Source organism: Pelobates fuscus, chromosome 5 (genome assembly GCF_036172605.1).
Source record: "Pelobates fuscus isolate aPelFus1 chromosome 5, aPelFus1.pri, whole genome shotgun sequence".
NCBI classification, from domain to species: Eukaryota; Metazoa; Chordata; class Amphibia; order Anura; family Pelobatidae; genus Pelobates; species Pelobates fuscus.
The window spans coordinates 124,541,794-125,118,509 of record NC_086321.1 but is presented as its reverse complement, the minus strand read 5'-3'; the positions used below and the strand labels follow the sequence as shown (position 1 = coordinate 125,118,509).

At 41.4% G+C, this 576,716-nt stretch overlaps 3 protein-coding genes across 3 annotated transcripts; 1 reads left to right on the top strand and 2 right to left on the bottom strand.

Annotated features, from left to right (window-relative positions):
* Window positions 1-135,985: 135,985 nt before the first annotated feature.
* On the bottom strand, window positions 135,986-136,363 carry LOC134612034 (cornifin alpha-like). The gene has a single exon (XM_063456416.1). The coding sequence runs from the start codon at window positions 136,361-136,363 to the stop codon at window positions 135,986-135,988; it is 378 nt and encodes a 125-aa protein (XP_063312486.1).
* A 10,460-nt stretch (window positions 136,364-146,823) lies between these two features.
* PHETA1 (PH domain containing endocytic trafficking adaptor 1) lies at window positions 146,824-150,709 on the top strand. The gene is made up of 2 exons (XM_063454229.1): window positions 146,824-149,256; window positions 150,626-150,709. The coding sequence occupies exon 1, from the start codon at window positions 146,864-146,866 to the stop codon at window positions 147,698-147,700; it is 837 nt and encodes a 278-aa protein (XP_063310299.1). The 5' UTR covers window positions 146,824-146,863; the 3' UTR covers window positions 147,701-149,256; window positions 150,626-150,709.
* A 9,202-nt stretch (window positions 150,710-159,911) lies between these two features.
* Window positions 159,912-563,028, bottom strand: CUX2 (cut like homeobox 2). The gene is made up of 22 exons (XM_063454230.1): window positions 562,558-563,028; window positions 355,033-355,143; window positions 353,811-353,858; window positions 303,598-303,676; window positions 272,162-272,302; window positions 261,930-262,056; window positions 245,904-245,980; window positions 245,230-245,296; window positions 231,406-231,454; window positions 229,946-230,050; window positions 226,988-227,179; window positions 218,968-219,026; window positions 209,763-209,811; window positions 209,477-209,576; window positions 205,101-205,754; window positions 204,161-204,262; window positions 189,731-190,509; window positions 188,905-189,064; window positions 186,774-187,049; window positions 167,979-168,167; window positions 167,270-167,543; window positions 159,912-166,452 (listed from the first exon to the last, which is right to left on the bottom strand). Exons 1-22 carry the CDS (start codon window positions 562,618-562,620, stop codon window positions 165,627-165,629), a joined length of 4,527 nt encoding a protein of 1,508 aa, XP_063310300.1. The 5' UTR covers window positions 562,621-563,028; the 3' UTR covers window positions 159,912-165,626.
* Between the last annotated feature and the right edge of the window lie 13,688 nt (window positions 563,029-576,716).

Sequence of the window (576,716 nt, the reverse complement as noted above, 5' to 3'; positions counted from 1 at the left end):
CCATTTTATGATAGCTGTAAAAATTATAATAGCTAGGAATTGGAAAAACTCACTACCCTTTTCCGTAGATAAACTCCTATCTCAAGTTAAGTACCAACTGGGGATGGAATCCCAACTAGATAAGTTTCATGGTAAAGACTCGAAAGCCAAAGACTATAGTACCTTCTGGAGAGGAAAGCTATAATAAAATAGCGGTAATTAGGTTTGTCCCTGAGTGACAGAACATCCAGGTCACACATGCTGAATAAAGGGTGGACAACTGGTATAGGATCCTGGTGTGACTTTGTGACTCTGTGATGAATTAGCAGATCTCCCTCTGCTCTCTATTCGGCATGTAAGTTAATATATGTATATGTATTTAATGTACTTTTTTCGACTAAATCTTGAAGACTACGTTGTATGTAATCAAGCACAATTAATGTACTTGTTCTGTTTTTGTATGGATAAAAGAAACTAACTAAAATAATAATAAAAATTATATTTAATTTAAAAAAAAAAATCTTTTTCCACATGATTCTATTATCAAGGTGTCTTTCGATTGCTTTACTTTCAATTGAAGCAGAACTTCCTTCTAATTTATCCTCAAATGAAAATGCCCTCTGCTGGTTGATCTGTGTAATGCTATCATCTATATTATTCAAATGAAGCAGACCTTCCTTTTAATCTCTCCTCAACTGCCATCTGTTGGTTGATATGTGTATTGCTAGCAGCTCTATATGTTTTAATGCTACTTTGCATTGCAAGCAGAAAATAACCCTGGGGCGTCGCCACAGTATGCAAATTCCTCCATGATAAAATACTGAATAGAAATGTCGTTCTTCCTATATCTTGAACCCTTCTGTCCTGCATTAACTCACTATGACATCCTGTCCTGGTATGACTTTTTCCAGCATTATAGTGGGCCTGTTATAAACATTTTCATGTTATAAACAGCAAGTAAAATGACAGGGGCTTGGAACCTACCCCTTTGGAAAAAATGGTACACTCTAGAAAAGTATCCTATGGCTGTAATGAGATGTACTTTGTTGCAAAGTTTGCTTGTAGCAATTTCTCATTACAGGTCAAATGGAAACTGCAAATGCCTTTTTAAAGGCACTGTTATAAAGAATAGTTGAAAAGGATGCCAAGGTTAACTGCTCATAGTACACCCAGCTGCATTTGATGGTGGGAGGTTGACTCATGGTAGATTGTCCAGGAGATTTTTAGAAACCCTGCTCTATTCCATAGCTTTCTATGTCAATGGGTTGCAAGTATGCACCTACTTCTTTGGAAATGTCACAGAAACATGCAAGAGTTGCAGCATTTTCCTGAATTTACTTTACTTTAATTTACTTTACTACTGCAACCTTGGATACAGCATGAGAGGTGGCGATAGAGGAGCTCAAATACCAGTCGATGCAATTTCCTGTGAGCAGTTTATTTATCATGCCCTATTTCACATTTCATTGGCATGCACCAACAAAAATGTCAATAGCTCACCACATCTGCGTCATCAACACAACTTGCATTACAAACACTCTCACAATCTCATACCCCCTACAACATCATTTACCAACACTACAGACAGTGGACTTCACCTATTCTCAAAGAAGAAGAAGAAGAAAACAAACAAAAATTACACACTACCATTTAGAACACACACAAAATAGGATACACAAACCTATACATCCTCAAACCACTCAGAAATACTACCGCATATCCTCTTCTCACGTATGTATTAAACATGTCACCTAGCACATATCACATAGCGCGGCTCATATGGTTCACAATATAAGCCTAATGCCTGCTCAATATCTACAAGCTAGCAGCCCAATAGCACATCCACCCAGAGGACTTTTTTTTTTATTCTAGCAATTCCAACCGATTCTGAAATAATTACGCCTACTGTTTTTCCATATGGGTTCTCGTTTTCAATGAATTATCTAAGCCCCATGACCACCCTTTTAAAATCTTGTTTGGAAGCATGCAACCCATTAAAAAATAAATCTTTTTCCACATGATTCTATTATCAAGGTGTCTTTCGATTGCTTTACTTTCAATTGAAGCAGAACTACCTTCTAATTTATCCTCAAATGAAAATGCCCTCTGCTGGTTGATCTGTGTAATGCTATCATCTATATTATTCAAATGAAGCAGACCTTCCTTTTAATCTCTCCTCAACTGCCATCTGTTGGTTGATATGTGTATTGCTAGCAGCTCTATATGTTTTAATGCTACTTTGCATTGCAAGCAGAAAATAACCCTGGGGCGTCGCCGCAGTATGCAAATTCCTCCATGATAAAATACTGAATAGAAAATGTCGTTCTTCCTATATCTCGAACCCTTCTGTCCTGCATTAACTCACTATGACATCCTGTCCTGGTATGACTTTTCCCAGCATTATAGTGGGCCTGTTCTAAACATTTTCATGTTATAAACAGCAAGCAAAATGACAGGGGCTTGGAACCTACCCCTTTGGAAAAAATGGTACACTCTAGAAAAGTATCCTATGGTTGTAATGAGCTGCACTTTGTTGCAAAGCTGTGCTTGTAGCAATTTCTCATTACAGGTCAAGTGGAAACTGCAAATGCCTTTTTAAAGGCACTGTTATAAAGAATAGTTGAAAAGGATGCCTAGGTTAACTGCTCATAGTTCACCCAGCTGCATTTGATGGTGGGAGGTTGAATCATGGTAGACTGTCCAGGAGATTTTTAGAAACCCTGCTCTATTCCATAGCTTTCTTTGTCAATGGGTTGCAAGTATGCACTTACTTCTTTGGAAATGTTACAGAAACATGCAAGAGTTGCAGCATTTTCCTGAATTTACTTTACTTAATTTACTTTACTACTGCAACCTTGGATACAGCACGGGACGTGGTGATAGAGGAGCTCAAATACCAGCCGATGCAATTTCCTGTGAGCAGTTTTATTTATCATGCTCTATTTCACATTTCATTGGCATGCACCAACAAAAATGTCAACAACAACAACCTCAATAGCTCACCACATCTGCGTCATCAACACAACTTGCATTACAAACACTCTCACAATCTCATACCCCCTACAACATCATTTACCAACACTACAGACAGTGGACTTCACCTATTCTCAAAGAAGAAGACGAAGAAGAAAACAAACAAAAATTACACACTACCATTTAGAACACACACAAAATAGGATACACAAACCTATACATCCTAAAACCACTCAGAAATACTACCGCATATCCTCTTCTCACGTATGTATTAAACATATCACCTAGCACATATCACCTAGCGCGGCTCATATGGTTCACAATATTAGCCTAATGCCTGCTCAATATCTACAAGCTAGCAGTCCAAATTTTTATTCTATAAATTCCAACTGATACTGAAATGATTACGCCTACTGTTTTTCCATATGGGTTCTCGTTTTCAATGAATTATCTAAGCCCCATGACCACCCTTTTAAAATCTTGTTTGGAAGCATGCAACCCATTAAAAATATATATATATTTTTCCACATGATTCTATTATCTTTTTTTTTTTTTTTTAATTCTTTATTTTTGTTGTGCACAAAATTAACAATAAGTTTTGGTGCGCCACAACAGCGACATCAAATTAGGGTAGTAAACATCATCTGTACAAGTTGTGGTAATCAATAGTCAGGCACTTTTTTCTTTGGTTAGAAAGAGTTAAGTTGCAACAATATTCTCGATTAGCTCAAACATTGGATTAATAAACACAGTTTTAGATAAACAGTTTTTGCTCGGTGATGCATCAGTGATAAAGGTAGGGCAAACATGCTAACAGGCCTATCTAGATATGCCATTAAACCGTCGACAGTGCTAGAAAATCGTGCATATGAAGCAATAACATACAGTTTTGAGGTACCCCAACGGCAATCCTCGAAGCGAGTATCACGAGGTTCACTTGGGGTATCGGGTGAAGCATGCACAGTTGTATGAAATTAGGGGGTAAGAGTAAACAGGGGTTAAACAGACTTGGTTTGATTGTCGATAACAGTCAAGCTCGGATTAAGTGAAGTATTATCATGAGTGTATGGTCAGTGTAGAGATTAAACAAGTGCGGTGCCAGGAGGTTGTCTATATGTGGTATTGTACTGCATTGCTGTTGGTTAGACGGTAGGTCAATACTACTTTTGAGGCCATCATCTGCCGCAGTAGCTAACCCTGATGTATGTGGGCATTTCTCACCGTTATATGTTAGGTGTGTGTCGAGCGAAGGGTAAAGCATTGCGGCATCATTAGCACTGGGGTATATTCAGTCACAGATGGGAATCTGGGGGCTAGTGGCATCAGTGTAATCAACTAAGGCACATCTGGTTTGCGTGGGTTAAAAATAAAAAGGAAATCACTAGGCATAACATTGCTAACAAATATCAGGAAGATGCTAGATCGTCTATGCTTAATAGCTAAAATAAAAAATAAAAAAACCATCGTGCTAGCAAGATATTACTGGCTATTACTGTATAATGTTAAATTAGTGGAACATGCTTATGCAGGGTATGTCAGTGGATGGGTAAGTATTCTTAGCTTTAAAACTAGGTACCTATCCTGACAATTTAGTTATGAGAGACATATGCACTTGCTAGGTAGATACAGTGAAGATTGGCAGCAAATGGATTCAAAGCAAAACAAAATAAAAACATGAAAAAAAAAAAAAGTACAAGAGTTCACCAGATGAACAGTAAGCCAGGAGGAACAGATGTCTTCGGGGCAGTCACTGTAAGCCCCCTGCCTTCTCACCCGATCCCCAGTTTGATTAGAGACTGCTGAGATTTCAGACACCTGGAGGGTAGGCTTATGCTGCTTGGAAGCATGTACGGTGAGCCTTCTGCTGATGTCCCCAGATCCGTGCTAGTACTGGAGCCGCCATTTTGAGGAATTAGGACGTGGTGCTGCGGCCATGCGTCTTTACCTGCAGGGCCTAGAGGTGTTCTCCGCCCGTGTCTATCGCTGGTAAGGAGCAGTGCTGTCGTGGGGTGCGCCACGCGGCTTGCAGTGTCAGTCCTTGTATGCAGAGTCTCGTTGCGTTGGGCGGGGGATTCTGGTGCCGCCTGGTGGTGAGTGGATCGGGCAGGCTTGGTGGACTCACTCTGCTGTGTGCGAAGGTGAGTGGGATATGTTGTTCTTTCCAGGCCCTCTGGTCTCCTGCTTTTCCCCCTGCTGGAGGCTGCTCTGGGGGCTCGGAGTGGGTAGTGACTAAGGTGGCGCCGGGTGGCCGGGCGTATCCATGCCGCCATTTCCCTCATGACCTGGTGGAGGTGCTGACCCTTGGTGCGTAGTTTTATCCGTAGTTTGGCATAGAGCCGGTCGAAAAACTCCAGGGTGTGCGTAGGTGGTGTGGTGAGGGTACCGTTTGTTGCCGGTCGTGTCCGCACCGCCATCGTGCTCGGGCGGGCCCCCATGGTCCCGCTCGGCTGCAAGTTTGTCAGCTTGTGTGAGTCGCTTTGTGGGGGTGGTCGGCCCCCACGAGGACCGGGATAACCCCGCCGGTCCAGAGGGGGGGGTAGCAGGGCAGTGTTTGATTGGCACTTGTGAGGAGGTTCTGTGCCGGGGGATCGGCCGCTTCCCCCAGGCCTCAGGCTCTGTTCTGGTGTAGGCCGCATGGTCGTTTCAGGTGCTTGCGCTGTGTTCGCTTGTTGGACGAGTATCGTTCTGATCCCCGTTTGGTCCTGGTTCTGTTTATAGGCTTTTTGTGTAGCTGGCACCGTTTGGGTGGTTGTGAGAGTCGTTTTTATGTCTGCTAGTGCAGGAGCCCACAGAAAGCACCTCCGTCCATTTTGGCTGCCAGGCCCCGCCCCCCATGATTCTATTATCAAGGTGTCTTTCGATTGCTTTACTTTCAATTGAAGCAGAACTTCCTTCTAATTTATCCTCAAATGAAAATGCCCTCTGCTGGTTGATCTGTGTAATGCTATCATCTATATTATTCAAATGAAGCAGACCTTCCTTTGAATCTCTCCTCAACTGCCATCTGTTGGTTGATATGTGTATTGCTAGCAGCTCTATATGTTTTAATGCTACTTTGCATTGCATGCAGAAAATAACCCTGGGGCGTGGCCGCAGTATGCAAATTCCTCCATGATAAAATACTGAATAGAAAATGTCGTTCTTCCTATATCTTGAACCCTTCTGTCCTGCATTAACTCACTATTGCATCCTGTCCTGGTATGACTTTTCCCAGCATTATAGTGGGCCTGTTCTAAACATTTTCATGTTATAAACAGCAAGCAAAATGACAGGGGCTTGGAACCTACCCCTTTGGAAAAAATGGTACACTCTAGAAAAGTATTCTATGGCTGTAATGAGCTGCCCTTTGTTGCAAAGCTGTGCTTGTAGCAATTTCTTATTACAGTTCAAGTGGAAACTGCAAATGCCTTTTTAAAGGCAATGTTATAAAGAATACTTGAAAAGGATGCCTAGGTTAACTGCTCATAGTTCACCCAGCTGAATTTGATGGTGGGAGGTTGATTCATGGTAGACTGTCCAGGAGATTTTTAGAAACCCTTCTCTATTCCATAGCTTTCTATGTCAATGGGTTGCAAGTATGCACCTACTACTTTGGAAATGTCATAGAAACATGCAAGAGTTGCAGCATTTTCCTGAATTTACTTTACTTTATTTTAATTTACTTTACTACTGCAACCTTGGATACAGCACGGGAGGTGGTGATAGAGGAGCTCAAATACCAGCCGATGCAATTTCCTGTGAGCAGTTTTATTTATCATGCCCCATTTCACATTTCGTTGGCATGCACCAACATACATGTCAACAACAACAATCTCAATAGCTCACCACATCTGCGTCATCAACACAACTTGCATTACAAACACTCTCACAATCTCATAACCCTTACAACATCATTTACCAACACTACAGACTGTGGACTTCACCTATTCTCAAAGAAGAAGAAGAAGAAGAAGAAAACAAACAAACAACAATTACACACTACCATTTAGAACAAACACAAAATAGGATACACAAACCTATATATCCTCAAACCACTCAGAAATACTACCGCATATCCTCTTCTCACGTATGTATTAAACATACAACCTAGCACATATCACCTAGCGCGACTCATATGGTTCACAATATTAGCCTAATGCCTGCTGGAATAGGTGTCACTTGAAAAGCACAAAGCATGAAGTGTATTTCACTAAATGTACAGGGGCTAAATACCCCATATAAAAGAGCTATGATGAGAGAATTGCTCAGAAAAAAAGGAATAGATTTAGCGATGTTGCAAGAGACACATTGGAAACGTGAAGATAGGATTAGGTGGACTTGTGAAGGATATAAAATAATCTCACAAGCCGCCTTAAATAAGAAAAAGAAAAGAGGAGTGGCCATAATCCTTTCAAAAAGAATAAATAGAGAAATCATATATGAAGAAGTAGACATAGAAGGACGGTATCAGATATTAATATGTAAGTTGGAGGAGAAAGTTTACACTTTGGTAAACGTATACCTCCCAAACGTACTACCAACTAAATATTTTAAAGAGATCATAGAAAAAGTAGACAAAGTTAAAACAGGATTATTAGTTATTTCAGGAGATTTCAACTGTGTGGTGGATACAGTTCTAGACAAAAAAACAAAAAATAATAAACCCATAACTAAACATTTGATAAACCAAGCTAGGATCTTGAGAAATACACTTCTAGAAAATAACTTATTGGATATATGGAGAGTATTCAACTCAGAGGAAAGAGAATATACGCACACTTCAAGGGTACATTCCTCACTTTCCAGAATAGACCTTGTGTTGGGGGAAGCTAATTTAGTAGAACAAATAAAAACCATATGTATAGAAGAGAATGTCTGGTCAGACCATAGTTATATTATTTTTTCTATAAATGATGTCAAAAAATATAGACCTAATACGACATGGCGTCTAGATGACAGTATTCTGAAGAATAGTAAAGACCAATTACAAATTAGAGAATTGATCCAACTGTACTTTAGAGAGAATATCTCAGAAGAACTCCCGATAACCACTATATGGTGTGCATTTAAAGCGGTGGTACGGGGGTATCTGATTAAACTTAAAAAAAGGATTCAAAGAGATAGAGGTCAGACTAGAGAAAAATTATATATAGAATACTATCTGTTGGCCAGAAGAAATAAAAGATTATTAAATAATGAATCATCAAAACAACTCTTTGAGATCAAAATGAAAATAGAAAAAATGGAGAAAGAACGAATAGAGAAAAATCTAGAGAGGATGAAATCCAATCTTTATTATGATAACAACAAGATTAATAAATGGCTAACAAAAAAACTTAAAAACACAAAAAATGGTAAAAACAGGATTAGTAGTATTAGAAACGAATCAATAATTTGTAGAAAACCAGAAACTATAGCAAAGGCGTTTCAAATATACTACGAAAAGTTCTATAATTTACCAAATCAATCAAAAGAAGAGGCTATAAATGAGTACTTGAGGGAAATTAATTTTCCCAGGATTTCTGAAGATCAAAAAATAATGCTTAATGCCCCTTTACAAATTTACAGGTGTCATTAAAAAACTTGTGAATTATAAGACCCCTGGCCCAGACGGTCTGACCAATAGATTCTATAAGATATATGGAGATATTTTGGCAGAATATTTGACTAGAACATATAATGAAATCTCTCTGAAAGGTACAGGCCCTAAAGAATTATTACAAGCAAATATAATCCCTATCCATAAAAAAGATAAGGATCCGCAAGATCTAAAGAACTATCGCCCGATTTCACTTATTAACGTTGATTCTAAACTATTTTCATCTATACTGGCAGATAGGTTGAAAAAGATAATTATGGAATTGGTAGATAGAGACCAGATAGGGTTTGTCCCAACTAGACAGGCTAGTACTAACATAAGAAGAATGATCAATGTTCTGGATTGGAGTGATAGAACGCGAATCCCCCTCCTGACCCTGTCACTGGATGCAGAAAAGGCCTTTGACAGGGTCGGGTGGGGATATATGATGGGGGTGTTAAGGGCAATGGGTATAAATGGATGGATGTTGTCTGCAATAGGCTCTATTTATCAAAATCCTATGGCGAGGGTAGTGGGCATAGACTTATGCTCAGATTGGTTCCCATTGAAAAATGGCACACGGCAAGGGTGTCCACTCTCACCTATTTTATATATTCTCTCAATGGAACCCTTTCCAATTAGAATAAGAGAAAACCCGGACATCCGGGGAGTACCAACCTCTGATAGAGAATTAAAAATAAGCATGTATGCTGACGATACCATTTTGACCCTCATAGACCCAACCAAATCAATTGACAACTTGATAAAGGAAATAGAAATATTTAGTACTATCTCAAACTACAAAATAAACTCAGATAAAACAATTGTGTTATTTAAGAACTGTAGCAAAGAGTGGAAAAATGATTTTTTGAAGACATATTGCTTTACGGATGCGAATGGGAGTTTTGAATATCTAGGAGTAATATTATCGGATAAGTTGGACAAAATGGTGGAGATCAACTTTACTAGGCTTCTGAAGTCCACAGGGATATCGTTAAAAAAAATATGGAATCCCTTGTTTCTTAGCTGGTTGGGAAGGATAAACGTAATAAACGCATATATAGTACCTAGATGGACATACTTTTTCAGAATGGTTCCTCTAAAAATACCATTGCCATGGTTGGAAATAACACAGAGGCTTATTAAAAACTTTATCTGGAAGGGGGAAAAACCCCGGATTAGTCTAGATCAATTAACGAATACTATAGAGCATGGAGGGGTGAGCCATTATGAAGCCTCTATTATATTCCATACCCAGTTACTAACTAAAAAAGAATCTGAAAAATCTGGCTGGTTTGGTTTAGAGACCCAAGCCTTAAATGGAAAAGAACTGATTAGGTATATCTGGCAACCCAAGAAAATTGGGAAAGAAGTCAGTAGTGTAATTCTAAAATATCTACTGAATGATTGGAATAAGATTAGAAAAAAACTAAAAATCTTGGAAAATATTTTTGGGTTCATGAAGATAGAAATATTAGAAGCCCTAATGCCAGATTTAAAAATAGATTCCTGGAGGGATATGAAAATTGAAAACCTGGAGGATATAATAACAAAAGATAAAATCAAAGATTTTTTGACTCTGTCTAATGAATTTGGTCTCCCTCAGGCAGAGGCTTTTCGATATTTAAGAATAAAATCCTTTATAGATAAATCGCTTGCTAAGAGTAATATAATTAGTAGTATCCTTATAAAACAGATTTTTGGAAACAACAGCTCTCGGAAAAATATGGCAAATTGCTATGCCCTGATAAGATCGATCCCAAAAATATAAGGTCTAAACAAATAAAAAGTTGGGAAAAAGAATATAATTTAAAAATAGACTCAATAAAGTGGGGAAATATAATGACACAGTTAAAAAGGAATGTTCACAATGTTACCTTGTTTGAGACACATTATAAAGTTTGCCATCGTTGGTATTTAGTGCCAATTAGATTAAACAGAATTGATCACAATGAATCTAAAATATGTTGGAGATGTGGAAGTAACTTGGGAAGTTTTATTCATATTTGGTGGAGTTGTAGATTAAATAAGAAATTATGGGATGAGGTCTTTAGAAAACTGTATGTCTGGGATAAAATTCTGATAGAACAATCTCCAATAATGGCCCTTCTACATCTTTAATGGCCTGATCTATTAATATACCAACAATTTCTGGTCTGTCATTCTTTTATGGCAGCAAAGATCTTGATAGCAAAAGGATGGAAGAACTCTATGACAATTGAGGTTAAACATTGGGAGAAACAATTAACACTTCAGATTAAAAATTGGCTTTTTAAGAGGAAGGACACTGTACAGAAACACGAAATGGGGAAAAAATTCCAACCGATACTGAAATGATTACACCTACTGTTTTACCATATGGGTTCTCGTTTTCAATGAATTATCTAAGCCCCATGACCACCCTTTTAAAATCTTGTTTGGAAGCATGCAACCCATTAAAAAAAAAATCTTTTTCCACATGTTTCTATTATCAAGGTGTCTTTCGATTGCTTTACTTTCAATTGAAGCAGAACTTCCTTCTAATTTATCCTCAAATTAAAATGCCCTCTGCTGGTTGATCTGTGTAATGCTATCATCTATATTATTCAAATGAAGCAGACCTTCCTTTGAATCTCTCCTCAACTGCCATCTGTTGGTTGATATGTGTATTGCTAGCAGCTCTATATGTTTTAATGCTACTTTGCATTGCATGCAGAAAATAACCCTGGGGTGTCGCCGCAGTATGCAAATTCCTCCATGATAAAATACTGAATAGAAAATGTCGTTCTTCCTATATCTTGAACCCTTCTGTCCTGCATTAACTCACTATGACATCCTGTCCTGGTATGACTTTTCCCAGCATTATAGTGGGCCTGTTCTAAACATTTTCATGTTATAAACAGCAAGTAAAATGACAGGGGCTTGGAACCTACCCCTTTGGAAAAAATGGTACACTCTGGAAAAGTATCCTATGGCTGTAATGAGCTGCACTTTGTTGCAAAGCTGTGTTTGTAGCAATTTCTCATTGCAGGTCAAGTGGAAACTGCAAATGCCTTTTTAAAGGCACTGTTATAAAGAATAGTTGAAAAGGATGCCTAAATTAACTGCTCATAGTTCACCCAGCTGAATTTGATGGTGGGAGGTTGACTCATGGTAGACTGTCCAGGAGATTTTTAGAAACCCTGCTCTATTCCATACCTTTCTATGTCAATGGGTTGCAAGTATGAACCTACTACCTTGGAAATGTCATAAAAACATGCAAGAGTTGCAGCATTTTCCTGAATTTATTTTATTTTAATTTACTTTACTACTGCAACCTTGGATACAGCACGGGAGGTGGTGATAGAGGAGCTCAAATATCAGCTGATGCAATTTCCTGTGAGCAGTTTTATTTATCATGCCCCATTTCAAAGCATCTGGGGTGCATTGGCATGCACCAACATACATGTCAACAACAACAATCTCAATAGCTCACCACATCTGCGTCATCAACGCAACTTCCATTACAAACACTCTCACAATCTCATACCCCCTACAACATCATTTACCAACACTACAGACAGTGGACTTCACCTATTCTCAAAGAAGAAGAAGAAGAAGAAGAAAACAAACAAAAATTACACACTACCATTTAGAACACACACAAAATAGGATACACAAACCTATACATCCTCAAACCACTCAGAAATACTACTGCATATCCTCTTCTCACGTATGTATTAAACATATCACCTAGCACATATCACCTAGCGCGGCTCATATGGTTCACAATATTAGCCTAATGCCTGCTCAATATCTACAAGCTAGCAGTCCAATAGCACATCCACCCAGAGGACTTTTTTTTTATATCAATTCCAACCGATACTGAAATGATTACGCCTACTGTTTTTCCATATGGGTTCTCGTTTTCAATGAATTATCTAAGCCCCATGACCACCCTTTTAAAATCTTGTTTGGAAGCATGCAACCCATTAAAAAAAAAATCTTTTTCCACATGATTCTATTATCAAGGTGTCTTTCGATTGCTTTACTTTCAATTGAAGCAGAACTTCCTTCTAATTTATCCTCAAATGAAAATGCCCTCTGCTGGTTGATCTGTGTAATGCTATCATCTATATTATTCAAATGAAGCAGACCTTCCTTTTAATCTACAGGCATTGCGCATGAGCGTCAAGTAACGTGGCAAAAAAATTCCCAACTCCCCAGAGGCCGTCCTAGCACCCCGGTCATACAAATATTCATTAACAGCTTTTTCTTGTTGGAGCAGGCGGTCGAACATTAGGAGTGTTGAATTCCAACGTGTCGGGCTGTCGCAAATCAAGCGCCTAACTGGCATGTTGTTTCGCCGCTGGATATCGGCAAAGTGAGCCATGGCCGTGTAGGAACGCCTGAAATGGCCACACACCTTCCTGGCCTGCTTCAGGACGTCCTGTAAGCCTGTGTACTTATGCACAAAGCGTTGTACGATCAGATAACACACATGTGCCATGCACGGCACATGTGTCAACTTGCCCAACTTCAATGCCGCTAACAAATTTTTTCTGTTGTCACAAACCACTTTGCCGATACCCTGTTGCTGCAGAGTCATCCACTTTTCCACCTGTGCGTTCAGGGCGGACAGGAGTGCTTGTCCGGTGTGACTCTCTGTTTTCAAGCAAGTCAAACCCAAGACGGCGTGACACTGCCGTATTCGGGATGTGGAATAGTACCTGGGGAGCTAGGGGGGGGGTTGCCGTTGATGTGGAGCAAGACACAGCAGCAGAAGAGGACTCAGCCGAGGAGGTTATGGAAGAGGATGGAGTAGGAGGAGTAGAGGAGGTGGCAGCAGGACTGGCCGCAAGTCATGGCGGTGTCACCAACTCCTCTGCAGAGCCATGCATTCCATGCTTGGCTGCAGTCAGCAGGTTTACCCAATGCGCAGTGTAGGTGATATACCTGCCCTGACCATGCTTTGCAGACCAGGTATCAGTGGTCAGATGGACCCTTGCCCCAACACTGTGTGCCAGACATGCCATTACTTCCTTTTGCACAATCGAGTACAGGTTGGGGATTGCCTTTTGTGAAAAGAAATTTCGTCCGGGTACCTTCCACTGAGGTGTCCCAATAGCTACAAATTTTTTGAACGCCTCAGACTCCACCAGCTTGTATGGTAAAAGCTGGCGGGCTAATAGTTCGGACAAGCCAGCTGTCAGACGCCAGGCAAGGGGGTGACTTTCTGACATTGGCTTCTTACGCTCAAACATGTCCTTGACAGACACATGACTGTGGGCAGATGAGCGGGAACTGCTCAAGGCGGGAGATGGAGTGGCGGATGGTTGAGAGGGGGCAAGGAGGACAGCAGTGGTTGACGTGGCTGAAGATGCTGGACCAGGAGGAGGATGGCGGCTTAGAGTTTGCGTGCTGCTTGTACTCATGTGTTGATCCCATAGGCGTTTGTGATGTGAGATCATGTGCCTACGGAAAGCAGTTGTACCTAGGTGGGTGTTGGACTTCCCACGACTCAGTTTCTTTTGGCACAGGTTGCAAATGGCATCGCTGTTGTCAGAGGCAGACACACACAAAAAATTCCACACTGCTGAGCTCTGCAATGACGGCATTCTGGTGGTGGACACAGCATGCGTTGATTGGCGTGCTGTCGGGCTGACCCCGGGTGCCGATGCATGCTGTCTGACTGTGCCACTAGCTCCTTGCGACGACCTCCCCCTGCTTTCAACTCGTCTCCTCCTCCTCCTCTCTGTCTCCCCATCTGAACTTTTGCCCTGTTCTTCTTCTTGCCGAGCAGGCACCCACGTGACATCCATGGATGCATCGTCATCATCAACCGTTTCACTTGTATCGGACAACTCAGCAAAGGAAGCAGCAGCGGGTACAAAATCATCATCATCACACCGTACGTCCATGTGTGTAATGCTGCCTGCCTGAGACATATCCCTGTTATCTACATCCTCTGGCAATAATGGTTGCGCATCACTCATTTCTTCAAACGGATGTGTGAATAACTCCTCTGACATACCAAGTAAAGCGGCTGTGGTGCTAGTTTTGGTGGTGGCGGCAGGTGGGTGAGTGGTATCTTGAAAGATGCCTGAAGCTAAGCTGGAGGAGGATGGTGCGTCAAGGTTCCGAGCGGAAGCTGTAGAAGATTGGGTGTCCTGTGTTAGCCAGTCAACTATGTCCTCAGAACTTTTCAAGTTCAGGGTACGTGGCCTCTGAAAACTGGGCATTATTCTAGGGCCAAAGGGAATCACAGCCCCACAACCACGATGGCCCCTGCGGGGTGGCCTGCCTCTGCCTGTCATTTTTTGGGGGATTAGTGGTACTATGCGTGCAAGCTACTGTGAGACCAGATATGAGTGGCAATGTGCAATGGCAGAGATCTGCAGAGTACACGCTGTAGGCCTGACACCCGCTTGAAGACAACTAACTGCTATTCAATCTATAACAGTGAAGAAAGTTTTTTGGTTTTAAATGCACGCTATTGTGACACCAGATATGAGTGGCAATGTGCACTGGCAGAGGTCTGCAGAGCACACGCTGAAGGCCTGAAACACCCGCTTTAAGGACACTGACTGCTATTAGCTTACACTGGAAAACTTTTTTTCTTTGTAAAAGCACGCTACAGAGACACCAGATATAAGTGGCAACTGTCAAAGTACACTGGCAGGGTTCTGCAGGGCACACGCTGAAGGAAGGCCTGACACACCCGCTTTAAGGACACTGACTGCTATTAGCTTACACTGGAAAACTTTTTTTCTTTGTAAAAGCACGCTACAGAGACACCAGATATGAGTGGCAACTGTCAAAGTACATTGGCAGGGGTCTGCAGGGCACACGCTGAAGGAAGGCCTGACACACCCACTTTAAGGACACTGACTGCTATTAGCTTACACTGGAAAACTTTTTTCTTTGTAAAAGCACGCTATAGAGACACCAGATATGAGTGGCAACTGTCAAAGTACACTGGCAGGGGTCTGCAGGGCACACGCTGAAGGCCTGAAACACCCGATTTAAGGACACTGACTGCTTTTAGCTTGCACTGGAAAACTTTTTTGCTTTGTAAAAGCACGCTACAGAGACACCAGATATGAGTGGCTACTGTCAAAGTACACTGGCAGGGGTCTGCAGGGCACACACTGAAGGAAGGCCTGACACACCCGCTTTAAGGACACTGACTGCTATTAGCTTACACTGGAAAACTTTTTTTCTTTGTAAAAGCACGCTATAGAGACACCAGATATGAGTGGCAACTGTCAAAGTACACTGGCAGGGGTCTGCAGGGCACACGCTGAAGGAAGGCCTGACACACCCGCTTTAAGGACACTGACTGCTATTAGCTTACACTGGAAAACTTTTTTTCTTTGTAAAAGCACGCTATAGAGACACCAGATATGAGTGGCAACTGTCAAAGTACACTGGCAGGGGTCTGCAGGGCACACGCTGAAGGAAGGCCTGACACACCCGCTTTAAGGACACTGACTGCTATTAGCTTACACTGGAAAACTTTTTTCTTTGTAAAAGCACGCTATAGAGACACCAGATATGAGTGGCAACTGTCAAAGTACACTGGCAGGGTTCTGCAGGGCACACGCTGAAGGAAGGCCTGACACACCCGCTTTAAGGACACTGACTGCTATTAGCTTACACTGGAAAACTTTTTTTCTTTGTAAAAGCACGCTATAGAGACACCAGATATGAGTGGCAACTGTCAAAGTACACTGGCAGGGTTCTGCAGGGCACACGCTGAAGGAAGGCCTGACACACCCGCTTTAAGGACACTGACTGCTATTAGCTTACACTGGAAAACCTTTTTTCTTTGTAAAAGTGTAACCGCTGGCGGTTCCCTTATTTACCACTATAATGTCTTAAAGCATAGAACTTAGTAGGGCTAACCATACAGATATCTTAGCCATAATTTTATATCGTTAGTAAGAGATCCTCTATTTACATATATAAATAATTGAGAATACAATATAAAATAAGGATTGTCTTGGAAGCAATAGATTTTGTCTTTTAGATATTTATTATATAAAAATATAAATATAGACATATAAAATCCATTATAGCAGAGTTTATAAGATGAAATTAAATGCTTGCAAATATCATTAATAGGTTAACATACCCTTCTGAACATGTCATCATGTCAGCCTCTCATTTTAAGATGGAGCAGCGTCTGTCTCCAAGTCTCTCCTCTGTTTCTTAACATTTAAAATACACTTATTTATACCTTAAGTGTCATCATTTTAAAGTCACCATAGTTCATATATGAAAAAGTAACTCGTCTACTTTAAATCAATTTAGGACCTCCCTTAATTTGGCAAAGATACAAGGCAATAACTAAAGGGTGCATACGTCATGGAAATTTTCCTGACTTAGTTCAAGATGGCATCTTAAAGTCTGAATAGCTTATCTGTTGTTTATACTAAGACGTAAGTGCACAGTCGTGGGAGATTCCCGGATTTGGGGAAGTTCCATTAACTTGGGGTTACCACAGTATATTGTGTACTGAAAGAGTCGTAGTATAGCCTTGACTGGCTATATGTAATAATGTTGTTCATAATTTGGAAAATAAACCAACGACTTCTCAATTCCTTGGAATGTTTACATGTCTCTATCTCTGCAACCTTGGCTGGAAACTCCAGACTCCAAAAATAGTTATACTGTTATAATTCTTGATTTTCAATCAACAGCTAGCGTAACTGACAATATGGAAATTATCACTGTTTTATAAAACTTTTCTTATATAGTGGACATTAGAATCCAGAATGCAGTAATGCAATAACTAAAAATCTTGTCTGTCTGTTGCATGAATGTTTTCATTAAGCCACAATGCAATTTTCATTTGCATTCTTGGAATTAGACTTCAAATTTCATCGCTCTGTCTTATCACTTTTCTTTTGACAACATTTTGCATTAATCTTTTTCCTGCGCATGCATACCAAGCAGCTACAAAGAGAACATATGCCCCTGCCTGCAATCCACTGTCCTGGAACTAATGGGCAATGCTGTGCTGGTGTATTAGGCATATCAGGGAGTTTACCAACTATGTATATTTGTTCTCTTATGATATTAATTAAGATCCACAATTTCAGCATTGTATGCTAATTACAATGTACCTGTCACCTGAACTTAAAGTGCATTGTAAAAGTTCACATTAAAATCATCTCTCCATGATGAAGATCTCTCTCTGAATCTGGGCTACAAATAGCTCATTAGATTCTTTATATTTCAAGACTTGTGCCATGACAAAGTATTGTGTCTTCTCTTACGTGTAAGAGGTTACCTAGGTATTTATTATTTTTTATTTAAAGCTTCCAAGTACAAGTCCCTTCGTGGTCGCCAATTGTAACCGCTGGCGGTTCCCTTATTTACCACTATAATGTCTTAAAGCATAGAACTTAGTAGGGCTAACCATACAGATATCTTAGCCATAATTTTATATCGTTAGTAAGAGATCCTCTATTTACATATATAAATAATTGAGAATACAATATAAAATAAGGATTGTCTTGGAAGCAATAGATTTTGTCTTTTAGATATTTATTATATAAAAATATAAATATAGACATATAAAATCCATTATAGCAGAGTTTATAAGATGAAATTAAATGCTTGCAAATATCATTAATAGGTTAACATACCCTTCTGAACATGTCATCATGTCAGCCTCTCATTTTAAGATGGAGCAGCGTCTGTCTCCAAGTCTCTCCTCTGTTTCTTAACATTTAAAATACACTTATTTATACCTTAAGTGTCATCATTTTAGAGTCACCATAGTTCATATATGAAAAAGTAACTTGTCTACTTTAAATCAATTTAGGACCTCCCTTAATTTGGCAAAGATACAAGGCAATAACTAAAGGGTGCATACGTCATGGAAATTTTCCTGACTTAGTTCAAGATGGCATCTTAAAGTCTGAATAGCTTATCTGTTGTTTATACTAAGACGTAAGTGCACAGTCGTGGGAGATTCCCAGATTTGGGGAAGTTCCATTAACTTGGGGTTACCACAGTATATTGTGTACTGAAAGAGTCGTAGTATAGCCTTGAAGCTTGTTTATGCGTTATTGTTATTGTAATTCGTCTGGGATAAAATGGCGTGAACATACTATGCACTGAGGTTATTGCTTAAAGAAACATTTATGAAAAACATGTTCCATTTCTAACACCTTGTCAATTTGCAATATCTCTTAAAGACAAAGTACACAGTTTAAGAAATACAACATTTCATTCTAAAACTTGTAATATTTGCATTTGCCCATAACACCCTCTCCATTAAACTGTTGGCATTGTAGACCATTTCTTCCTTAAATTAGTGAACCAAAGTTCTCCAACAGTCTTCAGGTTTTTGGTGCTCCCAGCATCTTTGATCATTGTTGTAACAGTATAATATCCGTAGTGTGATCTTTTCCTATAAAGGGGGTTGATTAAAATGAGCAAAGCTTTTGTCTGGGAAAGAATTGAAAAGAACACCAAGTTCCAGAGTAAGATATTATTGGATGGATCCAGATACAAATTGTAATTCAAAGTTAAAAGTAGTAATTGGATTTGTAATCCAAAGTCGTTAAAGGCCTGTAGAAGTTTACATTCCTTAGATACATTGCTGGAGGTTGTGTTTGTAGAATACCCGGGTATTTGTTGTAGAGTATAGATTGTAGAGTCCAGCTTTCCAAATATTTGGCTAGAATTGGTTGCATATATTGAATCAGCATCATCTGTTATCACTGTGGTGATGGTGTTGGTATTTGTCTTTGTCTTTTGTCTTTACTTGTTTACTTTTTGTTTTGTTTTTTTCCGTGAAACATTTTTACACCGTTTTATGATGTGTATATATTGGATAATCTCCAATATTATTTTACGGAATAAATTAATTTACAGCATTTCCAAGACATTGTCTTAAGTGACATGGACCCCATTATAGTAAATGTTATGTTGATACAGCAATCAAAGTGGATTCTCAAGAACGCCTCTTTTTGCTGTATTGGAATCTTTGTAACATCTCAGTGATAGACATCTCAATGACATCAGGTGCTGTTGTGCTAAAAATGTTAACAGGTAAAATCTGTGGAAAAATCTTTACATTTGTTATACTTTGTATAATAATGATAGATGAAATAGTAACATAGTTAATCTTTCTAGTGTTTTGTTTTAAAGATAAACACCCTTGTATATGATTTAGAGATATAAGGATAATTTGAAGCAGCAAAGTATTTACCGCCTTTGTTCACAATGGTATGCAAAATTACATTCTCTTTAAATGATAAAAATACTCTTTTATTCAAAATGTCTCAATATATTTAGAATAGTTGATAATTGGAAATATGACATTATTCATCTTTCTTTGTCCTATTAGGGAAAAGACAACTTATTCCCTAAGTTACGGTTAGATAATATAATAACTACAGTTATTAGTGGCTTAAAATACCAGAAACACCCAAAAATTGAATTAAAAACCTTTTTTTTTTTTTTTACCAAGATCTGACAGCCATTGTGGAAAGTTATGTTCGTGACATTGGATGCTTAACAATGTGAATCTTAATTGTTTAAGTATATTTTTCAGTGGCTGTTGGGTGTGGCTTAAGATGATTTGAATGTTTTATTATTTCTAAAAGTGAGTTAAGAAAGCACTCAGATACAATATTGAAGGTATTTATATTATAACTCTACCTTTGTATAGGTGGTTTTATGTACCTTTAACCATCACAAACCAAATAACAATTCGTTGGTATTTGAAAAATCGATAAAATATTTGATTACGTGTATTTTAATATATATACATAGAGTGGTATGGATGTTGAATTTATTTCTTTGACATCCTTCCACCAGTTTGCAATCGGTGACCTAAATGATCAATTTCCAAAATCATCATGTATATCACCTGGACGGGTTAATCCATAATACTCTTTGACTTTCCATTGACTGGCCTTAGCTCTGGCAGACTGAATATGTTTATCATTATAAATAAACTTTATGGTAGTTGAAGTTTCTGCCTGTCTTTCAGTTAAATTTTAACTGTTGAAGTGCTTCACTTACATTAATTAGATTATATCAATTATACCACTCTGAAAACTTAAACGAATATCGAGTTGTTTCTGATTTAATAAAAACATTTTACACTTTCTTCTAAAGTTTAAACATTATTCATTATTGCAGTTGTTATTGCAATCATATGATCTTTAACTATCATGATTCAATTATTTATCTGGGTAATTAGCTGTTATGCTCTTATACTTTATGTCTAATATATTTGTTTGTAGGCCATACTGCAGCTGCATATGGCATTTTAGCAATAATCTTCACTTGCGTTTCAGATATTCACAAAGTCTATCCACCTTTGCAATTAACACATTATGTGTTTATTTTATACCATTAATTATAGTATCTGTATTATATTACACATCGTCACTGACACATTTCTGATACAGGGAAAAAAAATAGCATGATTGCTTTAGTAATTATAATTTTTCTGTCCATGCACCACATTCCTGGAAGTCCAGAATATAGCAAAAATCCTTTGTCGTTTGATTCTATGGAGCCATTTAACGTTTTGTTTGGTATAGTTATACCAAACGAGCAAGGAGTACATCGGTAGATCGCATGTGCAACAGAACCATAACAGATTCCTTGTTGTATCAATGTCTCTGTGTTTATGTATACAGGAGTTCCTTGCTTTGCAGGTATGTACATAATATATAGAGTTTAAGAAAAGCTGCAAATCGTGCTTTAGTACAAGTGTCCCATGATGTCGCGTTTCTGAAAGATTTTGCTGGCCTTTTATATTCTATTCTCTTGGCAGGGCATCTGCTCTTAGTAGGCCTGTGTTGTTATTATTTATTAATTGCATCAAGGTTTCTTTCGTTAATTGATATGTTTCTTCCGAATTCAAATTCATATGCCACCAAATGTCATTGTAAAGTTCATTGTTGCAGATTCAGAATATTGTTCCAGGATGGTTTTCACTCCAGTAGAAATCTATATTCCTCTTCTTCTGCTCCTTCCTATTAACCCCTTTTTCTGAGTTGTAGGCAACAATCTGTGTCTTGTACTGTGAGGCGCTTTGATAGTCAATCAGGTTTTCTCAGTACCATGTTCCATCTTGAGAAACAGCTGGGTGTTGACAGTTATCCGCCTTTATTTCTGTTTCTGGTCATCTTCTGTCTGGAAACAGAATTAGCATAGCACTTATTTTCAGCATAAGAAGGCTGTTTGCGGTCATTCAATGATAAACTAAATGTCTTTTCTTACATCACCTTCATAGGTGCATCCAAAGTCTTTCACAAGCATCTGTCCCGTCTTTTTCTGATTTCAGCATGCTTTGCCATCATCGTTGAGTCCATTATTAGGATTTGTAATAGTCTAATCACATCTTTCTCATGTATAATCGGTTTTCGGAATGATCTCAATAGGTTCCTTGTGAAATACCAGTGTAGGTCACATTAGCAATCATTTCACTGTGAGCTGTGTCTCTCCTTTTGAGATAGTTCTTGGAGGTAGTCCTCACGATCAAAGAACTTGTATAGTGTGCAGTCCAATTCAGCTCAGGTGCTTCCTGCTTGTTAACATAATTCCAATGCAGTTTTAAAACGACAGCTAGGGTTGATGTTATGATAATGCTGCAGATTGTAAGAAGGAGAAACCATAACCAATTTTCTAGCATCCTTTTGTTTGCATCTTTGCATTTCTTACGCTCTGTTTTCTCCAGAGTCTTTCTTATAATGATGTTGATAATTCATTTTTCCTACATTCCATGTTAACTGTGAATGTATCACGCCTGTCTGTTCATCCTTTCTCCTTCACATTTGCAGGTTCAGATGTCAGATCATGATTCAGTCTGTTATGTTGCTATGATTCTGGTGGCTGTGTTCTGGTGGCATTTCTGTCACCCTCTGCTTGTTTTATCTTGTCATCTTTAACAGCATTCACTGTGTCAGTCAGTGGTTCTGTGAATGTCCTGTTAGTAAAATATCAAAACTTACTGTTCTCTGTTGGCTCTGATTGTTCTCTGTAGTAAAAGTTCTCGGAGTCACCCTCTTCACTGACAAACATATTTCTGCACCAGGGAGAGCTTAGAACCATTGGTTCTATTAGAGAAATTTAGGGCATTTTTTTTCCAGCCCACCTCACCATGCACCACCAACTTTTTCTTACTGTTGGCCAGTTTGTCCTGGAGAGGGTGACTCCGAGAACTTTTACTACAGAGAACAATCAGAGCCAACAGAGAACAGTAAGTTTTGATATTTTACTAACAGCATTCACTGTGTCAGCCAGTGGTTCTGTGAACGTCCTGTTAGTAAAATATCAAAACTTACTGTTCTCTGTTGGCTCTGATTGTTCTCTGTAGTAAAAGTTCTCGGAGTCACCCTCTCCAGGACAAACTGGCCAACAGTAAGAAAAAGTTGGTGGTGCATGGTGAGGTGGGTTGAAAAAAAAATTCCTAAATTTCTCTAATAGAACCAATGGTTCTAAGCTCTCCCTGGTGCAGAAATATGTTTGTCAGTGAAAAACATGTAACATTTGATATGGTGTCTCACCATTTGTATCATCAGGTATGTTGTGAATGCTCATCTGTACCATAGGAATAAATAGATACCACTGTGTGGGGCAAGCAACTAGTAACTTGGTTAATAATCATTTAACCTCAGCATTTTCCCCAGACCACAACCCCACTACTTTGGGGGTGGCTGTCGCACTGAAATCCCAAAGTAACCCAAATGTGGTTGCCCAGTTTTAGGTTTCCTTTGCAGTAACTGCAGGACCACCTTCCAAATGGATGGTCCTGGGATTATCAAATGCATACTAAGGAAGTGAGACTAGAAAACGTGGCATCAGAGGTTGCACTTCGCACAGGATATATCCAAGTAAACCTGGTACATGCATCAACACATACAAAAACATATTTATAACCATGAGATGTTGGCAAACTTCCAATATATAGTAATTCAAAAAGTAAGTTAGATATTAATATTTCAATAAACAGTACATCAGTAATGTGGTAATAAGCAAATGCTTATGATTACTAAACACATGAATTACAGTATTTCCCATATTGGACCACCAATATTCCTTTTCATGAGTCAGAAGTACATTACCTCTCTCTATAAGAGCTTGTCCTAGCCATGAAAAAGCTTTTGTGCAAGTCTATCTTTCCTCTATAGGAAGAACAACCAACATATTACCTTCAATGGTTATTATGTAATTAACCCCTCTAAATGATAGGAGTATTTATACGGATACCAGGTGGATAAGGTCTGGATATCCTTGCAAGCATAAACTCTGCATCATGACTGAGAGATAGGGTATGCTTTTGTGATCCAGTGACCACAGAAAAGCGTTGGTAGACACGTTGCATCAAAGTGCCTGTTAATGACCAACTACATGAGGAGAGGGACCATGCTTTGTTATAAGCATGTCCGTACACGTATTACAATGCCAGGCTTTCAATTTGTTACCACAAAGCAAAATGCAGATGTGGATATAAACTCACGACGTATCGTAAGAAAAACTGTTTGAACACCAGACTGAGATTCGAGATCATGAACAGTGGACCAAAATAGATAAATTAAATCCGATCAATTAATATACTTTCAATATACTTTCTTTAAATTACTTTAGCCTCTGTATTAACTATGAAATATTAAAGTTAAAACAATAACATTTAAAAGCCAACTTTTAGTGTGCATAGGAATTACAAGGCCGTTCATAATGTGAGATAAAGAACAGCTTTTTTTTTTTTTTTTTTTTAACGAATAGTCTGTGAACACAAAATGACCTTTCGTTGAAAACTCACTTGCAGGGAAAAAAAACAAAAAAAACTTTTTTTCTTTTTTTGTATGTACATTAATTAATTAATTAAACGTAGTTAGAACCTCCCTCAAAGTCCCGATGACTTTGCAAGAAACAAGTTGTCCTTAAATACTGGGTAAGTCTATTAAACAGTGAAATAGCATTTTACCCTGTATATTATGTTGTCACAGCTATAATGTGCAGTATGACAAACTATTTTATAAATGATGTGCAAACTGTTCGTTAAAAGCCAGTGGTCTAGCGAGCTATAGAATATTTATTTATTTATTCTTTAAAGCTCTGACCTCAATCGGTAAAGCAATATTGTAATGGTGTCCATTGCAATCTGCTATCTATACTTGCTGCTCTCAAAAATTCTGAATATGTTCAGAGATTTCTTGGGCAATTATAAATCCCCCAAAAACAACAACTTTGCATTTATGCTAAACTTGCCTGTTGTAAATGTATACTGTATATTTCTTGACATAAGTACTTGTACTTAAATCTGTTTAACAAAGCTGTTTATATTGTGGTAAATATATATATATATATCATTATTTATTTATTTTTAACATTGCCTAATTTTTAAAGATACCTGCATATTTAATGAAGTATCCTTTATATGTCTTTAAGGCATAAATATCTGCAAATTAAGATTATATACAAAATGCATGTTCTGGATGTTCCCACAATACCTCTTCTATTATTATAATTTTTTTTTATTTTTTTAAGTGTGAAATCTGAATCCTTTTAGGATGAGGACCCCAGTTTCAGAGGCTTCTTTGGAGGTGACCACAGAAAAATATAGATTCTATAAAATACATGTGAGGGGGCTTTGGACAGTAATGTTACCTTAATTATACTTTTCATATAGCATATATGATATGTGATATGCAATGGGATTTAGTATATCAGAGCACTTTAATTGACACTGCATTTTTTTTAGTGCATTATTATTTATGCATTATTAATGTTTTTTTAAATTTTCATTTCTGTTTAAAATATGGCAGGCTTTGCAATATCAAATTAATTTTGAATTATGTATATTCACAATGCTCTTACAACTTATTATTATTATTATTATTAATATTAAAATTAGCCTCCTTCAGTATTAGCACTATCTACCACTGGAATTAGTGTAAGATACACCAATATGTGGTGGAACTGAATCCCCATATATGAGATTTGAAACTGTATTTTTATTTCTATGCTGTGCCCTAATCTGTATTTATATACATAATTGCGGCAGCATATAGCTTTAAAGAAGCAATTATTTCACCCATCATGTGTGGTTGACTGTGGACTTTTTAAAACCTACTTTTTATTTTTATTTTTTTTTAAATCTGTTTCTGGCTCTGATATTTATAAACAACATTGATATATTTATTTTATTTTATTTTATGAAAATCTAGTTTATGAAATTCACTGAGATTACATGTGTCTGATCTGATTACAGTCAGTAGTACAATATCATTGTTCTAATTTCCTTACTGCTAGCACTACAGGTACAGTGGGATAGTACCACTGATTTAAGTAAGCTTTCCCTTTTAAAATTGGTGGATTTTAATCCTGCCATTGCAATAGACTAAAGACTGTACCTGAGTAAGCAAAGTCATTATGTGCAGGAATTGTTCACTTTAAATAGTAGATTACTTATGCTATTCTAGTGAATTGGGCTGTCTGCTTAACACATCAATTAGTATCATTTGGTCACATTTAATGCTATAAATGTATTTAACATTTTATTTAATTAAGCCTTTAATAATTTCAGTTTAAAAGTTATCAGAGATCCTATATATTTACCATTTTATTTTGCCCTGATTTATCTTACATATATATTATTTTAATCATTTTGTAGCTATTTATTTGTAGCTATTTATTTTGGCAGAGCATGTAGAGAAGCAAAGGATAACCACCTGTTGCCCTTTTTTCTAGGAGGGTAGTATAATTTCAACTTTGTTTAGGAAAAAATATGAGCTAGTTAGCATATGTTATATATAATATATGCTGCAGTGTACTGCATTGTACTGCACTGAATGTATTTAAAAGCCATGTCGCCATGTCTTTCTCTTTATGGCTGTATGTAATAATGTTGTTCATAATTTGGAAAATAAACCAACGACTTCTCAATTCCTTGGAATGTTTACATGTCTCTATCTCTGCAACCTTGGCTGGAAACTCCAGACTCCAAAAATAGTTATACTGTTATAATTCTTGATTTTCAATCAACAGCTAGCGTAACTGACAATATGGAAATTATCACTGTTTTATAAAACTTTTCTTATATAGTGGACATTAGAATCCAGAATGCAGTAATGCAATAATTAAAAATCTTGTCTGTCTGTTGCATGAATGTTTTCATTAAGCCACAATGCAATTTTCATTTGCATTCTTGGAATTAGACTTCAAATTTCATCGCTCTGTCTTATCACTTTTCTTTTGACAACATTTTGCATTAATCTTTTTCCTGCGCATGCATACCAAGCAGCTACAAAGAGAACATATGCCCCTGCCTGCAATCCACTGTCCTGGAACTAATGGGCAATGCTGTGCTGGTGTATTAGGCATATCAGGGAGTTTACCAACTATGTATATTTGTTCTCTTTTGATATTAATTAAGATCCACAATTTCAGCATTGTATGCTAATTACAATGTACCTGTCACCTGAACTTAAAGTGCATTGTAAAAGTTCACATTAAAATCATCTCTCCATGATGAAGATCTCTCTCTGAATCTGGGCTACAAATAGCTCATTAGATTCTTTATATTTCAAGACTTGTGCCATGACAAAGTATTGTGTCTTCTCTTACGTGTAAGAGGTTACCTAGGTATTTATTATTTTTTATTTAAAGCTTCCAAGTACAAGTCCCTTCGTGGTCGCCAATTGTAACCGCTGGCGGTTCCCTTATTTACCACTATAATGTCTTAAAGCATAGAACTTAGTAGGGCTAACCATACAGATATCTTAGCCATAATTTTATATCGTTAGTAAGAGATCCTCTATTTACATATATAAATAATTGAGAATACAATATAAAATAAGGATTGTCTTGGAAGCAATAGATTTTGTCTTTTAGATATTTATTATATAAAAATATAAATATAGACATATAAAATCCATTATAGCAGAGTTTATAAGATGAAATTAAATGCTTGCAAATATCATTAATAGGTTAACATACCCTTCTGAACATGTCATCATGTCAGCCTCTCATTTTAAGATGGAGCAGCGTCTGTCTCCAAGTCTCTCCTCTGTTTCTTAACATTTAAAATACACTTATTTATACCTTAAGTGTCATCATTTTAGAGTCACCATAGTTCATATATGAAAAAGTAACTTGTCTACTTTAAATCAATTTAGGACCTCCCTTAATTTGGCAAAGATACAAGGCAATAACTAAAGGGTGCATACGTCATGGAAATTTTCCTGACTTAGTTCAAGATGGCATCTTAAAGTCTGAATAGCTTATCTGTTGTTTATACTAAGACGTAAGTGCACAGTCGTGGGAGATTCCCAGATTTGGGGAAGTTCCATTAACTTGGGGTTACCACAGTATATTGTGTACTGAAAGAGTCGTAGTATAGCCTTGAAGCTTGTTTATGCGTTATTGTTATTGTAATTCGTCTGGGATAAAATGGCGTGAACATACTATGCACTGAGGTTATTGCTTAAAGAAACATTTATGAAAAACATGTTCCATTTCTAACACCTTGTCAATTTGCAATATCTCTTAAAGACAAAGTACACAGTTTAAGAAATACAACATTTCATTCTAAAACTTGTAATATTTGCATTTGCCCATAACACCCTCTCCATTAAACTGTTGGCATTGTAGACCATTTCTTCCTTAAATTAGTGAACCAAAGTTCTCCAACAGTCTTCAGGTTTTTGGTGCTCCCAGCATCTTTGATCATTGTTGTAACAGTATAATATCCGTAGTGTGATCTTTTCCTATAAAGGGGGTTGATTAAAATGAGCAAAGCTTTTGTCTGGGAAAGAATTGAAAAGAACACCAAGTTCCAGAGTAAGATATTATTGGATGGATCCAGATACAAATTGTAATTCAAAGTTAAAAGTAGTAATTGGATTTGTAATCCAAAGTCGTTAAAGGCCTGTAGAAGTTTACATTCCTTAGATACATTGCTGGAGGTTGTGTTTGTAGAATACCCGGGTATTTGTTGTAGAGTATAGATTGTAGAGTCCAGCTTTCCAAATATTTGGCTAGAATTGGTTGCATATATTGAATCAGCATCATCTGTTATCACTGTGGTGATGGTGTTGGTATTTGTCTTTGTCTTTTGTCTTTACTTGTTTACTTTTTGTTTTGTTTTTTTCCGTGAAACATTTTTACACCGTTTTATGATGTGTATATATTGGATAATCTCCGATATTATTTTACGGAATAAATTAATTTACAGCATTTCCAAGACATTGTCTTAAGTGACATGGACCCCATTATAGTAAATGTTATGTTGATACAGCAATCGAAGTGCATTCTCAAGAACGCCTCTTTTTGCTGTATTGGAATCTTTGTAACATCTCAGTGATAGACATCTCAATGACATCAGGTGCTGTTGTGCTAAAAATGTTAACAGGTAAAATCTGTGGAAAAATCTTTACATTTGTTATACTTTGTATAATAATGATAGATGAAATAGTAACATAGTTAATCTTTCTAGTGTTTTGTTTTAAAGATAAACACCCTTGTATATGATTTAGAGATATAAGGATAATTTGAAGCAGCAAAGTATTTACCGCCTTTGTTCACAATGGTATGCAAAATTACATTCTCTTTAAATGATAAAAATACTCTTTTATTCAAAATGTCTCAATATATTTAGAATAGTTGATAATTGGAAATATGACATTATTCATCTTTCTTTGTCCTATTAGGGAAAAGACAACTTATTCCCTAAGTTACGGTTAGATAATATAATAACTACAGTTATTAGTGGCTTAAAATACCAGAAACACCCAAAAATTGAATTAAAAACCTTTTTTTTTTTTTTTTTACCAAGATCTGACAGCCATTGTGGAAAGTTATGTTCGTGACATTGGATGCTTAACAATGTGAATCTTAATTGTTTAAGTATATTTTTCAGTGGCTGTTGGGTGTGGCTTAAGATGATTTGAATGTTTTATTATTTCTAAAAGTGAGTTAAGAAAGCACTCAGATACAATATTGAAGGTATTTATATTATAACTCTACCTTTGTATAGGTGGTTTTATGTACCTTTAACCATCACAAACCAAATAACAATTCATTGGTATTTGAAAAATCGATAAAATATTTGATTACGTGTATTTTAATATATATACATAGAGTGGTATGGATGTTGAATTTATTTCTTTGACATCCTTCCACCAGTTTGCAATCGGTGACCTAAATGATCAATTTCCAAAATCATCATGTATTTCACCTGGACGGGTTAATCCATAATACTCTTTGACTTTCCATTGACTGGCCTTAGCTCTGGCAGACTGAATATGTTTATCATTATAAATAAACTTTATGGTAGTTGAAGTTTCTGCCTGTCTTTCAGTTAAATTTTAACTGTTGAAGTGCTTCACTTACATTAATTAGATTATATCAATTATACCACTCTGAAAACTTAAACGAATATCGAGTTGTTTCTGATTTAATAAAAACATTTTACACTTTCTTCTAAAGTTTAAACATTATTCATTATTGCAGTTGTTATTGCAATCATATGATCTTTAACTATCATGATTCAATTATTTATCTGGGTAATTAGCTGTTATGCTCTTATACTTTATGTCTAATATATTTGTTTGTAGGCCATACTGCAGCTGCATATGGCATTTTAGCAATAATCTTCACTTGCGTTTCAGATATTCACAAAGTCTATCCACCTTTGCAATTAACACATTATGTGTTTATTTTATACCATTAATTATAGTATCTGTATTATATTACACATCGTCACTGACACATTTCTGATACAGGGAAAAAAAATAGCATGATTGCTTTAGTAATTATAATTTTTCTGTCCATGCACCACATTCCTGGAAGTCCAGAATATAGCAAAAATCCTTTGTCGTTTGATTCTATGGAGCCATTTAACGTTTTGTTTGGTATAGTTATACCAAACGAGCAAGGAGTAAATCGGTAGATCGCATGTGCAACAGAACCATAACAGATTCCTTGTTGTATCAATGTCTCTGTGTTTATGTATACAGGAGTTCCTTGCTTTGCAGGTATGTACATAATATATAGAGTTTAAGAAAAGCTGCAAATCGTGCTTTAGTACAAGTGTCCCATGATGTCGCGTTTCTGAAAGATTTTGCTGGCCTTTTATATTCTATTCTCTTGGCAGGGCATCTGCTCTTAGTAGGCCTGTGTTGTTATTATTTATTAATTGCATCAAGGTTTCTTTCGTTAATTGATATGTTTCTTCCGAATTCAAATTCATATGCCACCAAATGTCATTGTAAAGTTCATTGTTGCAGATTCAGAATATTGTTCCAGGATGGTTTTCACTCCAGTAGAAATCTATATTCCTCTTCTTCTGCTCCTTCCTATTAACCCCTTTTTCTGAGTTGTAGGCAACAATCTGTGTCTTGTACTGTGAGGCGCTTTGATAGTCAATCAGGTTTTCTCAGTACCATGTTCCATCTTGAGAAACAGCTGGGTGTTGACAGTTATCCGCCTTTATTTCTGTTTCTGGTCATCTTCTGTCTGGAAACAGAATTAGCATAGCACTTATTTTCAGCATAAGAAGGCTGTTTGCGGTCATTCAATGATAAACTAAATGTCTTTTCTTACATCACCTTCATAGGTGCATCCAAAGTCTTTCACAAGCATCTGTCCCGTCTTTTTCTGATTTCAGCATGCTTTGCCATCATCGTTGAGTCCATTATTAGGATTTGTAATAGTCTAATCACATCTTTCTCATGTATAATCGGTTTTCGGAATGATCTCAATAGGTTCCTTGTGAAATACCAGTGTAGGTCACATTAGCAATCATTTCACTGTGAGCTGTGTCTCTCCTTTTGAGATAGTTCTTGGAGGTAGTCCTCACGATCAAAGAACTTGTATAGTGTGCAGTCCAATTCAGCTCAGGTGCTTCCTGCTTGTTAACATAATTCCAATGCAGTTTTAAAACGACAGCTAGGGTTGATGTTATGATAATGCTGCAGATTGTAAGAAGGAGAAACCATAACCAATTTTCTAGCATCCTTTTGTTTGCATCTTTGCATTTCTTACGCTCTGTTTTCTCCAGAGTCTTTCTTATAATGATGTTGATAATTCATTTTTCCTACATTCCATGTTAACTGTGAATGTATCACGCCTGTCTGTTCATCCTTTCTCCTTCACATTTGCAGGTTCAGATGTCAGATCATGATTCAGTCTGTTATGTTGCTATGATTCTGGTGGCTGTGTTCTGGTGGCATTTCTGTCACCCTCTGCTTGTTTTATCTTGTCATCTTTAACAGCATTCACTGTGTCAGTCAGTGGTTCTGTGAATGTCCTGTTAGTAAAATATCAAAACTTACTGTTCTCTGTTGGCTCTGATTGTTCTCTGTAGTAAAAGTTCTCGGAGTCACCCTCTTCACTGACAAACATATTTCTGCACCAGGGAGAGCTTAGAACCATTGGTTCTATTAGAGAAATTTAGGGCATTTTTTTTCCAGCCCACCTCACCATGCACCACCAACTTTTTCTTACTGTTGGCCAGTTTGTCCTGGAGAGGGTGACTCCGAGAACTTTTACTACAGAGAACAATCAGAGCCAACAGAGAACAGTAAGTTTTGATATTTTACTAACAGCATTCACTGTGTCAGCCAGTGGTTCTGTGAACGTCCTGTTAGTAAAATATCAAAACTTACTGTTCTCTGTTGGCTCTGATTGTTCTCTGTAGTAAAAGTTCTCGGAGTCACCCTCTCCAGGACAAACTGGCCAACAGTAAGAAAAAGTTGGTGGTGCATGGTGAGGTGGGTTGAAAAAAAAAATTCCTAAATTTCTCTAATAGAACCAATGGTTCTAAGCTCTCCCTGGTGCAGAAATATGTTTGTCAGTGAAAAACATGTAACATTTGATATGGTGTCTCACCATTTGTATCATCAGGTATGTTGTGAATGCTCATCTGTACCATAGGAATAAATAGATACCACTGTGTGGGGCAAGCAACTAGTAACTTGGTTAATAATCATTTAACCTCAGCATTTTCCCCAGACCACAACCCCACTACTTTGGGGGTGGCTGTCGCACTGAAATCCCAAAGTAACCCAAATGTGGTTGCCCAGTTTTAGGTTTCCTTTGCAGTAACTGCAGGACCACCTTCCAAATGGATGGTCCTGGGATTATCAAATGCATACTAAGGAAGTGAGACTAGAAAACGTGGCATCAGAGGTTGCACTTCGCACAGGATATATCCAAGTAAACCTGGTACATGCATCAACACATACAAAAACATATTTATAACCATGAGATGTTGGCAAACTTCCAATATATAGTAATTCAAAAAGTAAGTTAGATATTAATATTTCAATAAACAGTACATCAGTAATGTGGTAATAAGCAAATGCTTATGATTACTAAACACATGAATTACAGTATTTCCCATATTGGACCACCAATATTCCTTTTCATGAGTCAGAAGTACATTACCTCTCTCTATAAGAGCTTGTCCTAGCCATGAAAAAGCTTTTGTGCAAGTCTATCTTTCCTCTATAGGAAGAACAACCAACATATTACCTTCAATGGTTATTATGTAATTAACCCCTCTAAATGATAGGAGTATTTATACGGATACCAGGTGGATAAGGTCTGGATATCCTTGCAAGCATAAACTCTGCATCATGACTGAGAGATAGGGTATGCTTTTGTGATCCAGTGACCACAGAAAAGCGTTGGTAGACACGTTGCATCAAAGTGCCTGTTAATGACCAACTACATGAGGAGAGGGACCATGCTTTGTTATAAGCATGTCCGTACACGTATTACAATGCCAGGCTTTCAATTTGTTACCACAAAGCAAAATGCAGATGTGGATATAAACTCACGACGTATCGTAAGAAAAACTGTTTGAACACCAGACTGAGATTCGAGATCATGAACAGTGGACCAAAATAGATAAATTAAATCCGATCAATTAATATACTTTCAATATACTTTCTTTAAATTACTTTAGCCTCTGTATTAACTATGAAATATTAAAGTTAAAACAATAACATTTAAAAGCCAACTTTTAGTGTGCATAGGAATTACAAGGCCGTTCATAATGTGAGATAAAGAACAGCTTTTTTTTTTTTTTTAACGAATAGTCTGTGAACACAAAATGACCTTGCGTTGAAAACTCACTTGCAGGGAAAAAAAACAAAAAAAACTTTTTTTCTTTTTTTGTATGTACATTAATTAATTAATTAAACGTAGTTAGAACCTCCCTCAAAGTCCCGATGACTTTGCAAGAAACAAGTTGTCCTTAAATACTGGGTAAGTCTATTAAACAGTGAAATAGCATTTTACCCTGTATATTATGTTGTCACAGCTATAATGTGCAGTATGACAAACTATTTTATAAATGATGTGCAAACTGTTCGTTAAAAGCCAGTGGTCTAGCGAGCTATAGAATATTTATTTATTTATTCTTTAAAGCTCTGACCTCAATCGGTAAAGCAATATTGTAATGGTGTCCATTGCAATCTGCTATCTATACTTGCTGCTCTCAAAAATTCTGAATATGTTCAGAGATTTCTTGGGCAATTATAAATCCCCCAAAAACAACAACTTTGCATTTATGCTAAACTTGCCTGTTGTAAATGTATACTGTATATTTCTTGACATAAGTACTTGTACTTAAATCTGTTTAACAAAGCTGTTTATATTGTGGTAAATATATATATATATATATCATTATTTATTTATTTTTAACATTGCCTAATTTTTAAAGATACCTGCATATTTAATGAAGTATCCTTTATATGTCTTTAAGGCATAAATATCTGCAAATTAAGATTATATACAAAATGCATGTTCTGGATGTTCCCACAATACCTCTTCTATTATTATAATTTTTTTTTTTTTTTTAAGTGTGAAATCTGAATCCTTTTAGGATGAGGACCCCAGTTTCAGAGGCTTCTTTGGAGGTGACCACAGAAAAATATAGATTCTATAAAATACATGTGAGGGGGCTTTGGACAGTAATGTTACCTTAATTATACTTTTCATATAGCATATATGATATGTGATATGCAATGGGATTTAGTATATCAGAGCATTATCACTTTAATTGACACTGCATTTTTTTTAGTGCATTATTATTTATGCATTATTAATGTTTTTTTAAATTTTCATTTCTGTTTAAAATATGGCAGGCTTTGCAATATCAAATTAATTTTGAATTATGTATATTCACAATGCTCTTACAACTTATTATTATTATTATTATTATTATTATTATTATTAAAATTAGCCTCCTTCAGTATTAGCACTATCTACCACTGGAATTAGTGTAAGATACACCAATATGTGGTGGAACTGAATCCCCATATATGAGATTTGAAACTGTATTTTTATTTCTATGCTGTGCCCTAATCTGTATTTATATACATAATTGCGGCAGCATATAGCTTTTAAAGAAGCAATTATTTCACCCATCATGTGTGGTTGACTGTGGACTTTTTAAAACCTACTTTTTATTTTTATTTTTTTTAAATCTGTTTCTGGCTCTGATATTTATAAACAACATTGATATATTTATTTTATTTTATTTTATGAAAATCTAGTTTATGAAATTCACTGAGATTACATGTGTCTGATCTGATTACAGTCAGTAGTACAATATCATTGTTCTAATTTCCTTACTGCTAGCACTACAGGTACAGTGGGATAGTACCACTGATTTAAGTAAGCTTTCCCTTTTAAAATTGGTGGATTTTAATCCTGCCATTGCAATAGACTAAAGACTGTACCTGAGTAAGCAAAGTCATTATGTGCAGGAATTGTTCACTTTAAATAGTAGATTACTTATGCTATTCTAGTGAATTGGGCTGTCTGCTTAACACATCAATTAGTATCATTTGGTCACATTTAATGCTATAAATGTATTTAACATTTTATTTAATTAAGCCTTTAATAATTTCAGTTTAAAAGTTATCAGAGATCCTATATATTTACCATTTTATTTTGCCCTGATTTATCTTACATATATATTATTTTAATCATTTTGTAGCTATTTATTTGTAGCTATTTATTTTGGCAGAGCATGTAGAGAAGCAAAGGATAACCACCTGTTGCCCTTTTTTCTAGGAGGGTAGTATAATTTCAACTTTGTTTAGGAAAAAATATGAGCTAGTTAGCATATGTTATATATAATATATGCTGCAGTGTACTGCATTGTACTGCACTGAATGTATTTAAAAGCCATGTCGCCATGTCTTTCTCTTTATGGCTGTATGTAATAATGTTGTTCATAATTTGGAAAATAAACCAACGACTTCTCAATTCCTTGGAATGTTTACATGTCTCTATCTCTGCAACCTTGGCTGGAAACTCCAGACTCCAAAAATAGTTATACTGTTATAATTCTTGATTTTCAATCAACAGCTAGCGTAACTGACAATATGGAAATTATCACTGTTTTATAAAACTTTTCTTATATAGTGGACATTAGAATCCAGAATGCAGTAATGCAATAATTAAAAATCTTGTCTGTCTGTTGCATGAATGTTTTCATTAAGCCACAATGCAATTTTCATTTGCATTCTTGGAATTAGACTTCAAATTTCATCGCTCTGTCTTATCACTTTTCTTTTGACAACATTTTGCATTAATCTTTTACCTGCGCATGCATACCAAGCAGCTACAAAGAGAACATATGCCCCTGCCTGCAATCCACTGTCCTGGAACTAATGGGCAATGCTGTGCTGGTGTATTAGGCATATCAGGGAGTTTACCAACTATGTATATTTGTTCTCTTATGATATTAATTAAGATCCACAATTTCAGCATTGTATGCTAATTACAATGTACCTGTCACCTGAACTTAAAGTGCATTGTAAAAGTTCACATTAAAATCATCTCTCCATGATGAAGATCTCTCTCTGAATCTGGGCTACAAATAGCTCATTAGATTCTTTATATTTCAAGACTTGTGCCATGACAAAGTATTGTGTCTTCTCTTACGTGTAAGAGGTTACCTAGGTATTTATTATTTTTTATTTAAAGCTTCCAAGTACAAGTCCCTTCGTGGTCGCCAATTGTAACCGCTGGCGGTTCCCTTATTTACCACTATAATGTCTTAAAGCATAGAACTTAGTAGGGCTAACCATACAGATATCTTAGCCATAATTTTATATCGTTAGTAAGAGATCCTCTATTTACATATATAAATAATTGAGAATACAATATAAAATAAGGATTGTCTTGGAAGCAATAGATTTTGTCTTTTAGATATTTATTATATAAAAATATAAATATAGACATATAAAATCCATTATAGCAGAGTTTATAAGATGAAATTAATAGGTTAACATACCCTTCTGAACATGTCATCATGTCAGCCTCTCATTTTAAGATGGAGCAGCGTCTGTCTCCAAGTCTCTCCTCTGTTTCTTAACATTTAAAATACACTTATTTATACCTTAAGTGTCGTCATTTTAGAGTCACCATAGTTCATATATGAAAAAGTAACTTGTCTACTTTAAATCAATTTAGGACCTCCCTTAATTTGGCAAAGATACAAGGCAATAACTAAAGGGTGCATACGTCATGGAAATTTTCCTGACTTAGTTCAAGATGGCATCTTAAAGTCTGAATAGCTTATCTGTTGTTTATACTAAGACGTAAGTGCACAGTCGTGGGAGATTCCCAGATTTGGGGAAGTTCCATTAACTTGGGGTTACCACAGTATATTGTGTACTGAAAGAGTCGTAGTATAGCCTTGAAGCTTGTTTATGCGTTATTGTTATTGTAATTCGTCTGGGATAAAATGGCGTGAACATACTATGCACTGAGGTTATTGCTTAAAGAAACATCTATGAAAAACATGTTCCATTTCTAACACCTTGTCAATTTGCAATATCTCTTAAAGACAAAGTACACAGTTTAAGAAATACAACATTTCATTCTAAAACTTGTAATATTTGCATTTGCCCATAACAAAAGTACGCTATAGAGACACCAGATATGAGTGGCAACTGTCAAAGTACACTGGCAGGGGTCTGCAGGACACACGCTGAAGGCCTGACACACCCGCTTTAAGGACACTGACTGCTATAAGCTTACACTGGAAAACTTTTTTTCTTTGTAAAAGCACGCTACAGAGACACCAGATATGAGTGACAACTGTCAAAGTAAACTGGCAGGGGTCTGCAGGGCACACGCTGAAGGAAGGCCTGACACACCCGCTTTAAGGACACTGACTGCTATTAGCTTACACTGGAAAACTTTTTTTCTTTGTAAAAGCACGCTATAGAGACACCAGATATGAGTGGCAACTGTCAAAGTACACTGGCAGGGGTCTGCAGGGCACACGCTGAAGGCCTGAAACACCCGCTTTAAGGACACTGACTGCTATTAGCTTACACTGGAAAACTTTTTTTCTTTGTAAAAGCACGCTATAGAGACACCAGATATGTGTGGCAACTGTCAAAGTACACTGGCAGGGGTCTGCAGGGCACACGCTGAAGGAAGGCCTGACACACCCACTTTAAGGACACTGGCTGCTATTAGCTTACACTGGAAAACTTTTTTCTTTGTAAAAGCACGCTATAGAGACACCAGATATGAGTGGCAACTGTCAAAGTACACTGGCAGGGGTCTGCAGGGCACACGCTGAAGGAAGGCCTGACACACCCGCTTTAAGGACACTGACTGCTATTGGCTTACACTGGAAAACTTTTTTTCTTTGTAAAAGCACGCTATAGAGACACCAGATATGAGTGGCAACTGTCAAAGTACACTGGCAGGGGTCTGCAGGGCACACGCTGAAGGAAGGCCTGACACACCCGCTTTAAGGACACGGACTGCTATTAGCTTACACTGGAAAACTTTTTTTCTTTGTAAAAGCACGCTACAGAGACACCAGATATGAGTGGCAACTGTCAAAGTACACTGGCAGGGGTCTGCAGGGCACACGCTGAAGGAAGGCCTGACACACCCGCTTTAAGGACACTGACTGCTATTAGCTTACACTGGAAAACTGTTTTTCTTTGTAAAAGCACGCTACAGAGACACCAGATATGAGTGGCAACTGTCAAAGTACACTGGCAGGGTTCTACAGGGCACACGCTGAAGGAAGGCCTGACACACCCGCTTTAAGGACACTGACTGCTATTCGCTTACACTGGAAAACTTTTTTTCTTTGTAAAAGCACGCTATAGAGACACCAGATATGAGCGGTGGCACTGACTGGGCAAATGGGCACAGTATCCACTGTGAGCCTGACACAGAAGCTGGCAGGCAACTAACTGCTATTCAATCTATTACAGTGAAATAAAAAATATTTTTAAATGTCAAGCATAAGCTATTGTGAAAACAGATATGAGTGGTGGCACTGGGCAAATGGGCACAGTATCCACTGAGCCTGACACAGAAGCTGTCAGACAACTATCTGCTCTTCTTCAATCTATTACAGTGAAAAACTTTTTTTGGTTTTAAATGCAAGCTTAAGCTATTGTGACACCAGCAGGAGTGAGTGGTGGCACTGGGCAAATGGGCACAGTATGCACTGTGAGCCTGACACAGAAGCTGGCAGGCAGGCAACTGCAGTTACATTACACACAAAAAAAAGAAGACTGATGTTCTAGCCCTAAAAAGGGCTTTTGGGGGTGCTGTTCTTACAACAGAGATCAGATGAGTCCTTCAGGACTGTAGTGGACACTGAATACCCTAGCCTAGCTATCAATTTCCCTATCTAATCAGCAGCAGCTACACTTTCCCTCCTCTCACTAAGCATGCAGCTTCAGAATGAATCTAAAATGGATGCTGGGAGGGAGGTGGGAGGGGGGAGGGTGTGGAAGGGAGGGTCTGCTGCTAATTTGGAATGTGTCTGCTGACCGTGAAGCACAGGGTCAAAGTTTGCTCAATGATGACGAATAGGGGGCAGATCGAACCGCCCATGTGTTCGCCCGCGGTGGCGAACGCGAACATGCTATGTTCGCCGGGAACTATTCGCCAGCAAACAGTTCGGTACATCACTAGTCATCACAAACTAATCCCTAATGATCTAGATGTAGCAATATCTGTTCATTTTATCAAAGACAGCTTTTCTGAAACACGCAATCATGCCATCAACCTTCTTGAAAAAGAAAAATATTCTGCTTATTGCTAGATTAAAGGACATTACATAAATCTTGAAATATCCAAGAAGAAATTGGAAGAGATGAATATTAATTCTTAAACTGTTGTCCATTGAAAATTATATGTGGTTTCTACAAATGCAAACAATGGAGAAAGTGACACATGCGCGCGTTAGATGACAGACAGAAGCTAGTTACTGGGGGCATTATCCTGCATCATTCTGCTAGGAACTGACCACATGACACAGTTTGCAGAGGCATAGCAGTGGTGGCACACACTTGTACAGGTTGTCATCACAACCGATATAATACTGCTTTTTGGCTGTGGTCCCTTGTGAGGAGTGGTCCAAAAAAGGTCAATTAGATGAACAATACATTATAGATACAGGAAGTCCAGGAAGAATTGTGAAATTTTATCTTTAACTCTGCCATTCAGAAAGTGGGCATTGTTTGAGTTTAGCTTAAAGAAGATGTTTGTGTACTATGCTATATTTTACAATAACACTGTTAGAAAAGGAAATTTCTATTCATATTAATATCTTTTATTCAAGCCTGTTTATTTAAGACCTACAGAATATCATCGGAATCTCAAATATTTTTCTGTGTGCACTTGATAAATATAGGACTATAAGTGACATGGGTATTTATTGAAACGGCAGATATCTTTATTTAGCAACCACTCACCAAAACATCCCAAGGGCTCCACATTCTCAGTTTCTTAGTGCTATAAAGCTGCAGAAGAAACTGCTTATTTAAAGGTATAGTATTTAACATAATTTAGCTATTCTATAATGATTGTGTATAGTACATTTTAATTAAGTACTGTTACTTTTGTTATAAATGAACATGTTTTAAAATGTCTTAATGTTTTTTATATATGCCTTGTATATATGTTTAAAGATTTACTAGTAATAAAATAAGTGTAATGCTTCAATTAGTTATACTTCAATTTTATAACATGACAGGAGGCTTCGTATTTGCTTAAGTCTCTCTTTACTAGAACTCCACAGCAGCACAGAAAAACAACCAATCAGAAAAAAGTTAGGTACTATAAAACTCCCCTCCCCATGCATCATTTCCTCTTTCTTTGCTGCTCCGCATCAGTACAGGTCAGAGTACCACTGCCTCCTGCTTATAGTGGGTGGCTTTGGGATTTATTTTGATTTATTAGGATTTATATTTGGTATCTTAATAGATTTACTTATTTTGTTATACTGTTCCTAGTTAATATTTAGTATCATATGTTTTCTTCTTCTGTATATTTATCTGTTATATATTTTTTGTGTTTAGTTATATTTCTGATATATATTTACTTCTTCCTGCTTATGTAGGTTAGGTGTTTTGTATGTAGAGGTTTTGATTATTTTTGAAACCCTTTCCTTCGATTTGTTGCTTTCCCTGTCTCTTTGGGGAGACCTTTTCCTTTTCTGTAGTGGGTTTGGGGAGTTTCTTGGGGATTCCTTCCAGTATGCCTTCCGTCCCCTCCCCTCACTACCCCACTCTCCTTGTCCCGCCTTTCTTCCGCGGGCTACATGCCTTGTATTGGGGTTTCAGGAGACTAACCTCTGGCTGTCTCCTGATTTCCCCGAACCCCATTGTAATCTACCAGCAGCCGAGGTACTCGCGGTCGGACGCGAGTACCCGGCGACCGCTCCGCTCCCCCACGTGGCCACCCCGTCCGCCACGTGGCCGCCGCCACGGGCAGCCAACCGGGTGGAGGAGAGTGCGCCTGCTCGCGGCCTCTCCTCCGTTCCTCGGTGGTCGGTTCTCGTTTTGTTTTGTTTTTTGTCGCCCTGCTGGCCAGCGGACTGCTCTCAGGTTTGCCTTCGATATGCCTATTAGTTTTTATTTCAGTGTATACAGGGGTCAAGTCCTGGAGAAAAAAGTGTGGGAACTCACCCATGATTCTCACCCCCACCCTTAAAAAAAAAAAAATACACTCCTATGCATATAGTGCAGTGCAGGGTGTGTATAATGAATGTAGTGTGTTTGTAGTGAGTGCAGAGTGTGTATAATGAATATAGTGTGTTTGTAGTGAGTGCAGAGTGTGTATAATGAATGCAGTGTGTTTGTAGTGAGTGCAGAGTGTGTATAATGAATGTAGTGTGTATAATAAATGTAGTGTGTTTGTAGTGAGTGCAGTGTGCGTATAATGAATGTAGTGTGTTTGTAGTAAGTGCAGAGTGTGTATAGTGAATGTAGTGTGTGCAGAGTGTGTATAATGAATGCAGTGTGTTTGTAGTGAGTGCAGAGTGTGTATAATGAATGCAGTGTGTTTGTAGTGAGTGCAGAGTGTGTATAATGAATGTAGTGTATTTGTAGTGAGTGCAGAGTGTGTATAATGAATGTAGTGTGTTTGTAGCGAGTGCAGTGTGTATAATGAATGTAGTGTGTATAATGGATGTAGTGTGTTTGTAGTGGGTGCAGAGTGTGTATAATGAATGCAGTGTGTTTGTAGTGAGCGCAGTGTTTGTATAATGAATACAGTGTATAGTGAATGTAGTGTGTAGTTAATGAAGTGTGTATAGTGAATGTAGTGTGTTTGTAGTGAGTGCAAAGTGTGTATAATGAATGCAGTGTGTGTAGTGAATGTAATGTGTTTGTAGTGAGTGCAGAGTATGTATAATGAATGCAGAGTGTGTATAGTGAATGTAGTGTGTTTGTAATGAGTGCAGAGTGTGTATAATGAATGTAGTGTGTTTGTAGTGGGTGCAGAGTGTGTATAATGAATGCAGTGTGTTTGTAGTGAGCGCAGTGTTTGTATAATGAATGCAGTGTGTTTGTAGTGAGTGCAGTGTGTGTATAATAATGCCATGTGTTTGTAGTGAGTGCAGAGTGTGTATAATGAATGTAGTGTGTTTGTAGTCAGTGCAGAGTGTGCATAATGAATGTAGTTTGTAGTGAGTGCAGAGTGTGTATAATGAATGCAGTGTGTTTGTAGTGAGTGCAGTGTGTGTATAATGAATGCAGTGTGTTTGTAGTGAGCACAGTGTTTGTATAATGAATGCAGTGTATAGTGAATGTAGTGTGTAGTTAATGAAGTGTGTATAGTGAATGTAGTGTGTTTGTAGTGAGTGCAAAGTGTGTATAATGAATGCAGTGTGTGTAGTGAATGTAATGTGTTTGTAGTGAGTGCAGAGTATGTATAATGAATGCAGAGTGTGTATAGTGAATGTAGTGTGTTTGTAATGAGTGCAGAGTGTGTATAATGCATGTAGTGTGTTTGTAGTGGGTGCAGAGTGTGTATAATGAATGCAGTGTGTTTGTAGTGAGCGCAGTTTTTTTAAAACGAATGCAGTGTGTTTGTAGTAAGCGCAGTGTTTGTATAATGAATGCAGTGTGTTTGTAGTGAGTGCAGAGTGTGTATAATTAATGCAGTGTGTTTGTAGTCAGTGCAGAGTGTGCATAATGAATGTAGTTTGTAGTGAGTGCAGAGTGTGTATAATGAATGCAGTGTGTTTGTAGTGAGTGCAGTGTGTATAATGTATGTAGTGTATAGTGAATGTAGTGTGTAGTTAATGAAGTGTGTATAGTGAATGTAGTGTGTTTGTAGTGAGTGCAAAGTGTGTATAATGAATGCAGTGTGTGTAGTGAATGTAATGTGTTTGTAGTGAGTGCAGAGTATGTATAATGAATGCAGAGTGTGTATAGTGAATGTAGTGTGTTTGTAATGAGTGCAGAGTGTGTATAATGCATGTAGTGTGTTTGTAGTGGGTGCAGAGTGTGTATAATGAATGCAGTGTGTTTGTAGTGAGCGCAGTTTTTTTAAAACGAATGCAGTGTGTTTGTAGTAAGCGCAGTGTTTGTATAATGAATGCAGTGTGTTTGTAGTGAGTGCAGAGTGTGTATAATTAATGCAGTGTGTTTGTAGTCAGTGCAGAGTGTGCATAATGAATGTAGTTTGTAGTGAGTGCAGAGTGTGTATAATGAATGCAGTGTGTTTGTAGTGAGTGCAGTGTGTATAATGTATGTAGTGTATAGTGAATGTAGTGTGTAGTTAATGAAGTGTGTATAGTGAATGTAGTGTGTTTGTAGTGAGTGCAAAGTGTGTATAATGAATGCAGTGTGTGTAGTGAATGTAATGTGTTTGTAGTGAGTGCAGAGTATGCATAATGAATGCAGAGTGTGTATAGTGAATGTAGTGTGTTTGTAATGAGTGCAGAGTGTGTATAATGAATGTAGTGTGTTTGTAGTAAGTGCAGATTGTGTATAATGAATGCAGTGTGTGTGTGCTGGATGAAGTGTGTGTGTGTGTGTGTGTGTGTGTGTGTGTGCTGGATGATGTGTGTGTGTGTGTGTGTGTGTACTGGATGATGTGTGTGTTGGATTATGTGTGTGTGTGTTGGATGATGTGTGTGTGTGCGCTGGATGATGTGTGTGTGTGTGTGTTGGATGGTGTGTGTGTATGTGTGCTGGATGATGTGTGTGTGTGTGTGTGTGTTGGATGGTGTGTGTGTATGTGTGCTGGATGATGTGTGTGTATGTGTGCTGGATGATGTGTGTGCGTGTGTGTGCTGGATGATGTGTGTGCGTGAGTGTGCCGGATTATGTGTGTGCGTGTGTGTGCTGGATGATGTGTGTGTGTGTGCTGGATGATGTGTGTGTATGTGCCGGATGATGTGTGTGTGTGTGTGTGTGTGTGTGTTGGATGATGTGTGTGTGTGTGCTGGATGATATGTGTGTGTGTGTGCTGGATGATGTGTGTGTGTGTGTGTGTGTGCTGGATGATGTGTGTGTGTGTTGGATTCCTAAATTCCTAGTATTCCTAAAATTGCTGTGAATCTTGCTGACAAGGGTGTATCACCGATTACTGTGGTTTTTTTTTGCTGACAGTGTCTTTCACAGATTGCTGTTGTTTTACTGACAGTGTATGTCACAGATTTAGTTTTACTGCCAGTGTACTTCGAGATTTAATTTTCCTGACAGTGTATATCACAGACTGCTGTGAGATTTCCTGACATGTGAGTTTTGCTCTACTGTGCATTCCCTGTCAGGGTATATCACAGATTTCTGTGAGTTATGGGTTTATGTGGACCTAGTTATACAGGCTCTGTACAGGGTGTATACAGTACCATTTAACTCCAGGATTCATATTCTTCTCAGTATATATTTTTTCTGGTCCTGCTATGAGGCCTCAGATGGGACTACTTTGGTATGAATTCTCTGTCCATGGCGTATATATAAGCTAACAGACCTGGCTCTGACTCAAACTGGTATGGGAGACCAGTCTACGCTGATACTATGCAATTTTATCAGGTTATTGGTGGAATTCATTGAGTTTGCTATGATTTAACCCTGCTCCTGGAAGAGTCCATGGTTGCGATACCCTTCAGGTGGTATGGTATCTATATAATGCTAGGAAATTTCAAACAGATCTGTGTAAACATGTGCATACCTATCCACAGTTCAAGGACAGTATCGCTCAGTCTATCTTACATTCATGGACGTGATAGTCACTGGAACGACTTCTGCTTATACCCATTACAGATGGGATACCACTATTTGCCTGCTGGGCATTTAGGGACTGCCAGTCCCAGTTCAAGCTACTCACACAGCATTACACTGTTAAAAAAGGGTTGATTGTCTAAGGGTCGTAGGTCACAAGATGCCCTGTGGATCTACAATATTTAGGGACCTCTACTCGAACCCAGAGGTCCTCGTTACTCATTAGATACCCACTGTAAAGCGCTACGGAATTGGAAGGCGCTATATAAATACATGTTATTACTAATATTATGGTAATACACAACCCATTGATTGGCCTGCTATGTCTGTGCCCCATTGATTGGCCTGCTATGTCTGTGCCCCATTGATTGGCCTGCTATGTCTGTGCCCCATTGATTGGCCTGCTATGTCTGTGCCCATAAGATTGGCCTGCTATGTCTGTGCCCATAAGATTGGCCTGCTATGTCTGTGCCCATAAGATTGGCCTGCTATGTCTGTGCCCGTAAGAACGGCCCACTAGGTCTGTGCCCGTAAGAACGGCCCACTAGGTCTGTGCCCATAAGAACAGCCTACTTGTCTGTGCCCATTATAACGGCCTGCTATGTCTGTGCCCCATATATTGGCCTGCTATGTCTGTGCACCATGGAATAGCCTGCTATGTCGGTGCCTACTTGAATGGCCTGCTAGGTCTGTGACTATTTGCTTGGCTAACCTTTCTGTGTCCATTCGTTTGGCCTGCTGGGCCTGTGCCCTATTGGCGGCTATTGGTACCGAACCCCCTTTGGCCTGGGGTAATATCACTAAGGGTAAACCCAGTGCCCACCAGTGATATGGAGATAGGCAGGTGTCCAGACACACACCTTTGCCGTAGTGTTCAAGAGGACACCAGTATCCGGCCATCTGAATATGGTGGGAAGGGTGAGGGCCCTAAACCTCATGCCTGAAGGGCAATGTTTCTTATGTAGACCCGGACACATCCACGGTTTACTCCAAACCGGCGAAGGCACATCTCCAAGGAGAATTTCGCACAAGTAAGGACCGGTACCCAGACTCCTACAGGAGAAAAGTGTTTTTTCCTTGTCTTTACCAGCTACTCCGTATCTGCCTTCCGGACTCTAGTTAGCACCACGGGAGGGTGCGGCCCTCCGTCACCTATATCCGACTATATTTATTTTCAGGAACAGAGGGCGAACCCTCTCATACAGAACAGGATAGTGATTTGTTATTGGAGGACGCAGCCCCTCACTCGTCCTCAACCAGATACTGGGCTGGATACAGAGGACAGGTTGGGAGGACCCATTCTCATAGAGAGAACCGGTCACGGAGGTAGACTCTGCTGTTGGTTACTGACGGGTACGGCCTGCTCAGGCTAGCAGCCGGACGCTCTCACGGTATGCGATCACAGTAGTAGAGAGCGCGGCTCTCTCATACACTTGACGCTCTACAGTGCCGGCCGTTTGTTCATCACACAGGCTTGTACCTGTGAAAGACATTGATGGCTACATAGAGGGGCGTCCCTCCTGCATTCAATTAGAGCTGACATCCACGCTACTGACTTCGTTCTAGAGGACTGCCTGGTCATGCGAGAATTACATGTTTAGACTAGATCCCTCTAGTCTAGCTCCTGTAATGGATCTACTGGATCCGGACCGCTGTAAAACATGCATGAACTACTCAGAGGTATAACGGGGGGCGTCTACCTCTTATTTACACACACTCCTGGAGGTGGTACGGCTAACGGACTGCCCTCTGGTATTATGAGAGTGCAGTTTTTTTGGCATATTCTGCACCATATAATACAGAGATTGCTTTCTGTTTTAAATATCCAGACCATTACGATCAAACTGAGCAGACAGTTTTTTTCCCAGGTCGAGATGTCAGGAGATACGGAGACCTCCGTGGAGCATACGGGCACTGCCTTGCTCGGGTAACAAGATTATGGAAGGCCTTTTACCCGGTCTGAAGGTAAAACCGTACGTATGGATCACGTGGTAAGACCGGAAACCCCGGTTGTCTTGACTTCCCCGGTCATTATGATCTTGGGATAAGATGGCAGTACTGCCCCGTCTCCTCGGAGCGCGTACCTGGTAAACATGGTTTGGAGATAGAGGACCCTCCGTCTATGCTCTATTTATCCCTCACGAGAGCCGTTTTGTTGGATTCGCGCTAACCTATTTTTCAACTACTGTCCAGGAGACCTACGAGACTTTAGGGAGGTACCTGGTGTGCCCCGACTCCTACACAGACATCTTTCACTCTTGGACCAGGGCATTTCTGGATGGAAATCTGCGTTCCGGTTTGCTTTCCCGTTCCTTTGAAGATTTCTGGGATTCACTATTCCCAGAGTAGTCGACCCCCGTTTCCTCCACACAAGTTCAGTTCGGAACCCTGAATGGACGTCCTTTGGAGTCTTTTCTCTACTGCGTCCGAGGATTACACTGTCCTTTGGAATATTGGTATCACTTAGAATAGGCTGGTTTGGCCACACTCTTGCCTGCATTATGAATTTATCCTCGGATGAGACATCTCACCGGATGGACAGGGAGGAACTGAAGATCCTCCTCGGTTTTTTCTATTGCGATTTTGGTGGTGGACTTAGGCGCATTCCTTGAGATTGGAGATCTACCTGCAAGGCCGCATCGCCGAATGACCCTGGCACGATCGGAGGAGTCGCCCTGCGGATCATGAGTTGAGACATGGTGACAGTTTCTTCTTGCCACCCTAAGTCCGAGATTGACCTTCGATATTATACGACCACAAGAATATGGCTAATAGGTCAGCTTGCCAGCTCATGGACCGACTGCTAGGAAACAGGTCGCAACACCACGTACAATGGATTTACCAGCGGATGGTGCTTTTTCCCGTATTGGAGATGCTTCGTCGGCTGGCATCTTCCTTGATCCATCTGCTGTCATTTATCATACTTGGAATGTCCAATTAGGATTCCTCTGATATTTCCTGGAAGGGATACCAGCGACACAAACTGCGTTGTATTGGTGAACTGAGCGTTGAAACAGCAAATACGAAGCCTCCTGTCATGTTATAAATTTGTAGATTATGCTAGCTTTAGTGTACCTATAATCTTAATTTTATTAATGACAGGAGGCGAGTATTTCCCACCCATTCTTGTCCCTCCCTTGTTTAATGTTATAGTTTAGATTATCAGGTACGTATGCAACTCTGTTTGTTGTCTCTGCTACCTGTCGCTTGTTCCTTATGCCTGTGTTTCCTCATAAGTAGGGTTGGGATATCTACATATTAAGGTTAATTTTGGTTGCTACATTGGGTACCTGCATGTTTATTCAGAGTACATTTCATTGGATAATCAACCTGTTCGATTATGTTTTTCTCTCGTTTCAGTTTACAGTCCATCAACACTATCTAGTTTGACGGTTACTCTCGGATGGTGGACATCGTTATATTCATCGTATCTAGAACTTTGTTTCTTCCCCATAATGTTCTCTGCCTTTTTATTCTGTTTTTGTCGCAGCTTGAAAGAGGAAATGATGCATGGGAGGGGAGTTTTATAGTACCTAACTTTTTTCTGATTGGTTGTTTTTCTGTGCTGCTGTGGAGTTCTAGTAAAGAGAGACTTAAGCAAATACTCGCCTCCTGTCATTAATAAAATTAAGATTATAGGTACACTAAAGCTAGCATAATCTACAATTATTTGGAGGGGAATCACCTATTGATCTTCATTTGTAACTTCCCAAAAACACACACACACACACACACATATATATATATATATTTAAAAAGAAGAAATAAAATAATATTGCAGAATATTTCAAAGTCAGAATCGTGAAAAAAGGAATTCAGTATTACTTAGCAATCAGTAAAAGTGGCTAGTAACTTTAAAGTTGTCCCATAACAAAGTAGTGAAATGCTGATACAAATATCTTCTTCAGGTATTGGTAGACTTGATCCTTTTATTTTTTCTAAAAAGTTAAAATTACATTACAACTGTCCTCTTACATTATAATGAAGCATAATACAAATGAAAGTGATATAAACTACTCATTAGAGGTGCCATTTATTAAATTTGACAATTCTTAGCACTCCAAAACTCTTTAAAAATATACTCTAAGCACCAAAATAACTGCTTAAACAATTTAGGAGTTAAACCACTTTTGTCCCTTTTTATGCAACCCTAGCCACACCTCCCTTGGCTGTGACTCACACAGCTTCCATGAAAAAAAGGTTTAATTTTCAATTACTTTAGGCATTTTATCTCCTGCTCTGTTAATTGAGCTTTAATCACACACAGGAGGCTCCTGCAGGCTCTCGGGGGCTATTAACAGAGCAGGAGACAATACATTCTAAATTAAACACACTGTGCTATAAAGGATGTTTAAATATTAGATCTGTTTTTATAAGAAAAATGCAGGGAGACTGTGTGTGTCATATGCAGGGAGGTGTGACTAAGGCTGCATAAACAAACAGATTTTAACTCCTAAATGGCAGAGAATTGAACGGTGAGATTGGAAGGGCATGATCTAGACACCAAAACTGCTTCATTATAGGTGTCCTTTTGTAATGAAAATCAATCAAGATGTTCCAGATGTTTAGAAATCACCATGAGATCACTGGGCATTTCTTGCACTTTGCTTTGCCCAACAATTGCACTATACAAATAACTCAGCCCTTTTTGACACTTATTACCCTTCACACTTTAACCCAGAGAATGCTATTTTGAGATATTAAAAAGCAGAGGCATTCGCTTCAATAAGAATTGTTGGGCGGAGCCTGTATGCCGAAGTGAACGGTCGCAAGCACGGGGAGCTCCGAGCTTCACACGGGGATAAAACGCTTGAAACAAACCCACTCATACCCCAAACAACGGGCAAATACCCCAGAACACTATGGTAAGAAATGGGAGAAAAACAATACCGAACAAGCCCACCTCGGGGCTCACAAATCGGTGAGATGTGGAGGCAAGCACGAGGTGCCACTGAAACAAGCATGGCGGCACTACATGACGGGTGCTCAGATTTCTCCGAGGATATGTCTGACGACGCGGAGGAGGAACACCTACAGACTCCTGATCCACCACAGAAGGCCAAATAACGTGGTGCAGAGGCAGACTCAGAGCCGGTTACCACAGCGGTCCTGAAAGCATTATTGGCGGACCTGAAACGAAGCATCCATGAGGATGTCACTGCGCTCCGCGCAGACTTACGAGGCCTGACAGGCCACATCACCAAGCTGGAGGGGTCCTCCCAGTCCCAGGCTCAGAACATCACCACACTGCAACAATCCATGCAAGACCTGAAAAAGCAGACCCAGCAGTATGAACACTGCCTCGCGATTCTGGAGGATACCAGGCGGAGATCCAACATAAAGATCAGGGGAGTCCCGGATGACATACAAGAGGCCAAACTGCCTAAAATTATGGGGCACCTATTACCGGCAATATTGCCACACAGACAGACCACAACAATTACACCAGAAGAGGTCTTTAGAGTCCCCAAACCATCAAGCGCACCAACCGCAGTGACGAGGGATGTCATTATCACCCTCCGCAATGGCAGAGACAAGGCAGTGGTCCTCTCGGCCCTCCGTGGAATAACTTCCATCTGCTTCGAGGGTATGGAACTGTCGTTTTACGTGGACCTGTCCAGCGGCACCCTAGCCTGGCGCAGGTCGCTCAGGCCATTCACCTCGGTGCTCTGAGTCCACAAGATTGCTTACCGCTGGCGGTCCTCCAGAACACTGACGGTCCTACGGGGTACGAACACACACACCATCCAGGATATCCAAGATGCCCCGGCCATGCTGCGGATCCTGGGTCTGCCACAAGACTCTTTGTCCCCAGAGGGAACAGCCAACAACAGCTCCCCAACTCGAACCCACACCTGGAATCAAGGACAGATCACCCCATTCATCCCCCAGGGCTCCACGCCAGACTCATACGCGGCGATCACAACCTAGGGGCTGATGTAGATTAATTTAGAAGTAAACAAATATGTTTAAATGTCTATCTGTTCCTGTCCAAATCTGAGATGATTAAATTGCGTATACGCAGAAGTAAGTTCACACTGACACATGCAGTTCAGGTTAAAAATAACTTCAGAAAATGTAATGGCATCTGGGCAGAAAACGGGTACGCAGACCCTTTTAAAGGCAAAATGACATCATCATTGAATATCAGATAATAACAAATAAACATCGTTAATTGGATTAATTGTTAAGTGGCTGTGTCAATGTCCACCCATCAATATGATTAATTGGCTCAAAAACTAAGTGGTTAGCTAGGTGTCCTCCCACCGAGAAGTGGTATTGTTCTGGACACGGGTGTGGACGGAGCACGAGGCTTACTCGGTGGAAAGGGGGGCTTGGGCGTCATTTGCGTAGTTTGTGATGTCAGTCTCGTGGTCAGGTGCAAGGTTCTTTTATGAATAGAACATTTCATTAGGCCGGCGTTCTCATGGCCTTCATATTATACTATGTTGCAAATTACAGGAGATTCAGCAATTCCGGGGTTAGTCATGTCTTTATAGAAAATACAGTCTCTATTCATTATACTAAATGCTGTTAGGAAATTCTGTCATGTAATGTAGACAAAATGGAGGGTCTTTCATAATGTGAGGTTATGTGAGATTAAAATGGAGTTAGTACAATAATTCAATACAGGTTCAAATAAAGATTTTTAATAATTCTACATCAGTCCCCCCTATGAAATGTTAGATTCTAAAAGATAAACTTTATTAGTTAGTATCAGAAGACGTGTTAGCCCAAAGGCACAGAAACCCCGTGGCCGCTAGCTAGGTGTTATTGCAAAGTGCAATTCTGTCCCTTCATCTGACCCTAGTAGGCTAACTCATCCGTCTGCAGGGCACTCGAACGCTTCACTACCATGGGTGGCCCACGATGGCTAATCCACCACTTCTCCACACGGTAGTCTTTCCCATACAGACAGATGCTGTCCCTAAGCTGGTCCCTACCTAGAATTCTCGCACTTTATCAATAAAAGGGATAGTTTGCAGCGGTATACAGGGTGAGTTGAGATCTTGGAAATCTTGGTCATCAACTGTGAGATGTGCGAAAGTGGGTGCCGCTTGGTCTACAGTCTTCAGGAGGAATTTTCTCAGACAAGGGAGGACACAACAAAACGAGAAGAGCAAAGATAAAAAGAAAAATTTGTATTGCTATACCAATATGCATTAAAGCCTTTTGCCATCCTGTCATCCAACCAAACCATCTTTCCCAGGGATCTTTTATCCCAGAATTCCTTTTTAACTCTTCAGAGAGCTCATTCAATTTTTCTATGGCTAAAGTAACTTTACCATTAGGGCCTGTGTTTTCTGGGATGTAAGTACAACATGTCATGGTGTCGGGCAAAATTTTACATACCCCTCCTTTTACGGCTAGAATCATGTCTAAGGCCATTCTATTCTGGAAGGACATTTGGGATGTAGCCTGCAGCTGTTCGGCTAAACCCTGGAGGGCATCCCTGGTGTAATTTACAAAGCGTTGTTGGTTGTAATAAATGTAATTTATCCAATTTAAATTCTTATTTGCCGTAACTATGGTGAAAAGTGATTCAAATCCTGCAGCAACGTCATCTCTTGCTTTAAATTCATTGGGTACCCCCCTAGGCACCCCAATGGCATCAATGTAAATATGAGGGTCAAAACTGCCTTTTACTGGGGCTTCACGCTTTACCTTGGCTGGTGTGTGTTTGGACTCATGGGTGTCGGGGTGTGTGTCAGAGATAATATGTATAGGCATGATGGCTTTAGCCAGAGTACACTCCCCCCACCATTCCTTGTCCATCCTGGATCTTAGCTGTAAATCCCCACACAACCAGTAAATATCCCCCAATGACCTAGTATGGAATTGCAAAAGGTTCATGGAGACAGTTCTGTAGGTGGCACAATACCCTTTAGAGAAGTTACCCAAAAATTTACCAATTCCATCATAATTAGCATAACAGGTGTAATTACCTTTATAGACTGTAACACCATCTGGGGGTTTGACATCCTTGGCTAGAAGAGCATACTCTACTGTCCATGCTTTGCATATGGACCTATTGAAATCGTAGTGATAGGCAAAAAGACTCAAAACACATTCTTCTATATCTACTGGTAAGGTTAAAGGTACGGTGCCCAGGTGAGGCCGGGCACCACCACACACATAGCATGCGGTTCTGTTATGCTTGTTAGCATTATATTTCATCCATTCTAACCATAGATTAACATCATTAAAACCTGTTTCAGCGGCCATGGTATCTTCAAAGGTGGGGTTTGCAATGGTCATCATGTCTTTAACCCCTTAAGGACACATGACATGTGTGACATGTCATGATTCCCTTTTATTCCAGAAGTTCGGTCCTTAAGGGGTTAAAGGACTGGATGTGTGGTTTTAATGGATTTGAGACCATATGGGTGGTCCCTTGCCACTCTGAAGAGTTGCACATATCTTTAAGGTAGAAATGCCCTAGCTTGTTATAGGAACCTTTTTTCCAATACATTCCCATTACATACTGGTCTGCATCTGTTGGGCTGGGATGCTCAATATTTAGGATTAATTTCATTGGTATACCTCCTCCAGGCTTTCTCAGAGTCATTCTTTGGAGAAGGGATCTACCATGATCATCTACTTTAGATAAGGCACTTTTTGGTTTGTAACCCCAGGCAGGCCCGGCATTCCATCCCGCCGCCCCCCAATGGTTACAATTGTGCCCCCATTGTTTGTCAACTACACAAACATAGGGGTCCTTTGAATGAGGGATATCTCTATAGATATTCTGAATCTGTGATGTAGGGAATGGGCATTCTACGATGTCACAGTAATCAAAAGTATAAGTAGCCACACGGGTACATGATGAATTATACCAGAAGGTGTACCCACTGGCATCTTTGGTGATGGCTACTTGCTGGGCCTTAATTAAGCTAATTAAGGAGATAATGTACCAGAGGTACATGGTTGTGCGGTATCTGCTTCCTCTGGGGCAGGAGTCTTCTTGCAATGGGAAGCGTGGATCCAGTGTGGCCTGCCGGCCAATTTGACGGAGGTTGCGGTGATCAGGAGAACTTGGAATGGTCCGTCAAATCTTGGTTCCAGGGTATGTTTCCGCACAAATTTCTTGACCAGAACCCAATCTCCGGGAAGCAGGTTGTGGGTACCTGTATCCAAATCGGGATCTGGAATTGAAGAGAAAACTTGGGCATGTATTTTGTTCAAGGCACTTGCAAGTTCAGTTACATAGTCTACTAAAACATCAGATTGAAGCTGCAACTGTTGCGGGTAATAACAACCTAGTCTGGGTGCAGTCCCAAATAGAATCTCATATGGGGATAGTGAGTGCTTCCCTCTAGGTGTGTGCCTAACACTGAATAAAGCTATTGACAGACTTTCTGGCCAGGGCATCTTTGTTTCTTGTGACATTTTTAACATTCTGGCTTTTAGGGTGCCGTTCATGCGTTCCACTTTGCCACTACTTTGTGGGTGGTAAGGGGTGTGAAAGGCTAGGGTCACTCCCAGAGCAGTCCAAATTTCTTTAGTCACTGTTGCTGTAAAGGCTGGGCCCTGGTCACTTTCAATGACTTCTGGAAGTCCAAATCTACATACAATATCTGTAAGTAGGCGTCTTGCAGTTGTTTTGGCAGTAATATTAGTTACTGGATAGGCTTCTGGCCAGCCTGAGAACATGTCCACTATTACTAGTGCATATTCATGAGGCCCACTTTTGGGCATTTGTATGTGATCAATTTGAATTCTCTGGAATGGGTACATGGGCTTAGCCAGGTGTTTTGAGGGCACTTTGGTTGGCTTTCCTGGGTTGCATTTTGCGCAAATGACACAGGCCCTACAGAAGTTGTTGATCAATGTTGTGATTCCAGGTGCTTCATAATACTTCTGAATGAGGGCGGCCATTAAGTCTTTTGACAGATGTGCAGGTCCATGTGCCCATTGGACAACTGCTGGATATAAATTTTTAGGAAGGCAGAATTTAAAGTTGTTGTAGTATATTCCGTCCTTTAGGACAGCTCCTTTCTTCTTCCATTTCTGGATTTCTTCGGGGGTAATTGCCGCTTGCTGTTCTCGCAAAATTCTTAGGTCAGTAGGTAGGGTCTGTAAGGTAAAAATAGGAACTTCTTCTTTTCCGGACACCTCTTCATCCACTTCCTGCAAATTTCTTGCTGCTTGCTTAGCAGCCTGATCAGCCAAATGGTTGCCCTTTGCTTCATCTGTATCCAACTTCCCATGTGCCTTGACTTTCAAGACGGCCACTTCTTCAGGGAGTAGGAGGGCATCCATTAGTTCCTTGATTGCAGAGCTGTGTTTGACTGGTGTACCGGCAGTGGTAAGAAATCCTCTTGTCTTCCAAATGAGGCCGAAGTCATGTGCCACACCCAGGGCATATCTTGAATCTGTATAGATGTTGGCACGTTTTCCTTCGGAAATTTTGCATGCTGAAGTCAGGGCTTGTAATTCAGCTTCTTGTGCAGACATTGCTGGTGGTAGAGATGATGATTTGATAATTTCATCTGTTGTGGTCACGGCATATCCTGTGTGGTATTTTCCTTCTTCATCAGCATACCTTGAGCCGTCCACAAACAGGGTGAGATCAGGATCTGTTAATGGATTCTCATGTACTGTTGGTAGGTGCATTGTTTCCATTTTCATTTGTTCAAAGCAGTCATGAGGTGTTTCTGGGTCATATTCACTCTCTATGACCAGATCTTGAAATTCATTTTCCAGGAAATGGCGTGGCCATGCTTCAAGATGGTCATTTACTGGGTATTTGGCAATGCCATTTTCCTGTAGCTGTAATTCATCCATGGTGGCCCACAATTTTGCCATGGGCCCAAGATCATTCCATGATTTTGTTTTCAACTTGGTAACAGGGACATGTGGAATAGCAGTATCCCAATGACGATACAAGTATTTGAGCTCTGAGGGTAGTTGGATCAGGACCATGCTATTGCCTTCAGAGTCACAATAAAAGTCTTGAGCAGTGAGTGTCACCTCCACCCGATGATAGCGTTCATCTTCATAGCAAGGTTCAGGAGAGATGTTTGGCTTGTACCACATGGTACAGAAGGCATAATCTGGACCCTCACAGAGAGGTGTTTGTTCTTTATAAAAGGTTAAATCAGGATGCATTCTCTTGATGGTACCAGCGAGAAGGTAGATGTAGGTTTCATCCATGATAAACCCATAGTAGATACCCCCCTCAGGGAGTGGAAGAAGAGTGGATGGATTAAGAACTTTACATCTGTGTATGGTAATGTTGTCAGGTAGCAGGAGATGACACTGTAGACGCAGGTGTCTGGCAGGAGACACATGCTTGAGCTGGACTTGGTTGATTATGGCCGAAATGTCATGAGGGGCCAAGACAACTAGAGGGTGGCCAAGGACCAGGTCTGCAGTTCTTTCAATAAGTTCTCTTGCTGCAAAGACTGCCCGAAGGCAAGATGGGGTCCCTCTGGCCACAATATCCAGTTGGCAGGAGAAAAATCCAATGGGCCTTTGACGGCCTCTTGAGTCATTTGTTTGAGTAAGAACTCCTGTGGCGTGGCCTTGTCTTTCACAGACAAACAACTTGAAGGATTTGGTGTAGTCTGGTAGGCCTAGAGCAGGCAAAAAATGATTTGCAAAAACAATGCAAAACAACCCTCGTGGCTATCAAACAGGGGAAAAATATAAAATGTATAAATACCCCAATTAGGAAGTGCGAAGACTCCTCAATGTCTTCAAATATCGAAAATGTAAAACACTAAAAAGCACAACCTAAAATAATACAAAGGGAGACCAAATAGTGCAGACAAAAAAATAAAAACACATAACACTAAAAGACTAAAATGCACTCACAAACAAAAGGTGTAAAGAGGCAGGGTATAAACGGTCTTCTTTAAGATGCTTCTTCTCTTCTCAGTGGAGAGATGGAGGCTTAAAATAAAACAGAAAGGCAGACCATAGTGTATAACTGTATAGTATTAAAATGTGGCTTTATTTGGATACACTTACAATGTAACAGAAGTTAAAAGGCTCTTCAAATCAGACTCAATGTCTTCCACCAAAAGCAAAAATTCGCCATCAAAATGTAGAAAAAGTATGGAGACAAAAGAGATGAAGAAATCCACAGTAAAAAAATTCATATAAAATAAAGCCTGCCGCCCTACGCGTTTCGTCAAAATGACTTCATCAGGGGCTTGCAGCAACAGAATACACATAATACATACATGAATACACTTAAATACCCTGCCTTAAAACATAATCAGCCAATCCGGATAGTTTCTTCAGCTGATGTGTGCAGATGTGTTCAGCTGAAGAAACTATCCGGATTGGCTGATTATGTTTTAAGGCCACATTTTAATACTATACAGTTATACACTATGGTCTGCCTTTCTGTTTTATTTTAAGCCTCCATCTCTCCACTGAGAAGAGAAGAAGCATCTTAAAGAAGACCGTTTATACCCTGCCTCTTTACACCTTTTGTTTGTGAGTGCATTTTAGTCTTTTAGTGTTATGTGTTTTTATTTTTTTGTCTGCACTATTTGGTCTCCCTTTGTATTATTTTAGGCCTAGAGCAGGAGCAGATGCAATGGCACGTTTTAGTGTATGGAAATTATCCAGTGCTTCATTGGTCAGGCAGAATGGGTCTGACTTGAGTGCATCATAGAGAGGTTGCATGAGCAGAGAGGCCTCTGGGATCCAGGCTCTGCAGTAGGAAATGAGGCCTAAAAAGGCATGTAGAGATTTTGAAGTCCTTGGAGGTGGGATATCCAGTACTGCTCTGACTCGGTCCCGAGTGAGATGTCTGGTACCCTGAGATAGACAATGTCCAAGGAAGATAACAGTGTGTTGACAAAATTGAAGCTTGAGAAGTGAAGCTTTGCATCCTTGTTCTGCTAGCAGAGGAGACTTATTGAACATTCTTCAGTTGTGGGTATGTCATCCCCACAGAGCAGTAAATCATCCACATACTGGAGAAGAACAACTTTTGGATGGTCTGCTTGCCATGGGTCCAGGATGGAGCACATGGCCTTTGCAAATTGACTTGGAGAGTTTTGTGCCCCTTGGGGCATGACAGTCCATGTATACTGTTGCATTTCATGGTTGAAGGCAAACAGGTATTGGCAAATTGGATCCAGTGGAACACTGAAGAAGGCATTAGCCAGATCAATGACTGTGAAGTATTTTGCAGATGGTGGGACTCCAGAGAGCAGAGTGTGAGGGTTTGGCACAATAGGGGTGTCTAGGACAGTTGCTTCATTAACAGCACGGAGATCCTGAACCATTCTGTACTTCTCTGGCTCACCTTTTGGAGTTTTCTTCTTCACAGGAAATAATGGAGTGTTACACTTTGATTCACATTTCACGAGAGAACCCTTCTCCAAGAGTGCTTTGATTTGAATTGAAATGGCTGCAGCTTGTGCTGGCTTTAAAGGATATTGTGGTTTTCTTGGTAATTTTGCTCCTGGGATGAGCTTTACCACCACAGGTGGAACTTTTAGGTGGCCTATGTCTTCTGGGCCTGAGGACCATAGTTTTGCAGGTACCCTTGTCTTCAGTGAATCCGGGAAATTGGACCTCAGTTCCTTTGCCTCCCCATGGGGTTCCTCTAGATGGAGCATTAGGGGCAGGGAGCACAAGGCTGAGGTGTCTGATACAGATAGAGGGGTAGACAGTTCTACTTGTCCATCTGGAGTGAATGTAATAGAGGCCTGCAGGCGGGAGAGGACATCAGCGCCTAACAGGTTAATTGGGCATGTGGAGGATACCACAAAATGAGCAAGCAAGCTGGGGTAGTTGCCAACTCGTAATGGAGTTGTTAAGGGATTGTGTCTTGGTTGGCCATCCACTCCAACACAAGAGACATCAATATTTGACAGAAATGATGGATCTGGCAGGTCTTGTTCTCTTAGAACACTTCGGGCTGCACCTGTGTCAACCAAAAAGGTAGTAGGTTGTCCTTCAATGGGTAGAGTCACAGTGGCAAGTGGCCCCCCCTTATCCCCTGAAGACACTGCCATGACAGGGGTTAATGACACAGGCTTGCCAATTTCCTAATCATCTGGTTCCTCAACAATTGGAACCGTTTTTGTGGCCTTGGGTTCTTTCTTGGGTTCTGGGCAATCACTTCTGAAATGTCCCTTAGCCCCACAATTAAAGCAATGTCCATCCTCAGGTTTGGTGCCTTTTGGGACAGGGGTGGAGCGGGACACCATGAGAGGAGCTGAGGTGGACCTTCTGGGAGTCTGGGCAGATTCCAGACCTCTAGCAACTAAGAGTAAGGTATCCAGGGGGACTACCTTATATTCAGGGCGTGCAGCAATGATTCCCTTGCGTATGGAGTCTTTAACACCTTGGACAAATGCACCAGACAGCATTTGTGAATGAATCTTGTCAGTAAGATCAAAACCCAAATCTGTAAACATTTGAAACAGTCTTGCATGAAACCTTTCCACTGATTCTCCTTTGTCTTGTATAATATCAGTAAGGCCAGCAGCCTGATCTGCAAGTTTGTTTTTAGCCCACTCTTTTAGTTGGTTGCAAAAAGTTACTCCGGAGGGGTAATCAATGTCACTTATAAGCAGATCTGTACTGAGGTGGCGGGCCATGCTGGGCCAATATGCATCCCCGGCTTTAATAGCACAAATGCTCAGTAAAATCAGTAAATCAGTAAAGCGGAATAAGTCTTTTGAATCTGAACTATCCCTCGGTAAAAAGGCATAGGTTGCTTTTCTGGGTCAGGGAGTGATTTCATTAGAGCACTAGCTTGAGTAGGATTAAAAGCTACATATTTAGGAGGGGCCCGATCCCCCCGACCTGTATGTCCGAAAGGATCATCGATGGAACCGCACTCGCGGGGGCCCCGCGACCTCCAATGAGTCCTGGGGACCCTCTTCATCCTCATCCTCATCTGTGGTCTGGGCCCTTCTGCGTAATGGGACCACCTGAGGTGTCAGAACCGGGGGAAATGAGGGATTCCCAGATGCTGGGGTGGCTAGTGGGTTATGAGCTTGGGGTGAATAGTCACCAGGAAGTACCGGCATCAGGGGTGCTGGATGACTGGGGGCCGCCATATTGGAGGCGTGAAAGGAAGCTGCGTTAGGGTTAAGGGAGGAAGTGGCGGCCATGTTGGATGTGGGCACATCCGGGGCAGACTGTGCCGGACTGGGCATGACCGGGGTCTGGGGAGTGGCTTGGGGAAGGGGGTATGGATAATTTGGATAGGGCAGGGACATGGGGTATGGGAAGGGGTATGGCCAGGCCATCTGGGTGGGGGCTAGGGCGGAACCAGGGGAGGGCGGGATAGCTGGGTAAGGATTAGGGAAGGAGGTGGGAACCTGGACTGTGGGAGGAGTGGGTAAAGGAGAGGACGGAGAGGGATCAGTAGAGATGGGTGTAGAAGGAGGAGCCGGAGCGGGTGCAGTAGGATTGGCAGTAGCAAGGGAGGAGGGGTTAGTGAACTGGGTGGATGCAGATGGGAGGGTAGGATTATCAACGGAGAGAGAGTGTAGAGAAGGAATGGTAGATTAAATATTTGGATTAGACACAGAAGGTAGTGCAGGGATGGATGAGGATGATGGGAATGTTAGGGATGGTGAAGGGGAAAATAAAGATCCATCAGAATTCAGGACTGGGCAAACAGGGGAAGTGACGGGATGGGTGTTGGGAGGATTGGGAGTGGGGAACATGGTCAGCTGGCTATCACCTATTGCTGACTGAACCTTGGGAATGGACATCCCCTGGGCGCCATTTTGGGGCGCTGGCTGAGGGAATGCCCCAGCAACACAATTATTATGATATACATACAGTTTTACACCTTTATGATTTATTTCTTCCTCAACCCAACCTTCCTGCTGAATAGCCTTCGCTACTCTATACCATGCTTCAGCAGTACGCAATAAATCATTATCTGTAAGCTTGCCTTTCTTCTCTGTCAGTAATCTAAGCCAGCTTTCTGGCTGCAATCTACCACATGAAGGCACAGCAATTTTACACACTTTAGCAATCTTTTCAACACCTTTAACCATCTCCTCACCCTCTCTGTCTTCAACTAAATCCCCCCCAAGTGCGTCTTCCCAAAACGTAGACCAGTCACTGAATCCGTGTACCCGAGGTGGTAGCCACGGATTGGAGCGGGGTGAGAAGTGTGTGACCAATCACTTCTCTCACAAGAGAAATAGGAGTGGATAGTGAGAATAATACAGGAAGTAGGGTAAGAGTCAAAGTGAAGTGAGAGTAGAGACAGACACGGGAGTTTGAATGACTCCCAAGTAAACAAAAAACACAACAATTCAATTAAAATACAGTGCATGCATCACAGTTCAAATAAAATCAACAGTAATCCCTTTCCTTTACTCGTGTGACCAAAGTCACCTCCCTCAACCTCGTAGTGTCCCCGCTCGGAGAATGACTTCCTCAAGTCTCACTACCAGCGGCCACAGGAAACAGCAATCCTCTCCGACCCGAATCCTGTATAGCCTCCCTCGTTACAGCAGTCCACTAAGTGTGGCCACCTCTATCCTCACTCCCGTAGCGCCCCTACGGACCCACCCGTAAGTCTCACTACTACGTGGTGCTGGAGACAAGCAATACCTGCTTGAATCCGCCCGCCACAATTAAAATTGGAATGCCACCAGCCTCAGCGCTCGAAGCTGGAGGGTACCACCTCTCTGCAAGCAGAGTTATGTGCACAATGAGGCTAGCTAGGCTATCAAAGTGACACCATGGGGAATCCCCAGGAAGCAATGAGTCTACACCCCTCCACAGATCCCCCCCTCCTCTTTTTCCTTACTGCTGCAGCTACCCAGCACCTAAAAGAGGTAAACAGGCAAAGAAGACCCCCAGGAAAACTTCCACAGGTCCACCCCCCTTTTTCTTTACAACCACAGCCACGTGGTTCCTAAAAGGAGTAAACAGGCAAACAGAGGACCCCCAGGCAAACTACCACAGGTCCACCCCCCTTTATCCCAAAAGGGGTAAACAGACAAACAGAGGACCCCCAGGCAAACTACCACAGGTCCACCCCCCCTTTATCCCAAAAGGGGTAAACAGACAAACAGAGGACCCCCAGGCAAACTACCACAGGTCCACCCCCCCTTTATCCCAAAAGGGGTACACAGATAAACACTCTACCCGGGCACTTAAGCTAAAACAGGCCAATACAAACACACCCAGGCAACAGATAGACTAAATGCAGGTAAACAAGTGAGTAACAAGACACCGGGCAAGATATTACCTGTCTTTGATGTCCTCCCGGGAAGCAGTCACAGACACGTGGACGGGTCAATCAAAGGGGCTGGAACATACCGGTGGCTCTGCAGAAGTCTCTACCATGTATTCGGAGGTGATCAGTCTCCCTTCCTTCCCCCCGGATTCCTCCATCCAACAGCGTCTTCCTTAGGACGGCTTACCGGCCGGAGGCCATAGCCCGATGCCCCACGTTCTGGGCGCCAAATTGATGTAGATTAATTTAGAAATAAACAAATATGTTTAAATGTCTATCTGTTCCTGTCCAAATCTGAGATGATTAAATTGCGTATACGCAGAAGTAAGTTCACACTGACACATGCAGTTCAGGTTAAAAATAACTTCAGAAAATGTAATGGCATCTGGGCAGAAAACGGGTACGCAGACCCTTTTAAAGGCAAAATGACATCATCATTGAATATCAGATAATAACAAATAAACATCGTTAATTGGATTAATTGTTAAGTGGCTGTGTCAATGTCCACCCATCAATATGATTAATTGGCTCAAAAACTAAGTGGTTAGCTAGGTGTCCTCCCACCGAGAAGTGGTATTGTTCTGGACACGGGTGTGGACGGAGCACGAGGCTTACTCGGTGGAAAGGGGGGCTTGGGCGTCATTTGCGTAGTTAGTGATGTCAGTCTCGTGGTCAGGTGCAAGGTTCTTTTATGAATAGAACATTTCATTAGGCCGGCGTTCTCATGGCCTTCATATTATACTATGTTGCAAATTACAGGAGATTCAGCAATTCCGGGGTTAGTCATGTCTTTATAGAAAATACAGTCTCTATTCATTATACTAAATGCTGTTAGGAAATTCTGTCATGTAATGTAGACAAAATGGAGGGTCTGTCATAATGTGAGGTTATGTGAGATTAAAATGGAGTTAGTACAATAATTCAATACAGGTTCAAATAAAGATTTTTAATAATTCTACATCAGGACCAAGAGCTAATCACCCACAGGAGACTCTGACTCATCATTAGGCTCCGGTAAGGATACAGCACAAACCTACAGTTGCCACCGGCTGTGTCACACTATTGCCCAGACAGCTGCCATACTGACTTTTTCCATGGCTCGAACAGCCACAAAGGTCACCAGAGACCCGAAGGCACAGACCATAGAAACCTAAAACACATGATAAAACATACCGCGACCACTGTATGACACGCTGAAGACTTAACCCAGCCCACAGAGACTCCGTAAACACGACACAAAACCTACCACCGAGACCCCCATCTACACACCATGAGTGGTAGTCGAGCCTGACAAATACACGATGTGGCCCTGGTTCACATGGCCACCCACTTGTATTCTACGTTTTGGACTTCCCCCCACTGCCGGGTGACCCTTCCTCCCTGCTCCAGCTATGAAAGCTAGGCAAGCTCAAACCGGGACTTAAGAGACTATTATTATTTTTTTTATTTCTATTACGGTTGTCCCCAAGCAGGTTTTAAGCAAAGCAACTTAACACTAACAGACTGTGACAAAATGCCTTTTGTCACTGGGTTTATTGGTGGCAAGCTGCCCTTTACCCCTGGCTGTTGGAGGAGCCTGATTGCCAGCCTCTTACCTGTTGACTATGGTCCCTGGGAGATTTGGCCCTTCAGGTGCAACATTGGGCATATTGGATTTGTATGGTGCTGCTGCTGGCCCTTTAAAAAACATCCGTGGACATATTATGACTTTTAGGAACAATGTCCCTTTAAGACTGTGTAGCAGATTGCATTCAGGCTGTCTTCAATATTATGTATGCTATTATGTGTTTGGTAAATTGTAAATGTGTAGGTTCTATGTGATAAATGTAACAGTATGTATTTTTATGTCTTTTATTGTCCTTTGTTTGCCATGTGGCTAATGGAGTTTTGCCTCTGTCCTTTGAGATAATTGGATTACTTCCCATTTATCTCCAGGATAGAGACTCTGTGGAACTTGTTTTGGGCAGAAAAGCCATGCTTCATTTGGTCACAAAGGACTTTCCCTTAACCTTTGAACCACTGGTCTGATTCGTGCCATTTAATATGTTGTTCCCCTGAATGGATTGATTGTGAATATGTAATTTTTATGGAGATTGGATGTATGGTTTTATAGTTATGAAAGTTGGGTAAAAAGTATGTTTTAACTGTATGTGTAATTGGGTTACCTCCCAGGATAAGGGGAGGGAATCTGTGGGTTGTAACTGGATGTTATTGGTTGTTTTATACCTCTGTGGCGGAACCCACCTCGCCACTGGACATTGGAGGGGCCTGGCTGCCTGCCTCTTACCTGCTGACTATGGCCCCTGGAAAATTGGTACACTTAAAGATTTATATTTGGGCATATTGTACTGTATATTGCTGCTACTGGCCCTTTTAACAGCATCTATGGACACATTGGGACTTTTGGGACTACTGTCCCTTTAAGACTGTGAAGCATGTTCTAGTGTGCTGCCTGTAATATTGTATATGTATTCATGTGTTAAGTTTAACCTGGGTGATATGTATGCAGCATTCATCTGATTGTTCGGTAGAATCACTCCATTTATTATATTGAGTGAAACTACCGAACAACCAGACCACCCAGGAATAAGTGTGCCTCCAATTACAGTTTGCAACAATGTTGCAAACGGGTAATTGGCAATCAGTGTAATGTATTCTTTGTCCTCTGGGTGGCCGCCATTCGGGAAACAAACACGTGGCGGTGGCCATCTTAAACTACCGAACAGCTGTGTTTTGCCGTCGAGTGTCTGGAACTAAAATCGGACACTTGACTAGGCAAACACCGCTGAGACCTCCATACTTCCAGAAATTCGTATGGAAACTACCGAATGACCCGCCGTTCGGTAGAAAGAACCCCATAAACAAGGGAATTCATTCAAACCCTCTCCAGGCTCTATAACACAGGCAATTCGCCTGTTTTCATTCCCTTGTTTGTGACCGACCGCAGGGCCAAAATGCATGGAACTGTTTTCGGATACTTTACCCATGCGGTCGGTCAAATCTTTGGAACCCCATATCTCACGAACCATTCATCCGAATTACTTGAATTTTGGATATGTTGTCCCCCTGAATAAGGGCTATCCAGCGATGCTGGATTTAAAGGTGTACCCCCGGGTTTTGGGGTACATCCAGAACTTGGCTGAAAAAGTGTACCGGATAATTGAGTTTAATGTTATCTGAGGGGAGGGGATGTGTGGGCTGAACCATGTATGTGATTGGTTATTTTATGCCTCCCCCTGGGTGTGGCCTGTATGTGGATTAGTGTAATAAAAGCCAGGCTGGATGAGCCAGTCCAGAGTTCCTGTTTTAACCTCAAAGTGATGTGTCGTCTCATTATTGGGGGAAGGATTTATTGTATGCTGTTCCAGTTGACTGCTAGGGGTACAAGCCTATTCGTATGGTTCCTATTCAATGGTCTACAGCATTCATACGCTTGGGAGAATTTAAAGGTTTCTTGGATTCGGTGATTATGGTGTCTGCCAGAGTGCTTGGCAGCGGTGGGATGGCGTCCTAGTGTGAGGTAAAGCAGCTCAGAGACACTGTTTGGATTTACAAATTGAGGGCAACGCTAGCAGTCGTGCAGCGCCCCTGGGAGCAGACAAGTATGGAAGGTTCTGGCTCTGGAGATGATTGGCTGGCCGAGGTGAGGCAGCGAGTGGCCGAGTATGGGGATGATATACCCATGGAGACACGCCGGGTGATCTGGAACCAGGTCATGGCTGAGCGAAACACAAGGCTGGACCGAGAATTCCGGTTGGCGAAAGAGAGGAAGTATGCTCAGCAGCAGGAGCGTTACAGCAGCCGAGTAGAGGCTGCATCCGAGGAGGTTAGCCGTCTTTCCCTGAGGCGGCGGGAGGAACCCGAAGTGGGGGTCCTCATAGACTGGTCCTGTGAGGAACCACAACAGGCAGGTAGAGATGGGACCAAGGCCTCTCCACCGGGATGCTGGGCAACCGGCCCAGATCCCCAGCAGCAGCCAGAGTTGCCAGGTGGGGAAGCAGGTGGCCCTTACTCACAAATGTTGAGGGGCCTCACGGGTTGGTCCTGGGAAGACCCACAGATGGCAGGTGGAGATGGGACTGCGGTCTTTCTACCGGCCCTACAGGGATGCTGGGCAGTCGGCCCAGATCCCCAGCGGCAGTGTGAAGTGCAGGGAGAGGAGAGCAGCGTCCTCCCTCCACAGCGGCAGGCTGAGTTACAGGGGGCAGAGGTAGTTGGTCCTACCCCCCAGCAGCAGCGTGATTTTTTGGGAATAGAGAGCCCAGTCTCCGTTCCCCAGCAGCAGGACACTGAATTGGGAGGAGAGACAGTCGGTCTCCCTCCACAAAGACTGAAAGTAGGCATGGGAGAGGAGATTGTTACCTCCTCTCCCCAGCGGCAGATCATCAATGGGCAGAGTGTTCTAATGGGAGAGGAGCTGGTTACCACCTCTCCCCAGCGGCAGCTTAATGTACCAGGGGGAGACTGTAAGCCCCACACCAGCACAGATGGGACCGTGGTCTCTGTGCCCAAGTTACAGGGAGCTGAAGGGGCCGTCCTCCCTCCCCAGTGGCAGTGTGATTTGTTGGGAATTGGGAGCCCAGTCTCCATTCCCCGGCAGCAGAGTGTCCAGCAGGGAAGAGAGAGCCCAGTCTCCTTTCCCCAGCAGCAGGACACTGTATTGGGAGTAGAGACAGTCGGTCTCCCTCCACAGAGTATAGAAGTATGTAGGGGAGAGGAGCTTGCTACCACCTCTCCCCAGCGGCGGATCAGTAAAGAGCAGGGAGAGGAGAGCAGCGTCCTCCCTCCCCAGTGGCAGCCTAACACACCAAGGGGAGACAGTAAGCCCCACACCAGCACAGATGGGACCGTGGTCTCTGTGCCCAAGCTACAGGGAGCTGAAGGAGATGTCCTTGCTCCCCAGCGGCAGTCTACGGTTCAGGGAGAGGAGGTTGTTATTCCCTCTCCCCAGCGGCAGCACAGCTCACCAAGGGGAGACAGTAAGCCCCACAACAGCACAGATGGGACCGTGGTCTCTGTGCCCAAGTTACAGGGAGCTGAAGGAGCCGTCCTTGCTCCCCAGCGGCAGTCTACGGTTCAGGGAGAGGAGTTTGTCATCCCCTCTCCCCAGCGGCAGCTTAGCACACCAAGAGGAGACAGTAAACCCCACAACCGTGCAGATGGGACCGTAGTCTCTGCACCTACACCACTGGGGATAGGGACAGTCGGTCCTAGTCCACAACAGCCAGACAAAATATCGGAAGGGGAGACAGTCGTTTTTCCCCAACAACAGCTGTGTTCAACCAGGGGAGAGGACACCCTGGTTACTTTTTCCCCAAGCCTTGGACTTACAACTGGACACGAGTGGCAGGGGGCCATCTGGACAACTACCCCCTGTAAGGACAGCCAGCCGACTATCAGAGCCCCAGACCGACTGGAGGTCTGGAGTCTGGATAGTCTAAATGGGAAAGGGGAGAAATGTGGCGGAACCCACCTCGCCACTGGACATTGGAGGGGCCTGGCTGCCTGCCTCTTACCTGCTGACTATGGCCCCTGGAAAATTGGTACACTTAAAGATTTATATTTGGGCATATTGTACTGTATATTGCTGCTACTGGCCCTTTTAACAGCATCTATGGACACATTGGGACTTTTGGGACTACTGTCCCTTTAAGACTGTGAAGCATGTTCTAGTGTGCTGCCTGTAATATTGTATATGTATTCATGTGTTAAGTTTAACCTGGGTGATATGTATGCAGCATTCATCTGATTGTTCGGTAGAATCACTCCATTTATTATATTGAGTGAAACTACCGAACAACCAGACCACCCAGGAATAAGTGTGCCTCCAATTACAGTTTGCAACAATGTTGCAAACGGGTAATTGGCAATCAGTGTAATGTATTCTTTGTCCTCTGGGTGGCCGCCATTCGGGAAACAAACACGTGGCGGTGGCCATCTTAAACTACCGAACAGCTGTGTTTTGCCGTCGAGTGTCTGGAACTAAAATCGGACACTTGACTAGGCAAACACCGCTGAGACCTCCATACTTCCAGAAATTCGTATGGAAACTACCGAATGACCCGCCGTTCGGTAGAAAGAACCCCATAAACAAGGGAATTCATTCAAACCCTCTCCAGGCTCTATAACACAGGCAATTCGCCTGTTTTCATTCCCTTGTTTGTGACCGACCGCAGGGCCAAAATGCATGGAACTGTTTTCGGATACTTTACCCATGCGGTCGGTCAAATCTTTGGAACCCCATATCTCACGAACCATTCATCCGAATTACTTGAATTTTGGATATGTTGTCCCCCTGAATAAGGGCTATCCAGCGATGCTGGATTTAAAGGTGTACCCCCGGGTTTTGGGGTACATCCAGAACTTGGCTGAAAAAGTGTACCGGATAATTGAGTTTAATGTTATCTGAGGGGAGGGGATGTGTGGGCTGAACCATGTATGTGATTGGTTATTTTATGCCTCCCCCTGGGTGTGGCCTGTATGTGGATTAGTGTAATAAAAGCCAGGCTGGATGAGCCAGTCCAGAGTTCCTGTTTTAACCTCAAAGTGATGTGTCGTCTCATTATTGGGGGAAGGATTTATTGTATGCTGTTCCAGTTGACTGCTAGGGGTACAAGCCTATTCGTATGGTTCCTATTCAATGGTCTACAGCATTCATACGCTTGGGAGAATTTAAAGGTTTCTTGGATTCGGTGATTATGGTGTCTGCCAGAGTGCTTGGAGTCCTCAGGAAGCACTAGGAGCATCCATTAACGGGGTGCCAGGTGATCCGTTACAACCTCCTTGTGGGCGGTCCTGTATTGGCAAAGATTGTAATAAAAACCAGACTGGGTGTGCCAGCACCTGAGATCATCTTGTACCTTCATGAAGTTTCGGCTCATGTTTGGGGGATTGGAGAACTACAATCTGGGGATTGCTGTAATCACTATACTCCCCAGGGTATAATCGCTGAGCTCTGCTAAGAGCTTGTTCCTGTTCCTGCTCTTTGGAATTCAGAGAGGTCCACCTACTGGAAGCTGGACCCTGGTCTTGGGTCCAGAGTGGGTGGAGTCGGCGAGACCCCAACCAAGCTGCAGCGGTTCGTGGGGTCTGCAGTGGTTATGGTGTCAGGCAGAGTGCTTGGAGACCTCGGAAAGCACTAGGAGCATCCGTCAGCGGAGGGTACCCGGTCGGGGTGCCAGCGGTTCCGTTACAGTGGTGGCAGCAGTGGGATGGCGTACTAGTGCGAGGAGAAGCAGCTCGGAGACACAGTTAATTTGGAATTACAATTTGAGGGCAACGCTAGTATTCGTACAGCGCCCCTGTTCACAGCAAACATGACTTATCGCTTTGAGGGCGACGCTTACAGGAAGGAGGTAGAGAGGCAGTTAACCAGGTATGGCCCGAATATTTTGGTAGAGACGCTCCTGGCCACCGTGCGCAAGTTGGATGAGGAGAATCGAGCGGCATGAGAATTGGAGCTCTGATTTCGGAGATTGGGGCTGTGGCCAAACGGTCTCTCCTCCCTGCAGCAACAAGCATCCCAGGGAGAAGAGATTATCGGTCCCTCGTCCCTGCAGCAACCAGCGTCCCAGGGAGAGGAGATTGTCGGTCCCTCGTCCCTGCAGCAACCAGCATCCCAGGGAGCCGAAGGTGCCGTCCTTCCTCCCCAGCGGCAGTGTAAGTCCCAGAAAGCAGAAGGTGTCGTCCTTCCTCTCCAGCGGCAGTGTGAGTTCCAGGGAGGTGAAGGTGTCGTCCTTCCAGTAGGCGTAATCATTTCAGTATCGTTTGGAATTGATAGAATAAAAAAGAAAGTCCTCTTGGTGGATGTGCTATTGGACTGCTAGCTTGTAGATATTGAGCAGGCATTAGGCTAATATTGTGAACCATATGAGCCGCGCTAGGTGATATGTGCTAGGTGATATGTTTAGTACATACGTGAGAAGAGGATATGTGGTAGTATTTCTGAGTGGTTTGAGGATGCATAGGTTTGTGTATCCTATTTTGTGTGTGTTCTAAATGGTAGTGTGTAATTTTTGTTTGTTTTCTTCTTCTTCTTCTTCTTTGAGAATAGGTGAAGTCCACTGTCTGTAGTGTTGGTAAATGATGTTGTAGGGGGTATGAGATTGTGAGAGTGTTTGTAATGTGAGTTGTGTTGATGATGTAGATGTGGTGAGCTATTGAGATTGTTGTTGTTGACATGTATGTTGGTGCATGCCAATGAAATGTGAAAAGGCGCCCCAGATGCTTTGAATTGGGGCATGATAAATAAAACTGCTCACAGGATATTGCATCAGCTGGTAGTTGAGCTCCTCTATCACCACCTCCCGTGCTGTATCCAAGGTTGCAGTAGTAAAGTAAATTAAAGTAAATCCAGGAAAATGCTGCAACTCTTGCATGTTTCTATGACATTTCCAAAGTAGTAGGTGCATACTTGCAACCCATTGACATAGAAAGCTATGGAATAGAGCAGGGTTTCAAAAAAAAAAATCTCCTGGACAGTCTACCATGAGTCAACCTCCCACCATCAAATTCAGCTGCGTGAACTATGGGCAGTTAACCTAGGCATCCTTTTCAACTATTCTTTATAACAGTGCCTTTAAAAAGGCATTTGCAGTTTCCACTTGACCTGCAATGAGAAATTGCTACAAGCACAGCTTTGCAACAAAGTGCAGCTCATTACTTCCATAGGATACTTTTCTAGAGTGTAACATTTTTTCCAAAGGGGTAGGTTCTAAGCCCCTGTCATTTTGCTTGCTGTTTATAACATGAAAATGTTTAGAACAGGCCCACTATAATGCTGGGAAAAGTAATACCAGGACAGGATGTCATAGTGAGTTAATGCAGGACAGAAGGGTTCAAGATATAGGAAGAACTAAATTTGCTATTCAGAATTTTATCATGGAGGAATTTGCATACTGCGGCGACGCCCCAGGGTTATTTTCTGCATGCAATGCAAAGTAGCATTAAAACATATAGAGCTGCTAGCAATACACATATCAACCAACAGATGGCAGTTGAGGAGAGATTAAAAGGAAGGTCTGCTTCATTTGAATTATATAGCTGATAGCATTACACAGATCAACCAGCAGAGGGCATTTTCATTTGAGGATAAATTAGAAGGAAGTTCTGCTTCAATTTAAAGTAAAGCAATCAAAAGACACCTTGATAATAGAATCATGTGGAAAAAGATTTATTTTTTAATGGGTTGCATGCTTCCAAACAAGATTTTAAAAGGGTGGTCATGGGGCTTAGATAATTCATTGAAAACGAGAACCCATATGGAAAAACAGTAGGCGTAATCATTTCAGTATCGGTTGGAATTGATAGAATAAAAAAAAAAAGTCCTCTGGTATTTATTTATACATATATAAACAATAAAATAAATCAAACGTTGATACGATGAAAAAAATTATGTTACCACAAAAATATGTCCAGACCAGAGTTCAAAGATACACAGTGTGGGGCCCCCAACACTAATATTGATTGTGTATCAAAATAAAAGACCAAAGGACTGTGCACATCAAAATTAAAAAAATGTAGAACATCTAAAAATGAATGTCAGACCCCAAACACATATATCGTTCCTGGAGGAGCTCTTAAACCCGCCAGACAACTAGGTTAAGGTAGAGGGTGCCGCTGTGAATAATCTCCCAGAGTTGAAAACCTAGGGAGTAAGTCAGAGCAACTTACCCTATTCACCTGACCTTCGTGTAAGGTAAGAGGAGCACGCCAACTCCCTACCGCAATTATTCAACAGCTGCCGAAAATCCCTCCCGGACCGTAAATGAAGCCGGGTTGAAAATCAGAGGAGACGGAAAACAGATCGTCTACGCGTTTTGTCCCCTTTGGAGGACTTTCTCAAGACAAAGATCTGCTGTCCACAAACTGGGTATATATACCCTGCATCTAAAGGAGTGGTCATTCAATTAAAAATAAAGTTTAAAAGTAAATTTGTAGAGGGAGGATCGCCTAAGGTGTGCATTTTAAAAAATTAACATAAAATACAATAGAAACATCAAAATAATATTATTAAATGTAAATCATAAAGGATCTTGTAATACAAAATATGGTATTAATAACCATCAGCTAATAAGTGATATCACTCTCTCTATTTAATGATAATATTGAGAGGTAAAACATGTGTAATCAAGGCTGCATGTAACAAAACCACTTTTCACGTGTCTCTTATCTTTTTCATATTTTAAGAATACTCATATGCTATGGTTCTTTATATTTCTATATGTATACATACATGTATATACATAGATACATCCTTTCATATCAACCAAAACACAGAGGGTTTTTGTATGTGGATAAAAAACTTCATTACTTATACTTTATTGATTAGAGCCTCTCAAAAGCTTCTGAAGTAGCTTTTATAGACATAAATGCAGATAAATAAAAGAAAAAATAATAGTAATAATCCTAATCAATAAAAATAAAAATTGCATAACTAAAGAGACATAAGGAAACACATACGTCTTGTAGATGATCAATATGTAACATATGAAAAAACTTTTGTGGGGAAATTTCATATAGTACAATCAAAACTTATGCTCAATAGATATAAATTGAACAATGGATGAATTGTCCAAATGAACAGGTTACAATTAAACAGGGCCGAGAGGGATAGGGTCATATGGCTGTAAATATATTAATTAACCCTCATATCCCTTATGATACACTCCCCACTACTAAAACAAAACCATGAAAGAATATAGCTTAAAATAAACAAAAAAGGGGGGGAAATTAGGTAATATGCTCCAATTCCTCATTTAAACCAGAAGGGTTAAGTGTATTGAGTCGGAAAATCCACCTAGTCTTAGCTACAATAAGGGCTGCTTTTCTATTGAAGGTCTTCTCTGGGATGTGTTCAATACCCATAACTGATATGTATAAAGGGTTACTCTCATGGGCCATCTGGAAATGTCTAGCTACCGGGGATTTCCTAAGTGAAAAACATCCTATATTCTCTGATAGCATGCAAAAATGGAACTTTAACTGGATTTTAAGAGTGTATCAGCCACAGATTCTGATAATCCTTGCTCTAAGAGTCTTTGCTTCTCAAGAGCTAAACCCCCAGACTCAATTGGTTTGGATCGGGATGAATCGCTGGACCTTGGATTAACAAATCTGATCTCTGAGGTAGAGGCCATGGAGGACCCAGACCCAACCTTTTCAGGAGCGGGAACCAAGGCCTTCTCAACCAAATCGGATTATTGCGATAACCATCTTTCCTTCCTTCCGAATTTTCCTCAATAATCTGTGAATCATAGGTAGGGGAGGGAATGCATACCCCAGATCGAAGTGCCAGGGATTGGAAAAAGCATCTTGTCCTGCTGATCGATAGTCCGTCTGTAGGGAGAAATACTTCGGGACTTGAGCATTCCGGAATGAAGCCATCAAGTTGATCTGAGGCGTGCCCCACCTTAACGATATTATTTCAAACACCTCTGGATGCAGTTGCCATTCTCCTGATAGAATTGTTCTTCTGCTCAGATAGTCTGCCAGAACTGGTAGACCGCTTTCAGACCCTGTATCTTGTGTTGAGCAAATTCCATAACTGGAACTATTTCTATTAAGAGAGCTTTGCTTCTTGTTCCCCCTTGTCGGTTTATATAGGACGCCAATGCTCTGTTGTCCATCTGAATTTTCACACAAGAGTTCTTTAGATATTACTGAAATCCCAAAGGGGGATATAATATGGCTCTCAGTTCTCTAAGGTTTGAATGCAACCATCTATCTTTCAACTTCCATGTACCTTGAATCCATTTTTCTCCTTTGATAGTGTCTATGGCTGCACCCAGGAATATCATATTCTGAGTAATAACCATCATACTCTTTTCCATGTTCAATTTCCACCCATGGTCTATGAGATGTTCTACGGTCACATGAGTGTAGAGGGCTACAATCTGGCTGGATGGACCTATTATCAAAAAGTCGTCCAGTTAATGATTGAACTCTATCCCCTTCTTTCGAATAACTGCCACCGAGGCAATAAGGATCTTTGAGAACATTCTCGGTGCCAGGCTTAACCCAAATGGGAGTCCCTTGAACTCATAGTGTTTTCCAAACACACAAAATTGAAGGAACCTGCGGTGAAATTTGTTGATTGTGTTCTGGTGATATGTGTCCTTTAAGTTGTTTGAAGTCCTCCAATCCCCCATTCTTATGTTTGGTATGATAGTGGAAATGGATTCCATTTTAAATGTCCTTTTTATTCTGGAATTCAGATTCTTCAGATCCAAGATAAGTCTCCACTTCTTTTGTGGTTTTGGGGCCAGGAACACCGTGGAATAGTGGCCCTTCAGTTGTTCTTTTGGAATATGTTCTATAACCTGGTCTTCCAGAAGTTTCGATATGCAGTCCCTCATTGGCATTTCTTTTTCTCCTTTTGCTACTTGAGGTTGGATAAATAAATCTTTTGTCAGAAAGGTCTCGAATTGTATCCTGTATCCTTCTGCCAAAATTGATAGGACCCAGGAGTCTGTCATGCTTCTGACCCAGACAGGATAAAATAGATGCCTGGCTGGGCCGGCAGAAGTTTTTACTTGGAATTCGTGATCCTCTCCCTTTTTGATTGTGTCTGATAGTATCTCCAGTTGGGTCTGGAATATTCCTTCCCTGGCTTATATGCTCTGCTGTCACGAAAGGAACGGTCTCCGTACCTCTTATCTTTCCATGTGGTAGAACCATATTTTATTCCTTGTGGCAGAAAGGCCTTTTTCCCATCAGCTGCCTTATGAATAGCTTCATCCAGGACTTTACCAAACAAAAGATCTCCCTGGAATGGAAGAGCACACAGATAAGCTATAGAGGCATAGTCTGCTCCCCAGGAGTGCAACCATAACACTCTTCTTGCTGCAGTTGACAGGCCCATGCTTTTAGCCACCATTCTAGTGACATCCAATGATGCTTCGGAACAAAATTCAGTAGCCAACTTCAACTCTTTTAGGCCTTCCAAAAGGTGATCTCTCTGAACTCCTTTAGCAATGTCTTCCTCTAAATTTTCTAACCACACTTTAAAGGCTCTCGACAAAGTGGTTAACGCTACTGCTGCATTTAAAGCAGATCCCAATGCTTGGTAAGATTTTATAAGATTGGTATCCAGCCTTTTTTCCATAGGCTCCCTCAGATAAGCCATGGAGTCAATGGGCAGAGTGGTCTTTTTTGCCATATGGATAACTGCTGCATCAATCTTAGGGACTGAGTTCCAAGATTTGCAATCTTCCTTTGAATAAGGATATACTCTGAATGCTTTATTCTGTAGGGTAACTTTTATCTATGGTTTTTGTCATTCTTGGTAAATGATATCCTTTATGGTAGAGTGAACCAGCAATGTTGATCTATTAGCTTTCAAATCTTCAAAATACCTGTCTGATTCTTTTAACTCTGATTTTTCCTTAGGGAATCTCAAAGTCTCCCTTGATGTTGATTAGTTTATCAACTGACTTAGAATCCAGCGTTCTTGAGGCATAGTTAACTTCACCTTCCTCTTCGTCTGACAGATCTTCCATTTCCAAACTATCACTTGATTCTGAGGAAATCTCTTCTCTTCTAAGGCGTTTGGATGAGGTCATCTTGCTTGTTGTGGACTTAAATCCTTCTGCAATTGCCTCTGTAATCCATTTCTTTGAAACCATTTGAGGTGATCGCCTCCTATCCATTACCTCAGCGGCTTCTGTCAGACATTCTTTACAAAGATTTCTTCCACTGGGTGCTAATTGATTGCAGTTTACACATCTATTGTATTTATCTTTGTGTTTTCTTGGAGAATCTTCACGTGGATTGCTTGGGCTGAAAGAAGCCAATATAACAATAATATATTATGTGCCCATAGTGGCACTCTTTTACCCCCCAGCTATAACATTTTATTGAGGCTCACCTATGTTTTCTGGACACAGATCTTGAGGCAGAGTGAGAAGCCATCTAAAAATAGGAATGTAAGCTTATTTAGAGGATTTTAGTCTCCTTAGAATGTAAAAGAAAATAGAAACACAAAATTTTAAAACATTTGGAGAGAAGAAAAAATGTATTCTTACCTTAATTGACAAATTTCCTCTCTTGGGAAGCCTTCCAGCAACTTAAGCTGGTTGCTTCTTCAGCAAGGACACCTTAAACCTAAGCAGAGGTGATTTTTACAGATTTCCCGTTTTTTTAAATTTTACCCCCTTAAGGACCAAACTTCTGGAATAAAAGGGAATCATGACATGTCAGACATGTCATGTGTCCTTAAGGGGTTAAGAGCCGCGGCGGTTCGTGCATGTGCACATGGAACATCTAAACGCCCACGTTCCTGCCGAGCACAGACGCAACCTGAAAGCCGGAGAAAGAACCCACTGCAAGCTCCTGGGAAGCCCCTGAAACCATTTGCAGGTACAAATGCTGCACAGACAATCTGACAGGCTGTAAGCAATATAAAAGCAACATAAAAAGGAAAGAGATTAAAACTTACCCAGACTTCTCACAAATTTCTGCCCTATGATCTGAGGGGGTTTCTTTGATGCATACAGGGGAATTTTTTAAGGATATCACCGACCCCACATCATTAAAGTTTTTAAAGCAGCCCATTAATACTAATATGTACCTAACTCAGTTAGTACTGATTCTGCAGGCTAATTACTGAGCTCTTCAGATAAAGAGCTACTGAACTTTATTTGGCAAAAACCCATGGTACACATGGGAAGGTTAGAGGGAGGAGGGACCTTTTATCTAGACACAATCAAAAACTTTTAACATCTAGACACAATCAACCTCATACAGTAATTATCAATAGTTTATGACACAATATGATGTTTAGTTTCGCCTGGGACTGCAATCTGAGGACTGTTAGTCCATTACTCAATGACTGATCTGTGTGCTTGATAGCTGTGATTTTAGAATGATCTCTCCTTGAATATTGTCTTTTCCAATCCATTACAAAGCTTGAGGTTTAATGACACATGCAAGTTCATGAGTGTAGGGGAAACTCATTCTGTGACCACCTTGAAATGACACAAATTCCAGGTTCTTGCTGTTACTTTACCCTCATTCTTAGCTCTGTCAATAGTTTGTCTTGGAAACCTCAGCACTTCTTCATCTGTATAGTAATTACTAATATGGGGTTATAATAATTACTGTATGGGGTTGATTGTGTCTAGATGTTACTTTACTTCACATTAACACATTACCATAGAATATTAATGAACTACTACCAGGGTTCTTACCAACCCACAAGGGCAGTGGTTAATTTAAAAATGGAACAACTGAAAACAATAAAAAGTGGGGGAATGTGGAGTGATGCAACCCCTATTTGACTGTTTTCTTTCACCTTGCTTATCTCACTCACTATAATTCATGTGCTCCCCTTTCCTACTTCAGATCTCATCGTTTAGATAGATAAGAGGGATATATTATTATTTTTAAATGTGCTCAACATAAGAGAAGAAAAAGTGAGGGAATGTGGTGACATTTTGTCATCAAACTAATATGGTGACCAGGGGTCATGTGACCAAACGCATGTAGGTATTTCTTACAGGGGGATAAGCTTTACCCTTTGATATGGTAATTGGGTAAATCAATAGCTTTATGTGTCAGGAAAGAGATAACCACTTCACCCTATCCCCATCTCTTTCTGTTCCTTCTTGGCTACTGAGCAGACATGGGCTAATTTTATCATGGTGAACTTTGAGTGGGATCTGGTGACTTTATAAGATTTAGTTGGTATTGTTAGTTAGATTGTTGTTGGTATAGTTAGATTGTGTGTCATTATTTGTATGTTGTTTTGTCTCTGAATAAATATTTGGTAAAGTAGACAAACCATAGTTTATATGTGTATGCATACATAATAAGTTATAGAGTTTGGTAATTTACCACACCAAGCCCCTGTTATTTTGCTTGCTGTTTGAAACATGGAAATATTTAGAACAGGCCCACTATAATGCTGGGAAAAGTCATACCAGGACAGGATGTCATAGTGAGTTGATGCAGGACAGAAGGGTTCAAGAGATAGGAAGAACAAAATTAGCTATACAGAATTTTTTCATGGATAATTTTGCATACTGCAGTGACGCCCCAGGGTTATTTTCTGGATGCAATGCAAAGTAGCATTCCTGGCCATTCATGACAGCATCATTTATGGGTTAGCTCCGCCCCCAAAAGCTCACCATGTCTGCATCATCAACACAACTCGCATTACAAACACTCTCACAATCTCACACCCCCTACAACTTCCTTTACCAACACTACAGACAGCTATTCTCGAAGAAGAAGAAGAAGAAGAAGAAAACAAACAAAAATTACACATTACCATTTAGAACACACACAAAATAGGATACACAAACCTATACATCCTGAAACCACTCAGAAATACTACCACATATCCTCTTCTCACGCATGCACTAAATATATCACGTAGTACATATCACCTAGCGCGGCTCATATGGTCATATAGTGGGCCTGTTCTAAACATTTTCATGTTATAAACAGCAAGCAAAATGACAAGGGCTTGGAACCTTTGAAAAAAAATGGCTCAGTCTATAAAAGTTTCCTATGGAAGTAATGAGCTGCACTTTGTAGCAAAGCTGTACTTGTAACAATTTCTCATTGCAGGTAAGTGGAAACTGCAAATGCCTTTTTAAAGGCACTGTTATAAAGAATAGTTGAAAAGGATGCCTAGGTTAACTACCCATAGTTCACCCAGCTGAACTTTATGGTGGGAGGTTGACTCATGGTAGGCTATCCAGGAGATTTTTAGAAACCCTGCTCTATTCTATAGCTTTTTATGTCAATGTGTTGCAAGTATACACCTACTACTTTGGAAATGGCATAGAAACATGCAAGAGTTGCATAATTTTTCTGAATTTACTTTACTACTGCAACCTTGGATACAGAACAGGAGGTGGAGGTGGAGATAGAGCTAGAGGAGCTCAACTAGCAGCCGATGCAATATCCTGTGAGAAGCTTTATTCATCATGCCCCATTTCAAAGCTTCTGGGGCGCCTTTTCACAATTCATTGGCATGCACCAACATACATGTCAACAACAACAATCTCAATAGCTCACCACATCTGCATCATCAACACAACTCGCATTACAAACACTCTCACAAACTCACACCCCCTACAACTTCCTTTACCAACACTACAGACGGTGGACTTCACCTATTCTCAAAGAAGAAGAAGAAGAAGAAGAAAACAAACAAAATTACACATTACCATTTAGAACACACACAAAATAGGATATACAAACCTATACATTCTGAAACCACTCAGAAATACTACCACATATCCTCTTCTCAAGCTAAAGTAGGAGTAAATACCGGTAAATGAGGTACTTTGAATGAGATGAACAATGGATAGATTTGATCTGAACGGAGCGAGATCGTACGGTGCTCATATTCCTTCAGGCATAACATTGGGCACAGGTTCGGGTTGTCTGGAAATGACGGGTAGAAAACTTCCTTAGTAGAGTATTTCGTCCTACGTGAAATATTAAAGGACACTCCGTTCGGGACAAAAACGCGTGCTTGCCAGTCTAACGCTCTGATATCAGCCACCCGTTTACATGAAAGCAAACAAAACAGCATCGACAGCTCAGCCGACAATTGTTTTAGAGAAAGCTTGTGGTTTAATGGCCAAGATTCGATAAAACTAAAAATCACATTAACATCCCAAAAGGAAGAATATCGAGCCTGAGGGGTCGAGCAAATCGGATGCCTTTGAGCAAACGACAGATGAGGGCATGTTTACCTATTGGAGTACCATCCAACCCCATATGTCTGGCCGATATAGCTGATTTGTACAGGTTTATAGTGCGAAAGGCTTTTCCTTCTTCAAAGAGTAAAGTCAAGAATTGCAAGATTGTTTTCACAGGAGCTGATATGGGATCCACTGATTGTCCCATGCACCAATCAATCCACTTCCTCCAAGCCGACCTGTAAGAACGTCTCTGCCAATAGATTGAGTGTAGTCTGTGAAACCTCCTTGAGATTTCATGATCTCCTGAAATGAGCCATGCCATCAGATGAAGTAGACCCTGGTCGGTCAGCTCGTGACTCATTCCCTATGGATTGGTCAATAGGTAGGGTATGTCCGGCAACAGCCGTGGAAAATCTATTGACATTTCCAATAACTGTGGAAACCAAGGTTGTGACCTCCATATCGGGGTTATCAGAGCCAGAGTCCCTCTGGAATATCGAATGACTGCCAGAGTCCGAGAGATTAGGTTGAAAGGTGAAAAAGCGTAGATCCTGCCCTTGGTCCAGTCTTGTAAGAATGCATCTGTCGCCAGAGCATCTGGGTCCGGTCTCCAACTGAAGAACCGAGGGAGTTGGGTATTCAGTCGAGACGCAAATAGGTCTATATTGAAAGGTCCCCAGAGTCGAGAGAGATGCTGGAAGATCATTGGGTGGAGATGCCAATCCCCTGCGTCTCGAAGGTATCGAGAATTCCAATTCGCCAGTGCATTGTCTCGTCCTGGAATGTATTCTGCTATTACCGAAATGCTGTGTTTCAGACAATAATGCCAAAAGTCTCGAGCTATTAGTGCCAGAAGAAGAAAGAGAGAGAAAGGAAGCTAGTGGAACACTCAATGAAGGGGTTAACCCATAGAACAAAGTGAAAAACAAACGAAAAAGAGGAGAGTGTCCTATCTTTAAAATAAACCTTTTAATAGTTCAGTTAAGATTGTTAAATTAACAGAGATAGAATATCCGGTTATGAAATATATATAAATAAATCTTTAATACCAATGTACTGAGATTAACTGTTTAGTAGATAAGTCCCAGAAATTATTCTAAAACCTTTTCAAATCAGCTCAAAAACAAAAATTAAATAAATATGCAACCAGGATCCATCTATTATTGAATTTTATATATCAGATCCTGGAAGTACTGATGCTGTATTTGAAAAGCAATAACGGATTCTAAGTAAAGGGGTTAAATAACCCCAAATCCCTATTGCATACCAATATGCTGAGATAAAATATTTAGTAAGTAAGTGTGTTCTAAATCCTTTTCAGGTCAGCTCAAACGAAAAAGTAAATAAACATGCAACTAAGTTATCTCTATTGTCAGGTTTGGAGGTACTAGTGCTGTAATTGAAAAGGGGGAAATATTCCAAAACCTTTTCTAATCAGTTCAGCTGGTACAATTGTATGCAACCAAATATTTTGCACCAATGTACTGAGATTCACTGTTTAGTAGATAAGACCCAGAAATTATTCTAAATCATTTTCAAATCAGCTCAAAAAACGAAAATTAAATAGATGTGCAACCAGGATCCATCCATTGTTGAATTTTATATATGTGATCCTGGAAGTACTGATGCTGTATTTGAAAGGGAAAAACTGATTTTAAATAGATGGGTTAAATAACCTCAAATCCCTATTGCATATCAATATGCTGGGATAAAATATTTAGTAAATAAGTCCCAGAATTGTGTTCTAAATCCTTTTTAGGTCAGCTCAAACGAAAAAGTAAATAAACATGCAACTAAGTTGTCTCTATTATCAGGTTTTGGAGGTACTAGTGCTGTAATTGAAAAGGGGAATATTCAGAAGCTTTTTCTAATCAATTCAGCCGGTACAATTGTATGCAACCAAAATATTTTGCACCAATCTACTGTGATTGACTATTTTCTAGGTGAATTCCAAGGATTATTCAGAGAATTATTCAGAATCCTTTTCCAAACTGCTTAAACAGTAAATAAATGTGCATCAGATCGAAAGACTGAAAAGGTAGAATATTGGGAGGTTCTGTTCTAAAGTTATCAGAACCTTTCCCCTAATATATATGCAAAACGAAAGTTTTGCAATCCCCTGTGATCAGAATAAATGTGGTTACTGAATAGATCGTGCAAGAATAGTTAACAAAGTTAACCGATACAATGTAACCATTCTGAGATTACTAGATGAAAATTGAAGATTATGCTAGCTTTAGTGTACTAATAATCTTAATTTTAATAAGGACAGGAGGCGAGTATTTTGCATTAACTCTCTTTACTAAACTCCACAGCAGTAAAGAAAAACGTAAAGAGTAACAAGTAAATCACTGAGCAGCATAGTATATAAGGGTCATGCTGCCTGCACAACTTCCTCTTTCTTGAAGCGACATCCAAGTCCAGATAGATGCTCGAACATCCAGAAACTCAACGAAACTGTAACTGTGGTCTCTGGCGAGCGGAACTTGAGGAGACTCCTGGTAACGAGATAGGAGGTAAGACCAAACGAAGCCGTCATCCCATCTTACGGAGTCGTGAGGTTAACAAACCAGCGACCAGTGGAGGTCCTGAAGAGGGTTACACTGAAAGGAGAGTATAAAATCGGTTAGGTAATGAACCGTAACAGTTCATGCCTGTGTGTTTTAACAAAATGGTGTAAATTAAATCAGTACAAACAGATAGTAAACTGGCCAGAGGCTAAATATGTGTTAGGTGTAAGTATGTTGTACAACTAAAACTGTCTGTTAGGTGGCAATACTGGGGATAGAGATGGAAGAGATTCCAAATATGTCCAGAAGGTAGAGTGACTATAAAATAAATCCCAATATCCATCACCTTAAGATCCACTCCCCCGAGGAGTCAGGGTAGGGAACAGAAGGGAGGGAAAATACTCGCCTCCTGTCCTTATTAAAATTAAGATTATTAGTACACTAAAGCTAGCATAATCTTCAATTTTATAACATGACAGGAGGCTTCCTATTTTGCAATTTTAACGCTGAAGAAGAGACATCCCAGCAGAAGGGGGAGTGCGAAAATAAAATGTACGGAAAGTGGATTCCCTAGACCAGTCCGCCGTTCGGAGAATATCCGAAAGGGACGCCCCTGCCAGGAAGGCTGAAGACGCTGCCGCTCCGCGAACGGAGTGGGCGCCGAACGCGGGGTCTATACCTGCGAGGGAAAGGATCCATCGGATCCATCGGGCCAGTGTGGTGACCGAGACTGGGGCGTGAGGGCGTACGTAGGAGACTAGGAGTTGGCCCGACGTAGAGGACAGGAGTGAGGAGGTAACCGAAACATATCTGCGAAGGGTGGACACGACACAGAGCTGCGGGTCGTCGGGAAAGAAGGGGTAAAAGACCGAAGTCGAGCCCGACTTAGTGCGACGGGAAATGTGGAACGTGACCCCTTCAGGGGCCACCTCGAAAGCGTCCACGTCGAAAGCCCGAACATCCGAAACCCGTCGGAAAGATACTAGACGAAGGAGGAAAGCGCACTTAGCGGATAGTTGGCGTAGGGAGAGGCGGTCATTCGGAAGCCAATCCCTGAAAAAGCGGAGAACCAGTCCCACGTCCCATAGGTGAGGGTATCTGGGGGCCGGGGGGCGGCGGAGCCGCATACCGCGGAGTAGGCGGCAGACCAGAGGGTCTTTGCCGACCGGGAGATCCCCGACGGGGGTGTGAGCCGCCGAAATCGCGGAGCGAACGACGTTGACCGAACGATAAGAGCGGCCAGAGGAGAACAAGGAGGAGAGAAAATTAAGAATCATGGGAATAGGTGCTGTAAAGGGATCGGAGTCCCGTTCCATGCACCAAGTAGACCAGGAGGCCCAAGCTGAAAGGTAACAGCGTCTAGTTCCCGGGGCCCATGAGTCCCATAAGAGGTCCCTAGCAGCCTGCGATAGTCCGCTGACTCGCCAGGAACCCCGGAAAGAGACCAGGCCACCAGGGGTAGCCGGTCTTCCAGGAGGAGTGGGTGGAGATACCCTTTGGGATCCATGAGCAGGTCCGGGAAGGAGGGTAGGAGGAGAGGGTCCCTGTAGGAGGAGGCCAGGAGGTTCGGGAACCATGGTTGGCTCTGCCACAAGGGTGTTATGACAACCAGTTTGATCTGTTGCGTCCGCATCTGGTGTAATGTTCTCGCAATCATTGAGAATGGGGGAAAGGCGTAGGCTCCTGTCGTCGGCCATCGTTGGAGAAATGCGTCCGTCGCCTTGCTCTCCGGGTCCGGGAGCCAGCTGAAGAACTCCGGAGTCTGGTGATTGTTGCGAGAAGCGAACAGATCCAGGTGAAAGGGACCCTCCGGGCTGCCAGGGCCCTGAAGATTCTCGTGTTTAGCTCCCAGTCGCTGACGTCTCTCCAGTGGCGAGAGAACCAGTCGGCTGTGAGATTGATCTCTCCCGGTAAGTATTCTGCCTGTAGCGTGATGTTGCGAGGGAGGCAATAGTCGAAGATGGTTCCGTTGGTGGCACCCCATCCCCACAGGCTGGCGTCTGATTCCAATATGAAATCTGGGGTGTCTCCGAATATGGTCTTGCCGTTCCAGGCTTGCATGCTGTCCAGCCACCATGACAGCTCTTCGCGCACCTCCGTCGTTACCGGGACGGGTTGGTCGTAAGTAGGTCTGTGGCATAGGTACTTCGCCTTGAGACGTTGCATGGCCCAGTAGTGGAGGGGACCCGGAAATATGGCCTGAATGGAAGCAGAGAGGAGTCCTACAATCCTGGCCAGGTTGCGTAGTGGAATCGAGTCGGAGAACCCTGCGAATCTCCTTGCGAATGGCTGTGATCTTTGAGGCTGGTAGTCTCAGAGTGCAAGTCGTCGAGTCGATCTCGAAGCCGAGGAATTGTATCGTCTGGGTAGGAGTCAGCTCCGATTTCTGTTGGTTCACCACGAAACCCAGAGATCCCAGTAGGGACACTGCCAGGTGAGCATAGGGCGGCCCAATTGTGGAAAGAAAGGGAAATACGTCCCGCAGTGCGGGTGCATGGTAACAACGGAGGAATATGGGTCCTTACCTGCAGCAAAGCGGGAACGTCCGCGTCCGCGGGGTCCACGGCCTCTATCCGAGCCTCTGGAAAAGGGTCGTTGCTGGTAGACACTTGTTGGATAGAATGGAGTTGGTTGAGTATGGGGGCCTGAAGGCCAAAATCGGCTGGCGGCACGGCCCCGTTGCCGGCCAGCCCTTCCAAAAACCCCTCTGGTAGGGTTGCTCTTGAAAACTCTGCGCATAGAGGATTGCGCCTTATTAGGGAGGTGAACACGTTGACATGTTTGTTTAGTTCCTTGAGGAATGGTTCACCGAAAAGTTTCCCTTGTGCCTGGGGCCCAATCTCCTTTGTGCCAAGGTCTGCCAATTTACCGTTAATACGGTATAACGCTGCTTTTCGTCTCTCCGAAGAGAGCGTAACATTGGTGTTTCCGATGAAACAAAAACACCGTAGTGCCCACTCACGAATATCATGTGCCCATTCCCTGATGTCTTCGGTGGAGAAAGAATCGGCTTTGGCGTAGGCGTCATCCGCCAGATACATAATGCGAGCCAGGGGGCCTACGGAATCCAGTAGGTTATCTTGGGCGCCCCATAGGCCTTTCTCTACCCCTCGTCGAGGGTCTCTGCCACTGCGCATCATAAAGGTCGTCATAACCTTGTCAAATTCTGGGGTCTGAGCGACCTTATCCGGCAGGGAAGGGCGTGGGCATTCAGACCTGAGTCGGCTGCGGACCTCTTTCTCCAGAGGTTTGCGGAGCCACAGGTGCATGAACCTGGAAAGGTGTTCTGGAGGCGACCAGTCACCCGATCTGAGGTGCCGTATGTTGCGGGGGTTGAACATCGCTTGACCTGAGGGGTCCACAATGGTGTCTGAGTCAAGAGGAGGTTCTGCATCCGCAGTGTCCTCGATACCTCCTGTCTGGGCCGCACCCAGGAGGGTCTCCCGCATGAAAGCGGAGACAGACTTCTCATCCGAGCCCCATGCGTCGTAATCCGACTCAGAAGCGTCAGCTTGCCACTCATCCAGCACTGACATAGACTGGGCAGGGCCCTGCTCTTCATCTGAAGAGTACTCCTGACGCGGGGCCGGGGTGTGTAGTTTGGCAGATTTACGCTTGGCAGGTGCCTTACCCTTGGGTGGTTTGGGTGCATAGTCCTCGCCTTTGTCATGGCGTTTTGTAGGGCGGGATTCATCCCTTGTCTGATAGTCGGACAGTTCGGAGTCCGACTCGTGACGTGGACGTCTGCGGGTTTTAGGTACAGCAGGAGCCGAAGCTCGGGCCTTGGAGAGTGCCTTTTCCACAGAGGCAGCGAAAGCTGCGTTAATCATGGCCTGGAAGTCCACAGGGACGTTCTGGGAATCTTCCATGATAAGGGTAGGCTGGTATGTCACTGAAAGGCACAGTAATAAACGGGCACCCAGGTCTTGAGAGCAGGCGTAGGGTCAGTTTAATAGTATGGGAACAGAGCCCAGTATAAACCCCAGCAGGGTATAGTAGTGACCTTTTAAAACTGGGGCTCACCCAGTTAGAGAGAACTGCAACAGCTAGTCTCCCAATAAGCAGCGTATTTATAGTGGGGGCTCACCCCGGTTGCACAGGGTTGGGACCCTTAAGTGCAGGTCACAATAATAAACAGGCAGCAGCACTGACCTGACTGACCCAGCCACAGGATAGAGCTTGATAGGAGTAGCAGTCTGTTTGAAGCAGATGGAATGCTGAGCAGGTAATCCTGGACAGTCACACTGAATAGCAGTCTGTTAGAAGCAGATGGAATGCTGAGCAGGTAATCCTAGACAGGCACAATGCCAATCAATGTCACAGCATGTAATACTGACATAATGCATAGTGCAGCACACTATATAAGACAGTCACAAACTGTCCAGCATTGCAAAGTAATGTCACAGCATGTAATACTGATATAATGCATAGTGCAGCACACTATATGAGACAGCCTCAACTGTCCAGCAATGCAGAGTAATGTCACAGCATGTAATACTGATATAAAGTATAGTGCAGCACACTATATGAGACAGTCTCAAACTGTTCAGCAATGCCAATCAATGTCACAGCATGTAATACTGACATAATGCATAGTGCAGCACACTATATAAGACAGTCACAAACTGTCCTGCAGTGCAAAGTAATGTCACAGCATGTAATACTGATATAATGCATAGTGCAGCCCACTATATGAGACAGTCTCAAACTGTTCAGCAATGCCAATCAATGTCACAGCATGTAATACTGACATAATGCATAGTGCAGCACACTATATAGGACAGTCACAAACTGTCCAGCATTGCAAAGTAATGTCACAGCATGTAATACTGATATAATGCATAGTGCAGCACACTATATGAGACAGCCTCAACTGTCCAGCAATGCAGAGCTATGTCACAGCATGTGATACTGATATAAAGAGGGGTGCCAGACACAAAGGAGGTGAAAAAACCAGCAATGTAGGGGTAACAGCAAGTTAGTACAGTCACACTGAGCCCCCAATGAGATGCACGAGGTAAAATTAAGATGGGCGAAATCTCGCGATGTCCGCGATCCAAAATGGCGGCCGCGAGTGTAGGCCGCAAGCCGGGGACTAAATTTGGAGGCCGGCTGCGTTTGGAAGCGGGCCGGCGCGAAAACGGCCGCGAATGGTTTCGGCCGCAAGGAGGAAGCCCAGGAGGGCACTCCAGGCTAGGAGGGCAGTGGGGGAACCTGGGGAAACCGAGGGGAAGCCAAGGGGGGTCCCAGAAAGACTAGAGGGGCAGGAAAGAAGGGTGGAAACCCACAGAGAGCCCCTAGTCCCACAGCCCAGAACAAGAATACAGGTAAAAAGAAAGCAATAATAATAATAGTAAAAGCAAATAATGATAATAGTAGAAAATAATCAAGATTAATGTACAATAAGTAAATAAAGCTCCAGGGGAGCAAAAAGTCTGACCTGTCTGCGATGGAGCAGTAAAGAAAGAGGAAGTTGTGCAGGCAGCATGACCCTTATATACTATGCTGCTCAGTGATTTACTTGTTACTCTTTACGTTTTTCTTTACTGCTGTGGAGTTTAGTAAAGAGAGTTAATGCAAAATAGGAAGCCTCCTGTCATGTTATAAAATTGATATCCCTACGTGTGGTTACAAATAAGGGTATATCAAATACAATGTTTCAAAGTACAGAGATTTTCAATAATACCACCTTAGAGAGAAATCCGTGATTGCTGTGGGAACGAAAAAGTGCTTCCTATTTATTTATTTTTTTAATTCTTTATTTTGACGTGCATAGTGATGACAAACATGCCGGCACTGCCACAACAGCAGGTACCGGCCAATAATCGACATAGGTTACATCTGCACATTTTTTGTTATAAGTTTCATGCTTGGTTCAGGGTTAAACAACAGCTATGTCAGTGTGACAGACAACATAAAGTGTTGAGGATCAGTATGTAAACTGGCATTAAGGTTAAGTAATAAAATAATACAAAATACTTGCTGAACAGGCTAGCATTAAATGTTAAGGTTAACAAGAGTGATTAACTTGGTAGTCGGTGGTGGGAGGGCGTAGACTGTCGAGCTAGATCAGCTGACTACATGCGTGGTACTATCTATTCTGTAGTATTACATTGCGTGGTATTTCTGTAGGGACATTGCTTATAAATAATGTTAGTATCAGGCTAGTTGTGCTAGAAATTCCATGCTACATAGTATATATGACAGTTGCATGTATTTTTAAAGTTACAGTATGCATGACTAACTGGCTCTGAAAATGACAATGATACCTCGACTGTTCTGTATATATTAACAATAGTATGAGTAGTTCTAACGGCAATAGATGTGTACATTCTAGATTACAGTGGTGGCTATTGTGGCTTAGCACGTATAGAGTTGAGTGCCCTAATACATTGTATTGACCCCTGGGGTCGAGCCAACAGCATTTAGGGTAGGTAGATAATTCTCGTGGGAGGCATGCAAAATAATAGGAGATGATTAAGCAAGGCAAAGGCTTAAAGAAAAAACTAAATAATGAGCTGAATCACTAAACAAAATAAGAAGAATAACGTGCAGAGTCTGAAAGGCATAGTGGCTGCAGGATTGTGTACCATTTTTATAACGTATATCTAAATAATTGGTAGTAAACCTGCAGCTCAGATGCAGTCCAAGTGTTAAAAAGTTCAGCCAATTCCCAGGGAGGGGGGGTTGCTAGCAGGCGGATGCTTCAGTCCTGCTCCTTTGTCGCCCCATGGCTTGCTAGCGTTGCTTCGGCCGGTTCTTGGTTTGTTGAGGCTATGTTTCTCCCAGCTCTCCTGTAGGGCTTCCAGTTTTGTGTCCTTAAGGGTGCCCCTCAGTCGGAATTCAGCTCTGCCGCTATACCCCGGGCTGGACCTCCAGGTTAGGCCACTGTATGTCGCTGGGGCTGTAGAATGTGGGGGTGCACCATGCTGGTACCAGGTTCTGGCGTCATGAGAGGTACACGTTGGTTGGGCCCACCTGACGCTCCAGCTCCTGTGATCGTGGGAGCGAGTGTCGGCAGAAATGCCATGCGGCTCCTCTGCCTGCTTTGTCGGTCGCTGTTGCCTGCCCTGCTGGGCGGTCGTTTTTGGGATTCGCGGTAGGGGCCCATAGTAGCGGCGCCGGGTTATCGGTCGGATCCAGGGTGCCACCACTTTCACCGCTCGTCTGCGGGTCAGGCCCTGGTTGCAAAGTATCGTCCAGAAGCTTTTGCACTGCTGATCAAAAGCCTCCAGGGGCCATGCGCCCGGCTTAATGCTTGTGTCCATTGCTGTGGTTTGCTGCTGCTTGCTGTGGTTTGCTGCTGTGGTTTCCTCCGCTTGCAATAACTCTGTTTCCAGAGAGACTCCGGGGTGCCGGCCAGCAGGGAGGGGGGGGGGGGGTAGGAGTAGAGTGGGTCTGCTGGACGTACCAGTCGGTATGGAAGTCGGCCGCACTTCCCCCTCCTAGCCGTCTGCAGGCCTCAGCTTGCTGACGTGGTTTGCGGTACCGTAGGCCTTGGGGAAAGGTGTCTGCCGTTTTGTCGCCATGTGCCCAGTTGTTGTAGCCCAGTGTGGCATCAGTCGCTGTGCGATATCTGGGGTTTTTCCCCAAAAAGCCGGTCCGGCGGTCGGGAGCTCGTGCAGCACACGTCCGCTCAGCTCCGAGTTCAGGCCCCGCCCCCAGTGCTTCCTATTTTAATAAATAATTAGACTAGCAAGATAACTAGAAATATATAAAGAAAAAAAAACCTCATCGTCTGAATGGCAATGACGGTTTTAAAAGGTATAACTCAGGGCACAAGCTAGGCATGGTTCCAAAAGTACAGATGATTCATGAAAACATGAATCATCTGTACTTTTGGAACCATGCCTCTGGAGGGTTGGAGAACTGATTTCTCCCAATTCACCAAGAATCCTAAGTTTTGGAGAAGGTGGGTTCTCCAGGACAGGTGAACACGTAGTTGGGATTGAGACTGGGATAGAGGAAGGATATCGTCTAGGTATATTATTAATCTGACCCCTCGTGTGCACAGGAATGCAATCACTGGCTTCAGTACCTTTGTGAAGCACCATGGAGCAGAGGACAGGCCAAATGGTAGACATACAAACCTCCATTTCGCTCCTTGCCATTGAAATTGCAGTAAGTTTTGATGCGCTTTCGTGATAGGGATTGTCAGATAAGCATCCCGTAAATCTATTTTGACCATCCAATCTGACGGTAGAAGGATGTCTCGAAGGCAATGAATACCCTCCATTTTGAAATTGGATAATTGGATAAATGCATTTAGGGGATGGAGATTGATTACTGGGCGTGCCCCGCCCCCTTTCTTGGGGACCAGAAACAGGTTGCTCACAAACCCTTCTGTGTCCCATGGGATTTGTTGAATAGCGTGTTTTGACGCCAACTCTGCGATCTCTGCCGAGATCATCGTGAGGTGTTTGTTGGTCATGTTCAGTTCTCAAGGGGCCTGCACCTGAGTAGGGTGAGAGATGAGCTCTAATAGGTATCCCTGTATTGCATTTAATACTCAAATATCTGAGGTTAGAATTTTCCAAGCATGGTGAAACAATGCCAATCTGGCCTCCACTTTTATATGGGAAAAATGGAGATACAGACCCCCTGAGACAGACCCCCCGCGGTCTGCTGGAGTTCCAGGGGCATCCACCAGATGGGAAGAACGGGGTATAGTTTTGCTCCGGTACCGGTCTCTGGGTATTAAAGGAGCCTCTGCCGGCTCTAAATGAGCCTCAAAATCATCGGCCGGATAGACGGCTCCTACTCCTGCTGGCCCCTCCAAAAACCTGAGGTGCAATACTCTCTTAAGAGAAGTCTGAGCTTTGTCAATTGCTGTAAATGTTTTTATGTACAGCCCAAGGTCCTTAATAAAGGATTCGCCAAAAAGTAAGCCTTTGGCGGCTGGTCCTGGCTCATTGGTCGCCATACTGACCAGTTTGGGCTCTTTTTACAGGAGAATCGCCTTGCGGTTAGCCGTATTGGCGTTACCCACCATGCAGACTAACCTCTGCAACCAGCCTTTCGCTACTTCGAAATCAAAATCACTTTCGCCCGATTGGGCAGATTCCCCTAACTCATATAGCTTAGAGATGGGCCCCAAAGTGTCTAGAGATTTGTCCTGGCAGTTCCGAAGAGAAAAGTCTAAGCCAGGGGTAGGCAACCTACGTCACATGTGCCAAGCACGGCACTCAAGGTGTCTTCGCACGGCACTCAAGGCTTCTAGCCAAACAGAGTCTGGCTTATCAAAAGTCCCAGGGAAACTTTAGATATCTGCCAATACAAAAATGTGGTGAAGGGCAATTCTCAATGTATGCATTGCAGCACATAGAGGAAGTGATCTCCACACTGTAGTAGAGCAGCCCACAGCTGCTGTTGCAGCTCCTGTCCTTGACCTGTACCTGGCCAGCCTGGTCCCCACTGGAACCAAGGGAAGCCACCCACACTGCTAGATATACACAGAAATGCAGAATAACCCTCCCCTCGTACAAATAATATACAGCCCACACAAAAACACAACACACAATCCGCACAAACTCAACACCACTGACAATCCACATACAAGTCGCATGCAGCCTCTCATATGCAATACCCCAAACAGCCCCACACATACACACACACTACCAAACACACTATGTGACATATCCACCCACACACAAAATTCTACAAGCAGCCCTCATGCACAGCCCACATTTATAGGTATCATACACAATACCACAAACTACATACACAATATAGAAAGCAACTACAGTATAAATAACACAAGCAGAATATGGCAAAATACACACCTAAAAAAAAGACCGGCACGCTACGGGACATCACAATCCTATTTCGGCACAGTGCTGCTCAAAGGTTGCCTACCCCTGGTCTAAGCCTTTCCTCGGCTTCCACCCAGACTTGTTTAAGAATTGGACCAACTGGGGGTCCACGTCAGGTGTTTTTCCCACTGAGTCTGGAAGGATGGGTCGTGGGCATTCCACCCGTAGCTTGTTACGCCCTTCCTTAGATAAAGGTTTCCGCACTCTTAGCGTGATGTACTTCACGATGTGCGCAGGCGGCTCCCATTCCGCTGAGCAAGGGTGACGGAGGTCATCTGTTGTCAAATAACGGGTTACCCAGAGGGTCCCGCAAATCGTCGCCCTCACCCGATTCAGCAGGCTCAGTGCCTTAAGCCGTAATCTTCTGGGTCGCAGTGCTTTCACTTCAGACCCAGAATCTGAATATTCTGCACCGTAATGATCCATATGGGAATCATCATAGTCCTCCTCCAAACTCCAATCCGAATCGGACGAATCCTCTCATGGGCACTTGTCTACTTCCAAACTCTGGTCAATTTTGCCCGGCCAGGGGCTTTAATGCGTTGTGGTATCGCACCATCCTTGACAGCCTGAGGCGTGTCAGTCAGTGCAGGCTGAACCTGCAGTTCTGGAGGGGAGGCTATATGTTTGCTTTTTGCCAATGCTTTGCATCCCGGTAGTACCATATTAGTGGTTCCCGTTTTTTGTGTACTCTGAGAGCCACCACTCTGCGCTTTGGTTATAGATTGAGTGATAGAGGATGACATGACCCCTATCGCGGAGGTCAAAGCCCTGTTAATGGACTGTGCCATGGTAGAGTCTAGGAGGGATTGAAGTTCCTCCGATGCCATGGGGCTGGCGTCATCCTTACATTCCCTCCCTGAGGAGGAAACCCCTGGCGTGGGACACACAGACCCTGCAGGTCTCTCATTCTGGTCTTGCACTATAGCAATAATATTTGTTCATAGAGAATTATATACCCGAGTATACTTAGGGTCAAAATATTGGTCCCAATAAAGTAGTGCTACTAGCAGTAGCTGACTGATAAAGGAGAAAACAGTGTCTGAGTTCACCTGTTAGGGAAAAGAATACCTAGCTAGATAAAGAAAAAAAGGGTGTAAGGATAGATTAATCCTGCACACCAACACTTACAGCTGATAAGCAAATAACAGCAAAAACAACAATAACAGCTCAATATGTATCTGGGAGTGCGCCAGGAGGGTAGGAGATACCGCTATCATCCTTAAGGATCGCTCCGCAGCAGTTTCCCGTCAAAAATGCACCTAAAATGGCCGCCGCGAGTGAAAAATACACCCGCGGCGCCGGAAACCAAAAAGATGTCCGCCGCGGCACAAACTGCGCATTTTTCGCCCGTTAGGGAAGAGGAAATCGAAAGTAAGCGATCGCGCATGCGCGGACCACCAGAAAAAACGCGGATAAGACCGCGGACACAACAGTGATCAGGGAAAGCTAGCCCAGCTGTATCACAATAAAAAAAAAACTGCCTGAGCATGGAAAGGGATAAAGGGAAATACTACTCAGCAGTGTGGGCAGGATAGAAAGAAAACCGGGGTTCTAGAGACCCCAATAGGCAGCACTCCCAGACACTAGCAGGGTATAAACCAGCAAAATTATTAGCATTAAATGAGCATAAACATACATTAAGCCGTAAACCTGTTATTATTATTATTATGATATTTATAGAGCGCCGTCAAATTCCGCAGCGCTTTACAATGGGTGGACGAACAGACATGTAGTTGTAACCAGACAAGTTGGACACACAGGAACAGAGGGGTTGAGGGCCCTGCTCAACGAGCTTACATGCTAGAGGGAGTGGGGTAAAATGACACAAACATGTAAGGATAGTATTAGACTAGTGACAGTTGCAGAAGAGGAATCAGTTGGGAGCTATTAACAGTTTAATTGATACGCTTTTATGAAGAAGTGGGTTTTTAACGATTTTTTGAGAGTGGAGACTGGGTGAGCATCTAACGGAGGAGGGAAGCGAGTTCCACAGGAACGGTGCAGCCCTCGAGAAATCTTGAAGACGAGCATCAGAGGTGGGAGTACGGACAGAAGATAGACGTAAGTCTTCAGCAGATCGTAAGGGCCTAGACGGGACATACTTGTGTACAAGGGAGGATAGATAGTTGGGAGCAGCATTATGTAGAGATTTGAAAGCAAGAACCAGAATTTTAAATTGAGCTCTATATTTTATAGGAAGCCAACGTAGGGACTGACAGAAGGGTGAGGCATGGGAGGTGCGGGCGGACAGGACGATGAGCCTCGCTGCCGCATTCATTATGGACTGTAATGGCGCAAGTTGGGAGCACGTAAGACCACTGAGAAGCGGATTACAGTAGTCAAGGCAAGAAAGGACAGTGGAATGGACCAACACCTTAGTCGCATCTGGCGTTAAGTAGGGGCGGATGCGCGCAATGTTTTTGAGATGGAAATGACAGGATTTGGCAATAGATTGAACATGAGGCTTGAAGGAGAGGTCGGAGTCAAAGAGAACACCTAGGCAGCGAGCCTGCGTGGTGGAGCTGATGGTAGCACCATTGACTTGGAGGGAGACAGACACAGGAGTAACAAGCACTTGAGGGAGGAAAAAACAAAATTTCAGTTTTGGTCAAGTTTAGTTTAAGAAAGTGGGCAGCCATCCAGTTAGAAACACTAGTCAAGAGGGACGGGGAGAGATCAGGAGAGGACAGGTAGATTTGCGTCACCAAAAACACCTAAATGTATAAGAAATCACAGGAGTAGCAAGAAATGAAGTACTTAACTTGTCTGAGGGAGCAGCAAGAAAGAGGAGTCAAGGAGCACCACACCTATATGGATAATACTGGATGCTGATTGGTGCCACTGTTACCAGGCTATTGTTATGTTTTTTCTATGATTCTCTCATACTTCCTTTTCTAGCTGCTGGGAGTATAATAAAGAAAGAGAATGCATAATAGGAGCCCTGTGTCTTTAATAAAATTCAAATGAAGCAGACCTCCTGTCCTGGTATGACTTTTCCCAGCATTATAGTGGGCCAGTTTAAAACATTTTCATGCTATAAACAGCAAAAACCTACCCCTTTGAAAAAAATGCCTCACTCTATAAAAGTTTCCTATGGTAGTAATGATCTCCACTTTGTTGCAACGCTGTGCTTGTAACAATTTCTCATTGCAGGTCAAGTGGAAACTGTAAATGCCTTTTTAAAGGCAGTGTTATAAAGAATAGTTGAAAAGGATGCCTAGGGTAACTGCCCATAGTTCACCCAGCTGAACTTGATGGTCGGAGGTTGACTCATGGTAGACTGTCCAGGAGATTTTTAGAAACCCTGCTCTATTCCATAGCTTTCTATGTCAATGGGTTGCAAGTATGCACCTACTACTTTGGAAATGTCATAGAAACATGCAACAGTTGCATCATTTTCCTGAATTTACTTTACTACTGCAACCTTGGATACAGCACAGGAGGTGGTGATAGAGGAGCTCAACTACCAGCCGATGCAATATCCTGTGAGCAGCTTTATTCACCATGCCCCATTTCAAAGCATCTGGGGCGCCTTTTTAACAATACATTGGCATGCACCAACATACATGTCAACAACAACAATCTCAATAGCTCAACACATCTGCATCAACAACACATCTCGCATTACAAACACTCTCACAATCTCATACCCCCTACAACATCCTTTACCAACACTACAGACACTGGACTTCACCTATTCTCAAAGAAGAAGAAGAAGAAAAAGAAAACAAACAAAAATTACACACTAACATTTAGAACACACACAAAATAGGATACACAAACCTATACATCCTCGAACCACTCAGAAATACTACCACATATCCTCTTCTCACGTATGTACTAAACATATCACCAAGCACATATCACCTAGCACGGCTCATATGGTTCACAATATTAGCCTAATGCCTGCTCAATATCTACAAGCTAGCAGTCCAATAGCCCATTGTTAAGACACTCACAGGAATGCAGGAATGCAGGTTCTGCACGGCCAACCACTAAACTCCCGAACGGAGTTCAAGGGAACGCGATAACTCACGGACATCCAAACAGCCGAACTCCTTCCACGGCTAGAATACACGAAATACACTTTCCCAGTAGCAATCCCCCCACAAACGAGACCAAGCTCCGTCTTGAGGGTAAAACTGGATTCTGTTTAATGGGGGCTACCTGCCCGGTATTTATGCAGGTCTCCCACCTGGTGGACACTCCCCTAGGGGACCAGATGGAAGACTGTAACACGTATTGGACAGTAGCCAATCGCAGTGGCGTAGGTATAAGCACTCCCCTTTACACACATAAATCCCTCCTCTCTATCCTTGAGATAATTGGGAAGAAACCTAATTATCTCCAGGGATAGAGGCAAATTGCCATTTTAAGTATAACAATAAAAATACAATAAAATATATAATTCTGAAAATACCGAATGTATGTGCTTTGTGTAACGTATCCCCAGATAGCCTGGATCTTAGTGCATATTTCTACCGAATAGCGCTCAGATCCAATGTACACAGTTCAATCACCATGGAGTCAAAGTCTTTCATATGTCTTTCGGTATACGATTGACTAAGTGGGATGGCTATCTGGGTTAAGTCCATGCGTACATTACAAACTCCCGAATGGACCGGGGTTCGTACGCCTCGACGAAATAGAAGGGCGGTCGGTAGTCTTCAGCGGTGTCCGGTAGATAAAGCGTCCGTTATTAGTTCCATAGAATCCTCGCCGAACACCGCTGATCCGTCGCGTGTCCCAAAATGGCCGCCGCCTCGTGGTTGGCATACGAATGACGACCCCCTATATGGATGGAATGGAGAGGTGTCTGCGGTTAACCACAACGTTCTAATAGGGGCCAAGAGGTTAACCAGCAGCACACTCCTCTCCTGGGTGGCCGTCCGTTCGGTAGTTTCAATCGGTACTTAGGAAACACACAAACAGGGGCATACGGACAGGCAATTAAACGACAGGGAGGCAAACAGACGAACCAGCAATCTTAGTCCCTGCAGATGGATCTGTCACACACATCCACCCAGAGGACTTTTTTTTATTCTATCAATTCCAACCGATACTGAAACGATTACGCCTACTGTTTTTCCATATAGGTTCTCATTTTTCAATGACTTATCTAAGCCCCATGACCACCCTTTTAAAATCTTGTTTTGAAGCATGCAATCCATTTAAAAAAAAGTATTTTTCAACATGATTCTATTATCAAGGTGTCTTTCGATTGCTTTAATTTCAATTGAAGCAGAGCTTCCTTCTAATTTATCCTCAAATGAAAATGCCCTCTGCTGGTTTATCTGTGTAATAAATAATAAAATAATAATAATAATAATAATGCTATCAGCTATATAATTCAAATGAAGCAGACCTTCCTTTTAATCTCTACTCAACTGCCATCTGTTGGTTGATATGTGTATTGCTAGCAGCTCTATATGTTTTAATGCTACTTTGCATTGAATGCAGAAAATAACCCTGGGGCGCCACTGCAGTATGCAAATTCCTCCATGATAAAATTCTGAATAGCAAATTTCGTTCTTCCTATCTCTTGAACCCTTCTGTCCTGTATTAACTCACTATGACATCCTGTCCTGGTATGACTTTTCCCAGCATTATAGTGGGCCTATTCTAAACATTTCCAAGTTATAAACAGCAAGCAAAATGACAGGGGCTTGGAACCTACCCCTTTGAAAAAAATTGTTCACTCTAGAAAAGTGTCTTATGGAAGTAATGAGCTGCACTTTGTTGCAAAGCTGTGCTTGTAGAAATTTCTCATTGCAGGTCAAGTGGAAACTGCAAATGCCTTTTTAAAGGCAGTGTTATAAAGAATAGTTGAAAAGGATGCCTAGGTTAACTGCCCATAGTTCATCCAGCTGAACTTGCTAGTGGGAGGTTGACTCATGGTAGACTGTCCAGGAGATTTTTAGAAACCCTGCTCTATTCCATAGCTTTCTATGTCAATGGGTTGCAAGTATGCACCTACTACTTTGGAAATGTCATAGAAACATGCAAGAGTTGCATCATTTTCCTGAATTTACTTTACTACTGCAACCTTGGATACAGCAAAGGAGGTGGTGATAGAGGAGCTCAACTACCAGCCGATGCAATATCCCGTGAGCAGCTTTATTCATCATGCCCCATTTCAAAGCATCTGGGGTGCCTTTTCACAATTCATTGGCATGCACCAACATACATGTCAACAACAACAATCTCAATAGCTCACCACATCTGCATCATCAACACAACTCGCATTACAAACACTTTCACAATCTCATACCCCCTACAACATCCTTTACCAACACTACAGACAGTGGATTTCACATATTCTCAAAGAAGAAGAAGAAGAAGAAGAAGAAGAAGAAAACAAACAAAAATTACATACTACCATTTAGAACACACACAAAATAGGATACAACAAACCTATACATCCTCAAACCACTCAGAAATACTACCACATATCCTCTTCTCACGTATGTACTAAACATATCACCTAGCACTAGTGATGTCGCGAACACGAAATTTTCGGTTCGCGAACGGCGAACGGGAACTTCCGCAAATGTTCGCGAACCGGCGAACCGGGCGAACAGCCATTAACTTCAATGGGCAGGCGAATTTTAAAACCCACAGGGACTCTTTCTGGCCACAAAAGTGATGGAAAAGTTGTTTCAAGGGAACTAACACCTGGACTGTGGCATGCCGGAGGGGGATCCAGGGCAAAACTCCCATGGAAAATTACAAAGTTTATGCAGAGTCTGGTTTTAATCCATAAAGGGCATAAATCACCTAACATTCCTAAATCACAATGGATATGGATTGACACCTGACATATGACATATTGACACCTTGACATATGAATTGACACCTGTCCTCAGAGACCCTGATACACACTGACACAGAGCAGAATAGGGACTATTCCCCCTACATAGGGTCACTTGGCAGATATGGATTGACACCTATCCTAAGGATCCCTGATACACACTGACACAGATCAGAATAGGGACTGTTCCCCCTACATAGGGTCACTTGGCAGATATGGATTGACACCTATCCTAAGGATCCCTGATACACACTGACACAGAGCAGAATAGAGACTGTTCCCCCCTACATAGGGTCACTTGGCAGTTATGGATTGGCACCTGTCCTCAGAGACCATGATACACACTGACACAGAGCAGAATAGGGACTGTTCCCCCTACATAGGGTCACTTGGCAGATATGGATTGACACCTGTCCTCAGAGACCTAATTGTGTAATAATGGTAATACTATTACATATTATATAATATTGGCAGGGGCAAGGAAATTCCCTCTAAATAGATGGGTATAGGCAGAGAGTATGGAGACCGGAGTGATAAAGTGTCAATAAGGTGATATAAAGTTAAATGTATCACAGACACACAGCCACCCTTTCTCTTAGCTAGTTTCCAGAAATGCTGAATAGGTCGAAGGGCTATAAAGACCCAGAGAGGTCTAAGAAGAATCCTCTAAACTAGCCCTAATCTCCTTAAACACCTTCAAGGGTGTTCTAAGCTAAAGCTCAATCTAAACGTTTAGATGACTGCCTGATTTCCCATCACAGATGCTGGCTAGGAATAACAGTGTGCAAGACAAAGAGTGGGTCTAAGTGCCCATAGTGCAGTAAAGTGTCCCTAGTGAAGTGAAAAAGAGAATAACGAGCTGGCGCCCAAGAGAATAACGAGCTGGCGCCCTATCAGGGGACGTGTATATGGCATCGATTTTAGGAAACGGGAGATGGAAAAAGATGCTTGGTCGGTCCTCCTACTTCAAATTTGGGGCACTACGCGTGCAATCTAATGTGCCACCAGATAGGAGTGGTGTGTTAAGTAGTACTATTCCTATCCGTTTAATCCATGTTATGTGCCTTTTTTTGGTTTGGTTTTTGAAGCCACAGTGCAGCACCAGAGGGCCGAAAAATTAGGCATGTACACATGCCTGAAAAAGTAGGTATTGTTGCAGCCGCTGCTGTAGCAGTGGCCATAAAAATTGATGTTTGTTTCCCAGGCAGAAAGTGCCCTAAAACATTGCGGCTTGAACCCTAGTTTGTGGCGGATAAGTCACGCAAGTCAACCGGCATTCAGAGCTAAAATACAGCAGCGTGTGACCATTTTTAGCCCAAGGCAGCTCTTCTCATCAGGCCTTTTTTAGTTGAAGGTGAGGTAATCTAGACTTTTTTGACCTAGGCGACTTCTCTTCTCAGTGACAATACCTCCTGCTGCACTGAAGGTCCTTTCTGACAGGACACTTGAAGCGGGGCAGGCCAGAAGTTCTATCGCAAATTGGGATAGCTCAGGCCACAGGTCAAGCCTGCACACCCAGTAGTCAAGGGGTTCATCGCTCCTCAGAGTGTCGATATCTGCAGTTAAGGCGAGGTAGTCTGCTACCTGTCGGTCGAGTCGTTCTCTGAGGGTGGATCCCGAAGGGCTGTGGCGATGCGTAGGACTTAAAAAGCTCTGCATGTCCTCCATCAACAACACGTCTTTAAAGCGTCCTGTCCTTGCCGGCGTGGTCGTGGGAGGAGGAGGATTACTTTCACCTCTTTCACCCCTGTTAGATTCCCGTTGTGATGTGACATCACCCTTACACGCTGTGTAAAGCATACTTTTTAATTTATTTTGCAAATGCTGCATCCTTTCCGACTTGTTGTAATTTGGTAACATTTCAGCCACTTTCTGCTTATACCGGGGGTCTAGTAGCATGGACACCCAGTACAGGTCGTTCTCCTTCAGCCTTTTTATACGAGGGTCCCTCAACAGGCACGACAGCATGAAAGACCCCATTTGCACAAGGTTGAATGCCAAGCTACTCATTTCCCGTTCCTCCTCCTCAGTGATCTCAATGAAGGTATGTTCATCCCCCCAGCCACGTACAACACCACGGGTACCAGATAGGTGACAACGAGCACCCTGAGATGCCTGTTGTGGTTGGTCTTCCTCCTCCTCCTCAAAGCCACATTCCTCCTCTGACTTCTCTTCCTCACAATCCTCTTCCAGCGTTGCCGCAGGTCCAGCAAGCGATGCTGATAAGGCTTTTTCTGGTGGTGATGGTGACCACAACTCTTCCTCTTCCTCTTCACGCTCATCTACGGCCTGATGCAGCACTCTTCGCAGGGCACGCTGCAGGAAGAAAACAAATGGTATGATGTCGCTGATGGTGCCTTCGGTGCGATTGACTAGGTTTGTCACCTCCTCAAAAGGACGCATGAGTCTACAGGCATTGCGCATGAGCGTCCAGTAACGTGGCAAAAAAATTCCCAGCTCCCCAGAGGCTGTCCTAGCACCCCGGTCATACAAATATTCATTAACGGCTTTTTCTTTTTGGAGCAGGCGGTCGAACATTAGGAGTGTTGAATTCCAACGTGTAGGGCTGTCGCAAATCAAGCGCCTCACTGGCATGTTGTTTTGCCGCTGGATATCGGCAAAGTGAGCCATGGCCGTGTAGGAACGCCTGAAATGGCCACACACCTGGCCTGCTTCAGGACGTCCTGTAAGCCTGTGTACTTATGCACAAAGCGTTGTACGATCAGATTACACACATGTGCCATGCACGGCACATGTGTCAACTTGCCCAACTTCAATGCCGCTATCAAATTTTTTCCGTTGTCACACACCACTTTGCCGATATCCAGTTGCTGCGGAGTCAGCCACTTTTCCACCTGTGCGTTCAGGGCGGACAGGAGTGCTTGTCCGGTGTGACTCTCTGCTTTCAAGCAAGTCAAACCCAAGACGGAGTGACACTGCCATATCCGGGATGTGGAATAGTACCTGGGGAGCTGGGGGGGTGCCGTTGATGTGGAGCAAGACGCAGCAGCACAAGAGGACTCGGCCGAGGAGGTTATGGAAGAGGATGGAGTAGGAGGAGTAGGGGAGGTGGTAGCAGGAATGCCTGCAAGTCGTGGCGGTGTCACCAACTCCTCTGCAATGCCACGCATTCCATGCTTGGCAGCCGTCAGCAGGTTTACCCAATGCGCAGTGTAGGTGATATACCTGCCCTGACCATGCTTTGCAGACCAGGTATCAGTGGTCAGATGGAACCTTGCCCCAACACTGTGTGCCAGACATGCCATTACCTCCTTTTGCACAATCGAGTACAGGTTGGGGATTGCCTTTTGTGCAAATAAATTTCGGCCGGGTACCTTCCACTGCGGTATCCCAATAGCCACACATTTTTTGAACCCCTCAGACTCCACCAGCTTGTATGGTAAAAGCTGGCGGGCTAATAGTTCAGACAATCCAGCTGTCAGACGCTGGGCAAGGGGGTGACTTTCTGACATTGGCTTCTTACGCTCAAACATGTCCTTGACAGACACCTGACTGTGGGCAGATGAGCGGGAACTGCTCAAGGCGAGAGACGGAGTGGCGGATGGTTGAGAGGGGGCAAGGAGGACAGCAGTGGTTGACGTGGCTGAAGATGCTGTAGGATGGCGGCTTTGAGTTTGTGTGCTGCTTGTACTCATGTGTTGATCCCATAGGCGTTTGTGATGTGCGATCATGTGCCTACGCAAAGCAGTTGTACCTAGGTGGGTGTTGGACCTCCCACGACTCAGTTTCTTTTGGCACAGGTTGCAAATGGCATCGCTGTTGTCAGAGGCAGACACACAAAACAAATGCCACACTGAGCTCTGCAATGACGGCATTCTGGTGGTGGACACAGCATGCGTTGATTGGCGTGCTGTCGGGCTGACCCCGGGTGCCGATGCATGCTGTCTGACTGTGCCACTAGCTCCTTGCGACAACCTCCCCCTGCTTCCAACTCGTCTCCTCCTCCTCCTCTCCTCCTCTCTGTCTCCCCATCTGAACTTTCGCCCTGTTCTTCTTCTTGCCGAGTGGGCACCCACGTGACATCCATGGACGCATCATCATCATCAACCGCTTCACTTGTATCTGACAACCCAGCAAAGGAAGCAGCAGCGGGTACATCATCATCATCACACCGTACGTCCATGTGTGTAATGCTGCCTGCCTGAGACATATCCCTGTTATCTACATCCTCTGGCAATAATGGTTGCGCATCACTCATTTCTTCAAACGGATATGTAAATAACTCCTCTGACATACCAAGTGAAGCGGCTGTGGTGCTAGTGTTGGTGGTGGCGGCAGGCGGGTGAGTTGTATCTTAAGAGGTGCCCGAAGGTAAGCTGGAGGAGGATGGTGCGTCAAGGTTCCGAGCGGAAGCTGTAGAAGATTGGGTGTCCTGTGTTAGCCAGTCAACTATGTCCTCAGAACTTCAGGGTTCAGGGTACGTGGCCTCTGAAAACTGGGCATTATTCTAGGGCAAAAGGGAATCACAGCACCACGACCACGATGGCCCCTGCGTGGTGGCCTGCCTCTGCCTGTCATTTTTTGGGGGGTTAGTGGTACTATGCGTGCAAGCTACTGTGAGACCAGATATGAGTGGCACTATGCAGTGGCAGAGGTTGGCAGAGTACACGCTGTAGGCCTGACACACCCGCTTGAAGACAACAAACTGCTATTCAATCTATAACAGTGAAAAAAGTTTTTTGGTTTTAAATGCACGCTATTGTGACACCAGATATGAGTGGCAATGTGCACTGGCAGAGGTTGGCAGAGTACACGCTGTTGGCCTGACACACCCGCTTGAAGACAAGTAACTGCTATTCAATCTATAACAGTGAAAAAAGTTTTTTGTTTTTAAATGCACGCTATTGTGACACTAGATATGAGTGGCAATGTGCACTGGCAGAGGTTGGCAGAGTACACGCTGTTGGCCTGACACACAGACGCTTGCAGACAACTAACTGCTATTCAATCTATAACAGTGAAAAAAGTTTTTTGTTTTTAAATGCACGCTATTGTGCCACCAGATATGAGTGGCACTGTGCACTGGCAGAGTACACGCTGTTGGCCTGACACACAGACGCTTGCAGACAACTAACTGCTATTTAATCTATAACAGTGAAAAAAGTTTTTTGTTTTTAAATGCACGCTTTTGTGACACCAGATATGAGTGGTGGCACTGGGCAAGTGGGCACAGTATCCACTGTGAGCCTGACACACAGACGCTTGCAGACAACTAACTGCTATTCAATCTATTACATTGAAAAAAAAGTTTGTGGGTTTTTAAATGCATGCTATTGTGCCACCAGATATGAGTGGCACTGTGCACACTGGCAGAGTACACACTGTTGGCCTGACACACAGACGCTTGCAGACAACTAACTGCTAATTAATCTATTACAGTGAAAACATTTTTTTTTAAATGCAAGCTATTGAGACACCAGATATGAGTGGTGGCACTGGGCAAGTGGGCACAGTATCCACTGTGAGCCTGACACACAGACGCTTGCAGACAACTAACTGCTATTCAATCTATAACAGTGAAAAAAGTTTTTTGTTTTTAAATGCATGCTATTGTGACACCAGATATGAGTGGCAATGTGCACTGGCAGAGGTTGGCAGAGTACACGCTGTTGGCCTGACACACAGACGCTTGCAGACAACTAACTGCTAATTAATCTATTACAGTGAAAAACATTTTTTGGTTTTTAAATGCAAGCTATTGTGACACCAGATATGAGTGGTGGCACTGGGCAAGTGGGCACAGTATCCACTGTGAGCCTGACACACAGACGCTTGCAGACAACTAACTGCTATTCAATCTATAACAGTGAAAAAGTTTTTTGTTTTTAAATGCACGCTATTGTGACACCAGATATGAGTGGCAATGTGCACTGGCAGAGGTTGGCAGAGTACACGCTGTTGGCCTGACACACCCGCTTGAAGACAAGTAACTGCTATTCAATCTATAACAGTGAAAAAATTTGTTTGTTTTTAAATGAACGCTATTGTGATACCAGATATGAGTGGCAATGTGCACTGGCAGAGGTTGGCAGAGTACACGCTGTTGGCCTGACACAAAGACGCTTGCAGACAACTAACTGCTAATTCATCTATTACAGTGAAAAACATTTTTTGGTTTTTAAATGCAAGCTATTGTGACACCAGATATGAGTGGTGGCACTGGGCAAGTGGGCACAGTATCCACTGTGAGCCTGACACACAGACGCTTGCAGACAACTAACTGCTATTCAATCTATTACAGTGAAAAAAAGTTTATGGGTTTTTAAATGCACGCTATTGTGCCACCAGATATGAGTGGCACTGTTCACACTGGCAGAGTACACGCTGTTGGCCTGACACACAGACGCTTGCAGACAACTAACTGCTAATTAATCTATTACAGTGAAAAAAAATGCTTTTGTTTTTAAATGCAAGCTATTGTGACACAAGATATTAGTGGTGGCACTGGGCAAGTGGGCACAGTATCCACTGTGAGCCTGACACACAGACGCTTGCAGACAACTAACTGCTATTCAATCTATTACAGTGAAAAAAAAGTTTGTGGGTTTTTAAATGCACGCTATTGTGCCACCAGATATGAGTGGCACTGTGCACACTGGCAGAGTACACGCTGTTGGCCTGACACACAGACGCTTGCAGACAACTAACTGTTAATTAATCTATTACAATGAAAAAAATAAATTTGTTTTTAAATGCAAGCTATTGTGACACCAGATATGAGTGGTGGCACTTGGCAAGTGGGCACAGTATCCACTGTGAGCCTGACACAGAAGCTGGCAGGCAACTGCAATTAGAATACACACAAAAAAAGCAGACTGATGTTCTAGCCCTGAAAAGGGCTTTTTGGGGTTCTGTCCTTACAGCAGAGATCAGATGAGTCCTTCAGGACTGTAGTGGACACTGAATACACTAGCCTAGCTATACATGTCCCTATCAAATGAGCAGCAGCTACACTTTCCCTCCTCTATCTAAGAATGCAGCTTCAGAATTAATCTAAAATGGATGCTGTACAGGAGGTGGGAGGGTCTGGAAGGGAGGGTCTGCTGCTGATTGGCTGGAATGTGTCTGCTGACTGTGAGGCACAGGGTCAAAGTTTAGTCAATGATGACGAATAGGGGCAGATCGAACCGTGCATGTGTTCGCCTGCCGTGGCGAACGCGAACACACTATGTTCGCCAGGAACAATTCGCCAGCGAACAGTTCGGTGCATCACTAATTGTGAGGATATTTATGGGGTACATAAATAATATTTCATACAAATTATCAAAAATGAATTTACTAATTTTTATTATATCAAAATTTGATATATTGGGACTGTTCCCCTTGATTGATTTAAAGCGAAGCCTACCCACTATTTTAACGCTTATAGACACTGGAGTAAGTTTTTTTAGATAATTTGTATTTCACACATTAATCACAAACTAATTATAAAAATATAATTTATTGTGACAATAATTAATAATAATATGTAACATGCTGACAATAATCAGTGAATATTTAGGTATACCAACTGTATACGATATGGGAACAGTTTTGACACAATCACAGATAGCTCAATAGCAACACCACATATATGCAAATTTCAACAAGATTTATGACAGGACACTTCCCTTTGAAATCAGCTAAGCAGGGGGAGCAGGGGGAGCATTCGTATCCCGAAAGAAGACGCTTCCCTGCCTAGGGTTCGCACAAAAGCCTCATGAATGGAGACCGGTCGGGGAAATGTACTGGTGTGGGGTTTCTGAGGTTGAGGGGATGGGGACACTTTTGGGTACTGGCTATGTTGGTGGGATTTCTGTGCCTGTGAGAAAAAGAGACTAGATCCCTTTTCCTGTGGGGGATCGTCTTCACTGCTCCTAAAGGAGCCATAATCACTGGCCGAAGAAGATCCAGGAGCCTCCTGCTTGCAGCTGGGCTGTCAGCAGGGCAGACAGTGGTTGCAGGAGCTCCCTACCCAGAAGCTATGAGTCCAGGTTTGTAGCTGCCCAAAGAGCGCTCTTTCTGGTGCTACCCACATGGAGATATTCACTGGAGAGAGAGAGGCGAGCCACAGCTGAATCCCTGGAACTGTGAGTTGGCTTCACAGCCGCAGAGTCCCGCTGGCCACCTGGAAGTCAGTGCTGGCCAATAGGAGAAGGGCTATCATTCAAAATGGTTTTGTACCCTTTCTCCTGATTGGCCAGTGAAACACCTCCCCTTCCCGAGCGCCGATTGGCGCAATTTGGTTTTGCGCCCTTTTCCCTGATTGGCTGGCGGAACGTCTTCCCTGCCTGAGCCCTGATTGGTGCAAATTAGTTCACTTTTATCTCCTGATTGGCCGCTGCTTGGTTTAGGCGCAAAGTTTGAATTCACCGGTCTAAACCAAGTGATTGCTTGGAACTGTTTTCGGGGATGCACAGAGGCCCAAACCCAGACTTTCCACAATGATTTCTTGGGCTCTGTACATACGATAGCTCCGCTATTTGCAGGGATCCTAGCTGGGACCCGGGGTAACCAGAGATGTAGGTTCACTGTGTGTGTGGAGCCCCCTAAGTTCCCCAATGTATGTAATGTGTCTTACTGTTTGTAATTGTTGTGCTGTTGGTATCTCCCAGAGCGGGAGATGGTTATCTGTAAGCCATCCCCCTCGAGCCGGGGGCTTGTACTGAATTGAATGGAGACCCCCTGGGTCTGTGTATAAATGAAGTCTGTATCAATAAGGCATTGTCAGGGTTGTACTCCCAGAGCTGTGTCTCATCCAGTTACTGGGGGGAATGTGTGTTCTTATACTCTAAGTGGTTCCAGAGTGGCTGAGGGAAGGAATTAGCAGAGGTAACCGGTGCGGTTACCCGGGGTCCGCTACAGCCAGTTTTAAATACACTGAGTTAACTCACTCACTGCTGGCTACAATTATATTGCAATTGACAAGTACAATATTTCTCATACCAGATCAGTTAACCATTCCTTCTTATCCAATAACCAATAAGAATAATTCTAACCATATATTACATTTGCAGAAGATTCACCTTTGCTGATTAAAGATTACTATCCCTAAATTTAGGTAAGTCAATATCTTTGGATAAGAGCTTGATATGCTAAACTTGGCAAATTACCAGTAAATATATATTTAAATTATTTCACCTGCAGAAATGGGATGTATGACCATATATTTCCTCAGCTATTTATTATTCATAATAATGAAAATCTTACCAGCCTTTATCCAGGTATATTTCTGCTTTTAGTTAAAATTAATTAATTTAATTTAATTTAAATTGAATTAAATAAAACCAGCATATATACCAGCTTTCTTGGTAGAAATTATTAGGCTTGGAGATATATTTTTGCAGTGCATATAGACGGTACAAACAGGCCTGAGGTGCCCCAAAAGCAGTCCCCAGACATTTCCTCGCTTAACATGCGGGACATAAAGTTATCATGCACAGTTTTTATAGTATAGAATAAATGTTTGTAGTAAACAGGCTTAAGCAGTACAGTGCTAGTCTATGATTGATTCAGGTAATGCTGGTTTGCAATGCTAATTACATAGGCAGGCTAGTGTTATTATAACGTAAAATGACACACAAGCTATGCACATTTTTGTAGATATAACTGTAGGTTAGGACTATAATAATGAACAGGATATCTAATTTGCTCACAGTTATCGTGCAGGACTATTGTTAAACATGTTTATAACAGTAGATGAGTGATCAGCAATGGCTATGTATACTCGCTGCAGAGAATCAGGATTGTAAGGTAATGATTACTCCTGTTGGTGGAGTGTCACAAAGAGAAAGCTATCTGTAACCCTGAACACATTTGTGGCATTTAGCTCGCCCCTAATCTAGTATGCTTAAGGGTTTAACTAATTTAGGCAATTTTATACTGGGGGGAGTTTACCCAGAGAGTATATGAGGCAGTCCACTAAGATTGGCCTGGGTTCGGTACCATGGTAGATTGTGCCAGATATTTGTCCACATTTAGCCAATGCCAGAGTGGGAAGTTCACGGTGGTTGCCGGGTGGTCCCTGGGTGTTGTCTGGTTGCGAATTCTTCGTGCGTTGTTCTGCTGCTCGCGGCTGGTGCTGTATGGTGTAGGGCTTGGACCAGCAGTGGCGGCTTGGCGGGAGCATGGTGAGTCCTCCCTCCAGCCCCAGGACAGTAAGAAGGCCGACATCTTCTGTCCACGCAGCCGGTGTTCACGTGGGGCCGGGTCCCTCTCCCTATGGGAGTGGCAGGGGGTCCCGGTAGTCAGCCGCTGGCTGCGGCAGTGGGACCTCCGTCTGCGTGGGCGATGTCCCAGGGTCGTGCCCATAGTGGCCTTTGGCCTGGGTAGGCCTGTAGTAGGAGAGACTGCTTGGCCCGAGGGGGTCTCCCGCGCCTTCCGGCTCTCTCCCCTCCAATCCTCCACCCCCGGTCGTGCTGGTAAGATTATGCGGTGGTTCAGCAGTGCTTTCCAGAATCGCTGGAAGTGCATGTCTATTCTCTGCTGCGTTAGAGATCAGTGCCGATTGGTCGGTGGCAGTCTCATTGTGCCAGGGCGACGTCGCCATTTTGTTGAGGGCGACCGGGTCCCAGTTTTGCTTAGTTGCTCTGTGCTCTGGCAATCGATTGGATTAGTCCTGTGTGGACCGGGATAACCCCCGCCGGTCGGGGGTGGGAGGGTGATTTGCGTTGGCCTCACCACCAGCTCGTGAGCCCGAGGATTGGCTGTTTCCTCGTGGCTCAGCCGCGTGTAGGCCTCGAGCCTCCAGTGGGGTAATCCTGCGTCGTGTGCTTTCGAGAAAGGTACCACCTGTGCAGCTAGGGCCCCCGGTTTTGGTCACCAGACGTGGGAGCTTGTGTCAAACACGTCTGTGCTGCTTGGCTGCTAGGCTCCGCCCCCGGCTTGGAGATATATCCCATGAATTGTGAATGCAAGTATTAGTAGAGAATTGTGAAAATAGGAAAGTTTTCAGAGTTCTGATTATTAAGATTTTCAAAGTTTCAGTTGGAGTGTTAGATGTTTTCAGATGAGTTCCAGATTTAGTTGGAAAAAGACAGTGTTAGATGTGCCCAGCTAGTGCTCCAGGTCTCAGACTTCTCTGTCCTCCGCTATCCCCAATTTTTACAGGACTAGCTTCCCTAAACTTTCTTTACGTCACTAGTTGAAAGTGGCCTATAGAGTCAGGTGGGCGTGTCTTCCCTACATTTTATCTAGACTCATCAGGAGTTCCAGCTACCACTTTGTAAAAGGGGTTAACTGAATTTCGTAATGCATTTGACGTCATTTTTGCTATCTTTATGGATCCCTGTCCATCAAAGATTTGTCATTCTTCAAATAATTGGTTTTGAGCCATAAAAATAGATTTTGACACATCTGCCCTTTCTTTTACCTTCTCTAATACAATGGAACTTTGGTTTTCGTTTAATATTTCAAAAGTAAAATGAATTACTTTTAGTGTTATCTATTTCTTGTAATCCTGTGTCTGGTTTTTGTGTGAAACTATGTGTGTAGCACTTAGTAATGTGACAGCATATGATATATACATGTCTTTTACACACATTCAGCTAATATTAGTTTAATAATAACATATTCTCTATTCTGTCCATGAATATTAAATATTATTAACATTGGTACTTATTTATATATGATTAAACCTAATTATAGTTAGTCTATATGGATATATGTATATACAGAGGCGTAACTAGAAACCACTGGGACCCGGTGCGAAAATTGCCTTGGGGCCCCCGCATATGTCTACCCCCGGCAGCCCCCCATATGTCTACCCTCCCCCTCCCCTATGTTGCCCCCTCACACATGCAGACAAATGGATACACATGCAGACACACATAGACACACACACATCTACAGAGACACACACATACACACACATACTGGCACACATACATACAGACACACAGATACATGCAAACACACACACACACATACATACATACACAGACACACAGACAGACACACACAAATACATACAAATGCACACACACACACACACACACCTCCCCACTGTCACCCTAACACCCCCACACATACTGTCTATTTCATCCCACCCTCCTCCCACACCCAGGGCCGGACTGGGTATACAAAGCAGCTCTGGAAAAAAAAATCTATGCCAGTCCCATAAGTCATTGTGCCATGTATTGTGTGTGTATATATATATATATATATACCTGTATATATATTACACACACTCTGAAGAGACCAATATTTTGAATTAGAAAAATAAATGTATACACACACACACATATATATATATAGAGAGAGAGATTATGCTTGCTTATATATTACTCAATCATCTGGTGTGGCAAGACATCGTCATATTATTGGTATATTTATTTTTCTAATTCAAAATATTGGTCCTTCAGATTAAAACATTTAATTATACAGTAAACATACCCACATGCAGACACAGACAAACTCACTCACACAAGCTCATTGATGCACAGACTCAGAGAAAGACAATCTCATTGATATACATACACTCATTGACATAAAAACACAAGCTCACTGGTGTACACAAATAGGCTCACTGACAGACAATCTCACTGACACACACCGATAAGCCTATTGGTATACAAACAAATTTAGTACAGAAAAACACACAAGCTTACTACAGACAAGCTCACTGTCACACACACATGCTCACTGACACCCACATGCTCACTACAGACAAGCACACTTACACACATATGCTCACTACAGACAAGCTAACACATACATGCTCACCACAGACAAGTTCACTAAAACACACACATGCTTCCAACAGATAAGCCCACTGCCACACACATGCTCACTATACATAAGTGCACTGCCACACACGCATACAAGCTCACTCACTAGCAGCCACATACACACACAAGCTCACTCAGGTGCAGCCAGACACACACATACAAGCTCATTCAGGAGCAGACACACATACACATACAAGCTCATTCACTAGCAGACACACACGCCCACTCAGGAGCAGGCACACACACATACAAGCTCACTGTCATGATCTTGAGCAGGTCAGATAGAATACTTTGGCCAGAGTTAACATTAGAGGCTTTATTGGTAAATTTTGACATCATTGAAACAATAGGAAATCCTATAAATGAATTTATAGGGAGAAGGAAAACAGGAGAAGTTATAAATGAAATTATAGGCAAAGGGGGACAGATAGAAACAGATGTTTAGGCAATATGCCTTATATAGATTATAAACAGGATGTTTGTAAATAATAAGAAGCTATAGATGGAAGTATAGGTTGAATAGAAAGACAAGTAAAACAGAACAGAAAGAGAACAATAATGATTCAGGATAATAGGTAAAGCAAACCTTTAGTGAATCAGCCCCCTCTTGGAAGGAGTACTGAGTACAGAGTATGAAAATAACACCTTGCAATATTACTTAGAGGCAAAGTCCAGATTGGTGTTATGCAGGTTGGTATATATCAGCATGGCAGGATAAAGAAGGATGGTAGCATCGGTTAGGCTGGTTTGGAGTAGGTTGGTATTAAGCTGGTTGACAGGATAAAGCAGGGTTGTAAAGCAGTTCAGGTTGGTAATGGAGCAGGTTGGTAACAAAAGGTAGATAACAAAGATCGGGTTTGCTTCCAATAGGCAAGTAGCAGAGAAGGTAAGTCCATAGGAACTATTACAGGAGCCAGGAACTGAAGTCTTTCAGGAAAATCAACAACTTCATTGTAAAGGCCCTGTTGTGAGCAGGGTGTAGCCTTATGTAGGACCTGTAATTAGTCCAGGCAGTTGAGGAATGATGCAGGTAAATTTGAAGATTAGTGGTTAGGGAGGCCACTAGTGGTGGAGAGCTGGAACTTGTTTTAAAGTAACAGAATAAAAGAAACAAACTTAGTTGTCAAGATAGGATCCTGACACTCACTCACTAGCAGACACACACAGGTTCCCTCACTAGCAGCCACACACACACACAAGCTCACTCACTAGCAGCCACACACATACAAGCTCAGTCACTAGCAGCAAAACACACACACACAAACTCACTCACTAGCAGACACACACAGGTTCCTCACTAGCAGTCACACACACACACAAACTCACTCACTAGCAGTCACACACATACAACTCACTTACTAGCAGACACACACACATACACACACAAAAGCTGACTCACTAGCAGACACACACAAGCTCACTCACTAGCAGTCACACACACACAAGCTCACTCACTAGCAGCCGCAGCTACACACACACACGCACACTCACAAGCTCACTCTAGCAGCCACACACACACACAAGCTCACTCACTAGCAGCCACACACACACACACAACTCAGTCACTAGCAGCCACGCACACACACACAACTCAGTCACTAGCAGCCACGCACACACACAAGCTCACTCACTAGCAGCCACACACACACAAGTTCACTCACTAGCAGCCACACACACACAAGCTCACTCACTAGCAGATACACACACAGGTTCCCGCATCTAGCAGCCACACACATACATGCTCACTAGCAGCAACACACAAACACACAACTCACTCACTAGCAGACACACACACACACACAGGTTCCCTTTTCTAGCAGCCACACATACAAGCTCACTCACTAGCAGTCACACACACACAAGCTCACTCACTAGCAGCCACACACACACACACACACAAGCTCACTCACTAGCAGCCACACACACACAAGCTCACACTATCAGCCACACACATACACACAACTCAGTCACTAGAAACCACACACAGACACAAGCTCACTCACAAGCATCCACACACACAACCCACTCACTAGCAGCCACATACACACACTTTCTTCCCCTCGCCCTGTCCCACTCCCTCCTCCAACCATGACACTTTCACCCCAACCGTGACACTCACACCCCCAACCATGCCACATTCATGTCACATTAACACCCCTAAACCTGTCACACTTACCTCCCCTCATCCTGTTATACTCCCTCCTCCAACCATGCCACAGTCATCCCCAACTCTGTCACACTCACCCAACCAACCATGCCACACTCAATCTGTCACATGAATCTCTCTTAATCCTGTCAGTCACCTCTCCTCACCCTGTTACACTCCCTTCCCCAACCATGTCACACTCACCCTGTTACTTTAACCCACCTAATCCTGTCACATTCAATTTTTACTATTAGCTTGATCCAGGAGCTGAGAGAAGTCCCGAATCCAGGTCAGTATAAAACCATTTATTAGGGATAATAAACAATAAAATAAATAAATAAAACAGTAGCAAGCAGCCCCGGTCCTGCTGATTTCGTTAGGGCCGAGCCTGTTTGCCATTGTTTTATTTATTTATTTTATTGCTTATTATCCATAATAAATGGTTTTATACCGACCTGGATTCCTGACTTCTCTCAGCTCCTGTATCAAGCTAACAGTAAGAGTGAAGAGGTCTCTCTCCCCTCCTCCCCCCCCCCCCCTCCCATTGCCGTCAGGGGAGGTAATCCTTATGGCATCGTTATAATTCCCAGATTTTACTAGTAACATGATTAGTCATGATTTTATTAAAGACACGGAGGCGAGTATTATGCATAACTCTTTCTTAATTTCCTCAGCAGTAAAGATAGAGGAATATAAATATTATCAAAAATGAAAGAAAACCTCCGCGCTAACACAAGGTACCGCGGGGCGGGTAGTCACCCCCCGAGACACCCGGCACTATTTGATAAGACCGGGGTGCTTCCCCGGAAACAGTAGTTTTCACCAACTACCTCCCCCCTCCCCCCTCAAGCTACCTTCCCCTACTTCCCCCCCCCCCATCCTCTCACCTTTCCACCCCCCACCCCCTTTCCGGCCCGATCCCCTACCGGGCCCGAGACTGGTGGACCCAACGGGTAACACCCAGGGAACAGCAGGGCTCGGGGGGGCGCTCGGCGGGCGGAGCATAGTCTTGCAGCACTAGCGATACATAGTAACTTCAAAAGTTCCACAACATGACGACGCTAAAATTCACCTCCCTAAACGTAAACGGGTTAAACACATCGACCAAAAGACGCTTGCTAATGAGGGAACTGAAACGACAAAAAACTGACATAGCTTTCGTACAAGAAACACACCTCCTGCGCTCAGCCCGGATCCAGTTGAAGGACCACATATACACCAGGGTATACTCCTCCAGGGCCCTAGTTAAAAAGAACGGGGTAGAAATCCTCCTACACAAAAATTGCCCCTTTACAGTACAGTCGACAAGCGCGGACACATCGGGAAGATATGTCATCGTCTCAGGGACAATACATGCTACCACATACCACCTCATTAATATTTACGCACCTAACCAACCAGACCCAGGCTTCTGGGACCAAATACACGCTCTAATTCAGGCCCTATCGCATGGTATCATAATCCTAGGGGGCGACATGAACGCTGCTCACTGCCCAACGGTGGACCGTAGCACCCCTACCGGAGGACAGAGGGCGCAAAGCACGAGGGGACAGGACAAACTCTTAACACAATTTATACAGCAGGCAACACTATTCGACCCCTGGAGGCTGCGGAATCCGGGTGTAAAAGACTACACGTTCTTCTCGGCCGCACACTCCACATATTCTCGCATTGACATGTTCCTGGTTAACCAAACCGGGATCCCATGGGTGCAGACTGCACGCATTAACCTTATCACATGGTCGGACCACGCCGACATAGAACTGACCCTCAGGATTCCAGGACCTAAACCACCTTGGAAATGGCGACTTAACAGCACACTATTAAAAGACCCAGAGACAGAGACACTCCTTCGGGACGAAATCCTGACATACTTTAGAGAGAACGACCACCCAGAACTAACCCAATCCACGATATGGGCCGCACATAAGGCGGTACTGAGAGGTACCCTCATAAAAATTGCTACCCGCCGGAAGAAACAGAGAGCTGAAACCCTCTTCGGGCTCCAAAAGGCGCTGAGGGGGGCAGAAGCCAAACACAAACATGACCCCACATCTCAGGGGCTACAAGACCTCAGGGAAATCCGACACAAAATTAGGTCAATAGCAGTAGAGGATCTGGGGAAAGACTTAGTTCGCAAAAAACGCTTCTACTATGAACGCTCCAATAAGATGGACACCTTGCTAGCTAGGGCACTGAACCCCAAACCCAACTACCATACCATTTAGGCCATTAAAAATAAACAGGGCCAAATAACCCAACACCCAACGGAGATAAATCAGATATTCACAGAATTCTTTGCACACACTTACAACCATTCCCCAACACTCAACAGCGACAATAAGGACCACACAATAGAAGTAGCAGACTATGTAGCGGGGACGAACATGCCGAGACTGGCCCCGGAAGCTCTAAACACCTTAGGGAAACCAATAGACGAGGAGGAAATCAATAAGGCGATCACAGACCTTAAGGGCAACAAGGCCCCGGGACCAGACGGCTTTGACGGCTCATACTATAAGGTCTTTAGGGACGTATTGACGCCCAGCCTCGTGAAAATGTACGCAGAGTGGATGGAGGGTGGGTGCCCTAATTCAGATATGCTCACGGCCGACATAGCACTTATACCTAAACCAGGGAGAGACCCAACTGAACCCACCAACTACAGACCCATTTCCCTGATTAACTTCGACGTAAAGATTTTTGCGAAAATTTTAGCTACAAGACTTAACCAACTCCTGGGCACGCTGGTCCACCCGGACCAGGTCGGTTTTGTACCAACAAGGCAATTGTACGAAAACACCAGGAGGGGGGCAGACATCATATGGTGGGCGGTGAGGTCTCGAACGCCTTCTCTGATCCTTTCCCTGGACGCGGAGAAGGCGTTCGACAGAGTGCAATGGCACTACCTATTTACACTACTCGAATGACTGCAGATGCCAGAAGCCTTTATAAGGGGCATCAAAGCCCTTTATACCCAACCGAGGGCGCAGACCAAAGTGCCTGGTGCGATCCCGACCCCGTTCACGACAACCAACGGCACAAGACAGGGCTGCCCCCTCTCCCCCCTACTCTTCGTCCTCTCGTTAGAGCCTCTCCTGCAGAGGATAAGAGAGGACGAGAACATCTCGGGTGTACAGGTAGGAGGTGAAGAGTTCAAAGTCTCCGCATATGCGGATGACGTCCTGGTCACACTAACCAAACCTGCTCAATCGCTGCCCCGACTGGTGACAATACTGGAAGAATATGGCAGCGTCTCAGGCTACAAAATCAATCTAGACAAGACGGTAGCCATGCCAATAGAAATGGACAAGGCAGGGATAGACAACATAAAAAACACCTACCCCCTCAAACTTACACGATCAGATTTCAAATACCTTGGGGTAAAACTCACGGCAGACCCGGAGAGGCTATACAGCGCCAATTACACGCCCACCATCCAGGCGCTCTGCAGGGACCTAGAAAAATGGCATGAGAGGCCCATATCGTGGATTGGTAGGATGCATGCAGTCAAAATGACTCTGCTTCCACGTATATTGTTCCTATTTCAAGCCCTTCCAACTAAAGTCACAAAGCAAAACCTACAAACACTACAAACACACATAGACAACTTCATCTGGGCACAAAAAAGACACAGGATAGCTCGACAGACTTTATACCGACCTAAAGCGAGGGGAGGGCTGGGACTCCCGAACCTCTACCATTATTACCTCGCAGCCCAACTGGCCCAGATAATAGCATGGCATACACCCGAGGGCGCACATAGATGGGTCGACCTTGAGACAAAACTAATGCACACTGACCTCCCTCAATTTTGGATTTGGGTGCCTAAACAAGACCGACCATCATTGCATACATCTTGCCCAGCGATCCTTAACTCCGTTAGGATCTGGGACTTGACAGCCACTAAATTCGCCCTGAAACATACACCCTCACCGCTGACTCCATACCTACGGAACAAGGCGTTTGGGCCCGGGCTGAGCGCACGAGACTTCAGGGGGATAGAAAGCACAGGAATGCAAAGATATAAGCACATGTACATAGGGGACTCCTTCAAATCCTTCGAAACCCTACAAACTACTGCACCTCTAACGACCAAGGACGTCTTCCGACACATGCAGTTGCGTGACTTTGCCAAACACCCGAACATAAAGAAAGCAGCCCAGACCCCTATGACATTTTATGAACGGCTATGCGACGCCGAAACAATCCAAAAAGGGATGATCACAACAATTTATGCTCAGCTCAGTGCCCCAGAAAGGGGAGCCACAGACCCAAATTACATACGCCAGTGGGAAACAGACTTAGGGGGAGCAATAGAAGGAGAGGACTGGGTAGACGTATGGGAAGCAACAGCGAAGACATCAATATGTGTGCTACATCAGGAGCAAGCATATAAGATGCTCATGAGGTGGTACACCACACCTGCTCAGCTCTATAAGATGGGGAAAACAACGACAGACACATGTTGGAAGGGATGCGGCGGCAAAGGCACCTTCATCCACATGTGGTGGGAATGCCCTGAGGTGACTAAATTTTGGAAAAGAATCCAATCACTGCTCCAAGAGGTCCTCATACGACACATAGACCTAGATCCCTGGGCGATCCTCCTATCCAGACCAAATGACTGCCTTTCTAAAAAAGAACAACAACTACTAAACAAACTTACACTGGCGGCTAGAAGGGCACTGGCACAAAAGTGGCTACAGCCCACGGTCCCCACTGACAATGACGTGGTAGTTAAAATCAAAGATACTTATCTAATGGACAAACTGACTGCCCAAATAAGACATACGGAAAAATCATTCCAAAAAATCTGGCAACCATGGGAAATTTATGTGGATCTGTAGGAGAAATATCACATAGAGTAATATTGTAAAGGAAAAATAAAAATAGTTAAGAATCAAGATAAAATACTCACAAACATGGAGCCAAATATAATCATAAGGCTCTCATGAGTAGCGCAGGAGGACTCTTTCAGGACGTCCTCAATCCTCTTTCCTGATGTATTTGGTGCAGGTGATAGATGAGAACAGACGTCTTTGTAAACGAACAATTCTTTATTGGTAAAAGTATGCACCTACATATAAGTGCTGGTGCTAGTAAAATAGTGTCTGTGGGATATCTCTATATGGGTACTGTCTGGGAACCAGATCAGACCCAATGGTGAAAGTCCCAAAAAAGAAAACAGTTTTTTTAAAAAGTCCAATGGGTCATATCTTGTTTAGGCACCCAAATCCAAAATTGAGGGAGGTCAGTGTGCATTACTCTATGTGATATTTCTCCTACAGATCCACCTAAAGTGTATGTGTATGTATTTGTATTTTGATATTTAGAGTGGTATAAGGGGTTCCCACTCAGGTGGTTTATAGCACTGGTTGCTAACACTTTTTTTCCCACATATTGTGTACTGTTTCCTTTCGTCATGGGAAATTTGTACCAATGAATAATTCCAAAATAACTGAGAATCGCGAGCTGCGGCTCGGCGTGCTTCTGCCTGCCGGGCGCCCCAACGAGCAAAATACCTCCACCTCCTATAACTACCCCCCCCCTCAACCGTAACCCACACCCTACCCTACCCTACCCCCTACCAGAACGACCGCTCAGTACCTCAGCTGGCTTGACATACCAGACTAGCAAGACAGCCTCGACTGGGTAGAATAGGACGCTAAGATGTAAAAGGCGAGAGGCAACTGTGTTACTGTAACGAGAACCACCTCGTAAACGCAGAAACTCCTCGCCCACCAACAGAATCCCAGACCCATATAATGTTAACAGGTACATATGCTGTGAAATGAAGTACTGAACTTCCATGACCATGTCAATAGTCATATATTTTTTTTTCTTTTATTGTATGTTTAAATTCGATGCTTGGGCTACCAACGCCCGGATAACAGAAAACCAGCGCCGAACGGCACAATCCTTTATATTTATATGTGACAGCACGATATACATCTTGTTAAAACACTGTATAATATGTCTATAAAAGGCCCCTGCGTGGGCCATCTACTGTATTTTTTGATGCCGTTACGGATGCTGGAACAAAAATAAAGAAATTTAAAAAAAAAATGAAAGAAAAAACTGTATAGGCACAACAGGTAACCAATCAAATAACAGAGGAAGTAGCTATATAAGTCCTGTGTCTCCCACAATCCCCCTCTTTCTTGCGAAACCGAAGACCAGGTAAGATGAGTGTAACGGACCGTTTCACTTACAAGAGGATAACCCAGTTTAGGCGATAATCCCCTTTCTGAGAGACAGGCACAGCTACTGCAGAACACCAAACTCCCGAACTGGAAACACACGAACCCTGGAAGCAGCCGAACAGGAAAAGCAATACGAACAGCTTACACTCCTGGCAGTCGGCATACAGTCCCCTTTCCCCCCAAGAAAGAGACACACTCCAGCTTCAGGGTTAAACAGCAATGTAACGGATCGCCTCAGCATACAAGAGGATAAAACCCAGTTTAGGCGATAATCCCCTTTCCTCAGAAAGGCACAGCTACTGCAGAACATCAGAACTCACGAACTGGATATAGGTGAATAAGGTAGCACTCCAGCTGGAACCTCACAAATAGCTGCTAGCAGATGAATAGGAAAAGCAGACATCAGCTTACACTCCTTAGCAATCAATCTCCAACAGCATACAGTGAATCCCCCCAAGAACGAGACAAGGCTCCGTGTTGAGGGTCAAGCAGTGGTCTGAGGTGCTGGGCACCCAGCCTGGTTTTTATTACATGAGTACACATACAGGCCACACCCAGGGGGAGGCATAAAATAACCAATAACATAGATGTTACCTCCCACACATCCCCTCCCCTTAGTGTGACACTTAATCCCATTATGTGTACAGTTCAAAATATACTTTTACACAACTTTCATAACTTTACAACCATACATCACATTCACATAAAAATACATATCCACAATCAATCCATTCAGGGGAACAACATATTAAAAAATGGCATCCGACCAGGGGTTAAAAAGTTACTAAAAGTATATTTTGTTCCTTCTGGCTCAAACAGTAAAAGTAAAACATCCCCACAATGCATCCTGGCTTCCTCCCTTCTGCCCTGGAGATAATTGGAGAGGAAATCTAATTATCCAGGACTAGAGGCAGACTCCATTAACCACATGGTTGCAAAACAACATAAAACTCTTTAAAATACATAAAGTCACTTTTTATACATTAAACACAGACATTTAACATATCCCCAGATAGCTCAGGTCTGCGTGCACATTATTAGGTGAATGGCACGCAGACCACACAAATACAGTTTAATTGCCATGGAGCCAAAGTCTTTCCCATAGTCTTTCATTATATGAATAGGCTCCATGGCATAGCTATCTGGGGGGTATCACTGCTCACACAGGGCAAGTACCGAATGGCCCCACTGTATTTAAAGGGCCAGAATGAGTGACATGCACTCTGTTAGGGCCGAATACTGTTTGTAAAGGGCCCAATCTCCCAGGGCCATAGTCCAAAGGCAGCAGGCGGGCAACCAGGCTTCTCCAGTTCTCAGTGGCGAGGTTGGTTTCGTCACATCTCTCCCCCTTTCCAAAAAGACTAACAGGGTACTTGACCTCCTGCCGGTCAGTGCCCTTGTTAGTCCAGCAACCCACCCACAAAGCAGAAACATCAGTACAGCCCACCCACAATAAATGGTTACTACACCTGGGTAGAGGAGAAAGTTGTCCATGTCCAGGTGCCTCACCCCGGCTGTGCAGGGGACTGGTAGGCTGCCTTGGTGGGTTGCTGAGTGGGCAGAGACCAGCGGTACTCTGTCCTGATGCCAGCACTACCACTGGAGTAGTCTGGTTGGAGCCTGGTTGCTGGAGACGGATTGTCTCCCCCTTCGTTGCATAGCTCTGCTGCTGAATGGGGAGACCGGTTGTCTCCCCCTTGGATACATAGTTCTGTCGTGGGGGGGTAGGACCGACCATCCCTACCCCCTGTGTGGTAAGTGCAGAGACCACGGTCCCATCTGCACTGGTGGGGGGCTTACAGTCTCCCCCTGGTACATTAAACTGCCGCTGGGGAGAGGGGGTAACAAGCTCCTCTCCCGATAGAACACTCTGCCCATTAATAATCCGCCGCTGGGGAGAGGTGGTAATAAGCTCCTCTCCCATGCATACTTCCATCATCTGCGGAGGGAGACCGACTGTCTCTTCTCCTAATACAGTGTCCTGCTGTTGGGGAAAGGAGACTGGGCTCCCAATTCCCAAAAAGTCACGCTGCTGCTGGGGGGTAGGACCAACTACCTCTGCCCCCTGTAACTCAGCCTGCCGCTGGGGAGGGAGGACGCTGCTCTCCTCTCCCTCTACTTCACACTGCCGCTGGGGAATGGAGACTGGGCTCCCAATTCCCAAAAATCATGCTGCTGCTGGGGGGTAGGACCAACTACCTCTGCCCCCTGTAACCCAGCCTGCCGCTGGGGAGGGAGGACGCTGCTCTCCTCTCCCTGCATTTCACACTGCCTTCCCGGCATATCACTCTGCTGCTGGGGGGTAGGACCAACTACCTCTGCCCCCTGTAACTCAGCCTGCCGCTGGGGAGGGAGGACGCTGCTCTCCTCTCCCTGCACTTCACACTGCCTTCCCGGCATATCACTCTGCTGCTGGGGGGTGGGACCAACTACCTCTGCCCCCTGTAACTCAGCCTGCCGCTGGGGAATGGAGACTGGGCTCCCAATTCCCTGCAGGGCCGGTGGAGAGACCTCGGTCCCATCTCTACAGGCCACCTGGGGTTCTTCCCAGTAAATCTCTACAATATCTTCCCAGCGGAAGGGGAAGGGATCTGGGTCTGTCACCTTACTGTCCTGCTGAGCCTTCCCAATGAAGCGGAAGAGATCTTGGTAGTTTTGCTCCAGTTCCCACTCCAGGGCTGCTAGGTGAGCCAGGTCTTGCTCTACCTCATGGGGGTCATCCCACTCATGCCTAGCCTCCCTCTCATAGAAAATGTCCTGCAGTCTGGTTTGCGCAGGGCTCCCGAAGCCAGGCTCTGCAAAGGACTCCCATAACAAGCCAGGACCATCAAACTCCTCTCCCTCTGGCTTGTCATGTTCGGCTGTCCAGGGTATATACTGTGCCATATACCACCAGAGCGCCTGGTAGGCATCCTCCAGCCATAGCTCCTGCCATACCCGGTGCTCTAGTTCCTTCACCCATTCCTCCAGGGGCTGCTCTCCCAGGAAGGGCATCCGCAGGGCCACTTGCTTCTGCAACCGCTGCTCTTCACTGGGGAGACTCTCACCCCGCTGGTATTGTACATTATCCAGGGCCTGGTACCAGATGCCTTTCCTTATTGCATCCCGGTCATCCATGTCACCCTTATTGTACTCCACTGCTGGTTCCATCCTGGTGCTGTCAGGGTCGCTGTACTCAGACATGCATTGCCCTCAAATTGTAAATCCAAAGAAATGGTGTTCTGTAGCTGTCCTTCTGGCTGTAGGAACGATCCCGCCGCTTGCCACCAATGTAACGGATCGCCTCAGCATACAAGAGGATAAAACCCAGTTTAGGCGATAATCCCCTTTCCTCAGAAAGGCACAGCTACTGCAGAACATCAGAACTCACGAACTGGATATAGGTGAATAAGGTAGCACTCCAGCTGGAACCTCACAAATAGCTGCTAGCAGATGAATAGGAAAAGCAGACATCAGCTTACACTCCTTAGCAATCAATCTCCAACAGCATACAGTGAATCCCCCCAAGAACGAGACAAGGCTCCGTGTTGAGGGTCAAGCAGTGGTCTGAGGTGCTGGGCACCCAGCCTGGTTTTTATTACATGAGTACACATACAGGCCACACCCAGGGGGAGGCATAAAATAACCAATAACATAGATGTTACCTCCCACACATCCCCTCCCCTTAGTGTGACACTTAATCCCATTATGTGTACAGTTCAAAATATACTTTTACACAACTTTCATAACTTTACAACCATACATCACATTCACATAAAAATACATATCCACAATCAATCCATTCAGGGGAACAACATATTAAAAAATGGCATGAATCCGACCAGGGGTTAAAAAGTTACTAAAAGTATATTTTGTTCCTTCTGGCTCAAACAGTAAAAGTAAAACATCCCCACAATGCATCCTGGCTTCCTCCCTTCTGCCCTGGAGATAATTGGAGAGGAAATCTAATTATCCAGGACTAGAGGCAGACTCCATTAACCACATGGTTGCAAAACAACATAAAACTCTTTAAAATACATAAAGTCACTTTTTATACATTAAATACAGACATTTAACATATCCCCAGATAGCTCAGGTCTGCGTGCACATTATTAGGTGAATGGCACGCAGACCACACAAATACAGTTTAATTGCCATGGAGCCAAAGTCTTTCCCATAGTCTTTCATTATATGAATAGGCTCCATGGCATAGCTATCTGGGGGGTATCACTGCTCACACAGGGCAAGTACCGAATGGCCCCACTGTATTTAAAGGGCTAGAATGAGTGACATGCACTCTGTTAGGGCCGAATACTGTTTGTAAAGGGCCCAATCTCCCAGGGCCATAGTCCAAAGGCAGCAGGCGGGCAACCAGGCTTCTCCAGTTCTCAGTGGCGAGGTTGGTTTCGTCACAAGCAACAACACTGATTTATTCACACACAGGCTTATATGAGATTCTCCCATGCAAGGGAGGGGTTTACAGTACACCAATCCAGTTTAAGGTACAACCCACACATCTCCTCCCTCCAACATATCGGTTAACACAATTAACAGGGACATAGTTTTACCCAAGTTTTGGATGTACCCTAAATACTTGGGGTACATCCACAAATCCAATATCTCCAGATAGCCCTAGTCTGGAGGAACAACATATGTTAAAATCAGCCCATTCGGATAAAGCATTCGGGAGTTATGGGCAGGCAAAGTTTTGACCGACCGCGTGGGTAAAGTATCCGAAAACAGTTCCATGCATTTTGGCCCTGCGGTCGGTCACAGAAAAGGGAACGAAACTGACGAATTGCCTGGGTTATGGAGCCTAAGGGGGATTCGCATGAATCCCCTAGTTCGTGCGTTTCTTTCTACCGAACGGCGGGCCGTTCGGTAGTTTCCCCACGAAATCCTGGAAGTCTGGAGGTCTCAGCTGTGTTTGCCTAGTCGAGTGTCCGTTTTCAGTTCCAGACGCTCGACGGCAAAACACCGCTGTTCGGTAGTTTAAGATGGCCGCCGCCACGTGTTCGTTTCCCGAATGGCGGCCACCCAGAGGACAAAGACCACACTACACTGATTGCCAATTACCCGTTTGCAACATTGTTGCAAACGGTAATTGGAGGCACACTTAGTCCTGGATGGTCTGGTTGTTCGGTAGTTTCCTCAATACAATGAATGGAGTGATTCTACCGAACAATCAGATGAATGCTGCATATATATAACCCAGGTTAACTGCACACATAAATACATACATGACATTAAAGGATTAAAGGCAGGATTACTGTAATACGATCCACAGTCTTAAAGGTACAGTATCCCAAAAGTCCCAATAGGTCCACGGATGGCCCTTAAAGGCCCAGTAGCAGTAATATAAATTATTACATGCCCAAATATAGTTTTTACAGTACAATATGTCCAGGGGCCATAGTCGCAGGGCAGGAGGCTAGCAACCAGGCTTCTCCAGTTCACAGTGGCGAAGTTGGTTTCGCCACAATTCTCCCCTTTACCAATTAGACTAACAGGGTATCTGACCTCCTGCCGGTCAGTGCCCTGGTTAGTCCAGCAACCCACCCACAAAACAGAACCAGCAGGGCAGCCCACCCACAATAAACAGTTACTACACCTGGGTGAGGGAGAATTTTGTCCAGGTTCAGGTGCCTCACCACGGCTGTGTGGGGGACTGATAGGCTGCCTTGGTAGGTTGCTGAGGGGGCAGAGACCAGCGGTACTCTGTCCTGTTGCCAGCACTACCACGGGAGTAGTCTGGTTGGAGCCTGGTTGCTGGAGACCGATTGTCTCCCCTTTGGATATATTGCTCTGTGGCTGGGGGACAGGACCGACCGTCCCTACCCCTGGTGCTGTAAGTGCAGAGACTACGGTCCCATCTGCACAGATGTGGGGCTTAACATCTCCCCTTGGTGGGTTAGGCTGCCGCTGGAAAGAGGGTGTCACAAGCTCCTCTCTCTGGATGGTAAACTGCCGCTGGGGAGAGGGGTTAGCAGGCTCCTCTCCCTGCCACTCTCTCTGTTGGTGGAAAGGGAGACCAGCTGTCTCCCCTTTCATTCTCTTGTCCTGCTGCTGGGGTGCGAGACTGACTGTCTCTGCTCCCCGGGTTACACACTGTCGCTGGGGAGGAAGGACGATACCTTCTGCTCCCTGGGACACACACTGCCGCTGGGGAGGGAGGACGCTGCTCTCCGCTCCCTTCACTTCACACTGCCTTCTTGGCATCTCACTTTGCTGCTGGGGGGCAGGAACAACTACCTCTGCCCCCTGTAACTCAGCCTGCCGCTGGGGAGGATGGACGACACCATCAGCTCCCTGGGGTACACACTGCCGCTGGGGAGGAAGGACTGCACCTTCTGCTCCCTGTGTTACACACTGCCGCTGGGGAGGAAGGACGATACCTTCTGCTCCCTGGGACACACACTGCCGCTGGGGAGGGAGGACGCTGCTCTCCGCTCCCTTCAATTCACACTGCCTTCTTGGCATCTCACTTTGCTGCTGGGGGGCAGGAACAACTACCTCTGCCCCCTGTAACTCAGCCTGCCGCTGGGGAGGATGGACGACACCATCAGCTCCCTGGGGTACACACTGCCGCTGGGGAGGATGGACGACACCATCAGCTCCCTGGGACACACACTGCCGCTGGGGATCTGGGCCGACTGCCCAGCATCCCTGTAGGGCCGGTAGAGAGACCTCGGTCCCATCTCCTCCTGCCTGCTGAGGGCCTTTCCAGTACCACTCCATGCAGTCCTCTACTTTGGGTTTCTCTGGTTTGTATTGGAGGAGGACATCGGCTACCTCATCTTCTTGACCCTGTCTCACCATGAACAGGATGAAATCGTGCTCGAGATCACGTGACCTCTGGTTCTCTTGAAGCAGTTGCTGCACAGCTGCATCAACAATCTCCTTCCGGGGATTCGGGCCATATTTGGCTATTCTCCTCAGTACCTCAGTATCAAAATCTACGCCTTCATATCGATAGAACATGACTGCTGGTGGGGACGCTGTACGGGTACTGGCGTTGCCCTCACTTTGTAAATCCAGGGGATGGTGTTACCTGTAGCTGTCCTTCTGGTTGTAGGAACGATCCCGCCGCTTGCCACCAATTCTAACGGACCGTTTCACTTACAAGAGGATAACCCAGTTTAGGCGATAATCCCCTTTCTGAGAGACAGGCACAGCTACTGCAGAACACCAAACTCCCGAACTGGAAACACACGAACCCTGGAAGCAGCCGAACAGGAAAAGCAATACGAACAGCTTACACTCCTGGCAGTCGGCATACAGTCCCCTTTCCCCCCAAGAAAGAGACACACTCCAGCTTCAGGGTTAAACAGCAACAACACTGATTTATTCACACACAGGCTTATATGAGATTCTCCCATGCAAGGGAGGGGTTTACAGTACACCAATCCAGTTTAAGGTACAACCCACACATCTCCTCCCTCCAACATATCGGTTAACACAATTAACAGGGACATAGTTTTACCCAAGTTTTGGATGTACCCTAAATACTTGGGGTACATCCACAAATCCAATATCTCCAGATAGCCCTAGTCTGGAGGAACAACATATGTTAAAATCAGCCCATTCGGATAAAGCGTTCGGGAGTTATGGGCAGGCAAAGTTTTGACCGACCGCATGGGTAAAGTATCCGAAAACAGTTCCATGCATTTTGGCCCTGCGGTCGGTCACAGAAAAGGGAACGAAACTGACGAATTGCCTGGGTTATGGAGCCTAAGGGGGATTCGCATGAATCCCCTAGTTCGTGCGTTTCTTTCTATCGAACGGCGGGCCGTTCGGTAGTTTCCCGACGAAATCCTGGAAGTCTGGAGGTCTCAGCTGTGTTTGCCTAGTCGAGTGTCCGTTTTCAGTTCCAGACGCTCGACGGCAAAACACCGCTGTTCGGTAGTTTAAGATGGCCGCCGCCACGTGTTCGTTTCCCGAATGGCGGCCACCCAGAGGACAAAGACCACACTACACTGATTGCCAATTACCCGTTTGCAACATTGTTGCAAACGGTAATTGGAGGCACACTTAGTCCTGGATGGTCTGGTTGTTCGGTAGTTTCCTCAATACAATGAATGGAGTGATTCTACCGAACAATCAGATGAATGCTGCATATATATAACCCAGGTTAACTGCACACATAAATACATACATGACATTAAAGGATTAAAGGCAGGATTACTGTAATACGCTCCACAGTCTTAAAGGTACAGTATCCCAAAAGTCCCAATAGGTCCACGGATGGCCCTTAAAGGCCCAGTAGCAGTAATATAAATTATTACATGCCCAAATATAGTTTTTACAGTACAATATGTCCAGGGGCCATAGTCGCAGGGCAGGAGGCTAGCAACCAGGCTTCTCCAGTTCACAGTGGCGAAGTTGGTTTCGCCACAATTCTCCCCTTTACCAATTAGACTAACAGGGTATCTGACCTCCTGCCGGTCAGTGCCCTGGTTAGTCCAGCAACCCACCCACAAAACAGAACCAGCAGGGCAGCCCACCCACAATAAACAGTTACTACACCTGGGTGAGGGAGAATTTTGTCCAGGTTCAGGTGCCTCACCACGGCTGTGTGGGGGACTGATAGGCTGCCTTGGTAGGTTGCTGAGGGGGCAGAGACCAGCGGTACTCTGTCCTGTTGCCAGCACTACCACGGGAGTAGTCTGGTTGGAGCCTGGTTGCTGGAGACCGATTGTCTCCCCTTTGGATATATTGCTCTGTGGCTGGGGGACAGGACCGACCGTCCCTACCCCTGGTGCTGTAAGTGCAGAGACTATGGTCCCATCTGCACAGATGTGGGGCTTAACATCTCCCCTTGGTGGGTTAGGCTGCCGCTGGAGAGAGGGTGTCACAAGCTCCTCTCTCTGGATGGTAAACTGCCGCTGGGGAGAGGGGTTAGCAGGCTCCTCTCCCTGCCACTCTCTCTGTTGGTGGAAAGGGAGACCAGCTGTCTCTCCTTTCATTCTCTTGTCCTGCTGCTGGGGTGCGAGACTGACTGTCTCTGCTCCCCGGGTTACACACTGTCGCTGGGGAGGAAGGACGATACCTTCTGCTCCCTGGGGTACACACTGCCGCTGGAGAGGAAGGACGATACCTTCTGCTCCCTGGGACACACACTGCCGCTGGGGAGGGAGGACGCTGCTCTCCGCTCCCTTCACTTCACACTGCCTTCTTGGCATCTCACTTTGCTGCTGGGGGGCAGGAACAACTACCTCTGCCCCCTGTAACTCAGCCTGCCGCTGGGGAGGATGGACGACACCATCAGCTCCCTGGGGTACACACTGCCGCTGGGGAGGAAGGACTGCTCGCATAATGTCTTCTAGACGACATCCGACTGAGGATGCTTTCGAAGCCATCGCGCCTCGCACAGAATGAGGCATAAATACAGAGGTGTCTATACCTGCAGAAGATAATAGCCAATGCAACCAACGTGCCAGAGTAGGTGTCGAAACTGGCCGGTGAGGTGACTTAAAAGATAAGAACAAATCATGTAGATCGGCTGAGCGAAGGGAACGTGTAACATCCAGGTAAACTTTGATGCAATCCCCCTGGCAGAGCGCCGGACAACCAGAAAACCTAGGGTATGTAAACGACTTGGATGCAGATTTCGTCCTCCTGGATATGTCAAAAGTAACGCCTTCCGGGTGAATGCAACGGCGTCCCAATTCAGGGCCCTGACATCTGAGACCCTTTTGCAAGAGATCAAACAGAGTAACATCACCAACTTGGATGACAATCGTTTTAGAGTCAGTTCTTGGTTAGGGTACCATGATGATAGGAACTGCAACATCACGTTGACATCCCAAAAGGCAGAGAAACGAGGCCGAGGAGGACGAGCAAGGCGAATACCCTTGAGAAGACGACATGTAAAAGGATGTCTGCCGACAGGGGAACCGTCCAAACCCTTGTGACCGGCCAAAATAGCCGAGCGGGAGAGGTTGATCGTGCGGTATGCCTTGCCCAAGTCAAACAGGAACGTGAGGAATTCCAGGATCAAAAGGTAGAGGGGCAGATACGGGATCCACTGCCCGTTCCATGCACCAACCAGACCACGATCTCCATGAAGCTCGATAAGCTGTTCGTGTGCCTGGGGCCCAGGCGTTATCGAGGAGCAGGAGAGTTGTCTGCGGAACGTCTGGGACAATACAAGGTCCCCTGAAAGGAACCATGCTATCAGGGGTAACTGGTGTTGTAACACCAGCTCGTGTGAGTTCCCATCCGGATCCAGAAGGAGGTCCTGGAAGATTGGTATCAATCGAGGGTAATCTATGGACAACTCCATCAAGCGAGGGAACCATGGTCGAGATCTCCATAGAGGGGTGACCAACGCCATACGACAGTCATAGCGAACCAGCTGCGAGATCGTGCACGCAATCATGTTGAACGGGGGAAAAGCGTATAGGTGACCCCGCGGCCATTCTTGGAGAAAGGCATCCGTCGCCACTGCCTCCGGGTCTGGCCTCCAACTGTAGAACTTCTGCAGCTGAGTGTTCAGTCGCGAGGCGAACAGATCCATTTGGAACTTTCCCCACAGCTTGTCCAGGCTCTGGAACACCGAAGCGTGTAAACGCCAATCCCCAGAGTCTCTTAAGTGTCTGGAATTCCAATCCGCTCCCGAATTGTCCAGACCCGGGATGTGTTCCGCTGTCACCGAGACGTTGTTGTAGAGGCAGAACTGCCAGAAATCTTTTGCTAGAATCGCCAACATCTTGGACTTCGTACCCCCTAGGTGATTTATGTAACGGACCGCCGACACATTGTCCATCTTGAGGAGAACGCAGCAATTTGCCCATCCTGGGGCAAGGCTGCGGATCGCGAAGGCCCCTGCTAGGAGTTCCAAGCAGTTGATATGTAACGACTTCTCCATGTCGGACCATCTGCCTCCTGTGGAAACGTCGCCACAACGAGCACCCCAGCCGTGCAAACTGGCATCGGACTCGATCACTACGTCCGGGATGGAGCCAAAAATGGCTCTCCCGTTCCACGCCTCCATGTGTGCCAACCACCACACCAATTCGTCCCTGGACTGCGCGTCCAAACGTATCCGAGATTCGTAGGAGAGACCTGACCGAAGGTGTGACCCTTTGAGTCGCTGGAGGGCCCGGTAATGTAGTGGACCCGGGAAGATCGCTTGAATAGAGGCCGCGAGAAGGCCAATTATTCTCGCCAGCTGTCTGACTGACAAGTCCGAGACACGAAGAGCCCTTCGAATTTCCTTTTGGATGGCTTTCACCTTGGGACCTGGTAGGAACAGAAATTGCCGGACGGAATCCACTCTGAAGCCCAGAAACTCTATGGACTGGGCGGGATCCAGGACCGATTTGTCCCAGTTGATCAGAAAACCCAACTTTTGTAAAAGGTTGGTAGCCCACTCCAGGTGTAGTAGGAGATCCTCTTTTGATTGGGACAAAATCAGAATGTCGTCCAGGTAGATAATGAGGCCAACCCCGCTGGTTCGGAGGAACGCCACCACAGGCTTCATGAGCTTGGTGAAGCACCAGGGAGCCGAAGAGAGACCGAAAGGCAGGCAGGTGAAGCGCCAGCGACGCCCGTGCCATGTGAAATGGAGATAGTCCCTGAATTCCAAAGCAATGGGGACCGTGAAGTAAGCGTCCTTCAGGTCCAGCTTGGCTAGCCAGTCCGACTGGCGTAGAAGGTCTCTGAGGCAGTGTATACCTTCCATCTGGAAGTGTTGGTAACGTAGGAAGGCGTTGAGAGGGCGAAGATTTATCACAGGGCGAACCCCGCCCCCTTTCTTGGGCACCAGGAACAGATTGCTCGTAAAACCTTTGGGGGCGAATGGCAATTCCTCTATAGCGCCCTTGGACAACATTTCCACGACTTCCGCGGAAATCATCTCGTCCTGATCTGGTGGAAGAGACAGTTCTCTGGGGGAATAAAACTGGACAGGTACGGAAACAAACTCTAGGCGATACCCCCTTACACACTGCAGAACCCAAGTATCCGAGGTGATATCTGCCCACTCTCGGTAAAACAAGGCCAGCCTCCCCGCTACCTGAACATGAACGGGAGGGAAAGAAAGGGTACTCACCGTAAGGACATCTGCTGGGGGTACCACCGCGGGGGTATCTGGAGCCCCAAGCCCGACCTCTGGCTGGAAAGAAGGGAGTGGTTCTCTGGTCCTGAAATCCCCGCGAGGGAAAAAAGGAACCTCTGGTTGCGCGGAATGCGCCTCGGAAACCACGGCCGGGTGGACGGTTCCTGCTACGCCCGGCCCCTCCGAAAACCTTGGGCGCGAACACGCGTTTCATGTTCGCCTGCGCCTTGTCAATTGCAGTGAAGGTCTTGACATATGACCCCATGTCTTTAACAAAGGAGGTGCCGAACAGCAAACCCTCATCGGTCGGATTGTACTAGATTAATTTATGTAAACCAATAAGTTTGAATGACTATCTGTTCTTGTCCAAATTAGAGATGATTAAATTGCGTATACGCAGAAGTAAATTCACACTGACACACGAGGTTCAGGTTAAATGAAAGAACTTCGAGAAAATTTAATGGCATCTGTTAAAAAGTGGGTGCGCAGACCCTTTTAAAGGCATTATTACATCACTAGCATTGTCAGAGATAACATTGGTTTATGCATTAATAATTGGTCTATGTGTTAAGTGGTTAGTTAAATGCCCTCCCATCTATATTATTAATTGGCTTAGGGGTTAAGTGGTCAGTTGGGCATCCTCCCATCATGGGATGTCGTCATCTTTGACACGGGAGGACATTAAGATACAAGCGCCATTGTTGTTTAGCACGAGGCTCGCTCGATGGGAGGGGGGATCTGGCAGCCAGCCATTTTGAGTACTTGGCACCATTTAGCTTCAAGGTTACTTTCTCTGGGCTTTTAGTGAATAGACATTTTATTAGTACCAAACTCATGATCTAACTATGGCATACAATGTTTCATACTACAGGAACTTGACTGTTCCGGTGCTGCTCATATCCTTCTAGAAAAGCATTTCCTTCTAATATTCTAAATACTGTTAGTAAAATCAATAATAGGCAATTAATAATAGGTAATTTAATAATTCTACAACAGTATCAGGTTCCGCCACAGTCATAGAGGCCAGTTTAGGGTCGATCTTTAAGAGGATTGCCTTGCGCCTCTCTGTAGACATCGCCGTATTGGCATTCCCCAGCAAACATATGGCCCGTTGGACCTAACCTATGGCCATGTCCACATCTAAAACTGAGTCTCCAGTTCTAGCAGAATCTAGGAGCTCGTAGAGTTTCGAGAGGGGTCCCAGTGTATCCAGGATCTTGTCCTGGCATCCCTTCAGGGAATGGTCAATGTCCTTCTTGGGCTTCCAGCCCGACTTATTCAAGAACTGGGCAATCTGTGGATCAATGTCTGGGGTCTTACAAGCAGCGCCCAGGAGGGAAGGGCGCGGGCATTCGGCGCGCAGTTTATTGTGGCCTTCTCTAGAAAGGGGCGTGCGGATGCGCTTGGCCACATACTGGGCAATATGATCCGGGGGGACCCATTCAGCGGACCGGGGGTGACGCAGGTCGTCTGGATCAAACAGGGGGTTACCCTGCGGGTCAAGGATCTCTTTGTCATCCCCAGAGGAGCCTAATACTGGACCCCGGGCCTTGGCAGAGGACACCGAGGGGTTAACGCCTGTAAGGGGCAGATCCTCGCCAGATACATCATCATCAAAGGATTCATACTCCATAACGTTGGATTCGTCCTCCACACTCCGGTCGGTATCCGACCCATCATCAAGGGCTCTAGCCCGTTTCCACAACCTAGCCTTTTTAGCCTGGCCAGGGGCTCTTTTGCGCGTGGGGTGCGCGCCATCTGCGACCGCCTCTAGCGTGTCAGTCATGGCAGGTAGAACCTGCATCGAGGAGTGGGAGCCGACATGTTTGGACTTGGCCCTTGCCTTAGGGGCTCCAGGCACAGTCTGAGCAGGGGAAGGGGACCCCACACCCATAGGGGTGGGGGAGGCCAGAGCAGGTAAAACTAGAGAGTGCAGGGATTGGGAAAACGAAGTAGAAACAGCTCCCATGGCTGAGGCCATAGCCTTCTGTATGGAGGAAGCCATAGTGGCCTCTAGCATGGCTTGAAACTCCTGGGAGGCCATAGCACCCTCAGCACTGTCTAAGTGAAAGTCCCCAGAGGGACCTGCAAGGCCATCCTCCCTATCCTGCATTATATTGAATGGAATAGGAAAATTAAATAAATTAAATTAACTAAACTAAGCTACAATCAAAATGACTGAAAAGGGGGCAGCAGAGAAAAGGGTTGATTAACCCATAGAAAGAAAATGCGATACAACACAGACCGTATAGCGTTCCCAGGGGGCCCGGGCAAACGAGGTGACCGCACGGCAGCACAGGGAGTGGATCGAGGTCCGCCCAAAATGGCCGCCGCACGTGAGGGAAGGCGCACGCTACCTGGCACCCGGCGGGGGAAGGGGCTCGTGCACCCGACCCGCCAAGCCGGCCCGCGAGCGGGGAGAAAATGCGTGCGCAGCCGCGGCCGAAGGAGAGAGCGGCCGCGGCAGGTAACACAGTGCCGGGTCCCGTGCGGAAGCACGAGGAGGAGGGGAGGGCAGGGAAAAAGACCCCCCGGCCGGGAGGAGAACACCCCTGGGGTCCCAGAGGGAACGCTAAAGGCAAATATGAGTAAACAGTACAAGGTTTAAACAAGTAGTACAAAATGAAAAGGCAATACAATTAAAAGTATATCAAAACTGAGTATAGAGAGAAGAGCAAAAACACTTATCTGTCTGAGGAAGCAGCAAAGAAAGAGGGGGATTGTGGGAGACACAGGACTTATATAGCTACTTCCTCTGTTATGTGATTGGTTACCTGTTGTGCCTATACAGTGTTTTCTTTCATTTTTGATAATATTTATATTCCTCTATCTTTGCTGCTGAGGAAATAAAGAAAGAGTTATGCATAATATGAGCCTCCGTGTCTTTAATAAAATTCATATCTTGTGAGTGCAATTTATTAGTGTGTCACCTTTTAATGCTGTGTGACTATAGTTCACTATGTATTTTTAATGTTTACGTTCAGATTGTACAGTTGTATCCCTTTTTTCCACACATATACATATATGGCATTTGCCATCTTTGAACATGTCTGTGTATAGTTATAAATGATTCATTTTTTTCAGTGTGGTATGATTTAGTGGAGGGAATTATTAGTCCTCACTGACTGCCAGTTAATGTATCATACACTAACACAGACAAAACACGTAATAGATGGTCAGCCCTGGCATAAAGTGCCCACATTTCTGGGTAACTCCGTTTCCACACAAATCCTATTTAATGAGAGTTTCCTGGCACGCTCTCTTCACTGAACATCCACATCATGTCACTGTGTGACGGCCTGGGTACAGTAAAAGACCCACAGTGAGTGCATCATGGTCACAACATCCTCCATCACAGAGCTCTCACTGGGCTCACCCTGGGCTCACCTGGAGGCAGCCCCGGCTTCCCACAATACCTCACGGTAAATTCAATGGAAGCAGCAGGCAGACTAACAATGATCAGCCAGACGGAGAGGGCAGGAGTGAGTAAGGGAGGGAGAAGGAGGGAGGGAGGCCAGCTGTGAGTGGGAGGGATCAGGGCGCACAGGCCATTTCCTGTTCAGGGTGGTGATAGTGAAAATGTGGAAAAAGAAAGCAGTGAGTGCAGCAGACAATGGTGAGGTTTGCACTCCAAGTAGGGACTGCAGCAGATGTTGATTCGTAGGGCACCAGAGGGGACTGGCTTCCATCTGTCTGCATCATTTGGTGTCACCTGGCTGGACCTGAGCTCACTCAGAGATAGTATACCAGGGCTCACTCAGAGATAGTATCCCAGGGCTCACTCAGAGCTGGCACTCGGGGCTCACTCAGATAGCATCCCAGGGCTCACTCAAAGATAGTAAGTATCCCAGGGCTCACTCAGAGCTGGCACTCGGGGCTCACTCAGATAGCATCCCAGGGCTCACTCAAAGATAGTAAGTATCCCAGGGCTCACTCAGAGTTGACACTCGGGGCTCACTCAGAGTTGACACTCGGGGCTCACTCAGAGCTGACACTCGGGGCTCACTCAGAGCTGGCACTCGGGGCTCACTCAGAGCTGGCACTCGGGGCTCACTCAGAGCTGGCACTCGGGGCTCACTCAGAGCTGGCACTCGGGGCTCACTCAGAGCTGGCACTCGGGGCTCACTCAGAGCTGGCACTCGGGGCTCACTCAGAGCTGGCACTCGGGGCTCACTCAGAGCTGGCACTCGGGGCTCACTCAGAGCTGGCACTCGGGGCTCACTCAGAGCTGGCACTCGGGGCTCACTCAGAGCTGGCACTCGGGGCTCACTCAGAGATAGCATCCCAGGACTTCATTGAAGAAAAGTAATCAAAGCACTGAAACTATCGTGATGCCACATTATATCGAGACCCAGATAACCTTATTTAACCTTCACCTACTACAGGCTGGACCTGTGTGACTTCTGTGATATTATCTGGTCAGTAGAAAGAGCTGCTAAAAACTCTGAAATACAGTCTGGAAGTGTAAAGAAGGCTCCAGGAGAAGCAGATTGTTGCCTGAAAAGCATGCAGTTAGATGTTGCTAGACAGTTCTTGCAGGTAAGGTTGTTTCTCACAGGTGTGTTTACAGTACATAGGCAACACATAAGGGGGGTTAGGTAGTCACATTGGAAAAAGGCTGCTTTGAAAGGCAAACGTGTGTTTTTACCACGTTGAAACACGAACTGCCTGAAGTACATTGCTTACAGTAATATGTATCATTCAACTTCAGGAAGTCTAATCACTTGGTATTAGGATGTTTTTTTCTGTTTAATTGTATTTTTTGTTGCTATTCAATTAGGATGTTTTTTTCTGTTTAACGTTTTACTTACTGGGAACTAAAATTATAATTCTAGTTCAGCATTTTATGTCTTTCTACTATTGCGTAACCAACGTAGATTTAACATACCTAAATTATTTTCTGTTTCTCACCCAGGGGCTTAAGTTACTAACTTGTCATTTATTATAACCCCTTCAGCACCAGAGTTAGGCAAATCCTTTAATTTTGTGGAGCAATCATGGTGTAGTCAAATACATAATATGTTAGATTTCGCATTTTGTCTTGTACCTACTCCAATGTTGCCTTTAGAAACATAGACAAACACAGTGTGGGCCAAAACTCAGAGTAAGGTTTGAGGAGTCGATAACTTAAAAAAAAAAAACACACATATATATATATATATATATATATATATATATATATATATATATTATTAATAAACCAATTTCAATGATATTGCATACAATGAATACTTAACATATGGCAATTTGTTTGACTAGGTACAGAAAATGACCTCTTTTAAATGAGCCCCATTTGCCACCTCGCAAAGTTAAATGTTTCCTCTGGCTAATTTCTTGTTCCTTGTTGAAATTACCTCCCAAGATATCTCCCAAGATTCAGTTATAATTTGTACTTGCCACAAAAAATTGAACTACTAATAAATATGATATATGACAGGTGATATACCTGTCAAATTCTACTCTGAATTTTGGCCCACCCTGTATATTTGGCTATTAAATCGTGATATGCCATCCCACACCTATTTGTGATTTATCATTAGTGATGTACCGAACTGTCCGCCGGCGAACAGTTCCCGGCGAACTTAGCGTGTTCGCGTTCGCCGCTGCGGGCGAACACATGGGCGGTTCGATCCGCCCCCTATTCGTCATCATTGGGCAAACTTTGACCCTGTGCCTCTCGGTCAGCAGACACATTCCAGCCAATCAGCAGCACTCCCTCCCTTCCACACCCTCCAACCTTCCTCCCAGCATCCATTTTCGATTCATTCTGAAGCTGCATGCTTAGTGAGAGGAGGGAAAGTTTAGCTGCTGCTGATTAGATAGGGAAATTGATAGCTAGGCTAGGGTATTCAGTGTCCACTACAATCCTGAAGGACTCATCTGATCTCTGCTGTAAGGACAGCACCCCAAAAAGCCCTTTTTAGGGCTAGAACATCAGGCTGCTTTTTTTTTTTTTTCTGTGTAATGTAATTGCAGGTGCCTGCCTGCCAGCTTCTGTGTGAGGTTCACAGTGGATACTGTGCCCACTTGCCCAGTGCCACCACTCATCTGTTTTTACAATAGCTTAAGCTTTAGATTTAAAAAAATAATTTTTTTTCACTGTAATAGAAGAGCAGTTAGTTGTCTGCAAGCGTCTGGGTGTCAGGCCTCCTTCAGCGTGTGCTCTGCAGACCTGTGCCAGCGTACTTTGACAGTTGCCACTCATATCTGGTGTCTCTGTAGCGTGCTTTTACAAAGAAAAAAGGTTTCCAGTGTAAGCCAATAGCAGCCAGTCAGTGTCCTTCAAGCGGCTGTGTCAGGCCTACAGTGTGTGCTCTCCAGAACTGTTCCAGTGCACATTGCCAATCATATCTGGTGTCTCCATAGCGTGCTTTTAAAACCAAAATTGTTTTTTCACTGTAATAGAAGAGCAGTTGCAGAACTGCCAATCATATCTGGTCTCACAGTAGCTTGCACGCATAGTACCACTAATCCCCCAAAAAATGACAGGCAGAGGCAGGCCACCCCGCAGGGGCCGTCGTGGTCGTGGTGCTGTGGTTCCCTTTTGCCCTAGAATAATGCCCAGTTTTCAGAAGCCACGTACCCTGAACTTGAAAAGTTCTGAGGACATAGTTGACTGGCTAACACAGGACACCCAATCTTCTACAGCCTCCGCTCGGAACCTTGACGCACCATCCTCCTCCAGCTTAGCTTCAGGCACCTCTCAAGATACCACTCACCCGCCTGTCGCCACCACCAAAACTAGCACCACAGCCGCTTCACTTGGTATGTCAGAGGAGTTATTCACACACCCGTTTGAAGAAATGAGTGATGCGCAACCATTATTGCTAGACCAGACCATTATTACCACCAGAATGCCGTCATTGCAGATCTCAGCAGTGTGGAATTTTTTTTGTGTGTCTGCCTCTGACAACAGCGATGCCATTTGCAACCTGTGCCAAAGGAAACTGAGTCGTGGGAGGTCCAACACCCACCTAGGTACAACTGCTTTGCGTAAGCACATGATCTCACATGATCTCACAAACGCCTATGGGATCAACACATGAGTACAAGCAGCACGCCTACTCTAAGCCGCCATCCTCCTCCTGGTCCAGCATCTTCAGCCACGTCAACCACTGCTGTCCTCCTTGCCCCCTCTCAACCATCCGCCACTCCGTCTCCCGCCTTGATCAGTTCCCGCTCATCTGCCCACAGTCATGTGTCTGTCAAGGACATGTTTGAGCGTAAGAAGCCAATGTCACCAAGTAACCCCCTTGCCCAGCGTCTGACAGCTGGCTTGTCCGAACTATTAGCCCGCCAGCTTTTACCATACAATCTGGATGAGTCTGAGGCGTTCAAAAAATTTGTAGCTATTGGGACACCGCAGTGGAAGGTACCCGGCCGGAATTTCTTTTCACAAAAGGCAATCCCCAACCTGTACTCGATTGTGCAAAAGGAAGTCATGGCATGTCTGGCACACAGTGTTGGGGCAAGGGTCCATCTGACCACTGATACCTGGTCTGCAAAGCATGGTCAGGGCAGGTATATCACCTACTCTGTGCATTGGGTAAACCTGCTGACGGCTGACAAGCATGGAATGCGTGGCATTGCAGAGGAGTTGGTGACACCGCCACGACTTGCAGGCAGTCCTGCTGCCACCTCCTCTACTCCTCCTACTCCATCCTCTTCCATAACCTCCTCAGCTGAGTCCTCTTGTGCTGCTGCGTCTTGCTCCACATCAACGGCACCCCCCCAGCTCCCAGGTACTATTCCACATCCCGGATATGGCAGTGTCACGCCGTCTTGGGTTTGACTTGCTTGAAAGCAGAGAGTCACACCGGACAAGCACTCCTGTCCGCCCTGAACGCACAGGTGGAAAAGTGGCTGACTCCGCAGCAACTGGATATCGGCAAAGTGGTGTGTGACAACGGAAAAAATTTGATAGCGGCATTGAAGTTGGGCAAGTTGACACATGTGCCGTGCATGGCACATGTGTGTAATCTGATCGTACAATGCTTTGTGCATAAGTACACAGGCTTACAGGACGTCCTGAAGCAGGCCAGGTGTGTGGCCATTTCAGGCGTTCCTACACGGCCATGGCTCACTTTGCCGATATCCAGCGGCAAAACAACATGCCAGTGAGGCGCTTTACTGCGACAGCCCTACACGTTGGAATTCAACACTCCTAATGTTCGACCGCCTGCTCCAACAAGAAAAAGCTGTTAATGAATATTTGTATGACCGGGGTGCTAGGACAGCCTCTGGGGAGCTGGGAATTTTTTTGCCATGTTACTGGACGCTCATGCGCAATGCCTGTAGGCTTATGCGTCCTTTTGAGGAGGTGACAAACCTAGTCAGTCGCACCAAAGGCACCATCAGCGACATCATACCATTTGTTTTCTTCCTGGAGCATGCCCTGCGAAGAGTGCTGGATCAGGCCGTAGATGAGCGTGAAGAGGAAGAGTTGTGGTCACCATCACCACCAGAAACAGCCTTATCAGCATCGCTTGCTGGACCTGCGGCAACGCTGGAAGAGGATTGTGAGGAAGAGGAGTCAGAGGAGGAATGTGGCTTTGAGGAGGAGGAGGAGGAAGACCAACCACAATAGGCATCCCAGGGTGCTCGTTGTCACCTATCTGGTACCCGTGGTGTTGTACGTGGCTGGGGGGAAGAACATACCTTCAATGACATCAGTGAGGAGGAGGAACGGGAAATGAGTAGCTCGGCATCCAACCTTGTGCAAATGGGGTCTTTCATGCTGTCCTGCCTCTGTTGAGGGACCCTCGTATAAAAAGGCTGAAGGAGAACGACCTGTACTGGGTGTCCACGCTACTAGACCCCCGGTATAAGCAGAAAGTGGCGGAAATGTTACCCAATTACAACAAGTCGGAAAGGATGCAGCATTTGCAAAATAAATAAAAAAAGTATGCTTTACACAGCGTATAAGGGTGATGTCACAGCACAACGGGAATCTAACAGGGGGAGAGGTGGAAGTCATCCTCCTCCTTCCACGACCACGCCGGCAAGGACAGGACGCTTTAAAGACGTGTTGTTGATGGAGGACATGCAGAGCTTTTTAAGTCCTACGCATCGCCACAGCCCTTCGGGATCCACCCTCAGAGAGCGACTCAACCGACAGGTAGCAGACTACCTCGCCTTAACTGCAGATATCGACACTCTGAGGAGCGATGAACCCCTTGACTACTGGGTGTGCAGGCTTGACCTGTGGCCTGAGCTATCCCAATTTGCGATAGAACTTCTGGCCTGCCCCGCTTCAAGTGTCCTGTCAGAAAGGACCTTCAGTGCAGCAGTAGGTATTGTCACTGAGAAGAGAAGTCGCCTAGGTCAAAAAAGTCTAGATTACTTCACTTTTATTAAGATGAATGAGGGATGGATCCCGAAGGGACTGACACTGGGCGATACATTCGATTAAAAAAAGGCCTGATGAGATGAGCTGCCTTGGGCTAAAAATGGTCCACACGCTGCTGTATTTTAGCTCTGAATGACGTTTGACTTGCGTGACTTATCCGCCACCAACTAGGGTTCAAGCCGCCATGTTTTAGGGCACTTTCTGCCTGTGAAACAAACATCAATTTTTCTGGCCGCTGCTACAGCAGCGGCTGCAACAATACCAAATTTTTCAGGCATGTGTACATGCCTAATTTTTAGGCCCACTTGTGCAGCACTTTGGCTTCAAAAACCAAACCAAAAAAAATCCTCCAAGATGGCAACAATATACCAGTGGTCTAAGCATCTTCCAACCTTGGCCTAAAAAGGGGAGGTGATTCCACAATTAAAAATCGCTGCCATATACACGTTCACTGATAGGAGACGCGGAAGGTATTAAACTGATCAGAACAATACTAAACTCACCACTCCTATCTGGTGGCACATTAGCTTGCCCGTGCAGTACCCAAATTTCAAGTAAGAGGATCGACCAAGCATCTTCTTCCATCTCCCTGTTACATAAATCACTGCCATATCCATAGAAATTGTACATAATATCCAGGAGAGTTTTACAGGGCCAAATCTTGTCGCCTGTTGAAAGAGGTGACCTTGCTCGGGTCCCAGGTGTGCGGTTCCTAAAATGGCTGCCATATACATGTCCACTGATAGGAGACGCGGAAGGTATTAAACTGATCAGAACAATACTCCACTCCTATCAGTAGGTCCCCCCCATTGTGATTTATGCCCCCCACCCACCGCGCAGGGGTGGGGGCCAGGGGGGAGGAAAGTAGGTCCCCCCCATTGTGATTTATGGCCCCTACCCACTGCGCAGGGGTGGGGGCCAGGGGGGGGGAGGACAGTAGGTCCCCCCATTGTGATTTATGGCCCCCACCCACCGCGCAGGGGTGAGGGAGGACAGTAGCTCCCCCCAGTGTGTATCAGGGGTTTTGAGGACAGGTGTCAATCCATATCTGCCAAGTGACCCTATGTAGGGGGAACAGTCTCTACTCTGCTCTGTGTGAGGAGGAGGAATGGGAAATGAGTAGCTCGGCATCCAACCTTGTGCAAATGGGGTCTTTCATGCTGTCATGCCTGTTGAGGGACCCTCGTATAAAAAGGCTGAAGGAGAACAACCTGTGCTGGGTGTCCACGCTACTAGACCCCCGGTCTCTATTCTGCTCTGTGTCAGTGTGTATCATGGTCTCTGAGGACGGGGAACAGTCTCTATTCTGCTCTGTGTCAGTGTGTATGTATCAGGGATCATTAGGATAGGTGTCAATCCATATCTGCCAAGTGACCCTATGTAGGGGGAACAGTCTCTATTCTGCTCTGTGTGAGGAGGAGGAATGGGAAATGAGTAGCTCGGCATCCAACCTTGTGCAAATGGGGTCTTTCATGCTGTCGTGCCTGTTGAGGGACCCTCGTATAAAAAGGCTGAAGGAGAACAACCTGTGCTGGGTGTCCATGCTACTAGACCCCCGGTCTCTAATCTGCTCTGTGTCAGTGTGTATCATGCTTGGGGCTTTTGTTTTAATCTTTCAGGTAAAGTCAGGGCTTAGCACAGGACAGCTGATTAGAAGCTTCAGACTATCCATCGCCAGTAGTGGAGGCAAGGTGCAGTGCCCAGTGGATCCCAGTTAAAAACTCAAACCGTTCTAAAGCGATGTTGACTACTTTCAAGGGGAGGGGGCACTCCTGGGACTGTAACCACTACAGCGAGCTTGCAGGATACCTTACATAGGAACACTATGGGCACCATAACAACTTAATTAAAATAAACTGCTCACAGTTTAACTCAAAAGTCTGTCCTCCAGTGCCAGATTGCTTGGCACCCCTGTATTTATGGGAAGGAAGTGCCAGGGACCTCATAGTACAAACTTGATTTTGACGAAGCTGGAATGGGGCCCGGTATGTTCTTTCAATATCTGATGCTTCAAAAGTTTGTTTTAAAGCTCCTCTGTCAGTACAGAGACTGGTTTTATTTTAGTTTTTGGGGGTTTTTTCCTCTCTCTTGGGCAGTCTATTGTATTTCGTCATGTGACCCCATTTCTTGGAAGACTTTATCATTTAAAAATGCTGTTTTTGTAAAACATAACTTTGCAAGACTATAAAAAAAAACATTGTTCCTGGAAATAGATTAATAATCAAGAAAAGATGAGTCATGAACTTCAAATGCTTTTGATCAAAACTCAACCGAACCACTTCATTGCTGGACCAGTATGAATGCTGTTGATGTGCTCTTCCTGTGATTAATACTTTGTTTGTTTTTTTTATTTTAGGTGCATTTTCTGCCGTTCACATTCTTCAGCTGGCTCAGCATGACAGGAGTATTTCTGGGTGTCTTGTTCTTCTAATGCAGACTACAGCAGTTCAACTCAATAAAATCTGTGTATGTATGGGCTAACAAAAGCATGTACTTTAGAATGGCCGCTTGCAGGGATACTGTGTGCATCAAAACAACTTTAGCTTAAATACGCAATTTTAGTGTATAGACCATGCCCATGCAGTGTGTCTACTCATTTCTCTGCCATATAGGCTGCATGGCTCAACAAATGAAAACAAAAATGGTTTAATTTTCAACCAGATCATACAGCACAGTGGGTTTTCTTTTGAAGTGATTATCTTCTGCTCTGTTAATTGAACTTTAAAGGGACACTATAGTCACCCAGACCACTTCAGCTCAATGAAGTGGTCTGGGTGCCAGGTCCCCCTGGTTTTAACCCTTCAGATGTAAACATAGCAGTTTCAGAGAAAACTATGTTTACATAGCAAGGTTAATCCAGCCTCTAGTGGCTGTCTTCTTGACAGCTGCTAGAGGCGCTTCTGCGAAGCTGAATGTGAAGTTCGCATCCAGTGTGCAGAACGTCCATAGGAAAGCATTGAGAAATGCTTTCCTATGGACTGTTTGAATGTGCGCATTCCACTCCACTCAGGAGCTGACATCGGCGGGGGTGGAGAGGTCACCAGCGCCGAGGTAGCCCCGCGCTGGATTAAGGTAAGTAACTGAAGGGGTGGCCCTGAGGGTGGGGGGCTTCTAAGGATGCTAGAGTGTCAGGAAAACAAATGTATTTTCCTGACACTATAGTGATCCTTTATTTACACACAGGAGGCTCCTGCAGGCTATTAAAGTAGTTCTGTCATGGCATACCTACCGTATCTCAATTAATTCTTTGTTTCTTTATATCTCTCATTCCATCCTTCCTTTATTTCTCCTAAAATACATAACTTAAATTAGGGACTACTTTGATTTATGTATTTTTCCTACACCTAAAAAAACTTGACAGAAAGTGAAGCTACTGTCAAGGTTTGTCATTTCTCCTAGCCGACGCCTGTGGGGGAAAATACATGGTCTATGGAGGCAACTGTGGATCTTGTGGGATCCTCCAAAGACCTCAGTGTATCACCCACATTGGCCCCTGGCAGATGAATGTGCCTGGAGCCAAAGAAGATACTGTGAAAGAAGATGGCAGCAGCCACAAGTGACAGGTAAGTAAAATATATCTTACCCTGTGGTCACCACACTCCAAGCAGCAATGTCCCCATCAGGGGTCTTTGCAAAATATGCAAAGACTTCAGAAGGTGACAGAACCACTTTAACAAAGCAGGAAATAAGAATCTTCTAAATTAAGCACACTGTGCAATAAAGGAAGTGTAAACATTAGATTTTTCTTTACACCAAGTGTATAGGGAAGCTGTGTTAGTCACAGCCAGGGGAGGTGTGGCTATGGCTGCATACACAAAGTTATTTAAGATACAAAGCAGAACAAAATAAGGCTGCGCCTAAAATATACAATAAAATATATAAAAATGTATATAGTAAGTGATATAAAATAGTACAATTTAATATAGAATATTAAATGAATTATAAAATAAATAGTTGGCAATAGTCCAAAACACTTATCATAAGTCCGTAATGGTAGATGCCATGTATTGCAGCCTTACTATTATTACCTTCTTGTGTGGCAACCTAGCGCTGATTTCTCTCTTTCCATTAGACTATTTTTATTTTGTATACCATTTTATTCATCTATATACTGTGCCATTGGAGTTCCTTTTGTCTTTTCTCCACATATTACTCCACTGGATTTCAAGCACACTACTGTGAAGACACACTCCATTTTACGTTTCAGGATCCCTATGGCATCTACCATTACGGACTTATGATAAGTGTTTTGGACTATTGCCAACTATTTATTTTATAATTCATTTAATATTCTATATTAAATTGTACTATTTTATATCACTTACTATATACATTTTTATATGTTTTATTGTATATTTTAGGCGCAACCTTATTTTTTTCTGCTTTGTATCTTTTCTTACCAATATAGGGGACTCCCCTTTGAGGATTGCAGCCTTACTATTATTACCTTCTTGTGTGGCAACCTAGTGCTGATTTATCTCTTTCCACAAAGTTATTTAACTCCTAAATAGCAGAGAAGTGAGATTGCAGGGGCATGATCTATAAACCAAAACTGCTTCTTTAAGTTCAAGCTGTTTTGGTGCTTTGAGTGTCCTCTAGACTCCGGGCATCAACTCAACCTTTGTGCATAAGATAGCTTCTGGTCTCAATAATATGTTGTATTTTTTGCAGGCTCATATCCGTCTAGTTTTTTTGCAAGAAAAAAAAAATAGTTTGCACAATTCTTCACCTTTAAATAGCTTTGCAGTTTTTACTATTATTTTGTGTGTGTTTGCTTTGTTTCTAATTTGTATTTTGTAGAAAAATCACTATTAAATGGTCAGTATAAGCACTTTGCATTACTTAGTGCAGCCTGCGCCCTCGCTTGAATGGCTGAAAGAGGCAGCGATTTGAAAAAATACTAGTACAAGCCCACCCACCAGGGTAGTTAATCAACCTTCTTGGAGCTCCAGCTCTAGACTATTAGATTTTTATTGTATATTCTGTGTGCATGAACAATACGGAATACGGTAGGCTCTCTATCTTTCTCAGAGAGTGTGTGCCGAGCTGTGGATCACACATGCATACTGTACATAAACTTATGGCAGCTGTGGTATGTTTCCAATAATTGAATTGTGTGGTTATTGTAACTGCTCTTAAAATAAACTACGTATCCCTTAGACCTCTTGTTGTATGGAGGTTAATGGGTAAATATCAGTTTTGTAGACCAGAATGATATGCTGCTTATTGGAGGGTTTCTTTCTGGTGTGTGTGTGTTTGTGTAGGTGGTCTGCTCAGCGACCTAAGTATGTGTGTATGTATTGGTATTCTCTAAGGAAATGCTGGATATTATTTTTATTATTCCATGTTTCGGCCAAGGTGAATGATAGTCTTATTTTCCTTGTTTAGGGGCACATTAGCCATTTGTGTGCACCACCCAGAGAAGAATCAAGATATGAAGCTTAATGAAAAAAACCTGGTATATTATGCTACCTGCAAATCTCCCGTGGACAAAAGTGGATTTTTGTCCAAGCGAGGTGAGCGCCATTCGGCCTATCATAAACGCTGGTTTGTGCTGAAGGGCAACATGCTATTTTATTATGACAATGAAGAAAGCAAAGAGCCTGTCGGTGTTATTATACTGGAAGGATGCAGAGTTGAGCTGTATGAATCGACTGAAGAATATGCTTTTGCGATCAAGTTTGAATGTACTAAATCACGGGCCTACATTCTAGCTGCTGACTGCCAAAGTTCTATGGAATCCTGGGTAAAAGCACTCACTAAGGCAAACTTTGAATATATTAGACTTGTTGTTAAAGAGCTCCAGAAACAACTTGCAGAGGTACAGAAGAACCCTAACTCGTGTTCTAAAGCCAGGGTTTTAACAGATCTAAATGTAATAAATACCAGTTCACATAGTGAATCCCATATAATACCTTCAAATCTTCAAGACTGTTCACTTCAAAAGGACAATGGATGTGCCACGTGGGACAACAAACAAAATAACTTGTGTAATGGAATTCAATATGGTAATGGAACAAAATGTCAAAACACCAGAGAAATTCCAGATGTTGTGCTAGGTGCCTCTGATGCACATCAATTGTCTTCAAGCAATCCTCTGGAGGCTTGCAGGGGTCCAGACCAGGCACATGTACCCGCTGAGGCTGAAGAGTATGAAGACATTAGCTTTTCACAGCTCCACCATCTATTTGGAGAAGAGATTGTGGACATTAGAATCAAGTGGACTCAAACCATCCCAATAGCAAATGAAGCCTGTGGAGTCTCTGAATAAAGACCAAATTGACTTCATGAGTCACAAAGGCAGTCTGCTGTGTGGGCATTAGATCACACGGATTATTTCATAATCGCAAGTGAAGCACAATCAGCTATTTAACTGTTTTCTTGCCAGAGGTTACAAGAACACTTTAAACAATAACAAAATTACCCTTTTTTTTCTGGTGATTCCTTGTTTGTGGAAACGCTGTTTAGAATTTACTGTTATCAAAGGTATGACAGATTCTTGCACAATGGCACTGCTCAAATTTTTGTAGGTCAATTAAGTAATTCATTATTGTTGAGAATTTTCAGGAATCCAAAGTGAATTACAGTTTTTAGACCAACAACAGCTGACTGAATTGGTTAAAAATATAAAATTCACTTATGTTTTCGGTTTGGCTATGTTAACCTAAAATTTACATTTACTTTGAATTTGTGATAAGGCACACTTTGGTGAATAACTTACTATGTTTTACCCTTTTTGTAGAACGATTTTCACTGCATTTTTATTCTGATAATTGGATTGAACTTGAAAATGTGGTATCATTGTAGCAAGTAATTAAATTACAATTTTTATTCAATCTTTTTAAAGACAAATAAAGTATCTTAAACTGAATTACTTGTTAAATATTAAAGCCTATATGTAGGCTGATGTTAAGTTTTCCTTATGCTCACAGTTTTCACGTTAAAAGTAAATCACTACAGAAATTAGAATCTTTACATTATGATTACTCTTTAAAGGAACACTTTGAGCACCATAACCACTACAGCTTGTAATGGTGCCAGGAATGTCCTGACACCCCCATTGTAAATAGTCAAACCCTTTTAGAACGCTGGCTTCGCTCAAAGGGGTTACTTCCAGCTCTCTGTCTGAAGTAGTGTAGGCGGGGACGCTCTAAAACACTTTGACTACTCACAAAGTGTGCACTAGGGCACTACGGCACTATAGCCACTACAGCTCACTGTAGTGGTTATGGTAATTTGAGTGCTCCTTTTAGGAGGCAGCACAATCACTTAATTATCTATTTTATGTCACATACCTTATGATATGCATGATTTCCAGAACATCAGTTAAATAAACCTAAAAAATAAGTTAGCAAACAGTTTCTGGGAAGATATATATTTATTAGTAATAATATAGCTTCTTTATTATACAAAGAATGTAAATGTTATGTAGGCAGGTCAGAATGGCTATTTTAATTGTGTAATTTAAAAAAAAAAATGTTTTAAATTTGTTGTATTTTCTCTTAACGCATTAAGGGAAAGGTTTGTCCAATTTCTGTTCTAAAAGGTTAATAGGGCTCTCTAGGTACTTACACAAACTGGTTACAATATGTATGTTAAGTCACAGGCATTTAGCCTCAATTTTCTTTTTGTTCTTTTTTTTATGTTTTCCTTTTTGTTTCAGAAGTATGGTTTTGTATTATGTCTTGACTTGCGTTGTTTGAGAGTCGTAGTTCCACTGACAAATAAACTACAACTACCCTAAAACAGTGCCTTTGGGAAAAGCCATGGCAAGCATTAGTCCTCGTTTGAGAGCCAGTTTTGCAAGAAATGCAGGATTTTTTAAACGTGAGCATCTTTTATTTTTAATTTACAGTTTTTTCTCTTTTTAATGCACGGTGTGCTATTAGTGTTGTTCTCTAAATTCCAAATTAAATGTAAATTGTAAAATATAGGCACAAATTACTGTTTGCAATAAGTTCTCCAACTCTACTCTGAGACTTTGCTAGTTTTGACCTGAATTTTACAATTGTTATGTAAATGGTTAAATTCTGAGTTTAGTGAATAACCATGTGTATGTTTTACTTTAAAGGGACACTCCACTGCCCAAATACAAACATATTGACAAAATCACTATATATTAGATATAACCCCAATGAAAACATGCATGCTTTTAATTATGCATTTTTTTTTCACTCTTGATATATCTTAAAAGGCTGCAGAACTCTTGTCCGTTGTCTTTGTAACCCCCCCCCCCCTCCCCTCCCCTCCCCTCCCCTCCCCCCCCTTCTTCCACAGCCCAGGGTTTGGCTGTCCAATAACAGACCTCCCAATGTAGCTCAATGAGAAGTCTTTGCAAGGCAGATGCTCTGGGCAATTTCATTCTTATTGAGTGTAGCTCCACTGAGCTAACCAAACCAGGAAGTAACAGGACCAATTGTCTGCTTGAAAGCCAGGGAGGGCATAACTAGGTTAATTTATAAAAGGGACAGTTTATATTAAATGTGCACTCTTTGTAAAATGGAAAAAAAAAGTGGACACACAAACATAAAGCATTTCAGCAAGCGAAAGCACCTTAGTGGCCCCGAGTGTCACTTTTAAAGTAAGTAAGAAAGGGGAAAAAACTTGAAGTATCGAACACACATAGCCAATTCAACAGATATGTGTGATAGTCCATTCCCATAGAAACACTGACCGTGTTATTCACTAACTTGGCAATTGACCTAATAATTGCACATTTTGGCCCAAACTCTGCTACTTTTTACTTTTTACTTTTTTTTGTTACAATGTTGCTGAAAAACACTCTGTGGGCACTCCAAAACAACCCACCAACAAAACACCAATCTAAGAAAGTGCAATGTTTAGGTGATATATGGTTATTCCTAATCCATAAAGTATGAGTGCAGCACTTTAAATATAAAATAGGGACTTACCTTTCAAATAAAAGTTTAATACATGTGGAAACAAGAAAAATTTAAAACATAGTGTAGTATTTTTGAAAGTGCAATGACTATAGAGGTGAGTGAAAATCAGCTCACATGTGTTAGAGCCTTTTAACTGTATAGGCTCTAAACTAGATAGCTTTCTTGCTCTTTAGATGGCAATTTGACCTTTCTTCATGGAGAAATTCACTCAGCAAATCCCAAGGTAATCTATAAGATCGAAAACAGCAAGCAAAAAAATGTCCAAGAAGAAACTTCTGTTTTCCATCTTACAGATTCCCTTGGGATTTGCGGAGTGAAATTATTCCAGAAGAAAGGTCAAATTGCCATCTAAACAGCAAGAAGGCTATCTACTTTAGAGCCTATACAGTGAAAAGGCATGTGAGTTGATTTTCACTCACCTCTATAGTCATTGCGCTTTCAAAAAATACTACACTATATTTTATATTTTTCTTGTTTCCACGTGTATTAAACTTTTATTGGAGCGGTAAGTCCCTATTTTATATTTAAAGCGCTGAACTCGCACTTTATGGATTAGGGATATATCACCTAAACATTGAGTGCACTTTCTTAGATTTAGGTTTTAAGAATGTTTCAGTTCTGCTATTTTGGCCTGAAAGTTCAATTTTTCAATTTGTCAATTCAGCACAATTCCCAGTTTAGTGGAAAGCTCTGTGCATGAGGAAGTTTTAATAAAATGTAACTTTAAGACTGAATAGGTTGCAATCACAATTCTATTTATGGAAAAGAGTCTAGTACACGTACCCCTTCTGTAACATCTATATATTTTAAACATTTACATTCCATAAATAACTGTGACAATATGTGATGTATGTACTGTTTTATAGAAAACTTGCCAATAAACCATTTGTATGCATTTACATTCTTATTTTTGTAATAAAGCTATTTATGCTTCTTTTATACAAATATGAAACTAGTTATTTTTTTATAAAAATACATATATATCTCCTTTTCTATTTCTTATGAATATATCTGTCAGCTTCTAACCTTTCCAGTACTAGGAGGATTTAGCCTAATGATAATTTCTGCTTGCTGTTGAGACTGTCACCATAACAATTACATTGAGGTGTGTCCTGTTTAATGTATACAGAGGAGCCTGTGTTAATTTGGGGGTGCCAAAAAGCTTACCAGAGGTTCAGTGCACCTAAATCGTTAAAAGCAAACCTTCCTGTACTGACTGCGGCCAGGGGAGGAGGCTGGGGACAGTGCTGCTGGGTTCCTGTGGGGACAACATTGGAGTTATACCATTCACAAATGTTTAACCCATGAAGGTAAGATTGCATCTAGTGATTCCAGCTCCAATAACAGCCAGGGGAGACGTGGCTAGGGCTGCAAAAACAAATATTGCCACGTCAATGTAAAAATATTGAGCAGTCAGAATGCAGGCGCATGATCTTACACTAAAACCACTTCATTAAGCTCAATTTGTTTTGGTGCTTAGAATGTCTCTTTTTTGAGGCCTTAGTCTGATTCAATAACATGTAAACTGGGTGAAACTCCATCCCTTTGTCTGCAAGTGAAGTCATAACTTTGTATTCTCTTTTCTGTAGTGGAACTAGGACAGGGAATTTATTATCCTTAAATCTGGATCATAAAGAGCTTTGATGCAATAAAATCTGCATTTTGGATTAGTCCTGGTCTGTAAAGGACATTTGGCAAAAAAGGGTTTCACCTTAGTATAACGATATTAAGGCCTGCTCGTCAAGCCCAGCCAGAAAGAAAGGATAATTCGTCAGCGGATACAAAGGGTCATACCAAGTTGAGAGTGACAATTGTTTACAGGCATACTAAGTTTTAAAGAGAGAATTAAAAAATGGGTGAAACTTAAAGGAACACCACACTGCTGCAATGGGCAAAAAAATAAAACTGGAAATCACTGTTTAGTAAATACACTACAATGAATCTCTTCACTGGGAAATAGTCTCTCATTAAGATTTCTCATTAAGAAGCCTCTAAAGGTCTCCCTTCGTGCACGCGTGAGCGAGCAGCATACTGATGTGAGGTATGTGGGCGCTGGACTGAGGTTTGCAGCAGGGGATGCATGCTTACTTGAGTAGAGCACACCTGCTATTTCTGTTCGCTCAGGGGAGCTAATGGAAGCAGGAATAACCCCTCCCTGGCTGCTTTATAGGTGTGTAGTGGTCCTTTCACCTTGAGGAGTGTCCCCATAAAAGCCAAAACACTGCTGGAATCACCTCCCACCCAGTAAGGGTCCAATGTTTTGTCTGAATTATGCCATTCCACCACTCGAGCCAGATGGGCTGCCTGGCAGTATTTCAAAAAGTATGGGAAGCCCAGATTGTTTCAAGTTTTATACTGCCTCTCTTGGCAAACTTATTACCTCTTTTGGATTCCACTACCACCTGTACGCTGATGACACCCAGCTATATCTCTCCTCCCCGGACCTCTCCCCTGCCGTCCTGCAACGTGTCACTGCTTGCCTTTCTTCCATCTCTGACTGGATGTCCTCCCGCTTTCTGAAACTCAATCTCTCAAAAACTGAGCTCCTTATCTTTCCTCCTCCTAATACTGATCCTCCTCTTTCGCTCTCCCTTCAAGTTTGTGGTACCAACATCAGTCCATCCTTGCAAGCGCGCTGTCTTGGCGTCATACTTGACTCTGGTCTCACCTTTGAGCCTCACATCCAGCATGTTGCCAAATCCTGTAGATTTCATCTTAAAAACATAGCCCGCATCCGCCCCTTTCTTGCACCAGATACCACCAAGGAGCTTGTCCATGCTCTAGTAATTTCCCGCATGGATTACTGTAACCCTCTCCTGATTGGTCTTCCCAAAAGCCGTACTGCACCCCTACAGTCCGTAATGAACGCTGCTGCTAGACTGATTTTCCTCTCTAGTCGTTTCTCTCACACCTCACCCCTCTGCCAGTCCTTACATTGGCTTCCTGTATGCTATAGGAGTCAATTCAAGGTACTTACTCACACCTATAAAGCACTGAACAACTCTAGCCCCTCTTATATCTCCTCACAGATCCATAGGTATGTCCCTTCTCGGTCTCTCCGCTCTGCCCGTGACCACCTCCTGTCCGTTGTCCGCACTCGTACGGCCAACTCGCGCTTGCAGGACTTCTCGCGGGCGGCTCCCTTCCTATGGAATAGCCTGCCTACCGCCATCAGACTCTCCCCTAGTCTTGCATCTTTTAAGAAGTGCCTTAAAACCCATCTCTTTAGGAAAGCTTATGGCCTCCAAGACTAACCAATACCTCACATACCTGTCTCTTGCCCTCTCCTAAAGGGCAGTCCACCTTATTTGATTGCAAATTCCTGTCCTAATGTGTTTTACACCCCACCTCCTATAGAATGTAAGCTCGATCGAGCAGGGTCCTCTTCAACCTATTGTTCCTGTAAGTTTATTTGTAATTGTCCTATTTATAGTTAAATCCCCTTCTTAATATTGTAAAGCGCTACGGAATCTGTTGGCGCTATATAAATTGCAATAATAATAATAATAAGGAAAATAATCCTGAATTATATGAATTTGTCTAGACCTATCACGTGCCACCCTTTCATTTCAGGCTTAGAGTGTCCTTTTAACCCAAGGGTGGCCAAAGGTAGGTACACAGATGTTTGCTGCTCCTGCATTTATCAAAACAGAAAACAAATTAAATAACTGCTAATTACCATGGTACATAAGGGCAGTGATAGTGTGCTTTTAATATTCTACAAAAAAAAGTCAGGTTTGTTTTTTTTATGTGAAAAATGGCTTGCTACAAGATATAGTGTCTTTCTGCATAATAGGTAGTACAGACGATAACCCATTATTTTTTTTTTTTTTTTAAATACTCCTTGGCTGTGAGTGATAGGAGTTGCACCCCCAAGCCTTCATTAACCTTATGTTCCCCAAGTGAATTACCTCTAAAACTCTGCTTACACTGCTGTACATGCATCATTGCAGCCTTGAGTATAGCAGTGTAGCTGGCACTGTCATCATATACTGCAGTATAGTGAATCTATGGTCTTTGCAACACCAAAAAAATCAACATATGGCTATAATGACCGCAACATACTTAAAGCCAATATTTTCAAGTCAAATTTTTTTGTCTGCAGTGAACAGGCTTCACTTTAATGAGCTACTATTCCGGCCTGATATTTAATTCAATTTGCTCTTCAGCCTTATGTTTCCTCAAAGAGTTACTCCAGGCACCATGAGCACTGTGTGTAGTGTTACATTATGAAATTCTGAATATACAGACATTTTTAATGATACTGTTGGAGGTGCATTAGAATTTACGCTATACATGAGGACTTCCAGCGTCACCAGAATCCCCATATGAAAGCACTGAATAATGCTTTCCTATGGGTAATCCTAATGCGAGCGCGGCCATTGCCGCACATGCACATTAGGTCTCCCTGGATGACGTCAGCAGGGGAGGAGGGTGGGAGCGGAACCCTTTCTGCACCACGAGGTCGGGGGGGAGGGAGGGCCTTGTCAGAGGGGGAAGCTATAGTGCCAGGAAAACAAATGCCACCAAACCTCAATGAACTAAAGCAACGCTGTAAAGAAGAGTGAGACAAAATTATTTACAACAATGTGAGAGACTGATAAAGTCACACAGAAAACGTCAACTTCACGTTATTGTGGCTAAAGGTGGACGTAAAAGCTATTGAATCATTAGGTGTACTTTGTTTTTCACACACGGCTCCCCATTTTGGCTTTATTTTTAATAAATAAAGCATGACATGGGTAATATGTCATGGGTTGTTGTTCATCTGAGGTTGTATTTACCAAATTTTAAGATCTGCTAAGGAACATATGATTGTTATTATGTCCTGATATATAAAACCATAGAATTCAAAGAGGGTGTACGTTCTTTTTCCCATGACTGTGTACACACACGTTTATACATACGTATACACAGTCACATAAAAGGCTGATATTGCATTCTGCACCTATGACATAATGCGTATCCGGACCCTTCTTACCTCATTCACTCAATGGACGCTATCCAGGAGCTCACAATGATATATACAATGTTTGGTGCAGGATTATATACAGTGCAGAAGAGGTGCAGCCACATGCACTTTGTAAAGTCCTGATTTAATGTGCGCAGAATTTCTTTATTTGTAACGCTGCATGATAATGAGTTATGTTCCAGTGTTTCCTAATCCTAAATGCTGTCTATCCTATCTATGTAACATTGTGTTGTGTTATGTAAATCCGTTTTTAGATGACATTGCATTACTGGGAGTTGAATGTGTTGTAATCACTACGGTTTTTAGATAACATAGCATTACTGGGAGATGAATGTGATGTAATCACTACCGTCACTGCAGGGGGCCCGGCTGCCCTGTGGACCCTAGCAACCGGGTACCCGCCGTCATGTTTTGCGGCCCCGGCCCGCCGCACATTCGAAGGGCCCATCAGGTGGCCCATGCTATTAGGGCCACCCGATGGATGTGGATATCCAGTGGGCCCGGTCAGTGCTGCGGTGCTTTAACAGCAGCGACCGGGCCCCCTGTGACAAGGAAGTGACTGCCCATCACTCCTCCCAGCTATCAGAGAGCCGCGCAGGAGGAAGGAGAGGGAGTCAGAGTGGGACCATCAACCTGAGTCAGCACTGGACCCCAGGGAAAGTCACCCTCCTGTACCTAAAAGGTAGGAAACAGGAGGGTGACAACCTTTTTGTATATGTGTGTTTGTTTGTATGTGTGTGTGTGTGCCTGTCTGTATGTGTGCCTGTCTGTATGTATGTATGTGTCTCCGTATGTATGTGTGTCTATATGTATGTATATGTGTGTGTCTGTCGGGAGATTAGCAGGGGGGGCATGGATTAGTTTCGCACAGGGACCCCATGGATTGTGAATCCCTACTTTTATGACCTAGATTTACAGGCAGAGTTCAAGTGAGAAAGCTGTAATGTGGATGTTAAGGTGCTCACGCGTTGGCTGTTTGAAAACACAAAACTCCTCATGTCACTCACATACATCCTTTACTTGTTGTCTGTGTTGACGGCTGACCTTGCACGGTCGTTTATGTGTATTCACAGCCGGTTTTCGTACGAGGGACCTTGTGATGTCACTGATGATGTTGCAAGATCTACCAAATGTGCATTGCCTTTTCCAGCATTCCTAGGGATCTGACACTGATTGGTTAAATAAGTGTCCCACCTGGAGACAAGATGGGATGTGATACAAGACAGAATTTCCTTGAATTTCTTCACCAAATACTAACAGGGTTATTGACTAAACACTGAAATGAAATTGAAAGTGCAAAATTAAGGTTAAAATATCCAAGCAGTGACAATAGCTAAGTTAGAGAATATTTCACCTATAGTTGCCTAAATTTTATATCAGTTTGCTACAATTCATAGATTAGAGAATAACCCCCACAATGATTCTCTACTGGCTATGACTTCAAACAGAGTGCATTGAAAAACAAACTGTGTGGTATTTTGCTTGTAAGGCTGTGTTAATAAATGTGGAAGTTGACTTATTTTATGCTTAGCAAATCAGTTTTCAGAGAACATGTAAAGAGATTAGTAAATGGAAATTCCTGAATGACAAAGACAATTTCCCATCCATAGTGCTGACTAAAAATAAAATGTTTCCACTGGAACAGGATAGCATGGTTTAATTTTCCATCATAGTTTTTAAAGGATGTTTGTGATGAACTGTGATAGAATGAAGATGTACAATATTAGTTATGAGCACTTTATTCACTTAAAGGGACAATAAAGTCACCAGAACAACTACAGCTTATTGTATTTGTCCCAGTGAGTATAATCAGTCCCTTCAGGCTCAGCCAATACACTGCTTTCCTATGGGAAAGCATTGTGATTGGCTCAGATCACCACTTCTGATGATGTCAGCCAGGAAGGCAGATCAGGGGAGAGCCAGCAGAAGACTGGAATAAAGGTACGATTTCACTATATTGAGGGTGGCAAGGAAGGGGGTGGGGGGTAAGGGGGCTAGATGGTGTTTTGTTCCTGACCCTATAGTGTTTAACAGTGCATTGCGTTGTATTGCTATGCCTGGTAATCTCTTATCACCTGGCAATGTGCCTGTTATTTCACTCTTTTTATTGAATAAACACCTATATCTCATAGTTCTACATAAGTGCATTTTACTCTTAACAAACTATCTTTCTTTCTTTTCTATTGTGGGTTTTCTAGATTTAACCCCTTAAGGACCAAACTTCTGGAATAAAAGGGAATCATGACGTGTCACACATGTCATGTGTCCTTAAGGGCTTAAAAAATATGTAAACTACCCCAAAGAAGGAGTGACCACATGGCGCTGCATTTAAACCCGGAGCAGAGCAAACAAGGGACACTCCTCAAAGTAAACAGAGTCCTAGAGCGACAAACACATTTACATCCTTGATTTACAGAAAAGCTAATAAATCCGACTCATTGAGTAGTATTATGGAATAAGGTCCTCATAGTACCGAAGTGGAAATAAAATCTACAAAAAAGCATAACAAGTATAGTTTGGTAAGATAATGCAAATGGCAAATTCAGTCTGTACCTATAGATTCAATAAAAGAGTCCCAACAAAATCAAGAAAGGCAAAGGTCGATATGATCAGTTTCTATTTCTGTTTGTATTAACTGACAAAGGGTGTAAGCAGGGCCAGCCTGAGGGGTGTGCGACCTCACAGGGCGCCATGGCAGCAGGGGGCGCCATGTGGCCGACACAGCTCACACAAGTTCAGCTACCCGGGTGGAGTATTTCAGTATTCTCCACCTGGGACTATCAAAAGTAAGAACATGGCAGCGGGGGCGAAGCTTGCCGAATGTTAGGGGCATGGCTTAATGAGTGGTGGAGGTGGGGTCTCTGGCAGCGGGGGCGGAGCTACAAGGAGTCCCTGCTTCCCCAATAACTCCAGGAATTGCACTGCCTCCTATCTACACAGGTAACTATGTGTGTGATTGCCTATGTGTGTAACTGTCTGCCTGTGTGTGACTGTAACTATGTGTGTGTGTGACTGTCTGCCTGTGTGTGACTGTAACTGTGTGTGTGCCTTTTGCCTGTATGTGTGACTGCCTGTGTGTGATTGCAACTGTGTGTGCCGGTAACTGTATGTGACTGACTGTTTGCCTGTGTGTGTGTGACTGCCTGTATGTGACTGTATGCATGTGACTGTCCGCCTGTACCTGTGTGTTTCAGTCATTGTCTGCCTGCAACTGTGTGGCAATCACACACACAGTTAGACAAACACACGCAGGTACATGCGGACAGCAACAAAGACAGTCGTGGGCGAGCGCGCGCACACACACACACACACAGTCAAACTATGTGTGAGTGACTGTCTACCTGTAATGATGTGTGAGTGGCTGTATGTGTGTATGACTGTATGTATGACTGTAACTGTGTGTGTGTCTACCTGTAAGTGTATGAATGTAACTGTCTTTGTGGCTGTATGTATGTGACTGTCTGCCTGTACCTGTGTGTGTTTGCCATTGTCTGCCTGCAACGGTGTGTGTGAGGGGCTGCATGTGCGTGACTGACTGTAACTGTTACATAGTTACATGGCTGAAAAGAGACTTGCGTGCCTGGAACAGTGTGCATGTTGCTGTAATTGACAGTGTATATATATAACTGTGGGACTGTGTGCATGTGACTACAAAATATACACCTGCATTCACAAATAGAGTTAAGTACCCATCACACACAGTAAACCCAGCACAAATATCACACACTGCCAATGCACACATATATGACACACAGTTAATACACCCATTACAAATATCACACACAGCCATAACGCCTAACACACACACAGACAACACACACACTACATCATATTATAGTGAGATTTATTACAGTAGAGCTCTGGCATACAAAATGCACATTACTCTGTTTTTATAGCTGGAGAGCTCTGTGATACACTAATAGGCACATTCCTGAGAGTTGTAATGTTGTGGAGCTCTGTGACAAGCTCATACACAACACATTCCTGAGAGTTGTATTGTTTTGGAGCTCTGTGACAAGGGGTGTAGGGTGGGGGCTCTGCTAAGATTTTTCGCACAGGGCACCTAGAAGCCTAAGGCCGGGCCTTGGTGTAAGAGCCACAGAGTGAGTGTAAATGCTCAAGTGTGTGTTTCAACTTAAGGGTTAAAGACTAGATTATTATGGTAGAATTACAAAGATGAAAAGTAGTCATATTAACTGTTTGGGAAATCATAGAAACACAACACTAAAGTTCCATGATGCCTGGGTCATTCCTGAGGTCCAGTGTAATAATCTGTGAAGGGGTTAAACTGCTGGAACATTAAACAAATCCTTACTCAACTCAACAGATGATTTATGTTATTCTGATCTAATAAATGAAATATAAAAAATACAAGCCCATACTGAAATATGAACACACATTCATTTGAAAAGCTAAAATGTGATGTTTTCATAAAGCACCCTTTCACTTTTTTATTATTACAGGTGATTTAGTTAGAGTGTGCGATGATCAACAAATCTGCTTTCAATTTAAATACTTTTTAGCAAACCTGGAACTCGTGATAGGTTGCCACAATGGGAGTTCTTGTTAACCACTGATAGACAGAAAGTAAGAGACCAGACCACACCAAAGTTATCAATTTCTATATTTAGTGCCTTTTTACAGTTTTCTTTTGTTAAACAAAACTTTTCTTTTAGTTTAATATACAAATTGGTTACAGGACATGAGCCTACATTAATTACATGTTTACTAGTTCAGTACAACAGGATCCCTGTAATCAGACTATCCTAAGTGCTTAATTCAATCCTGTTACATGGATCTTTACCTGACACACTAAACAGCAGAAGATAATGAATGTGTTTAGGTCCCACTTAAATAAGAATTCAGGTTTTTTTTTTAACGGAATGATTGAAAGAGCAATTACATTTATTAATAAAAAATATACAAATTCATTGATACGGCAAACCCGAAATATCATGGATGTTACAATTTAAATAATGTAAAAAATGTAGGTGATCATACCGTACCTTCTTCTTGGGGTGAATATGGAACATGCATTGTGCAGTTCCACAGTCTGCAGAAGGTACCTAGGACAAGCATCTCCAATTAAAGGGGAGGTATGGTCTTCTACATGAGCAGCATTGGTGTGATTTTAATGTGACAATATTAATGTTTTCTAACAATTGGATGCATTTAGATCATGTGACCAAGCAATGCATTGGTGCCATCTGGCAAGATGTTGATGTGGCGTTCGTAAATAACAGACTGAAGTTAAGTTCAGGACATTAGTTTTGCTATTAAAAAAAAAGAACAAAAACAATATTGACTGTAATTCAGGAATTGCCCTTTTGTGGTTACGTTAAATCCTGGATTTTAGCTGATGTGTTTGATGAAACATCACCGATGGGCAAGGGTCAAAGGACCAGACATTGTATAATGTCTAATGTGTGCAGGTGCAATCTTCTGGTGTATGAATGTAATAAAGAAAATTAGACTGCTTTACATACAATGGGGCTGATGTATAAAAGTGTGTGTTAAATGCACTTATTTTCACAATGAAACAATTTATGTCTGCAGATATCTGTGAAATAATTACAGATAGAAAAAAAAACCCAGCAGCAAGTAAATAATACATTATTGTTTAGGAATATCAGCAGGGCACTACGGGTGTAAATAAAAACATTTCCTCCAACACAACAAAGAAGTGGTTCAGTCCTCGGTTCTTACAGAAGACAAGAAAAAGATTGTAGCGGCCGACTGACAGTAAAAGCAAAGACAACATGTTAATACATAACGTGTGTTAGGTCACTAAAATCCCATTTCATAAATTTCTATTAGTCCTAAATATATAAAGATACCTTGAAAACGTGCATGCATTTAATTATTACAAAAGAAGAATTTAAACTTAATTTTCATCTTGCAATTCCCTTTGCTTGTTATCGATATTAAGAACCCCCTAGTGTTGGGTGTTAAGAATACAGTTAAACAAGAAAATTGATAGATAAACTGAAATCCAGTTATAAGGACGACGGATTAGCTTGAGTGATCTTTTTTTAAACTTGCGCACTCTGTCATTGTATCACTTACTCTTCTGGAACACTTGAATGCACTGTATGCACTTTGTCTACTGAAGTATCTTTATTTATACATACAGGTCTTCCATTGGTAACACTGTATTTAATAGTTATTTATGAAACGGGATTTCAGTGAAAATAAAAAGTTATATTTTAGCATGCTTTCTTCCTTTGGTTACTGTCAACCAGACACCATTTCTCCTCTTCTAAAAAATGTTCCTCTGCTTAATAGAGAAAGAGCAGCAAACTGGCGAGATAAGACATTTATTACGCTCACTAGACTAACTGATATAAATGGGTGGCACTTTTAATTGACTGTTTAACACTAGAATACTGTGTCATCTATTTGGCATTATTGATAAAGTAAAAATGTTGCAATTGTGCTCATGTTCTCCTATATAAAACCCAATCACATGCCTCTCTCTATATAGTGTAAATATGCAAATGTGACCAAATGGGTGCTTCATCCTTGAAATTATGGTATCATATATACATCTCCCCCACTGTTACAAATCCTCTCACATTAAACAGCTGCTCTCCTTGTGATACTTTGCACGAGAATAGCACCTGTTTAAACCTTGATGAAGCTCACTGTTATTATTTTACTGTACTGGTCACTTGAGGGATTTTACCGAAACATAACATAACCTAGCATTCAGGTCTATTATTTTGCTTTAGAATCTGGGCCTACAGTCCTTGTCAAAAACGCCAAGTAACAAAATACATCACACTATCACAAAACAATACTAGGGGTTGGGTTAAGCATTATTTAATTATTAAACTAATTATTTTAGAAAGACAAAATTAAGAGGATAAAATTGAATATGCATTTCAGTCCTCAATTCACAGTGCTGAGCTGCAATAAAACTTAGCGGACATAACAATAATGGACAATTATATGTTTGACCTGGGCTGTCCAATTAGCAGCCTATGTGCAGGGTGCACGCCCTATTTTTTAAAAAAATGTTGGTCCCCGTCTGGTCTGAAAATCCATTGGATTCATTACCATTTTAACAGGTCAGGAATCCTCACTGAACTGCTTAATGATTCACGTTCCACCCACTCGAAATGCTGGACAACCCGATGATGAATGATTGGTTATTATTTACCGATTAGGAATGCCACGCTCCTTCTGTGATGTATACATGTGTTAACTTAAAAATTTGTTTTACATGAGGTAAAATGCTGAATACACAATGGAAAGACCTGTTCTACCTCAAGAGTACTAGTGGACATAAGAACTACTATACTATATAGATACAGTAAAAATAGAGAGTTACTCTTATTTACAGAGTACAGCAATAAAGGTGGTCAATTACACATTACCTTAGAGTCAGTCTGGTATATGTATTTAGTCTAGAGGACAGATAATTATGGTAATCCAGTAGAGGTTAATAGAGAGCTTGGCTAGCGTTCTTTATAGTTGGAATAATTCTAAAACATAGACTTTACAAAATAACAGTCTTTGGGTGCCAGATAGTGTAAGTCAGATAATTGTTATTATGTTGACCAGAATATTGTAATTTTTTATATGCATTTTCTCATGGGGCAGTTTGTCTTACATGACATCATGGAAGGAGATCTGATGTGACAAAAAGTTATAAGTAACCAGTAATGCCCCAAACAACTTATGCTCATTAGATTGAGCATACGATTCTATCTCTACATTGTGCTAGCAGTTTTGCTAGAAAATGTATAGATTATGATAGAAACCTATTATTTTACTTCCAGTTTTCAGTCAATGCCTTGGTGTTCCAAGGCATTGACTGACACGGGAGAGCAAAAAAGTCCTCCTGTTAAAGGTCCCTCTGTTCTCCACCCATTGCAACCACAGAGCATGCAGTGGGAGGGCAGGAGGAGAACAGGTAGAGGAAGGCCCAGTGGTGGGTGTTACACTTTAATTTAGGTTTAGTCATAGTCTTTTGACTAAAAAGCCATTTTAGTTTTAGTCGTGTTTTAGTCATCTGAATTGTTTTAGTTTTAGTCTAGTTTTTGTTGAATAAATCTCCAGTATAAATCTCCAGTAGATTTTAGTCGACTAAGTCACCAGTAGACTTTAGTCGACACAACACAAAATCTAATGGGTTTCGTTAAAACCCCCATCTGTCTATTTTCCCCTTCCCCAGCCCCTCTGTGTCTCTTTGTGTCATCCCAGCCCCTCTAGGTGTCTCTCTCCCAAGTCCTGGTCTGTCTCTTTTGCCCCTTCCACAGCCCTCTGTACATTGTTAATTTGGGCTTTAAATTTCAATTTAGTTTTAGACATAATCTTTTAACTAAAAAGCCATTTTAGTTTTAGTCGTAGTTTAGTCGTCTGAATTGCTTTAGTTTTAGTCTACTTTTAGTCGACAAAATCTCACAAATGTTAGTCGACTAAAATTGTTAGTCGACAAAATGAGCGTTGCTGGAATGGAAGAAAAGGGATTACATCGCTACAATTTACACTGAATACACCATGTATCTTTGTTATATATGGTGTATAATGTATATGGGAGCAATTTCAGGTAGGTGAAAATTTGCAGGACAGGTTCATTTTAAGTCATGAAGTCATGAAATAACAAAGATGACGAGTTCTTGCTACAAAACGATATTGGATATAGTTTTATTAATTGACTAGATCTCTATTCCAGACCTTCTTCATACAGTACCCATGGTTTAAGTGTGTCATCTAAGATTTCTTTTGATGGTGGAGGCAGGGGGGATTTATGAGTTACATCAAAGTAAACAATATTAGTTTCCCAAAAAGCTTTATAATTTTTTTCAGCATATTCCAGGTAGGTTTTACGTTTCCTCTATATAGTGTATCATTTAAATTGCAGTGATCCTCTCACACAATATGAAATCCTAAAATTCACTCCTAAATAATTTCATTAACAAGACACCCTAAAAAAAGAACAAAAATATATTTCCATGTACTTACACAAATATTATTTTAGGTGCCGTTTAAGCACTAAGGCTGGGTGTTACCATCTATGACGTTTAGCACTTTCTCCAACAGAGATAAAGTGAATCTGTTTTGTTATGTAGCAAACAAGCACTGTAGCTAAAAGACAAGCCTGTGCATTAAATGCAGAGTAAGGCTTTAATACATGGGATTTACCAAATCAACCCTTTTCACATTCCATATTATAATGGTGGTCTATATATAAACCAGCTAGAAGTGCAGGTCTGTAGCTTTTGTATTTGGCAACACCATCCCACCAGTTTGAAAGTTTCTGTATTTGTTATGGATGTATATGCCTAAAACAATGGAAAAAAATAGTGAAAAAACGAGGGAGGTAGATAGAAAACAAACATACACAAAAATCCAAGACATATAAACAAGCACGGAACCAAACAGAACTGTTCCACAATACACACATTCACGCAATAATTTTTTTTAACGATTAAGTGCCGTAGTGTGAGCAATGCATTGCAATGTGTTTGCTCAGGGTCCAGGCATTGAGATTGCATTATACAGTGCTATAAAGACCTAATGTATCATCTTACAGTGCCTGCTACATGTTCCTTTTAGAAAACAAATAATGCACATGGAACCTATATCAAATCAGACCCCAATTCTGGATGTTTAATATACAGACCACTATCTCAAGCTCAGAGAAGCTCTCTTTTCGGAGGGAGAATGTACACTCTGTTCTACTTTCCTACAATATATACCATTGCCCAGATCTGTAATTTATAATGTGTTAGAACAATCCCCTGGATCAAGACACATTTCACTACTTTTTAAATTTAGAGTCTTTCAGACTATGTATCTGCCTCTTCAAGGGTAGTTCTCACTCTGCTATCTTATAGCCAGCCGTGGTAACCAAGCAGCTCTTGAGATTATACTTCATGTCAGCAGTTTCCTAGTGCTTCACGATGGCTTTAATCATTAGTCTTTTAATTTCAATCTCCAGTGGCAAGCTATGGGACTTCATTATACTTTGAATGATCATCTGCTACATCTCTGATTATTATATGTATCTATGTTATCAAAGCAGCTCAGGCTGATAATAAATTCCAAATATTATTTAATAAAATATCTAAAACGTTTATAAATACTTTTTTTTCTAAAAGAGTTTTTCAAAATGAAAACCTGTTTTTTTTCTTCAGTCCAAGTGATTGTGAAGTTCTTTGTTCGTTGTTTTTGTCCTACTTCACAAAAAAGAGAACTGGAAAAAATTTAAAAAATATCACATAGAAGTTCTCTGTAATCTCTCTGTTACTTAACAAGGTTTTACAGAGACTGATACAAACGGTTTTTGCTTTTTGTCCAGGAAGTACGTTTTTTCAAAATTCCCATTCCAGTGTCTCTTCTTTATTTGCAGCCCTCTCAAGCCTGTGTATAATGTTATTTAGGTTGGCCATCTTCTCATTTCGTCTCTGATTGGTGGGACTGTGTTTTGTAGAAGGATTCAGTGGACCAACGTCACTGGTAGGACTGGAACTATGAAGCTTACCTGACACAGTGCTGGGCAAGGATGGAGAAATGGGAGCCGAACAAGAAGGTACAGGAGACACGGACATCATAAGACCAGGAGAGGAAGCAGCTGATGGGGAGTTAAGAGACACTTCTAGGCTACAGCGGGAAGATTCAACTGTAGATTTAAAACTAATAGGGTCACCTTGTGATCGTTCCGTGGTAGTGTTCTCTTGGTGAGAAAGAAGAGAGGTGCTGTCATGAGCTCCAGCCTGGAAAGAGTTATCATACAAGGAGACACTTTTTCTAATATAATGCTTCCTCAGGGAGCTGTCACAGTGAGAAGGAATACTTTGCTCTTCTCGAAAAACTTTGAGTGGCTCAGATTCACAGCATGTTCCTGATGCTGGTTGTGAATTGCAAGAATCACATCGGTCGGTATAGTCTTCCTCCTCCTCTTCTGTCTTCTCTTTTTTAATTTTCTTTTCTATTCTTTCCCCCACATGGTAGCAGTTATTCTGCTGCAGGTGTTTCGTGTCATGGATTGATGTGTTTCGGTCTCCTCCTTCCGAGCTTGGGCTGAGTGGAGCGGGGTCTCTATGCAAGGCAGATGTGAAGCTGTCACAGCTGTTTGGCTCCTGATCGGTGTCATTGTCCTGCTGACCTTCCATGAGGATCTCCCTTCTCATGCGCGATCTGCAAGAATATACAGAATAAAAATAATACAATGCACATCTGCTTAAAGTAGAAACACATACAAAACTGAATGTAGATAAAAATAACACATTGCATCCCTGGACTATTTAGCCTACATTTTTATGTTAAACAAAACCCTGCAGGGGTCAAGGCTTGACTGTGATATAGTACAGTCATGTATCTCTGAAACTCTGTGAATTATGCTGAATTTCTACCCAGAGACAGCTTTTATTGTAATCTTTGTTGCCTATACTGAGCATACTAACTTTCAAAACTAACTTATCAACTGGAAATTGCCATTTTTGAGAAATGGCACTTTACAGCCTACCTGGAGAGGCCCAAGGTCTTCAGGAAGTTTCTTCCCACTAGATAAAATATAAGTATTTTTTCCCTATGGATTTGTGGGCCTACAGAAGCTTGTTGCGAATCCCTGATAGATGATATCTCTAGCCTACCTTCCTAAATTGTTATACTCAGTTAATTTAGCTTATCCACAGCAGTTTAGTTATTAATCTGTCTTATGTTTTTTTGTTTTGTTTTTACTGTAAAAAAAAAATAATGTACTCACATTTTTACCTTTTTTATGTCAAACCTAACAACAAATGGGTTTAACATATATTACAATGCCTTAAAATAATTACAACACAATGTTCAAGGCATCCTGGGATGCTCCTTTTATGTGCATCAATGTAGAAAGCGTGTTATCGTTCTGGTAATGGCAATGCATATTATGTTCAGTTTTTATCATCACCTCTGTGCCATGTTTACACCCCGGGGGGGGGGGGGGGGGGGGGCAGTTGTACATTCTTGGCCTCACCTGTAATTATGAAACCAGTTTATAACAGTGTTGGTTTTAAGGTTCAGCTGGAAGGACAGAAGTTCGATAGTCTGCTGTGATGGGTATGGCTCTAGGAGATAGGCCTTTTTAAGGGCTTCTTTTTCTTCCAATCCAAGCACCACTCTGGGCTTTTTCATCTGCAGAAGGGTGTATTCCTGTGAGTGGAGGCTTGGACTTGCGCAATCCGTCCTAGCAATGGAAGACTCGCTGTCTGAACCGCCACTTACTAGTCCGTAACGTCGCTTCAGATAAGCTGCAAAAAGAATGAATGTTTATACACAAACTTTAAAGACAAAAAAAGTGCTTACAATGTTACTCTCTTAATTAACTCCAATAACTTACAGGCTTGTTTAAGAATTCAAAGTAAATTCAAAGGGAATTTCAAATTGAAGGCTAGGGAATAATCAGGGTTTTTTTCTGTCGCCATAGGTGACTGTTGTATCACTCTTTTGTTGGCTGTTGTTAAGCCTCGAGGACCCATAAAAAGCTGAAATGTTACATTGTCACCCCGGGTTTTTGAATAAACAAAAACTGCTCCAATTGAAAGTGTTAGAGATAATTTATTTTATTTCATTAACACATTGATGCCATGATGTGAAAACTCATTCGAAAGCCAACTTTTGAAATATAGAAAAGCAGTAGAGTATATAATTATTACATCATTTAAACTTGAACTGTGACAATTTACCTTTCTTTTCGATTTTCTTCATATCTCTGAGTTTTTCAATGTTATGTGGATCGCTTAGCCACAACTGCATGCGTACAAAGGGCTCCCTTCCCTTCAGGCTGAGCTTGAGCCATGGTTTGGGCCTAGAAAGCAGGTCCGACACAGAACCCTGAGTAAGACCCAAAATGCTTTCTCCAAATAACCGCTGGCCTTTAAAAAAAAGAAAACAAAATTAAATGCCGATTATTGCAATTGTCTCCTATATAAGATAGAATACATTATTATTCTTTTCTTGACTGAGACAGATTGCAACATCTGAATGTTTACATTTCAGCAAACGTTTGTATATACAGTGCATTCTGAAAGTATTCATACACCTTCATTTGTTCACACTTTTTTTTATGGTGCTGCCTTATGCTAAAGTTTAATTTTTCTTTTTTTTTACATAAATCTACACTCAATACCATATAACTACAAAAGAAAAAAAAGTTACACAATTGCAAATATCTTTAACAGAAAAGAACCGGAAATATTACTTTGAGTATGTCAGACCCTTAACTAAAGTATTTAGTTGAAGCACCCGTAGAAGAGATTACAGCCTCAAGTATTTAGATATCATTCGACATGCTTTGCACACCTTGATTTAGATAGATTCTGCAGTTCATCTCTGCAGATTCTCTCAAGCACAGCCAAATTGGATGGGAACTGTTGGTGGACAGCCATTTTCAGGTCTCTCCAGAGACGTTTGATTCGGTTAATTTCCAGGCTTGGCTGTGTGTTTAAGGTCATTGTCCTGTTGGAATGTGAACCTTCAGATCAGTCTGAGGTCATGAGTACTCTGGACCAAGTTTTCATTATGGATATATCAGTATTTTGCTGCATTTAGCTTTCAATCAACCCTGACCAGTCTCACAGTCCTTGCCACAGAAAAACTTGCCCCAAATGATGATGCCGCTGACCTGTTGGAATAGTATTGCGCAGATGATCAGTGCGTGGTTTCCACCAGACATGACCCTTTAAATTGAGGCCAAACAGTTCAATCTTTATTTCATTAGACCAAAGAATGTCGTTTCTCAAAGTCACTTATGTGCTTTTTATGCATATGCCAAGCAGCCTTTCATGTACCTTGCAGTCAGGAGAGACTTCTGTCTACCCAGTCTGCCAATTAAGGTCTGATTGGCGGAGTGTTGCATTGATGCTGTCTATCTGCATGCTTCTCCCATCACCACACATGATCTCTAGAGATTACCCAGAATGACCAATGGGTTCTTGATCACCTTCCTTACCAAAGAACAGGCAGCCAGCTCTAGGAATAGTCCTGGTTGTTCCAAACTTCTTCCATTTAAGAATTATAGAGGTCACTGTATTCTTGGGTGTCTTCAATGCAGCCAACATTTTCTCATAGTTTCCCCCAGATCTTTGCCTTGAAACAATCCTGCCTCTGAGCTCTGCTGGCAGTTCCTTTGACCTCTAGGCTTGGTTTTGCTCAGATATGCATTTAAAGTTGATATATATATATATATATATATATATATATATATATATATTTATTTTACATGTAAATGCATATCTACTATATAATAGTAGTAAGGTAGCTGCACTCACTGTCTTGTATAAAATCAAGTTTTTATTGATGTCAAAATTTAAAAAGTAGGATCAATGTTTCAAATTGACCAGATTTATTTATTTATAAAACATTTTACCAAGAAAGATACATTGAGATTTCTCTTGTTTTCAAGTATGTCCTGGGTCCACAAAACATTGCATTGTTACAATAGGGTACAATAAAATACAAAAACAATATTACCGTATATACTCGAGTATAAGCCGACTCGAATATAAGCCGAGGCCCCTAATTTTACCCCAAAAAACTGAGAAAACTTATTGACTCGAGTATAAGACTAGGGTGGGAAATGCAGCAGCTGCTGGTAAATTTCTAAATAAAATTAGATCCTAAAAAAATTATATTAATTGAATATTTATTTACAGTGTGTGTATATAATGAATGCAGTGTGTATGAGAATGCAGTGTGTGCATGAGTGCAGTGTGTGTATGAGTGCAGTGTGTGTATGAGTGCAGTGTGTGTGTATGAGTGCAGTGTGTGTGTATGAATGCAGTGTGTGTGTATGAATGCTGTGTGTGTGTATGAATGCTGTGTGTATGAGTGCAGTGTGTGTGTATGAGTGCAGTGTGTGTGTATGAGAATGCTGTGTGTATGAGTGCAGTGTGTGTGTATGAATGCTGTGTGTGTGTGTGAATGCTGTGTGTGTGTATGAGTGCAGTGTGTGTGTATGAGTGCTGTGTGTGTATGAATGCTGTGTGTGTGTATGAATGCTGTGTGTATGAGTGCAGTGTGTGTGTATGAGAATGCTGTGTGTATGAGTGCAGTGTGTGTGTGTATGAATGCAGTGTGTGTGTGTATGAGTGCAGTGTGTGTGTATAAATGCAGTGTGTGTGTATGAATGCAGTGTGTGTATGTGTGTGTGTGTAATGCAGAGTGTGATGCAGAGCCTTGGTGGGGGGTGGGCATTTTTATTTTTTAATTATTATTTTAATATTTCTTTTGTTTCATTACATTTTTTTATTATTATTATTTTATTATTATTTTTTATTTTATTATTTTTTTATTTATTTTTTTATTATTATTAATATATATAATTTTTTTGTCCCCCCTCCCTGCTTGCTAGCTGGCCAGGGAGGGGGGCTCTCCTTCCCTGGTGGTCCAGTGGATGGGCACTGTGTAGGAGGGGGCTGTGGGGGCTGCAGAGAGATGTTACTTACCTTTCCTGCAGCTCCTGTCAGCTCTCTCCTCCTCCGCCGGTCCGTTCAGCACCTCGGTCAGCTCCCAGTGTAAATATCGCGAGAGATTTACACTGTGAGCTGACAGAAGAGCTGAACGGACCGGCGGAGGAGGAGAGAGCTGACAGGAGCGGTAAGTAACATCTCTCTGCAGCCCCCACAGCCCCCATTGTCTGTATTATGGCAATGCAAAGAGTATAAGCCGAGTTGGGGTTTTTAAATAAAGTGCTGGTACTGGATCAGAGGTTATAGGAAGTGGGAACAGCTGGGGAGAGCATTCTGCTCAGGTAGGGTGGGAGCTTCCCAGAAAAGCTCTTAAACACAAGGCTGGAAAGATGAAGGGTGTGTCTGGATTCCAGCGACAACCAGTTTAGTTATTTTAGCATGTCACAATGGTGGGTCCTGTAATTACATTGTAGCACAAATAGTCAGATAGAGTTATACAATGTATTGAGTTTATAAAGGTGGGTTTGTGGTGCATATACTACATCCCCATAATCAATGATTGGCATCAGCATTTACGGTACAATCTTTTCCTTTACTGAAGGGCTTAGGCAGGATTTGTTTCTGTACAGAGCACCTAGTTTTGGATAAAGTTTAGATGCAAGTTTTTCTATGTGGAGGCCAAAAGATAGATTGGGGTATAACAACATACCCAAGTATTTGAAAGAGTGGACTGCGGTCAGGGTGCTATTTGATTTTGTTTTGATGGATAGATGGGAATTGTATAATTTAGGTACTGTTCCAAAGATCATTGTGACAGTTTTGTCAGTGTTAGGAAGAGTTTGTTTTTTGCGATCCAATTCTACCTCTGTGAACTGGTCTTGGAGCACAGCCTGAAGCTGCGGTAGATCGGATTTGCTTGCATAGATTACGGTGTCATCTACGTACATGTGTACATTTGAGGATTTGCAGACATTAGCCAGATCATTTATAAATAATGTGAATAGTAGGGGGCCGAGAATGGAACCTTGGGGAACACCACACGTGACTGGAAGGGGGATTGATCAAGATGATAGTCCTGGAAAAGTACTGAAACGTTAAACATTGATTCTACTTTTTAAATTGTGACTTCAATAAAGACTTGATTTTGTGGAAGACCGTGAATGCAACTACCTTTCTACTATTCTGGATATATAAAGGCTATGGCATTGCACCTGGCAGTTTGATAAGTATTAAATACTGGGTGCAGAGATTTCTAGAGCTATATAGACAGTTGTGTGCCTTTCCAAATCATGTCCTTTCAATTGAAGTTTCCACAGGTGGACTCCAATCAAAGTGTAGAAACATCTCAAAGATGGTCTAGAGAAATCAGATGCATCTGAGCCAAATCACATGAGTTATAGCAGAGGGTGGAAATACTTATGTCAATGTGATATTTCAGCTTTTCCTTTTTAAATATATTTTCCTAAATCTGTTTTTTTGCTTTATTAAATACATTAAAAAGTGAATGGGTCTGAATACTTTACGAATACTCTGCATATATGCATATAAGTATTTCTGTATATATCATCTTCCCTTCCTCAATGTACAGTTTGTAAAGAAGATTAAATTCTAGTTATGAATGCCTCTCCAGGGTTAGTACAATGATATAGTCGCTGATGAATTTCATAACAGTTGTTATCCTTGCAGGAGGGTTAAAAGAATCAATGGATTCAGAATTGTAACGGAACAGTTCATATTAATATTAATATTACTTTAGATATCTCCCCAGACATGTTTTTTTTTTTTTAACCAGGGAAGAGTTCTGTTCTTGTTGTTATGAATACAGAGACCTGGACTTTGCTTTAACTCTATATCGATAACAGTAATGCAGTATGCAGTGCTTTTTTGTCTGTTTATAAGCCATCTTCATCGTTGTTCTCCTGTTCCGTGTTACCCACCCTTCTAATTTGTTACTCCCTTTTTCCATCACATGCTGTGACCCACTGTACCCTCATCTGTGTTGGTGTCCCTGCTGTGTCTCTCGGACACTGCTGCCGGAGCCGCCAGCAAGCTCTTCAGCTGTTGGTGAATCACATTTCATGAGAATCTCCGTCAATATTTGTCTGGGAAATTTGTCTCAATTTGTCTCAAGGAGGTTGCGATTTACTAGTCCTGGTCATATAGTTGATAGGTACTTCGGCCTGCAGTTTCTTTTCATTCCCTGTTGTTCCTTACTCATCGCGTTATACTCTCCGTCTTACACAAAGTACACATATGAGATTATAAGTCATGTGCTCTAAAGACTGGTTCTTCACCCCCTTAAACTTAAAAATATTCATAAGCCAGACACCCTACAATGTAGTTATGCCCCTAGATTTACTTGCTAGCCTCTAATTACTCTTGAGCTGCAAGTTTGGATACAGGAGTCGCTATATTATAAAAGCACAGGACAGGTTATCCATCCCCCAACAGCATACTCTAAACCAGTGGTAGTCAACCCTTTTCTACCTACCGCCCACTAATGCATCTTTTTGGTTGAAAAAATTTCCTTACCGCCCACCAGTTTTCGCGCAAATGCGGAATATTTTTTAGAAAGGAGGGTGTTTTAAAAAAAAAATAAATGTACGTACATTTATCTTTTTATTTCTACTTAATGCAGGTTTATAAGGTTTTTAACTTTATAAAGTTTATCGAGAAAACAATAAAGTAAATTGAAATTACCTTTACTAGTGATTAATGAGATCCTTGAGGTTGATGCTGCAAGACTAAATATTTGATATCTGGTTCGATTTTCGTAAGGAACAAACGAAGGTCTCTTTCAGTGATATTCAGACGACTTCTCTGTTTGCGCATAATATGATTTCTCATTTGTGCGTCAGCTCATCTCCTCTCCCTCCTCAATTCCCCTCCCCACCTTTTTTTCCCCTTTTTTCTATTTTTTAACCTTCCTTGTAGCAATGCCCAGTAGGAAGGCTGAGCTAGGTAGCCCACTTACTATATAGTCCACTATAACGGACAGACACACGTACAAGACACACGTACAAGACACATACATACACACACACACGAACACACATACAGACACACATACACACGACACACATACAGACACACATACACAAATACAGACACATAGATACACACGACACATACATACACACACACACACGACACATACAGACACACACACACGGACACACACACACGACACATACAGACACACACGACACATATACATACACACATACATACACACACACATACATACACACATACATACACACACACACACATACACAAGACACACACGACACATACAGGAACACAGACAGACACACATACACACAAGACACATACATACAGACACACACAAGACACACATACCAACAGACAGTCACACATACATACACACACACACAAGACACACATATATACAGACACACACACACACACACAAGACATACATACAAAGACACACACACACACACACATTATATTTAAGTCACCCTCCTGTTTCCTACCTTTTAGATTCAGGAGGGTGACTTTCCCTGGGGTCCAGTGGTGGCTCAGGTGGATGGGAGTCAGAGTTCCCACTCTGACTCCCTGGTCTTCCTCCCGCGCGGCTCTCAGTTTTAGCTGGGAGGAGTGACCGGGGAATCACTTCCTCCCAGCTCTGCGATGTCATCACAGGGGGCCCGGTCGCGCTGTTAACGAGGAACGAGGAGGTAAGACAACTGCTGTTTTAGACGGCAGACCCACTAGGGGTATACCGATTGTGCGGTAGGCCCATAAGGGGTTTGAATTGTGTATGGAATCTGCCCCCTCTGTCGGAGGGAAGGAGCGAAGGCGCACCGCTCAATCGAACGCTCTTTAGTAAGACCATTTGATTTGGTTAGTCAGGCGGGGTTCTGGTGTAAATAGCCCTAGCCGGACACCGGTGTCTTGTCTAGACTAGCGTTCTAGGGTGTATATTATGTTCGCTAGGTCGGAGGGACCGGGAGACTAAGCGGCGCCTGTGTAAATTCGGTTCGCTAGCTCTCAACCTATCTTGGCTAAGTGGGAAGGCGTGTAAATTTGGAACCCACTAGATTTTTGATAGTAATCGACTAAGAGGCGTCTGTGTAAATTCGGTCCTCTAGCTCGCTATATGTGGTGCTTGGGCAGTGTGGCTAACCAAAACGGATGTAGATAGTTTTAGGTAGTCCATTCAAGGTACTGGCCAATAGTTTAGTTGGGAATTGTAAATGTGTTAAAGATTGTTAGTAAAGTGTATATCTTGTTAGATAGCGCGAGCTCAGCCGTCTAGCGAGAGTGTTAATAGTGTGTTGCTGTATCATAGTGCACGGTACCATAACCCTGTATATTTACTGACACTGTATATAAGTACTAATCACTGTCGTCCATTGCATGTTTAACACCATAACCACTAATAATTGTATTGTGACCTTAAATTGTGCTTTGACCTATGCTAACCGTACTGTAACCACTATTTGTAAAAGACGATGTTACTGGGGTGTGTTATAGACGGGTAATTCATATATAGAGAATTATAGCGTGGGTGACTGTATAGTTCCGCCAAAGGGCATAAATATTGATTATCTAGTGACTGGTGTAACAGCTGTGTGTGTACGGGAATTCCCTGAGTGTTTATTGTGTTATTGTGTACGTTTCACTTGGTAACCGTACCACGTGGTGCTGTTGCCAGAGGAAACGGGTGTGACTGTTGAATAGTACGCGTGCATAGTATTCGTTGTCAACGACGTTCCATTGATAAGTATGGGCGCGTCGGAGTCAACGATTCCGGATCCCTTAGGTTGTATGGTAAAGAATTTTAAAAAGGGATTCAAAACATGTGATTTTGGGGTTAAAATGTCTCCTGTACGGGCGGGGCCAGGCGGCCATGCTAGCAGGCTGCAAGTCACCACAGCTCCTGGAGAATTCAGCCAATATTGGGCAAATACCCACTAAACTCAGCCTGAAACACCCTGGAAAACCGTGGCACAAGTTCCTGTAGTGTCCCAGTGCAGCTAGAGCACCTGAAATCGGGTGGATCTGGGTCCTGGTGAGATGCTCAGGGGATTGGGGACTGAGGCCTACCCGGGAGGGGAGTGGAATAGACGGCCGCTGCCTCGCTCTCCATCCCGGCTGCAGTGAACCACAACGCGACTGGAGCCCTCCTGGCCCCGTTACACCCCCCCCCTTTGGACCGGTGGGGGTTATCCCGGTCCCCACCAGGCGGGCAAACACCCACAAGGCGCTCCTGGGCACCTCGGCACCAGCCGCCAACGACCGCCACGCGGCCTCCACAAAATGGCCGAACGTGCGATAACTGCCCCACAGGCCACTAGAGAAGAGCCGCACAGACCGCGCCAACTAGGAGCTCCTTACCCTAGCCTCCTACTTCCAAGACCGCAGACCATCGCCTGAGGCAGGCCCTGAAAAGCTGTCCCCCTGTAACAGCCAGGTCGTACCGCACCGGACAAGGTGATCTGATCGGCACAAGACCTGCAATCACCCCACGACTGGGTCACACGACCACATAGACCTACGGATATTGTGCCCAGCAGTATTTCAACAGGACCCAGTGGACTTGGAGAGACCTGCGGGGTGTATCCCCATACCTAAGAAGAGGATGCCTACTATTAAACTCCCACACAGTAAGCGACACGAAAGGCACAAACCGCAGAACTCACCGCAGGCAGCCTCACCAAGGGACACTCTGGCGGCATACACAGCTACATGGAGGGACTTATATCCTAATAATGTCACAGCCAAACATGCAATGCACAGCGGTCTCTAGCGCCCTGACACTCGCAGGGGATGACCCAATGCGCCACGATCTGCCTGGTGGTACTCTACTCTATAGTACTCTATCGTACGCTACTTTATGCTACTGCATCTTGTTATACTTAGTCTGACTAATAGCCCTAGCTAAGATACTTACTGTATAAAAATGTATGTACACCCAAGCAACTTATTAGATGGTTAGGGTGCTGTACAATGCTATTAACCTAAGTCAGACATGTTAATTAACTTCTGGTAATCGTAACTCATGCAAATGTAACTCGTATTTACTAACGTCCTGATCTAAGCTCCATTTTAAAATGTGCCAAAAATCTCAATGCTCCTACTGTCTATGCCTGTAAATTACGCTCGGGGAATGCTATTGGGGCACCACGAGCTTATGTGTTAATTACTCAAAGCACGATAAAAATAAAGAATTAAAAAAAAAAAAAAAATGTCTCCTGTACGTTTGGTCACTTTGTGCACTAGGGAGTGGCCTACTATGGTTGCGGCATGGCCGCCACGTGGTAGTTTGGATCCAACCCTGATACAGCGTGTACACGTGGCTGTGTCAGGTAGGCCTGAACTTTACGGACAGTTTCCATATATTGATTGTTGGAGACAGGCCGTAAACGACTCGCCAAAATGGATTCAGATATGCCACGAGGAGCAATGTCGCCTCATGGTGGCCAGGACTTGTTTGTCCACTAGGACTGTGGTTAGGCCCATTTTGGACACGCCCCCTGAGTCCGAGATCCCTTTGCCGCCCCCTTACTTCCCTTTAAGAGGAAATGACGCGAGTGCAGGAAGTTCTATACCCCTCCCCTCATTGCCCTCATCCACTTCCGCTTCCTCCTCCAGTACAGAATCCACCCCCCCTCGTATTAAACCTCCCCTTCCGGAACCAGAACCAACCCCCGTTAGATCTAAATATCCTGATTTGGCGCCACTTCAAACTTCCGGTCAAGCTTCTTCTAGCTCGGCTGGGAGTATTCTATTTACTAACTTTTCCCAAAATCAAGCTCCCACATCCTCATGCCCTATTTCTCCCCGACTGGAACCCATAACTGACGCCCCTCCACGTAGCCCCATACTAACCCGACAACTGACCGGTACCCAACAATTAAAACATTATCAGATGCCTCTTCGTCTGAATCCCGGGTCAGCCTATATCGATGCCGCAGGTCAAATGGCACATGCTGACCCAGTCTTCGTATATGTCCTGTTCACGACTACCGATCTCTTGAATTGGAAGACCCACAATTCCTCGTACACTGAGAAACCACAAGCTATGACCGATCTGTTCACCTCGATAGTTCAAACACATAATCCGACATGGGCTGATTGCCAGCAGTTATTAATGACTTTGTTTAATAATGAGGAAAGGACAAGGATTAATCAAGCGGCCATTAAAGCGCTAGAGGATAGAGCCCGTGCTTTGAATCAAGCCAATCCGGCAGCATGGGCCGCAACACATTATCCTAACACCGATCCCGACTGGAATGTTAATGGCGCAGATATGGTCCAACTTAAAGCCTATAGAGACGCTATAATTGCTGGCATGAAAGCCGGAGGAAAGAAAGCTATTAATATGTCGAAGACAGTTGAGGTGATTCAGAAAAGTGATGAAGCGCCCAGTGTCTTTTATGACCGATTATTGGAGGCATACCGCTTGTATACCCCCTTTAATCCGGAAGACGCAGATAATTCCTGAATGGTGAACTCCGCCTTTGTCAGCCAAGCTTACGGAGATATTAAGCGCAAGCTACAGAAGTTAGAAGGGTTTGCAGGTATGTCTATCACCCAGCTAATGGAGGTAGCGAATAAAGTGTATATGAATAGGGAAACAGAAAGTAAGAAAGAGGAAGAGCGCAAGATGCGTAAAAAGGCAGATATGCTAGCGGTAGCGATCGCAGGCGTAGATAGACGGGGCCCAGATAGAGGCGATAGTAGATGGAATAGGGAGCCTTTGAGTAGGAATCAGTGCGCGTATTGCAAGGAAGAAGGGCATTGGAGAAACGAGTGTCCGCAAAGAGAGCAGTACGAGAGAGACCAACCCAGGGCAGGTTACGGAAACTTTAGAGGCAGAGCGAGAGGTAGAGGAGGCCCCGGAGGGAGTAATGGTAATAGAGGGAGTAATGGGAACAGAGGAAGTGTAAGGGAAGATAGGTACTACCCAGCAGCGCAACGGTCCCGCGATAGAGAAGGTAGGGACTTTGTAGGATTGGCTGACACGGTCATGGAGGACTATTGATACCGACCGGGCTCCATCCCCCTTGGTCGAGCGGAGCCTATGGTCGACGTATCAATAGGGGGAAAAAGGAGTGCGTTCATGATCGACACTGGTGCTGAACATTCGGTGGTGACTGACCTAGTTGCTCCTCCATCTGGAAGAACTATTACTGTAATAGGAGCAACTGGAAGAAGTGCTGCAAAACCGGTTCTTAAAAGTCGACTCTGTACATTGGGAGGCCACGTAGTAAAACATCAATTCCTTTATATGCCTGAATGTCCAGTCCAATTGCTGGGACGTGATATGCTATCTAAGTTACAAGCGCAGATTACGTTCCTACCAAATGGAACAACATCCTTAAAGTTTAATGGACCTTCAGGTATTATGACATTATCCGTACCAAAGGAAGAAGAGTGGCGACTTTATACAGCGTTGACTAGCCAAAACCCTAGGAGTGATGAGTCCTTATTCAACATACCAGGAGTTTGGGCAGAGAACAACCCACCAGGACTGGCCCGCAATATTCCACCTATTAAAATCGAACTAAAACTTGGGGTTTATCCAGTGAGCCTAAGACAATATCACATCCTGCAGAAGGCTAAGAAGAACATCCAATCTTATCTGGATAAGTTCATACGGTATGGTATCCTAAAATTCTGTACTTCCCCCTGGAACACCCCATTGCTGCCTGTTCAAAAGCCCGGTACATATGAGTATCGACCTGTGCAGGACTTGAGAGCAGTCAATGATGCGGTTGTTAGTATACATCCAGTTGTGCCCAATCCATATAACCTGCTTGCTTTAATTCAGGGCGGGGCTACCTATTTTACAGTCTTAGACCTCAAAGATGCCTTCTTTTGCCTCCGAATTGCTGCAGAAAGTCAATGTATCTTCGCTTTCCAATGGGAAAACGCTGTAACGGGCTCAAAACGCCAAATGACCTGGACAAGACTGCCCCAAGGGTTTAAAAATTCACCTACCCTATTTGGTTCAGCTCTAAGTCAAGATTTATTGGATTTCGAGTCCATCCCAGGAGAGTGTGTATTGTTACAATATGTAGATGACTTGTTGATAGCAGCAGTTACAAAGGAAATATGTCAGCAAGCAACGCACGATCTACTACACATTCTCTGGAAGGCAGGATACAAGGTGTCTAGAAAGAAGGCTCAGTTGTGTTTGCCAACTGTCAAATATCTGGGATTCCATATCTCTGAAGGTCAAAGAATTATGGGGCCAGAGAGAAAAGAAGCTGTGTGCCAAATACCGATACCCAAGAATAGAAGACAAGTGCGAGAATTCTTGGGGGCAGCAGGCTTCTGTAGGATATGGATTCCCAGCTACGCGATACTGGCAAAACCTCTGTATGCAGCTATCAAAGGTACAGAGCACGACCCCTTCTTATGGACTCAAGAACAGCAAACGGCATTTGAAGATGTGAAGAAGGCTTTGATGAGTGCCCCAGCATTAGGTCTACCTGATCACACACGACCATTCTACCTGTATGTACATGAGCAAAGAAGAATGGCTGTGGGAGTATTGACACAGTACTTGGGATCATGGCAAAGACCTGTTGCCTACATGTCTAAGCAACTGGATGCAGTGGCCAGCGGACTTCCACCTTGTCTAAGAGCCGTAGCTGCAGCCGCCCTGCTAGTAGCTGAAGCCGATAAACTCACTCTGGGTCAAGAACTTTATGTACGAGTCCCACATGCAGTACAGACGTTGTTGGATTACAAAGGAAATCATTGGTTTAGTAACAGCCGTATGACCAAGTATCAAGCAATGTTGTGTGAAAACCCAAGAGTGCATTTAGAGACTGTAAACACCTTAAACCCAGCTACCCTTTTGCCACAACCTACTGAAAGTCAACATGATTGTTTGGAAGTAATGGATGAAGTATTTTCAAGTAGACCAGATCTTCGTGATTTTCCCATCCAGAACCCCGATGTTCAATATTACACCGACGGCAGTAGTTATGTGAAAGAAGGGATCCGTTATGCAGGATATGCAGTAACAACAATAGACAAGGTGATAGAAGCTCGGCCACTAGCAAAAGGAACATCAGCACAAAAGGCAGAATTGATAGCACTGACACAAGCGTTACAATTGGCTGAAGGTTTAAGAGTGAACATCTACACGGACTCCAAGTATGCGTTTTTAACCACTCATGCCCACGGAGCTTTGTATAAAGAAAGAGGACTATTGAATTCAGAAGGCAAAGAAATCAAGTACGCAGCTGAAATCCTACAACTATTGGAAGCAGTGTGGGAGCCGAGAGAAGTCGGTATTATACATTGTCGAGCGCATCTGAGAGGAGATGGTGATGTAACCAAAGGAAATCGGATGGCAGACAGTACAGCTAAGCGTGCCGCTGAATCGGGAAGACAGGAGTATGTGGGGCATATAGCTGCTCTTATACCAACTCCACTGTCTCAATGGACTCCAGTTTATACAGCTCAAGAAGAGGAGTGGTTAAAGACTGAACCTGGAAAGTATTTGGAGAACAAATGGTATCAGTTAGAAGATGGAAGAATAGTCATTCCAGCATCACTAGCGGTAGAAATTGTGCAAAACTATCACAACGGGACACATTCTGGGAGAGACAGCACAGAAGAATCTCTCAGAAAACATTTCTACATACCAAGATTGTCCAACTTGACTCAGGCCATTGTACGAAGATGTGTAACATGTGCTAAAAATAATGCAAGGCAAGGACCAGTAAAGCCACCAGGAGTTCAGTTTATGGGGGGGACTCCCCATGTCCGATTTACAAATTGACTATACAGTAATGCCTAAATCGGGTGGACATCGCTACCTGCTGGTGGTTGTGTGCACCTATTCAGGCTGGGTAGAAGCATGTCCTACTCGTACAGAGAAAGCAGGAGAAGTTGTGAGATTCCTGCTACGAGAAATAATACCCCGATATGGACTACCCTGCTCTATAGGATCGGACAATGGTCCAGCTTTTGTTCATCAGTGCCTACAACAACTGACTCATATGCTTGGTATAAAGTGGAGGCTTCATACGGCATATAGACCCCAGAGTTCTGGTAAAGTAGAGAGAATGAATAGAACTATTAAGAATCAGTTGGCTAAAATGTGTCAGGAAACCCAACTTAAGTGGAACGTTCTCTTACCCATAGCTCTATTGCGAATCCGCAGTACACCTACCAGAAGGATGGGCCTCTCTCCTTTTGAAATCATGTATGGGCGACCACCTCCCGTACTTGGTAACTTAAGGGGGGATTTGAGTCAGTTGGGAGAAGGAATTACCCGGCAGCAGGTTGTAGAGTTGGGTAAGACTATGGAGGAGGTACAGAAATGGGTACAAGATAGATTACCTGTGAATATTTATCCCCCAGTTCATAGTTACCATCCAGGAGACCAAGTGTGGATTAAAGAGTGGAATAATGTACCGTTAGGGCCCAAGTGGAGAGGTCCTTATGTTGTTCTTTTGTCTACCCCTACAGCGATAAAAGTAGCCGAAGTGACTCCGTGGATACATCACTCCAGGGTTAAACCAGCAGCAGTCGATTCTTGGCAAGCTACAGCAGATCCAGAGAATCCCTGCAAGATCCGGTTAAAGCGCACGACTCAGTCGGAGTGACGAGGAACTTTGTGGATTACAAATTTTATTGTTTCAAGGATTTGGTAAGTGAGTGAGAAGGCCATAATAAAGCCTGTCCGCTCACCGACGTATAGTATATAAGCCAGGAAAAGTCTCGAAGGGACCCCTGTGAAGACGAGCAGAACTCCATTCCCTGCAGCCCTTACATCCTGGAAGCTGAGGTGCCTTCGCACGGACGAAGACTGAGGATGACGACGAAAGATGTGTTCTTAATAATGTTTTTATATGTGTATTTTTATATTCAGGAAGGTAGAGGTACCGACACTCCTAGCTGTGAGGTATGCATTAAGACTACAAGAACAGGTAACCATATTTCCCAAACCCTAATTTGGCATTCACAATACGAGTGTAAAGGAGATGTATCAAGATGTAGATACCTAAATATAGAATATAGTGTGTGCCATTTAGGAGTAGGAGAACCTAAGTGCTTCAGTCCAGAATATCAACCTCGTACAATTTGGTTGACTCTCAGGAATGGAGATCCTCAGGGGACCCTAATTAATAAGACGGTATTAGAATCCGTACATTCATCAGGTGTTCTGCTATTTGACGCGTGTAAGGCGATATCAAGTGGTAGAAAACCGTGGAATGTATGTGGGGATCTTAGATGGGAGAGGACGTATGGGTCTAACGATAAATATATTTGTCCCAGTAGTAAAAATAAATATGTGAGTCCTAGATGCCCAAATAGAGATTATAACTTTTGCCCATATTGGTCTTGTGTGGGGTGGGCAACTTGGGGACAGACAGTAGACAAGGACATGATTGTGACTAAGTTGCCTACCAGCCCATATTGTAAGTCTATGGAATGCAATCCAGTCCATACACTTATAAATAACCCTGACAAGTTCTTAGATAAATATGGCAATTTATTTGGGTTTCAAATATATGGGACGGGTTTAGATCCTGGGACAGTATTGTTTATAGGGATAGAGACTGATACGGTATCCTCCCAGACTCATCAAGTATACCATTCCTTTTATGAAGAGATGAGCATAGATAATAAGATCCCCCATAATGCTAAAAACCTGTTTATTGATTTAGCCGAAAGTATTGCCGGTAGTCTTAATGTTACCAACTGCTATGTGTGTGGAGGTACTAACATGGGAGACCAATGGCCTTGGGAAGCAAAGGAGGTAATGTCCGGTTCTGAGGCAGTTGACCAATTAATATCTACACAAGCCGATTATCATATGAGTGTTAGAGGTAAATCTGAGTGGAGATTAAAGACCTCCATCATAGGTTATGTTTGCATAGCAAGGAAAGGAATGATGTATAATACTTCTGTAGGAAAATTAACTTGTCTAGGGCAAAAAGCTTATGATGATGATACGAAGAATACAACTTGGTGGTCGGCTTCAAATGTCTCAGAACCATCTAACCCGTTTGCTAGATACGCCAATTTAAAGGATGTGTGGTTTGACCTATCCATCACATCTACCTGGAGAGCCCCAGCAAATTTGTACTGGATCTGTGGTAAGAAAGCCTATTCGGAGTTGCCACAGGACTGGGAAGGGGCATGTGTGTTGGGTATGCTCAAACCATCCTTCTTCTTGTTACCTATTGAAACAGGTGAGACTTTAGGTGTTAAAGTGTATGATGTGAATCATAGGAAGAAAAGGGGACCCATAGAGATAGGCGCCTGGGAAGATAATGAATGGCCTCCCCAGCGTATTATAGATTACTATGGGCCAGCCACGTGGGCAGAGGATGGTACCTTTGGTTATAGAACCCCTATTTATATGCTCAACCGTATTATAAGATTACAGGCGGTGGTTGAGATCATTACTAACGAGACATCACAAGCGCTCAATCTTCTAGCGAAGCATAATACCAGGATGAGGACAGCAGTATACCAAAATAGATTAGCCTTGGATTACCTTTTGGCAGTAGAGGGAGGTGTATGTGGGAAGTTTAACCTGAGCAATTGCTGTCTTCAAATAGATGACGAAGGGCAAGCAATAGCTGAGCTTACTAGCCATATGGTTAAACTAGCGCATGTGCCTACTCAGGTATGGAAAGGGTATAATCAAAGTAGTTGGTTTGGTAGCTGGTATGAGTGGTTTGGAGGGCTTAAGGCAGTGGTAGGTGGAGTCCTACTAATTTTAATGTTGTGTCTACTCCTGCCGTGTCTTATACCCTTAGTAGTTAGGTCTGTGCAAAGCCTGATAGAAAATATAGCAGAGAGGAAGGCTGCTGCACAGATAATGCCAATTTATAAATATAAGGCTCTAGATCAGGGAGAACCAATGCAGGAAGATGAGTGTTGAAGATTCACATCATAAGATAAGTCTGGTCTGGTTCAAGGTAACTTGTGGTGTATGCAAACTAAGGTTAAGTGATGCCTCAAGTAATTGTGAAATATCAAGAGGCATCAAAGGGGGGAATGTGGTGGAATCTCGGTAAAAATACATTTAGTAGGCCGAGATTACCACGTGGCATGTGTACGTGCATATGCTGACGTATCGATCAGTTGGTTGCACGAGGCAAGATACGATCAGTAGTGTACGGAGCATGTGCAAGAATACAGGATGTAGTATTCCCCTCCTCCATTGTGCTGGACAGGCCATGCGGTCAAGCAGGAAGTTAATTCTTATTTGTATTGATTGGTCAAGAGAATGTGCGGGTGGAGCTTAATATGGGAGGAGTTATGTGCCTATATAAGGAGCCTGCACTATTGTCCGGGGCTCAGAACTTGCTGTATTTTGGTGACATTAGTCCCTCTGAGTCCCGATCGGTGATCCAATAAAGAATCTCTTCCTTCCTGAAGAAACCTGTGTCCATCTCTCTGTGCTTGGCTTCCGTCAGTTTCTCCGGTATCAGTATCATGGAACATCAATTTTATAAAGGAATGTACGTTGTCTGCAACAATCTCTAGATAGGTGGTACGTGTCAAAAGTAACAACCACATGTCAGGATCAAGGTTTCCAACAGAACATTGCTCAGAGCATAACAGTGCCTCTGCCGGCTTGTCTTGTTCCCAAAGTGCATTATGCTGCCAAGAAAATGTGATTCATCAGACCAGGCAACCTTCTTCCATTGCTCCACAGTCCAGTTCTGACACTCACATTCGCATTAAAGGCACTTTTGGTGGTGGACAGGGGTCATCATGGACACTCTGAGCGCGATGTTGCAGTCTCATATGCAGAAACTAGGATACACTCTGTGTTCTGACACCTTTCTACCATGCCTAGTATTAAGAATTTCTGCAATTGGAGCTACAGTAGCTCTTCTGTGTCATCGGGCCAGACAGGATAACCTTCGCTTCGGATAACCACGTGCATCAATGATACTTGGGCGCCCATGACCCTGACACTGGTTGTCCTTGCTTGCACTAACTTTCAGTAGGTACTACCCACTGCAATACCCCACTGGGAACACCCCAATAGACTTTCCGTTTTGGAGAGGCTCATGATAGCTATTACTATGTGGCCCTTGTCAAAGTTACTTAGATCTTTTCGCTTGCCCATTTTTCCTGCTTGCAACACATGAACTTCAAGAATTGACTGTTCTCTTGCTGCCTAATATATCCCACCCATTGACAGGTGCCATTGTAATGATATAATCAATGTTATTCACTTCACCTGTCCTTGTTTTTAATTTCGTGGCTGATCAGTGTACATTTCATAAAGTCACCCAGAGTAAGTGTATATGTCTGTCGGCTTGTCTGTGCATCTGACAATTCTTATCATTGGGTACACACTAGGTGTTGAAGAATTTTATGTGCTGCTGCATAATATTTGTTGTATAGAACAATACTGCAAAATAACATAGATTTACATTTGCAAGAAATTTGACTAGATGCAAGATTTGAAATCAAGTAGTACATGATTTAGCAGTTAATCAATATATTATTATAATTTTAAGTATCTCTGTACATCTACATGTATGAGGAAGGACTTAATTGTGATCTCTCTCCACCACAAATATGTCAGCCCCTGAGATGAGGTACTCCGAGAATAGTGCATGTGCTGGGTGAGGGCTAGCTGCTGTGCAATAGATTTTTGTGTATGGGGGCTGTAAATTGCCAATTACACAGTACAGCCACTGGCTCAATCCTACTTGACCTTAGATATCAGCTGTGCTGCCACTGTCAGAGTAAGCTGCTGCTTTCAAACAATGTTGACTGCAGTACAGTGCTCATGGCACACTCTTGAGGGTTTCATTTCCACAAGTTTGAACTCTGGTATAAATATATACTACTTTTAAATATATGCTATTTCAGCATCCTTACAAAAATCGCATAGATTATAAAAAAAAGGTATAGTTCACAATTAATATGCAGTTTCTATAGTTATTTTTGATAGCTTTAACCCCTTAAGGACCAGACTTCTGGAATAAAAAGGAATCATGACATGTCACACATGTCATGCGTCCTTAAGGGCTTAAGCTCACTTTATGTTTCATATCTCCACAAAAATGCAAACAAAGATTGCATGTTTATTACCTAAATTGTTGTCCGTTAACACATCTTTCACCCTCTTGGTAATTGAGTACGTGTCTAGTACTGGAGACATAGCCACAATTTCCTGAAATCCTGCTGCTGTATGTTGATGGGAGAAGGCTCTCCTACTTAGAGATGAAGCTGGTCTGCTCTCTGGCTGTTGATTTTCCTTGCTGCTCTCTAAGTTTAAGATATGCTGTTCAGGGGGACTCTTGTCCTGATCTGGTGAGCTTGGCGATGGAGATGGAGATGAATGAATCTCAGAGGGACTTGCTGTTCCTATAAAAACAAATGATAAGGTAAAACAAACTGCAATTTAAAGTAAAATGTATTCCAAACTTAGGTTACATAAATGTAGGTTCTTGTGTAGAGGAGACAGACATGCAAGGAAAGTTCTCTGCATAGCAACAGTGTCAAATACTATTCCATTACACACTCAGTCCAAACAACATTGAATTTCATCTCAACAATATTATTTTTATTATTTTTTTTTTTTTTAATACCTTTAATACCTTTAATATATTGATAATTTTATACATAATTAGAACCTTGGTTGCATGTACGTTTTTCTGGATAGCCATTTTTTTGCAAGTTCCTCAAAACACTGAAGATCTCAGATGGGTGATCTCAGATAGGGCTCAAACATATGAGGAATTCTTTATCTTCCAGGATGAAATCAGTTATTTACAGAAGTTACAATGAGAACTTGCTAGTGACTAGACATCCCTGACTACATATCATACACATCCCCTCATAAGCATCTACTTACAAACAGAACAAAAAAGTAAACATGGATGTTTAAAAACCCCTTATGGACACAACTTCTGGAATAAAAGGGAATCATGAAGGAATATTTCCGTCATGTGTCCTTAAGGGGTTAATATTTTCCCTCTGTTTACTATTTTGCTTGTTTAATCTTATGCATTTTAGGCACATCTTTCATATTTAGTACCGTGAAGCTCACAAGTGATTCATCTCTATGGACTTCTGTCTAGATATGAGGATAATACCAGTAAACCAGATGGATTTTAGCAATGTCTTTTCATTTAAGTTAGTATCAAGTGACCTTAATTTTGACAGTTAAAGGACCACTATAGGCACCCAGACCACTTCAGCTCAATGAAGTGGTCTGGGTGCCAGGTCCATATAGTGTTAACCCTGCAGCTGTAGATAAACTGCTATGTTTACACTAGGGTTATTCCAGCCTCTAGTGACTGTCTCACTGACAGCCACTAGAGGCCGCTTCCGTGATTCTCACTGTGAAAATCACAGTGAGAAGACGCTGACGTTCATAGAAAAGCATTGATTTCCTATGGATTGTCCGAATGCGCTCGCGGCTCTTGCCGCGCATGCGCATTCCTTGCTGTCGTCGGGAGGAGGAAGAGAGTTCCCCAGCGCCGAGGGAGCCTGGCGCTGGAGAAAGGTAAGTGGATAACCCCTTCACCCCCTCCAGCCCAACGAGAGAGGGACCCTGAGGTTGGGGGGGACCTAAAGACCCTATAGTGCCAGGAAAACAAGTTTGTTTTCCTGGAACTATAGTGGTCCTTTAAACAGAGACCAGCTAGAGTTTTGCAATGGCAAATGTCATTCTTGTCAATCTTCCATGAGCTTCCAGAGACCAGTACACAAGTCAGCACTATTAAAGTCTGTCTTTCAAATGAAAATGAAATGGCTTTACATTGCAGTTTTATTCTCTAGATAGTAAGAGTCACACTGACTGCAAGTCCACACATTACAATTTATAAATACATCCATTTTTTTTGCCTCTACTAGCGTTTATAGCTGGCATCAGCAAAGAGGTCTATCAATATGGCTGCCGTGGCAAATGAACACATATTCCATCAATGTGGAAATGATGTTTGTGTGTTTACACAATGTCTTGTAGGCAGGCCTTGCATTCACCGTGGTGGTTATCTTGGAAATAGAGGGAGAAAACATTCAATGACAAAGTGGTAATGACAAAGTGCTGATTACTGATCCATATTTGCAAAACATTGCTTTGTGTTTTAACCCAAATTCCCACCACCAGTAGAAAACTCATTGGTTATAGAGCTGCTTTAACAAGGCCAATCTCCTTAACATGAATATCACAGACTTCTAGGATCCACAGCTACGGTGTAAATCCCCAATGTACCTTGTGACAGGGTTGGTTGCTGTGCGATCCCTTGGCCAAGCTGGTCAGTCAGCCATAGTTGCATACGAATGAATGGCTCACGGCCCTTCTGGGTCAGCTTACTCCAAGGTTTAGGTCTGGACAGCATGTCGCTCACACTGCCTTGCGACAATCCAAGCACCTGAGTGGAATCAAAGGGTGTATATAATATTCCTTTAAGAGTTATCATCCACATCCTTGGCTGCAAAACATAACCAGTCTATTCTGCTCTTTTCACAATAAAACCTCAAATTTTCCATCTGTCTAGTTTTTCCTTACATATGATCTCTGACTCTTTCCCTCAGTCTCTTTTTTCAAATGTTCCATCATAATCAGAGGATTACAAATCATGCCACTAATCAACCTATTATATCCACAGTTCAGCAAACACATCTGTTTTCTTAATAGACTGCTACAAGCCCTGTGTATAATGTACAAGAATCTTCCTCTTACTGTATCATTTAGAGTGCCAATCTATTTAGCTAGAGTGTTCTGGGAGTACTCACGCTACGGTGCTCCAAAACAGACAAATCCGGTGACACAAAAAAGTAGGTTTGGGCACACTCGGTAGTATCAAGACGTGACAAAGGCTCAGGGGAGCAGAAACATTGTCTAAATGTTTGTACTCCACAATAAAGCCTACCTGCTGAAGAAACTATTGGGTGTGTCCAAACCTACTTTTTTGTATCTAGCTAGAGTGACACACAGTAACGTTAAAAATAGCTTGGTAATATTTAATATTCATTATTTTAAACTATTCAATTTTTGAATATGAACAAATTTGTTATTTTTGTATTTTTTGTAATACCTTTTCTCCAAAGATTCTCTGGCAGATCCCATTCTTTGCCAATTTTTCTTTGACTTGTCTGGTGAGATCCAATGTGTCTACTTCTCTGTACATGTACATCTCATACTGCTCTGGAGTCAAAGGGGGCACAGTGGGCTTCAGATTTCTCGGGACGTAAGCAGGATAGTAAGAAAGATGACCAATGTTTGGCTGATCGAGACTACCAGCTTCTGTCTTAATCTCTACTGCTTTGTGTGCTTCTTCTCCAGTCCTTATATCTTCCTCATTGGGGGTAGACTCGCCATTTTCTGCTCTTTTCCATAGTCTACCATTAACTGTGCTGGAGTAACTTGAAGATGAGGATGACAATGATGGTGAGATGGAGGTGAATGGACGGCCTAGGAGGTTTCTGTCTGCAGCCCAGTGTTGGTCAAAGTACGACCCAGCATCTCCAATTTCTGACTTTACTTTCCGTATAATGCTCTGTACGAAAGCTGCAGGTGATAGCACACTCAGAGGAGTCTGTGTAGAGCTGGTGCTTGTGCTCATTAAAAAGCCATTGTCTTCTTGTTTAATGTACATGTGAGTTGTGTTGTGAGTGGATGGAGTGAGGACAGAACGTTCAGCTGGGGGTGTGGGGACCGATCTATGGCTACTCCCAGTCTCTATTTCCTGCAGAGCTTGCTGCTGAGCTTGCATTTCCCGCCTTGCCTGCTCCAAAATATTCTTAATTGCATCCTCAGAACCATTGCTTGTGCTGGAAGATGACGATAAAGGGGCATTGCTACCTTTTGTTTCACCTGTTTAAAAAAAAAAAAAAAGGTAAAAAAATCTCACTGAAGATTTATAACTACATTTCTAGTGTATTTATTCTACTGCAGTAGCACTTGTGAAAAAATAAATTCAGATTAGGCCGTAAAGAACACAGACACATACTGCCCCGCTACAGTCTGTAATGAATGCTGCCGCCAGACTGATTTTTCTCTCTAGTCGGTCATTCTCACACCTCACCCCTCTGTCAGTCCTTACATTGGCTTCCTGTAGCCAGTAGGAGTCAATTCAAAGTGCTAACCCATACCTATAAAGCACCGAATAATCTTAGCCCCTCTTATATCTCCTCACAGATCCATAAGTATGCCCCTTCTCTGTCTCTCCACTCTGCCCGTGACCGTCTCCTGTCCACTGCTCGCACCCGTACAGCCAACTCGTAATTGCAGGACTTCTCGCGGGTGGCTCCCTTCCTATGGAACAGTCTGCCTACCACCATCAGACTCTCCCCTAGTCTTCAATCATTTAAGATGTGCCTTAAAACTCATTTCTTTAGGAAAGCTTATATCCTTCCAGAGTAACCTCTACCTCACATACCTGTCTCTTGCGCTCTCCTAAAGGGCAGTACTCTACTCTCTCCTCCAGCTCTGCTTTACTCCCTCCTTGTTTGACTGCTATTTCCTGTCCTAATGTGTTTTTTACCCCACCTCCTATAGACGGTAAGCTAGTTTGAGCAGGGCCCTCTTCAACCTTTCGTTCCTGTAAGTTTTCTTGTAATTGTCCTATTTATAGTTAATCCCCCCTCCCCCTATAAAAATATTGTAAAGTGCTACAGAATCTGTTGGCGCTATATAAATAGCGATAATAATAATAATAATACAAACAGAAAACAGGTACATACAGGCAATATATGCATTAATTAACTGACAGTTAGACTCTATGGTCTTACCTACTCGTGTGCAGGGAATGAAGCAGAGAATACCATAGAGACTAATGTTCAGATTTCAAACACTGTCTGACCCAAGGTGTAGGAATATGGCTAAAGGATCCTGAAATATACTAGAGGTAGTGATGTGTTTTGCTTTTTAATTTTTCACATATTTAGTTTTTTTAAATATTAAAAAAAAGTTTTGAGGGGACAGTTGTTGTCTAAGGCAATACTCCAAGGACCATAAACACTACAACCTGCTTAAGAACGGTTTTACAACTTACTTATGATCCAACAGGCACCAACCAAATACCTCGTCCTCTGAAGCAACATGCTTCTATTAGCTCCACTGCAGCCCTGCAGGCTCATTGGCTGAGAATGTCAACAGAGTATTCCCAGCCAATGAGTACTGCCTTGGTAAGTTGTTAAACCATTTTAAAATGGCTTCTTTATTTACTCTAGGTAGGAACCAGTTCACTACTGATACCGTAAACACTACAATTAGACTGAAGGGAACCATCTTGAATCAAAAGATGTATTCCCGGCCTCAGACGTACCAGGTACGTCCGAAAAAAATCCCCACTTACCTGATCGCGATCCTGAGATCTGCCTGGGAGCTCAGACAGACCCCATCTGCCCAATCTGGCTCTTCCAGGCCATGGGATCGCAGGGTCCTTGCGACCACATGGCTGGAATAGCCGGCTTGTTCAGTGCCTGCAGGGGGCCTGCCTGAGCTCTCAAGCAGTCCCCCTAATGTCTGCAAAAAAACTTTTAAAAATTATTACAAAGTTTAAAAAAGTAAATAAAAGTACTTAGATCATATATATATATATATGATATATATGATCTATGTACTTTTATATACCCATACACATACATAAATAATTATAAAAAGTGTATTTTAATATTAATATATATATATATGTAACAGAACGACTGGCACCCCGACTGGGTACCTTCCGCTGACTGATGCTCCTAGTGCTCACCGAGGGCTCCAAGCACTCCACCAGACACCATAACCACTGCAGAACCCACGAACTGCCGCAGCTTGGTTGGGGGTCTCGCCGTCCTCCACCCACTCTGGACCCAAGACCGGGCTTCAGTTATTTTAATAACCTCTCCTAAATCCAGGGAGCAGGAACCAGGAACAAGAACAAGCTCTTACATGAGCTTACTCTGGGGAGTATTGTGATATATCAATTCTTAAATCCCCCAAACATGAGCCAAGATTTCATGAAGGGGTAAGCAGGTCTGTTTAATACACACAAAATGACTGTCTTTTATACAAGTTTTCAGGCCAGAGGCACACCCCCTGGACCTGGTGGTAAACTGTGACAAAAGGGACACAAACCAATGGGAACACGAATTAACAAAATAACACTTCCACATACACAGTAAAATCCCTCCCCTCTAATCTGGAGATAATTGGCTTAAGGAACTGCAGTAAACTCAATTATCTCCAGGTACAGAAAATATCTCCATTTAACACTCACAGTAAAATACATAAAAATACATAATTCCTATTATATTACACATGTGTGAACATTTCAGTTCTGTATCAGAACTTTCGTCAGGATTCTGATACAGAACTGAAACGTTGATCCACTGTGGCATTTGCTGAATAAAAGGTAAGTTTTTTTTCACCTTACTACAAAGTCCTCTGAGTGCTATCTGTTCATAGACTGTTGTAATTTTGCTGACAAGCACCGGGCTCATACTATCTTCAATACTGGAGTGCAAGCATTGGATATTTTGGATATTTTTATATATATATATATATATATATATATATATATATATATATATATATATTAAAATACACTTAGAATAATGTTAATTATATAAATATATATAAAATAAAATAAATAATTAATAAATAAATTGAAAAAAAAAAATAATAAAAATAAATTTAAAAAAAATTATATACCAGTTTAAACTTGTTCTAACTCTATTTTGTATCAATATACATATATATTTAAATCAAAATACATTTAGAATAACGTCATAAACACATATCCTCTTAACGACCGCAGACGTACTAGGTACGTCCAACAAAAAACAGTTGTTAAGGACACCGGACGTACTTAGTACGTCCGCAGCAAATAGGAGCCCTGGACCTACCTGGACTGGCGGTCTGCGGTGATCACGGTCGGAAGGGGGACTGCCGGAGACCCCAGCAGTCCCTTTGCAGCAGCTCTGGCCACCCTGGCCCTCCATTGCCATGTGATCACCATGATCACATCGCTGCAATAGGAGTCTATGGAGCTGCCAGCGGGGGCTGTATGAGCTGACAGGCAGTCCCATAGGCTGCTAAAATAAATAAATATATATATATATATATATATATATATATATATATATATATATATACACATACATAAATATATACATATATATATATATATATATATATATATATATATATATATACACATACATAAATATATACATACATATTACATATATATATGTATAATATATAATTAAATAATTAAAGCATTTTATAATATATTATACATATAATGCATATATATGATTTCATTATAAGTGTACTTTGAGGTATTTGCACATATATCTCAAAATACACTTATGATCAAATCATATATATGCATTATATATGTAAAATATATTATAAAATGCTTTAATTATAATACATTATATGTATATAGAAAATAAAAGTGTGAATACCCTGGGTTGTCTACATTTGAAAACATGGTATGCCATGATAGGGTTATTTCCCATTCCTGGGCTACCATATGGTCTCAAAAGGCAACACAGACCCAGCAAACTAATCTGGCAAACTGAATTGGGCAAGCCCTATTTTGACCCTGTAACTTTGCAAAACACCATAAAACCTGTAAATGAAGGGTATTGTTATACTCAGGAGACTTCGCTGAACACAAATATGAGTGTTTAAAACAGTAAAACTAAGCACGACGATGAAATCACCAGTAAAAGTGCAGTTTTTGTGTAAAAAGATGGCCAATCTGGCAAATGGCAATTTACAAAAACAGAAATTGGCAAATCTTATGTTTGACCCTGTAACTTTCCAAATCACTATAAAACCTGTACTTGAGAGGTACTGTTGTACTCATGAGACATTACTCTACACAAACATGAGTGTTTAAGAGCAGTAAAATGTTTGATAATATCTTAGGTGAAATGGCAGTTTATGTGTGAAAAAGTAAAAAAAAACCTAATATAAATGCTAATTTTGGCCAGGGTTTGTGACTACTAAGTGGCTACTAAACAAGACTGGACATACCCTATTTTGAATACCATGGGTTGTCTACTTTTACAAATGGTATGCCACGATGGGGTTAATTTTCATTCCTGGGCTGCTATATGGTCTCAAAGGCAACATAGGCCCAGCAAACCAATCTGGCAAATTTCAATGTGCAACCATGGAAAAGGGGAAAGCCCTACATTTGACCCCTGTAGGCTTGCCAAACCCCATAAAACCTGTACATTGGGGGCACTGTTGTACTTAGGAGATGTTGCTGAACACATATTGGGGTGATCTTTGTCAGTAACACATAACAGGAACTGAGAATCCATGCCTAAAGTACAATGTGAAAGAAACATAACACAAAGAAACGACTACCCAAAGGTTTGACAAAGACTGGTGGTAGAATTAGTGCATGGAAAGTGCTAAAATACCACCATTTGAAATACCCTAGGGTGTTTACGTTTAAAAAATGTATGGTTTGATGGGGTAAATTACAACTGTCCGGCTTCAAAAATGTCCCAAATAGGACATGGGTGCATGATGGCCAGCTGTGAAAATTCCAAGTTGGAAAACTGGAATGCGCACCCTCCAAATAATGTATTTTATCCCCCAATGCAGTGAGTGTTTGTGTAGTGTGTATATATATAGTGAATGCAGAGTGTGTGTGTATAGTGAATGTAGTGTGTAGTGTGCGTAAAGTGAATGTAGTGTGTGTGTAGTGTGCATAAAGTGAATGCAGTGTGTTTGTGTAGTGTGTGTATATAATGAATGCAGTGTGTGTGTTTGTAAAGTGTGTGTGTATATAATGAATGCAGTGTGTGTGTGTTTGTGTAGTGTGTGTATATAATGAATGCAGAGTGTGTGTGTGTTTATGTAGTGTGTGTATATAATGAATGCAGTGTGTGTGTAGTGTGCATAAAGTGAATGCAGTGTGTTTGTGTAGTGTGTGTATATAATGAATGCAGTGTGTGTTTGTAAAGTGTGTGTATATAATGAATGCAGTGTGTGTATTTTTGTGTAGTGTGTGTATATAATGAATGCAGAGTGTGTGTATATAATGCAGAGTGTGTGTTTATGTAGTGTGTGAATATAATGAATGCAGTGTGTGTGTGTGTGTGTGTGTTTGTATAGTGTGTGTGTTTCTGAAGGGATGTAATTAGTGTAAAATGTGGGGGCGGGGTGGCATTTTTTATTTTCATTAAATTTTTTATATTTATATGTTTTATTTTATTTTGTCCCCCCTCCCTGCTTGTTACCTGGTCAGGGAGGGGGGCTATGGCATTTCTTGGTGGTCCAGTGGCATGTACTGAGCAGTGGGGGGGGCCCGCAGAAAGCTGTTACTTACCTCCCAGCAGCTGCCCTATCTAAATCTTGTGAGTCCCGTGGCCGCAGAGCGTTGCCACGGGTTACCATGTATTCTTAAATTGCTATGTGTGTCAAAAAAATCACCAATTATTATTTTTTTTATTTTTTATTTGGCATAAATTGGTGGTAAAATAGTTGCATGAAAAGAGCATGAAAAGTGTCTTCTTTTAAAAAATATATACATCTGAAGGGTTATTCAGGAATTCCTGACAGATATCAATGTTACAATGTAACTTGTGTTCATTTTGAAAAAAAAAATGGTATGGAAATAGCAAAGTGCTACTTGTACTTATTGCCCTACAACTTGCAAAAACAAAAAAGCTAAGCACATGTTAACGTTGGGTATTTCTAAACTCAGCACAAAATTGTGAAACTATTTATCATGGGTGTTTTTTGGTGGTTGTAGATGCATAACAGATTTTGGTCAAAGTTAGAAAGGTGTGGTTTGTTTTTTTAATTTTTTCATCATACTTTACATTTTTTATAGTAAATTATATGATATGATGAAAATAATGTTATCTTTAGATAGACCATTTAATGGCGAGAAAAACGGTATATAATATGTGTGTGTACAGTAAATGAGTAAGAGGAAAATTACAGCTAAACACAAACACAGAAATGTAAAAATAGCCCTGATCCCAAACGGTAAGAAAATTGAAAAGCGGTCTGGTCACTAAGCAGTTAATATCATTAGCACAATTTAGAAATACAAACAGGTTTTCAAACATGACTCCATTTAACAGGTTTCATTTCAGACCACACTAACAGTCACAATTATTTTGGTAATTATAAATTTGGTAAATATGAACATCTTAAAATGTATACAATATTAAAGGAACACTATAGTCACCTAAATTACTTTAGCTAAATAAAGCAGTTTTAGTGTATAGATCATTCCCCTGCAATTTCACTGCTCAATTCACTGTCATTTAGGAGTTAAATCACTTTGTTTCTGTTTATGCAGCCCTTGCCACACCTCCCCTGGCTATGATTGACAGAGCCTGCATGAAAAAAAAAAAACTGGTTTCACTTTCAAACAGATGCCTAAATAGGGAAAGCCTAAATAGGGCTCTCTTTACAGGAAGTGTTTATGGAAGGCTGTGCAAGTCACATGCAGGGAGGTGTGACTAGGGTTCATAAACAAAGGGATTTAACTCCTAAATGGCAGAGGATTGAGCAGTGAGGCTGCAGGGGCATGTTCTATACACCAAAACTGCTTCATTAAGCTAAAGTTGTTCAGGTGATTATAGTGTCCATTTAAAGGGACATGCATCACTTTGAGACATCTATCTCATTGTACAATTCCACTTCAACTATACAATCCATAAAGTGCAAAAGGCTTTATAAATTATTCTTGGACTAATTAGTTAATACTAAAAATGCAGCACAATGGGAAAGTGACAGTATAGCTACCAATAAAAATTAAATAATTAAATGCATAGAAATCGCTCAACTAAATTGAAGATACATTTCTTCAGGAGAGAGTACTAGTATACAGATACACAATCCATGCAATAAAGAAAGGTAAACATCAGCTTACATAGTGACAGAGTGGCCTAGATTGAAAAGGGACTTGAGTTTATTAAGTTCAACCTTTAAAACACATCTTTTTTGCCATTTATCCAAAACAAGGCAGGAAAAAAAACATTTGAAGGAGTGGTCAATTATGGCACAAAAAGCAGAATGATATTCCATCGAACCTTTTTTCTAAAACAAATGCAGTTTTTCTAGCTTTTCTAGATAACTAATTGCTTCCATCCTCTTTATTAATTTTGTAGCTTGCCTCTGCACTTTTTCTGGTTCTGCAATTTATTTTTTTAAAGCTGGTACCCAAAATTGTATCATATATTTAAAGTGGGGTTTTACCACTGACTTCTAAAGTGGCAAAATTATATTTTGATCACATTAATCAATACCCCTTTTATATATGACAGCACCTTACTAGCCTTTACAATGGCAAACCAGCATTGTACACTAATGCCCAGTCTGTTATTTATAATTGTTTTAAAAGTCAGTTTAATTTAATGTTATTCCTAACTAAGCCCTATTTAATGTATAAGTTGCTTGTGAGTTTCTTATTCCAAAATGCGTGACTTTGCATTTCTCTTGATTGAATCCAATCTACCAATTGCCTGCCCTGTCCCCCAATGTATCCAAATCCCTAAGTAGAGTAGTTATGTCATGTTTATATATCTTACTTAGTTTTGTGTCATCTGCAAACACCAACACATGACTTTCAATGCTGACTTCAATATAATTTATGAACAAATGAAAGGGTTACTCCAACCTCCATGGCCACATCTGCTTTCAAAAGAGATATTTGAGTAGAGATACTTTTGTGGCAGGCACATGTGATTTAGGCAGACTGGAATGATGTTCGTTGTCAGTGCATACAGCACGGTGGTGGCAGACTTAATGTGTTTCTACCCTTGCTGGGTGACTGAAAGAGGAAGCGTATATCTTCCATCCCTCCTCCTCTTATTTGAACCCCTGCCTTTCCTATAATACCTCATGTGTGGAAACTAGCAAGGGGAGCTTTACCCAGCACATTCCAGATAAGTTTCAAGCTTATTTTACAGGTTTTCTAAGGGGGTAATTATTAATGTATAATAAGGCATTCTAAATAAAATATATATAATAATAATAAATACAATAAAAAAAACATTATTATAGAGAAGTAAATCCAGAACAGAACCCTGAGGCACTCTACTTACCGCTTTTGTCCAAATGGAAAATGTTCCATTTACAACTCAATGCACTCTATCTTTGAGCCAATGTTCTATCCAAGTATACAATTTGTCATCCAATTCCTATTTTTTCAATACATGGTATGCACACCACAGGGAGGGGTTATGCCAAGAGCTGGCTGGCCTCTTTAGTATCCACCAGCAGACGGCTGGCTGGGGGAGAACGGAGGAGGAAGCAGTGAGGGAGCTGTAATCTCTGTTCTCTTCCAGCACTGCTGCCGCCCGCCAAGTTATGGCGTCACTCTGGCCCCGGTATCACTAAACAGCAGAGCACAAAGATTACACAAGTCCCTAGGGAAATGATACATCCAGCTGTCCCAGAGTATGGAGGCTGGGTGAACTTAAATAAAAATAATAAAAAAACAAATTTGTGAGTGTTTGTAAAAGAATGTGTATGTGTCGGCCAGTGAATGTGTGTCGGTTTTCTCTGTGTGTAAATATGAGTATGTGTCGGTGTCCTAAGTGTAAATAAGTGTGTATCAGTGTCCTCTGTGTATAAATGTGTGTGTGTGTGTGTGTCAGTGTCCTTTGTGTGTAAATGTGTGTGTTTGTCAGTGTCCTGTGTGTTTCAGTGTCCTCTGTGTGTAAATGTGTGTGTTTGTCAGTGTCCTCTGTGTGTCAGTGTCCTTTGTGTGTAAATGTGTGTGTGTCAGTGACCCCTGTGTATAAATGTGGGTGTTTGTCAGTGTCCTCTGTGTGTAAATATGTGTGTCAGTGTTTTCTGTGTATAACAATGTCTTCTGTGTGTGTAACTATTATGTGTGTGTTATATTTTTATTTTGGTACTCTTATACTTAATAATTCATACACTTATACTTATGTACACAATCTTCACATTATGTCTTATTTATTTAAAACATATTCTATTATAAAGATATGTAATACAAGAAACACACAGCAGAGGGCAGTACAGTATAGCTGCTTGTTTTGTTTTTTCTAAACTACAGATGAGTATTTTCGGACACTAAGAAATTTAAATAGGCTATTTATACACTGCTCAAAAAAATAAAGGGAACACAAAAGTAACACATACTCGATCTGAATGAATTAAATATTCTTCTGAAATACTTTGTTCTTTACATAGTTGAATGTGCTGAGAACAAAATCACACAAAAATAAAAAAATGGAAATCAAATTTTTCAACCCATGGAGGTCTGGATTTGGAGTCACACTCAAAATTAAAGTGGAAAAACACACTACAGGCTGATCCAACTTTGATGTAATGTCCTTAAAACAAGTCAAAATAAGGCTCAGTAGAGTGTGTGGCCTCCACGTGCCTGTATGACCTCCCTACAACGCCTGTGCATGCTCCTGATGAGGTGGCGGATGGTCTCCTGAGGGATCTCCTCCCAGGCCTGGACTAAAGCATCTGCCAACTCCTGGACAGTCTGTGGTGCAACGTGACATTGGTGAATGGAGCGAGACATGATGTCCCAGATGTGCTCAATTGGATTCAGGTCTGGGGAACGGGCGGGCCAGTCCATAGCATCAATGCCTTAATTTTGCAGGAACTGCTGACACACTCCAGCCACATGAGGTCTAGCAGTGTCTTGCATTAGGAGGAACCCAGGGCCAACCACACCAGAATATGGTCTCACAAGGGCTCTGAGGATCTCATCTCGGTACCTAATGGCAGTCAGGCTACCTCTGGCGAGCACATGGAGGGCTGTGCGGCCCCCCAAAGAAATGCCACCCCACACCATTACTGACCCACTGCCAAACCGGTCATGCTGGAGGATGTTGCAGGCAGCAAAACGTTCTCCACGGCGTCGCCAGACTGTCACGTCTGTCACATGTGCTCAGTGTGAACCTGCTTTCATCTGTGAAGAGCACAGGGCGCCAGTGGCGAATTTGCCACTCTTGGTGTTCTCTGGCAAATGCCAAACGTCCTGCACGCTGTTGGGTTGTAAGCACAACCCCCACCTCATAGCCCTCATACCACCCTCATGGAGTCTGTTTCTGACCGTTTGAGCAGACACATGCACATTTGTGGCTTGCTGGAGGTCATTTTGCAGTGCTCCTCCTGTTCCTCCTTGCACAAAGGCGGAGGTAGCCGTCCTGCTGCTGGGTTGTTGCCCTCCTCCACGTCTCCTGATGTACTGGCCTGTCTCCTGGTAGCGCCTCCATGCTCTGGACACTACGCTGACAGACACAGCAAACCTTCTTGCCACAGCTCGCATTGATGTGCCATCCTGGATGAGCTGCACTACCTGAGCCACTTGTGTGGGTTGTAGACTCCGTCTCATGCTACCATTAGAGTGAAAGCACCGCCAGCATTCAAAAGTGACCAAAACATCAGCCAGGAAGCATAGGAACTGAGAAGTGGTCTGTGGTCACCACTTGCAGAACCACTCCTTTATTGGGGGTGTCTTGCTAATTGCCTATAATTTACACCTGTTATCTATCCCATTTGCACAACAGCATGTGAAATTGATTGTCATTCAGTGTTGCTTCCTAAGTGGATCTAAGTGGTTTGATTTCACAGAAGTGTGATTGTCTTGGAGTTACATTGTGTTGTTTAAGTGTTCCCTTTATTTTTTTGAGCAGTGGTACTTATCTATAAACTACTTATCAGAAGAGCAGATAACTGGCTATGGGGCTGCTAAAGACTGGAAAGCTATAAAGAAACCTGCATGTATGTTGAAATATCTTTCAGGTAAAAGGTAGGTATTGATTTATTTACACACAATTTATAAAGTTGATTTTGAGAATCCATATAGTGTTGTAATAGCGGTGTGGCCTTCAATCTAATTTAATTAAAAGACACCTGACCTGAACTGGTCACTATACCTTAATAACAGTTTGCCTCTTTAAGAAACCCAGTTAAGGTTTCAGTGTAATTTCCCTAGTCCATTTTTTTTTTTTGGTAATATGTTACATTTATGAGATTTTACATGTGGCAGCATTGTGGGTTACTGCTCACTGAGGGGTTATGTTGCATTTAAAGAGCATGAGTTCTTTCTTGAGCTTCACCTTACATGAAGAGCATTGTTCCACGTTGAAATGAAGTGGTCTTGGTGCAGTGGTCCTTCAGTTTTAAGTCTGCAGTGTAAAACATTGCTTATTATTGACAGCCAATAGAGGCGCTTCCACAGTGATAACCGAGTCAAAGTTCCATCTTACAGCTAATCTCCATTTGATTGGAAGAGCACAGCTCTGACCACAAATGTGCTTTTCGTCCCCAATGCTCCTCTATGAGGATCTTTAGATTAAACGAAAGAGAAGGGTTGACGTCACGCTGTGGGAGGTAGATGGAGCAACTTGTTCTCTGTGCTGGAAAAAATGGTGACTAAAACCCATTTTTCCCAATTTTTACTAAGATTTGGGGGTAGGGGGACACCTTGAACTAAACAGAGAGGAAAATATATAACGTTTGGAATACCTGTTTTTTCTCTAACACTATACACTTTACACTATAGGCACCAAAACAACTTTAGCTTAATGAAACAGTTTTGGTGATTTATACACTAGTCACACCTTACTGTATGTGACTCACACAGCCTTAAAAAACCCTTCCTATAAATAGACATTTAATGTTTAAACTTCCTTTATTGCACAATCTGTTTAATTTAGAATTTCTTATCCTCTGTTCTGTCAATGTCCTCCTAGACCCTGCAGGATCCTCTTTTTAAGGAATACAATTTGATTTCAAAGTTCAAGTTCAGAGCAGGAGATAAAAACTTCATTAGCAAGTTAACACTGATTGAAAATGAAACCATTTTTTCATGTAGGCTGTGTGAGTAGTTACAGCCAGGGAAGGTGTAGCTAAGGCTGCATACATAGAAACAAAACTGATTAACTCCTTTTTTTTTTTTTAACCTATTTTGTCCCACTTACGATCTGTAAGTGGAAGAATTAAGAACCTCTAAAGTCACCCAGGCCATCTGGTCAGTCCACCTCTAGTGACACCAGTATGACAGCCACAGGGGGTTCTGCTTCACTGACAGAGTAAAACAGTTTTGAAACTAGGGACCATTGCAAAAAGCCTGTTTAGATACCAGGCCTGGACTGGCCATCGGGGGGGATATAACTTATTTTTTTTAATTATTATTAATAAAAAAATATATATTTTAATTTAAATAAAAAATACATTAACACTCACACACACACAACCCCCAGACACACACAGAGCACCCAGACACACACAGCACCCCCAGACACACACAGCACCCAGACACACACAGCACACCCAGACACACACAGCACCCCCATACACACACAGCGCCCCCATACACACACAGCATACCCTCAGACACACACAGCACCATCAGACACACACAGCACCCTCAGACACATACAGCACTCTCAGACACACACAGCACCCCAGACACACACAGCACTCTCAGACACACACAGCACCCTCAGACACACACAGCGCACCCTCAGACACACACAGCGCACCCTCAGACACACACAGAGCACCCTCAGACACACAGCACCCTCCCACATGGTGGTTTTATCAGAGTCCATACAGATGTTCAAACAGCTACTAGATGCATACTTGCAAAAACAGAATATTCAAGGATATAATCTTTCAATGTAGGGTAATAACTGCTTGATCCAAGGATAAATCTGACTGCCATTCTGGGGTCAAGAAGGATTTTTTTTCCTAGCTTGTTGCAAAATTGGAAGTGCTTCAAACTGGGCTTTTTTGCCTTCTTTTGGATCAACAGCAAAAAACATATGTGAGGAAGGCTGAACTTGATGGACGCAAGTCTCTTTTCAGCTATGTAACTATGTAACTATGTAACTACATCACCTATACACACACGCTACAGCCCGTATACACAAACTCGCTACATCCACTATAACACTATGCCCCCTATACACACACTCTCTACAGCCCCTAACCACACATATTACACTACAAACACAAATGAAAGTGACCTATTTACACAATACCACACCACACACTACACACACGCAATCCCACAAGCAGGCTCCAAACACATGCACCATACACTTTCCTGGCCCTTTGGTCCTCTGGTATCCCACTTGTGGAGACACCAGAGACAATTTAAAAAGCAAACACAGCGCAAGCATGTTATTAAATTTGCTTGCGCTGCGCAGAACAAATTCAGGGCCTTTTTCTAATGCCAGAGCTCTTCAGCGCGGCTCTGCACATTGAACCAACATGCTCACTTTGAGAGGGGGCATGCTTGTAATTAGTGATGACAAAACACACCCTCTCTGGCCCCGCTCCCTTCTTAGGGGGCCGCTCTGATTGAAAAATGCCCGGGCCTAATTTTTTTCCCAGTCCGGCCCTGTTAGATACCCAAGGTTCAGTTTTTTTCCATTTTATGTTGCAATACTGTATATTCCTAGAATAAAATGACAATAACGTACAACAAACCCACATGGAATGTGTATCAAGGCACAAGCGTGAGTGTGAATATATTGGAATAAAGACTCACCCCCTTTCTGAGACTGTATCTCTTTTTTCGCTTGTTCCAGGATACTTTTGATGGCATCATCAGAACCTGTTTCTGGGGTTCTAATTCGTGGTGTAATGCTTCCTGAGAAAAAAAAAAAAAGAGTATGGAAATTTTTTAAAGGGATTTATATAGTGTTCTGCACTACTTTACAATAGGTGCCTAATACACAAATGTAATGGTAACAAAACAAGTGAGTAAAACAGAAAGACAATGGCATTCTCAAACAATCATTATTGCCCATGTCGAATGGAATTGGTATTAGTTATGCAAATGGAGAAGGGTCACACTATAAATATGGGGAGAGCCCCAGTTATTGTCAAACTGCCTTAAAATGGATTACTAAAAAAAAAAAAGGAGACTTGTTCTTTGTACCATAACCAATACACTGGACAAGTTTATACCAAAAATACATCTTATGTTCCCTGTCACTTTCCACATGTGACCTTCCTTCCCATTCATACTTCCTGCCACTCACATCATGGCCTTTGCCACGGATGAATGACATGCCCCGATTTCCTATTACATATCCTGCAGCCCCTCTCATGCCCAGTCATAAATCTAATTCCCATTCTGTTGGAAGGAAAACTATGTGGGATAATGGAGATATGGAGCACATGTAGATACAAGGGGACAAGACAGACACGCAATGGGGAGTGTATATGAACAGATACTAGCTTGTGCCTTCCTTATACTACAAGGTTTGTCTAGAGAATGCAACGACAGCAGATCCATTGTAGGCAGACTACTGTAGAATGCAGACAGGAGTGAGACAGCACCTATGAATTTGATATTCAGAATTTTGTTTTGTGCAGACTAGTTGTGCAACTTGTTTTGTATCCAACACAAAATCACTACTTCAGTTTTTAATCAACCTGAGCAAACTAATATTTTATCCTATAAAAGTAAAGTCCCAACTTACCTCTTTGTCGCACCTGAATCGTTCTCAAAGCAAGGACATTCTGCTCATCAGAAATAAACTGTTTCATCTTCACAAAGGGCTCTTTTCCTTTTACTGTCAGTTTTCTCCAAGGTTTGGGTCGGGCCAAGATTTCACTCACTGAACCCTGAGAAAGACCCAGGACATAATGTCCAAACACACGCTGTCCAATGTTGTGTTTCAGCAGCTGCTCCTTAACTTGGAAAGCAATTTCAGATGTGTCTAGATGTTCTTCATCCAGTGAGCTAGAATTGCTCCCTTCTGACTGATCACTGAGTGGACTGGAATCATGTACACCAATGCTTTGATGGTGGTTGTTGAGCAGAGAGTTGGTCTTGACCGTATAAAATGAAGACGGAAATGAGAGGGATGTTTTTGATTCAGTCTTGGGCACAAGTGGAACCATATGTTTCTTGTTCAGTGTTTCTCCTGCTGCATGGTCACTTGTGGTGGGGCAGTTCAAGATCTGTAAAGGCTTTTGTGCTCCCTGTCTAGGAGATGCTGCTAAAAGAGCTTGAACAGAACCTGGTGTGGAAGCTTTCTCTACAGCATGGACAGATGTCTGAGGAGACGCTGAATATGGCCTGTCCTCTCCGAAAGGTTCTTTCATGGTGTCATCCTCGGAATGATCCTCCTCTAGAAATAAAATTAACGGGATAGTGCAAAGAGAAGAAGAATATGGCTATAGCCAATAATTTAGATATTGCACAATAATATTATGTTTTTATACTAAGTAACAGTGGGGCAGACAAGAATTCATTTGTTACATACAGGGATTCTAAATATATACATTTAACATTAATTTTGTATACATCAACCATGCCAGGAGTTTCTTCAATTAGCTTGTTTGGACTCCCAAAGAACAATAATATGATAACATACACTGGCCAAAAATTCACTCAAGAACACTAGTCAAGAATTCATCAAATTATAAGTAAAGGAGGCTAATTATTTCCTATATGGAGCTATCTTTGTGACATTCAAAAAGGTATTTCTTAGATACCTCTGTGGCGTGCAGAGTGCTGGTTCCATAGATACTCTGCATCATTAATCTATTAAGGAGAATATTTTATTCCATCCAAAGAAAGACCAAGCATGTTTTTGACCATGCGGAAATAAAAAAATAGTGCATTGTGTAATCATTTAGTGACTTACAAAAACAAGGAAACAATAGCAATATCAGAAGGAGATTAACCTGTTAACAAACCTACAGACGTACAATCTACTGCGTAGCAATCAAACAGACCAACCTATCCAAAATATAGGTGAAAACATATTTTTAACCCCTTAAGGACTGAGCCAAATGTACACGCTGTGAACAGAACAAAACGTAAACAAAACCTGGCATTTGCGCTATATGTCTGTCCAACCGTAATTCACCTCTTTCATATTAAATCCCCCCCTCCCTTATTATATATCATTTTATTCAGGGGAAACAAGGCTTTCATTTAATATCAAATATTTAGCTATGAAACATAATTTAATATGAAAAAAATGGGAGAAAATAAGACATTTTGTTATTTTTTTAGTTCTACATGACATTTTAACTGTCAATGTCATAATACTGTTTGCTTTTACTGCAATAAAATACACATATTTGTATTCAGCAAAGTCTCACGTGTAAAACAGTACCCCTATGTACAGGTTTTATGGTGTTTTGGGAAGTTACAGGGTCAAATATAGCGTGTTACATTTGAAATTGAAATTTGCCAGATTGGTTACGTTGCCTTTGAGACTGTATAGTAGCCCAGGAAATAAATTTACACCCATAATGGCATACCATTTGCAATAGTAGACAACCCAAGGTATTGCAAATGGGGTATGTCCAGTATTTTTTAGTAGCCATTTGGTCACAAACACTGGCCAAAGTTAGCGTTAGTATTTGTTTGTGTGTGAAAAATGCAAAAAACGCCAATTTTGGCCAGTGTTTGTGACTAAGTGGCTACTAAAAAAGACTGGACATACCCCATTTGCAATACCTTGCGTTGTCTACTATTGCAAATGGTATGCCATCATAGGGGTAATTTTCATTCTTGGGCTACCATAGGGTCACAAAGGCAACGTAAGCAATCTGGCGAATTTTAATGTGAAAAAAATGAAACTCAAGCCTTATATTTGACGCTGTAACTTTTGAAAACACCATAAAACCTGTACATGAGGGGTACTGTTGTACTCGGGAGACTTCGCTGAACACAAATATTTGTTTCAAAAACATTTTACTGTTTTGAAACACTAATATTTGTGTTCAGCGAAGTCTCCCGAGTAAAACAGTACCCCCTATGTACAGGTTTTATGGTGTCTTGGAAAGTTCTAGGGTTAAATATAGTGCTAGCAAATTAAATTCCCTATACTTTCGGCATGGGTTGTCAGGCAGGTCCCGCTAATTGTAATTAAGATACATAATTATGTAAAAATATTACATAAATATATGTGTAGAATTAATATATGTATATATATAATTTTTTTTTTTATATTTTTATTTTTATATAGGTATCGTAACAGAAAAAAAAAATAGGAGAGGAACAGCGCTACAGTATGGGATATACACGTATATATTTATGTATATAGATATATATATTATTTCGTTCTACGTGTATTTTGATATAAATATATATATATTAATATCAAAATACAGTTAGAACGAAATAACACACATCTATATATTTTTTAATAATTTATTTTTAATTATTTTTTTTCATTTTAATTTTTTACGTATTTACATATTTTTTATATTATATATAAATATATATATAACAATAATTATATATATATATATATATATATTTAATCAGTATCAGTCTACGTGTAATTTGATATTAATATATATATATAATTTTATATATATATTAATAGTAAAATACACCTAGACAGTGTATGTGTGTGTATGTATATGTGTATATATATATATATACTTGGATCATATACAATATATATATATATATATATATATATATGATCTAAGTATATATATTTTTTTTACACTTATTTTTATTTAATTTAATTTAATTTCCAGCCTGCAGGGGGACTAACTGTCATTACAGTTAGTCCCCCTGCTGGCAATGCCTCAGCCAGCTATCCCGGCCATGTGATTGTGAGGTCCTCGCAAGGACCTCACTCTCACATGGCCAGGGGGCTCCCAGGAGGGAGGATCTGCCGCGGTTAACAAATTCCCTGGGAGTCCCCCCAACCGCGATCGCCGGCGACCGGGTAAGTAAGAAAAGACCGGAGGGCGTATAATTATGCCCGGCGGCGTTTAGAGCCGCTTAAAATAGGGCGCCCTCCGGTCTTAAAGGGTTAATAAACGTGTTATTTAACAATACACCTGAATGAGTTATTCAGAACAGTTGAAGTGAAGTGTGTACAAACTATAATGTTATTATAAACCCCCTCCACCCCCCAAAAAAAAACATATACCAAATACAAGCTAACAAAATATTTGTACAAAAGGATTCTTCCTCTGGGAACAATTAGCAGTTTAACTATAGGGACCAAATACAGTCATGGGCCTGTTATGAAAGCTTCAGTCTACTTATACAAATGGAGTCCCTACAGTGCTATTGAGTTAATGACAGAGTCAAGGCCAAGTGTGATACTACGCTACCTACAGCAGTAGTGACCATAAGATAAAGTGGCACTTAGGTGTAAAAATGTACACACGACACACTCCTGACGATCTCTTTATAAAATTGAATATGCATTGGTTGTCATCTAACTACACAATTATAAACGCAATACTTTTGTTTTTGCCCCCATTTTTCATGAGCTGAACTCAAAAATCTAGGACTTTTTCTATGTACACAAAGGGCCTACTTCTCTCAAATATTGTTCACAAATCTGTCTAAATCTGTGTTAGTGAGCACTTCTCCTTTGCCGAGATAATCCATCCACCTCACAGGTGGGGCATATCAAGATGCTGATTAGACAGCATGATTATGCACAGGGGTGCCTTAGGCTGGCCACAATAAAAGGCCACTCTAAGATGTGCAGTTTTACTGTATTGGGGAGGTCCGGGGGGATATGCTAAACTTCTAAAGATGCCGTAGGGTCAATCATGTTTGTGTTTTTGTTTTCTCTTCTTTCTCATATTTCCATATTTTACTTTGTTACATATTATTTTATTATTTATATAGCGTCAGCAAATTCACATTTGTATATCATTGGTAACTGATTATTGTTTTTTTCTTAATAATGTCAAATTTTATATTTTGTTAATTCTAATGAACACTTTATTCATTGAGAAATTACTGCCATATGCAAAAAAATATTAGAATGCGTCACTGATTCGGTTTTATAAGAAACAGTGTATTTGTTTTTATATATCATATATACTTTCTACAAATCATACTATATGTACATACCACTGCTGGGTAAGATGCTTTGTTTTTCTAACAGATAGTTCTGAGACGAATAGAAGGCTTCTTTTGTGATCAATGATTTATCTTCTGTTTTGGAAGTTTCCTGTAAATTTTAAGTGGATGAATATATTAACCAGGTAAAGTGAAAACAAAATACTGCTTCCCTCCCTTTCTCTCTCGTCCGTGAGTTCATCTGTCCAACCATCCATCCATCTCTCGCTCTATATATATTATATATATATATATATATATATATATAAACACATACACGTTCACTGTTGTTACCAACCTGGGCAAGCTCGCAGTTTGCGGACACAGACTTCATAGCTTTCAAGATGCTGTAAATGAAACAAAAATATAAGGGTGAGCTGAAGTAGATCATGCAGAGGTTATGTAAATAATGGTATATAAACATGTGATTGGCATTGTTCCGGTGCTCACTCTATTAACGTACTTAGAATAGGCTCGAATATGATGAGGTCTTGTACACTCCCTCGGTAACTATCAGTGTGCGAGCATGATAACAGCACAGCAAAGTGTCAAAATTACGGTTTTCTAATATACTGGCATTATAGCAAATGAGAAAGTTAAATAATTAACAGGGCTATTAACGCGGTATCCCTATGCAGGCAGTTGTCAACCTAATGTACTGTGGATGATTTGTTCTTATTCTAACAAATGCTGCAATCTGTTTTCTCTGCAGTAGAAAAACAGAGTAAGTATCAGGTAAAGGAAGAAAAGTGTTGCTATAAAGAGGTACTGAAGTAATACTGGTAAAAGGTATAACCCCAATACTGGCTTTGGGTAGCATTTTCAAAGTTGGCTATAATCACAATACTATTAAATCACATTAAGAACAAGCTTGTTAAAGCGGCACTGTCATGCCGAACTTAGCTTTCTTTAATCGATTCCTCTTCTCTCCCTCTGTCAGGATCTGTTCTTCATTTCTTCCTGTCTGCTCTGCTTTTCTTTAAAACATAAGACAAAGTAGGGACTACTCTGTCTTTTGGAGGTTTCCTACGCCTGACCATATCTGACAAGCAGAGGAACAAAGTGTGCTCTGTTTTCTGTGGTCAAAGCAATTTCCCCACAATTCTCACCTTTCCTCCGTGATCTCGCGATGCCTCCTGTCAGTATTCCCGAGCGTCTTGTTATTTAGACAGAACGCTGGTGAAACCACTGAATTTCGTCCTAACAGAATGAGAACAGTTTATTCATTCATGTTAGGATGCAATTCGGGACTTTGTTCTGATCGGAATTTCATTCTAATGAATGAATTCTAATCCTATTCGTGCCGCGGCTGGATCTTGCAGCCGCTTAGCAGACAGCTCCCTAATTCCCATGGTATCAGGCAGCAATCTACAAAAAGGCTGAAAGATTGGTCTTTCCAAGCGAGTGCACTGCGCAGACTGAGCTTCGCAGGTCGGGGAAAGCCTTCCCACGCCCTGCAATTAGGTTCAGAGCACTCTGATTGGTTGGTTTAAGCCAACCAATCAGAGCTCTCTGACAGGTAAATGAAGAGACTGACAGGTAAGCCTCTACATTTACTTGTCACAGCACTCTGTTTGGTTGGTTTGAAATCCAACCAATCAGAGTGCACTGTGTAATTTTACACTGCGTGGGAAAGTTCTTTGGAATTCTTTGGACAAAAAGAAGACATCAAATTGTAAGTTATTTTTTACTTACAGGGGTTTAGTTTTATTGTCCCCCTCACTATTTTTAGGGTGAGGGGGTAGGTCTTTACTAAAAATGTTTGAGTGTGGGGGGGTTACTAGGGGCTTGGGGACCCCTAGTCACCTGGGGGGGTATTTACACTTAGCCTCTACCTGTCGCCATGTAACCCATTGTTAACTGTACTACCATATCCTCTGGGTAAGATATTCTGGTTTTCTAACAGATAGTTCTGAGATGAATAGAAGGTTTCCTTTGTGACCAATGACTGTAAAGGGCAACCTGAGATAAACACGATGCTGAAGATGAAATTTCTTGTTTGATCTGACTGTTTCCCATAACATCATGGTGGAGAATGAGGATTATATGTGAGTCTTGTTTTCTCAAGCATGACAAAAGTGGGTACGATTTACAACCTTGTATTGTATACGCATTGTATTGCTTGACAGAGAATGGTGTGCGCCCAAATACATTAACTATCTTATATACTATTTCATTGACACTGACTCAGAAGATAAACCAGTGCTAGTTGCTGTATAAATAGCACACTCTAGAATAGTGACTAGCATTCTGTTACTTTTAGGTTGTCTCTAGATCAGGAAGATAATTGCTTCCTGGAAAATGTCCAAAACTTTAAATAACAATAAAATATATTTTTGTTTATCATATTCAAGATCCCTGTATGACAATGAAGTATCTGAAATTTGTATACATTCTCTTAATACAACTTTGCACTTACATTATTACATCGAAATTTATAGCTGAAGAACCCAAGAGACATGTACACGTTCAATAGTTTTTCTAGCTTTTGGGTTATTCAGAAAGTCTATGTACATACATCCTCAAGGGCAGCAAGGAAAAGCAATTGTAAACATACTATTGAACCGTACATTATTGATATCGATGTTATGAAGATTGTGTAGATTGTGAAGAATACAGAGAGCAATTTACTTTTTGGGGAAAACCTTGATGTCCAACTAGGATATTTTTAAATACAGTCCTCACATATTTACCCTCAAAAGTGATTCTTGATGAAATTGAAGAGGTTTGTGGGATTCTTTATGATAAACCAGTATTGATCCAAAGGTCCCCAGATAAAAGCAGAAATCATGCTGACAAACGCACAATATGGCCTTTTCCCATATCAGATACGAGTATCCCAATGGAATATAGGAGTGTTGTTTACTAACTGCTCCAAATAAGTAATCAGCATGAATATAGAATTTAAAAAAATGGTTAACCAGAACTGGACATTGACATAAAGCAGATAAAAGAAAAAGTAAATTAAACAAACTATCAGTGATTGATACTGCCTTGGGAGCTGTATTTTTAATTGCGTTAGACATTGACTCTTTGAGCTCTAGACTGGGGTATAGACCTTAGAATGGCCCGACTTAACATACAAAGTACAGAGAAAAGGCAATGTCAAGGTACAAGCCAAATATCAAGGCGTTATAGAGGTACTGAGAATCAAACAAAAACAAGCCAATGGTCAGGGATACAGAAATCAGAATGGTTGAGACAAGCAGGGACAAATAAACCAGGAATCCAGTAAATATCTCGGATAAACAGAATGGAAGCCACAGGAAAGATTAGGCACGTCTAGATGTCACCCAGTTAGCAGAACGATAGTGGCATTTGTGACATACATGAAACAGAATTCTTAATTATTATAATTATAGTGTTATTATGTAGAAAGACTTTACAATATACCTAAATATGTATCACATGGGGACTGTCAAGAAGAAAATCCCCAATACGCGGAGTCTAGGATAACAATAACAGTCTGGACTGAAATAGACGTATCGCCAGTCCTTAGAGTGTCAAGTTTTAAAGTACAATACAGAGGAAACTTAGTCAAATGCAAGCCTAGGTCAGGCTAACAGAGAGACAGCAAAAAAAAAAAAAAAAAAGGACTAGGTGGAGTCAGGTAAACAATATATCAATAGAACAGGTAAATAAGTAAGTTAGAAAAGTGTTACAGAGACTCTTAGGATCAGGAACAAAGCCAAGGTCAATTCAAAAACACATGTGCCAAGAAATTATACTTATGCAACCATGAAAAAAGCTATATAATCCAGCTGAATCCATGATTAGCCAGGATTTTAAATGACCACTTGAAATTCTTATTTGGTCTGACCCTGATTACTATAACACATACAAATAAGTTACATTAAAGTCTAACTTACAAACATTTACTCTCCGTACATTAAGCAAGCTACAGTCATCTGCTCGTTCTCACACTGCTAACTCTCATCTGCAGGGTTTTTCAAGAGTGGCCCCATTCCTGTGGAATTCCTTACCCCATGCCAAAAGAGTTTCCCTTAGTTTCAAGTCCTTTAACCCCTTAAGGACCAAACTTCTGGAATAAAAGGGAATCATGACATGTCACACGTGTCATGTGTCCTTAAAGGACCACTCTAGGCACCCAGACCGCTTCAGCTTAATGAAGTGGTCTGGGTGCCAGGTCCAGCTAGCTTTTACCCTTTTTTTTATAAACATAGCAGTTTCAGAGAAACTGCTATGTTTATACTGAGGGTTAAACCAGCCTCCAGAGCCTCTAGTGGCTGTCTCATTGACAGCCGCTAGAGGCGCTTGCGTGCTTCTCACTGTGAAAATCACAGTGAGAGCACGCAAGCGTCCATAGGAAAGCATTATGAATGCTTTCCTATGCGACTGGCTGAATGCGAGCGCGGCTCCTGCCGCGCATGCGCATTCAGCCGATGACGTCGCGAGGAAGAAGAGGAGGAGGAGGAAAGCTCCCCGCCCGGCGCTGGAGAACGAGGTAAGTTTAACCCCTTCCTCCCCCCAGAGCCCGGCGGGAGTGGGTCCCTGAGGGTGGGGGCACCCTCAGGGCACTCTAGTGCCAGGAAAACGAGTATGTTTTCCTGGCACTAGAGTGGTCCTTTAAGGGGTTAAAGGAACACTATTGTCACCAAGGCTATTTCATCTTAATGAAGTGGTCTGTAGCAGTGTCCCTGTCCTCTTAACCCCGCAATGTAAAACATTAATAGTTAAGTCCAACACTAGTGGCTATCAGTATGAGAGTCGAGAGATGCTCTTTTACTGTACTGACCGAGTAAAAGAGTAAAAAACTTGGTCAGGTGTCAAGAAAGCCCAGTAGGAAAGCACTGATTCAATAAAGAATATATGAAACAGAAGTATAAGAAGAAGTTTAAATAGGAAGGAGAAGAGAAGATAGAATATAGAGGTAGATGGGGCTGCCGTGAATGGTTGGGTGTGTCATTTCCCCATGTACTACAATAAGACTCACACTTCTGCCATGTTTTCTGAAATGAGGCTGTGGAGTTGCAGGCCTGAGCAATTTATCCATTAGGCAATTATCCTTAATTTTAAGTACTACTGCATCCATAGTAAGGACATCAGCCTGTAACCAAGCCTGACTCAAAGCTCTAGGTGCTGCCAAAGCGATCTTATTGAGCAGTCTTTGGTCGGGTGCCGTGACTCCCTCTATTGGCTTTGACAGCATAAATGTCCCAGGTCCAATGTGATTGGTCACTCCAGCACCCTTGTGATGAGATCTTTCACTTCAGACGAGGACACTGCTACCTTTGGACAGAAGTTTGTATTTTTTTTAAGGTAAAAATTTGCTGAAAATTATAAGAATTATTTTAAAATTAAAATAACCCAGTAATCAATATGGTTCAAAAACTAATCAAATGTACTGCACATGTTTTGTGATGGTAATGTGCTTTCAAATATTCAACTTAGTGTATTTAGGAGGAATCTAAAGTGCAGATCAACATGAATTTATTATTTTTTTATTTTTAAATCCCTAATTTTTACAGCATTTTTGAGAAAAAATATTATAAATATTACCGTATATACTCGAGTATAAGCCGACCCGAATATAAGCCGAGGCCCCTAATTTTATCCAAAAAAACTGGGAAAACTTATTGACTCGAGTATAAGACTAGGGTGGGAAATGCAGCAGCTACTGGTAAATTTCTAAATAAAATTAGATCCTAAAAAAAATATATTAATTGAATATTTATTTACAGTGTGTGTATAATGAATGCAGTGTGTGCGTATGTGTGTGTGTATGAGTGCAGCGTGTGTGTATGAGTGCAGCGTGTGTGTATGAGTGCAGCGTGTGTGTATGAGTGCAGCGTGTGTGTATGAGTGCAGCGTGTGTATGAGTGCAGTGTGTGTATGAGTGCAGTGTGTGTATGAGTGCAGTGTGTGTGTGCATGAATGCAGTGTGTGTATGAATGCAGTGTGTGAATGCAGTGTGTGCAGGGCCGGTGCAAGGATATTTGCCGCCGTAGGCAAAAAATTTTTTGCCGCCCCCTCCCCCCCCCATATGTCCTGACTTCCCCTCCTCCTCCCTCAGTGGTCCTTACCTCCCCACCCCCGTTTTCCTTCACCCCCCCACCCAATGGTCCTGACTCACCCCTCCCCTAGTGGTCCTTACCCTCCCCTCCCCTAGTGGTCCTTACCCTCCCCTCCCCTAGTGGTCCTTACCCTCCCCTCCCCTAGTGGTCCTTACCCTCCCCTCCCCTAGTGGTCCTTACTTCCCCCTCCCCTCCCATAGTGGTCCTTATCCCACCCCCTCCCTCTCATAGTGGTCCTTATCCCCCTTCTCCCTCCCATAGTGTTCCTTATCCCCCCCCATCCCTCCCATAGTGGTCCATATACCCCCCCCCCTCCCTCCCATAGTGGTCCTTATCCCACCCCCTCCCATAGTGGTCCTTATACCCCCCCCTCCCTCCCATAGTGGTCCTTATACCCCCCTCCCTCCAATAGTGGTCCTTATCCCCCCCCCTCCCTCCCATAGTGGTCCTTAGCCCCCCCCTCCCTCCAATAGTGGTCCTTATCCCCCCCCCCTCCCTCCCATAGTGGTCCTTATCCCCCTTTTTTTTGTTATTAATTTTTTTTTTATTATTATTATTTTTTATTTTATTTATATATTTTTTTTTTCGTCCCCCCTCCCTGCTTGATATATGGCAGGGAGGGGGGCTCCTTCCCTGGTGGTCCAGTGGCAGTTCAGTGGGGGGAGAGGGGGGCTGGCAGAGCTGTAACTTACCCGTCCTGCAGCTCCTGTCAGCTCTCTCCTCCTCTGCGCCGTCCGTGCAGCTCCTTCTATCAGCTCACACTGTAAGTCTCGCGAGAGCCGCGGCTCTCGCGAGACTTACACTGGGAGCTGACCGAGGTGCTGAACGGACGGCGCAGAGGAGGAGAGAGCTGACAGGAGCTGCAGGACGGGTAAGTTACAGCTCTGCCAGCCCCCCTCTCCCCCGGTCTGTATTATGGCAATGTAAATTGCCATAATACAGACAGTTACTCGAGTATAAGCCGAGTTGGGGTTTTTCAGCCCAAAAAATGGGCTGAAAAACTCGGCTTATACTCGAGTATATACGGTATTTAAAAATAAACAGTTTTACACTGCAGCTGTCTGCTAATCTAGCTAAGTTCTATTTGATCAATACCGCAAACATAAACATTATAATTTACTTACGTAGTGACAGCAAACTTTGCATTGATAGATACACAGATTGAAGTGTTGTATTAACAAAACATAGTTTAAAAGACAGAAGCAGACAGCTGTCTGCAGGCTCACACTTTAAAGCTGTAGGTGGAGTAGTGAGACACAAGGTACAGAAAAAGGTGTGTAGGGGGGGTGAACTGTAGGTGAACACAGGACAGACTGTACACTGAATGATTTAAATGGCACTTTAAAGAGCAATATCACAGAGAGCCTGGGGGTTACCTAGGGTAAACCAGAAACGTGTCACCCTGCAAGTTGGCAGCTGAGGCAGGAAATTAGTAATTCTGAGAAAACGTTTATACATTTCCAACACTGTTAAGGTTTGCAGTTTCATATGGTTAGATAATAACCTTTTAAATTCCAGTTCTTAAAGGGAAATTGTAGAGTCAAACGGATACTCTTTTGCGTACTTATTTATTTTCAAAATTTTCATTTAAGGATAACTATAGGGTCAGGAACACAAACATGCATCCCTATAGTGTTAAAACCCCCATCTAGCCCCCCTGGGCCCCTCATGCCTTCATAAATATAGCAAAATCTTACTGGATTCAAGCCTGAAGCTGTAACTCTGCATGCTGTTTCCCTCAAAAAAAAACAAGCAGTCTGCTGACATCATCAGAAGTGGTAGCCTGATCCAATCACAATGATTCACCATAGGATTGGCTGAGACTGACAAAGAGGCAGATCAGGGGCAGAGCCAGCATGATTCAAACACAGCCCTGGCCAATCAGCATCTCCTCATAGAGATGAATTGAATCAATGAATCTCTATGAGGAAAAGTCAGTGTCTACATGCAGAGGGAGGAGATATTGAATGTTTGGATACATTTTAGGCACCCATGACCCAGTAAGGATCTCTAACAGCCACTTGAGGAGTGGCCAGTGAAGTTATCACTAGGCTGTAATGTAAACACTGCATTTTCTCTGAAAACACAGTGTTTACAGAAAAAAGCCTGAAGGTAATGATTCTACTCACCAGAACAAATTCAATAAGCTGTAGTTGTTCTGGTGACTATAGTGTCCCTTTAAGTGAAAAATAACATCACAGAAAAATAGCATTGCAATAATATTTGAACAAATGGCTTAAGCACTCATCGTACAATGTAGAGGATGGACTACTATCACTATACTGTAAACTACTCTCTCAAGAACAAGAAAAAAAAATCCCAAAATGTAACCAGTATCGTAAAAGAAACATAGAATGTGACGGCAGATAAGAGCCATTCAGCCCATCTAGTCTGCCCAATTTTCTAAATACGTTCATTAGTCTCTTATATCTAGGATAGGCTTATGCCTATCCCACGCATGCTTAAATTCCCTCACTGTGTTAATCTCTACCACTTCAGCTGGAGGGCTATCCCATGCATCCACTACTCTTTCAGTAAAGCAATATTTCCAAATATTATTTTACATTGTTGCCCCTCTAATTTAAGACTATGTCCTGTTGGTAATTGACCTTCTTTCAAATATACTCTACTCCCTTACTGTGTTAATTCCCTTTATGTATCTAAATGTTTCTATCATATCCCCCCGTCTCGTCTTTCCTCCAAGCTATACATGTTAAGATCCTTTAACCTTTCCTGGTAAGTTTTATCCTGCAATCCATGAACCAGTTTAGTAGCCCTTCTCCGAACTCTTTCCAAAGTATCAATATCCTTCTGAAGATACGGTCTCCAGTACTGCGTACAATACTCCAAGTGAGGTCTCACCAGTGTTCTGTACAATGGCATGATCACTTCCCTCTTTCTACTGCTAATACCTCTCCCAATACAACCAAGCATTCTACTAGTATACTAGTAATGGGCAAATAAATATTCCTATTTCAAATAAATTAGTACATACCGGTATGTGTATTGGAGCTTCACCCTAAGGTTTTAATGTGTTGCATAGACATGCATTTAAAATTGTGCTAAATATAAATAAAAAAAGATTCCTTAACAGTTTGCAGCTGAATCACTGTATGGGACCCATTCAGGTTTATTGGGTATGATCTTATCTCATAAACCGCAGTACGTCCAGTTTATCCCTAAAAACTAGTTCCACTCATTGCATGTGATAAGTAAAACTTTTCTTAAAAAAAAAAAGGTATAGCAGCCGTCCTTGCTCCATAAATAGTCACTTCAAGTAGTGAATTTTGTATTCGGTAGGATTATGCATGAACACCTGGATAGAAAGAAGTATAGCTATATACAGTACGGTAAGAAAAATAAACAAACTGATACACTGTATTTATTACATTCTAAAGCCAGGAGCTCAGACAGTTCTCATAACTCAAAAGGAGACACAGCCAACACACAAGGAAGTATAAATCCTACCTCAGTTCAGTTTTAATTTCTTCATAATCCGACTGGCTTTGCAACTTCTCCTCCAGCTTCTATTAAATAAACAGTTCAATGTGTTAATGCTACTTTTTAATTTTTACCAGATTTTATTGATTTTGATTTACCAAATTGCTAAAAAAAAAAAAACACAACAAAAAACATTTACAAAAAATATTTGACTGATCTGCACCCATTCACTAGCAAGCAATTTTTATTTGTAAAAAAAAAAAAAAGTAGCATATGAATGAGTGATAAAATAGCAATTTTGTGTACAGATTAAAAAAACACATAACATGTAAATGTGTGTGTTATGTAAATGTACACCATTTTTAATTTTTATTTTTTCAGTCATCTTTTACAGAAATATTTCATCCCTTATCTTGCAATATTTTACATATGGTCTGAAATATAATTTCAGAAAAGCATACAACTTTTCTCACATATAGTAGGTGTAACACAAACAGATAAATAAAAATGGTTAAATACTAAACTTATCGGTAAGTGTAAGGACCCTGATGATATCACATACTAACTAGCAATACAGCTTTCTATAAATGGCAACAGAATATAAAAAGAATGTCTGAATTTGAACATAGTGTTCATATACAGTAATTACAATTAAATCATAGGTTTCTAAAAAAAAAAAAAAAAGGTATTTAACCCCTTAAGGACCAAACTTCTGGAATAAAAGGGAATCATGACGTCACACATGTCATGTGTCCTTAAGGGGTTAAAAATTGTAACAGTTATCTCTCCATCACTGTAATGCTAGTAATGCTTCACTGTAATGCTAGTAATGCTTTTTCTGACTTGTTATTATTATTTTATTATTTATATAGCGCCAGCAAATTTCGTAGTGCTGTACAATGGGAATTATGGAATGGTATGAGCTACAAAGCTTATGTTATTGTTTGGAAAAAGGGTTGGCTGTCATTTTCAGTCCATTGCAGATATGAAATGTGTGGAATAGGTTACAATAGATCAACTAGTTTCTCTACAAACTGGTAATCACCTATGGAGTATAAATTAAGTTTAGTTTCATTTGAAAAGCAAATGAAAGTAAAAATGGATATACACTATTTCGTAGTTAAGGGGTTAATTGCTTTTGTTTCTATAGAATCAAAATTAGTTTAACTAGAGGGGCAAGACAGTGTACAAAATCATTTTAATGTACATGGTTTTTTTTAAAGTTATTTTCAAAATCTGATTTTAATTAAATAAAGGATTGAAAACATATAATTGTACAATGACAAGTACATAAACTACATGATGCAGTCTTTTTGTTGTTAGAACTATTGCTGTGAAGGATTGTGGGAGATGAGGTTCTTCAACACCTATTTTTTGAGTATTTTGTTTTGTACAAGGATACAAATGCACTGAATGGAAAGATCAAGATGCTAACTTTTTATACAACCTAGGCAAAATTAAATTACATAATTAAAAGACTAGACTACAGACCTAAAATCATTTTGAATGCAAGGGACACTAGGCATCAATATATACCCATTTCATCTAATTGAATTGGTTATAGTGAACTGAGTCCAATGACACGGTCTGTCTATTCAGTGTTAAATCAATGCTTTGCGGTGTTTTAACACTGGATCAGGATCCCTAGCCATCCACAGACCATTCACCACAAAAGGTATGGCTAATATAGAGAGTGCACATTTTCTTAGCCATACCAATTCATACCAGTAGTGGTTGACTTCAATAAGGGGAAAACTGTCAGCTGGCACTCTCAGCTAATATTAGTATGAGCAGCACTGACAGGATTGGCTGCCGGTGACTACCATTTAGCATTAAACCATTAAAAATGGTTTCAAGTTAGATGGAAGAACAGTGCCAGGGGAATCCAGATACTAAAACCATACTTCAGATGAGATGAAGCATTCCCACAATGTCCCTTTAAGAATCCACAAGCAAGGTTTCAACTTATACAGAAGTTGCATAAGTGCTAAGAAAAAATAAACAGGAGAATACCTTAGGCAGCAAACACTCAATACGGGGATCCCTTCTGTACTCCAAAATGGAAACAAAACCATACAAAGTGTTACACTTGAAAATGCCTCTATAAAAGGCAAAATGCGGCGTGGACTTGGTTTTATCCTGTTTTTAACTTTATTATTATTTGGTTTATTTTTATATTGGACCTGTTTGATTTATTTGTTCCTGGCAAAGTTTGTGAAGCACACCTCCTGAACATCTTATCCTTGGTGGGGGTGATTATATTACCTACGCTGATTAAATTGGGTGCTTTATTACCTTTTTATACTGAAAGATTTTTTGTGGAATTCGTGTGTAGTGGCGCTTAAAAAGTGTACAGTAGTATAAAGCTGCTACCACCTAAAGTGCCGTCCTCTCACAGCTTGGCACTCACAGATACAATATGGAGAAATTACTGAGTATTTATACACGATAAAACCCAGTGTAAGGTGGAGCGCTATAAAATAAATAAACTTACCCCCCCTGGGGTTTTTCAGTATAGCCTAAGGGGGGAGAAAGGTACAATAGTGCAGACTATTAAGTGCAATTTGAGTGAAAAAACCAAACAGTGGTTCACTCACATGGGTCTGAGCCTAAATAGGACAGGCTCAGATCTCTCGAGCAGACGTGTCCTTAAGGAGACACGAACCCTTCAGATGCTGATTTTCTAAACTTTCTTTCTGTGGGGTATAATAAAAAACCGAGATCTGGTGCAGTATGTTTCAGGTACCAGTGTGTGCAGATAGATAAAATATAACTGCTCACCTTTCATAGAGCCTCAGACTTGGCTCTAAGTGTTTCAGCAAATGTGTCTATAAGGGGACACATACCCTTCTTTTGTTGGAGCGGGAACTGCAGAGTATATAGAAATGCCAGTGCCAAATATACACCTCAGAAGAAAATAAGAGAAACAAAATATTATGAACCAAGACCCTACACATCTAGACCCCAAAGAGAAACTGAGAAAACAAGAATGCCCGTCCATAGACCCCATAACACACCTGAAGGCTACCGACCCTCATATGCACAGATGGTGAAAAAACACACCACACCGACCAGGACCAACAGGACATATACTCCTACACAAAGGAGAAACATTAACACACGTCAAGACAACCCAGGTAACAAGGTCAGACATATAGATCATACACTAACCCCTAGAGAGGACCATCTACACAACAGACACTACCACCCAAAAAGGTCAACACAGGGAGAGGATTTTCTCATATCACATATAAGAGACAAACACAAAGAGAACAGACCCCCACAAAAATCCCCAGGAAAGAGACAGAGGAGTCCAGAAGACGGGGAAATAGAGGAGGAGTCCTTATACAGAAAAGAAAGAAAAATAAGACACTAATACCCAAAAAGAATGGTATTTTTAACTTAACACAAAGAGCCCTAACAGTACCCCAAAGGACATTGCTAGAAAAAGGCCTTAAGTTCGCCCCATCTAGAGACATTGACAAATTCAATATATACATTGACCTAAACAAATTTAAGAGGAAACTATGTCTGAAAAAATTCTTTAATAAATACCCAAGTGAAACAAATACACAGGAAAGAGAACAGTCAGAATTCACACATACAGAACTAAAAGAACAATCCAAGTTCTTTCCGAAGTCATGCATCTCAGAAGAGATGGTGACTTTCGAAAAGATGGTGATGAAAGACACCTATAAAATTAAAAATCTTAATAAATTTGAACATAACCTGACAATACAAGAAAGGGCAGCATTGAAATCTTTTAAGAATGACCATACCCTCGTGATAAAACCAGCGGATAAGGGGGGGGGGCATAGTCCTATTGGAACAGACTAACTACAATAAAGAAGCAGAGAGAATTTTAGAAGACCCACACACATATAAAATATTGAAGAAGGACCCGACAAATGAGATTAAAGATAGCTACCACCAACTAATAGAAAAGGGGAAGTCTAGAAATATACTCAACAAAAAGGAAAACGAGTTTTTGAATATCTCACACCCTAAAGTGCCCGTATTTTACTTCCTCCCGAAAATACACAAAGATGCCACCAATCCCCCAGGCAGACCAATAATATCGGGAATTGGATCAATCTCTAGCAGACTATCACTTTACATAGACAAACATCTCCAACGGATAGTACGAGAATGCCCGAGTTATCTCAAAGACACAATCAGCATACTACAGATACTTGAAAACACAATATGGGAAGACAATTTTTATTTGGTTACATCAGATGTAACCTCATTGTACACGATCATTCCACACGATAGAGGATGCTTGGCAACCAGGACATTTCTAGAACAATCCCGCAGCTTTCACCCTGACCAGGTAGACTTTATAGTTGAGGGGATCAAATGGATCCTCAACAATAACTACTTTTGGTATGGTAACAACTTTTATCTCCAAACATGTGGGACTGCGATGGGCACGAGGTTCGCTCCCAGCTATGCGAACCTTTTTATGTCCCATTGGGAACAGGAGTTCATTTATGGGGACACTAGATGGGAGTCGAGCCTCGTGACCTATCGCAGGTACATAGATGATCTGTTCTTTATATGGAGGGGAGACGAAAAGTCTCTACAAATCTTCCTCACACACCTTAACTCCAACGAGTGGGGAATAAAACTAACCTCAAATTATAGTAAATCATGTGTAAACTTTTTAGACCTTAGCATCTATGTAGAGAACCAAACTATTAAGACTAAGACTTTCTTCAAGACCGTAGACGTCAACAGCTACATAAAGGACACCAGCTGCCACTACTCTCCGTGGCTAGTCAATGCCCCCAAAGCTCAGTTACTTAGAGTAAGACGTAACTGCACGGAGGACACAATATTCCATGAACAGGCACAGATCATTTTAGAGAATTTTAAAGAAAAGGGATATCAAGAAGCCTTGCTGAATACAGCCTATGACAAAGTTAAAGTAGAAGAAAGATCCTCCCTAATCAGATATAAAGAGAAAAAGGAAGCTAAAAATGAACCAGTGTTTGTCTGTGACTTCAATTGCAAAAGCAAACAATTTAAGAGAATCCTGAACAAACACTGGCCCATCCTAAAAAACGATGATACACTAAACTCTATCCTCCCCGAAAAACCTACTATAGTATATAGAGGAGTACCTAGCTTAAATCGCACTTTAGTGCATAACCATATAAGAACTAAGGAGCATGATCACTTTTTAAATAAATCAAAAGGTTTTTTTGGATGTGGCACTTGCGGTGCATGCAAGAACACACAAAATACAAAAAGACACATCCAGACTTTTAATCACCCCAAAAACCCTAAACAAAGTTTTAAAATAAAAGAATTAATTACATGCTACTCAAAAAAAGTCATATATGTTATTATATGTCCGTGCGGCCTATTCTATGTGGGACGTACGATTCGCAATCTTAACGTACGGATCCAAGAACACATTAGAAATATTAAAAATGGATTTGCAAAACACAGTTTATCAGCACACTTCCTGGAAAGACATGATAAAAACCCAAATAACATGAAATTTATGGGTATACATAAACTGGTACCAAATTGGAGAGGGGAGGACCTCATAAAACGTTTGGGGCAATTAGAAATGAGGTGGATTTTTAATCTGAACACACTGACACCTCAGGGTCTTAATAATGACTTTGAACTTTGCCACTTCCTATAAGCTTTTTATGCACTTTTATCACTGCCTCTACATATGGTAGAGATTTCTTTCTTCATATGTATTTTTAATCTCCATTTGCACTAAAAGCATGAAGGTGTCAGATTTTTTATACATATTTTTAATTTTTATGACTCACCCACTACGGTTTTATTTGAAATATTGTTGCAATATATAGAATTCAGAATACCTTATGCACTTTATATATACAGAAGAACTATCATAATTTAAAGGATATGTATAAACATATATGCATCTGTATGCCTAAGAACAAATTTCATCTCTAAGACTTTTTTGAAGCACTTGGATATACTTAACCTGTGTGAGACCTGGACTTAACTAGTTTCTATTTTGCCCTTATCTCTCCTGCACTATATCCCTATGGGAGTATTACTGGCCTACTAGATCGCTGCCAGTAATCAAAATGGCGACAATGGACTTATCAGGAAATGGGACTTTACATGAGCGATACGTCACTTCCGGTCGACGAAAACCAGCGCAACGTCATTTCCGGTCGACGAAACCGGAACGAAAGTAAAACAATCAAGACCACAGCTGAACCGGAACCGGAGGGCGCGAAACCATCAACCAATGGGACTCGAAAACAACATTTAAAAGAAGACAGGGAACCAAGAGAACAAGACACCGATTGAGAAAGCCGACCAGGCGAAACGCGTCTCGGACCACCTCAGAAGTTTGGACATTATATTCTTTTATATATACTTATATTTTTTATTGTTTTTATAGTGTTATTCACACAAGTACTTTTACCAATAAATATATTGTTATTACTCATTATATGTCCACCTGAGCTTCTGATTTAGTCTATACTCTGCAGTTCCCGCTCCAACAAAAGAAGGGTATGTGTCCCCTTATAGACACATTTGCTGAAACACTTAGAGCCAAGTCTGAGGCTCTATGAAAGGTGAGCAGTTATATTTTATCTATCTGCACACACTGGTACCTGAAACATACTGCACCAGATCTCGGTTTTTTATTATACCCCACAGAAAGAAAGTTTAGAAAATCAGCATCTGAAGGGTTCGTGTCTCCTTAAGGACACGTCTGCTCGAGAGATCTGAGCCTGTCCTATTTAGGCTCAGACCCATGTGAGTGAACCACTGTTTGGTTTTTTCACTCAAATTGCACTTAATAGTCTGCACTATTGTACCTTTCTCCCCCCTTAGGCTATACTGAAAAACCCCAGGGGGGGTAAGTTTATTTATTTTATAGCGCTCCACCTTACACTGGGTTTTATCGTGTATAAATACTCAGTAATTTCTCCACCTTTTTATACTATTTGTTTTAAAAGTATTCTCAATAAATTATTTTACACCTTACCACTTGGTCTTTTTGGTGTGACCGGAGGAATACTAAGAGGAGGCTGGAGCTGATCCTGGGGCTGATCCTGTTGGAGTATACAGCATACAGAGATTCTGAAGAGCCTATACAGTCAGAGCCTGCTATAATAGGCTCTGTTTATCGTGAGTGACCCAATACCACCATTATCCATTCTTATTTCCTCATACAGTATTATGCTATGTGCATTCTGTTTGTTTTTTCTAGATTGATTTGGTTATCTGCCGAGAGACCTTTGATGTACAGATATAAGTATTTTATGTCTATATAGCACCCCCCTTTATATATTTTTTTCTTGTACCTATTTGTATAGTGCCTTTGGGTGATTTTTTGGCACTTGGGGGTAGTTGCTGTGTTTACACCTTTGTATTAGTATTAATAGCGCCAATCCACCCACAGATATTTTCGTAAAAAATATCACTTGTAGTTTGCTGATTAAATTGATTGGCCTCACTGCTCTAAAAACTGTGAACATATTTTTTACTATAATAGATTACAGTGAGCTGTTTTCCTTATTTTTTATATATTTATATCTACGCTGCTATGCATGTCTTTCTTACTTTTGTCTGCACATTACTCACTTATATTTGCAATACTGAACTATTGGATTTTCTATTTTACATATTTCACTTTCACTGGCAACCACTGAAGTCACCCATCCGACAACTATATCCACAAGTGGGGATTAAACTACTATGTGCTGATATTACTGGAGTGTATATGAAGCTCTATGTCACGTGAGTGGGCATTTATATACCATATTGTATGTCATCCACCCCTTTAAAAAAATACCACACTATTGGTTCTTTTTCTCTTTTCTGTTTTTATTTTTACCTATTACATGTACCCATTGATGAATAACCAAGTCATATCAAAGATTATTTAATGAAAACCTGGACTTTATTCCTTTGACCATTGGTATTTACCTTTGTATTAGGTGTAACCTGCTTGCTATATTTTGTAATGTTTAACTTGCTAATACTATCCCAGTAAGTCTGTGCTATGCAGCTACATATTCTTCTCGTAATGTACCTGAATGGCTTCTGTTTTGATGACAAGTTGCTGTTCCAGCTCAGCGATCTGATTGGCAGAGGACTCTTCCAGCTCCTGTATGGAGTTTTGGAGATGCTGAATATCTTTCAGGAGTCTGAGAATTTCTCTGTCCTTGACTGCCAACGTTGCTTCTAAATGAGGCCCAGAACACAAGGAAAAGCCTGTCTTGTCCTTGGAGAAAACATCAATACAGCAATTTTAAAAATGTTATTAAGTAAAAACTAGTGCAGTTAAAATGACAGCTTCTGCAAAAACCCTAATTTTAGTGCTGCTGATATCCCTGGTGGTCCAGTGGTGAGTGAACTCTAGACTGCGGGGCTAGAGTTCACTCTCGTGAGATCTGAGCGTTGCCGCAGCAACGCTCCAACCTCGCAAGAGAAACCCGGCGGAGCTGCTGGCTAGAGCTCCCCAGGTCCTCTCCTGCCTCCCCGTGCGCACGCCTATGGATATAACAATGAATACTGTAGGGAAAACAGATCAGAGCAGACCCCCGGCTATGATGACAAAGCTATTATCCTGCACAATTCTGCAGCCCCCCTATTCTATAATCTAGGTGAATGGAGACAATGTGGCTCTATATGACTGATCCTTCTCTCACTACATTACAGAGCTAAATTTATATTTAAAAAGACACGTTAAGCACCATAATCACTACAGCCTGCTGCTGCTACTTTTACCAGACACCTAGAGCATCAGGGAGCAAGTCCCTCTTCTGTTATAGGAGTTATCCGATCAGGCAGCATATAACTAACACAGTGTTAAAATAGAAAGGGATGAATTCCTTTTAAATTACCCTACATTCCCAGTAAGCATATGTAATATTTTTTTTACCACCGACACCTTACAACATGATGACCAACTCTCACTTCTGATAAATTTGTAGAGAGCTCTGTTCATTTGTCACTGTTTACATAAGCCTTTAATGAGTGGTAAGATAAAGAGAGAGGAAGTGAGATTAGCAGCTCTGTCTTTCTGTCTATTGCAAACCTTCATAACCATAAGGCAGTTGTTGCAGACATCACACAGCTTCCCATAAATCAGTCAATGAAAGCTTGAATAAGTAAATGTTGTGAGCAAGTGTCTGCCCGTGTAAGTGTAAAAGCATTATTTACATAACTCGCCTTCTTACAGGACTTCAATCATATTATATATATATATATATATATATATATATATATTAAAATATACTGCACACAATGATAGACAACGTTGGCACGTCACATATTTGGGAACTATAGCCCCAAGATGCTCAGTTAGCCTGGGACCTCTAGTTTACACCCATCGGGAATAACAATGGTAGTCATATAATACACTAAGGGGTAAATTACATTTATTGTTAATCAATTATTAAAATGTTAACAGCTGCCACTGACCTGCTAACAATGTCAAACTGGTCACTATTAATAGGTTTTATTACTATTTTTATCATCATTGGTTTGGTGAAAAGTGACTTATATGTTATGATAAACATTCATAATTAAACGGATACTGTATGCACTGTGACCCTTCATCTCATTGATGTGTCTGGAGATACCCTGGCATTGACATTCCATTCAGGATTAAATCATGTTTCATGTTTTAATGCTAAATGAGACACCTCAGCAGCTCCGTTCCCTCTGTACTGCTTGCGGTTATGAGCAAGCATTAACCTGAGCAGCAATGGGCAGCTGTGATTGGCAGTGAGAGTAAGAGAGTCAGCTGGTCGCTTTTGGCCTATCACAGCACCCAATGCTGGTATGAAAATGATGTGACTAGAAAGAAGTGTGTAATCTCTGCATCAGACATACGTCCAGTAGGGGCGGGACTACAGGTGGCCAAAGACCCTGACTTTATGTTAAGTTGTTCGAAAACGGTTTTAACATTGAAAGGAGGGGCAGTGCCAGAAGACTCCAGGAACAATATCGATACCTTGGAAATTTGCAAAGTGTATAAGCATGAGCAGAACTAACATCAGAAATATTAAATATGTGCACTATTTTTCAGCTGAATTGAAAATTTAACAAAAACTTTGTTTGGTGCCATTCAATCATTTGTTGATTGTCTACTGCTCTTCTGGGTGTGTGAATAAGTAAAATATATGGAGATTAAGTTACAATATATGATCGTACATTGCAGAAGCCTGCCACAATTTCAATGTAAATCTTTTTTGTAAGATCCTACTCTAACAACATAATGCCTGCTCTTATAAGATTAATCCACTTTTTTGGAAAATAATTCTCCACTGCACACCTCAAATATGATGTTTTACACAAAGACTCAGTCCAAAAATAAAAGTTCTCATTTCCCAGCACTGCCAAAGGAAAACATATTCTGCATGGCTGCAGTTAAGTGAATGTCATTTTGGCACTAAATAAGCCACCCTTAGAATACATGTAAATATCTGTTAAAAAAAATAATATATATATATATATATATATATATATATATACACATATATACACACACATACACACACACACAAGTTTATATTTCCAGTTTATATCATTTAGAACAGCACAGCAGAATTATGAACAGAAAGTAACCAGAGATCATGTTAATCGAGTTAACAAAATCCATCAAGTTAATGGAATGAATAGGTAATTAGCTATACATTTTCACTGTTCTGTGAAATATATTTGTTCTTTATAAATAATTGATAATAATGAATTATAGAGTTTGCCTGTCACTGAAATGCATAATAAATTATCGATTTAATTTGTGATCAAACATCACTCTCCTGTATTATACATTGCAGAGGGGAAATCACATCTTACTTTCAGATGATGATATTTAATCACAATAAGGTAATTTAACCTATGAGGTGCTATACCTTGAGATACATAATCACACAGCTTTCACACAAAGGAAGGACATATCCACATAAACTACAGTTTTGTCTCCTTCCCAGACACACATACTTTAGAATTACTGAAATCCATCACAGCTTGTGCAGCTTACCCCAGTGGATCCTTGTGGAGAACAACAGGTCAGTCTAATGGAATTATTAACTGATGATAATTGCTCCCTGAGACTCTCAACCTCCCTCTGAGCAGCTTCAGCTCTCTGCATGAGACACAGGATGTGGAAAACAAACATTCACATTAGGCTGCTGCTTTGGTGACCATTAATATTTGGAATACAGAGAAACAGTGAACAGAAAAAAGGTGCCTTATCTAAAAAAAAAAGATACAATTGCCCATTCTTACATGTTAAACTGTAAGAAATGAATGCCAGCCTCTGCTGTCCATCCTTTCACAACCAAGAAGTCTTATAATTCAACAATACAGGACTATTATAAGACTTCTTGGCTGTGAAAGGATAAACAGCAGAGGCTGGCAATTTCAGTAGGTGGGCAGTGGTAGTGCTCTTGTTATGATAGGCACATCTGTTATGATAGAAGAGCGGAGGTAAAGGGGATGGGACAAAGACCACAATTTGGTCATGGAAAAGGTGTCAAGATGTAACTAAAGACTCCCTGAATCTTTGCCAATCAACTGAGCAGACACCTTGCCAATCAAAGCAAGCGAAAATACCATGCTGTCTGCTATAGAACTCAAAAAGATAGCAAAGAATAGGATACGCCACAATCTGAGGCAACATCTGATTTCATTACCAGGAGTCATTCACTAAATCAGGAATTGAGGAGAAGCAAAAAGGAACTTGAAAAACAGTCAAGTTTCCAGTTTGGCTATTTTGGTTTAAAATTTGAAATTCCCCCAAAAATTACCAGATGAAAAAAACATCCAGGTGAGAAAAGATAGCTTTTCTGAGCAGGCTTGAATCTCGAAAGATGTACATCTGGCATGCTGAATGAATCTGGGTTTCTGTTCCCTCCTTGCTTATCTCATTGCCAGTGTTTATACAAACATAACATTATCAGCGTAATTGCAACGACAATGTTCTTGGACTTGTAGGATTTGAAATAAATGAACGTCAATTAAAATAATTTATATTTAAATATTTAACATGAAGGACGTCATGATAAAGGACAATGTATAATTATAATACACATTTATAATTTTTACACAACAGAATGCATTAAAGATATCAATATGAATACAATAACAATATGAAAATAAATCTTAAATTAAGACAAATGTAAAATTATTTTATACATTCTAGTTTTTTTTTAGTTATAATTTCACATACAATATATTTTACATTTTTCAGACATGACAAATTGTTCAACTTCAGTAATTCAACCCCTTTGAAATCCATATATCTATAAAGTGAGTTTACTAAAAGGCAGGGCGTTACAAAATGTACCTCCCTAGCTGCTGTACAACTATAACTCTCACAATGCTTTGCCAGCCCAAGGCAGGCAAGGTATCCTGGTAGTTGTAGTTCTACAATGGCTAAAGATCTTCTGTTTGCTGTTTTTTTCTTTTTTTTTTTAAATTAATTCATTTTTATCTCACCCGGTTGGCTTTTTCGAGATTGGTCATTATCATGTCCACTTCATCTGCCCTAAAAACAGAGGAAAAAAGTATGTTAGTTATATATTGTTTACTGTGTACACATACTGTGCAAATGTGTCTTCCACGTTCACAGCGATATCCTATAAACATATATGCATACAGTATCTCACAAAAGTGAGTACACCCCTCACATTTTTGTAAATATTTTATTATATCTTTTTATGTGACAACACTGAATAAATTACACTCAACTACAATGTAAAGTAGTAAGTGCACAGCCTGTATAAGTGTGTAAATTTGCTGTCCCCTCAAAATATCTCAACACACAGCCATTAATGTCTAAGCCGTTGGCATAAAAGTGAGTACACCCCTAAGTGGAAATGTCCAAATTGGGTCCAATTAGCCATTTTCCCTCCCTGGTGTCATGTGACTTGTTAGTGTTACAAGATCTCAGGTGTGACTGGGGAGCAGGTGTGTTAAATTTGGTGTTATCGCTCTCACACTCTCTCATACTGGTCACTGGAAGTTCAACATGGCACCTCATGGCAAAGAACTCTCTGAGGATCTGAAAAAAAAGAATTGTTGCTCTACATAAAGATGGCCTAGGCTATAAGAAGATTGCCAATACCCTAAAACTGAGCTGCAGCATGGTGGGCAAGACCATACAGCAGTTTCACAGGACAGTTTCCACTCAGAACATGCCTCGCCATGGTCGACCAAAGAAGCTGAGTGCGCGTGCTCAGCGTCCTATCCAGAGGTTGCCTTTGGGAAATAGACATATGAGTGCTGCCAGCATTGCTGCAGAGGATGAAGTGGTGGGGGGTCAGCCTGACAGTGCTCAGACCATATGCCGCACACTGCATCAAATTGGTGTGCATGGCTGTCGTCCCAGAAGGAAGCCTCTTCTAAAGATGATGCACAAGAAAGCCCGCAAACAGTTTGCTAAAGACAAGCAGACTAACGACATGGATTACTGAATTACTGAAATCATGCCCGGTGGTCCGATGAGACCAAGACTTATTTGGTTCAGATGGTGTCAATGGTGTGTGGCAGCAACTTGGTGAGGAGTACAAAGACATGTGTGTCTTGCCTACAGTCAAGCATGGTGGTGAGAGTGTCCTGGTCTGGGTCTGCATGAGTGCTGCCGACGCTAGTTGAAGAGGACTCCAGTGGAAACCTGTGAAGCACTGGTGACTCCATGCCCATGGGGGTTAAGGCAGTGCTGGAAAATAATGGTGGACACACAAAATATTGACAATTTGGACATTTCCACTTAGGGGTTTACTTACTTTTGTTGCCAACAATTTAGACATTAATGGCTGTGTGTTTGGGGACAGCAAATTTACACTGTTATACAGGCTGTACTCTTACTACTTTACATTGTAGCAGAGTGTCATTTCTTCAGTGTTGTCACATGAAAAAATATAATAAAATATTTACAAAAATGTGAGGGTTGTACTCACTTTTGTGAGATGCTGTATTAAATGATTAGGAACAGTTGAACAGTATATTGGTGCACACCTTGAAAATGAATTAGTAAGCATAGTTGGACAGTATATGGGTGGATAATGCATCAAGTCTTCACCTGTTGGCAGAGCTGGTGATAATCTGTAGCTAAAGCATAGCAAGGATATTGACAAAATGTAATATTGAAAGGTAGTAAACTTTCATGGTACGGGCCATGGTTACTTATATTTTAGATAATTTTCCTACTTTCAGCATGTGTTTCAGCAATTAAGTAGCCTTGGCCCATCCAGTGATTAAATCCAATGTGCAATTAAACATAACTGATGCTATAGGTTTATATCAATGGTGAGTGCCAGTTCCATGGCTTCCAATATGAACAGATACGGCAGTCCATCCAAGTGCACCAAATCAAAAGCAATATCTCACACCAAAATGAGCTTGTCTGCTTTTCCATTATGTAAAAAATGTATTCACAACAATAAAAAAAAGAAAAGGTGGTGTAACATGCAGTAAGCACAACAGCCCACAATCACTCATCTAATAGCTCTCCCATATTATGCTGGCCTCAATGGCTGATAGATTTGACAACCCATTGATAGAGGCCATCTGTGGCCAAAACCTTGGGTGGTCAATCCTGCTTGCAGTTTTGTGTGAAGTTATAATAATTTACTGGACATAAGGTTACTATGGTACTCTTTGTTTTATTTGCTTTTTGTGTGTTCATTTGTATTATTCTTGTTTTCAGCAATAAAATTCTATTGTGTGACATTTGATAGTAATCCATATGTATAGTATTACTAATTTTGGTTTTCTGACATCTCTGAACTGAAAATATAAGAGATTTTTTAAGCAAGTGTGAATTCAAAAAATATTTAACTAATGTTTTGGTGCATCTGGTATTATATAGCATACATTTTGGGCAAGTAACTGCATATATTAGGAATTCTGATGTACTAATTAAAAAAAAAAAACTATGATACTCATAAACATACTTTCTCAATGCACAACACATGTCATGATATATTTTCTTGACCACAGATGATCAGCTCAAGATTGTATCTTTTTTAAAAAGATTTTTTTTTTTTTAATTCTTTTCGTTTGTATTTTTTGGTTAACGGGGTAGTGGTTACAGAAAAAAAAAAGGATGTCAAAAAGTACATTCACAGTTTTACATTGTTGCATTCAGGGTCATGGAAAGTACAGTAGGGTATAGTTATACAATCCATTGTTTGGTCTTTCCAGAGTGTGGTGCTATCAGTCGTACACTGTGTTGCACAGTAGTGATGTTCCTATGCCTCGGTAGGAAGAACCATCAGGGTTTCACTATGCGTGGGATGTTTCTGTACCTTCTACATGTAGAACTGTGTATCATATCATGGGTAACAGGGGAGTGGTAACAAAATAAGAGGTAGGGGCTAGGGGGTATCAACATATTAGAAATGGTTAGGTTTGCATACATTATGTCATAAAGCACGGTCCACCCCACGTTGCCGATTGGTTGATGTGTCGGATTGTATGTTCCATATGGTTGAGGGAATGCGTGTTCGAGTCCTGTGTGGTGTGGTAGATATGCTGTGTATCATTTTTTTTAAATCAAAAGCATTCCCAGTATTAGTGAAATAGACACCTGTGCACTTATAGAGGTGATAAACTATATTTTGTGATGTCTGCTTACAATCTATAATGGTCTGCAAAGTAAAGTAGTGGGCTTAGAAGGCCAAAGGGTTAAACTTTAAAATCACAGATCACTAACCTAGCTGCTGCCCATACATGTTTCTTTAAATAGCATTTTTTTTTTTTTTTTTTTTTTAAATACAGAAACCCACAACATTATTTACAGCACGTTTGTGTAGTGATAGGCTATCACATTATCAAACAACATCTGCTTTGGTATAATGAGATTAAGTGTTCTCCCTGTGTTGCATAATACAGAGGGTAAATGTGTTGCCGTGTGTTAGCGAGCCTGGAAAATCACACTAACAGCTGTGAGAGTTGGCAGCCAGCAACACTGATGCGAGCCAAAAGGGGTGCAGAAGATGTTCCAGCTTCATAAAAATGGATGGCATCCCACCAATTAAAATAACAACCAGCAAATATACATTTAATGAAGTCAAGACATTGCTTTAATGTAATCCATGACCTTCTTTCTCCCAGAGCAACAACCTGTGTTTTACCGAGATGGCAGACGCTCTGCGTTTCACAGGACAGCTCAGTGTTTCATTAGTGTAAAGCTATAACTAAGGACTTACTATAACCTCAGCAGTTCTGCACGGCCTTTGTTAATGCAACCAGTGATTCTACAGCTTGACCTGGCTCCTGCACTCAGCATTGTCCTATTTTATCTTGCTAAAAAGACTATAGTCTCTGCCATTATTAAGTGTTACTATTCAACAATGGGTTTGGTGATGTCAAGAGTCAAATGTTATCGAAGGATTATGTTACCTCTGTAAAACTCTGCCCTAATCTTTTGTGTGCTTTCTTTGCAAATGCGGAAGAATCATTCACCTGAGCTCAGATTTATTCTTCTTACTTGTCTTTATGAAGCTGCCAGAGCATTTCTGCTTCCACCAAAGGCACGGGATAATTAATTATACAAATTAAGCCAATGTATTTGCATTCAGTGAGGTCAGCATTAAGGGAAGTGTCTCTTAAAGGAACACTATAGTCACCTAAATTACTTTAGCTAAATAAAGCAGTTTTAGTGTATAGATCATTCCCCTGCAATTTCACTGCTCAATTCACTGTCATTTAGGAGTTAAATCACTTTGTTTCTGTTAATGCAGCCCTAGCCACACCTCCCCTGGCTATGATTGACAGAGCCTGCATGAAACTAAAAACTGGTTTCACTATCAAACAGATGTAATTTACCTTAAATAATTTTATCTCAATCTCTAAATTGAACTTTAATCAGATACAGGAGGCTCTTGCAGGGCCTAGCAAGCTATTAACATAGCAGGGGATAAGAAAATCTTAATTAAACAGAACTTGCAATAAAGAAAGCCTAAATAGGGCTCTCTTTACAGGAAGTGTTTATGGAAGGCTGTGCTAGTCACATGCAGGGAGGTGTGACTAGGGTTCATAAACAAAGGGATTTAACTCCTAAATGGAAGAGGATTGAGCAGTGAGGCTGCAGGGGCATGTTCTATACACCAAAACTGCTTCATTCAGCTAAAGTTGTTCATGTGACTATAGTGTCCCTTTAACACAACATTACTACAACTACTCTTAATACCTGTAAGAGCTCTGAATAGTTGGCTTGTAAGTTAATCAGAGTGCTCTGACAGCCAAGTCTCGCGAGAAGTGACCTCTTTAAGCCATTTTTATGAATGGGGATCTACTGATTAACTTATAAGAGCAGATTTCTCTAAAAGCACCGTTGCAGGGCTTAACTGACAGGAATAGTGTACAAAGACAACTTCAATGAGCTGAAGTAGTCTGGGTGCCTATAGTGTCCTTTTAAGTCAAGGTTCTACACAAGAACAAGAATTTTCATCTATTCCAATTTCTTTTAGTTGGAGCACTAACCTATTGTGTGGAATCGTATTGAACGCGTTGGCAAAATTCAAGTAGATAACATCCACTGCAACACCCTGATCTATACTTCCGTTTACTTTTCTTAAGCTGCACTAATTATGCACACATTATTATTGTCAAAACGGTGGAAAAAAACTAAATGTATTTCTTGTTGCATTTTTGTGTACAACAAATGATAATTTATATATGTATATGTCACATCAAATTAAAGCCCTTTTTGTACTTAAAAAAAAAAAAGGTATATGATATGTCTTGGTGCAGCAAATGAGAAAGCTGCAAAAAATAAATTTGGTCCTTAAATCCCATTGTACAGCGTTACAGAATTTGCTCGAGTTATATAAATAATAAAATAATAATAATAAATGAAAAACTAACAAATTAAGCTTGGTCCAAAAGAGGTTAATACAGTCTTTTACAAGATAGTAATTTACTCAGGACTACACTAGATGGCAGTGTTTTAAACAGTGAAATATTGTCCAGCATTCTAGCTCTTCAGGGAAACATCATGTCTGCAGGAAAATACTATGAGTCAAATCATATTGAAAGCAACTAGTGACTACCGTAATATCTAAATGACCTGCCACATCCAGAGTCCTTCAATGCAGAGATGGGCAGTGCCCCAAATAACCCATTAACACTATCAGCTCAATAATTGCACTAGAATTGTTCTACTATAGTACGGGGGTCCACATTGTCCACATACAGTATCTCACAAAAGTGAGTACACCCCTCACATTTTTGTAAATATTTTATTATATCTTTTCATATGACAACACTGATGAAATGACACTCTTCTACAATGTAAAGTAGTAAGTGCACAGCCTGTATAACAGTGTAAATTTGCTGTCACCTCAAAATAACTCAGCACATAACCATTAATGTCTAAACCTTTGGCAACAAAAGTGAGTACACTCCTAAGTGGAAATGTCCAAATTGGGTCCAATTAGCCATTTCTCCTCCCTGGTGTCATGTGACTCATTACTGTTACAAGGTCTCAGGTGTGAATGGGGAGTAGGTGTGTTAAATTTGGTGTTATCGCTCTCACACTCTCTCATAATGGTCACTGGAAGTTCAACATGGCACCTCATGGCAAAGAACTCTCTGAGGATCTGAAAAAAAAGAATTGTTGCGCTACAAAAAGATGGCCTAGGCTATAAGAAGATTGTCAAGACCCTGAAACTGAGCGGTTTCACAGGACAGGTTCCACTCAGAACAGGCCTCACCATGGCCGACCAAAGAAGTTGAGTGCACATGCTCAGTGTCTTATCCAGAGGTTGTCTTTGGGAAATAGATGTATGAGTGATGCCAGCATTGCTGCAGAGGTTGAAGTGGTGGGGGGTCAGCCTGACAGTGCTCAGACCATACGCCGCACACTGCATCAAATTGGTCTGCGCGGCTGTCGTCCCAGAAGGAAGCCTCTTCTAAACATGATGCACAAGAAAGCCCACAAACAGTTTGCTGAAGACAAGCAGACTAACGACATGGATTACTTATTTGGTTCAGATGGTGTCAAGGGTGTGTGGCGGAAACCTGGTGAAGAGTACAAAGACGTGTGTCTTGCCTACAGTCAAGCATGGTGGTGGGAGTGTCATGGTCTGGGTCTGCATGAGTCTCTAACATCCACCAGCTCCATGATATGGTCATGGAGGAGTGGAAGACTACTCCAGTGGCAACCTGTGAAGCTCTGGTGAACTCCATGCCCATGATGGTTAAGGCATTGCTGGAAAATAATGGTGGCCACACAAAATATTAACACTTTGGGTCCAATCTGGACATTTCCATTTAGGGGTATACTCAATTTTGTTGCCAACGGTTTAGACATTAAGGGCTGTGTATTGAGTTATTTTGAGGGGACAGCAAATGTACACTGTTATACAGGCTAGACACTTACTACTTTACATTGTAGCAGAGTGTCATTTCTTCAGTGTTGTCACATGAAAATATTTAATAAAATATTTACAAAAATGTGAGGGGTGTACTCACTTTTGTGAGATAGTGTAGATGCAACAACCTGCTCATCTCTCATTGGCCATGTCCTCTGAACGATCAAGTCACAGCATTAGGGTGCTGGCAGCTCATTAATAAACATTCTTAGATAATTAAATGCACAGCGAGTACCAATTTAACCTTGAATCTTTAATGCATAGAAAATAATCATGGGTAAGCTATGAGTCATACATATTTTTTATGCATATCCTACACAATATAAAGGGTTAATGAGAAGATAAACATTTCTACTGATAACACATAAAAGTGCCATATCGAGATTCTCTGCTCTAAGATCCATAGATGCTGTGTGACACCAAATAAGCATTATGACCCATGGCTTTGCTCCTGTGTAAGGGATGACTGAGTAAATAATTCCCCAGCGAACATTCTACACAGGTAGCGATTGATTTCAGGATACTAAGTCCTGGAGATAGGCCAAAACAGGCTCATGATATGATCTTACAGGATTCCTGACTTGAAACGCTAATCAACACAAAGATTGCTCTGAAAGCAAGTGCTGTCCACTTTTCTCTGCATTAACATTTTACACTTGAAATTGAGTGTGTGATTAAAATCAAGGGTTTTTTCAATTATAATTAGCTAGAGTACAGTTGAGATGAATGTTTTTATATTGGTTTAGCATAAATTACAGTCAGATCAGACAGTATGTTAAGTTGTGAAATAGCGTTACATCCTGAAGCAACATACAGGTGATTTAGGAGTTCCAGACAAGGTGAGGTGGTGACATTTTTGGGTGGAGGGTTTGGGAGACAGTATACAAGACTCAAGGCCGAGTATGGATTAAAATTGTCTAGCGAGCTGTTAAAAAGCACAATAAGCCAAAGCAGAGGATGGGGCAGAAAAATAAAAGGAAGGAGACATATGGGACAACTTGACATATGGGAAAGACAGTGAGGTGACACAAGTGGGAAAATGGGGCAGAGGAGACAAGTGGGAGGTGACACGAGTAGGAACACAGTGTATGACTGGATGGGAAGAACATTGGCAAAGAGGAAGAAACAAGTGGTTGAGGGTTGAGGGTAAATGTTAATGATGCAGGTTTAAAGTTAATGCAGCACAGTGTGGAAGTTACAGATTTTATTAATATAGGCTTATATCATCTGAAATCATTCACGCATTTGTTGTCATTATGGGATTCAATAAACATGTTGAACATAGAGCAGTGTATTGGGTGAGGATTTGTGAGGGACTTAAGTCAGTCTATTTGGGAGGCGCCGTAAAATGTACCTTTGGGCTGAAGCCCCTGGTCTTATAGCATGTAGAAATGCCCCTATCAGGTAGTAGAAAATTAAACAAAAGGTATACTTGAAATGTATTTATTCAAATATTGACACAGGTAGAAATCATATCTTGTATCCAAGCTGCCTAAATTGAGATGGGTTAGGCCACTCAAATTAGACCGTTCACAATATTGCCAGTTTGGGTAAATACTTTGATGTTTATTTGTGTTTGTGTTGGAATAAATACATTTTAACTATAGCTTCCTGATGGTTTGACTGTGAAGATATCCATTTGTTGTCAGTCTGTTGAAGGGGCACCTTTACACCTTATATAAAGAGTTTGAGTATGTCTCTAGGCATTGTGAGTGATCCTATAAAGAGGAACTTTAAACTTGTAAAATATGTATAAATAAATACTTATAAATGATATCTAGATGTTACAAGGTATTTAATTATTTTTATTGTTTTGAAGTAATTTGTTGGAAATACGTGTAACTAATTTTAATTTCTGAATATAAGAATAAGAGCGATTCATATAAAAAAAAAAAAAAAAAAAAAGCTCAATAAGCACAGCACAACGAGTTTAAAAATGATGTTGCATCCTTTTTCACATTTATATATAAAGATATATGCGGATTATCCAAAGTAGGGGAGTCCGTCTGGTTTAATTCAATTTCAGATCTGTAAAAAAGTATTGTCACATGCCTCATGCCATATACGATAGTATAATTAACCCTAATAGGTAAACCCAAACCTACTAGAAACAGACAGCAAGGATAGTGCATATTAACGGTCCTTACAGAGGGCGGACTTAATGGCAGGCATAGTCCAGTAGAAATCCACGGTAAAGGGCAAAAGAAAACAGGATAAACGGAATAGAGCCAAGAGATCAGGATCAACAGATAAGCTAGCCAAGGTCCAACCACAAATCAGACCTGTAAAGGTACGCACTATGGGGTCAGCAAGAACCACACAACAGTGCACCTAGCTAGAGGCAGAACAGGTCTAAATACCTAGAGCTGAAGGCCTATTGGATTGTGTCATTCCTGTGCACCAAAAGTAATGTGAGCGACTAGGCACAGGCTTCACGTCACCATTGGCACTACAATGATGTAACATCCTTAGAATGTATGTTCTGAGTAGTGTCAAAATAGCAATGTGTGCAACACAGTGGGAAAGGGACTGCACTCAGCCAGAAGTCACAGTTAATGCAACTCAGAAAAGGAGATGCAAGCTGCCCAGCATCATTTCAAATAGTTAAATAGCCTGGCCACACAACAGCTTAATTTTAGCAGCATTATTGGATCAAAAGGATTAACGGCAACGTTTCGGTCTCACTATGAGACCGTTGTCAAGTCTTAAAGGGACACTCCATTGCCCAAATACAAAATTAATAAATATCACTGTTCAGTAGATATACCCCAAATGAAAACATGCATGTATTTAATAATGCATTTTTTCATGGGAGTATATCTAACATAAGTTTGCAAAAATTGCAGTTCTGTTGCCTGCAGCCTCTGCAAGCCCTCCCATCCTTACCCTGCACAGATTTTCAGTGGCTGTCCAATCACAGACTTCCAAATACAGCTCAATGAGAAGTCTTTGCAAGGCAGGTGTTTTGCCTGCTAATAAAAAAAGCTAATAAAACCAGGAAGTAACAGGACCTGTTTTCTGCTAGAAAGCCAGGCGGGTGTAACCAGGTTAATTTATTAAAGTGCCAATTTCGATTGAAATCTGCACTAATTGAGAAACGAAAAAAAAGAGGACACACTTTACAAACATACAGCTTTTCAGCAAGATAAAGTGCTTTAGAGGTCTGGAGAGTCTCTTTAATGTTAAGAATGGAAAAATAACATCACTTGAATTTAAAGGAATCTATCAACTGAGTGTTTAAGAAAATAAATATTTTATTAAAAATTACCCATTACTTATGCTAACATTTTATTTTTGTGTACAATTCACTCTTAAAGGACCACTATAGGCACCCAGACCACTTTAGCTTAATGAAGTGGTCTGGGTGCCAGGTCCAGCTAGGTTTAACCATTTTTGCAGTAAACATAGTAGTTTCAGAGAAACTGCTATGTTTACCTATGGGTTAATCCAGCCTCTAGTGGCTGTCTCATTGACAGCCGCTAGAGGCGCTTCCGCGTTTCTCACTGTGATTTTCACAGTGAGAAGACGCCAGCGTCCATAGGAAAGCATTGAGAATGCTTTCCTTTGAGACTGGCTGAATGCTCGCGCGGCTCTTGCCGCGCATGCGCATTCAGCCGGTGACGTGAGAAGAGGGAGGAGAGTCCCAGCGCCGAGGGAGCCCGACGCTGGAAAAAAGGTAAGGGATTAACCTTTCTCCCCCCTCAGTGCCATGGGAGTGGGACCCTGAGGGTGGGGGCACCTTCAGGGCACTATAGTGCCAGGAAAACGAGTTTGTTTTCCTGGCACTATAGTGGTCCTTTAACCCCTTAAGGACACATGACATGTGTGACATGTCATGATTCCCTTTTATTCCAGAAGTTTGGTCCTTAAGGGGTTAAAGGAATAATAAGCAACCTTACCTTCTCTATTTAAAAGTGGTTTTATTTAAAGCAACTGTCTTCTTGAAGGGGCAATTGAACCTCCCCCATTTAGGCCGAATTGATCATCTGGAATTATGAATTGAATGTCAAAGTCATCCAAGCTGGATGGGTAGTCACAAGTTGAGAATGCTTGGAGCTGGTTAGCTGGCAAATCAGTGTTGTTCAGGTTGAATAAAACTGAAATTGATTGTTTGGAAGTCTTAATTTTGCAATATGAATAAGGACAATATGGTGGAACTTCTTGGGCACTGCAGCAAGACTTAGTAGTTATGTTAGAGCATTCCTTTAAGCATTATTGTGTTCATACATCCTGGAAAGCTTTTATTGATAGCTAGCTTCAAAGTTAGATATTAATGAAAGAAGACTGTAAAAACATCCTAAATTTACATAAATACAAAGAGAATGCTTAGGAACATACTACTTTCACGCATTATGCAGGATCTTTAAAAGAGTCCTGTTTTGGAGGCATAGCACCAACACAACTCCCGGCAAGCAAGGCTGCCTGAAGAATCTGGAAATGATGGCATTGCAGAGGGCAACGTGTCATGCAATTGATTAATAAAGTTTTTTTGTTATTTTAAATTTTTTACAAGTAATACATTTTTTAGTGGTTGTATCACACATTTTTGGAATGAACAATTGAACTGGGTTGTGTGCCATTGCTGGCATTCATACATAAATTATAGACATCATTGCCCACTATCTATAACCTGCTGAATACATTTTCATCCAGGGAAACACTTAACATAAAACATTTTCCTTAAAGCGGCACTGCCATGCCGAACTTACCTTCCCCAATCGCTTCCTCTTCTCTCCCTCTCTCAGGATCTGTTCTTCATTTCTTTCTGTCTGCTCTAGTTTTCTTTAAAACATAAGACAAAGATGGGACTATTTCCTACGCTTGGCCAGCTATGACCCAGGGAAGGAGCAAAGTCCGCTCCATTTCCTGCGGTCAAAGAACATTTTCCACAATTCTTCCTCCTGCTGCTTCATTCGGTGTTCGAACGCCGGCAATACTACAGAATTTCGTCCTAACAGAATGAGAATAGTTTGTCCATTCGTGTTAGGATGCAATTCGGGACTGTTATTCGGATCGGAATTTCATTTGAATGAATGAAACTCTGATCCTATTCGTGCCGCAAGAAGATAGCTCCCTAATTCCCACGGTATTTGGGAGCTATCTACTAAAGGCTGAAAGACCTAAATTAGTCTTTCAGCCAAATTTACTAATACTAAGTAAAGATTACTTAGTATTAGTTATTAAGGGAGATTAAAATCTCCCTTCTGCCCCTATTCGCTATACCGCAATTTTACTCAGAGCGCTCTGATAAGTCAATAAGTCCCCCACTATTGTCATTTTGGGCCCCCACCCACTGCTCATGGGTGGGGGCAGGGGGAGGGACAATAGGTCTGCCTCCATTGTCATTTTGGACCGCCTCCCACTGCTCATGGGTGGGAGCTGGGGGGGGGGGGCAATAGGCCCTATTGTCACTAGGGCAGTAGGTCTCCCCCTATTGTATCTTACTGCCCCCACCTGCCGCTCATCAGTAGGGGCTGGGGGAGCAATAGGTCCTCCCCCCATAGTTTTACAAGGGCCCCCACCCGTCGCTCATTGGTGGGGGCCAGGAGGGGAGAAAATAGGTTTCCCCCCCACCCATGAGCAGAATGGTCCCCCAATATAACATAGGCTCATGGTTGGGTCTGGGGGCAAGACAATAGGTCCTCCCCTTATTATGTCACTAGGGCCCCCACCCGCTGCTCATGGGTGGGGACCAGGGGGGAAAGGCAGTAACCCCCCCCCCCCCCCCCATTGTATCCTAGGGCTCCCACCCATTGTATCTTAGGGCTGAGAGGATGGACAATAGGTCCTCCCCCCCCTATTTTTACTAGGGCCCCCACCTGCCGCTCATGGGTGGGAGCTGGGGGGAGGCAGTAGGTCATCCCCATTGTATCTTAGGGCCCCCACCTGCCGCTCATGGGTAGGGGCTGAGGGGGGACACTAGGTACCTAATTTAGTTTAGTGGCCCCCACTCACAATGGATTATTTTTAAAGGTGCCCTACTAAGGGGCTTTTTATTAGAATGTTGGGGGGTCTTTTTTACAACAGTGAGCAGACACTGGCTGTTCACTGTTTAGTAGACCTGCAACTACTTGCGGTATAGTGAGTAGGGGCAGAAGGCAGATTTTAATCTCCCTTAATAACTAATACTAAGTAATCTTTACTTAGTAGTATTAGTATACAAGTATTAGTAAATTTGATTATAAGACCAATATAGTTCATTCAGCCTTTTAGTAGATAGCTCCCTAATACCATGGGAATTAGGGAACTATCTACTCAAGGCACAAATAGGATCGGAGTTTCATTCATTTGAATGAAATTCCGATCTGAACAAAAGTCCCGAACTGCATCCTAACACGAATGGACAAACTGTTCTCATTCTGTTAGGACGAAATTCTGTAGTTTCACCAGCGTTCAAACGCCAAATGAAGCAGCAGGAGGAAGGTGAGAATTGTGGAAATTTGCTTTGACCACAGGAAATAGAGCAGACTTTGTTCCTCCCCTGGGTCATAGCTGGTCAAGCGTAGGAAAAATACATAAAGACAAAATAGTCCCTACTTTGTCTTCAGTTTTAAAGAAAACAAGAGCAGACAGAAAGAAATGAAGAACAGATCCTGAGAGAGGGAGAGAAGAGGAAGCGATTGGGGAAAGTTTGGCATGACAGTGTGGCTTTAAGAACTGCTGGTTGAAGTTTACTGAAAATATTTATTGTGGTCAACCTCTAGATAAAGTAGGCCAGTGCACTGGCTCCTCCATAATTTTGACCAATTTTACCACACCAAGCAATGAATATTGACCTTTCAGTAAATTACAAAATACAGATCTATTTAATGGGGTGAGGAGGGCAATCTCAATAACAATCACTCTTCTACATGTAAATGGAAGGGTTTTTTTTTGTGTTTTTGTAAATACAGAATGTTTATGGTTTCCTTCAGCAGACAAACACAATATAGAAACTTACTTCGATGCCGTTTCCTTATCATATTGACACCGCAGGTCCAACAGCTCCCTCTGTGTCGTCTTTAAAGCTGCTCAAAAGAAAAAACACATGCACCAGATGAAACAGTCTGTTCGCCCAATTTGGAAAAGATTAATAACCCGGTCATATAAACAGCCTATTCCAAGAGCCACCGGGATACATAATGACAGGTGATTCATTATACCTGCTCTTCACATCTGTCTTTCAGAGTGGTTGTGTGAATATTAAGGAAGACAAAGATTTGTTGTTTGGCAAACGGGCATATTAGTGAAGCCATGCAAGTGTACACAAGTCTGCCAACAGTGAAGGTCGGCACATGAGATAGATTGGCCAGACTGTTTAACTCTTTTGGTGATGGAACAAGTGCAGTAAACTCTTCTCCTGTCAGTTCTGATCTCAGCAAGTAATGTAAAAGGGATCCAATGCTGTATGTAACGACTGGTTAAGAGATTTAAATGGAAACTATATGCAGGAATTTACTCTATTTGCATGGCATTATATTTGATAATATACATTATATAGATAATGCATCAAAATATGCAATCAATACATACAAATATAGTCACTGCAATATTCATTTAAAAAAATAACTTGCATAGGAAAATTCTGCAGCTGACAGACTCTTCCCTGGTTAATTGTAACAAACCTAGACTAACCTGAGTGGAGAACCTTTATCTTCTCTTCAGCTTCACCGAGTCTGACAGCCAATGTGATCTGCGCCTCTTGTAAACCCCTGGAAAAGCACAACTGCAACTGTCAGCTCGGACATATAAAGCTCGAAACACAAAATCAGTTCTAATTGTGGTTCTATAAAGGTCCTGTAGGAAGTACCAATGGAACTTTCCCAAATGTTGAATAACATCACTCCCAAGACTCTCCAAAAGAGCGTTTCTTTGCTTAAAGCGTGCTAATGGACCACTCTTTCTGGCCACCACTTTTTGAATGTAATGTCTAAGTACACACATATTATTTAAAATTCCTATATATCAAGGAACCCATTATTCCTGGGCAACAAAACTGGTACAATGAGGGGGGTAACTGACCTTTAGGAAACAGATTGATCCAGACATTTTTTTTAATCCTGAAATTTTTCTTAGCAACACTTTGTAACATCACCTCGCAGTTCCTGCAATGCAGAGAAACACTACAGGGAATGCCCTGGCTGACAAGGAATGAATAGGTGCCTGTCACGGAAAGAGCTGCAATGTAATGAATGGATGTACAGCCAGGGAGGACACAAATAGAACGAGCTTGTCAATTAACCAGCACCACACCCTGAAAGCTTTCAATGGATGGGGCGACTAACACTTTCTTCCAGGAATATGGGCATGCTCTCCTTAACCTTGGCATGGAACTTTTTAACTCAACCGTGTAATTAGCAAATGAGGAAACACATATCACAGACACAATGCAAATTATTGCTTGCTAATTCGTGATCACTCCATGTCTGCCATGTCAGGGTTATTCACTTAAGTGTGACTTCAAAGCAAATTTCTAATTTAAAGGGAAATTGTCATGGTGCCAGGAGGCCCCGGGAGGTATTCTTACACAAAGGGTTAAAACGTTCTCAAACGGTTTAACCCCAAAGTTGCCTACAGCAGCGATGTCTATTCCCCCTCCCCCTCTTCCCCCCCATAGCATCAGGCTTCTGAAATTTCAGATTCAGGAAGTGCAGAGGTATTATTGGTTAGCTGAAAGCAGTCAGCTGACGCTGTAATACAACCAGTGACTACCCATTCACTAAACTGGCTTGTAAATGTGCATTTCTTTCCAAGCCAGTGTTTAAAGCCTGTTGGACGCTCTCATCCAATCAGTGACGCCCCTGCCCGGCGACACTCCACACCTGAATCTGAAAATGCAGTAGCCGGCTACCGACAGGGGGGAGTGGACATCGCAGCCGGAGGTAACTTTGGGGATAAACCACTCGAGAATAGTTTAACCCCTTGAGGTAAGAGTGCATCCGGGTGCCTTCTGGCACCATGACAACTTCATTTAGATGAAGTTGTTTTGGTGCGTGGAGTGTCCCCACAAGAGCAGAACTGGAAAATTTCATAAGGTAGTTATGGTTTAAGTTTGGTTACTCTGGCCTTAAACTTGAAATTCACTTTGAATTCTAACTTTCGTAAGTAACCCTGTGTGCTTTGAAAATGTTAGTGGCTTTGTGTATTTCTTAGAAGTAAGAGTTGATAGCAATGAGACGCCCTAAAATGACAAAACAAATTAGCTCCTATTTTAAGAGGCAATCTAAATACTCAAAGAACCAAAAGCATTGAAGCATGGTATAGTAGTTATGGTGCAAAGCTTCTCGGCGTGCAATCCCCTGGTACTTTGTTAAACCACCATAAACAAGCAGTTTGGGAAAAAAACATATCATCAATATCCTGCCCTCTCTTTAGCTGCCTTAATAATGCAAAATTCAAATGAGCACATTATCAATATCAATCCTGTCTAATCAGGATGGTAAGTGTAGACTTGGAGCGCTAGGAATGGGTTAACCCCATGTATACAGACATACAAATTGACAACTCTCTTCCACTACATTGGAAGCCCTGGATAAAAACAGACAGATTTAGGAAAGTACGGGGCATTACAGACATTTAGCCATGCCCATGTGTAGTTCTTCATTAGCCCCTTTAGGACAGAGGCAATAGTACACGTTCTGATCAAAACAAAATGTAAACAAAAACTGGAATTTGCGCTATATGTCTGTTCAACCGTAATTCACCTCTTTCATATTATATGCATCCACACTTATTATATATCATTTTGTTCAGGAGAAACAGGGCTTTCATTTCATATCAAATATTTATATATGAAACATAATTTACTATGAATAAAATAAAAAAAACTGTGAGAAATTTTAAATTTTTTAAAAAATTGTAGTTCCGCCTCACATTTTAGCTGTAAATGTCATAATACTGTTAGCTTTTACTGCAAAAAAATCACATATTTGGATTCAGCAAAGTCTCACGAGTACAACAGTACCCCCCATTAACAGTTTTTACTGTGTTTTGGAAAGTTACAGGGTCAAATATAGCACATTCCATATTTCAGTTTTTTCAAATTGAAATTTGCCAGATTAGTAATGTTACCTTTGAGACCGTGTGGTAGCCCAGGAATAAGAAATACCCCCACGATGGCATACCATTTGCAAAAGTAGACAACCCAAGGTATTGCAAATGGGGTATGACCAGTCATTTTTAGTAGCCACTTAGTCACAAACACTGGCCAAAGTTAGCATTCATATTTGTTTTTGTGTGAAAAAAGCAAAAAAATAATATTTGGCCAGTGTTTGTGACTAAGTGGCTACTATAAATGACTGGACATACCCCGTTTGCAATACCTTGGGCTGTCTACTTTTGCAAATGGTATGCCATCATGGGGTCTCAAAAGGCAACATACGGTCTCAAAAGGCAACATAACCAATCTGGCAAATTTCAATGTGAAAAAAATGAAATGCAAGCCTTATATTTGACTCTCTAACTTTCCAAAACACCATAAAACCTGTACATGGGGGTTTTTACTCAGGAGACTGCGTTAAACATAAATAGTATTGTTTAAAAATGGTAACTTGTATTACAACAATAATATCGTCAGTAAAAGTGTCGTTCATGTGTGAAAAATGCAAAAACCGTCACTTTTACTAAAAATATCATTGTTGTAATACAAGTTACCATTTTGAAACACTAATATTGTGTTCAACGAAGTCTCCCGAGTAAAACAGTACCCCCATGTACAGGTTTTATGGTGTCTTGGAAAGTTACAGGGCTAAATATAGTGCTTGCAATTCAAATTCTCTGCACTTTTTGCCTGGGTTGTCAGGCATGTCAATCAAATTTTAACTAATTAAATCACATAATTATGTTAAAATATTACTTAAATATACACGTAGAATTTTAATATATATACATATATATGTATTTAAAGTCTACGTGTACACTTATGTAGTTATTTATGTCATTATATATATTTATCTGTATATATATATTTGCTGTTATTTGTATTTTATATATAGATAGATAGATATAGAATGTCATTCTAAGTGTATTTTGTTACCAATATATATGTATTAATAACAAAATACAGTTAGAATGAGATTACATATGTATATATAATTTCATATTTTTTAAAATATTTTATTTATTTATTTTATTATTTAATTTATTTATTATTGTAATTATACGTGTATATATATATAATATATATATAATATATGTAACGTCATTCTAAGTGTATTTTAATACTAATATATATACTTATATTAACATTAAAATACACTATGTATGATGTTACACATATATATATATAAGATGTATATATTATATTTATAATATACACACATTTAATTTATTTTAAAACATGTCTAATATTTTTTTTTACACTTCCCACCAGCAGGGGGACTGTCTGACATTTCAGACAGTACCCTGCTGGCAGATCCACAGCCAGCTATAGAGGGCCATGTGATCGCTCTTTGAGAGCGATCACATGGCCCCCGGGGGCCTCATTTGCCGGGGGAGGGCTGTCAGGCAGCCCTCCAGAAGAGGATCGCGGCGGAGGTGAGTAGTTGCAGGCTCCTAGGGGTAAAAGCCGTTCTATGCCGCCGCAACGGCTTTAAAGCCCATTATAATGGGGACGGCATAGAACGCTGTAACAGCGTTAAGGGGTTAAAAGCACTGGCTGACACTGGCATTGTCAACAAATATGGTATGCCTTTAGAACGTCACAAGTTTAATAAGTCAAGCAATGCTGAAATGGCACTGCATTCGTAGGAAGCTTCACTATAGGGTTGCTATAAGTGGTTTCAGAAGGGCGAAAGCCTATAAATGATAGAGAAATAACCGCACACTAATAGCACCGGTGCTTGTTGTGCTTATTCACAACTTGCTAGAGTTAGACAATTTCTATTCAGCCTCCATTCTTTGTCAAGAGTCCTGGACACAGCCCTCCCCTGTCCCTCTAACATGTCACCACTACATCTTGTCCGGAACTCCCTACCTAAATTGTCTAAATATTGCAAAAACAGGTCAACCTATAGACTGTAAGCTCATTTGAGCGGGGTTCTCTTCAACCTATCGTTCCTGTCTCTGAGGTCTTACTCGCTATGGGCAGTCTCATTTTTTAAGGAGAGCAGGAGAGGAGATCGGACCAGCGTCTGACAAGTTCCAAGTGTTCAAGTGTGGAACTGTTTGAAAACGGTTCAACACTTAAATGTAAGAAGGCACTGATAACCCAGGGCAGATATTTTTAATGAAGAGGAGAATAGAAACAATGTTTTACTTCTCTTGTCAGTATAATTTCTCTAAGATGGCTGCCAGGTGCAAAGGACAGAGTTTATTACAATGATTGATAGGGAGCTAAGATGGAGGCACCCAGTTGCAGGATAAAGAAGTGTTAATTTCCACATTTCATTTTATTTTTCACACCTCACACACATTTACACAAGGGTAAGTGCACATAACATTAAAAATCCTCACAATTGACAGTTCCCCTTTAAATAAGATTTTACTCAGAAGCCAAATTATTTTAACACGCTGCACACAATCAAATCAGACAGGAATTTGACCATGAGGGATGAAGGCATTAAAACTGACTTGTAACATTCTAGTTTTATTAAATAAACACATAGAACAAATAAAATATAGAGCACAAATATATACATAATTATAAGTTTCAGTCAAATAATAATTACATCCAACATACAGCAGATGGTAATATGGCAACAAACCGATAGAGCAGGACTAAACCAATTTCCCCAGGGGAAAACACAATCCTAATTAAGCAATAATGTGGCCTATATTTTCCCCCTAAAAAAAACAAAAACAAAAAAAAAACTGTAAAATTAAGAACAGATAGATAGAATCAAAAGGCAAATCTGGAAAATATGCATAGATTTGCACCCCACCAATGTAACCATTTGCTAACGGTTTTACAATTTACCTGGGGTCTTCCTAGAGATGGTCACTTTCTCTTGGGAGTTTCTATTTAGCTTCTAGGAGCATCTGTTAGCTCTCCTGAGCATATCTATGCCATGCAAGGCCAGTAAATTGGCTGAGAGTATCAGCTGATCGTTCACAGCCAATGAGCTAAGCCCTGCATCACCAGGCTTAGCTATATACAGAGAGCTTCTCTGGCTCTTATAGAGAAGATAATTTTCCAAATAACATATAGTATAAAATTAAACACTGAATACAAAAAAACTATTGAAAATATCCTATAATGTGTGCTAAACCACTTTTTATGTGTTACTCTGTTTTTTTGTAATTGTTAAATAAATGGTTACTCAAAGCACCATGACCACTTCACTGATTTGAAGTTGTCATGGCGCCTGGAGTCTGTATGTGGAGTGTTTCGCTATGAAGTGCTGCACATACTGAGTTTAATCTCTCTGCTGCCTGCAGCGCCACTAAGGTGTCATTAGCAAATGTGAATTCTGTGCATATTTGTCATCTGACAGTAGAAAGCAAAGCATGCACCAGAACGCACCGTATGCTGGCGTCAGACAGTCAATGGCGGCACAGTCCGCTACACTATACTGCCCCCTTCATCCTCCTTAACGTAGCGTCCCTTACGGCAAGGAGGAGTGAGATCAGTCGAGGAGGATCAGGCTGCAGGGAGAACCTGGCCACGACGGGACACAGTTAAGTTAGGTGTAATCTTAATGCTTTCTTTCTTTGTTTTTTTATTCTGGGGTTGTGGGAGAAACACCAAAGCAAGGGTTATTCTAATCAATCAGTAAAACAGTATTTTATGAAAACAATGATTTTTGATTGGAGTAACCCTTTAAAGATTAAAGGAACACTTTAGTCACCTAAATTACTTTAGCTAAATAAAGCAGTTTTAGTGTATAGATCATTCCCCTGCAATTTCACTGCTCAATTCACTGTCATTTAGGAGTTAAATCACTTTGTTTCTGTTAATGCAGCCCTAGCCACACCTCCCCTGGCTATGATTGACAGAGCCTGCATGAAAAAAAAACTGGTTTCACTTTCAAACAGATGTAATTTACCTTAAATAATTGTATCTCAATCTCTAAATTGAACTTTAATCACATACAGTAGGCTCTTGCAGGGTCTAGCAAGCTATTAACATAGCAGGGGATAAGAAAATCTTAATTAAACAGAACGTGCAATAAAGAAAGCCTAAATAGGGCTCTCTTTACAGGAAGTGTTTATGGAAGGCTGTGCAAGTCACACGCAGGGAGGTGTGACTAGGGTTCATAAACAAAGGGATTTAACTCCTAAATGGCAGATGATTGAGCAGTGAGGCTGCAGAGGCATATTCTATACATCAAAACTGCTTCATTAAGCTAAAGTTGTTCAGGTGACTATAGTGTCCCTTTAACAATTAACATTACAATCCAGTTCAGTATAGGACGAGAAACACTACATCTCCATATACTATGTTCAATGGCAGAGCTTAAGGGGACACCATAAGCACCCAGCTCATTGAAGTAGTCTGGGCGCAGTGTCCCTGTCCCCCTTTGCCCTGCAGTAAAACATTGCAATTTTAGAGAAACTGCCATGTTTATATTGCAGTATTAGGACTTCCTCTAGTGGCTGTATAACAGACAGCAACTAGAGGCTCTTCCTGGAGTTTCACAGAGTTCGACCCCGTGAAACAACGCTGAACGTCCTCACACTAACACATTTTTAAGAGAAAACCCCATAGGAAAGCATTGCCTCATTTAGGCAATGCTTTCCTATGTTGAAGGCCTAAGGCGTGCGCCACGCAAGCGCATTAGGTCCTCATAGGATTGAAAGACATCGGCACTGGAGTCGATTAAGTAAATAATGGTTTTTTTAACACTTTTTTATTGCCTGGGATGGAGGAGGTGCAGTGCTGGGGAACATGTTAGTATTATAAACACATCTTTGTATTCCTAACACGAAAGTGTTTCTTTAAAACAACAATTGACAGTGAACTATGATGAAGAAGCCCAGTTACATGATCAATATGTTTGGATGTCTACATTTAATTTTATTTTACAGATGTTACAAACACATAGAGATGTGGCCGAACATATTTGTACCCTTGCATTTTAATCAAATAATATCAAGCATGGTATGGAAGATAAGCAAACATAACATTAAACACTGTGGGAAGAGACAGTCCCAATTTCGAGCAGCCATGTTTGCCCACTTATACATCTGGGGGCTTGCCAGGCACCACTCCCTCAGTGAGAGCTTTGCACTAAATCCAGCGGTGCAGGGCAGGGCTTAGCTCATTGGCTGAGTGAAAGCAGCTGACACTCTCCGACAATAAACTGGCTCTTTACTGTAGGGCTCCATTCAGGACAGCAAACTTAAGCTCTTACAAGGTAAGAAGTCAAACTAATAGTAGTAAGTAGTAACATGTAAGTTTGACTACTTACATGGCGTTAAGGCACTCATAAGTCCCATCATAAGCTTGCTGTAGTGGTTATGGTGCTTGAAGTGTTCCTTTAATAATAATAATAGTAATAATAACAACGTATTTAACCAGGAATATAGTATGCTTTCCAACAAAACGTTAAACAGAGCCTGTCCTACAAGAATGACAGGTTGGCATTGTATAATTATTTATGTTTCATGGTGCCCTTGAAGAATTTAGAGCATGTTCCCTGAACGCCACGCCAAAAAGCTTGTATGATTACAATGGCTATTCTTAGTGATTGTGAGTATTTTCCAAACACATAGCAGTGCTGAATACATGAAATAAAGTTAATAAAGCTTATTTTGACACAGAAAAAAAACTGTTACAGTAGGTTTTGACAGCTGGCATTCAAAACTGTGCTCTAATGTAATGTAACCAGCACACTGTATAGACCAGAGTCTTGTCCCACCTGATTTGGGACCTTTATTTTGGTGCCTAAACATTTGCTCTGTTGGTCTACCATGGTTGTAACACAAATATGTAAGGTTCTACAAGTTGCCGGTAACAAATAGCTTACAGCAGTGACATTGCCTTGTGTCATGTAGCTAAGAGTACTCTGACAATGGGAAGAGTCTAATGATACTGGTTTGCAAAATTAATCCAAAATGGATTACAAAACTAGAAACAGTAAAGGTAGTGTATACCTAGGACCAAAGGTCTAGGTAACACAAGTGAGATACAGATCTCAGAAGTCTGCTAAAATAAATAATCTTTAATTAGGTATACTTTACCATGAACAAATACAACAACATAAATGTGAATACTTAAAATAAAAAATCACCCAAAACGGTGCAAGAGGAGATCAAAAGGGGCTCAGGGAGTAATTGATGAGATATCAACTTAGGCAAAAGTGCTCTAGATGTATGCTCATTACTGGGGAATATGAATGGGAGGTACCAATGTACACTTGACTAACCTGCTGATTCGTAAACAGAACCAAACCCTTAAAACTAGAAGGGGAAGAAACCGCTAATATGATACTCCAACTGTGGAGTGCAGCATAGAACCGTAGAAGTGTATATTCTTGTGGAGGTATAGGTACAATGAGCTCCTAACAATATAACCCTTCACGGTATTGCAACAGGTGATGTTGCATACTTGCTTAGTGGCCACGAGTGGATCCTGTAGCCATCACAAGGTAACCCTAGAGGGTATTGCAACAAAAATTGTTACGGAAATATTCATATAGCCACACCTGAAAAGCTAGATGCAAGACAGTAGCATAAAGTACTAGGTAGATAGTATAGATATGGGATACTTAGATGTTCCCCTATGGAATATAAACAAACTCAACACTACTTAGAACTACCCCCAGTGCTGTATGCACTGACTGGTAGATGGTGTAGATTGGGATACTTAAATGTTCCCCTATTAAATGCAAACTGACTCAATGTTACTTGGAACTAACCAAAGTGCTGTATAAATATCAACAGGCTCAACACTACTTAGAACTAACCCCAGTGCTGTATGCACTGACTGGTAGAAAGTGTAGATTGGGATACTTGAATGTTCCCCTGTTAAATATAAACGGACTCAATGATACTTGGAACTAGCCACAGTGCTGTATGCACTGCCTGATTAAAGCAAGGCTAATAGCAAGGCTAATAAAGTCGTATAGCACACTTGGTTTATCTTAGCTGGAATCCAACAGATAGTAGTAATTATAGTACAAATCCCTTATTCCCTCCAAAAGAATCTCCAAACAGGCCCCAGCTCCTCTTGTCTTAATACAACACCCTTGATAGTGAAGTGAAAAATAGTGAAAAAACCGTGATTATAAAATCATCTAAATTCTCTGCATGTCTGCCTAACGCGTTTCGGCGCTGTACAAAGCGCCTTTCTCAAAGGCTGTCATTGAGCAAATGCTCGAGAGAGCTTATTAAGTATAAATCCTAGCCGAAATTCGTCCAATCAGCAACAGCATGGGCGGAGTATAAAGTTCGATCCGCCCCTCGTTCGTGATAGGTGTAAGAGACATCAGTCTTGCAGCCTCTGGCCAATCAGAGCGGGTCCAGGGTGGGGCTTAATGCCGGAGCTATAGTTAGATACACCCATCAGCAGTGATGTGTGTTCGAGCTGTCCATCTCATAGGTTCTGACCAATCAGACTGGGGGGGGGGCGGGACTAAGTGCCGAAGCCGAAATCCAGTGTAAAGTGCTGACAGGGTCATAGGCTAAACCGCAATATGAGTGTGACAGCATTGGACTGGTTAGAAAACACATCAATGAGGATAACCCAATGGTGGGCATTATAGTGCATAATAGTAGCGTCCTAATTGTGTACATATAGAACAGACTGGGAACATTATCCAGCCGAAGTGACGTTCTTATTTTGGTACATATAGGACAGACTGGGAACTAAATAAGTATTACCCAGCCGAAGGTAAATCTTGCTGTATCCATATAGCCTCAAAGTTGGAGAGGATCATAAGGATACCTTCGTACTATATATTAGTTGCTGACTGGTAGACCTTAAAATCGGTCGCTAGTAGTATGGTTCATGATGATGGCCTGATAAAGAAGTGATATGTACAGAGGAGTATGTACATAAGCAGACCACAAGTATAACAAAATGTGAAGGAAAAATGACTATTGAGAACGAAGTTCTCATTATAAAATAGTTCTCATTATGAAATAAAGGGGGTGAAGGAAAAACCTTCATTGAGGCCGTTAGGGGACATGGTGTTCAATGTCTGAATCCAGAAACACTCTCTCCTCCTTAGGATGAGATCCAGGTCTCCCCCTCTTTTGCCCACATGGACTTTTTCTATCCCTGCAAATTTGAAGCCTCTAGAGGTATCCCCTTGGTGTGTTCTAGCATGTCTTGCTACAGGGGTATCTCTATCTGATGAGACTGAATGGACATGTTCCATCATGCGCCTCTTGAAGGGACGTATAGTTTTCCCTACGTATTTTTTACCACATTTGCATGTGAGGAGATAAACTAGTCCAGTTGAATTGCAATTGAAAAATTGTTTTATCAATGTCTTATGTGCACCAGAGGAGTCAGTTATGGATTTAGAGTCTCTATCTATGTAGCTGCAGGCTACACAGCGTCCACACTGATAGGTACCATAGACATTAAGCCAATTTTTCTTATGTTTGTTGTGTTTGGACAGGTGGCTTGGAACTAACAGATCCTTTAGATTCCTACCCCTCTTCGCTGTTATGGAGACGTGTGATGGAATCACATCTTTAAGATGTCTGTCCTGTGTGAGTAATGGCCAGAATCTAGCCATAATCTTCTTAGATATATCCCAGCCAGCGTCGAAATTCGCCACACAGCGGATTACTTTCGGGGGTGCGGGTTTGGGGATGTTGTCTAGCAGCACTTCACGGTCACTAAGAAGTGCCCGCTGATAAGCCTGTTTGAGGCACCTGTTAGGGTAGCCCTTGGCTTTGAATCTTGTTCTTAGCAGTGCTGCTTTTTCTATGAAGTCTTTCTCAGTGGAGCAATTTCTTTTTAGTCGAAGGTATTGTCCCACTGGGATACCCCTTTTCAGAGGGTTAGGATGGTAGCTCTGCCAATTGAGCATATTGTTGGTTGATGTCGGTTTTCGGTAAAGAGAAGTTTGTATCCTTAGATCGCTCGTGATGGTGAAAGTGCAATCAAGAAAGTTCAATGAGGATGTCCCAATTTCCATAGTTAAACGTAGATTGAGATCGTTTACGTTCAGAACCCCCACAAATTCGATGAAGAGTTCCTTTGTACCTGTCCAGATGACCATAATATCGTCTATATAACGTTTCCAGGTATGGACATAGTCCATATAACATTTCATGCGTTCAGAATAAACGATATGTTTTTCCCACCAACCAAGGTGCAGGTTCGCATACGAGGGGGCACAAGACGTCCCCATCGCAGTCCCCTCGTATGCGAACCTGCACCTTGGTTGGTGGGAAAAACATATCGTTTATTCTGAACGCATGAAATGTTATATGGACTATGTCCATACCTGGAAACGTTATATAGACGATATTATGGTCATCTGGACAGGTACAAAGGAACTCTTCATCGAATTTGTGGGGGTTCTGAACGTAAACGATCTCAATCTACGTTTAACTATGGAAATTGGGACATCCTCATTGAACTTTCTTGATTGCACTTTCACCATCACGAGCGATCTAAGGATACAAACTTCTCTTTACCGAAAACCGACATCAACCAACAATATGCTCAATTGGCAGAGCTACCATCCTAACCCTCTGAAAAGGGGTATCCCAGTGGGACAATACCTTCGACTAAAAAGAAATTGCTCCACTGAGAAAGACTTCATAGAAAAAGCAGCACTGCTAAGAACAAGATTCAAAGCCAAGGGCTACCCTAACAGGTGCCTCAAACAGGCTTATCAGCGGGCACTTCTTAGTGACCGTGAAGTGCTGCTAGACAACATCCCCAAACCCGCACCCCCGAAAGTAATCCGCTGTGTGGCGAATTTCGACGCTGGCTGGGATATATCTAAGAAGATTATGGCTAGATTCTGGCCATTACTCACACAGGACAGACATCTTAAAGATGTGATTCCATCACACGTCTCCATAACAGCGAAGAGGGGTAGGAATCTAAAGGATCTGTTAGTTCCAAGCCACCTGTCCAAACACAACAAACATAAGAAAAATTGGCTTAATGTCTATGGTACCTATCAGTGTGGACGCTGTGTAGCCTGCAGCTACATAGATAGAGACTCTAAATCCATAACTGACTCCTCTGGTGCACATAAGACATTGATAAAACAATTTTTCAATTGCAATTCAACTGGACTAGTTTATCTCCTCACATGCAAATGTGGTAAAAAATACGTAGGGAAAACTATACGTCCCTTCAAGAGGCGCATGATGGAACATGTCCATTCAGTCTCATCAGATAGAGATACCCCTGTAGCAAGACATGCTAGAACACACCAAGGGGATACCTCTAGAGGCTTCAAATTTGCAGGGATAGAAAAAGTCCATGTGGGCAAAAGAGGGGGAGACCTGGATCTCATCCTAAGGAGGAGAGAGTGTTTCTGGATTCAGACATTGAACACCATGTCCCCTAACGGCCTCAATGAAGGTTTTTCCTTCACCCCCTTTATTTCATAATGAGAACTATTTTATAATGAGAACTTCGTTCTCAATAGTCATTTTTCCTTCACATTTTGTTATACTTGTGGTCTGCTTATGTACATACTCCTCTGTACATATCACTTCTTTATCAGGCCATCATCATGAACCATACTACTAGCGACCGATTTTAAGGTCTACCAGTCAGCAACTAATATATAGTACGAAGGTATCCTTATGATCCTCTCCAACTTTGAGGCTATATGGATACAGCAAGATTTACCTTCGGCTGGGTAATACTTATTTAGTTCCCAGTCTGTCCTATATGTACCAAAATAAGAACGTCACTTCGGCTGGATAATGTTCCCAGTCTGTTCTATATGTACACAATTAGGACGCTACTATTATGCACTATAATGCCCACCATTGGGTTATCCTCATTGATGTGTTTTCTAACCAGTCCAATGCTGTCACACTCATATTGCGGTTTAGCCTATGACCCTGTCAGCACTTTACACTGGATTTCGGCTTCGGCACTTAGTCCCGCCCCCCCCCCAGTCTGATTGGTCAGAACCTATGAGATGGACAGCTCGAACACACATCACTGCTGATGGGTGTATCTAACTATAGCTCCGGCATTAAGCCCCACCCTGGACCCGCTCTGATTGGCCAGAGGCTGCAAGACTGATGTCTCTTACACCTATCACGAACGAGGGGCGGATCGAACTTTATACTCCGCCCATGCTGTTGCTGATTGGACGAATTTCGGCTAGGATTTATACTTAATAAGCTCTCTCGAGCATTTGCTCAATGACAGCCTTTGAGAAAGGCGCTTTGTACAGCGCCGAAACGCGTTAGGCAGACATGCAGAGAATTTAGATGATTTTATAATCACGGTTTTTTCACTATTTTTCACTTCACTATCAAGGGTGTTGTATTAAGACAAGAGGAGCTGGGGCCTGTTTGGAGATTCTTTTGGAGGGAATAAGGGATTTGTACTATAATTACTACTATCTGTTGGATTCCAGCTAAGATAAACCAAGTGTGCTATACGACTTTATTAGCCTTGCTATTAGCCTTGCTTTAATCAGGCAGTGCATACAGCACTGTGGCTAGTTCCAAGTATCATTGAGTCCGTTTATATTTAACAGGGGAACATTCAAGTATCCCAATCTACACTTTCTACCAGTCAGTGCATACAGCACTGGGGTTAGTTCTAAGTAGTGTTGAGCCTGTTGATATTTATACAGCACTTTGGTTAGTTCCAAGTAACATTGAGTCAGTTTGCATTTAATAGGGGAACATTTAAGTATCCCAATCTACACCATCTACCAGTCAGTGCATACAGCACTGGGGGTAGTTCTAAGTAGTGTTGAGTTTGTTTATATTCCATAGGGGAACATCTAAGTATCCCATATCTATACTATCTACCTAGTACTTTATGCTACTGTCTTGCATCTAGCTTTTCAGGTGTGGCTATATGAATATTTCCGTAACAATTTTTGTTGCAATACCCTCTAGGGTTACCTTGTGATGGCTACAGGATCCACTCGTGGCCACTAAGCAAGTATGCAACATCACCTGTTGCAATACCGTGAAGGGTTATATTGTTAGGAGCTCATTGTACCTATACCTCCACAAGAATATACACTTCTACGGTTCTATGCTGCACTCCACAGTTGGAGTATCATATTAGCGGTTTCTTCCCCTTCTAGTTTTAAGGGTTTGGTTCTGTTTACGAATCAGCAGGTTAGTCAAGTGTACATTGGTACCTCCCATTCATATTCCCCAGTAATGAGCATACATCTAGAGCACTTTTGCCTAAGTTGATATCTCATCAATTACTCCCTGAGCCCCTTTTGATCTCCTCTTGCACCGTTTTGGGTGATTTTTTATTTTAAGTATTCACATTTATGTTGTTGTATTTGTTCATGGTAAAGTATACCTAATTAAAGATTATTTATTTTAGCAGACTTCTGAGATCTGTATCTCACTTGTGTTACCTAGACCTTTGGTCCTAGGTATACACTACCTTTACTGTCTTACTGTATATAATACAAGGGTTACCCCCTACTGAGATACGATCTGGACACACTTACCTTATCCCCGCAAGGGGGTACTTTCTTTTTCCAAAACTAGAAACACACACACAATTTGGGTCCCCGTCTAATTGATATAGATATTTGTTTATGACGGACATGAAAAAGACCTCTGAACACATACATTGCCATTTACAGTGAATACAGATGATTTAAACATTTGTGCTGGGGTAATATGTGTTGAGAAAATATCTTCTTAACATTAACATTCATCAAGCCGTATTAAACAAGATGGTGCCAATAATTCGGAGGGAGAAAGTCACACACACACACACATTCCCAAAATATTTTGTGTATGTCAGAAAAGGTTTCCCTTAAATCTCCTAAGTATGCTGCCACATTATGTGTGAAACCTGGCCTAGCGTACGTTCTATATATAGTGCATTGAAACACATTGGGGTTTTTTTATAAACAGCATTTCTTTTTCTTGGTCAAAGTTCTAGAAGTGGTGCAGTTACCATAGAAACCAATGGAATGTTCCTGCTCATTGGTCCACTTTTAGAACTTTGTCCCACAGCTGTTATATCAATAGTAATAATGGAGCTATATTTATAATTAGCAATTGTGGAGCACAGTACTAAAAACATGACTCATTATGAACATCACACTTGTTTCACTAATTCTAAAACGTATCTTTGCCTTTACATATGTACAGTCCACATTTAAATGTCCGTCATATACCTTTCTAAAATGCTGCATTATTAGTGCAATATGTCAATATTTACTGGCCTGCAATGAGGTGGGAGGTAATTGTACACAGTTTAGCAGGCAAAACATTTCATATAGTACAGTAAGATTACCCTGGAGTGTAGCTCTGCTTGGGGTTCAAACTTAATAACAGCTCCCAGCATGCACAGCCAAACCAGAGTGACTTAAGGACAATATGTTGACTATTCTGGCATACACCCGGTGGCATGGCATTTTAATAGAATAAAGCCTTGCCAAAATAACCTGCAGTCATTGTGCACAGTTGCAGGCTGTGAGCTCCCCTTGCAGGGTTAAATGCACCTTTTCACTGCCAGTTTCAAACCCATCTACTAAATGATTGAAGCCATCCCACTGGCACTAAATAATATAAATAACATAGACAGCAGACCCAGAGTATGTGTGGTGCTCACTACTCACGTACTTTTCGTTCTCTGCCTCGTTTCTCTGCTGGAAGGAGTCTGTAGTAAAGAGTTTGCTGTTGATGGTGCTGTGCCAGGCTTCCTCCCTCTGCAGTGGGTTCCCAGCTGGTGTGGTGCCCTCTTTCCTCTCTGTGGGTGTAAAAACATCACACAAGCAGCGTGACTGTCTTGTCAGCAGCACCCCTCCACCCTGCATTAAGCCCTACGCATGGGGGGACAGGAGGGGGGAGGCAAGCCTCCAATCAGCCCCCTCTCCTCTGCAGTAGCAGCAGCTCGGGAGCTGGAGGGTTAATAGGAGGAGGGAAGGGCAGAGTGTGAAGTGGTAGGCTCAGCCTGGCAGGAGTTGGTGACAGTGGCTGCTTCCTGTCTGCCTGCCTGCCAGGTTCTGTCTGGATCACTTGTGGCTCCTAGTGGCTGGAATGCCTGAGAAGCAGCTTAGAACTCCATGAACAGGAGGACAATGCACTTTCAACCCTCACTTAGCTTTCATTAAGTCTGCAATACACTCTGATCTGCTGACCTTTTGACTGCGTGTTTTTTTTTTTTTTTTTTATTAAGGGGAATACTGCATATTTATAAAGCTAATTACAAAGCACTAACTGTTCTGATAAGTATGAAAAGGGCCAGGAAGCTGGAGTAACTGGAACTTTGTCTGGTTATTAACAGAAAGAATTATTATTTTTTCCAGTCTTTAAAGTTAATCTATACAATGTTAACCCCTTAAGGACACATGACATGTGTGACATGTCATGATTGCCTTGTATTCCGGAAGTTTGGTCCTTAAGGGGTTAAAGGTTTATGCAATTCTCTGACCATGCTCAAAAGTACTAGTCTAGTTATTTTTTATTATTTTTAAATTCTACACGCTTTTGCATGAGCAAAAATAACGCATTTACTGAAATACATATTACATGGGAACTGTCAGTTCTTTCCCCCATTGAATACATTTTTAAAAATTGGATATGACTTATGTTAACCTTTTTTAACTGTGATGCTCCATTTCTTATAATAAAATACATTTTTAAGCACTAGTGTTAAGAACAGAAGGACTGCAGCCACCCAAAAGAGCCAGGTAAGTGCCAAACCTTTCAAAAACCGTTTGACAAGCTAAACTGTGACAGGGAGCTCCTGGCACCATATCCACTACAGCAGTGTTTATGGTCCATACGGTGACTCTTTTTACCAATTACCATTACTACCCAGTTCAGTCCACGCACAGCCAGGGCAGGCACTGCAGATGGGGGAAAGAAATAGAAATATTGTTTAATTTCTTCTCAGTATGCTTTCTCTATGCTGACTGCCAGGTGCAAAGGACAGAGCATATAACAATGATTGACAAGGAGATAACATGGAGACAAACTGAAAATGCACAATTTAGTGTTCATTTGGTTGAAAGACATCAAAAGCTGGATGACTTCACAGTAGGAGAATCAGCTGCAATGAGGAGTCTGTATCTTGCCATTGTGATAAAGATAAGTTTAATTGCTTTTCTTCTTTTTTTTTTTTTTTTTATAGACATGATGGTTATTTTTTCAATTTAGTGTTCCTTTAACATTTAATTTCCTATTGTTAGTTTTGAGTCTGTACCTATGATGGTTGTATGACCGTGTGAGAAATATTTTTACTAGTAATTGGCCATTGTTTGAACGTCACAGCCTGCTTGAGTATGTTTGCTGACCGTGTACATTAATTCCTTTGTGGTCCCATCTTCTTATGACTACTTGCATCAAGATAATATGTGCTGTTCAAAATACCTGCCATCTCATACGTCCCAAGTGTCCCTGGTTCCGAGGGACAGTCCTTATTTTGGACCAAAATGCAATGACATTTGGACCTATTTCATCTCAAACCGGTTCTATAAACATGAAAATATGTTCAGTGGACCCCAGAGGTCTTGACAGCCACCAGATCTCAAGATAATAATCGCCCTTGGGGACGTATTAGAACTGGCGATTTGCAGCATAAATGTGTAGCCGATGAACCTGCAGTAACTGTGTGATGTCAATGTGGACAACAATTTGTATGGGTCTAGCATCCATGCCACCATAATTTGGGTTGTTCTAGAGCAGTGGTTCCCAACCCAGTCCTCAAGTACCCCCTACCATTCTAGGATTTAGGGATTACCCTGTTGTGTCTAAAGTGGTTTTTTTTTGTGTTTTTTTTTTTAAAAACACCTTACATACAATTGGGTAATCCCTAAATCCATGACTGTTAGGAGGTACATAAGGACTGGGTTGTGGACCACTATTCTAGAGCAAAGTGTTTGTATCATTCATATTTTAGAAGGAAAGTATAAGAAAGTTGTACATAATAAAGTGAACACTTATCGTACTTTGTGAGTGTCTAGTATATTCACCAGGTAGAAAAATGTAGGGGGAAAAAACACATAAAGCTATCAATGTATTTGTTTTGTATTTTTAATGGTTTTCCATTTCACAAATAAATTGTAAAGAAGTTAGTCAGAGAAGGAGTCAGGGCAATATATTTCCAGGTACACATTCTAAAGCTCAGATACGGTAATAAGGCTTTCTATTTTATACGTCAGGAAAGTGAGATAAACGTTGAATAGGTGTAACTAAGAGAGTGAGCGAGATAAGAGTTATTAACACATGCAATCAGAAAACAATATAGGCACTTAAGAAATTTATATGTAAAATATTACACAACTTTACTGACAAATGCTCTATGCTACCCAAATATTTTCCTCATTACGTATTTGTTACAATTACAAAGGATAATATTGTTACAACTAGAACTCAAGTGGTGGCCATTTTGAACAATATTGCATTGTTAAATAAATTTAATCAAGAGGAAAATAATTGATACAACAGAGCTTCTTAGGAATGTCTTTAAAAATGTTCTTGATGAAGCTGTTTCTAAAACTCTGACAACGTTATTTGCTAAAGTGAGAATCGCTGGAAATACTAGTCTGAAATTTGAAATCCACTTTAATTCCTGGTAAGTCTTACTTTAGTAAATAACCCTGTTTTGTAGGCCTCAATGAAAACTGCAACGTGAATGTAAAGTGTTTCACTTTACATCAGTTTAACCCCTTAAGGACCAAACTTCTGGAATAAAAGGGAATCATGACATGTCACACATGTCATGCGTCCTTAAGGGGTTAAGGAAGTCTCTTTTCCAAACTTTCAACCATCCAACGTGTAAAACATAAATCACAGAAAACAAATAATTTTGCAGATTAATATAAATTGAACTAGTGTACAAATAATAGTGGTTGGAAATCAAATCCAAAAACAGGGGAGCTCGGGCAAGCAATTTCATAACTTTCTCGAACATTTTCACGACCAAAAGCCTGAGGATACTGTTACGGCCTACTAGGGCCTGGACTGGTGGTGAATATCCTGGTCCTCTCAGTGCTGACTATCTGGCCTGCAAATACCTATCACACTGTGTGAACAGCGGTAAACTACGTGCAAACCCTCAAACATGTCAGTTGTTCCTCTCATGGACTTACATGACATGAGTCCTCTCTTGAAGGCTCCCAGCGGCACTGTTGCAGAGTTCCAACTGCAGCTCGACTGCCATTTCCAATGCTTCTTGCTCACACTCCAGCAATGTATGGCAACTACCAAAGCCGAGCAAAGGGGCAGAGCTTGGGAATACAAGCAGCTAGAGACCAAGGGGCCTACTCACAGGGAAAAGCTTCGGAGAAAACCTGTGCACACATGTGGCTTGTATGCCCTGCATTGTCCACACAGATGCTGGTCCTAATCAAGGCCTGGGGCTAGAGAGGCACCCGATCCTGGCACCAAGTTTCTTCGGGCAGTGCAGCCATCATGCTATCCGTAAGAGTCGGCTGAGTTTGACAGAGGACTGATAGCTATCCCCCCTGTTCAGCACCTTACCTGACACATATCCAAGCATCACCTCTGATTACTGTTACTTACTGATTCTTTACTTTAAAAAAACAAAACATGCAACATTGGAGTGAGACCCACTGATTTATTCTCTCTGATTTAGGTTTTACAGGTTACATGGTTAATTATTCCAAAAGAGACTTACTACATTTGAAGTTTAGTGCTTTTCTGGTGGAAAAAAATGACTGAGAACACATCATACATTCTGAATTGACATGGTGCAAAAGAGACAAAAAATTGTTGTCGTCCCCCCCAAAAAAGACACAGAACTGTCTGCAACAATTTGATTGGCTTTTGTCGCCCTTTGTATAAACCGCTCAGAACAGTGTGAGCTGAGTGGCTGGAGTCAAGAGGATAGCCAGGGAGACACATACATTGCATACATATAAGTCAATAGCTATTTTCTGCACATCCTTGGCTTACCCTTACTCCATAGTGAAGCAATCTTAATGCCACTTGGGTCAGAAGCAAAGGATATCCAACCAACAACCATGCAAGCAATCAAGAGCTAGTGTGCATTCACAAATCCTCAAATCATGAGTAAAAGCACAGCATCTCTAACATGCACTCTGGAATGGTTTTAGGCCTTTAAATTGTTCATGATATTAGCAGATAAGTGGTGCTTAAGTGGTAGCAGCAGATGATTAAAGATGGCTGCTACCATACAGCAAGGGCAAAAGTCAGGAGATACATTAAAACATTATTTCTTAACATATATACAGTCATTACAAAATATTGCACATAGGGGCTGTATTACTTGCAATTATTCGTATTCACGAATATTAAAAAAAAATTATGACCATTTTCCTTTAAGTGTATATTACATTAATTTGGGTAGTTTGTGATTTCTATATATAAATGGGCTGGTAAAAATCAGGAAATATAAGCAATGCATTGAATTATGCACACATGAAGCACAGTATGCATTGTTCCTATAAAGAATAAGTAAATGTATATAGATAGTTGTTATTCTATGAAACAGCCTTAATTAAATCGAATTGCCTGTTTCATATTGATTGTTTTAAATCTCAAACACAGAAACAAAGATTAGAGTAAGCGATGGCACATTTCTGCGATTGGAAGCAATAAAATATGGAGGCAAGAGTAATGAGTTTAGCGTATGGCTGAAAAAAGCTAGCCCTGCCATCAGTCAAGTGGGTTTAACAATGGGAATATGACCTTGGGAAAGAAAAGACAGCAAGACTATAGAACAACTGTGTATAAACACTATAAATAAATCTGGAGTTCACCTTGTTTTACTTGAATTCATTGTTAGTTTCTTTACTAAATGTATCTATCTGCATTTTCTTATTTAAAATGTAGCTGATACGACTTGTTAATCTGAAGCTAAAATCTACTTATGCAATTAATATATCATATATTCTACATTTAATAATGAATGAAATTTTGACCAAATACTTACCTACTCTCCATTGCTGTTAGCTTTGCTATGTTTCAGGGAGAAATTTCAAAAGAAATTAGTACTTTAAAAAAAAAAAAAAAAAAGTCATTAGCTTGCTGATGGATTTATTGCCCTTTTGTTTTTGAAAATTTAAAATGTTCTATAGCGGTCTTTTTACTTGTCTAAAAGGGGCATCTCGCATATAACCACTCTAAGCGGTCTTAAATAAAGCACTGAAAAAAAAGCCATTAGTTGCACCCTCCAGCTTTCAGACAGACAGCCGGGAGAGTTTCCTTACCCACTAATTCGCTGTAAATGTGTTCAATTCAATGCATGTGTATGAGAAGCATCTGAATGTCCTTAATGCTTGTCTATGAGCTCATTGATTGCAATATTCTCAGAGTGTGAGAAGCAGCTTGCACATAGACAACGTTCTCAATACTGGAGAAAAGGGCGCTCAATCTAAAACTAAAAAGGCAGACACCATCGTTAACCCCTTAAGGACCAAACTTTTGGAATAAAAGGGAATCATGACATGTCACACATGTCATGTGTCCTTAAGGGGTTAAATTAGTCCATACAGGTTGCTGACTGAACCCTCCAGTCCATTTGCTACATGTACACTTCCAGTGCACAATACAGAAATGATCAATTACATTGAATCTTAGAAGTATTGACTGTCTAAGTTAAATATGTGTATATGTATGTTTAGAATTCATAGTATCAACTTTCACTCAAAACAATACCTCTAAAATGTCCTTGTATTTACTGGAAGTGGATGCTAACTATTGAATAATTGATAGAATTTTATTAGTGTAATACATAGAACGTTGCCAACAAAATTTGTCACCATGCTTCAACCCATTCCAATTAGACTTGTGGTTATGGTGTGACATCATTTCCTGTCCTGAATCTTTACAGCTATTTATGTAGAACAGCAGTATGACCTACCCTCGACACTTTTACAGATGTCTGTCACAATGATTAGAGAGGAATTGTCACTTCCCAGAATATTTTTAATATTATGTTTACCTAACCCTATATTTAACAATATGTATATGTGAGGTAAAAAAACAAACAAATTAAATGTAAATTAAGTGTAGCAAACTACACTTCTATATCTTGCACCTGGGCACCTCCATCTTAGCTCCCTGTCAATCATTGTTATAAACTCTGTCCTTTGCAGGTGGCAGTCAGCATACAGAGAAAGTGGGAAATTAAACAATGTTTCTATTTCTCCTCTTCATTCCCAATGTTTGCCCTGTCTTTGCCTTGTCTGAACTGGATTATGATGTTTTGTGCTAAATCTTTAATGTAAAATTTAGAGAGAGAACAGCAACAAGTGATAAAAAGGTTAACACAAATCATAGGTGATTTTCAATGTTTGCTTCAGTGGTGTGAATGTTTCCCTTTAAGAGAAAATAAAGGCCACTAGAATATACAAACAGACAGAACAATAACAAAAGGTAGATATCCGAATAGATTTTATTTATGCATATGGTAAACCATTAACAGGGTGATCTGCTAAGGTGGCACGAAACTGCAATTTAACAAATATCTCCAGATTTGGATATTAACCAAAGACAATTCAGATGTGAGCATCCCAATTTTAGCATCCTGTGAAGGGTGATGGGTTGAAGGTTGATAGTGGAAAGGTTAAAAGTAGAAGGGCCATTGATTAAATTAACATCACTGGCTTCAGCCAAAAGGGTGGGCCTGTGAATGCACATCAGACTGTCTACCAAACAAGTGGTCTGCCCTACCTGGGACAGAGCATGCATGCACTGGTTCAGTGATCTCTGTGAAATCCTAATGACGTGAGCATAGTGCAAGCACATCTAATGATGCAGTTAAGTTCTGCTTGTTGAGGACAGTTCCCTGATACCCCTAAATCGGGACAGGACCTGGGGATCAAAGTTGGGACAGCGGGACAGGACCTGAAAATCGGGACAGTTGGGAGGCCTGCGTGAGTTTAGAGATACATTTTGAATGTGCAAATTATCCTCAGAACAATTTATTGTGTGCTACCAAATAACTACAAAACGATTATAGCTGCTACCGCAATACAAGTAAATAAAAAATAAATACAACATATGAAATAGATATTTTAAAGGCACAAACATTACATTTCTTGTGAAAATGTGCACAGCCTTTATAGTGAAGGTTGTAAGTGAGTTAATATTTACTCAATCACATTGCAGGTTGTCTACTAAGGTAATATGCCTTCACCTGACATCAAGCAAAGTCCCTGTGCAAAGCAATAAATAAATAAATACTAGACGGGTGTACCATGTTCAACCCTGGCTATTTTATTAGACAGCATTACAATAGGGAATTTTGAGGAGTCTTCTTAAAAAAAAAACAAAAAAAAAAAACCTCTCAATGCAGGGTTCAAGTGTTCCCTTACATTGCTGAGGACCACAGCACCTTCTAGGAAGCAAGTCTTTTGACTCCACTTATGGTTCCAAAAAGGCTTGTTCCACACAGGTACCATCATCAATGTGTCCAAACATGGGATTAAACTAAGGGTTTGGGAAGGAAAGGCATACAAGGAGAGGGGTAGTGTGAGGTTAATATGCAGGATTACAGGTGTGTTTGAAATCTATTAAACAATTCTGGATATATCCTCTTAGCAGGGTTATTGGTTTACTTTGCTTCCTGAATAGCAATTTTACTATAGACTCCAATAGAATAACCGCTATTCAGTAAGCAGAGTCAACCTTTACTCTGCTAAGACAATCATGCACTTTGTTGGAAGTTACTGAAATGAATACCTTGTTTCATTTTTATATATTTTCCCCTTTGAAATATTGTTTGGAGCAACAACATTACAAACAGTTTATTGAAATTTTGAGCACTTCTTAATTTTAATATTTTACTTAATTTTATTCAAATGTTGATATATTTTTTATTCAAATATTTAATGCTTTGCTTTTGTGTTTAGTGAATGAAGATGTCTGTTTTTCTCTTTTTGTGCATTTTTTCAATGCTTTATTCTTCAATGAGAAATGTTCTCTAGCAGTGGCATACACACAATACATGGGGCCCCGGTGCAAAACGTACCCGTGCCTCCCCCCCCCATCCCTCTCCCCTCCCGCCAATCCCCCACCTCCCCGACAGACACACACCCATATAAACACACATACATACACAGACACACGAAACTCATACATACAGACAGGCACACGTACTTACATACAGACACACAGACAGACACATACAGACAGACACACATATACACACAGACAGACACACACATACAAAGACATATACATACATACATACATACAAACAGACATGCACACATACATACAGACACACATACACATACAAAGACACATACACACACACACACACACAAACACACACACACACACACATACACACAATGTTTAAAGGAACACTATAGTCACCTGAACAACTTTAGCTTAATGAAGCAGTTTTGGTGTATAGAACATGCCCCTGCAGCCTCACTGCTTAATCCTCTGCCATTTAGGAGTTAAATCCCTTTGTTTATGAACCCTAGTCACACCTCCCTGCATGTGACTTGCACAGCCTTCCATAAACACTTCCTGTAAAGAGAGCCCTATTTAGGCTTTCTTTATTGCAAGTTCTGTTTAATTAAGATTAAATTATCCCCTGCTATGTTAATAGCTTGCTAGACCCTGCAAGAGCCTCCTGTATCTGATTAAAGTTCCATTTAGAAATTGAGATACAATTATTTAAGGTAAATTACATCTGTTTTGCAGGCTCTGTCAATCATAGCCAGGGGAGGTGTGGCTAGGGCTGCATAAACAGAAACAAAGTGATTTAACTCCTAAATGACAGTGAATTGAGCAGTGAAATTGCAGGGGAATGATCTATACACTAAAACTGCTTTATTTAGCTAAAGTAATTTAGGTGACTATAGTGTTCCTTTAAGTCACCCTCCTGCTTCCTACCTTTTAGGTCTTTCCCTGGGGTCCAGTGGTGATTCCCACTCTGACACCCTGTCCTTGGGCTCTGTGTGTTAGCTGGGAGGAAAGACGTGCAGTCACTTCATTCCAGCGTGCTATCTCATCACAGGGGGCCGGGTCACGCTGTTATAGCGCCGCAGCGCTGACCGGGCCCCCTGACAATCCATCTCCATTGGGTGGCCCTAACAGCATGGGCCACCCGTTGGACGCCTTGCTGCGCAGGCCGGGGCCGCAAAGGACGGCGGCGGGTACCTGGTCGCAGGGGTCCGCAGGGCGGCAAGGCCCCCTGCAGTAACGGGCCCGATCGCAGCTGCGACTGCTATATGTACACCATTGTTCTCTAGCCATTCCATAGGTGGTTAGAGCTAGTAATTATTATTATTATTGTTAGCATTTATATAGTGCCAACTTATTCTGCAATGCTTTACCAATATAGAATGGGAATTATAGAATGCATTCCACTTACTCAATAAATGCCCTCATCTCACTCTGTATTAACATCATTCTCACCTTTGCAGTCCCTTCCTCCTGTTTCTCACCCATCCTATGGGAATAGGGACCTCATGTCTTCATGTATTTGTTTGTCAAATTTTTTATTGTCTCTTAGTTATATTGTACTGTGTCTTTTTACTTGTACCAATTGTACCCTTGGACAGCGCTAGCTGATGTGATAGTGCATTATAAATAAAGTATAATAATCATAATATTTGATAACAAGTAATTGACATACAAAAAACAGAAGCAAGAGATGAAGAAGGCCCTGCACAAACAAGCTTACGATCTACCAGGAAAAGGTAAAGACACCCAAGAAAAAAAAAAAAACAGCAGGTCAGAGGGAGGAGGCGTAATGTATAAGGTGCCTATGTCAAAATAATCTGGTAAAAGTGGTGTATAAAACAAGCAAACAGTGTAAGGAGAGAGATTGACTTGGGCTGTGGAGACGGGGGAACTAAGGAGGGCTATTGTAATGAAATACTTGGTAAATATGATGCTTTTACCTCTAGTAATGGAGAGGAAATCTGAATATTTTTTCCAGTGCCGGTTGATTTCTTTCAAAGCCTTGTTCTCAGGATCCACACATTGAAGTTGCTGCAATCGGTCTTCTAATCCACGGGCAGCTTCCAATAGAGGGGCAGGGTCTGGAAAGACAAAATGGAATCGGTCAACAATAGTATTGTCCCCCATATTATTACTGATATACTTCCCTTAAAGTGGATATATCACATATAAAGACTTAGTTTGGGCCAATAAGTCTAATAATTCTATTTGTGGCACTTTCTGGTTTTCAGTGAATGTATAAGATTTAGATATATTTGATATAAAAAAAAAAAAAACTATTTACATCTTGGTAAAACATGCAGATCCAACAAACTCAATTCTTTTCACTTCTACATATGTTCCAGGTTAAAGGTTTCATAAGCATTTCAAAAAAACTGAAGTGGTTATGGTGCCTGGAGTCCATGGGTGCTGGGTACTGCATTCATTCTAAACAGTTTCCTCACAGTTTAGTAAAGAGTCTCTGTTCCCAGCAGCATGAAACACAGTCTCCCATGACAGAATGGCAGAGGAGTAGCTAGGCTCTGCTTCACATCATACCAGGGGTAGCAGGCAGTGATTGGCTGAGACTAGTGTCAACTGACCTCTTTCAGCCAATCACTGCCCCAATCCCATACATCACTCAGTGTATAGTAGTGCTGAATATGTTGGCAGTATACCAATAACTGATCATAATAATGTATGTGAATATTAATTTATTGGTACATTTCATTAGATATAATAATAATTCAAAAGATGGAGATAAAAAAAAAAAAAATGATGTGTGAAACTGACAATTACTCTGTAACCTTCATCTCCATTACCCTCATTATATGTTTTTTCACACAGGTGATTGTTTATTTTGCTTATACGATTTACAAAAAACATAACTGAAATAATTATTTTGCATTACTTCCTTAAAAAGACAATGAAGTGTGATATTGCTTTACATTGTTCAACCTATAAACGGATAAACAATGAACAGCAGAGTACCATGAGGGTTGTAATTCTACGATACTGGAAGTTGGCAAAATAATGAGTGTTATTAGGTAATATTGGGTACCCCTACTTAGGTGAACTTCAATGTTCTCATACACAAGCTGACCCAATGTTATGTTTCCATACCCCAAATAATGCACAATATATATTGCTATAATATGTAACATGTACCAGTTTCAAAAAAGGATAAAAACCCACAGCGGGCTCCCTGCTTTTAATAAAGGAAATTATTTATCACACTTTTTGTGCAATCAACATTCCTGTAACATCACAACCACCATCGCCACCACCAGAGGTATGATCTTTACAATCGCAACGTGATTCCACAATGCATACACTTACTTCTAATTACATTTAAATGGCCATCAGATGGCAGGGTAGCCATAAAAAGCCTCCCCTGTTGGGCATGGATTGGGAACTGAGAACCAAGAATCCGTCCTGTTTTTCCATTAACTACTTTTTGCGTGAGGAGCAGAGAGGTTCACTAATAAAGTTAGAGTGATGTACAGCCATTCATTAAAGACATTGCTGTATACGCAGCGTGACAATCCTATATGTCTCATGTCCACAAAGCTCTCTTTTAGTTATAAACCTTTTTTGTAACCTTGTGTCAATTTCCACAGGGTTTTTTTTTATTTTATTTTTTTAATCTTTTGTCTCTGGTGAAATTCATCAGCGGGGGCAGCACCTGGTGGTTCCCAGGTAAGAAATCAAATAATTCAAAAATGGTTTAACTCTTTACAATGTAGGGGGAGCACCAAGCACCATAATCACTACAGTAAGCTGAAAATGCCAAGTAGTCCAACTAATTGTAAATGCATTACAAATACTAATGTACCTTAGCCCTCCCCATCCTCTAAGGTATTCTGAGCGTATCTGCAGCGCACTTATCAGCTCTTAATCTATTTAAAACAAATTCGGCAAAGTAATTGTTCTCTACGTTTTTCTGATATGCGTTTCTGTATGGTTAGTGCATAATAAAAGTAAACATAACGCATCAACCTATTACTTTTGTATACTCCGAATTTATCAGCAGAGATCGCTGGATATTTATTATGGTTGTTTATAGCTAATCAGAGTGTAAAACAGCTCTACTGCTAGACCTACACCAAAATGCAGAGAGCCTTTCAGGTTGGATATACTGCAATAGAGGATTGTATGCAATGCATGGGAAAGGATCAGATGAATTCTGCAGCGTTTAGACAATCAGGATTATTCTCGAAAGTCAGATTGGCCCCATATTGCACGCAGTAAAACCATTCGGCTGCATATAAGGTCATTTAGACTTCAAAATCCAGACACTGTTCACGCTATTCAACAATGTCCTAAATTTGCAATTCAGGCCTGGAATAGGCTGAAATTAGTTGAGCATTCAGCTAGACAGAACACCACTGGATGGCTGATATCCAGACAAAATTCTTCAAATCTGGGCTTTAAAAAAATACGAGCTTTTTTCTTCTTACCAGTAGGCAAATAGTTAAAGGAACACTTAATGCACCCAAAACCCTTCATCTTATTAAAGTGGTCTGGGTGCAATGTCCCCACCATCCATTTCAACCTTGCAGCTGAAAACATTGCTATTCTGCCATAACTGCAACGTTTTCTTTGCAGGGTTAAACTGGCTGTAATACTAACAGTCACTAGAAGAGCTTTTGCTAAATAGTTCATTAAAACTCTATTTCTATTTTCACAGACATGCATTAGATAAACTTTGTAATAAAGCTAGGCTGTCCAAATAAAGTCCATTGATCAGTGCATGGCCCACAAGGGCCCCTTAAAGAATTCTAAAAATCTCTGTGATCTTGATTTATTGCTAGATGGCTTACACATGGTTCAGGCTCCAAAATATGAATCTGGGGAATCCTCCCTAGAGAACACACAGTCTTCAAAGGTCATGAATCCTGAAGAATTTATCTAGCTCCCTTCTAAGGGTATATCAATGGACTGGCCGTTCCTGGGAATTGATTTGAGACTTGTTGCTTTAGAGAGCCTATTTTTGGCCACGCATTCTAGTAATTTAACGTCATATTGATTATCTAGTATTCCGTGCTCTACGGGGGAAACCAACAATGGTGGAATTAGAACGTGAAAGGAGATTGGGCAAGAGAAGAAAAAAGGAAACATGATCTGTAATGGGGAGAAGGGCAAAGAATATATGGTTTGTGCCGCCCCTTAAGTATTCCTACTAGTTTCTTTAATTCAGGCTCACAAATATTTACCTTTATTACCGTAGTGCCTGGGGTTACCTTGGTAACATCTGTCTGTTCCCCGAGGAGGGACCTTGAAATGGAAGATCCATATTAACCAGCTAGACCTGATATTTAATCTGATAATGACCATTAACAATAAGTATGACTGACTATCACCAAGCAAGATCCATATTAATAAGCCGATGAACACCATACTTCCATCATTTCTCCAACTGTGCATTGACAGCACCCGGGGGGAACTGATGTAATGGAAACACCTGAGGGATTTCTACTGAGTGTATCTCATACATCTGGCACCATTCTAATGCCTAAACTACCGTATTTGTATACACCAATTCTGAGTAATGTCTGTTTATTTAAGCAAAAGAAGAAACACGGACAAAAGCAGTTTGTGCGGAGGTAAGCAGGTGCATGCAGAACAGTATGTCTTCCCTCTGTCAGCATTACACCGTCATTAGCCAGTGTCTGCTCAGCAGGGTGTGTCATTATGTCTCCCAGGGCTGGTGTAATTATACATTGACATAATTAACCCAGCAAGCCCATTAGGCAGCCCGGCAAAAAATTCATCTATAATTATTTGTTGTGTGCATGCTAATGAGTCCATCTGTACTGCCATTGTACAACATGAACAAATTAATTTACAAGTCTGGATTTTTTAATAAGTTGAGGAGAAATATATGCTATTCAGTTAGGTTATAAGAAAATTATATATATGTTATTTAGCTATAGAGAACAGGGTTTGCTCTATACTCCTAGTGGTGTATCCAATGTAGATATTTAGTGCCCCTCTCTGTACTCCCGTTGATACTTGGCCAGAAAAGGTCACAGATTACCATCAGATGCGTATTTTGTTTATTACATATTTCAGTGTTTCTAGAGGCCAGGGTAAGAATAATTCTGGTAACGGAATAGAACATTTGTCATAGACGTCAATGGAAGAATTGTTAATTAATTATAAATATATCACCAACTACAGAATACAAGAACAATATATAAAAACCTACAAAATAAAATAAGGACTAAAATCAGTTTAAAGTGGTGTTTGAAATGTCATTCTCACCGTACAACCATTTTGTTTGACTGTCCGTTTGCCCCGAACCCTCTCGCTGTGTGGCCTCTTGTTTGCATCTTCATAATCATGACCACCCCTGGCTGTTACCACAAATTGGTTGTTAGTTCAAGTGCTTTCCCTGTGTGGCCGCCGTTCGTATAACCAAAAGCACGTGTTCAAACAATTGGCGGCCATTTTGTCTCGAGGGCAGTGGTATATGGTTGTCGACAGCATGGAACTATTTTCAGATACGCATCCCCGCGAACACCCAGGAAACTGTTACCGCTGCCCATCCAACTTCCCGAACAGTTAGGAGAATGGCGTTTGGGAGGCATTAACTACCAAACAGGGGGAGCTTTCTTACCCCGACAGCCAGGGGGAGCATTAGTCGGTGTTCGTGCGAGAATCCCAGAAAGATGACTGGTCATTGCCTTGTTTTTTCTGGAACTGTTTTGGGGCATCACCTCGTGGCCGACTGGTCAAAACTTCATTCGTATGGCATTCCCAAACCACCAAAGGGATCTGAGTGATAATTTGGCAAAGTGTGCACTCAGATCCAAGCTATATGGTGATGTGACTTTTGGGGTGTTTTGAAAATATTGTAGATTTTTCTGTGCCTGAGAGATAATTAACCCCTTAAGGACACATGACATGTGTGACATGGCATGATTCCGTTTTATTCCAGAAGTTTGGTCCTTAAGGGGTTAAGTTAGAGCATTTTCCCACACAATTATCTCTCAGGCACGGAAGAACCTGGGAAGAAAAGCCCAAGAAACCCCATGCTAGGGGCAATGCAATAAAAGCAGTGTGTGGCAGAAATAAAACCATTTATGCTCCCAGAACTGTGCATTGTCCAGGGGAGTAGGTGGGCTATTTACTTGGCTAATCTTGTTCCTGAATTCCTGATCATAGCCAGGGTCTTTAACGCAGGGCAAACAGGGCAACTGTCCCGGGCCCAGTTACTCTTGGGGGTCCCAGAGCAGTTGGCCCATGGGCCCCAGGATTTGACGTCATATTCCGGCTCCCAGCCTCACTCTGCGGTGCGCGAGGGAGCTGAGCAGACAGCTCAGAGGAAGTGCTCCCTCGCCAGCCGCCCGCCAGCCCAGCATGTCAGTTAGCCGCAAGGCTAACAAGGCATTTGCCCTGGGCATTTGGGGGCTGTGTTTTTTGCCGCCCCCTTGAAAATGCCGCCCAAGGCAAATGCCTTGTTTGCCTCGCGGCTAAAACGTCCCTGTGTGTGTGTGTCAGTGTGTCTGTCGGTCAGTGTGTGTCTGTATGCCTGTCAGTGTGTGTGTCAGAATGTGTCTGTGTGTCAGTATGTCTAGGTGTATGTGTCAGTATGTCTGTCAGCATATGTGTCTGAGTATATGTTTGCTGTCATTGTATGTTGTCAGTTTGTGTATCTGTGTGTTTGTCTCAGTGTGTTTATCTTTGTTTACATGTGTGTCTGCATGTTTTTTAGTGTGTGTATCTGCATGTGTGTTTGTGTGGCAGTGTATGTGTTCATGTGCGTACATCTCAGCATTCAAACACTCACATGATGCACAAATACACCACTGCATTCAAACTTCAACACATTATACAAGTACACTCATTTATTGAAAAGTCAACAATACATACAAAAACACCTCTGTGTTAAATGCCAAAATTATATATAAACACTCCCTTGCATTCAAAAATCAACACTACTCATAAATGCATGCTTGCATTCAAACACCAACACCACATACAAACATACTCCTACATTCACACTAACATACTCAATACAAAACTTATTTTCAAAGACACAAACACTGCTCAGTGCTAAATACTACTCTGCAAGCATGTAAAAATTGTAGATTCCCAGCTGCTCAGCTGTCAAAGCATTGTTGGAGCTGCAAGACAGATAGGGCTCTACCTTGGCCACCCTTGTGATAAGAAGCAAAAAAATCTTGCACAAGGGCCCTCTCTACTTTAGTGCAGTCACTGCGGTGGGGTGTAGGGTGTGATTACATGCCAGTGAGTGGGAGATGGGAAACAGTGTCCAAGGGGCCAACGCTAATGCTTGTCCAGGGTCCAGTCAGTATTAATGATGGCCCTGATCATAGCAGAGGGAGAGTCCTGGTCAGGACTAATGCTCAGTTTTACCTTTTATTATAAACATAAGTAAAATGAACTGTTGTAAAATAAACAATAAATAGAGTGTCATAAAACCAGAGTTGGAATCATAAGGGATAGAACAACTGGGTAAGTCTTGAACTAGAGAAAACATGGGAATGGCAAAAAAGTAGGTAGACTATGGGTGGTACTACTGTCCAATGTTCAATAATCATACAATCGTTTTTTTCTCAGTAAGCAACCCATCTCGTTGTTCTATTTTATCTTTTCTGTTGTCTGTAGCTCCCTATCTATACTCCACAGGTAGGGATGAACTCGGATTGTGACATAAAAAACAAAAACCATTAACCTTTATTCTCTATTCAATCTTACTTAGGTAGGTGGCCCTTAGGGACCAATGTCTTTATAAAACAGTGTAATCATATATTTCTTTGGGATATTAAAAGATTCAGGGACACTTAGCAATCTGTAATTGAGTTGCAATGGTTTTATCTGTCACACATTGCCAGTCCGTATACTTTGTCGCACTCATGGGTCAAACAACATAAAATAGGTGCTATATTATTAGTGATGTCTACAAAAATGCATAGTCAGGTTTCTATTCTATGTCTTCCTGACTAGGATGCTAATGGGGTCTAAAACATTTAATATACATCAGAGAATACACCATGAAATTAGCATCCATTATTGTTACTAATTGATTAGTACTTTAACCCTGGCCTATATATTTTACTGCACACAAGTAACTGGCAACTGTATCAAAGGTTCCATAATATCCCACGACTGATGTTCTTTGAAAGTTTGTTTGTAGATGCCTCTTTCTTCCCTTATAAAACGTTAAACAGTTCTATTCCCTGTATTGATCCCAGATAATGGGACAACTTGTGAATCAATTTAATGGATAAGCAGGTAGGATTTCTGCCCATACAGTTGCTTTTTAAATGAACAAAGGGTCTTACAAATACGTATACTGTAAGACGGTATATACACTACAAAAAAAAAAGAAAAATTACAATAATTCAAAACAAGTTATGTATAATTAAAATCACCTTATTCATTTTTTTTCAAGAAGAGAGCAGTTGATGTAGCTTAAATTTGATTATCATAATGTAAATTTATTCAGTTCTTGCTTTGACATCATTGCCTGCACTGTGTGGTATGATCAAAAATTCACGTTGTGTTAATGAATGTCCCATTTATCATTTTATTTACTTGTCACTTTCTACGAAGGTTTACCACAAATACTATATTTCCCAAAAAGAGATCTGCCATACAAGCAGAACAGTTCTACTTGCATTAAAGCCCCATTATTGATCATTTAGATTTTGATAATTTATATTAGAAGCACAAGATTTATTTAGATTTTTTTGTGTCTCATATTTGCAGGAGGTTTGGAAAAACACTTTGGTATTGGTTTTGGTAACCATGTTCTACCTAGTTGAGGCTCTTGTCTCATGTCTATGGTGCATAAGTACATGGAGGAATCTGTGCATTTAATAAAAAACAAATATCTTCCATTCTCTGCATCTGACAGCAGGGTAAGTTATCTAGATTAGAACAGGCATAGATCAAAGGAATATTCAGCATACAAAACTAGGGTCTAATTACACTATAATTGAATAAGTACCGGTATGTTGTCTGTGAATGCATATCTACTTTTAAGGCCTTATTTTTTATGATATGTGTACACATGTTATGATATGTTTAATGTGTTTATGTTTCATGATATGTACACACATTTTCTTTGCAGAGGGAAACTACTAAGTCATGGGCTGTCCCGCCGGAAATGAAAGTTGCAGACTTATCGGGAAAAAAAGCATACTATTTCTTGCACACTATAAAGCAAGTTTTGTAGGTCAAAATTCAAGGCTGCACTTTAGCAGTCAAGTAGAGAATAGGACGTAGAGGGGGCTCAAAGTACACTGAGCATGTTAGAGTGTACTCAACAAATGTTGACATTATGCTTTATATTTTGGTGGCATCTATCAATCTATCTATTTGTACAAATATAATAAATGTTATGGTAATGTAAACAAAAAATTGTACATAATAAAAAAAGTGTTTACACAGCCCATTAAGAGAACAAAATGCCAGATAGCCTGTCCAAAAACCATATGTCCAAAAAAGAGGATTTTTCTTTTATTAAATCCATAGAATCTAATTAATTTATTTAAGACGTGGAACCGGAATCTATTGAGGAGAAGAGAAAATTGTTATAAACCCTTTCACTGTCAAGTTCTATTATTTATTTTTCTTTTTTTACTTTACCATAACACTTATTATATTTGTACAGATAGATACATAGATGCCACCAAAATGTAAAGCATAATGTTAACATTTGTTAAGTACCCTCTAACATGCTCAGTGTATTTTGAGACCTCTCTACTGCAAATATCATGAAACAAACACATTAAACATATCCTATCATGTGTACACATAAAATAAACCCTTAAAAGTAGAAGAGTTTATAACAATCTTCTCTTTTCCTCAATAGATTCTGGTCCCATGTCTTGAAAAAATTCATTTGATTCAATGGATCTAATAAAAGAAAAATCATCTTTTTTTGTACATATGCTTTTTGGACAGGCTATTTAGCATTTTGTTATCTTAATATAGGTCTTCACGTGGGCTGTGTAAACAGTTTTTTATTATGTACAAATGCCTAATAACAGTAAAAATATGTGTGCCTGCATCTGTACATCTGACTGCAAGCAGTACAAAATGACTTTTCATATATTAAGTAATTTGATTATAGAATCACCCTCCTATTCTTAAATCCATAATAGCTGTGCATAGCTTATCCAAATCATGGCTAAATGTGACATTTCTACACAAGATGCAGCGGAGTATACTGAAATTAAATTTTTTCAAATGATGACCTCTTCCTAATTAGCTTGATTAGCTTGCAATTATGTGTGGGGCACTTGCTGCTGTACCCTTCACTGTCAGCACAGCTTTAATTTAAGTCTGAATACATTAGAGAGAGCATTTTCAACAACAGTAAATTAAAAAAAAAATTCACAGGCATTTAATTTGTCCCAGTTTACTGGGAAATACTGTAGAATAACACTGAAAAAAAATTACCATTAATGCATAAAGACGTAATTTTCAAGAACACATTTCATGTCCAATTGCCTCCCTGCAGGACGTGACTGTTAAGGCTGGTATCACTACATAAGTGACACACATTGTGAGCACATCTTCAGAGTTACACACTCCAATCATTGTTCATACACTCATCCGAATCTAATAAAACACAGTAAAATATGAAAGGCACCAGATGTGACAAGAAACATATAAACTGCTTCCTGGTCGAGACTCAATTTTTTTTTGCATGTTTCCATGTATTTAGGAGAAGCAATGATCAAGAAACCTATCATGGACTGTACAGTTTCAACCTTTCTGGTTATATCAGTATGGTGATAGTTTTGGTCTTTGGTGGTGAGACCAAACACAAACTCTCATATGATTTATGCAAATTAAAAAATCACTGTTGTGCATAAGCTTCATATCTCCAGGAGAACCCTGTAAAAAGTCCACCTTGGACATAGTAATTCCGGGAAATTTCCACAATTCTCCCAGAATTTCCAACTTGGCATAGGACACTACACCTTGTCTTGGGGTATGTACGCCTTATCTCACACTTGCAAAGGAGAACTTGTGGGACATGTTCGACAATTCACGCAAGTGCAAATATTGTTCATCGTTTCCTATACCTATAGTTTTAACCCCTTAAGGACTAAGCCAAATGTTCACGTTTTGATCAAAATAAAACGTAAACAAAACTTGGAATTTGATTATATGTCTGTTCAACTATAATTCACCCACACTAATTATATATCATTTTATTTAGGAGAAATAGGGCTTTTATTTAACATCAAATATTTAGCTATGAAACATAATTTAATATGAATAAACTATTTTAAAAAATGACAGAAATTAAGAAATGTTATTTTTTTAGTTCTGCATGACATTTTAACTGTGAATGTCATAATACTGTTTGCCAAAGTTAGCATTAATATGTTTGCGTGTGAAAAATGCAAACTTCTAATTTGAACGCCAATTTTGGACCTCGCGATCACATGGCCCAGGAGGGCCGGATCAGATGCAGGGGGACCCCCTGGGGTGCCAGGTAAGTCCCCCCATCGCTATTGCCGCCGGGGTATTGCCAGCGAGCAGGTAAGCGGGAAGGATGGAGTGGAAGTACTATGCCGCCCACCGGCGTTTAAAGCCGGGTCCCCAAGGACGGCATAGCACGCCCGCCATCCTTAAGGGGTTAAGAAAGATTGAAGCTTGTTGTTATTTGTCTGCTTGAGGAATATAGCAGAAACGATTGGTCAAAAGTGTTTATATACACATAATTCCTTCTTATTTACAGTTAGCTAAATAGAGGATTGTACTTCCCTAGAAATTTCATAACAAGAGTAAAGTGCAAAGTTTACTATAATTTTAAACAGCAGGTAAAATAAAAGCAGTAATCAGGGTATTTTTATTTTACTTTAACTAACCGTAAAAAAAGCAATTATGCTTTATAACAGTATCAGTGTGTCTTTGTGTTTAAACTTGTAGCAGTTTTTACTATGTACATTTTCTTCTTTTAAACCATAATTTAATCCGCTGCTTTGATTTTTATGGAAGCATGATTAGTGTGTTTAAAGAGACACTCCTAACAGACGTACAGAGGCATGCCTGATTGGGGCACCTACTCTACATGTTAAAAGCCCCTTCCCTGCCTTTGCCCCAGGACTCTGGAATCGCTATATAAAGTCTGAGACAATCTGATCCGTGCCCCCCTCAGACTGCATACAGGATCTCCCAGAGGGAGAGGACTGTCCAAGTTAAGGGACAAGTGGGACAACTCAGAAATGACAGGTACACACACTGCTACTCACGTATTTGGTTTCCCAAACTGTTACACACACATACTACTACCCACACACACACTGCTACTAATCAGCCAAAAATTAAAAAGGAAAATAGGTAGAAGGGAATTAGATCCCGACTTAGATAATATACCCCTATTCCTTATATATAGAGTGCTTAGTCTATTAATTATAACAAGTCTTAGAATGTAATGAAATCGACTGTCTGCCTTAGGCAGCAATCGCAATAAAGTTCCCTTACTTATCTTTGCTAATATGTGAAAATTAAATTGATTGTATCTTCTAAATTCTGCATTACACAACAAACTCGAAACACTGGATGAGTGTGTAAAAAATATTTACAATTAACATTAGAATGTAGAAGTTACAATCAATTTTATTTTCAAAAATTCCAAGGACCCACGCAAGTTATGTTTTTCTTGTGAGATTTGTACGTTACATGACGTAAGAATATTTTTCAAGGACTCAATAAAAGTTATGTTTTAATAGATTTTACAATGTCACTCATTTTCTTGCTATTAAGGACTAAAACCCATTGGTCTACTGGTGGATGCAGTGCTGACTGGACTCCACTTATTCTTATCTTATTCTGATATATTGAAACCTTGTAAAAAGATAAGAATAAAGCAAATACCTAAGAAAATCTTACTGGGACTGATCCTTAAGGCAGTAACAGTCTACTTCTGTACATTCTATATGTTGTTATAATTAAATTTATAGACTAAGCATTGCTCCAACAGGGATGCAAGACGTTTCTATACAGTAAAGCTGTACCTCTAATCTTTATCACGATGCACAATGTGAATGCTAATTTCACCCCGGCCAGAGTGCAGTCATTGCTTATCGAACTATATGTTGTATAGTAGTATCTTCTTGTAGAAATGTACATAACATTTGCTAGTGAAATTTTTTGGGGGGTTTCAAGGTTTCAAAATTTGAATGCGCATTAGATTTGATGGCACATTAGATTCGAGCACATACGGTATTAATGTCTGTGACGAAAGTAACCTCATCACTGGCTTTTGGAGGGGCCTGTTTGCCAGCCTTCTACCCTGTGATTATGGCTCTTTGACAAACTGAACCTTGTCAAGGGTTCTTTGAGGGGCCTGTTAGCCTGCCTCTTGCCTCAGGAATATGGGCCCTGAAATATACTTTGCCCAATGCACTTTAAAGGCTCTGTTCCAGTGAAGTATATACTTTTGTACTCCAGATAGAGAGACCGACCGTTAGACCTAATTATATCACAGGCAGAGGGGAGGGGTTGTGTGCTGTATGTGGGAGTGTCATTCATTGTCACATTGTTTTTATTGGCTTGTACACTTTGTGTCCCTGTGCCCAACAAGGTCCACCTGGGTGTAACCCTTGTTGGTAAACTTGCATAAAAGGCCAGCTGTGGCTTCCATTAAACAGAATGCTTTACCCCTTCATGAAGTCTTGGCTCATGTTTGGGGGATTGGAGAACTACATACACTCTGGGGGGATTGCTATATCACAATACTCCCCTGAGTATAATCACTAGCTCTTCTAAGAGCTGTTCCTGCTACGCTCTCTGGACTAGGAGAGGCCTACCCACTGGAAGCTGGATCCTGATCTTGGGTCCAGGGTGGGTGGAGGACAGCGAGACCCCAACAAAGCTGCAGCGGTTCATGGGGTTGACGGTGGTTATGGTGTTCCAGTGTGGTGCTTATGGTACTCACCAAGTACTAGGAAGCAGCAATTGACAGAGGTACCCGGTCGGGGTGCAAGGCGGTCTGTCACAATGTCTTTGTGGGTTATGTCCAGCATTGGGGAGGAATAGGGTAGCTTATTTAATTTATTTTATATTTAAAGTTTTCTTAAATGCCATTACCCACATTGTTACACACACACACACAGACCGCTACCCACACTGAACACACACACACACAGACACAGAAAAATACACACACTACTAGACATCTGCATACAATAGATAAACATTTATGCACACACTCTCACTCGTTATGTGTGTATATACAATCATTTTTAAATTATATTTAAACAGTCAAGTTTATTTTAATTAGTTTTGATGGGGGAATTGAGAATTCTGTGTCTACAGGCGCTCGTAATACAAACCTGTCCTGACTACAAACTAATATCTGTCTGTCTATTCATCTATTTGCCTATCTTTCTCTTTGTTGCCTTATATAATAAACATAAAGCTCTTGTTTAACAATGTGCACATTGAAGTGCATGTGATCTTTTCTCCACTGAATGAAATGAATGAAACCACTCATGCAGATATACATTTTTAATTTTGTCACCATGACTTGCTGTATAGTAAATGAGCCCCATAATATAGGTCCAAATAATTACACATACTATTATTCAGATCAAAAACCTCTACCTGATTGCTCTGTCTTTAATAGCAAAATCTTTTAGTGGAACAGGGCCACGTCTTGTTTAACATAAAAACAATTACAGACAACGAGCCATTAATAGGACTCTCCAGGATGGGGTTGTGTCACTCTTTTTTCAATGCAAACACAGTTACACAGCAATAAAAAAAACATACAAACAGAAATTCATCACAGAAATTTCGATGTTTGCTTTAAATGCGTGTGTGCTGTTCTACACATCTGGTCTATTAGCTTGCAAGACATGCTAACATCATACAAATATTTTGTATGAATAATGAGAAAGTTAACTGGATGGGTGGGCTTAGTGACAAACAACATAAAGGTTTTTGGCAAACAATTGGTGGTTTACCACCTAGTGAAAAAAGCTACTACAAGATGCTGAGTTGGTTATGGAGCGTCCTTCTAAAATCTAATAGAATAGTTAGTCTGATACAAGTTGCTTGTATTTTTATTGTCAGGACATTGTCGCCATGATTCATGATCCCGTTGAATGCATTTCCAAACTCATTTTTCCACAAGGCACCCTGGTATCATAGACGTGCTAATCACATGTAATTGCCAGGGTATTATACTTACTTCTGGATACATTGCCTCGGGCAACCAACAGGGACAGGACATTTCTCCATTAATGGAGATTATTTATTTAACCGTTCTTATATTTTTAGTTTCTTGATACTTTATCAAGAACCATGAAGTAGCTAAGATCTCCCAGCAAATGCTAATCCTGCTATTGTTTTCAAAACGGCACTGTGCTAGGTATCACATACACTATCTGTTTTACCTAGTAGCATTACAATTTATAAAATTATAAACATAACCTGTGAAATACAATTCATACTTCTGTTTGGCATTGTAATAGGAAGCCCTTAAAATACTTCTACACTTGGACATAGGAATCAAAACTATAAGAACGGTTAAATAAATAATCCAACCTTAGTAGACTAGAGACATTAGCCTTTCAGGAATTGAAACAAGATCTGAAGATCTCAAGGAGGTCTGCTGATACAGAAATCACTCAAAGTGAACTGCCCGACTAACATCAATCCCGTAAGAAAAAACTTGTAAACCAAGTTAAAGAAACACTTTAGTGTTAGGAATACAGAGCTGTATATTCCTACCACTAAAGTGCCCCATTTCATTCACTTACCTGATTCCAGGTAAGTACCTCGGTGCTAGGTCACTCTCCTCCTCCGTCGACATGAGCTGATGGAGGGGACCTAACGCGCGGTGAGCGCTGTGCGCGAATTAGTCCTTCCCCATAGGAAAGCATTGAATCAATGCGTTCCTATGGGGTTTTGCTTGAAACGGGATGTCCACATCCAGCTTAGTTTCACAGAGTCAAACTACTAGTGGCAGTCTTAGTCCTGCATAGTGAACTTTTCAATTTCTGTAAAACTACAGTGTTTTACATTGCAGGGCTACGTGGGACAGGGACACTGCACCCAGACCACTTCAATGAACTGAAGTGGTCTGGGTGCCTACAGTGTCCCTTTAACTTCTCACTATGCATGTATAACCTGTCTAGCAAGCACTGTCTTTACTGTTGTATAAGTGTTTTTTAGATTTAGAAGATTTAGAAGTAAAATAAATGCAATTCTTATGGAGGAATAATATCTGGGAAAACGGATATGAATTCTCCTAACACTTCCTCAATTTTAATTCCTGTACAGCGGATTGGGATAGGGAGTTCCAACAACCCCATGCTACATATGAAAGAACCAAAACTTGCCAAGTTTAATAGTCATTATGTAAGCTAATTCCAATGGTCCAAGTATCGTGCCCACCATGTAAACAGTAGACCAAGTGACAGCCAAACCCCTGCTTCTCAATGGTCTCCATGTCCTGGCCACTTAAAAGAACACTCCAAGCACCATAAGCACTACAACTATCCCTGCAGTATAACTAGCCCTGCAGTACATAGCTAACTATGGTCCTGAACAGGAGTTTCCAGGGGGGTTGGATGTGGGCAGGTGGGGTGGGGGCAGATAATTCCTGGCACCATAACCACTATAGTGCACTGAAGTGGCCATGATGCTTTGAGTGTTCTGTTAATCAAATAAATATGATAACTAAAAAATGTATATGAAATTAATAAACTCAAGTTCAAAAACATAAATTAGCTGGGTCCGAAATGATCAGCTCCATAATTTTAAATGATTTTGCATGTTTCCTGGATGGTCTTCAATGTGATTTGCTGGCTTTAACGATTATTACAATAAATGTAACTATACGATGATAGTATTTTTTTTTTTTACTTTGTTTATAACTGTTTGAGGTGGTTTTCATGTCTACAAATTGCACTTCCCGGCAGGTTATGTATTTTTATGGTTAATATGCTAATAGTTAGCCAGAGTCTGATGGACGTCAGTTGATGAAAACTTTACTCATTGTTTATTGTTTTATGGAATTGTATGTAAAAAGTACTACTGGAGTCATTGTGGTATTGGGAAAAAAGTCTAAGATATACTAAAAAACACAATTATTGTTAATTACTGACACACACAATAGCAGCTGGTAATATACTATTAATTTTGTGGAAGTGCTCACAATCTCAGCATTCTGATACTTTTAGTAATGTCAATTCAGTGACAGAGAGCCCTATAAGTAATTATAACTATAAATGTTAAACAGTCAAAATAAAGTGAACCGTGGGGTGTGCCTTGCTTGGCCTCCCTTTGGCTGAGGTGGTCCACCCAGCAATCTGTTTATGGTGAGTCCCTCCACGCTTATTCCTATCAACCCCTCCACCATACCCTTTCCCATCTCCTGCCCTCTCAACAAAGGGTGGGGGTGGGCAGGGTAAATATCAGCATGTCTTTTAATTGATAATCTCTATTTTAAAAAAAAAAACATTTTTCTCGTCTCGTTTCTCTGTTTATCCTTCTCTTTTACTCCCTAATGCTTCTGTTTTCTGTTTGTCCATTCTCCATCTTATCTCTCTTTCTCACTTAGTTCTGTTTTATAACCCAAGCCTATACAGTCAAACTCTTAAGTCACCAAACATCTTTTTGACTTGGGAGGTTACCTTTTATATAGTTCCCCCATTTGGAGAGGGTTAGGGTCACAGTCTGTCAAAAACTCCCCACACCCTTCTCATACAGAGCACTAAAAAAAATTTAATCCTTCTGAAAATATATCCCTTCTTTCATACAACTTATTATAAATTCACTTTGATATCACTTTAATTTCCTGACAATTCACATATTGAATAGTCCTACTTGTATTTACTTTCTAAATAAATAAATAAAAATGTTGTACTGGGATATGGGCTTGCTGGTTAAATATGATGTAGTTTGTGTGTTCGTTGTGCTGGCTTGTAATACTGTAGTTTAGAAGTGTGTTTTGAAACAAATCAAAAATGTGAACAGACGCTGCAGTCCCACTCTCAGCCACTTGCTGTCACTGCTGTTCATTTGCTATGTTTTCCCTGTGTGTGGTTTTCCATAATACATGACCTAATTGCGATTTTAGCTCATTTTGTACACGTTTTGGATTATAAGTGAATCTTAGCGACTACTCAAGGCTGTTTGTTCAGAAAGGAAAGTAAACAAGTGAACAAGTACTGATGTATTCCGGTGTAAAATAAAAATGTTAGGCCTTTTTTAAATACTAAAGTTTTTACCTTGACAATGAATAAAGGGACACTATAGTCACCAGAACAACTACAGCTTAATGAAGTTGTTCTGGTGAGTATAATGGCTTCCTTCTGGTATTTTCATGTAAAAACACTGCCTTTTCAGAGAAAAGGCAGTGTTTACATTGCCCTTAAGGACACCTCCAAGTGACCTCTCCTTAGATGGCCACTAGAGGTGCTTCCTGACTCAGGGCTGAAGTTTCCTCATAGAGATGCATTGATTCAAAGCATCTCTATGAGGAGGTCCCGATTGGCCAAAACGGCATTTGGCCCCGCACTTGTGCCGATTTTAGCAAATTCAATGCTTTCGATATGAGAAAGGTGAGTTTTACATTTTTATAGGGGGACTAAGGGGGAGGGAGGGGCAAAACCCCTAAATGGTGGGTTAAACACTATAGGGTCAGGAATACATGTTTGGACATGTGTATCCTCCCAAATTCTTAGTGTGCCAGGTGTATTCGTTAAACCGGAAATTACTGGGAATTCACCAAGCAATTTAAGTCTAAAACAGCAAAACCAGAAAAGTTCCCAAACTCTGGTGTTTCCAGTTCATCTATTTGGGCCTATCATCTACAATTCCCCGGTAAAGTCCTAGAGTTCATGGTTTAGTGAATAACCCAGAGAGAGAGCTCTTAAAAATGAATGTAACTGACAAAGAACCCGGGTTCCTTAGCTACAAGAAATCAGCAGCAATGAAATCTTTAAAGGGAATCTATCATGAAAACATGTCAGTGACACTCCTCATCCAACTCACAGGAAATACTACATTAAACAGAATTACTTTATCATTATTCATTAGTATTACTACATCAGAGTACAAGACATAGGAAACATACACTCGTCACAGAAAGGTTGGACACCCTTTTGCATAGTCAGTATCTATCTGATAGATTTTATAAAAAAAAAAGTGATCTGATCTTCATCTAAATTCTAACATACAAAACAAATGGAACCAAATGTATCACACACACAAAAAAAAATATCCATATGTTTATTATTAACATCGATACATCATCCAATGGTCAGCAGGCAGAGAAAACAGGAATATGTTCAGCACCTCTGAAATTCTTCTCATTGGTAATCTAAAATTATACTTAAAGAAGCAAATTCCAGGATTTACAATTCTTTAGGTGGTCAAAAAGAATCCCAGGCTAATGGCTCACCGTCACCAGGTATCTTTGTATTGACTGATGTTGCTATTCATGAATCTATCCAAAGCTGGGTAACTATAAAGGATGGGCCAGGAGCTCTGGCTCTGGCTTTGAGGAGGCCCTTCGTGAGCCAGCAAATAGAGTAAAAGATTTTGTTCTCTATCGGGTGCAGATAGGCCACAATGCTCCCCCTTTCAGATCACCAGAGATCCAGCCCAGAGTGCCCTCCTTAAACCACCAGTAATAACACCCCATCCCCATAAGTCTCATGCGATGCCGAGGTATAAAAGATGTGGGTGCGCAAGGAATATTTAACGTGTCAGTGCACAGAGAGTAATATACAAAATATATAAATATCCCAGAGATATATACACTGAATATTGTATGTGAGGAAAAAAATAGTTAAAACACACTGTGGTAAAACCATAGACTCATATTTGGTACCAAATAAATAGAATACTTGCACTCTCTTTAGAAGATAGTCTCAATGATCTAAAATACCGTATATACTCGAGTATAAGACGAGTTCTTCAGCACATTTTTTGTGCTGAAAAACCCCCACTCGTCTTATACTCGAGTCAATGTCTGTATTATGGTAACTTACATTGCCATAATACAGAAAGGACCGCCGGGCTCATTACAAGCCCGGCGGTCCTGTTGGGGGCTGGCAGAGAGCTGTAACTTACCTTCACAGCGGCTCCTGTCAGCTCCCTTCTCTCTCCTCCGGTCAGCTCCACTGCAAGTCTTGCGAGAGCGGCGGGGTCAGAGCGTTGCCACGGCTTACCGTGGCAACGCTCCGCGCGGCCGAGAAGGGAGCTGACAGGAGCTGCTGTGAAGGTAAGTAACAGCTCTCTGCCAGCCCCCCTTCTACACAGCCCATTTACTGGACCACCAGGGAGTGAGAGCCCCCCCCCCCCTGCAGACGAATACAAATATAAATAAATACAAATGTAAATAATAATATAAAAATAAAATAATAATATTTAAAAAAATAATAATATTAAAATAATAATAATTTTAAAAAAAAATGCCCACCCCCCACCAAGGCTCTGCATCACACACACACTGCATTCATACACACACAGTGCACTCATACACACACTGCATTCATACACACACACGCCGCATTCATACACACACACGCTGCATTCATACACACACACTGCACTCATACACACACACCGCACTCATACACACACACTGCATTATATACACACACACACTGCATTCATACAAACACACTGCATTATATACACACACACACACTGCATTCATACAAACACACTGCATTCATTATATACACACACTAAAATAGGTGCTCTTAAGAATTGCACTCACAATTCTGGAGTGGTTATAAGACCACTCCGGACTCTCAGGCACAGGGAGGATCAGACCCTTGGATCCAAGTGTGGGTACTCAAAGATGAACTCACCACCAGCCAGAACCGTGAAGTTAGATGCTTTATTCCACATAAAAACAGTAGTACTTAAAATAAATAAAATCTTACTGCACTTAGAGAAGATCAAAGTCCTGGATATCGGTAGGTGTATAGTTCGAGCGTCCACTCGCTGTGTCTCCCAGCTGATGAAGGGGCCAAAATACCTATAAGCCAACCTGCAGGACTGATCCAAATGATTTATCTAAAGGGTTAGCATGCTTTTTCTAACATTGATAGATAAAGTTTGACCCACACAATTTTTGCCATTTTCGCATGTTTCTGCCTACAGTACAGAGTCCCTGAAGAACAATTCCAAGAAGTTATACATGTAAAGAGTACAATACATGTAACATTGGCTCTCGACCGCTCATGCAGGACTGGTTAATATGCTGTACCCCTATAAATACAATTGCATACTTTCCAACATTTCAAACTGACAAAGAGGGACACTTTAATGTTAGGGGTATGAATGACGGTGTAGCCAGGAGGCTACAAATTTATTGTAGTTTAAAAAAAAAAAAAAAAAAACATTACTGTGAGTATTATTTCTATGGAGCTCTGCTATACACTCAGACACACCTACAATGTATATCTCCTAGAAGAAGACAAGCATTAGGATTGGAACGAGGGATAGAGGGATTTTCCCACATAAATAGGGACAGTTGGGCGGTATGCACTTATACTTTTTTTATTTTTAATTAGTAACAATCGGACACCTCAGTGTTACAGACCTGAAGTTCTGTTCTCTCCAATCTTAGCATATGACTGTATCATTCAAATAAATTATTACCACATTACTTTGATAAACTTTTCATAATAAAACAGGCCAATATCACATTAGACTTTCTGTCCCTGAAGAAATATATTAAAGGAAAAGTCTAACTCGTTGCAAGGCCACATATAGTATCTGCAGGAGTGAGGCTCACATGATCACCATATAATGAATTAAGAGATGTGAGCGGTAGTTAAGGAGACCATGTATGGCTTGCAGGCCCAATATCTGTTAAAATATGAACAGCCTTCGACAAAACAGATGTGGAATTTCGTAATTAAGAGCAATGTGATCCAAATATAAAGCTTCACACATTTGTATCCCACACTGCTAGGCATACGATATGACTTGGCAAACAGTTACAGAGACTATTAGCCTTTTGTCAGTCAACCATCTGCGCTCTGAAACTTGTCACTTATTTTTGTTTAATGTTAGTCATTCCTGCTCAGCACAACCCTTGTGACAGCACGCCAAGCAATGGTAATACAACTTTAGTTCCTTTAGATGCTTTCAAATTTCAGGATATGTCCACAGAGGTAGAAAGCACAGATAGCCACAATCTCTATTATTTATATGCAGTTGTAGCCACTGCAAAATTTGAGTCTGACCTTTTTATAGGGAAACTATAAGCATCAAAACAACTTTATACTAATGGAGTAGTGTTGGCTCTTTGTAGCATGCCCCTGTAGTCTCCGAGTTCAATACTCTGACATTTAGGAGTTAAGTCACTTTATTTAGGCAGCCCTAGCCACACCTCCTCTGGCTGTGACTCGCAATGTAAATGTGCACTTCCTGAAAAAGAGCTCAATTGTTTTTAACTTCCTTTATTGCACAGCTTAGGGCATCATGGCCATCTCAATATCGTGTGAAGGAGTAAAAACACAGTGCAAAGCAATACCCTTTCTAAATTTGTAAAAATAAAATGGGAGCCATTGTGCCTGTTTATATATTCAGCTCAAACAGGTGAAAACTCTGGGAAATGGATCGATGTATACATCCTGGCATGGCTAAAATATCATCTTTATCACCATATTTATGAAAGCAGTTCAAACTGTATCACTAGATAAAATGTGATGTATCTGCCATTCTGGTTACCCAGGATCCCTTATGAATTGGCCTGCATTGAGAAACTACTGTAAAATGTAAATATATCTGAAAAATAATATTCTCAGGCAGCATTGATAGGGGATAAGAAAATGCATAATTTCCTATTTGGTCTATCCTGCAGAAACAAATTACTTTAGTTTTCACAAGCAAAAGCCTAGACATTCCTTAAAATGCTCATACATGCTTAATACATATTTATTTTGTATCTGTCAGGAAGAAATTAATGGTGGCAACTTTTAAAGAACTACAGTAAATCTGTGAATTTTGTTAGATTCATTGGTAGCAAATGAACAGCTAAAATGATAATGCTTAATTTTCAACGCCACTGGCTTACAGGTAGAAACTGCAGCTATGGAAGTTGAGTGGGTGTTCGGGGTTCATAGCAAGATTTAGCCATGTGCATTGTGGGAAACCAAATGCTATAAAAGTAAGGAAGGAGGATTTAGCAAACCGCAGTAGTGAACAGCACTCCTGTTTTATTGACAGGCCTCACAACAGTCCAACTTTTGGAAGGTCAATCTCAATTTTGGGGTCCTATCCACCGTCCCGTTTTAGGTCCCTGGTTAGATTAGATGCTCTCGCAATGGGCAGCCGGCACTAGGACCATGCAGGGAAACCAGGCTTCTTCAGAAGCCTCTACATGGTCCTGAAGGCCAGGGGGCTTGCCAACCAGATTGTCAGTGGTGAACTTGTCACCTATTCTGGGCGTCGCTAATGATATGGGTCATCTCCGAATCTCCCTTCCTGATTGTTGGGAGGTATGCATTGAGGTTCCAGAAAACCAGCAGTGTTTCAACCTATATTCAGGTATTTACAGCTTGACAAAAAACAGATTGTATGATGAAAGGTAAATGGGTTTTCTGGGAGCTCGATAAAATTAATGTGCACCTCTGATATACAAATCATGTTCACCTTTAGGTATGCATAGATTTAATTTATATATTTTGCTGACAAAATCTAAGCATCATATCCTACTCCTGCAATATGGCTGCTTGTACTAGATGGAGAACTAGCTCCCAACTAAGACCACAAAGCAGGTAAGTTCTATCACAGCCTGGGTACACATTGTATTTAAGGAGAAATAGAAACATTGTATGCCCTCTCTATGCCGTCTGCTAGGTGCAAAGAGCAGAGATAGCAATGACTGAAAGGAAGCAAAGATGGAAGCACTCAGTTCCAAATAGAGATAACAGGGCTACAAATGTAAAGTCAGGCATACAAGTGGAAATTTTGAGCACTGGAGTTAAATAAAGTAGTGTGGATTTCTATATTTTATTTCACTTTTAAGATCTACATCACAGGTTATCCACCAAGGAAATTAAGGACATAGCACTGCATCAAAGGTTATCCAGCAGTTTTAGGATTAGCAATAGACATGTGCAATTCGTTTTGTTCCGAACTTACATTCGGACTAATTTCATGCAATTCAACATTCAGATGCTTATATGCCGAATTTCCGAATTGTCAAAGTTCCGAAGTGCTTCGGATTACTGAAAAGTGTCAAAACAAGAGAGAGGGAGGAAAAATTACGTGAATTATGACTGGAATCTTGACCAATAAGCTAATTCCTGGCACTGGGAGCCCTATAGATGTGTAAGTGGTTGTGGTGGCAGTCCAGGCACTGGGAGCCCTATAGATGTGTAAGTTGTTGTGGTGGCAGTCCGAGCACTGGTAGCCCTATTGATGTGTAAGTGGTTGTAGTGGGAGTCCTATAGATGTGTAAGTGGTTGTAATGGCAGTCCGAGCACTGGGAGCCCTACAGATGTGTAAGTGGTAGTGGTGGTAGTCCAGGCACTGGGAGCCCTATAGATGTGTAAGTTGTTGTGGTGGCAGTCCGAGCACTGGTAGCCCTATAGATGTGTAAGTGGTTGTAGTGGAAGTCCTGACACTGGGAGCCCTATAGATGTCTAAGTGGTTGTAATGGCAGTCCGAGCACTGGGAGCCCTACAGATGTGTAAGTGGTAGTGGTGGCAGTCCTGGCACTGGGAGCCCTGGGAGCCCTGGTGGGCTCCCAGTGCCAGGACTGCCACCACTACCACTTACACATCTGTAGGGCTCCCAGAGCCAGGACTGCCACCACAACACTTACTAGACATGTGCAATTCAGACATAAGGATGCCTACCAAGTTAGGAAGTTTCAGAAGTGCCAAACCGAACCAAATGCAAATGATCCGAATTGCCAAAGCAGACAATTTTTTTTACTTAACCATACTAAATTTTTTGCCCATGCACATCCCTAGTTAGCAAACAGGCTTTAAATTAAGAAGCCAAAAAATGACTGCATGCAAGTCAAAATTTGCCGTTAACAGGATAGAATCACACTGAAATTTAAATCACACCATCCGCCACAACATTGACATTAATTACGCTTTTTAACACATTTTGCTGTTCTTTTTTTTTACATTCCCATCACGCCACATCTGTGTGAACAATATCAAAAAGATTTACTGTTTTTCTCTCTGGTAATTACAGACACGCAGTGAGGACACTGATCAAAATACTTGCTGAGCAATCACACCAGCCAAGTTTGATGTGGTAAAGATTTGTGTTGACAGTAGACCTCATAAAACCTTGAAACCTTTGCAGTAGGTAGAGAATGAAAGAGACTAGCTCTGTGCAACCATTTTACAGCCTGGTGATCCCCCTGGCAGGCAGACAGCTAAACAATTTGCAAAATCCAATAAACTGAGCACAGCACAGCCATTTGGGTACCAGATGGATTTGCAGATTATAACATTTAGTACGCCACCAGAACTTTAAAAAACATATAAAAAGCCTCTTAATAAAGCCCATCAGCAAATGTAATCTGCTCTCCTTTCACATTTCACCTTCCACAAGTGTCTGTTCATGGTGTGGTCTGAATGTTTCTTTAGTGTACTGAATTCATGTTTGTAACAAAGCTCCCTGTACCCCTGGCTGGGTACCTCCGCCAAGGACGGCTTCCTAGCTGGAACAGGAGACAAACCACAGTCGCAGTGGCTTGACTGGGGTCCTGGAACCACTCCCTCCAGGAGCCAAATGGGGAACTCGCTCTATCCGCCCCCAGACACCCCCATACACTAGTCCTGGGAGCTCTAGTCCTTACAAGGACTTTCCCCGTTGAATACTCCACACTGGAACAGTGATTAGTGATTGGCCCTTTCCCCTCCCAGTAACCAGATGACACATAGTTCTGGGAGTACAAGCTGGAATACGTTTATTGGCAGCCACAACTGGCCTTATATGCAGGTCCTACAATAAAAACATTTACACGATTACATTGGCTCTCAGGTCCAAGACACTTGCATACAAAATAGGTCAATCCCTCCCCTGTGCCCGGGACATAATTGATTCAAGCACTGTATTAAACTCAATTATTTCAAGGCACAAAAAACACATATTTCCCAAGCACCCCCAAAGTACCTTAAAATACATAAAAAAAAAAAAAAACCCTAGTTACACCCCATGGTAGCCCCAATCTCGGTGACCAACATATCCAAAAATCACCCAGATCGGTTCAGGATTTTCCTTGAAGTCATAATTTGACTGACCGCACGCATAGTCCTATGCCCAAAATAGTTCCATAGAATGTCTTCGTGACGAAAATAGTTCCATAGAATCGCGGCTAAGTCCCCCTAAAGTCTATAGGCGGTTTTGGTCCATGCGATATTTCCATATCTCAGTTACCCAGTGGCACTATCCATACTTTATTGTCAGTTAATATGATCTGTTATAACTCGACTATTTCTCAACTGACATATTACTCTGAGGCTGTATAATCTAGGAGTCTGTTCCTACATGATGCTCCATCGTATGGCGCTTTTGATATTACTCACGTTAAGTATCTAAAGCATGTATTCACTTATGATGTGACTCCGTACTATGTGTATCGAATGCCTTTTTTTTCCTCAATAAAAACAATGATTGATAAAAAAAAATTCCTTAACCCCTTCACTACTGAGCTCTTTTTGATACCAAAATATTGCGAAACATTTATTTGAAGCAAAGGATGCTTAGCTAGCATATACACATATCACAACACAGCAATTTTTCTTATAGATTGCTTTGCAAACAAACATAAAAATTTAAGTTATGTAAATGTTCACAATTTTTCTTTTTTTACTTATTCATTCAGCCATTATACAAATATTTGGAAAATGAAAAGCTTTAGACAGCATGCAGTATGCTTTATCTTGCAAAATTTCACACAGCCTCGGAAATGTTACTATAAAAGCAAAATGCATATTTTCTCACAAGAAAAAAAAATAGATGAACAAAAAGGGTCAAAAACCTTGCTTATAGGTATCTGCAAGCACCCTGAATGCATTACCTACAGGGCACATTAGGAATGATATAACCAACTAAAACTTTCTGTATTGTTTGAAAACAGTGAGCGAGCTTCCTTTTTTTAACCTTACATTTATTATATCTGTGACTAGTGGCTTCTGCCAGAGAAATGTATTTCTCTACAGGCTGGCAATCATATATATAAATGAGTGAAACACATTGAGCTAGATTTCATACTGCAAAATGCATTAAAATAAAAATGTCTATACTTGACACGGATATTGAAGGGGTTAAAGAAAAAGTTTCTATTTTCATATACATAATACTTTAAAGGGATCTATTACTAAGTTAAATGTTCTTTATTAACCAAAATAGAATTAATTAATTAATTGAACATTGTAAATGGTTTAGGCACATTTAAACAACATTAATATGTTCAGTTACAATTTTGGGAAACAGTTAAAACAATGATAAGTATAATTAACTGAGCAGTAAAATACACAATCATGTAGAAGTCTTTGCATACGTACAAGTTTTATAGTAGTTCCAGTTAATAACTATTCACAATTTAGTCCTGCATTAACAATATAAATATTTCCATATCTCAAACCACAAACTGACAATGCATGTTATCTAAATATTATGTTATTTAACCCCTTAAGGACAGAGCTTCGGAAGCTTGTCTTTCACTTGATGACAACGGCATTGTTTGCTTTTTGTATTTTATATACCGTTTTTTAAAGGACAGAAAGGGCTTTAATTTGATGTAACACACACATATATATATATATATATATATATATATACATGCTTATTTATTATAAAAAATACAGAAAAATGCAAAAAAAATGAAAAATATTTTTTTTACAGTTTTTGCAATAATAATGTGTGCACAATTAGTGCAGGTTAAGGAAAGTAATTAAAAATTAATTCATTTAGTTGTTCTTTTTTACAGAATATATAATGTGTCTGGAATTTTAAGGTTTTTTTTGGTAACAGGTCACAAAGCACAAGGAGTAAAATAAACTTTTAATGTGGAGCGATTTTAGAATTTGGTATGTTTGTCTTGTAAGCTTAATAGCCATAAAAGAAAACAAAACTGCCACACAAAAGTATATATTTATATAAAGTAGACACCACAGGCTATTTACCTAAGGTTGTTTTGACACTTTCTACGTAGCCATTTCACCGCCAATCTCTGCTAAATATTGGAGTAAAATTGTGTTTTTGGGGGGTTTTGGCACACAAACTTATAACAAAGAACTTCTCATGTGTATTTTGTAAAGATGGTGTGTGCTGTTCCTGTACAAAGTTTTATTTTGTGTTCAGTTACATCTGCTAAGTAAAATGACACCCCCATAGTATGTCTTTGGCACTATTTTGTGAAGCTACAGTGCCATTTGGAGACCTGTCCTTTTCAGTATTCACAGTCGCATTTTGAGAAACGGATTTAATGAGCCTATGCTTTCATTTGGGGTATTATAGTAGTTTGACTGTTCAAAAAAACCCCACAAAGGCCTACCATTTGTAAAAGTAGACACTCCAGGGTATCTCATAAGGTGCATATTGTGCCTTAACATGCCCCCATGTTTTTACCAATATATGCCAAAGTATGTGGTAAAAAAAAAATGTGTGCATTTTTTACATACGGATTGCATTTTTGCTGGGCATTTTCTATATTTCATATGTGCCACTAAGTTCAAACCCCCCCAAATTATGCTCAGCTAAGTCTTCTGAGTAAAAGGACACCCCCATTGTATGTCTTTGGCATTATTTCGTGAAGCTACAGTGCCATACAGGAGACCTGTCCTTTTCAGTATTCACAGTAGAATTTTGAGAGACGGATTTAATGAGCCTATGCTTCCATTTGGGGTATTATAACAGTTTGACTGTTCAAAAAAACCCCACAAAGGCCTACCATTTGTAAAAGTAGACAATCCAGGGTATATCATAAGGTGCATATTGTGCCTTAGCATGCCCCCATTTTTTCACCAATATATGCCAAAGTATGTGGTAAAAAATAATTTGGGGCATTTTTTTTACATACGGATTGCATTTTTGCTTTTTTTTTTTTTCAAAACCCCAAAATTATGCTCAGCTAAGTCTTCTGAGTAAAAAGACATCCCCAATGAATGTCTTTGGCAATATTTTGTGACGCTACAGTGCCATATAGGAGACCAAGCAATATCAGTTTTTACAGAACTTTGAATTTTGACGCTGGGCCTATGTGCAATTTCCAAGCATCTTCGCAGGTTTTAAATTCAAACTACCCCACAAAGGCCTACCATTTCTTAAAATAGACACCCCAGGGTATTTCAAAAGGCATATTTTGAACCTTAGCGTGGGATAATCTTTCCGCTAGCTTGTACCAGGTGTAGTGGTAATAAGCGTTTTTTCTGCCTTTTTGACACACAAAGTGAGTTTGCACAGTATATTTTGCAAACCTTATGTGTGCTACGAATGTATAATACTTCATATGTTGCTCAGCTATGTCAGCTGAGTACAAAAATACCCCCGTATGTACCTTTGCCAGGTATATGTGGACATCGGATGGGCACATTTGGGACATAGCCATTCCAGTTTTTTTCAAACTTTAAATTTTTACCCTGTGCCCATGTCCCATTTTAGAGTATTTTACCAGGCTATATAATTCAAACTACCCCACAAAGGCATACCATTTCTTAAAGAAGACATCCCAGGGTATTTCAAAAGGCATTTTTTTGAGCCTTAGCGTGGGACGCAGCCATTCAGTTTTTTTCTAACTTTGAAGTTTTACGCTGTGTCCATGTTCCAATTTGGAGTAGTTTAGATGGTTGGTTATTGAAACTTCCCCACAAACACATACTATTTATTAAAGAATACACCCTGGGGTAATTCAAAAGGCATATTTTGAACCTTAGCGTGGGATAATTTTTTCTCTAGTTTTTCTAGGTGTAGTGGTAATGAGCGTTTTTAAATGTATTTTTTTTACTTTTTTTTACTTTTTTACTTTTTAAAACTATTTTTTAAACTTTTGTTTTGCTTATTAATTTTTTTAAACTTTCCTAAACTTTCTTAAAACTTTTTTTTTTTTACAGATTTAGCATTTTTCTAAGCTTTTTTTTTTTACCGTTAACCCCTAACTAGCAGTAAGCAGCACTAATCGTAAATTCCCCATTTTCCCATAACTCCCACCCACCCCAGCTAGAAAAAAATATTTAATTATACAATATTTAAATTAGGTAATGAAATAAATTGAACCCCTGAGGATTAAAAAATAAATAAAAGTTAACCGTCAGGGGTTAAAAAAAATTAGATCACAGTATAATACTGTGATCTGTGTTTTGATCACTGTAGGCAGTGATCGACTGGCAGGGAAGGGGTTAATTTTTATTTGGACTGGGTAAAGGGGGGTGTTTTTTTTTTTACTTGAACCTTATTAAAACTTTTTTTAACTTAATTTTTAACTTGTTAAAGCTTATTTAAAAACATTTTTAACGTTAACCCCTAGTTAGCCTAACACCAAATCCCCCAATTCCCTACTAACTTCCACCCTCCCCAGCTAGCTAAATATATAATTTTAAAATACTTAAATTAATTAATAAAATACATTTAACCCCTGAGGGTTAAAAAAAAATAAAAAATTAACCCTCAGGGGTTAAAAAAAAAAATCAGATCATAGTAAAATGCAATCCCTGCCAATTGATCACTGTAGTCAGTGATCAATTGGCAGGGAAGGGGTTAATTTATTAAAATGACAAAGTGGGTGGGATTTTAAATAAACTTTATTTATTTTTTTTACACAGGGGGCAGGATCAGCACTGATCCGTCTCCCTGCACTTCACAGTGAACCCGGAAGTGCAGGGAGGCGGAAGGTAAGTATACACCGCACATGTGCTCGCTCTGACATGCTGTGGGACAGCCCGATCCGGTGCTCCCGGTCTGCCTCTGTATTAGAGATTGCGGCGATCTAGGGTTAATTTTACCGCGTGACGGACGAGGTCCGTCACTTGTCGTTAAGGGTTTCCCCTGAGTGACGGACCTCGTCCGTCACCCGTCGTTAAGGGGTTAAACAAAATAAATTGGTGCCTCAAACTTTATAAATACCCAAGATCAGTTTTCTAATTGATTGTATGCTATCAAATGAAAATGAATGGTAAGACCTTCACCAACAATGTCCTAAACTATAAACAATCATTTCAATCTTAAAAAAATTAGTTTATGCTACAATATCATCTTTATTGTAGCTGGGAGACTAAATAAGGAGCATTAATTATGTGGTTTTGAAATACTGCATAACTATACTAACTATATTTAACCATGTTTTCCACATTTAGGCTGAATGACTTGAAAAGGGGAAATGTATTAAACTTTATCTTTACAAAAGACACTCTAATTCAAGATCTACATTCACACCTGTAGGATTAATGACATGATAAGGCCATAGTGTTCTCCACTGCATTTAGTTTAAGATTCTCCCCTAACAATAAATACAAATTGGGGGGAAAGGTTTAACTCACCAGTTCCTGCAGCCTTTTGAACTGCCTCCCGAGGCATCATGCAGATTGTTTTCTCTTGTCCAATCCAATGCTTCTCACAGAGGAGCACTGAAGACCAAAAGTGTGTGTGCGGCCAGAGATGCACTCCTCAAGTCAAATGGAGGTTAGCTGTGAGAAGCGAGTTTGCCTCAGGAAGACAGTCACCAGAGGCACATTTAACCCAGCAATCTAAGCATTGGCATATGTACTAAATGGCAATGTTTTACATTGCCGGGTTAAAACTAAGGGACCATTGGAACCAGATAACGTCATCTCAATGAAGTGGTCTGGGTAACTTTAGTGGTCCTTCAAAGATTGGAGTGAAAACATCCAATATTTCTCTCTTTTAGTAAGTTTCATGTTCAAATCTCCAGTTTTCAATACTTTTTCCACAGATTAAATTCTTTGATAGTTTAGGTATTTATAATTGCTGTTATGGGACTTTGCACAATGATCTGACAGTGAGTGTTCCTCAAACCTTCTCAAAATGTTTCCGGCATGTTCCCCAATCCATTTTGTTTTTCAACATTTGTTGTATTTTACCTACACATAGCAGGTCACAATTTATGTTAAATAACAGTTCTAGAACAGCATGTAATAAAGTGTTTAATTTAAAAAACAAAATGTCTGCAACTTCAGAAGTTAAAAAAACTCAAAAATATTCAGTTCTTTCCCAATTATATTTAGATGTTGCGTGTATACATTTTTATTGTTTTTAAAGTTTAAAAACAGAATAGAGCTTCTTCGATTCCCAGCCTGAACTAATAAAATATTTACGTAGCAATTCCCTTTAATGTTTCCACCATACAAGCATCATGAAAATAATGTTCAGTTTGAAAGATACTGAGATGAATATGTATTAACTATAAGCCACATAGTTCAATGGAAGTACTTACCCGGTGCTTCAATTAATTGCTTGTATACACTCAAAAAGGCAGCTTCTGCTTCCTTGCTCCTCTTGCTTAGTGCAACCACCTGGTTTGGGGAAGAAAGGAGAAAAAAATAGTAACTATATTACTGGTTTACCAATCATTTTCTTTATATTAAGGTCTTATGTAAAAAAAAAAACATAATTGATCTTGTTAAAATACAGTCTTCATTTCTCTACCGCGGTATCATAGGATGGTTCTTAAAAAACGGGGGTTAGGTACTTTGATAATTGCTGTATTTCAAGTTAGTGATATTAGACAGGAAAGAATTACTATTAGTGGTACTTGTAGGATAAACGATTCATATGATGTCGTATGATAGCACACACTTGCCATCTCTATACTACTTATCAACACTTTGTGTTATGGGAATCTTCTAATTAGTGAATGGCTGTGATAAGACCAGGAAATGTCACATTTAAGGCCAAAATAGCTAAGCTAGAAAGAAAGGTGAGTTGGAGAATTGTTCAATTTTGAACTAAAATTCATATTCACAGGGAATTGAATTATCATGTTAGTGTGTGTTGTTGTGTGATCCACTGACAAGTTAAAGTTTAAAATAAAGAACATGGTAGGGTGGATGTTCCACCTAAACAAAACTTTGTACACTCCCTTTTTACATAATATTGATTCTTACAACCTACTGTATACTTTGTTTTTTTTATTTCCAGTTATTTCTCACTTTTAATATTATCATTATTATCGCCATTTATATAGCGCCAACAGATTCCGTAGCAGGTTACAAAATTATTAGAGGTGGGGTTTAACTATAAATAAGACAGATACAAGAAAACTTACAGGTAGGTTGAAGAGGGCCCTGCTCAAACGAGCTTACAATCTATAGGAGGTGGGGTATAAAATACATTAGGACAGAAAATAGCAATCAAATAAGGAGGGAGTGAAGCAGAACTGGAGGAGAGAGCAAGAGAGAGGTATGTGAGGTAGAGGTAAGTCTGGGAGGCCATAAACTTTCCTAAAGAAATGGGTTTTAAGGCACTTCTTAAACGATTGAAGACTAGGGGAGAGTCTAATGGCGGTAGGCAGGCTGTTTCATAGGAAAGGAGCTGCCAGCGAGAAGTCCTGCAAGCGTGAGTTGGCTGTACGGGTAGGAGTAGTGGATAGGAGAAGGTCACGGGCATACCTATGGATCTGTGAGTCGATATAAGAGGGGCTAGAATTGTTCAGTGCTTTATAGGTATTGGTTAGCGCTATCTTCAGAAGGATATTGATACCTTAGAGAGAGTTCAAAGAAGGGCTACTAAACTGGTTCATGGATTGCAGGATAAAACTTACCAGGAAAGGTTAAAGGATCTTAACATGTATAGCTTGGTGGAAAGACGAGACAGGGGGGATATGATAGAAACATTTAAATACATAAAGGGAATCAACACAGTAAAGGAGGAGACTATATTTAAAAGAAGAAAAACTACCACAACCAGAGGACATAATCTTAAATTAGAGGGACAAAGGTTTAAAAATAATATCAGGAAGTATTACTTTACTGAGAGGGTAGTGGATGCATGGAATAGCCTTCCAGCTGAAGTGGTAGAGGTTAACACAGTAAAGGAGTTTAAGCATGCGTGGGATAGGCATAAGGCTGTCCTAACTATAAGATAAGGCCAGGGACTAATGAAAGTATTTAGAAAACTGGGCAGACTAGATGGGCCGAATGGTTCTTATCTGCCGTCACATTCTATGTTTCTATGTTTCTATGTTTCTATGTTTTAATTGACTCCTATAGGACACAGGAAGCCAAAGTAAGGACTGACAGAGGGGTTAGGTGTGAGAGGACCGACTAGAGAGGAAAATCAGTCTGGCTGCTTACAGACTGTAGCAGGGCAGTACGGCTATTGGGAAGACCAATTAGGAGAGAGTTACAATAGTTCAAGTGAGAGATTACTAGAGCATGGACAAGCTCTTTAGTAGCATCTTGTGTAAAAAAGGGGCGGATGCGGGTGATGTTTTTAAGGTGGAATTGGCATGATTTGACAACAGACCGGATGAGAGACTCAAAGGTGAGGCCAGAATCAAAAGTAACACCAAGACAACGTGCTTGTAAGGATGGGCTGATATGGCTACCACCAATCTGAAGGGAGAGTGAGAGAGGAGGATTAATATTAGGAGTAGGAAAGACAAGAAGTTCTGTTTTGGAAAGATTGAGTTTCATAAATCGGGAGGACATCCAATCAGAGATGGAAGAAAGGCAAGAGGTGACTCGTTGCAGGACATCAGGGGAGAGGTCTGGGGAGGAGAGATATATCTGGGTGTTATCAGCGTACAGGTGGTATTGGAATCCAAATGAGGTAATAAGTTTGCCAAGAGAGGCAGTGTAAAGAGAAAATAGAAGGGGACCAAGGACAAAGCCTTGGGGGACTCCAACTGAGACAGGACTAAGGGTGGAGGTATCATTAGAAAAGAAGACACTGAATGAGCGTTGGGTGAGATATGAGGAAAACCACAAAAGGACGGAGTCACAGAGACCGAGTGATTGAAGAGTTTGGAGAAGGAGAACATGATCAATGGTGTCAAAGGCAGCAGAAAGGTCAAGAAGAATTAGTATGGAGTAGTGACCTTTGGATTTAGCTGTGATAATGTCGTTAGTGACTTTAATAAGGGCAGTCTCCGTAGAGTTGGGGAAGCAGGCCAGAAGGGTAAAGACTAGTCTTTCAAGAAGCTTTGAGTAAAAAGGGAGCAGGGATATGGGACGATAGTTAGAAGGGGAGGATGGGTCAAGACATGTTTTTTTTAAGATGGGTACTACAATAGCATGTTTAAGGACAGCAGCGACAGTGCCAGAAGAAAGAGAGCAGTTGAAGATGTGTGTTAAGGAGGGCACAAGACAAGGGGAGAGAGATCTGATGAGGTGAGATGGGACAGGATCAAGCGGGCAAGTGGTGGGGCGAGAGGAAAGGATAAGCACAGCCACCTCTTGTTCACTAGCCTGGGAGAAGGTCGGAAGGGTTGGAGAGGCATGATCCAGGTGTGGTTGAGAAAGTGAGGGGCATGGTGGTGAGAATTCTTTCCTTAGCTGTTCATTAAACATGATGTGTCATATTTTATTATTAACAGGAACAAACATGTAACAGTTTGACTCCTTCCTTCTTAAGCCCTTATACAAAACGATTAGAAATAAAACCCCACTTCCTCTCCACAACAGCACAGGTCTTCAGTCAGTCAATCTCTGGGAAATGCAATATGTGCATGGGTTTCTACATGCTACCACTGTACATCATACCACTAACACTACAATAGCTTACACTAGCTGAGGAAAAATCAGAGACCATCAGAGACCAACAGTGCTATTCACTAAAACATGAATTCAATGTGAAGTTCAAATCTAAGGTCAACAAATTAGCTGAATAAGTGAAATTCCCTAACTCGGCTTTGCTTTCAGCTCGGCTACTGTGGCCTTAAATTTTAAATTCACTTTGAATTTTCACTTCAGTAAAAAAAAACTAAAAGTCTCCTTTCCAACATAGTCTCTAATGCCTCCATGATGTATCAGAATGCAAAGAATTTTGAAGCTGCACGCTCTGGAAACTTGCATCCCTTCTATGTATACAGTCAAAAAGGCTTCCTGCTTTCTTGCTTGTCTTGCTTAGGACAAGCACCGAAGAGTGCGCATCCCCGAAGTTCTTTGAATCCTGATGCAACACAGAGCCACCAGAGACTTTGTTGAGAAGGAGACTTTCTTTGTTAGAAGCGAGCAGCCCTGATTCCCACAGTGGGTGAGAGTGAAATTGTGCTGTAAGACCGAAAAAAACTCAAGACTGTGTTTAATTGGATGTCCTAAAATCATTAAAAAATTTATTATTTAAAAATTATGGGAATTCAAGAAAAAAAAAACTTTTCAAGGAATTGCCTATTTTGAAACTGATACAAATGAGAAACTAGGAAAAGTTTATTTTCTTAAATAAAGTGCTATTGTGCTATAATTTGGATATTGCTGTGTAGGAGACCAGTCTAACTGCATCAGGATATATTGTTGGTTTTATGCTCTGTAAATCTTTTTGGATCACTAATTCACAAGGTATTGCACTAATGACACATGAGCTGTTATTCCCCTTTGTTTAACCCCTTAAGGACCAAACTTCTGGAATAAAAGGGAATCATGACATGTCACACACGTCGTGTGTCCTTAAGGGGTTAAGCAAATCACATACTTGCATAAAAATAAAATTCATAAATAATTCAACATAATTAATTTGACACAATTTCTTGACGGATTAGAGAGTGCAGTATTGAATTCATTTTATTTTGTCCACAATTAGGATGCAGCTTTGAAATCACATAGGAACATGACAAATAAACAATTTAGACTATTCCTTTAAATCCAGGTTCACAATAAGCTTAACAATGTCTGTCTGATTTCCTGCAAAGACATGTAAATATATTTATACCATATAACAAAATAGAAAATACGAACAGTCGGTTGTGGTGTGCCAAAACCGACGATGCGATAGGCCTGTAATCGAAGGAGGCAAAAAGAGTATACCATACAAGTTTTATTTCAACCTACAATTTGACAATCATATAGCATATATCACATGTTCATGTTACAAAAAGCTTCATATATTTCCTGTATTGACTGGGGTATGTATCTGGTATATGCCGATGAATTCCAAAGTCCCAATGTCTTGATAATATGAACCGGTATGTTTCTGCTGGAAGCAGTGGTAGCTACATAGTTACATTGTTACATAGCTGAAAAGAGACTTGCGTCCATCAAGTTCAGCCTTCCTCACATATGCTTTTGCTGTTGATCCAAAAGAAGGCAAAAAACCCAGTCTGAAGAGCTTCCAATTTTGCAACAAAAAAAAATCCTTCTTGACCCCAAAATAGCAGTCAGATGTCCAATGCGGAAGGAGTGTCCTGAGTAGTGGGATGGGTTAAGGCCTAACCTTGCCAATAATACTCTAATATAGAGCATGAAGTTACTAGTGGTGAGAGCATTGCTATGTAGGGTAAACAAAAGTTGGTCATGAGAACCGGGAACAATGGTTAGGAATTTATCTAGTATCTGGCACTATCTGTTCCCGGTAATAGGTGATCTTTACCAGTTAATTTTTTGGTGTGGTTTTAGTGTGGTTGAGGGTTAGTATGTAGTGATCTTGTATTTTTACAATCTGGGATCTCTTAATGGCATCTTGGGATGTGATGTTTGTAGTGGTGAAGTCTCCGGGTCTGAGGAACCCATAGAAAGCTAAGTAGATAGCGGTGTGACAAAACACCTTTTGTCACTGGATGGTTAGGTGATAAGCGCCCTTTTCCCATGGCTGTTGGAGGTGCCTGATTGCCAGCCTCCTTCCGCATGACTATGGCCCCTGGGAGATTGGACCCTTTAAAAACATTATTCAGCCATACTGGATAATATTTCACTACTTCTGGCCCTTTAAACACTATGGGGGAGGATTAGTACCTTTTTATATGGCACTTCGGATGCAGTTGAAGTGCCGAAGTCGTCGAAGTGGCCGCCATTCGACAAAGGAGCACGTGGCGGCGGACATTTTAAATTAGTATAACGCGGTCAGCGGTGTGTGCTAGTAAATCCATGGAACTAAAATCGGCTACACAAATGCACGGACACCGCTGACCCTTACCGTCTCCTCCACTTCGACGCTTCGGCTAAAGTCGAAGTGTGTTCGACAATTCGAACGCCATGTGACACTGTGCTTTTTTCACGAACGGGGCCCGTTCGTGCATTCGAATGGGACTTAGTAGTTTTTCTAAGTGAACTGCCTTTAACATCGGAAATAGACCGGCCGCACAGCCCAAATCTATGGAACTGTTTTGGGCAGGAAAATGTGCTTGCGGTCGGTCATAAAGGACTTCCGTCCAACTTTTTATGTACTGGAGGGATTTGTATGATTTTTGGTTATGTCTATATTTAAAGTATGCTGATTCTGAATATGTATGTTTTATGTGAATATGATGCATATTTTTAAAGTTATAGTATATGTATAAAAAGTGTATTTTTCCTGCCTGTGATAAATTACATTAACCCATTGTGTTCAGTAATTATATCACAGGCAGAGGGGAGGGATTGTATGTGTGTGCTGGGTGTGTTTTACGGTTTGCCTGTAAATGATTGGCTGTATTGTGTCCCACCCTGTGGGATGTCCCCTTGCATGGGGACTTGCATAAAAGCCAGCGTATGGTCATTAAAAGTTCAGATCATCTTGGACCTTCATGAAGTTTCGGCTCTTGTTTGGGGGATTGGAGAACTACACTCTGGGGATTGCTATAATCACTATACTCCCCAGGGTATAATCACTAAGCTCTGCTAAGAGCTGGTGCTTGTTCCTGTTCTCTGGAATTCGGAGAGGTTGACCTACTGGAAGCTGAACCCTGGTCTTGGGTCCAGAGTGGGTGGAGATGGCGAGACCCCAACCAAGCTGCGGTGGTTCGTGGGGTCTGCAGTGGTTATAGTGTCTGGCGGAGTGTTTGGAGTCCTCGGGAAGCACTAGGAGCATCCATCAACGGAAGGTATCCGGTCGGGGTGCCAGCGGTTCGGATACAAGCGGTTTTAATTACATGATTAGTGTGTGATTCGAAAGGCCTAGTCAACACATAGCTAGAGCCTCTCATGCCACTTGGCAATTAGTAAGGCTCCCCTCTCCATTATTAGATAATTTCTTCGCCACTTGGCATTAGGTAAGCTAAAATGAACCAGGCAAAGTGTTAGTGGCAGTAGAACCAGTAAGGCCTAGTACCTAACATAAAAAGGAACAATTAGGTTATCTGGGCAGTGAGGGTCAGATCGTGGATCACCAAGACAAATCTAAACCACTAACTGATGTGAAATTGGAGATGATAGTGAAATTGACTTCCTACTTCACTGGACACTGCCGTTAGGGGGTATGGATTTACTTGAAAGATGAAAGAATAAATTAGAGAGAGATTAGCATAGAGTATGTGTTTTCTTATAGCTGCATCCTTTGAGTTTCCCTCCAACGCCATCTCCATCAGATACATGACGTTTGGGAGGTATTACTGTTTTATTGTTTTTGGTCGATAAGATTCTGTAATTAAGCCCCATCATAATTGTCAGCACAAGGCCCACTGGGCTCTTAATCTGGCCCTGGCTCCAGTATAACCGAACACTATAACAGACAGGGTGTATGAATCGTAAGTAACGTTTGTGCGTATGAACTAAAGGCCAAACTAGTGAACGCAACCTCACGAAAAGCCAGTGTATACGAACCGACAAGCAGTAAAATAATTAAACAAACTACCGAACTGTACGTTCGTATGGAAGTTAACGAAACACTATACGAAAGGCATACGAAATAGAGGTAAGTTTTAGAATAGAGTTGGCCCGTGATGACTTTGTGCGCCTGCGACAGGGTCACGAAGGTCAACCAACTCACTGTTACTGCAGCTTCGAGACAGTTAGTGGTAGCGACCGGAGGAGAGGGGAAATATCCCGGAGGCGTTGGACAGCTGAAAAACTCAAACCAGAAATGGGCGGACACTCTAAGAACAGGTAAGGTATTCATGAGGAAAGGTAAGCAAAATGTCGATCTGCTGCACCTGGAAATCGCCAGACCAACAACGGTAATAAGGAGAGGTCTGGCGATCCTTAAGTAGGGAATCATGCCCCTCCCACACTCAAGACCCAAGTCTTGTTACTGTCAATTTATAAATATATGATAATATGCCCATAGCAACTACTGTTCTGCTCAGACAATGCTCAATAATTTGTTTCTTAGTGGGTAGAAGACACATAGCCGTTTCACCCAGACAGAAAAAAATTAGTTTCACTTCAGATAGATTTCTGCACAAGAATGCATTGTTTGCAATGTAAGCAGCACTTAGGATCAACTAGCCTGTTTTATTCAGCTTTCTAATGAGGGTTGACTTTCGGTGTTATTGATTATCTTGTATTTACACCCAGTCTCCACTTAACTCTCTCCTAATCTTTACCTCTCTCACTATCTCTATTTATGTTCCAAGACAGACTCTTCCCATCTGGGAGAGCGAGTTCAGAATATAATCATAAAGAATTTAATTAATGTGTTAGCATTCAGATCTGGCATTGAGTTTCTAAGAAAGCAAGATATGTGTGGAGGGCACACTCAACGCAAACACAGAGTAGGAGGAAAGATCATTGGGAAATCAGACTAATGGACGCCAGAATGAGAGAAGGGAGGGCTTCGGCTATAACAGCAGGAGGAGAGAGAGGCAATCAGTATGATAAAGTGCCGCTGATGCAACAGTATTTAACAGTTTCTTATTGCATTCTAAGCTAGAGACAGAAAATGCGTGCCCCTATAAAGCCCTCTTCTGTCGGACAGACTTGTCCCTTACAATAAACCCAAACCCATTAAAAATAAATGAATCTATTATGTTTGTTTAATGAATAATGCCCGCTCCTTTACTTGTTTTTCTCAAGACCTAGGGTTTATTTACTAAATGGGGAATTGTGGAACATTATACATGTTTGTCCAAAAGATCCAAGCTGAAAAAAGAGCTGAATCAGACAATTATTTACAATTTGAGTAAAAAGACATGCATTTTCTTTGGAACTGTCTGCATTTTCGTATTATTATTGGCATTTATATAGCACCAGCTTATTCAATTATTATTATAAAGGGGTTAATTTAACAATAAATGAGACAACTAGTATAAATTCTGACAAGATTGGCAAGATTGTTGACACTCCAATTTAAGCTTTTTTTTTGTGTGTGTGTGTGTGTGTGTGTGTGTGTGTGTGTGGTTTACTAGCCCTCTGAGAATTCCCCATGTAAGTAATTCCATAATATTCAATACTATGTTGTACTATAATATAATGTAATATCAGCAACCATGGTATGGTTTTTAATCAACAATTTTCAGGTTTTGGGAGACATTTAAAGTTTAAACAAAACGAAGGTCATAGCAAGTTGCATTACGCAAGCAAAGTGTGGACAACACAGAAATAAAAACAAATTGGAGGTTTTAAGGGGGTACCAAATTTAAATTAAAAACAGTTGTATTCCAACATTAAACAATTCTGTGTTGGGAAACTGGCAAGTACTACTGCACATTGCGAGCTTTAAATAAATCTACTGCAACATTTTCTGCGCTAATAAGTAATCAACACACATCCTCCTTTCTCGTACATACAGCAAGTTGGTGTAGACTTTCTTAGTACCTGTTCAAAGGCAGTTGAATGTGACACAGTAATGTTTCATGCAAGAACAGGTTGCTAGGCAGGACCTCTAGTTTGACCCTTTGTGAAAAATAAATTACTGTTCTAATCTCCAATAGCCTAGCATGAACTGGATAATAATTAGTGTCTTACATGTCACGCGAGTACTTGATGAATTGAATTATTTTTACTTTAGAAATGTGTTTGCTCTGTGCCTGGCGTCAAGATGATGTCACCATTACACTTGCTTTAATGTCTGTAGTGGATGTCTTTTAATAGCATGATTATTTCATGATACTATTAGAAATGTCACACTTACTGCTATCATCAGAACTCTGATGTTCTGATATTCTTTCATTTCTAAAGGAAAATTGTTAAACGAGATTGTTAAACAGTTGATACGTGTGGTCAGTTAAGACACAAACCATTTTTATGTACTTTTCCTTTGATGATGTTTTATTTAACATTAGTTGTGGAGATGGGGGATTACCTCGCTAAGTTTTCTGTGCAATGGTAATTCAAAATAAGAGAACAGTGAGAGATAATGCTAAACAAATTGTTGTAGAACAAGAATAGTAATGTAGATTAAGATTATTTAAAAAAAAAAAAAAAGCTTCTCCAATATACAAACACATGATCATTAATGCAGGAAAGTTATATTGCTGATTTAATAGTCAGTTACTTGGAAGGAGATGATTCCCAAATTATTTTATCATTTACCACTAACAATTAAAAATGGCATTAACATCTTTTACATCAAAATCCACTAACTTGCTCTATCCAAAACTAAAAGTATTATATGTAAAATATAAAATAATATAAATCAATTAGAAATAAAGTTGAATGGCAAGATAAAAAAAAAAAAAATAGAAAAATGTTCCAAAAATGTAAGAACATAAAATGAGTCCAAGCACAATGCAATGGCAGTTTACAGATGAATGATGATGGCATTAAATTGCATTTTCAGCATTAGTGTAGGAAATTTCTTGGGTTTTAATGACAAAATGTAGCACTTTGAATGTACTAATTTCCTTTTGCCTAGAAATGTATTCCAATCTGCCTTTCTCGATATGAATGATATTCCGTTGAGAATCTCAGTGGCACGTTGGCTCAGCCATTCTTGCTGATACATTGTGGCTATTATAATTTTTTAATACTGGAGTAAGCAAGAAAGAGATCAGGTTTATGAGATATGCAGAAGTTAGCAGGATGCATATCCTAGACAATTAATAAAGACATGCACTGTATACGTCAGGAAATCAGCCATTGGGAAATTGGGATACCACCCAGATTATTTCATGGTTTTATCTAATTCTGACATTTCATAAATGTAAAAATAAATTGTTTCCAATGTCCCTTTGTCATCACTTAGATATTCACTTAACTATAGGATGGCTGAGAATTAACTAAGTTCTCAATTACAGAAAGGATTTCCATCATTGCATGAAATTTCCGTCTTATATTAACATTTGCGGTTACTGTTTTTTTTTTTTTGTAAATCTGTTTATTGCAATATAACGAGTACGTCAAGTTGGCTCGTAGGCCGGAAAAAGGGGTACATTGTTTCATAGGTTAACAAGATAAACATTAAAGTATACGTTTCAGCAAAGTACAGGCATTCATATCATGTCTAATCGCACTCTAAAGATCTGAGTGTGTAGCTGGTTACATAAGTTATGGCATCTATCCCCAAAGAAGAGGTGCAACAGATACCTCTCATCCAAAGGTTGGTATATTCGCATAGATAGACCTAACCATGGTTGTAAGCACGATAAGCTGCTATACACTTTTGGCCTCTTTAGGTGATAAAGTTACACACATTGTGAGTAAACAAGAGAAAAGAAAGTTTAACAAACTGTAGTTAGGTTCAACAGTTATATGTAGGTATGTGTGTTCCCAACGTACTGCCATTCTTATGTCGGAAACTACTTGCGTTCATGCTTGTTGTAGGTTAGGTTAACACAACTTATATATAGTATCATCTTCAACTGTACATAGTCAGTCATACCCTGTTATGTCGTAGGGAAGGGGGGTCAGGTGGCCCGGTAAGAAGAGCATGCCAATTCGGGTCAGGAGGGACAGAGCGGAATCGAGTCTAGAAGGGGCACGGATCGGGGTTCAACTGAGTCGTATCGGGCACATGCGGTAGGGCATCAAAGTTAGCGCCTCTTCTGCGTCTTGGGCGTGTGTCAGTTATGCCTCTATGTGTGCAATAGCGCCTATGTATCTTTCTCTGCTGAGTTTATCCTCCCGTTTCCCGTCCCTCCCCAACTCCAAACACCCAGTCCACATCCCACATTTGAGTGTATCATAACCTAGGGTTCGCGTCTAAGGGGAGGGCTCACCCGATCCCCGCGACCGCCACCTGTAGCAGAGCTCGAGAGTCAATTGTTAGGCTATGTCAGCCCCAAGCCGTTGTGTCATGTCCAAATGTCAGGGTCAAGTCTTATATGAGTCATGGCAGGAGTCACTAAATCCGTCACTCATGTATTGGTGGGCACTTTTCAGTCAAGGCGTCGAGGTATAGGGTTTGTCCCGTTCATAAGTCGGCCAGGGCAGTACGTATCCCTGGTGATGGAGCGAGCAGCCCGTATCTGTAGTCCTTTCTCAGATTATAGTTCAAGAGTCACTATCCGTAAATGTCATTGTCTGTCACAAGTCGTACATTGTCAGCTTTCCGTCCCGTATATGGTCCTACCAGTCCCGGACCCAGACACGCCTGACCATTGTGGATCCAGAGCATAGTCGAAAGAGAAGGGAGTCAGGGGGGGGGGTGGGCATTGCATTATGAACATTGTTACCACGAGCAACCTCCTCCTGTCGATATCTGGCGATATATAAGAACCACGGGGTCCACATTTCGACGTGCTTGGTCCCCCGGCCAATGATGGTGGCCCGGGCTTCCTCTGCCCCCTGAATCTCTTCCACCCTGCGTATCCATTCTTGCTTAGTCGGCACCACATTCGTCTTCCAGTGAGCTGGGATGTTTGCTTTGGCGGCATTAAGTAAGTGTCGTAGGATTGACTTCTTGTATACCGAGATGGACTGAGAGGAGATGTGTAACAGGGCCAGTTCTGCGGTCCAATCAGGTATATCCCCCAAGATGAGTTCCAGCGTGGTTTTGATCAAGTCCCAGTAGGGGGCTATTATTCTGCACTCCCACCAGATATGGGATACCGTGCCCCGTTCATCTTGGCATCTCCAGCACACCGAGGAGTGAGATGGATTAATGCGGTGTAAAAATACTGGTGTCCTGTACCATAGGGATATGAGTCTGTAGTTCATCTCTTGGTAATAGGAGCTCATAGAACTCTTGTGTTGCCAAAGTAACGCTAATTCCCACTGTTGGGTAGTGAATGCTTTTCCTAGCTTCCCTCCCATTGTTGTTTAAATGCCATCTGGGTGGATGCGCCACCAGCTAGCAGATGTTGATACAACGTCGAGATAGCGTGATCAAGGGAGGCTCCCCGGTCACATAGTTCTTCGAACCAAGTGAGATCTCTACTTAAACGTTCATTGTGTGGTATTGAGGCGTGGAAGTGTTTCAACTGCAGGTACCAAAGATGTAAGAGAGGTGTCCGTGGTCTGTCCGCTAGCAATGAGGGGAAATCTCGCACTCTTCCAGCGGAGAGGACCGTATAAATGGGTATATATATTCATGCGTGCTCTCACTGGTCCACACTCCCGCTGGGAGACCTCCACCCAACTCCTCGTTATGCGTGATCGGTATCATAGGGCTGGGTAGTGGGGATATGTGTTCCTGTCCCCTCAGTGCTTGCCAGCTCCGCAGGGTCTGTAGGGCCAACCCCTCCTCGGTCGCCGGTTACTGGTTTTTGACCAGCAATTGGGAATAAGACTTGCCCATAGTGGAATTTTTTTTGGTTCATCAGAAATTAAATGCATCCAATATTTTCAGTTCGGAATTTACATTCAGGCAAATGGAATGCTGCAACTGACAGGGAATATTTCAATGGTATATATAAATAGATAAGTCCCTAATTTGGAATTACCATATTTAAAGGGTTCTATAATGTCAGGAATACAAATATTCCTGGTAGACAGCCACTAAAGGTGGAGTTAACCCTGGATAGTAAGCATTGCAGTTTCTCAATAACTGTAATAATTACTGTTGCGGGGTTAAAGGACATAGGACATTGAACCCAGACCACTTCAATGAGCTGAAGTGGTCTGGGTGCTTACAGTGTCCCTTTAAAATCACCTATCTTAACAAATAAATATGGGGATTCAGTTCCACCATATTTATAAGCTTTATTATTCATCAGAATTGTTTACTCATCTTTAGATGTTTTGGAATACATATTTGTATTCCTAATACTATAATGTTTCTTTAAGATCTCTTTTGTTTTATTAACTCCATTACCTACCAATGTTGTTTATAGACATTATTTCATGTTGTATTACAAAGAATATAAAAACATGTAATGCCTCATTTACCTTTCTTTTTTAATCTACAATTAAGTTCTAAATAGAGATAAACATATTTTTCTGACATTATTCATTCTTCCCTTATACTGTAAGAGGACGTTAAATAATAGACTTCTTTTCCATTCTTCTACACAGTAAGCAAGCTTGAAATATAAATTTTATTCATGCAATTAACAAAGAGGAAGGTTTGGTGAAGGGAGGGCTCAATGTCAATCAGTAAGAGCGTGGCTTATTTATAAGGTGTTTGTCATGCTTCGGTTGGATTTGAATTGAATTATAGACATTTTCATTTAGTTTTATTTCTTCAGTTTGATTTCTTACCTGGCACTGCGCACCAGTTATTTCTATAAGTTTCTGCATGGATCTCTCTTAGCTCTCCTGAGCTAAACGCTTCCATTCAGGACCAGCTTATTGGCTGAGAGTGGCAGCTGATTACTCTAAGCTAATTTGCTAAGCCATGCACTGTTAGGTTTGGCTCAAAGCAAATAGCTTCTGCATGACTGAGAAATAATGACCGGCACTTGGCGGACCCCAGCTAAGAAATCAATCCATTAGAAAATAGATTGACTACTTGCATTGGGGGTGTAGCGGAGCTCCCTGTACCCTGGATGAATACCTCTGCCAAGGACCGCTTCCTAGCTGGAACTGGGGAAAACCTCTGCGCTTATGCCCCAGTCGCCATGGCTTGACTGGGGTCCTCCTGAAGCCTCTCCATTCTTGAATAGGATAGTGGACTAGCTCTATTCCCTCCCACGGACTGGATGAAACACAGTCCTGGGAGCTGTAGTCCTTACAAGGACTTTCCCAGCTGAATCCTCCACGAGCTGGAATAAGGTGCTGAACAGTGATTAGACCTTTCCCTTACCAGTAAGTAGACGACACATAGTTCTGGGAGTTCAAATGATTTTAATGAGCCAAATGCTGGACCAGGTTGTCTGGGAACCGCATGGTCACCTCATGCCGAAAACAGTTCCATAACGTTCTCGGCTAAGTACCGCTGAGGACCATTCGTGGGTTTGGTTCATGCGAACGGCCTCCAGGGGGCTAGCGTTCGGTTCCATTCGAATGAAGGGAAAGTGCTGAACCAGGGGCACCCAGTGAAAGCTGCTAATATCGGCTGGGCAGGGTAACTCCTGAACGGTGTTTTGGACCTGGACCGTAGTCAGTGGGCAGGAGGCCAGCTTCCACACTCCTCCAGGAGTTTGTGGCAAACGTTCGTGGGAATGAGCGTTTGTCACAGGGGGTTGGGCACCATAGTGCACTGACGTGATAATGGTGCTTTGAGTGTTCCTTTACAAAACCATGATGTCCATAGTTCCTTCTAGTTATTTAAATTTAGTGTATCATGGATTTGGTGAACATTACATTTTTCTAACCTATATTTTGTGAAGTGATTGTTTATCTTTCTATTACAGCAATCTCAACTACGGACCCCAGCTTAATACTAGTATCAACCCCACAAAGCATCTATTTTTAGGGTAACTCCAGGCTTCTAAAGCACTTAAGCTTTATTTGTGAAGAGTATGTGCTCTTTTTTTTCATTTGCAAAAAGTGCAGATTTCAATAGAAATTTACACTATTATAAATTAACCTGATTACAATCCCCTGAATGTAATTCAGACAACCAGTCCTGCTATATGCCGGTAAATTAGCTCAGTGGAGCTAAATTCAAGAGACAGCAACTGCCCGGAGCACCTGCCTTGCAGAGACTTCTCATTAAGCTGCATTGGGAAGTCTGTGATTGGACAGTCATCGAAAGTGTTGGCGGAGTTAGAAGGGGAGGACTTCCAAAGGCTGCATACAAGAGATCTTCAAGAGGTTTTTAGATATAACACCATTGGAAAAATGCATTATAGAAGCACGAAGAATGTAATTTGGGGTATAGCTAGTAAACAAAGTGATTTGTTTATTCATTTGTTTGTTTGTTTCTGGGCAGTTGAGTGTCCCTTTAATGGATATTTGGTGACAACCTTTGGCTCTGTTTTTTTCCTTTTGTAATTTGCTTCTATACCATTACCTAATTTTGTATTTGTATCATGACCACTTTCTTAGCCGCAAGATTTATGATCGATAATGGACTCTGACGGATATTATTTTCTCCTTCACCCCCCCTGGATGGTTAATTTTCTCTGAACTCTGATAAAAAGGATTACCCATATGCCTCATTCCCTTTTACTGGCTGCCTTCTTGTCAATGAACTAAAGGAAATAACCGCTGTGTTCTTGAGTTGGAAGCGACAGGATTTGACTATCGATCGGACATGGGGAGTAAAAGAGTGGTCAGAATCGAAAAGAACCCCTAGGCAGCGAGCCTGCGAGGTAGAGGTGATAGTAGCGCCGTTGACTTGGATGGAGACAACAGGAGTAGCAGCACTTGAGGGAGGAAGAACTAGAAGTTCAGTTTTGGACAGGTAGGAGCGGTAGTCAGAAACACGAGTCAAGGTGGGCGGATAGAGATCAGGGGAGGACAGGTAGATTTGCGTGTCATCTGCATATAAATGATATTGGAAACCAAAGGAGCTGATGAGTTTACCAAGGGAGGCAGTATAGATAGAGAACAATAGGGGGCCGAGGACAGAACCTTGGGGGATGCCGACAGAGAGGGGTTGGGGAGAAGAGGCAGAACCAGAGAAAGAAACACTGAAAGAGCGCTGGGAGAGGTAGGAGGAGCACCAGGAGAGAGCAGTATTCCGTAGACCAAAGTTATGAAGAATGTGAAGAAGCTGTTGATGATCAACAGTGTCAAATGCGGGATTAGGATTAGGATTAGGATAAAGTATTGGCCGTGAGATTTAGCTGCAATAGATTAACATATTGCTTTAAAAGTACTATATTGCAAAATTTAGTCCAAAACAGCAGAGTTGGCATAAATGTCAGAAAGTATTTTCTGTTGTAGAATACATTTTGCAGTTTAGTCATCTCGCCATAATTTTAACAAGTTGAAAACCAAATTGTGCAATCCTGACGCTATAGTGTTCCTGTCCCAGTTTTAAAAAAAATATATTATTTTATTCACTGTTTTCCAGTGCGGAGTCTCCCTTGACTTTGCTCACCTCTCAGTCTCTCATGACATCAAGAGGAGGCATTGCTTCCTCCATTGCTGGTCCAATCTAATACTCCTCCTAGAGGAGCACTGGTGATCTGATGTGCATGCGCGGTGAGTGTTTAAAACTAGTTAATTTCTTTGTAAAATCTTAAACACCTTCTTTCAATTGAAGAGACATCTTGTAGTACTAGCACAAAACATTTTATACTGAATATAAAACTTGTCATAAAATATGTTATAAAACAATCCATGTAAAATCTAAAATTCTACTTGAAACAGCAAATGGATGCTCCAGAGCTATAAAAAAACCATAAGAAAAAACACAAAAAAATGGGAAAAGATTGTTCTCTGGGAAAACGCCATTGCTGATATCTGCTGGGACCTGAATTTAAATTGCATGTCACTCAAACTAAACGCAATATGGTCATTTGTAATTCAGCCTCCTCCACAGCAGAGCGTTTTTCTTTCTTTTTGCATTGGAGCATATCCATTTAGTTTCTATCTGAATATTGTGAAATAATTAGGTTGATGGGTTTGATGCAAAGCTGATCTTACAAGAAGTGCAGAGGTCAAACGAACACTAGAAGAGTTATTCACTAATATGTGAATTATCACAAATTGAAGTGAAATCCATGTGAATTTCACATTTTTGCCCAAAACAGCTGAAATGAAAAAACAAAAAAATCTCCAAGTCAGCTATGTTTTCAGTTCATCTCATTTTGACAAAAATCTGAAATTCATCCTCAATTCACTGTAAATGTATGAGATCTCACACTTTACTAAATAACCATGCTATGTATAACTGTAACTGCACATTATATGTAGTTTGTGTGTCGCTCTTTTTTTGTTTGCATGATGCCAAAAAATAGTTGCTACAAATATAAAAATAAAAAAAATAATAATAATAATATATAAAAACACACTTAAAGTTCCTGTGATGTCAAGACCACAAATTGAAGGTTGAAATGATAATTAGATAATGTTGTTAACCTAGTATTAACTTAGATATAAGACAAATAGAAACCAATGATTGCTCACTCACAAATTTTCATTAGTTTGCAAAATATGCCACAGAGAAAGAGGATTAGTGTCACCTCAATTGTAATGCTGTCTGATATTAGTGGAAGTTGACAAATTTCAATTCAATAATTAGAGTTGCTGATAAAAGAAGAGGCAACAAAAAGGCCATAGAGCCATTTACTAATGATGCCCACAGATGTTGCCATGTCACTTACAGTGAGGGAAAAAAAGTATGTGTTCCCCTGCTGATTTTGTATGTTTGCCCACTGACAAAGAAATTACCAGTCTATAATTTTAATGGTAGGTGTATTTTAACAGTGAGAGACAAAATAAGAAAAATAAAAATAAAAGTGTCCCACTCCTCTTTGCAGATCCTCTCCAAGTCATTAAGGTTTCATGGCTGATGTTTGGCAACCCGAACCTTCAGCTCCCTCCACAGATTTTCTATGGAATTACGGTCTGGAGACTGGCTATGGCCACTCAAGGACCTTAATGTGCTTCTTCTTGAGCCACTCCTTTGTTAACTTGGCAGTGTGTTTTGGGTCATTGTCATGCTGGAATAACTATCCTCGACCGATTTTCAATGCCCTGGCTGAGGGAAGAAGGGTCTCACCCAAAATTTGACGGTACATGACCCCATCCATCGTCCCTTTGATGCGGTGCAGTTGTCCTGTCCCCTCAGCAGAAAAACACCCCCAAAGCATAATGTTACCACCTCCATGTTTGACGCTCGGGATGGTGTTCTTGGAGTCATAGGAAGCATTCCTCCTCCTCCAAATACAGTGAGTTGAGTTGATGCCAAAGAGCTCGATTTTGGTCTCATCTGACCTCAACACTTTCACCCGGTTCTCTTCTGAATCATTCAGATGTTCACTGACAAACTTCAGACAGGCCTGTACATGTGCTTTCTTGAGCAGGCGGACCTTGAAGGCGCTGCAGGATTTCAGTCCTTCACAGCGTAGTGTGTTACCAATTGTTTTCTTGGTGACTATGGTCCCAGCTGCCTTGAGATCATTAACAAGATCCTCCTGTGTAATTCTGGGCTGATTCCTCACCATTCACATGATCATTGAAACTCCACGAGGTGAGATCTTGCATGGAGCACTAGACCGAAGAAGATTGACAGTTGTTTTGTGTTCCTTCCATTTGTGAATAATCGCACCAACTGTTGTCCCCTTCTCACTTGCTTGGCGTTGGTCTTGCAGCCCATTCCAGCCTTCTGTAGGTCTACAATCTTGTCCATGACATCCTCGGACAGCTCTTTGGTCTTGGCTATTGTGGAGAGTTTGGAACTGGTTGATTGATTGCTTCTGTAGACAGGTGTCTTTTATACCTGTATAAAAGGCACTGGGAGCCAGAAATCTTTCTGATTGATAGGGGATCAAATACTTATTTCACTCATTGACATGCAAATCAATTTATAACTTTTTTGACATGCGTTTTTCTGGATTCTTTTTCTTATTCTGTCTCTCACTGTTGAAATACACCAACCATTAATATTATAGACTGATCATTTCTTTGTCAGTGGACAAACGTTCAAAATCAACAGGGGATCAAATATTTTTTTTCCCCTCACTGTAGAGGTAATTTGTTCTATATAATTCTTGTCTTTACCACAGACCAATGAGGTAAAATGCACTGTGAAATCACTTTTCACCTATATATTTGCCGGCCATTTGGTTAGCACAATGTATCAATTCAAATAAACATTCCAAGCACCATAACCACCACAGGCCACTGTAGTGATTATGGTGCCACGTGTGCTTTGGCGCCCTCTCAGTGTAAGTAGTCAAACCATTTAATAAAGGTTTGACAATTTACCTGGGATGTGCCATTTGCTAGTTGCCTTCCCACTTACTGCCTCTCTGGTGCCAGTAGGTATTTAACCCTGTATGCACATAAACTGAATAATGTCCCATTTTAATGGACTATAAAGTCCACTTTTTCTTAGATAGCATGGAACATTCTACTGGGCTTTAAGTTGTTATATGACATTAACAAAGTTGCTAAGGTAAGGGCATCCCTTGGCCCCGGAAATAGTTAAAACAGAAAGTTGTGCCAGGGTACTCTAGTTAGTGGTAAGGTCACTTAGAGTGCCCCTTTAATTAACAGATCATATTGTAAGAAATTGAACACATGGAGTCTAAGACAGAACATTTTTACAAAAAGGTTACAAAACAATATACAAAACAAATAAAAAGTTATGATCACTCCTACAGTTACTTTCTATGCATTCTCTTGAGCAAGTTAATTTCAACCTGTTAATCTTTTCAAAATCAGCTGACTGCAAGCTGAAGAAAATATATAGTTGTGCTATTTCAAGCTTTGGAAAAAAGTGTAGTGTAAATACAGGCTTTGTAATACCCAATATTGTTGGGATACTGAAAGTCCCTATTTGAAGTCCTTTGTCTTTTGTGTTTTCTTCAATCATTTTGACTATACTCTCCTCCAAAATGCAGCTTGTGATCTGCAAATTGTCAGTGCACAGCAACAAAGAAATACCTTAGGTAAGAAAAATGTAATGAAATGTAGGCGATTAAAAGAAAAATAAAGATGAATCTGTCTAGATTTGCTTGAAATTGCAAATGAATAATTGGATCCGAACACAGTGCATCCTTTAAGGTGCAATTTTAACACCCGCTAATGTGTAATGTCTCTTGAAAAAAAATTGCCTTTTGGAAAAAAAATAAGATAGGAGTTCATATATATTTATATGCTCTAAGATCCATTTTAAAGCAGAGTTTGTCATAACTAGAAGAATACGTTTTTACTTATAGAATATTATTTGTATATTTTAGTATTTTAGAAGATTAAAGGTAACAAAATGCAGTCTATTTTACGGGAAACTATTTCGATTTTTTTTTCCTCCCCTTTGATAAAAAAATATGGTGTAAGAAAACCAGCATTTCCTGACTTTTGTTTGAACAATCTTTCACCTATTTCCACAGTTTTCGTTTATTTGTTCGGTAGTTTCAAAACTACTAAACCACCATACACCATTAACCCCTTAAGCAGTGGCGTACACATGACCCATGGGGCCCCGGTGCGAAAATTGATCCGTGGGCCCCCTCCAACCCCCCGCGCTTACTCTGGCGGACCGGGGCCGCAACACATTGCGGCGGGCACCTGGTCGCAGGGGTTGCAGGGCTGCGAACCCTGCGACCGCGGTATGTACGCCAGTGCATACAGATGCACACACTTAAAGGACCACTACAGACACCCAGATCACATCAGCTCAATGAAGTGGTCTGGGTGTCAGGTCCCTCTGGTTTTAACCCTGCAGCTGAAAACATAGCAGTTTCAGAGAAACTGCTATGTTTCACTGAGGGTTAATCCAGCCTCTAGTGGCTGTCTCACTGACAGCCGCTAGAGGCGCTTCCGCGATTCTAAGACACTGAACGTCCATAGAAAAGCATTGAGTAATGCTTTCCTATGGGCGGTTTGAATGCGTGCGCGGCTCTTGCCGCGCATGCGCATTCGGAGCTGAGAGGCGGAGGGTTCCCCTGCGCCAAGGGAGTCCGGCGCTGGAGAAAGGTAAGTGCTGAAGACACACACACACTCTCACGAACAGACGCATACACATTAGCTAACAGACACACACATTTACTGACAGAGACACACTCAGCGACAGACATACATACACACTCACTTACAAAACATACACTCTCACTGACAAACACACACTCACTAACAGACATCAAACAGACTCACTAACACACACACAAACACACTCAGTAACAGACACACACAGTAACACAATCACTGACACTCACTAGCAGACACACACTCACTCACTGACACTAGCAGACACACACACTCTAACACACACACAAACACACACAGTAACAGACACACACAGTAACACACTCACTGACACTCACTAGCAGACACAAACACTAACACTAACACACACTAACACTCACACACACACACACACACACTAACACTCACACTAACACTTACACACACACACACACTAACACTCACACACTAACACACACTAACGTTTTTTTGTATTTAATCCCCCCAGCCTCCTTACCTTTTGGAGTGCTGAGGGGATTCCCTGGGGTCCAGTGGTGCTGCTGGGCTCCTGGGGGTCCGGTCACCCGGCGGGCAGTCAGGCTGGCGGGCGCGCGAGGGAGCACTCTCCCCTGAGTGCTTCCTCTTCAGCTCCCTCGCGCGCCGCGTACTGATACCGGCGCCGGAAGATAACGTCATCTTCCGGCGCCGGCATCCCTAAGCGGTGCGCGAGGGAGCTGAAGAGGAAGCACTCAGGGGAGAGTGCTCCCTCGCGCGCCCGCAGGACCGGCCAGCCGGGTGGCAGCAGGGCCAGCCTCGGGGGGGCCCGGAGGTGGCCGGCTCTAGGGCCCCCCAGGAGAAGAGGCTGGCCCAGTGGCTACATACCGGGTCGCAGGGGCGGCCGGGCCCCCTGGTGGGCCGGGCCCGGTCGCAGCCGCGACCCCTGCGACCCTGGTATGTACGCCACTGCCCTTAAGGACCAAACTTCTGGAATAAAAGGGAATCATGACATGTCACACACGTCATGTGTCCTTAAGGGGTTAAACATTAAATACATCATTAAAAATCACCAGTATCTCATTTATATTAAACATTTAGCATATTACTTCACAATCCAATTCTGTCCGGGCACAGCCATGGAACAAACTGCAAATGAGGAGACTAAACAGAAACATTGTTTAATATCTCCTTTCTCTGTATGCTTTTTATATGCTGATTGCTAGGTGCAATGGACTAAAATAATTACAATGATTGACAGGGAGACAAGATGGCATCCATTTGCAGGATAAAGAGCTGTGGATGTTTACACTTAATATTATTTTTTAGAAATCACAATAACATATTTGTTAAATATAGAGGATGAGGGTGGCTAAAAGACCAACTTCAATATTGGAATCCGTGACTATCGTACTACCAGTTCTTCTGCTCAGTAATATACACTCATGCTAGTGACGTAAAATATAATATATTTATTAAACAATAGATCACATGTACATGAGTGGCAAGAGAAGCATCTGACATACAAAGTTAGTTTAATCTTACTGCACTATTCTATTTGCTGTGTGCATGGTGGGAATGCTGTTGCTCCTGTTATCTTGACATTGTCCTTGCTTTCTACTACTACATTCTGTACACCACATATATAAATGCACAAGAAGTATAGTGAGTCTCCTAGTTGTCACCAACACCTCGGTTAACTCCAGAAAACCGTGATGAACACAAAAGGCAAAGGAAATGGTGTGGTGTGCTACAATTACATGTGTGAGGATCACCAATGAGATAATACACAAACACTGGTTGTCGGTCTCCCGAAATATACTGGTAGTACTCCAGTTAGGAAATTATATTCCAGCTTTTAATCACTTAAAAACAAACATAAAACAAAACATAGTGTAAAACTGATAGATACAATGATAAAATATAAGGTGATTAATGCAGTCACACGTGGTCCGCCACTAACAGTGGCCAGAAAGGCACATCAATAGGTCAAAAGACCTGCCACAAAGGGACTCCAAGATTTTCTGAGTCAGCTCCTGAATGCACCCGAGTTCTGGATCCCAAGGGGTAATAAAGGAGTAAGTTCTGGATAAGGATGTCCCAAATAGAGAGTTATGGAGGCTCCGTATGCGTCCAACCGGTTTCGTCCTCAATACTTTTTCAAGGAAGAGCTTCCTATAGTCACAGATTGAAGATAGTTCCATTCAATCAAATCATCACTTTGTAATCAGTCCTCATTGGGCAGCCAAAATCCAGGATATGCATCAGCTACCTGTTGGTGTCAATATTGTCCCCTAGAATGACATACCACATCTTACTCTGTGACTTATACAGGGCAGAAATTATGTATGTCTTGTTGTTGTCTTATAGGAAACATAACATCTCAGGCCCCCCGAGAGGGGGCTGATCTCCTTCTTCTGCACACACACAAGATGGCCACTGGTAGGCCACAGAATCAACATTTTGTTGGATTGGCTGTCTCCAATATAAAAGATGTAGCCACAATCGTAAAATCCCAACAGATGAAACTGCTTTTAGATGTGGAAATGTCCCAGGGATACTTACCAATAATCTTGTTCAGGACATTTTAGCACAGAGGAGAACACGTTGTGGCAGCCACCCAGCTTGGTAAACTTCCAAGGTCTACAATGCAGACTAGTACTGGACCTCGATTGGGCCATCTGCAGTCTGACCCCATCTGCAGTCTGTGCTATCAAACTCATGGGTTTGCACATAATTCCCAGAGTACCCTGCATGTTAATACCTTATAGAGATTTTCTTATCATGTCCACACTTACTCCACTGAAAGGGTAGAATGTATGCCAGTTCTCCAACTTCACTCACTGGTCTTCCAGTTTCACAGTTCCATAACCAGCTTATGATCAGTTATGATTTGATGACAGAGCCTTCTTCTTTTCCTCCCCCACCACTGGGCCTTTGACTATGTTATTCCTTGTCTTTAATTCCCAACACAACAACCCTAACATTTTGGGATTTTTTTTATACGTGCAACATATAATCTTGTCAACACCACGTTTTTCTTTTTGTGTTCTCTTGCACGCAATCCATAAGATGACTTACATTTACACGTGCGGTCATGTGAGAATATGAAAATAAACTAATATATATTGGGCAAGTAAACTATAAACTAGAATCCCTGAGAAGTGACAGTATCCTTTTAGTTTATGTATAACCAGACTGCAAATGATTCAAGACCGATACGAGCTTACATAAGTTATACGCAGAGATATATGGATCATTTCCTCTTATTTATATATTTTTTATGTATTCCATTGTCTTGCTATAGTTTCCACAAAATTCAAGGTGAGAAAATGCAGCTGTGCCGAGGCAATTCAGATTGATAAATTACATTTATGTGTGGGATTTTTTTTTCATGACTGGTGATTTTCCAGCAAAGCAATTATCACAGTTGAATGCATAATAGCCTAATTAATTACTATTGTCAGACCGGCCTCTCTGCCATGATCACACCTTCTTATAAAGCTTGCTTTTCAAACATTGCCTTTGTGAAGTATTATTTAAATTTGACCAGTAAAATTGTTAAGCTATTCTCCCTTTACTCACACATGAACTTTGACAATAAAAAACGGTTTCCTTTTAATAAATAAACCATCATATTATAGAAGTTATTTTTAGGCTATGGTAACTATTAAGACATATATTCATTTTAACAGTGTGTGTATCATAATATTGACTCTCACATGTAAGTGTGGAATTCTTGTACAAGACATATGGAGTGGGAGGAATTCATTTTGTGACCCACCTGCATCTAACTGGACATACCGGTAATTAACTCTTTCAGTGTACACAAGCAGTGAGCAATGCTATAATTGTTATCATATGGAAAGCAGAGAGTTTAAAGCATATGTTAGTGTAATAACTAAAGATGCTAGAGGGGGCTTAACTCAGGACAACGGGTTAAACCAGTGGTACTAAATTTATGGGTCCTGAAGCTGAGTTACTCAGTGCTCAATGGTTGGAGTAGGTATGCAATGTTAGGTAGCCCAAGGTAACTGCCTGTAAGTTGCTTACTGTAATGCAATGGAGACTTCTGTAGGCATTGGTAAGATTTTGCTGAATTTGTTTAGTAAAATATAATATTCGAATTGAAATGGGTCACTGAGATCATTGTAAAACTGAAGAATTGGGCCCCCCTTAACTTAAGCTCAGAATTTAGAAGTGGCACATTTCAGAGCTACGCAATTTTGTATAAATTATTTTCTTAAATTTTCCCAGCAAGCGACACATTTTAATGGAGATGCCTCATAATCTACCAAGAGCACCATGAAAACCTCTGTGGTCTTTAGTATTATCTGATGGTGTGATGGACATCGAAACCCATTTAATGCTTGCAGGTTACCATCAGCACAGGCTTGGACCATCAATGTTTGGACACTGCTGCACAACTTGTAGAAATTAGTTCATTAAAAATGGACTGGTTCACCCCAAATAAACTGCCAAAGAAAACTTGGAAAAGCCAGAGAATCTGACCTGAGGAGAACTAACAGGAGTCTGGGCCAACTATAAGTGGCTTAGTCATGTGACTTGAATACCTCATTGTAGTATGTTGATTTAAGTTGTTTTTCAAGGATGATTAAATGTGTTGAAATAAGTCTTTAATGTACATATCTTCTTGGGTTAAAGGCTCCGCCAGGTTGATATACATCTATATTAACCAAAAATACTATTACACAATCTGATTTATGGTTTCTTCAGGTTTATTCTCACAGTTACGGAGACATAATAAAACAACAAAGGATGTTACAGGATAATGGATGTTCAACAACAAATGTTAATGGCTGGACTCCTGAAGGGAGAGTTAGACTTTACATAGTTAGAGGACAGCCGAACAAGAAGAACAACCTCTGAGTCCTTTGTTCACTATTCTATATACCAGTAGATATGACCATTATGACGTCAGAATATAACTCTGGCCATATAAGGACAATATCCCCAATTACCACATTCCAGAGTTCTCATGGTACAGCGCAGCATCTATACCATCTGTTCTTTTTAACCTATTAGACATCCATGCGTACTATGAATATAAATAGGAACAAAGTAATATTCTACACTCATCATCACAAAAGTGTTTATATGAACTTTTATTACTACACTATGGTCTATATTTTCTATTTATTTCAGATCTGAATATAAAACCAAAGATTGGTAATATTAACTGTTTTATGTACTGTTTGCACTTTACACCTGCACTTGTTGTTACTTCACAGTATTACCCTATGTATGTTTTTGCTACTTTGTCTGTAGAGTATTTTAATATAAATACGTGTTACGTTAAACAATAATGTAATAATAAATATAATTCAACAGAACACTTGAAGGATGGTAGTACTTAAGTTAAAGAAGGCAACATTGACAGCCGGGTAAAAAAACATAATGCATCCAGTTATAATGAGATTAATCCCCAATCTCAAGTTATAAACGCTCCCAAAATAGCAAGCAAGAAAATTAGGTGAATAATGGCTCTCATGACACAACAGAAATGCTTCTCAGTGGTCATTAAAATGCAAAAACCATTAACTATTGTTAATGGAAATTATCTAAAATTCATGTTGCTCTTTGTCAACAGTCATTCGGCTCTTAGAATAAACTCCTACGCATAACAAGTTCCCATGGTTACTCACTGGAAAGTTTTGCACAGATCTCTGAACTACTTGAAGTCCATGTTTCCTATTCATTTATTAGTTACAAGGACTGAATGGAAAACATTGTGTGTGATTTTTCCTTCCATTGACACTTATTAAAAGGGGTCCATCATACCACTAACACTTATTAAAAGGGATCCATCACAGTATGAACCTGTTTTGCTTTCACTTCCAATTTTTTTATATTTTTATTTAAGGTAGGCCAAAAGTAGCTCAGTATATAAAAATCTTAAAGGGTTACTTCTAGCATCATAACATCACTACTTCCCGCTAGAGTACCCTGGCCCAGTTCCCCGTAAGCAACAATGTTCCCCTCTTACCCGCGTCCCCATCAGACTCCGAGGCTCTCTGAAAGTCTGGTGACATTATCCCTACTTCTGCAACAGCTGCAAAAGCCTAAAGCCAATGCTGTTGCCATTCATTGGCTGAGAGCCCCAGGTGACCACATGCCAATGACATCACTGTTGAATTTTAATTCAACATTTCTCTGCTGTAGAACATATATGTACACAAGAATGAGGGTTACCCACAATCACATTCAGGATTGGTGGACATATCCTGTATTTAAAACATTTGGGCATAGCATATTACAACTAGGACACATTGATAATTCATCTTCATGAAGTAGAATTCTAAAATACTTATTACAGGTTATTCATACAATATGTCCCACTGCAAGGCCATATATTGCTAAATCTTGGATGATGTCTACCCCTCACTTAATAAAGTATACAAGACTGTATATTATATTTACTCAAAGGAAAAAATGACGGCTCTACTACAAGATGATATTATAACCTGCAGAAAAGTCTATAATGCCTGTTCACGAAGACATAATGATATAACTTATTGCCAGTTTTCAGGTGTCGCCTCATATAAGCACCTGACCTAGATTGTTCTACATGTCAAAGTTGTGAAATAGGGAGATACAGGGAGCTCGATAGATTTTGTATGAGGGCATAGGGAGGGAATAACCCTCAGTAGAAATTATTTTGACAGGTTGGAGACTTTGCCCACAAACACTTGAGTGTATAGATAAGTTAAAAAAATATTTTCTGCTTCATACATCATACATATTATTTTTGATCCCCCTTGTGTGATTATAATTTGTTTTTGTTTTAAATTACTCTAATAAATGATAAGATACATTTTTAACAATCTGTCAAAATACATGTCAAAGTTGTTGTTGGAGGGAGGGGGAATTTAATTTTTGTGTGTGTTATTTTATGTTTGGGAAATAGATGTGTGTGCTATTTATATTTATTATAATACTTTAATTAATAACACTAATAGATATAACGTTAAAATAAAAATAATAAAACATTAATTATTAATTATATTTTTTTTATTAATAATAAAAAATATTTTTTTTGTGAGCAAACAAAAATACACATGGGGCATAATGAATAATCTACACAGCATTGGGACACACAGGGGCGGCAAAATGCCACCCCTTTCAAAGTGCTGCCTTGAGCCATGGTCCAACCAGGACCTATAGACACGCCAGCCTTGAGTGGGATTTCTTCTGATTCTGAGCAGACCAGAATTATGGTGATCATTTTAGACAGATAAAAAGTTTAATTAACTGATCAATATTCCAAAAAAAGTTAGTGCTCACTAAATATATATATTTTACTCTCTCTTCAAATTAAGTCTAGATTTTCATTTTAGCTGAGCAAGGGGTTAATAAAAGGAAGATTTTATGAGATGAAAAAACTGTTACTGAGAGCCCTACAGTAGCAGATTTCACTTATGTTCTGTCTTGCCGGAGGGAACGGAGGACAATAGGTGCTGATAGCAACGGAATGGCTTTCTTCACCAGAAAATACTTGCATTAATAAAATGGAAACTAATATCATGAGATACAAGATATGCAGTCATGTAAGACTAAGATCACAGAGGTTCCCGACTAATGAGCCAAATTACTAAGGAATCCTTAATGTCTCTTACTAGGCACTAGATCAGGAGTAGTCAACCTTTTAAAACCTACTGCCCACTTTTGTCTTTGTTCATGGTAAAATTTCATTACTGCCCAACAGTGCCGCAGTAACTAATTTTATAGCACAAGTGCAAATATTTTTTTTTTAGAAAGTAGGGTTTTTGTTTTTTTAAATATGTACCTAAATTTATCATTTTTTCCCTCTTTTTTCTATTTTCTATTCAACTTTTTTTAACTATGTGTTTCTGTGAGGTGCCGTGTGTGTGAAGGGTGCTGTGTGTGTGTGTGAGAGGTGCTGTGCGTGTGTGAGGGTTGATGTGTGTGTGTGAAGGGTGCTGTGCGTGTGTGAGGGGGCAGTGTGTTTGAGGGGGCAGTGGGTGTGTGAAGGGGCAGTATGTGTGTGAGGGATGGAGTGTGTATGAGGTGGGCAGTCAGTATGTGTGTGAGGGGTGTAGTGTGAGTGAGGAGTGTAGTGTGTGTGAGGGAGGCAGTCTGTGTGTGTGTGAGGGAGCAGTGCATGTGTGAGGGGGCAGTGTGTTTGAGGGGGGCAGTGTGTGTTGAGGGGTGGAGTGTGTGTGAGAGGGGCAGTCAGTTTATGTGTAAAGGGTGTAGTGTGTGTGAGGAGTGTAGTATGCGAGGGGGCAGTCTGTGTGAGGGGGCAGTGCGTGTGTGTGCCTTGGCCCACTGCCATCGAGGCCCACTGGGCATTTTCTGCAGAACCCACCACCGCCCACCTGAAATCCCAAACCGCCCACTAGCGGCATTGTGTGTGAGGGGGGCATTGTGGGCGAGGAGGCAGTCTGTGTAAGGGGGCCGTCTGTGTGTGTGCCTTGGTCCACTGCCATCGATGCCCACTGGGCATTTTCTGCAGAACCCACCACCGCCCACCTGAAATCCCAAACCGCCCACCAGCGGATAGTAGGGACCAGGTGACAATCCCGACACTAGATACTGAGCAACAAATGCCAGGTTTGATGATCTGACATGTAGCACATCTATCCTAAAAGGAACATTATAGGCAGCAAAATAACTTTAGCTTAATGAAGCAGTTTTGGTATATAGATCATGCCTCTGCAGTCTCACTGCTCAACACAATATGACCATATGGTGGAAATAAATCATCATATATATTTGCTGAGAAAGGTGATTTTAAGTAGGATGTATAAAAAATATACCCCTTTCTGTCTCATTAGAGATATCTTTGCCAGAAGCTCAAGGAAGCAAAGTGAATGGTTAGAGTTAGGACCCACCTAAGAGGTCTGCCTTGACGTGGCAGGTGGGCATACCCTCTCATGGCCATTGGAGATAACTAAAAACCTAAATTTCTTTAAAAATACATAGGGATGTGGAAAGAGCGCAGGCAACTTTTTCCCTTTGGTTTTTACTATATTTTGCTGCTCTTTTCAGGTTGCAGTGAGGCAAAAGTCTCATTCAAACCTAAAGCTTTTGAATGACACATGTGTCTCAAAGTGATGCATGTACCTTTAGTTGTAAGTCTGTAGTTCAAAATGTAAACAAATTGGTAAATTCTGGATTTAAACTATAGAATTCAAAATATATTTTGCTAGGCAGTGGTAAGCCAAAATCATAGCAGCAAGACCATGCATTTTGAAGTTTCATCCTACGCTCCTAAAACAATAGCACTGATCCTTTTCAAATATCCTTTTCGTTTTAGCTCCTCTCTCTTTACATAACACTGCAGCAAGTGGACTCCCATTATTAATGACAACATCCTAGAAAGACGGGCAAACTCACTGTTTGGTGGAGGTTCATATCTATTGGACCCATATTAGACAGAAACTTAGCTGTTCTATGTAATCATTGCTATGTGGTTACTCTTCTGCAGGTCACATCCAAGCGTGTTTTCCATGTCAATTTCATTTTAGACTTATTATTTTTAACATTTTTTTATAATGAAATATTTCCATAAATCATCGAAGTTCTCCAGCCTCAACCAATCTCTATAGGCACAAAGCTAGATACGTTTTAACAAGGACCAAAAGCAATACACATCAAGAAGATCAATATTATAAAAATAAAAAATGAGTACTCTAGTTAAAAGAGCAGGAATAAAATATGCTTTCCACGTTCATAATTTGAGGATGTACAAGAGAAGGAAAGAAAAAAATCTATTTTTTTTTTTCGTTTAGATTAAGTTATTTCAAATAAATGCAACGGGACCGGTGCAAATAAGGCTTTAACTGAGAAAAATACATCCATAATTCATTGCAAAAATATTGTATTGTATACATAAAAAAACAAAACGTTGCTTCTCAATTTTACTCTGTTTCCTAGGCAGTGCAATAATGCTTTGGCCGACTTCCTAAAACCACAATTTTACTTATTACTGTTCACAGAAATAAAACTATACGGCGGGTGTAATGATAAAGTATGCGGTAATGGAAGCTACTTCCTGTTAACCTGTCCAGCTAACCCTTTTTATGCTACTGTGGCAAATAGAAAGAAATGCATAATTTCTCTGGCATCTTTTTCAGGTAGGAAGTCACATTTATCAGCTGAGAAGAAACCTTCGAGTGTCACAAGGTTTAGAATTGTGATAAATTGTACATACACAATAGCTATCACTATATATATATATATATATATATATATATATATATATATATATATATATATGATGCACTTTTTACCCTAATGTTAAAACAAGTTCTAAGTGTATTAAAGTGCATAATCTTTGTATAAGAGGTACATCTTGTAGATTTACGTTGTTGATTTTCAGAGTTTTTCTCTAAATTGAAAATTGAAGGTGAATTCAAATTAAAGGTCAAAGTAGCCAAACTGGAAAATTTCTCTAAGTCAGTTATATTTTAAGTTCGGCTGCTGTGGCCTGTAATTTGAAATCCGCTTTGAATTCACTATGATTTCTCTCACTTTAGTGAATCCTCCGGTTTATTTAGATACCTGACTGACATGATTATACAGTTCACAGGCACCACAAGGGGTTTTATTCTTGGACCCCAAAAGCACACAACAAGTGAAGCATGGGGCATGAACAAAGCCTTCTGTCAAAAACCTAAGGGTGGTGGGACCCACTGGTATACCTTAATTTTGTATAATGTTTAAGCTATTTAAATTAAATAGAATTAGAATATTTGAAGGTTAAATGGCTTAAAGATACGGTACCCAGGATGCAGGAAGTTATAGCAAAATCTGATGAAAACTAAGGTATAGACTAAATGATAGCATCGTCTGTTTTTTACAAGCTTCCTATCACAAAACCTGGACCAGATGGCAAGAATATAATGCAATTTCCTTTCTTTCCATATGTATGATACGTCTCCGTGTTTAGCCTTGCACACCACTTTTTTCCTTTTCTTTTTCCTTTATTTTCTAAAAAAATAACCAACTGTTAAGTCTATATTTCATCTACCTATGGTCTACTGCAGTACAAATGTTAATTGAACTTGACTTTAAATAAACAAAAACAAGAAACAATAAATGTACCCAAGCTCCAGTGTAATAAGGATTATCTTTTTAACTACGTATTTGATGATATTTTGAATTGGTTATGTGTTAAGGTTAGTTTGTATATTTGGTTTAGAAATGTGGAGTGAAGTCTGACTTTTGACAACCAGCTTTTATTTAAATATGCTTTATCCACTAGCTAATTACTTGAAACCAAGAAAGTTAGAGCACCTATATTCATATGTAACCCTACCATAAATGCCAGTGTATGGATTGCTGGAGCCCTATTACCCCACTCTGAGCTTCAGAACTCTGTAGCTCTTTCACCATGGTTGATGAATGTTCGGTGCCCTCTTCTTCTTGCCTGAGCTCTCCTTTTAAGAGATGTTTTTTCCCTGGAACCGAACATTGACAAAAACAGAATATACTTCCTGATTATTGATCACGTTTTGCTAAGCGGGATATCAAAATATGTGGACATCATTTTGTTCACTTTACTTATGACCAGATTTGTATTAACATTTCTCTACTTACTGTTGAATGCTCTGGATATTCTTTATTTTTTTTTTTTAGATCCACTAACCAATTATAATGCTTAGAAATTCAGGATTTTATCATAAAAAATTAAGCTGCTCCTCCAGGTACCAAAATCACTTTTGTCACTTGAATATGTGCCCATGTGTTGCGGTGCATGAAATAGTATTACCCTCCTCTCTGAGGTCATAGACAGTGCCACAGCAACTGCAAGCATCAATGATGTTATTGAAAAACAGTGAAAAATATTAAATAAAAACAAAACAACACAATTGCCTCACAGGCAACTTAAATTTGCATTCACATGCTAATGATAGTGACTACTTGATTCTCAGTTCAAGCCTGCTACTAGTCCTATTATATATATATATATATATATATATATATATATATATATATATATATATATATATATTTATTTATTTTTAAAAGCCCTCTGCTACCACACACTTATATAGAACATATCTCCATCGTCCTTTCTTGCTGGTAAGAGATGCTATACAAAGGTGAGCTATTTTACTGCAGCTGAGTTTAAAGGGACACTCCACTGCCCAAATACAAAATAAATAAAAATCACTGTTTAGTATATATACCCCAAATTAAATATTGTATGAATTTAAACATGCATTTTTTTCCATTAAGGATATATCTAAAACAGCTTGCAAAAACCGCAGATTTTTTTGTCTGCTGCATTTGCAATTCCGCATCTTCTAACTGTAGATACAAATATCCATTTTGCTATCTATCCTAGCTGTCCATATAAGGGTTAATTTGAACCAAGAATACATTTGGCATTTTATCTCCTATTCTCGGAAATAGGATTTATATAAAATCCTAGTTACGGGAAAAGTACTGATTTCAAAATAACTTGTTAATTGTCCAAGATATCGGTATTTGTAAATATCTGGTTTTAATCAAATGTGTAATGCGTTATATAACGAAAGATTATAACTAGAAACGGCTGTTTATAACTTGTGAAAAACAAATTACGTAATTAATGCTCATGACCCCCACCGACATGAAAATGGGGTATAAATGCAACTGACTTATAATTAAATTTGAATTGGTTATTGAACACGTCTCTGCTATTAATTTCCAATTTCCAGAGCTCTGAATGAGTTGGCAAATATCCATCATCCACAAACTAACACTAACCCCACCCAGACTTTCTGTAGCTGTCCAATCACAGACTTATCAATGCAGTTCAATGAGAAGTCTTTGTAAGTCAGGTGCTCTGGGCAATTGCGCCCTTTTGAGTTCAGTGCAAATACCAAACTAGGAAGTAACAGGAGCTGGTGAATGCTTTAAAATCCAGGGGGTTGTAACCAGTATAATTTATAAAAGTGTCAATTTCTATTGAAATCTGCACTTTTTGTAAAATGAAAAAAAGAGGACACACTCTTCCCACATAAAGCTTTTTAGCAAGCTAAAGTGCTTTAGGGGTCTGGAGTGTCCATTTAAGTTCTACAATACAGGTTCCAGCCCAACAGGCTGCTATCAACTTATACACCAGCTCCACTTGTTATTATTCATATTTGCTATACATCCACCCCCAAGATACAGGTGGTCATAAAGGACTATCACTGCCATCTATGATTTGATTAATAAGAGCCCCGTTTAATTTATATGTTTACAGTCATGGGGAATAGAAACAGTACACCCTCTTTGAATTCTATGGTTTTCCATATCAGGACATAATCATCTGACCCTTAGCAGGTCTTAAAATTAGGTAAATATAACCTCAGATGAACAACAATACATGACATATTATATAGTGTCGTGATTTACTTAACAAAAATAAAGCCAAAGTGGAGAATTATGTCATGAAAAACTAAAAATTCAAAGGAAGTGTACTTTCTTTTTCCATGACTGTAAATTTACTGTAGTAATTAGGATGCTTAATAGGCCCATTTATGTGACCATTAAATACAAGGTTAATATATGAATATATGTATATAGAAGCAAAATCCAAATAGGTTATGGTGGGGAAAAATTGTGATTGAAAACCCCTTCCACCTGAAGTATGTGGATAGTTAATACAATACTAAACAAAAATCTGGCTTGACTGGTGTGCAGATTTTTGTTTAGCATTGTATTAACTATATGTATATATATCTATATATATATACACACATATACACACACCCCCCTTCCCGCCTGCCCCCCTTAAGCATGTTCTGGTGAGTGCGACCAACCCCCTATTTTTTCATAGATATGTATTTAGGAGTCTAGCCAGCTGCTTGGCTTTGCACCCCTCCCTGTCACAGGTGCCCCAATCCCAGGATCCTATTTGGCCTTGTACTGCAGAAAACTTGAGATGAAAGGATTTCCCCAAGAGAGTAGCTAATTTAGCAGACAGTTGGCATTTAGAGTAGGACCTGCCAAAGATGGGGTACATTGACGTTGTGGCAGGCTTATGCAATGCATGATCATATAATGTAACTAAATCCCCATCATTTTTTGCCTAGATTAGGTGTTTTTAATACAACTTACAACAAAGTAGCTGTTTAGTAGATAGGGAGTGTGCTGTATTTTCATTTTTTACTTTATGTATTGGCCCCCAGCAGCCCCCCCCTCTAAGCATGTTCTGGTGAGTGCAACCAAACCCCTGTTTATATATATATATATATATATATATATATATATATATGTGTGTGTGTGTGTGTGTGTGTTTGATCCTGAGGAAAGGCCTGACAAAGGACTGAATCTATTTTAATGCATATCGAATAATATTTTGCATTTTAATTGAAGACCGAGCGTGAAGCTTCCTCCCTTCTTCATTTGGATACTCAAGGCTCAGGCTGGCACCCTGCATTTGCTGGTATACTTTAAGCCTGTATGCAAGGACCAGCTTTTGTTTGTTTTTTATATATATATATCTGTCCCATCGGGTTTAATAGAGTAATAAAGTAACACAATAAAAACAACAATTATGAAAAAGTTTGTATTTGACTGAAGTGGAAAAAATATATCTTTTTAATGTTTTACAAATGGAAAACATCATACTGGAAGACTGGTCTCAAAACCGTGCTACATCCATTTAAAAAAGTTTCCAAGAATATTAGATTGGAATCAAACCTGTCCTGTAGATACTGTAAGTAGGTAACCAAGTCTTTAATGCGTCTAGTAGTTTAAGTAGTTAATCCTTTTTTGAAAGCCTATTTATATATGTTGAGGCTTTAGATACTGAGACAGATCAATCATTCACTTGATCTCATAGATTAAACTCCCAGAGTTTGATATACTGAGCAACATTAATTTGACACAAATTAGAAAGGAATATGCATTTCTTGACTAGCGACAACATTGCATCGGCATACAGGCAAATGCTTTGCTCTTTGGAACCAGCTTGCTCAGACTATTAAGGTATTAAGCAGAGCTGCTGTCTAATGGGAATGCATCCTGCCAACATCATTACTCACTCCCACTTCCAATAAATAAGAAGTGAGCAAGAGAAGACTAATGGCTGCCAGTCAATCAATGAGGCTACACATATTACAGAGTGTCAGGGCTCCGCGGGCGGCAGTGAGGGGAGGCTGCAATCCTCTCGCAGCACTCACCCTCGGTCCGTCGCCGCCCGCGGTCCCCTCTCCCCTTACCGATAAGCGAGCGGCGTCCTCTCCTCTTGACACGCCGCTCGCGTCCTCCTCTCCCCCTCCCAGCGGCAGCATGTCTAACGCCGCACGCTGTGAGCCGGCACTATTATCTAAGCGCCGGGGTCACTCACGTGACCCGGCGTTAAAGCTACAGTGCAACAAACACAGTGGGGGGTATAGATATCCCCCACGTGTGTTTGTTAATACTGATTGGTGGTTAGCCAATCAGGATTCAGGCTAGGATTTAAATACTTACCTTTCCTGTCTTTCTGTGCCCTGTTGTGGTCTTTGCTTCATAGTATTGATTGTGAACGTGTGCTTTCTGGTTACGTACTCTCTGGCTTGTTATACTGACTTTGTGACTTTCTCCTACCCTTTGACCTCGGCTTGTTTCTCGTTATTCTGTTTTCTGGTTCCCCTTTCCCGGCTTATCTCCTGACTATTCTGTGTGTGCTTAGCCCGGCCACTCTAAGGACCGGTACTGCACACTTTCTGTGTGTGTGTCTGTGTGTGTGTTAGCGTGTTGGGTTCCCCGGAATCGTGACACAGAGGACCTCTGAAAGAAACAGGCCCTTCTATACTAAATGGCACTGGTGTAGGTGACATACTCCAGTGTCGAAAACACTGTGTTAAAAAAACACTCCAATGTTAAAAACGGTATGTAGTTTTAATGTTTGGAGTGTTTCTTTATTACAAAAAATGACAGACAGCAACCCCATAAACTAAAACTAAATCTTATTTACCTTTTCGGACAAGTGTCAAGTAACATCTCGAAGCAGTTCTGCTCTGTCAGTGATAACAGGTGCATGCAGTCCCAGACTGGCCATCGGTCTATGCAGGGCCCGCGCTATCCGACCACCGGCCCTGCTGTATTCCATGATGGGCTGGTGAGGAGATCAAAGATCTCCCTCACCGGTCCACAGGCAGTTTAATGAGGCCGCTGGCGGGCAGGGAGACAGGAGAGGACCCGGAGGAGCTCTATCTTGCAGCTCCACCGGGTTCCTCTCGCAAGATCCGGAGCATTGCTATGGCAACGCTCCGGGTCTTGCGAGAGTGAACTCTTGCCCCACAGGCTAGAGTTCACTCACCACTAGGACCACCAGGTACAGCAGCATGATCCCCACTCCCAGGTAAAAGGTAAGAAGGGAGGGGGGATACAATGCTTGCTTTTTTTTACTTAAAAAAATGAAATACATATATATTGATATTAACCTGGCTCCCCCAAACACACAATCCCTCCAAAATTTTACACACAGCACCCTTACACACACAAACAAACACATACACACCACTCACACACACACTGCACCCCCCACTTACACACAGCACCCTCGCACACTGCTTCCTCACACACACACAGCACCCTCACTAACACAGTACCCTCACACTCAAACACACACTGCATCCCTTTCACACACACACATGGTGCACCCCTCTTACACACAGTGCACCCCTCTCACACACAGTGCACCCCTCTCACACACGGTGCATCCCTCTCACACACGGTGCATCCCTCTCAAATCAGTGCGCCACTCACACCCACACACTGCACTCCTCACATATACACACTACATACTTCACACACACACACACACACACACACACACACACACACACACACTGCATCACTCACACACACACACACACAAACAATATTTCCAAACATATATGCATATATACTACAGAACCCCTAACACACTCACTGTACCACTCACACACATACTGCACCCCTAAACACATTACATTCCAGACATACACTAGATCCCTTACCCAACTCTGGATCATCTACACAAATGCACACACTAGATCCCTATATACACTTTGAATCCTCTACACACAATCACTAGATCTCCTATACACACTCTGGGTCCTTCAAACACACATTAGACCCCACTACACAAACACACACACGACACAACCTACACACACACACACACTCTGGATCCCCTATGTATACACTAGATTCCTTGTAAGCAAACACATACTACATTCCCTAAAAACCCGCTCTCTAAAACCCCTATACACACTACATCACCTATACACACACACACACACACACACACTACAGCCCGTATGCACACACTCGCTACATCCTCTATACACATTATGCCCTCTATACACACACTCTCTGCAGCACCTAGACACACATACATTACATTACATAACAAACAAAATTACTGAAACCAACCTAATAACACAATACCACACCCCAATCAGCTCACTCTACACACACGCAATCCCACAAGCAAGCTCCAAACACATGCACAATACTCTTTCCTGGCATTTTTGTCTCCTGGTATCCCATTCATGAAGACACCAGAGACACATTTCAAGCAAACACAGCGCAAGTATGTTATTTGCTTGCACTGTGCAGAACATTTACGGGGCCTTTTTCTCATGCTAGAGCTCTGTGCACGATCTGCCCTTGAAGAGCATTGAACCAACATGCTCACTTTGAGATGGAATGCTCTTGTCATTGGTGATGACAAAACACACCCTATCTGGCCCCACTCCCTCTCAGTGGGCCACTGTGATTAAAAAATGCTCGGGCTGAATTTTTTTCCCAGTCTGGCCCTGGGTGCATGTGTGGCAATTGCTGTGAATGTGCCAATCAGATGCATCAATCGCCCAATAGAACGCTTTTCATACGGAAGAATTTACTAATGTTTCCTTCTCCAATGGAGGTGCTTCACTTCTGCTTGAATGATTGTTCAAGCAGTGGGAACCAGGAAGCTGTCCTGACTGTCAGCTTAACTTCTAGGGCAGTTAAACTCCAACCACCTGATTTTAAGTGGTATTGGTGGTAGGAGTCTGGGTCTGCTTGAAACATTGCACATTCACAATAATTTGCAACAGTTGTAATAACCTTCTACCTTGCAGACAGGGCTTCTTAAGAAGTCTGTGATTGGACCTCTTGAGGACTGCCATGACCTCGGATGGAGGACAGCCCTGGGAGCTTCACACAGCGCTGGATTCAAGGTAAGTTTAAAGATTTTTTTACCTTTTAATAATATTTTTTAAATTATCATTTTGCAAAGGGTCAGAGTAACCCTGTAATTAAACAGTACCAAAAAAAATTATATTATCTAAACTATATGAATCTAGTCATTATAAACTTTTAACATATATACCAATGTTTTGTAGTAATATACTGTAATATTATATAATTTTTTATTTTATATTTAAACTGCAGGCGTTGGAACACAATAATCTCATTTAAACAAAATAAGTATTACAGATCTGAAGGACTCTTATCTGTAGACATTGTGTCTGCATATCAATCTTTTCTAAAATATAAGCAATGTCCAATAATACCGATACTCGAAAAATACTCATCTCTGATTTTTTTTTCTCAATTGCTTCACATCTACAGATACTGTGAGGACCACAAAGTGGCTAAATTGTTCAGTCCTATTCCTTCCAATGTCTGAAATGAAGTACTCTGGATATCTAATAAATCTTGGCCCTGTTTGAGATATTTAATTCAGCTTTTGTGACTCATTCTATATGAGTTAAATGACCACAGTACTTTGTTTATTTGTAAAATAAATCAAATACATTTAAGTAATTAGGCCTTATCAATTATGTATAATTCATAAACAGAGCATTATTGTCAAATGTAAATATATATCATTATTATTATAAAACATATAATTACACATGCATCACACATATATATTATCATCCTTCACACACTTTATAAATCCAAACGCTTGATACGCATTATACTGGTATATCATCACACACTGTAAATTCACTTGTATCACACACACTAAACTTGCATTCAAGAGTGCCAAGAGATGTACAAATCGGATCAGTGATCATTAAGGAGAGGAACAGTGGGAAAATAATAACAGTGTAAAACTGGGGACCGTAAAAGGTATTAGTGGACACTACAAATAGGGCAAACTGATGCTTCCATGCAGACACATTCAGAAATATCACTACAAGAGTGCAGTCTAGCTATGAGTTGGTCTCCTTTTTAAATCTTTATTTAGGACTAGGCATAGCAGAAGAAACATTTAAAGGGACACTATAGTCACCAGAATAACTGCAGCTTTATTTGTCGTTCTTGTGTCTGTAATCAGTCCCTGCAGGTTCTGTGCTGTGAACATTGCCTTTTTTTAGAGAAAAGGCATTGTTTATATTGATGCCTAGGGACACCTCCAGTGGCCATTCCTCAGATGACTGCTAGAGGTGCTTCCTGGGGCAGTGCTGCACAGTTTGCAACACTGACATTCCGTGTCTCCACCCTTTGCATGGAGACATTGAACTTTCCTCATTAATTCAATGCATCTCTATGAGGAGATGCTGGTTGGCCAGGGCAGCATTTGGCTCTGCCTCCACCCCACTCCACCTCCTTGACGATCTCAGCCAATTCAATGCTTTTCCTATGGGAAGGTGACTTAATTAAATTGTTTTTGCTGATCAATAGTGTGCTTATCTTAAGAGCATGAGGGCAAAAAATCTCAGTCAATGGTGCATCAGCCAGTGGAATACTCTATTAATTTGTTCCCTAATTTCTGTCCAATATAATTAAAGGAAAGTCCATCACATATCAATATACGGGTAGGGGAGTTGGAAGAAAACTATTTTATGGGCTCACTTATTCAAATGAAAAAAGCTGCCTATGTTGGTGATCTGGTGCTGTTGATACTGTGCTTGAAATAAATGAGCTTACCAATCATAAAGAATGTCCAGTTCTTACTTTTCTTTGTGGAACCCATTAACCCCAAAACCCCAAAACGACCCTTAATTCTAAAATGTTAATCAAGACCGAGCATTTTTGATACAGTGACTTGATTTGGCCATATTTTTCTTTACATCTATTAAGCTTAATATTTTAATGGTAATATGCAATTATCCTGAGAATAGAAATGTCACATATTCACACTGGAAAAATAAACCTCTGTTGTTTTTCTAATTTTAATATTTTTATTAATTCATGTGGGCATTTTATAAAAGTTTAATCTGCGAATTAGCATAACAAAACCTATAATTCAGATGTTTTCAGCGATCTATCAGGCTAAAAAGTATGTTTAAAATAATGATTATAATAAATGAAGGTAATTAATTGTATCTTTTTTTTCCCTTTACAGTCTAGTCAGCTTAATTTTACCTTTCAGCTAATAATGAGAAAATAATTTTTGTGCTCTGGGGGTTAATGATATGTAACTGCAAGAACTGCTAATTGCATGTTGCAAACCATTCATCAAAATTCCCATCTGTGCTACTTGATTATGTTTGCTAAATTATTGCTTTGAATTATCTTTTGTAAAGCAACTTTTGTAATTAGCAGGGCTCTCGTCTTTCTCTGGTTTTTCTGCGCAAAGATATTAAAAGTTTGTCCATTTCAAGCAGGCCTTCGTTCATTCTGTCAATTACATAGACGCAGTGTGTTCTTTTCCTTGATGTCAGAAAAACACACGGTTTTCTTTTATTTTGACAAGCAGTGTGAATGAAAAAGAGGATGTTGTGGGATTGTGTGTTAGTGCAAACTATGGTTGCTGTAGGCTCACAGGTCTAAGTATCCCATGGCTTCTATTGCCCCAATGCACAGAATCTAGTATTTGCTATTCTTCTTCTTTCAAAGATCTAGCAACCTCAGGGCTGTGTTAACGCATTTACAAGCTGGGCAGTTGCCCGGGGGCTCCATAAGCATAGAGTCCCCGCAGGCTCGCCAACTTTTAGGTATATTCCAGGTGATTTATTCAGAACCTTCAAACCCTCTTTATTAAAACATTTAGGTTGACTAATCACCTCAGTATCAGCTGTTATCTGCACATGTGATCTTGCTGTTGCAAATGCATATCTTGACCTTGACGAAAACAATGTACACGTACTAATTGTACATAAGCAAGACAGAATCAACACACATAATTTGCTGAAGCCGTAAAGCGTTAATAAAGTTCTTAGAATATTTTTAACAGTCTATGTCAGTTGCCTTCCCTTGTTACCTACTAAATGTTTTTTTTTTTATTATTAATCTCTGCTGTACAGCATTAATGCTTAAACACTGATTTTGTTGGAGGTATCAATTAATATAAGCCTAATTTATCAATAATGTACATTCTCATTCCTGTGAGTGGTTGTGTAGGCAGGACCCCAGTGCGCTGCTTTGACCAGCAGCCTAAAATGCCACGAAGACAGCCCTGAGCTACCTAGCACTGTTAAAATTCCCATTTTACAAGCACAAAAGTCTACATGGTTACTCAAAACTTTGGGCCTGGGCAGAAGCATTCTTCTCCATGCCGACTGGGCATCATTGGAGTTGTAGTACAATGCCAGGGCTACTGTTGCCCAGTGCTGAATAGGGCATACTAGGTGAGTATCACGAGAATTGTATTTTCAGAATAGGTGCTATCCAGCCCTGACATGCCACCTGAACACTGTAGCTGTTGTAGTCCAATATTAGCTAAACAGATGAATGACTATTTTCTCACAGTCAATGGACTATATTACTATGTGCATATTAATTAAACTGAGGGCTCCTATGCAGTAACCAAAGGGCAGATTCACCTGGACAGCATCTTAAAGTGGTAGTCAAAGCACCATAACCATCCTGCTGTAATTGTTATAGTGCCATTAATCAAAGGGCACTGTCTCATGGTAAGTAGTCCAAACATTTTTTTAACAATTTGACAATTACATGGGTCACCTGGGTGCCCATGGCCCTTCAGGTCATCTCAAATAAAAAAAAATCTTAATAATATCCAGAAAGAATAGAGGCTGGCTATGGACTAGCTGCAGTGTACCTACGATTTATGTTGTCTAAAATCAGTTCAGCACCTGGGATGCTGATCAATAATATCTGCACCAGCCTGGATTGATTATTGGACACCACCATCAATAGCAGCTGAATAACACTTTGACTTCCTGGATCATATAATGCTTTATCGGTATTAAAAGGAAGACTAGAGAGCTGCAGTGCAGGAATATTCTGCATAGAATGACTAGACAGCTTGGATCAGGAGTGTGCTGATGAGATGAGTGGCTGTTTTTATTGTTCCTTTTGTTTCTTTACAGCAATTCATTTGCAGGTGGTGTAACTGAGAAGCTCAAGTCTTCTCACACTAATAAAAGGGAAGTTGGTAATCATTCTATAGTCTTTGTCTTGGCATTACTGTAAATATTAGTGAAAGATTAGTGAAACATGTGAGAGAAGATTATGAGCTAAACAATAAATGATAGAACTTGTGATGTCTTCATATACTTGTAATTTTTTTAAATAAATGTATAGTTATATTAGTTCATTAACCAAAGTGACAGAACAGTTGCATCATTCTAAACACCCTTGTCTGCTTTTACATTTATTGGCATATAGATCTAGAACTATAATCAGTTACTTGTAAACAACACATTTTTTTTTTTAAAGGAATAGGCATTTTATACATACATATATATGAAAGGCTGGGCCTGTAGTTGTGGGAGGGGATATTGCTATAAATACACAGATCACCCCTTCCTCTGGGCTGAGACTGTCTGGTTCAGTACAGACCCATCTACTTGCGGGTTCAAAGGTCATCAACACAAACTGCCTATACTCTAAACAAGCTGGTCTTGGCCTAGTGTGGCCCACGCAAGTATTCATTTTACCTCACTCTAGTAAACAACTGCCTCCTCCCTAGAAGCTCATGGGGCAATGCTGGTTTTTCAACAAAACCTTAAGTTTGTTCAGCTATTCGGACATGGCGAATTTCACTACCAACAAAAATTCCAAGATTTTACTATTTACATGACGTAAAGTCATGATTTATTAACGACATGGAGACGAGTATTGTGCATTCCCTTTCTATTTTATTCCCTCAGCAGCAAAACAATTCAGAGAAAAAACAAAGTAATTTAACAAATAACATTATAAAGCAGGTTCCTGTCTGTCAACCAGAGGTTCTTAGATTGTTCCTTCCAACACTGGGCAAACTAGTTATTTCTATATTGTCACTTCTAGATTGCATAGTGACACTATATGCAGAAAGGCCAATTCCGAGAGAGCCCTCTGGGTATTCGGATACTCATTGGGCCAACATTGTTTGGTAATTCACTGTTTAGTAGATATGCCCCAAGGTACAGCTTCCATGCATTTAATGATGTAATTTTCATTGGGATATTATTTAAAAACCGCTAGCTAAACCTGCAGTTCTCTTGTCTGCTGCTTTTGCATTCCCTCACTTTCTAACACCATTCAGACTTTCTTTGTACGGTCTAGAACACGCATTAGGAACATCATTCAGTTATGTTCAGTTTAAGCATAAAGTTGTATCTGATGCTAATATTACTGAGCTATTCTACTATTATTCTAGCATTTCCTGTTGCTTTCAACCCTAATCTTCCATGCCAGCTGTGTATGCATAAGTGTTTATCATCCTCCTAAGCATTCCCCATGTCGGTCTTTTTTATATATGTCTTATATCTCCTGTCTTTTCCTATGTGTTACATATAACACTATGGCATTCTAGAGGCCTCTGTTCCCGTTTTGATTCTGTCTTCCAACACCTCCTTTTTTGTGGCTCAGTAGGTATGTTTCATATGTTGTTTTATTGATGATTATGTTAACCATTTCATAAGCTAGATGATGATTAGTAACTGTCGGGTTCTCTACCATCTATTACCAACATTATCTTAGTTACAACCTGCCACATGCTAATTCGGCAAACCCTTTGGTCATTTCATTTGCATTATAGCTATCTTAATAGGGTTGCCTACTATCCCGTCATACTACTTGTCATCCTTAACACTCTCATTGGGCCATAACATCGTGGAGTAACTGTAATGCCTCATCCCATACATTAGCTTTACCTCACATTAAACACCTTGGTTCACCTGTATCTATTTAGGCAGGTTCATTTTCATACTACATTCCATTATTACACTCAGCCTTCTTAGGCCCACACAAGGCTTTCCCATAGAGCCCTATCTCAAAACACTCCCTAGAACCTATCACTACGCATTTAACATATACAGGCCTCTTCGTTCAGTCACTATTTTAACTGTTTTAGTTTTAACTTCACCTCCACTTTGGGTCACTTGCTAGTTCTGGTATATTGCTTCATCCAGTACGCTATGGGATTCGATAATGTGATGGTTGTCTATTTCTCAGGGTGGTCTTTCTCATACGTACATCAGGTCTTTCCAGTGGAAGGATGTGCAGTGGGAATTTATGCCTAGATTCAGTACATCAGGTATTCAGTGTTCGAGGTAATCTGATAATTTCCAGTTGCTCCACTTCTCCGCAATATTATGTTTTGAAATGCCTTTCTGTCACTATGCCTACTTGCTCCAAACTTGCGGCTGTTTATCCTCAACTAGATAATTTGTGATTGTACCCTTGCCTTGACATATACTTAACAGGGGTCATGTTGTTTCAATTATTCTGGCCACCTCCACTTATGGCCTTTCTTACATATCGAAACACGCTAGGAGTATATCAGTGCCAGTGTTTCGCATTTAAGTTCTTCAAGTCACCATACAAGTGACTCGCTAAACGATACTACCTCCCTTCTTACAACAACCACTTGCTCTACACAACTTATGTTTAACTTGGTCTGGCTGTTAGGGTTTCTTAAGTGACCCTAGATAGTTTTCAGCTTCTTGTGCCATTATTTAGCAGTCCCACAAGGCCAACTCCTATCCTCAACTACGGAGGTATTCACCCCTCGGGCTAAATCATAGTTACTGCCTCGCATCTCTGCCCTCTTGGCAAAAGCAGTTAGGCTCTCACTTGTCACGGCTAACCCTTTTTGAATCTATTTAATCCTCATCGAGAGGCCAATACCCCGCCACAACGCTCATGTACCCAATGAACCAAATTATAGGTAGAGCCTCTCATCGTCACTTGGCATAACATAAGTCAGCCAGTATCTTGGTGTTATAAAGTGTCTCCCACTAACAAATTTTCTCTTTCAGGTATGGTTATAAATTCTGATAAAATGTAAAGTATTGATTGTGTAATGTCGACACGTATTATAGTGTGAAGCTATTAACTTTTTGCTCTCTTTTTACAGGCCTACCTGAACATCGGTTTCGGCAAACCACAACCGATTAGGCACCACTAACATAACTCGGCTTATTGTCCCCGACAACAAATGTAAATATATATATATTTATATATATACACATACATACACACACACATCTGTAGTAGTTACGGTGCATGGAGTGTTCCTTTAAATGTACAAGAATAAAAGCACTGGCCAAGATAATTATTATATAAATATATTTTAGTTTATCTGTTATATTTTTTATTTTCTTTAAATTTTTATTGAAATACTCAACAACAAGAAAAATATAGTCACAGTTAAATTATTTATTTATTTATAAAATATTTTACCAGGAAAGATGCATTGAGATTTCTCTCGTTTTCAAGTATGTCCTGGGCATGATGATGATGCATAAGCCCACTAGAGACACTTGGGCTTAGAACAAGAAACGACAGGAGTGAGCATAGTCACAAATGTGTATTAAGCAAAGACAGAAACAATTGAAAACTGTAAGATAATGTACAATAAAATAAAGAGTAAATGAAAAAATAAAAAGGGTATTGTCATCATTACTTCGTACAGTAATAAATAATCATCTAGTTCAAGAGACCAAAGTAAAAAGAGAGGCGTAGAAAAGGGAAAGAGAAGGAAGGTAAGAGGGGGAGGGATAGAAGTGCAAAAAGAGAGCAAAAATGAGAAGAAAGAAGGGGGAGGAGGGTCGTCCACCTAGAGAAAAAGGACGAGGATATCAATTACTATTTTGTGTTTTCTTCCAATGTGACTATTTGTTTGGGGGTTCTGTAATGTAACACCGACAACCATTGTGTTCTTCTCTGTTATATTAAAACAATAAAATGTTTTGGAGGGAAAAATGTACAATAATAAAGAATACTCGAAAGCCTTGTCATTCACAAATTTTGTAAATTATCTATTTTAAAATTAAACAAGTGACGTAGTTATAAATAACCTAGACTGCCATCCAGAAGGACTGCGGATGCTCCAAGATTTCAGTGTACTATTTGTGCACAAATTAATTGATCCAATACATGTTTTATAAGGCAAATCGTTACGTTCTGCCAGAACTCAATGCTCTCCAAGGGCCTACGGACAACCATGACATTCATAGTGTATTTCTGAAGCAGAGAGAGTAAGAGTTGCAGAAGATTTAAGTTCACATTCTAAGGCTTTATTATGTCCCGAGCCTGTTTCTGCCATACATGGTAGATATATGAATTAGGTTTAAACATTTAATTAGTAGATCTAAAAAAAAAATCACCCTCTCTTTAGACCTTGTAATATATTTAAAATGACAAGCATTTTAGAAAGAAAAGAAAATACCTACCACCCATATTGGTGCGAAAAGCACCCTGCTGTCGATGTGTAGGCAGCTCTATATATGTTGATTATTATTATTATTATTATTATTATTATTATTGCCATTTATATAGCGCCAACAGATTCCGTAGCGCTTTACAATATTTTGAGAGGGGGGGATGTAACAATAAATAAGACAATTACAAGAAAACTTACAGGAATAATAGGTTGAAGAGGACCCTGCTCAAATGAGCTTACAGTCTATAGGAGGTGGGGTATTAGAAACATTAGGATAGGAAATATCAAGTAGGAGTGAAGCAGAGCTGGAGGAGAGAGCAAAGCACTATCCCATAGGAGAGCAAGAGACAGGTATGTAAGGGAGAGATTACTCTGGGAGGCCATACGCTTTCCTGAAGAGATGGGATTTAAGGCCCTTCTTAAATGATTGAAGACTAGGGGAGAGTCTGATGGCAGTAGGCAAGTTATTCCATAGGAGAGGAGCCGCCCGTGAGAGGTCCTGCAAGCGTGAGTTGGCCGTACGGGTGCGAGCAGCGGTCAGGAGGTGGTCGCGGGCAGAGCGGAGGGTACGAGGAGGGGCATACCTCTGGATCAGTGAAGAGATATAAGAGGGGCTGGAATTGTTCAGTGCTTTAAATGTATGGTTAGCACTTTGAATTGACTCCTATAGGATACAGGGAGCCAATGTAAGGACTGGCAGAGGGGCGAGGTGTGAGAGGACCGACTGGATAGGAAAATCAGACCAGCTGCAGCATTCATTACAGACTGTAGCGGGGCAGTACGGCTTTTGGGGAGACCAATCAGGAGAGGGTTACAGTAATCCATGCGGGAAATTACTAGAGCATGGACAAGCTCCTTGGTAGCATCTTGCGTAAGAAAGGGGCGGAAGCGGGCTATGTTTTTGAGTTGGAACCTACAGGACTTGGCAACAAACTGGATGTGAGACTCAAAGGTGAGACCAGAGTCAAGTATGACGCCAAGACAGCGCGCTTGTAGGGATGGACTCATGTGGATATCACTGACTTGAAGGGAGAGTGAGAGAGGAGGATCAGTATTAGGAGGAGGAAAGACAAGGAGTTCAGTTTTAGAGAGGTTAAGTTTGAGAAAGCGTGACGACATCCAGTCAGAGATGGAAGAGAGGCAAGCAGTGACACGTTGCAGGACGGCCGGGGAGAGGTCCATGTTTGTAAATTGATTTAAAGATGTAACCATCATATTATTTTATTTAAAACAGACGCTGTAGACCTGTTATGGCTTTCTGTTGTGTAGATGGGTATGTTTGTAAAAACAAAAAGTGCTGGGTTTTTGATGGCTGTAGTGTGAAAAAAGACCTTAGACATTTTACACGGGGATATTCAGTAAAGTGGGAATTCAAAGTGAGTAAAGTGAATTTCAACCTTAAGGCCTGAATGGGTAAATGTAAAGCATAGATGACGTAGAGAATTGGTTCAGTTTATCTTTTTTGACCTTTTTGAAACGGACATTGAATTCACTTTAGTGAATAATTCGTGTGTGTGTGTGTTTGCAATCCTTATCGACCTAGGCCAAAATAGTTAATTGTAAGATTCTCCAACTCACCAATATTTTGAGTTCAGCTATTTCGGACTGCAATATTCAATTCCCTGGTCAATTACTGTCAGTTAATATTTTAGTGAATAGCCGATTTATTTGAAATGGACAGCTTCCTGGCAAGCTACTTTAATAAGAGAGAGTCACAAAGCTTTTGATAAAGACAAATTATCCCTAGAAAATTATTGAACGGCCCTCAGTATTCAGGAGAAGAATGTCATCATTTTGCAGGTGGAACACAATTAATAAAGAGTGCTTCTAATGCCTGTGATGGCAAGGAGGGCTTAACTAGAAAAAAAAATCAGGCGGGTTCCACGAGAATTATAGTTTATAAACTCCAAATCAATAAATGTTGGCACTTCCATCTTACAGATCTACTTTGGCGCAGTGATCCATACCAAACTGGTCTTTGTTGATTTGATGATTAAAGGAGAATCTCCAGTCAGTTTTGCGTACATACCATACATTCCAAATGGGACGCTTTCGTTTTAGGGGTCTGAATGGGGTTCTGTTCAGGGGTGGGGAGGTTCTGAGGAATTTTAGGTGACTTATTAACAACAATTTATACAGCTAAAATTTAATTTCAAATAAGAACAATGTATCTTATTTACTAAGACAGATGTATAAAAAACATTTATTGTAGTTTAAAGACACATTACTGTGAGTAATATTGCTGTGGAGCTATGTTATACACTCAGACACACTAACAATATATCCTTGAACAGGAGGACAGGATGATTTTGGCTCAAAATAGGGACTGTGCCTCCTAAACGGGGACACTTAGCAGGTATGAGATTTTGAATGCATCTGACTACGTCAGAAGAATTATAAAACATAACATTTTCGCAGGATAAGGAGAAATTCTATTGAACAGCTGTTTATTGTTGTATTGATATTACCTGTTATATGCAGGTGTTCTAGAGCAAAGAGCAAAAAAAATCAAATATGTAGCAAACTTACCTCGGCTTGGAAGCTCTTTAGAACCGGAGCTACAATTTCCCTGATTTCCTAAGAAGAAAATGTAAAGTTAACTATAAGGAGAGATTGAATGCAGAAAAACAAGGTCAGACAGAGAGGGAATGGAAGGTTGGCTTAATGGAAGAACTGAGACCTTTATCTTACTACAGTATACTTAGGTCACCTGCACTTAAAGTAATATGGCTCAATGGGATATCTATACGGGACATACATAGAAATATTTATATTGATGCTTCACTTTTCAAGAGACTGATAGCAGTACAATTTCAGAAAAAATAAAGATAATTAAATACGATTTTCAGGTTTATGCACCAATGTGATAGTAAAAGGGTCTTATTCGCCTGGAAAATTAGCAAGTTCGACTGGTCCGCTTGGCAGTTAGCCTGGCATGATTCACACTAGGCTTCGTGCCAATCAAGCAGGCAGGTTCACCAAGGGCAGACTATATCCTAAAAAAACTATAACAGAGATAGTGGAAAACAAAAAAAAGGCAAGTAAATTAGGTGAGGAATGAAAAAACCACACTGGAGAGAAAATGTGACATAAAACACGTAGATGAATACTTAAGACACAAAGGAGACCGTGAAGGCCAGAAAAACACATGGGAAAACAAAAATAAATGTTCCCCCAGAACAATATCACAAATACAGAAAGAAGGTACATAAACTCAAATAACATACAAGGTGAAACAATAAAGCGTGGACTGTTGCGAATTTCAAAATGAAAATAACTTTTATTCAAATTGTCTATTTCGGCTGAAAACATGGAATTCACTTTTGAGTTCAACTTCAATCCTCAACAATGTACACTTTAGTGAACAATCTAAAGAAAATAGGAAATAGTGGAGGGGAACACAAATGAGTCGTTTTGTATTTTAGGGTAATTACTCAAACTGGTAAAATTAATTAGACAAAATTATTAAATTGAACAAAAGATGATGAGTAGACAGAAACACTAAAGATTGTTTGGAAGGAAGCAGATTGCCCAAGGTAGTATGACAGGGACGAGAACAGCAGCAAAGGATATAAGAAGTCAAAAAGACAGTGGGGACAAAGTTACACAATACCAAGCGGAACAGTCAATGTAATAAATACAGTCTGTAAAAGGACATGTTAAAGAAGAGAACTAGAATTACTAGTTTGCACTAAGCCCCAATATGTGTATCAGTACCCCAGTAAAATAAATGAAAATAACAGTTCAATACCTCTGGGACATTTTTCTTAAACTCCCGGCTGATTTCAATAAGCCTCTTGTGAGAATGCTCGCTCTCTTCCTGCCGCGCAGCCAGTTCAGACGCCAGCGAGTTGAGTTCTTTCTGTAATAGGAAATATAGGGAGGTTGGATTTTTTTTTTTTTTAATATGATACATAAATAATCCATCTCATATCCAAGTTTGCAAACATCCAATTCTTAGACACAGCAACAATATTGACTACGAGCAATGAATTATTTAAGCAAAAAAACGATGTATTCAATGCAAAAATCAGAACGGCTTTTAGATAATGAGAAGCCGCTGTAATCAATATACTTCAGTAAAGTTTCTTTCAAAGCGTTTCAAGGCCTTAGTTCACTAGTAGCTTTGCTCGAACCATTGCGGGATACAATGCCGTGTTCTCAGGGATTTAATGCAAAGAACACTTAGCTGCCAGCTAACATATATCAACAGGAGGGAATGGATCCAGAGCTCACTTACTTATGGTTAAGTGTTCATAAATAAGACTTTTAAAGATATATATGGCTCTTTAATTTGGGGAAAGTGAATGTGTGCATGCAGTAAACTGACCTCATGTGTAGCACAGATAAAATGAAACACACTTTGCAGTGGATACAGAGTATCATTAAAGAAACGCGCCCAGTAGCATGACAACCTGTATGTCGCTGTGTCCCTAATACGTAAAATGTTATTTACTAAATTGAGAATTGTTGGGAATTCAAAGGGAATTTCAAATTGAAGGCTAAATCGGTGGACATAAAAAAATGTCCAATGTCAGCTATGCTTCCAGTCTGGTTATTTCGGTCTAAAATTTGAGATTTACATTCAATTAACTTAATAGTATCTTTAAAATGCACTGATTCACAAAGATGGCTGCAGGTGAAAGTCAGCCCCTCAGTGATTTCACGATTTGCCATCTCATTTAACTGGCTTTTTCACAGCTTTTGGTGAAGGAGAACCAGAGTTACAGTTATGCAATCAAGCATATAGCTCCATTCACACACACAAAAGTTGCAATCAGATTATGCGCCAAGCTTATGCAGCATTTTCATTATATATTACACGCTCATGAAGTTTCTTTTACATTCCCCTACCCAAGCATCTCTTTTCTAGAACCTACATTTTTTTTTACAAATGTTTCACAGAGCCCCACAGCAATAAAATGCGCTCTAATGTGCAGTGTGTATTTCTAAATTTTTCGCAGAACGGGGGTGTGGCTATTCACTCTCACCCCTAAAACGACAGTGTCCACTTAAAATGTTACCTGCTAGCTATTAAAATATGTTTACACAATTATCTACACAGTCATCAATGAGCAAGTACCAACCCACACATTTAGATTCTTGCACATCTATTACACAGCTGTTACTTTCAGTGTGCCAAGTCTAGTACACTCAAGGAAAAAAATTTAAAAAATCACAAAGCAAGTAACTGGCATCAAGATTATTTTTGACCAGTTGGTTGTGTCTGGAAATGTAATATGCCCAAATATACTAGAACACTGTCTGCGAACGAGTGAATTAATCTGGCATTGATATGATTTAATACACTGGCATAGTTCCAGTGAAAATTAACTGATTGTACAGTTTATTTTACTTGTGCTTTCATTGATATTGAGCCTACAAGTAATGCAATGACCTAGGTCCTAGGCAGCTCTTTTCAAACAATTATAGTCCTTTCCACTGAACATTAATGTTTTCATCAATCAAAATATTATCATAAAATGATGAATCAAAGTCGGAATGAAATGATTTGTCACATACATGAAACATGAAACTTGAATGTGCTTTTTAAGTCGTTTAACAATAGTTGGAAAGTAGTATCATTGATGCTAGTAAGTCATTAAATTTGACAAATGTAGGGTCTAACTTTTGCCTATACAGATTCTATATAAGAATGGACAAATCTTACAGTTGGCCAAAAGAAAGCAAAATAAAATAAATAGCAGTTTTGTTGGAATATTGGTTTCCTGGAGTTTTAAAAATTAGATTTTAATTGCTTCTGGAATCCTGATTGTTTAAAGCAATTATACATTTACTGCAATTACTATTAAAACACTCAAGGACAATTAGGACATTAGAAATTGATATATGGTTTTAAAAAAACTAACACTTATCCTATGGCTGCTAACGTGGTTAAAGGAGACCTCTCACAAAACACAAATTAACAAACCGGGTATATTTTACTTTTTAATGCTTTTTCTTTTTCTAGTGAATATGTTTATAAAGAAATAAATGAACAATTACAGTTACAAAACCAACATCATAACGAGATCGGAGAGTCAATACTTAGAACAGAGAATGTATAGAATATGTACTAAAAAGCTAATCAAACATACTTTTGGGGGTTTCAACGCTTTCTCCAGTAGGATTTTTCGTGTTGAAAGTGGATGTGACATTAGAAGAGAGAAGCTTTCCCAAATCGTGGAATTATCAACCAAGGACCTGCAGCCATATCAGAAAATTAAAAGGCTGCAATACAGCTAAGTATAATTGTGCCAATACGTTTCTTTTTGTTTTTGCTTTTTTATTATCTCATTTGCGTGCTTTTTAATTACATTTGTATGCCCTGCCAGCAAATGCTGAGCAAGAATGTGCTTCTATGGAATTTGTCTGTAGATGCCAGAGAGCGCATGCATTTGAAGCATCATGGGACAGCAAAGTGGCCACAACATGGAAGTGCAGCAGAGGTAAGTTTGTTTTTGTAGCCCCTGCTGCTTTAACCATTAGAGTAAACACTGCACACTTACTGGGGTGAGAGAATTCACAGTTCCTCTTCAACCACCATTGCTGAGGATTAATTTATCTGTAATTCTTGCCTTTTTAAAATGTCCATTTCTCTTACGCAAGCAGTCAAGAATCCTGAGGGCATATTTAACTTTTGGACCTTGCTCCTGCCTCCTGAGTTGCTCTCCATTTATTTAATTGTGTTAGAGGATTACCTTTCCCAGCGATGTCCAGAACTCTGCATTGTCAACACATTTCTGTAGGTACCTTGTACAATACATGTGTTGCAAAGTGCTTAGACACTAAAACAGTAAACCATTTTATAATACTATTAAACCAAAATAAATCAGAAAAAATACAGAAAAGGCTAGAGGAGTATAATATTCCCTAAAATGACAATTGTGGAGAATTAACAAGATCATTTTTTATTCAAACATAGTTGCACTGGAAGCATTATTTTTCCAGTTCTGGTATTTTGAAAAATGTGTGTATCCTTTCTTAAAATTCCACAATTTACAGTTTAGTGATTATTTTCAAATTCACATTGTGCTTGCAGCTTACGTAGCCTGTAGGCCTATTTACATTTGTTTCTTGAATTTTTCTTTCTTCAGTTTGGTGTATTTTTGTTGTGTATTTATCTGCAATGTACGTAACCATATCTGGAAAGTGATATGTTGAAACAAAGACAGTAAATCTATGTGGAACGTTAAGTATAACCCACTTATCTCTGTTGGTAAAATGAAAGCAATATGACTTTTTTGTTTGTGCACTGTGTTGCTACTCAGGTTTTTACTGCTAAGGGTAGAGGCATTTGATTAAGATGCTTTAACGTGTGTTTTTTTTTTTTAAATTGATAGAGCATTAATTTACCTGTAATATTTTACTGATTGGTCTGGTTTGTCTTTTGACAATAATCAATAGGATAGATAAGCAGACAGACATACTATTGATAGATATTATATATGCAATCCTCAAAGGACTTTTTGATACATTTTTATAAATTCCTTTATTTATACATATGATCTTGTGTCTTATTAAATACATTTTGGAAAATGTTTAAAAAATGTCCATTGAGTGGACTCCTTCAAGAGATTGTATGCTTTGGAGAAACAAGTGCAGGACTGTGGAATATTTATTATATATATTTCACACAAAGCAATAAGATAAAAACAATGGTTTTGTATAGGGCTGTATCTGTTTTTAAACTGCAGGACCCAGGATACTTGAAAGCATTTTTCAAGTGCAAGATAGAACACGTAAGTGGAAATAGTGATTTGAAGAGTGAAGAAGCAGGCACAGATGATTGTTATGACCTGCTATTAGCCAGCATATTGCGGCCTGTACACATGAGTCTGCTGTTAAACGTAACCTAATTGGGATATTAGCAATTAGTGGTGAAGATCAAAGCACATCACGTGCACACACTTTGTATCACTCAGAGGATCACGCCGCCTGATGTTAGCCAGCTCAAACAAGGACCAATATTCCAGCTGTAATTGGCTACATTAGTCTGCTAATGCAAGCTGACCCCAGGGAGGGATCGGAGAGATAGTCTGCAGCCCACCACGTCTACCATAAAACTGGCACAAAAGGGAAGCCAAGAGGCAGAGATCGCTTAATCTATACATGATAATCTATACATGATATATATATATATATATATATATATATCATGTATAGATTATCATGTATAGATTAAGCGTATAGATTAATCTATACATGATATATATATATATATATATATATATATATATATATATATATACTTAGCAGCATTCATTTCTTAAAAAAAAAAAATGGAGAGATGTTATAATAGTTACAAGACGTAATAAAAGTATCCATAAAGTGTATAAGGAATATATAAACTGGTTAAATGACATAGCTGAAGAGTTAGTAACTGCAAATCCTACCATCCAGGTAAGGCAGTGGGAAACTGAACACTAAAAATAGTAAAATTAATATTAATTAACATGTGGGAGTGCTACATGTGTTTTTGTTTGCTTGTATCACATAGCCATGATGCTGTTGCCCATCCCATGGGTGTCCTATTAAGGGTTAATACGTTTGTAAGGGTTCATAAAAATAACCCTTTTTGCCTCTTTTTTTTTTTTTTTATTAATACAGATTTTGCCTTTTAGTTGAAAGGACCAAGGTAAATTATTTTTGTAGTACTCACCTATGACGTTTGTCTTGATGTGTGCAGCTGAGCTTGCACTTCAATGGCTATTGTAGTGATACTAAAAACCTCATCATTACGTGTGCATAGGGATTTGGAATACTGCCCAGGTAACTTTTTTTTTTTTTTGTCAATCTTTCTTTTATTGAAGGCATATAAGATGGGGTACAGAAGAGAAAAAGGGGGAAATGTACGAGTGTTTTACAGTATAGGGTTAATACATCTATCATCAAGGTTAAGTTACATTTCCAGAATTGTGATGCCTCATTTTTTAAAATTTTTGTTGTTAAACTTTAGTCGGAAAATACAAGCTATGGATCCTAAGATCCGTTTGGTAACGTGCTAAATTATTATAGTCAGACATTTGGTAACACATGGGTAGACAGTAAGCTGTTCACAAGTTAGAGAAAAACTTTGCTCCCTGAGATGCTTATGATTGATTATCACCATTTTCAACAGGCGGTCTCATCAAGCTAAGGTACACTGCCCTAGGGCACATTTGTAAAGGGAACATTAAGCTAGTGTTGCAGGCTATTCTGGGTTATCTAGGTACCAGATACAAAACAGTTAGCAGTTGCCACAGTTGGTGATAGATTAAGTATCTAGCATGCACAGATAAAGTAGAGCGATGGGTAAGACGAGGAGTGTGGTGTAGTATATGAGCCACAGAGGACCCACAAGTCTCTTACAGGTAGATGGGGCATACGTTAGGAGTAGGTGCCCGTCTGAGAGTCATAGTGTATAGTCACCCTACCCCTTGCAGGGGGAATGCATATTTCAGCACGGCATCCTGGGTCCCATATGTCTCCGGTCTCCGGTCGTGATGCTCCGCCAGCACTCTCCAGCACCTTGTCTCCGTTAGGGTTGGTCTGTACGGGTAAGTCTCGGGTTGACTCGATGAGTCGTGTGCGTGGGTGGAGATGTGGCCGGCTTCGTCAGGCCGATGATCGGACCCAGGCCCGCATTTCTTGGTATACTGCGTGGTAATGGGCATCTTGGTGTGTTGCCCGGGTCTCCGGTTCCGCTTTAAGCCTTCTCTGGGTCTCATTGGCTCGGAGGGAGATGTTGTCCGCACTCGCCGCTTCGGTCCCCGGGTCTGTGTCCGGCTGGAGACCGCTCCAGAGGCTGGGGGTATATGCCTGCCTAGTTGGCGCCGGGTCGCTGGTCGTATCCATGTCGCCAGTGCACACATGGCTGAGTGGAGGGTCCTTCCTCTGATCTGGAGTTTGGTCCAGAGGTGATTGCCGATCCGTTCAAGGAATACCCATACGTTTTCAGGTGGCTTAGTGAGGGAGCGTTTTGGCGCTGTTTGTGCTTTGGCCGCCATCTTGATCGGACCTTTATAGTCCTGGTTAGCCTCGAGTGTCGTCGCTTTTTGGAGCTGTGTGTGGGGGGTAATCGACCCCCACGAGGACCGGGATATCCCCCGCCGGTCCAGAGGGGGGGGCAGCAGGGCAGTCGTTAGGTTGCGCTTGGGAGCAGGTCCCAGTCCGGGGGATCGGCCGCCTCCCCCAGGCCTCGGGCTCCGCTCCAGTGTAGGCCGCATGGTCGGAACTTGTGCTCGCAGTGCGAAACTGTACAAATCGGGTGTCTTTCCGTGCCTGGTAAGGTCCTGGACCTGTTTTTGAGTCTCGTGTGTTGCTGGCCACATTAATGTAGCCGGGATTGCTAAGATTCTGCCCGTTTTTGCCGGAGCTCTCATAGAGCACGTCCTGCCATGTTGGCTGTCAGGCCCCGCCCCCCCAGGTAACTTTTTTTTATCTCCTAGCTCTGCCCACATTATGAAATTCTGTAGGTAATACTTACCATAATCTTCCTTAATCTCATCCAGTCATTTACCCACCTCCCCTTGTCTAGTCCCATACTACTCGTCCTGATGTGAAAGTATAATCAAGGGACTCTGGCAGATGCACAGTGTTTGCAATGTGAAAACAGAACACATACTACTATCTCCAAATTACACATGAATTGTGAGGGCAAGCTTTTAAGAGGGCATCACCAGGGGCATGACTTGCATCCCCGGTAATGCTCATAGTGGGAGACGTTAGCTTGGCGTCAAGAGCAGCAGACTGACAGACAACCACCTGGCCAACTTCTTCACACAGGGCCATGGAGAAAACGCTGCTAAATCATGGTCAGGGCCGGCGCATCCATAAGGCGGCACAGGCGGCCGCCTTAGGGCGCAACACGAGGGGGGGCGCAAAATCCGAATCCTGGGCCCTTTGCCTGTGACTCACATTTTAAAAATATTTCCTGCTCCTGATTTGCTGCCCGGTTCCCAGTGCTGCTCTGATATGTCAGAGTAGTATGATGGGCGGGGCTTCCTCCTCCCTGCATTCCAACTCCCCGGCGGTCTCAGCTGAACGGAACTCAGGCCCAGTGTGCAGCTTCCCTGCATTGAGTCACTGCTGCACCTGGACAGGACACACACAGAGCTGTTGATGGGCCTGGCAGCATCACCAGTGAGCAGGTAAGGAGAGCAGCATGTAAATTTTTTAAATTAACCCCCTCATTACCCCATTCCTCTAGCTGTGTGTCACTTTGATCCCCTATAGCTCTGACAGGGGATTAGGGGGAAATGTGAGACAGAGTGAGGTTAGAGTCTTTAATTCCCTGTCATTGTTTGCCTAAGCCCTGTTTCAGTCTGTCCCAATAATTCCCTGACCACTAGCCCTGTGTCACTGTACCCCTAATCCCCTTAGCACTGTGTCACAGCCCCACTAATCCCCTGCCATGTGTCACTCTGCCCCCCCAGTCCTGTGTAACTATGCCCCCCTGCCCCCTAGGCACTGCCCCACTAATCCCCTGCCCCCTAGGCCTGTGTCTCTGTCCCCCTAGCCCTGTATCACTCTGTCCCCCTAGCCCTGTGTCACTATGTCCCCCTGCCCCCTAGGCCTGTGTCACTGCGCACTAATCCCCTGCCCCTAGGCCTGTGTCTCTGTCCCCCTAGCCCTGTATCACTCTGTCCCCCTAGCCCTGTGTCACTATGCCCCCCTGCCCCCTAGGCCTGTGTCACTGCCGACTAATCCCCTGCCCCTAGGCCTGTGTCACTGTCCCACTAATCCCCTGCCACCTAGCACTGTGTCACTGTCCCCCTAGCCCTGTATCACTATGCCCCCCTTCTCCCTGGCCCTGTGTCACTGCCCCCCTGCCCCCTAGGCCTGTGTCACTGCCCCACTAATCCCATGCCCCCTAGCTCTGTGTCACTCTGTACCCCTGCCCTTTAGCCCTGTGTCACCCCTAGCCCTGTGTCCTCCCTGCCCCCTAGGCCTGTGTCACTGTGTCACACTGTCCCCCTAGCCCTGTGTCACTATATCCCCCTGCACCCTAGGCCTGTGAGCTCCCCACTAAACCCCTGCCTCCTAGCCCTATGTCACTATGTCCCCTTGCCCTCTAGGTCTGTGTAACTGCCCCACTAAACCCCTGCACTCTAGCCCTTTGTCACTATATCCCCCAGCCCCCTAGACCTGTGTCACTGGCCCACTAATCCCCTAACCCTGTGTCACTCTGTCCCCCTACCCCCTAGCCCTGTGTCACTCTGTCCCCCTAATCCCTGCCCCATATTACTATTTCACTCTGTCCCCCAATCCCTACCCCCATAATCCCCTGCCCCCGTAGCCCTGTGTCACTCTGTCCCCCTACCCCCTAGCACTGTGTCACTCTGTCCCCCTAATCCCTGCCCCATATTACTATTTCACTCTGTCCCCCAATCCCTACCCCCATAATCCCCTGCCCCCGTAGCCCTGTGTCACTCTGTCACCCTAGCCCTGTGTCATTGTAGCCATAATTCCCTGCCCTAGCCATGGGTCACTGTCTCCCTGCCCCCTAGCCCTGTGTCACTCTTTCTCCTAATCTCCTGCCCAATAAACCCTGTGTCACTCTATCCTCCTAATACACTGCTTCCCTAGACATGTATCACTTTGTCCACCTAGCCCTGTGTCACTCTGTCCCCCTGGTCCCCTGTCCGCATAGCCCTGTGCTAATCTGTCCCCCTAATACCCTGCCCCCTAGTCGTGTGTCACTCTGTCTCCCTAATTCCTTGTCCGCCTAGCCCTGTCACTCTGTCCCCCTAATCCCCAACCCTGCTATCACTTTGCCCCATAATTCCCTGTTACTCTCTGTCCCCCAACTTTGAGTTACTCTGTCCCAGTAACTTTGTTACTCTCCCTTGTGTCATTGTAATGCCCCGTCTCTCTAGCATTTTGTTCCCTTTGTTTAAATTTTTTTTTACAAGATCAACAATTTAATAAATAAAAATTTAATTCCTTGTGAGCCGTAGGTGGAGTGCATGGTATGCACCTGTGTCTGGTGCAGACTATTATAATTACTGTCTCATGGTTTTGGTGCCCAGTTATAGAGTCAATGCACTCACACTGGGATTCCTAGCCTGAACTTTGACTCATAACAAGCACCAGACTAGAAGGAGGGGTCTGCAGTGCACCAGTCATAAGTACAGGACATGCGTTTTACCACCAGGCCACCAGGGAATTTAGTTCCCTCAATACAAAAAAAAGTAAACAGGAGTAGAGGTAAAACATATTTTTATTATATGAATTAAACACCCACTACACACAGCCAACACATAAAACATATCACACACAAACCAAACACAGCCATCACACATTACATTACATTATTATGAGGTTTATTATAGTGGAGCTCTGTGATAGTGTTATACAAAATGCACATTCATTTTTATAGGTGTGGAGCTCCGATTTGTGATACACTCAAAAAATACATTTTAGTTTTTTTTGCTGTGGATCTCTGGGATTAACTCATACACAACACACAATACTGTGAATGTTAATGCCCAGGATCAAGGTAAATGAGGAATACCCAGTCCAAAGCAATAATCTTTGTGTTTGTAAGTGGCGCCTCTGTATACATCAAGGGAGTGATGGGGCGGCAAAATGCATCTCCGCCTGTGTACCTAAAAATTCTTGCACCGGCCCTGATCATGGTCCTAGAGTCCTTCACAGCACAAATGATAATGATACATGCATGCTGTGCTGCCTGAGGACAGTTCCTTGGCCTTAGATTCAGAAAACTGAAACTCTGAAATTAAGACTGTTGGGAGGCCTATGTACAATATATTTTATGGTTTTCTTACCTTCGCATAACATGTTCCGCTTAATCTGTGATTAAAATATATAAATTGTGACTTGGTGGCTTTCTTACTGCTATATAAAACAAACTACTAATTTTATGCCAAAATAAGTGGGGATGGCATCTATGTTAACGTTACACAATGTGTAATAGTACCCCACTTCCTCGAATGCCCAGGCTCATTTGAGCAGCAACCTCGTCTGTTTTCTAAATTAGTTTTTGTCATAATTTACTTGTATGTTTTCTTTAATTACCCATCACATAGAGCAGCGGAATCATGAATGTACAAAGAGAAATTCTGAGACAGTGGAGCAGTTGCCATGGAAACCAAAGGAATGCTCCCACTGACTTTTCTACTATTAGAGGTTTGTTTGCAACAGTCTTGCTCTAAACACCTAACCCTATTACACAATACCTGTGTGAAATGGATGCCTATTGCTCGCAGACTTCCAGTTGAACTCTCTGCTCCCTTCTGGGACTTCTCACATAAACAGGGACTGTTGTTCCCCCTTCTCAAGCTGACAGCATCTATTTTATGGCTGTGGATATTAACACATATTAGGGAAGAGACACTTCTCACTGCTCCTGAGAGTCTAGCAGGAAACCAGAATTATAAAGTGGAAGCCTTCAGCAATTGGGCACCCAAGATGTAGAATTAAAAAAAATCAATAGCCTGCAACTATTGGGCTCCTAAGATATCAACATACAATCAGAAAAAAAATCCATGTTAGGTAAAACATTACTTTCCACATAACGGAATTAGTCCAACACTGGAAAGTACTCATGGCTCTGAAGAAATTAGTTCGTCTTTGATATTTTAAGTGGGTACACACTATTCAAACTTGCATCTTCAAACTCCCAATAAAAGAGAGAAATAGACCCAACATGTATCATAGTAGTGAGGTTTATGGTTTAGTAGAATGGAGGATAGAATTGTGGGTCAATTGGAAGCACAGTGATGGGATGGAAAGGGGTTTAACAGGAAGCTAGAGCAGACCGAGCCAATAAATGTTGATGAAATGGAGTGATAGGTGACAATTCCGGGAAATTACAAGCTAAATACTTCTTACTATGTCTTTTTCATTCTTTCTACACTCACCCACAATCATGTACAAATGCAAAAAACTCACTAAACATATTCCTACTCTGAAAAACATTTTCATCAACTCTGCATTATGCTTATCTGACACACATCACATACACAGCTATACTATGCATTCTTGCAAAGGAAGCAGGAACACACCCTGAAAAGCCTTGACAGACAACAAAAATAGGACCTGACATAAAAAGAGATGAACAAGTCTGGTGCTCAAACCTTACACAGAAAGGTTCAATCGTGTTTTTTCGTGATTTTCACTTATGTTCCCAGAAGCAGATAACCAGTGGAAAAAAAAACTGTCAACATATTACTTACAAGGCATCCAAATAGGCTTCTGCTGGGGGGGGGGGGGTAGAAAAAAACAACCACTAGAGACATCTCTTGATGAGCCCTATAACTACAATATTTTTTTTAAACTCTTTATTTACCAATTGACAGCTATTAGTATCCTCAGTGCACATAGCTATCTATAACACTCAACCTGTGCCTGCTAAAGCCACTTATTTTCTGACCTAGGAGAACAGCAAAACTTGTTATTGTACAAGTATATAATACATATGGAAAATCCTATGTCCCCTTCCCTTCTCCCCACTATTATTGAAGAAAGCCTCTCCATTTATATACACATTTCAACTCTAAACTATCAACATCCTGAATTCAACAACAGAGTCCACATCAACTGGGGGCACATGGAAAGGCCTTTATAACTGGAGTCAAGCCATCATCTTGCATCTTGAATGTCTAGTTTATAATTTTTTTTCACAAGTGCCAAGTAGTCAACTTCAAATCCCACAGGGTAGCCCTATTATTAACACACAATTCGGTTAGTTATGTTGGATCATTTATAAAACTTTTCAAGTTTGCTGTGTATCCTTTTTTGTTCCACAAATACTGCTGTACACGATATCATCATGTCCAGGATTTGTCGTTTAACCGTTAGCTGACAATTGAAAATTGAACTTCATTGGATTTGTGTTAAGACATTTAGGGACACAAAGAATCTCTTGCTTGCACTTTTGTGAGGAAGGGAAATACACAGAAAATTGCAGCATGGGAACAACTACTCAGTGTGAGAGAGAATTAATCATACGAAGATTCCATCATCCCACTACAGGGAACATTATTTGATCTGGAAAGTTGATGAACCAGGGAACCTAGGCAATCTGCTATGAAGGCTCGTGGGAGTCTAATTCACAAACAACGCTTTGGCTCTCATATATGATTGCCATAACAGCACTCTTAAATGTAATTATTAGTATTCTCTCTTTATTGTAAGATGTGAGACAATATCTCTCAATTGCATTGATATCTCAACCTATTCTATTCCCCAAATGTAAAAGACTGACGGGGTTTGTCTGCGATTGCCTGAGGCGGAGTACCACTGTATCAGAAAAAAAGATAATAATTTAAAAAACAGCCCTTGGAAATATGTTCAATATTACTGTGAGTCTTAGAGAATGAATCTTCACTCTCTAGTTAAAATAAATATATAAATAAAAAACCTTCTTAATAACAGTTTAACCATTAAAAGACTAGACAGGGGCATGATTGATTGGATTTCAATAAAGAAAGGTCTGAGACATAATGATATATGGAGTTATAGATGCTGCAAGATGCACATGATGTGTCTTTTAAAAGGTTCAAAATAATAGCATGGATGCAGATGGCTTTATATTTTTTGTTTTGCATCTAATTGCAATCAACAGCAGACATCTGACACATTGACAGCATCAGCAAAATTGCTGCTGAGAGCACAGAATCTTTGTCTAAAAATAATCAGACATTCTGTGCACCGCTGTTTGTTATAATGGTAATCGATGCTGGAGGCTTTGAATTCCATCAATGTATAGATCTTTTGTGTTCTGCCTGGTGATTGTGTTTTGCGCACACATACTCTCTCGGTTGAAGGCAGAGCAGACGCACTGTGTGATTAAGATAAGCTCAGATACTTTTCATACATTCCTTATCAGGTCTAATTCTCCACTAGCCAGAGATGTTTCACAGCGGTTAAAGATTAGTTCAGCTTCTCAGACGCCAAATCTGAGGGGTATTGATCAATAAATCAAATCAGGGGCAATCAATGGCCCAATAAGGAGAGTCTAGCCAATGCATTATTAGTGGCGCCCACAGACCAAAAGCTTTCATCAAAACATTGCCTTTCTGGCTTCTTTCCAGCGGCTGCTCTGGCTAATAGACTCCCACAGCAGTCGAGCTTCATCCCAGCAGAAATGCAATAAATTTCTCATCAAACAGCCGATACAGAAACAAGATGAACATCTGTTTTCCTGCAATGAAACTCTTGTGTTCTTCTGAATAAAATGCTACCTGCAAACCAGGTCTGACAGACCACCCCAAAGGCAGATTTCATTTCCACTGAGCGCTGCGCTTTTTATGTGGTGGTTATTTCAATCTGTTAATTTAAGGTGACTTTGTATCCTTCACGCCGGCCTCTGCAGCGTTAACAAAACATATTCCGACTAAGTCGATATTAAGAACCATCCAGGGATCCCATGCTATGAGCGCTATTTTATGATACCCATTATGTGGCAATGCAACTTCATTAAAAGCTGTTTATTCCCTCTAAGTATTTTAAAGTACTATCCCTCAGACATGAAGGATAGTCTTCGTGAAGACCTGAAAACTGCAAGAGCTTTTTTTTTCCCTTTCAAAGAGAATTTCCTTGCAATATGTCTTTCTCTGCAAGACAAGAAATCGCTGGGCTTTATTTAAGAAGTAAACGCTGGAAGATTTTTACAGTCATCTGAATGATGGCTATGACTGTTCTCTCCGTAACCTTTACAGCATCACAAATCCACAACTTTTACTTGGGGCCTGAGATTAATACCTAGCAGAATAAAGAAAAGTATTCTACTGTTTAACCTCTTAGATGGGTATGATCTACTGCAAACGTAGACGTAGAATAGAGCTAAACAGGAGGCTGAATTAAAACAGAAAATGTGTTAATGTTTCTAAACAGAATTCTCATTAGAGCTTGCTCAATGACAGGAAACATATAGAGGTATTTTTGTAACTCCAGTCTTCTGCTTATTAGTTTAGGCTTCTGTTTTTGAAAAATCAACAAATACTTAGCACAGTACTGCTCAAAATCAAGAAAAATTCATACAGTTACAAAGTATAATATTGACTATTTTATCTGTATAGAAAATAGAATGACATTTTAAAGAAAAGAAAATGCATCCTTCCCCCCACTTTATCCTTGCCACGGGCCTCTCCCATACTGTCATTGGTTTTGGGGGACAGTATCTTGGATTCTGACGTGCATACTTTAAAAGAAAACTCCAGGCACCATAACCACCACAGTGGCTTTCAGTGGTTATGGTGTCCATGGACTGCCCTGGCATCAATGTAAACAGTCAAAGTTTTAGAATGGTTTGGCTTCTTACGCAGTTTCCATCTGGCACCACTGCCTGCTTCTCAACGTGGCAAAAGCTCTTTGCGTGAGCTAAGCCTGGTGGTGTAGATGATGCCTTTAGTCGATGGATGCATGTGACCAGGTAGCTATGCATTAAGTTTCTCCATTCGTGTTAGGACGCAATTCGGTACTTTGTTCGGATCGGAATTTCATTTGAATGAATGAACCTCTGATCCTATTCGTGCCGTGGCTGCATTTTGCAGCCGCTTAGTAGATAACTCCCTAATTCCCACGGTATTGGGGAGTTATCTAGCAAAAGGCTGAAAGACCTCTTTTAGCCAAATTTATTAATACTAAGTAAAGGTTACTTAGTATTCCTTTTTGGAGGAAAGGTGTCGGAGACTAACGGGAATACACGCTACTTGAGACCCAGACAGAGCACCCTGTATTGCGGCTACAGGAGCTCCCGAAAGATGACCGGCCAAAGCACCAAACGCCCTAAAACTGTTTTGGGCATAGGAACAAGTGTGCACCTACACTGCATGGATCTAAGCGCTATTTTGAGAACTTGGGCACTCAGATCAGGGCTATTTGAGGGGTGATTATATATTTTTATGGTGTTTTGGGGCATTTTTATGTTTTATATTTTTATGTTTGCCTCTCGGTTCCTGATGGATAATTTGCTTACAGGTCTTTAACACAATTATTTCCCAGCCACAGAGATCTTTGGGGAGGGGCTTGCATTGTATTGTGTGAAGACCCCCTGCTGGGGGTTGTGTATATAAGCAGGCAACGTGGCCATAACAAACCAGTTGCTTTACACCCTTTACTCAGTCTGGGCTAGTGTTTGGGCTGCTATACTCTGTGCAGGAGAGCTTAATCACTTACAGCTGTACACACGATTCTGTTCCAGGCCGGGAAGCGACTGAGAGACCCCAGCCAAGCTGCGGTGGCTAGGGGCTGAAGCACTCCTGTGTCCCAGAGGAGAGCTAGGAAGTGAGTTTGACTGAGGTTCCCAGTCGGGTGCTAGGCGGGCCCTTACACACTGTATGTGTATAACATAGAAAGGTTCAAACTCTAACCCTTGTCACTGGAGAATGGATGTTTTTGGGGCTATGATCTGCACAAGTTATCCTGACACATGACAGAATTAAATAAGAATCGTATTAATAGAAATTATTAAAAAAAAAAATACATTTAAAAAAAAACACAACTTAATTATGTATCTAAAAACAAGCAAATTGATTGCAGAGTGAAACTTTGACAATTAGAAACAAATCCAGTCTAAGATAATGTTCGCCCGCGTGGTCAGCTGTCTGTAATAAGACTGCGTGATTGGCTATACACGACCGCAGAATATGACATCTGCTCTTATAGAAGTCTATGGAACTACAATGAATTATATTTACTTTGACCTCAGATCATGACATTGACTTTGAACAAGCTGAGCTTGCCAAGATATTTATCCAATATATTTAAATCTAGTTGGGTGAAACAAGTGACTTACTGCCTTGATATACACCTATTAGTTTGCAATAAACCTGTCCACATTTTCATTTTGTAGTTCATAAAAGTTATTGTTTTGGCAGCTTGTTGGATAGAGTTCTGCGCATATATTTTATAACCTTTATATCCTTTGCATTTTCTCTTTTGAGGCTTTAATCTGACCTTTTTTCATCTGATCCTAGTTCTGGAGTCATGGCTTTAGTTTATAAGTTATATTTTACTTAAATATAGGAGCTTTTGGGCACTTGATATTGCATGGATTGGTGCATTATACATAAAAGTACAAGTTCCGCTGGAACCGATTCTTTGTTTACATTTTTACTGCACCTTGAGATCTACTAAACCTTTTAAAATGGTGAATTGAAAGAGAGCTTGTCTATTGACTTAAATGCCCTGTATTTTACCACACGTGCAGCACGTGTACATTTACCCCAGTTGTGAAGCAGTTTACCCCAGTCCTCGTGACACTGTGGGACAAAACTGCTCTGTCACATGACTGATAAAACTGCTTTCAAAATTGCAGACTCTCTAAAAATTGGACTTAAAGGAAATATGTATTCCAAACACTATAGTGACCTGCTCACTGGTTTGGGTACTACCTCCCCCCTCCCATTCAGCAGATACGGCAATGCTACATTGCAAGGTGGAGGTCTAGAGGTGCTTTTGCTTGGAGAATTGAGTCAAAGCTAATCTCCATTTGATTAGAAGAGTGCAATGTTGGCCACAAACGTGCTTTTCGGCCCTAATGCTCCTCTAAGAGGAGCATTGGATTGGACAAGTGAGGAATGTCGGTATGATGTCATGAGAGGTGGATCAAGCAGCTATAGGCACTGGAAATAAAGGCGAGTAAAACTCTTAATTTCAAATTTTTATTTAGATTTGGGTGGGGGCTTAAACTAAATGCAGAGGAGAACACTACAGTGTAAATAATACAGTTTTGTATTATTAATAGTGATGTCCCGAACTGTTCGCTGGCGAATAGTTCCTAGCGAAAATCGCTTGTTCGCGTTCGCCACGGACGGTGAACACATGCGCTGTTCGGTCCGCCCCCTATTCGTCATCATTGAGTAAACTTTGACCCTGTACCTCACAGTCAGCAGTCAGCAGACACATTCCAGTCAATCAGCAGCAGACCTTCCCTCCCAGACCATCGCACCTCCTGGACAGCATCCATTTTACATTCATTGTGAAGCTGCATTCTTAGTGAGAGGAGGGACAGTGTAGCTGCTGCTGATTAGATAGGGAAATGGATAGCTAGGCTAGTGTATTCAGTGTCCACTACAGTCCTGAAGGACTCATCTGATCTCTGCTGTAAGGACAGCACAACAAAAAGCTCTTTTAGGGCTAGAACATCAGTCTGCTTTTTTTTTTTTCTGTGTAATGTAATTGCAGTTGCATCCCTGCCAGCCTGTGTGTCAGGCTCACAGCGTATACTGTGCCCACTTGCCCAGTGCCACCACTCACTCATTGGTGTCACAATAGCTTGCATTTGAAAAAAACAAAACTTTTTTGACTGTAATATAATAGCAGTCAGTTTCCTTCACGCGTGTGCGTTTCAGGGCCTGCCAGGGCACAGTGTCACACCAGTGCAACTCATATCTGGTGTAACAGTAGTGTACATTTAAAAAAAAAATAATACAATTTTGACTGTAATAGATTGAATAGAAGTTAGTTGTCTGCCAGCGTGTGTGTCAGGCTCACAGCGTATACTGTGCCCACTTGCCCAGTGCCACCACTCATATCTGGTGTCACAATAGCTTGCATTTAACAAAAAAAAACACTTTTTGGACTGTAATATAATAGCAGTCAGTTTCCTTCACGCGTGTGCGTTTCAGGGCCTGCCCAGTGCCACCACTGACTCACTGGTGTCCCAATAACTTGCATTGAAAAAAAAACGAAACTTTTTGGACTGTAATATAATAGCAGTCAGTTTCCTTCACGAGTGTGCGTTTCAGGGCCTGCCAGGGCACAGTGTCAAACCAGTGCCACTCATATCTGTTGTCACAGTAGCTTGCACGAATAGTACCACTAATCGAAAAAAAAATGACAGGCAGAGGCAGGCCACCCCGCAGGGGCCGTCGTGGTCGTAGTGCTGTGATTCCCTTTGGCCCTAGAATAATGCCCAGTGTTCAGAGGCCACGTACCCTGAACTTGAAAAGTTCTGAGGACATAGTTGACTGGCTAACACAGGACACCCAATCTTCTACAGCTTCCGCTCGGAACCTTGACGCACCATCCTCCTCCAGCTTAGCTTCGGGCACCTCTCAAGTTACCTCTCGCCCGCCTGCCGCCACCACCAACACTAGCACCACAGCCGTTTCACTTGATCTGTCAGAGGAGTTATTTACACATCAGTTGAAAGAAATGAGTGATGCACAACCATTATTGCCAGAGGATGTAGATAACAGGGATATGTCTCAGTCAGGCAGCATTACACACGTACGGTGTGATGATGATGATGTTGTACCCGCTGCTGCTTCCTTTGCTAAGTTGTCAGATACAAGTGAAGCGGTTGATGATGACGATGCGTCAGTGGATGTCACGTGGGTGCCCGCTAGAAGGGAAGAAGAACAGGGGGAAAGTTCAGATGGGGAGACAGAGAGGAAGAGGAGGAGACGAGTTGGAAGCAGGGGGAGGTCGACGCAAGGAGCTAGTGGCTGTAACGAAAATATACCCCAACACGCAGGATTCAGCTAAACAGAAGACAACTTAGAGGGGAGATACGTCTACCGGACCTTAGAGTGGCCTGACTCGACGTATATAGGAGAAGTACAGAGTCAGAACGATCCGATGTCAGGGGCACAAAGAGACAGCGTAAACTAGGACTAGCCGGGGTCTGGTACACAGAAAACAGCAAGCAGGCAAACAGAACAGATAAGGATAAAGAGATAAAGTCAGAAAACAAAGCCAAGGTCAAGTAGGAAGGAACACAACTGAATACAACAAGCGCTAAAGGGAACTGAAACAGAAACCACGATAGGGCAAGGAACTAAGGGAAAAAGGTGAGTATATATAACTAAACATCTATTTCGATTGGCCCCTGTCATATCCACGCCCCCAAAAGGTAAGTGTATGGGGAGTGTGGCATGACAGGGACCAATGGGAGGCCTTTTCCAATTTAGGCTCCAACTGTCCCTTTAAGAGCGCGCCCGAGACCCGCAGCGCGCTCTAAGAGTCAGGCGGGACACGTGACCGCTTTTCGCTTTTTTTTGAAGGCCATTTCAGGCGTTCCTACACGGCCATGGCACACTTTTCAGATATCCAGTGGCGAAACAACATGCCAGTGAGGCGCTCTCTATTCCCGGTAGGACACTCTGCCGCTGGGGAATGGAGACTGGGCTCCCAATTCCCTGTATATCACACTGCCGCTGGGGATCTGAGCCGACCGCCCAGCATCCCTGTAGCTCACCTTGCCGCTGGGAAGGGAGGCCGCTGCTCTCCTCTCCCTGCAAGGTACACTGCTGCTGGGGGACAGGACCACTTGTCTCTGCTTTTCGCGGTCACTGCCCGCCTTCCTGTTCCAGCCGTCGGATGAGCCGTGCGCGGCTCGTGCAGCAGCAGGACCGCGCGCGTCTTGAACAGAGGACCCCGGCCGGCCCCTGGAAAGGGTAAGTACCGCTACAGTGGCACAGTCAGACAGCATGCATCGGCACCCGGGGTCAGCCAGACATCACGCCAATCAACGCATGCTGTTGCCACCACCAGAATGCCACATTAACCACTGCTGTCCTCCTTGCCCCCTCTCAACCATCCGCCCCTCCGTCTCTCGCCTTGAACAGTTCCTGCTCATCTGCCCACAGTCAGGTGTCTGTCAAGGACATGTTTGAGCGTAAGAAGCCAATGTCAGAAAGTCACCCCCTTAGCCGGCGTCTGACAGCTGGCTTGACTGAACTCTTAGCCCGCCAGCTTTTACCATACAAGCTGGTGGAGTCTGAAGTGTTCAAAAAATTTGTAGCTATTGGGACACCGCAGTGAAAGTTACCCGGACGAAATTTCATTGCACAAAAGGCAATCCCCAACCTGTGCTCGATTGTGCAAAAGGAATTAATGGCATTTCTGGCACACAGTGTTGGGGCAAGGGTCCATCTGACCACTGATTCCTGGTCTGCAAAGCATGGTCAGGGCAGGTATATCACCTACACTGCGCATTGGGTAAACCTGCTGACGGCTGCCAAGCATGGAATGCGTGGCTCTGCAGAGGAGTTGGGGACACCGCCACGACTTGCAGGCAGGCCTGCTGCCACCTCCTCTACTCCTCCTACTCCATCCTCTTCCAGCATCTTGCTCTATATCAACGGCACCCCCACAGCTCCCCAGGTACTGTTCCACATCCCGGATACGGCAGTGTCACACCGTCTAGGGGTTGACTTGCCTGAAAGCAGAGAGTCACACCGGACCAGCACTCCTGTCCGCCCTGAACGCACAGGTGGATCAGTGGCTGACTCCGCACCAACTGGAGATCGGCAAAGTGGTTTGTGACAATGGAAGAAATTTGTTGGCGGCATTGCATTTGGGCAAGTTGGCACATGTGTGTAATCTGATCGTACAACGCTTTGTGCATAAGTACCCAGGCTTACAGGACGTCCTTAAGCAGGCCAGGAAGGTGTGTGGCCACTTCAGGCGTTCCAATGCGGCCATGGCACACTTTTCCGATATCCAGCGGCGAAACAACATGCCAGTGAGGCGCTTGATTTACGACAGCCCGACACGTTGGAATTCAACACTCCTAATGTTCGACCGCCTGCTCCAACAAGAAAAAGCCGTTAACGAGTATTTGTATGACCGGGGTGCTAGGACAGCCTCTGCGGAGCTGTGAATTTTTTTTGCCACGTTACTGTATGCTCATGCGCAATGCCTGTAGGCTCATGCGTCCTTTTGAGGAGGTGACAAACCTAGTCAGTCGCACCGAAGGCACCATCAGCGACATCATACCATTTGTTTTCTTCCTGGAGCATGCCCTGCGAAGAGTGCTGGATCAGGCCGTAGATGAGCGTGAAGAGGAAGAGTTGTGGTCACCATCACCACCAGAAACAGCCTTATCAGCATCGCTTGCTGGACCTGCAGCAACGCTGGAAGAGGATTGTGATGAAGAGGAGTCAGAGGAGGAATGTGGCTTTGAGGAGGAGGAGGAAGACCAACCACAACAGGCATCCCAGGGTGCTCGTTGTCACCTATCTGGTACCCGTGGTGTTGTACGTGGCTGGGGGGAAGAACATACCTTCAGAGAGATCACTGAGGACGAGGAACAGGACATGAGCAGCTCGGCATCCAACCTTGTGCAAATGGGGTTTTTCATGCTGTCGTGCCTGTTGAGGGATTCTCGTATAAAAAGGCTGAAGGAGAACGACCTGTACTGGGTGTCCACGCTACTAGACCCCCGGTATAAGCAGAAAGTGCCTGAAATGTTACCGAATTACGGCAAGTCGATAAGGATGCAGCAGTTCCAAAATCAATTAAAAAGTATGCTTTACACAGCGTATAAGGGTGGTATCACAGCACAACGGGAATCTAACAGGGGAAGAGGTGAAAGTAATCCTCCTCCTCCCACGACCACGCCGGCAAGGACAGGACGCTTTACAGACGTGTTGTTGATGGAGGACATGCAGAGTTTTTTAAGTCCTACGCATCGCCACAGCCCTTCGGTGTCCACCCTCAGAGAACGTCCACCCTCAGAGAACGACTACCTCGCCTTAACTGCAGATATCGACACTCTGAGGAGCGATGAACCCCTTGACTACTGAATGTGCAGGCTTGCCCTGTGGCCTGAGCTATCCCAATTTGCGATAGAACTTCTGGCCTGCCCCGCTTCAAATGTCCTGTCAGAAAGGACCTTCAGTGCAGCAGGAGGTATTGTCACTGAGAAGAGAAGTCGCCTAGGTCAAAAAAGTCTAGATTACCTCACCTTTATTAAGATGAATGAGGGATGGATCCCAAAGGGACTGACAGTGGGCGATACAGTCGACTAAAGAAGGCCTGATGGGGGGGACGTAACAGGGTGTCGCGGCTGCCGGCCCGCCGCGTGATATTTAAATCCCTAGCTCACCCCAGTACCTTGCCCTGTCGTGGTTTCCTGTTCCTGGTTTCCTGAGAGTGCTTTATCATTGTGAATCTGATTTCCTGGTATCCTGATCTTGGCTTTTCCCTGGTTATTCTGAATTCTGGTTTCCTTGACTTGGCTTGTGTAAACGGTATTGTGTATTTTCTGGCTTCCTTGACCTCGGCTTTCTCTTTGACCATTCTCTGTCTCTAGCGTATTAGTCCGGCCATTCTAAGGTCCGGTTTACGCTCTGTCCTTTTATTTTCCTTTTCTTGCCTATGTATATGTTTACATAGTTTCTGCGTGCTGGACCACACTAGTAGTCGTGACATTGGGATTAAACTGATAAGAATAGTACTACTTAACACACCACTCCTATCTGGTGGCACATTAGATTGCACGTGCAGTGCCCCAAATTTGAAGTAGGAGGACCGACCAAGCATCTTTTCCATCTCCCGGTTCCTAAATTCGATGCCTTATATACATGTCCCCTGATAGGGGACGTAACAGGGATCAAACTGATAGGAATAGTACTACTTAACACACCTTATAATATTGCAGAGAGACGCAACGCAGGGAGAGAAGTCTGAAGAAGAGGAGTCAGAGGAGGAAGGTGGCTTTGAGGAGGTGGAAGACCAAACACAGCAGGCGTCCCAGGGGGCTTGTTGTCACCTTTCGGGGACCCTTGGTTTTGTACGTGGCTGGGTGGAGGAAGAGACCTTCAATGACATCAGTGAGGACAAGGAACGGGGCATGGCTAGCTTGGTATCCAGCCTTGTGCAAATGGGGAGTTTGCAGTTGTGCAAATGGACTGTTTGTGGTTGTTTGCGGTGCGTTAAACGGATAATTTGGTCTGTCACTGTGAAGCGGGCGTTACCCTTACATTACCTGATCGATACAACATCATACCTGATGTTTTAAAGCACGTTATTCCAAACAATTTAGGAATGTTAGGTGGTTTATGCCCTTTATGGATTAAAACCAGACTCTGCATTAACTGTGTAATTTTCCATGGGAGTTTTGCCATGGATCCCCCTCCGGCATGCCACAGTCCAGGTGTTAGTCCCCTTGAAACAACTTTTCCATCACTATTGTGGCCAGAAAGAGTCCCTGTGGGTTTTAAAATTCGCCTGCCTATTGAAGTCTATGGCGGTTCACCCGGTTCACCCGTTCGCGAACATTTGCGGAAGATCGCATTTGCGAACCGAAAATTTTATGTTCGCGACATCACTAATTATTAACGCTATAATGTTCCTTTAAATAAGAAGATATCACACACCACAGCAATAATATCTCAGTGTAAGGAACTTCTGCTCAGCAATGTTGTCCCTAAATATCTGTAGGTATGTTTGACAAGGAATTTAGGAATAAAACAACCATATTTGATTCCATTACTGGACAGTTGTAAAAAGTTGCTCATATTGGAACCTCAATTAAATCTAGTGACTTAAAGGGGCAACCATTACAGTAGAATGCAAAATCTATCCTTCAAGTTTGAGATAAAATGTTTTTGATCAGTTTAAGAAAAACTGGGTCTACAGACCAGCCCTTCTGTCATGGTTCTGCTAATGTGAAAGTGAATAGCCATCTAGCTTAAAGTGCTAGAAGACAGTTACCCTAAAATGAACAGCCTATCACAGCTTAACGTTGACTTTCACATGAGCTGTTGAGTACCCCTTTAACGTCAAAACAGCTTTGATAGACAGGAAATTGAGCACACTCTAATAGGCAAAACATCTTATAGGTTTGAGGAGTAAATGTTTACTATGTACCAGGACATAAATCAGGCAAAGGTTCATGGAAGTTGTAGTGTTATAACAGGTAGGGATGTACCGGTTTGATCACGAAGCATTGTGCATTTTCTGCAAAGTGCTAGAAAAGGCAGCAGCTTGCTAATGGGCAGCACAGGTGGATTCCTAAGAAGTTCTCAATTTCCAAGTGCACAATTACAAAAGTTACAGTAACAGTGCAGAGACCCATTTGGCTGAAAATTGATTTTAATAAAAAGCTGGGGACAAATTAAATTTGTTTCATTGACTTTATATTCATTATCTTAATTCATGGAAATGACTTGCAACTGTACAACCAGATTTCTGGGTTTACACAGCTCTTTATTTGAACTGCTAGATTCATGGAAAAACTGCTGACTAGTGATGTCGAGAACATAAAATTTTCCGTTCGCGAACGGCGAACGCAAACTTCCGCAAATGTTCGCGAGCGGGCGAACCGCCATAGACTTCAATAGGCAGGCGAATTTTAAAACCCACAGGGACTCTTTCTGGCCACAATAGTGATGGAAAAATTGTTTCAAGGGGACTAACACCTGGACTGTGGCATGCCGGAGGGGGATCCATGGCAAAACTCCCATGGAAAATTACATAGTTGATGCAGAGTCTGGTTTTAATCCATAAAGGGCATAAACCACCTAACATTCCTAAATTGTTTGGAATAACGTGCTTTAAAACATCAGGTATGATGTTGTATCGATCAGGTAATGTAAGGGTTACGCCCGCTTCACAGTGACAGACCAAACTCCCCGTTTAACGCACTGCAAACAACCGCAAACAGTCCATTTGCACAACCGCAAACTCCCCATTTGCACAAGGTTGGATACCAAGCTATCCATGTCCCGTTCCTTGTCCTCACTGATGTCATTGAAGGTCTCTTCCTCCACCCGGCCAAGTACAACACCAAGGGTCCCCGAAAGGTGACAACAAGCCCCCTGTATTTTTTTTTTTTAAATGTACACTACTGTTACACCAGATATGAGTTGCACTGGTGTGACACTGTGCCCTGGCAGGCCCTGAAACGCACACGTGTGAAGGAAACTGAGTGCTGTTATTTCACAGTCAAATTTCTAGTTTTTTTTTTTAATGTACACTACTGTTACAATATGAGTTGCACTTTTGTGACACTGTGCCCTGGCAGGCCCTGAAACGCACACGTGTGTTGGAAACTGACTGCTATTATATTACAGTCAAAAAAGGTTTTTTTGTTTTTTTAAATGCAAGCTATTGTGACACTAGATATGAGTGGTGGCACTGGGACCACCTTAAAAATATTGGATATCGCTAAAAATCTCTTACTTACCCACACTCAGTCATGTCACACACATTTCACCACTACTCTCACTGAATCCCTCTGACTACGGCTAAATTCATCTTCTACATCAGAACACTACTTCTAAGATTGGGTTGTATCCATGTCTCGGGTCTTTCATTTAGAATAGGGGCAGCTTAGGTCTCCTTCAACACTGACACTCCAGTGCATATTACTAAAAGATTGGGCAGATTGAAATCCTCAGTCTACAACCGATATATTCCTCATCCCGAGAAAGAAATTAGGTAAGCTTTTAAAAGTTTGGCTTTGTAAATTTGATGCAATAAGTGTGTTTTTCTTTAATACATTTTCACCCTCTTTGCATGAACCTGATTTACATATATTACTAATATGTTTCTTAACATATATATTATATTATTCACTCACTCACTCACTCTCTGGGCCGGCCTAAGACATCATGCTGCCTAGGATAATGTATAATAAACACAGGTTACTGGCTATGGGGGGGGGGGGGGGGGGTAATGTATAATAAACACATGTTACTGGCTATGGGAGGGATAATGTATAATAAACACAGGTTACTGGCTATGGGGGGATACTGTATAATAAACACAGGTTACTGGCTATGGGGGGGGATAATGTATAATAAACACAGGTTACTGGCTATGGGGGATAATGTATAATAAACACAAACAAAAAAAATAAAATGAATGTAGCTTCAGAATTAATCTAAATTGTATGCTGTCTAGGAGGTGGGAGGGCCTGGGAGGGAGGGTCTGCTGCTGTGTGGCTGGAATGTGTCTGCTGACTGTGAGGTACAGGGTCAAAGTTTACTCAATGATGATGAATAGGGGGCGGACCGAACATCGCATATGTTTGCCATCCGTGGCAAACGCAAACACGCTATGTTAGCCGGGAGCTATTCACCAGCAAACCGTTCGGGACATCACTACTGCTGAATCAGTTCCAGAAAACCTAATCCTCATGTATGCATTGTTACAGTGAATCTGGATGGTTTAAGAAGATACATAGATACCAGACTAGGATAGGGAGCAGGCACTAAATGTTGATTTCATTCACAGATCAGTGAGAAGTGAGACATGAATGGAAAAAAGGAAAAGCAGAAATATAAAAATCTATATTTATTCAATTTATTGACTACTTTTTCTCTCCTGATATGTGAACCAAATGGTCGGAAAATGCTCCTAAATATTTACATAATAGTATATTATGTGTATATTTTGGAGTATACAGATTGGCACATTTCCGTGTCCTTACTGATAAAAACAAAGATAGAACCGCAAAATAGTGAAATATCACTTAAAATCAACAAATTGAATGATTACACTTACAAAAAAAGATATTGAAACAGGCACATCATCACGGGTGTGGTATACACTCCTCTGTAGTAGGCTGGTATACTCGTCCACTGAATATTTAGTAAGAAAGTGGTCAAATAAATAAATAAGGTGAATTAGGTTTAGAATATTTAGTCTCACTTAATTTTTCTGTTTTTCGGTCAGTCTATTCACTTTGTTTTAGAATGTTAGAATGTAATTGGTGAGCACACATTCTAGGGAGTGAGTTTTGGTTTAGTTTTGGTTTAATGTACATTGATAGTTATTTGTGTTTTAAACTGATGCAGCCAGTCAGTGAGCTACCACTTAGTTCAGAAGAGCTTAACAGAAGCTCCTAAGGAGCAGGAGCTCTGTGTCGGAAGTAATGGGAGAGGGGATGGCTCCCAAAGGACCTCAGGTATAAAGTCATACCATTTTTAACTTCATAACTTCAGCACACTATAGTGGTTTTGGTGTTCCGTTCAAGTTTGTACTATATCTTTGTCTGTCTAGTCACTGTTCAGAATCCTTCTGATTCCTGGTTATCAATTTGAGGCATTAATCAAGCTATCTATTCATGTTCTTAATTTTATTTTTAAAAGTTATAGTCAGGACTCATGTTCTCATTTGTCAGCTAGTTTGCATGCTCTCAGGATTTGTAAAGGGTAGTTGTAGGTATTTACAAATTATACCCTATACAATGCTGTAAAGAGAACAAAATGGTCCATGCACATTGCTGATTATTATATGGTAGTGAACAGTGGATGGTTTCCAGCCAAAAACAGCTTTGAGTCTGTAATCCACCAATTGGTGAAATTGACCAGATTTCTGCAGCAGCTTACACTCTTAGGGTTGTTCAAATGCTTTAACTATGTAAAGATAGCTCCACACCCAGTATGCATTTATAATAATAATAATAATAATAATAATAATAATAATAATACATACATACTATGTCACAAAATTAACAAAACTAAATTCATGAGGAAAAATGTTGTACTAATGGACATATTACTGAAAAAGAATCAACGTAATAGCAACAATAAATTAAATATACACTATTAAATAATATAATCAAGTCAAAACTATTACAAATGTACATTTCACTGCGTGTGGCCAGTGCTGGACTGGGGATACAAAGCAGCCCTGGAATAAAATCTATGCCAGCCCCATAGGTCATTGTGCTTTTCAGTGTGTGTGTGTGTTTAATGTGAGTATATATATATATATATATATATATATATATATATATATATATATATATCTCAAAAAGAACCGCACTCCGAGGTCTTTGTTGAAGTTTTCAAGTAAAATGTAACTTTTATTTAATCCATATAAAAGTGTCAACGTTTCAGCATCCACATGGAGCTTTCATCAGAACAAAAAATCTTTTGTCCTGATGAAAGCTTCATGTGGTGACTGAAACCTGAAACGTTGACACTTTTATATGGATTAAATAAAAGTAAACTTTTACTTGAAAACTTCAACAAAGACCTTGGAGTGCGGTTCTTTTTGCTACATCTACATGACTTTGCCAGACCAGCAACGGAAATCATAGAACATTACCAGGAGTGCAAGCCCTTGCCATTTGTATATATATATATATATATATATATATATATATATATATATATATATATATATATATGTTGATCTTGAGGAAAGTCCTGTGTAGTGGACTGAAACGTCGATCATTTTAAATATGCTTTAATAAAATTTTGATTTTTTTATCTGGACCGTGAGTGCTGCTACCTCTTTGGATTTCTTGGATATTTAAAGCCTTGGCTTAGCACCCGGCACACAAGGGACATTTAAAGCGTGAGTGCAAGAGCATTTTTTCTTTTATATATATATATATATATATATATATATATATATATATAAATATTATTGGTATATTCTTTTTCAAATTTAAAATATTAGTCCTTTTGTGGTAATTAAATTATACAGTAAAGCATACTCACATGCAAACACAGACAATCTTATTGACACAAGCTCATTGATACACAGGCTCACAGACAATCTCATTGATATACATAAGCTCATTGACATAAAAACACAAGCTCACTGATGCACACAAATAGGCTCACTGACAGACAATCTCAATGACACACACAGACAAGCTTACTGGTACACACAAATTTAGTGCAGACAAATTAATACACACCCAAGTTACTACAGACAAGCTCACTGTCACACACGCTCACTACAGACAAGCTCACTGACGCACACACACTACCTACAGACATGCCCATTGACACACACATGCTCCCTACAGAAGAGCTCACTAACACACAAATTCACTACAGACATGCTCACTGACACACACATGCTATTTAGAGACAAGCTCAATGACACACATATGCTTACTGCAGACAAGCTCAGTGACACACATACAAGCTCACTCACTAGTAGGCACACACACACAAGCTCATTAACTAGCAGGCACAAACTCACTCACTAGAAGGCACACACACACACACACAAACTAACTCCTTTACTACCAGACGCACACACATAATCTCCCTCACTAACACACACACACAAACACATAATCTCCCTCACTAGCACACACACACACACACACACAAGCTCACTCACTAGCAGACGCATACACACATAGAAGCTTACTCACTAGCAGACGCACACACAGAAGCTCACTCACCAGCAGACAAACTCACTCATTAGCAGGCCCATAAACACACAAGCTCACTCACTAGCAGGCACCTGCACAAGCTAACTCACTAGCAGGTACACACACACAAGCTAACTCACTAGCAGGTACACACACACAAACTCCCTCACTAGCGGATGCACACACACAAGCTCACTCACTCAATAGCAGATGCACACACACAAGCTCACGCACGCAATAGCAGATGTGCACACACACACACACAAGCTCACTCACTAGCACACACACAAAACTTACCTGGCACTGGTAGGTGAAGGTGTCAATGTCTGTCCTCTTTATTCCAGCGAGGTCAGCAGCTTACATCTGGGGGGGGGGCTGTGTTCGGGAATTGGGGCTTAAGTGCAGAGACGGGGCATGTGGCTGTAATTGCTGTACACTGTGCAGGGAGATTGACAGGTCTCCCTCCGGCCACTGGCAGAGTAATTACGGCCGCAGCAGCCCCTAGCTCCTCCCTCATTACTCACCTCGGACTGACACAGGCTGGCTCAGTCCAAGGGGAAAATCCTTTAAATTACATATGCCTGGCTGTGTGCCCGGCCCCAGGTGCCGCGGCCCACCAGGAAATTTCCCAGGTATCCAGGTGGGCCAGGCCGGTCCACACTGTGGGCACAACATAGCACCAATCAAAATCCACTATGTTATTATCAAGAAATAACATCTGCTACAGTTGTAATGCTAACAGAAAAAAAAAATACATACCTGCATTGCATCAATAATTTGAAGGCAGAATGAAAATGTATGGAAATAATAGATTTGGTGTATATTCTTCAAACGTACTCCAATCCTCTAAGCTAAAAAACAGTAACCCGCGAGCACACACTATTGTTGTACTCACGACCCTGTACATGCAAAATGACCCTGGTCCCACAGTTCACTACAAGTTAGCATTTCAGAAATAGGTTCAGCACAGCGCAGTACCGTAAATCACTCTAAATTCTAAAACAGGCTACAATTATGCTGTTTTTTTTACACTATTGTGATATTTTGAACTTTTCCTGAAACACTTGACCTCTAAACTGACATCAATTGCTACGTTTTGTTTTCATATATTAAAAAGTGTATAACCAACCAAACAAAAAAAGTAGGTACGTGAATAATCCCCTAAGAGTTATTATTTTTTACAAAGCTGCCATTAAAAATGTCATACACACTGATTTATGAATGCAAACCCAGATCAAATCATCACCAATAAATATGTATGCACTTTTATTTGACAGAATACATTTAAACTAAGGTTCTACACGCGGTTGTAAAATAGTAATAACAATATTTATATTCCACAGGGGACATCTATTTCTATGATTTTCTATATCTTTATTTGAGCTCAGTACGTGGCCAAGACAGTGTCTCCGTAAGCGTAGTCAGAATTTAACTGAAATGTTTATCTCTCCCAGCTTTATCAGTCTCTCACTGTTTGTATAATGGACTGTGTGAAAAGAATGTTCATCCAAGAATAATGTGCATTGCATACATATACATGTATCATACCCCTAAACCAGTGTTTCCCAACCCAGTCCTCAAGGCACACTTACCAGTCCAGGATTTAAGGATTACTCAGTTTTGTCTAAGGTGTTTTTTTTGTTTTTTCTCTAAAAACACCTTAGACAAAACTGGGTAATCCTTAAATCCTGGACTGGTAGGTGTGCCTTGAGGACTGGGTTGGGAAACACTGCCCTAACCAACCAGCCAGCTTCAACATTTATTTGGAACCTTGACCACTTCACACATGATACTCTGACATTTCTGTTTGATAGTTGACTTTAACATACTGAAACTTAAAATGCATTATTCTTACCACTTACACTTACCACTTATATGTTTATATTTTTTTTATTAATAAATAGAAGCATGTTACTTGTGTAAGAATTCATCCACGTTGTTTTGTGCTCCAATCTTCCTCTTTTGAAGAATATGTTTAAGAGTAATGTTAATGATTAAATTGACCAGCGTACGGTTCTATTTTCACAACACAGTTTTGGGATGTTTGGCTAGTGCATTGTTGAAACCAACCCTTGATTTATATGAGGTGCCATGTAGTCCTGATGTTTACCTTTAATTGACGTTTGATTCCTAATAAAAATTATAAAGTAGTCTGCATGGAATTGACAGATCAAAATACCTAGATAGAATATACTTTAGGGCTCATTTACAACCTTGCTGGCTAAAGAGTTGCCATAATCGGTTTCTATTAACCACAATTTATGACAGAGGTAGACAACCTTCAACACTCCAAATGTTGCAGATTACATCTCCAATAGCCATACAGCCATAATGCTGCCAAAGCATCAAGGGAAATGTAGTCCACAACATCTGGAGTGCCGAAGGTTCCTTCCCTATAGCTATGGCCTATAGCTATGAATTACCACCAGGTTTCTAAACGTGTTGCTAACGTTTTGCAGCCTAACAGCCACTTCACATACCATTCACTCACATATTAGTGGCATACCCTGTGTTCCCAGCATAGACAGACAAGTAGAGCTGGCTCGTGAAATTTAGCTATTGGATTGGGACTAGACTTTTTGTTTCAATAGGATGTATAGAGATTCAGCTGATGTCAATTACTTTACATTAGGCCAGAGGCTTGTGTTCAGTTTTTGTGGGTTAGGAGCAGCCAGTAATGAGTAGCAACAGGGTTGGAAACCAATTTCTAAGTAGTGGATATGGTTATCGGCTCCCATAGAAAATTGTGCTAGTTAGTACTATTCAAGGCTGGTACATAATAACCTCAAAATACTTTTTTTCTTCACTGTTACACATGCAGAAAAAGAGCAAGTACGTGTTTCAGTTATTTATTTTTCTTAAATAAAGCAACATAAAGCAAATGTCACCTAAAAATAATTGAATTTTGAATTTCAGTGTGCTAAAAAAATTACCAAGCAGAATAAAATGTCTATATACCATTTCTAATGCTGTGATGCGACATAAATTGTTAAGGGCCTGAATACCGTATTTATTTGTTTATTATTGCCATTTATATAGCGCCAACAGATTCCGTAGCGCTTTACAATATTATGAGAGGGGGATTTAACTATAAATAGGACAATTACAAATAAACTTACAGGAACAATAGGTTGACCCACCGAAGGGCAGGCTATTTCAGCTGCTGTCCGTTCTCAGAATACTCTTGCGACCCGTTTTTTTCTCTCCATAAGTTTAAAGGGTAATCCAGACGTGGACCCCTTGCTCACGGTGCCTAGAGAGATATCAGCTATGCCTCACTGATGATGCCTTACAAGGCTGAAACGATCGTCTGGGGTTGCTGTGTCTCTCGTGCAGAGAGAACTTGCTGGCATTTCGGATCTGGACTGCCCGTATGGGTGGGACCAGTCTGATATGCTTCAGATATGTTCTCTCTGTAATGGCACAAGATGAGCTAAAACCAGCTTGAGTTCTGAGCGGGGACCCACCGAAGGGCAGGCTATTTCAGCTGCTGTCCGTTCTCAGAATACTCTTGCGACCTGTTTTTTTCTCTCCATAAGTTTAAAGGGTAATCCAGACGTGGACCCCTTGCTCACGGTGCCTAGAGAGATATCAGCTATGCCTCACTGATGATGCCTTACAAGGCTGAAACGATCGTCTGGGGTTGCTGTGTCTCTCGTGCAGAGAGAACTTGCTGGCATTTCGGATCTGGACTGCCCGTATGGGTGGGACCAGTCTGACATGCTTCAGATATGTTCTCTCTGTAATGGCACAAGATGAGCTAAAACCAGCTTGAGTTCTGAGCGGGGACCCACCGAAGGGCAGGCTATTTCAGCTGCTGTCCGTTCTCAGAATACTCTTGCGACCCGTTTTTTTCTCTCCATAAGTTTAAAGGGTAATCCAGACGTGGACCCCTTGCTCACGGTGCCTAGAGAGATATCAGCTATGCCTCACTGATGATGCCTTACAAGGCTGAAACGATCGTCTGGGGTTGCTGTGTCTCTCGTGCAGAGAGAACTTGCTGGCATTTCTGATCTGGACTGCCCGTATGGGTGGGACCAGTCTGATATGCTTCAGATATGTTCTCTCTGTAATGGCACAAGATGAGCTAAAACCAGCTTGAGTTCTGAGCGGGGACCCACCGAAGGGCAGGCTATTTCAGCTGCTGTCCGTTCTCAGAATACTCTTGCGACCTGTTTTTTTCTCTCCATAAGTTTAAAGGGTAATCCAGACGTGGACCCCTTGCTCACGGTGCCTAGAGAGATATCAGCTATGCCTCACTGATGATGCCTTACAAGGCTGAAACGATCGTCTGGGGTTGCTGTGTCTCTCGTGCAGAGAGAACTTGCTGGCATTTCGGATCTGGACTGCCCGTATGGGTGGGACCAGTCTGACATGCTTCAGATATGTTCTCTCTGTAATGGCACAAGATGAGCTAAAACCAGCTTGAGTTCTGAGCGGGGACCCACCGAAGGGCAGGCTATTTCAGCTGCTGTCCGTTCTCAGAATACTCTTGCGACCCGTTTTTTTTAAACAAGATTAGCAAGCAAAATAACACAGACACCGGATACAGGAACATTGGAAAACAAGGTGGGAGATTTATGCAGGGTACAATGGACCTTGAAGAAGGAATGCTATCACTTCATTTTGCAACTCTATCTTTTGATTGGCGTAATTTCCTCATACAACATGACAATGACCCAAAGCACAGCTCCAAACTATGCAAGAACTATTTAGGAAGAATCAGTCAGCTGGTATTCTGTATGTAATGGACTGGTCTGCACAGTCACCAGATTTCAGACCTATTGAGCTGTTATGGGACGGGCTTGACCGTATGGTATGTAAAAGTGCCCATCAAGCCAAACCAGCAAGTGGGAGGTGCTTCAGGAAGCATATATCTATATATATATATATATATATATATATATATATATATATATATATATATATATATATATATATATATATATATATATATATATATATATATATAGAGAGAGAGAGAGAGAGAGAGAGAGAGAGAGAGAGTGTTGTAGAAGCACAATATTATCTTTATTGAAATAATTAAGATGTTACACACAAAGCAGAGCTGGATTAAGATTGCCAGTGCCCTGGGCCTTAATCAGACATTTAAGATTGCCTGATTGGGGGTCACTTCTAGAGCCCTGGGCTCTGGGAGTTTTTTGTGTTGGTGGTTGAGTGTTATATGTCTATGGGGGAGACTGAGTGTAGTTTGTGAGAATGTGTGTAGTGGATGAGAGTTTTATCTGGAGAGGCTGAAAGCTTTATGTTGGGGTAGGGAGGCTAAGTGTGCCTGTGTGTGCTGGTGGAATGTTGTGTGTGTAGTGGCTGAATTTTGTGTGTAGGGGATTCTCTGTGTAGTGTCCGAGAGTGGGGGCGGGGGGATTTTTTTATTGCGTTCGCCTACTGCTTACCTTTGAGCAAAAGGGATATAGTCCCTGGTGATCCAGTGGAGAGTGTTTTTTGTTGGATTCCTGGTGGTCCAGTAGAGGCATGTTGCGAGCAGGATCCCTGAAGGTCCTGTGTGGGAGCCTTGTGGTCTTCACTTCTATCTGTGAAAATCACTTTAAGAGCCCCCATGTGATCAGATATACAGTCCATGGCTCTGAGTCATTGAAAAACACAGGGGGACAGATTTCAAATGAACTTTATTTATTATTTATTTATTATTGCCATTTATATAGTGCCAACAGATTCTGTAGCGCTTTACAATATTATGAGGGTGGATTTAACTATAAATAGGACAATTACAAAGAACTTACGGGAACAATAGGTTGAAGAGGACCCTGCTCAATCGAGCTTATATTCTATAAGAGGTGGGGTATAAAACACATTAGGACAGGAATTTGCAGTCAAATAAGGTGGGTTGCCCTATAGGAGAGAGCAAGAGACAGGTATGTGAGGTAGAGGTTACTCTGGGAGGCCATAAGCTTTCCTTAAGAGATGGGTTTTAAGGCACTTCTTAAAAGATGCAAGACTAGGGGAGAGTCTGATGGAGGTAGGCAGGCTATTCCATAGGAAGGGAGCCGCCCGCGAGAAGTCCTGCAAGCGTGAGTTGGCCGTACGGGTGCGGACAACAGACAGGAGGTGGTCACGGGCAGAGTGGAGAGACCGAGAAGGGACATACCTATGGATCTGTGAGGAGATATAAGAGGGGCTAGAGTTGTTCAGTGCTTTATAGGTGTGAATTAGTACCTTGAATTGACTCCTATAGCATACAGGAAGCCAATGTAAGGACTGACAGAGGGGTGAGGTGTGAGAGAAACGACTAGAGAGGAAAATCAATCTGGCAGCAGTGTTCATTACGGACTGTAGCGGTGCAGTACGGCTTTTGGGAAGACCAATCAGGAGAGGGTTACAATAATCCATGCGGGAAATTACTAGAGCATGGACAAACTCCTTGGTAGTATCTGGTGCAAGAAAGGGGGGGATGCGGGCTATGTTTTTAAGATGGAATCTACAGGATTTGGCAACATGCTGGATGTGAAGCTCAAAGGTGAGGCCAGAATCAAGTATGACGCCAAGACAGCGCGCTTGCAGAGAGGAGAGGAGAGATATAACTGGGTGTCATCAGCGTACAGGTGGTAGTGGAATCCAAAATAGGTAATACGTTTGCCAAGAGAGGCAGTATAAAGAGAAAATAGATGGGGACCAAGGACAGAGCCTTGGGGGACTCCAACCGAGATAGGACGAGGGGTGGAGGTATCATTAGAAAAAGAGAAACTGAATGAGTGTTGGGAGAGATAAGAGGAAAACCACGAGAGGACAGAGTCACAGAGACCAAGCGATTGAAGAGTTTGAAGAAGGAGAGAATGATCGACAGTGTCAAAGGCTGCTGAGAGGTCAAGAAGAATTAGTGTGGAGTAGTGGCCTTTTAACCCCTTAAGGACACATGACATGTGTGACATGTCATGAAGTTTGGTCCTTAAGGGGTTAAAGTGATCTGCGCACGACAGAGGTCCGGACCATAAACTCCATCAAGCACTTGAGGGGCAAAGGGTCGAGCATGGAGATTTGTTGATTTCTCTACCAGCTCAAGGAATGCCTCATCACAGACAGAACTGGAGCTCCAGACCCAGTGCAGCCGCCTGTGAGCACTATGACACGATGAGCTTCTGAGAGGTTCCCCATCATTTTATCAAGACTGTAACCCTACTACTAAATGTAGAGACATATACGAGCCGCTCACATTGGATAGGTGAAATGGGTATGACAATTATACGCTCATGTACTATAAGACTGGGTAGAGCCCAACAAATGGTTATATATTACTAATGTTCGTAAACGGTTTATGTTGTATATTGAATTCTGATATCTGACATATGTCTGTGCAGTTATGTCAATACAAAAATAAAGAATTTAAAAAAATAAATAAATAAATACAGGTTGAAAGAAAGCAACATAAACACATAATACTTAGAGGCAGAGGCGGGTTGACCGTGACCTGGGCTCCCGGGGCAAAATTAGGACCTGGGACCCCTGCAGACCGATATATATGCTGGTGTAGACGTACCATGTATTTGATTGTATGTGAAGTGAATGTATGTTTATTCACTGTGAGCCCTGGTGTAAGTGCCTGGTGTATGTATGTATGTGTGTAGTGCCAGGATATGTGTATTCAGAGTATATTTAAATACATGTTTTTTTTTGTTTAGATTTTTTTAAATAGGGTAGTATTTACGTGTGTTTGTTAAGCATGGCAGTATTTATGAGGCTGTGTGTGTGAATTATGGCAATGTGTTTGTATGGTGTATGCAGGCCTCCAAATTTTGTGCCTTGAAAAACAAACCAGGTGTTAAAAAATACAAGCCTTCTTAAGGAACACTATAGTGTCAGGAATACAAATGTGTATTCCTGACACTATAGGTTTAAAATAGGCATTTAGGTCCCCGGTCCCCCTCACCCGGCCTGTTAAAAAGGTAATATACTTACCTTTTTTCCAGCACCGCCTGGGTTTCCTCATGGCTGACCCCGCCCCCACTCTGCTTCCTTGGCTGAGATCATAAAATTAGAAAATCTCATTCAATCCAATGCTTTTCTATAGGAAAGCAGTGCAAGGTTATTGCACATGTGCGCAAAACACCATCCTGCGCCATTCAGCATCTCCTCATTGAGATCCACTGAATCAATGCTTCTCTATGAGGCTTAAAACCAGGTAGGAAAGAGTAGGAGGGCAGTACAGGTGTGTGTTTTTATTAATTTGAGTGTCATTACCTATCCATTAGTAGGTATGATATACTACTCAGAAATGTATACATACATAGTGGGTGGAGTATCTCGGTTCAGGGTAAAAGATGATGGTATAACTGTAAAAATAAAATGGTAGATAGGCACCTAGTGAAATATCATACAGTATTAAAATAATATAATATAAAGCCTATATTATTGTACTCACAAGGAGAGAGCCAGGGAATTATGGCTCAATCTGGACGCCTGTGGGATAATCGAAAGGGATCCCACTCCCTTTAAATGTACAGATGGTCCTTTGCTGGTTCCAAAAAGAAATTTCCACAGCAAATATTATTGGGGACTAAATTTCTTTTAATAAACACATAAAAAATAATATCACAATAAAGTACAAAAGTAAAAGCAAGACTCTAGCCTGCTAGAAACCACTATATAGTGGAAAAGTAGATAAGTCCTCTGTGGGGTAATAAACAAATGCAAGACGCGTTCCACCTAAGTTCTAGGCTTCCTCAGTTTCTGTTCTTACCTTCTACTAGTGTCCTTTTATGTCCACTGTATTCGGGAGATTCATCTGTTCCTTATTGACGCGATGTTTTCATTTCCGGTCGCATAATCATGACGTACTTCCGGTTCGCGGCTTCTTCATTCAATCACTGTTGGAACGCATATGCGTTCCACTGGTGTAAAAAACGTTATTGTCCAACCCTAACGACATATATACCACCAACCACCAACGCTTACTGACCACACTAATCAAAGACCTTAACCATTGGAACAACAAACCCATCTCGTGGATAGGAAGGCTACACGGTGTAAAAATGAACTTACTGCCGCGCCTCCTGTTCCTCTTCCAGGCACTACCGATAAGGGTCACCAAAGGAGACTTCAAGCCACTACAAACCGCTATAGAAGACTTTGTCTGGGCCGGGAAGAGGCACAGGATAGCGAGACAAACTCTGTACACACCCAAGAGCAGAGGGGGCCTGGGTCTCCCCAACTTACACGCCTACTATTTATCGGCACAACTAGCACAAATAGTAGAGTGGCACTCACCACCCGACACCCACAGATGGGTCGACCTAGAGACACCGCTTATGGGCACTGATCTCCCACAGTATTGGGTATGGGTTCCAAGACAAGATAGACCGCCGATATCCACAGCCTGCCCAGCAATCCTGAATTCCATCAGGATCTGGGATTATGCAGCCCACAAACACTCTCTCACACATCCAACGTCGCCGCTCACACCATACCTACGTAAGAAAGCGTTCCCACCCGGCCTAACTGCTAGAGACTTCAGAGGCATCGAAAACACGGGCATCCAAAGATACTACTAACTATACCACGAAGGCACACTCAGAACATTCGAGGACCTCAAGGCCTTGGCCCCCCTGACCACTAAAGACCACTTCCGATACATCCAGCTCAGGGATTTTGCCGAAAGCGCGCAAGTCAGAACAGCAGCCAACACTAAACCAACCTTCTATGAAGCACTATGCGTGGCTGAAGGACCACGTACCGGCCTCATCACCCGCCTTTATACACAGCTTAGCGCACCATCAGATAAGACATACACACCCGCATATGTCACACACTGGGAAACTGACCTACAACAAACACTAGAGGGGGGTGAATGGCAAGACATATAGGAGGCAGCGACAAAAGCATCCATATGTGTACTCCACCAAGAACAGTGCTACAAAACACTCATGAGGTGGTACACCACACCGGTCAAACTATACCGCATGGGAAAAACAACCACTGATACCTGCTGGAGGGGCTGTGGGGAGAAAGGAACATACCTACTGTAACGGACCGTTTCAGCATATGAGGGGTTAAAATCCGTTTAGGCGATAATCCCCTTTTCTCAGAAAGGCACAGCTACTGCAGAACCAGGTCTAGAGCCCTTCAGCTGGAAGGATATCGTAGAGGTTTACTGGGAAGATCCCCAACCCCAGAGTGAGTGTCAGGGAGCCGAAGGTGCCGTCCTTCCCCCCCAGCAGCAGTGTGTCCTACAGAGAGCAGAGACAGTTGGTCCCTCTCTACAGCAACAGGACAATGGTAAGGGAGTGGAGACAGGCGGTCTCCCTCTCCAGCGGCAGTGTGTATCCCAGGGGGCCGAAGGTGCCGTCCTTCCCCCCCAGCAGCAGTGTGTCCTACAGAGAGCAGAGACAGTTGGTCCCTCTCTACAGCAACAGGACAATGGTAAGGGAGTGGAGACAGGCGGTCTCCCTCTCCAGCGGCAGTGTGTACCCCAGGGGGCCGAAGGTGCCGACCTTCCCCCCCAGCAGCAGTGTGTCCTACAGAGAGCAGAGACAGTTGGTCCCTCTCTACAGCAACAGGACAATGTTACGGGAGTGGAGACAGGCGGTCTCCCTCTCCAGCGGCAGCCTGTGTTTCCGGGAAAGGAGCACAGCACCCCCTCTCCCCAGCGGCAGCTTACCCTAACAAGGGGAGACACCAATCCCCCAGACGGCGCAGATGGGACCGTGGTCTCTGTGCCTGACCTACAGGGATGCTGGACAGCCTTTCCAGATCCCCAACTACCCTCACCGGGACACCCAGAGGAGGGGGTAAGTACAAATTCCCCTCCCCAGGTAACTCCTAGCGTGGCACCAGAGTTAACAGAGGCAATGTTAACCCCTACTGACGTCCATGTTCCCTTGGCTACTGAGCCGGACTATGTCCCAAGCATCCCAGCAGACGAGCTGGCAGCTGGGCAGAGTGCAGTCGGCCTCTGCCCTACCTTTGTCCCTGGTCCAGAGCCGGATGTCCCGCAGGCTACCCCAGCCGAAGAGCTGGCAGCTGGGCAGAGTGCAGTCGGCCTCTGCCCTACCTTTGTCCCTGGTCCAGAGCCTGATGTCCTGCAGGCTACCCCAGCAGAAGAGCTGGCAGCTGGGCAGAGTGCAGTCGGCCTCTGCCCTACCTTTGTCCCTGGTCCAGAGCCTGATGTCCTGCAGGCTACCCCAGCAGAAGAGCTGGCATCTGGGCAGAGTGCAGTTGGCCTCTGCCCTTCAAGTACCCTCGGCATGTGGCCTCATTACCACAGCCAAATACCCAGGTGCAGTGACTGTGTGTTGTGGGTGGGCTGTTCCTGTACTTTGATGTTGTGGGGGGGCTACTCGGACATCTGTTTATTGTGGGTTGGTGGATCGACTAACGGAGGCACTGACCGACAGAAGGTCAGGTGCCTGGTTAGTCTTCCCCCCAAAGGGGAGATGTGTTACAAATCGCTATTTGTAACTGGCCCTTTAAATGAGAAATTGCCCTGCTTCCCTGGATTGTGGAGAAGCATGTTTGCCAGCCTCCTGCCTCATGACTATGGCCCCTGGAAGATTGTGCCCCTGAAAACTTATTAACATTTATTGGGTGTGTATGGCCCTTTAAGAACCGTCTGGGGACATATTGTGACTTTGCTGAACAATGTCCCTTTAAGACTATGTCCCCAGACCGGTAAAATAACTTGTTCCTGGCTTTCCCCCACTTGGTTCAGTAAATAGGGCTTACTGAACCAAGTACCACACAGGCAGACCACCCAGAAGTTAAAGTGTGCAGGCAATTTACCTCCCAGGCTGTGAGGTTACTGCCGGTCAATTGCACGTGGCGGCGGCCATCTTGGTTTCCTCGAATGCGGTCAGCGGTGTATGCTAAAGATTCTGTGGAACTGAAATCGGCTACACATTTTGCCGAACACCGCTGACCCTTACCTTCTCCCATACGGAACTTGCAGCTCCAGAGACTAAGTCCCGTTCGAAATGGGACTTAGTCGTTTTTTCGCATGAAATTGACCGACCGCACAGCCCAAATCTATGGAACTGTTTTGGGCAGGAAATTGTGCTTGCGGTCGGTCATAAAGGACTTCCAGCTAACTTTTGATCCACTGGAGGGATTTGGCTGATTTTTGGAAGGGTTTATGTTTGATGTATGCTGAGTCTGAATATGCAATATTGAAATTGAATGTATGGTTTTAAAGTTACAGTGTGTGTGTAAAAACTGTATTTTTATTGTATGTAATAATTGGTTTAACTGTTTATCTGAGGGGAGGGAATGTGTGGGCTGCACCAGATGTGTGATTGGTGATTTTATGCCTCCCCCTGGGAGTGTCCTATTTGCATGTAACCTCAATAAAAGCCAGGCTGGGTGTTCCAGACCTCAGACCTCTTCTGACCCTCAATACGTAGCCGTGTCTCGTTATTGGAGGGAACTGCTATATCACACTGGGGGTTGCTATGCGCTGCATATTCCCCTGAGCTCTTAATCACTTAGCTCTTGTAAGAGCTTGTTCCGGATACGCTCTCCTGGAGGAGAGGTCTTCCCCACACGGTCCTGGAGGACAGAAGCCGATCCAGGGTGGAAGGAAGACGGCGCGGCTCCAGTTAAGCTACGGCGGTTGTGGAGCCTGCGGTGGTTGTGGTGTCGTCTGCAGTGCTTGGAGTCCTCTGAGAGCGCTAGGAGCATCCATCAACGGAGGGTACTCGGTCGGAGTACACAGAGCTCCGTTACACCTACATATGTGGTGGACTTGCCCCAAGGTAGCGACCTATTGGGAAGACATAGCCCACCTTCTGACAGCAGTGTTAAACAAACCAATTAGACCGGACCCCTGGTCTTTCTTAATAGCCCGACCCGTTGACAACCTGACCAATAAAGAGCAGAAATTGCTCAACAAAATAACATTAGCCGCCAGGAGAGCCATGGCGCAAACCTGGTTACAAATTGACATGCCACGAATGGCAAATGTTACCCGTAACATCAAGGAGGCCCACCTCATGGACAAATTAACAGCACAAATAAGAGATACCTACCCAATTTTTATCAAAATCTGGGAACCATGGGAGAACTACACCAACCGCTGAGAATGCCACAGGTAACGTGACTCATACACTCCATGACCTCCCGGGCGGGGCCTCCCTGTGCCGCTCACCCCGAGCCGGATATACCCTGAACCCACCCCTACTCCCATACCCCTCCTCTTACTATTCCTCTCTACCCTGACCTCCCTACAGGTCATTTTGTAGAACCACTCATACTACTTGAGAATGTGCGATAAGTGCTAGAAAAGATATGCATACTTTATTTACAAACAAAATATTTGATACTAATGAGATGCTATCCTTATTCAACTATTTATGTAAATCAATGTACGAGTATATACATACACCTGAACTTGTGCAAATACCAAAATAGCCCCTGTGACCACCTTCAACAACACCAATACGCACATAGCACACGACTGAACGACTCAAGTATCATCCTGTTTACCGCTCTACTTTTGCAGCAAAAGTGCGCTGCTCATCTCTGACACCACATGTTTACCTATGTATGTCACCGGATTGCATAAGCCGCTTAGGGTAGTGCAAACCCAGGTACTTCGCATATGCACAACAAAACATAGAATCAAAGAAAAATTATGCCGACTTATGTGACAGGACAGGTTTAAGCATGAACCAACGCACTCACTACGGGTGTTCAACTTTTACGACCCTAATCGACAGAACACACTTGACCAAACATGTATGCATTATAGCATCTCAACGTACTTTCCTAATAATAACTTAAATGTGCTTGTTTCTCATCTACCCTAATATACTGTATACTAATGTAACGTTGGAGGATTGCCTTTGGGGTACGAAATTGTAACCTGTTTACGCACTACAAAAATAAAGAATAAAAAAACCAAAAACAAAAAAAACTTTATTGTCCACTATGTCCATTTCAACGTATCATAAGATGTCAAATCGTATACCGGTACCCAGGTTTATATAGAGTAAGAAGACTAAAGATGTCATAAAAGGGCAAAGGATATATAAAATATCTTAAAAGAAAATGCATAATACATCAATATAAGAAAAAGTTATAAATATGAAAAAGGGTAAGAATTAGTCTGTATAAGCTAGAAAATGGGACTCTAAAAATAAAATATATTGATATAATACTCAGTTGAATGCTGCTATAGCCTATTATTGGGAAAAGTATGTATGAATACTTTTTACACACATAAATAAATATATATATACACACACACATATGTAGGCATTTTATATGTGCATTCATGCGTGAAAATGCTATACAATCTATAATTAAAAATTTACTCAATATCATTAAGACAAATAACCAACAACTTTACTATAAAAATCTATGATTTATGAATCTGTATGTAAAGGTATCAAATACCTTTTTTGTATATCTAGGCATCCAACAATTTGCTTTGCGCATTCAAAGCTGGAATATAACATGCAAAATATATACATATGTGCAGATTTAGCAAAGTCATTGCTATAAAACCAAAAGAGAAAGTCTCTGACACAATCAAGGAAAGCACAAACTGAGATATAATTGCACTGTTGCTGCATCATCTGTAATCGATACCATCCGGGCCTGCCACCTCTCGTAGTGTCCACATTGGATTGTGAGCCAAGAAACAGCAGGTTGTTAAAAAGTCCAATAGCTCTTTCTCGCTAATGGGTGGCCTGTTCTCTCGACCCTGCTGGTTTTTTAAATAAACCTAAATTCCAATAATTGTTTAATGTTTATTTCTGTTTTGTTCTGGTTCAAATCACTTGCCTCCGTATGACAGAAATTGATATTTTGCAAAGGTTGTAAATCAGGAAATTGTTTATTTTATCTCAAAGCAGTCGGAATATGTTTGCAATAAAGTAATTTATAATCGAGAACCCGCTGGACTCCAAATAGGTTTCTATAAAATCTTCCTCCAAATTGCGCCATGGGAATTCACTTTGTAATGTGTATTTGTGGTATAAATAACCCTTGGAACACTAATTCTCCAACACACCGATTAATATACCAAACCTTGCTATTCCGCTCAGTGGGGAACATTCTTAATGCAGTAATACAGAAAGTCAAATGGCATATTCAAATCCAGCCGCTGCTCTACTATATGCATTTTATTTTATAACAGATACTGACTGAATAACAATGAAATAACAATGAACAGCAATGACTGTGACGACAGGAAACAAGAAAACAACATTTCTATAGCCCTTCCCCTCCCAGTAACTAGACGACACATCGTTCTGGGAGTATACCTAGTTTAATGCATCCAAACACAGCCGTTTTATACACTGACCCCAGCAGGGGGTCTCCATTGTCTTCACCACACGCCCCTCCCAGGAATCTCTGGGCCTGGGAGATAATTGCGTTAAAGACCGCTAAGCTAATTATCTCCCAGAAACAGAGATGCAAACATAAAAATATAAAACATAAAAATACCCCAAAACATAATAAAAACATAAAATAGCCCCACAAAATATACATTGTTAAATGGCCCAGATCTGAGCACCCAAGTTCTCCTAATAGTGGTCAGATCCATGCAGTGTAGGGGAAACACCACTGTGTTAAAGTTCTGACTGGCCGCACACGTGGTCCTATGCCCAAAATAGTTCCAGGGCGTTTAGTGCTTTTGCCGGTCAAATTTCGGGAGCTCCTGCAGCCGCAATACGGGGTGCTCCACCTGGCTCTTAGGTAGAGTTTGTTCCCCTTAGTCTCAGACACCTTCCCTCCAAAAAGCGCTCTCCTAGCTGATTTCAAAGTGGTTCAAAACTGCAAACCAAGTTGTCTAGGAACCGAACGGTCACCTCATGCCGAAAACAGTTCCATAACTGTAGCGGCTAAGTAATGCTGGGACTATTCGTGGATTTGGTTCATGCGAACGGCCGCCAGTGAGCCAGCGTTCAGTTCTATTTGCACGAAGGGAAAGTGCCAAACCAGGGGCACCCAGAGAAAGCTACTAGTGGCGGCTGGGCAGGGTAACTCCCAAACAGTGTCCCAGACAGTGTCCCTGGACAACAGATGGTGGGCAGGAGTCCGTGGCAAACCCTCTGTCCCTCTTTTCTATCCTAATGTCCTTTTTCCAGGAGCTCCATATTGGTGGTGTGTCTGAATGTATAACAGAGCGCCACACCAATAAACTTTATAGTAACGTCTTTAAACTACAATAAAAGTTTTTAGAAATCAGTCGGTGTGAATGGTTCTCATTTTCTCATTTTCTCTAATATACTGAACGTTTTTCTACAGTTAATTGTATATAATGAGCATGCATGAATTTGTCTCATAGTGATCTTAAAGGAAAACTGTATGTATCATAACCAGTACAGCATTGTGTAGTGGTTATGTTGCAATGCATAGAGTCCCTGGATGTTGTCAAACCATTAAGTGAGTGAGCTGAATTAACCTGCACCCAGCACTGCCAGACATTAAATGTTTCCTAGGTGGAACACAACTGAAGTATAAATTCTATTTATAATACACTATTATTAGTGCAGCTAAGGTTGATGAAACCCCAAGGTACAGTGAAAAGCCCTTTTTTCTCCGGCAAACTGCTTCTTAACAGCTTGATATAAAGCAGGGTAAAGGTACCCAAAGACTCTTGTCAACATACATTCTGCACCGTGCTGTAATAGTTATGTAACTAACAGTGCCCCTTTAATTTTTTTTATGATACGCTTTACATGAATTTCCATGGCACTTTAAAAATGGCAATACTGGCTGAAATGTATTTATGAAGAACTGCTGAATCTTTGTAAAAGTGTTAACACACATCAGATTTTTCGTCTTTTTTGCCAGCAGGTACACTTTGTGTGTCTGTGTTATTTATATATAATCCTTTAATAGAAGTGAAATGTATTTTTAAAGTGCACTTGGAATTGTTATAAAAACAGCATGTAATCTTTAAATTATAATCTTGGGGACAAGCTGTCAGCATGCATGCTTCTATCTACAAGGGGTGCTCGGTTAAACAAGAAACGGATGAAGAATAAATAGTTACATAGTTACATAGCTGAAAAGAGACTTGCGTCCATCAAGTTCAGCCTTCCTCACATATGTCTTTTGCTGTTGATCCAAAAGAAGGAAAAAAAAACAGTTTGAAGCACTTCCAATTTTGCCACAAACTAGGAAGAAAATTCCTTCTAGACCCCAGAATGAGTCAGATTTATCCTTGGATCAAGCCGTTATTACTCTACATTGAAAAATTATATCCTTGAAAATTCTCTTTTTGCAAGTATGCATCTAGTTGCTCTTTGAACATCTGTATGGACTCTGATAAAACCCCTTCTTCAGGCAGAGAATTCCACATCCTTATTGTTCTTACAGTAAAAAAAAAAACCTTTTCTTTGCCTTAGACAAAATCTTCTTTCTTCCAGTCTAAACGCATGACATTGTGTCCTATGTAAAGTCCGGTTTGTGAATAGATTTCCACACAATGGTTTGTATTGGTCACAGATATATTTGTATAATGTTATCATATCCCCTCTCAGGTGACGTTTTTCTAAACTAAAGATTTAAAATAAGAGTTAATATATCTTTTGATGTTATGTAAAACTGAATGAGGTATTTATAAGGAGAAATGACTGTGCAGTTGTACAGTGGAGCAATCAGTATAAAATTCACTGTGACAGTTCTAGTTTCAGAACGTGGAGTCTGTTCCCTAAACACCAAGGTGTTTGGAGCAATATAAGTAGGAAAAGAAATCTCCATTTCAAAACTCTTTATAAATAATCCCCAAACATGTTTATCGGCAAAGGAGCAAAGCATGCCTGCCACCTTCTCCATGGGAAAAAAGAAAAGAAAAAAAAATAATTGGTATACATTTCTTGGGGGGGGGGGGGGGGGGGGAAGAAAGCACAAATCACCAAATGTATTTGAAATATGTGATGCATTTGAAACATGTTATGCAGAGCTATCATACATTTACCAGCTTTTGTCTTGTAATTTATTCATTAATCATTTGATATTATACTGCACACATTGCCTTGCAATTTGTCCAACAGTGTCGGAGAAAAAGGGGCATACATTTTAGAATAAGGTACGGAGGAAGTGAGAAAGTAAAAAAATAAATATTAGTAGTCGCATTTTTTTTATTCATGGGTAGTTTTAAGGAATCTGTAAATAATTTAGAGAATGCAGATTCACACAATTCCAGCAGAACATGGAAATATGCATGCAAAAATAGCTAAGTTGGAAAATTCGGAGACTCTACTGTATTCACAGCTTGACTAGGTTACCCAGAATTTTGCCATACAGCTTTCTATTCACTATTAATTCAGTGTTTATTGAATAACCACTCTGCATATTTGTGTATCACTGGTAGTGAAGTGATTAAAGTAAATAAAAAAAAAACCCCCCAAAAAAACAAGACATTTTAATGGTTAGTGGCTCTTTAAGTATACCCAACCATAAAATGTAGGCTTTAGGAAAGTGACAGCTCCACTTTAATAAGAAAATTGCAACTTTTTATTCCTACCATACATGTCATATTAGATTAGTTACTGTCGTTCCATACAGTTGATTTGTTATAACATCTTATTAATACATGTTTTCAATAACGCAAATCTACAGCCATTCCCAACGAGTAACTTTCTCATCACATTACAGGAAATTTAAATGCAATATTATAGTGACAAGACGTGATGGAAAATTGCTAATATGACAGGACTAGGAGGATGCTATTTTGCTGCCAGTTGTAGATCAGTTTAAACCTTGCATCTGAGCTCTACTAAGCAGCAGGGAACAATAAATCTCAGTGTATTTCGTTTTAGGGTAAATGTGCCCGATTACTTACATAGTTACATAGTTACATAGTTAGATAGCTGAAAAGAGACTTGCGTCCATCAAGTTCAGCCTTCCTCACACCTGTTTTTTGCTGTTGATCCAAAAGAAAAGAAAAAAAAAAAAAAAAAAAAAAAAGAAAAAAACCCAGTTTGAAGCACAATTTTGCAACAAGCTAGGACAAAAAATTCCTTCTTGACCCCAGAATGGCAGTCAGATTTATCCTTGAATCAAGCAGTTATTACCCTACATTGAAAGATTATATCCTTGAATATTCTGTCTTTGCAAGTATGCATCTAGTAGCTGTTTGAACATCTGTATCTGTATTACTGATAAAATCCTTTAGTTATATCAGCGGGAATACTCAAGAGAACTGGCATTTTATCTGCCTTAGAAAACCTGATGAAAAACATTAAATATATGGCACAATAATATTTTACCTACTTCCCTTGTGAGGGCATATTCAATTTATGTGTTAGGAGTATCTTAAAAGGGAAGTATCATTTGAAAAAAAAATAAAAAAATGAACTTTATTCACTAAACAACTATTTGTAGTGAACTGAAATCCAAATAATACAATTTGGTATATAACAGCTGTGATTATAGCCGAGTTGGATATTATCACATATTAGTTAAAGGGACACTATAGTCACCAGAACAACTACAGCTTATTGAATTTGTTCTGGTGAGTAGAATCATTACCTTCAGGCTTTTTGCTGTAAACACTGTCTTTTCAGAGAAAATGCAGTGTTTACATTACAGCCTAGTGATAACTTCACTGGCCACTCCTCGGATAGCTGTTAGAGATCCTTCCTGGATCATAGCTGCCTAAAATGCATCCAAACATTCAGTCTCTCCTCCCTCTGCATGCAGACACTGAACTTTCCTCATAGAGATTCATTGATTCAATTCATCTCTATGAGGAGATGCTCGTTGGCCAGGGCTATGTTTGAATCATGCTGGCTCTGCTCCTGATTTGCCTCTTTGACAGTCTCAGCCAATTGGTTCAGGCTACCACTTCTGATGATGTCAGCAGACTGCTTGTTTTTTTTTCTGAGGCAAACAGCATGCAGAGTTACAGCTTCAGGCTTGAATACAGTAAGATTTTGCTATATTTATGGAGGCATGAGGGGCCCAGGGGGGGCTAGATGGTGGTTTTAACCCTATAGGGTCAGGAATACATGTTTGTGTTCCTGACCCTATAGTGATCCTTTAAAGGAAAAAATATAGTGCTCAGATTACAAAGTTGTATTCCTAGCACTATTGTACCCTATAGTGCCCCCTTGCTCGCACCCTCCACCCACACAGTGCAGAAAGGACTAAAAAATCTTCTGTCACTTACTAAACCCAGCTCCGCTTCTTCTCCGCACTCGCATTAGGACTACCCCATAGGAAAGCTGATGATGGATGCCCTCATGCAGAGGCTGAAGATGTCCAGAGTGTCAGGGTACCTGAAGTCTCTACCTCCGAGAGAGGTAGAGACTTAGACGTTCATCCGTCCGGACGCCATGTTTCCTCTGTTCCTCGCGGTCGACCCGGTCACACAAACGCCGGCCGCGAGGGAGTCTCTTCCTTTTGTAGCATGGTGCCCGGAGGCCGACGTCATCACGCCAATCCGGAACGACCTGTCACTCAGTCCGAGACAGACTAATCAGGTTTCGTCGGAGGCGTGTCTATCCTCTCTAGCCAGGGTATTTAAACATACTTCGCCCTGTTGCTCATTGCCCTGTCGTGGTTCTAGCCTGTCTAGTCACACAGTGCTCTGGTGTTTCTCAGTTATCCTTTTGGTTTCGACCCGGCTTGTTTCCTTACTCTGTTTACCTCCGTTATCCTTGACCCGGCTTGTTCCTCGCTTACCTGTCTTCTCGTTCCCTCGACCTCGGCTTGTCTCTGACCATTCTCTATACTCTCTGTACGTTAGCCCGGCCATTCTAAGGACCGGTATACGTACCCTGTACCTGTTTGTACTTTGCGTGTTGGATCCCTGTCCCGATCCTGACATTACGACAGGGCCAATGGATCCTGCAGGTACAAACAGTCAGGTTGGTTCCTCTGATTCCAGGTTTGACGCCATGGAACACAGAATGGACCAAATGGCCTTAGCACTACAGGCATTGTTGTCTCGTGCTAATAATCCTCCAGAGGAGACGCGTCCTACTCCTATTTCCTCTGTAGGTTCAGGCCTAGAGGTAGCTACTGTAGGTGCCTCTTCCCGTGTTACTCCACCTGTACGTTATGGTGGGTCACCTGAGAAGTGTCGTGGTTTTTTAAACCAGATCAGCATTCACTTTGAATTGCAACCTCGCTCCTATCCTACCGATAGGGCAAAGGTTGGGTTTATTATCACCTTACTCATTGAGAAAGCTCTGAGATGGGCTAACCCATTATGGGAGAACGATAACCCGTTGGTATACAATTATACTGCCTTTGTAGCTGCTTTTAGAAGAACTTTTGACCCCCCTGGTAGAAAGGTCAATGCAGCCAGATTACTGTTGCGCCTGAGACAGGAGAACCGAACATTAGTGGATTATGCACTAGAGTTCAGGTCTCTGGCGTCAGAAGTTAAGTGGAATGAACAGGCTTATATGGATGTATTCTTGAACGGGTTATCAGATGTTATCCTTGACGAAATTGCTACTAGGGAGCTACCAGAGAATTTAGAGGACTTAATTTCGTTCATTTCTCGTATTGATGAACGTATAAGAGAAAGACAGAACACTCGAGAGAGGAACCTAAGACCTGCCTTTAAATTAGCACCTGCATTTCTAAGTCCTGAGTCCAATACCTCACTAATTCCTGAACCTATGCAGATAGGCAATACTCATCTCTCAGAAGAGGAGAGACTGTACAGGAGAAGGGAGGGATTGTGTATGTATTGTGGAGTCAGAGGTCATTTACGCCTGAATTGTCCTGTTCGCTCGGGAAACGCCCGCACCTAAGTTTCTCTAGAGGACAGGCCTTGGGTGTTTCTATTTTGTCCTCTACGCATAATTACAAAAATCACAGGCTTTTACTACCAGTTTCTTTAACATGGAAGAAGGAAGTACTTAAGACCGTGGCATTGATAGATTCCGGCGCTGCTGAGAATTTTATCGATCAAGCCTTTGCCACTAAGCACACTATTCCTTCCCAGTTAAGAGAGACCCCCTTGGCCGTTGAGGCCATTGATGGTAGACCACTACTCGAGCCTGTTATTACTCGTGAGACTATATCCATGAGCCTGTCTGTTGGTATCTTACACGAGGAGAGTATATCTCTTATGCTTATTTCGTCCCCTTCCGTTCCCATAGTCCTGGGGTATCCATGGTTAAAGAGACATAACCCTACTATCGATTGGGAGTTAGGGGAGATACTCTCGTGGGGTCAGGGTTGTCAGGAGAGGTGTTTACGGAAGGTATCCCCTTTGGCTGTAATTTACACACCTGACACTACTACCCAGCCTAAAGAGAGACAGATACCTCCTTTGTACATGGACTTAAAGGCAGTATTCGATAAAAAGAACGCTGATACTCTACCTCCACACAGGTCCTTTGATTGTAAAATTAACCTATTACCTGGTACCATGCCTCCTAGGGGCAATGTATACCCTCTATCCACTAAAGAGAATGCTGTTTTAGAGGAGTATATTCAGGAGAATTTAGACAAGGGATTTATCAGGAGATCCTCATCTCCTGCCGGGGCTGGGTTCTTTTTTGTTAAGAAGAAGGATGGGTCACTCAGACCTTGTATCGATTATCGAGGGTTAAATAAAATAACCATCAGGAATGCCTATCCTATCCCCTTGATTACAGAACTCTTTGATCGGTTAAAGGGCTCTAAGATTTTCACCAAGTTGGACCTCAGAGGGGCGTACAACTTGGTGAGAATTCAGCAAGGCCATGAGTGGAAGACAGCGTTTAATACCCGCTATGGTCATTATGAGTATACGGTCATGCCTTTTGGTCTCTGTAACGCACCTGCAGTTTTCCAAGATTTGATTAACGAAGTTCTTAGGGAATTTCAACATGATTGTGTTATTGTCTACCTGGATGACATACTCATACACTCTAAAGAGATTGAGACCCACCATCGACAAGTCAGACAGGTATTACACAAACTTTTACAACATGGTTTGTACTGTAAACTTGAGAAATGCAGTTTTGACCAGACCCAGATAGACTTTCTTGGATACGTGATTTCTGGGGAGGGCTTTAAGATGGATCCTGACAAACTCCAGTCTATTTTAGATTGGCCATTGCCTCAGGGACTCAAAGCTATTCAGAGATTTATTGGCTTCTCTAATTATTATAGACGCTTCATTAAGGGCTACTCGTCTATTATTGCGCCCATCACCAATATGACCAAACAAGGGGCGGATACTAAGACATGGTCTACTGATGCTCTAGCTGCTTTCAAGAGTCTCAAAGAACTTTTTGCTTCTGCTCCAATACTAGTCCATCCGGATACGACCTTACCGTTCCTGCTCGAGGTCGATGCCTCTGAGACAGGAGTAGGGGCGGTTCTGTCACAAAGATTGGGGGTAGATAAACCATTGCACCCATGTGGTTTTTTTTCTAAGAAACTTTCGGGCCCTGAGAGCAGATATGACATCGGCGACAGAGAACTCTTAGCAGTCATTAAAGCCTTAAAGGAATGGAGACATTTATTAGAGGGAACCTTACACCCTATTACTATCCTGACGGACCACAAGAACTTGTCCTACATTGGGGAGGCTAAGCGCCTGTCCTCTAGGCAGGCTCGTTGGTCCTTATTCCTGACTCACTTCAACTATGTGCTGACTTATAGACCTGGTTCAAAAAATTCTAAAGCCGATGCCTTATCTCGCCAGTATGAACCTTCTACTGTACCTGAGCCGGTCCTTTCCTCTATAGTTCCGAAATGCAATATTGTTGCTAATACGAATCTCAGGATTCATTCTCCGTTACTGGCCGAGATCGTTAAGCTACAACATTTAGCACCTAGACAGACTCCTGTGGGTCGACATTTCGTTCCTCCTGCTCTTCAACTGGAACTGTTGCAGTGTTTCCATAACAGCAAGATGGCGGGACATCCTGGTATTCGCAAGACTTTTGCGTTGATCTCTAAGGATTTCTGGTGGCCTGCTTTACGTAGGGATACTAAAGATTTCATCGCTGCATGTGAGGTTTGTACTAAGACCAAACAACCTCATACGCTTCCTTGTGGATTCCTGCACCCCTTAGAAGTTCCAGAGAAGCCGTGGTCCTGCTTGGCCATGGACTTTATTGTCGATCTACCTATCTCTAAAAAACAGACTGTTATCCTCACCGTGGTTGACAGATTCACTAAGATGGCACACTTCATTCCTCTGCCTAAACTTCCATCTTCTCCCGAATTGGCCGAGATATTCGCTAGGGAGATTTTTCGCCTACATGGGATACCCTCTCAAATTGTGTCTGACAGAGGTTCCCAATTTATTTCCCGTTTTTGGAGGTCCTTCTGTTCGCAACTTGGTATCAAATTGAACTTTTCTTCTGCCTATCACCCTCAGTCTAATGGAGCTGCTGAACGTACCAACCAGAAAATTGAACAATATTTGCGATGTTTTGTTTCCGAACACCAGGATGATTGGGTCGGTTTGATTCCTTGGGCAGAGTTTGCACACAACAATCTCGTTTGCGATTCTACTCATTCAAGCCCCTTCTTCATGAATTATGGCTTTCACCCGTCTATTCTTCCTTCGGCTTCTCCTTCCCAGGGGGTGCCGTCGGTTGATGTTCATGTTGCTAATTTGAGGAAGTTGTGGGATCAAACTCGGCAAATCCTTACGCACAATTCTATGCTGGTTAAGAAACATGCTGATAAACGTAGAAGGGCGGCTCCGCTCTTTGTTCCGGGTGATAGGGTATGGTTGAGCACGAGGAACATCCGTTTAAAGGTGCCCTCCATGAAGTTCGCTCCCCGTTATATTGGACCTTACAGGGTGTTGTCTCGTATCAATCCAGTTGCGTATCGTCTAGCTCTTCCTGATACCTTACGCATCCCTAACTCGTTTCATGTGTCGTTGCTGAAACCTCTTATTTGTAACAGGTTCTCCTCCACAACAGCCCCTCCTTGTCCTGTTCAGGTGGAGGGTCAGGAGGAGTATGAGGTTAACTCTATTATTGATTCTCGTATCTCCCGGGGGAAAGTACAATATCTGGTCGATTGGAAGGGATACGGTCCTGAGGAGAGGAGTTGGGTACCTCAGGAGGATGTTCATGCTCCTCGTCTCCGCAGGGCGTATCACTCTCGCTTTCCATCTCGTCCCGGTTCTTTCCGCCCGGTGGGCGTATCTGAGGGGGGGGGGTACTGTCAGGGTACCTGAAGTCTCTACCTCCGAGAGAGGTAGAGACTTAGACGTTCATCCGTCCGGACGCCATGTTTCCTCTGTTCCTCGCGGTCGACCCGGTCACACAAACGCCGGCCGCGAGGGAGTCTCTTCCTTTTGTAGCATGGTGCCCGGAGGCCGACGTCATCACGCCAATCCGGAACGACCTGTCACTCAGTCCGAGACAGACTAATCAGGTTTCGTCGGAGGCGTGTCTATCCTCTCTAGCCAGGGTATTTAAACATACTTCGCCCTGTTGCTCATTGCCCTGTCGTGGTTCTAGCCTGTCTAGTCACACAGTGCTCTGGTGTTTCTCAGTTATCCTTTTGGTTTCGACCCGGCTTGTTTCCTTACTCTGTTTACCTCCGTTATCCTTGACCCGGCTTGTTCCTCGCTTACCTGTCTTCTCGTTCCCTCGACCTCGGCTTGTCTCTGACCATTCTCTATACTCTCTGTACGTTAGCCCGGCCATTCTAAGGACCGGTATACGTACCCTGTACCTGTTTGTACTTTGCGTGTTGGATCCCTGTCCCGATCCTGACACAGAGTCAGTTTGGTTACCAAAAGTCACCTAACGACCCAGAAGCTCTTCTAGTGCAGTCTGGTAAAATTACAATTGCAGGGTTAAACTGGCAGGGGCACTGCACCTAGACCCCTTCAATGAGCTGAAGTAGTCTGGGTGCTTATAGTGTTCCTTTAACTGGCCTATGTATCTTTAAAGTTTACCTGTCATAAATTAAAAAATATTACATGCAGAGTTATTAATCAAACGAGCACTGTAAGTATCATAATCATTACAATGCAAAGTTCCTCTTCCACTTTAGCAAAAAAATGTTTTCCAACTTTGTTCTACTGACTCCTTCAGCCAATGAATTCCATCCAAAGAAGAATGGAAACTATATTGCTATTTGCTAATGAGAAAATGAGTTACTTCCACTTCAGAAATATCTGTGTAGAGGGGCCGGACCACAAGCACCCAGGTAAGTGTTAAACCATTAGAAAACAGTTTGATTCTTAAAAGCTTGGACAGGGTCAGGTGACACCCTGACACCATAACCACTAATCTGAAATAGAATTAAAAAAATAGCAGAGTGGAAGAATTTTTCCATTTCAGCTATTGTGGACTATTAAATTCCCAGCCATAATCTGTTTAATAGTTTTATTTACATGTTTCCTTCCTGGGTTTCTGTTATCCTATTTCTATAACCAGGGGAAAAAAACATGCACACAAGCTCATTAAATATGCTATTTGGACTGCTTATGTCATTATATTGTAGCCCCATCCAAATGCTCTAAACCAGGGGTCCTCAAACTCCGGCCCCCCAGATGTTGCTGAACTACAACTCCCATGATTCTTTGAATTACATAAATAGCCAGAGAATCATGGGAGTTGTAGTTCAGCAACATCTGGGAGGCCGGAGTTTGAGGACCCCTGCTCTAAACCTACGTGGTGCTTAATCACTTAATGATGTTTAACTGTAACCATTACACTCCCCTTTATCACTCGTCCTGACTGGTCAGACATTTGCTTCCTTGTGTATGCTTACATTATGCAGGTGAGTTATTAAATGCCCAGGCCTATTTCCAACTGTTTGTTTCTGATTGACTAAATAGTACAGTATTTTCTGAAGAACGCTGCCCTTTGACTTGACTATAGATTAAGAAGAAGAGTTCTAGAGCAGGCTTCCCCAAACTCCGTCCCTCCAGATGTTGCTGTACTACAACTCCCACGATTCTATGAATTAAATAGATAGGCTGCGAATCATGGGAGCTGTAGTTCAGCAACATCTGGAGGGCCGTAGTTTGGGGAAGCCTGTTCTAGAGCATTAGAACACATTCCTACTAATCATAAAAGTTAGTCTTCCTTTAATATGTGATCTATTACATTCCAGATAACGCTATGCTACTTACTGTACTACTCTGCTTAGTCTGTAGCTGAGATTCTGAAACGTTCCCCAGAGATACATGAAGTTAGCAGAATATACAAATATTTTTGCTTCATTTGCACACAATAATAATAATGATGATGATGATGATGATGAAGAACATATCAAAGTATTTATTCAGGTAATGAACATTTACCTTTTACAAACTGCCAAGAACATACTAAGGCCTAGATGTGTATAGAAATTGGCACTTTTATAAATTAACTTCATTACACCCCCTTGGATATCAGTCAGACAGCCGATCATGTTACTTCCTGGTTTGGTTAACTCAGTGGAACTAGACTCAAAAGCAGATAATTCCCCAGAGCACCTGCTTTGAAAAGACTTCTCATTGATATCTATTGGGAAGTATGTGATTGGACAGCCACAGAAAGTCTGGTCGGAGTTAGAGGGGACAGCTTGCAAAGACGGCAGACAAAAGAACTGCAGATTTTGCAAGATGTTTTTAGCTATAACTCCAAATGAATAAATGCATACATGCTTTAATTGGGGTATGTCTACTAAACCTTGATTTATTTGTTTATTTATTGGTATTTAATCAGTGGAGTGTCTCTTTAACTAATACCTCCAAGAATTTAAATGTATTTTGTGCATGAACAGAAATAAAAACACAGAAATCTCCCCTGAGTACATGATGTGTGGAAGCAAAGTCACCAAACTTTTATTAACAAAACCTTGTTAACCAATTAAAGCCAATAAAGTACAAATAAGTACTGTAACAACAAACTAACTGGATATGTGTACACTATACCCAAAATGTCTGATTCTAGAAGTTGCTATAACCCAGCACGTCCTGGAACTACTGCTCTGTATCCCTTCACTTCTGATAATTTGTATCCCTTCAGCTCTGATAGTTAGTATCCCTCCACCTCTGATAATTAGTATCCCTCCACCTTTGATAATTTGTATCACTCCAACTCTGATAATTTGTATCCCTCCACCACTTTATCACTCCACCTCTGATAATTAGTACAAGTACTTGTATAGTGTATGCTGTACAAGACAACCCTTCCAAGAAAGGGTCCCTCATATATTTCTATAAGGGAACTTGTGTCATAGCTGCAAACACAGATACAGGGTTCTAAAGTACCATTAGTACAAAGTGATTGTTGCAATTCAGTTTGGAATAAAAATGTGTCTGGAATAGGCACACAATGAAGTGGTGAACCTCCAGTTGCAGAAAATGTCTGTTTGCAGATATTTCAATAAAGTATCTCCTATATAGCAAGTAATAAAACAGACATTAAATAAAACAGTCTGTATAAATTAATGCAACTCTGCATATTTTGCCAAATTTGGACTGATGGAACTATACAAAGGCTCCCGGGGGCCCCAGTGTATATGCATTATTCAAACAGACAACCGTCTGGTGATTGCTGAGATATCTCCCTTATGACTGTTTTGAAGTCTCTAATCTGAAAACATTTGTGAATTTTTATTTAGCATTTTCTTTTAATAAAAGATGCATTCCCAGTCGATGCTGGGGATCTAGTCAAGCCAACACGTCTACGACATAACACCTAGAACCAAACCAGAGTGTTATGGTATTACAAAAGTGGTTGCCTATTGCTAGAGTGGGAACATACACGTATCGCACTACAATCAATCATAATTCCACACATCTCATCTTTCCAGTTTTCATCACAACACCAAAACTGTAGTTCTTCTATATCTTGGGCTTTTCAACGATGTCTAGTTTACACTCCTATATCTAGCTCAGATACAAGCTTCAAAGATCCAAATTGTATTTCACAAGCCAAATGGATCTTGAAATTCTTAGCTTCTCCTAACTTCATAATTCATTATAAGATGATACAAACTTGACCGCTATGAATCCAAATGGATGGTTTCTTTTTTTCTGACATCACAATGAGTTATACTCACTACAACTCACTAAATTTCAAGGATACGCCACAATAATTTTTTTTTTTAATTAAAAAAGAAAGAAAAAAAAGAAAAACAGCTCACCTATCATAAACTGTTCATATGATTATAGGGTACAATGCCAATTCCATATTGAACATTATTATTATTACACAAAATGGAGAAATAAAGTAAGCAGAGTGCAGGTCAGGCATCCGGATACAAGTCAAGGGCTCGTGAGCTGCACCACTGTAACCACCTAATAGGGAGCTCTAATAAGCAGGAAATAGGAGAAAGTGATGTATAGAATCCTACAAGGGAAAACTTTTTTTTATAATATTGTAAGATTGTTTGAGCAGGGTCTTCTTCACATCAAAATATCCCCTCCGTATAATTGTAAGGAGCTGTGGAATACTTTGGTGCTATATAAATGCTAAATAATAGGAAATAGGAGAAAGTGATGTATAGAATCCTACAAGGGGAAACTAACATCAGGAGAGCTCCACTGGTATATGAAATGAGGAAGGGGTGGCCTACCTTTAATCAATCTAAGGATAAAAAGGATATCCAAAAAGTATAACTTGAAAAAAGGGATATCTACTAAACTAAAAGATTTTAGCCAATACTCAATTTGGATCCCCATATTAAGAAGGTTATAACACCATTCCCCTCTGTGACAGCACGCAGGGGTAGAAATTTGATAGACATGCTAGTCCCTAGCTATTTGGCCCCCTTAAATAAACCCTTCAAACAATATCCACAAAGGTTTACATACAAGTGTGGCCACTGTAGTGCATGTCCCCATATTGCTAAACAGACCAAGTCTTTTACAGAGAGAAGTGATTCTGAGGAATTCTTAACAAAATCTTTCTTTAACTGCCGTACTAAAGGGCTAGTGTACCTCCTGTTATATTCATGTGGTTTGAAGTACGTAGGCAAAACGCTTCATTCCTTCAAGCTTCGCATAAGAGAACGCGTTAACTCCTTAAGGAGACCATTGGAGACACCAATTTCACAACATCTCAAAACTCACCATTCTAATTCTGCTACTAAAATTAGATTCATGGGTATTGACTTAGTCCCCCAACCTCCATGTAAAGAAAATTGGGACCGAAAACTACGGCAGAGAGAATTGTATTTGGATTTACAAACTCAATAAATTATCCCCGGCAGGATTAAATGAGGGATTCTCTTTTTCTGCTTTTTTGTAATACTCTTCATTAAAGGGGCTTAAACAACACTAAGGAATTCTTCCGTTGTAAGCTCCCTACCGTACTATTTGTAAATTTGTAGATATGTAAAGATGACTCTATATATATGAACATGAACGCCCACTTTATTTTCACTATGTTCATTTTGCCATTCAAACCAAGATACTGTCTGCCTTTTCATCTCTGTTTAGACCAGATTACCAGGTCGATTGTTCTCTGTGGACCCTGTGCCTTTTCTCTCTCCCTAGCCTCGTTTACACTACCTTCCCATCAGTCGGACACTAGGGGAACTGGAACTTAGATGCCATTTAGTACTCAAGATAATGGATCTCCTGGGCACCGTAGATCAAGTAGATCTCCCTTTTTTCAAGTTGAACCTTGTGTTTGCATATCCTTTTTATCCTTAGATTGATTAAAGGTAGGCAACCCCTTCCACATTTCATATACCAGTGGAGCTCTCCTGATGTTAGTTTCCCCTTGTAGGATTCTATACATCACTTTCTCCTATTTCCTATTATTATTATTATTATTATTATTATTATTATTATTAGCATTTATATAGCACCAAAGTATTCCACAGCTCCTTACAATTATACGGAGGGGATATTTTGATGTGAAGAAGGCCCTGCTCAAACAATCTTACAATATTATAAAAAAAAGTTAAACACAAAGAACATCTGGATGTATTCGCAAGAGACACCTATTATGGCTTCATGGTTCTTCATGGATCAGAAGGTTAGCCAGTGAATTGCTCAAAATCCAGAGGGTTAAACAAGATATAATGTGAATATTCTCATCTGTTTATATGCAGCACAGAATATCCTCCATCAGCACAGACATAAACAATGGAAGTTGTGAATCTGAAACCTGCTTAATATTGAACCGGTCTCCCCAGTAAGTAAAAGATAATAATAATAATAATAATAATAAATAGGGCAGATATTGCCCAAAATGGTTAAAACAGCATAATAATCATAATGTATATTTATGTTTATGTGTCACTTATGATATAGGAACAGTGCATTTAATTAGACTATTAGTTATAGACACTTTTGTCTACATATCAATATACAGACTTTGCACATATACCTCCCAACATGTGGACAAAGAGGAACACTTTTTTTAGGGGTGTATTTGGGGGTGTGGTTGGTGCTATCCTGAGAAATTTTAGATGACTTACTAATTACATAGTTACATAGTTACATAGCTGAAAAGAGACTTGCGTCCATCAAGTTCAGCCTTCCTCACATTTTTTTTTGCTGTTGATCCAAAAGAAGGCAAAAAAAAAAAAAAAACAGTTTGAAGCACAATTTTGCAACAAGCTAGAAAAAAAAAATCCTTCTTGACCCCAGAATGGCAGTCAGATTTATCCTTGGATCAAGCAGTTATTACCCTATATTGAAAGATTATATCCTTGAATATTCTGTCTTTGCAAGTATGCATCTAGTAGCTGTTTGAACATCTGTATGGACTCTGATAAAACCACTTCTTCAGGCAGATAATTCCACATCCTGATTGTTCTTACAGTAAAAAAACCTTTCCTTTGCCTTAGACGAAATCTTCTTTCTTTCAGTCTAAAAGCATGGCCTGGTGTCCTATGTAAAGTCCGGTTTGTGAATAGATTTCCACACAATGGTTTGTATTGGCCCCAAATATATTTGTATAATGTTATCATATCCCCTCTCAGGCGACGTTTTTCTAAACTAAATAGGTTTAAATTTGTTAACCTTTCTCCATAGCTGATATGTTCCATTCCTTTTATTAATTTTGTAGCCCGCCTCTGCACTTTTTCTAGTGCCATGATATCCTTCTTTAGAACAGGTGCCCAAAATTGCACAGCATATTCAATATGTGGTCTTACCAGTGATTTATAAAGAGGCAAAATGATATTCTCGTCCCGAGAATGAATGCCCTTTTTCATGCATGACAATACCTTACTGGCCTTGGCCACTGCTGATTGACATTGCACATTGTTGCATAGTTTGTTGTCTATAACAATTCCCAAGTGTAACAATGTGTGCAACTAAAATGTTATTTAGAACATGAACAATGTATCCTATTTACACAGACTGATTTCTAAACACATTTATTATAGTTTAAAGACACATTACTGGGAGTAGTATTACAGTTGAGCTCTGTTATACACTCAGACACACAAGGAATATGGAGCTCCTAGAAAAGAGTGAAATTGGGAAAGAAAAGAGGGACAGAGGGATTTAGGCACAAAATGGGGCTTGCTCCAACTAAATAGAGATACTTAGGAGATATGAATACCAGCTAGAGTTAACTTGCAGACCATGTAATATCAACTGAGTCGTCATAACACAGAACACAGTATTTTTATGTAATTATCCTACTTGGTTCCTTGTGCTGCCAACACATCCCTGAGATGGACTGAACATTATCCGCACATTTGCCCCACAAACTCCAGACTTGACAAGATCCTTATTTTTACATATTTTTCCTAATGGTACTCCGGTAAAATGAGCAATATTGTTATCTCTGACTCACACTCATTTCTACTTCCATGTTTGTTTTTTGGGGGGGGGAGTTTGGGGGGGGAGGGGGGGGGCGGGGGGTTACCATCCACTGGTTTTCTTTATTATCTAAATGAAAATGAATAATTAATTATGCTTACATTTAGACTGCATGTGGGATCATTTCACAGATGATAATTTTGAACATATGGTCGGTTGCTAACTTTGTGGGAAAAAGTAATTCTTTATGTATACATTATTGCCTATACCAAGCTGAATAACTTATCAATGCCATTGACAAACACATTCTAGTAATATATTAAATGAAAATCTCAAAAGCACTATAAATCCTCAAAATAATATGGATGGGGCAATACCAGTCAAAAATAGTCTTTTTTTCAGACTTTCCACCTTTGTTAGTCATTAAAAAAGAAAGAAAAACAAAGTCTATGGGGATCAATATGACCACCATATTAGTATAAGAGAGGTCTTAAACCTGTGTCATGCCGTGCGTGTGGACATGCCCATTAAACAGCGAGCAGCCAATGGTTTCCTCCTGTCATAAAATACAAGCAACTAGGCACAAGTATTGTACAGTGGGGACCTGTCACAGTTATCCCCTGTGGACATTTGGTGCGGGGTGCTTCAAATTAAAGAACAGGAGTGGACAGATCACTGACCATCACCCCATGCTATTACAATAAAACAGCGGGCAACCAAATGACTCCATTGCTCCCACGATAAATAATAAACAGGGAGGACCTAGCGTCACCCCAGAGCCCCACCCATGGTCAGCAGGTGTGGACTATAAATATAATAAATGAGCGAAGATGATGTCCCCACCCGTTAGTGGTGTATGTGGCCTCTAAATATAATATTAAAGGAACACTGAATTCCTAACACGAAAGTGTTCCATGCCCAAGCCATTTCCTCCATCGCATCCCCCCCTCCCCCCTACATCATGCCCCCTGGAAAATAAAGGGTTAAAAAACATTTGAGCCTTACCTTATTTGTATCTTGCAGTGGGAGCTAGAAGACCCATTAAGGTAATCACTGCAGGTTCTTTAAAAGGTAACTAAATCATTGGATTTTATGATCAGAAACCTTCGTTTAGCTCCCTTTACTAGAGCTTGTAAGCCAACAAATCAGAGTGCTCTGGTATACATATACCACTTCTCTCGAGATGGGTGTACATACCCCCACCGGAGGTAAGGGTAGTTAAAAACTAAAAATCTTTCTTATACTAATGTGGGGGGCATATTGATTTTATTAATAATTTTCCCACTAGCGGAAAGTGCTGGTAGCGGGCAAATAGTAGTAAAAAGAAAGTAATTTTGCAACAGCTTTAAGCTTTAAGATCCAACAGGCCCATTTAACAGGTAAATGAATTTGATTTGCAAAAGCCTATATTTTCAGTGTAAAATATAGGTTTTGCATGCAATCCTCATAGAGATGCGCTGAATGTCAGTAAACCTCTGTGATTCGTCTGAGTGACTGCCACTATAGGTGTTATTACGCTGTATTTGTTCTGGTGTGTATTATGCCCCTTTAAGGTAGTTAACGCAGGTTTATTTCGTTTTAACTAAATCAATGGATTTTATCACCACAAAACCTGCTTCTTGCTCCTTTCATCAGAGCTTGGAATCTAGCGGTACGTTAGAAATAGCACAAAATGTTTCTAACCCTTGTTTAGCCCCTTAAGGACACATGACATGTGTGACATGTCATGATTCCCTTTTATTCCAGAAGTTTGGTCCTTAAGGGGTTAAAAAAAAACCCATGTGAGAAGTATTAAACCCAAATCCACTTTAACAGCTGGGCCAAATATACCACCCATCAAAATCAAATGTCACAAAATAAAATTCAATTCAGGGACAAAAAATATATTCAAGTAGTAGATGGGAGTTCATATGTTCTTACCAACTACAAGAGTCCTGATAAATGGGTGGGACATGGAGAGAAGAATGTTAGAGGGTTTGTCCCAATAATGGTACTTCCTAAAATACCCCCCTTTATTTAATTTCTGGTAACAATAACAGAGAGATTATACTCATTGTTTAGACATGGAGTATGCTATTGCATGTAGAAATTATACGCTCTCTAGTCTCTAAGGAAAAACACGTTATTATGCTGTGTAGATTTACGTGTAAGAAACAGGCAGATCTTTCTTAGGATAAATGGTGGGACATCTAGATATTATAGCAAACTCCCTAACCTTTCATCGGACGTGCACAAATTGAACCTGTGCTCTGTTCAATGTTCGTTTTGATATATACCTAAAATGTCTAATTTTGCTGCATTTTCTCTGTAAAATACTACTAGCCAGTAATTTGCACGTTTACACACTCTGCTCTTGCTAACCCATCACCCTCCAAATACATTTACTTTTTGGATTTTCACGCGGCTTCCCTAATGCAGCCTCTCTCCATCTCTCTGTCTTCTCTTAAAAGCTATTTCAGGCAAGAATGTATTCCAAATGTATGGCCTAATGTGATCTAAAAGCCACTAATATGATTAGTTCTCTTTTTATATCATATTCTAGAAAATGAATACTAATTTGATACAAGGCACTAATTTACTTTATCAGGAATGCCAAGAGAATACTAAACTGGCAGGGTCATAAACAATACTGAGCGACTGGGGGAAGCTAGCGATTTCTCTAACTTTATAGTCTAGCTCTTTATGTTTCCACTGCCCTCGAGGCATAATTGGGTAATATCCCATTGTTCATAGATATGGTCGCCATGGTGTACGCCATGTTTAAACAGTTAGCAGGGTATTTTCTGAATAGGAATGTATTGCATGCAGAATTCCTATCAGGAATTTGTCTGAAGCGTTACATTAAACACATTAAACATTAAACACAAACATTCTTTTACAATCAACCCATTCATTTTTTGGTCTGTCTGTGTCTCTGCCATTCTGTCGATCTTTGTATATTTAACCACAAATGTAATAACTCAGTAGAAGAATGTATCTAATAATCAATCTTCTAAATAAAAGGGATATTTATTCAGTAAAAAAAAAAGTCTATGCCGTAAAAGCAAAACATTAACCATTCTGAAAAACAGAAATTAATGAGAAGTGTTCTATCCTTTGCTACCTTGAGAAGGAGAGTTATATTAATAGGCTAAACTAAAATCACATTTAAGGGAATTGTTAAAAAAAAAAAAAAAAACCCTTTGGGTCTCATCGCAGCTTTGTCCCAATATTTATGTTGCATTTTTCTCAGTTTACCTCAAATTCTTCTAGAAAAAAAAAAAGATTTGCAGCAAAGTAAAACCACCCTAAATTACACCTAAGGCTGAAGATAGGTACGACTAAACCATTTCAAATTAAACTGTGAGTCGTAGAATACGGAGAGTGATTGGAGGTAAGTCTTAGCAGAGATGCCATTCATTAATGAAGGTACTATAAAATATTACATGTAATATAAATTATTATAATATTCTTGTATATTGGAAAGACAAACAGACAGCAAGACTCGGTGACAATCTTTCACAGAAGCAAATATTCTATTATTGGTAGAACACTTATATGAGGTAAATAACTTCCGATATTGCAAAAAAAATAATAATAATGAATTATTCAGACTATCTTTCACTCTGATCCTTACGCATTATGTGGTATACTTCCCAACATTTCAAATGGACAACTAGGGACACTTTAATGTTAGGGGTGTGAGTGGGGGTGTGGCCTGGAGTAGGCTGTATTGAGAAATTAAAGGTGTCTTACTAATAACAATTTATGCTTAATATTTAACTTAAATGTATTTTAGAACAATAAGAATGTATGCTATTGGCACAGATAATTTATAAATAAGTTATTGTTGTACAATAAATAATAGTATAATGGTATATATAATATACTATATAATATTAGTATAACACACATTAATGTCAGTATTATTACTATGGAGCTCTGTTATACATTTAGATACAACAACAATATGGAGCTCCTGGAAAATAGGGATATTAGGATAGAAATGAGGGGCAGAGGGATTTGGACCCAAATAAGGGACTGTCGCTCCTAAATAGAGACACTTGGGAGGTATATCCTAAATCAAGATATATAGAGCGTATTCGTAAAATGGTGAACTGTGGCAAATTAAAAACCAATTTTTCAAAAGACTAAATACTGGAGTTGTAAAACATTTGCAACATATATGCTGAATCACATGTGCTAAATCAGCCATTAGCAGACTACATGCACACACACCTTTAGTAAATACCCAGTAGTTTGTTTGTGCCATCAGGTTGGCTAGTTAACAAAAATGATACAATCCATTGCAAATTCTCAAAACCTTGTGCTCCGTGTAACTGATTTTTCACCATGTGGCGCAAGATCACAAAAGACTTTGAGAAAAAATACTTTATGTATAAAAAAAAAAACCAGGTTTGTAAATACAGTGCCTGCTTCAGAACACCCTGGCTGCTTTCAGCTTTCTAGGATAGAATTAAATTTACAAATTACATTGGGAGACTGATTTCATTACCACTCAGTTACTAGAAAGGAAATAAATTAATTATGCAAAGCATAAAATGAATACTGTTACTTTAAATATATTAATTCACTGGTTATCTATCTATCAATCCATCCATTGTCTAATGTTTAATATTAGTATTCATACCAAATGACAGAGATACCACTTCTACATTTTACCCAGATTAATCTACCACTGCATGGCTCTTGTAAGCAGGTTTGTGACATAACATGTTCTATTTAAATAATCTGCACTCAGAAATATGTTGCCACTTTTACATTTATATTATATAATATTATATAATATTGATGTCATCAAGTTCACATTCCAAGAACAATGTCATAATACAGGTGCAGAAATGCAATAAGTGTGAGAAATTATGTTTAGTTGGGGTTTGCCCTCGGGTGGTCTCAGTCCCTGCCACCATGCTGCGCTATAGCCCATTAAAGCTTTTAAACTTTGCAGTAGGAAGAAGCAGTGGGCAGCAGAGTTCCAATGGCATCAGCGGGCACAAAGCTCTGCAGTCAGCTTCCCGCTGTTACGGCCTGTAACTGATTACATTGATCAGCACTAAGGCTCTATGTACACATAGGAGGCGCGGAGAGAAGAAGAATTGAAGTTCTGGGACAAAAATTGGGAACAAATTAAGAAAGGGTAAAAAAAAGAAAACCAAAAGACAAAAATAATACAACACACAAGTGTAAGTCAATGATCATTTTAAATAAATGAATAGGTCAACAATTACCAACTTGCCAAAGTAATAACCAATATTCCAAAAGGAGCTGGGTCGCAACGGATGGATGTTGGTATGTATGCTCTCAAAGAAAATGGACTACAAAGATGGAAGATGGACCCTCCTCTTCTCTCTCTTCACCACCACTCTTAACTACATCTGATATAGATTTGAACTTCTCAATTACATTATCCTTCCCACCCTGAATTCCACCTAAATCTCCGCGTCTTCAGCTACCTTCAATTCCTTCACAAGCATCTTGGACTATGATACCCTTACTATCACAAAAACATCCTGCCTTACCTCCTCCCCTGCTGATCCAATCCCACACTCTCACCTACATTCCATCCTTCCTGATACTCTACTCTACTTGTCCTCTTTTTTCCCAATCATTTTCTCTCTAATGGCTGTTTACCTGATTCCTTCAAAATGGCAGTTGTTACTTCTCCTACCTACTTCTCTCACCTCTCATTTTTTTCCCAGAGCTTGGAGTGTCTTGTCCACAAAGATCTATGCACCTTCATCCAGTAGCAAGATTTTCTACTGATCAACCAATCTGGCTTCTGGCCTGCTCGCACAGCTGAAACTGTACTCCTTTGTGTTCATACAATCCTTTCCCAATCTCAGCATTCTAAGCTCTCTTCCATTCTCATTCTCCTTAATCTCTCTGCCGTGTTTAATACAAATCGATCATCCCCACCCCTCTGTCTACCCTGTCTTTGATATTACTAGTAATGCCCTCTCATAGCTCTCATACACACAGTCTCATTCAACTATACATCCGCACCACCCATCACTCTTTCAGTTGGTGTACCGCAAGGCTCAGTCTATGACTTCAATGCTTATTCATTAGCAGATGACATACAGACTTCCGCCCCCCCCCCCCCCTTCACACTTGACTTCTCCTCTCGCATTTCTTCCTGCCTTATTTGGTAGAGGAACTCATTATTTAGTACAACAATCATTGCTACAAATGGTGCGCCCCAAAAATATACAATACCTATATAATAACAGATTCCCTTTAGTCATAACAAAACATTTACAATAAATAAATATATATCGTGAAAAAAAATTGGTTACATTACATATATATACAACAGAAAGCCCAAATGAAACTCACGCGATTATTAACCACATCCAAATGGAAGAAACCTCCACTGACTGCCAGATTCAAGATAACTATTTTAACACTTATGCCACATTTAAAAACAAGGGGATTAGGCTACAGGAACCCAAGCCTCATAAAATCACAGCTTTGTCAAGTCTCCTGGCTTCAATAAGCATAATGCCACCATACTTCCCACCTATATCCGCAAGCCCAGCATCTGACAGCAAATAGGAGAAAGAAGATCCATGCACTCCAATGTCCAAAAAGGCATTTTTATTTGGAACACAGTATCCAGCAACATTTTGACCCAATTGGGTCTGTTATCAAGCTTGATAAAAGACCCGATCTGCTCAGTATATATAATCTGCTGTGCCACATAGACACAAGGATAAACCGTAAAGGAACACTATGGTCACCAAAACAACTTTAGCTTAATGAAGTAGTGTTTGTGTATAAATCATGTCTCTGAAGTCTCACTGTTCAATTCTTTGCTACGTGCATGTGCTCCCTGTCCCTCCAAGGGTGTATAATTCATTGTTGCACAATAGAATATTAGTGTGATTTGTGTAGTGCATATATGAATTGACTACTTGGTAAAGATCAGATGACAGAAGGGGTAGTGTGATTTGCATAGGAATATGAAAGGGAGCAGATGGTTTACCATATGCATTTATTTTGATTAATCAAAAGCTCTGTAAGGTGTGAGAAGTCACACATAAGTGGCCTGGAAGTCTAGCTCCAATGTAAACTAGCTGACTTCAGTCATGTGGCCTTTGCCTTTTAATTGATGAGTGGATTTCTTTGGTATGTTAATGATCATTAGCTTTCAAGAAAAGAGAAAAAACACAAGCCTTGTGTTCCAGTATCATATCCAAAAGAAAAAAACATTAATATTTACCCACAGAATAATAATTAAGCCTTATTTTTGTTATATTTGGAATGTGACCAGCACAATCTTCTAATCAAACATGATTTGCAAGGGATTGGGATGTCTGCTATATTGGGTCACAAGTAAGAAGTGTAACATATCTATGGAATGGAAAAATGATAAATTAATAGATGCAATTATTATTTCTGTGGCAAGTATTTGGAGATAGAACCAAATGTTTCCATTTGAATTGATGTTGGTCTGGAACACAAGGGGGTGGTCACTTATAGTTACTTTAGGTACTCATTGTCTCCACCTCTGGGCAAGGCTTGATAATCCACAGGGTCTCTCTCTAATGATACTGAAGTGTACATTGTACTTGCTTGAGGGGCCAGAATCTAATTCTAAGTGAGTCACCATCTTTCTTACCAGAGACCCCCTGGGGCAGAAGTTTTACTTGATTGATTAAATTAAATTAAAAAAACTTGAAAACTTGATTAAATTATTAGGACTTCTGTTTTTTTTTTATCCCTTTTGTTTTTATCTGTTGTTGATGTAAATAATTTGGTTGTCATCTTTATTTTTGTATGCACTGTGACTATTTTTGCTCATAATAAATATTCCTTTTTTAAATTTCTGCCTTTGTTTGGTAAACAAATCACGTTCCCTGAAGAGACTAATTAGTATTATGCAATTACATAGATATTGTGTATATAAGTTACATTTGGTGGGTTTTTATTATTAAGTTACCCTGGGGACAAAGGCACCCGATTTATAAATTGTCTTGGTGGTGGCAGCGTCAAAATAGTAATAGTTATATCATCCTTAAGTGTGGACGGCTTTAAGGGGGATTTTATCATTATTTCCGGTCTAGTGCAGACAAATATTGAACTTTAACCCTATTACCACCACAACTACGTCACGCACATTCTTGATGTAGAGTGCGTTCGTGACACTCTCCCTTTAGTGTTATTATGGAAAGATAATTAGGTCTTTATTTTATATATACTGGTTTATATAGAGATAAAAGATTAGATATTGTAAGTTCATGCTGTCCTGCAAAAGATAGAATGCTATATATACTAAATATTATTTGCACAAGGAGTCATACATTTATTCAAGTTATTGTTTAAACCAGCACTATAACTGATTTATGTTACATTGTATTAAGATTACATATAGATCAGCTGTAAAGTGGAATTCATCAAGGAGTTATTTTAAAAAGCTATTCTAAAGTTAATTGAGTTCTTTCTATAACTTATATGCTTTCATAATCTAATGTATTAGACTTAAAAACCTATCAGTTCTTAAATGACCATCAAATATCCTTTAAAATAATCACACACTGAGCTCTGCGCAGACAATATTCAATGATCAAGCAGTCTATTACTTTTATCTGTCATAGAGCTTCATTAACACTTTCTCCAGAATGTAATGTACGATCCACAGGCAGAGTGATTGGTTAATTTTTTTATACCCACAATATAAAATGATAAGTTCGCATTATTAAGTGATATTGCTCTGTAAAATGTTCTACCGTAGAACAGAATATTATAATGACATGTCCAGCACTGCACTGAGCCATTGACCATACATTTTTTAAAGATTATATTGCAACATTTGAGGCACCTATGAGTCTTTCTCTTGCCTGATAACCAAATGTCTTCACAATCAGCTCTGGGAACATTCAGTAACCCCACTCAATGTAAGAGTACTCAGACTCGCACAAGTGACATCATCCATATGTATTAATGACACATCCTCTGAGACACAGTTAGACTCATTAGCACAAGCAGATATTCATTCATTCTCTCTCCGAAACACCATAATGGCTGATTCTGAGTGGCTGTGCCCCCTCCCAATGTTCTACTGATGAAGTGCTGAGTATCCATTTATAAACTGACACCAATATAAACTATTTCAGCTTTAATTTAATTTAAGTTTGCATTGTATAATCAGGGCTCAAAATGTCCACTCAACATTAGCCTTTGGCAAGTGGCAATTCAGCCCTGCAAATAGAAATTCACCTCTGGTCAGTATGCCATGGACTCTCAAGGCTTGCAGTAATGAGTTACTTTAAGGGTCAAGCAAGTGGTGTAGGACTTGGAATTTTAAAGAAACACTGAAGTGTTAGGTAATAATTTAGTGTTTCCATCCATAGTATAATACAGGTTCTCCTCCCCCCTACTTGCTATTAAACAAAATAAAGGCTCTAATTAAACCTTTTACAGCACCAATCATCCCTCGATGCTGTTTACCTCTCCGCATACCGCAACATCATGGAGGAGGCAGGCATGGCCACCTTCATGATGGTCTAGTCCAATAGCCCTCAAAGAGTAATTGAATCAATACTTTCCTATAGGGGCTTCGGTGTTACGTGACAAAGTTTTACTCAGTCAGTGCTGCACATGTGCCTCTAGTGGTTGTCACACTGCCACCCACTAGAGGTGGATTTAACCCTGCTATGTAAACATTGAAGTTTTTAAAAAAATACTGCACTGCTTTACATCTTTCCATTTGTGCATATTTAGATACATTTGTGTGGCTATGACATAAAATAATGTGCTTTTTTTGCATGCATGTTAAGTTTCTGGGGACATCCTAAGTGATGTCCTAATTGACATCTGGCAGAAGTTCAGACTTCCAATGAAACCCATGCATAATGGATTAATTAAAAATTAAATCAGACTTGTTTTCTTATTTTTAAGTTCAGGTTATATACGCAAAGCTAGAGCAGAATGAAATGTTTAAGACAATTCCTCATACATAATAGTTTCCTAGTTTGAATATTGTTTCACATTGTGGGTAAATCATTGATGGGAAGTACTGCATAGTTTGGAAAGCTGTTCCTTCACCTTCAGAAAGTTGACGGTGCATTCAATCATTATAAAAAATGACTGGAGGTGAACTGTTTTTTAAACTTCTTTCCCTTGAAACTATGAGTACTGGTTATCTCACACCTAGGACAACCAGCCATTTTAGATAGAGGATAAAACCTCTTACTCATCACAAGCCCTGACTGGTGAAATTGCAGAGATGTTAGATATCATTTATGGTTTTCTCAAGGTTACATGTAATTACAAGAACAAGACAGTAGTACAGCCAAAACCTATATAAGTTAGGTTATAAGTAAGGTAAATATAAAGGATAAAATCTTACCATAAAAAATAGAAACATTTTCTCTCAAATGAAAAAAAAAATGGATAGTAGAGTATTACTGGTTTTTAGATTAATCAAGTTTAACACAGTATCTATAGTTCATAGCTCTCAAATGTCCATATTTAGAAGGGATATTTATTTTTCTGCCCCTCTCGGAGCCCCCCATATTGTTGGTGTGTCTAAGTGTATAACAGGGCTTCACAGCAATAATGCGAAAGTGTTTACAAATCTGTCTGTGTAAATAAGATACATTGTTCTTGTTCCAAATGACATTTTAGTAGCTTGTTGCTCACGTTTGTTGCTGCTTATCACAAGTGATGACATGCCCCCTCTTATCCAGAACAGATTGTGGCAGTGAGTTTGTAAAGTGATGTGTACCAGATAGACACCAAATGTACACCATCACAATTTTAACGTATTTCAACTAAAGATGAAAAAGTTAAAATGAAAGCGCCATGTCACTTTCAATGTAAATAAAGACATTCCACAATAAGATTGAAGTCATTGAGCACGGCCACACTGGAACTGTTTTGAAATGCCTTATCGGAATAAAGTGGATATAACCTGCAGTAATTCAGCAAGAAGTAATTTACACAATAAGATCAATGAGGTAATGGTGATGGAAAAGCAGACAGCATTACCTAAACATCCATATTGACAAATGTTGGAAAATATGTGTCCCTTGGTTACAATTTAATTTTTGTGTCTAGCCTTTGCCCCTCCCAACTCTATCACTGACAAAACACACTATATCAAATCAAATCAGATACAACCTCCTGGCTATAATCCTGACATTATTACTTTACATCAAAGGAATTATTCTGCATAAAATAAACATAGCCAGGGGTGAGGTGGCAAAAAATGAAATGTTACCGAGAGATAGCACCCAATCTCCTTTATTAATTCTTTTAGGTTACCCCACAATCCATTTTAGAATAATCTTTCTTCCCAGCTGTCTGTGTGGCCTGACCTTGGTTTATGATAAAAAAAGAAAAAATGAAAATTATTGGTAGTTTCTGTATTTAATATTACTAAAATGCATTCCAGTGGGACAGACAATAAAATTCCATATTACAAAAAGGATAAATGACAAAAAGGAGTGCATGAGGAGTGCAGGTGAGCAGGGGATGGCCAGGAGGTGAGTGTTACATGAAGCAGGAAAAGGAACGGAGGAAAAGTGAGTAAATCTTTATATTTTACATAGAATACACCATGTGTCTTAGTGATGAATGGTGTATTCAATGTATATGGTAGAGAATTCTGGCAAGTTCATTTTTTTTACAACAGGTTCACTTTAAGACTTTTGCAGCTCATTAAGATTACAGGTTTATGAACCAATAGAAAAGTAATGCATAGCTTCATGAAATTAACACTATTCTGGGCTCAAATAATTAGTCATCTTCCTGCACTGCCAAACTGATGCAGAATTCCTGAAAATGTAGCTTGAATTTGAACTTTGAACTCCTGGGGACTCGCTGTTCTTTTGTGATTCTAAGTGTGTTTCTTCTTACTGTGTTTTTGGTATTAATTTGGCAAGACTTTTGACTGTGATTTATTTGTTCCGGTAACTTGGCTTGATTTTGCAATTTTGTATTTTTCTCATATCATGAACCCTAAAGTTATTGGTTGCATTTTACAGCATTTTTGGCCTATGTCTGTTTCTCCATCTCCTTGGAAGTGTTTCTGTTAGCCATAATATACGGAGTATTACTCCCTAACATTCTCCTTTTCTATAGTTCTCACGTAGGGTTGGTCTACTTCTGAGTGTTGGGTTGTACAATCTTAACATGAATAGCTTTTCCCCAAAAATCCCACTGTGGAAAACAAAGTTCACCACTGGTGTTAAGATGCTAACAAGGTGAAAAATATTATTGCCAGTCCTGCCAGTAGCAATGTACTAATACGCAGTAAAGGCTTATACCCATGGATGTTGTGTCAGCTTAATCGCCTGCCTGACATATAAAAAAATACTAGGTTCTACTGATACTCACTATCTTCTCAAATTCAGCAGGAAATATAAGCTAAAGTTGTGATGGTAGAGGCTGCTTCTCCTGATGCATGTGTACAAATAATAATAATCGAAAACTTAAAGGGAAACTACAGTATAGTGCTTGGAAAACATTTGTTTTCCTAGCACTATAGTGCCCTTTCCCTCGTGCCTCCCCGTAAAAAATCCTTCTGTCACTTACCTAATTCTGGTACCAATGTCCCTCTGTTCCTCCTCTGCCGAAGTCAGCCAGTGGGGGGCCTAATGCACAGGCACGGCAATAACATTGCTCACATTAGGACCTCCCCCATTGTATAATGCTTTCCTATGGGGTTTTGGGTGGCACTGGATGTCCTCATGCAAAGCGTGAGGACGTCCAGCATCAGTTAGGTGACCAAAAGTCACACAACCACCTGGAAGTCCCTCTAGTGGCTGTCTACCAGAGGTGGAGTTAACCCTACAAGGTAATTATTGCAGTTTATCAAATACTGCAATAATTACCATTGCAGGGTTAAGGGGAATGGAACAGTACACCAAGACTGCACCCAGAACTCTTCAATGAGCTAAGATGGTCTTGATACATATAGTGTGCCTTTAAGAATTGTGAATAACTGACATATCTTTTAGGCCAAAACACCTGAACTGTATCTAAAAGAACATGGCTTTAAAATGTGTAATCCCTTAGTCTATTCGCCACAATTCCACATTTTATGAATAAATCCCATGCCCTTTAAAAATAACATGTATAGGGGGGCGTGGCTGGCCGAGCACCAAGCCAGACATGTTAAAGTGGAGCTCCGTCGGGGCCTTAAAAACAGAGACAAAAGGGCAGAATACCGCAAGCTGAAAGTACAACCTATACGCCACCACACAGCTGACAACATGGGGCGCAAGCACAAGCGGCAGTTTCAGGTAGAGAGACCTGCACTCCCTGACATTAGGCTATCATTTGAGTGGCCTACAACGCTGGCGCCAGTCAAGATGGCGCCTACCGCGCAAAGAGACTCGGAGGCTTCAGAGGACTCACAGGGAGAGGAAGAGGAACCCTGTACCTCACCTTGCTCTAGTAGAGAGCACCCCAGCTTTAATTCTGACGAAGACTCATCCCCTTCTACAAAGGGGGACATTAAGAGGCTCCTGGCAGACCTGAGACAAATCTAGAAGGCGGACCTGAAGGAGACCTAGACTGAAGTAGGCAAACTGCAACAGAGACTGGATTCTGTGGAGGAGAGGGAAGAAGCCAGAGACACTCAAACCCAAAATAACACAAAACAAAAAAACCTCACTACCCAAATCCAACCGTTGCAGTAGTTTCTTTGGAGACTCGCCATAGACGCCAAAACATTTGCCTATGCGGCATTCCTGAGAAGATTGCAGGGGGAGATCTGCTTCCATTTATCCAGTGAATGACGGCACATATGGGCCTTAACGGAGACACAGATCCCCCACTCATCCTGTCCTCCTACCGGGTGCGAAAATCAGCGATGGCACCGGCAGAGGTCCCCAGAGACACCATCGACATTACAAGGTACATAGCATTGCGAACAGCAATAATGAACAAATCCAGATCAATGGGTAAAGTTACCTTTGAGGATTGCAAAGTGGCCATATATAATGACCTTTCATATATAGTCCTGGTGGAAAGGAGAAAACTGGCACCAGTAGCCAAGAAACTACAAGACTACTCTATCAGGTAAAGATGGACCCCAGGGGGAACACTTGAAATCTCTCACAAGGACACAACACTCACTTTCTCCTCAACAGATGACCAAGAGACCCTGTTCCACAGGCTTGAAATACAAGCCTCCTGCACAAGGGACAAATTAGCCAAGGGTCACACCCCACTAGAAGAAAACACTATGGGAGTAGGGGATGCAAAAAGCACAAAGAGCCGAGCAGACCGTTCAGCTTCACTAAAGAAACCACAAGCGTTAACATGTGTCAACTCCAATGCTTTCACAAGACCTAGCAAAGCCGGAGCAAGGGGACAGCTCAACTCACCCGGCACTAATATACATGTATCCACTATACTCCCCATACTATTGCACTGTTGTATGCTGAAAGAAACCTTTCAATAAAATACAAATAAAATAAATACATTTAAAAAAATTAACATGTATAGGACTATATTTCATACAAGACACCCACACAAAGCTGGCAACATCACATGAACTGCTAAAATGTATATAGTTCTTACAGATATTCAAATGACAACTATCAAAAGGTAAATATTCTAATGGAATGAAGTGATCAGATAAAACTGCATCAGACACAGGAGAAATCATTGAGCCTGAAAAGATGAGGGTACAATTAGACACCAGAACAGTAAAATAATAACCATTAGAGTAAATCACAATGAAGGACAGAGATATAATTGTGTAGGATATGTGAGAAGATTTAGATTATGTGACTGCAGCAGGAAAAAAAAAATAGAAATATTGATAACTGCATCAGGGACATTTGTAGAGAAAACTAGAGCTGTATATAATTTATTATTATTATTGGTTTATTAAAGCCAAAATGGCAACGTTAAAATATGCATAACACGCTGAGAGTTAAGAACAGAGAGGTCTAGGTTCGACATCACAGACAGAATGCGGATGAGAAGGTAGATTTTAAAAAGCAACAGAACATATTAAAGTGTTTGTGTAAAATATTTAAATATAAGTCTTGAATATGAAGCCATGCACATGGATGCTGCTTTCAGATCTGTTTGGTCTTCTGTGCCAAAATCGAGAAATATTGCCAAGCATTGAGTTCTTTGTTCCTTTGGAAAAGCTGTTTCCGTACATTGAGCGAAAAAGGTCAGACTTTTAAATGGGCAGATAAATAAAACACACTCCTGAATGGATTATATAACTCTACGCACTATGCTGAAAGTCACAGTCACAAATGTTTAAAATTAACGGTAACTTCCAGGTTTTTAGATTATATTTAACAAATATCTATGTGCGAGATATGAAAAATAAAATGAACACACTTCTTTACCCTCCAACTGGGTGTCTCCTTATTGGCTCCCTGTCAAGCATTGTTATGAGCTCTGTCCTTCACAGAAAGCATACAGAGAAGAGAAGAAATAGACTAAATTTTCCTCATTTGCAATATTTAGTCTGGCTTTGTCTTGGCAGAATTAGATTGACTAGATGTGATGTAATTTTTAAATCGTTAAAAGAACACTACAATCACCACAACCACACCAGTATGCTTTACTGGTTATGGTGCCAGGAGTGCGCTGGTGCCCCCATGTAAGCAATCAAACCATTTTATAACAGTTTAAATTCTTGCTGGGTGCTTGTCCCCGCATCCACTACTAACGAGAGAACCTTCTGTTTGCTCTCCTGAGCTACGCTCTGCAGAGCAGCGCTAGCTCAGTGGCCGAGAGCATCATCTGATTGCAGTGTGTAAATAAAATGTTTATTCTCCATTACTTAACACCAGGGATGTGTGAATGTGGGGATGTATTTGTGTACTGTGTCAGAGTGCATAAATGTGAGCTAGGCTTATAGCTCAAAATATTGTGAGTGGTTCGATACATATTCTACACTGATTTGTGGTTCCATAACATTTTACACTATTGGACTTTTAATTCCTTTTTAGGTAACATGTTACAGATACCATCACTACTTTTGTATATTGTTTTAAGATATATATATATATATATATATATATATATAGCGCTACACCATATTGACTATTTTGCATAAATGTGAAGCTATATTTATATAATGTGACTGTGTGAATTTGGAGGTGTACTTGTGTAGCATGTTGGTTTGTGTAAATTTGTATTTGTGTAGTGTGGCAGTGTGTGTGTATCACATCTAATAACCTGTTGGTTAGCACTATACAGTTGCAAGAAAAAGTATGTGGACCCTTTGGAATGATATGGATTTCTGCACAAATTGGTCATAAAATGTGATCTGATCATCATCTAAGTCACAACAATAGACAATCACAGTCTGCTTAACCCCTTAACACCGCAGCCAAATGTACAAGTTGTGAACGAAACAAAACGTAAACAAAACCTGGCATTTGCGCTATATGTCTGTCCAACCGTAATTCACCTCTTTCATATTAAATGCACCCCCCCTTATTATATATCATTTTATTCAGGGGAAACAGGGCTTTCATTTAATATCAAATATTTGGCTATGAAACATAATTTAATATGAAAAAAATGGGAGAAAATAAGATTTTTTTTGATTTTTTTCGTTCTTCATGACATTTTAACTGTCAATGTCATAATACTGTTTGCTTTTACTGCAATAAAATACACATATTTGTATTCAGCAAAGTCTCACGTGTAAAACAGTACCCCCTATGTACAGGTTTTATGGTGTTTTGGGAAGTTACAGGGTCAAATATAGCGTGTTACATTTGAAATTGAAATTCGCCAGATTGGTTACGTTGCCTTTGAGACTGTATAGTAGCCCAGGAAATAAATTTACACCCATAATGGCATACCATTTGCAATAGTAGACGACCCAAGGTATTGCAAATAAGCGATGTCCAGTCTTTTTTAGTAGCCATTTGGTCACAAACACTGGCCAAAGTTAGCGTTTGTATTTGTTTGTGTGTGAAAAATGCAAAAAACGCCAATTTTGGCCAGTGTTTGTGACTAAGTGGCTACTAAAAAAGACTGGACATACCCCATTTGCAATACCTTTGGTTGTCTACTATTGCAAATGGTATGCCATCATAGGGGTAATTTTCATTCTTGGGCTACCATAGGGTCATAAAGGCAACGTAAGCAATCTGGCGAATTTTAATGTGAAAAAAATTAAACACAAGCCTTATATTTGACGCTGTAATTTTTGAAAACACCATAAAACCTGTACATGAGGGGTACTGTTGTACTCAGGAGACTTCGCTGAACACAAATATTTGTGTTTCAAAACAGTAAAAAGTATTGCAGCAATAATATCGTCCCTGTAAGTGCTGTTTGTGCGTGAAAAATGCAAAAAACGTCACTTTTACTGGCGATATCATGGTTGTAATACATTTTACTGTTTTGAAACACTAATATTTGTGTTCAGCGAAGTCTCCCGAGTAAAACAGTACCCCCCATGTACAGGTTTTATGGTGTCTTGGAAAGTTATAGGGTTAAATATAGTGCTAGCAAATTAAATTCCCTATACTTTCGGCATGGGTGGTCAGGCAGGTCCCGCTAATTGTAATTAATTAGGATACCTAATTATGTAAAATTATTACATAAATATATGTGTAGAATTAATATATGTATATATATACATATGTGTATATATACGTATATATATATATATTTTAAATATTTTTATTTATATATAGGTATATATATAGTGATATATACGTATATATTTATGTATATAGATATATATATTATTTCGTTATAAGTGTATTTTGATATAAATATATATATATTAATATCAGAATACAGTTAGAACGAAATAAAACACATCTATATATTTTTTAATATTTTATTTTTAATAATTTTTTTTATTTAATTTTTTTACGTATTTACATATTAATTTTTTTTTAATTATTTATAAATATATATATAACAATAATTATATATATATTTAATCAGTATCAGTCTACGTGTAATTTGATATTAATATATATATATAATTATATATATATTAATATTAAAATACACCTAGACGGTGTATGTGTATGTGTGTATATGTGTATATATATATACTTAGATCATATATATATAATATATATATATGATCTAAGTATATAATTTATTTATTTTTACACTGTTTTAAACATTTTTTATTTGATTTTCAGCCAGCAGGGGGACCAACTGTCATTACAGTTGGTCCCCCTGCTGGCAATGCAGCAGGCAGCTATACCGGCCATGTGATTGTGAGGTCCTCGCAAGGACCTCACTCTCACATGGCCGGGAGGGCTCCTGGAGGGCGGACGTGCCGCGGGGGGCTCCCTGGGAGTCCCCCGAACCGCGATCGCTGGCGTGGGACCGCCAGCGACCGGGTAAGTTACTAAAAAACGGAGGGCGTACTATTACGTCCGGCGGCGTTTAGAGCCGCTTTTAAAAGGACGTAATAGTACGCCCTCCGGACTTAAGGGGTTAAACTAATAACAGACAAAGAATGCAATTTTTCCATGTTTTTATTGAACACACCATGTAAACATTCACAGTGCAGGTGGAAAAAGTATGTGAACCCCTAGACTAATGACATCTCTAAGAGCTAATTGGAGTGAGATGTAAGCCAACTGGAGTCCAATCAATGAGATGAGATTGGAGGTGTTGGTTACAGCTGCCCTGCCCTATAAAAAACACACACCGGTTCTGGGTTTGCTTTTCACAAGAAGCCTCGCACAAAAGAGCTGGAAAGGGTTATACAAGTATCTCCAAAAGCCTTGCTGTTCATCATTTCACGGTAAGACAAATTGTCTATAAATGGAGAAAGTTCAGCACTGCTGCTACTCTCCCTAGGAGTGGCCATCCTGTAAAGATGACTGCAAGAGCACAGCACAGACTGCTCAATGAGGTGAAGAAGAATCCTAGAGTGTCAGCTAAAGACTTACAAAAGTCACTGGCAAATGCTAACATCCCTGTTAACGAATCTACAATACGTAAAACACTAAACAAGAATGGATTTCATGGGAGGATACCACAGAGGAAGCCACTGCTGTCCAAACAAAACATTGCTGCACGTTTACAGTTTGCACAAGAGCACCTGGATGTTCCACAGCAGTACTGGCAAAATATTCTGTGGACAGATGAAACCAAAGTTGAGTTGTTTGGAAGAAATACACAACATTATCTGTGGCGAAAAAGAGGCACAGCACACCAACATCAAAACCTCATCCCAACTGTGAAGTATGGTGGTGGGAGCATCATGGTTTGGGGCTGCTTTGCTGCGTCAGGGCCTGGACGGATTGCTATCATCGAAGGAAAAATTAATTCCCCAGTTTATCAAGACATTTTGCAGGAGAACTTAAGGCCATATGTCTACCAGCTGAAGCTCAACAGAAGATGGGTGTTGCAACAGGACAATGACCCAAAGCATAGAAGTAAATCAACAACAGAATGGCTTAAACAGAAGAAAATACGCCTTCTGAAGTGGCCCAGTCAGAGTCCTGACCTCAACCCGATTGAGATGCTGTGGCATGACCTCAAGAAAGCGATTCACACCAGACATCCCAAGAATATTGCTGAACTGAAACAGTTCTGTAAAGAGGAATGGTCAAGAATTACTCCTGACTGTTGTGCACGTCTGATCTGCAACTATAGGAAACGTTTGGTTGAAGTTATTGCTGCCAAAGGAGGTTCAACCAGTTATTAAATCCAAGGGTTCACATACTTTTTCCACCTGCACTTTGAATGTTTACATGGTGTGTTCAATAAAAACATGGCAACATTTCATTCTTTGTGTGTTATTAGTTTAAGCAGACTGTGATTGTCTATTGTTGTGACTTAGATGGTGATCAGACTTTTTCTTGCAACTGTAGATTGAAGTAAATGATGAGTTGATTGATTTGATCCCTGACCTCTCCATCCAGCACTCGGCCCTTCTTCACCGCAGCACACTAGGCACTTGCCCAACTTGTCCGATGGCTAGGCCAGGTCTGAAAGGCACTATGTCATGTTTGGTAAGACAGATGAAGTTTAACAACACAAGAACAGCAATTCCAGCAATACTATTTACTGTTCATTTTAGACAGTGGAATAGTGGGATCATTATTTTTTCCCTTAAAGAAACTCAATAGTGCAAGCATGCTAGTGTGGCTCTTTAGTTGAACGGTCACACTCCAACACCGTGGCTGGCCCATCCTCCATGGCTGGGATCATGAATCTCCTATAGCGCCCTGGGAGGTTATTATGCATTGCGCCAATCAGCATCTCCTCATAGAGACGCGTTGAATTATTGCATCTCTATGGGGAACATTCAGCGTCGCCATGCAGAGCGTGGAGCTAAACGTAGGTGCTGTATACTGTGCAGCACTGAGATAGGAAGCACTTCTGGTGGTTGTATGAGTGACTGTTACTAGAGGTGTTACTAGGCACCAATGTAAACACTGCCTTTTCTCTAAAAAGGCAGTGTTTAAATTAAATAGTGTGCAGGGACAGGCTGTAGACACCAGAACAACTACATTAAATTGTAGCTGTTCTGGCGACTATATTGTCCATTTAAGGGATATCTAATGTCTCTTTAAGGGATATATAACACCATATACTGCATATATCTTACTTTGTGATATCTATGTTTTTAATGTAAAATAATATAGTAATGTGAGGTAGGGTAGAAAAAATTATTACAGAAAACTTGCATAGAGGTCAAGGGTAGCTTGCTACAGAACCCAATACCTTCTCTCATTTTAGGTTCTAAAATATTGAACAATGAAAGGAGCTATAAAATACAGACGTTCTCCTTTCAAAACCACCAATATATTCATAGTTCATTTCCTAGCATCGAGTCCTGTAATATTACCCAAAAAACATTACTGTGTATTACGGGAAGTCAGCACTTGTTTATTAATAATACTTTACTACCTTCCTTCATGAGATAATGATTAATTACTGAACTAGCTCAAAGCTGTGCTTCGAAATTACAATATGCATACTCCATGAAAAAAATTAGTCTTTGTTGCTTATGATTTGAACTGCCATAGTTTTATTTTAGTTGGTAGTTTAGATATTCAATCTTTAATTTTTTTTAAATGATTTCTAGAATTTACGACTATTTGTTATGTAAACTCCATAATGCATGGAAAAGAAATAAATGAACACACACACACACATTATATAAATACACACATGATATACACACACACACCATTATAATAAAATATACACACACATAAGAATGCATAACTCCCAAGTGTTCCTATTTAGGAGAGCCAGCCCAGATTTGAGGCCTAAATCCAACTGTCCAAAAGTAGGATGGCTGGGTGGATTTAAATTTAAAGTCAATCTTGGTAACTGAAGTAACGGAGTGCTCTTAATCTCAGCTCGTTACCTGTATAAAAGACACCTGTCCACAGAGGCAATCAATCAGATTTCAAACTCTCCAAAGATCTGTCCAAGGACGTCAGGGACAAGATTGTATACCTACACAAGCCTGAAATGGGCTACAAGACCATCGCTAAGCAGCTTGGTGAGAAGGTCACAACAGTTGGTGCGATTTTTCGAAAATGGAAGTAACACGAAATAACTGTCAGTCTCCCTCGGTCTGGTGCTCCATGCAAGATCTCCCCTCATGGAGTTTCAATTATCATGAGAACGGTGAGGAATTAGCCCAGAACTACACGGGATGATCTTGTTAATGATCTCAAGACAGCTGGGACCATAGTCACCAAGAAACCCCAAGCACACCATCCCCACCGTCAAACATGGAGGTGGAAACATTATGCTTCGGGTGGTGTTTTTCTGCTGAGGGGACAGTACAACTGCACCGCATCAAAACGAGGATGGATGGGGCCATGGACTTGTCAAATATTGGGTGAGAACCTCCTTCCCTCAGCCAGGGCATTGAAAATTGGTCGTGGATGGGTATTCCAGCATGACAATGACCCAAAACACACAGCCAAGGCAACAAAGAAGATGCACATTAAGGTCCTGGAGTGGCCTAGCCAGTCTCCAAATCTTAATCCCATAGAAAATCTGTGGAGGAAGCTGAAGGTTCGAGTTGCCAAACGTCAGCCTCGAAACCTTAATGACTTGGAGAGGATCTGCAAAGAGGAGTGGGACAAAATCCTTCCTGAGATGTGTGCAAACCTGGTGGCCATCTACAAGAAACATCTGACTTCTGTGATTGCCAACAAGTACTAAGTCAAATGGGTCAAATACTTATTTCACTTATTGACATGCAAATCAATTTATAACTTTTTGGACATGCGTTTTTCTGGATTTTTTGTTGTTGTTGTTATTTTGTATCTCACTGTTAAAATACACCTACCAATAAAACCATAGACTGATCATTTCTTTGTCAATGGGCAAATGTTCAAAATCAGCAGGGGATGAAATACTTTTTTCACTCACTGTAGATTCCAAGCAAATTTGTCAAGCACTGACTCATAGGAACACAGTAAATAAAATACATTGTTTTTGTTCTAAATTATATTTTAGTTGCATAAATTGTTATTAATAAGTAATTTATAGTTTCTCAGAACAGCCCCATCCCTGGACCCTCCCTCACTCACAACCCTAAAAATAAAATGTCCTTCTTTGCCCATTTGAAATGTTTGGAGGTATGATGAATGCCTGAAGATAACGGTCAAGCCAGATGGTTAACCTAAAAGTCACTAACATTCAATTAATCCACATGTAGGACTGGTAATGCCTACACTCTCACCCATCGAACTGCTGCCACCTCATCCTGGGGACACCCAGGCCTGTAGTTCAGATCCCAAAATCTACCATGAAACTATAGGACTCATATGTGAAAGCATCCAAGGCATTGCAAGCTCTAAGAGAGCTTGTTGTGCAGAGACCCTGCTGTATGTGTTACAAACACCCAGGGGCACCTCTGCCAATCACTGCTATACTTACAGAAAACTCTATAGCTCACCTGCCAAACCAAACTGTATGAATCCCTCGAGTCTTCAAATACTGCCTCCAGACCCAACATGCCTGCAAATTGAGGGTCCATAAGAGACCAATCTGTTTTGAGACACCTCAGCGAACTTAAACAATGCACTTGCAAGGATGTTGCTTAGTTCCAGATAATGTAGGAAAAAAAAAAAGGTTCAAGTCTATCAAGTTCAACCATAAAATACATTCATTTATCTTGTTGATCCAAAAGAAGGCAAGATAATGCCAATTGAAGCTATTTCCAATTTGTCACAAAAAAAATGAAGAATATTCCTTCTTGACTTCATAACAACAATCAGAGACAAAATTATATTTTGATCAATCAATACCCCTTTTATACACAAAAGTACGTTGATAGCCTTTTGAATAGCAGACTGGCATTGCAAACCATTGGCAAGTTTGTTCTCTATAATTGTTCCCAAGTAATTTAATGTTATCCCAATTTTAACCCCATTTAATGTGTAAGTGACTTGAAAAAAAAAGGGGGGGGGGGAGGAAAAGGAGGGTGGAACTAAGAACAGATTTGACTGGAATATAATACTGTACTGGAACCTATTAAAACATTTAATAAGTATTGAAATAAAAATCCAACTGGTGGACTGCAACAGACAAGACTGACCACAAACAAAAATACGAAAGTATATATATATATATACACAGAAAAAACGAAATATGTTGGCTGACACTTAGGAGCGCCCTGGTGAGAATACGGGAGGCCAACAGTATCGGTACAAGTGTCAGACCTCCATCAGGATGGTGCAATAAAAGGTGCAAAAGACTGCACATACACTGCGTGCAGAATTATTAGGCAAATGAGTATTTTGACCACATCATCCTCTTTATGCATGTTGTCTTACTCCAAGCTGTATAGGCTCGAAAGCCTACTACCAATTAAGCATATTAGGTGATGTGCATCTCTGTAATGAGAAGGGGTGTGGTCTAATGACATCAACACCCTATATCAGGTGTGCATAATTATTAGGCAACCTCCTTTCCTTTGGCAAAATGGGTCAAAAGAAGGAATTGACAGGCTCAGAAAAGTCAAAAATACTGAGATATCTTGCAGAGGGATGCAGCACTCTTAAAATTGCAAAGCTTCTGAAGCGTGATCATCGAACAATCAAGCGTTTCATTCAAAATAGTCAACAGGGTCGCAAGAAGCGTGTGGAGAAACCAAGACGCAAAATAACTGCCCATGAACTGAGAAAAGCCAAGCGTGCAGCTGCCAAGATGCCACTTGCCACCAGTTTGGCCATATTTCAGAGCTGCAACATCACTGGAGTGCCCGAAAGCACAAGGTGTGCAATACTCAGAGACATGGCCAAGGTAAGAAAGGCTGAAAGACGACCACCACTGAACAAGACACACAAGCTGAAACGTCAAGACTGGGCCAAGAAATATCTCAAGACTGATTTTTCTAAGGTTTTATGGACTGATGAAATGAGAGTGAGTCTTGATGGGCCAGATGGATGGATTGGTAAAGGGCAGAGAGCTCCAGTCCGACTCAGACGCCAGCAAGGTGGAGGTGGAGTACTGGTTTGGGCTGGTATCATCAAAGATGAGCTTGTGGGGCCTTTTCGGGTTGAGGATGGAGTCAAGCTCAACTCCCAGTTTCTGGAAGACACCTTCATCAAGCAGTGGTACAGGAAGAAGTCTGCATCCTTCAAGAAAAACATGATTTTCATGCAGGACAATGCTCCATCACACGCGTCCAAGTACTCCACAGCGTGGCTGGCAAGAAAGGGTATAAAAGAAGAAAATCTAATGACATGGCCTCCTTGTTCACCTGATCTGAACCCCATTGAGAACCTGTGGTCCATCATCAAATGTGAGATTTACAAGGAGGGAAAACAGTACACCTCTCTGAACAGTGTCTGGGAGGCTGTGGTTGCTGCTGCACGCAATGTTGATGGTGAACAGATCAAAACACTGACAGAATCCATGGATAGCAGGCTTTTGAGTGTCCTTTCAAAGAAAGGTGGCTATATTGGTCACTGATTTGTTTTTGTTATGTTTTTGAATGTCAGAAATGTATATTTGTGAATGTTGAGATGTTATATTGGTTTCACTGGTAAAAATAAATAATTGAAATGGGTATATATTTGTTTTTTGTTAAGTTGCCTAATAATTATGCACAGTAATAGTCACCTGCACACACAGATATCCCCCTAAAATAGCTATAACTAAAAACAAACTAAAAACTACTTCCAAAAATATTCAGCTTTGATATTAATGAGTTTTTTGGGTTCATTGAGAACATGGTTGTTGTTCAATAATAAAATTAATCCTCAAAAATACAACTTGCCTAATAATTCTGCACTCCCTGTATGTTACTGGCATCTATAGCTGGACTGCTGAGTAACTAGTCCTACTACATTAGGATGATGTGTAGGAAATACAAATAAATGCACACTATTTGCTAGCAATTAGAGGTGGGCTGCTAAATAATCAAGTCTACCAGAAATAATGTTGGCTGAGAAAATAAATGTGCACTTCTTGCTAGCAGCTCAATATGGACTGCTTAATAACTGGTCCTACAGGGTGTATCACACAGAAGTACTGTTAGGCTAACACAAGCAAACTATTGCCATGTTACTATGTTGCAAAGGCATTTGACTCAGCAGTGGTGTGGCAATTTTTGCTGTATGCTAAAGACAGTATGGAATATTGGCAGCTGATCTGGAACTGTATCGGATGAACACAGGTTTAACTGACTTTACTGTAACACTATTAAATTAGATGGGAAATGGCAGACATCGTAAGCAGCGCAGATGTAGAAGTAGTAGCACACTTGCTATTACTAGTCTGGTCACTATATCACAAATAGTACAGTCTGTAATATTAACAGTCTATGAGGAGAGGAAAACGGAAGAAGGTTTAGGGTTGCAAATGCGGGAAATATGCCACATGGCGGGTGTCTTGCCTTGCTGTGCCTTCGAGGGCACCCGTTATCCCAATAAAAAGCTCTTCCTGTCTTGGCCAGTTAGTAGATAAACCTCCTGCAGTTGAAATAAAGAGGAGCTATGTCTAGATAATAATTAGTGATCAGACAGTAATAACAAGAATCCCCTGTATTGCCTAGTGACTTTAGGGACAAAAAAATTAATAAATAACACTGCCTACAATGCTGAATAGCGAAATAAATATAGTAAGCTGTCAGAGCGATGCCTAAACGGCCTGGTAGCACTTGTTAGGTTAGATGCCAGTAGAAGCGAAACTGCAAGTTTGCTTCTGTGTATATTCTGTGTATATATACGATCGTATTTTTGTTTGTGGTCAGTCTTGTCTGTTGCAGTCCACCAGTTGGATTTTTATTTCAATACTTATTAAATGTTAAGTCTTAATAGGACATAGGTTCCAGTACGGTATCATATCACAGTCACATCTGTTCTTAGTTCCACCCTTCTTTTCCTCCCACCTTTTATTTTTTAATTATTAACTGGGGTTAATCCCAATCATTGGAGGTGTGGCAGCTTCCGGCTCCTACTTCTTTGGTCTCTTCCTTTTTCTTTATTAATTATAAGTGACTTGTAGGTTCATTACTCCAAAACGCAGGACTTTATTTACTTTTATCTGTATTGAATCTAATCTGCCACTTGCATGCTCAGTCCTCATACTCATATATAGAGAAGTTATATCATGTTCAGACTGAATTTTTTCACCTTGACCATCTTACATGACAAAATTATGTGCTTATTTTAAAACATGCAATACAAATAATGGAAGCAATTATTAGTCCCAGGGATACCTCAAGGGACATCCCCAGTGCCTTCTAACCTTATCATCCTAGATATTTGAAAACTAAATTTCCCATTACCACAACTATCTGCAGAGTTATCCAGCGAGGAGCTACAACCAAGCCATGTCTACAATCAGTCTCTGCGGTGTGCGGTGAAGTGTGTCCATTATACAACATACATTGCCTTGTTAGTCATCGGAGGCCCCTTTCCCCCTGGATATAGTGTTAGTTATTGCCTTAGCCATGCAGGCATACTAGGCTTTGGGTGAGCATCACTGGAAATCAGGTTACACTGCCTCTAGAGAATTGTACTGCATGAAGCAGCATGTGCTCACAGACCTAAAGTCTAAAATATCTCCTGTATTTATAGCACAGCGTGCGTAAGTTTAGCCATGCTGAGCCGCTGACAATTTGCCCTGTGCTGCTAAGTAATAATTTTGCTGAACTGACTGAAGGGGAAATAAAGCTGCCTCTTTATTGCTAACAAACTTGTAAGGGGTGAAAAAAAAATCCATTTATGTGCTTACACTTTACAGAGCTCCTTTAATTTGAATTAAGAAGATATAAACGATGTAAAATATTAAATCTGATGACTATGTCCCTGCTGTTCAATGCCGCTTCCAGCCTTGACAATGCTTCCATGTGGTCGCATGTGTTGTTTTAACTCCTTAAAGCCAGGAACGCATTGCCGCCGGTGTGCAGAGGGTTAAGCAGATGTGCTCAGACTGACAATAAATTGTGAATTTGCATTGTCAGTGCTGTATATCACTGTGAGCTATAGACCATATTAGCAGAAAGAACTGAATTATATTGCATTCATGATGCAATTAAACACTTCACTAGGAATCAATGTAAAACTGATGAGGCCTGAAAGTAGTGCATATGGCTCAGAACATTATAAAACATTACCTTCACTCAAATCCTTTTCAGTAGCAATTTAAATCTTCATACACTTACTGCTGCCAATGGTAAACTATCGCCTGATTCATAACAAAGCAGGGTAACAAATTACTTCTTTTTTTTTTTGTTAACTTAAATGTATTCAACTACTAAATTACCCATGAAACCGGAATAGCTGACAAGAGTAATCACAATTATTATTAGCTCTGCAAGTATTCTGCATTAGCCAATTTAAAAAGCACGGCTCACAGGCAGAGACCAGTTAGAAAAAGGCAGGGTGTTAAATGACTGCAATAGTTCTTCATTTTACTGCTGCTCCAGTTAAAGGTCGAGAGATAGAAATTACATATGACTGCAAACACAGGAAAGGTATTTGTCTTTCCCTGTAAATCAGGTCAGCTGTAAGCATGAAAACATTTGGAATTCAATCTGATGGAATGTCATTTCAGAATGGATAGTATTTACAATATGCGGTTTCTTTCTTTTCTTTCTACTTACTAAAGCTTTTTTTTTTATCTATCTATGTGTGAATGATATCTTCACAGGCCTGGCTGCAGAAAGCAGTAGGAAATAAAACATTAAAAGCATATGTGACAAGTATTATTCTTAGCCAATAAATGGCATTGTGGTTTAAAGGAACACACCAGGCACCATAACCACTACAGTGAAGAGAGCTTCATGCTAGAAAGAGAGCAGTGCCCAGCAGACCAGGGTTAAGGAGTCAAACCATTATCGAATGGTTTGCACACTTACATTGTGGGGGGGGGAGGCTCTGCATTCCTATACATGGCCGGCCTTAGGGGTGTGCGAGCTGTGCGCCATGGGGCAGGGGGTTCCCTGTGGCAGTCACAGCTCACACATTGCTGGCTACCCGGGTGGATGATTTCATTATTCTCCACCCGGGATCAAAAAAAAAAAAACAACCCCAAAACATTGCGACGGGGCGGGGTTTAGCGCGTGATGGGGCAGGGCTAATGATGGTGGGGCGGGGCTAGAAGTGCCGGGTAATTGCTGCGTGGGAAGCAGGAAGGAGTCCCTGCTTCCCCAACAACCAGAATCCAGTAGCTGCACTACATCCACCTCCATAATGAACAGAGGTAGCTATGTGTGACTGTCTGCCTGTGTGTTTGTGACTGTGTGTGTCTGTGTGTTTGTGTGTGACTGTCTGCCTGTGTGTGTGTGTGACTGTCTTCCTGTGTGTGTGTCTGACTGTCTGCCTGTGTGCTGTGTGTGTCTGAGACTGTCTGCCTGTGTGTTGTGTGTGTCTGAGACTGTCTGCCTGTGTGTTGTGTGTATGAGACTGTCTGCCTGTGTGTTGTGTGTGTGAGACTGTCTGCCTGTGTGTTGTGTGTGTGAGACTGTCTGCCTGTGTGTGAGACTGTCTGCCTGTGTATGAGACTGTCTGCCTGTGTGCGTCTGGCTCTCTGTGTCTGTCTGCCTGTGTGTGTGTGTGTGTGTGACTGTCTGCCTCTGTGTGTGTGTGTGACTGTCTGCCTCTGTGTGTGTGTGTGTGTGTGTGTGTGTGTGTGTATGTGGCTGTTTGCATGTAACGGTGTGTGTGTGATACTGTATATGTGGATGTATGTACAGGACTGTCCATCTGTATCTGTGTGTGTTTGTAATTGTATGCCTGTAACTGTGTGTGTGTGTGTGACTGTCCGCCTCTGTGTGTGTATGTGGCTGTTTGCATGTAACAGTGTGTGTGTGATACTGTATATGTGGCTGTATGTACGTGAATGTCCATCTGTATCTGTTTGTAATTGTCTGCCTGTAACTGTGTGTGTGACTGTTTGCCTGTAACTGTGTGTGCATGTGTGTGTAATGAATATTTGTTTTTAAATCATTATTTAATAAATCCCCTATACAATCACTAAACTTCTATACACACACTATACATGGATGACAGGGGAGAGCAGGACACTGCGAAAGATGTTTCGCACAGGGCGCCTAAAGGCCTAAGGCCGGCCCTGATCCTATACCAATGTGACACAAGCAAGGGATACTAACTCTTGCAATCCCGTTACCCACTCGGATTTTTAGGGTCCAGGTTCATTCCTGCATCTCCTATGATGCCAAATTAACAACTTCTGCCAATTCTGACTTTGTTGCTTGACCTGGCTGTGTCCCCATGTTTTAAATCCTCAAATACCCCTTGAGCCAGCTTCATTCATTGATATTGTAAATGTCTGGTGCCCATGCACCTTGACATGTTCTTTGACTTCAATTACCTTCCTATTTTACCTCCACAGAAGTTCAGTGCGACCACTGCAAGGTCAGCTAATATCATACTGTCCATTTTCTCTCTACTCTAGTACTAATCCATACTTTACATGTAGGATATCTTCCTATTTATGACAATTGCCTTATCAAATAAAAATGAAGTCTGGGAATAAAAGTCAGCCTGTGGAGTATTCGAAAACCAACCCTGGCTTGCCCATGTTTCCATTAACAAATGCACAACCACTGAGGTGTGTGTGTGTGTGTATATATATATATAAAAAAACAAAAAACAAGGCATCCATGTATAACCATAGATCAACCACAAGGTGCTCATACTAAGCAATCAACAACAAAGCATACAAAGATCACCCATACAACACCAACCAATCACAGGGATTAACTAAATATGCCTTCACAGACCATTCACATTGCACGAATATAATTTATAATTTACATACAACACCCAGGTATCCACCGTGCAGAATCAGTCAACCACACAGCGCCATTGCATCATCCATGTATTACCAATTAACTCGTCAATGACATTTCACCCATGCAGTGACAAACAATCGTATGAGAATATATTGCATGAAGCAGTCTACCAGCAGGAGTTGACCATTCCCACAATCAGATATACTCAATGCTCATTAAAGTACTAGAGAAAATGTAAAACAGATTTCCATGAAAACCAACCATCTCTCACTACAACAGCAATGAGAGAAGCCAGCCTGCTGACAGCTATCCTTCAGGTGGTCAACCAAGTGCTCTCGAAGATATTGCCAGTGTTCACGAGTCTAATGAGCTGTGAGCCAGTCTGGATAAGTAAGCACCATGCATACTAGACGGCCTCTTTTGCAATTTATTGAATAAGAAAAGCATTTTTGTCAACAGATCACAAGTATTATTGTCACTAAAACAATAGTTTGGAGATGACCTCGTGGTAACTCTACCTTCTTGTGATAGGGATTGTGTACACTGCATTTTCCATCTGCTTGTCCTTTAGAATACATTTTTATTGTTTTATTTATAAAGCACCATCATGCTATACAAAGCACACAAAAGACATACCGGTATTTGGTAACATAAGAAGTTGCCATTTACAACAGGCACCGATCAAACAAGCTATACTCTTCTACAAGGATGCCAGATTTCCACGTAAAGGAACACTTCAAGCACCAGAACTACTACAGTTTAGTGCAGTGTTTTTTTCGGGTCTAATAAAATAGAAATCAAAATGGAAAAGTTAAGAGCGTAAATAAAGTCCACAGCAAACAATCCAAAGTGGCAAAGCCAAAAGCAAGGTCAAAAGGGGTTTCATAAGGTCAATATCCAGGCAGCAAAGGTTCAGAATCGAAGACATAGGTGTCACATGAGATACCTACACGTCCTTGGCAGATTGTCAGCGTGGACTTATTCAACTATGCTGGAAAAGAGTACCTTGAATTGTAATTTCTTTACATTGAGTCTCAGCATTACCTGCCTGCAGTGATCCAATAATACTATTAGTTTCTCATCAAGGTCATGCTCAGCTTCCTCATCTGTATTACCACAGCCAATTAAGAATGTAATCTGCTATTGGTTCAATTCCATGGAGCCCACTTAACAGTCCATGTTGCTTTCGCTGATATACTTCTGGGGCTACAGAGACTCCAAATGGCAGCTTGAGACATCTCTTACAGACCCAGGGAGTCCAGAATGTGGTCATGTAGCTACTCTTTTCATCCAGTTTGCACTGTAAAAAGGCATATCTTGCATTAACAAGTGTAAAAACCCGTGCTTTGGGCAGTTTGTGGCTCTGATACTGATGTATGATGTCCGTCAGCTTCATACTTATCCAGTTACGCTTTTACTTGTGGCTTAATGGCTATTGGCACATTGCGTGGGGCACATTGTACTGGTGGAATAGTGGGATCCAGTTCAATATGAACCACTCCTGGAACAGATACTACAGGGTCAGTAAACACATCATTATAGACATTGAGAATTAGCAGTTTTGTCAGGGGCCTAGTCAAGGGCTTTGCAAGCTGATGATCAACATTGTGCAGCTCAGCAGGAAATGTGAATTGCACCAGTCCCAGGAGCTCACATGTTCAACTAGACAATAGCGGTTTCTGATTGGCTTCAACAGTCTCAAATTCAAGTTTGTGTACATTTTCACGTATGCTGCACTCTGTTTGGAAAAGTCGCAATTATTCCATTAGTTCCCTTGAATATGGCTTCAGCTTTCAAGGTTACAATTCAAGGTACAAGAAGTCAGTTTCCATGGACATATCCTGTCTCAACAAGGCTTGAAAGCTGACAAGATTAGAGGCATTGTGGACATGCCACAGTCTGGTGACACCAAAGCAGTGCAGCGTTTTATTGGCTTTGTCACATACGTAGCAAAATTCAGACATTTGTCTGAGGTGTGTAAGCCATTGAAAAGACGTCTAGATAAAGATGCAGTTTGGCATTGGCTTATTAAGTATGACCAGGCAGTGGAGGAAATAAAACGCTTGATCACAGCTGCCCCAGTGCTAAAATATTATGATGTAAAAAAGCCTGTTACAATACAAAGCGACTCAAGCAAAAATGGCCTAGGATGTTGTTTATTGCAATAAGGTTAGCCAGTTGCATTTGCGTCCAGAGCACTCTCTTCAGCAGAGCAAAATTATGCTCAAATTAAAAAGGAATGTTTAAGCATTATTTTTGCCTGTCATCATTTCCATCATATATCAATATGGGCGGGATGCAAACATAGCTGAAACTGATCACAAACCGCTAATAGCCATATTCAAGAAGTCACTTTTATGTGCTCCAAAGCGTTTGCAGAGCATGATGCTTACATTGCAAAATTACAACCTCAATGTTGTGTACAAGCCAGGATGTGAAATGAACATCCGTGACACCCTAATCAGAGCTACAAAGGAACACGTGGCACCTGGAGGTGAGCATGAGCTTCTTGCAGTTTGTTTGCTGCAGCAGGAACAGAATTTATTTGCCAAAGTCAATTAAGCAGAGATCAGCGGCTACATCAGCTCACACAGAAAGTGATGTAACTTTGCAAGCACTGAAGTCTATAGTTCTGAACAGGTGGCCAGATGAAAAGGATGCAGCACCTGCACTTGTGAAGAAATATTGGTACTTCAGAGATGAGATCAGCATACAAAATGGTATCTTGTACAAAGGTCCAAGGGTCATAGTGCCAAAGTTACTGAAAGCAGAGATGTTATTGCGCATACACTCAAGCCTCTTTGGAGTTGAGGCTTGCTACAGACAAGCTTGTGATACTCTTTACTGACCCAACATGCAAGGTGAAATCAAAGACTTTGTCAGCAATTGTAACACTTGCAATGAATATGCACACACGCGACAAAAAGAAACCATGATGCCACATGAGATACCTACACGTCCTTGGCAGGTTGTCAGCCTGGACTTATTCAACTATGCTGGAAAGGAGTACCTGCTCTAAGTTGATCATTACTCAGACTTGTGGGAAAGTACTTTCTTCCTGTGTCTCCTGAAACATGGCTGCTATACACTAATAGCTTGCAGTGTCTTTATTTATTTCACCTGAAACAATAGGCAAAGGGTCGATATCCAGGTACAGGTACAAAGAATATAGTCAAGTGTCCACTGCAAACTGTACAGATCAACTGTAATTGTAAAGTTCAGTTTTTCTGTGTTTAATTAGGGCGCCAAACTGTGGCCACGCTCCCATACCGCCACTGGGCTAATCTGTTGCTCCCTCTTGGCATGTTCGTCTTCCTGGTGTCTAATGTTGCTTGGGAGACGTGAAGTGAATTATGTCCCAGCCTGCCCCTGGTGGTCACATGATCACAAGCCCAGACCATGGGCCTGGCAAAGGTAAAACTGAGCCGTCGGCGGAGTGGGGTGTATCTGCACCCTATACTCTGTAAACGGTGCCTTAAGGATACCCATAGGTTCTATTATTCATACAGGTGATTCCTATAATTAATATTATTATTGAAGTTTAATTAGCGCCAACTTATTCCACAGCACTTTCAATGTTTTTCCTTAATGTTTACATTTGCTTAAAAAAAAAATAGAAAATGGTGATCTGACAGTCGTAATACTATAGTAAAATGATGCTCACAAACATGTCAAAATATAAAGAATTAGAGCTATCCTTTTACTGATAGGAGCCTGCTTGAAGGTGTTAAATGGACCCTATGACAGCATAGGTTAAGCCAGAAAAACAGTTAAAGGGAATTGCTATTGTAGAAACATTAACTATAGCTTTCAGAAATCCCTAAAGGACTAGTTATTAAGGATACGTCTTCTGGGGTTCAGACTGAGCAGTCTGCGGTTGTATTTTCCCTCATGTACTTGCACACAGACAGATATCCATAAATCTTGGTTTTTATAAGGGCCATGAGAAGCAGAGCTGTGAACCAGAGCACTAAACACAGGACAAAAAAGAAAAGGTCCATAAATGATGTTCAGCAACATCCCTGGGCACAGAAAAACAAACCATGTCCCTTTAACTCAATGGAACACTACATCATCTTTTCTCTTCCTCTTTTCCGTTTTATTAGCAAAGCAGGACAATGTTTATACTAGTGGGTATTACATTTGCCAGAACAATTACAGTATGACAAATGGCACATCAGTGTAATCCATCAATTTAGCCAAGACAGGAATCCTTTACTCGGGACGGACATTAATTCCAGGCTCCAATCTCTGGGGCCCCATGCGTTAGTATCCATGACAACGTGGAAGACGCCTTGAGAAAATGCCATCTCTTCATGAGAGATGGGCACGTTTATTGGCGGGCTTGCATGTCACCTCTGACATTTGCATATTACTCTAGTTTCAGAGGGAGATCAGAGGTTTGTGTTGTGTGTAAGCAAGGAGCCTGCCGCTCGGTCTGCCTCACTCATTCAATGAGTCACGGTAGACACTTTTCAATATCAACAGACAGGTGTTCACTCACATCTACCTGGCTAAAAAGGTTATGTTAATGTAACCTTTATGTGAACTTAATTAGGACCACTTGTACGTACCAATAAGCAGTGGGCAAAATATAAATGAGTTAATATATTAAAGATAGTTATTTGTTAAACAAAAACTGAAAAGTAAATTACTTATTTCAGGTCAGAATTGCCAATTTGAAATCATGTATAAATTATTATTATTGCCATTTATATAGCGCCAACAGATTCTGTAGCGCTAACGTAGGTAGGGGTTGTGGGAAAGGGACATTTTATTTACCTGTTGTGGCAATTTGACTAGTTTAACCCCTTAAGGACACAACTTCTGGAATAAAAGGGAATCATGACGGAATATATCCGTCATCTGTCCTTAAGGGGATAATAAGATGCTATTTTGCGCCCTCTGTTTACCCTCTTTTTCTATCTAAGAAAAAAAACGAGTGTATTTATAAGAACACAAACTGAATTATTCCATAGACCGTGGACACACTGCCAACACCACAGGGATTCAGGAAGTTATTCTATATAAGTGACAAAATAGTCAGTCTCATATTATGACAATTAACAACGGGCAAGTCAAAAGCTTTTAAAGGATGAAATCACCAAAGTGTAACAATACAAGCACATTTCTCTTCTGACAAATCAATCTGGCCACGTCCCAAGGATCCAGGCAGGCAGACACAGATACCTCACCTGTTTTATTAAGGCATTACCAGAAACATTTTAATCCCATTTATTATGCTCAATACCTGACTTAAAGACTTTTCTGATATATTAATTGAAATCTAGACAGATAATAAAACAGATCAATACTAAAACCAAAACAAAAAAGTATTAGCAAAAATATATTTGTTTTTGTAACACCTTTGGCTTTTACAATATGATATATATATATATATATTCAACAAGAATAAGACTGCTTGTGTAGATGAGCATTTATGAAAGTTATGGTATAGAGGAATAATAAGTGTCTGTCTGGTTAAACAAACAATACATTTAAACTCATTAAAGCAACTACAATTATCCAGGCTTTTTGATTTACACTGCAAAATGTTTCAGTAAATCTCTTCATTCCATACAGGGATGATTTTATGCAGATTATGATTGTATGCAGCGTTAATGAATTGGTGGCTAACTGTGGTGTCCACAGGCACACAGATCAGGAACAGCCAGTACACACCAGGATGGAGAGCTCCAGTACCCCGAGACAGCTTGATTTAGATACCTGGTTAATGGGCTGATTGCAGGCATACACACAGACATGCAAAGTAACTGTTAAACATGTCATCTCAGAATAGTCATTCATATATCACTCACAATGCAAGAAAATCAATTTCCACTTTTGCTTCATTCCCTATCCCCTAAAGGTTTTTAAGCGCCTTAGGTATCTATGAGTAAGAGATGCTGATGCTCTAAAACATTGAATAGACTAGTAGCCTTGACAAGACAATGTATGTAAAATCATTCAGAGAATATAGAAATGTAAACTTTAACTTAATCCTAACATGTATTTAAAAAAATTAAGTACGGTATATGAATATTTATTTATTTGTTTCAGTGAAAACCACTGTTCAATATAGTACGGCAAACATCTTTGTATATTTTTAGTACCTGTAGGATCAATTTGCTTACGACACAATGCAAAGTACCTTTTACGTATTGTCCATTTCTCTTTACACTGGTCTCTTCAATAGAGAATTTCTTATGAAGATATTATGACATTCCACAAAAAAGCCAATTACTGTAATTGTACATTATTATGATTTTGACACAAGGGAATATTTTCTGGGGATTCTGATTTCTACTATGTACCTACACCTTTTATGAACTAAAACGATTGTATATAAGAGTACAGAAAATGTTTTACCAGGAAGAATATGAGATTTCCATAATTTTCGAGTTAAATCGATATCATCTTGTTACAAGGTTACAAATTTTGACACGTACATAACATAGATCACTATTCTCATTTATTGCAGGTTTGATTTAATTGGGTACATATAGGCAGCTCTTTTCTGAGAGTCTAAACCTGTGGAAGATGTGAAGCTCTCAGGTAAGATATTTCACAGTTGCAGAACTCTGTGTCCTATGATCCAAGAAATAACTAGCAAAAATAAATGAATGGTTTTAAAGCTGCAAGGTTATTTTATGCACTTCTTTTTCACAGTGCTTTACACACTCTGACTATACAATGCAAAACTATCCCAAAAAACTATTGAACACTTAATCACTTAGGGATCAAATGTTATACTTTGCTGTTCTCACTGTCTAGTCTTCTATAGACATTGTACAACAGTGGAATCATTTAATGTTGGAAAAGGATCTTTAATGTCTAGGTTGTCTGTCACTGGTCTTTAAATGGTTATTATTGTTCAAATGTAATGTGTACTGATCACAGTTTGCTATCTTGCCACACAATTCTAGGGCCCATGCCAGATCTGATGACATGTCCAATTGGTGAATTGTAAAGCTGGGAATTATGACAGATGCTGTAGTCTATAGCATAAGTGTCCAAAAGATAGATCCACAGCATTAAGACTGTAAAAGTATGACGTGAATAGTGTGGGGGACGAGTCTACATTTTGTCACCCCTTTTAAATGTTCATTAAAAATATATATATACAGTATAAGATGTTTTCTTTCAAATCATGAGAGGCACGTATGTTATCACAGGAGGCAGGAGGACTCCTTTAACCCCTTAAGGACCAAACGTCTGGAATAAAAGGGAATCATGACATGTCACACATGTCATGTGTCCTTAAGGGGTTAAAGGGCATGGCTTGCACATACACATTTGTCAAGGCTACACAGAGCTCCATGGCTATACCTTCCTTCTAGATTGTTTTTTAAATGTATCTATCTGGCTCATAAATTACACCAATATTTATCACTGCCTGTACACAGAAACTATACAGGAATACTCAAATGTATCTCCAAACACAAGGCAAATGTGTTATGAAAGGAAATACAGTAATCTTTTACTCTGTACGGCAGCTCTATACTATAATGGCAGCTTTAAAGATGCCAATAATTCATTCTGTTTTATAGCCTTAACATATTGTAAATAGAAGTTACAGTCTTTCCCTAAGCCCAGCAAGTATTAGGGATTTCCGTGTCAGAGAGAGATCAAAGAAAGCTCAGCCAAACATGCTATAATTCTGTATGGAAACATGACCCACTGCCAAACGCTAGCAGGCCACTTAGAAGGAAAAACAATAACAATATTTCTAATTTCTGACATGATAATCATTGCAATATTTTAGCATGCATGATAAATGTTCCACGTTCATTTTATACAATGTTGACAGTATTACCCAATGCTACAATGTATTATAGGGTTATTCACCAAAGTCTTAATTGTCCAGATTTAAAGCAGCACTGTCACCCTAAATAAAAACAATAAAGACATTTTTAATCCACCCCTAACCTTTCCCTTTTCAGATTTCTTTGCTCCAAAATCACCTCCCTTTACCTGTAATTTTGGCGCATTCTTATTTGTTGGATTCTTATTCATGGCGCCGTCATCTTCTAAGTTCTGGCAATGACATAACATCACTGCCTTGTCCTGCCCAAGTAACCTTTGGAACCACCAAAATTTTCGATTTGTCTAAATATATATGGACGGGAAAAAAAACGTGTGTTTCATCCAAACCTAATTTTGTCCCTTTGTTTTCGGATTAAATGCAGCCATTATGTTCTTAACAGAATTTTCTTCGGACAAATTAAATTCCAATGCGGGCCACAATTGCATCATGTAACCATTTAGTAGTAAACTCCGTAAATTGTTACTCTTGTGGGATTGCCATATTTAATGGTACCAAATTAGGGAGCTGTTTAGTAAATAGCTCCTTGCTATGCTTATGACAATCCCACAAGGATTACGGAGCTATCTACTAAGAAGGAGAACGATACGTTTTAGGTGACAGAGACACTTTAAGAGTGAATTTCAATTTCTATATCAAAATAACCAAAGAGAACAACATGATTGTTGGGGTTATTATTAGTATGAGTATATTGGCTCAAAAATAATTTCACAATCAATTCACAACTCATTTCCGATAATTCACACTTTTGTGAATAACTCTGTTTGTCATTTTAATTATAATACATCTATATCAGGGTTATTTAATAAAGTAAGAATTGTCAGGAAATGTATATCTAAGATCAAAGTAGCCAAAGTGGAAGTAAAGATGACTTGGAGAATTTTTACAAGTCAGCTATTTGGACCTTACATTTGAGCCAGATCTGCCACTAGAGCACCGGTTCTGAAAGGGGACCCTGTCTCTAAATGGACCTTGGGGATATCTAAATATCTTCCACATGTGCATCATGCTATAACCAGGGATCTTGTGGTCTGCACTTCTGGCAGGTGCACATTACTGTGTGTGCGCCCTCTTGTATACCTCCAAGTCCCTACAGGATCACCACATCCATAGGCGGGGATTGTGTCACCCAGGCGCTACCATGTGGAGCTTATCTACCTCCTTGACCTTGTAAGTGTGTTTTTATAAGGAGGATAGTGATCAGAGTGGGGGGGTCTGCTATACAGAATCCCCTGCTCTGAGACTAACTTACCAGAGAGACACTCCAGTCGTGTCTCAGGGCTTAACCCCGTTTCATCTATGGAATTCAATGATAACTCCTACCTTCAGGGGTGAACCTCTGTTTGTAGGTGTTAACATGAGGGAAAATTTGCTGTATATTCTTGTTATTGGATGTAACTCTCAAATGTTGTTGTGGTCAGGTGTAAAATCTAAAGCCTGTTAGGCTATAATCCTCTGACTATATACATCATAGCTAACGTCCAGTGTCCCTAAAAATGAGGCTTTATTGTGGTATGCCTAAGTCAGGGAGTCAGTGGAAAGTAAATAAGTAAATGTGAGAGAGGCAAATTGCCAATTACGAAACAGAAATCGTCTAGGGTTACTACCACATAAAATGTGAGCTCTAAGTCTATAGTTTTGCTCGAATTTAGTTGCTTTAGTCTAGTGCAAATAGGAAAACCCAGCCAGGAATATATGCTCCTATAGACTAATTAGACAAGCACAAATATGAGGCAAGATAGTACTGTTCCTTTAAGAGTACATCCCAAAGTACCCCCAATGTTGGAACATCTAATAAGATAGTTAGCAACAATTACTTGAAGATTTGGAATAAATTAATTGTAAGTAGTAATACCCCTGTAGCTCTAAACTATTACTAGTTGTCTGTAACTACTTTGAATAGTCAACTATTCTACCTGGATAACCCTTCCTAGAGTCTTAGTAAAGCACTAGTATGATTCAATTGCTTTTGGATCCTAGGCTATCCTAATCTAGAGATAAAATCGAAACCATGCTTTAAAATGTGCAGGTTCCTACACCATTGTGATACAGTGCCCTGTGAAATAAGTAGAATGCCCAACGCGCGTTTTGGTGTACAAGCAAACACCCTAACAAAGTGCTATTAGTGTTCGGACCATTTCCAATAGGAGGTCAGAGCAGCGAATTGCCACCACACATGAAGCCTGGTACCCTCTTCTATGTCGCATCTACAACATTTGGGAGATGTGGAGGTTGCTGAACATATTTTTAACAATTGCATGTGAGTAGCCATTTATTGTTTTGCTAAACATATTTTTAACACTTAGGAGAGCCGTATTTTTTTTTTCCTTTCACTTTTTCATGATATTAAATAACTATTAAACCTAGCAACCACGTCTGTATGGTTTATATATACACTGCAGCCTTACGACTTGCTCTTTGGGTTATATACTAAACTGGCACACATACGATGCACCAGTACCACTTATACTGCAGCGATATTTTATACATCCCCCCAAAATGTCTCAAATATTTTTGCCACCAAAGGCATTTGTGTATTTTTACAAAATGAACCAGACATGTAATATCAGAACACTCTCTCTATGTTGTTTATGCCTCATTTGTTTCTCAACCGACAATTTTTTTTCCCCCTCTCAGACTTGGTTCTTTTATGAACAATTTAGTCAGAGGGGCTAGTCAGGAAGACGCCGATGAAAAAATCCTCTTTCAACAACATTAATCATCTCTAGCTTTCCATAACATAAAATCTTGACCGTTATGTCTGCCAATATTTAAGGAGTTTGCAAATGAAGCTCTTTTATCTCTGTATCACATAGCAGATCAGTGTTTGATCTGCATTTTTTTAAGATCCTCCAGTTTATAGACAGATTAATTCTTCCCATGAACTTCTTGCAAAGTGCTGTGATTTCAGCTGACTTCCTTGTAAGAGGAAAGTCTTCAGAAGATTTGAAACAGCTCAGCAAATCTCTGCCCTTTCTTTAATAATAAAAGGGCTGGAAGTGGAAACAATTTCTTCATTTTTATATTAAAAGTTGGGATTAAAGGCTTTTATGGTTATTGTAGACAGTTTTCTAAATCCTTTATGAATAGTGAATAATCTTTATGTAAGTGACCAACTCAGAACATGCAGTCACTCTGACCTCTGACAATGATACACAAAGCTTATAGTTAACCATGTACACATGCTAAAAATATATACGGACAGAAGGGGGTTAGGGACATATGGTATTCTCTAATTGAGTGAAATTCTTCTGTGTATGTATATGTACATGTTTGTAACCATAGACTGTACTTGTGATATCATGAACAGAATAGAAAGTATGCCTGTGGTACCTGTAGATACGAATATCCATTGTGCTATCTATCCTAGCTGTTCATATAAGGGTTAATTTGAACCAAGAATACATTTGGCATTTTATCTCCTATTCTCGGAAATAGGATTTATATAAAATCCTAGTTACGGGAAAAGTACTGATTTCGAAATAACTTGTTAATTGTCCAAGATATCGGTATTTGTAAATATCTGGTTTTAATCAAATGTGTAATGCGTTATATAACGAAAGATTATAACTAGAAACAGCTGTTTATAACTTGTGAAAAACAAATTCCGTAATTAATGCCCACCGACATGAAAATGGGGTATAAATGCAAGTGACGTATACCGTATATACTCGAGTATAAGCCGAGTTTTTCAGCACATTTTTTGCATTGCCATAATACAGACAGGGGGCTGTGGGGGCTGTCAGAGCTGTAACTTACCTCTCCTGCAGCTCCTGTCAGCTCCCTCCTCCTCCGCGCCGTCCGTTCAGCACCTCGGTCAGCTCCCAGTGTAAATCTCGCGAGAGCCGCGGCTCTCGCGAGACTTACAGTGTGAGCTGACAGAAGAGCTGACCGGACGGCGCGGAGGAGGAGGGAGCTGACAGGAGCTGCAGGAGAGGTAAGTTACAGCTCTGACAGCCCCCACAGCCCCCCCACTGAACTGCCAATGCCACTGGACCACCAGGGAAGGAGGGCCCCCCTCCCTGCCATGTATCAAGCAGGGAGGGGGGACGAAAAAAAATAATAATAAAATAATAATAATTAAATTAAATTAAAAATAATAATAAGAAATAATAATATACAAAAATTAAAATAATTAAAAAAAAAAATTCCCCACCCCCCACCAAGGCTCTGCAACACACACACACACACACACACACACTGCACTCATACACATACACACACTGCACTCATACACACACACACTGCACTCATACACACACACACACTGCACTCACACACACACACACTGCACTCATACACACACACACTGCACTCATACACACACACACTGCACTCATACACAAACTGCATTCATACGCACACGCTGCACTCATACGCACACACTGCACTCATACACACACACACTGCACTCATACATACACACACTGCACTCATACACACACACACTGCACTCACACACACACACACACACACTGCACTCATACACACACTGCATTCATACACAAACTGCATTCATACGCACACGCTGCACTCATACGCACACACTGCACTCATACGCACACACACTGCACTCATACATACACACACACTGCACTCATACACACACACACTGCATTCATACACAGACTGCATTCATACACACACGCTGCACTCATACGCACACGCTGCATTCATACACACACACTGCATTCATACACACACACTGCATTCATTATACACACACTGCATTCATTATACACACACTGTAAATAAATATTAAATTAATATTTTTTTTTTAGGATCAAATTTTATTTAGAAATTTACCAGTAGCTGCTGCATTTCCCACCCTAGTCTTATACTCGAGTCAATACGTTTTCCCAGTTTTTTGGGGTAAAATTAGGGGCCTCGGCTTATATTCGGGTCGGCTTATACTCGAGTATATACGGTAATTAAAATTTGAATTGGTTATTGAACACGTCTCTGCTATTCATTTCCAATTTCCAGAGCTCTGAATAAGTAGGCAAATATCCATCATCCACAAAGGGCCCCAACTGATTTTATCCCCAACAGTACCTTGCATGCATTTTGAATAAAGGCAGGTACTATCAAAAGATCATAACTATGAATCCTGTCACCAAATGTAAACAGTTGATCTTTATTAAAAAAAAAAATGTCATGTGGTAGATCCACATTGTGGGAATTATGTTAAAAACTCAGAAATTCTCCCTTTTGCACATTTTTACTTAAACACTTTATTACAAAACTGCATATGTAATGTGGTTATTCTTAGTAATTGTGCATAAGGAAAAACAGGCTGCCCTTAATGCACAATTTGACTGCTACAGTGCTGCATCATACCTCCCAATGTTCAGATGTACATAATCTGGATGGGTAGGCAGACCCTCGAGAGGGCATAGCATTTGATGTGACACCCGTAATGGGCGGACCTGCCTGGAAAGAGGGAATGCCAGCCCACTGAATGGGTCGTCAAGCATGCCACTGAAGGGGATCATCAAGCATGCCACTGAAGGGGATCATCAAGCATGTCACTGAAGGGTGTTGTCAAGAATGTATCAAGCACACAAGGCTGACAGACAACCTTCTGGTTGGACTCCTACATGCAGGACATTACATAGGGCACGGCTGAAGCCCTCTGTATGGTCTCTGGTCCTAGTGCCTGAGACCATGCAGTGTGATCACATCTAATGATGCACTTGCACTGTGCTTCGCAAGGACAGTTCCCTGGTGACCACAGATGCAGGACCCTAGGGAACTAAATTGGAAATGGGAAGGTTGAACAGAACCTTGAAAGTGGGTACTTCCCGTCGTAATCACAACTGTTGGATTCTCTACAGCATGGGGCCCCTGATCACAACAGTTCCAGGCCATACATGTCCTGGTTTCCCTGAGATTATGCGTTACGCTTTTTCATTCAGTCCTCTACTATGATAAATTAATGGTATTAATTGATAGTAAGCATAGTGCCAACACTAACAATACTAACCCTAAAATTATACAAAAGATACATATTGGTGAATGAGTAAATAATCTTATAATAATCAAAAACTGGTCATGGTTGTCAAGATAAATTATAAATTTGTGCTATGCTAAAGAGGCATTACTGTCATGCACAGTCACTGTCAGACTGTTCCTTGAGAAAGGCACTATTGCTGGTGCCGAGACGTTGGGAGTGTAGTGGTACACTTGTCTAGCCTTTTGAGGAATTATGTAAGTGTTACATTTATTTTTTGGTCTTGTGATTTGTTATCCATAGCCACTATCAATGGTATATTGTGGTATTGATTTGGTTTCTGGTAATATATGATTAGACTATATAATAAAGTGATAAGATTGCTAATTACTGAGGTGTGCATCTTTTCGGATATATACATAAGAGGAATATTATGCCATCTCAAGGTTTTGTAGACATTCACAAAACACTTGACCTTCAGTCTCGTAGTTTATTGTGATGTGTCCAGAACCCTACAATGGTATCAATTTCCCATAATACACTGTTCACTGTTATGATATCCTTCCCTCTGTAATGTGTGTGAATACAAACACATATACGTACTTAAGGAAATAAATATAATAATTGCAAATACTGAAGAGCAACAATAAGTAGATATGTTGATTCAGTGTTTTACAGAGATTTATGGACACACTCAAAGTTTGGATGCCTCAGGCCTGGGGAAAACCAATCTAGTGGTTTAGAAACCTAAGACTCTAAAAAGTGTTTTACTATACCAAGACACCAGCCAATCTTCTGGCACTTATTTACTACTTAATGACTTTGGTGCAAACAAGGAATCTGCTTAACGCTTAATATGAGGGGTAGTACTTTTCCACCTTGTTGGTGGCTGTTACCCTTGCTGCCCTGTTGTGTATTTGTACCCCACCTCATCTAAACTGTAAGCTCTTTGAGCAGGGTCCTCACCTATCTATTGTTCCTGTGTCAATGTGTAATTGTCTCATTTGTTGTAAATTTCCTCCCCTTTCATAATATTGTAAATTGCCGCGGAATTAGTTTGCGCTATATAAATACCAATAAGAATACTACAGGATCTATAGAAAGCAAATAGTAGATGGATAGAAAGCAGTGTAGTGCAGTAATTAGGCTCCCAGTATTCAAATCACAACAGATCAGGATATATTTGGTTATGTCTGATTGGCTGTCCATTTATTTTGAGTAAATATATCCGTTAAAAATTGACTTATTATTACCAGTGACAAAAAAAAATATTAAATTAATTTTAAAAAAATGCAAGATGTTTGTTTTATTACATATATTTTTATCTTAGAAAAGTGTGGCAAGCAATACAGTATTTTTAAATATACTAAACTTTCTGTGGATATTGGAATACTTTAAAAGGATGTTTTGTTTGAATTTTTTTTAATGGTGTGTTGAAGTGTGAAAGTAATGAATAATAGTTTTTGAAATTGCTTGTGACAGCAAAAACTACTTCTACAGAAACACAATCCTTTCTCGGCAAGCTCAAAATACACAAATATATTTTTTTCTATGTTTTTCTTTCCTTGCATTTATCATAGATATCAAATCTAAGATGATTATCGTATGTTCTTGATGTTAATCTGCAACATAATTAACAACAATTGGGCTAAACTAAACCCGATAACATTTGTTGTCTAGCATTTCCTTCAAAATATAACTATCCTCATTAAAGGAATTTTAGATAACAAATGCTATGCTTCACCACATTAGAAAGATAACACAACAGAAGGTGGCAAACAACGGCCATTCTTTAGATCAGTGCATTGTACCATAATTTGGGTCAAACTCAAGTAGTTAGACTAACTGCAACAGAAAGTGGTCAAAACTTAATTTGAACTAGCCTTTTATTCTATGCTTTTCCTAGAAATTCAATTTTCTTTTGATGAAATTGTTTTCTTCCATCTATGGAGGGTTTTTTTCCCCCCATATGAACCATAGACATGTGAGTGTTAATTCATCTCACAATCTTATATTTCAAATAAACATAAAAATGTTTGTGAAAAAAGAAAAAAAAACTACTTAAGATATATTAATAAGTGCATATCCCATTTTCCATGTTAGATAACTCAACGGCATCAAGCACCTGAAAAAGATTGTTTGTAAACTCGTTACTTTTTTTTTGCAACATGTTATATCAGGAAACACTGCTTTCTAACTGTGAAAAATGGAAGGTCCCCGGGTGAAGGGCATTGGAGGATATAATGGCAAATGTGGAAAACAAACTCAGCCTTTTCTAGTATGGATATATACATGATACAGAAGGTAGATACATGGAACATGCCAACAAAGGAGCCACAAAACAAGAAAGGGTTGCTAAATTTCCATTCTACCTCCCACCAGGGTGCAGTGTCTATCTTTACTCCTTTGTGGGCTGCTCAAAGCTAATACGTGTATTGAATAGTGACACAAGGGTTTCTTATAAACAGCCACTACAGTACAATCTCTTAAGGGAACACTGTACTCACTATAACAACTTAATTAAAGTTAGTGTCTAAGGTAGTTACCTCCTTTAATATGCCCCCAATTTGTGATTTGTTTTCATCATGAAGGCACACCTCCAAGCCATTTGGATAGGACACGTCGGAATGTAAGTTTCTTGCCATGGCTTTGTCAAAGAGAGTCATTGTGGGAGCCAAAAAAAAGGCATTATATAGCGTTAGCAATGCAGATTTTTATTCCTACTGCTATAGTTTCCCTTTAATAGTCTAAAGACATATTGAGACTACATATAAATTGCATCAGTTCTAAACTGAACAGGTCAGGGACCACTTTTTGGATTATGACCATAAAAATATATCATATATAAAAAATACATAAAAATATAAAAATATTACAAAATGTAAATAATTTTCATAATATTAAATCATTTTTAAAGTTTATCCAAAAATATTTAATCATTCGGAAAGATTATGCAACAATATTAAACTGAGGCCTCCATCCACAAAATAAATTGATCCACTCTTAGATCAGTGGCTAATTGTGCATTTCTGCCACTTTTTAAAACTGTTTAAAAGGCTTTGACTCTGCAACTCTTTTAAGTTTAATTCTGTAAAAGTTCATTTCCTGGGGGCCCAGAGATTTCAGTCATCTAGCCATTCTCAGCCACAACACTATGACATGCCACTAGTACAAGTTTAACCGTGCTTAACATAAAGTCCACCTCTGCAGCCAAAAGGCATTACAGCAGTGCTGAATATCTAATACTAATACGTTCTGCAGTGCTACACATCTACATTGATAAATTGGACTATTTATTTTCTTCCTGACTAATGCATTTATGGGAGATATTGCGAGACGGCTGACAACATCAGTGTCTTCACCAAATCTTCTCATGTGGGACGATACCTATGACGTACACCGTTATGACTGATAGCTGATGTCAGTAGGAAAAGAGATGTCCGCTGCCTTTCCTCACCTTTTTTCATAATGATTCTGTGCAAAATAACAAAATAGCTCTATTTTACATATTGTCATTAAACTACAAAAATTTAACTCTTATTGTACTACAGCACATATGCAGTTTTGTAATAAAGAATAAAAAATAAAGAAGAAAATAATTGTCAATATCTATAATTTAAAATATTTGACGTGGCAGTTTTTAAGAAGGATAAATCCTTTCTATATAGTGACTGATTCACACTCTGAATTTATTTATTTATTTATTTATTATTGCCATTTATATAGCGCCAACAGATTCCGTAGCGCTTTACAATATTATGAGAGGGGGATTTAACTATAAATAGGACAATTACAAATAAACTTACAGGAACAATAGGTTGAAGAGGACCCTGCTCGATCGAGCTTACATTCTATAGGAGGTGGGGTGTAAAACACATTAGGACAGGAATTTACAATCAAATAAGGTGGGCTGCCCTTTAGGAGAGGGCAAGAGACAGGTATGTGAGGTAAGGGTTAGTCTTGGAGGCCATAAGCTTTCCTAAAGAGATGGGTTTTAAGGCACTTCTTAAAAGATGCAAGACTAGGGGAGAGTCTGATGGCGGTAGGCAGGCTATTCCATAGGAAGGGAGCCGCCCGCGAGAAGTCCTGCAAGCGCGAGTTGGCCGTACGAGTGCTGACAACGGACAGGAGGTGGTCACGGGCAGAACGGAGAGACCGAGAAGGGACATACCTATGGATCTGTGAGGAGATATAAGAGGGGCTAGAGTTGTTCAGTGCTTTATAGGTGTGAGTTAGTACCTTGAATTGACTCCTATAGCATACAGGAAGCCAATGTAAGGACTGGCAGAGGGGTGAGGTGTGAGAGAAACGACTAGAGAGGAAAATCAATCTAGCAGCAGCATTCATTACGGACTGTAAGGGTGCAGTACGGCTATTGGGGAGACCAATCAGGAGAGGGTTACAATAATCCATGCAGGAAATTACTAGAGCATGGACAAGCTCCTTGGTAGTATCTGGTGCAAGAAAGGGGCGGATGCGGGCTATGTTTTTAAGATGGAATCTACAGGATTTGGCAACATGCTGGATGTGAGGCTCAAAGGTGAGACCAGAGTCAAGTATGACGCCAAGACAGCGCGCTTGCAAGGATGGACTGATGTTGGTACCACAAACTTGGAGGGAGAGCGAAAGAGGAGGATCAGTATTAGGAGGAGGAAAGACAAGGAGCTCAGTTTTTGAGAGATTGAGTTTCAGAAAGCGGGAGGACATCCAGTCAGAGATGGAAGAAAGGCAAGCAGTGACACGTTGCAGGACGGCAGGGGAGAGGTCCGGGGAGGAGAGATATAGCTGGGTGTCATCAGCGTACAGGTGGTAGTGAAATCCAAAAGAGGTAATAAGTTTGCCAAGAGAGGCAGTATAAAGAGAAAATAGAAGGGGACCAAGGACGGAGCCTTGGGGAACTCCAACTGAGACAGGGCAAGGGGAGGAGGTATCATTAGAAAAGGAGACACTGAATGAGCGTTGGGAGAGATAAGAGGAAAACCATGAGAGGACAGAGTCACAGAGACCAAGCGATTGAAGAGTTTGAAGAAGGAGAGCATGATCAACGGTGTCAAAGGCCGCTGAGAGGTCAAGAAGAATTAGTATGGAATAGTGGCCTTTGGATTTAGCTGCGATTAGGTCGTTAGTAACTTTGATAAGGGCAGTCTCTGTAGAGTGGAGAGGGCGGAAGCCAGATTGAAGAGGGTCAAGGAGAGAGTTGGAATTGAGGAAATGAGACACACGGGTAAAGACAAGTCTTTCCAGAAGCTTTGAGGAAAAAGGGAGCAGGGATATGGGACGGTAGTTAGAGGGGGTGGATGGGTCGAGGGATGGTTTTTTTAGTATAGGTACTACAGTTGCATGTTGAATGTTAAGACTTTATTCAAAGTTCCTGCAAGGTACAAGCATACATTCTAATCTGATCAGGATTGCATGAGAACAATGCTCCCCTCTCCATGTAGGTGGCTATACGCTGATATAAACTTTTACTCTGAAACTTAAAAGAAAAAGTTGCAATTATTAAAGCAACATTCTGAGCACCATAACCACAGTGATCTATAGTGTTTATAGTGACAGGCATGCCCTGGCACCCCTCCTGTTGTAAGTAGTCAAACTGTTTTAAAATGGCTTCTGCTGAGCACAGCACTCACCACACATTTATTACACTCATCCGAATCACACACCACACAAAAACTACACAGAGCCAACACACACCACAGAATTATTACACCTATCCACCACACACACTCTATGGGGGATGACAAAGGGCAAGTCACTAAACTCCAGATTTTTGCAAATGAAATCCAATGGCAAAATGGAGGTAAAATTAGTCAGTTGTGACTTCTTGAATTGGAGAATTTTTCCAGATCAGCTATTTTTGCCTATTTTTTCCATTCTGATTTAATTTGGGAAAATTCTGAGTTGAGTGAGTAACACTGTCCAGGTTTAAGCAGGGTCCCCAAATTTTCCCTTGGACAAGTAGATTCTTAAAAACAAAGACCCTGTCTTTGGCTGAGAGCCATCAACTGACTCTCTCAGCCAGTGAGCTAGCCCTGCACTGCAGGGTTGAGTTCCAGAGAGCTAAAGCAAGCTCCTAAGAAGAAGCTTCCAGGTCTCATTTGGAAATAGCAGAGGTGATGTGCGACTTCCAAGAGACCCCAGGTAAGAAATCAAAGCATTCTAAAAATTAAGGGCCTTTTACAAGAGCAAGCTATGGTGGTTATGGTGCTTGGAGTGTTCATTTAAAAAGCAGATATACAACTTAAAGTGATAAAGCATTCAATTACACTTAAAGAAAATATCTTCTCTACCAACAGGCTGCATGTTCTTAGTGTTTATGTATAAATAGCTAATTCTAATGTTTTGCCTGAATTAGTAAAATTAACTAGGCTAGATTGATATTTCTACTCTAACCTTGGCTTTGTACATCACCTCGGTACCCAATTCCTTCTACTTTCACCCACCTTCTCCTTACTTTAAATGTCTTTTCATGACATCAATTAGCCACACGGAAATGTAAAGAATGAAGATTGGGTAGGACAAGTGAGTAACGGCCGTATGTATTTGATGGATAGATGGGAAGAATGAAGATTGGGTAGGACAAGTGAAAGATGACCGTATGGATACAATGGATAAATGGGAAGATATGGAATTACCAGTTTGTTGAAATCAGAAGTAGAAATTAAAAGCTCTGTAAATAATGTGTAAATTTTCAAGCATGTAGCTCTCCACATGGACATGTCACCTGAGGAGATTTTGCAAAAAACACCCAGACCTCACAAATAACAGTGCTGTTAAAATGTAGCTGCTACTGAATACGTCAGTAGAGAAACAATGGATACAACCCTCAAGGTTCAGTTCTTGGTCCCCTTTTGTTCTCTCTCTATATTGCCTCTCTTGGCAACTAATTAATTAATTTGGATTCCACTACCAACTGTACGCTGACGACACCCAGATATATCTCCCCTCACCTGACCTCTCCCCTGCTGTCCTACAACGTATCACCAATTGCCTTTCTTCTATCTCTGACTGGATGTCCTCCCGCTTTCTGAAACTCAGTCTCTCTAAAACTGATTTTCTTATGTTTCCTCCTCATAACACTGATCCTCCTCATTCACTCTACCTGCAGGCGGACAGGGAGAGTCACTTTTGATCCTGGCCTCAACTTTGCGCCTCATGTCCAGCCTGTTGCTAAAACCTGTCAATTCCAACTTAAAAATATTGCCCGCATACGCCCCTTTTTTACGCAAAATGCTGCCAAGGAGCTTGTTCATGCTCTAGTAATCTCTCGCATCGATTACTGTAATTCTCTCCTAATTGGTCTCCCAGAAGTCGTACTGCCCCCCTACAATTTGTGGTGAATGCTGCTGCCACCCCTCCTCTCACCCCTCATCCCTCGGTCAATCCTTACACTGGCTTCCTGTCCAATACAGGTGTCAATTTAAAATACTAACCCTTACCTATAAAGCTCTAACCAACTCTAGCCCTTCTTACACTTCATTAATTCATAGGTATGCCTCCTCGCGGTCCCTCCACTCTACTGGTGATCTCCTTTCTGCTGCTCGTACCCTTACTGCAAATTCACACCTGCAAGACTTCTCACGGGCGGCTCCTTTCCTTTGGAACAGCCTGCCTACCCTTGTCAGCCTCTCCCCTAGTCTTCAATACTTTAAGAAGTCTCTCAAAACCCATCTGTTCAGGAATGCTTATGGCCTCCAAGAGTAACTTCTCAAACTTACCTCTTGCTCTCTACTGTAGGGCCACACTCCACTCTCACCTCCAGGTCTGCTACTTTCCCACCATGTCTATTTGCTGTCTCTCTCAATATACTTCCTATTGAGTTCTTATACCCCCACCTCCGTTAGACTGTAAGCTGGTTTGAGCAGGGTCCTCAACTACCTATTGTTCCTGTTACATTTTATTATTGTAAAGCGCTGCGTTATAAGCTGGCACTATATCAATACCAATAATAGTAATAATAATAATATGCTTAAGGCCCATTTTATAACTAGAATTTTGAAACACTTTCCAATGCATTGTGAGGGACCATCTTATTATACCAGGGGAATATGTTAAAAAATAAGAAAGGAACGTATAAAGCTCTATTAGAACTTCACAGAGATAGCTGGAATGAAGAGATGCTAAAGAAAATTGTCTCCCAATAAACAAAGGTAAAAAAAAAAACAGAACATCAAAATAAATAAATTAATAATTGATAGAAAGTTAAAATAAAGCACTGACAAGGCTTAGATAGACCCGGTACTATCATGGGAATACAGCAGATAAAATCTTAAAGGAAAAAAACAGTCACATTTAGATTTTTTTTTTTAAATAGTAAAAGCCGATATATGAAGAAAACATATAGGACATGACAATTTCATTATATTCTCAATTAGACAACTTACCTAAAATATGTGGCAACATTACAAATAACTAAGGAAAAAAATACTTGTAAAAAGTACATTTATGGCTAAAAGTAGGAACTTTGACCCGATTACTCATGCTCTCAAAAAGGGTAAAATTCTCAATAGGAGGGGGGTTCCCTACAAAGATTATAGTGCAGAGAAACAGAGTGTCAAGAGCAGTCTCTAAAGTGGAGGAAGCAATGACCGTACTATCCCAATGGGATATTCCTGTACCAAAGAAGGATTATACACACTTCACTAGGAAGCAGGCATCCATTCTGAGGGTGTGTGGCGAGTGGCAAAAAATGAGGACTCCGACAAAGTGTACCTGCTGAGAGACGTTAATCACCTGTTTTGGAGTACATCTCTTGAGCAGACAATGTGGTATGATAACTTGTCATTGGAGAAAAAACAGTTACCCTATACATTTAGTTTTGTCACAGAAAGAACAAAAGCATATAGGAGTGGGCTTCTGATAACTGAGGAATACCTACACTGCACAAAAGGGGATATAATAGAATGTTAAATTGCTATAGAAGTACAAAGTAAACACTTTTTAATTTATGCTTTTTATATAGTTGTATTATGCCTATCAGTTGGTACTATATGGCATCTACCAGTAGACAAACACAGGGAAGTCAGATCTTGCAATAAGGAGTCAATACTGACTACACAGGGTTCAGTAGTTCCAGGAGGGTGGGAAGGGGCTCATATAGGGATATTGGTGGGGACCACTAGACATACTTCTCTATGTTTGAGAATACCAAATGAACAGTTGCATTGCCAGCATAAAGGTTTTCATTGCGGATTGTGTAAATAATTAAATGAGGCATTCTACAAGTGCCCCGGTAAATCTCTCTGAGGAGAGATACTCACTGTTGAGGAGACATTATAATTACATTTCTTTGCTGCGACCAGTTTTTGGATATGTCTTTTGTTGATTCATTGTATGTTGTTAGGACGCATTTCGTGTACAGTAAAATGTTTTGTTTTTTGTGGATTGCGAGCGGAATATCTGTGACCTTCACATGCAGGTGGTGAAGCTTGCAGATGGCTGAACTGGTGCCCAGCGGGGAAAGGTGGGAGTTTGGTTTATGATTATATGGACAGTAGCGGACCCTGGGTAACCTGGCTGGTTACCTCCACTATTAAAAATTGACCAGACCCATTTTTCCCCAGTAGCTGGACGACACACAGTTCCAGGGGTACAACAACAAGCTTTATTGGCCACACTCAGCTTTATACTCTCCCCATGCAAGAGGGTGGAACACAGGTAAAAGACAATGTCCCCTCCCAGGGTCCTCCCCCTCCCAGGAGTCGTATATCAGAATTGGAACCCTAGTCCCTTTGTCCCCTGTTCCCGCCACTTCATGTCCCCTCCCAGGGTCCTCCCCCTCCCAGAGGCCTGTGCGTGTGACGGGAACTTCAGTCCCTTTGTCCCTGGTTCCCATCACCCATATACAGGGCTTTCCACTTCCCGGGGCAGGGAGTCTTTTACCCAGGATTCTCTGTACCTGGGAGTCCCAGCGCGGGGAAGATTCCCGCCTCTTGGGCTCCCAGGCACAGAAAGCCCACCAAACCACCATTGTCCCTAGAGAGTGTCCTTATTAATCTCAGGGTCCCCCAGAACGGCAACCGGCATGAACAGCCTCCGTTTGTGTGGTCCCTGGGTAAACCCAAGCAAGGGAAGCATGTCCTTTCTGGAGACGAATGCGCCCCCTGGCCGGCGTTTGTCTATACGAACGGCGGCCACCCAGGGAAGCACTCATTACTTCCCATGCAGTTTCACACTTATGTTCCAAGTTGCCAATGTTCTAATTGATTGGTGTGAACACTCCAGGGGGCGCTGGGGAGGTCCTCATTCGGGAGCCGAATGAGGTGGATAGCAATCTGTGAATGCTCACCCTGGATGGCGTTTGTCTAACGAACGGGCTGCCACCCAGGGGCGGCATGCGCTGAGGCTCCCCTTACGGTTTGTGGTTTTCACACCTCATTAGCGAGGTGTGAACATTCTAAATAAACATTTGGGCTGCGTTCGTACGTGGTCTCCCTAATGGGGAGCAGGTAAAACACACAAGTGATCACAAATACATGGGGAACATAGGCAAATACACTACCACACTTCATGGTTTAGCGGTGATCCTGCTACATGGACCTATAGCATATTGGACAAATACCGATATGGCCAAAAATATATTTTATGTCGTTGAACAGTAAAGGACTTAATTCACCGGATAAGAGATGCTTGGCCCTGGAGGAGGCTAACAAGATTGGTGTGGATGTAGCAATGTGCCAAGAGGAGAACTTTGTGTGAGCTAAGCAACCAACATTCTCCTTCAAATTCTATATGGTTGGGTATCATTCCTGCTCTAAATCTAAAAAGCGTGAAGTTTCCATATTAATTAACTCCTCAGTGTATTTCCAACTCCATCAGAAATTGTCAGACAAAAATGGTAGATATTTATTCCTTTAGCACAATATAAACCAGAAGTCCTATACACTGGTAAATGGAGCCAACTTAAATTTTGGAAGAATTTACTGGCCAAGATTGAGAGTAATATTATACCTATACCAGGAGGAGTTGGCAACTTAATTTTGGATCATGAGTTGGACCAGGGGCAGGCACCTAACAGACTTTTTCTTATCTTATAATCTATATGATGGGAGACAAAGAATTCACAGTTCATTTACATATTGTCACGGTAATATACCCCAACACGCAAGAATAGTCCAGATAGTCTAGAGGCAAGAAAACAAGATACGTCTTACCGGACCTTAGAATGGCCGGACTAGACGAGTACAAGAAAAGACAGAGTCCAGAACAAGCCGAGGTCAAGGGAACAGGCAAAGAAAGTTCCATATACTCATGTAATGTAAAAAAATCTTTCGGCTGCTATCCGGACCCAGAACCAGGAAGTGATTTGGAGACAGTCGGCAACAGCAGCCAGGATAGCAGCCGAAAGATTTTTTTACATTACATGAGTATATGGAACTTTCTTTGCGGTTTCCTGAGGCTGGTCAGCGGACTAACTACCTCCACAAAAAGTTTTGCTGTTTTTAAATTGCTATTAATAAAGTATGCTTACCTGAGATCCGGATTGCAAGCTTCCTTTCCACGGATCCCACGCACTCTAGGGGCTGATCGTCCCTGAGTGCTATAGCAACGAGTGGTGCTTTTACCACTCCAATCTTGTGAGTGTAACACCTAAAGGGCACCTCTGTTTGCTTTATTCTATATATTTATAAGTAAATTACTATGCTGCACTAGGAGCTCTCTTTCTGTTTTTGTCTCCTTAATAGGTGTCAGAGTGATTTCCATGTTTGCAAGTATACCTACAGATTGTGTTTTGTTTCACCACAACCACTGTTTGTTTTTCAATTATTTATAATATTTCCACTCTGTAAACACCTCATTTCATGTACACAGGGTTACTTTCACTCTCTATAAGAGGTCCATAGTGAATACGATTTTTGTTGTTGCGCACCATCACTACTGTAAGTTACTTTATTAAGGTATATTCTTGAAGCTTCATATTTGAAAAAGGTGAGAAGGAAGCACCAACAGACACTCTTAGAACAGTTGGGACAGGTTAATGCTTTGAATAAGAGGACAACATCACAAGCTTTTTTTTTTTTTTTTTTACATTTCGGGTCAGTTTGACAAAAAAACAGAGCTCTCCCCCAGCACCCCCCCTCGGCAGCCTCACTGATATTCTTCCCATGTGGAAATCCATCCAACCTTGGACAGCAGTGACAAGATAACAGAATTGGGCTATCCAGACCCTAGTACTGTCAAGCTTATTATCGCTAATCAAGGTTGGCTGGTTTCACACTAGATAATATGCATGTGTAATTTGTATATTATCAGCGAGGCTGCAATTGGGTGGACTCTGGGTGCTGGAGAGAGTTCACGCTAACTTAGTTACTTTGATTTAATTTTGCAATCCAGCTTTCAAGTCATTATAATGTACTTTTTAATATATAATGGAGTCAAATGGTTAAGATATCAGTTTATCAAAGAAACATAATAATCAGTGATTTAATGCTATAATGTTTGTGTAGAAAATAAAAATATATGGTATGATGCATTGAGGGGGGAAGGGGTTCTAAGCAAATATTGACAAGATTTAAAGGACCACTCTAGTGCCAGGAAAGCATACTCGTTTTCCTGGCACTAGAGTGCCCTGAGGGTGCCCCCACCCTCAGGGTCCCACTCCCGCCCGGCTCTGGAAAGGGGAAAAGGGGTAAACCGTACCTTTTTCCAGCGCTGGGCGGGGAGCTCTCCTCCTCCTCTCCGCCCCGTCGGCTGAATGCGCACGCGCGGCAAGAGCTGCGCGCGCATTCAGCCGGTCGCATAGGAAAGCATTTACAATGCTTTCCTATGGACGCTTGCGTGCTCTCACTGTGATTTTCACAGTGAGAATCCCGCAAGCGCCTCTAGCGACTGTCAATGAGACAGCCACTAGAGGATTAGGGGGAAGGCTTAACCCATTAATAAACATAGCAGTTTCTCTGAAACTGCTATGTTTATAAAAAAAATGGGTTAACCCTAGCTGGACCTGGCACCCAGACCACTTCATTAAAGGACCACTCTAGGCACCCAGACCACTTCAGCTTAATGAGGTGGTCTGGGTGCCAGGTCCTTCTAGGGTTAACCCATTTTTTCATAAACATAGCAGTTTCAGAGAAACTGCTATGTTTGTGAATGGGTTAAGCCTTCCCCCTATGTCCTCTAGTGGCTGTCTCATTGATAGCCGCTAGAGGCGCTTGCGTGCTTCTCACTGTGATTTTCACAGTGAGAGCACGCCAGCGTCCATAGGAAAGCATTATAAATGCTTTCCTATGTGACCGGCTGAATGCGCGCGCAGCTCTTGCCGCGCGTGCGCATTCAGCCGACGGGGAGGAGAAGAGGAGGATCGGAGGAGGAGAGCAGGAGGAGATCTCTCCGCCCAGCGCTGGAAAAAGGTAAGATTTAACCCCTTTCCCCTTTCCAGAGCCGGGCGGGAGGGGGTCCCTGAGGGTGGGGACACCCTCAGGGTACTCTAGTGCCAGGAAAACGAGTATGCTTTCCTGGCACTAGAGTGGTCCTTTAAGCTGAAGTGGTCTGGGTGCCTAGAGTGGTCCTTTAACTCTGCACAGACTTTACTGGTGTGAGTGACAGGAAACCATTATTAAAGGATTATTAAAAGTTGCATTCCCTCCAGTAAATCAGCATAAACAACAAGCAGAGAACGTCTTGGTATTAATACAGGAATCATTGATTTCTGCACTGTATGAACAAGCTCATTAATTCAGCGGCTCTCTGCTCCTATATATACCATGCCCCGAGATCTCAATGCAGCATAAAACAAGAGCGAATGCCAGAACTAAATATTCAAAGATTGTACTTTACACATACATCCACAATCAGTATGTACAGCAGATCCCGCAGGATGCAATGTGCAGGGTTATTTTAACCATACCACCAGTCCCTTCTCCAGATAACATGTCTTTATGAGGTTAATACCCACTATCTTCTTAATTTACAAACTGACAATAACAGGAAGCAACTACCACTCATACTTCAACTGCTATTCATCCTTCAACAACCACCCATCCCACGACTGTCACCCATCCTACTACCACTCATCCTTCGACAGCTACTCATCCTTCAACAGCTACTCATCCTTCAACAGCTACTCATCCTTCAACAGCTATTCATCCTTCAACTACCACTCATTCTTCTACTACCAGTCATTAGTGATGTCCCGAACAGTTCGCCGGGAACCGTTCGCCGGCGAACATAGCGTGTTTGCGGTCGCGAACACGCGCAATGTTCGGTCCGCCCCCTATTCGTCATGGAGGTGGGAGGGTCTGCTGCTGATTGTCTGGAATGTGTCTGCTGACTGTGAGGTACAGGGTCAAAGTTTACTCAATGATGACGAATAGGGGGCAGACCGAACATCGCGCGTATTCGCGGTGCTATGTTCGCCAGCGAACGGTTCCCGGCGAACTTTTCGGGACATCACTACCAGTTATCCTTCTACTATCACTCATACTTCTAGTAGCCTAATCCTATTACTGTCTGTCATGCTTTTACTAGCAATCCTTCTAATGCCACAAAGTACAAGCACAGGATTTAAAAAAAAAAAAAAGATATTATTATTATTATTGCAATTTATATAGCGCCAACAGATTCCGTAGCACTTTACAATATTATGAGAGGGGATTTAACTATAAATAGGACAATTACAAATAAACTTACAGGAACAATAGGTTGAAGAGGACCCTGCTCGATCGAGCTTACATTTATCACCTATAATAAGTTAATGCTCGTCTTTATTTCTGCGCTGGTCCAAAACACAACCATATATATTATAAGTGACCTCCACAGCCGTTTAATGGTTCAATGAAATATCATTACTTGCAAACTTACACACACAGTCAACACTAAGCCCAATAACTAGTTGCTTTGGTAATGGTGCTAACATGACCTTAGTATTGTCCACAGGTTCTGTGTTAATCCATTTGAATGATTGACAGAAACAGTGGGTCCCCTGAGCAGCTGGTCCATCACGTGGCTTATTGCTATTGAGGAAGTTAAACTTTTGCATAGTTAAATTAGTTTGTCCAGTTTTGGACAGCATGTTTTGGTGAGCAGTTCATCTGATGCTCGCACCCAGTTAATGCTGTCCAAAACAGGACAAAACTAATGTTTCTAATGTGGAAGTATAACTTTAACCAGCAAACCTTGGAGCCAAAGGCAAGGTTACTGCGTGATCCTCTGTTAGTGTCGAACTACTTCAAAAGGTCTCCTTTGATATAGAACTATGGGATGGTGCCATATTCAATACACCTTATGTTAGAGGTTATGGTGTGTAGAATGTATCTTTACATCTGAAGCCTTTACTATTTCAGGGTTATGAGTTGACATAACATGGAATGTTTTAGTGAAATTAGTGAGTTTAGAGAAATAAATAAATGTGAGGTGGGGGTAGTTTTAATAGATGAGGCTTATATAAATTGCATTTAAAACTAGAATCTCTTGTCTAGATCATTCCTAAGGGTTGCATGGTCTATGCATGGGGTATGACGAATGAATGCTAAGAAAAGAGAAATTAAGTAAGATAGGGGCCATGAAAAAGCTCTTGGACAACCAATTAAGCCAATTTGCTCATTCTTATTCTCCAATGGTAAAGCATGGACATTATTATTATATTTATTAGCAGGTGGTAAACATTTCTGAGTACATGCCGTCATTCACCTGATCAAGTAAGTGAGGGATGGGGGCAGCCTACAGATAAGGTAAGTGAGGCATGGGGGGGGGGGGGGGGTTAGCAGCATACAGGTCAGGTAAGTGAGGAGGCAGCCTACAGATCAGGTAAGTGAGAGATGGGGGGCAACCTACAGATCAGGTAGGTGAGGCATGGGGGGGTAGCCTACAGATCAGGTAAGTGATGGATGGGAGCAGCCTACAGATTAGGTAAGTGAGGGATGGGAGCAGCCTACAGATTAGGTAAGTAAGGCATGGGAGGGGAGGCAGCATACAGGTCATGTAAGTGAGGGATGGGGTGCAGCCTACAAATCAGGCAAGTGAGGCATGGGGGTGGCAGCCTACAGATCAGTTAAGTGAGGAGGCAGCCTACAGATCAGGTAAGTGAGGCATGGGGAAACAGCCTACAGATCAGGTAAGTGAGGCATGGGGAAACAGCCTACAGATCAGGTAAGTGAGGCATGGGGAAACAGCCTACAGATCAGGTAAGTGAGGCATGGGGAAACAGCCTACAGATCAGGGAAGTGAGGTATGAGGGGGCTGCATACAGATCAGATAAGTGAGGGATGGGAAGAGTTAGCAAGGAGCAGGAAGAGGCTGCAAGGAGCAGAAAGAGTCAGCAAGGAGCAGGAAGGGGCAGCAAGGAGCAGGAAGGGGCTGCAAGGAACACAAAGAGCCAGGAGGGGATAGAAGCAGCACAAAGGTAAAGGAGCAGAAGGAATCAGAAGGAGCACAATGGTAAAGTAGGAGAAGGAGCAGAAAGTAACAGAAATGAGCAGGAAGGAGCAGGAAAGAGACGGTCAGCAAGAAACAGGAATGGGCATCAAGAAGCATAAAGGGGCAGCAAGGAGCAGGAAGGGGCAGCAAGGAGCAGGAAGGGTCTGCAAGGAGCAGCAAGGAGCAACAAGGAGAAGAAAGGGGAAGGAAGGGGAAGGAAGGGACAGAAGGAGCACAAAGGTAAAGTAGAAGAAGGAGCAGAAAGAAAGGGACAGCAAGGAGCTGGAAAGGGCAGCAAGGAGTAAAAATGAGCTGGAGGGGCAGAAGGAGTGCAAATGTAAATTAGGAAAAGGAGCAGAAAGGGATAGAAATTAGCAGAAAGTGGCAGAAGGAGCAGGAAGGTAAAGGAGCAGAAATAATCAGAAGGAGCAGAAAGGTAAAGTAGGAGAAGGAGTAGAAAGGAACAGCAAGGAGCAGGAAGGTAAAGTAGGAGAAACAGCAGGAAGGAAAAGGAACAGAAATGAGCAGGAAGGGACAGCAAGGAGCAGAAAGGTAAAGTAGGAGAAACAACAGGAAGGAGAAGGAACAGAAATGAGCAGGAAGGGCAAGCAAGGAGCAGAAAGGGACAGCAAGGAACTGGGAGGGGCAGCAAGGAGCACAAAGGTAAAGTAGGAGAAGGAGCAGAATGGGTCTGCAAGGAGCACAAAGGGATCAGAAAGAGAAAGGAGCAGGAGAAGCCAAAGAGGAGAGAAGACAGTGTCAGAAGAATAAGAAGAAAAGGAGATTTGAGCAAGAAGGACAAGTGAAGTGATCCCTCCACTTTATTCTGGGCACCACATCATAAGGCTGTGGAACCTGGGCCTGGCAGGGAAACTTTGGATTTTCTCATCTTCCCAGGTAATATAAAAATCTAAGTGTTAATGTGTCTTGTATTTACTGAGTGTCAGGAAGCACAGAGTGCTGTTGGGTAGGGGTGTCGCTGATTGGCTAGAGCGGTCAGCTGGCACTCTAAGCCAATCAGTAGCTCCCCATTCCAAAAGTAAAACATTTTTATGAACCGGGAACTAGCGATTGACTTAGAGCATCAGCTGACTCTAGCCGATCAGTGGCACCCATGCCTGACGTCAATCTGCACTTCCTGACACTCCGTTTCAGAAGCCGAATACCACTGAGCGACCTGGAGATCTGGACGAAGTCTTTGGGGTTAAACCATTTGAGAGAGGTTTAACCCCTTAAAGGAAAGAGAGCAGAATGTTCCTTTAATTTGATTTAAGGAACACTATAGTGTCAGGAATACATACATGTATTCCTGACACCATAGTTGTAAAAACGCTATTTACCCTGGCGTTATGTGATAATGACTATTCCCCTCCCCTTTATGACACTGTCAAAAAGGGGCCAAACATGGATGTCATTATAATTAAGCGCCCCCCCCCCCCCCCCCCCCGGAAAAATTCCTGCGGACGCCCTTGAATATAAGTATGCTTGCAAGAATAATTTCACGCACAAAGCATTAGCCTCCTCTAATCATCATTACAGGATTCACACAATTTCAATGCGTGCCAAATCTGTTTTTTCCCCTCTCTTTGGGGAGACTGCCAAGGCCAACAATAACAAATTGAAGGAGAATAGGAAAAAAAACTTCTTGCTTTTAAACAGAGGTTAATAAGGAGTGACAGTATTAAGTCTATTCTGATTAACTATGCTGAAATATATTATTGCAGTTTGTAACATAGAATCATTATTAGGTTAAGCATGGCATAGAAAATGAAACGTGAGTTTTAAACTGAGGACTTTCAGGGAAATCATATTTGTAAAACACAGACGTTTGGTTTTCAGAAACTATTGGCTTAAGGACCCAAAGAACAAAGCAGCAAAATAGTCAACACAGAAATAAATAAAATTGCATATTTCTATTTGGTGCTTCTTTTCTGTATCAATGATGCAGGGAATTGCTAAGACGGTGATGTCCCAGTTTACAGATAATTAATCTGAACTATGATTTTTTTATTGTCAGGGTGAGCTTACGAGTGTTTTTGCTTCCAAGTCTCTTCAGTATGGTGCAAAGAACTGATACCAAGGGCACTTACTTGCTGTGCTGCTGTGGCAAGGTTCTGATCTGCGGAATTCTGTTTTATCTTCTAATTCCGAGCTGGCTGATGACACCCCAATCACGCTCCCACAGGGGGAGTTACACTTACGGCAGCAGAGGAGTTAAAATATGCATGTGCAGCGTTTCATAGAGAAATGCTTCAAGTAGAAACTCCAGGCACCTTGACAACTTCAAATTACTGAAGTGATCATGGCGCCTGGTGTATCCCTTTAAAAACAAACAAAATATAAATTAAAAGTAACACGGTGGGTTCCAAATAGGTAATACAGATATGAAAAAAGACAATTTAGATAAATCACGTAATGTAAATTAGAGGTCTTCATTAAAGGGACACTCCAGGCACCCAGACCACTTCTGCTCATTGGAGTGGTCTGGATGCCAACTCCCACTACCCTTAACCCTGCAAGTGTAATTATTGCAGTTTTTCATAAACTGCAATAATTACATTGCAGGGTTAACTCCACCTCTAGTGGCTGTCTATTAGAGGTCACTTCCTGGTTTCTAGCACAGGAAACCTGTGCTAGAGCGTCGCTGGACGTCCTCACGCTGTGTGAGGACCTCCAGCGTCGCTCAAAACCCCATAGGAAAGCATTGAAATGATTTTTCAATGCTTTCCTATGGGGAGACGTAATGCGCATGCGTGGCATTTCCGCGCATGCGTATTAGGTCTCCTCGGCCGGTGGGCGAGATTAGTCTCGCCCACCGGCCGACGTAAGCAGAAGGAGGAGCATCGCGGAGGCGGAGACAGCGGCGAGGGACATCGCCGCTGTCCCAGGTAAGTGACTGAAGGGGTTTTCACCCCTTCAGCAACCGGGGGATTGGGGGGTGGGAGGGAGAGGGACCCTCCAGTGCCAGAAAAACGGATCGTTTTTCTGGCACTGGAGTTTCCCTTTAAGGGGTAAAGAATACCAGTTTTGGCTCCAGAGATTGGATATAGGGTTCCCCAAAAATATAAAAATTGAGAAACCTTGCCTTCTTTACTTTGGAAGGACTTCACTCAATCTAGTCAAAAGATGTAGCCCAATATGGATAGGCAAAGCATTAAGATTGGCTTATCTGATGATATCCAGGTATGAAAGATGGTCTTTCTGGTAGCCACTAGAACTGTTTGCACAAATCTAGATTGTTTGGGAGTAGTGCCACAAACAATATAGAAAATGGACAGCTTTGGGGACATCGATACTGCAGTGTGCAAGAGGACTCAATATAAGTTTCTACCCAAAATTCTCTTATTCAAGAACACACCCAAAAACAATGGAATAAATCCCAACCCCCAATACATTTTCAAAGGGACACTATAGTCACCAGAAAAACTACAGCTTAATGTAGTTCTGGTGAGTACAATCATTATATGCAGGCATTTAATTCAGAGAAAAGGCAGCGTTTACATTTCCCCTACAGGGAAGTGGCCACTCCTCAGATGGCCACTGTAGGTGCTTCCTGGGCAGAGCTGCATAGTAGGCAGCACTGCCGTTCAGCGTCTCCATGCTCCGCATGGGAACGCTGAATTTTCCTCATAGAGATGCATTGATTCAATGCATCTCTATGAGGAGGTGTTGATTGGCAATTCTTATGATGTCACCAAGGGGGTGGAAAATGAGGTGAGTTTTAATTCATTTTAAAGGGGCTGGGGGAAGCCACCTAAATGGTAGGTTTCGCACTATAGGGTCAGAAATACATGTGTCAGGTCCCCTGCCCCGGAAATACATGTGTCAGGTCCCCTGCCCCGGACCTTGCTTACATCATCACAGCGAGTGGCGTTGTCTGGTCCCTGTCATCAGACAGGCAGTGTGTCTGATGCTGCACGCTCCAGAGCAGCTTCCGTATATGTGTACTGCACCCGGTCATGTGACCCGACACACAGTGATGACCTCAGAGACCACAAGGGAGGGAAGAAACTTCTCATAGAAACATAGAATGTGACAGCAGATAAGAACTGTAAAGGAGCTCCCCGTACTCCGACTGATGTACCCTCCGTTGATGGACGCTTCCTAGCTTGCGCCGGACACCACAACCACTGCAGACTCCACAACCGCCGTAGCTTGACTGGAGTCTCACCATCTTCTTTCCACCCTGGATCAGCTTCTGTCCTACAGGACCGTGTGGGAAAGACCTCTTCCTTCCACCCTGTATGAACCTCCAACATCCAGGACTGTGTGGGGAAGACCTCTCCTCCAAGGAGCACGTATCAGGAACAAGCTCTTAAAAGAGCTAAGTGATTCAAGCTCAGAGAAGTATGCAGAGCATAGCAATCCCCAGTGTGATTATAACAGCTCCCTCCAATAACGAGACAAGGCTACGTTTTGAGAGATCAAGAAGAACTGTCTAAAACTTTATTTTACTTGGGACTAGCCCATATGGTCATTAACATTGCTGTGAAAACTCAATAAAATTACAAACCGTCAAATCATAGCAGGCAACATACAGTGACTTATTATAACATAATTACATATTGATAAATGGGTGGGGAAAACCATAATTAACACAAAATGTCTCTCCTGCATGCAGAATTAGCGATATGCAAATCTACCTGAATATGCAAATTACCAGTCTAGCTATTCAGGTAGTGCATATTACTGTTGCTACCAACAGAGGGCACTACACAAGCTCCATAGCCAAATCCACCTAGCTGGTAGCAATCCTCAGCAGTACAGGAGAGCAGGCAATACATTTCACAGTATATACACACACACTATAAACAATTACATTACACACACCCTGCACCTATAATGGGTACAGGGTGACTAAAACATAAGAGAAATAAAGCAACCTACATAAATAGTCTGTCTGAAGGTAGAATAGGGGCTTTAAAGCCAAATACATCAAAGAGTCATAGTCACAGGGGAGGAGGCTGGCAAGCAGGCCTCTCCAGGACCAAGTGTCGAAGGGCACTTCGTCACAAGAACCATTTGGCCCATCTAGTCTGCCCAATTCTCCCATGTGTTGTGGTTAACACTAATTTTGGATTAGCCAATCAGACACATCCTGTGTGTATATAAGCTAACCCCTCCCTTGCCTCAGTGCCTGTTGTGGTTTTTGGTTTACCATTGAGTGTTGCACTTGTTATTTGGATGCCCTGGTTACTGATATTTGGCTTTGACTCTCATTATTCCATCTCTCTATTTCCCTTGACCTTGGATCATGTTTTGACTATCCTTTTTTTGCATAACCCGACCATTCTAAGGATCGGTAGTAATTTTCTCTACTCTGTCCTGTCTGCATGTTAGAGTTCCCTAGTGAACGTTAATACATGTTAGTGTCCCTGAACCTATAGTGTTCTTTTAAGCAATTAGAGGATTCTGTAATTTTTTTACAGTTTTACATAAAAAAATGTAGGTATTGAAGCATTTCAGTTGCTAAGCTAATTTACCCACAATCCATCAGTTAAAAAAAAAAATTCACAGAAGGACAAACTGCAGACATCATGGACAAAGGAGACCAAAATGGACTCACCTAGATATGGAGATCCGGCACTAGAAAGAACTGATAATAAATATAAAAAGTGGCAAGGGGGAAGCATACTCATCAATATACAAGAGGCATAAGAAAAAGGAAGGGAAAGCTGAAACCATGACTTTAAAAAAAAACATGACAGCACTGCTTTAACAGAGGGCAGACAATAAAAAGGACCAACATAAAAAATTACATGAGAACACCAAGATGACTAGTACAGGTAGTCCTGCAAGCCTTCCAGATATCCTAGATCTTATCATCCTTTTTTTGTGTGGTTTTAATTAATTTTATGACATGTTAACAGGTATAGAGTTAGGAAGCAGTACAACATAACATCATGGCTGTGACAAACTCCCCTCTCCAAGTGAGTTTGCCACGAGCTCCTGGAGGAGCCTGCTTGCCAGCCTCCTGCCCACAGACTATGGGCCCTGCAGGGAAACCTGTAAAAGACCACCAAACTTGACCGACTGTTAGCACTGATTTCCCTGGAACGGTTTTGGTCATGAGGCCATGCTTGCGGTCGGTCAAAACTATGACTTCCAGGAAATTCCTGAACAGCTGCTCTGATCTGGGTGATGTTTGGATATGTTGTTCACCCAGATCAGGGGATATGTTGTATTTTGGGGGAGGTACCCAGCCAGGGGTACAGGGAGCTCCGTTACAATGGCATCATGTCACATGTAGACATTTGTGTAGGTCTGTGGTGGTCTCTAGCTAGTATAGCTCTTATTGGGTGCCTTACATGGCAAAACCAGATGGTGGGCGGTAGAACCATTGTTGACGAGTGGTGTGGCTTTGACCATCCATCTGGGTTTCTATTTTTTGTTTTTAACCATATATAACAGTTTTTTGTATTTAATCTAAATATTTTAATTATCATTGACATCATGCTGAACAAATATGTGACTTTGGGAAGCATGCATCATTTCAAGGAAAACTCCAAACACCCTAACCACTACAGTATCATGTAGTAGTTATGGTGCCAGAGTGTTCTGGTGCCTCCGCACTGTATGTAGTCAAACTGTTTTAGAAATAGCTGGAGGAGGGTTTTTTGTTTGTTTAAAAAAACAAATATCGAATGTGAAAGCTACTTACTTTTTTTTTTAAATTCTTTATTTTTTCGTGCATAGGTGATAAAGGTAACATTTTAGCTAGCAATGCCACAACAGCTATCGCCAGAAATTCAGTAGACAAAGAAAAACATTTGCATGGCATGAATAACAGTGCACTTTTTTTTTTTTTTGGAAAGGAAGAAGAGTATACAGTAGCGTGATGCATATCGTAGTGTGTGTGACTCACTAAGTGATGAACTGTAACATGCTTAGTTGTTGCTTCTAACGTGTGTACAGGTATTAGCTCAAAATATTTAAGAGTGTGTCTGCCTAATGAACATAGATTAGGTCAAGGAAAAGTTAGCTTGCAGGCAGACCTGCAGTTTATCAAATGTATAGTTCTCATGGCATATACGTTGTCAAAGAATGTAAGGAGCCTGGTATGACAGTCCGCTGGTGCCTAGCCGATGCCCAATCTAGAGGCCTTAACTTGGGCTCTGGGATGGACGCCCGTGGTCATGGATGCTGCAGGGACTCCTCCATTGCCTCCCAGTCCTGTGTGAGTGCCTTGGGTGGGGGGGGATGTATGCCTTGTGGTGTGACAGTGTCTCCGCTCCCCTTGCTGTTTGGCGAGTGTGAGGTTCAGTGTGTCCCTTTGATGTACAGGTGTAGCTCTTCAGAGTGCTGGTTGCGGCTGTGCATCGCTGCATTGGGGTGGAGTGTTGACCGGCTTTCTGGCCTTCGCCTGGTGTAGGCCGGGTGCGGGCCCCTCGAGTGCGCCAGTTAGTTTGTGGGGCGGCAGGCAGAGTTTGGTGGCTCTCCGAGCTTGTCTGGACTCAGGCTTGCAGTAACGGGTGCTGGGTCTGCTGCCTTTAAGTCTGGGTAGAGCTTTTATGACCTTCTGCAGCTTCGTGTCAGTCGGTGGCGTAGCCTTGCGTTTCAACGCTGGTGCTTTTGTGTGAGCAGTGGCGGGCCGTCGAGGGAACGCTGCGGCTGCATGGTTTTGTGCCAGTATGGCCTCCCACCGTGTCCAGAAGAGGTCAAATGCCGCTGCTATGCGGTCCTCCTGATGGCTCACGTTAGGCATCCACGCTGAGAGAGGTTGGGCAGGTGGGGGCATGGAGGCTCGGTCGGCGTCCGCCATCTTGGCCTCTGGGTAAGTGCTGCTTGCAATCCCGGTAGCTTGTGGGGTTCTGTAGCCCTGTGGAGTCTGGACCGGGATAACCCCCGCCGGTCCATGGGGGGGGGAACAGGGGCCCTTAGTCGTCGAGGTGGCTAGTCGCGGCGGTGGGAGGGCGGCCGTCCCTCCCGCGCTCGCCTTGTGAGTAGGCCTCGATTGCGAAAGTAGGTCACAGCATCGTTTGAGGGGTAACATTCTGTTCCGCTTGAAGTCCCTTTACGGTTGGTGACCGTTGTGGCCCGATTAGTGGCTTTTTGAGCGTAAGATTTGCTATAGAGTGTAGCTTATTGCAGGAGCTTGTGAGGTTCACGTCCTCCCTGCTCAGCAGTCAGGCCCCGCCCCGAAAGCTACTTACTTGATCACAAAAAAGTGAATTCCGAACTTAATCCGGCACCTAGCACAAGTTAATAATTTAAACAAACCTTGTTATGTAATCAAATCTTTGTAATAGGGCAAATAATTCCGGTGTTCCAGAGGAAGACCAAATTGAAATGAATGGGATTGGTCTAAGCTAAAAAAAAAAAGGGGCAGTGTTGTCCATAAAAAGGGAGAGGACCGAAATTATTGGGTGGAGCCAGACACATTGAGGAACAGAGGGGTTTCAATCAGAGGCTCAGTCAAACCCAACTTTAAAAGTTTTTTGTCCATTTGGAATAAAGTTTTAAAGGAATAAACCCTATAACATTTTGTGCATATAAACTCCACGTTCCCTGTGTGTTGCTTTTGCCATAAACATTTTTGAGGGCTAGTGCACAAGGTAGTATAATAATTGCTAACTCTTGGACCCTGATGTCTCCATAACATTAAGCCAGTCTATTAATGATAAATGAACACAAATATCTGGTTTCTAATGATAGCTGTCTTAGAGGCAGCGCTGTTCACTGGAATTAGAAAGTGGGGCTTGAAAACATGACCTGGCCAGTTCATTGTGACAAATAAAGCAGTTCCTCTCTTATAGAATAGGAAATTACACTAAGGAGATTTGATTTACACCAGAGCATTCAACCGAACTGAGAAGCATTTGTTTATTCCAGAAATACTATTCTGAAATCTGGGAGGAATTTGGTATGTTCTGGTTTTCCTGTCCTGATCAATGCAGAATATTGAACATGAATTAGTACACATAGAAAGCCTGTCTGTCTTTCCTTATCTTAATTAAGGGGGAAAAAACAAGGAAATAACTTGAATTACATACAACTGGGCAAACATTACAAATGGAAAAGGAAGATAAATAGAAATATTGTTTAAACTCTCCTCTGCTTTGCATTGTTTCCCTACCTCCCAACATTTCGAGCGATGTCATTACGATGGGTGGTCTTACCCACTTCCTGGTGATGCCCTCTAGAAGGCCGGCCCACCCACTAAACGAGTGTCAGACAGTCTCCTGGCTGGCCCTCTACATGTAGGTCCAAGCAGGGCCGGTTCAAGGATTTTTGCCACCCTAGGCAAAATAAAAATTTGCCGCCCCCCCCCATGTGACATCACAATGCCCCACCCATATGATCTGCCATATGAACTAACGCCAGTGCTGCACACACTGTGTGTTTACATTAAAAGGCCTACAGGGACAGGCTATAGACACCGGAACCACTACATTAAGCTGCAGTGGTTCTGGGGACTATAGTGTACCTTTAATGTGAGGTAAATTGGAGATTAGTGTCACAAATAATATACTAGATTGCCTACTTACAACCAGATGTGGATAATGATGGGCTCTGCCTGCAGTCTGATGTAGAACAGGCTGTCTGGTGGCTGTTTGTAACTGTGGTCACAAAAGTCAATGTTCTGGGGGAAAGTCAAGTGAAGCAGCTCTATTTTGAGGGCCCACCCATAAGTCCACCTACATGTTCCACACATGAGTTTGCTCACAGGGAGTGGAGTGTGTAGGGGATGTGTTACGCGTTAGTGAGTAGAGGATCTAAAGTGTGTGCTTATGGAATGTAGTGCATAGGGATACCAGTTTGTGTAGGTGATGCAGTGTTTTTTTTTGTAAGGGATAGAAAGCAGTTTGTGTTTGTGTGTAAGGGATGTTTTGTTTGTTTCTGGTTGTGTTTAAGAGATGTATTGTGTGAATCTGTATTTGCATGTGTAAGGGATGCAAGGTTTGTGTCTGTAAGGGGTGCATTAAGTGTGTGTGCATTGTGTCTCTGTGTGTGGGATGCATTGTGTGTTTCTGTGTATGTATAGGGAAGCATTGTGTGTGTAGTGTGAAAGAGAGTTTGTGGGGTAGGACAGGGGTTGAGTCCTACCAGCTCCTTTGTGCTTCTTTTTCCCCGCTTCCTCAGCCTCTCCCCCCGCTTGTTCCTTACTGCTCTCCCCTCCTGTCCCTTAGAGCTCTCCCCTGCCCCACTGTCCCTTAGTGAGCTCCCCGCCCACTTTCCCATAGTGCTCTCCCCTCCCGTCCCTTAGAGCTCTCCCCTCCTGTCTCCTAGTGCTCTCTCCTACCCCCCCATAGAGCTCTCCCCTGCCCCTTAGTTGTCTCACCCCCCCCTTCTCCCTCAGTGGTCTCTACTCTTCTCCCCCGCCTCCCTTAGTGTACTCTCCTCTTCTCCCTCCCCTTCTATTAGTGATTTCTCCTATCCCACCTCCTCATTAGTAGTCTCTGCTCTCCTCTGCCCCCACCCCCCCCAGTGGTCTTTCCTCCCCTTTCCATTAGTCGTCCCTCCTCCCACCCCTTTCCATTAGTGGTCTCTCCCCTACTCCCCTAGTGGTCTCTCCTCTGTCCCTTCGTTGTGTCTCCTACTCCCCACCCTTAGTGGTCTCTCCCCTCCCCCTCCCCCTTAGTGGTCTCTCCTCTCCCCTCACCCTTAGTGGTCTCTTCTCACCTGCCCCTCCCCTAGTGGCCTCTCCTCCCCCTCCCCTAGTGGCCTCTCCTCCACCCTCCTCTAGTGGTCTCTCCTCACCCCTTCCCCCCCACTTCTTTAGTGGTCTCTCCTCACCCCCCTCCTGCTGATCCCTTATGGACACTTCGGCCCAGGCAGTGCTGCAGCCGCCTGAGGGGCACCCTAGGCGACTACCTAAGTCGCCTATAGGAAGCGACGGCCCCTGGGCCAAGCAGAGAGCACAGCTAAAGTGTTTTCTGCATGGTCCTAATGCATGCTGCACAGTGTGAGTGCATGCAGACAATTCCCTTGTGTCCCCAGATGAGGGATCCAAATTCAGGATGGTGGGACAGGACCCCAAAAATAGGACTATACCGCCAAAAGTGTGAACGTTGGTAATACAGTTTCTCTATGCTGATTGCCAGATCCAAAGAGCAAAGCTTGTAATAATGAAGGAGAGTGAGCTAAGATGGAGGCAACCGGTTGCAGGATAAAACAGACAAATTTGCTTGGAATCTAGGAGCCAGCTAACAAAGTTAGGAGCCAGTTTTTTTTTTTTTTTTTTAAGCTAACCGTTACATTGTCAACGACAATTCTTAATGGCACTCTATAGTCATCAGAACCACTACAGCTTATATGTCCCTGCACGTTTTTCAATTTACCCACTTCCTTTTCAGAGAACAAATCAAAATGAAAACATATTTGGAGAGAGGGATAGAATAGGAAACAATTGGTTTACGTGACCGAGCCACTTTAAGAATTGAAATAGAACGAAAAGTAAGCAAAGCCATATTATGTGTTAGTCTGTGAATTCCTCCTTCATTGTCTCTACATATATTAATTTCACCATGTTCTCATCTTGTTTTAATATATTATCACTAATCATCATAATTTAAATACTAAACTCAAAAAAAGTCAGACAACAAGAAATAAAATGCTTATTTTTTCACAGTTTTAAAGGAACACTGAGGCTCGAGTTAAACCCCAAACATACTGCTCCCTTTTTAAAAGCATTAGGGAGATGATAAAAACACAGCTACTCAACTTTAATTTCCTTAATTTGCTGCAGTTCTGCCACTTTTAGTGTTCAGGAAATGGCTGATAGCACTACTAATGATCTTAGTGGAAGAGCCATACACATTGCATAAAACTCTGCACAGCCCAGTCCTGGTTGCTAGACTTCTCTTCACAAAGAGCCCCTTTACGGCTTGTATAACATAGGCACACCATGCGTGCACACACTGTACAGAAACTTGTATGGCTAGGGGATGCATAGTTTGAGAGGTGGTGGTGTCAATTTATACCTGCAGCTATAATTATTAGTATGAAGGAAGACAGGGACAGGTGTGATGCAGCCGCCGGCTGGGGAAGGAGGGAGACAGGAGAGGACCCGCAGGAGCTCTACCTTGCAGCTCCGCAGGGTTCCTCTTGTGAGATCCAGAGCATTGCCATGGCAATGCTCCAGGTCTCGCGAGAGTGAACTCTAGCCCCATAGGCACACCTCACACACACAGCATCCTCACTCACACACATCAACCTCACAGATGACCCTCACTCACACATACAGCACCCTCACACATACAGCACACCTCACACACACAGCACCCTCACCCCCACAAACACATACAGCACACCTCACACACACAGCACCCTCACCCCCCACAAACACATACTGCACTCCCGCTCACACACACACACTGCACCCCTCACACACTATACTCACAGCAGCCCTCAAACACACACAATACTTCCAAACATATATGTATATATACTACAGAACCCCTCACACACATACTGCACCCCTGAACACATTACATTCCAGATACACACTAGATCCCTTACCCAACTCTGGATCATCTACACATATACACACACTAGATCCCTATATACACTCTGAATCTCCTACACACACACACACACACCTCCTAGATCCTTCAAACACACACAAGATCCCCTACACACACACACACACACTTCACCACCTACACACACTACATTTCTGACATACACACTCAGGATCCCCTATGCACACACTAGATTCCTTGTAAGCAAACACATACTACATTCCCTAAACACACTCTTTACAACCCCTACATCACCTACACACACACACTACAGCCCATTTGCGCACACCTGCTACATCCCCTATACACACGGTGCCCCCTATACACACACTCTCTACAGCAACTAGACACATATACATTACACCACAAACAGAACATGACTGAAACCGACCTATTACCACAAAAGCACACCACAATCAGCTCACTCTACAAACACGCAATCCCATAAGCAGGCTCCAAACACCTGCACAGTACACATTCCTGACATTTTTGTCTCCTGGTATCCCATTTATAGACACACCAGATACAAGTTACAAGGAAACACAACGCAAGCATGTTATTAAATTTGCTTGCGCTGTGCAGAACGAACACAGGGCCTTCTGGAAGAGCATTGAACCAACATGCTCACTTTGAGATGGGGCATGCCTGTCATTGGGGGGAGAAAAGGTAGCCACTTAGTAACAAACACTGGCCAGAATTAGCATTCAGTTTTTTTGTGGTTTTTTTGCATTTTTCACACACAAACAAATATGAACTCAAACTTTGGCCAGTGTTTGTGACTAAATGGCTACTAAAAAAGACTGGACATATCCCATTTGTAATACCTTGGGTTGTCTACTTTTGCATATGGTATGCCATCATGGGGTGATTTTCATTCCTAGGCTACCATACGGTCTCAAAGGCAACATAACCAGTCTGGCAAATTTCAATGTGTATAAACTGAAAAATTTAATGTGCTATATTTGACCCAGTAACTTTCCAAACCACCATAAAACCTGTACATAGAGGGTACTGTTTTACTCATGAGACATCGCTGAATACAAATATGTGTACTTTATTGCAGTAACATCTAACAGTATTGTGACATTCACAGCTAAAATGCCATGCATATCTAAAATAAAATAACACCATTTCTTAATTTCTCAATTTGTTTATATTCTATTCAAATTAAATTATGATTAATATACAAATGTTTGATGTAACCTGAAAGCCCTGTTTCTCCTGAACAAAATGATATATAAGTGTGGGTGCACATAATATGGAAGAGGTGAATTGCGCCTGAACAGATATACAGTATAGCGCAAAGTCAAGTTTTTGTTGACGTTTTGTTTTGATCACAACTTGTACAACTGCCTCAGTCCTTAATGGGGTTAAATTATATCAGCACTGTGAAATTAGATTTTTACTCAATAATAAAAATAACTGTTTATGTTCAAAGTTTAGTATATTGCTTGCATCTTTCAGACTCTGGGAGAAAGAGCAATATTTGCTTAAAAAAAAATAACATCACACAAATGTAATAGTTTCATTTTGAAAGATAAATGTTTATTTATACAAAATCTACATAAACAGACATGAATTGGTTAATCTTGAAGAAAACCAGACAGAGCAATGACTTCCACATAATAACCATGGGATTAATGTGCAATAAGGAATAGGATATAGCCATTATGTCTTACCATACTGCTTTTACATTTACACTACAATTCTGTTGATTAGAGAAGAAAACCTGCCAATGTTATTAGCATTTCAAAGCACTTTTAGCTGCCTTGGTTAAATAATTATTGAGAGGCCGAACTCCACAAGCCAAGATGCTGTTCTGCGTTCCCCAAAGGGAAAACAATATAGATCATACTTCTTAAGGAGAGGTCATCATTACATGTATACATCAGGGATGGTTAAACTACAAATGAGCTGCTTGGCCAGCAATAGTCAACAAAGGGATCATAGACCTAAAAAAAAACACCTATTCCGAAATAAGTATCTGTATAATCAAAATGCAGACCTCCCACTGCAAAATAACATTATAAAGGGTGTATGTGTCCTTGGAAAGCTCGCTGGGTTATTTACTAAAGTGAATTCAGAGTGAAGTGAAAATGAATTTCAAATTTAAGGTCAAAATAGGCAAACTGGAAAAATTCTCTAAGTCAGCTATGCTTTCAGTATGGCCAGTGCTGTATTTACCGCTGACAAGGCATTTGCCTTCGGCGGCACTTTCAGGGGGGGTGGCAAAAAACGCAGCCCCCCAATTGCCCCGGCAAACGCCTTGCTAGCCTCTTGTCCTGGGGGGCCCAGGAGTTGGCCGGCTGGCCACCTCAAGGCCCTCCGAGGCTGGCGTCACTCCGGCTCAGGCATCACTAAGAGGCGCACGAGGGAGTGAACAGGGAGATCAGAGCTCCCTCGCCGCCTCCACTATGAGTGAGCCTGCCTGCCTGCCCCACAGCCGGCATGCCTGCCAGCCCAGCCAGCAGCAACACCACTGGACCCCAGGGAAGAATCAACTCCAGCACTCCCAAAGGTAGAGAGGCTGGGTGGATTGAATAAAAAAAAAAAAAAGTAAAAATTGTGTGTGTGTCTGTTATGAGAGTGTGTCTGTTAGTGAGTGTCTGCTAGTGAGTGTGTTCTGTTAGTGAGTGTGGTAGCTTGTGTCAGTGAGTGTGTTAGTGTGTATGTGTGTGTGTGTCTGTTAGTGAGTGTTAGTGTTTCTGTCTGTTAGTGAGTGTGTTAGTGTGTATGTGTCTGGCACTGAGAGACTATATATGTTTTTTTCAGTGAGTGTGTATGTGTGTTTGTCAGTGTGTGTATCTGTCACTGAGTGTGTGTTTCAGCATGTGTATCCGTGTCTGTCAGTGTGTATATGCGTGTCTGTCAGGGAGTATGTGTGTTTGTCAGTTTGTATCTGTCAGTGAGTATATGTGTGTCCCATTATGTGTGATGTGTGTCTGGCACTGAGTGAGTGTGCGTCTGTCAGTGAGTGTGTATGTGTCTGTAGGTGAATGTGTGTCTGTCAGTGAATGTGAGTGAGTGTAACTGTGAATCAGTGAGTGTGTATGTTGGTGAATGTGTATGCTTCAGTGAAAGTGTGTGTTGGTTAAACAGTGTGTGTGTGTGACAATGACTGTGTATCTGTAAGTGAGTATGTCAGTGCATGCATCAGTGAGGGTGTGTGTCTGTCAGCAGGGCCAGTGCAAGGATTGTTAGCTACACAGGTGAAGACACATTTTGACGCCCCCCACCCTTTAAAAAAAAAATGAAAAATGTGTCTTCACCTGTGTCTCTCGTAAACCCCTCTTTTGCATTTTTTACCCTCTTTATTGTATTTTATCACCCCTTTACTATGTCTTACTCCTGCTTGTGTGTCTCTTACCCCACTTTGTATCTCAGACCCTTTGTGTGTCTCTTTCAGGAGCTGTGGAGGGGGTGACAGAAGCTGTGGAAGGGTGACAGGCCACAGCGGCTGTGGTCAGATGGTCAAGAGCTCAAGAGGGGGGCACGGAGGCTGCTGTGGGGGGCACAAGGGCTGTGGTGAGAGGTGCAGGCCCTGAGAGGGGGGCACAGGAGCTGTAGAGGGGACACACAGGAGCTGTAGAGGGGACACACAGGAGCTATAGAGGGGGGGGGCTGGAGCTAGAGAAAAGGGGGGAGACAGGAGCTAGAGAAAAGGGGGGAGACAGGAGCATGAGTGGAGGGACAGGAGCTGGAGTGGGGCGGCAGGAGCTGGAGTGGACAGGAGCTGGAGTGGGGGGGGGGGGCAGGAGCTGGAGAGAGGAACACAGGAGCTGTAGAGTGGGGGGGCAGGAGCTGGAAAGGGGGATATAGGAGCTGTAGAGTGGGGGGCTGGAGCTGGGGGGAGACAGGAGCTAAAGAAAGGGGTGGACAGGAGCTAGAGAAGGGGGGACACAGGAGCTGGAGAGGGGGACACAGGAGCTGTAGAGTGGGGGTCTGGAGCTGGGGGGAGACAGGAGCTGAAGAAGGGAAACTGGAGCCTGCAGCCATCACACAGCGGCAATTGAAGTCAGCCGGTTTATGGCAGGAGGAGGAGGCGTGACTTTCCCTGCTTTTCTGGGAGAAGAGCAGAGGAAGTCACGCCCCCTCCTCCTGACATCATCAGGAAAGGCCGACTTCAATTGCTGCTGTGTTATGACTGCATGGAGAGTGAGGTAATTTGGGATGCAGATTTTTGCGCCCCCTTGCTCTGGCGCCCGAAGCAAGGGGGCGCCAGAGCAGTTTTGTTAAGCCTAGGGCAGCACAAAACCAGAATACACCACTGCGTATGGCTACTCTGGCCTAAATTTTAAATTTACTTTGAAATACCACTTCCCTATTTGTTTTCCACATGTTCTCAAGGCCAGAGAAACAATAAGTCTAATCAGGCAAGACCACAACGAAGTATTCAAGGGGCCACTTGATATCAATGTGGTGGCCCATTACAACATGCCATTTGTATTAACACTAACAGGGTTATTTTCTAAAGTGAGAGGTCAAGGTGAATTGCCAATTTAACTTAGAATTCTTACTTTAGTGAATATGTGTGCGTGTGTTGATCTGCTTCATGTATGTGCACGTTTATGTTTGAGTCTTCTTGACATGTATATTTATATACTGATATATAACTCCCACACATATAATAGCTGCATACTAATATGTAATTGCAAATACACACATTTGTATACTGACTCATAAGACCACACATTTAAATATACACAGACAGAAGCTGATGGCACCACCAAAACAGTCATATACTGATAAGCTGGGATGTTAAAGGGACATTCCAGCCACCAAAACAACTTCATCTAAATGTTATGGTGCCAGGAGGCCCCTGGCATTTAAAGAAACTAAGCTTTTACAAGCCAGTTTAGTGAATGTAAATTCACTGATTGGCTGAGAGCATTAACTGATCGCTCTCAGCCAATCAGCTGCACCCCTGCCCAGTAGGACTCTGCTCTTCCTCAATCCAAAAATTCAGAAGCCGGAAGCCGCACAGGGGTGGGGGAGACCAACACTGGAGGAAACTTTGGGGTAAAACCGTTCGAGAATAGTAAGAGTCAATCAAAGGCATCCTGGCACCATAACAACTTCACTCAGATGGAGTTGTGTTGGTGCCTGGAGTATTCTTTAATGGTAGAGTGAATGGTCAGACACTCATGGTCAAGCAGTCTGAACTGGACCTACTCGTATTCTGCTGGGGTTTTTTGATACATATATTGGAAAGTACATCATCTGCATACAGAGGATTTAATTATGGATATCGGTCAGTCCTGACTAGGTTTCCATGGGGACTTGAAAAGACACAACGTGGGATGTTTGCAAATATTGCAAAGTTATATAACATTCAATATTGTAAAGTATAAAATCCTGATAGTATATAAAGTGAGAGTGTATGTAAGTCACAGCCAGGTAAGCATGATAGCTAGCCACGCAGCCCTGCAAGCTAGCCAACCAGGACTGGCCACGAGCAAAACGTTTTAAAAATGGAGAAACATCCTTCAAAGGCCTCAACTATATGTTTCTTCTACCTGTAATTAATAACCCTATAATAAAAATAGATCAAATATAGCTGGGTATTCTTATATCAGGGTGCCATGTGGTTCTACATGAGAGGAGGTGTGAAAAGATTTCTCAGATTTAGACAGCACAGATGTCCAACTTGGATTTCCTACAATTATAGTTTGGCTGCATTTAACTTTGGAAGAGGATTATGTGAACTGTAGTCTAACTACAGCTGGATGGCAACACTTCAGACCCTCCAGACGCTGAAGTTATACAGAAGGATGCTTGGTGGAAACATATAGTTGAGAAGTGTTTTAGAAAATTGGTAGTGCACTTCTGGAAGTATAAAGATCTCGTAAAACCTGGCAGGACTCTTCTTCGAGTGTGTGTTTGGAAAAAAAAGCTGGAGAGTTTTTAGGCTTTTTTAGAATGCAGACAATGTATGAAGAATGAGGATTACCAGGAGTGATTTCTACATTAGTCTCGGGCATGGTATCCCCTCCACCCTCCCTTAAAAGAAATCGAACATTACAGATTTACAGTTAACATCTTTCATTCTAGATATGTTTTGTATTGATTCTTCAGATCTGCTCCTTCGACAAGTACACAAAGCAGTCCTAAGTATAATAACAATTATCATTCTAATGGATTTGTCTCTCTGGAGAAAAACTTGCTTTTCTTTTTTTCCACCTCTCTACAATAAAAGCACTTTTCAGAGGAGCATATTGCAGTCTGCAATACAATGAGGTAACTTTCTAACACATTAACTATTTGGCTGGAAAAAAAAAATTGAGGAGAATCGTTGCATGATCTGGCATAGTATTGATGAGCAAATTGTTTAAGGACAAAAGACTGGACTGTGATAGCATTGATCAGGACATGTCATTATTAAGCCACCGAGTCACTGTGTGATGAAGCCCTGCCCAGTACTACCACAGATTAATAAATGAACCTCTTAGTGTTTACTTTTAACTAAATAATTTCATATAGTTCGATCAATATGGGGCTCAATTATTTATTTCTACACACTGTAGCCAAACAGCAAACAAATGCATAGTCTGGAAAATATTTGTTGTTCCGTGTGCCTATGATGCAAAGCTGGCATTAGTACACTTTAAAGAGCAAAATATGTCATCTGTGAATTGTGCTCCCAAAACTGATTTTAGATGTATTGATCATGTTTATTTTTTGCAAGGTTTGTTGGCATAACCTTGAAAGTACAGTGGCCCCACACTTGAGGAAGTCACACACACCCATAATTTGAACAGGTACCTAGCTGACATGCTATCAAAGAAAGTCACAACCATCAGAACCATACACTCTAGCTTGCAGGATGTGAATTTCTCACAGCTATGTTTTATACTGGTGTATCAGTATTGCATTTTCTGTGTGTGACGCTCCATAACATTTTCAAACTAAGAAAAATTGTCATTTTTTTAAATTAAAAGTACACAATCACCAAGTAGTGATGTCCCGAACAGTTGTCCCGAACAGTTCGCCGCGATGTTCGGTCCGCCCCCTATTCATCATGGAGGTGGGAGGGTCTGGGAGGGAGGGTCTGCTGCTGATTGGCTGGAATGTGTCTGCTGACTGTGAGGTACAGGGTCAAAGTTTACTCAATGATGACGAATAGGGGGCGGACCGAACATTGCGCGTGTTCGCGGTCTATGTTCGCCGGCGAACGGTTCCCGGCGAACTGTTCGGGACATCGCTATCACCAAGTCATTCACCTGAGAGTTCATCAAGTAACAATCACGGTGATTACTCAATTCTGGCCCTTGTTCAGATTATCCTAAATTTTCTCTGTCTTGTTTTTTTATCATCGCCTCTATTAGTATTGATCATTTGGCTCATATTACCTATCTAGATTTGCCTGTTGGGAAGTACCCTAATTTCTGTAGTCTTACCTTCTATCCCATTTACGGGATGTTTCCATTGTTTTACATTTTCTCCTGTCTTCTCCTTTCTTTTGGGATGAACCAAAACTTTGCGTTGTCAAGGGTCTTCCTGTATGTTCAGTTACAGCACCTTTACATGTTCATGGTTGGGTCAACTTTTGGTTTCATATATCAAACCTTTCAAGAGCAGAGGCGTAGTTAGAAACCACTGGGCCTCCATGTGTTTCATTCATGCCCCCCAGAGTGAGTGTGGCATGGTTAGGGGGGCTATGGGGGTTAAGTATGACAACATTGGAGGGGTTCCAGTGATAGGGTGAAAAGGGACCAAGTAAAGGAGAATGAGGGTGACAGTACTAGTGAAGGTGAGTTTGATAGGGTGAATATAGCAGAGTGAGGTTCGGCAAGTATGGCATGGGTGAGTGACAGGATTGGGGGAATTATTGTGAGTGTGGCAGGGTGAAGGGGGGTAACAGTGTGTGTGGTGGGGTGACAGTTACACAGACACACGTGCAGATAAACAAACACACACTGACATACATGCAGATACACACCATATAACACATACAGATACATACATGGACACACATGCAAATACACAGACACTTAATGACAAACATACAGATACACAGAATGACAGTCATACAGATACAGTGACACACATACAGATACATAGGCAGACATTGATATACAGATATGCAGACATACAGATACACATGCAGACACACACATACAGAGACACATACAGACACACACGACACATACATACAGACATACACATACATACACACATATATACAGAGACAAACATACAGACACACACATACAGAGACATACATACAGACACACATACATTCATACATACATACAGACACACATACAAACAAACACATACATACTGACACACGTACATACAGACACACAAACACACACATGCTCTCTGACCTCAACAAAGGAGGCCGGTCACGCTGTTAAAGCGCCACGGCGCAGACCGGGCCCCTTGGAAATTCATTGCCATCGGGTGGGCCTAACAACATGGGCCACCCGATGGGTTCCTGAACATTGGAGTGACGGGCCCGGTTGATTGGATTGAACACTTCATGGACTTGTTGTGGATTATTCTTGCAGTTGCTCGACTTTTATTGTTCTTCGTTTGCACATTTTCTAATCTGGTTGACTTTCCGCAGAAGTAAAGAATAGGTGACTCTTGGGGACATTGTTCTTATACTGCTTTTTGATTGGTTGTACTGTTTCCATGTTAGTTTGCTGCTTATGGGGTGCAGTAAAGAGAGTATAAGCAACTATTTAAGTCCTGCCATTAAAATTAAGATAAATAATTTACCAAGGATAGAATAATCTGAACTTCTAATGTATATATTTTATTGTATATGGGTACCTTTAGAATTGTGTATGCTCTCAAAGTCATACTTGATACTGAGAAAAATCTCAATGCACCCTGATAAAGCAACAATAGATGAATAACTAAATACCCATAGTTTATATTGCTCAGCACACAGTATTAGCACCCAGAATTAGTATGGTGATCAGACAGCACTAGGGTACAAGCGGTGCAACAAATGCACTTGTATTAGTCACACTGCCTTTACGTACTTAATACCTAACAAATAGGGGTTACAAAGAGCAATTATGGGGCAAAGTTTTAAAAGTAAAGTAATCACAAGGAAACTAATCTAAGATTCATTTTAAATTCCCCAAATGCTCTTTAAAAGTAACCCCACAGTATCTAAATTATAGTACATTGCTGATAGGGGGCGTGGCCTAGCAGCGGAGCGGAATGGCTGCCTAATCTCTGAGCTCCTCCGTACTCGCCCTGCAAATCGCTAGAAAGCTGCCCCAAACGCAAAAATGGGGAAACACACCAAGGCTGGGGGTACCCCCAAACCAGCGGCCACCCGCCCACCTGCAATCCAGGCATCGGTCAGGCAATACATGACCACGCAGCCGGACCCATCTTCCCAGGCCTCCGCTGAGGCCTACCTGTACTCGGAGGCCTCATCCATGAGCCCGAACTCCCAGGTCGGCGACGCAAGCGGAGAACCCACAGAACACCCGCCGGCAGACTGGATGGCCCTGCTGAGAGCACTGCCTACCAGAGCTGATCTGACCCAAGCCACATCGGCCCTCCATGCCTCGATCCGGGCCGACCTCCAACTGATGAGAGCGGACATGCAGGGTATGGCGGACCGCATGGCGCGGCTGGAAGAGGAACAAGACAACCTTACTGTGGCCCACACAACCACAGAGTCCACGCTTCTCAGCCACACTGCCCACTTACAAGCCATGGCGCGCCATGTAGAAGATCTCGACAACAGGGGCCGCAGAAACAACCTGCGGATCCGAGGCCTACCTGAAGGCGAAGAACCCTCAACCCGGCTCACCGACACACTTACCTCCTTATTCAACGACCTTCTAGGCCGTCCTACGGACACGCCGATTGACTTTGTCCGTGCACACAGGGCATTAAGACCCAGAGGCCCTGAAGGAGCGCCGCCAAGAGATGTTATATGCTGCTTAACTATCTTCTCCCTCAAAGAAGACATACTACAGGCGGCTCGTAATGCGGGATCCATTACCCATGAGGACCACCCGATCCAGATATTTCCTGATCTCTGCCCGGCCACATTGGGCTACCGCAGGGCCCTGAAACCCCTCACTCGAGCCCTGACGGCCCAGAAGGTGAGATACCGATGGACTTTCCCGACCGGCCTAATTGCTCACACCCCTAATGGTCCCATGCCGGTACGCAACCAACAGGACCTGCAAGATCTCACCATTGAGCTCCAGCTACCACCCTTAAACATGCCTTGGCCGGACCCATTAGACTTCTACGTAGGCCCACCGAGGACGGCACGAGACGACCCACTGCCACAAAGAAGAACCAGATCTAGGCTGGAGACGGCGCGACCAGTCGGCAACACCCGCTGAGTTCCATGGCTCCTAAGAGACTCTGAGACCCACAGTTTGAGGTACCTGCCTATGAACAATGACCCGCTGGGGAGCTCCCCATAAGGTATCCCACAAACCACACTGAACTGCCGGACTCCCTCTCTTGTTACACTTTTGGGTGGGGGGCTGAAACGGGGGATTTGATGACTCTGCGGCTCACGCTATGCCCCGACTGCCACCCAGAAGGGGAACATTCTCTTAACCGGCTGCGTTGCCATGGAGGGATTGTCATTGCCACACCACCAAACACGAGCCGCAGAGACGGGGAGACTCGGTGCCACCGGCACATTTTGTGACTACTAATAACGGTGATATAGGGTCTTTGTCGGAGGGCCCAACCTCCCCCCCTATTGAAGTGGATGGGTATATACCATGGGGAAGGATAGGCAGGAGGGAAACACAACCACCACACACACGCCTGACGCTAGAGCTCAGGGCCACAACACGACACGCCACCCAACTAGACACGCCATGATGCTCGCACACACACACGACTCACAAGGCTCGAAGCCTGGTCCACACGACATGCATAATCGTTACGATACCCCACTCACAAGATCACAGATAACCTAGGGGCTAGAGTATTTTTTGGGCGGGGCGGGTAGGGGGTAGCCAGAGGGGCCTTCCACGTGGGAGTTTTTCTTTTTTTTTGTTGTCACCGCTGTAGGTGACCCCACGGGGAAACACCTCGTTTCTTTTCTCCTTTTTATCCTTTCCTCTCCCCTCTCTGAACCGGGACCCCGGAGAGAGACCGGATATACCCGAGAGGCATTCAGTAACCAGTAGGCCACGTTCCCACCTGGTCGGGGTGTCAGGTAGAAAGGCAAGGGGACTCGACCGAACCGCTAGTACGGACGGGACGACTCCACCTCGGCCTACACCCGAGCCATTATTTTGTATAGTGTTGTTTTACTGTTCATTGTTTACTTATTGTTTACAAAGTGTTTATTTTATTTTTCTTTTTTTTGTTGTCTCTGTATCTAATCCTAGGCACTTAAAGTCCGGCTGCGGTGTCCGCGTGGGGACTCGGGAAGGGGCCTCGTCAAGGACCACCCGTCCAGGTAACACCCTTTCCCTGTACCTCTGACACGCTCCTCCCCTGAACCCACCCACCACCTGAGTGGTACAGCAAACCGTAGGCCCACCATCTATCTGCCCGCACTACCCCTCTCAGAGTAGTCCACAGGTACTCCGTCATGCAGAACCCGACACCGGTAACCAGAGCAGACATCAACATTATCTCTATTAACGCCAAGGGCCTTAACCGACCTGAGAAACGATCACAGGCGCTCCGCCACTTTCACAGCCAAAGAGCCCACATAGTATTCATACAGGAGACACATTTCAAGGAAGGTCTGACACCTAGAATGACCGACAAACGGTTCGCCCAATGCTATCTCAGCAACAACCCCTTAGGTAAATCCAAAGGCACGGCCATCCTCCTTCATAAATCCCTACATTTCACACCCACAGCAACCATGAAAGATGACTGGGGAAGGTATATATGTGTTAAGGGAACGATAGCTGACCGTACGTACACGCTAGCCAACCTGTATGCTCCTAACACTGCGCAACACCGTTTTATGACTAAATCACTGAAAGCCATCATGGCCTTTACGGAGGGTTGTCTGATCATGGGAGGAGACCTAAATGTGGCCCTACAACCGAGCCTAGACACCTCTACGGGCACCTCGACGATACCCAGACATGTGTTGACCACTATCAACAAAACCCTTAGAGACCGACGCCTGACCGACTGTTGGAGAGCGACACACCCTGATGACAGAGACTTCACCTTCTATTCCAATCCAAACAAGACGTACTCCAGACTTGACTACTTTTTCCTACAACACTACTACCTGACAGATATTAAGTCTGTGACGATTGGGACAGCGACATGGTCCGACCACGCACCACTCACCATGACGCTAACGTCTCCCCTCTATAAGCCGACGTGCAGCAACTGGCGACTGAACGAAGCCCTACTTAACGACCTAACAGTAGCCACGGAATCCCGAACCGCACTTACTCAATACTTCACTGACAATGTTACCCCAGATGTGACACCCCTCTGTGTGTGGGAGGCCCACAAATGCGTGATACGAGGCTACTTCATAGCTAAAAGCGCAGCCCTGAAAAAAGCAAAGGCTGCCAGACTGGCGACCATAATCGCGGAGATACAGGTGGTGGAAGCCAGGCACAAACTTACACGGCTCCAGAGCGATGGTGCCAAGCTACTGACACTACGCAGGGAACTGGCATCCATCATGAATGCCTACCACCAAAGGGCGCACCTGCGCACCAAAGCCTTCTTTCACACACACGCCAACAAATGCGGGACCTTGCTGGCCCGCATGATCGCCAAAAAGAGAGCAGAATCCTACATTCCTAAAATTCGTGATAAAGAAGGGCGACTGAAACATCTCCCGGGAGACATGGCGGCGGCTATACGGGAATATTATGCGGAGCTTTATGCCATACACCCCGATAGGGAGCCACCACGCCAAGGTGACGCCTTACCAGAGACTAGACAATACCTACACACACGCATACATAACCGACTTCCCAGGGAAGCTACGAATGCCCTTGACGAACCGATCACACCTCGCGAGCTAGCCTGGGCCATAAAAGAGTCGAAATTGGGCAAATGCCCGGGCCCTGACGGTCTCCCCACTAGATACTATAAAAAATTTGCTGACGTGTTATCCCCACATCTCTTGACTGCCCTTAACACCTTACGTGACGGTGCCAGCCTACCCACACAGACTCTAGAGGCCAACATCTCCCTAATCCCAAAGGAAGGTAAGAACCCGGAACTCTGTGCGAGCTACAGACCTATCTCCCTACTAAATTGTGACCTTAAATTATTCACAAAAATACTAGCCCGCAGACTACAAACCTACCTCCCTGATCTCGTACATAGAGACCAGGCAGGGTTCACGCCCCAGAGAGAAGCAAGAGACAACACCATCAGGACACTAGATCTCATCCACAGGGCACAAGACAGTCGGGAGGGCCTCCTCTTGCTCTCTACAGACGCGGAGAAGGCCTTCGACCGCATAGACTGGGGCTACATGCTGGCGGTATTGGAAGAGATGGGTCTGGGCCCGCACATGATGAGCTGGATACGAGCACTATACTCCAAACCCACAGCAAGGGTATGCGTGAACGGACTGTTCACGAACCCGTTCCCCATCCGGAACGGCACAAGACAGGGATGCCCCTTGTCCCCATTGCTGTTTGTACTGGCACTGGAGCCCTTTCTTAACTCTGTCCGAGACAACCAAGCCATAAAAGGGATACAGATAGGGCAGACGAGACACGTAGTGGCTGCCTTTGCAGATGATCTGCTGTTTTATGTCACTCAGCCTGAAACATCAATGCCAGCAATTATGGCAGAGTTCCAGCTCTACGGCCAACTATCGAATTTCAAAGTTAACCTCGCCAAATCTTCGGTTCTGAATGTCTCGATCCCACCCAATAGAGTTGCAGCCCTGAAGCACACGCTCCCATTCCAATGGTCTGACACTACTATAAGATACTCAGGCACCTACATACCAAGAGACCTGTCACAAATATACACCGCTAATTTTCAACCCCTCCTAACCACAATACGTAGAGACTTGGAGGAATGGACTAAAGTTCGCCTTTCCTGGTTTGGACGCATTGGAGTGTTAAAAATGAACATTCTACCCAGGCTGCTCTACTTGTTCCAGACACTGCCAATTCACATACCTGAGGCATACTTCTCAACGCTGCGCTCCATGGCACTCAGATTCACATGGCACAACCTACAGGCACGGGTCAAACACGACACTCTCACATTACCAAAACGGAGGGGCGGCCTGGCCCTTCCAGACTTCCAGGTTTACTACAAGGCAACCCATCTCCAGAGGGTGATGGAATGGTCCAAATCGGAGGTCCACAAGTTATGGAAGGAAATAGAGTCAGACCAAATATCCAGACCAATAGGGCTCCTACCGTGGCTAGATCACCACCAGGGCAGACAGCTGGCTAACCCACACCCGCTAATTAGAGCGACCTTAATGGTTTGGCACAAAGTGGGGACACCCTCCTCCCTCACCACGCCCATCTCACCACTCTTACCCCTGACGCATAATGACGCCTTCCCACCTGGACTAGACGCAGGCCCGTTCCAACAACTGTTGGGAAACTCACTACCTAGACTCTGCCACGCTACCACCAATGGCACGATACGGACTCTTGAGTCCCTGCTGCCCGTGGGGAGACCGACGTTCATGCTGCAGTTCAGGTACAAACAACTATCCGCTTACCTACTAATAGTCACCAAAGACATCCATGCCCACAGGCCGCTCACAGACTTTGAAAGGCTCTGCCATGACCCAAGCCCACTGGCCAGGGGACTGTCCACACTTTACAGCCTCCTCATGGACGCAAAGAGACTTCCCCCACCGAGCTTCATGAGTAAATGGGAAACCGACCTGGGAATTACACTCTCGCCAGCCCAATGGGAAAAGATCTGTACCCTGTCCCTTCACTGTTCACCATCCAGCGGCATACGAGAAACGGCCTATAAGGTACTGTCTCGCTGGTACCGCACGCCACTGGCCACCCATTCCTACGATCCGACCGCCACCAACAACTGTTGGAGATGTGAGAAAGCCCTAGGCACTCTCTTCCATATCTGGTGGACGTGCCCCCTGATACGACCCTACTGGGCAGCGATCCACACGATCATCACCAAATTTTCTGATACTCCCCCCCACTTAGACCCAGCAGCCTTTCTCCTGCACCACACCTCCACCCGTAGCTCAGCTTACAAAAAATCCCTAACGATCAGGATCTTAAATACAGCCAAGAGTCTCATTCCATTATACTGGAAACAAAAGACCCCACCACCTGTGTCGACCTGGTTTAAGCGCATGGAAGAGCTCAGGGCACTAGAGGAACTCACCTCACACGCAGAGGGGAGGGAACAGTCGTATATGACGACCTGGACACACTGGATACTGACCACGACGAAACCCGACTTCCAGACGCTTATCACAGACTGAGTAGACATCAGAGGGGACATGACCCGAGACGACGGGTAGGGGTGACAAGGAAGGACCGACAAGACAGCGCACGACACACATAAAGCTACCACTGACAGAAGTTAACTAGACACTTCTGGCCATGACAGAGACGAAGGACCACATAAACCTAAAGGGAAGGGAGGACGCTTTCTCAAACGCTGAGGGATCCCCCCCCCCATTTCTTCTCCCCCCCCCCTCTCTCCCCCGCCCCCCCCTCTCCCCCCCCTTCCCCCTCCCCCCCTCCCCCCTCTTCCCCCCCCCCCCTTCCCGGGTGGACTTGCGGGCCGCGCAGCCGGACCAGGATACAGCAGACCACAGGTATGCCATTAAATGCTTAACTACGCATGTTCCGACCTGGAAACCTGCGCGTTTCCCTGCATTACTGTACCGACACCTCAGAATCGCTAACAATGTGCCTTATTACCTGTATCTGCCAGTTGTTGGAAACCTGCGTGTTTCACTGAACCACACTTGAGACGTTTACCTTTATTGTTATTTGCAAATTTATTCTTGAAAATCTGAATAAAACTTAATTCACAAAAAAAAAAAAATTATAGTACATTGCTAACAAAATGTTATCATTATATCACAAGTTAACCGGCATAATAACATGGCCAGTGTGACTAATTAGCTTTCTAATGCCCTGACAAACCCTGTGACAATGACAACCTTTAGATCTTTTTTAGAACATTATGAGCACACTGAGTACAACAAACTATTTTCTCAAGACAAAAAAAACAGAGACACCTATTCATTCTGTAATTCACTGTGGCATATACAAAGGTTCCCAAAAGGCTAATGCAAGAATTCATCACTTGGACTTGGGATTACTTAGTGTTGCTTGTTGCATACCAACTGGGAGCAAAACATTCAGCGAGATGGCTGCGGCATCCAATCTATTTCACTTGCCCTTCTACAATAAAATACTGTAGTCACAAATGAAGTGGAAATATTGATACGGAGTCAGAGAGCTTAGAGACGTCAAGCTCCAGTGACTAAAATCAGTGGAAAGGAAAGAGGTTCTGGATAAAAAAAGAATTGACATTTTGCAAGGAATAGTACCAACAGAAGGAAATATCCACACCACTGATTTGAAATGGCCAGGACTGGAAATGTCTGAGTGAACAATATAATATGGAGTAACATCAGTGAAGACATCGCAAAGATGTTCTTTTGCTTTAAATGTGTGGCAATGTTATTCAGCTCGGCATTAAAACAAATACAAGCACCGGGGCTAGTCCAGAGACGGTTCTTTGGCACGTCAGATGTTTCTGATGATAATGGGAAATCTAGTTCAGAAATATATGGGGTTCCTAGGTTTGCAATCAATGGTTAAGTGTATTTAACTTTGTTACAGGTGCTGTACCCTGTATGTCAAATATGAACCTAGGAATTTTAACTACAAAGTGTTATATAGTCTTTTGCTTCACGAATAAAATGTTATTTAAGCCATTATTGTTTGCTCATCAGTTTACATGTTACACAAACTGAACAGTCAACTTCAATTTCTTCATATAATGAAGAATGAATAGAAGAAATATTTGTATTCAATTTCTATTCTCTTCATGGCCCTGTACAGTATTACTACAGAATGAGAAACATTAAGCACTCAGAGCTCTGCTCCTTTTTAAGACAGAGAAATGTTGGGTACTTGCGGGTTTGAAACTTGAGAACATTTATAGATGTCAGCAGCTTCAAACTTTATTATCCTGTCACGTATTCATCTGCACATAAAAATGTGGTTAATGGCATTTACTGTCCTGACAGGAAAAGTTGTGCCGAGCAACATTACCGTCCTGACAGGAAAAGGTGTGCCAAGCAGCAATCATGCAAACCTGGTAATTACTATTGGGGTCAAAGGTAACGTGCATGGCCAATCAAATCCACAGGTGGGTTTGTGCTGAGCAACAATCATTGCTTTTGGGGTCAAAGGCCGGTTACAGCCAATCGGATCCCGAGGAGGGGTACCTAAGCGGAATTCTCCTATTGCTCATTGCCCTGTCGTGGTTTCATGTATATGGTAATCAGAGAGTGCGTTCCTGATCTTGATTTTCTGGTATTTGGCTTTGTTTTGACTTCCCTAATATCTGGTATCCTTGACTTTTGGCTTTCCCTCATCTTTGTGTCTGATTCTGTGTCCCTGACCTCAGCTAGTATTTTGACTATTCTTGCAGACGTTAAGTCCGGCCATTCTAAGGTCCGGTTATTCGTTATCCTTAGTCCTAGGTGTGACACAGTACTGCGTGCTGGATCAACTTGTAATCCTGACATATCCATGGCTCACCATGAAAGTGAACAAATCCATTTCACCTTCTCATGAAGCTTAATCACAGACTGCACACTTGGGAAGTCTGTAGTTTGTCTCAGGGGTTCCAAATATGATAACTGATTGTTAGCCTTTAAGGGGAAAATCCAGTTTTTACACAAAAGATAGTATATTAAGGTCCTGCAAGACTTAAAATATATTTAACCGAGGATTAATAAATACTGCCCACTTAAGAAGTGGTAGGGGAAGATTTCTGGATATATTTCCCCTTCCTCACACCCAATGTATTAATGTTTTAGAAGACAATGTTAATATATAGACAACCGTGTATTTGTACATAGTTGCTAATGTAACTCTGAATAACTGTAACAGCAAACTAAACTTTAAACAATTCCTCCCGCAGAGAGCAAATAAACTGGACATTGTCCATAGATTTCCGGAAGTAAAGGTCAGTAAAATGGCCCCTCGATCTGACAGGCCGGAATGAGACACAGCCTGAAAGTATTGTGGAAAACCGCAGACTCATTTACCACAGTTATCAATGCAGTTATCAATCACATCTAAACATTAAACTATCTATTGTGGGCATTGTAAATCAGGTTACTGTAATTGGCTATTTCCTATCACAGCTCACAGAGAAATTTACAAATCATAGAGAAGAAACCTTGCTTCTTGGACCATGCCCAAAAAACACATTTTACCCTACTTGAGATGATGGCTAGTCTTTGTAACCATATTAATAATGTACGTTGATAAGATGATTATTTCAGAGTTTTAGGGTCAAAAGTTTCTTGTTGTTCATCTTCATGCAGGCTGTCACATGCATTGGGGGATGAGATATCTGCAGAGAGGTGAGCAGAAAAATGGGTCATTAAATGAAAACTCTCGTGACCCAAAGTAAATAAATAGCAGTATATATTACAAGAGAACAATGAAGAGCATTAAAGTAGCAAAAAATATATATTTAAGAGAAAAGCAGAAGAATTGCCAATTATTGATTTATTCAGCCTCCTATAAAATTTAAGGAGTTGGCTCACTATTACACCATCACAGCTGTTTAGTGCTCATTATAATGTTAGGTTTGTTTTTTACTCAAGTTCTATATCTGTCCAAATTCATAATAAAAAAGTCAATACAAATACTCAAAAAATACCAATTCTAGGAGGCGTGTCCTAGCAGTGACCAAGAGTGAACGGATATGAGCTGGGCAACCGTCAAATCAAGGCCACAGCTTCAATTAAAGCCTTCCAGATTCAGCGATGAGTCCGAACAAGCAACCCGGTCCTCAAATGCCCCGAAACATCTATCTAACTCAAGAAGGGGTAGTCAGCGACTCTCTGAAGATGGCTCCATTAGGTTGCCCTGTCACTACATTCTGCCACTGCATACAGAGTCAGAGATCTTTGTAAAATTACTAAAACCTCTCCTGGCATCAAAAAAATAAAAAATACATGGCATGTTGCAAGACTTCTCAGCCACGCTCTCTGCAGAGTTTAGGTCGATTACCTCTGATCTTCATCAAAAAATACAGGCCCTAGAAACCAGAACAGACTTCCTGGAAAGTAAATTTGGTGAGATCTTTGAAGCTCAACATGAAGCACTTGAGAAGTTATCTTTCCTAGAAGCTTGTCATAATACACTTCTACAAGATACAAGATAGAGCAAGGCGGAATAACTTAAGAGTGTGGAATGTTCTGTTGGTGAAATTACAGGCCTACCTTTATTCCAGGCTGGGATGAACCAGAGTAGAGAATAGATGGGGCTCAACGAATGGCTAGGCCACGACAACACGCCATGTAATGTTATTGTTAGGCTGCACTTTTACACCTTGAAGGAAGTCCTGATGTCGCAGGCAGAAAACTGTAAACCTTCCGAGAACCTTCCAAGATCTCAGCCTGTTCACTAATATCTCTCCAGCCGCAATGCCAAAAGTTCCGCCCTACCGCACAGATATTGAAATAAAAATATTAACTACAAATGGGGCTATCCCATCAAGCTCCTAGTGAGGCACAATGGCATCCTATTCCTATGAATACACCCTCTGAGGGAATAAATTATCTCAAGCAATGGAAACTAATCTCAGAAGAACAGTCCACATCGAACACATCAACCTCTCTTCCAAAATTAGCGCCCGAATAGGGGCAAACTGGTGGTCAGAGGAAGTGAGCACCGAATCCATGTTAGATCATCTACCATTGACCAGTACAGTAGGGAATGTCGAAATGGACTCTCAACTCTTGGGCCCCCAAAGGCATATTCACTGGCGACTCTGCACCACTAGTTGGACTGTTACAGTTGTCAGTTCTCACTGGTACATAATGCATACTGGATATTACATACTTTTTACATGGCATTCCTGCTGAAGAGAACTAAGCTACAGTTTATCGAGTATTAGTTTGGAGATATACATTTTGCAGAGGCACTAGCTCAGGGGAGGGGGTCGGAAAAGGTACAGCAATGTAGATAAAAGCAGATAGGTTATAATGTTTCACAAAATATAACATACTATGTTAATTAAAATCAGTGTGTAGTGCAGGAGCTCATTATCTAAGACTTTGCTAAAGGTCACTCTCTATCATGGGTTTTCTAATAAAGGCAATAGTAGATGCTATGTGACCCCCATTAAGAATCACCATCCATTTCAGTTATGGTTGTTTATCAGCTACTTCAGTACATTAATAATTGGAGGCCAGTCGACTGTTCATTAAGGGCTTCTGCTCTCCTATACTGTCTACCAGAGTTAGGTGTTCATTTGGTGTTGCTCAATATATTTGTTGTCTATTAGAATTGTTTCTGTCTTGTTCTGTCTACCTTTTTCTACCCCTCCAAACTTATCCTTCCCTTCCTTGGAGCCTGGAAGGTGCAGGGAGATGAATGAGACCAACAACTGAATGTCCAAGCATGGAAGTGGAGTACTCACACCTTGGAATCTTAGTACAAGTATTGCTTATCCACAAAGGCCAACTTGTTTTCGATCTACTCGCTGAACACTAGATGCCTCACAAGCAACTTCTACGGGACACAGCAGCAGATACAAGCAGCTATCATATGTTGTCAAAAAAGCATTTCTGCAAAACCAACCCACAAAAAAATCCTTTCCCCCCTCCCCCCGAATATTCAGAAGAGTTCCGCGCAAATTCCCCTAACAAAAAAATGGGGTTTCTCAATACTTGATCAATATGACCCAACTGGGCAACTGCTAATAATAGAATGCTCATTAAACTCAAGAAACAGATTGAGTACAGCTCACTCTGGTATACTGAAGGAGAAGGGGGGTAACCCCTAGTGGAATCAAAGAGAGAAGTTAGAGAGTAGTATAGGGGTATTAGAAGCACATAAAAAGTGCTATAGGTAATAGTACCAATGGGAGGCTAAAGATGCAACAAAAACAAAAAATAATTTATTGAAAAAAATGTATATGCTAAAAATTGCTAGAAACTTGGCAATCACCCAAAGTGTAACACACAAATTAAATAAAGTGGAAAAACCTGAAGTAAATAATTAAATGAAAAACGTGGTATGGTAACCAAAGATTAAAAAATCCTAAAGTTGCACTCTAATTATTCTCAGTTGGAGCACACCTACAGCTCATTAAACTCAGAACCAATTAGATTAGTATCAATATATTCTCCAAATCCATAGTTTTTACAAAATCCAATCTATGAAAAATGGTCAACTAAAGATACTGGAAGATTTCAATGGTACACCTAACCGACACTTAGATGTAAAAAATGCTTAGAACCGTCCACCCACGAAACACGCCACTAGGCTCAGTAAATCATTCACATCATTATATTCACAATTTGGGCTGCATGAGACTTGGAGAGAGTATGCACCTGGGGAAAGAGACTTTACTTATTTCTCTAATGCACACCAAAATACTCACTCATAGAACTTTGCTTAGTGAACTGGCTTATTCTCAAATCGTTAGTAAATACAAATATAGGTTCCATTACGTGGGCAGGTCATTCCACAACAAACTCTACATTTACAGCACACTATCCAGCTAGAGGTCAGGAACAATGAAGACTGAACGCCTCCCTGCTCAAAGATCCCCATATAAAAGACACAACACTATGCTAGAGACACAACACTATGCTCCAGGTCTCTCACATAAGGTTCAAGATTCGATCCCTTTAACTGCATCACACAGAACGATACCACAGGAAGCTGAAATGCACTACACTCAGGGTTCAAAGCAAATTATTAGCCAACAAACTACGTACCAAACAAGAGCAGGGCAAAATTAGATTTATCCTAGATAGAAACAGGCAGAACCTTACAAACCAAAAAAATAAATAAAAAAAATTGTAAATGAATTTGCAAACTACTACTCCAAAAGGGATCTCACAGGTGCCATGGTTCCATCTTCTACCTCTTCCCGCTTAACTCTTGTTCGCATTTTATTTTTGTTCTCTATCTGTATTTTTAACAGGGCAACTGGGAGACAAGCCAGATTAGTTAGCTTGATAGATCCCAGCATTGCAGATTTACCTCATATTTATAAAATAGTAATGACCTATCCAACCTTATGAGTTACTAGTAATCAATTGTAATAGGACAACCAATCTGTGATGTTCTTTTCTCATTTTTAACCACAAGATGTTAATAATGTAATAATTTTCCTGTCTTTTTTTCTGCCAGTTTCTTTCTCCTACAGCTTGAGAAGTAGGTAAAATGTGCCAGTGTGGGAGGAGAAGAGATGGGAAGGCATCATCCCGTGAGATGGCTAGAAGTATTAAAAAAAGTATTAAATAGATAAAACAATGTTGCACGTAAAAAATAAGAATATATATAAACAAGAAAGAAAGTACAGGAAAGTAAACAGGGGGCTTATTAGAATGGCAGTGTCCCTTTAATATACTGCACTGGTCCATCGACAGAATCAATCTTACTAGATTTACCCAGCACTCAAAAAATGCCTATAGCTGCCAAAGCATTCTCCCGATTCCTTACTGTGACCTTCCTGTCCATATTGATTCGAGATCTGTAAGCTCATATAATTTAGCTTCATCAGAAATGACCAGCAAACATGTATTTTTCAGCTATATCATTATAAAACCATTCGCTAAAATACTAGTAAAGAACAGATTAAGTGTACTTAAACATAATTACATCTGTTGTGTCAAGTTGCTGTTTACGATGTTTACATCTCTTCACAATTCACATGGAAAGCACAGATAGCGCCCCCCCAAGTCCTCTCCCCCCAACACAGACTGTAAGAACCTTTAAATATAGACATCATTGCTGTCCCCTGAAATCTTAGTCTCAATAATAGGCGAGGACAGATGTTCTCCTTGCACTAATCTATACTGATTTTTAGTACAAAGGACGTCCTGTATTTTTTTTTTTTTATTCAAACTAGTAAATTACTACATGAGCAATATTGTAAATCCGCAATTCTAGTGCAACAACTTTTGATTTTGTCCTGCTCCCTGCTGTCAGCACCCTGCATCTCTCAGACACGTGAGAAACTTTTGCTGAATAATCTCCTAGGTGTGGCTATTCTATACATGAATAATCAGAGTTACAAATGCACTACATTCCTTGGGTGGTAAAATGTGTTTGCCATAATGCATAATGCATGTGCAGTGTATTGCACTGTGCAGAGCAGGTTGTTTAAAGAAACACTCTAAGCACCTTGGTGTAGTAGTTATGGTGCCCTGACACCCCCCACTATGAGGAGTTAAACCGTATTCAAAGGATCTGACTTCTTATCTGTGTGGTCTACCAGGTGAGCCTCCTTGCTTCCAACGCTAGAGAGACGTAAGTAAGTCCCTAAGTAACACACCTCCTGACATTTCAAAAGGACAAAGATGGACACTTTAGTTTTAGGGGTTCTGAAAATTTTTAGGTGGCTTAATTTATGCAACTTGAATGTACCGTAATTTACAACAAGAACAATGTATCTTAATTATACAACATGATTTCTAAACACATTTATTGTAGTTTAAAGAAAAAGTACTGCGAGTATTATTGCAGTGGAGCTCAGTTTTACAGTCAGACAACAATATGTTGTTTTTAGGAAAGAGGGACATAAGGATGGAAACGAAGGGCAAAGAGATTTGGGCCGAAAATGGGGACTGTCCCTCCTAAATAGGGACCCTTGGGTGTTATGAAGAAGGCGTGTTCCTTTAAGATCTAATTGGAACAATGTATGTGTAGTTGGCTCACAGTGACTGTAAACACACCCGGCTATCAGCACAGCATGCATATTTTGTCCAGTACGGTCAATTCATAAGTATGGAATGTATATGATATAAGTATATGACGGCATTTAGTTTTATTCTGCCTGTATGCCAGGTGTTGTGTGCACACAACCAATATAATCCAATATAATCCAATGTGTGTAGATCTAAAAATTATATTGTTCTGATGGTAGTAATGTATATTTCATGTTTATATTTTCTTCCTAGAGTCTGATTAGTTGGCTGTGTAAAAGAAATGTTTTAGGCATGGCAATCACACGTTGCTGTATGAAATAGACACATTGTAATTACACTCTATTAAAAACAAAGGGAAAACAAAATAAATCACAGCCTTCATCTGCTGATATGTACACATAATTATATGCAGTAATGGAAAGGGTTAGACCATCAAACACAATAGATAGATTAAAGAAGAACTGTCACTTCCTAGGATTTGTAATATGTTTACTTATTCCCTATGATTATGAAATATCCATTTGTGATATCCGAAAAATTTAATTTAATTTAGAAATTCACATCACTACATTCACTTTAACATTTTTTTGGCAACACACCAGATCTATGAATTTCCTGCCATTTTTTCCAACAGATTTTTTTTTTCTGTTTCACTTGTCTTTTTTCCCTGAACTAAAAAATTTTGCAGTCTTAGGAAACGAAAATTTCTACAATGCTGGCAGAATTTACTATAATGGAAAGCATAATTTTTAGATCACTTTCATAACATTTTAATAAATATGATCAAAAATAATAATGGAATTTTACTGTCACTGTCAGAACCCTTTGATAAATCACCCCAGTGTTTTGTTTCTCCTCCTCCAATGCAAAGTTTGCAGTTAAACAATCGGGCTGCCTTCTTTTAGATCAACAGCAACAAAAAGTGTGCAAGTGTTGCTTAGTTAAGAGCGTTTTATACATACCTGCTTCAGGGATCTCCACTTTTAGTCACACTGCTTGTAAAATTGCTCTGACTCATTCCATAATCACTACAACCAATATGGTGGTTATGGTGCTTAGAGTACCCCTTTAATTTTAATTTAAGTGCGGACATGAGCCTACAATCAGTTTATTCTAATATGTGGGTATTTTAGAGGGATAACAAAGGCACCCAGACAACTCCTTTTCATTTAATTTACACAGTTACATAGCTGAAAAGAGACTTGCATCCATCAAGTTCAGCCTTCCTCACATATGTTTTTGCTGTTGATTGTTGATACAAAAGAAGGCAAAAACCTAATCTGAAGTGCTTCCAATTTTGCAACAAACTAGGAAAAAAATTCCTTCTTGACCCCAAAATAGCAGTCAAATATCTCTTTGGATCATTCAGCTACTACCTCACTAATTGCAAATTATATCCTGTATGTTATGTTTTTGCAAGTATTTATCCAATTGCTGTTTAAACATCTGTAGTGACTCTGATAAAACCACATCTTTGAGCAGAGAATTCCATATCCTCATAGTTCTTACTGCAACAAAACATTTTCTTTGCCTTAGATTAAATCTCCTTTCTTCCAGCCTAAATGCGTGACCTCATGTCCTATGTATAGCCCTGTTTATGAATATATTTCCAGATAATGGTTTGTATTGGCCCGGAATATATTTGTATAATGTTATCATATTCCCTCTGAGGCGCCGTTTTTCCAAACTAAAGAGATCTAAATTTTTTAACCTTTCTTCATAACTAAAATGCTCCATTCCTTTTATCAATTTTATAGCTCGTCTCTGCACTTTTTCTAGTGCCATGATATCCTTCTTTAGAACAGGTGCCAAAATTGTACAGCATATTCAAGGTGTGGTCTTACCAGCGATTTATAAAGAGGCACAATTATATTTTCCTCCCAAGAATTTATGCCCCTATTTATACATGACAAAACTTTACTGGCCTTAGCAACTGCAGATTGACAGTGCATATTGCTGCCTAATTTGTTGTCTATAACAGTTCCCAAATCCTTCTAGTGTCTAGTTACCCCTAATTCACTACGATTTAGGGTGTATGTTGCTTGTGCATTCTTGACCCCGACGTGCATAACTTTGCATTTCTCTACATTAAATTTCATCTGCCATTTTAGTGCCCAGTCCCCCAATCTTTCCAAATCCCTCTGCAGCAAAGCAATATCCTGCTCACTTTTTATTACTTTACATAGTAAGACTAAAATATGGCTTTTAATGCCTTTTTCAAGATAGTTTATAAATATGTTCACACCCATCACTAACAACCCGAAACTAGCAGGAGGGCTCGGCCCAGCCGACCTGAGGAACCTTGGGGCCAAGGACTGGGTATACATAAACCAATGGTGCGACGGACCGAATCTAAAGACATTGGCGGAGCTACTACAGGAACACAGACCGAGCAGACTGGACGAATTCCGGTACCATCAGGTAAAGACGTACGTTGCCGCCGTAAAAGGCAGGGACCACCTACATTGCCCATTGCTCCACCTGGAAAAACTCTGCACGGATAGGCGTCACCTCACACATGGGGTCTCGGACCTATATGCCATGCTTCAACACAACGGAGACAAAAAAAATTGGGTTTTACGGAACGATGGGAAAGGGACACGGACGTGGAGCTCACAGACAGCGAATGGGAAAAAATATTCCAACTGACACACAAGGGGTCCATAAGCACCAAATTCCAAGAGTGTACCTACAAAATTTTGACACGCTGGTAAAGGACACCAGATGTCCTACGGCACATGCACGATTCGCTCCCAGGTGAATGTTGGCGGTGCGGCACAGAAGAGGGCACGGGAATACACATTTGGTGGAAGTGCTCGCACATCATACCATATTGGCGAATGATTCACCGAATGATAAAATAAATCACAGGAACAGAGGTCCCCTTCCAGCCACTACCAATGCTGCTAAACCATACCCACACGCCCCTGAAGGTTTACAAGAGAGGCTTTATCATACACCTGCTTACAGCGGCGAAAACACTCATACCAACGATGTGGAAAAGCCCGACAGTACCCTCATTCCAACAATGGATTGATAGGGTGGAAGTGATCTACAATATGGAAATGATGACAGCCTCCCTGCAGGGACGCTCAGACAAATGTGCCCTGACATGGTTCCCGTCGATGGACTACATATCTAAGAGAGCAGCGGGAGCCGACACTGAGGGGGACGGGGGCGCCACCACGGCGGCACAAACCTACCCGACAGAAGGACACGCACCCACCAGAGTCAACACTCTCGACTAAACCCATAAGACCGGACACATCCCACCCCACCCCGATCCCTTCCCCAGGACTCACAGACGCCCGACAGAGGCTAGCTACCGAAAGGCACAGGAAAGACTTGACATGACCCGAATCGGAATAGACACCCCTCGCCAGTATAAAAAGGAGGGTGGACAGGTGGGGACTCGCAAGATATCCTTGGAGACCCCCGCCACAAATTAATCTTGCAAGGACTCCCCAGGGATGGGGAGGGAGCGTTACCAAATACAGCAACCAACTACCTGAAATAGGACTGGGACAACCCAACACACGGGGAGAGACGTCTAACACAGAAGAACACGACACGGACAGCCACCAAACTAGCGTTTACACAAACACCACGGACACGATAATATACCACCGACCCTGTCACCCCCCATCGCAATTTGGAAAGCAACCAGCGAACACACGCAGACACGCAACGTGTACACAAAGCCACCAAATACAAGCAACACTGACGGTGACCAAAACCCGTCTGAACCGGACTTGACTCTGTCTAGGCATGCTATACAACACAAATAGACCAAGATAACATCACACCCAGAATCAGTCCTAAAATCCACATACACCTAAATCTCACACACACTCAAAAAGCCACCGACACAACTAACGAAGGACCCGACTGGGGACAGACACGCAAGGAGCAATAAGTATAATGTACAAACGACAAACGTAGAAACCTAACAAGGAAACCGACATAGGTAACAGAGCTACAATCACCCCCCGGTAACACTAGACCACATCATAGCTATACAAAGAGACCTAAGCTGTCCTCAAACCTGAAGCCACCCACACAAATTGGGCTGGGGACATCTCAACACCCACCTGAGTTACCACCACCCCAATCTCCCCAATAGTTGACACACATATGAATAGGCCAACACGTGGGATACGGCTGATTCCACTCCTTATTAAATCCCATGGCGACAAAACCCTAATCTAGTAACTAAAAAGTGATGTTATTTCCAGTGATCACAGCAAACAACCAATTGTATTGTTTCTCTATGCCTGTATCGACAACCTTGTTCAAAGTTACAACGCATAAACAATGTACCCTTACAACCACGAAAAATAAATAAATAAATAAAGAATGTAAAAAAAAAAAAATGTGAAATAGAAGCAGTCCCAAAACAGAACCCTGAGGGATACCACTTACTACTTTTGTCTAGCCTGAAAATGTACCATTAATGACAACTCGTTGTAATCTATCCTTAAGCCAATGTTCTACCCAGGAACAAGAATAATTATGTAGACCAATTTTTTTTAGTTTGAAGACCAACCTGTTGTGATGAACCGTATCAAATGCCTTGGCAAAATCCAAGTAGATCACATCGACTTACTTACTTACTTCTTCGTAGAATGTAATTGGTGTCCCTGTCCCCTTAACTCTGCAGCTAAAACATTGCAGTTTTAGAAAAAAACATTGCAGGGTTAAGACTGCCTCTTTCAGACAGCCACTTGACAACCTCTTTCTGACAGTCACTAGATCATCTCTTTCAGACAGCCACTAGACTGTCTCTTTCAGACAGCCACTAGACCATCTCTTTCAGACAGCCACCTGACTGCTTCTTTCAGACAGCAACCTGACTGCCTCTTTCAGACAGCCACCTGACTGCCTCTTTCAGACAGCCACCTGACTGCCTCTTTCAGACAGCCACTAGACCGCCTCTTTCTGACAGCCACTAGACCGCCTCTTTCTGACAGCCACTAGACTGTCTCTTTCAGACAGCCACTAGACCGCCTCTTTCAGACAGCCACTAGACTACCTATTTCAGACAGTCACTAGGCTGCCTCTTTCTGACAGCCAATAGAGACGCTACCTGGCCTTTCATGGAGTTTAACTTTGTGAACTGTTTCAAAAAAGCTTTATTTGTGCCGTTGAAACAATTACAGCAGTATAGTAAGGTAAATACGTAACACATGAGAAAGGCATGTCTCTCATATAAGCATTCAACAATGTTACAAAGCCTAACACAGTCAAGTGACTTTGTTATTAAGACTAATAGAAAGCAGTAGTTAGAGCATGCAGAAATTGTAACCATGTAGCCCTTCTGGATTGGGTGTAATGTGTGCTGCCTACACCAAGCATGTCAAACAAAAAGGCTAGCAAGGGCCAAATAAACAAGGTTTAACCCCTTAAGGACCAAACTTCTGGAATAAAAGGGAATCATGACATGTCACACATGTCATGTGTCCTTAAGGGGTTAAGTTTATGTGGGCCGCAAAAAAAAAACAAACGTAAATTTTCACCCCCTCTACTAAACCCCAGCCCCCCCTTGTCTATTAAACTCCAGCCCCCCTTGTCTACTAAATACTAGCCCCCCTCATCTCCCTTCTTGTCTACTAAATCCTAACCCCCGTCGTCTACTAAATCCTAGCCCCCCTTGTCTACTAAATTCTAGCCCCCTCATCTACAAAATCCTAGCCGCCCCCTCCCCCCCCTCGTCTACTAAACCCCTGCCCCCGTGTAAAAAAAACAGCCAAAAAGCAGTGTCCGGAGCCCGGCCTCTGGCATACCCCCCAATGGCCCCATCCGCACCTTAAAAAGGTAGATCCTCCTCTTACTCCTTGAAACCCTCACACACACTCACTGACAGACATACACACACACTGACAGACACACAGAATCACTCCGACACACACACACATACACTCACAGGCTCTCTCACAGACACACACAGACTCACTGACAGACACACACACTGACAGACACACACAGAAAGCCATACACCTATACACACAGACAGCCATACACCTATACACACACGCACAGCCAGACAGTCATACACATACATAGCCATACACACAGTCATACACTTATACACACAGACAGCCATACACCTATACACACACACACACAGCCAGACAGCCATACACATACAATCATACACACACCAACGGCCAGACAGCCATACACATACACAGCCATACACACAGTCATACACTTATACACATAGACAGCCATACACACACACACAGCCATACACCTATACATACAGCCATACCCCTATACACACACACACAGCAAGACAGCCAGACACATACACAGTCATACACCTATACACACACAGAGAGCCATACACCTATACATACAGACAGCCATACACCTAAATACACACACAGCCATACATACATGCACACACACACACAGACTGGGTTGGTTTCTTACCTGGGGTCTAGTGGGGCTGTTGGGCAGGTTGGCGGGCAGGGGAGCGGACAAGCAGTGAGGGAGTGCTGAGTGTAAGTTCTCCCTGCTCAGCTCCCTTGTGCGCCGCAGTTATGCCGGGAGCCTGAGTGACGTCATATTCTGGCTCCCAGCATCAGTACGGGGAGCTGAGCAGGAAGAACTTACACTCAGCGCTCCCTTGCCGCGGGCCGCATAAATATTAGTTGTGGGCCGCGAGTTTGACATGGCTGGCGTACATGATCATTGTAATACAGGAAGGGATATAAGCAGTAGTCAAGACAGGTAGGTCTTGGGTAATCACTCAACCCTATAACATGACATAGTGAAGTCAAGTAGCCTTATCATGTAGGGAAATGAAAATGAGTAGCTTGTGTATGCTTAAATGTTAACTGGTCAGCTGTTTCATTGCTGGTGCGGAAGGGTGGCGACCCCTTAGGATTAGCTAAAAAAGCGCTCAAGGCATATAGTGCGGGTGTTCCGCATACGACAGTGTGGAGCCTTAGAGGTATGAGTGGTCGGATTCTATCATGTGTATCTGAGGGTCAGCCATAAAGGGCAGTGGGGATCGAAGAGCCGGAACATTGTTAGTATTTTGAGGCAGGGTGTCACGAATCTTGGGATTGAGGTACCGGGTACTACTAGCAATAGTGTGTGTGTGAGCATGTTTTACCCCTCGCAGTTCTTAGCGAACACGCCACTCCATGAAGGTGGGTGTCTTAGGTTAAGGTGACAATTACGAGCTTCTTTTTTTTATAATTCTTTATTTTTATTGTGCAAAGAGGAAAACATTGTGCTTGTAGCACCCCGACAGTGATAACAAGCTCTGCATTGACATACAGGAGTATACAGTGTCATGGCATTAGTTAAACGTGCACATTTTTTTTTTTTATAACAAAAATATAACAGGCAGATCTGCATTTCACTTGTAGCATAGAGAGAGGGTTAAGTTGTGTTGTTAGGTAATTCAAGTGAAATTAGCTATGTTTGTATATAAGCAACACAATTGTCACGTGTCTTGTTCTGTAACAGGTTGGATTTTTACATCATCTACAGGCATTATAGGATGTAAGGTACACGATTAGTTTGTACTCTAGTGTCCCTTTACAGGTGTGTGTCTAATTGTCGTGTAGGTGTTAAGAGTACTGGCCTATACGGGTATTCCTGCATAGTGTCGTGCTGGGTGTTTTAAGTTTGCGCGACTGGCTCAGATGCATCAAGCCTGCGAGGTTGGGTAGTGCTTGAGTGCTGAGCCATAGTGGGCCTGGAGTCAGGGTATTGGGAGTTATAGGTAATGTGGGTACAGAGTTGTTAGGGGGTTGTGTGCCTTGCTTGACGCCCATGGCTATGGCTGCTTAATGTACCCCCATATTGCGGGGAGGAGGGGGGAGGAGGGAGCTTCACTTATGATGTGCTGGGGTTGTGCTCCTTCTAGCTGATGAGGTAGGGTACCCCTTCGCATGTCATTCACTTGGGTAAATCTACGGTGTGGTGAGTGTAGAACGTAGCAAAATAAAACAGTAACTTATCATTTACATAGTGAACAGTATTGTACTCATGTGCACCCATCAGAACAGCAGGGGCATCAACGGCGCCTTCGGGCCTGCCTGGCGTCAGGTATCCGGGTGAACCTCCCTTTGGTCTCGTGGGACGAAGGAACTACATGACTTGGGTCCCAGGTTGGGGTCGTGCGCGTTGCCTCTGGGGGTAGAGCAGGCAGTCCCAGAGCTTGTAAGAAAGCGGGGGCCTCGGTGATGTTGGAGAGCCGGTGAACAGTTCCTTGGTGTGTCACTATGAGGGACCTTGGAGGCCCCCAGTTGTAGGTCACTCCAGAGTCTTTCAAGTGGCTAGTCACTGGCTTGAGGGATCTGCGCCATTGGAGCGTGGATCTAGTGAGGTCATGATAAAACGTGAGAGGAGAGTTCTCAAAGGAGTAGGGGGTCTTCTCTCGGATTGCGGACATGATATGTCCCTTGTCTTGCAGGGAGGAACATCGCACCACTACGTCCCTTGTCACGTTGGGGGGTGCATTGGGAGACTTCGGGAGGCGATATGCCCCATCTAGGGTTATCTTTCTTGCCTGCTGCTGAGGTAGTATGGTCGCCAGCAGCCGTCTGAGATAGTGTGGTAATTCTTCCAGGGGGATGTTGTCAGGTATGCCCCGGATCTTAATGTGTTGTCGTCTATAGCGCTCTTCCATAGTTGTTATTTGTGTGCTGAGTGCCTGTTGGGAGGTCTGGACTTGCCTTATGGTGTCGTGCATTGCAGACATGTCCTTGCGTATGTCCAGAATGTCCTCCTCGGAGGCCCGGACCCTGTCTGTCACCGCTCGTACCTCCTCCTTTATTACTGCGTTGTCCGTTTCTAGCCACTTTCGGATCTCCAGCATGAAGGTTTGTATGTCTTGCTTGGTAGCTAGCTCAGGCCCCCCCTGGGTTGTCAGAGGTGCTGCAGGTGCTGTGAGCTCTGCTCCAGTTATGGGCAGAGGTGTTGGTGCTGCAGGATCTGTGAGCTCTGCTCCCATTGTGGGTAATAGTGTTGATGCTGCTGGTTCTGCAGGGCTGGGTGCAGAAGAGGGGTCCTGGTTCTTTGCGACCGCCATTTTGTTTTGCGGTTGTTGCTGCAGGAGAATGCTGATGTCTCTCGTGTCGGACCCTGTGGCTGGTGCAGGTCTCTGGGATCGGCGTCCCATTGTTGTTCTCTCTGCTTGTGAGGTGGGTGCCGGTGATTGTGGCCAGAGTAGGTCGCTGTCTTGAAATCCGCCGAGGATGTACTAGAGTCTGGGGATGGAGGGCGCGTGGTAGGCCTCAGACCTGCGCTTCGGTCCCTTTGTCCGTGGGGTGTGGAAAAAGGGCATCGGGCACTGTAGCGGGCTACTCGGGTGTGCTGTCGCCGTGTACCGTTATGTGTTTTCTTAAATTGCTCGATTTTAGGGCGATTCTAGTGCGTTTCTTGCGGGAGCTCAGTGAGATGGCGTCCGCTCTGCTCGAGTGCTGGCCCCGCCCCCCAATTACGAGCTTCTTAATAATGGCATCTCGTTAGATGATATTGCGTAAGATCTGGCGGGTGTGGCTAATAGAATGCGTGCAAGGCATGGGAAGTGTACAGGGTAGAATGGAAAAGGAGTCAGAAGGAAACGGGTGATCGTACAGGTAAAGGTGCAGCAAGGAGAAGGACCGGGGGAACCAAGTTCGGCGTGGAGCAATGCCCCCGCAGGCCAGCCCCATGCCTTCAGCATGCTCCGTGTGTTTTGTTTCGGTCCCTGTCAATGACGCCTGCAGCCCTTCTGTGGACTGGATTTCCACTACTCTGTCTAGCTATTGTTCTACTTTCAGGGTTTCATCTTGTTTCCAGAGGGCAGGTATTGCGGATTTGGCTGCATTGAGGAGATGACGGTAAATAGATTTTTTGTATGTAGCCAATGGGGGTGAGGTGGCGTGCAGAAGTACGCTCAACCTCGAAGGGTTGTGCCTCCTGTAGGATCTGTGACCCCTCGATGTGGACCGCATTCCAAAACTGGATAATTCGGGGGCAATCCAACCAGATTTGTCTGACCTTGTCCTCGGCCTCTCCACACCTCCAGTAGGTGTTGGGGACTGTGGGGAAAACTCTGTGTAAATATTGAGGTGTTCTGTACCAGGAGGAGAGGAGTTTGTAGTTGGTCTCCTGATATCCAGAGCTCATCGAGCCCTTGTGGGCCAATATCAAGATTTTTTCCCATTGAGTGTCTGAAAACGCTTTCCCAAGATAGTTTGAAGGTATGATTGTGTTCTAGGTGTCCATCCAGTAGATGCTGATATAGTGTGGAGATAGCCCCATCGAGGTTTGTTTTGTCATTGCATAAGCTTTCGTACTAGGTGAGTTCTCGATGTACATTCGGTAGGGTGAGGTAGAAATGTTTGCGTTGCAAGCGACCACAATACTGCATTGTGCAGTACCCTACGCATGGGAATGAAGTCTACGGTATCTAAAATGTCCTAAGTCCTTGGCGGGAGAGGATTATTCGTTACTGGAATCATCGGGCTTGGTTTCGGAGAGATGTGCGGGGCTCTGCGAGCTGCCTCCCATATTAGCAGTGTTTGGGCTGCTGGGCATGTCTGATGATGTTTATCCGGGCACACCTGTCGCGTTTTCCACCCTAGGGCGTGAAAGGGGTGTACTAGGCTCTGTCAAGTATGACTCAGAGTTTTTGCTTTGGGTGCGTGTGCCATTCCAGTGTCCTTTGGAGGGCCGTAGCCTGGTGGTATCTGCGGAAATCAGGTAGAGCCAGTCCACCGTGGTGTCTCGGGAGACTCAGAAGGTCATTTCGTATACAGGGTGTTTTATTGTGGCAAATGTACCATATGATCGTCGAACATAGGGAAGCAAAGTAGGACAGGGGTAATGCGAGGGGATTGTCTGAACCACCGCTATGCGGCCTAGTCAAGAAATATGTGGGTATCACCATTTCATGAGGTCTTGCTGTAGTAGAGGTGCGAAATTCTTTTGATAGAGAGCTATGGGGTCAGTTGTGATCCAAATGCCCAGATAATGCATGTGTGAAGAGCACCAATGGAAGGGAAGCCCGGGCCGAAGGTTCTCTGTCTCAGTAGCGGACATAGAAACCCAGTGCATCCATCCCGTCTCAAAGCCATATCTCTGTAGGGTATGCATGAGGAATGGCCAGTCCACCGGTCAAAAGCTTTCTCCGCGTCTGTGGAGAGGAGATGCATAGGTATCTTGGCCCTTCATGCGATATGTTGAATGGAAAATACTCGTAGTGTGCTGTACCGTGCCTCCCTGCCCGGGATGAACCCAGTTTGTGCTGGTGGACTAGGCCAATCGTACTGCTAAAACCTTTGCCAACAATTTAACACCGACATTAAGTAGGGAAAACGGCCTGTAGCTTTTGCAGGACTCCCGGTCTTTGCCTGGTTTGGGCAAGATAGTGATCGTAGCTGACAATGATTTCTGGTGGAAACGTCCGCCGGAGGTTAGGTTGTTAAGAGCTTTGGTGAGTATTGGGATCAGGGTAGTGCTGAATATTTTGTAGTAATCGAGTGTCAGGCCATCCGGCCCGGTGCTTGGCCCGACCTTGAAGCTTTGATGGCCCCCTGGAGTTCATCCTAAGTAATTGTGGAATCGAGCATCTCTGCGTCTTCTGTCTGAAGAGTGGTGGTAACGTATTGAGCTTGGAATCCGGCTCGCGACTGTTCCTGAGTTCCACCCTGGTCAGCCCCTTTGGGTCGAGCGATGTTATATAGGGAGTAGTAAAAGGTGCGGAACTCCGCTGTGATTTCCTTGGGTATTTGAGTCTCTTGCCCGGAGGAGGTTTTGATCCTAAGGACTTGTGCATACGCCTGCTGTCCTCAAAGCATGCGCGACAACAATTTACCGCCCTTATTAGCGTGGAGATAGAAAAAGCCTCTGGACCGCTCAACTGTTCGGTAGTGTTGGCTTGAGAGGTTCTCCAGTAGTTTCCCTCGGGTCTCGAGAAGCTCCTTATAGGCTGATGCGACTTGAGAGCATTTGTGTTGGTATTCGAAGCAAGAAATTGCATCCACCAGTTCTTTGATTTGTAGTCTAGCTGCCGCCTTCTTTCATGCTGCAAACTGAATTAGGGAGCCCATGATGGCGCTCTTGTGTGCCTCCCAGATTGTAACATTGTATTGTTCCCTAGGGGGTTTGTCCTCAAAGTATCAAATCAAGACTTGGGAGATTTGGTCCCAGATTTCTATATCTAGCAAGAGGAAGTCATTCAGTCGCCAGGACCTCAACCGGGGCCGGGAGGCAGGCGAATCGATCACCATCTGAACAGGGCTATGATCGGACCAGGTGAATATTCCAATACGGGTGGATTGCAAGTGGGAAAGATGCTCTTGTTGGAGAAACAGAATATCAATCCTAGAGTCTCTGGAATCGGTCACCGAGAAGTGGGTATAATCCCTATCCGCGGGGTGTTTCATTCTCCAGCACTCGATGAGCCGCAGGGCCTGCCTGCCTGCCTTGTCTCAATTCCAGACAAGGTCAGCCATTATAAGTACCATTATGTAGGATAATAATATCTAGACCCCAGGACATATTAGCTAAAATCTAAATGCATCTGCTCTGCTTAAATACTTTGCAAGTATAATAGTTATTATTATTGTAGGAATAATCGTCTTCAGGCCATTGGAAGTGCTACAAGGTATATACTTAAAACACACACGCATACAAGAAACAAACAAAAACAAAAAACAAGTATGCAGGTCAAGAATGTAAAATTACATGAAATTGCAAACAAATCAAGAAGAATAAGTTAGAAGCATGCTTATAGCAATGTGTAAAGTGCTGAGAGCGACATAGCTCTATCCCGTGTAAACCAATATATTAATAAAACATGGAGGTATTTACACTCTTCAGATAAATGGCGAGTTCTTATCTGATGTGAGACTCATTTTAAAGTATTGATAGAACTAGCTATACAGGACTACAGAACACCACGGTAGAAAGACAGAGTGTTTCATAGACACCAACTCTGTGGGATTCCGAAATGCTCAATCACTTTCCCCTCTCTTTCCCATCAATACACCATCATAAATTTCTGTGCATAAAATATTAAGCAGAACAGACAAACAAACCTTTTTTCAGACAATGAATTTACTGGTAACCGTAAAATCCAAGACAAGTAACATCAATGCGGGAACACTACCTCAATGATATTGGAAATTTCATGCTCACTTTATCAAACTTAGCATGATTCAGACCCATCTGAACAAACCACAGCTCAATATCATTGGATTTTATTTCTTTCAGATGTTTTGTTTTGTAAGAGTTAAGAGCAATGGATGTAACATGGATTCTTTTGTGCTACTTACCATCAAATTTGATGTACATAAACACCTAGAAGGATACAGCTTTAAAGTCAGGCTTAGACCCAGAAATTCAAAGTGAATCTGTAATAAGATATTTTGTATACATAATCATATACTTTAAACATCTATAATCTGTGTCGGTCATTCTATAGGGGAACTCAAAGCACCATAATCACCATGGCCGAGTGTAGTGTCTACAGTGCAAAATGTTTTTGAATAATTTGTTGGGAGATGTTGACAAAGCACCCACAACCCATCTTTTTTCCATACACACTAATAATGCAGAATTTGTGAATTACTAATATTAATCTCCAGCCTGGACGGTGATGATAAACTGCGTGAGCAGGTTGCAGATTATCTGACCTCACTTTTAAATCTATAATTATCAGTGATAGTTGGAAAAACTACTTTGAGAGAGTAAAATAGTATTAACTGCTAAACTGACTTTGGTGATCTGAATCTAATATTCCTCTCATAGGAATACGGTTTTAAATTGGTTACACATTTCAAGCTGTTTTGCCTTACAAATGCTTTTCTGTATGGAAGGCCTGATGTGCGTATGCTGATGTCAGAGGAGTTGTAGAAGGAGCCATTGCACTGGAATCAGGTAAGTGTTTAAAGGGTTTTAACCCTATGATTGCATTGGGGGAGGTGGAGGAAAAGGCTGACGGACACAATAGTTTAAGGAATACGGCTTTGTATTCCTAACACTATTCTATTGTTGATTCAACATTAGTTATGAGATATATAGATTCAAAATGCAGGGGAGAGTGAAATGGGGGACCATCTGCTTATTCTGATGTAGAGAAATAGCCAAAAAAGGCGGACAGTCCAGGCCAAAAGCACAATCAGGCAGGCATGTGCCTGTAGGACTATAGAAGCGGTCTTGTATGGGATGAGCCATGCATTTTCTCTGATGTTCTCGGATGACACTAGAGATAAAACAAGAGGCAGAAAGACACATATCCCAATCTAGAAATAACCATCTACAGTAAATCATTGGGAGATATATATGCAATCCAATGAGTTTAAAGTGTTTCACACTCTGAGTAATACTTAGGCACTCCATATGTTTTGGACTACGTCTCCCCTGATGATATGCCAGAATTTTGGCTATAAGAGCATTATTGGAGATAAAGTCCACAGCACCTGGAGAGCAGAAGGTTGCATACCCCTTGTCTAGACTGAACAAATTCAAAAAGTCAAGCAGATGTAATAAAAATACGTAATAAAATGAATCACTTTTGTGTACAATGTTTCCCTTGTTACCATATAGCCTAGGAACACTCTGTTCCCAAAAACAGCCATAGTGGCTTCAAAAACACTTCCTGGGCATCACAAGTCCCATTCCATTCATCTACATTCTGAGTGCTAAGAGTTTAAATCCTGCTATGAAAAAAAGTCAACAAAGGACCTCTCAGAAGTTGATTAGTGAGAGACAATGTTTGCTATTTCTCTTCTTGGGACTGCTTTAGTATAATTAACTATATGCTTAGTACTTAAAGGACCACTATAGTGCCCTGAGGGTGCCCCCACCCTCAGGGTCCCCCTCCCGCCGGCCTCTAGTGGGAGGAAGGGGTTAAACTTACCTTTTTCTCCAGCGCCAGGCGGGGAACTCTCCTCCTCCTCGGCTGAATGCGCATGCGCGGCAAGAGCCGCGTGCGCATTCAGCCAGTCTCATAGGAAAGCATTCTCAATGCTTTCCTATGGACACTGGCGTCTTCTCACTGTGATTTTCATAGTGAGAAGCACGCAAGCGCCTCTAGCGGCTGTAAAAAAAATGCTATGTTTATTTTAAAAAAAAGGGTTAATCCTAGCTGGACCAGACACCCAGACCACTTCATTAAGCTGAAGTGGTCTGGGTGCCTATAGTGGTCCTTTAATCCCTTAAGGACCAAACTTCTTGAATAAAAGGGAATCGTGACATGTCACACATGTCATGTGTCCTTAAGGGGTTAATAAAATATATTATGGTACCTGCAATGATTTTACATCACATACTGATGTGTTGATAATCATTATTTACTTTTCCATCTCCATTGACAAAACATATACACAGGCTCTGAAAGAAAGTACGTAATTTTTTCTCTTATTTACTTTTAAATTTCATAAACATGTATTTGTCTCACCTTAGATACAGATACCTCCCCACTGAATATAACATTTCTCTACTGTTTTTAGTAGAGACTCATACACAAATGCAACCCCTGCAAGTAGATCTACCTACATATTTGTGGCAGCTCTGTAAATAGTATTAAGAGAAAGCTGTAGGTTCCATCTAAACCTAAACCATTGCATAGTAGAAATTAATGTACTTCTCCTTTAAGTGTCTCACCGCCGAGTTTTGAAACTGAAAACTCCTGGGTGCCTCTGACATGCAAGTGATGTTTGTAAAACATGTGTATCTCACATCATGCAATAAAAATCTATTAAATGTACCTAAGGTAACTGAATAACATTTTATTTTTTAAATACAAGAACAATTTATTTTAAACAGAAATAACACTGGTTGGCTTCAATGGATACCATATAAATATAGCCCTATCTAGTACATAAAGTAATTTTGCAACATTTGATGTAAAAAGAAAATATAATGTACCATAAAACTGTGGGTCAAGGCAGTGGAGGAAATCAGAACTATAGAAGAACTTATTGCTCATGATACTAATAAACTATGACAATACACAAAATGTTTGGTTTTACTGACTTTGACTTATATACATAACTGAGATCTATACTCTCTGCACTGTTTAACATTTTCTTTTCACATAAAATTCTAAGACTTCCCCAGACACACTGCTATACCTCCTCACTGAATTGTTTTCCTCAATGCAAAACCTCTATCCCATAGAGCAGTGGTTCCCAAACCAGTCCTCATAGCCCACCAACAATCCAGTATTTTCTCTTTTTAATTCCAATGGAGATACTGACCAACGTGGACTGTTGCTGGGCCATGAGAATTGCTGTGGGAACCACTGCCATAGTGGAATTCCATCATTGTTTTGTAATATTTTCACACTCTAACTTCCTCCTTAGTACCATCATTGGCCACCATTGACCTTCCACTACTTTAGCTCTCTAACACCATATAAAAGGCAACATAGGTTTTCTCCCTGGCCAGAACCAATTCAAGCCTCAGTTCAGAATATTAATGGAACACTATAGGTACCCAGATCACTTCCTCTTAATGAAGTAGCTGAGGTGCTGAGGTTCTGTAGGGTTCCTATGATTAAGTGTGAACATTTCACATGATTCGCATGAGGAGGTGAGGAATGTTTATTACGCTAGTAATGTGCAATTCCCATTATTTTTGTATTTTTAATGGATTCTTAATAAAGCGAATTTCATATAGATTTGGACCATGCTATTTTATAACTATGCTGTGTCTACTTGAGAAATTCTGTAGGGTTAACCGTGCAATGTAAAACCTCAATGACAATATGGAGGAGAAGAGATAAGTAGTGCCATGGAAGCCTCAGCAGTGGAGAAAGGTAAGTAAAATACAATTTTTATACCTATTTATAGGGGTGGAACTACCAGAACTAGGGACAGAAACACTAAAGAGTTAGGAATACAAATTTAAATTCCAAACACTATAGTGTTCCTTTAAAGGTCTCTTATGTGGTCTGTCCAATACACAAATAAGAGCTTTACTCTGCAACAGTGTGAGTTGCTTTCAATCTGGCTCCTATCCTTTGCTGTCATTTGGTACTTTGAGACACTTTAACACTACGGCACTGGAATTAAGAACTATTTTCCTCTGATACCCCATACTCAAACTGGCCTTTCCCATTTCCATTACAATACATAGTTTGAAGGAATGTGTGTTGCTTTGCCACAACACCTTGACAGCACCTAACCATAATGTTGAATCGTGAATATGTCAGTACAATTGGACTTGCAAAGGAAAAGACACATTTACCCATCATAAGGTAAAGGATTTTTTATTATGTCATAGTGACCAGCTAAAATCAATAGTTTCCAATCACTTACTCAGTTCTAATAAGCAAAGACGTTTAAGCCAATCTAGTATGGAAAATACTCTTTCCTGAAAGCAAACCCGTAAAACAGCTGCAATAATTTTTTTCCATCATTACAATAAACTTAATTTGAAAAGCCGTGAACTGATGTCACACATTAATCTTAAAACAATAAAAATCCCCAAATTGAAAAAAAAAATTATGTTTAACCTCTTGATGATGGTAATATAAATCTAAGCAGCCCTTGGAATATTCTTTATTCTGGTGGAGAAGAGAGAAGAATGGGGGGAAATAAGTTGTGGCAGCGGCTAACAAAAAATTGCTTATTCCTTTCAGCGTTGATATGTGCTCGTTAAGTAAAAGCTTGCTTCGTACAGCTGTATGTCTCCCAGTGACCCTACTCCATTGGAAGTCTATCAAAAATGCATTGAGGATTAACTGCTATGCTAACAAAGTTTGATTCATTTTACAGTCTCAATTCAAAGAGGATATATAATCTTTATGTACTCAGAATACAGGCCATAAGTGCGCCCATTCCCTGAAATATACTGCCTTGTCTATGCACCTGTCACGAACTCTTCATGCCCTCATTCTCTGCCGCTGAATTATCATGTACAGAACATTGCATCACCGGAAAGATTTGTGGATATCTGGACTAAGCTGTTGGTCACTGAGTGTCTGCACATGTGAGTCCGCGATATCTTTCAGCATCACAGATGAGTTCCATTTTTTTCGTTTTCGGTATCTGAACAGAATTGTTGCTAACGATAAAGTTTTAGTTCTTGTGTAAAATATCGTTTCTGACCGTGCCGCTATAAATTTTGTGATCTTACAGAGGAATCCTATATTGATTAATCTGTTTCTTTCTGGAACATGCTTACCTTTCCTGATATTAAAGTGTAGTGTCACGTTTCTGTTGCTAAATGTTCTTCTTTTACTGCCTCTGTGTAAGCACTGTTAAAGCATTTTCTGAGTATGCAGAGGCCAGGAAAAAAACAACTTTTAAAGGGACGCTCTACTGCCCAACTACAAGAACAAATGATAATAATAATAATCACTGTTAAATACATATACAACAAATACAAACATTTAATTATGCATTTTTCAATTGGGGTATATTTACACACAACAGCTTGCAAAACCTGGAGGTCTCTTGTCTACAGCCTTTGCAAGCCCTCCCCTTCTAACCCCGCCAAGACTTTATGAGGCTGTCCAATCACAGAGTTCCCAATGCTGCTCAATGAGGAGTCCTTGCAAGGCAGGTGTTCTTGCTTCCTCTTAAATTCCACTGAGCTAAACAAACCAGGAAGTAACAGGACCTGTTGACTGATTGACTGCTGGGAGGGGGGACGAGCAAGATTATGTATTATATTAGTACACCATTAGTATATATTGTTATGTAGTAACATTATGGTCTGATGGGTATTTTGGGTATGATGAGCATACATTTGATTTGGGAGTTTAAAGAACAGTTTCTTGGCAAATCTCAAATGACATTACCATCTTACCAGAGTCATGCACTTCAGGAATATTCCTGTAAATGTATCAAAACTCGTTATGACACACATATATCTTTATGACACACTTATACACCGTTCCTATGGAACTCACTTCCCTCCTCCGTTAGATGCTCACCCAGTCTCCACTCCTTTTAAAAATCATTAAAAACCCACAAGCGTATAAATTAAAATGTTAATAGCTCCTGACTGATTCCTCTATTGCAACTAATACTATCCTTAGCTTTTGTGTCACTTTACCCCACTCCCTCTAGCATGTAAACGCATTGAGCAGGGCCCTCAACCCCTCTGTTCCTGTGTGTCCAACTTGTCTGGTTACAACTGCATGTTTGTTCGTCCACCCACTGTAAAGCACTGCAGAATTTGTTGGCGCTATATAAATAACATAATGATATCTAATACATAAACATAAATAGGTAAACTAAGAGTAGGAATATGTTTTTATCTCCAAACTGTACTTGACTCTTTGTAAAAGGTAAAAGAATCCACTATAAAGATATGATTAATCCATTGCTTTTTGGCAAGACAGTCCCTATTTTGGGGTCTGGCCTCGTTATCTCAATTTAGTGTCCTGGTATTGCACATTTGTGGACACCAGGGAACTGTCCTCGGCAGCACAGCAAGAGTGCATTATTAGTTGAGCCTGGTCTATGTGGAGGGCACTAGGACTATGAGAAACATGTGGATGCGCACACAGCACCTACGCATCATTCCATCTCTAAGAGAAGCATGGGATTAGCCATTGGTGAGAAAACCAGATAATACTGCAGGAGGAGGAATCGACGGCAGCATTGAGGGAGTGTAAACAGCTTTTTTCCCGTGTTTTTACTGAAACCAGGGAGCAACGCACCCCTAAAACTAATCCACAACTAAAACATTATAGTGTTAGAAATACAGGTCTGTATTCCTAATGCTATAATATTCCTTTTAATGTGCATTTCTGGACTATTTTGCACATATGCAGTAGAACAGTTGCATGTAGGACTTATCTGTACCCTAAAAGCCTCACATTTTAAAAAACAAACTACATTTTGCCTTTCTACAGCTATGAAATCTGCCTGTCAAATTAAATACTAGGACCTGTGCTGAGTACGTATGACTTACTAAGATCACTAACACTACAGATGATATGTAAATTCAAATTGAAAAGGACAAGTAAATAGTGCCCAAAGGTGCTGCCAAAACAACTGTTTTTGAGCTTAATTGATAGATGGCAAGACCAGGAGAACAAATGTATGTTTACAAGACTGCCAAAAGGCTGCTGTGCAAAAATCACAATTTATCCTGAGTGCAAGTATACAAATCCACATTAAAGGAAATTCTGAGAGATGTCATTATGAGTCATACCAAGGCTTCCACTGATAACCTGTTAACGCTCTGCAACCACAGAAAAAGCTACTTGCAGTTTCTGACTTCAGATAGAAAATATAATGTTTAGTTGAATGTAATGCAATGGGAATCTTTCAATAAGAAAAAGAGAAGACAGAGTGAGCATCCATGAGTTAGAGTGTGACTGGTTTAAAAATATTGTTAAAAAAAGGTTTAAAGAGAACAGAGCCTTTGTTTGGGTGTTATTGTGTTTCTGTTGTTCTGAGTTAAGATGACTGTTTGTTTAGCTCAGTCTAGGTGAGCGTGCTGAGGCCTGTATCCCAGCCCCCAAAATGTATCCCAGAGGCAAAAGCTTGGGATATATTGCAGCCCCAGACAGGGTCAAGGAGGTTTCGCACAATCCATCACGCAGTGACATTTCACTGTTTCCACCCGCTCTCCTGTCTACATAATGACGTCAAATCAGATACAAAAAGAGATATTGAGATATCTGTCTCTTTGGAGACTGCAAGGCAAAAATAGAAAAGAAGAGGGATTTGTTCAGGCCCTGACATTTGATTAAAACGCAGCCTTGACATAGCTAATTTATTTTATCTGTGAGCACCCCTCTGTTGTAACAAATATTTTATACTGCTCAAGAGCGTTGGCTGTAACAGAACAACTCAGGCACAGACATCCATACAGTCCATAAAAAAATGTATGAGTTGGAAATTATAGCTTTATGTAAGCATGTCATTTACCAGTGCATTCATTACAAACTATTAGCCAGAGCAAGCAATAAATACCTATGAAACAGCCTGCTTCTTGATCCTATTTAGCATTAATAAATCCATTAACCCTCCCCCAAAAAAGAGTACTACATGTTTTTTTTACAGGTTTGATGGATCTCTGTTAAGCGTCAGGTATGTATTTTAACCCTATTTGAATGGCATTAAAGGAACACTTTGGGCACCATAACAGCTTCATTGGAATTAAGTTGTTATAGTGCCAGAAGGACACTGGCACCTACCTTTAGGGGTTAAAGTATTCACGCCCTATTGCTCTGCCACTTGTCTTTCCGCTGCTCAAAATCTTGAAAGAGGAAGTCTCGGCCATGGACGCCACTGATTGGCTCAGACAACTTTTAAAAGGTGTGAGTTGGTTATTTTCAAGTTGGTGTAGAGTGCCACTAGTTAGCAGTAGGACACTGTACTAACAGTAACGACCAGTCTCACACTAGGATGACTGAAGAAGACTATCTACCACTCAAAGTTTACGTGAGTGCCAATGTGGCATTAGCTAGGCAAGAGGAACTTTTTATATTTTACTTAACAGCACACTGCCCAAATTTTGCATTTCAATTAAGTAGTCTGGGTGCCATGCCCCTGCAGTTTCAACTCTGCAACTAAAAACATTGCCGTTCTGAAGGAAAGGACATTTTTGCAATGCAGGGTTAAAGTGCCTCTGGTGGCTGTCATACCAGGAAACTATCCCCAAAACAGGCTAATGATGCAATTCTGAGCCAGTGCGACAACAGGACGCTGTCAGAACATAGCAAAACTGAGATTCCTCCAATGTCACTTCCGGGTCTGGACGTCATCACAGACGGAACTCTGCCCCTATGTTCACCCTAACTCTGAAACACGATTATTACAGACACCAAGGAATTAAATTGGTTCATGATCCTAAAATATAGGACTATCCTGACAAAGTCAAGATGGCTGGAGGCATGCAACGGTTCCACTTTAAAAAGGGAGCTGCCACTGCTTCCCCCCCATCCCAGTAAACCACAATGGAAGCATTACTGGGGTGAGATGTGCAGCAGAGAAAAGTACAAAACACACTTGTCGCCCATAGTACTAATTTCCTGTCCTAATGTGTTTTACACCCCACCTCCTATAGAATGTAAGCTCGATCGAGCAGGGTCCTCTTCAACCTATTGTTCCTGTAAGTTTATTTGTAATTGTCCTATTTATAGTTACATCCCCTCTCATAATATTGTAAAGCGCTACGGAATCTGTTGGCGCTATATAAATTGCAATAATAATAATAATAATAATTATAATAATAATTGCAACATCTTAAACTGAGGCTCCAATTATGCCGCCATATTTTTTAAGTACTGTATTGCTTTTCTCAAACATGCACATCAGGCTTCCCATCCATGACTCTGTATCAGTGCATTAATGTTCATGGACGAACAAACAACACTCCATTATAGAATACCAGTGATTTACATTGCATGCTAACTTGAGCTTGGACATCACTGATTATGATATCAAAAAAATCCAATAAAAAGAAAAAGTATCAATACTTAAAAATAATAATAACCGAGACACCCGTAATCATTAACTTGAAGTTATCATTGGGTTATTGGGTTTTTTTTTTAGATTAAATTGGGATGGGACTGTGCTGCTTTATAACAAACAATCCCTTAAATAAGCCTACATTCAGTGCCCACAATTCTAGTCTCATTGAGCGAGTCAGATGTTCTGCTGATTAAAAATTGATCCATTTCAAAATCTAATCAACAGAATAGGATTCTTTTATATGTTATAAAGGCAGCTGCTGACATCAGAAACTAAAACCTGTTATTAACCTCTGAACCCCCGCGACCTATCCCAGACCGGCCTCTACCAATTGTAAATTATTCAGTAGTCCACCAGCAATAGAGTAAGGCTGATGAATTTAAACACTCACTCTGGTCTGTGTAGGTTAAGTCCAACAACACAGACCCATTAGACCCTAGGGAATGCAGGTTCATGATAGCCTATTCTGTGTCATGACTGTGAATACATTACTGGTATCTGAATCCCGCTTCCCAAATATCTTTCCGAGCAGCGAAATGTAGAGTGTGCAGGGATTATACATCAAGATCAAAAAAAAGTCACGAGCACCGTGGCTGCTGGAGGAAAAATTATGCGCAGACAGAAAGTTACTAGTCCACCCAATGTTAGAAATAAAGAAGACAATGTCATTTTGTTGCCTTTTTTTTTTTTTTAGTATAGCATGCATTAATATTTTATTGAAATGAATGAATGGACGCACAGATCTACTAGAAATTAACAACTCTGACGATGCATAATACACATTTGACATAACCAGTCCATTAAGATGACTTAATGATGGGTTTTACATTCTGCCAAATTATGGTTTTGTTGGTGCACAGCTTCCAGTCCCATGCCCCTTATATCAAACTAGCGCTAATATGCAAAGAAATAAAAAATCTTAAATAAACAATCCACCGTCTCTGTTCTCTGCTTCCAATATAAATAGTCTATCCATTTATATTTACATAGACTTGTTTTCTAATTAAAAGTTAGACATGTTAGTATATGTCCCTGCACTGTTTCACTGAGATGTATAAGAGTAATGTCGGGTTATTGACTAAATTGACAAGAATTTAAAGTGAATTTAAAGGTGAAGACCAAAATTGCCAAAATGGAAGCTTAGCTGACTGAGATATTTTTCCTGCTTGGCTATTTGGCCTTAAATTTGAATTTTACTTTGACAGGCCTCCTATCAGTCCCACTTTAAGGGGCACAAACTCTATTTTGGGGTCCTGTTCTGCTTCAGTTCCAAATGTAAGACACAAGGGTAGTGTCTCTGGGCAGCACAATGCCATTAAAAGACACTCCCTGCATGGTTTTGAAGGATGGGGGCCGGCCAAAGAGTACCTTTTCTGGGTGGGTCCATTATGGGGGGGGGGGGGGTCTCATGGCAAAGCCCACTCTGCCCTGGTTCCATACCTCCCATACCTTGAAATCACTGACAATTCTCAGTTTAGTTAATAACCCCAACAGGAGTGTAATATCAATTCTGATGGCCATTTCCATTAGTCATTACTTTTGAAGATTTTGCATCTTTTTTTTTTTTTTTGCAATATATTTTCGATAACTCACTCTGTTTATTAACATTTATGCTTTTTTTAAGAAGGAAACTATTTAATTTTATGTTTCTCTTACATTACTTTTCTCTTAATATATAAACGGAGATAGAATTCTCACAGAATACTCTCACAGTATATTGAGTTAGTGGGAAGGCGTGAAAATCGGTCAGAATATATAAAAAGGAAGTGTGACATTTTTCACTGTACTTTTAAAACACTTTAAGAAATCGGAACTGATTTTGAACCAACAAAAAAAGGCACTTTCCAGAAAACTCCCCTTAGACTATAGAATTTTGTGAAAATATATCAAATTTAATCTGAATATAAATGATATATTATATTGTTTCAAAGACATAGAATATGTTTGCATGTGATGTTAGCCTTGATTAAAGGGGAACTCTGGCTGCTCAGGATTTCTAATATCATGTTTAGTTATCCCTGCATTTAAATAATGTATATGTGTGATGTGTGAAATATAAAATGAAATGTAAAAATTCATACTTCTTTATCATGAACTGCGTGTTTCCACCTTAGCTCTCTGTCAATCATTTTTATAAGTTCTTTACTTTGCACCTGGCAGTCAGCATAGTGAAAGCATATGGCGTAGAGGAGAAATTAAAAAATGTTTCTATTTTTTCTATATTTACAAAGCTCACTTTGCCCAGTCTGAAGTGGATTTTGTCTTTTGCTAAATTTTTAATATAAATATAAATGAAAACAGAGCATGTCATGAATAAAAAGGTTAACCCAAGTTATATAGGTGATTTTAATGGGTTATTTGGAGGAGCACTCCAGGCACCAAAACAACGTCATCTAAATAAAGTTGTTACTGTGCTTGGAAGAGTTGCATTTTCATCTTCAGGGGTTCAAACGGTTTAATCCAGAAGTTGCCTCCAGCACCGATTTCAGCTCTCCCCCTGACACCATCCGGCTTCTGAAATTTCAGATTCAGGAAGAGCAGAGTGCCGCCGGGTAGAGAGGTCTGCTGATGCTCTCAGCCAATCAGTGACTCCCCGTTCACAAAACTGGTTTGGAAAGAAACGTTCCTTTTTTTTTTTACAGACATTGTATTGGGAGCGATCCAGTGACATGAATACCACTAAAAAATATTTATGGTGCTCGGCTCTTTCAATATGCCCTAAAGTTAGTAGCCATTTTTATTTAGTTACTTATAAATTATAATTATGGCACTGTATTGACGTTTTATTATCCAAGATAAAAAAAAACGACTAGCTACCTAATGCACATGGAAATGTCGTCATTTATTTTTGCTTATTTGTTACATTTGATAATGTGTCCTAACGGGATGGATATTCTTGGATCTTATTATCATCATCATCATCAGTTATACAGTAGTATACATGTAGAAATGTTAGTCAATTAAACAAATAGAAGAATATATAAATTGCATGGTTTCTGGAAGACATATATTGCCAATAGCAATGTAAAGTCATTTATTTGTCAAGAACATATTTGCATATGACCTTCGAACCTTTTTGTTTATCAAGGTCATGTCTAGACTGTGTCTCAGTACATGAAAGTAGGATTATTAGCCTTTCACCCCAATGCACAACATAGTGCACAGCTGGTACATCCAGGACACAAGGACAAAAGGCCCATAACTCCCTCAGTGCCAGAAGGAGTAGGACAAAGATACTAATAGTAGCATAAGGAAGGCAGTAAAGCAACGTTTCAGGATTTGCACAAAAGATAATAACGTTGATGGTCATCATTTTGCCTTTGTACCGGGTATATATAGGAACGCTATCTTTGCTTGGGTCTGGGTGTATATAGATTCGTAGAAGCAAAAATGGTAAAATGCCACAGGTCTGTTGGCCTTTTACAATGTACCTAAATGGTGGGGTGTATTGCCGAATGTCTCTTTAAAGAGAAAGTTAATTTTTTTCACTTCTTATATTAAAAAGTTGTATTTTATGATTGTTTAAAACTTAATTCAATTTTGTTTTGTTTTTTATCATAATTATACATCCATGGAAATAGCCAGCCTCCTACTGCCCTCCATCACTCATTTCTATTTACATTTAGAAATAAACATAGTCATTTTAATAAAAAAAATAATAATAATAATAATAATAATAACCTACGCAGTCAGAGTAAAGAAAGGAGTGAGAAAATAAACATATCTGCATGCACATAAAACCACACACATGCACACACGAATATTATAATGATTCACATTTTGCACTCTGTCAAAAGAAACAAATGTTAAGAAGCTACAAGCCCTCTATTAGTGGAGTTATGCTTACTTAGTGGAGTTATAGCTGTTTTAGCTACTAGGGGGGCACACAAAGAATCCCAGCATGTATACACTATGATTTCTGGCAGGATATGAGACATATTTCTAGACCCTAATCCAGCCTCAACAGTTCAAGACTTAGAGCAACTCCTGCTTTTATGTGGTTTTAAGAGTAAGTGAAGGCTCAGTTCAGTCTAAGCACCAAACAACATTAGCCTAATAAAGTAGTTTGAGAGTGCTGATCATTCCCCTGCACTTTGTGTAGCCCTAACCATGCCTCCTCTGACTGTGACTAGTTTAGCATTCCTACACACTTCCTGAAAAAGAAGTTCTCAAACTAGGTTAGTTTTCTTACTTTATAAATTCTTATCTCACACTCTGTTGTCTTCTAGTACAAAACGTTAGAAAAAGAAAGAATGATTTAGCACTTCACAGGAAAAAAACATGAATTCTTTGAAACCTGCAGTGCACACTTGTCTGCACTGTCAAAGAAGCACATATTGGGACCTATTCCAGCATAATGTGAGTATTTTATTTAATTTGTGTATCTTGTAAAATATCCGGTATTTGTTTATTGTATTTAAACATCTTTACTTACCGGTATATCATTTTCATTTCTATTTATAGCTACCAGATTTACTTGTCCACAATACTTCTGATTGGACACGGCTTAGCATGGACAGGGATGTTAGTGCTTTGCAAAAAGGAGGTGGACTTCATGGATTTAGGTAAATAATTTTGAAAAACGGATAAATGCATTATTTTTATTTTAGCTGCCTTGTTCAAGTTCAAGTCACCATCTTCTCTCTGCAACTACAAGCATTTTAACTACGGTAACCTAAAGTTTAGCCACTTCCATGTCCCCATTGTATTCTGTGCTAATCCACGGATCCCACAAGACTGTACATTTTTACATCAGACGTCCAATATACACAGAATTAACCTTAGACACCTAAAACGATTGTTCTCGGCTAGTTGATGACGCCAGCAGCGAAACGCTGCACATAATATAGACTCCAACACTCCAGTCACCATGACTACTTCAAAAACATTTACATGTAAAATTTGACCACAGACTTAAAAATTGCACTTCTACACACACTTCTCTGTGTGTTTTTTTTTTTGTTTTTTTTAAAGGACCACTATAGTCATCCAGACCACTTCAGCTCAACGAAGTGCTCTGGGTGCCAGATCCCCCAGGTTTTAACCCTGCTGAGAAACTGTTATGTTTACATTGCAGGGTTAATCCAACCTCTAGTGGCTGTCTTCCTGACAGCCGCTAGAAGCGCTTCTGCGACGCTCAATGCGAAAATCGCAGAGAGCATGCAGAATGTCCATAGGAAAGCATTGAGTAATGCTTTCCTATGGGCAGTTTGAATGCGCGCCCGGCTCTGGCAGCACATGCGCCTTCGGCTCCACTCGGGAGCTGACATCGAAGGGGGAGGAGAGGTTACCATTGCTGAGGGAGCCTGGCGCTGGATTAAGGTAAATGGCTGAAGGGGAAGGGGGGCCCAGAGGGTGGGGGGACCTAAGGACTATAGAGTGCCAGGAAAACGAGTTTGTTTTCCTGGCATTATAGTGGTCCTTTAAATACAAAGAGCAAGCTTATATATGAGCAATGAAACACATTACATTATTTTAATGTTATTTCTCAGCATCCTTGTGAAAACACTGTTTTTACTTGGCACTTTTATAGAACAAATTTAAATAGTGAGGGGAGAAAAACAATCTTACTTTGACACAAACACATTCTCTTTGTTAAAGTGGATTCATGAGTATTACATCAAATAATATGTACTTTCATCTGAATTGGCAATTTAATGCCAACAACCATACATTAACGTTAATGTTTGTATAAACAAGAATTGCATAGTTTTCTCTCAGTTCTTGGAATATATATATATATATATATATATTTGTTTCTTATAACTAAAAGTAAGAAGAAAAAAAAGATAAAAGCAATTTGAATCGTTCTCGAGGAATACAAATATGATGATTATAGAAAACGCTGCTGCTGTAAAATGGTAAAAAGGAGAAGAATAATCAGACATTTTTAAGATGAGGAACATTAAACTATTCCCTGGAGGGTTTATTAATCAAACAACCAAATCCTTTATAACCAGCCAATCCCTACAGAGCAATTAAATTTTTCTCCCTTTAAAGCACTTGGTACACTGTCTGGGGACTTAACCGGAAAAAAACACAACTGAAAATTCATTTGATAAATTAAACAGGGGGAAAAGAGTGAATCAAGCTTTGTTCTATTATTATTATTTTTTTTAATTATGGAATGCACAATAGCTGCATAATGTTTAATAAGCACTATAAAAATTCCTAACAGTATTAGAGCACAACACAAAAGAAATAACCTGGTTACCGTGAAAAATTGCATATTTAATTAAGAACAGAAACTTTGAAAGTACCTAGAGGGTTCTTACGTGAGGTAGCCTAAGGGTCTGAATTATATGCTTGCAGTATTGCTAACAGAACAATTGCTCTTGATCATTACCCCCATGTTCCCATTAGGTGACATGGCCAGATGACTTTAAATTCATTTGTAGAATGGCTGGCATAAAACCATGCACTTGGCTAGCTGAAAAAAGCATTGCTACCCTGTGGTGTAAATGAGATCCCTAGGCAATAAAAAGTAATAATTAAAGAATAATGTTAATTAGATATATTTCATTGTAAGTGGCTGCTGTCAATTTTTGCCTAGTCTTTTAGCACTTTTTGAGGTACGCCTGTGTAGCCGTCACTGGATTTGAATACAGAAAGTGAAATGTCGCTTTAACCCCTTAAGGACCAAACTTCTGGAATAAAATGGAATCTTGACATGTCACACATGTCATGTGTCCTTAAGGGGTTAAAGGACCATTATAGGCACCCAGACCACTTCAGCTCAATGAAGTGGTCTGGGTGCCAGGTCCCTCTAGTTTTAACCCTGCAGCTGAAAACATAGCCGTTTCAGAGAAACATTCAATGCGCATTCGGATTTGACGTCAGCAGGGGGAGGAGAGGTCACCAGCGCCGAGGGAGCCCAACGCTGGAGAACGGTAAGTGGCTGAAGGGGTTTTAACCCCTTCAGCCCAGCGGAAGGGGGGCTCTGAGGGTGGGGGGGACCTAATGACCCTATAGTGCCAGGAAAAATCGTTTGTTTTCCTGGCACTATAGTCATCCTTTAAGATCAAACTTGATGCATCGCTTAATTAATTTATCTTGGGGCAGAAGGGGTGACCTTTGGGTGACTGGAAGTGCCATTGTTTTTGTCAAACCATTCCAAAATGGTTTGAGGAAAAAAAAAAAAGGAATTGCCCATAACTCACAGCACTGTAATCTCTATAATGCCTGCAGTGGTTATGGTTCTAAGAATGTCCCTTAAGTGCCTAATTTCCCCCCAATTCTAAAACATTTATGTGAGCAAAGGTGGAACGTGTTTGTCCAAATCTTTTCCTAGAAAAGTACTTTTTCTTACATTGATATTTAAATGACCACTATAATTCTAGACAACCTATGTAGGTGTATTGCCAACTCAGAATGCAGTCAAAAGGTATTTAACTTTACTTTTCTCCATCGCCACGGCTGGCCCTGCCTCCAGGGCTGAGATCATAGTCCCATAGGAAAGCATTGAGAGGCTATTGCACATGCGCAGCAAAATGCCATGCAGCGCCAATCAGCAACTCCTCATAGAGACGCGCTGAATAAAAACATCTAGTTATTTCAATGTGCATAGCGAGAATAGACAGTTAACTCTTTTTGGCTTCTGTTCAATGTATTTGGGCTGATGAATACTATAGCCATTGCTGCTATAGTGTAGTGCTATAGTGTAGTAGGAGTTTAAGCACAGGGTTTTATTTTGTGTGTTAACATATACAGCCCTAAAGCCAAAGGTATGGAATGTTTTATATAAATAGTAATTCTTATCTGATATCTTAACATTCTGTGCTTTTACTTTTCATCTGACCTACAATATCAAGGTGGTCTATTGTTATTGAAAAATCTGCATGGCCACAGTATGGCATTGAACACAATTACTGGCAAATTTGTACAGAATTTGTTTTTATTCACAGTTGACAGTTTTTGGAAACTGATTTCCCCACAATGGGAATGTTTCAAAATAGTTTTAAGAACACATAATGTGTTCAGCAAAATAAAAGAATATACAACAATCACAGTTAACAACATCGACACAAACCTGAAGCCTGAAAGCGACGCAGAAAGCACCAGGACCACTACAGTACGCCATGAGTGGTGTTGTCCCACAATAAGATGCTATTTCTCAACTTAGTGGGGGCCCACGCCAATATAGCCATGTAGTTACATAGTTCCACAGTTACATAGCTGAAAAGAGACTTGCGTCCATCAAGTTCAGCCTTCCTCACATTTGTTTTTTGCTGTTGATCCAAAAGAAGGCAAAAAACCCAGTTTGAAGAACTTCCAATTTTGCAAGTTAGGAAAAAAAATCCTTGTTGACCCCAGAATGGCAATCAGATTTATCTTGGATCAAGCAGTTATTACCCTACTTTGCAAGATTATATCCTTGAATGTTCTGTGTAGCTAAATCCCCATATTTGTTTGCTAAGATAGGTCATTTTAAGTAGCCTTGTAAAATTTAAACTGTATTTTTTTGTGTGTGAGTGTATGTGCTGCTCACATATCTGTATTTTGTATATGTAGTGGTCTTTACTGCAGCACCACTACTTAGAAATGCATGTTCCGGTGTGCCCCCAATTTCCCTTTTTTCTGTATATTTGGAACCAGACCAGATTCCTATTGGGTTATGCACCCCACCCACCCCCTTTGGAGGCAACTACAGAAAAGCATAAATGTGAGGTGTCTCTAGAAGCCATTTAAGCAGTAAGTATAGCAGTTAGCATGTTAATCTTCCATGCTATAATTCGTGTAGGACGCACCGATATTGGTGTACTGTGACATAGTGTTGGGCTTGACACAATATGGCCATATGGTGGACCTGAATCTCCATATTTGTTTGCAAAGATAGGTGATTTAAAGTAGCCTTGTAAAATGTAAAATATATTGTGTGTGTACGCGTGCACTTTTCCCTAATCTGCATTTTGGCCCATGCCGCATTGCCCACATCTGGGCTTCAGCAGGTGAATCCATGTCACTTTACTGCATAGCAGGACTGATACAGGACAGCAGTAATTAACTGAGAGCACTAAGCTGATGCTCTCAGTTAATGAATGTGGTTCTGTTTTGCCTTAAAGTGATTTCCGTTTTCCCCTGCCAGAAGACCAGATGCAGCACTGTGGGACCCAGGTAACATTTCCCATGGTAAAATAGTTTGACATTTTATTGTGGGACAGAACCATGACACTCCTGGCACCATAACCACTAGAGCTAGCTAAAGTGGCTACGTTGCTTAACCCCTTAAGGACCAAACTTCTGTAATAAAAGGGAATCATGACATGTCACACATGTCATGTGTCCTTAAGGGGTTAAAGTGATCCTTTAAAGTATTTAACCAGGTAAGGTTTACTTTGCTTCTCACTAGTTTCCAAGTACATTCAGGAATCTAAATGTTATTATTACTAAATTTAATGGAACTCATTTAATCAACCTCAGAAAGATAAAAGGCTTAGTTGATCATGACAGGAATGAACTTTATAATGTCATAAAGTTTTATCCACTGAGTTATCGCACTGGCTATCTGCTCTTTTATATGAACTAAAGTTGAAGCAGCCCTGTTTTTTAGTCAATATTTTGAACATTTTAAGACAACCTATTTATTTATTTTTTCCAGGAGTCCATGCGTACACACCATTGCTTCATAGAAAACTAGAATTTCCTTAAGCAATCCTTAAGGGACATTTAACATATCATGATGTATACATATGTGTGCTTAAAGACAATCCTTCTGGTTATTCCAGCTGAGATAGCCCTTAAATCGAGCATGTGGGTTTTATGGTTTAAAATTATGACACAATGACCTGTAAATTCAAAAGTTTAGCTATCGCTATTATAAAGTGACATGTTTGTCCTGCAATAGACCTGCAATTTTAAACTGTAGCTTGATGTATGAGATGGCCAGAGTGACTACAACTTACAGTTTGCCTACTTTTGATATGTAGGTACTGGAATGGCTCTAACTAGGGAAATAGAATCCTAACTGGAGATTCTTACCGGGGAGGAGATCATTATTTTGATCCCTCTACTGACTATTTTGGAACCATGTGTCCCTGCGGCAACTGCCATGAGAACAACGTACCAACTGCTAGCTAGCTCGTTTTGAAAGCTTATTCACTGCTGTCTTCTACATTATATCCATCCACTAGTGTTACTTGATAAAAAAAATAGGACACGTTTGACATCATCAGCAAAACTAGATTTAAATACCCACCTTAAATTCGATATTTCCATGAGTTACGTACACAAGATCCCTCGTCAGACGATACTCACAGCTTAGCCTCAGAATGCAATGCACACACCATCACATGGCCCAGTTATCACACATATCTCTACGATGAAATCACTGTCACATCAACTGGAATCTTCCAACAAGGAGAAAATGCAGTCTGTACATTTCATAGAAATTTGGCTAGCACAATATAGACATAAAACTTACCATCATCAAAAAAAAGTACCATCATCTCATTTTTTTGGCATGGCAGGTACATTTCAACCAATCATTTTTGTTTACTGTGTAGCAATTTGTTGCTCACTAAAAATCTCCATCCACTGAGGGCTGAATTTGGATTAACAAGGAAAATAAATCATGTAAATTTTACCTGTAACATTGTAATGTGTTTTTTTTAAATATTGATACATTTCTTTTTTCTTTGTGGCCTACTTTTTTCAAATGTTTACATACTACCCTGATAGCGTCTGCTAACTACGATGAATAATATTACTGATAAACAAGAGTTAGCAGGACCCCAGAACATCAGCCCATAAAAGACTGGCTGTAAAGCAAGACACAAAACTAGTGGGGTCCAAATCTGTTCAATAAAGTTTTCTGTGTCTGATAAGAACTGTCATTGGATATATTATATGCAGCATTGTAGAAGGACTTAAAGCAGCCCATACCATGTATCAATAACGATTAAATCTATGTTTAGCTTTAAAAACAAAAGTGATTTCCAACTTGTTGGCACTCTAGGTATTCGCATACTTACCAACATTTCAAATGGACAAAGAGGTACACCCTAAATGTAGGGTTGTGGGTGGGGCTGGTATGTCAATTTATGCAAATAACATTTAATTTAGAACAAGATTTATTGTAATTTAAAAAGACATATATTGCTGTGGAGCTCTGTTATACACTCAGACACACCAACAATATGGAGCTCCTAAAAAAGAGAAACAGTAGGACAGAAAATAGGGACAACAAGATTTGGGCCCAAAATAGGGACTGTCCCTCCTAAATATGCACACTTGGGAGGTGTGGTATTGAGCATCTTAGAACTCCTTCTTACCCCAAACAATGGAAGACAGGGTGCTGTTCAGCTCATCTGCAATAATCTATCTCATCTTCTGACTGGCTTTTATTTCAAGCTCTCTATAGCAGTTTTAATCAAAAGACTGTCATCAAGCAATCAATAAAATTCTTACATTTGAATTTTTTTTTTAAATAATGACAAGCTTTGTTTCATGTTTTGTTTTACAGCACTTGTTCATTTTTCTGTAATTTTTCTGCTAAAACATTTCATATGCATTTGCAAGCACGGAGTGTCCTACATTTATACTGCTAAGGCCGCTCGACAGGTTCATACAGGACAGGTTAGCCCAAGTAAAGTAAAAGTACAGGAGTACAGAATGTAGAGTCTCAGATAACACTGTATCATCAAGACACATCATGTAATCCAGAGCCTGCTAGTTGATTTTGATGGCTTATTTACTGCTGTCATCTACATAGAGCGGAATTTTGGCTTACTGCTAAATGATAACACATTTAGATAAGTCAAGCTGTCATATCATTTAATGGATGTTGGAGTAGCAGTGTAGTGGATATGTAAAATGTATTCAATTCTGAACATCATAAGGTTATGATATTTTTTTAATCACAGTGCGTGATTCGCTGAGCTGCAAACACTTCACATTTCCATCAATTGACAGAAGGAGAAGGATTATACAAACCCTTGTAGGAGGTAATGTATTTTCATGTCATGGAAGTGAATGTGACAAACTCGATTTAACAGGTTGAACTATTTCTATTCTATTTTTACCTGCATTCACCCATCATGGACTATGAACACACCTATATAGTTGCTGGGCTTATGGATTAAGGCCGCAAACCTTTGCTCCAACTCCATCCTGTCCCCCCTGTAACTGTGACCCTTTTTTTCCTTCTCCCATAAGACAGGTAAGGGGCGATTTCCCCTTATCAACCAGTGATCTCATTTATTATTGTTTCACTATTTCCAGTTTGATTATTGTGATTGTAGATATGCAATGCAAACAGTTTTAGTGAATGAAATTCCCTTTCACTGCACAGTATATCCCTGCCAATATACACTATAGCTACGTGAACTAGCAGGCAGTTCAAATGACTTTGTAAAAGCTTCATTTATTTTAAGGAAATGCAAATTGTGCACCTTACCTCATCGTGAGAGTTAGAGCTAGTTTTATTATACACTTAGTATGACTAGTCAAGCTTGACAATTGGTTCTCACACTTTTATTCTAGCGTTACACTGCAGTTTATATACTGGGGGGGGGGGTGTTAATATGCAGCATTTCAGTTTTTTCTGTGTTCGAAATACCTAGTTACATGGTCCTTCAAAGACCTCTCATGCCTTACCTAGCATTAGACCCTCTCACCTTAAAGGGATTCTATAGTGCCAGGAATACAAAGCCGGCACTATCTCTCATCCCTCCCTCGCACCCTCCCCCCCCCCCCAATCCCCTGGTAAATAAATGTTTGAAAACCTTTTATTTACTTACCTTATCCAACGCTTATCCAACGCTCTGTCCCCTCAGACATCCCATGATGAGCAGGCTCTAATCAATGCTTTCCTCTGGGGAAAAATCTGGCGCTGGAGGTCCTCATGCAGAGCTGAAGTGGTCTGGATGCCTACAGTGTCCCTTAAAAAGTGATATTCAAAGAACCCAAACCATTAAGATGAAGTGATTTTGGTGCATAGACCCTGTTCCTGCATCTGTCATGTAGAACCGCGCTGCTTCAGAGAAATGGCAATGTTTACATTTGGCCACAAACTGGCCTCTGGTATTGGTCAGACTGACAGCCACCGGAAGCGAGGATTTTCAAAAATCAAAGGTCTTCAGAGAAGCATTGGTTCAGTACTTCTCTACCAAAAGCACCTTATTGAAGGAGGGCAGAGATTTCCACACATTGAATCAATGCTTTCCTATGGAATATCTGCACCACGTGATCGAGTTTTACTTGGTCAGTGCAGCTGAAGTGCCTCTGGTGGCTGGCAGTATGATAGCCACTAGAGATAGACATAACCCTTCAATACAAACATTGCAGGTTTTCTTTCTTTTCTTTTTTTTTTTAAATAAACATTACAGGGTTATAATGGCATGTCCAATGCACCCAGCCAACTTCATTGAGATGTGTCCTGTTAACGTTGATTTTGCATACCTTTTGTGGCCCAGGGAGTCTAAAGATTGAGGAAACTGTAGTTGGATCAGTCTTAGCTAAATGTAAGCACTGCCTACGTTCATGACTAGGTTTCCCGTGATGCTCATGGTTAATGCAACCCCACAGCAGCTGCAATGCCAACAATAGCCTTCGGATATGTAAATGGCTGTACAAATCTACTATAGTATGATAAGTAAAAGGGAAGGATATAGTGTCCATCAAGAACAATCTGATCACACAGTTCTGACCTTGCCTTGTCATCTGTAAATTTTTAATCTAAATGAATTATTGTCCATATGGTATATGCAGCTATGTAAAGAGATATAAGCAGCAGTACTAGACAGATTTCTAAGAAATTGATTGAGGATAGGGTGCCAAGGATCACTGGGGGTCTGTATTGAGTTGCTGTTTATTTTTCTTATTTTCCTTTGTGAACTGCTTTAACTGTTTGTTAAAATATATTGCTCAACTCCACTGCTAAGTGAACAAACACAGATGTGTGGACTGTGCAGGGCTTTGGAGTGAACCGATGTCACTATGTTTGTGGTAGGAGCCTGAGATGATGCATGCTTTGGGGCATAAATTATTACCTAGCTGGAAATATCTATTTGGGAATCAGGAGATAGTGTCCATAAAAGAAGGCACAGTGTCAGCAACAATGCTTAGATGACCTGCCACAATTCAATGATGCCCAGCGGCAGCGGGTATTAAGGGTCCTAACTTGTCCCACAAAAAAAGTTCTCCAAGCCATAATACCACAAATCGCCTGTAACATTGAGCCAAAGTAGATGTATTATGGATTTCATGAAGGAAACTACTCTACATTCCGTTCATACCATCTGCATTTTATAGCAGAATCATTGTTTTATCAGACCTGGCAATGCTTGTTTCCACTTTCACTTAGCACCCATTGCAGCCTTACCGCCGTGTTCTTAGCTGACGAGAGAAACTACTGCTGCCGCAGCCCATCAGTTTCAAAATACGGTGCTCTGTGTGTTCAGAGATGTCCTACTGCACATCACTGAATACTTGTGGACTTTCTGTCAACCTAAATTAGTCAGGCCATTCTCCTCTGATTTCTGGATCTAACCAGCACTGGCTATATTGGTGACAATTGGACAATAAATTTAAGTTCTAGGCCAAAATAGGTGAGCTGGAAATGTGCCTGGGTTGGGGAATGTTTCCAGGTTAGCTATTCTGACATAACATTTAAAATACATTTTGAATCCAATACAATTCAAAGTGTAGTGAAAAACCCTCAATGTGTTTTGCCCACAGAATCCCATGTCTACTGGTGTATTACAATTATTTGTAAACTTTAAAAAATTAAAAAATCTCATAAGGTTTGTGATTTCACTGATGTTGAGTTAACACATCTGATACAAAAAAATCACAAAACAGTCATGTTGACCATGCGTTTTGCCACCTGACGTTTATGGAGTCCATCAACGACTCAAGTACTTGCTGTATTATTTACTAAAGTAAGAACTCAAAGTGAATTTCAAATTTAAGTCCAGAGTAATCAAACTGAAAGTATAGGCAACTTAGAGAATGTAATCGAGATTAGGAAGGAGGTTCAGCGCTGATAGGAAAACAGGGAATGTAACAACAAAGTGTGTCACTAAACTGTTTCTTTTTTATACATTTCTACTTGATGAAGCCTATTGTGGCGAAACGCGTCTAGGAACTTTTTTTATAATATAAGTGTTAATAAAGGAATATTTGGCTATTATACATTTGGTTGCCACATTCCTCTTTCCACTATACAATTATATTACCTTCTTTTAGTATAATTTTATTATTTGAAGTTTATTTTATTCAGACTTGACTACGACTACTACTGCCTTTTTATCTATATTGGAGTACCAAGAATCCCAAGGTGGGTATTATACCACCCATACGCCATCCACCGAGCAGTACGCCTGCTCTATATACCGTGAGTATATTTTATTCTGTTTTAACATTTTATCAACTATACAGCGAGCACTATATATTTTATCCTTCTATCCCGAGCTGGACTACTCCATTAAAATTACTCCACTAAAGAATACAAGAGGAGCACCATATATCCTTGAGTGGGGATTATTCCACTTTGTGCCATTCATACCAGAGCTGGATCTAAGCTCTGAATATTGTGAGTAGTTCTACTATTATATACACAATATTATTTACCGTTCATACTATACCATTGGAGTTTCCTTTGTCTTCTGTTTTCTTCCACATATCTACTTCGAAGTTGCGGATATACATCTGGGACTTTACATACCACCTTATGTACTACTAGGACTACCACCTGCATATGTGGATTATTTATATTCGGACTATTAGGTATCGCTGCTCGTACTCTCTAGTAATTTTTAATATTATTATTCACTTGTTTTAGGCACACCCTTATTTCTTCTTTTTTTCTCCAACTTAGAGAATGGTTCTGGTTTGGCTATTTGGACTATAAATTTGAAATTCACATTGATTTCACTTTAAATTCTAATTTTAGTTAAAAACCCTATTGGTCCTGTGTGCATGCATACATATACCAAATTGCAGCCGCAGGTCTGTCTAACAAAATGTGACAATAAAAAACGGTAATTTTTTAAATGCACCTAAAAATAAATAGGGTAGTTAGTGAACCCATTTTATATGTGCTGTCTTTAATGGTATCAGTATAAATTCATGGTGAATGTGCGTGCTTTTTATTTGTTCTTATTAGTTAGAAAATGTTCTTGGATAATTACTGCTTTTTCCTTAATGGCACATTCAGCAGAGGGAGTGTGTATTTTTAAAGAGACGGTATAACCCATTTTAAAAGGAATGATGGTGAACCAAAACATGATTGAACTTGGGCTCTTTATGGAACGTGTGTTCAGTAGAGGATAGGCAAATATCTGCTTGCTTCACTGTCCAGACTTTTTGTAAACTTCACAGACATTCAAGAAGTTCAAGTAATGGTTTTCAAAGCTCAATAAGTGAACTCAGTTTGACTACTCCAGCAAAACAGAGTTCTCAGTGCAGTACTCATAGTGGTTGGATTCAGAATCAAAGACACACAGTGCTTTTTCCATCCACTCAACCATCATTTCAAGTGAGGCAAACTATTTCTATTGTGGCAGAATTCTGGAAACAAATGCATGGCAAACAAAATAAATAAATATTCCATTTACACAAAAAAAACTTCAATGCTACAACACGAGCTGAAAAGTAAAGTGTGTATTTCTATTTGTTGCCTTACTTTAAGCACTTTCTTAAAATGAGCAAAGTATTAAAGGGATTCTCCAGTGCCAGGAAAACAAACCTGTTTTCCTGGCACTAGAGTATCCTGGAGTGTCCCCCTCCTTCTCGCCCCCATCTGCCCCCCATCGGCGCTGGGTCAGGCTCCGCCCATGCTCCTCCCCCACTGATGTCCACCAGAGTGGGAGACCTAATGCGCATGTGCGGCAATGGCCGCGTGTGCGCATTAGACCTCCCCATAGGAAAGCATTATTGAATGCTTTCCTATGGGGTTTCCGGTGATGCTGGAGGTCCTCATGCATAGCGCGAGGATGTCCAGCGTCGTTTAGGCGACCGAAAGTCATCTAAGAAGCCATAAGTCCCTTTAGTGGCTGTCTACCAGAGGAGGACTTAACCCTGCAAGGTAATAATTGCAGTTTATAAAAACTGCAATAATTACACTTGCAGGGTTAAAGGTTATTGGAAATTGGCACTCAGACCACTTCAATGAGCTGAAGTGATCTGGGTGCCTACAGTGTCCCTTTAAAATTCTATACACATAAAAAAAGAACAGGACAATGAGACACTTATGGAAAAGGAGTAATTACATCACAGTTAATAATTAGCTAATACAGGGCTTGACAAATTTGTTTGGAATCTAGGAGCCAGCTAAAAAAGTTAGGAGCCATTTTTTTTTTTTTTTTTTTTAAAGGGGCACTATAGTCACCAGAACCACTACAGCTTAATGTAGTGGTTCTGGTGCCTATAGCCTGTCCCTGTAGCCTTTTCAATGTAAACGCTGCATTTTCAGAGATCAAAAAGATTGATGAACTTGGCAATGGAGGCCGGACAAGCCACGGCAAAACCTGCACAGCGTGGGGAAAAAAGGGTGAGTAAAAACACCAATCGTGATCGCAGGTACCTAAACAGACACACACTCTCTGACAGACATACACGCACACACTGACAGAGGTATACACACACACACACTGACAGGGGCATACACACACACTGACAGAGGCATAGGCACACACACACTGACAGGGGCATAGGCACACACACTGACAGGGGCATACACACACACTGACAGGGGCAAACACACACACTGACAGGGGCAAACACACACACTGACAGGGGCAAACACACACACACATACTGACAGAGGCATAGGCACACACACACTGACAGGGGCATACACACACACACACATTGACATACACACATACACTTCCTCAAACACAAATTTAATTTATTTTTATTTTTTTATCCACCCAGCCCCACTACCTTTTGGGAGTGCTGAGTGGACGTTCCCTGGGGTCCAGTGGGGCTGCTCTCTCTTCCTGTGTGAGAAGGAGCAGTAATCTACCATGCGGCTCCTCTCTGCTCCCTGTGATGCCGGGGCCGGAATGACGTCATATTCCGGCTCCCGGCATCATTAAACAGTGCGAGGGAGCAGAGAGGAGCCGCTGGAAGATCACTGCTCCCTCGCACGCTGCCCCAGCTGACCACCTTGATGCTCCACTGAGCCGGCCGCCTCCATGAAGCTCAGGGCGGCGGCTACAATGCTCACTTAGCCAGCCGCCTCCATGCTCCCGTGGGTGGACAGCTGGCTCCATTATTTGCCCAGCCAGGCCTTTTAGATAAAAAGTTGACAAATCCCAGGCGCCCTAACAAAATTTTTATTCGCCATGGCGACCTGGCTCCAGGGATTTGTCGAGCCCTGAGCTAATATATCACTAATATATCACTAATGCAACGTCAATTTATATTTCTCCTCAAAATAGAGGTTAGATACCACACTGCATAATTCTTGCACTATTCGAGTTTTCACTCCTAACAACAATCACAAGGGGAAGGCAATGTCCCCCACTCCAGATGCTCAAGACTTCATTTACCATGATGCTTTGCCAGCCATGAGATTATCACTGGAGAGTAGGCTGGTAAAGTCCCATACTGCATACTGGCAGAGTATAGTGTAAAATAAAGGCCAAATGCCTAGCCCTGTCCTTCTCCATTTATCAAAAAAAAATGTTTAACCATTTAATAGCCTTAAATAATGGAGGTATGGATTATTTATTAACAGATACACAGGAAACTAAATTATTATTGAATTTGTAATACATCCTGTAACAATCCAGTAATACGTGCACTCTATTGTCTTACTTATTATGTTATTTTATTTGCATCGCCGCATGCAGCAAATGCCTGTTTTATCACACAATTGCTGAATTTGAAAAGAGCAGAGAAGCTCTTGGAATATGACCCACACACATTTGAGGATTTATTCATGAGGGAAATCTCATTTTAGACCAAAATTCTTTAACTTAATTATTTTTCCAAGTTGGCAATTTTGGCCTGAGATGTGAAATTCACTTGTGAATCTTCATACTTCCCAGTTGAATGAATCAGTTCAATATAAAGTCTAATGCTAACTAAACTCACTTAAACTATGCTATGGGTTATGCCTTTTCATATTTTCAAAATTATTATTATTGGCATTTATATAGTGCCGCAGTGCTTTACAGTATTTTAAATGGGATAATTTAACAATAAATGAGATGCTTACAAATTCTTACAGGAACAATAGGTTGATGAGGACCCTGCTCGAAAGAGCTTGCAATCTACATCCTCTCAAGGCACAGGTAGCCATATGATGTCATTCACTGTGATCTACAAAAAGTCACATTCACACGCGCTATGTGAGAATGGGCATAAACACAACTACAGAAGATGGCGGAGTGCATGGCACAAGCCTGATGCATCATGGGAAGTTGTCTGTGCCATTACCTAGAATAGCTGCAGAGTTAAGTGTGTTTCATGCTGCCCTCTTATCCTAGTAAATTCTTCAATACGGCAAGAAAAAGGACAAATATCAGAAAAGTGCCAGTAACCATTAAACCTTATAAAATTGCAAGTTGCAGTGATTTGCGAACCAATTTATGAACAAACTAGTCAAGTAAGATTTTTTTTTAAAATGAGTGGAGGTTGGAGATTATTGGATGAGTGGAGGTTGGAGAATATTTCTAAATGCGCTATTTTACAGGCAATATTTTTCAATTGATTACACTTCACTACTTAGTAATTAGAACTATTAGAGTACTAGAGCACTTGCCCACCACTCCAGAGGATGTTCCAAAGAGTCGTCTCATTGCCACCTTCAAGTTGAGAAGAATATCATCCTAAGCCCCTCTTACAGAGCCCAAATTGGAAGGGACTTCAATAGGAATTTATTTCTAGATCAATGGGAAGGAAATCTGTGAAAGGTTGCACTTGCTGGACATATGTTGTTTTTTTCTGCCTCACCAACTGTGTAACTGTGTATGTTGGGAAATTTATTGAACCAATGTTTCAGCATAACCAGGAACATTCATCAAAAGCATTGTCTGCTTGTTTGCCAAATAAGAACAACAGCCATGATTTTCAATTACCGCTCTGCTAAGTAACAAGATCTCCAGTCTGTGTTTGCAGAAGTGATAGAGATTCAAATGTATACATTTAGTTTACATGCAAAGAATACGTTATTACAAGACCTGCACCTTGGAACCTTTATATACGGGAGACTACAGGGCTATATGATGCGCCAGTTAATTCCTTTCTCCTGTTTATGTCCAATGGCAGTAAAGGCGGCAAACGCTATTGGCTCTAAGTAGTAGTCTCGTGGCTCAAAAAAACCCCAAAAAACTACCAATCCAAAACTGCAAAGTATCTTCCTGTTAAACGGAGGATAAGACAGGCTATTAAAAAAAAAACAAATTTCTATTAGATTTTTTTTTTTTTTTCAAATATCTAAAAAGTGTGTAACAAGAAAAACTTACCTCTGGTTACTGGTTTCCAAATTAATATTTATATGTATTGCTAGCCACTTTTACTTTCACGAGATATTGCCCTGAATACTCAACAATTACATAATTATACCAAGTTTTCCTGAGATTCCCTGTGTGTTTGTGGAGCTGATTTGTTACTTTTGTTATGTGTTTGTTATACTGTAATGTACCGCTTCTTTACCCTTTTATATAATGCTTTTTTTTGGGGGGGGGGAAGGGGGGGGGGTTAAAGGCACATAGGACTTTCTTCTGACGTCCTAATTAAATATATTAAACAACATTGGCTGTGAATTGCACAACAAAATTGAAAAAAATAAAAGAAAAATAAAAGTTTTGCTTATAATTGCTAAACAACTTGTACAGCGAAAGAAATATACCACAAAATATATTCATATATTAGTCCCAATTGTGGAAATGCCTTATATCCAATCTAGAAATTCTACACACAATAATATAATTGTTGAAATGAGACCCACAGAGATATTTAACTAACAACGGCTTGACACTTTTCCTTTAACCATTTTATCACCATTCTATATGTGCTTGTCACACATCTTTCAGTTTGTGGTATACTTTACAGAGCTCGTGTCACTCTACTGTAAAGTTGCTAGATATGTAACCTGCTCCTAACCATGAGCACAGCAATACCCATCATGCACACATTTGTCATATTACAGACTAACATACTGCAATTATATGCCGGTTTCAGTATTCAGACTGAATGATTGAGGCCATGTTACTTTGGAGACAAAATAGTCTAAAACTGCACTACACCATTTGCAAAAAAAGATAACTTCTGCTATTTTATATGTGGCATGTTGAGTCTTTTCACCATCATCAGTATCTGCCAAAGTTAGTGGTAAATGTAATTTAATTATTTTATTTTTTTCACATACATATTGAAGTATAATGGTGAATATAACATGCCCTGTGTATCCTACTAATCCCTAAAATCAGATTTTTTTTAAAAATCTTGTTTTTTCAAGATAACAAGTCAAAAAAATATATATAAAAATACAAAGGTTCTCTGGGCTTCCATAGTTCCCCTATAAAAGTACAGATTTAAAATGAATACTTATAAAGTGTCATTGTTTCGCTTTCTCTTCCCCTCTTTAAGCTCTCTCTTTTAATGCTGATTGACAGATAATAAAAAGCAGAGCTTATAACACTGATTGACAGGGAGCTAAAACAGAAGCATGGCTCCAGGAAATAGCAATGTGGATTTCTACATCTAATTTTAAGGTAGTTTTCAGACATTACAGGCATGTTTGATATATATAGCGGATAAGTAAACATTTATAAAAACTCCTTGGAAGTGACAGATACCCTTTTAAAGTGTTGCAGATACATAAAACCAAACAAGATTGTAAAGGAATTAGCACCCAATGTATCAGGATTATTAATTAAAGCTTGAATTGTTGGAAATTCAATGTGAATTTCACATGTTTGGCCAAGAGAATATATACAGTTTGGCTATTAGGACCAAGATTGATTTTAAATTTTCCGTACTTTAAATTCAAAACAAATTACATTTTAGTGAAAAGTCCAGCAACCCAAGCACCATCTCCATCCAGTAACATTGTATAAAAAACTAGGAAGGCAGTGATGATGACTAACTTGGAGAGCCAGGTGTTTCTGAATTACCTTTTCTATGATGCTCAGGTAACACTGGTGTATGTATTGGAAGCAACATTCTGCCATATCAATTATGAATTTCTTGCCCTTGCAGCCCACATAATCAATGGCGCATTAACAATCAGGATACGTGTAGGCAGTTAAATGATACCTGCCGAAAGCTCCTTTTTAGAAATGGCAGTCCCTCTCTGGGACCAAAATCTATTTCGCTCTATTTTCAATAGGAACTTAGAATAAAGTTTTTTTTTAAATTCTCAAAATAATCCATTACTATAACCAGACCGGGTAAAGCAAAACTGTGAATTTTTTGAAAATTTGGGAGATATCTAACTTTATATTACAACTACTAACACGTAATAAGAAGACCTACACCCCCAACATCTGGATGATCGCAGTTGCACTTCAACAAAACTTTTACATCCTTGCTGCCAGACTCTCCATTAGAAGATAGCCATAACATTGTAAAACAGCAATTAGTGCTATTAAGGCCTTAGTCGAAAAATCATTTGGTACCAAACAATAACAATGCACGCAGATCTGCATTATACTGCCCATTTGTATTCAAGTATCTGCACGATTTCATATAGAAGTATTAAAAAAAAATTAATTTCCCTAAAAGCCTAACTGAATTAGCACTGAACATAGTAATGTTCTATTACTGCGTAATAAACGGAGCTGTGTGTTTTCCCCCTCTCCAAAGCATTTGTATGTTGTGATTTCCTAGAGGGATAAGCCTATTTAATATCCATGTAAATGAGCTGCCAAATAGCTGTTTGAGATTAAACAAAGCAAATCAGCCCCTCCCCTGTATATGTGCCAGCCATACTTTGATTATGAGCTGTATACAATATGCATTACGCAAATATACACTGAAGATCTTCCATCAGGTCAACTGTCCTTTTATACGTTAGAACAAAAAAAGGCTTATTGGTAATTTCACAGACCAATACCGCTACAGCTGCACGCAGAATTAGGTGACCCCCAGAGCACTGGGAAGGGTCATTTTAATCTAATAAATGTATAGAGCTTGAAAGCTTTAAAGATGAAAATAAAAAAGCAGACGGCCAATCAGGAATCTAAATGCATGTGGAGTAAAGGTTAGAGCGGTGAATATTAGTTGCTTAATGAAAATGTTGTTAACTGACATTCAGGGATGAATGAACCCAAATACAAGAGCAAGTTGAAATTCTCCAGACCTGAATTATAACAGGAGCTCTGGATGATTTTCCCCAGCCCCTGAGCAAATCCAAACCTGCTCTTGCATTCTCCCATATCTGCTTGCCATGCTCTTGCCATTCCTTGTGATACAGAACATCAATCATAAAGAAAGAGTCGCTGCCCTGAGAGTGCCCACGTCTGATTTACAAACATTAGCAGGGAATACACAGTTACCGTTCCCTTTTATTGCTAACTCGATGTAACCAGATCATTTAAAATCATGCCCTCCCCTGCAAAAAAAATCTCATTCTGTCTAGATAATGACATCTAGACCCCAGGACGCACTAGGAAACTAACGACAAGCTAAATCTACCTTTCCTGGTTAAATACTCTGATATTGTTATTATTAAATAACATGTCGCCACTCTCACAGGGACGGCAAGAACGACATAAAGGATGCGTGGCTTATTCACTAAATCATTAATCATGTGGATCAGACAAGGGACATACTAATTTATGCCAAAAAATGCAAAAGATTGGAAACATAGTACGAGAGTCTTTTCAATTTGATCATTTTTTTTTTGGCTTTAAATGTGCAATGCCTTTGTTAATTCACCACAATTCCCTGTTTAATGAAATATAACTACACACTATTATTATTATTAGTAGTAGTAGTAGTAGTATTTATATAGCGTCAACGTATTCTGCAGCGCTGCACAATATTATGTAAGGGGGAAATTTAACAATAAATGAGACAATTACAAAATGTTACAGGAACAATAGGTAGATGAGAACTCTGCTCAAACGAGCTTACAGTCTACTCTAGAGAATATGTATATATTTATAAATGACACATATTTATCATAGTCTCCAGTGTGATAACCCCATACAAAGTCAATATTACTGTTATATCAATTCTTTTCACTTCATATTATTATTTTCTTATTTATATAGCGCCATCAGATTCCGTGGCGCTGTACAACGTCATATGTATAAGAGTGAGATAAAAGGGTGTTTTGGTAAGTGTTTTGGTAAGTAAACAATATTACAATTGGTTCTTAATATACTACTAATATGACAGCCAATTATCTTTTAAGGTAATTAATTCCAAATAAATAAAATAAAATAAATAAAACAATCAACTGAGCAGCAGATTTAGACAAAAAGAAACATTTCTATTTCAGGGATAATGTCAGCATGTAATGTAAGGAACATAACTATGTATTCATGTTCGTAAACAGCAGAAATTCTGCTTTTGTTTGAAACAGTCTTCTTGTTAAAAACTACAGAAATAAAATGCAGAAATGTCTTCTTAAAAACCAGGTAAATGGAAGAGTAAAATAAAGCTTGCTGAATAAGGTATCAACCACATAGTGCAAACTGTCTCTCAAAACAGATTTATGTGTTTTTAAGTAAAATGTATTGTTAAATATGTATATGCATTTCTAGTAAATCAATGACAGTGTGCTAAGCACTGTAGCCAGCAGGAAACAGAAATGTAAAGTACTGCATCTACATTAAGTTAATGCAAATGGCCAGACAGGGTATTTTCAGTGCTAGTGAATAGAACATCAATCAGTGCTCCCAATCATTACATTAATTGTACTTTGCACTGATCAAAGCTAAAAACAGAACATTCATATCCAATAGTGCTTGCAACTATTAAAACAATATTTGATGCACAGTAAAATAGAAACTGAGAATGTCACTAAAACTGGAATTCACAAGGGGGTTAAAGGAACACACAGCTCTGTAAAAGATATGGCTGATCTTTATGGGAGAGTTAGGGATGCTGTTTAACTGTAGACATTTAGCCAGTTCTGCAACTAGAATGGTGGTGATACCCCTATCTACACATATTAAAAGTTAAAGCACTATTCTTCTATGGTGAGCAAGGGAGGATAAGGTTGATGGGGAGAATTCTGTTTGTCATACAAGTGATAAGATCCATGACCTTATACATTGCACTCATCCTTGATAGTGTGGTTAAGCCTTTGTCTAATATAGATTGCAGCTATAAACCACAGATTAGGGCTTTCAGAATCCTATGGAATTTAGCTGAGGCCAGTACAGAATGCCTATCAAAAAAATAAGACAGTCACTTGAGTTGAAAAGTGGGATTTTTAAATCAAAAAGCAGCACTGAACCTTCCATTGCATCCCACTAAACCTTCTCAATCACAGGGAATATCACAACACAATATAGTAGCTTTTAAATGTTAGACAGTGGGGTTATGGGAAGGAATTAGCAGTTGCAATAACACTTAGCAGCAGGTCAAGTTCAAGTGCACCCTCCCTACATGATAGCAATGGGGGAGTGGGCATAACGGCTAGGGAGGATCATTTGTTAAGGTAGAGTATGGCACCACAGCCTTGTAAACTCTGCAGTGTTATGCAAAGGAAATGTGTTGCAAATAAAGGAGGATTGCTTCCCAGCCACATTGTACCTGTAAATCACACTGTACCTGTATCAGAGCATCACTCACAACAACACAGACTCACAAATTGTCTCTTCTCCATTAACTCCTTAAAGTCACTCAGGTATAATACCGTACACTAGCACTGGAAAACCAGGACAAATCGGATTAACTCCCTGACTACCGGGTCCTGCGAATCACCTGCATGTCCATACGGGAGAACTGGTACCTAACGTCATATAGTAGTAACGAGTACTGCAAAAATCTTTCCACAAAGTGTTTGCATGTTTATGTATGTATGGTGTATATTACTTTTAGAATATATAACTCACTAAAGTTCACTCATGATATATTACTGAAGCGTATTTTAACGTCATATATCAGTAATAAGTATTCTAGCATCCTGTAGAAAGTACTCTCAGGTTGTACATCACTATATATCAATGGTGAGAATTCAAACATCCTCCATCAGTAGTGTGTATTTCCTGATCGTGGCTTTAATCTGTGTCACAGCATCCTATATCAATGGGGAGTATTCTAACATATCAGTGATTACTATTCCAACATCCTACGTCACTGGTGAGTATTCCATCAACATACATTAGTGATTCTAACATTAGTGTTCTAACATTCTGAACCAGTGAGTGAACAAACATTCTAAAATACATTCTAAAATAGCAGTGAGTGACCAAACATTCTAAATCAGCAATCAGTCAATGTTTTAAATCAGCATTGAGTCTTTCAACATTCTAAATTAGAATCTTTAGAAAGCTTTGAATCTTCTAAAATTCTTCATCAAGCAGTGAGTGTTTTAACATTCTAAATGAGCAGAGAGCTAACATTCTAAATCATTAGTGAGCATCCTTCACTATCACACAGTGAGAGAACGGCCAGTCAATAGTGTATCCTCATTCAGGACTCCTAGCCATTGACAGAGGAACATAACCCATTTAAGAGGGGTTCACAATGTGGGATCTTTCTAGCGCCAGTTCAAACTCCCACCCCCCATGGCACTGTCCAGCTCCGCCAGACACACAGATCCCGCCTGCACACTGAGCTCTATGGCTGCTGCTGATCAATGACTGAACGCAACAAAGGCAGCGAGAGAGAGACGATCAATTCCTAATACCGTATCAATTCTCCAGTGCCCCTACTGACCCCCTCCCCACAGCCCCTCTGCAGGGCTGTGCCCTGACTGACCTCTTAACAAGTCCCTGCCACCCCAAAGCCAGCACCCCGGACACTTACCTGCAGACGCCGCAGATCAAATCTCTTCCAATATTGAACCATTGATCCCACATTGGCGGCCATCTTGGGGGATATTGAAGAGATATTGTGAGTGTGTGTGTGTGTCTCACACAGGCTGGGCTCAGTCTCCGGGCTGGACCAGCCTCTCCTCCTAATCCCCCTTTTCACCGATTCAAACCCACCCAGTCAGGAGACGGCATGGCTTGTAATCCCCCAAAGTACAGCAGGATTTCCTCCAGTCTCCGGGTCACCCCGGGACTGATTTGCACCAACTTGATTCTTTTTTATTTTTTTTCTCCGCAAAACTTATCGATAGTGACGTCACGTGGCGATCGATAAACCCTGGGAGAAGGGGAGGGGGCGAGCAATTCAATTAACATGTGTGGCTTGAGATGCTGTGTGATAATAAAAATAGTCTCCCCTCCCTCCCCTGGCTGTCTGGTGTTATAGACTGCAAACAGCCTGTGCAGTGGGGGGTTCATGGGTCTACAGTCTGATTTATGTGATTTGTAATGGATGTTGTGACTTGAGTGGGGTGATGCAGTGAAATGAATGTATGCTGTGCACTCTGATGGGGGATTATAGGTGAAATACCTACTGGGTTATGCAGTGTCATGGACAAGATATGGAGTGGGGCATAGTAAAACCGTATTTAAAGTGATACATAATTTAAAGACTGTGTATTAGGATTTATTGGATAAACTGAAATGCATCAGAACTGTAAAGGAGTAGAGCTGATCATTTGAGCTGGACCAATTTGCCTTGTATTCCCCATCATATTCCTACCCATTGCAGCAAAATTTGTCACTTTATAAATAAAAATAATAATGTATATGATTTGTAACAAAGTGCATGTTAGTCATGCATTGAGCTTCTTGATAGTCACAGTGAAGTCTATAAGGGGACTTTGATATTGTTTATTAAATTTGCAAGGAAAGAAAGATTAGCAAAAGATTTGGGGGTTAAATCACTTAAAGGGACACTGAAGGCACCCAGACCACTTCAGCTCATTGAACAGTCTGCGTACAGTGTCCCTATTGCCCTTGGTGCTTTGTATTCCTGGCACTATAGTATCCCTTTAACGTCATGTTGTGGTAAAATGAGAACCAAATTGCAAAATTTAAGCTAACAGACCTAAAAGTTAATTAATTCTGCAATTGGGAGGGAATGGGACAGGGCTTATGGGGGGATGTGCCTGGGGCACGACTATTTTTACTAGCAACTTACATTCCCTAAAGGTAGTGTGCAATCCAGACGCATGGATTGGTGGCCAATCAGGGTTGCTCATATGTCGCGCATTGCTGAAGCACTTGAGTATGAACTAAAACGCCCTTATTAAACATGCTCATGCTGTACTTTGCCTGAGTTTGCATGACAGCATGTGACTGAGCCACTCTGTTGGCTGACTGGTTGGATATTTTGTATCTTCTGTGTCGCATGAGAAAGTGGTGTGACTTGACGAGTCTGGGCTAAATTTGGATAGTTCAATAAAATCTCCAAATGTTGTTAGCCACTTCTCATACCTCCGCAACATGTTGTATAAGTAGTATATGCAGTTACATTGAGTAAGCTGCCACTCAATGTCCGAGCAGTGAGAGAATGCTCCACCAATGGCTAGTAATAGATGACATGTATGTCTGGTTGAGTGATGTCAACAGCAGGCCGCATGCACACCACAGGGTTCAACCTACTTTGCTTATTATGCCTTGGCTATGCCAGGGCTGCAAAGCAAACAATGTAAATTACAAATATATATATAATAATCTAAACTTTTTAAAAATGACACAACCCACTTTTAGTTAGCTAAATGAATGTAGCGGGGGGGGGGGGGAAGAGATGTGACAGTTCCTTATTATTTCTCTTTTCATGGACTCCGGCTTTGGAAAATGAACTGCAACTGAATCTGAATGCCATATTGTAATGGGTGAAATCTACAGAAAATTATGCATACACTCACACACTACATTCGTCTTCATACTACATGCACATACCTCCCAACATTTGGCGATATGAATGCAAGACAGGGTGGTCGCTAAAAGATGACACATCATCCACACTGATAGGTAGCTGCACAGGCCAGCCCAATTCAGGGCTGTAGCACACTATTTAAATGCTTTCAATTGGCCTAAATATACTGATATTAGTTTGTGCAGTTCAAGTATGTCTTATAAGGGCCATATGCTGCTGGCACAGAAACACAAGGGATTGGTCCCAGTATTAGGATCCAGACTTAGCCCATTACATGGTTTGCTTTGTCCCCAATAACGTCTGGGACATCCAAAGTGATTGTTGAGGGTTTTTTCTCAAAAAGTTGGACTAGTAGGTATCATCCCCTCCACTCAGTCCTTCATCCAGGCAGGTATTGTGTATCTCTACCTACTACTTTCTGTAGGCTCTCTCGATACCGTCTCGACAAAGTTACTTTTGCTTTGCAAGTCCAATTGATTAAGCTCACTTCCCCCACCGACCTGCTGAGTATGATACTGTTGGGAGGTACGCAGGTACCCATTGACTGTCTGTAACTATATATGGATCTTGAAAAAGACCCAGAGGGGTCAAAACGTTGACCGGGACATTATATTTTGATGAATATCATTGAATAAATATCATTTGGATCAACACCTCTGCAGATGGTGACCACAGACCACTTTTCAGTTCCTATGCTTCCTGGCTGATGTTTTGGTCACTTTTGAATGCTGGCGGTGCTTTCACTCTAGTGGTTGCATGAGACGGAGTCTACAACCCACACAAGTGGCTCAGGTAGTGCAGCTCATCCAGGATGGCACATTAATGCGAGCTGTGGCAAGAAGGTTTACTGTGTCTGTCAGCGTAGTGTCCAGAGCATGTAGGTGCTACCAGGAGACAGGCCAGTACATCAGGAGACGTGGAGGAGGCCGTAGGAGGGCAACAACCCAGCAGCAGGACCACTACCTCTGCCGTTGTGCAAGGAGGAACAGGAGGAGCACTGCCAGAGCCCTGCAAAATGACCACAAATGTGCATGTGTCTGCTCAAGCGGTCAGAAACAGACTCAATGAAGGTGGTATGAGGGCCCGACATCCACAGGTGGGGGTTGTGCTTACAGCCCAACACCTTGCAGGACGTTTGGCATTTGCCAGAGAACACCAAGATTGGCAAATTTGCCACTGGCGCCCTGTGCTCTTCACAGATGAAATCAGGTTCACACTGAGCACATGTGACAGACGTGACAGAGTCTGGAGACGCCGTGGAGAACATTCTGCTGCCTGCAACATCCTCCAGCATGACCGGTTTGGCAGTGGGTCAGTAATGGTGTGGGGTGGCATTTCTTTGGGGGGCCGCACAGCCCTCCATGTGCTCGCCAGAGGTAGCCTGACTGCCATTACGTACCGAGATGAGATCCTCAGAGCCCTTGTGAGACCATATGCTGGTGCGGTTGGCCCTGGGTTCCTCCTAATGCAAGACAATGCTAGACCTCATGTGGCTGGAGTGTGTCAGCAGTTCCTGCAAGATGAAGGCATTGATGCTATGGACTGGCCCGCCCGTTCCCCAGACCTGAATGAGCACATCTGGGACATCATGTCTCGCTCCATCCACCAACGTCACGTTGCACCACAGACTGTCAAGGAGTTGGCAGATGCTTTAGTCCAGGTCTGGGAGGAGATCCCTCAAGAGACCTCATCATGAGCATGCACAGGTGATGTAGGGAGGTCATACAGGCACGTAGAGGCCACACACACACTACTGAACCTCATTTTGACTTGTTTTAAGGACATTACATCAAAGTTGGATCAGCCTGTAGTGTGTTTTTCCACTTTAATTTTGAGTGTGACTCCAGACCTCCATGGGTTGAAAAATTTGATTTCCATTTTTTAATCTTTGTGGGATTTTGTTGTCAGCACATTCAACTATGTAAAGAACAAAGTATTTCAGAAGAATATTTAATTTATTCAGATCTAGGATGTGTTATTTTTGTGTTCCCTTTATTTTTTTGAGCAGTGTATATAGTTGTAATAAAAAATATTCAACCCCCAAAGAAAATCGGGTTTATTGTCAAAATTTACAGACTTCATCTATTTGCAATGAACAAATCAAACAAAAGCAACTGAAATAGCTCAACACAACGAAAGCTTAAGTGGTTTCCCCAAATTCAACTGAAAAAAAAAATGCAACCGTTAATGACTTCTCCAGTCTCAAAATTATTCAACCCCTTCATGGCAAGCATTTCTAGTACTTAGTAGAGAACTCTTTTGTTTTTATGATCTGCTACAAATGAGATGCATATCCTGACAACAGCTTCTGGCAGCGTTCCTGAGGAATCTTAGTCTTTACTCATGAGCAATGGCCTACAGTTCAGTAATATTCTTGGGTTTGCATGCTGCAACCGCCTTCTTCAAATACCACCAGAGATTTACAATGGGGTTCAAGTTAGGTGACTGAGATGGTCACTGTAGAATTTTCCAGGACTTCTTTTGCAACCAAGCCTCGGTGGAATTTGAGGTGTACTTGAGATCATTGTCTTGCTGGAAGATACAATGATGCTCAAGCTTCTGCTTCTTCACAGACGGCATGAAGATTTCTCCTAGGATTTCCTGATACTTCAATGAATCCATCTTGCCTTTCACACACTGCAGGTTTGCAGTGCCAAAGTTTGCAAAGCAGCCCCAGAGTATCACCGAGCCACCACCATGCTTAGCTGTAGGCAGAATGTTCTTTTTAGCATATGTTTCATTCTTCTTCCTCTAGACGTACTGCTAATCCATTGGGCCGAAAATTACAGTTTTATTTAATCACTCCACAGAACAGAATCTAAAAACTTCTGTGTATTATTTATAAGATTTTGAGCATATTGGAGCCGAGTCAGTAGTGGTGTACATCTTTTGAGTCAGTAGTGGTGTACATCTTGTAATTGTGGAATGGAAACCTTCTGCGTTTAGTATGTGCTCACTGAAGTTAGTCGAGGATTTTGCACAACCTGCCTTTTCAGAAATCCGACCTGCTTGGGGCACCCACCAGGATGCTTGAGCCGCCCCCCAGTGCCCGGCCAATCCTCCAGGCGCCCGAAAGTGGAGGCGCCCAGAGGAGCGGTTATTTTTAGGAATGGCAGAGCAGGAACCTTACCTTGATGGCAGGTGCCTGCCCTGCCGAGAAATGCTGGAGGAGAGGGAGACAGGAGGCAGACGGCTGTATTGTGGGTGGCGAAGGTAGGCTGTTCTTGCAGCTTCCCACTCCTCCCTCACACGCCCTCTGTGATGCCGGGAGCCGGAATATGACGTAATTCCGGAATACTAAACAGAGCGCTGGAGTGAGAAGCTGGACCTCAGAGAGGTAGGGAGGCTGAATTGAATCGAAAAAATAAAACTGTGTCAGTAAGTGTGTCTGTCTGTGCGTGTGTGTGTCTGTCAGTGAGTGAGTATATGTGTGTCTGTGTGTCTGCCAGTGAGTATGTGTGTGTGTGTGTATTTGTGTCAGTGACTGAGTATGCATGTGACAGTGTGTGTGTGTGTGTATGTGTCTGTCTGTCAGTGACTGTGTCTGTCAGTGCAAATGCATTAAATACATCATTTATCACAGCGATAAATTATGTATTCAATGTAAAATGTATGTATTAAGCAGCAGTATGTGTGTATGGATGTAGTTATTAGGCAGTATGTGTGTATGGATGCATGTCTTGGGCAGTATGTGTGTATGGATGTACGCATTAAGTAGTGTGTGTATGGATGCATGTATTAGGCAGCGTTTGTGTATGAATGCATGTATTAGGCAGTGTGTGTTTATGCATGTAGGTATTAGGCAGTTTGTGTGTATGGATACATGTATTAGACAGTATGTGTGTGTATTGATGCACGTATAAGGCAGTATGTGTGTATGGATGCACGGATAAGGCAGTGTGTGTTTATGGATGTAGGTATTAAGCAGTATATGTGTATTAAGCAGTATGTGTGTATGGATATACGCATTAAGCAGTATGTGTGTATGGATGTATGCATTAAGCAGTATGTGTTTATAGATGCATGTCTAAGGCAGTATGTGTGTATGAATGCATGTATTGGGCAGTATGTGTGCATGGATGTGCGCATTATGCAGTGTGCGATAATGGATGTACGCATTAAGCAGTATGTATGTATTAGGCAGACCTAACTGGAAACCATGTGGCAAAATCTAGGCCAAAATAGCTGATTTAGAAGAATTCTCCAATTCGGCTACAGTCACAGTTCAGCTGTTTTTGCTTAAAATTAGCGATTTGGAAAATTGGAAACGTAGATCCACGATTTTGAAAAGCCGATGTTTTTCCAGGGGCCCCCTTTTTGTGAGCTGATCAGCATTTAATCTGTTGTAAAAAGACACTAAAGGCTTGCGTAGAACACAACGAATGTAGCAGATATTCAGCAGACATGCCAATACAAAAAGCATATTCTTGGACAGGCTATTAACTCAATCCAAAATAAATTAATAAACGTCACACTCAAAAGAAACACAGACATAATGTAGGTTCCTATGTTTGGGCATTATGCATTTCTGCAAACTATGCAAGCAGTACTGCTTTAAGATTAGATCAGAGAACCTGGCAACTGGACAGGAAAGTCGAATTTTGGCAAGAAGTCCATTATTGCAACAGAATTTTGGAAATCAGCTAAAACTTTACAAAAACAGTGTTTTTTTTCTTTTGCTTTAAGGATTACAACTCCTATTGCTCTTGGACTAGTATTCAATAATAAATCAGTTATTTAATAGATTATTACAATGGCATTTGTTGGGGATAAAATCAGCCCGGGCCCTTTGTGGATGATGGATATTTGCCAACTCATTCAGAGCTCTGGAAATTGGAAATTAATAGCAGAGACTTGTTCAATAACCAATTCAAATTTAATTATACGTCAGTTGCATTTATACCCCATTTTCATACCAGGATGGGAGGGGGGGAAAATGAGCATATAGGCGTGGCAATGATGACAATGACATTGTTTTTCACAAGTTATGAACAGCTGCTTCTAGTTATAATTCTATGTTATATAACGGATATTTACAAATACCAAAATCTTGGACAATTAACAAGAACATTTCGAAATCAGTACTTTTCCCGTTACTAGGATTTTAGATAAATCCTATTTCCGAGAATCGGAGATAAAATGCCAAATTTTTATTTTTTTTATTTTTTTTGACAATCAATTTTTATTGATATTTTCTTTTTTGTTATGTCAGCGCATGGTTGGGTACAGAAACAAAGAGGGGACATGGGGCATATAAGATATATTACAGGTGACAACTTAAGTCTTGAGATGACAAACTGGTCAAGAGTGTGACAACCAAACATTGACATTGGAACATGAGAGCATAGTAGCTTTGGGAGAACAGCGGCATAGCTAATGTACATTTTTTTTTTTTCAAATTTGTGCTTTATTGTTTTTATATTAGTCAAGGGGTTAGGGATACAGAAGAGAAGGTGGGAGGGTTATTCAGGCATAAGTGGCATCCAGCTTGACAACAATGATGATGCAGCAGAACAATAGAGATACAAATACGGACATATGTGTGGCTCTGTTTCTTCTCTATACAGTTCGTTACTTTATGATACAATGCCAGTATGCAAGAAACATATGTAATATCACTGCTTTCAACCTTGTAATGCCAATAATTAGGTAAACCTGTAGGTGTCATCTTGCCCTGCCCGCCTCCTCAGAGGTCTGGGTGTTATGAACCTGTGCTTGAGGTCAAGAACTTGGTAAGGGGGTTGTAGTAGGAAGGTAGGAACTGGTGGGCGGGGGAAGTGGTTGGAGGGATAGGGGGAGATGCGTGAGTATCACCCTTAGTTAGTGGTCGGTGTCATTTTCCGGGGTCATGATTGTTGCGGGAGGGGAGCAGGGGGATTCAGGACTAGCTCTTATCATCCTTTCTGTCAGGTCCTGCCTGTGTCTGTGCCCTTTCATTTACTCCTCCGAATTTATCTACCCATTTATCCCCGGATGCATCAAATTGTTGTGTTTTAGTTGAGGATGAAATTGACATCCTCTCGTATAAGTGGAATTGCTTTACTTTGTCTGTCAGCTGGGACAAAGATGGGCATTCGTGTGATTTCCAGTTAAGTGCTATGAGACTTCTTGATGCTAGTAAAACTAGCGCCACTATTTGTTTTTGACCTGGATTTAGACCCATTGGGAGTAGTAGTAGTAGGCAGATCGATGCCGTCAGTTCAAATTGTGGGATGTCTAGTGCGTCCAGGAGTGACCTTGCTGTGGCCCATAGGGGTCGGATGTTCTCGCAGGACCACCACAAATGGAGTAATGTGCCCGTAGCTGAGTTGCATCTCCAGCACATCGGGTTCGACTTGGGGTATATCTGGTGGAGTCTGTGTGGTGTCATGTATCACCGGTACAATAGTTTTCTATGGGCTTCTATGTGCGTGAAGCACTTTGTCCATTTGGACAGCCCGTTTAATGCATGGAGCCACTCTTTGTCTGACAAGGTCAAGTCGCAGTCTTTTTCCCAGTGGGCTTTATGTGGGTGTGGTTTGGATGGCATAAGTTCTTGCCACGCGTTGTAACACAGTGAGAGTGCTTTGGGTTTAGTAGGTGCGGACCAACATCTTTCAATGAGTAGATGAGGGGCAACCTGGGGTGAAGGCGTTGGGTTGTGTGGAATTATAGCATGTGCTTGTAGGACACTTTTCACCTGTAGGTATGAAAAGGTGGCTCGGCTAGGGAGTTGCCACCTTAGTTGCAGGATCGGGAAGGGTGTCACTTTCCTGTCAGTCATCAGTTGGGATATAGTTTTGATCCCCACTCCGTGCCAGTCTTGTAGTGGTATGTCTGGTACTATTGCCCTGAGGGTCGAGATGGGCGATTTAGGGTGGAAGGAGGTGCTGTAGCCCATAGCTCCCATAAATTCATCCCATGTTGCAACCGTAAGTTGGGTGGTAGGGAAGAGATCATTGCGTGTTGTCCTTAACTGTTTGGGCGTCCATAAGTAGTCAATGAGTGAGTGGTTGCCGAATTGTGCCCTCTCCATGTCTACCCATTGGATTGTGTCAGGTGGTGTATGCAGTAGCACACTGGAGGCCAGGATTGCTGCCCTATAATATTGTCTAATGTTTGGGAGGCCCACACCTCCGGAGCGGGTGGCCGTTTGCAGTAGTGCCATGGACACTCTGGGTTTTTTGCCCCCCCAGATAAATGCGCTGCATAGTTTTTGTAGTGTTTTGCAGTAGTGGTTGGGGATTTTGAGGGGAAGCATCCTGAAGACATAGAGGATGCGGGGCAGGATCATCATCTTGTAGGCGTTAATTTTCCCTAACCAGGATATCATGGTGTGTTTCCACTTGTTCATTTCTGTTTTGCAGAGTGTCAGCAGTGATGTGTAGTTTAATGCTATTTTGGCTGGGATGGAGGTTGCGACTTTTATCCCTAGATATGTGATGGATGTAGTTCTCCAGTCAAAGTTGTAGGTGGTGCGAAGGAGGTCCGTTTGGGTTTTCGGTAGGTTGACGGGTAGGGCTTGGGTTTTATCTTGATTTAGTTTATAGTAGGAGACTTTTCCAAATTGGTGAATGAGAGTTAGCATGTGGGGCAATGATTGGGAGGGGTCCGTCAGTGCTATAAAGATGTCATCTGCAAAGAGGGCTAGGTTGTACAGTTTGGGAATTCCTTGTATTTTAGGGTGTAATCTAATTTTATGTTCGAGGGCCAGTATGTACAGAGTATGTACAGAAGGGGGGAGAGGGGGCATCCTTGTCGGGTGCCATTCGTGATGGAGAAGGGGTTGGAAGGAAGCCTCCGTGTGAGACTCTGGTTGCTGGGTTGCGGTATAGTGCCATTATACTTTTAATGGTAGATTCGGGGAAGTTGTATTTGCTTAGAGTTTCAGCCATGTAAGTCCAGTTCAAGCGGTCGAAGGCCTTCTCTGCATCTAGTGCGAGAAAGAGGCCCTTCGTACCGCCTGTATCAAGTGTTGCCGACATGTTCAAGATTTTCCTGGTGTTGTCTGAGCCTTGACGGCCTTTTATAAACCCTGACTGGTCATTGTGTACAAGTTTGTGGAGGAGAGGGGCTATTCGGTTGCTGATACGTTTAGCATAGATTTTGGCGTCTCCATTAAGTAGGGAGATAGGCCTGAAGTTTTTGCACAGGGTGGGGGGTTTGCCAGGTTTGAGGAGGGTGGATATGTGGGCTAGCAGCATCTCATCTGGCAACGCACCCGTAGTAGCGCAGTGGTTTATAAGGTTTAGTAGGTGTGGTGTGAGGATGGTGGAGAATTGTTGGTAATAGGCATTCGTGAAACCATCAGGACCTGGGGATTTGTGTGCTGGGAGCTGAGATATAACATCCGTGAGCTCATTTGGGGAGAAGGGTCTTTGTAACAAGTCTAAGTCTCCGTTTTGTAGTTTCGGTAGGTCGAGGCCTGTCAGGAATTTGTCAATGTCATCATGTGTTGGTAGGAACATGTTGTGGTCATTTTTTAGATTATATAAGTCACCGTAATATTGTGCGAACAAGTCTACAACATCTTGTGGGTTCAAAACCTTCTTTCCCTTATTATTGATTAGGAAGGCAATCCTGGAGGCGACTTTTCTCTCCTTCAATTGAGAGGCCAGTTTGGCACCTGCCCTGTTTCCATTGGCAAAGAAGTTGTGTTTAGCCTTGCGTAAAAGATATGTTGTTTTAGTTAATTCTATATTTCTTAATTGGTTTTGGAGAGCCAATAGGGTTTTATGAGTGGTCTTGCATGGGTCTCGTTTGTTGGAGTGTGTCAATGTAGCGATCTCTGATACCAACGCGTTGTATTCTGCTAGTCTTAACTTTTTGGCTCTACTGGCATGTTTTATGAAACTGCCTCGTATGACTGCTTTATGTGCTAACCAGAGCTGTTCTACAGAGGAGTCGTGCGTCATATTTTCATTAAAATAGTGCTGGAGGTCTGTAGTGATCTGTGTAACTATGTAGGGGTCTGCCAGAAGTGACTCGTTTAGTCTCCACGAGCCTTTCCCTTTATTAGGGAATGTTTCATTGATGCTAAGGGTGATAGGCGCATGATCAGACCATGACATCGTTCCAATAGAAGCTTCTGCTATGTTTGGCATTAATGTGGCAGGAACGAGAAAGCGGTCGATACGTGAGTAGCTATTGTGCGCTGTAGTGTGGCATGTATAATCCACTTCTGTGGGGTGGAGAATACGCCATGGGTCTACTAAGTGGTGGGAGGCTAGTGTGGTGCATGCCTTGGTTGCCAGAGCCGTTCTTTGCCGTATGGTACCTCGTGAAAGACCTATAGCAGTGGATGAATCAGACTTGGCATCCAATAAGAAATTAGTGTCGCCTCCAATGATTACCTCCCCATATCTATACATATCAATTACTGCCATAGTTGAAGTTAGAAAGTCATGTTGATTCTCATTAGGGCCGTAGATATTGACTAATGTGTACGGTGTATTATTAAGGAGGCATTGTAATATTAAGTATCGCCCTTTCTTATCGGTTATCTTGCGGACCAAGGAGAATACCGCTTCTTTACTTATTAAAATAGAAACACCCCGTTTTTGGCTGTGTAACAAGTATGGAAATTGTAGGGGAACCATCTGGATGTAAATTTGGGTCTGTCTTTCCACCTGAAGTGTGTCTCCTGGAAAAATGCTACCAGAGCACCACATTTCTTCGCTTCCTGTATGGCCAGCCTACGTTTGTTTGGGGAGTTAAGCCCTTTTGTGTTCAGGGACATAATCTTAATCACCATACTGTAGTTGTAAGATGCGCTGTACCCGTAGGCAGCAAGATCCCAGGGGTTCGTTGTAGGGCGTGTGTTGTGGGAGTTTTGGGTGTACTCACAAGAAAGAGGGGGGGGTAACGGGGAAAAAACTATATACAATACTCCGTGTGTCACTGAAGTCACCTCTCAGTGACGTAGGACGCTCTAGGCGATGGAGAAATATGGCTACTGGAGCCTTGGGGGTATACCTCTCGGGGTTAGAGTATTGAGATCCTGATGGATGGGGGATCTACAATAGTCTGAGTCCGAGCTTGGTGCGTCCGGGTGTGATCCACCCGCCGCGGCAAACGTTTTCAACCTTCTAGTAACATTGCAATGTATTTTAAGGCAAACAATAGTTGTACATAAAACCAAAACGCAAAATAAGTATAAACCTGCACGGTAAGTCTACATGGATGTTGGTGGTGTGGAAATAGTCTATGAGCTCTTCAAGTCGGTGATGACTCCACTTCTGCCGGTATGCGAGAGGATCTGGGCACTCGTGACCATTCCCTGGCGGATATCTTTGAAGCTTGGGCCTTCATTTGTGTTTTCTGAGGGCCTTTGGATGGGATCGGTACGCCCCACTCTTGGAGCAATCTTTTGCCGTCGTCAGGATGTATAATGACTTGGACAATGCCGTTCTGTTTGACAAGTAGCTTTGCGGGAAAACCCCACTTGTAGGGGATGTTCGCGGTTCTCAGCGCCTCCGTTATTGGCGCAAAGGTACGGCGTTTGGTCATGGTGGTCGAGGAGAGGTCCGTGAAGAGCTTGATGTTAGTGTATGGTTCTGGCCATGGGTTGGTGGTTCTGGCGGTTTGCATAATTCTGTCTTTAACCGTAAAGTGGTGGACCCTGGTTATAGTGTCCCTGGCGGTGTCCGGGGGGAGGTGTTTGGGCTTGGGGAGCCAGTGTGTTCTGTCCAGGATTAGGTCAAACTCCGACAGGGAGGGGATTAAGGCCTTGAACAGGTCTTTGACATACCTGGGAAGATCTTGCGGTGTGATATTTTCCGGTATGCCCCTTATTCGGATGTTGTTCCGTCTACTCCTTTCTTCTTGATCCGCCACCTTTTCCTCTAGTTCTTTGATTTTATTTTTCAGAGATGAGTACGCATCTGCCATGGAGTTGTGCGCCTCCACTAGTTCTTCTGTTCTGTCCTCTAAGCGGGTGGTGCGTTCTCCCATGCTATGTATGTCTGCTTTGATATCAGCAGTCATCTGCATGAGGTCTGCTTTGAAGGAGGTTTGTAGTTCTTGCATGATCAGCCTGATGGAAGCATTTGTAGCAGGGTTGCTATGTTCTTGCTGGCTGTCTCCTGCTTCCAAGCTGTGGCCTGGTGAGTGCTGCCCGTCGGCGCCATTTTGTTTTTGCGGCTCCGAGGTTTGCGGCCTCTCTAGGAGGGAATTAAGCGTTTTTTGTTTTAATTTTTTGTTAGCCATGAGGTGCTGGGGTATTTGCCCTGCAGGGTATGATGTTTTAGGCGGTGTTCGGAGGGTTTTCACGCTGTTTGGAGCCGTTTTCGTGCCGCGGTCCGGGAGAGCTCCGGTATGCACGTCCGATCACATGCGCGGCTAGGACACGCCCCCGCTAATGTACATTTTATTGTGACTAAGGGTCAGGTGAATGGTACAGCTGCCTTCTAAAAGTACCCCTAACCAAGGGGGCAGTGGAGGGGGGGGATTGTGGGTGTTAGTGCAATCCCCGTACTAAATGGGTGAGTGCCCTGTCTACTAGAAGCCGGAGCTTCTATCAACGGGTGATTGGGCTCCATTTAACTAGCTGAGCTAGATCAGATCCATGTATTATGTCTAGCCATACAACAGTCTAAAATATGGATAATGAAACAGAATATGAAAATCAGTAAGCACAGTTAAACTACACACAAAGAGTTCGGACTACAGCTTCGCAGCTGTCCATATCCTCTGTATTCAAGTCCCAGGTGAGGAGGTCGGAATCTTCCCAGAAGTGGAGGGGACAGTTCTCTGTGGGTTTCGTGCCTGCGGGTTGGTTCGTTGTGCAGGGTCCGTATTCGGGTCAGTCAGTCCCAGTTTCAGTAAAAATTGTGGAGCTTCGGCCGGTGTAGATATTTTGTGTATAGTCCCCTCATGCAACACTACCAGGAACCTGGGTGATCTCCAGTGATATTCCATTCCGGCCGATCGGAGCCGGTTGGTTACAGGATTCAAGGATCTTCTCCATTGCAGAGTAGCCCTGGTAAGATCTTGGTAGAAGGAGAGTGAGGAGCCTTCAAGTGTTAGAGGTGACTTGCCCCATAGTGCTGTCAGCAGGGATTGTTTATCTTGTGCTGTAGAGCAGCGGACTATGACGTCTCATGTCACTGGCGCCTGAGCTTTGCCCGAGATTGGCAGTCGGTATATCCCATCTAGGGAAAACTTCTTTGCTTGGTTTGGTGGAAGCACTGTGGCCACCATCCTCCGTATAT

What these genes read in the sequence shown, in the direction of transcription:
- LOC134612034 (XM_063456416.1), bottom strand. Translation starts at nt 136,363, where the DNA reads ATGCTATCTCTGAGTGAGCCCCGAGTGCCAGCTCTGAGTGAGCCCCGA.
- PHETA1 (XM_063454229.1), top strand. Translation starts at nt 146,864, where the DNA reads ATGAAGCTTAATGAAAAAAACCTGGTATATTATGCTACCTGCAAATCT.
- CUX2 (XM_063454230.1), bottom strand. Translation starts at nt 562,620, where the DNA reads ATGGCCGCCAATGTGGGATCAATGGTTCAATATTGGAAGAGATTTGAT. An exon ending in CTCCACAAGGATCCACTGGG is followed by an intron (nt 227,180 to 229,945) that starts GTAAGCTGCACA and finishes GTTTTCTCCAAG; the next exon opens with GACAAGACAGGCTTTTCCTT. An exon ending in CAAACTGCGAGCTTGCCCAG is followed by an intron (nt 209,577 to 209,762) that starts GTTGGTAACAAC and finishes TAAAATTTACAG; the next exon opens with GAAACTTCCAAAACAGAAGA.